The 576,716-nt window shown below is 44.2% G+C and overlaps 3 protein-coding genes and 2 non-coding genes across 8 annotated transcripts; 3 read left to right on the forward strand and 2 right to left on the reverse strand.

Annotated features, from left to right (window-relative positions):
- Positions 1–19,415: 19,415 nt before the first annotated feature.
- Positions 19,416–135,849, forward strand: BTBD8 (BTB domain containing 8). 2 transcript variants are annotated; one of them, XM_038744696.1, is made up of 18 exons: positions 19,416–19,511; positions 32,967–33,164; positions 68,595–68,845; positions 75,191–75,308; positions 79,903–79,992; positions 87,088–87,168; positions 91,407–91,503; positions 95,405–95,493; positions 95,839–95,941; positions 104,068–104,250; positions 113,440–113,577; positions 117,554–117,683; positions 124,936–124,997; positions 126,498–127,206; positions 127,657–127,744; positions 128,915–129,054; positions 131,360–133,756; positions 135,020–135,849. In XM_038744696.1, exons 1-18 carry the CDS (start codon positions 19,435–19,437, stop codon positions 135,490–135,492), a joined length of 5,424 nt encoding a protein of 1,807 aa, XP_038600624.1. In that variant the 5' UTR covers positions 19,416–19,434; the 3' UTR covers positions 135,493–135,849. The 2 variants fall into 2 exon arrangements, with proteins under 2 accessions (XP_038600624.1, XP_038600625.1); XM_038744697.1 differs by having other exon boundaries at positions 134,699–135,228.
- Positions 135,850–207,050: 71,201 nt separating this feature from the next.
- On the reverse strand, positions 207,051–290,826 carry GLMN (glomulin, FKBP associated protein). The gene is made up of 18 exons (XM_038745117.1): positions 290,752–290,826; positions 286,069–286,194; positions 282,890–283,009; positions 275,056–275,164; positions 269,719–269,965; positions 262,412–262,514; positions 259,597–259,784; positions 255,298–255,351; positions 251,276–251,306; positions 250,920–251,009; positions 245,342–245,383; positions 245,179–245,252; positions 239,930–240,014; positions 236,525–236,634; positions 231,463–231,523; positions 212,853–212,976; positions 208,309–208,391; positions 207,051–207,300 (listed from the first exon to the last, which is right to left on the reverse strand). Exons 1-18 carry the CDS (start codon positions 290,788–290,790, stop codon positions 207,184–207,186), a joined length of 1,803 nt encoding a protein of 600 aa, XP_038601045.1. The 5' UTR covers positions 290,791–290,826; the 3' UTR covers positions 207,051–207,183.
- Positions 218,066–218,137, forward strand: TRNAG-UCC. The gene has a single exon. It is a non-coding gene; the product is annotated as a tRNA-Gly (tRNA).
- Positions 290,827–296,736: 5,910 nt separating the features above from the next.
- On the forward strand, positions 296,737–470,254 carry RPAP2 (RNA polymerase II associated protein 2). Of its 3 annotated transcripts, none has more exons than XM_038745114.1 (13): positions 296,737–296,788; positions 317,070–317,115; positions 321,378–321,492; positions 327,238–327,336; positions 331,623–331,688; positions 335,764–335,852; positions 352,413–352,448; positions 361,577–362,498; positions 364,974–365,056; positions 386,375–386,455; positions 407,943–408,011; positions 467,436–467,581; positions 469,892–470,254. In XM_038745114.1, exons 1-13 carry the CDS (start codon positions 296,746–296,748, stop codon positions 469,951–469,953), a joined length of 1,857 nt encoding a protein of 618 aa, XP_038601042.1. In that variant the 5' UTR covers positions 296,737–296,745; the 3' UTR covers positions 469,954–470,254. The 3 variants fall into 3 exon arrangements, with proteins under 3 accessions (XP_038601042.1, XP_038601043.1, XP_038601044.1); XM_038745115.1 differs by having other exon boundaries at positions 470,018–470,254; XM_038745116.1 differs by lacking the exon at positions 386,375–386,455.
- Positions 324,427–324,499, reverse strand: TRNAK-UUU. The gene has a single exon. It is a non-coding gene; the product is annotated as a tRNA-Lys (tRNA).
- Positions 470,255–576,716: the final 106,462 nt, after the last annotated feature.

Consider the following 576,716-nt stretch of genomic DNA (forward strand, 5'->3'; position numbering starts at 1 on the left):
CAGGTTGTCCCCCGTGGGGCTCACAGTCTTAATCCCCATTTAACAGATGAGGGAACGGAGGCCCAGAGAAGTGAAGCGACTTGCCCAAAGTCACGCAGCTGACAGTTGGTGGAGCTGGGATTTGAACCCATGACCTCCGACTCCAAAGCCCGGGCTCTTTCCACTGAGCCACGCTGCTTCGCTGAGAGGTATCTCTCAGAGTTATTTCGGGTTTAGAAAGAATCAATCAATCGTATTTATTGAGCGCTTACTGTGTGCAGAGCACTGTACTAAGCGCTTGGGAAGTCCAAGTTGGCAACATATAGAGACGGTCCCTACCCAACAGCGGGCTCCCAGTCTAGAAGGGGGAGACAGACAACAAAACCAAACATACTAACAAAATAAAATAAATACCACTACTTCCTCCTATATTGTCTGTCATCTGCACCATTTGGGGATTCAGGACACATCGACAAAAGGGCCTAAGTCTGATGGAGTTTTGTTTTGTTTTGTTTTGTTTTCTTCTTGGAGAGATCCACGTGCTAACCTTTCCATTTAAAAACAACTTCTTCTAGTCAGATTTTGAAAACGTTTGGACTTAATAATATTGAATCACAACCAAATCTAATTGTGACGAAAGGGCCGCGTGGAGCCGGCTAGGCTCAATCAGTGAAAAAACTGAATTGTGAAAGCACTTCGAAAAACGAAGTTTTATTACTCTAAGGTTCATCTTTCTGGCTTTTGTAAGTTTGGTGGTTAAATGCATTTCATTCATTCATTCAGTCAGTCGTATTTATTGAGCGCTTACTGTGTGCAGAGCACTGTACTAAGCGCTTGGGAATAATAATAATAATAATAATGTTGGTATTTGTTAAGCGCTTACTATGTGCAAAGCACTGTTCTAAGCGCTGGGGGGGAATACAAGGGGATGAGGTTGTCCAATGTGGGGCTCACAGTCTTAATCCCCGTTTTACGGATGAGGGAACTGAGGCCCAGAGAAGTGAAGTGACTTGCCTAAGGTCACACAGCAGACATGTGGGGGAGGCGGGATTCGAACCCATGACCTGCGACTCCCAAGCCCGCGCTCTTTCCACTGAGCCACGCTGCTTCTCTATGTGGGATAGGGACCGTCTCTACATGTTGCCAACCTGGTACAGTGCTCTAGTACAAGCATTGTTCTTGGAGCACCGGTGTCGTACTTTGCATTTTTGATGATGCAAAAGAGTTTATCACAAGGTTTGGCGGGTGCTTTTAGAAATAAAATGTAACGGCATTTCTCATCGTCATCATCGTCATCAATCGTATTTATTGAGCGCTTACTGTGTGCAGAGCACTGTACTAAGCGCTTGGGAAGTACAAGTTGGCAACATCTAGAGATGGTCCCTACCCAACAGTGGGCTCACAGTCTAAAAGGGGGAGACAGAGAACAAAACCAAACATACTAACAAAATAAAATAAATTGAATAGATATGCACAAATAAAATAAATAAATAAATAAATAAATAAATAAATAAATAAATAAATAAATAAATCGATAGCAGTAAGGACTACAGGAAATTTTTTTTAACTGTCTAAGCTAAGAAATACTGTATTGCTGAGAGCAATAAAAAGTACAGTTTGTCATAGGAAAGCAGCGTGGCTTTGGAGTCAGAGGTCATGGGTTCTAATCCCGGCTCTGCCGCATGTCTGCTGTGTGACCTTGGGCAAGTCACTTAACTTCTCTGAGCCTCAGTTACCTCATCTGTAAAATGGGATTTCCGATCCGCTTATTACTCTATTTTCCTTGTACATATTTATTCTATTTATTTTATTTTGTTAATATGTTTGTTTTTGTTCTCTGTCTCCCCCTTCTAGACTGTGAGCCCACTGTTGGGTAGGGATTGTCTCTATATGTTGCCAACTTGTACTTCCCAAGCGCTTAGTACAGTGCTCTGCACACAGTAAGAGCTCAATAAATACGATTGATTGATTGATTGGAGTCACGCAGCTCTTGGGAGAGCGAATCCCGTATCTTGCCTCCCATCCCTTCAAGGGGAAGCAGCGTGGCTCAGTGGAAAGAGCCCAGGCTTTGGAGTCAGAGGTCATGGGTTCGAATCCTGACTCCACCACTTGTCAGCTGTGTGATTTTGGGCAAGTCACTTCACTTCTCTGGACGTCAGTTCCCTCATCTGTAAAATGGGGATGAAGACTGTGAGCCCCTGTGGGACAACCTGATCACCTTGTAACCTCCCCAGTGCTTAGAACAGTGCTTTGCACATAGTAAGCGCTTAATAAATCCCATTATTATTATTATTATGTCTGCTGTGTGACCTTGGGCAAGTCACTTCACTTCTCTGAGCCCCAGTTCCCTCATCTGTAAAATGGGGATGAAGATTGTGAGCCCCACGTGGGACAACCTGATTACCTTGTAACCTCCCCAGCGCTTAGAACAGTGCTTTGCACATAGTAAGCGCTTAATAAATCCCATTATTATTATTATTATTATTATTATGTCTGCTGTGTGACCTTGGGCAAGTCACTTCACTTCTCTGAGCTTCAGTTCCCTCATCTGTAAAATGGGAATTGAGACCGTCAGCCCCTTGTGGGACAACCTGACTACCTTGTAACCTCCCCAGCACTTAGAACAGTGCTTTGCACATAGTAAGTGCTTAATAAATGCTATTATTATTATTAGTATTATAAAACAGTTTTTAAAAGAGCCCCTTAAGTATTTTTTCATGATGCTGAAAAGAACCTCTTTGAATAATTTTGCTGATGTTTCATTGTCCGCACAGGTAAGCCTATTCAGCGGGAGAGGGAAAAAAATACCGGGAACCAGTACATAACTAGTATAATCGGGAAATTATTATGATCCACTGCTCCTGGAGAAATATTTCAATTGTTATATCCGGATCATTGTTTTACCACCTAGGAAACTTGGGGCAAGTCACTTCACTTCTCTAGGCCTCAGTTACCTCATCTGTAAACTGGGGATGAAGACTGTGAGCCCCCCGTGGGACCACCTGATCACCTTGCTAACCTCCCCAACGCTTAGAACAGGGCTTTGCACCTAGTAAGCGCTTAATAAATGCCATCATTATTATTATTATTATTATTAACTGATAGTGTGCTTTCCTCAGTGCTCTGCACACAGTAAGCGCTCAATAAATACGATTGAATGAATGAATCATCAATGGTATTATGTGCAGAGCATCGTGCTAAGCGCTTTGGAGAGTTCAGTACACCAGAGTTGGTAGACTTATTCCTTGCCCACCACGAGCTTCCAGTCTAGAGGGATTCATCAATCGATTCCTCCTCTAGACTCTGGGCAGGGAATAGGGACCGTTTCTATACGTTGCCAACTTGGACTTCCCAAGCGCTTAGTACAGTGTCCTGCACACAGTAAGCGCTGAATAAATACGATTGAATGAATGAATGTGTCTGCTTATTGCTGTATTGCACTCTCCCAATTAGAGCTCGGTTCAGTGCTCTAATAATAATAATGGTGGTATTTGTTAAGCGCTTACTATGTGCCAAGTACTGTTCTAAGCGCTAGGGTAGATACAAGGTGATCAGGTTGTCCCACGTGGGGCTCACAGTCTTCATCCCCATTTTACAGATGAGGGAACTGAGGCACAGAGAAGTTAAATAATAATGATGGCATTTATTAAGCGCTTACTAGGTGCAAAGCACTGTTCTAAGCACTGGGGAGGTTATAAGGTAATCAGGTTGTCCCACGTGGGGCTCACAGTGTTCATCCCCATTTTACAGATGAGGTAACTAAGGCACAGAGAAGTTGATAATGATGGCATTTATTAAGCGCTTACTATGTGCAAAGCACTGTTCTGAACGCTGGGGAGGTCACAAGGTGATCAGGTTGTCCCACGAGGGGCTCACAGTCCTAATCCACATTTTCCAGATGAGGGAACTGAGGCCCAGAGAAGTTAAGTGACTTGCCCAAGGTCACACCACTGACGAATGGTGGAGCCGGGATTAGAACCCACAACCTCTGACTCCCAAGCCTGCGCTCTTTCACTCATTCATTCATTCAATCGTATTTATTGAGCGCTTACTGTGTGCAGAGCACTGGACTAAGCGCTTGGGAAGTCCAAGTTGGCAACATCTAGAGCCGGTCCCTACCCAACAGCGGGCTCACAGTCTAGAAGGGAGAGACAGACGACAAAACAAAACATTTTAACAAAGTAAAATAAATAGAATAGTAAATATGTACAAGTAAAATAAATATATAGAGTAGTGGTAGTGGGGTTTATGATTTTTAAAAGGGATAAAGATTTAAATTATGTCTAAAATAATAAAATATTTATGTCTCATGTTTGCACAATCACGGCAGTAGAGTTTTAAACTAAACAGAAGGAATTGTGCTGTATCTAATAGTAATAATAATAGTGATAACAGTAATAATTATTATTATGGTACTTGTTAAGCACGTACTATGTTCCAAGGCTGTTCTAAGCGCTGGAGTAGATACAAGTTAATTCATTCATTCAATCGTATTTATTGAGCGCTTAACTGTGCGCAGAGCACTGTACTAAGCGTTTGGGAAGTCCAAGTTGGCAACATATAGAGACGGTCCCTACCCAACAGCGGGCTCACAGTCTAGAAGGGGGAGACAGAGAACAAAACAAAATATATTCACAAAATAAAATAAATAGAATAAATAAGTACAAATATAATAAATAGAGTAGCGGTAGTGGGGTTTATGATTTTTAAAAGGGATAAAGATTTAAATTATGTCTAAAGTAATAAAATATTTATGTATCATGTTTGCACAATCACGGCAGTAGAGTTTTAAACCAAACAGACAGAATTGTGCTATATCTAATAGTAATAATAATAATAACAGTAATAATTATTATTATGGTACTTGTTAAGCGCTTACTATGTGCCAAGGCTGTTGTAAGCGCTGGAGTAGATACAAGTTAATAATAATAATAATAATAATGGCATTTATTAAGTGCTTACTATGTGCAAAGCACTGTTCTAAGCACTGGGAGGTTACAAGGTGATCAGGTTATCTCACGGGGGACTCACAGTCTTAACCCCCATTTTACAGATGAAGGGACTGAGGCCCAGAGAAGTTAAGTGACTTGCCCAAGGTCACACAGCAGGCAATTGGCGGAGCTGGGATTTGAACCCGTGACCTCTGACTCCAAAGCCCGTGCTCTTTCCACTGAGCCACGCTGCTTCTCTCAGATTGGACACAGTCCCTCTCGCTCCTGGGGCTCACATTCTTTATACCCGTTTTACAGATGAGGTAACTGAGGCATAGAGAAGTAAAATGACTTGCCCAAGGTCCCTCAACAAACACGTGGCAGAGGTGGGATTAGAACCCAGGTCCTTCTGACCCTCAGGCCCGTGGTCTGTCCCCAAAGCCGTGCTGCTTCTGGAGGTGATTTTCTGAGGTGGTTTTCTTATTTAAAATAATCAATGAACGTCTAAGCAATCAATCAATCAATCGTATTTATTGAGCGCTTACTGTGTGCAGAGCACTGGACTAAGCGCTTGGGAAGTACAAGTTGGCAACATATAGAGACGGTCCCTACCCAACAGTGGGCTCACAGTCTAGAAGGGGGAGACAGACAACAAAACAAAACATACTAACAAAATAAAATAAATAGAATAGATATGTACAAGTAAAATAAATAGAATAATAAATATGTACAAACATATCTACATATATACAGGTGCTGTGGGGAAGGGAAGGAGGTAAGATGGGGGGGGATGGAGAGGGGGACGAGGGGGAGAGGAAGGAAGGGGGTCTAAGAACTGTTCAGTGAAGTTATAAGTATTTTCTATTACTTAAAACATTGGAACAGATACTCTATTTTATTTGTACATATTTATTCTATTTATTTTATTTTGTTAATATCTTTTGTTCTCTGTCTCCCCCTTCTAGACTGTGAGCCTGCTGTTGGGTAGGGACCGTCTCTTGATGTTGCCGACTTGGACTTCCCAAGCGCTTAGTCCAGTGCTCTGCACACAGTAAGCGCTCAATAAATATGACAGTGAATGAATGAATGAATACTTTCTAGTAATATCTGGATTTAGCAGAGTTATAATCTTCTTGTTCCCGGTCTCTCAAGGTTAAAACAAAGACAAAAGGCCCTGCTATTCCAACCTTACTTAGAACAGTGCTTGGCACATAGTAAGCGCTTAACAAATACTATTATTATCATTATTATTATTATTACTATTATTATTTGGTTACCTTGCAGTATACGATTGAATACTGGACACTTGCAAGTTGGTAACATCTAGAGACGGTCATCATCATCAATCGTATTTATTGAGCACTTACTATGTGCAGAGCACTGTACTAAGCGCTTGGGAAGTACAAATTGGCAACATATAGAGACAGTCCCTACCCAACAGTGGGCTCACAGTCTAAAAGGGGGAGACAGACGGCAAAACAAAACATAGTAACAAAATAAAATAAATAGAATAGATATGTACAAGTAAAATAAATAAATAAATAAATAAATAGAGTAATAAATATGTACAAACATATATCCATATATACAGGTGCTGTGGGGAAGGGAAGGAGGTAAGATGTGGGGGATAGAGAGGGGGATGAGGGGGAGAGGAAGGAAGGGGCTCAGTCTGGGAAGGCCTCCTGGAGGAGGTGAGCTCTCAGCAGGGCCTTGAAGGGAGGAAGAGAGCTAGCTTGGCGGATGGGCAGAAAAAAATATGGAACGCTTCACGAATTTGCGTGTCATCCGGTCCCTACCCAACAGTGGGCTCACAGTCTAGAAGGCTCACAGTCTACCAAATTTTGGGTTGTGATTGCCAACTTGTACTTCCCAAGCGCTTAATACAGTGCTCTGCACATAGTAAGCGCTCAATAAATATGACTGATTGTACTTCCCAAGCACTTAGTACAGTGCTCTGCACACAGTAAGCACTCAATAAATCCGATTGAATGAATGAATGAATGAATAACCATTTAGGGGGTGTGCTATCTATATTCAAATCACTCTGTATATGTGTTTGTACACATTTATTATTTATTTATTTTACTTGTACATATTTATTCTATTTTATTTTGTTAATGTGTTTTGTTCTGTTGTCTGTCTCCCCCTTCTAGTCTGTGAGCCCGCTGTTGGGTAGGGACCGTCTCTAGATGTTGCCAACTTGGACTTCCCAAGCGCTCAGTCCAGTGCTCTGCACACAGTAAGCGCTCAATAAATATGATTGAATGAATGGATAATGATAGTTTGACCCCATTTCTGCACCATGGCCATTTAGTATTTTATTTAAGAGAACACAGTAGCCATCCAAATAAAAATCGGTGGGAGGCCGTAGTGGAAGGTGTATGTTGGCAAATTAGTCGTCGAATTAGGTCTAGAGGGAAACAAACGGCCGCATTTTGTAAACTTTAAAAAGCATTATTAAAAAATGAGCTACAGTAAGATATTCGTCAACACCGCCAAATCCATTTCACTCTGCAAAACCTGTGCGGTATTCCATAAATGTTTCCAGCTTGTACTTCCCAAGCGCTTAGTCCAGTGCTCTGCACACAGTAAGCGCTCAATAAATACGATTGATTGATTGATTGGAGATTCTGCAAATGTCAGTTTCACACGGGCCCTTAGATTCCTGTTGTGACACCGTGTCCGGTGGGTTTCCTCCTGAAGTCAGAAACAGTTGCATCTCAATCAATCGTATTTATTGAGCGCTTACGGTGTGCAGAGCGCTGTACTAAGCGCTTGGGAAGTACAAGTGCAAGTTACTCCTCAAGCATCGTCCCTCCTGCAGCTTTTCCATCATTTTGTCCACTTGCGTGCTGGGACGTTTCCAGCCAGCGCACACTCATAGGCCAGAAATCAATCAATCAATCAATCGTATTTATTGAGCGCTTACTGTGTACAGAGCACTGTACTAAGTGCTTGGGAAATACAAGTTCCTCCTCAAGCATCGTCCCTCCTGCAGCTCTTCCATCATTTTGTCCACTTGCGTGCTGGGATTTTTCCAGCCAGCGCACACTCATAGGCCGGAAATCAATCAATCAATCAATCAGTCAATCAATCAATCAATCAATCGTATTTATTGAGCGCTTACTGTGTGCAGAGCACTGTACTAAGCGCTTGGGAAGTCCAAGTTGGCAACATATAGAGACGGTCCCTACCCAACAGTGGGCTCACAGTCTAGAAGGGGGAGGCAGAGATGAGAAACGTCTTGAAATAATCCGTGTTTATTTTAGCAAATTGTGCGTGTGTCCATGCCATTTGCCGGGAACTTGGATTTCCGATCCATTTATTACGCTATTTATTTATTTATTTATTTTCCTTGTACATACGTATTCTATTCATTTTATTTTGTTAGCCGGGAACTTGAATTTCCGATCCGCTTATTACTCTATTTATTTATTTTCCTAGTACATATTTATTCTATTTATTTTATTTTGCTAGCCGGGAACTTGGATTTCCGATCCGCTTATTACTCTCTTTATTTATTTTCCTTGTACATATTTATTCTATTTATTTTATTTTGTTAGCCGGGAACTTGGATTTCTGATCCGCTTATTACTCTATTTCTTTATTTATTTTCCTTGTACATATTTACTCTATTTCTTTATTTATTTTCCTTGTACATATTTATTCTATTTATTTTATTTTGTTAGCCGGGAACTTGGATTTCCGATCCGCTTATTACTCTATTTCTGTATTTATTTTCCTTGTACATATTTATTCTATTTATTTTATTTTGTTAGCCGGGAACTTGGATTTCCGATCCGCTTATTACTCTATTTATTTATTTTCCTAGTACATATTTATTCTATTTCTTTTATTTTGTTGGCCGGGAACTTGGATTTCCGATCCGCTTATTACTCTATTTCTTTATTTATTTTCCTTGTACATATTTATTCTATTTATTTTATTTTGTTAGCCGGGAACTTGGATTTCTGATCCGCTTATTACTCTATTTCTTTATTTATTTTCCTTGTACATATTTACTCTATTTCTTTATTTATTTTCCTTGTACATATTTATTCTATTTATTTTATTTTGTTAGCCGGGAACTTGGATTTCCGATCCGCTTATTACTCTATTTATTTATTTTCCTAGTACATATTTATTCTATTTATTTTATTTTGTTAGCCGGGAACTTGGATTTCCGATCCGCTTATTACTCTATTTCTTTATTTATTTTCCTAGTACATATTTATTCTATTTATTTTATTTTGTTAGCCGGGAACTTGGATTTCTGATCCGCTTATTACTCTATTTCTATATTTATTTTCCTTGTACATATTTATCCTATTTATTTTATTTTGTTAGCCGGGAACTTGGATTTCCGATCCGCTTATTACTCTATTTCTTCATTTATTTTCCTTATACATATTTATTCTATTTATTTTATTTTGTTAGCCGGGAACTTGGATTTCCGGTCCGCTTATTACTCTATTTATTTATTTTCCTTGTACATATTTATTCTATTTATTTTATTTTGTTAGCCAGGAACTTTGATTTCCGATCCGCTTATTACTCTATTTCTATATTTATTTTCCTTGTACATATTTATTCTATTTATTTTATTTTGTTAGCCGGGAACTTGGATTTCCGATCCGCTTATTACTCCTATTTATTTATTTTCCTTGTACACATTTATTCTATTTATTTTATTTTGTTGGCCGGTAACTTGGATTTCCGATCCGCTTATTACTCTTATTTCTTTATTTATTTTCCTTGTACATATTTATTCTATTTATTTTATTTTGTTGGCCGGGGACTTGGATTTCCGATCCGCTTATTACTCTATTTCTTTATTTATTTTCCTTGTACATATTTATTCTATTTATTTTATTTTGTTGGCCAGGGACTTGGATTTCCGATCCGCCTATTACTCTATTTATTTATTTATTTATTTTCCTTGTACACATTTATTCTATTTATTTCATTTTGTTAGCTGGAACTTGGATTTCTGATCCGTTTATTACTCTATTTATTTATTTATTTTCCTTGTACATATTCTATTTATTTTATTTTGTTAGCTGGGAACTTGGATTTCCAATCCGCTTATTACTCTATTTCTTTATTTATTTTCCTTGTACATATTTATTCTATTTATTTTATTTTGTTAGCCGGGAACTTGGATTTCCGATCCGCTTATTACTCTATTTCTTTATTTATTTTCCTGTACATATTTATTCTATTTATTTTATTTTGTTAGCCGGGAACTTGGATTTCTGATCCGCTTATTACTCTATTTCCTTATTTATTTTCTTTGTACATATTTATTCTATTTATTTTATTTTTTTAATATGTTTTGTTCTCTGTCTCCCCCTTCTAGCCTGTGAGCCCACTGTTGGGTAGGGACTGTCTCTATATGGTGCCAACTTGGACTTCCCAAGTGCTTAGTACAGTGCTCTGCACACAGTAAGCACTCAATAAATACGACTGATTGATTGATTAGTACAGTGCTCTGCACACAGTAAGTGCTCAATAAATAGGATTGATTGATTGATTGATTGATTGATTGGAGTCACGCAGCTCTTGGGAGAGCGAATCCCATATATTGCCTCCCATCCCTTCAAGGAGAAGCAGCGTGGCTCAGTGGAAAGAGCCCGGGCTTTGGAGTCACAGGTCATGGGTTCAAATCCCACTTCCGCCACTTGTCAGCTGTGTGACTTTGGGCAAGTCACTTCACTTCTCTGGGCCTCAGTTACCTCATCTGTAAGATGGGGATGAAGACTGTGAGCCCCCCGTGGGACAACCTGATCACCTTGTAACCTCCCCAGCGCTTAGAACAGTGCTTTGCACGTAGTAAGTGCTTAATAAATGCCATTATTATTATTATTATTATTATTATCCCCTGATATTAATTTCATGTTCCCTGATCTCTCACTGTGATTAACTTGTACTTCCCAAGCGCTTAGTCCAGTGCTCTGTACACAGTAAGCGCTCAATAAATACGATTGAATGAATTAATCCAGGGCTAAGCGCTTGGTACAGTGCTCATCACACAGTCACCTCTCACTAAATACCACTGATGACCATAGTGATCCTTATTTAAGACCTGCAGCACTGAACACTGGAGCCCTTAGTAAGCATGATCTTAGAACAGTGCTCAGTGCTTAGAACAGTGCTTTGTACATACTAAGCAATAGTACTTTTTATTTTACTTGTACATATCTATTCTATTTATTTATTCTATTTATTTTATTTTGTTAATATGTTTTGTTTTGTTCTGTCTCCCCCTTCTAGACTGTGAGCCCATGGTTGGGTAGGGACCGTCTCTAGATGTTGCCAACTTGTACTTCCCAAGTGCTTAGTACAGTGCTCTGCAATCAATCAATTGTATTTATTGAGCACTTACTGTGTGCAGAGCACTGGACTAAGCGCTTGGGAAGTCCAAGTCGGCAACCCCTAGAGACGGTCCCTACCCAACAGTGGGTTCACAGTCTAGAAGGGGGAGACAGAGAACAAAGCCAAACATATTAACAAAATAATTACTGCACACAGTAAGTGCTCAATAAATACGATTGATTGATATTTATTCTATTTATTTTATTTTGTTAATATGTTTTGTTCTTTGTCTCCCCCTTCTAGACTGTGAGCCCGCTGTTGGGCAGGGACCGTCTCTAGATGTTGCCGACTTGTACTTCCCAAGTGCTTAGTACAGTGCTCTGCACACAGTAAGCATTCAATAAATACGATTGAATGAATGAATAAGCGCTTAATAAATGCCATCATTTTGATTATTATTAAATGACCTTAATTTTTGATTTCCTTCCATTGTAATTCAATTTTTTTGTCATTAGACTGTTTCATCCAGTCACAAGCCGTTACCGTAATTTCGTCCTGCAGTAATTAATAATAATAGCATTTATTAAGCGCTTACTAGGTGCAAAGCACTGTTCTAAGCGCTGGGGATTCTATCCTAATCCTCCTAATCCTCCTCGACCTCTCAGCTGCCTTGGACACTGTGGCCCACCCCCTTCTCCTCAACACGCTATCCGACCTTGGCTTCACAGACTCCGTCCTCTCCTGGTTCTCCTCTCATCTCTCCGGCCGTTCATTCTCAGTCTCTTTTGCAGGCTCCTGCTCCTCCTCCCCCTCCCATCCTCTTACGGTGGGGGTTCCCCAAGGTTCAGTGCTTGGTCCCCTTCTGTTCTCAATATACTCCCACTCCCTTGGTGACCTCATTCGCTCCCACGGCTTCAACTATCACCTCTACGCTGATGACCCCCAGATCTCCATCTCTGCCCCTGCTCTCTCTCCCTCCCTTCAGGCTCGCATCTCCTCCTGCCTTCAGGACATCTCCACCTGGATGTCCGCCCGCCACCTAAAGCTCAACATGTCCAAGACTGAACTCCTGGTCTTCCCTCCCAAACCCTGCCCTCTCCCTGACTTTCCCATCACTGTAGACGGCACTACCATCCTTCCCGTCTCACAAGCCCGCAACCTTGGTGTCATCCTCGACTCCGCTCTCTCGCTCACCCCTCACATCCAAGCCGTCACCAAAACCTGCCGGTCTCAGCTCCGCAACATTGCCAAGATCCGCCCTTCACTTCACTTCACTTCTCTGGGCCTCAGTTCCCTCATCTGTAAAACGGGGTTGAAGACTGTGAGCCCCCCGGGGGACAACCTGATCACCTTGTAACCTCCCCAGCGCTTAGAACAGTGCTTTGCACATAGTAGGCGCTTCATAAATGCCATTATTATTATTATTATTAAGAACAAGAAAGCCGTTTTTCCATATAAATTGGACAAATTCTTTGCTAGGCTTGAAAAACCACCAGCACATTTAGCAGAACAGACTTTGGTGGTCTCCTGCAAAGACTCATAATTCATTCATTTGAGCCCACTGTTGGGTAGGGACCGTCTCTATATGTTGCCAACTTGGACTTCCCAAGCGCTTAGTACAGTGCTCTGCACATAGTAAGCGCTCAATAAATACGATTGATTGATTGATTCATTCATTCATTCACATAGTAAGCAGAGAAGCAGCGTGGCTCGGTGGAAGGAGCCCGGGCTTTGGAGTCAGAGGTCATGGGTTCAAATCCCGGCTCCACCAATTGTCAACTGTGTGACTTTGGGCAAGTCACTTCACTTCTCTGGGCCTCAGTTACCTCATCTGTAAAATGGGGATGAAGACTGTGACAACCTGATCACCTTGTCACCTCCCCAGCGCTTAGAACAGTGCTTTACACAGAGTAAGCGCTTAACAAATACCATTATTATTATTAAGCGCTTAGTACAGTGCTCTGCACACAGTAAGCGCTCAATAAATACAATTGAATGAATAGTAAGTGCTTAATAAATGCCATCATTATTATATATACATATATAGAGGTAGGTTTTTGGGGACACTAGAATGTTGTGATTTGGCGAGTATCAGATATATGGCACATAGTAAGCGCTTGACAAATGCCATCATCATTATTATTATTATTATTATTGTTACTTTCCAATCACAATCCAGCCCACTCACTCCACTCCTCTAAGGCCAATCTACTCACTGTACCTCCATCTCGTCTATTCCACTGCCAACACCTCGCCCACGTCCTACCTGTTGCCTGGAATATATATGTATATATGTTTGTACATATTTATTACTCTATTTATTTATTTATTTATTTTGCTTGTACATATCTATTCTATTTATTTTATTTTGTTAGTATGTTTGGTTTTGTTCTCTGTCTCCCGCTTTTAGACTGTGAGCCCACTGTTGGGTAGGGACTGTCTCTATATGTTGCCAACTTGTCCTTCCCAAGCGCTTAGTACAGTGCTCTGCACACAGTAAGCGCTCAATAAATACGATTGATGATGATGATGATGATGATGATGGAACGCCCTGTCTGCCATTTCTGTTGCATTGTAATAATAATAATAATAATAATAATAATAATGATGGCATTTATTAAGCGCTTACTATGTGCAAAGCACTGTTCTAAGCGCTGTGGAGTTTGATGGCATTTATTAAGCGCTTACTATGTGCAAAGCACTGTTCTAAGCGCTGGGGAGGTTACAAGGTGATCAGGTTGTCCCACGGGGGGCTCACAGTTTTCATCCCCATTTTACAGATGAGGGAACAGAGGCCCAGAGAAGTGAAGTGACTTGCCCAAAGTCACCCAGCTGACAAGTGGCAGAGCCAGGATTTGAACCCATGACCTCTGACTCCAAAGCCCGGGCTCTTTCCACTGGGAGCCACACTGTTCCAAGTGTTGGGGGGATACAATAGTAATAATAATAATGACATTTATTAAGCGCTTACTATGTGCAAAGCACTGTTCTAAGCGCTGGGGAGGTTACAAGGAGACAGCTATTAATATAAATTAGAGATATGTTAAGCACTTACTATGTGCCAGTCACTGTAGTAACCACTGGGGTAGATACAAGCTAATCAGGTTGGACACAGTCCGTGTCCCACATGGGGCTCACAGTTTTACAGTCTAGAGAAGCAGCGTGGCTCAGTGGAAAGAGCCCGGGCTTGGGAGTCAGAGGTTGTGGGTTCGAATCCTGCCTCCGCCACTTGTCAGCTGGGTGACTTTGGTCAAGTCTTAATAATACTAATAATGATGGCATTTGTTAAGCGCTTACTATGTGCAAAGCACTGCTCTAGGCGCTGGGGAGGATACAAGGTGATCAGGTTGTCCCACGGGGGGCTCACAGTCTTAATCCCCATTTTACAGATGAGGGAACTGAGGCGCAGAGAAGTTATGAGAAGCAGCGTGGCTCAGTGGAAAGAGCCCGGGTTTTGGAGTCAGACGTCATGGGTTCAAATCCTGACTCCGCCAACTGTCAGCTGTGTGACTTTGGGCAAGTCACTTCACTCCTCAGTTATCTGTACAATGGGGATTAAAACTGTGAGCCCCCCGTGGGACAACCTGATCAGCTTGTAACCCCCCCCCCCCCCAGCGCTTAGAACAGTGCTTGGCACATAGTAAGCGCTTAGCAAATACCATCATTATTTATTATTAAGAGAAGAGAAGCAGCGTGGCTCAGTGGAAAGAGCCCGGGCTTGGGAGTCAGAGGTCATGGGTTCTAATTCCGGCTCTGCCAATTGTCAGCTGTGTGACTTTGGGCAAGTCACTTCACTTCTCTGGGCCTCGGTTCCCTCATCTGTAAAATGGGGATGAAGACTGTGAGCCCCATGTGGGGCAACCTGATCACCTTGGATCTCCCCCAGTGCTTAGAACAGTGCTTGGCACGTAGTAAGCACTTAACAAATACCATTATTATTATTATTATTAATAACTACCATCATTTCCTCCTTCCTCCCTCCCTCCTCCCCACAACGCCCCCCCCCCCGCCCTACCTCCTTCCCCTCCCCACAGCACCTGTATATATGTATATATGTTTATACGGATTTATTACTCTATTTTACTTGTACATATTTACTATTCTATTTATTTTATTTTGTTAATATATTTTGTTTTGTTGTCTTTCTCCCCCATCTAGACTGTGAGCCCGCTGTTGGGTAGGGACCGTCTCTAGATGGTGCCGACTTGGACTTCCCAAGCGCTTAGTACAGTGCTCAGCGCACAGTAAGCGCTCAATAAATACGATTGAATGAATTATCATTACCTCAACTTTAAATTGGGGATGGAGGCTGAGCTCCACGTGGGACAGGGACTGTGTCCAACCTGATGGCCTTGCAACCACCGCAGAGTTTAGAACAGTGCTTGGCACATAGTAAGCGCTTAACAAATACCATCATTATTATCACCTGTGAGCCCCCCGTGGGACAACCCGATCACCTTGTAACCGCCTCAGCGCTTAGAGCAGTGCTTTGCACATAATAAGCACTTAACAAATACTATTATTATTATTATTATTATTACCTCATCTGTCAAATGGGGATTGAGACTATGAGCTCATGTGGGACGGGGGCACATAGTAAGCGCTTAACAACACAAATACCATCATTATTGTTACCTGTGAGCCCCCCGTGGGACAACCTGATCACCTTGTAACCTCCCCAGCGCTTAGAGCAGTGCTTTGCACATAATAAGCACCTAACAAATAATAATAGTAATGGTAAACACTTAATAAATACCACTATTATTATTATTATTACCTCATCTGTAAAATGGGGATTGAGACTATGAGCTCATGTGGGACAGGGGGAACATAGTAAGTGCTTAACAAATACCATCATTATCACCTGTGAGCCCCCCGTGGGACAACCTGATCACCTTATAACCTCCCTAGCGCTTAGAGCGGTGCTTTGCACATAATAATCACCTAACAAATAATAATAATAATGGTAAACACTTAATAAATACCATTATTATGATGATGATGATTATTACCTCATCTGTAAAATGGGGATTGAGACTATGAGCTCATGTGGGACAGGGGGCACATAGTAAATGCTTAACAAATACCATCATTATTATCACCTGTGAGCCCCCCGTGGGACAACCTGATCACCTTGTAACCTCCCCAGCGCTTAGAGCAGTGCTTTGCACATAATAAGCACTTAACAAATACCATTATTATTATTATTACCGTTGGATTGAGACTATGAGCTCATGTGGGACAGGGGGCACATAGTAAGCGCTTAACAAACACGATGATTATTATTACCTGTGAGCCCCCCGTGGGACAACCTGATCACCTTGTAACCTCCCCAGCGCATAGAGCAGTGCTTTGCACATAATAAGCACTTAACAAATACCATCATTATTATTATTATTACTACTACCTCATCTGTAAAATGGGGATTGAGACTATGAGCTCATGTGGGACAGGGACTGTGTCCAGCCTCATTGCCATGCATCTACCCCAGCGCTCAGTAAATACGATTGAATGAATGAATGAGCCAACAGTGCTTGGCATATAGTAAGCGCTTAACAAATACCACCGTTATCATTACCCCAACTGTAAAATGGGGATTGAGACGTAAACTCCACAGTAATAAATATGTACAAACACGTATATATGTATATATGTTTGTACATAGTTATTACTCTATTTGTTCATATTTATTCTATTTATTTTATTTTGTTAATATGTTTTGGTTTTGTTGTCTGTCTCCCCCTTCTAGACTGTGAGCCCGCTGTTGGGTAGGGACCGTCTCCAGGCGTTGCCAACTTGGACTTCCCAAGCGCTTAGTCATCATCATCATCATCATCAATCGTATTTATTGAGCGCTTACTATGTGCAGAGCACTGTACTAAGCGCTTGGGAAGTACAAATGGGCAACATATAGAGACAGTCCCTACCCAACAGCGGGCTCACAGTCTAAAAGGGGGAGACAGACAACAAAACCAAACATACTAACAAAATAAAATAAATAGAATAGTCCAGTGCTCTGCACACAGTAAGCGCTCAATAAATACGATTGATGAACAAATGAATGAATGCAAAGTACTGTTCTAAGCGCTGGAGCGCTTACTATGTGCAAAGCACTGTTCACTTGTACTTCCCAAGCACTTAGTCCAGTGCTCTGCAATAAATACGATTGACTGACTGACTGACTGACTGACTGACTGAATGAATGACCCCAACTGTAAAATGGGGGTTGAGACTGTGAGCTCCACCTAGGACAGGGACTGTATCCACCCCAGAGCTTAGAATGGTGCTTGGCACATAGTGAGGACCTAACAAATGTCACTATTATTATTGTTATTATTATTATTATTGCTATTATTATTAAGAAAGCCGGTTTCCCTTCAGCTCCTCACAGCCTGACAGGAGCCCAACATTAGGCCAAGGGCGACGCCCAGCCAGACCGGAAGTGACGAAAGGGCTGAGCGGCGCGCCCGGATTGGCCGTCTGGCGCGAGGCCCCTCGGCGCCGGCCAATAGGATTGCAGCCCCTCCTCAAGGGTGGGGAGAATCGGGGGGCAGGCTCCCAAATGGGCAAGCGGCGCAGTACGCAGGCGCGGGTGGTCGTCCCCCTCCCTCCCGCCGCCCCGCCCGGATTGGTCGTCTGGCTCGAGCCCCTCGGCGCCGACCAATAGGATTGCAGCCCCTCCTCAAGGGTGGGGAGAATGGGGGGGCAGGCTCCCGAAAGGGCAAGAGGCGTAGTGCGCAGGCGCGGGCGGTCATCCGCTCCCTGCCGCCCCGTCCGGATTGGTCGGCTGGCTCGAGCCCCTCGGCGCCGACCAATAGGATTGCAGCCCCTCCTCAAGGGTGGGGAGAATGGGGGGGCTGGCTCCCAAATGGGCAAGCGGCTCAGTGCGCAGGCGCGGGCGGGCTTCCGCCACCTCCCGCCGCCCCGCCCGGATTGGTCGTCTGGCCCGAGCCCCTCGGCGCCGGCCAATAGGATTATAGCTCCGCCTCAAGGGTGGGGAGAATGGGGAGGGCAGGCTCCCAAATGGAGAAGCGGCGCAGTGCGCAGGCGCGGGCGGTCATCCCCTCCCTCCCGCCCCTCCCGGATTGGTCGTCTGGCTCGAGCCCCTCGGTGCCGGCCAATAGGATTGCAGCCCCTCCTCAGGGCGGGGAAGAATGGGTGGGGCAGGCTTTCAAAAGGGCAAGGGACGTAGTGCGCAGGCGCGAGCGGTCATTTCCCCCCCCCCCCCCCCGCCTCCCGCCGCCCCGCCGGGATTGGTCGTCTGGCTCGTGCCCCTCAGCGCCGACCAATAGGATTGCAGCCCCTCCTCAAGGGTGGGGATAATGGGGGGGGGCAGGCTCCCGAAAGGGCAAGCTGAGTAGTGCGCAGGCGCGGGCGGTCATCCGCTCCCTCCCGCCCCGCCCGGATTGGTCGTCTGACTCGAGCCCCTCGGCGCCGGCCAATAGGATTGCAGCCCTTCCTCAGGGAGGGGAAGAATGGGAGGGGGGCAGGCTCCCGAAAGGGCAAGCGGCGCAGTGCGCAGGCGCGGGCGGTCATCCGCTCACTCCCGCCCCGCCGCCCCGCCCGGATTGGTCGTCTGGCTCGAGCCCCTCGGCGCCGACCAATAGGATTGCAGCCCCTCCTCAGGGCGGGGAAGAAAGGGTGGGGCAGGCTTCCAAAAGGGCAAGGGACGTAGTGCGCAGGCGCGAGCGGTCATCCTCCCCCCCCCGCCGCCCCGCCGGGATTGGTCATCTGGCTCTAGCCCCTCGGCGCCGGCCAATAGGATTGCAGCCCTTCCTCAGGGAGGGGAAGAATGGGAGGGGGGCAGGCTCCCAAATAGGCACAGTGCGCAGGCGCGGGCGGTCATCCGCTCCCTCCCGCCCCGCCGCCCCGCCCGGATTGGTCGTCTGTGTCGAGCCCCTCGGCGCCGACCAATAGGATTGCAGCCCCTCCTGGGGGTGGGGGGGCACCCGGAAGGGCAAGCGGCGCAGTGCGCCTGCGCGGGCGGTCATCCGCTCCCTCCCGCCCCGCCCGGATTGGTCGTCTGTGTCGAGCCCCTCGGCGCCGGCCAATAGGATTGCAGCCCCTCCTGTGGGCGGGGGCACCCGGAGGGGCAGGAGGCGCAGTGCGCCTGCGCGGGCGGTCACGTGCCGGCTGAGGCGGCTCCTGAGCGGACGTCCAAGCAGTAGCCGGCGGCGGGTGGGGGAAGGGGCTGCGTTTTGGGCGCCCCATGGCCCGGCTCGGGGCCGGCGGGAGGGGCCGCCTGAGGGAGGCCGTGGCCGCCCGACTCCGACACGATCTCCTCAGGTACGGGCACCCATAATCAATCAATCAATCAATCAATCAATCGTATTTATTGAGCGCTTACTGTGTGCAGAGCACTGTACTGAGCGCTTGGGAAGTACAAGTTGGTAACATATAGAGACGGTCCCTACCCAACAGGGGGCTCACAGTCTAACCGTCATCAGAATTATAGTTATCATAATAGTAATAGCATTTGGTAAGCGCTTACTACTACTACTACTAATAATGATAACATTTATTAAGCGCTTACTATGTGCAAGGCACTGTTCTAAGCGCTGGGGAAGTTACAAGGCGATCAGGTTGTCCCTCAGGGAGCTCACAGTCTTAATCCCCATTTTACAGAGGAGGGAACTGAGGCACAGAGAAGTGAAGTGACTTGCCCAAAGTCACACAGCTGACAGTTATGATAATGATGGCATTTATTAAGCGCTTACTATGTGCCAAGCGCTGTTCTAAGCGCTGGGGAGGTTACAAGGTGATCAGGTTGTCCCACCGGGGGGCTCCCAGTCTTCATCCCCATTTTACAGATGAGGGAACTGAGGCCCAGAGAATGATGATATTGGCATTTAACCAGTAAGTGCTGGGGTAGAGACAGAGTCATCAGGTTGTCCCCCGTGGGGCTCACAGTCTTCATCCCCATCTTACAGATGAGTAACTGAGAAATTAAGTGACGCGCCCAAGGTCACGCAGCAGACAAGTGGCAGAGCCGGGATTAGAACCCACGACCTCTGACTCCCAAGCCCGGGCTCTTTCCACTAAGCCATGCAATAATAATAATAATGATAATAACAGTGGTATTTGTTAATGATAATAATAATAATGGCATTTATTAAGCGCTTACTATGTGCAAAGCGCTGTTCTAAGCGCTGGGGAGGTTACAAGGTGATCAGGTTGTCCCACGTGGGGCTCACAGTCTTAGTCCCCATTTTACAGATGAGGGAACTGAGGCCCAGAGAAGTGAAGTGACTTGCCCAAAGTCACACAGCTGACAGTTGGCGGAGCCGTGATTTGAACCCAGGACCTCTCGCTCCCAAGCCCGGGCTCTTTCCACTGAGCCACGAGTGCAGAGCACTGTTCTAAGCACTGGGGGAATACAAGGTGATCAAGCTGTCCCACGGGTGGCTCACAGTCATAATCCCCATTTTACAGGTGAGGGAACTGAGGCCCAGAGAATAATAATAATAATGATGGCATTTATTAAGCGCTTACTATGTGCAAGGCACTGTTCTAAGCGCTGGGGAGGTTACAGGGCAATCAGGTGGTCCCACGGGGGGGCTCACAGTCTTCATCTCCATTTTACAGATGAGGGAACTGAGGCCCAGTGAAGTGACTTGCCCAAAGTCACACAGCTGATAAGTGGCGGAGCCGGGATTTGAACCCAGAACCTCTGACTCCAAAGCCCGGGCTCTTTCCACTGAGCCACGAGTGCAGAGCACTGTTCTAAGCGCTGGGGGGGATACAAGGTGATCAGACTGTCCCACGGGGGGCTCACAGTCTTAACCCCCATTTTACAGATGAGGTGACTGAGGCACAGCGAATAATAATAATAATACTGGTATTTTCTAAGCGCTTACTTTGTGCCAAGCGCTTTTCTAGGCACAGAAACCATTCCTCATCTGTCAGGCGTATTTATGAAGCCCTTACAGTGTGCAGAGTAATAATAATAATAATAATAATACTGTAATAATAGTAATAATAATAACAATAATGATGATGGTATTTAAGTGCTTACTACGTGCCAAGCACAGAAACCATCCCCCATTGTCAGACATACTTATGAAGCCCTTATAGTGTGCAGAGCACTGTAATAATAATAATAATAATGGTGGTATTTGTTAAGCACTTACTATGTGCCAAGCACTGTTCTAAGCGCTGGGGGGGATACAAGGTAATCAGGTTGTCCCACGAGGGGCTCACAGTCTCATCCCAATAATAATAATAATAATAATAATAATAATAATAATAATAATGCTATTTAAACAAGTAGGCGTCAAGAGCATCAAAGACTTCTTGTCTGTTGAGTAGGGATTGCCCCTATCTGTTGTTGAATTGTACTTTCCAAGCGCTTAGTACAGTGCTCTTTACAAAATAAGCGCTCAGTAAATACGATTGAATGAATGAATGAATCAATCAATCAATCGTATTTATTGAGCGCTTACCGTGTGCAGAGCAGTGTACTAAGCGCTTGGGAAGTACAAGTTGGCAACATATAGAGACGGTCCCTACCCAACAGTGGGCTCGCAGTCTAGAAGGGGAAGACAGTAGACAATATCGCAGCCCTCAGGGAATTTACATTTTAATGGGGGATACTGATATCAAAATAAATAATTACAAATAGGGTCAAGAAACAGAGTGTAAAGAAATGTACATAGATTTTGGGAGAGAGGGGTGGAGATCTAAATCTAGATCCTGCTGGACTGTGAGCCTGTTGTTGGGTAGGGACCGCCTCTATATGTTGCAAACTTGTACTTCCCAAGCGCTTAGTACAGTGCTGTGCACACAGTAAGTGCTCAATAAATATGATTGAGTGAATGAATAGAATTGAATGAATGAATGAATCCAAATGCTTAGATCAATCAATGGTATTTATTGGGTGCTTACTCTGTGCAGAGCACTGTACTAAATGCTTGGGAGAGTACAGTACGACAGTTGGTAATCACATTCTCTGCCCACAGTGAGCTTTCAGTCTAGATGGGGAGACAGACATTAATATAAATAATTTATAATATCTACTTTGCTGATGGTGTGGAGTGTAGGGGGTGAAATAAGGTGGGGTGATGGGTAAGGTGAAAATTAATGATGGTCTTTAAAATGGAAGTTGTGACCCCTGACCCAAAGGAGTCGAAAAAACCAGAAATAGCATGGAAATAGTGGTCCACGTTCCACATTAGCTAAGATGATTTGAATGTCACATGTTTTGAGTCTTGCCTTTGAGTGAATGCATTTACTATTAAAAATAGAACTGTAGAACAGCCTTTGACCGAAGTGTGAAGTCATTAAAGTGCTCTTTCGTAACAATATAGTCTTCTGAAGGCTAAGATAATAATAATGGCATTTATTAAGCGCTTACTATGTGCAAAGCACTGTTCTAAGCGCTGGGGAGGTTACAGGGTGCTCAGGTTGTCCCAATGGGGGCTCACAGTCTTAATCCCCATTTTACAGATGAGGCAACTGAGGCCCAGAGAAGTGAAGTGACTTGCCCAAAGTCACACAGCCGGCGGCAGAGCTGGGGTTTGAACCCATGACCTCTGACTCCAAAGCCCGGGCTCTTTCCACTGAGCCACGCTGCTTCTAAGTTGTGAAGCGTTCCTTGTAATCCTACACGTTAAATGTAATATTTTAAAAAGCCTTGCGTTATGAGTAGACCTTCCCATCCCTGGCTAGTTTAATATTTTTCATACATGTTAAATGTAATATTTTAAAAAGCCTTGTGTTCTGAGTAGACCTTCCCATCCCTGGCTAGTTTAATATTTTTCATACATGTTAAATGTACTATTTTTAAAAGCCTTGCGTTATGAGTAGACCTTCCCATCCCTGGCTAGTTTAATATTTTTCATTCATGTTAAATGTAATATTTTAAAAAGCCTTGCATCATGAGTAGACCTTCCCAAGTTGGCTCCGTGGCTTACATGGTTAAAGCGCCTGTGTACAATCCGGGCAGCGGCGTGAAGTATGGATTGAAGTGGGGAGAGACATGAGGATGGGAGATCGGAGAGGAGGCTGATACAGTAATCCAGTCGGGAGAGGATGAGAGCTTGAACGAGCAGGGTAGTGGTTTGGATGGAGAGGAAAGGGCGGATCTCGGTGATGTTGCGGAGGTGAGACCGGCAGGGTTTGGTGACGGCTTGGATGTGAGGGGTGAATGAGAGAGCGGAGTCGAGGATGACACCAAGGTTGCGGGCTTGTGAGACGGGAAGGATGGTAGTGCCGTCTACAGTGATGGGAAAGTCAGGGAGAGGGCAGGGTTTGGGAGGGAAGGCCAGGAGTTCAGTCTTGGACATGTTGAGTTTTAGGTGGCGGGCGGACATCCAGATGGATATGTCCTGAAGGCAGGAGGAGACGTGAGCCTGGAGAGAGGGAGGGGGAGAGAGCAGGGCCAGAGATGGAGATCTGGGTGTCATCAGCGTAGAGATGATAGTTGAAGCCGTGGGAGCGAAGGAGGTCACCAAGGGAGTGAGTGTAGATCGAGAACAGAAGGGGACCAGGCACTGAACCTTGGGGAACCCCCACAGTAAGGGGATGGGAGGGGGAGGAGGAGCCCGCAAAGGAGACTGAGAAAGAACGACCGGAGAGATAAGAGGAGAACCAGGAGAGGACGGAGTCTGTGAAGCCAAGGTCGGATAGCGTGTTGAGGAGAAGGGGGTGGTCCACAGTGTCAAAGGCAGCTGAGAGGTCGAGGAGGATTAGGATGGAGTATGAGCCGTTGGATTTGGCAAGCAGGAGATCATCGGTGACCTTTGAGAGGGCAGTTTCCATGGAATGTAGGGGACGGAAGCCAGACTGGAGGGGGTCGAGGAAAGAGTTGGCGTTGAGGAATTCGAGGCAGCGGGTGTAGGCGACTCGTTCTGGGAGTTTGGAAAGGAAGGGTAGGAGGGAGATAGGGCGATAGATATTGTTGGTATCCTTTGGTGTGCGAAGCAGCGTGGCGTTTGGCAGGAGCCCAATCCATACTTCACGCTGCTGCCCAGATTGTCTTTGTCCAGAAAGGCTCTGGGCATGTTACTCCCCTCCTCAAAAATCTCCAGTGGCTACCAATCAATCTGCGCATCAGGCAGAAACTCCTCACCCTGGGCTTCCAGGCTGTCCATCCATCCCCTCGCCCCCTCCTACCTCACCTCCCTTCTCTCCTGGTCCAGCCCAGCCCGCACCCTCCGCTTCTCCGCCGCTAATCTCCTCCCCGTACCTCGTTCTGGCCTGTCCCGCCATCGACCCCCGGCCCACGTCCTCCCCCGGGCCTGGAATGCCCTCCCTCTGCCCCTCCGCCAAGCCAGCTCTCTTCCTCCCTTCAAGGCCCTGCTGAGAGCTCACCTCCTCCAGGAGGCCTTCCCAGACTGAGCCCCTTCCTTCCTCTCCCCCTCGTCCCCCTCTCCATCCCCCCGTCTTACCTCCTTCCCTTCCCCACAGCACCTGTATATATGTATATATGTTTGTACATATTTATTACTCTATTTTACTTGTACATATCTATTCTATTTATTTTATTTTGTTAGTATGTTTGGTTTTGTTCTCCGTCTCCCCCTTTTAGACTGTGAGCCCACTGTTGGGTAGAGACTGTCTCTATATGTTGCCAACTTGTACTTCCCAAGCGCTTAGTACAGTGCTCTGCACACAGTAAGCGCTCGATAAATACGATTGATTGATTGATTGGGTTCTAATCCCGCCTCTGCCACTTTTCTGCTGTGTGACTTTGGGCAAGTCACTTCTCTGGTCCTCAGTTCCCTCATCTGTAAAATGGGGATTTAAAGTATGAGTCCCTCGTGGGACAACCTGATTATTCTGTATCCACCCCAGTGCTTAGAACAGTGCTTGGCACATAGTAAGCGCTTAACAAATACCATTATTATTTTATTATTGGTATTATTCCCTGCCTTTTAACGTCTGAACTGTAGGCTCATTGTGGGCAGGGAACATCTGCTGACTCTGTTGTAAGGTATTTTCCCAAGTGCTTAGTGCAGTGCTCTGAATCCATTCATTCACTCAGTCGCATTTATTGAGCACTTGCTGTGTGCAGAGCACTGTACTAAGCGCTTGGAAAGTACAAATTGGCAACGGATAGAGACGGTCCCTACCCAACAACGGGCTCACAGTCTAGAAGGAGGAGACAGACAAAAAAAAACAAGCAATGCACACAGTAAGCCCTACTGAGAGCTCATTTTCTCCAGGAGACTTTCCCAGATTGAGCCCCCTCTTTCCTCTCCCCCTCCACCCCCGCCCTACCTCCTTCTCCTCCCCACAGCACCTGTGTATATGTTTGTACAGATTGATTACTGTATTTTACTTGTCCATATTTACTATTCTGTTTTGTTAATGATGTGCATCTAGCTTTACTTCTATTTATTCCGATGACTTGACACCTGTCCACATGTTTTGTTTTGCTGTCTGTCTCCCCCTTCTAAACTATGAGCCCCCTGTTGGGTAGGGACCATCTCTATATGTTGCCAACTTGTACTTCCCAAGCGCTTAGTACAGTGCTCTGCACATAATAAGCGCTCAATAAATGCGATTGAATGAATGAATGAATGAAAGTGCTCATTGAATGCCATCGAGGATGATGGTGAACCCATATCCTCTCCTTTGTCAATGTATACCCTTCCTTCCTCTCCCCCTCGTCCCCCTCTCCATCCTCCCCATCTTACCTCCTTCCCTTCCCCACAGCACCTGTATATATGTTTGTACATATTTATTACTCTATTTATCTTGTACATATCTATTCTATTTATTTTATTTTTTTAGTATGTTTGGTTTTGTTCTCTGTCTCCCCCATCTAGACTGTGAGCCTACTGTTGGGTAGGGACTGTCTCTCTATGTTGCCACCTTGTACTTCCCAAGCACTTAGTCCAGTGCTCTGCACACAGTAAGCTCTCAATAAATATGATTGATTGAATGGTGGTGTTTGTTAAGCACTTACTATGTGCCAGGCACTGTACTAAGCACTGGGGCACCGTACCCTTCTAAAGACCAACAGAATTGGTGAAGCTGAAGAGAGGTAGCAACACCATCTATATGTTGCCAACTTGTACTTCCCAAGCGCTTAGTACAGTGCTCCGCACATAGTAAGCGCTCAATAAATGCGGTTGAATGAATGAATGAATGAAAGTGCTCATTGAATACCATTGAGGATGACAGTAAACCCATATCCCATATTTATTTTATTTTGTTAGTATGTTTGGTTTTGTTCTCTGTCTCCGCCTTTTAGACCGTGAGCCCACTGTTGGGTAGGGACTGTCTCTATATGTTGCCAATTTGTACTTCCCAAGCGCTTAGTACAGTGCTCTGCACATAGTAAGCGCTCAATAAATACGATTGATGATGATGCTGATGATATCCTCTCCTTTGTCAATGTATACCCCTCTGTAATAATAATGGTGGTATTTGTTAAGCACTTACTACGTGCCAGGCACTGTACTAAGCACTGCGGCACTGTACCCTTCTAAGGACCAACAGAATCGGTGAAGCTGAAGAGAGGTAGCAACACCATCTTTAGTTCATCTCCCAAGCAACTAGAACAGTAATAATAATAATAATAATAATAATAATCGACTGTGAGCCCACTGTTGGGTAGGGACCGTCTCTATATGTTGCCAACTTGGACTTCCCAAGCACTTAGTACAGTGCTCTGCACGCAGTAAGCGCTCAATAAATACGATTGAATGAATAATAAGGAGGCCTTCCCCGACTGAGCCCCTTCCTTCCTCTCCCCCTCGTCCCCCTCTCCATCCCCCCATCTTACCTCCTTCCCTTCCCCACAGCACCTGTATATATGGATATATGTTTGTACATATTTTTTACTCTATTTATTTATTTTATTTGTACATATCTATTCTATTTATTTTATTTTGTTAGTATGTTTGGTTTTGTTCTCTGTCTCCCCCGTTTAGACTGTGAGCCCACTGTTGGGTAGGGACTGTCTCTATATGTTGCCAATTTGTACTTCCCAAGCGCTTAGTACAGTGCTCTGCACATAGTAAGCGCTCAATAAATACGATTGATGATGATGCTGATGATATCCTCTCCTTTGTCAATGTATACCCCTCTGTAATAATAATGGTGGTATTTGTTAAGCACTTACTACGTGCCAGGCACTGTACTAAGCACTGCGGCACTGTACCCTTCTAAGGACCAACAGAATCGGTGAAGCTGAAGAGAGGTAGCAACACCATCTTTAGTTCATCTCCCAAGCAACTAGAACAGTAAAAATAATAATAATAATAATAATAATAATAATAATAATCGACTGTGAGCCCACTGTTGGGTAGGGACCGTCTCTATATGTTGCCAACTTGGACTTCCCAAGCGCTTAGTACAGTGTTCTGCACCCAGTAAGCGCTCAATAAATACGATTGAATGAATAATAATAATAATGACGGTATTTGTTAAGCCCTCACTATGTGCAAAGCACTGTTCTACACCGGGCACAGTGAATGCTCAATAAATCTCGTTGATTGGTTAAGCGGATGATATACCTTTAATGAGAGGGAGCCTTTTTTAGTATTCGCACATGAATAGCTAGTGGTGTTCAACCATTTCAACCGTTACACACACGCGAAACCTTCAGCATTATAGAAACGGAATGGGGCCGAAATTCTTCCCAGTGTGGGCTACTTCTGAAAACACGCAGCTGTGCGCACATCACCCCGTCAGCCCAATGGTAATAATATAACGCTAATAATGGTATTATTTAAGCGCTTACTGTTGCCAGGCGCCATACTGAGCACTAAGCAGTTCAGGTGGGACACAGCCCCCGTCCCACGTGGGGCTCGCGATCCTAACCCCCGTTTTACAGCCCAGAGAAGCCAAGTGACTTGCCCAGGGTCACACAGCGGACGAGTGTCAGAGCCGGGATTGGAACCCAGGTCCTCCTGACCCCCCCCCCCCCCCCCCCAGGCCCAGGCTCTATCCACTAGGCCACACTGCTCTCCAGCTCTGCCCTGGTTAGACGTTTCTCCCCAAACCCTCTGAAAATCGTCCTCCGTGGGGTAACTAACCGGCTAATTCCATGCACTGGGCAAGGGAACACGCGTGTGCGACGAGCTGGGATTCACAAATCACAACTTCGAGAGTTCATCTGCGAAACCTTAGCGTCGTCCCCTCCGCTGTGCTGAAAAATATGAGGGCTCAGGGAATCAATAAGTCGGTCAGACTGAGCCCCTTCCCTCCTCTCCCCCTCGTCCCCCTCTCCATCTCCCCATCTTACCTCCTTCCCTTCCCCACAGCACCTGTATATATGTATATATGGTTGTACAGATTTATTACTCTGTTTTTATTTATTTATTTATTTTCCTTGTACATTTCTATCCTATTTATCTTATTTTGTTGGTATGTTTGGTTCTGTTCTCTGTCTCCCCCTTTTAGACTGTGAGCCCACTGTTGGGTAGGGACTGTCTCTATGTGTTGCCAATTTGTACTTCCCAAGCGCTTAGTACAGCGCTCTGCACATAGTAAGCGCTCAATAAATACGATTGATTGATTGATTGATTTATTGAGTGCTTACTGTGTGTAGGGCACTGTACGGTAATCAGTCAATCAATCGTATTTATCGAGCGCTTACTGTGTGCAGAGCACTGGACTAAGCGCTTGGGAAGTGCAGGTTGGCACCATCATCATCAATCGTATTTATCGAGCGCTTACTGTGTGCAGAGCACTGTACTAAGCGCTTGGGAAGTCCAAGTTGGCAACATATTGAGACAGTCCCTACCCAACAGTGGGATTACAGTCTAGAAGTCTAGAAAGTACAATACTTTCCCAGGGGCAATAATTAAATTGTTTAAATGCCTCAGAATTTGAGGACTGAGCCAGACTGAGCCCCCTCCTTCCCCTCCCCACAGCACCTGTATATATGTATATATGTTTGCACGGATTTATTACTCTATTTTATTTGTACATATCTATCCTATTTATTTTATTTTGTTAATTTGCTTTGTTCGGTCTCCCCCTTCTAGACTGTGAGCCCACTGTTGGGTAGGGACCGCCTCTATACGTTGCCAACTTGGACTTCCCGAGCGCTTAGTACAGTGCTCTGCACACAGTAAGCGCTCAATAAATACGATTGAATGAATGAGGAAGTAAAGTCTGATTTTTTTTTTTAAGCAGTGTGATACAAAATGCATTCAGGAGTTGCCACCCTGGTATTGCTCATGATCTTAGTTTTTCAAGGTCAGGGATGCAGTTTTTTTGTTGCGTGTGTGTGTTTTCTTTTAACAAAAGCCAAAAAAAACCCCTCCTACTTTTAAAATTTCAAAGTGGCTTTTTTTTCCTCTGGCTAAAACCCTGTTTTTGTTACAGCCTGCCTCACTTTTCTTTCAGTCGTATTTATTGAGCGCTGACTGTGTGCAGAACACTGTACTAAGCGCTTGGGAAGTTGGCAACATCTAGAGACGGTCCCTACCCAACAACGGGCTCACAGTCTAGAAGGGGGAGACAGACAACAAAACAAAACGTCTGAACAGGTGTCGAGTCATTTTCACCCTCACTTTCTTGAGATTGAACCAGTTTTTTCCTCATATTTAATAGTATACCTGGATTGGTCTGTATCGCACCCTGTTTTCTCCTAGGGAATTTCCAGAATTATAGTAATAATAATAATAATACTATGTGCCAAGCACTGTTCTAAGCGCCGGAGTAGATACCGGGTAATCAGGTCATCCCATGTGGGGCTCACACTTTAAATCCCCATTTTACAGATGAGGGAACTGAGGCACAGAGAAGTGAAGTGGCTCGCCCAAGGTCACGCAGCAGACAGATGGAGGAGGCGGGATTAGAACCCACAGCCTCTGACTTCCAAGCCCGGGTTCTTTCCACGAAGCCACGCTGCTTCTCATTTGGACTGTACAGAGGGAACAGAATTCCTAGTATCTTGTTCATTCATTCATTCAATCGTATTTATTGAGCGCTTACTGTGTGCAGAGCACTGTACTAAGCGTTTGGGAAGTACAAGTTGATGCGCTGGAGACAGGAATAAGGGAATCTGGAGGGCTGTTGGAAATAATAACAATAATAATAATAATAATAATAATAATAATGGCTAAGGGAATCTGGAGTGCTGTTGGAAATAATAATAATAATGGCATTTATTAAGAGCTTACTATGTGCAAAGCACTGTTCTAAGCGTTGGGGAGGTTACAAGGTGATCAAGTTGTCCCACGGGGAGAAAGCAGAGAAGGAGTCCAGGGATTTGAGCCTGGTTATAAGTCAGTAGGTCAAATGTAGTCCAGTTATAAATCTGTAGGTTAATCGTATTTATTGAGCACTTACTGTGTGCAGAGCACTGTACTAAGCACTTGGGAAAGACCATTATAACAGTAAACAGGCACGTTCCCCGCCCACAATGAGCTGACAGTCTAGATATCAAGCCCCACTGTAAACTGAATAGTAATAATTTGTTTGTACATATTTATTCTGTTTCTTTTATTTTGTTAATATGTTTTGTTTCGTCGTCTGTCTCCCCCTTCTAGAGCCCGTTGATGGGTAGGGACCGTCTCCGTAAGTTGCCAACTTGGACTTCCCAAGCGCTTAGTACAGTGCTCTGCACAAAGTAAGCGCTCAATAAATACGATTGAATGAATGATGGGAACATGTCTACCAATTCTGTCATATTGGACTCTCCTAGGCACTTGATACACTTGCTTGCTTAATGCATCAGGATTTAGAACAGGACTCGGCACGTAGTAAGCGCTTAACAAAAGCCATCATTATTACTTGCTGTGCACACAGTAAGCACTCAATAAATAGCACTGATTGGCGGATGGGGGGAGGGACAGTCATTAAACTGTAAATTACAGATTGGGGAAATGGGAGAGAATGAGGATATGTACATAAATACTGTGGTACTGGGGGAATGAGGTGAACGTCAAGTGAGAAGCAGCGTGGCTTAGTGGAAAGAGCCCGGGCTTTGGAGTCAGAGGTCATGGGTTCAAATCCTGGCTCCCCCACTTGCCAGCTATGTGACTTCGGGCAAGTCGCTTCACTTCTCTGGGCCTCAGTTCCCCCATCTGTAAAATGGGGATGAAGACTGTGAGGCCCCCATGGGACAACCTGATCACCTTGTAACGTCCCCAGGGTTTAGAACAGTGCTCTGCACATAGTAAGCACTTAACTAATACCATTATTATTATTATTATTATTCTCTGGGCCTCAGTTCCCTCATCTGTAAAATGGGGATGAAGACTTTGAGACCCCAGTGGGACAACCTGATCACCTTGTAACCTCCCCAGTGCTTAGAACAGTGCTTTGCACATAGTAAGCGCTTAATAAATGCCATTATCATTATTATTATTTTCTGGGCCTCAGTTCCCTCATCTGTAAAATGGGGATGAAGACTGGGAGCCCCCCGTGGGACAACCTGATCACCTAGTAACCTCCCCAGCGTTTAGAACAGTGCTTTGCACATAGTAAGCGCTTAACAAATACCATTATCATTATTATTATTATTATTCTCTGGGCCTCAGTTCCCTCATCTGTAAAATGGGGATGAAGGCTGTGAGCCCCCTGTGGGACAACCTGATCACCTAGTAACCTCCCCAGCGCTTAGAACAGTGCTTTGCACATAGTAAGTGCTTAATATATGCCATTATTATTATTATTAAGTGCTTAGGTGATGCAGAAAGGAGAGAGAGTAGGGGAAATGAGTGCTTAGTGGGCAAGCGCTTAGTACAGTGCTCTGCACACAGTAAGCCCTCAATAAATACGATTGAATGAAAGGAAGGCATCTTGGAGGAAGTGTGAGTTTAGCGTGGAGTAGTGGCTAGAGCCCAGCCCCAAGAGTCAGAAGGTCATGGGTTCTAATTCCGGCTCTGCCACTTGTCTGCTGTGTGACCTGGGGCAAGTCACTTCACTTCTCTGGGTCTCAGTTACCTCGCCTGTAAAATGGGGATTGAGACGGCGAGCCCCACTTGGGACAGGGACTGTGTCCCACCCGATTTGCACGGCACGTAGTAAGCGCTTAAAGGCCACAATCGTTATTATTTTTAGTTCATCAGACACAATCCCTGTCCTAAATGTGGCTTACGGGGTATTATTTTATCCTCCTTTAGCACATGAGGTAACTTAAGCACAGAAAAGTTAAAAAGTGACTTGCCCAAGGGTGTATACCAGGAAATTGATGGGATTAGCAGCGTGGCTCATTGGAAAGAGCGCGGGCTTTGGAGTCAGAGGTCATGGGTTCAAATCCTGGCTCCGCCAATGGTCAGCTGGGTGACTTTGGGCAAGTCACTTCACTTCTCTGGGCCTCAGTTACCTCATCTGTAAAATGGGGATTAAGACTGTGAGCCCCAAGTGGGACAACCTGATCACCTTGTATCCTCCCCAGCGCTTAGAACAGTACTTTGCACATAGTAAGCGCTTAACAAATGCCATCATTATTAGTAGACCCCAGACCTGTATATATGTATAGATATTTGTACGTATTTATTACTCTATTTTATTTGTACATATTTATTCTATTTATTTTATTTTGTTAATATGTTTTGTTTTGTTGTCTGTCTCCCCCTTCTAGACTGTGAGCCCAGTGTGGGGTAGGGACCGTCTCTAGATGTTGCCAACTTGTACTTCCCAAACGCTTAGTACAGTGCTCTGCACACAGTAAGCACTCAATAAATACGATTGAATGAATGAATGAATGTTTAAATGGACTGGGAGCCGAAGAATTTCACGTTTTCGTTTCTTGAAGACTTGTCTGAAAGAGAAGTGTTTTATTTGGCGCCTACCTTTATGTTTAATAGCCTTTTGATTCCTTTTTTAAAGGCTTTACAAAGAAGAAATTCATTCAGATGTCACTTTCTGCATTGATCGACTGTCGTTCCGAGCTCATAAGGCGGTGCTTTTAGCCAGGGTACCAAACTTCTACTTTCACACTATTGGAAAAATATTAAATAATTTGGAGAACCATGAGCCTGTGCCTCTGGAAAACATTGGACCTTCAGAATTCAGAACATTTTTACAGTAAGTATTTTTTGCTTTCTTTCGCTTTTATTTCAGCATCTAAAATGCTAAAAGGGCATTTTTTTGGGCCATCGTTGTCAAATTTCTTCAAGGAAGAATCTAGCCAATTACATTTCAGTTTGCTTTAATGGTAGAAGTAGAAACTTGAAGCGGAATGTGATTATGGAAAAGACAAGAGGAAGTCAGGAATCTTTCCATACAGTGTAATTTGCATTAGACCTGTTTCCACCCTCTTAGGCCTCGAAATATGAATTTGTTCGAAGGCAAATGACTGTGTGTTTCTGTGTTTGTATAAACTGTGCCCGTTTTACTCCGGCAGCTTATTTTTGCCATCTCAGAAAAGGAAAATCCATCGTCTAGTAAGGGGAGCGTTAGCAGAATTCTTTATCAAATTGGAAGTCAGGTTTTTGGTTGGTTGAGTGTATGAACTAAAATAATAATAAAATAATAATAATAATGATGGCATTTATTAAGTGCTTACTATGTGTCAAGCACTGTTCTAAGCGCTGGGGAGGTACAGGGTGATCAGGTTGTCCCACAGGAGGCTCGCAGTCTTAATCCCCATTTTACAGATGAGGGAACTGAGGCCCAGAGAAGTGAGGTGACTTGCCCAAAGTCACACAGCTGACAATTGGCGGAGCTGGGATTCGAACCCAAGACCTCTGACTCCAAAGCCCGTGCTCTTTCCATTGAGCCACGCTGCTTTTCAAAGACTGAACAATATTATGCACTAGTCTGTCTTAATCTCCGCTCTCCAATCATTCAATCGTATTTATTGAGCGCTTACTGTGTGCAGAGCACTGTACTAAGCGCTTGGGAAGTACAAGTACAAGGAAAGAGCATGGGCTTTGGAGTCAGAGGTCATGGGTTCGAATCCCGGCTCTGTCAATTGTCAGCTGTGTGACTTTGGGCAAGTCACTTAACTTTTCTCTGGGCCTCAATTAACCTCATCTGTAAAATGGGGATTAAGACTGTGAGCCCCACGTGGGACAACCTGATCACCTTGTAACCTCCCCAGTGCTTAGAACAGTGCTTTGCACATAGTAAGCGCCTAATAAATGCTATCATTATTATTATTATTATTATTATTATTATTATTATTGCAAGTCGGCAACATCTAGAGACGGTCCCTACCCAACGGGCTCACAATCTAGAAGGGGGAGACAGACAGCAAAACAAAACATGTAGACAGGTGTCAAAACCGTTGGAATAAATAGAATTATAGCAATATGCACATCATTAACAAAAGAAATAGCAGGAGCACCAGCCGACCTGAGGCACCAGTACTTTTCCATTGGTTCGTAAGAGTGAACTCATGTTCGTTATGAGGAGGGCAACAATGATAGTTGTGTGACTTTTGTATTTTACTGGTATACTTAAAAATGTAGTGTTAAAGGATTTTTATAGCCAGAACCTTGAAAGGTCCTTTCGTGGCGATATCTTCATTAGTAACGTACACATCCAGTTCTGATGTAACGCCATTGCTGTGTTTCTAAAGAGCCTTATGAAAAGAAATCACGTTCGTTAAACCGTTCGTTCAGTAGGAATTAACGGACTACAGGTAAAAGGCTCAAAGAAACTGTCTCGACTGGCGTTTTTCTGTACTAATTTGAATATATTCCTATTATGTATTCTTCCTTTACGGCAGCACTGTAAGTCTGCAGAAACACAGAGCACCAGAAACATCGTGGCCTAGTATATAGAGCGCAGGCCTGGGAGTTAGAGGGACCTGGGTTCTAATCCTGGCTCCACCACTTGTCTGCTGTGTGACGTCGGGCAAGTCAGTTAACGTCTCTGGGCCTCACCTCAAGCAGCTTATCCTAGTTGAAAAAGCACGGGCCTGGGGGCCAGAGGATCTGGGTTCTAATCTGCCGCACTCCTGCTTTGACACCCTGGGCAAGTCACTTAATGTCTTAGTGACTCCCAGTTGAATGCTGTGTCCACTCGGGTCATGTTGCTTTTCTAGGTTTCACTCATTCATTCACTCATTCATATTTATTGAGTGCAGAGCACTGTACTAAGCGCTTGGGAGAGTACAGTATAACTATAAACAGACACATTCCCTGCCCACAATGAGCTTGAAGAGGGGGAGGCAGACATTAGTCTAAATAAATAAATGACAGAGCTGAACGAAAGTGCTTTGGAGCTGAAGGGGGGAATGAATAAAGGGAACAAGTCAAGACGACACCGAAGGGGGTGGGAGGGGGGGGAAAGGAGGGCTTCATTCATTCAATCGTATCTATTGAGCGCTTACTGTGTGCAGAACGCTGTGCTAAGTGCTTAGTGCTAAAGTCAGGGAAGGCCTCTTGGAGGAGATGTGCCTTCAGTAGGGCTTTGGAAGTTGGAAGGGTCGTTGTCTGCTGTATTTGAGGAGGGAGGGGGTGACTGAGGGGTCGGTGGAAATCAATCAATCAATCAATTGTATTTATTGAGCGCTTACTATGTGCAGAGCACTGTACTAAGCGCTTGGGAAGTACAAATTGGCAACACATAGAGACAGTCCCTACCCAACAGTGGGCTCACAGTCTAAAAGGGGGAGACAGAGAACAGAACCAAACATACCAACAAAATTAAATAAATAGGATAGAAATGTACAAGCAAAATAAATAAATAAATGAATAGAGTAATAAATATGTACAACCATATATACATATATACAGGTGCTGTGGGGAAGGGAAGGAGGTAAGATGGGGGGATGGAGAGGGGGGCGAGGGGGAGAGGAAGGAAGGGGCTCAGTCTGGGAAGGCCTCCTGGAGGAGGTGAGCTCTCAGCAGGGCCTTGAAGGGAAAGATCGATGTATAGTGGAATTAGAGGAGCAAAGTGTGTGGGCTGGATTTTAGTGGGATTAGACTGTGAACCTCAGGAGGGAGAGGGACTGTGTCCAGCCTGATTTGCTTCTATCTACCCCAGTGCTTAGTAAAGTGGTTGGCACGTAGTAAGTGCTTAACAAATACCACAATTATTATTGGGAGAGTAGCACAGTGAGGTAGGAGGGGGAAAAGAGGCGGAGTGATTGAGTTTCTGTCTTGGGAGACAAGGAGGATGGTGGCGTTGCCAACAGTGATGGGAGAGTTGAAGGGAGGAGAGGATTTTAGTCCCTTTTAATAATAATAATAATGTTGCCATTTGTTAAGCGCTTACTATGCGCAAAGCACTGTTCTAAGCGCTTGGGGGATACAAAGTGATCAGGTTGTCCCACGTGGGGCTCACAGTCTTAATCCCCATTTTGCAGATGAGGTAACTGAGGCTCAGAGAAGTTAAGTGGCTTGCCCAAGGTTACACAGCAGACATGTGCTTCCCAAGCGCTTAGTACAGTGCTCTGCACATAGTAAGCGCTCAATAAATACGATTGATTGATTGATGTGGCGGAGCTGGGATTCGAACCCATGACCTCTGACTCCAAAGCCCATGCTCTTGCCACTGAACCACGCTGCTTCTCTAGAAGCTGCTTCTCTTTTAGACTGTGAGCCCACTGTTGGGTAGGGACTGTCTCTCTATGTTGCCAACTTGTACTTCCCAAGCGCTTAGTACAGTGCTCTGCCCACAGTAAACGCTCAATAAATATGATTGATTAATTGATTGATTGGGGAAGGAAGTGGGACTTCCGTATTAGACAGGTCGAATTGAGGTGTCGTTGGGATATCTAGGAAGAGCTGTCCTGAAGGCAGGAGGAAATGTGAGATTGTTGCCAACTTGTAATTCCCAAGCACTTAGTACAGTGCTCTGCACACAGTAAGCGCTCAATAAATACGATTGATTGATTGGGGAAGGAAGTGGGACTTCAGTATTAGGTTGAGTTGAGGTGTCGGTGGGACATCTAGGAAGAGCTGTCCTGAAGGCAGGAGGAATGTGAGATTGTTGCCAACTTGTAATTCCCAAGCACTTAGTACAGTGCTCTGCACACAGTAAGCGCTCAATAAATATGATTGAATGAATGAATGAATTGCAGAGAAGGAGAGAGAGGTTAGGAATGGAGAAGTGGATTTGGGAGTCATTTGTGTAGAGATGGTCGGTGAAACTGTGGAAGTGGACGATATTCTCAAGGGAGTGCTTGGAAGTAGAGAAGAGTAGTGGAGCCAGAACTGAGCCATTCATTCATTCAGTCGTATTTATTGAGCGCCTACTGTGTGCAGAGCACTGTACTAAGCGCTTGGGAAATACAAGTCGGCAACATATAGAGCCAGTCCCTACCCAACGACGGGCTCACAGTCTACAAGAGCCACATAGGTAGCGGGCGGGAGGTAGAGGAGCCGGCGAGAGAGACCGAAGAAGGAGTGACCAGACTGTGAGCCCACTGTTGGGTAGGGACTGTCTCTATATGTTGCCAATTTGTACTTCCCAAGCGCTTAGTACAGTGCTCTGCACACAGTAAGCGCTCAATAAATACGATTGATGATGATGATGACTTGGGATAGGGCAGTTTCAGGGGAGTAGAGGAGCAAATCCAGGGTTGCAGGAGGATGTGGAGGGCGTTGGAAGAGAGACACGGGGAGAAAACATCCCATTCAAGGAGTTTGGATGGGATTGGGGTAGTAACGGGAGCAGTCGTGAGTATATTGTATTAGTAATAATAGTGATGGCATTTAATAAGCGCTTACTATGTGCAAGGCACTGTTCTTGGCACTGGGGAGGAGACAAGGTGATCACGTTGTCCCACGGGGGGCTCACAGTCTTCATCCCCATTTTACAGATGAGGCAACTGAGGCCCAGAGAAGTGAAGTGACTTGCCCGAAGTCACACAGCTGACAATTGGCAGAGCTGGGATTTGTACAGGGGAGACGAGGATGATAATAATAATAATAATAATAATGACAGCATGTGTTAAGCACTTACTATGTGCAAAGCACTGTTCGAAGCGCTGGGGAGGTTACAGGGTGATCAGGTTGTCCCACTTGGGGCTCACAGTCTTCATCCCCATTTTACAGGTGAAGTAACTGGGGCCCAGAGAAGTGAAGTGACTTGCCCAAAAGTCACACAGCTGACAGTTGGCAGAGCTGGGATTTGAACCCATGACCTCTGACTCCAAAGCCCGGGCTCTTTCCAGTGAGCCACGCTGGATATGTTTGAAAGCAAAGGGGAAGGAGCCCTGGAAAGAGAGTCCTTAAAGATGACAGGCAGGGAAGAAGCACCTAGTGGAATGAGCACAGTCCCGGGAGTCAGAGGACCTGGGCTAATAATCATAATAATAATAATGATAATAATAATAACAGCGGCATTTACTAAGTGCTTACTATGTGCAAAGCACTGTTCTAAGAGCTGGAGAGGTTACAAGGTGATCACATTGTCCCACGGGGGGCTCACAGTCTTAATCCCCACTTTACAGTTGAGGTAACCGAGGCCCAGAGAAGTGAAGTGACTTGCCCAAAGCCACACAGCTGACAATTGGCGGAGCCGGGGTTTGAACCCATGACCTCTGACTCCAAAGCCCGGGCTCTTTCCACTGAGCCACGCTGCTTCTCTAATAATAATATTATTATTATTAACTGCCAACTTGTACTTCCCAAGTGCTTAGTACAGTGCTCTGTACACAGTAAGCGCTCAATAAATATGATTGAATGAATAATAATAATAATGGTATTTGTTAAGTTCATACTATGAACCAGGCTCTGTTCTAAGCGCTGGGCTTGATACAGGGTAGTCAAGTGGTCCCACATGTGGGGCTCACGGTCTTCATCCCCATTTTCCAGATGAGGTCACTGAGTCCCAGAGAGGTGAAGTGACTGGCCCAGGGTCACACAGCAGACAGGTGGCAGGGCCAGGATTAGAACCCGTAACCTTCTGGCTCCCAGACCCGAGCTCTATCCATACTCCATGCTGCTTCCAATCTCGGCTCCACCACTCCCTGCTGGGCGACCTTGGGCAAGTCGCTTCACTTCTCCGTGCCTTCGTTTCCCCACCTGTATGAAAGTGATTAAATACCTGTTTTTTTTTAAAAAAAATGTCATTTATTAAGCGCTTACTATGTGCAAAGTACTGTTGTAAGTGCTGGCGCTGTTCTAAGCGCTCTTCTCCCTCCTAGTTGGACTGGGAACCTCAAGTGGGACAGGGACTGTGACCAACCTAATTAACTTTTATTTACCCCAGCAATTAAGGCGGTGCTTGACATGTAGCACGTGTTTAATGAATACCATAATAAATAACTAGAAATAAGGGTGGGTGTAAGTGTATTCAATAACAGTAAGCACTCAATAAATAATGTTGAGTGTGAAAGCATGTGATGCAAAGGATGCAGTGTGCAGCGCTTAACAAATACCATTATTATTATTATTATTATTTGGAAAGGAATGGTAGGATGCAGTGGAAAGAGTGCAAGCATGCCTTCTAGACTGTGAGCCCACTGTTGCGTAGGGACCGTCCTTCCCAAGCGCTTAATACAGTGCTCTGCACACAGTAAGCGCTCAATAAATACGACTGAATGAATGAATAATAATAATAATAATAATGATGGCGTTTGTTAACTGCTTACTATGTGCAGAGCACTGTTCCAAGCGCTGGAATGAATGAACAGCTGAGGACTGAGTTGCCCACTGTATGACCTTGGGCAAGTCACCTAACTTTTGTCCCTCAGTTCCCTAATCCGTATAATGGAATTCAAATCACGTTGTCCGTGTCAGTGGTATTTATCGAACGCCTGACTGTGGACTAAGGACTGTGTACTACGAGAGTTGGGAGACACGGTTCCTGCCCATAAATAATTTGCCATCTAAAGGAGGAGGTGGACATTCAAATAATTTACAGATAGGGGAAATCATCAATCATCAATCGTATTTATTGAGCGCTTACTATGTGCAGAGCACCGTACTAAGCGCTTGGGAAGTACAAATTGGCAACATCTAGAGACAGTCCCTACCCAACGGCGGGCTCACAGTCTAAAAGGGGGAGACAGAGAACAAAACCAAACATACTAACAAAATAAAATAAATAGAATAGGTATGTACAAGTAAAATAGAGTGATAAATGCATACAAACGTATATACATATATACAGGTGCTGTGGGGAAGGGAAGGAGGTAAGATGGGGGGGATGGAGAGGGGGACGAGGGGGAGAAATGACAGAGGGTAAGGATATATCCACAAGTGGTGTGGAACTGGGAGAGTGTTTAAGGGGTACAGATCCAAGACCCTAAATAACACAGAAGGGAGCATAAATGGGGGAATTGAGGCCTTAATCAGGAAAGGCTTCTGGGAGGAGATGTGATTCTTGTAGGGCTTTTGAAGACGGGGAGGGAAGTCGTCTTGCTCTAAGGGGAAGGGAGTCCCAAGCCAGATGGAAGTCGTGGGCATCGGGTTGGACGTAAGACAGTCGAGATTGAGAGAGCGGTTAAAGAGCATGGTGTAGGCTGACATTAGAGGAGCGAAATCTGCGAGGAAGGAAGGAGGGGGAGAGCTAATTGAGTGCTTTAAAGCAGATGGCAAGGAGTGTCTGATGCAGAGGTGGGTGAGCAACAGCTCCAGGTTCTTGAGGAGTGGGGTGATAGGGGCTCGGTGGGTATTTTTTTTAGAAATATGGTGCAAGCAGCAGAGTGAAGTAAGGATTCGAGTGGGGAGAGACAGGAGGCGGGGAAATCAGCCGGGAGGCCGATGCAGCAGTCGAAGTGTTTGGATTAGCACAGTAGCAGTTTGGGTGGAGAGGAAAGGGCAGATTTTAGTGGTGATGTGAGGATTTGATGACATTGAATACGCAGGTAGGACGAAAGGGATGAGGCAAGGATAATGCCTAGGTCACAGGCTTGTGAGGCCAGGCAGATAGGGGTGTCATCTACATTGATGGGAAAGATGAGAAGGGTGGGGATGATGAGGAGTTCTGTTTTGGACACGTGAAAGTTTGATGGGCCATCCAAGGAGAGATGTCCTCAAGGCAGGAGGAGATGTGAGACTGCAGAGGAGGAGAGAAGGTCAGGCCGGGAGAGGCCGACTGGGGAAACACGTGTATAGTGATGGGAGCTGAAGCCGTGGGAGCGATTGAGATCTCCAAAGGAGGGATGTAGGGACTAGAAGGGGTCCCAGGACTGAGTCTTGAGGGATCCTCACCGTTAGAGGTTGGAAAGCAGAGGAGCAGCCTGTGAAAGAGACTTGGAAGGAGTGGCCAGATCGATTGCCCTCTGCCCATCCGCCTCTCCCTCTGCCCATCCGCCAAGCTAGCTCTCTTCCTCCCTTCAAGGCCCGACTGAGAGCTCACCTCCTCCAGGAGGCCTTCCCAGACTGAGCCCCTTCCTTCCTCTCCCCCTCGTGCCCCTCTCCATCCCCCCCATCTTACCTCCTTCCCTTCCCCACAGCACCTGTATATATGTATATATGTTTGTACATATTTATTACTCTGTTTATTTTACTTGTACATATCTATTCTATTTATTTTATTTTGTTAGTATGTTTGGTTTTGTTCTCTGTCTCCTCCTTTTAGACTGTGAGCCCACTGTTGGGTAGGGACTGTCTCTAGAGGTTGCCAACTTGTACTTTCCAAGCACTCTGCACACAGTAAGCGCTCAATAAATACGATTGATTGATTGATTGTCAGTGATGCTGAGGATAGTGTTTCATTCATTCATTCAGTCGTATTTATTGAGCGCTTACTGTGTGCAGAGTGCTTGGAAAGTACAAGTTGGCAACACATAGAGACGGTCCCTACCCAACGGTGGGCTCACAGTCTAGAAGGGGGAGTCAGAGAACAAAACAAAACATAGTAATAAAATAAATAGAATAAATATGTACAAATAAAATAAATAGAGTCATAAATGCGTACAATATGTTTCCAGGTGGTCCATAGTGTCGAAGGCAGCTGGGAAGTCAAGGAGGATTGGGGTGGAGTTCAGGCTGTTGCATTTGGCAGGAAAGAGAGATCACTGGTGATGTTTGAGGGGCAGGGTCTGAGAACTGAAGGAGGCCGAAGCCAGATCGGAGGGGGTTAAGGAGAGGTGGGTATTAACACGCTCCGAGAGTGGGCAGAGCTTAGAACAGTGCTTGGCACATAGTCAGCGCTTAACACATACCATCATTTTTATTATTATTATTTGGAAAGGAATGGTAGGAGCGCGATGGAGATATAATTGGAGGGAAAGGGAGGGTTATTTTAGAATAAGGGATCTGTGGGCATGTGTGAAAGCATCAAAGTGTGAGCAGTTGCGTAGTACAGTTCCCGACACATAGTGTATGCTTAACAAATACCATCTTTTTATTATTGTTATTATTGTAATATAAATGCTGAGGGTGGGTTGAATGTGCGTAGAACAGTGCTCTGCACATAGTAAGTGCTTAATAAATGCCATTATAATTATAATTATTACCATTATTATTATTATTATCTGGACTGTGAGCCCACTGTTGGGTAGGGACCGTCTCTATATGTTGCCAACTTGTACTTCCCACTTTTAGACTGTGAGCCCACTCTTTTAGACTGTGAGCCCACTGTTGGGTAGGGACTGTCTCTATATGGTGCCAACTTGTACTTCCCAAGCACTTAGTACAGTGCTCTGCACACAGTAAGCGCTCAATAAATACGATTGAATGAATGAATTATTATCCAAGTGCAAGGGTGATGCTGAAGGGAGAGGGAGCATGGGAAACCAGGGCTTCGGCGGGGAAGGCTTCTTGGAGGAGATGTGACTTGAATGAGGCTTTGAAGGAGGAGAGAGTGACAGTCTGTGGGATATATATATATAATATATATATATATTACTCTATTTATTTATTTATTTACTTTACTTGTACATATCTATTCTATTTTATTTTGTTAGTATGTTTGGTTTTGTTCTCTGTCTCCCCCTTTTAGACTGTGAGCCCACTGTTGGGCAGGGAACGTCTCTATATGTTGCCAACTTGTACTTCCCAAGCGCTTAGTACAGTGCTCTGCACACAGTAAGTGCTCAATAAATCACCATCATCATCAATCGTATTTATTGAGCGCTTACTGTGTGCAGAGCACTGGACTAAGCGCTTGGGAAGTACAAATTAGCAACATAGAAAGTCCCTGCCCAACAGTGGGCTCACAGTCACGATTGATTGATTGATTGATATAAAGCGGGAGGGAGTTCCAGGTCAGAGGCAGGATGTGGATGAGATAGATGGGATCGAGGTGCGATGAGTAGGTCGGCGTTAGAGGAGCAAAGTGAACGTGTCGGGTTGTGAGAGGAAATCAACGAGGCAAAATGGGAGTGTGCAGTGTGGTCAAGGGCTTTAAAGCCAGCGAGGGGGACTTTCTCTTTGTTGCCGAGGTAGATAGTCCAACCACTGGAAATTCTCAAGGAGTGGGCAGACGTGGACTTGAACGGGTTTTAGAAAATGCTCCGGGCAGCGGAGCGAAGGGTAGCCTGGAGTGCGGAGACACAAGAGGCAGGGAGGTCAGCAAGGAGGCTGAAACAGCAGTCAAGGTGGGATAGGATTAAGTGCTTGGATTAACGTACCAGCTGTTTGGATGGAGAGGAAGGTGGGGGGGGGGGTTTAGCCGTGTTCGCCTGTCCCGCCGTCGACCCCGGGCCTGGAATGCCCTCCCTCTGCCCATCCACCAAGCTAGCTCTCTTCCTCCCTTCAAGGCCCTACTGAGAGCTCACCTCCTCCAGGAGGCCTTCCCACACTGAGCCCCCTCCTTCCTCTCCCCCTCCTCCCCCTCTCCATCCCCCCGTCTTACCTCCTTCCCTTCCCCACAGCACCTGTATATATGTTTGTACATATTTATTTCTCTATTTTACTTGTACTTATCTGTTGTATTTATTTTATTTTGTTAATATGTTTGGTTTTGTTCTCTGTCTCCCCCTTCTAGACTGTGAGCCCACTGTTGGGTAGGGACTGTCTCTATATGTTGCCAACTTGTACTTCCCAAACACTTACTTGTACTTCCCAAGCGCTTAGTACAGTGCTCTGCACACAGTAAGTGCTCAGTAGATACGATTGAATGAATGGTTTTAGGCTTAGAAGTCAGAACTTTTTTTAAATTTTTTTTTTTATTTTTTTATGGCATTTATTAAGCGCTTACTATGTGCAATGCACTGTTCTAAGCGCTGGGGAGGTTACAAGGTGATCAGGTTGTCCCACAGGGGGCTTACAGTCTTAATCCCCATTTTACAGATGAGGGAACTGAGGCACCGAGAAGTGAAGTGACTTGCCCAAAGTCACACAGCTGACAATTGGTGGAGCCGGGATTTGAACCCCTGACCTCTGACTCCAAAGCCCAGGCTCTTCCCACTGAGCCACGCTGCTCCTCGAAGCAAGCAACCTGCAACTTTCTAGACTGTGAGCCCACTGTTGGGTCAGGACCGTCTCTATATGTTGCCAACTTGTACTTCCCAAGCGCTTAGTACAGTGCTCTGCACACAGTAAGTGCTCAATAAATACGATTGATTGATTAGTACAGTGCTCTGCACACAGTAAGCGCTCAATAAATACAATGGATTGATTGATTGATGTTGCGAAGATTGACAGGATTTGGTGACAGATTGAATATGAGTTTCGAATGAGAGAGATGAGTCAAGGACAGTGCCAAGGTTCGTTCATTCATTGTCATATTTATTGATTTACTTGTACATATCTATTCTATTTATTTTATTTTGTTAACATGTTTTGTTTTGTTGCCTGTCTCCCCCTTCTAGACTGTGAGCCCACTGTTGGGTAGGGACCGTCTCTATATGTTGCCAACTTGTCCTTCCCAAGCACTCTGCACACAGTAAGCGCTCAATAAATACGATTGATTGCCATATTGAATATGAGTTTTGAATGAGAGATGAGTCAACGACAGTGCCAAGGTTCGTTCATTCATTCAGTCGTATTTATCGAGCGCTTACTGTGTGCCCAGCACTGTACTAAGCGCTTGGGAAGTCCAAGTTGGCAACACTTAGAGACGGTCCCTACCCACCAACGGGCTCACAGTCTAGAAGGGGGAGACAGCCAACAAAACAAAACCTGCGGACAGGTGTCAAGTCATGAGAATAAATAGAAATAAAGCTAGATGGACACCATTAACAAAATAAATAGAATAGTAAGGTTATGGAGCTGTGAGGCAGGGGGGATGGTGGTGCTGTCTACAGTGATGGAAAGATCAAGGGGAAGACGGGGTTTCGGTGGGAAGATGAGGAGAGTTATTCACGGTACAAGCCCACATCCTCGGAACCTAACTCGGCTGTGTCGCGGCTGAATCCAGATCTGATTTTTCATTGCTGTTTCCGATCTTGTTCCTTGAGGAGCTCCTATAAATATTAATGAATCCTCACCTTCAAAGATCTCTCCTAGCCTTCATAAATATTTCCTAACCCTACTATGTCAGAAGGAATGGAATTGAATTTTTAACGGCAGCCTCAAATGGTTTTCTCTTTCTTTAAATTGTGATGCCAATTTGTACTTCCCAAGCGCTTAGTACAGTGCTCTGCACATAGTAAGCGCTCAATAAATACGATTGATTGATTGATTTAAATCTCAAAAATGGAAAGAATTCCCTTGCCTTTCCATAACTTAGACTGTGAGCCCACTGTTGGGTAGGGACCGTCTCTATATGTTGCCAACTTGTACTTCCCAAGCGCTTAGTACAGTGCTCTGCACACAGTAAGTGCTCAATAAATACGATTGATGATGATAACAAGAGGCTTTGAAATTGAGTTCTAAAAGTTTTTTCATTTGCAGGATTGCTTTTAATCTACTGTTGATGTGCTCTAAGGAAGTTTACATTCCTCCAGCTGACAAAAATCTATTAAAAAAAACAAAACCCCAACAGTTTTGGCACATCCTATCATTGGATGAACAAAGAGGAAAAAAATATTTACCAGTTTTTCCTTTGTCTGTTTATTTTAGGAATGGAGAGCACGAGTCTAAATGCAGGTGTTCTCGTTATGTTTGTGGTGACTCGTTTTGTTTACCGTGCCTCTGCAAAATGCCCTATTTTTCACGTCGCCGTTCTTATTTTTGTGTCAGCTCTCGCATCAATGTAGTTCTTGTTAGCTGGTAAACCGGCTCTTAGACAATAGCAGCTGTCCAAAATGCGATGTTTAAATAATGCGCTCATTGTGATGGTGTCGCTTTGGTTATTCCACTCAGCGTTTTGACTTCATACCACTTGTTGTTCTTAGTTTCCCAAGAAAACAAGTCTCTAGGGCGTTTCAGATTCCCCAAGGAAAAATCAGAGTTTGGTTTTCCAAACACCTGAAGCATCGTCCCTTGCTCTTATCTGTATATATGTTTGTACATATTTATTACTCTATTTTACTTGTACCTATCTATTCTATTTATTTTATTTTGTTAGTATGTTTGGTTTTGTTCTCTGTCCTCCCCTTCTAGACTGTGAGCCCGCTGTTGGGCAGGGACCGTCTCTATATGTTGCCAGCTTGTACTTCCCAAGCGCTTAGTACAGTGCTCTGCACACAGTAAGCGCTCAATAAATACGATTGATTGATTGATTATCTGATCCCATGAATATTTCTTAATGGTACTTGAGTTAGGTGTTTTCAGAGAGAGAAGAGGCTATGAAGAGATCCCATATTAAATAAAACGTCAGTTTTATTAGACATATTTGTGCGTGAACGAATTATCAAAGAAAATGCTCTCTGCATTAGAATAAGTCACGTCCTTGCGTGGAACTTATTTCTAAGTGGTTTATGAATTTTCCTAACACGCTTATGATGTCGAGGAGCCTTATAATGATCAAGTTACAAAGGAGGAAAGAAAATATGGGGAGGTAAAGTGATTTATTTGAAAAATAGAGCTGATCAAAGGCCACAGCAGAATTGCAGCTTAAAAGTTCTGTCTCCCAAGGCCACACTTCCTGTATGCTTAAAATGTAGATTTTAATGGCTTTAACTGCACAGCTCTTTTTAGATTCAGCTAGATTCTGTTTTAGGGTTCAGCTGGATCATAAATCCATAAATTAGAAGGTTAGTGATGTATTACCCGTTTTTCAGGTGCGGTTTATAGTATCGGAGTAGTGAGCAAACAAGGACCCATGAATAAAAGTATAAAATACCTGTTCAATTCAAAATCCGTGGCATCTGGGAACAAGTTATGTCCCGACTGTAAATTGGGCTACTTTCAAGTCTGGGATTAGAAACTGGGATTAGAGGCAGCGTGCTGTAGTGGATAGAGCCATGGGCCTGGGAAGGTTGTGGGTTCTAATTCTGGGCTCTGCCACTCGTCTGCTGTGTGACCTCAGGCAAGTCACTTCACTTCTCTGGGCCTCAGTTACCTCATCTGTAAAATGGGGATTGAAACGGTGAGTCCCGCAGGGGGCCGGGACTGCGTCCAACTTGATTTGCTTGCATCCACCCCAGCGCTAGAGAAGCAGCGTGGCTCAGTGGAAAGAGCTTTGGAGTCAGGGGGTCATGGGTTCGAATCCTGGCTCCGCCAGTTGTCAGCTTTGGGCAAGTCACTTCACTTCTCTGGGCCTCAAGTCCCTCATCTATAAAATGGGGATGAAGACTGTGAGCCCCCTGTGGGACAACCTGATCTCCTTGTAACCTCCCCAGCGCTTAGAACAGTGCTTTGCACATAGTAAGCGCTTAATTAATGCCATCATTTTTATTATTATTATTACAGTGCCTGGCACGTAATAAGTGCTTAGCAAATACCATTATAATGAGAACTCAAATCCTCTGACATCCAGGAGAAGTAGCGAGGCTCAGTGGAAAGAGCACAGGCTTGGGAGTCAGTGGTCATGGGTTTGAATGCCGACTCCTCCACTTGTCAGCTGTGTGACCTTGGGCAAGGCACTTAACTTCTCTGTGCCTCAGTTACCTCGTCTGTAAAATGGGGATTAAGACTGTGCGCCCCCTGTGGGACAACCTGATCACCTTGTATCCTCCCCTCGCGCTTAGAACAGTGCTTTGCACATAGTAAGCGCTTAACAAATACCATTATTATTATTATTATTATTATTATTATTATTATTGTTATCCAGGCCTGTGTTCTTTCCACTAGGCCCTGGTGCTACTCTAGGCCAGAGAGTGGTGCTTAACAAATACCGTTATTACTATTATTATTATTAATTATTATTATTATTATTATTATTATTATTATTATCCAGGCCTGTGTTCTTTCCACTAGGCCCTGCTGCTATTCTAGGCCAGAGAGTGGTGCTTAACAAATACTATTGTTGTTGTTATTATTATTATTATTATTATTATTATTATTATTATCCAGGCCTGTGTTCTTTCCACTAGGCCCTGCTGCTACTCTAGGCCAGAGAGTGGTGCTTAACAAATATTATTATTATTATTATTCTTATTATTCTTATTATTATTATTATTATCCAGGCCTGTGTTCTTTCCACTAGGCCCTGCTGCTACTCTAGGCCAGAGAGTGGTGCTTAACAAATATTATTATTATTATTATTATTATTATTATTATTATTATTATTATTATCCAGGCCTCTGTTCTTTCCACTAGGCCCTGCTGCTACTGTAGGCCAGAGAGTGGTGCTTAACAAATACTATTATTATTATTATTATTATTATTATTATTATCATCATCATCATCATCATCCAGGCCTTTGTTCTTCCACTAGGCCCTGCTGCTACTCTAGGCCAGAGAGTGGTGCTTAACAAATACCGTTATTACTATTATTATTATTATTATTATTATTATTATTATCATTATTATTATTATCCAGGCCTGTGTTCTTTCCACTAGGCCCTGCTGCTACTCTAGGCCAGAGAGTGGTGCTTAACAAATATTATTATTATTATTATTATTATTATCCAGGCCTGTGTTCTTTCCACTAGGCCCTGCTGCTACTCTAGGCCAGAGAGTGGTGCTTAACAAATATTATTATTATTATTATTATTATTATCCAGGCCTGTGTTCTTTCCACTAGGCCCTGCTGCTGCTGTAGGCCAGAGAGTGGTGATCCGGCAGATAGGAAGGGTTACGGGGCCCCAGGACGTGGACAAGGGGCCGACGGCGAGATAGACAAAATTGAGGTACAGAGAGTGGGGGACGTTTAGAGAAACAGAGTCAGTGGGCGCTCTTTTAGACTGTGAGCCCACTGTTGGGTAGGGACTGTCTCTATATGTTGCCAATTTGTACTTCCCAAGAGCTTAGTCCAGTGCTCTGCACACAGTAAGTGCTCAATAAATATGATTGATTGATTGATTGCAAGTTGGCAACATAATAATGTTAATAATGGTATTTGTTAAGCACTTACTATGTGCAAAGCACTGTTCTAAGCACTGGGGGATACAAGGTGATCAGGCTGTCCCACATGGGGCTCACAGTCTTAATCCTCATTTTCCAGATGAGGGAACTGAGGCACAGAGAAGTTAGGTGGCTTGCCCAAGGTCCCGCAGCTGACAAGTACAAGTATATAAACCTGTATATATGTATATATGTTTGTACAGATTTATTACTCTATTTATTTATTTATTTTACTTGTACATGTCTATTCTATTTATTTTATTTTGTTAATATGTTTGGTTTTGTTCTCCGTCTCCCCCTTCTAGACTGTGAGCCCACTGTTGGGTAGGGACCGTCTCTATATGTTGCCAACTTGGACTTCCCAAGCGCTTAGTCCAGTGCTCTGCACACAGTAAGCGCTCAATAAATGCGATTGATTGATTGACAGGTGGCATAGCTGGGATTAGAACCCAGGTCCTCTGACTCTCAGACCTCCGCTCTTTCTCACTAGGCCACGCTGTGCCAAAGTGCTATGTCAAATTGCACTTACGGATTGAAAATCTTACGGTAAGATGATGTCATGCAGCAAATCATATTTTCACACATTTTTTTGGAGTGCGGTTCCAGGAGTGGACTTCCAAAATTATTCCGAGCTGAAACGGAGGGTCGTAAACATAACTAAAATCATAAATCCGAAGGAGGAAACTCATCCCATTGCCGCATTTCAAGAATGTTAGTAACGCCCCACCAAATACAATGAAGTGGTAATAACTTCCATCGGCCGTGTCTTACCTTTAATGATTCATCGATGTGATTTTTTAATATTTTGAAAAACATAGCCTTCCGCACCGGAGCGGTTACTTGCCTTCAGCCAACACCTGAATTCATTGCAGTTATTTTTTAAAAGGTAGGATCCCAAAGTGCCGTTTGCGCGCTCTTAGAGAGAAACATTAAAAATCTGCAGAACCGTAGTTTGGGAAAAATTTGGGCCTTCGTTATTTGTAACATGAAGCTTTCTACCTGGGCGTTTTCATTATGCCCGTGATGAAAATCTTGACGTACATTTTCTCCTGTCAACAGGTGAAGCCGTAATTCACCTAATACGGCCTGAAAGACTTATTGCACATCCCCTTCGTTTGGTCGTATTTATTGAGTGCTTACTGTGTGCAGTGGACTGTACTGAGCGCTTGGGAGGGTACAATTCAGCAATGAACAGGCACATTTCATATTCCCTGCCCACCGCGAGCTCACAGTCTAGAGGGGATAAGATAAATCCTCCTCTCCCCCTCGTCCCCCTCTCCATCCCCCCCATCTTACCTCCTTCCCTTCCCCACAGCACCTGTATATACGTATATATGTTTATACATATTTATTACTCTATTTATTTATTTTACTTGTACATATCTATTCTATTTATTTTATTTTGTTAGTACGTTTGGTTTTGTTCTCCGTCTCCCCCTTTTAGACTGTGAGCCCACTGTCGGGCAGGGACTGTCTCTATATGTTGCCCATTTGTACTTCCCAAGCGCTTAGTCCAGTGCTCTGCACACAGTAAGCGCTCAATAAATACGATTGATGATGATGATAAATGGCCCTCATGGGAATCAAGCCCGGGATCTTGGCATTATTAGCCCCGCGCTCTAACCAACTGAGTATTGTGAGCCCACTGTTGGGGAGGGACCGTCTCTATACGTTGCCAACTGGTACTTCCCAAGCGCTTAGTACAGTGCTCTGCACACAGTGAGCGCTCAATAAATACGATTGATGATGATTAAGCGCGTACTGAACGTTTAGGAGGGTACAATACGGGTGAAAGAGTTTCCTCAAGGATCTTACAGTGTATTAGAGACAAACACATTGAGAAGCAGTAATGGCCTAGAGGATAGAACACAGGCCTGGGAGGCCGCAGGACCTGGGTTCTAATCCTGCCGTGTGACTTTGGGCAGCGTGGCTCAGTGGAAAGAGCCCGGGCTTGGGAGTCAGCGGTCAGGGGTTCAAATCCCGGCTCTGCCAATTGTCAGCTGTGTGACTTTGGGGAAGTCACTCAACGTCTCTGTGCCTCAGTTCCCTCATCTGGAAAATGGGGATGAAGACTGTGAGCCCTCCGTGGGACAACCTGATCACCCTGTAACCTCCCCAGCGCTTAGAACAGTGCTTTGCACGTAGTAAGCGCTTAACAAATGCCATCATCATCAAGCAGCGTGGCTCAGTGGAAAGAGCCCGGGCTTTGGAGTCAGTGGTCAGGGGTTCAAATCCTGGCTCCGCCAATTGTCAGCTGTGTGACTTTTGGGCAAGTCACTTCACTTCTCTGTGCCTCAGTTCCCTCATCTGTAAAATGGGGATGAAGACTGTGAGCCCCACGTGGGACAACCTGATCACCTTGTATCCTCCCCAGCACTTAGAACAGTGCTTTGCACATAGTAAGCGCTTAACAAATGCCATCATCATCAAGCAGCGTGGCTCAGTGGAAAGAGCTCGGTCTTTGGAGTCAGCGGTCAGGGGTTCAAATCCCGGCTCCTCCAATTGTCAGCTGTGTGACTTTGGGCTAGTCACTCAACGTCTCTGTGCCTCAGTTGCCTCATCTGTAAAATGGGGATGAAGACTGTGAGCCCCACGTGGGACAACCTGATCACCTTGTATCCCCCCCCAGCGCTTAGAACAGTGCTTTGCACATAGTAAGCGCTTAACAAATGCCATCATCATCAAGTAATTTAACTTCTCTGTGCCTCAGTCACCTCATCTGTAAAACGAGGATTAATGCTGTGAGCTCCGTGCCGGGCATGGATTGTGTCCACCCTGATTATCTCATATCATTGGAAAGAGCCCGGGCTTTGGAGTCAGAGGTCATGGGTTCAAATTCTGGCTCCGCCTCTTGTCATTCATTCATTCAATCGTATTTATTGAGCGCTTACTGTGTGCAGAGCACTGTATTAAGCGCTTGGGAAGTACCAGTTGGCAACATATAGAGACGGTCCCTACCCAACAGCGGGCTCACAGTCAGCTGTGTGACTTTGGGCAAGTCACTCCACTTCTCTGTGCCTCAGTTCCCTCATCTGTAAAATGGGGATTAAGACTGTAAGCCCCCCGTGGGACAACCTGATCACCATGTAACCTCCCCAATGCTTAGAACAGTGCTTTGCACATAGTAAGCACTTAATAAATGCTATTATTATTGTTGTTATTATTATTATTATTATATCCCAGCCCTTAGTAAAGTGCCTGACACTTGGTAATAGCCAGAGAATGAAGAAATGATTAAAGAGTAAATGTATTGCTGCATACATGAGTATCACAGTGGCTGTGTCTTCCAGGGATGGCGTATCAATTAATCAGCGGTATTTATTGAGCGTTTATTGTGCGCACAGCAATAAATGAAATCAGTCATATGTACGGAGTGCTTACCATTTGCAGAGCTCTGTAGTAAGCGCTTGGGAGAGTACAATATAGCAGAGTTGATAGACACATAAGGCCCTGCTGAGAGCTCACCTCCTCCAGGAGGCCTTCCCAGACTGAGCCCCTTCCTTCCTCTCCCCCTCGTCCCCCTCTCCATCCCCCCATCTTACCTCCTTCCCTTCCCCACAGCACCTGTATATATGTATATATGCTTGCACATATTTATTACTCTATTTATTTTACTTGTACATATCTATTCTATTTATTTTATTTTGTTAGTATGTTTGGTTTTGTTCTCTGTCTCCCCCTTTGAGACTGTGAGCCCACTGTTGGGTAGGGACTGTCTCTATATGTTGCCAATTTGTACTTCCCAAGCGCTTAGTACAGTGCTCTGCACATAGTAAGCGCTCAATAAATACGATTGATGATGATGATGATGATGATGACACATTCCCTGCCCACAGTGAGCTGACAGTCTAGAGGGAATAGCACTATACCAAGCGCTTGGGAGAGCACAATACAATATAGTTGGTAGACATGATCTCTGCCTTCAAGGAGCTTGCAGTCTAGTGAATCTATCTCAGGCATTAAACTAATTTGATCCAATATGTTAGATATTTGTGTGATTTTTGTCGATTCGTAAAGCAGAACTGGTTTCTGCTGATGGGGCTCAAGTCAGTAGGTAATTTAGGAGAAATGAAAAACAGCATAAACAGACCAACAAAAGCACCCGGCCAGGATATTATCATTCATGCGGTACAAGGTTTATAGCTGCCTTGATATTTGAAGATGACGCCGTTGACCGTGAGAGGCTAACCGAGCATGCGCGTGTTGAGGAAATATATGTTTGTACATATTTATTACTCTATTTATTTATTTATTTTACTTGTACATATCTATTCTATTTATTTTACTTTGTTAGTATGTTAGGTTTTGTTCTCTGTCTCCCCCTTTTAGACTGCGAGCCCACCGTTGGGTAGGGACTGTCTCTACATGTTGCCAATTTGTACTTCCCAAGCTCTTAGTACAGTGCTCTGCATATAGTAAGCGCTCAATAAATACGATTGATTGATTGATTGACCTGCTTCACCTGGCAATTCATTCTCTGCCGCATGCACGTAAAAACCATCCCTTGCTGGGTTGAATAGGCAGAGCACTGCAGTGCCCGTCGCCGATTTTAATTCGCCTCTTGATATCCCGATCTTCTTCAAGGCCCTGCTGAGAGCTCACCTCCTCCAGGAGGCCTTCCCAGACTGAGCCCCTTCCTTCCTCTCCCCCTCGTCCCCCTCTCCATCCCCCCCCCATCTTACCTCCTTCCCTTCCCCACAGCACCTGTATATATGTATATATGTTTGTACATATTTATTACTCTATCTATTTATTTATTTTACTTGTACATATCTATCCTATTTATTTTATTTTGTTAGTATGTTTGGTTTTGTTCTCTGCCTCCCCCTTTTAGACTGCGAGCCCACTGTTGGGTAGGGACTGTCTCTATATGTTGCCAATTTGTACTTCCCAAGCGCTTAGTACAGTGCTCTGCACATAGTAAGCTCTCAATAAATACGACTGATGATGATGATGATGATGCATGCACATAAAAACCGTCCTTTGCTGGGTTGAATAGGCAGAGCACTGCAGTGCCCCTCGCCGATTTTAATTCGCCTCTTGATATCCCGATCTTCCTGAAGGCTTTGCTCTCGGAGAATGCTCCCTTAAGCGCTTAGTACAGTGCTCTGCACACAATAAGCGCTCAATAAATACGATTGATTGATTGATTCCCTCAGCGCAAAATGGCAGGCTTTGCCTGTCTGCGGCGGGTTTGTTTGGAGTTGTTAGATGCCCAATAAGTTGGCCCGTGAAACATTTATTCTGGTTTCCCCGCTGTTATACGCCTTATTTCGCAGCATGGCTCAGTAGGAAAGAGCCCGGGCTTTGGAGTCAGAGGTCATGGGTTCAAATCCCGGCTCCGCCAGTTGTCAGCTGTGTGACTTTGGGCAAGTCACTTCACTTCTCTGGGCCTCGGTGACCTCATCTGTAAAATGGGGATTAAGACTGTGAGCCCCCCGTGGGACAATCGGAACACCTTGTAACCTCCCCAGAGCTTAGAACAGTGCTTTGCACATAGTAAGCGCTTAATAAATGCCATCATCATTATTATTATTATTATTCCGTTCACCGTGGCTTGGGTATCCCGTTGTCCATTCTGCGCACGTTGCAGCCAGCAAAGCTGGTTACGAGGTGCGTCGCCTTGAAGAGAGGGTAGTAAGCTGTGCTCCGCTGCCTCTAGCCCGTGAGCCCGCTGTCGGGTAGGGACCGTCTCTATATGTCGCCAACTTGGACTTCCCAAGCGCTTAGTACAGTGCTCTGCACACAGTAAGCGCTCCATAAATACGATAAAATGAATGAATGCCTCGCTGTTCAATCATTAGATCCGTTCCTTGCCCTGTCTTCGCGTTCAGCGCATAGTGCGGCATTTGGACGACGCGGCTGAAACCGTTCGAGTCATCATCATCATCATCAATCGTATTTATTGAGCACCTGCTGTGTGCAGAGCACTGTACTAAGCGCTTGGGAAGTACAAGTTGGCAAGTCGTGAAGTTGGTTGGAGTAAAGCGGGCCTGATCCCGGCCCCGCCGCTTGTCCGCCGGAGCGAGTCACTTGGCTTCGGTGTGCCTCAGTTATCTCATCTTTAAAGTGGGGATTGAGGCTGTGCGCCCCACGTGGGGCACGGACCGTGTCTAACTCGAGTAGCTTGTATCTACCCCAGCGCTTAGTACAGTGCCTGGCACATAGTAAGTGCTTAAGCTTCCCAGACTGAGCCTCTCCCCCTCGTCCCCCTCTCCATCCCCCCCATCTTACCTCCTTCCCTTCCCCACAGCACCTGTATATATGTATATATGTTTGTACAGATTTATTACTCTATTTATTTTACTTGTACATATCTATTCTATTTATTTTATTTTGTTAGTATGTTTGGTTTTGTTTTCTGTCTCCCCCTTTTAGACTGTAAGCCCACTGTTGGGTAGGGACCGTCTCTATATGTTGCCAACTTGTACTTCCCAAGCGCTTAGTACAGTGCTCTGCACACAGTAAGCGCTCAATGAATACGATTGATTGATTGTTTGATTGATAATTTATTTATTTGTATTAATGTCCCTCTCTGGACAGTAAGCTCGTTGTGGGCAGGGAATGTGTCTGTTTATTGTTGTACTCTTCCAAGCTCTTAGTTCAGTGCTTTGCACACCAGTTCACAGTTAATATTAATTAATGAGAAGCAGCGTGGCTCTGTGGAAAGAGCCTTGGCTTGGGAGTCAGAGGTCATGGGTTCAAATCCCGGCTCCGCCACTTGTCAGCTGTGTGACTTTGGGCAAGCCACTTCATTTTTCTGTGCCTCAGTTACCTCATCTGGAAAATAGGGGTTAAGATTGTGAACCCCACGTGGGACAACCTGATCACCTAGGTATCCTCCCCAGTGCTTCGAACAGTGCTTTGCACATAGTAAGCGCTTAATAAATGTCATTATTATTATTATATTAATATGAGTGAATAACTTAACCCCTCTAGACTTTTAGAAGCGCTTAGTAAGCGCTCAATAAATACAATTGATTTAAACTGGTCACGAGCAGAGAACGTGTCTGCTAATTCTGTTGTATTGACTCTGCCCAGCGCTTAGTACAGTGCCCTGCACATAGCGCTCAATAAATATCCCCGACTGATTGATTAACAAATACCGTATTTAAAAAAGTAGGTGTAAACCTACATCTTACATCATCTACCTACCAGCTCGATAGAAATTTGATCCTAATACAGTTTTCAGTTTGGTAGACTTTAGAAGCAGCGTGGCTCACTGGAAAGAGCCTGGGCTTCAGAGTCAGAGGTCATGGGTTCGAATCCCGGCTCCGCCACTTGTCAGCTGTGTGTCTTTGGGCAGGTCACTTGACGTCCCTGGGCCTCAGTGACCTCATCTGTAAAATGGGGATTCAGTTTGTGAGCCCCACGTGGGACAGCTTGATTACCTTGTATCTACCCCAGCGCTTAGAAGAGTGCTTTGCACATAGTAAGCGCTTAATAAATAATAATAATAATTATTATTATTATTGAATGTGACATGGATGTACACCAGTGCTTAAAACAGTTCTTGGCACATAGTAAGCGCTTAATAAATGCCATTATTATTATTATTATTATTATTATTATTATTATTATTATTAAATACGACATGAGTGTACACCAGTGCTTAGAACAGTTCTTGGCACATAGTAAGCGCTTAATAAATGCCATTATTATTATTATTATTAAATACAACATGAGTGTACACCAGTGCTTAGAACAGTTCTTGGCACATAGTAAGCGCTTAATAAATGCCATTATTATTATTATTATTATTATTATTATTATTATTATTATTATTAAATACGACATGAGTGTACACCAGTGCTTAGAACAGTTCTTGGCACATAGTAAGCGCTTAATAAATGCCATTATTATTATTATTATTATTAAATACAACATGAGTGTACACCAGTGCTTAGAACAGTTCTTGGCACATAGTAAGTGCTTAATAAATGCTATTATTATTATTATTATTATTATTAAATACGACATGAGTGTACACCAGTGCTTAGAACAGTTCTTGGCACATAGTAAGCGCCTAACAGATATCACAGTTATCATTACAGTCCTTCAGCGTGGCTCAGTGGAAAGAGCCCGGGCTTTGGAGTCAGAGGTCATGGGTTCAAATGCCGGCTCCGTCAATTGTCAGCTGGGTGACCTTGGGCAAGTCACTTCACTTCTCTGGGCCTCAGTGACCTCATCTGTCAAATGGGGATGATGACTGTGAGCCCCCCGTGGGCCAACCTGATCACCTTGTAACCACCCCAGCGCTTAGAACAGTGATTTGCACATAGTAAGCGCTTAATAAATGCCGTTATTATTATTATTATTACAGAGTGCTGCCTAAATAAGCAGATTTCTGCGGCCTCGTCCACCTCCGTATTACTTTTGAAAATTCCCAGTTTGGTGCAGGCCGGGCAGAACCTCGTCCTCCGTTCAGTTTCGTCTTTTACGGCTCTAGACTGTAAGCTCGTGGCGGGCAGGGAACGTGTCTACCGGTTCTGTTGAACTCTCCCAAGTGTGCCGTGCTCTGCCCGCAGTAAGCGCTCAGTACATTTAATTGATGAACGTCATTCACCTGCACATTGTGTCGTGTATATCTGCCGCCTGTCCGCTGTGTGACCCTGGGCAAGTCACTTCGCCTCTCTGTGCCTCAGATACCTCGTCTGTAATACGGGGATTGAGACTGTGAGCCCCACGTGGGACGAGGACTGTCCAACCCGATTACCTTGTAATAATAATAATAATAATTGGCATTTGTTAAGCGCTTACTATGTGCAAAGCACTGTTCTAAGCGCTGGGGAGGATGCAGGGTGATCAGGTGGTCCCACGGGGGGCTCACAGTCTTCATCCCCATTTTACAGATGAGGGAACTGAGGCCCAGAGAATTAAGTGACTTGTCCGAGATCACACAGCAGACATGTGGCAGAGCCGGGATTCGAACCCATGACCTCTGGCGCTCCCAAGCTCAGGGAGCCCAGGCTCTTTCCACTGAGACACGCTGCTTCTCCACCCCAGTGCTTAGTACAGTGCCTGGCATATGGTAAGCGCTTAACAAATACTGTTATTATTATATGCCCTTCCTCCAGAGTGCATATGGTAGGTCCTGGGTCACTGTCATCATCATCATCATCAATCGTATTAAGGACATTTGATTTGGAAGTTTCCCGGTAGATTCATTCATTCAATCGTATTGATTGAGCGCTTACTGTGTGCAGAGCACTGTACTAAGCGCTTGGAAAGTACGATTCAATACATGAGATCCCAGCTTTCAGGTCCCTTGCCGCAGCCGGAGTCAGAGGTCATGGGTTCAAATCCCGGCTCTGCCAGTTGTCAGCTGTGTGGCTTTGGGCAAGTCACTTCGCTTCTCTGGGCCTCAGTTCCCTCATCTGTAAATGGGGATTAATTAATCAATCAATCAGTCGTATTTATTGAGCGCTTACTGTGTGCAGAGCACTGTACTAAGCACTTGGGAAGTATAAGTTGGCAACATCTAGAGACAGTCCCTACTCAACAGTGGGCTCACAGTCTAGAAGGGGGAGACAGAGAACAAAACAAAACATATTAACAAAACAAAATAAATAGGATAGATATGTAGAAGTAAAATAAATAGAGTAATAAATCCGTACAAACATATATACATATATCCAGGTGCTGTGGCGAGGGGAAGGAGGTAAGGCAGGAGGGGGAGAGGAAGGAGAGGGCTCAGTCTGGGAAGGCCTCTTGGAGGAGGTGAGCTCTCAGTAGAGCCTTGAAGGGAGGAAGAGAGCTAGTAAGCACTTAACAAATACCATCATCATCATTATTGTTATTATTATTACAAGTCGGCAACATATAGAGACGGTCCCTACCCAACAATGGGCTCACGGTCTCGAAGTGGGAGGCAGACAACAAAACAAAACATGTGAACAGGTATCTTCCTTATGCAGCTCAACAAATACGATTGAAAGAATAAATGGGGAAAGAAACAGAGTGGACTGGACACCTAGTAATTTGATGAAAGTCTCAGGGCGGTTTAGTGGCTGCCAGGGCCTTGGCTTCCTTCCGCTAGCGTCAAATGCTTTGGAAAAAGCATTTTTAGACTGTGAGACCACTGTTGGGTAGGGACTGTCTCTATATGTTGCCAATTTGTGCTTCCCAAGCGCTTAGTACAGTGCTCTGCACATAGTAAGCGCTCAATAAATACAATTGATTGATTGAAAAACCTGCCAAGAAAGTGTAATAAACCTGGTGCTCGTCTCTCTACTTTGTAGCAACCCCAGTGCTCGGCACCTATTCATTCAATCGTATTTATTGAGCGCTTACTGTGCGCAGAGCACTGGACTAAGCGCTTGGGAAGGACAAGTCGGAGTAAGTGCTTCTAGAAGGTGAGCCCTTCCCTCCATCACACGCAAGGGACAGGGATCCTGTTTAATTCCCATCTGTATTCTTTCCAAGGGCTTAGCGTAGTGCTCTGCACCCAATCAGTACATACTAAATACTACTGCTTAAGCGCCACTATCATAATCATCCTGCTCGTATCGTGCTGCAAAAATCCCACCCGCTAGCTCAGTTTTGTTTCCTGAGTTGTATGGTATGAACCACAGCCCCCAGGAGTCTATTTATTGCACACTGTAGGTGCTCAAGAAGTACGACTGAATGAAGCGTGGCTCAGTGGAAAGAGCCCAGGCTTTGGAGTCAGAGGTCATGGGTTCAAATCCCGACTCCGCCGGTTGTCAGCTGTGTGACTCTGGGCAAGTCACTTCACTTCTCTGGGCCTCAGTTCCCTCATCTGGAAAATGGGGATGAAGACTGTGAGCCCCCCGTGGGCCAACCTGATCACCTTGTCACCTCCCCAGCGCTTTGAACAGTGCTTTCATTCATTCTATCGTATTTATTGAGCGCTTACTGTGTGCAGAGCACTGTACTAAGCGCTTGAGAAGTACCAGTCAGCAACATATAGAGACGGTCTCTACCCAACGACGGGCTCATGGTCTAGAAGGGGGAGGCAGACAACAAAACAAAATATGGAGACAGAGGTCAGAACTATAAATTGTTATTGTATAATTGTAGAAATACAATTATAGCTATATGCATATTATTAATAAAATAGAGTAGTAAATATGTACAAGTAAAATAGAGTAATAAATGTGTACAAATATATACAAGGGCTGTGGGGGAGGGGAAGGAGGCAGGGCAGAGGAGGGGTGATGGTGAGGACTGTGAGCCCACTGTTGGGTAGGGACTGTCTCTATATGTTTCCAATTTGTACTTCCCAAGCGCTTAGTACAGTGCTCTGCACATAGTAAGCGCTCAATAAATATGATTGATTGATTGATTGAGGAGAGGAAAAAGGGGGCTTAGTCTGGGAAGGCCTCCTGGAGGAAGTGAGCTCAGTAGGGTTTTAAAGGGAGGAAGAGAGCTAGCTGGGAGGCTATGCAAAAGTGCTTAATAAATGCCATTATTATTATTATTAAGTGCTTTACTATGTGCCAGCACTGGGGTAGACAAAGGTATTCAGGTTGGACACAGACGCTGTCCCACGTGGGGCTCACAGTCTTGAATTGCCAACTCACCTTCCTTTTTGTTTGTTCTTTGGGTTTTTGTTGTTTTTTGTTTTTTTACTGGTATTCATCAAGCGCTTACTCTGTGCCATGCACTGTATGGCGCTTTTATCAAGCTACTTAATTATAAACCCCTCCATCCTCTCTCCCTCCTCCCCCCTCCATCCCCCCTGCCTTACCTCCTTTCCCTCCCCACAGCACCTGTATAGATGTATATATGTTTGTACAGATTTATTACTCTATTTATTTTATTTGTACATATTTATTCTAATTATTTTTTGTTAATATGTTTGGTTTTGCTGTCCGTCTCCCCCTTCTAGACTGTGAGCCCGCTGTGGGGTAGGGACCGTCTCTAGGTGTTGCCGACTTGTACTTCCCAAGCGCTTCGTCCAGTGCTCTGCACACAGTAAGCGCTCAATAAATAAGACTGACTGAATGAATGAATGATCCCCATTTTACAGACGAGGGAACTGAGGAACACAGAAGTGAAGTGACTTGCCCAAGGTCACACGAGCAGGCAACCTGCTGTGCAGTCTCAACTCTGGCAACAGAGCATAGGTTTAACCTATTAACAGGTTTAATAGGTTTAACTACTTCTAGACCGCGAGCCCACTGTTGGGCAGGGACCGTCTCTATATGTTGCCAACCTGGACTTCCCAAGCGCTTAGTCCAGTGCTCTGCACACAGTAAGCGCTCAATAAATTGAATGATTGATTGAATGAATGAGTGAATGAATGAATGAACAGGACTGAAATTCCTATACAGACCTGATGTAATTGCAACTTTAATTTAATACCTCTCCCAATAATGGAGAGCAGTGATCTACCCTAATAATTTCCCCAGTCACAGCCCACGTTTTTTCTTAAACACAGTGCCTATCGCGGTGCCTCTGAAGTCCCATTTCATTTCATTTTTCCTACGCGGAGGACAATCCCCTGCAGACCATCAAGCCTTAAAGTCCTAAAGAACTAATAAATTTCTCCGAGAATGCCCTCGTCTCCAGTTTTTTACCATTTTTCATCACCGTGTGGTAGTGCTGGCGTGACAATCTGAAGATAAAATAATGCCTTCACACCGTGGCCGGGCCTCTGTACTCAATAGGGCCTCATCCTCCATAGTCAAAAGGCGTTTTCATCTTTACACAGTTTTGTTTTTCTTTTTCCCCTTTTGAAGAATGAGCCTTTTGTCATTAGCAGATCAAGCCGTAGTCTTTTCCTTTTCGTTTTTTTCCCCTACCTTCCGCCGCGTGCGCCTTCTGAGCTTTCACCGTTATGCTTTTCGCTGCCACGCTCGTTCCTTTTCCTCTGTTGAAGCGGCAGATTGCGAGTGAAACTAAATAAAATAAAAAGCCCGGCTTTAGTTACAACTCGCAGGCTTCAAAGAAGAGATTAGAGCGGTTGGATCCTGTGTGTGGGCTACAATGTGAAAAGAGGTGAATATTTTTGGCTGTGAATATTACACTCAGCCGTCCACGGCCTGAATTGTGTCTTCCTAGAAAAGGAGGAGATTGCCAAGGTACCAAATTGGAAACGAATTTATAAAACCGGGAATGCTTGGAAGAAAGGGGCTGTATGAATCCTAAATGATTACTTCCAGCTTCTAGAGGGAGTCGTCGGTTCCTGGCAGTACAAGGTTTTAAATCACTATTTTTGGTTGAAATTCATCATTGGCAAAATGTCAGTATCCTGTTCGGCTAGCCACAATATCCTGCAGATCTTTTTTTTTTTTCTGTCTTTATGAGAGAGGAAAATGCTTAGCAACATAATGTGTCTGCCTTCGGTCCCCTCTCCCGCTTTTTGTTTTCATACATTGCCAACTTGTACTTCCCAAGCGCTTAGTACAGTGCTCTGCGCACAGTAAGCGCTCAATAAATACAATTGATTGATTGATATTGCGAGCCCCCTCCCTGAGGGACAGGATCAGTATCTAAGCAGCGTGCCCTAATGCTTAGAGTATGGGCTGGGAATGATGGCATTTGTTAACCGCTTACTATGTGCAAAGCACTGTCCTAAGCGCTGGGGAGGTTACAAGGTGATCGGGTTGTCCCACGGGGGGCTCACAGTCTTCATCCCCATTTTACAGATGAGGTAACTGAGGCCCAGAGAAGTGAAGTGACTCGCCCCAAGTCACCCAGCTGACAGTTGGCGGAGTCGGGATTTGAACCCGTGACCTCTGACTCCAAAGCCCGGACTCTTTCCACTGAGCCACGCTGCTTATAACAATAACAATAATAATGATGGCATTTGTTAAGCGCTTACTATGTGCAAAGCACTGTCCTAAGTGCTGGAGAGCTTACAAGGTGATCAGGTTGTCCCACGCGGGGCTCACAGTCAATCCCCATTTTACTGATGAGGTAACTGAGGCCCAGAGAAGTGAAGTGACTCGCCCCAAGTCACCCAGCTGACAATTGGCGGAGTCGGGATTTGAACCCATGACCTCTGACTCCAAAGCCCGGACTCTTTCCCCTCCCCGTCGTCCCCCTCTCCATCCCCCCCCCATCTTACCTCCTTCCCTTCCCCACAGCACCTGTATATATGTATATATGTTTGTACATATTTATTACTCTATTTATTTTACTTGTACATACCTATTCTATTTATTTTGTTTTGTTAGGATGTTTGGTTTTGTTCTCTGTCTCCCCCTTTTAGACTGTGAGCCCACTGTTGGGTAGGGACTGTCTCTCTATGTTGCCAACTTGTACTTCCCAAGCGCTTAGTCCAGTGCTCTGCACACGGTAAGCGCTCAATAAATACGATTGATTGATCGATTGATTGAAGGATGTGGGTTCTAATCCTGACTCCCGAGCTTGTCAGCTCTGTGACCTTGGACGATTCACTTCACTTCTTTCTTCCTTCATCTGTAAAATGGCATGAAGACTGTGAGCCCCATGTGGGACATGGACTGTGTCTGACTTGATTATCTTGTATCCCCAGCGCTTAGTACGTTCCTGGCACGCAGCAAGCACTTAACAGATGCCATAAGAAAAATTTATGGTATTTAATGATGACATTTATTAAGCGCTTACTATGTGCAAAACTCTGTTCTAAACGCTGGAGAGGTTGCAAGGTGATCAGGTTGTCCCACGGGGGGCTCACAGTCTTAATCCTCATTTTACAGATGAGGGAACTGAAGCCCAGAGAAGTGAAGTGACTTGCCCAAAGTCACGCAGCTGACAGTTGGCGGAGCCAGGATTTGAACCCACGACCTCCGACTCCAAAGCCCCAGCTGTTTCCACTGAGCCACACTGCTTCTCTATTTGTCAAACACTGTTTTAAGAACCGATTCATCCGTGCAACCCTTTTCCCCCAGTGCTTTAATCAATCAATCGATCGTATTGATTGAGCGCTTACTGTGTGCAGAGCACTGTACTAAGCGCTTGGGAAGTACAAGTTGGCAACATCTAGAGACAGTCCCTACCCAACAGTGGGCTCACAGTGTAAAAGTACGGTGTCTTTAGTATGGTGTCTTTTTGTATTTAGTTTCAAGAATGAGGGTAGCAGCGTGGCTCAGTGGAAAGAGCCTGGGCTTTGGAGTCAGAGGTCACGGGTTCAAATCCCGGCTCCGCCGATTGTCAGCTGTGTGACTTTGGGCAAGTCACTTCACTTCTCTGGGCCTCAGTTACCTCATCTGTAAAATGGGGATGAAGACTGTGAGCCCCACATGGGACAACCTGATCACCTTGTATCCCCCAGCACTTAGAACAGTGCTTTGCACATAGTAAGCACTTAACAAATACCATCATCATTATTATTATCAGCTGTGTGACCCTGGGCAAGTCACTTCACTTCTCTGGGCCTCAGCTCCCTCATCTGGAAAATGGGGATTAAAGACTATGAGCCCCGTGTGGGACCACCTGATGACCTTGCATCTCCCCCAGCGCTTAGAACAGTGCTTGGCACATAGTAAGCACTTAACAAATACCATCATTATTATTATTATTATTATTATTATTATTATTATTATTATTATCAGCTGTGTGACCTTGGGCAAGTCACTTCACTTCTCTGGGCCTCAGTTCCCTCATCTGGAAAATGGGAATTAGAGACTGTGAGCCCCGCGTGGGACAGCCTGATGACCTTGCATCTCCCCCAGCGCTTAGAACAGTGCTCGGCACATAGTAAGCACTTAACAAATACCATCATCATTATTATTATTATTATCAGCTGTGTGACCTTGGGTAAGTCACTTCACTTCTCTGGGCCTCAGTTCCATCATCTGGAAAATGGGGATTAAAGACTGTGAGCCCTGCATGGGACAGCCTGATGACCTTGCATCTCCCCCAGCGCTTAGAACAGTGCTCGGCACATAGTAAGCACTTGACAAATGCCATCATTATTATTATTATTACCAGCTGTGTGACCGTGGGCATGTCACTTCACTTCTCTGGGCCTCAGTTCCCTCATCTGGAAAATGGGGATTAAAGACTGTGAGCCCCACGTGTGACAGCCTGATGACCTTGCATCTCCCCCAGCGCTTAGAACAGTGCTTGGCACATAGTAAGCGCTTCACAAATACCACACTTATTATTATTATATAAGTTGTCTGTCAGTTTGGGAGCACCTCCTTCGACCCAATCCCCTTACTGCTTTGTTACCATCTATTTTGAAATTTAGGGGAATATAACGTACGCTTCTAGACTGGGAGCCCGCTGTTGGGTAGGGACCGTCTCTCGATGTTGCCAACTTGTATTTCCCAAGCGCTTAGTCCAGTGCTCTGCACACAGTAAGCGCTCAGTAAATACGATTGATTGATTGATTGATTTATGGTCTACTCTTCTTTTCCTCTGTAGCTGTTTGAGTCCGTTCGAGGGAAGGTTGGATATTTCCGCTGTGCCGGCCACCTAGATTTTGTCTAAAGAGGGAACGAACGGCCTCATTGACAAGCTCACCGGAGTCACGTCCTCCAACCGCTGCGTTTAAAGGGAGTCAGATCTAGTCACCTTGCATTCATTCATTCAGTCATTCATTCATTCACCAAATCAATCAATCAATCAATCGTATTCATTGAGCGCTTACTGTGTGCAGAGCACTGTACTAAGCACTTAGGAAGTCCAAGTTGGCAACATATAGAGATGGTCCCTACCCAACAGCGGGCTCACGGTCTAAAAGGGGGAGACAGAGAACAAAACCAAACATACTAACAAAAAAAAAAAAAAATAATAAATAGAATAGATATGTACCAAATGTAGGGGATTTGAGGCATATGGTATAAATCTTTAATTTTATCGTTCGACCGTATTAACAAAATAAAAGATAGAATAGTAAATATGTACAAGTAAAATAGGGTAATAAATCTGTACAAACGTATATTTGTATATATTTTACTACTCTATTTTACTTGTACATATTTATTCTATTTATTTTATTCTGTTAATGTGTTTGGTTTTGTTGTCTGTCTCCCCCTTCTAGACTGTGAGCCCACTGTTGGGTACGGGCCGTCTCTAGATGTTGCCGACTTGGACTTCCCAAGCGCTTAGTCCAGTGCTCTGCACACAGTAAGCGCTCAATAAATACGATTGAATGAATGAATGAATGACTATTCCAGCTCTGCCACGTCTGCTGTGTGACCTTGGGCAAGTCACTTCACTTCTCTGAGCCTCAGTTCCCTCATCTGGAAAATGGGGATGAAGACTGTGAGCCCCCCGTGGGACAACCTGATCACCTTGTATCCTCCCCAGCACTTAGAACAGTGCTTTGCACATAGTAAGCGCTTAACAAATGCCATTATTATTATTATTATTAATAATAATATTATTATTATTACACATGCTGTGGGGAGGGGAAGGCGGTAGGGCAGGGGGTGGGGGGGAGTTGAGGCATATGGAATAAATCTTTAATTTTATCGTTCGACCTTTCCTGGCCAAATGCTTGTAATTTGGCATTTCCATCCATCAGGAATGCAGTGCAACGCAGAGCAAAGGAGTGTTCCGGAGTGGCTGGAGACCGGTCATGGGTTCTAGTCCTGCCTCCGCCGCTTGTCAGCCGTGTGACTTTGGGCAGGTCACTTCACTTCTCTGGGCCTCAGTTCCCTCATCTGTCAAATGGGGATTGAGACTGTGAGCCCCACGGGAGACAACCTGATCACCCCCAGCACTTAGTGTGCTTCCTAAGCGCTTAGTACAGTGCTTTGCACAGAGTAATCGCTCAATAAATGAATGAATGAATGCTTTGCACACAGTAATCGCTCAATAAATGAATGAATGAATACTTTGCGCATAGCAAGCGCTTAATACATGCCATCATTTTTACTATTCTTTACCTCAGGTGCTAATCTGTTTATGGCTGAGGCATTTCCCAGCCCATTTAATAATAAGAATAATAATAATAATAATAATTGTGGTAATTAAGTGCTTACTAGGTGTCAAACACTGTACCAAGCGCTGAAGTAGATACAAGGCAATCAGGTTGGACACAGTCCATGTCCTTCATGGGGCTCGCAGTCTTCATCCCCGTTTTACAGATGAGGTAACTGAGGCCCGGAGGAGTTAAGTGACTGGCTGAAGGTCACACAGCAGACAGGTGGCGGAGACAGGATTTGAACCCAGGTCCTCTGACACCCAAGCTTATGCTCTCTTCACTAGATCACGTAGCCGCTGTGCATTTCTTGAGCATGGGTAGACTAACTGAAAAAATCGGGGCGAGGGTCAAAGGAAGATGCCTCACTTCTTTGTGTGCAGGAAGAAAAATCGTAAACCACTACAGGCGTTAGGGAGAGGAGATTCAGACCCAGGATATGTAATACTATATAAACGTTGCACTGCATTCCTGATGGACGGAAATGCCAAATTACAAGCATTTGGCCTGGAAAGGTCGAACGATAAAATTAAAGATTTATACCATAGGCCTCAAATCCCCCCCGCCCTCCCTCCTTCCCCTCCCCACAGCACCTGTATATATGTTTGGACAGATTTATTACTCTATTTGACTTGTACATTTTTTTCCTCATCTTTGATCCCTCTTTAGCCTGTATATATGCATATATGTTTGTACAGATTTATTACTCTATTTATTTATTTTGTACCTATCTATTCTATTTATTTTATTTTGTAGTATGTTTGGTTTTGTTCTCCGTCTCCCCCTTTTAGACTGGGAGCCCACTGTTGGGTAGGGACTGTCTCTATATGTTACCAACTTGGACTTCCCAAGCGCTTAGTACAGTGCTCTGCACACAGTAAGCGCTCAATAAATACGATTGATTGATTGATTAACTGTACCTATTTGCCATTCTATTTATTTTGTTGATGATGTGCATCTAGCTTTACTTCTGTTTATTCTGATAATAATGATAGTAATAATGTTGGTATTTGTTAAGCGCCTACTGGGTGCCAAGCACCGTTCTAAGCGCGGGGGGAGAGACAAGGTGATCAGGTTGGCCCACGTGGGGCTCACTGTCTTCATCCCCATTTTCCAGATGAGGGAACTGAGGCCCAGAGAAGTGAAGTGACTTGCCCAAGGTCACAGCTGACAAGTGGCGGAGCCGGGATTTGAACTCACGACCTCTGACTCCAAAGCCCGGGCTCTTTCCACTGAGCCACGCTGCTTCCCGTCCGCATGTTTTGTTTTGTCGTCTGCCTCCCCCTTCAAGACTGTGAGCCCGCTGTTGGGTCGGGACCATCTCTATACGTTGCCAACCTGTACTTCCCAAGCGCTTAGTCCAGTGCTCTGCACACAGTAAGCGCTCAATAAATACGATTGAATGAATGAATGAATGCTAGCGAGAGCCTCTTTTGAGACCCCCCAACTTTCAAACCACCAGTACTATCTGTGGTAAAGAAATGTTCTGTTTTTGTTCTCCCTCAGGACTGTATATTCATCGGATAAAAGTGTGAAAAAGTTAGAAGAGGAAATTCTGAAGACGATGACCCCGGAAACTGAGCCGGAAAACCAGATCCTCGAAATCCGAGGCGCAGAGTGTCCCGAAATGAATGAGCCGCCGCCTGCCCCTCCAATTTCTCTTCCAGAGCCTCCCGATGAAAACGTTTGTTCCCCTTTCGCCGAAGGTGCCGTTGCGGAGAAAGCCAGTGATATTGAAAGCGACTTAATCCCCGAAGGTGAGGAGTTTTTGTGGGCTTTCCCATTTTCACTTAAACAGGCAATTGGGACCGTCTCTAGATGTTGCCAACTTGTACTTCCCAAGCGCTTAGTACAGTGCTCTGCACACAGTAAGCGCTCAGTAAATACAATTGATTGATTGATTGATTCAATATCTGTTAAATAGGGAAGAAATCTCTCCTTTACAATTTGTTCCTGCCATTACTGTCCTACCGTTCGTTAAACAGTTAAGACGCGCAAGGCACTGTACTGCGCTGAATGCTGTGAAATGAAAGACCATGCAGCCGGATTTGTACATATCTATTCTATTGTACATATCTATCCTATTTATTTTATTTTGTTGGTATGTTTGGTTTTGTTCTCTGTCTTCCCCTTTTAGACTGTGAGCCCACTGTTTTGTACATATCTATTCTATTGTACATATCTATCCTATTTATTTTATTTTGTTAGTATGTTTGGTTTGGTTCTCTGTCTCCCCCTTTTAGACTGTGAGCCCACTGTTGGGTAGGGACTGTCTCTATATGTTGCCAATTTGTACTTCCCAAGCACTTAGTACAGTGCTCTGCACATAGTAAGCGCTCAATAAATACGATTGATGATTGATTGATTGAGTGTCTACCGTGCCACGAGCACTTGGGAGGCTACAATAATAATAATGATGGTATTTGCTAAGAGCTTACTATGTGCAAAGCACTGTTCTAAGCGCTGGGGAGGTTATAAGGTGATCAGGTTGTCCCACAGAGGGCTCACAATTTTAATCCCCATTTTACAGATGAGGGAACTGAGGCACAGAGAAGTGACTTGCCCAAAGTCACACAGCTGACAGCTGGCGGAGCCGGGATTTGAACCCATGACCTCTGACTCCAAAGTCCATGCTCTTTCCAGTGAGCCACAGAGTTCCTTGTGGGCAGGGAACATGTCTTCCCACTCCTTTATTTTTAATCAATCAGTCAATCGTATTTATTGAGCACTTACTGTGTGCAGAGCACTGTACTAAGCGCTTGGGAAGTACAAGTTGGCAGCATATAGGGACAGTCCCTACCCAACAGTGGGCTCACAGTCGAGAAAGGGGACTCTCCCAACTCTCCCAAGTGCTTAGTACAGTACTCAGCACCCAGTAAACGCTCAACAAATACTATCTATCGATTGATGGAAGGAATTTACGGCCTAGAAGAGGCCTCTCCTTGCAGTCCCAGTGAGGTAGGGCCTCCTGACTGTGGCCCTAATAAGAATAATAATAATAATGATGGTATTTATTAAGTGCTTACTATGTGCAAAGCACTGTTCTAAGCGCTGGGGGGGATACAAGGTAATCAGGTTGTCCCACGGGGGGCTCACAGTCTTAATCCCCATTTTATAGATTAGGTAACTGAGGCACAGAGAAGTGAAGTGGCTTGCCCAAAGTCACACAGCTGACAATTGGCGGAGCTGGGATTTGAACCCCTGACTTCTGACTCCAAAGCTTGGGCTCTTTCCACTGAGCCATGCTGCTTCCCAATGATAATGATAATAATGTTTTTTGTTAAGCCCTTACTATGTGCCGAGCACTGTTCTAAGCACTGGGATAGATACAAGGTTGTCAGATTGTCCCACACAGGGCTCACCATCTTAATCCCCATTTTACAAGTGAGGTAACTGAGGCCCAGAGAAGTGAAGTGACTTGCCCAAAGTCACACAGCTGACACATGGCAGAGCCGGGATTAATAATAATAATAATAGTAATGGCATTTATTAAGCGCTTACTATGTGCAAAGCACTGTTCTAAGCGCTGGGGAGGTTACAAGGTGATCAGGTTGTCCCATGGGGGGCTCACAGTCTTAATCCCCATTTTACAGATGAGGGAACTGAGGCCCAGAGAAGTGAAGTGACTTGCCCAAAGTCACACAGCTGACAAGTGGCGGAGCCGGGATTTGAACCCATGACCTCTGACTCCAAAGCCCGGGCTCTTTCCACTGAGCCACACTGCTTCTCTAAGCATTAATCAATCAATCAATCGTATTTATTGAGCGCTTACTGTGTGCAGAGCACTGGACTAAGCGCTTGGGAAGTCCAAGTTGGCAACATCTAGAGACGGTCCCTACCCAACAGTGGGCTCACAGTCTGGAAGGGGGAGACAGGCGACAAAACTAAACATATTAACAAAATAAAATAAATAGAATAAATATGTACAAATAAAATAAATAGAGTAATAAATACATACAAACATATATACATATATCCAGGTGCTGTGGGGAGGGGAAGGAAGTAAGGAGGCGGGAGGGGAAGGAGGGGGCTCAGTCTGGGAAGGCCTCCTGGAGGAGGTGAGCTCTCAGCATTCATTCAGTCATATTTATTGAGCGCTTACTGTGTGCACAGCACTGTACTAAGCGCTTGGGAAGTACAAGGAGGCTTAGTGGCAAGAGCCCGGGCTTGAGTCAGAGGGTGTGGGTTCTAATCCTGGCTCTGCCACTTGTCTGCCGTGTGACCTTGGGCGAGTCACTTCACTTCTGTGGGCCTCAGTTCCCTCATCTGTAAAATGGGGTTAAGACTGGGAACCCCACGTGGGACAACCTGATTATCTTGCATGTACCCCAGCGGTTAGAACAGTGCTTGGTACATAGTAAATGCTTAGCTAATAATACCATTATTATTATTGTTATTATTATTATTATTATTATTATTATTATTATTATTATTATTATTATCCAAGCACTTATCATATCACCCTCCTTGTTAACCTTCCTTCCCTCCTGTCTCTCCCCACTCCAGTCCATACTTCTTTTTGTTGCCCAGATCGTTTTTCTAATATACTCATCAGCCCATGTTCACTCATTCATTCAATCGTATTCATTCATTCAGTCAGTTGTATTTATTGAGCGCTTACTGTGTGCAGAGCACTGTACTAAGTGCTTGGGAAGTCCAAGTTGGCAACATCTAGAGACGGTCCCTACCCAACAGTGGGCTCACAGTCTAGAAGGGGGAGACAGGCGACAAAACTAAACACATTAACAAAATAAAATAAATAGAATAAATATGTACAAGTGAAATAAATAGAGTAATAAATCCGTACAAACATATATACATATATACAGGTGCTGTGGGGAGGGGAAGGAGGTAAGGCGGTGGGAGGGGAAGGAGGGGGCTCAGTCTGGGAAGGCCTCCTGGAGGAGGTGAGCTCTCAGCATTCATTCAGTCGTATGTATTGAGCGCTTACTGTGTGCACAGCACCGTACTAAGCACTTGGGAAGTATGAGGAGGCTTAGTGGCAAGAGCCCGGGCTTGAGTCAGAGGATGTGGGTTCTAATCCCGGCTCTGCCACTTGTCTGCCGTGTGACCTTGGGCGAGTCACTTCACTTCTCTGGGCCTCAGTTCCCTCATCTGTAAAATGGGGGTTAAGACTGGGAGCCCCACGTGGGACAACCTGATTATCTCGCATCTACCCCAGCGCTTAGAACAGTGCTTGGTACATAGTAAATGCTTAGCTAATACCATTATTATCATTATCCAAGCACTTATCCCACTGCATCAGCCTCCTTGTTGGCCTTCCTTCCCTCCTATCTCCCCTAACTCTAATCCATACTTCTTTTTGTTGCCCGGATCATTTTTCCAATATACTCATTAGTCCATGTTCATTCATTCAGTCGTATTTATTCATTCATTCACTCGTATTTATTGAGCACTTACTGTGTGCAGAGCACTGGACTAAGCGCTTGGGAAGTACAAATTGGCAACATCTAGAGACAGTCCCTACCCAACAGTGGGCTCACAGTCTAAAAAGGGGGAGACAGACAACAAAACAAAACAAGTAGACAAGTCTCCCCACACCTTAAGTAACTCCTCACTGTCAACATTAAAACACTCAATTTGCCCTCCCCGTCCTACCTTACTCCTGAGCTCTTACTACAGCCCAGTCCATATACTTTTCTCCTCTAGCGCCAGCTTGCTAACTTGCCTCGATCTCATCTCTAGACCGTGAGCCCGTTGTTGGGTAGGGACCGTCTCTGTATGTTGCCAGCTTGTCCTTCCCAAGCGCTTAGTACAGTGCTCTGCACACAGTAAGCGCTCAATAAATACGATTGAAGGAATGAAGGAATCTGCCTTGCTGCCGACCCCTTTCCATCGTCGTGCCTCTCCATGTTTTGTTCAGTTGTCTGTCTCCCCTTTCTAGACCATTGAGCCCGTTGTTGGGTAAGGACCATGTCTGTATGTTGCCAACTTGTACTTCCCAAGCGCTTAGTACAGTGCTGTGCACACAGTGAGCGCTCAATAAATACGATTGAAGGAATGAATGAATCTGCCTTGCTGCCGACCCCTTTCCATCGTCGTGCCTCTCCATGTTTTGTTCAGTTGTCTGTCTCCCCCTTCTAGACCGTGAGCCTGTTGTTGGGTAAAGACCATGTCTGTATGTTGCCAACTTGTACTTCCCAAGCGCTTAGTACAGTGCTCTGCACGCAGTAAGCGCTCAATAAATACGATTGAAGGAATGAATGAATCTACCTTGCTGCCGACCCCTTTCCATCGTCCTGCCTCTAAATGTTTTGTTCTGTTGTCTGTCTCCCCCTTCTAGACCGTGAGCCCGCTGTTGGGTAAGGACTGTCTCTGTATGTTGCCAACTTGTACTTCCCAAGCGCTTAGTACAGTGCTCTGCACACAGTAAGCGCTCAATAAATCCGATTGAATGAATGAATGAGTGAATCTACCTTACTGCCAACCCCTTTCCATCGTCCTGCCTGTAAATGTGTTGTTCTGTTGTCTGTCTCCCCCTTCTAGACCGTGAGCCCATCGTTGGGTAGGGACCGGCTCTGTATGTTGCCGACTTGTCCTTCCCAAGCGCTTAGTCCAGTGCTCTGCACACAGTCAGCGCTCAATAAATACGATTGATTGAATGAATGAATGAATGGTCTGGAATTCCCTTCCCCTCCACATTAATTCATTCATTCATTCAATCGTATTTATCGAGCGCTTACTATGTGCAGAGCACTGTTGCACCAGGGCATTACTCTCGCTCCCTTCGAAGCCTTATTAAAGTCACATCTCCAAGAGGACTTCCCCAATTTAGCCCTCTTTTCCCTAAATTCCTGTCACTTCTCTGTCCTCTGGGCGCTTGAATCCGTACCCTCTGGGAATTTGGTATTTACCCCAGATCTCCCAAATAGAAAGGCAGTTTGGTCTCACAGGTAGAGCACGGTCCTGGGGGTCAGAAGGACTTAGGCTCTAATAACGATAATAATAATAATAATGATGATGATGATGGCGGCATTTATTAAGCGCTTACTACGGGGGTCAGAAGGACTTAGGTTCTAATAACAATAATAATAATAATGATGATGATAATGGCGGCATTTATTAAGCGCTTACTATGGGGGTCAGAAGGACACAGGTTCTAATAACAATAATAATAATAGTAATGATGATGATGGTGGTGGTGGCATTTATTAAGCGCTTACTACATGCAAAGCACTGTTCTCAGCGCTGGGGAGATGACAAGGTGATCAGGTTGTCCCACGGCTGGCTCACAGTCTTCATCCCCATTTTTCCAGATGAGGGAACTGAGGCCCGGAGAAGTGAAGTGACTTGCCCAAAGGCACACAGCTGACAAGGGGCGGAGCCGGGATTAGAACCCAGGACCTCTGACTCCAAAGCCCGGGCTCGTTCCACTGAGCCACGCTGCTTCTCATCCCTGCTCTGCCACGTGTCTGCTGTGTGACCCTGGGCAGGTCACTTCGCTGGGCCTCAGTTCCCTCATCTGTAAAATGGGGATTAAGAGTTTGAGCCCCGTGTGGGACAACCTGATTACCTTGTATCTACCCCAGAGCTTAGAACAGTGCTTTGCACATAGCAAATGCCTTAACAAGTACCACTATTATTATTATTATTATTGTTATTGTTATTATTATTATTATTATTATCATCTCAGCTCCACAACACCTGTGTACCTACCTGTAATTTAACTTAATGTCTGGTTTCCCTTCCAGTCTATAAACTCCTTTGTGCAGGAACATGTCTACAGCATAGCTGTTGTATTGGCATCTCCCAGGGGCTTAGTACAGTGCTCTGTACACAGTAAATGCTCAGTAAATACCATTGATTGATTAATTCATTCATTCCTTCAATTGTATTTATTGAGCGCTTACTGTGTGCAGAGCACTGTACTAAGCGCTTGGGAAGTACAAGTTGGCAACATATAGAAACGGTCCCTACCCAACAACGGGCTCACAGTCTAGAAATTGAAGGATGGCATGGAAAACATGGCATAACCATAGACTCGACACAATTTATTTGAATTTGTGTGTTTAAAATATTCCAGACTGATTTTGCCAGTTTTGTGTGTTTTTTTTTTTGTTGTGTATTTTTTTGTCTTAAAGATAATTCCGAACTGGAACCTGCTTCTGAATTAGGAGAGGATTTACTGAGACTTTACCAGAAATGCTGCTGCCCTGATATTGATATTTGGATTGATGGAAAATGTTTTCAAGCTCACCGGTAACTAGAAAAGTAATAATTTAGACTCTCTCTAGCATCAGAGCTTTGTTGTTTAATTTTAAAGTGTATTCGAATTTTGTGTTCTAGTATTTGAAAGGCTTTTAGAAGGCCTGTCTTGAAAAATTTAGTTGTGCATTGTCTTAATTGTTCCTAAATTTGGATTTTGAGGGTTTTCAAGGCCACACCTCCAGGGTAAATGTATTATATTATTGGTTGGAATTAAATCATAAATGAAGTGTACTTATTTAGATTATTTGTATTATTTGTACCTATGTAAGTTTTAAAATTTCTTATTTTAATGTAACCACTCTTCCAGCCCTTCAAAATTAGGCTGCATATTTGTTTTGAGCCTTCAGAATTCAGATTTGGGAGGGTTATTCCACTTTTATTTGCCAACTTGTACTTTTATTGCCAACTTGTACTTCGCAAGTGCTTAGTACAGTGCTCTGCACACAGTAAGCGCTCAGTAAATATGATTGATTGATTTTATTTGGTACATCCTGTTATTTTCTAAGGCAAAAAAGCAGAAATCTTTGTCATATAGCCCTCCAGCTCTTCTGACTCAGATGCTTGTTGCCCAGTTAAAACTGTCAGAAGTAATGAGGTAAAAAACAAAAAAGCTCTTGTGGTCTCTGTTATAGGGAGAATTATTTGGCTAAAAATCTGCTCAAATGATTTGCCATTGTATCATGTAAACTATCTTCTTTTTTAAAATAAAAACTGTACATTTTGCATTTCTAACTTTAGTTTTTGACATGAAGTACAGTATCTCCTGAACTGCAGATTGATTTCTTCAATTTGTTGGAAACAACATAAATCTGAAGTTAATAGTGAGATTTTGCTGAATTCATCATTTTCATTGATGATACAATATGGTATGATAGTTGGTGTATTATTTGGACAGTTTACTGAACATAATTTAAATTTCCTTTTAGTTTCAAGATTGATTTGGTTAAAGGGATCACCGTTTTTTTCAAAAAAAATTATAAAAATGACTTTATTCCCCTTTGGCAGATGCTTGAATTGCTCGGAGAAGCAGCGTGGCTCAGTGGAAAGAGCCCGGGCTTTGGAGTCAGAGGTCATGGGTTCAAATCCCGGCTCCACCACTTGTCAGCTGGGTGACTTTGGGCAAGTCACTTCACTTCTCTGTGCCTGTTACCTCATCTGTAAAATAAGGATTGACTGTGAGCCCCCCATGGGACAACCTGATCACCTTGTAACCTCCCCAGCGCTTAGAACAGTGCTTTGCACATAGTAAGCGCTTAATAAATGCCATCCATATTGGGATACATTTTCAGCAAGGGAGGAATAGATATTTTTCAGTCGAACATTCTGGCTGGGAATCACTTATCCTGCCTTATCCTCTCCTGCTTTGATTACCGTTATCAGCCTTCTTGTTGATAGAAGTTGCCAACTTCTATCTAACTTCTATCTATGTTGCCAACTTGTACTTCCCAAGCGCTTAGTCCAGTGCTCTGCACACAGTAAGCGCTCAATAAATACGATTGATTGATTGATTGATTGTTTCTTGTTGACCTCCCAGCCTCCTGTCTCTCCCCAGTCCAGTCCCTACTTCCCTCGGCTGCCCAGAGCATCGTTCTGCAAAAGCGTTGCAATTGAATTGCCATTCAATTTCCCTGCCCACGACGAGCTTTCAGTCTAGAGAAAAGAAATTTTTGTTCATGCGTCAGAAAAAGAATGCTGCTTTTCTTTTTTTTCCTTCCAAAAATTGCACTGGGAATTACGGTTTAAGAATAAAAACAGACTGCAAGATTTTTTTTCCTCATCTTTGTTACCTCTTTAGCCTGTATATATGCATATATGTTTGTACAGATTTATTACTCTATTTTACTTGTACATATCTATTCTATTTATTTTATTTTGTTAGTATGTTTGGTTTTGTTGTCTGTCTCCCCCTTTTATACTGTGAGCCCACTCTTGGATAGGGACTGTCTCTATATGTTGCCAACTTGGACTTCCCAAGCGCTTAGTACAGTGCTCTGCACACAGTAGGCGCTCAATAAATACGATTGATTGATTGTATTCTGGTGTGTCAGTCATGTTTAAGTTTAGTGTCTTCTGTTGGAAAATAGCTGTAATGCTGCATTCCTACTGCGGGCTTAGCCTTTAGTTTCAAAAAAAGATGAAAAGTCCCTGGAAAATATCATTTAGACAGAACTAAAAATAGTGCCATAGTTCGGTGAACTCATACGTGCTTAAATTTTTAGGAGAAGTGTGGCCTAGTGGAATAATAATAATAATAATGATGGCATTTATTTAGCGCTTACTCTGTGCAAAGCACTGTTCTAAGCGCTGGGGAGGTTACGGGTTGATCAGGTTGTCCCTCAGAGGGCTCACAGTCTTCAGCCCCATTTTACAGATGAGGGAACTGAGGCACAGAGAAGTGAAGTGACTTGCCCAAAGTCACACAGCTGACAATTGGTGGAGCTGGGATTTGAACCCCTGACCTCTGACTCCAAAGCCCGGGCTCTTTCCACTGAGCCACACTGCTTCTCCAAGGAACTAACTAGGATGAATGAATGAACTAGGGCCTGGGAATCGGAGGACCTGAGTTCTAATCCTGCCTAGTCCTGACTCCGCCATTCATTCATGAATGAATGAATGAACTTCTCTGTGCCTCGGTTACCTCATCCGTAAAATGGAGATTCAATACCAGTTCATTCATTCATTCATTCAGTCGTATTTATTGAGCGCTTACTGTGTGCAGGGCACTGTACTAAGCGCTTGGAAAGTACAATTCGGCCACAGAGACAGAGACATATTTATTGACTATGTGCGGAGCACTGTCCTGCTTAGATTGTGAGCCCTTTGTGAAACAGGGACGCTTGTCTGACCTGATCATCTTCTCCAGAGCTTACAGTCTATCAATCAGTGGTATTTATTGAGCGCCTGTTATGTGCAGAGCACTGTACTAAGCACTTGGGAGAGTGTAATACAACAGCAGAGAACGTCATGTTTTCTGCCCATAATGAGCTTGCAGCGGACAACTGCTTGACGTATAGTAGCGCATAACAAATACCGCAATAATTGTTGTTATTTTACTTCATTTATGTGAAACATATAATAATCATGGTGTTTTTTAAGCACTTACTCCGCTCTGCCTTACTGTTCTATTTATTTTATTTTGTTAATATGCTTTGTTTTGTCATCTGTCTCCCCCTTCTAGACTATGAGCCCGCTGTTGGGTAGGGACCATCTCTAGATGTTGCCAACTTGTACTTCCCAAGCGCTTAGTATAGTGCTCGGCACACAGTAAGTGCTCAATAAATACGCTCGAATGAGTGTGCCAAGCACTGTTCTAAGCACTGGGGTAAATACAAGGTAAATCAGGTTGTCCAACGTGGGACTCCCAGTCTCAATCCCCATTTTCCAGATGAGGTAACTGAGGTCCAGAGAGGTTAAGTGACTTGCCCAAGGTCACAATCAAGCAAGTGGCGGAGCTGGGATTAGAACCGACAACTTCTCACTCCTCAGTCAATCAATCAATCAATCAATCAATCAATCGTATTTATTGAGCACTTACTGTGTGCAGAGCACTGTACTAAGCACTTGGGAAGTCCAAGTTGGCAACATATAGAGACAGTCGCTACCCAACAGTGGGCTCACAGTCTAAAAGGGGGAGACAGAGAACAAAACCAAACATACTAACAAAATAAAAGAAATAGAATAGATATGTACAAGGAAAATAAATACATAAATTTATGTTTATTATATATATATTATAATATTTATGTTTATTATAAAGTCCATGTTCTTGCCATTAGGCCATGCTGCTCCTCTCTCTATATCTGGATATAGATATCTATCTATATATCACCTGTATATATGTGTATATGTTTGTACATATTTATTACTCTATTTTACTTGTACATATCTAGTCTATTTTATTTTGTTAATATGTTTTGTTTTGTCGTCTGTCTCCCCCTTCTAGACTGTGAGCCCACTGTTGGGTAGGGACCGTCTCTAGATGTTGCCAACTTGTCCTTCCCAAACGCTTAGTCCAGTGCTCTGCACACAGTAAGCACTCAATAAATCCGATTGATTGATTGATTGATCTATATCATCATCAATCGTATTTATTGAGCGCTTACTGTGTGCAGAGCAGTGTACTAAGCGCTTGGGAAGGACAAATTGGCAACATATAGAGACAGTCCCTACCCAACAGTGGGCTCACAGTCTAAAATATCTGGAATCCCCAAAGGTGAAGCAGTCAAAATGCAGGCTCTAAGTAAATCATCATCATCAATCGTATTTATTGAGCGCTTACTATGTGCAGAGCACTGTACTAAACGCTTGGGAAGTACAAATTGGCAACAAACAGAGACAGTCCCTACCCAACAGTGGGCTCACAGTCTAAAAGGGGGAGACAGAGAACAAAGCCAAACATACTAACAAAATAAAATAAATAGAATAGCTATGTACAAATAAATTAAATAAATAAATACATAGAGTAAAAAAATATGTACAAACATATATACAGGTGCTTCAGGGTGTAAAGTGCAGGACTTGAAAGTATTTTTGTATCACGTGAAAGCGTTTTTTATTGTTAAGTAACGTGTCTTTTTCCCACCAGGGCCATTTTGTGCGTCAGATCGAGTTACTTTGCTGCGATGCTGACGGGCTGCTGGGCTGAAAGCACCCGCGGACACGTCACTCTTCATGGGTAAGCGTCGGCGTTCAAGTCGCGGGAAATAGAGGGAGTCATTGCAAATAGCGTTTCGTACAAGTAACTTTTTTATAACATATGATCCGACAGCGTGCTCAATAATAATAACAATAATAATAATAATAATGGTATTTGTTAAGCGCTCACTACGTACAAAGCACTGTTCTAAGCGCCGGGGAGGTTACGAGGTGATCAGGTTGTCCTAATAATAATAATGGTATTTGTTAAGCGCTCACTACGTACAAAGCACTGTTCTAAGCGCCGGGGAGGTTACGAGGTGATCAGGTTGTCCTGATAATAATAATGGTATTTGTTAAGCGCTCACTACGTACAAAGCACTGTTCTAAGCGCCGGGGAGGTTACGAGGTGATCAGGTTGTCCTAATAATAATAATGGTATTTGTTAAGCGCTCACTACGTACAAAGCACTGTTCTAAGCGCTGGGGAGGTTACGAGGTGATCAGGTTGTCCTAATAGTAATAATGATGGTATTTGTTAAGCGCTCACTACGTACAAAGCACTGTTCTAAGCGCCGGGGAGGTTACGAGGTGATCAGGTTGTCCTGATAATAATAATGGTATTTGTTAAGCGCTCACTACGTACAAAGCACTGTTCTAAGCGCCGGGGAGGTTACGAGGTGATCAGGTTGTCCTAATAATAATAATGGTATTTGTTAAGCGCCCACTACGTACAAAGCACTGTTCTAAGCGCTGGGGAGGTTACGAGGTGATCAGGTTGTCCTAATAATAATAATGGTATTTGTTAAGCGCTCACTACATACAAAGCACTGGTATAAGCACTGGGGAGGTTACGAGGTGATCAGGTTGTCCTAATAATAATAATGGTATTTGTTAAGCGCTCACTACGTACAAAGCACTGTTCTAAGCGCCGGGGAGGTTACAAGGTGATCAGGTACGGGGGGCTCGCGGTCTCCATCCCCATTTTACAGATGAGGGAACTGAGGCCCAGAGAAGTGAAGTGGCCGGCCCAAGGTCACACAGCCGACCTCCTCCCCCCGCCATACCTCCTTCCCCTCCCCACAGCACCTGTATATAATAATAGCATTTATTAAGCGCTTACTATGTGCAAAGCACTGTTCTAAGCGCTGGGGAGGTTACAGGGTGATCAGGTTGTCCCACGGGGGGGGCTCACAGTCTTCACCCCCATTTTCCAGATGAGGGAACTGAGGCCCAGAGAAGTGAAGTGACTTGCCCAAAGTCACACAGCTGACAAGTGGTGGAGCCGGAATTTGAACCCAGATGTTTATATCACAACATTCTAGTGTCCCCAAGTACCTACCTGTATATATGTATATATAATAATATATAATAATATTAATGGTGGCATTTATTAAGTGCTTACTATGTGCAAAGCACTGTTCTAAGCGCTGGGGAGGTTACACCTTGTAACACCTTGTAACCTTCCCAGTGCTTAGAACAGTGCTTTGCACATAGTAAGCGCTTAATAAGTGCTATTATTATTATTATTATTATTACAAGGTGATCAGGTTGTCCCATGGGGGGCTCACAGTCTTCATCCCCATTTTAGAGATGAGGGAACTGAGGCCCAGAGAAGTGAAGTGACTTGCCCAGGGTCACACAGCTGACAATTGGCGGAGCTGGGATTTGAACCCATGACCTCTGACTCCAAAGCCCGGGCTCTTTCCACTGAGCCACGCTGCTTCTCAGCGCTTTCTAAGCGCTTACTACAGTACTCTGCACTAAGTAAGCGCTCAGTAAATACGATTGAATGGATTAGCTTGTATGTACCCCAGCACTTAGTAGAGTGCCTGTCACATAGTGCTTAAACACCATACCCACCCTCAGGGTTGTTTTTGGTTTGTTTGTTCATTCATTCATTCATTCATTCATTCAATCAATCGTATTTATTGAGCGCTTACTGTGTGCAGAGCACTGTACTAAGCGCTTGGGAAGTACAAGATGGCAACATATAGAGACGGTCCCTACCCAACAGTGGGCTCACAGTCTAGAAGGTTTGTTTTGCGTGTGTGTACATACATCTATACTTATATATTTACGTATATTTGATTAACCATCCAAATTATTTCTTCTAATCCCACTGTTTAAGTATTTTGATGTCTACCAACTCTGTAGTATTGTACTTAATCCAGTGCTCTGCACGCAGTAATCGCCCAATAAATACCATTGATTGACTTTTTTAGATTGTGAGCCCACTGTTGGGTAGAGACCGTCTCTATATGTTGCCAACTTGTACTTCCCAAGCGCTTAGTACAGTGCTCTGCACACAGTAAGCGCTCAATAAATATGATTGATTGATTGATTGATTGATCAGAACTTGTGGGCAGGGAACGTTTGGGGTTTTGTTGTTCTTCTCCAAGCACTTAGTTCAGTAGCAGGGACTCCATAAATCAATCAATCAGTCAATCAATCGTATTTATTGAGCGCTTCCTGTGTGCAGAGCACTGTACTAAGCGCTTGGGAAGTACAAGTTGGCAACATCTAGAGACGGTCCCTACCCAACAGTGGGCTCACAGTCTAGAAGGGAGAGACAGAGAACAAAACCAAACATATTAACAAAATGAAATAAATAGAATAGATATGTACAAGTAAAATAAATAAATAGAGTAATAAATATGTACAAACATATATAAATCAATCAGTCAATCGTATTTATTGAGCGCTTACTGTGTGCAGAGCACTGGACTAAGCGCTTGGGAAGTACAAGTTGGCAGCATATAGAGACAGTCCCTACCCTACAGTGGGCTCACAGTCTATATATATATACGTGTATATATATACGTATATATACACGTATATATATACATATATATACATATATACACATATATACATATATATATACATATATATACACATATATATATACATATATATACATATATACATATATACAGGTGCTGTGGGGAAGGGAAGGAATAAATAACCATTACTGCTACTACCACTGTTAGATTTTTAAAATAATTTTGTTTTCCTACTGGTTTTTTTAAAAATTTAGGGTAGTTCTCAGAGGTTTTCATGTTCTGAGGGATTTCGTATAACACACAAAAGATGTGCTCTGTAATAAAAGAGATTGTTGCTTCGTGAAACAGATGTCAAGACAGCGGGGAAACCTTTTCCTGCTGCTTTTATGGCTATCTAGAGGATTAATCTGGGCTCAACTGTTTGATTTTGCTTCTTCCTGCAACTGGTTTTTTTTCTTTGTTGAAGCAAGAAATAATGATGACTAAACATGTCAGTATTTTAAAGGGTCTGTTTTCACAGTGGGCACAGTTCTCATTAAGTCTAGAAACAATTCCCGAGAATAGATGGAAAACTAGTATGAACCACTGCATATTTCTTACCGTCTTACCTCCTTCCCTTCCCCACAGCACCTGTGTATATGTATATATGTTTGTACATATATATATATATATATGTTTGTACATATTTATTTATTTTACTTGTACATATCTATTCTATTTATTTTATTTTGTTAATATGTTTTGTTTTGTCGTCTGTCTCCCCCTTCTAGACTGTGAGCCCACTGTTGGGTAGGAACCGTCTCTATCTGTTGCCAACTTCTACTTCCCAAGTGCTTAGTCCAGTGCTCTGCACACAGTAAGCGCTCAATAAATACGATTGAATGAATGAATGAATATGTTTGTACAGATTTATTACTCTATTTTACTTGTACATACTATTCATTTTGTTAATACGTTTTGTTTTGTTGTCTGTCTCCCCCTTCTAGACTGTGAGCCCGCTGTTGGGTAGGGACCGTCTCTATATGTTGCCGACTTGGACTTCCCAAGCGCTTAGTACAGTGCTCTGCACACAGTAAGCACTCGATAAATACGATTGATTGATTGATTGATAGTACAGTGCTCTGCACACAGTAAGCGCTCAATAAATACTATTGAATTAATGAATGAATGAGTCCAGGTTGGGTCAGACAGTGTGAACAAGGGATTGACCGTTGGTAGACTGGAGGTGAGAAGCAGTTTGGCCTTGTGGAAAGAGCATGGGCCCAGAGAATAATAATAATAATAATAATAATAATAATAATAATGGCATTTATTAAGCGCTTGCTATGTGCAAAGCACTGTTCTAAGCACTGGGGAGGTTCCAAGGTGATCAGGTTGTCCCACGTGGGGCTCACAGTCTTAATCCCCATTTTACAGATGAGGTGACTGAGGCCCAGAGAAGTGAAGTGACTTGCCCAAAGTCACCCAGCTGACAGTTGGCAGAGGCGGGATTTGAACCCATGACCTCCGACTCCAAAGCCCGGGCTGTTTCCACTGAGCCACGCTGCTTCCCAGGGAAGTGAAGCGACTCGCCCAGCGTCACACAACAGGCCGGTGGCGGAGCCGGCGTTAGAGCCCGTCTCCTCTGACTCTCATGCCCAGTTTGGAATTCCCTCTGTGGGGGACAGAAGAGAAGCAGCGTGGCTCAGTGGAAAGAGCCCGGGCCAGGTCGTGGGTTCTAATCCGGCTCCGCCACTTATCAGCTGTGTGACTTGGGGCGAGTCACTTGACTTCTTTGGGCCTCAGTTCCCTCGGCTGTAAAATGGGGATTAAGTCTGTGAGCCCCACGGGGGACAACCCGATTACCTTGTATCTACTCCAGAGCTTAGAACAGTGCTTTGCACATAGTAAGCGCTTAACAAATACTATTATTATTATTATAGTAATTGTTAAGCACTATGAGGCAAACAGTGAACTAAGCACCGCCGTAAATACAAGATTATCAGGTCAGACACAGTCCTTGTCCCACGTGGGACTCAAAGTCTCCGCTCCTCTGCCGCTAGCCTCCTCACTGTACCTCGTTCTCGCCTGTCCCGCCGTCGACCCCCGGCCCACGTCCTCCCCCTGGCCTGGAAGCGCTTAGCACAGCACTCTGCACACAGTAAGCGCTCAATAAATACAATTGAATGAATGAATGGAATGCCCTCCCTCTGCCCATCCGCCAAGCTAGCTCTCTTCCTCCCTTCAAAGCCCTACTGAGAGCTCCCCTCCTCCAGGAGGCCTTCCCACACTGAGCCCCCTTTTTCCTCTCCCCCTCTCCATCCCCCCAACTCTCCCTCCTTCCCCTCCCCACAGCCCCTGTGTATATGTTTGTACAGATATATTACTCTATTTATTTTACTTGTACGTATTTACTATTCTATTTATTTTGTGAATGATGTGCATCCAGCTTTACATCTATTTGTTCTGACAACTTGACACCTGTCCACCTGTTTTGTTTTGTTGTCCGTCTCCCCCTTCTAGACTGTGAGCCCGTTGTGGGGTAGGGACCATCTCTATGTGTTGCCGACTTGTACTTCCCAAGTGCTTAGTACAGTGCTCTGCACACAGTAAGCGCTCAATAAATACGACTGAATGAATGAATGACAAGTTACTGAGTTCCCATTTCACAGATAATAATAATAATGGCATTTTCTTAAGCGCTTACTATGTGCAAAGCACTGTTCCAAGCGCTGGGGAGGATACAAGGAGGTCAGGTTTTCCCAAAGTGGGGCTCACAGTCTTAATCCACATTTTACAGATGAGGTAACTGAGGCACAGAGAAGTTAAGTGACTCACCCAAAGTCACACAGCTGGCAATTGGCAGAGCAGGGATTCGAACCCACGATCTCTGACTCCAAAGCCCGGGCTCTTTCCACTGAGCCACGCTGCTTCTCAGATATGAAAGAGAAGGAGAGAGATTGATTTTACCTGGCAGGAAGATTCATTCAATCGGATTTATTGAGCGCTTACTGTGTGCAGAGCACTGTACTAAGCGCTTGGGAAGTACAAGTTGACAGGTGTTGTAAGGTGGTGGCAGAGACACCTGTCCACCCCTCCTTACTCACTGCCTTCTTAGCTTCCAGTCCCCTGTGAATAGATTGTAAGCTCTCTGTGGGCAGGGAATGTGTCTGTTTATTGTTTTATTAGGCTCTCCCAAGCGCTTAGCACAGTGCTCTGCACATAGTAAGCCAAAAATGAGAATCACCACCCCAACTCGGGCCTCTCTTCTCGGGTGTTGCTGCAACCAGTAACGATCCCACAGCACCAATTCGCTACCAAACCGAACTCTTCTTTAATTAACCCGGATAATAATAGTAATAATGGCATTTATTAAGCGCTTACTATGTGCAGAGCACTGTTCTAAGCGCTGGGGAGGTTGCAAAGTGATCAGGTTGCCCCACGGGGGGGCTCACAGTCTTCATCCCCATTTTACAGATGAGGGAACTGAGGCCCGGGGAATTGAAGTGACTTGCCCAAGGTCACACAGCAGACATGTGACAGAGCTGGGATTCGAACCCATGACCTCTGACTCCAAAGCCCGGGCTCTTTCCGCTGAGCCACACTGCGGATACTTAACAGTTAATGGTGGGAGTGTTAGTATGTCTTAATTGAACTCTGAAAATGTTTATTTGCGTATTAAATGAATGTTAATCCCACCCACGCATACCAAAGCAGACTGTACTGTGCCAGCCTAAACACTACAGACTATAATATTATATAATAATAATAATAATAATATAATAATAAATTATAATTATAATAATTTTGGTATTTGTTAAGTGCTTACTATGTGCCAAGCACTGTTCTAAGCACCGGGAGAGATACAAGGTGATCAGGTTTGTCCCACGTGGAGCTCACAGTCTTCATCCCCATTTTCCAGATGAGGTCACTGAGGCCCAGAGAAGTGAGGTTACTTGATGATGATAATGATGATGGCATTTAATAAGCGCTTACTATGTGCAAAGCATTGTTCTAAGCGCTGGGGGGAAACAAGGTGATTAGGTTGTCCCACGTGGGGCTCACAGACTTAGTCCCCATTTTACAGATGAGGTAACTGAGGCATAGAGAAGTGAAGTGACTTGCCCAAAGTCACACAGCTGATCAGTGGCGGAGCCGGGATTCGAACCCATGACCTCTGACTCCCAAGCCCGGGCTCTTTCCACCGAGCCACGCTGCTTCTCTATAAGAATCGCCGATGCGGGGATCAGAATGGTTGTCTCTCTTTTCATCTGAGTAAATAATATATCTGTGACGGAAACATTTTTGAATTTTTGATACAAGATTGAATTTTGTATCTGGGTGTGTATCGACTCTACTTTATTTTTGCAGCATGAAGCATACGGAAATGAACGTCATGATGTACTTCATCTATGGAGGAACGTTAGGTTTCCCAAGCAAAACTGATGTGGGGTATGTATAAGCTTGTAAATTGTATGAATTTATTACTCTTTCTATTTATTTTATTTGTGCATATTTATTCTATTTATTTTATTTGGTTAATTTGTTTTGTTGTCCATCTCCCCCTTCTAGACTGTGAGCCCACTGTTGGGTAGGGACCGTCTCTAGATGTTGCCAGCTTGGGCTTCCCAAGCGCTTAGTACAGTGCTGTGCACACAGTAAGCGCTCAATAAATACGAGTGAATGAATGAATGAAAAGCTTCCGTACTTTTTGGTTAAGAATAATAATGTTGGCATTTGTTAAGCGCTTACTATGTGCAAAGCACTGTTCTAAGCGCTGGGGGGGGGATACAAAGTGATCAGGTTGTCCCATGTGGGGTTCACAGTCTTAATACCCATTTTACAGATGAGATAACTGAGGCTCAGAGAAGTTAAGTGACTTGCCCAAGGTCACACAGCAGACATGTGGCGGAGTCGGGATTCGAACCCATGACCTCTGACTCCAAAGCCCGTGCTCTTTCCATTGAGCCACGCTGCTTCTCACTTTATACCCCTGGCCTTTTTGTGTCTTAGTGGAACGTGTATAATAATTTTGAAATAATGAATGCATGAAAAGCTTCCGTACTTTTCGGTTACACTTTATACCCCCGGCCTTTTTGTGTTTTAGTGGAACGTGTATAATCATCATCAATCGTATTTATTGAGCGCTTACTATGTGCAGAGCACTGTACTAAGCGCTTGGGAAGTACAAATTGGCAACATCTAGAGACAGTCCCTACCCAACAGCGGGCTCACAGTCTAAAAGGGGGAGACAGAGAACAAAACCAAACATACTAACAAAATAAAATAAATAGAATAGATATGTACAATAGAATCGATATGTACAAATCCGACTGCATGGTCTTTCATTTCACAGCATTCAGCGCAGTACAGTGCCTTGCACGGCTTAACTGTTTAACAAACGGTAGGACAGTAATGGCAGGAACAAATTGTAAAGGAGAGATTTTTGAATAATTTTGAATGAATGAATGAATGAAAAGCTTCCATATTTTTTGGTTACACTTTATACCCCCGGCCTCTTTGTATTTTAGTGGAACGTGTATAATAATTTTGAGAGAGGTCTTAATTTTCTTGTCCTCTTCAAAAGATACCTCCCCCAAAATAGTACTTCAAGTCTGTTTATTTGGAAAATCCGCCAATCCAAGGGACAGTCTGTCTGTGGGCCTAAAATGACTGCGGTCTTGGAAGTCAGAAAGACCTGGGTTCTCATCCGGACTACGTCGCTTATCTGCTGTGTGACCTTGGCCAAGTCACTTGACTTCTCTGTGCTTGTGACCTCATCCTCCACCCCTGTACTAAGCGCTGGGGTGGATAGAAGCCAGTTGGGTTGGACACAGTCCCTGTCCCACGGGGCCTCGCAGTTTTCATCCCCATTTGACAGAAGCGGCGAGGATTAGTGCATAGAGTCACCATCCTGGGAGTCAGAAAGCCAATCAATCAATTAATCGTATTTATTGAGCGCTTACTGTGTGCAGAGCACTGTACTAAGCGCTTGGGAAGTCCAAGTTGGCAACATATAGAGACGGTCCCTACCCAACGGTGGGCTCACAGTCTAAAAGGGGGAGACGGAGAACAAAACCAAACATACTAACAAAATAAAATAAATAGAATAGATAGGTACAAACAAAATAAATAAATAAATAGAGTAATAAATATGTGCAAACATATATACATATAGACGGGTGCTGTGGGGAAGGGAAGGAGGTAAGATGGGGGGGGATGGAGAGGGGGACGACGGGGAGAGGAAGGAAGGGGCTCAGTCTGGGAAGGCCTCCTGGAGGAGGTGAGCTCCAATTCCGGCTCCGTCACCTGTCTGTTGTGTGACCTTGGGCAAGTCACTTCACTTCTCTGGGCCTCAGTGGCCTCATCTGTAATGGGGATTAAGAGTGTGGTCCCCATGTGGGACTGATTAACTTGTATCTACCCCGGTGCTTAGAACAGTGCTTGGCGCATAGTGAGTGCTTAACAAGTATTATTATTAGGTAACTGAGGCACAGAGAAGTGAAGTGACTTGCCCAAGGTCATACAGCAGAAAAGTGACGGACCCAGAATTAGAACCCAGACCCTTCTGACTCCGAAGCCCATACTCTATCCACTAGGCCACACTTTTCCTCAGGTTGGACTGTTTCCAACCTGATTAGCTTGTATCTACCCCAACACTTAGTAATACTAATAATAGTGATTCATTCATTCAGTCGTATTTATTGAGCGCTTACTGTGAGCAGAGCACTGTACTAAGCGCTTGGGAAGTCCAAGTTGGCAACATCTAGAGACGGTCCCTACCCAACAGTGGGCTCACAGTCTAGAAGGGGGAGACAGACGACAAAACAAAACATATTGACAAAATGAAATTAATAGAATAAATATGTACAAATAAAATAGAGTAATAAATACGTACAAACATATTTACAATGATGACGATGATGGTATTAAGCGCTTACTATGTGCAAAGCACTGTTCTAAGCGTGGAGGAGGTTACAAGGTGATCAGGTTGTCCCACGGGGGCCTCACAGTTTTAATCCCCATTTTGCAGGTGAGGGAACTAAGGCACAGAGAAGTGAAGTACAGTGCCTGGCCCGTTATTATTATTATTATTATAATGGCATTTATTAAGCGCTTACTATATGCAAAGCACTGTTCTAAGTGCTGGGGAGGTTATGAGGTGATCAGGTTGCCCCATGGGGGACTCACAGTCTTAATCCCCATTTTACAGATGAGATAACTGAGGCACAGAGAAGTGAGCCCCCCTTTCCTCTCCCCCTCCTCCCCATCGCCCCACCTTACCTCCTTCCCCGCCCCACAGCACCTGTATATATGTTTGTACAGATTTATTACTCTATTTATTGATTTATTTTATTTGTACGTATTTATTCTATCTATTTTATTTTGTTAACATGTTTTGTGTTGTTGTCTGTCTCCCCCTTCTAGACTGTGAGCCCCTCGTTGGGTAGGGACCGTCTCTACATGTTACCGACATGGACTTCCCAAGCGCTTAGTACAGTGCTCTGCACACAGTAAGCGCTCAATAAATACATTTGAATGAACGAATGAAGGCATTTTTCTAGTTTCTCTCTTATTACTCTCTAGTTCTCTCTTATTACTCTCCCCGGTAATGTCTCTCTTCCATTCATGAGGCCTTGTACTGGATGCACCCCTGCCTTATCTCCTTCCCCTCCCCACAGCACCTGTATATATGTATATATGTACGTATTTATTACTCTATTTTATTTGTACATATTGATTCTATTTATTTTATTTTGTTAATATGTTTTGTTTTATTGTCTGTCTCCCCCTTCTAGACTGTGAGCCCGCTGTTGGGTAGGGACCGTCTCTAGATGTTGCCAACTTGGACTTCCCAAGCGCTTAGTCCAGCGCTGTGCACACAGTAAGCGCTCAATAAATACGATTGAATGAATGAGTGAATGAATTTTATACCCCTTGTATCTTCCTCATTAGCTTTCTCAGAAACCAGCCGTCAGTGAGTAGGTAGCAGGGTTGTGCGGATGCCTTCTGAAAATCCAGCGTAAAATTTTCACCCGGGACATACACGTTAGAGTTGATCCCCTTCTTACCCTTCTGAAAAGTATTATTCATTCAGTCATATTTATTGAGCGTTTACTGTGTGCAGAGCACTGTACTAAGCGCTTGGGAGGTACAAGTCGGCAACGTATAGAGACGGTCCCTACACAACAACGGGCTCACAGTCTAGAAGGGGGAGACAGACAACAAAACAGAACGTGTAGACAGCCATCAATACCGTCAGAATAAATAGGATTTTAGCTATATACACAACATTAATAGAATAAATGGAGTAATAAATATGTATTCATTCATTCAATCCTATTTATCGAGCGCTTACTGTGTGCAGAGCACTGTACTAAGCGCTTGGGAAGTACAAGTCGGCAACATATAGAGACGGTCCCTACCCGACAACAGGTACCAACCACACAATTTGATTTGATTGGCATTCATCGTCAGTCAACCCTTAGGTACTCAGCAGCATAAGGGAAGCCTTGCGTCATGCCCATTATGTTGCCAATTTGTACTTCCCAAGCGCTTAGTACAGTGCTCTGCACATAGTAAGCACTCAATAAATACGATTGATGATGATGATGTTGCCCATTGTAAAATTGTGGTGATTTTTTCATAGTACAGTTCGTTTCTAAAAAGTGAATTATTCATTGCTTTAGTCAGATACTGAACATGGCAGATATGTATGGATTAGAAGGATTAAAAGAAGTAGCGATTTACATTCTAAAAAGAGACTACTGCAATTTCTTCCAGAAGGTAAGTTCCTAAATCTCAAAACTTCACTCTGTCTAAAACCACCCTCGGGCAGTAATCAATCAGTTGTATTTATTGAATGCTTCCTGTGTGCAGAGCACTGTACTAAGCGCTTGGGAGGGTACAGTACAGCAGCGTGGCTCAGTAGGAAAGAGCCCGGGCTTTGGAGTCGGAGGTTGTGGGTTCAAATTCCGGCTCCGCCACCTTGTCAGCTGAGTGACTTTGGGCAAGTCACTTCACTTCTCTGGGCCTCAGTTACCTCATCTGGAAAATGGGGATTAAGACTGTGAGCCCCACGTGGGACAGCCTGATCACCTTGTAACCCCCCCAGCGCTTAGAACAGTGCTTTGCACATAGTAAGCGCTTAATAAATGCCATCATTATTATTACAGTATATCAAAGTTGATAGACACAATCCCTGCCCACAACGAGTTTGCAGTCTGTGGGGGAGGGTGGGACAGAAATCAGTACAAATAAACAGGCACCAATACAATAAATAAAGTTGCAGGTATATACATAAGTGCTATGGGAAGCAGCATGGCTCAGTGGAAAGAGCAGGGGTTTTGGAGTCAGAGGTCATCATCGTCATCATCAATCGTATTTATTGAGCGCTTACTGTGTGCAGAGCACTGTACTAAGCGCTTGGGAAGTACAAGTTGGTAACATATAGAGACAGTCCCTACCCAGCAGTGGGCTCGCAGTCTAAAAGGGGGAGACAGACAACAAAACCAAACATACTAACAAAATTAAATAGAATAGATATATACAAGTAAAATAAATAGAGTAATAAATATGTACAAACATATATACATATATACAGGTGCTGTGGGGAAGGGAAGGAGGTAAGATGGGGGGGATGGAGAGGGGGGCGAGGGGGAGAGGAAGAAAAGGGCTCAGTGTGGGAAGGCCTCCTGGAGGAGGTGAGCTCTCAGTAGGGCCTTGAAGGGAGGAAGAGAGCGAGCTTGGCGGAGGGGCAGAGGGAGGCCATTCCAGGCCCGGGGGGTGACGTGGGCCGGGGGTCGACGGCGGGACAGGCGAGAGCGAGGTACGGTGAGGAGATTAGCGGCGGAGGAGTGGAGGGTGCGGGCTGGGCTGGAGAAGGAGAGAAGGGAGGTGAGGTATTTATTGAGCACTTACTGTGTGCAGAGCACTGTACTAAGCACTTGAATGTCATCGATTGGTGTCTGGCTTGTCAACTCAGTTTGACTTAGAGGCTGCAGGCAGGCAAAGAGTGACAGGTATGTCCATTAATGGCCCCCTCCTGTGCTGCTCTTCCTTCGCTCCTTAGCTTAGAGGAGCTGGAGAGGAAGATGCCCTGGATATTTGCCAGGACTCCTCCTCTCTTCTCTCCTCTCCTCCTTTCTCCGCTGTTTTCTCCTCCTCCTCTGCTCTCTTCTCCTCCCCCTCCTCTCCTCTCTTTTCTCTTTCTCCTTTTCTCTCCTCCTCTTCTCTCTCCTCCTCCTCCTCTCTTTCCTTCCTCTCTCTCCTCGCTGCTCAGAGAAGCAGCGTGGCTCGGTGGAAAGAGCCCGGCCTTTGGAGTCAATCAATCAATCGATCAATCAATCGTATTTATGGAGCGCTTACTCCATCCAGAGCACTGTGCTAAGCGCTTGAGAAGTACAAGTTGGGGTCGGAGGTCATGGGTTCAAATCCCGGCTCCGCCACTTGTCAGCTGTGTGGCTTTGGGCAAGTCACTTCCCTTTTCCAGGCCTCAGTTCCCTCATCTGTAAAATGGGGGTTAAGAATGTGAGCCCCCCCGTGGGACAATCTGATCACCTTGTAATAATAATAATAATAATGATGGCATTTATTAAGCACTTACTATGGGCAAAGCACTGTCCCAAGCGCTGGGGTAGATACAAGGTAATCAAGTTGTCCCACCTGGGCCACACAGACTTAATCCCCATTTTCCAGATGAGGGAACTGAGGCCCAGAGAAGTGAAGCGACTTGCCCAAAGTCACACAGCTGACAAGTGGCGGAGCCGGAATTTGAACCCACGACCTCTGACTCCAAAGCCCAGGCTCTTTCCGCTGAGCCACGCTGCTTCTTGTAACCTCTCCAGTGCTTAGAACAGTCCTTTGCACATAGTAAGCGCTTAATAAATGCCATTATTATTATTATTATTATTCTCTGCTGAGCCACGCTGCTTCTTGTAACCTCTCCAGTGCTTAGAACAGTCCTTTGCACATAGTAAGCGCTTAATAAATGCCATTATTATTATTATTATTATTCTCTCCTCCTCGCTTCTTCTCTTTTCTTCTCTCCTCTTTTCTCCTCCTTTCCTCTCTCTTCTCCTCACCTCTCTCTTTCTTCTCTCCTCTGTCTTTCTCCTCCTCTCCTCTCTCTTCTCCTTCTCTCCTCCTGTCTTTTCTCCTCTCCTTCTCTCTCCTCCTCTGTCCTTCCCCCACCCCCATTTGGTGGCACGGAGGCTCCAAGTCACACGGGTCCCAGCTTTAGCTCTCTTTACCCCATATAATAATAATAATAATAATAATAATAATGGCATTTATTAAGCGCTTACTATGTGCAAAGCTCTGTTCAAAGCACTGGGGAGTTTAAAAGGTGATCAAGTTGTCCCACGTGGGGCTCACAGTCTTAATCCCCATTTTACAGATGAGGTAGCTGAGGCATGGAGAAGTGAAGTGACTTGCCCAAAGTCACACAGCTGACAATTGGCAGAGCCGGGATTTGAACCCATGACCTCTGACTCCAAAGCCCGGGCTCTTTCCACTGAGCCACACTGCTTCTCTACTATGTGCAAAGCACTGTTCTAAGCGCTGGGGAGGTTACAGGGTGATCAGGTTGTCCCACGGGGGCTCACAGTCTTCATCCCCATTTTCCAGATGAGGTCACTGAGGCCCAGAGAAGTGAAGTGACTTGCCCAAAGTCACACAGCTGACAATTGGCGGAGGCGGGATTTGAACCCATGACCTCTGACTCCCAAGCCCGGGCTCTTTCCACTGAGCCACGCTGCTTCTCTAGGGTCTGGGGCTTTTGTAACTCATTTGCCAAGACTCTGATTTTGAAAAAGATTTTATTAGAAATCTCCTTTTTTGAAATATTTAGCACCCATTAGAGGTCATTTTTTTTTAAATGACATTTATTAAGCGCTTACTATGTGCAAAGCACTGTTCTAAGCGCTGAGCACTGTTGTAAGCGCTGGTCATTGAAAGTAAGACAAAAGTCTTCAAGACCCGGTGAACAAAAGCGTAAGCATGGTAGCAGAACTCTGGAGAGGTTGGGAGCCAGTCACAGAAAACAGATGAGCGAGGCAAACATCCATCAGAAATAAAGCAGGAAAGCAACTTTGCTAGGAAGTCTTTGTAAAAATCACAACAACACACTAAGAGTCGATCTATCCACGTACACAATACGGAAGGGATTGTTATTTCACACACAAGCCGACGAAATCTTGTCAGCAGTGTGATTTTTTAAATCTGAAGGGTAGCTCCAATTTCATATCACTTTTTAATTTGGGTCAAGATAAAACTTCCTTTTGCATATATTTGCTGCTGTTGATTTCATTTAAAGTCTTAGAAACATCGCCCTGCACGATTTCTGCTTCAGTATTTGTCAGACATAATCACGCCATATGCTTCAAACCGAAAAAAAATTGTAGACTGAAAAAGTTAGAGACCTGGTTTTACACGTTTTGTCCCAGCCAGCTGCCTGTCTGCAAAACTAAAGGTTATGTCTAATGCGCGTGTAACTCTTGATTATTTGAAAGAGCACTTTAAGGAAGAGAGTTTTCCCGTAAACGGCAAATTTACGGGCAGTTCTGTAAAAATATGTAAATGACGTATTGTGCCCAGATATGTTTTGATCATCACTGTTAATGAAGCAAAGGTTTCGCTGCCTGAGCTTTATCTGAAAAGAACAATGCAATTTTTCTCTCCGTTTTAGCCTGTTCCGGGAAGGCTGGAATCTGTTCTACAGTGCCTGATTATTGCTTATTCAGTGGGAGTGGAAAGCCTTTATGCGGAGTGTATGAAGTAAGTGATCCAAAGTGTCGTTTTCGTGATCAGTTTTTGTTTGGATTTTATTAATAGCCTTATTTTGAATGTTGGTGGAGCCATTTCAGCCTTGGGCTAGTCTTTTCAGGCGGAAATGTAGTGCCCATTCTTAGGAGTAGTGGTGTTCGTTAGAGTAAATTAGTAGTAACAGAGGTCAAGCCAGTTCTTGCCCAATATGGATTTTAAAAACTGCATTCTAGAACCTTGTTTCAAGAGATCACAGAGAGATTGAACAGAACGCACATTGTTTACGATAGAAAGACTCCCCATCGTTTCGTTTTGCCAGTTTTCGGTATTCTCTGTAATGTAACTTAATTTTTCCAGGTGGATTGGTAAACATTTTGCAAGATGTTGGTCAGAGAGGAGCTTTGCCAGTTTGCCTCCTGAGATTCAGAAAAGTTGTCTGGATATGTTGATCCAGTCTTTAGTAAGTATAGCCTGATGGCGTTTCTGTATACATTGGATTGTTTTTCAGGGGCTGATTCCTGTTGAAGAGGAGGTACAAAGACACTACATTTTAACGATATTCATTCAATCGTATTTAGTGAGTGCTTACTGTGTGCAGAGCACTGTACTAAGCGCTTGCGAAGCACAAGTTGGCAACATATAGAGACGGTCCCTACCGAACAGTGGGCTCACAGTCTAGAAGGGGGAGACAGATGACAAAACAAAACATATTAACAAAATAAAATAAATATGTACAAATAAAATAGAGAAATAAATATTCATTCATTCAATCATATTTATTGAGCGCTTACTGTGTGATGGTGATGATGGCATTTATTAAGCACTTACTATGTGCAAAGCACTGCTGCAAGCGCTGGGGCAGAGACAAGGCAATCAAGTTGTCCCACGTGGGGCTCACAGACTCAATCCCCACCTTCCAGATGAGGTAACTGAAGCCCAGAGAAGCCAAGTGACTTGCCCAAAGCCACACAGCCGACAAGTGGCAGAGCCGAGACTCGAAACCATGACCCATAACCATAACGATATATGTTAAATCCAGCTGTTCCTTAGCCTAGCTAACAACAGTATCTCCTGAAATACTAATTCTACAGTGTAGTATCTAAAAATGTATCCTCAATTATCCTAGACAGCACTGGAACAGATATTAAATGATCTCTAAATCAGTTTTTTTAATGGTATTTGTTCATTCATTGAATCGGATTTATTGAGCTCTTGCTATTAAGTGCTCTTACTATTGATGCCTGTCTACTTGTTTTGTTTTGTTGTCTTTTTTACCCCTTCTAAACTGTGAGCCTGTTCATTCATTCATTCAAATGTATTTATTGAGCGCTTACTGTGTGCAGAGCACTGTACTAAGCGCTTGGGAAGTCCAAGTCGGCTGCTGGGTAGGGATTGTCTCTATCTGTTACCAAATTGTTCTTTCCAAGCGCTTCGTACAGTGCTCTGCACACGGTAAGCGCTCAATAAATACAACTGAATTAATGAATACTGAGTGCTTACTATGTGCAGAACACTAAGCGCCTGGAAAGTACAATTCAGCAATAGAGAGAGACAATCCCTGCCCGCACCGAGCTTGCAGTCTAGAAGGGGGAAGACAGACATCAAAACAAGGAAACAGGCGTCAATATAAATAAACAGAATTTTATATAGATCTATATTCATTCATTCATTCAATCATATTTATTGAGCGCTTACTGTGTGCAGAGCACTGGACTAAGCGCTTGGGAAGTTGGCAACATATAGAGACGGTCCCTACCCAACAGTGGGCTCACAGTCCAGAAGAATAATGATGATGGTAGTTCTTAAACGCTTACTATGTGCAAATAATAATAATAATGGGATTTGTTAAGCGCTTACTATGTGCAAAGCACTGTTCTAAGCGCTGGGGTAGATACAAGGTGATCAGGTTGTCCCACTTGGGGGCTCACAGCCTTAATCCCCATTTTACAGATGAGGTAACTGGGGCCCAGAGAAGTGAAGTGACTTGCCCAAAGTCACACAGCTGACCATTGGCGGAGGCGGGATTTGAACCCATGACCCCTGACTTCAAAGTCCGGGCTCTTTCCACTGAGCCATGCTGTTTCTCTCCTTTGCTTCTCTGTATATCTAAATGGGATTACAGATATAATAGAACGATTTGTTCTGCGTTAACTATGTGCCAGGCGTTGTACTAAGTGCAGGGGTAGATGCAGACTAATCAGGTTGGACACAGTCTATGGCCCATCTCCGTTTTACAGGTGAGGTAAGTGAGGCCTAGAGAGATTACAAGGCCCAAGATAACAACACGGCAGATAAGGGGCTGAGCCAGGATTAGAACCCAGGTCCTCCTGACGTCTAGGTCCGTGCACTATCCACCAAACCATCCCGCTTCAGTCGCAGAACGCCTTGCAGTAGCTATCAACTATCAGCTATCATCATCATCATCATCCGTATTTATTGAGCGCTTACTATGTGCAGAGCACTGTACAAGCGCTTGGGAAGTACAAATTGGCAACATCTAGAGACAGTCCCTACCCAACAGTGGGCTCACAGTCTAAAAGGGGGAGACAGAGAACAAAACCAAGCATACTAACAAAATAAAATAAATAGAATAGATCTGTACAAGTAAAATAAATAGAGTAATAAATATGTACAAACATATATACATATATACAGGTGCTCTGGGGAAGGGAAGGAGGTAAGATGGGGGGGATGGAGAGGGGGACGAGGGGGAGAGGAAGGAAGGGGCTCAGTGTGGGAAGGCCTCCTGGAGGAGGTGAGCTCTCAGCAGGGCCTTGAAGGGAGGAAGAGAGCGAGCTTGGCGGAGGGGCAGAGGGAGGGCATTCCAGGCCCGGGGGGTGACGTGGGCCGGGGGTCGATGGTGGGACAGGTGAGAACGAGGCCCGGTGAGGAGATTAGCGGCAAAGGAGCGGAGGGTGCGGGCTGGGCTGGAGAAGGAGAGAAGGGAGGGGAGGTAGGAGGGGGCGAGGTCATGGAGAGCCTTGAAGCCCATGGTGAGGAGTTTCTGCCTGATGCGCAGATTGATTGGTAGCCACCGGAGATTTTTGAGGAGGGGAGTAACATGCCCAGAGCGTTTCTGGACAAAGATAATCCGGGCAGCAGCATGAAGTATGGATTGAAGTGGAGAGAGACACGAGGATGGGAGATCAGAGAGAAGGCTGATGCAGTAGGCCAGACGGGATAGGATGAGAGCTTGAATGAGCAGAGTAGCGGTATCAACTATCAGCTATGGGGATGAAGACTGTGAGCCCCTCATGGGACAACCTGATTACCTTGTTTCTACCCCAACACTTAGAACAGTGCTTGGCACATAGTAAGCGCTTAACAAATACCAACATTATTATTGTTATTATCAACTGACCATTCAGTTGTCTTTGCCGGACATGGCGACACACTCCTCAGAACCCGCTGTTGACTTCTCGTCGCTTTCCGCATCAGGCACAAACTCCTCGTAGCCTCAAGATTCTCTACCAATTTGCCCCAAAGTTTCTGTTTTCACCCATTACTCTCCAGCTTGTTTATTCCTTCCAGGCAATTTTCTTGACTGTCTCTCACTCTCTCACCTCAAACTCCTCGCTCCCACTATTTCCCTGGCCTAGAAATTCTCTCCTTCCCCAGATCCATCAGACTCCGCAACTCAACTCACAGTCAAAATTTTCCAAAAATATCACCTCCTCCAGCAAGCCTCCGGCACTTAATCCCCTGTCCTTCAGACTATACGGACGTACTAGCTATTTGTGGTATGTATGTGTGTGTATCATATTTATATTTATTTATATGTGTGTGTGAATGTACAATCCCATACATTCATTCATTCAGTCGTATTTATTGAGCGCTTACTGTGTGCAGAGCACTGTACTAAGCGGTTGGGAAGGACAATTTGGCAACAGATAGAGACAATCCCTTCCCAACAACGGGCTCACAGTCTAGAAGGGGGAGACAGACAACAAAACAAAACAAGTAGACAGGCATCAATACCGTCAGAATAAACAGAATTACAGAAATATAAACATCATTAACTCATTCATTCCATCGTATACATGCACACACACGTGGGTGTGTGTGTGTGTATATATATATAGATAGATACATATATCTATATCTATCTATATATATACATATATATATATATATATATATATATATTTGAGATTGTATGGTCATTTATTTCTTTTGATTATTCTAGTTGAAAATCCTTGTATGTCCATTTTCCGTATTAGAGAATTAGACCATCATTCAGACGGGACATGTCACTTAGAGAAGCAGCGTGGCTCAGTGGAAATAGCCTGGGCTTTGGAGTCAGAGGTCATGGGTTCAAATCCCGGCTCCACCACGTCTGCTGTGTGAGCTTGGGCAAGTCACTTCACTTCTCTGAGCCTCAGTTACCTCATCTGTAAAATGGGGATTATGACTGTGAGCCCCACGTGGGACAACCTGATCACCTTGTATCCCCCCCAGTGCTTAGAACAGTGCTTTGCACATAGTAAGCACTTAACAAATGCCATTATTATTATTACTATTATTGTTATTATTATTATTATTCTCTGTGTTCAAGTGCTTAGTACAGTGTATTGCACGTAGTGGATGTTCAATAAATGCCACCATTACTAATACTGCTACCAGCCACCTGGAAAGAAAATAAATATCAATCAATCGTATTTATTGAGCGCTTACTGTGTGCAGAGCGCTGTACTAAGCGCTTGGGAAGTACAAGTTGGCAACATATAGAGACAGTCCCTACCCAACAGTGGGCTCACAATCTAAAAGAAAATAAAAAGAAAATAAAAGAAAATCAATATGTGAATTGTTAATTGAAAATGCTCCATTTGCAAATATTGTTATAGGAAAAGATTTAAGTATACATTTCATTGAGGACTTACAGTTGTTATCTGCATAGTCTCTCAAGCACATGTTGACAAGCAATTATTTTATTAGGTGTGGTGAGTGGGTGCCATTAGAAAAATTTCCCTATGGAACACTGAGCCGCAAAGAATATTTTGGGAAGCGAGAAAAAAAATTGTAGTTTTCATAGTTTTCTTCCAAGCATAATGGTGTCTGCATACAAGTCAGCAAAATGGATAGGGATAAAAAATATCTGATATAGGGACTTACGGGCGGTAGTTCTTATAGCATACTGCTAGATGAATTGTTTGTGTATTTCTCTGTGAAAAATATTCTAGGCTCACAGCTGTTGCTGATTTGTACTTCCCAAGCGCCTAGTACAGTGCTCTGCACACCGTAAGCGCTCAGTAAATACAATTGAATGAATGAATGAATACTCTTAAGTAAAATTCCAAACGTAACTTCTTGGTAGTTGATTTACTCTGGTGCTAATATTAGGTAAGTATTCCTACATTCTAATATAGAAGAAATCTAAAGAATAAATATATTTAAAGTCCTAGAATTCCAAGTTATCTGGAATTTTCTTGTTTCTTTTCCAAAACATCCTCTCCCCAATCCTTGGAGATGAGAGATAAAAACAAAAGCCGTAGTTAATTTTCTGATGTAGTTCATCGTTTTTCTACCTGGAGGACAAGCATAGATAATATATCCGGAGGAGGCACACTCACCTTTAGAAAGTGTAAAATTAAAAGGGAACCTATTTGTTGAAATTGTTCTGTATCTGGTTTCCTGTACACAATTTGAGCTTCAACCCAAGTCATTCGTACTTTGGTTCTTAGCAACACAACGAGTATTAGGACAATTTGGGGCCAGAGTGTCTTCAAGGCAGATTTGCTAAATGATCTTGAGGAGAAAAAAATATCTTTAATTTTGGAGGGGATGTGTTTTTCTGATGACATTACATAATCATTCTAAAAATGGCTTTGGTGTTTAGAAGCTTTAAGATGTTGTGACACTTCTTCTTAATGGCATAACATTTACGTCTTCCGCTTGATCACATTTAACATGCAGAATTATTCAGGAATAGCGAACACTCAGTGATTTGCATCTTCAGAGCACTCTGGCAGTGTTTGTTTCTCCTGTTGGCCGAAGGCACGTTAGTAGTCCGTCTCACTTTTAGACTGTGAGCCCACTGTTGAGTTGGGACTGTCTCTATGCTTGTACATATTTATTACTCTATTTATTAATTAATTTATTAATTTATTTTGCTTGTACATATCTATTCTATTTATTTTATTTTGTTAGTATGTTTGGTCTTGTTCTCTGTCTCCCCCTTTTAGACTGTGAGCCCACTGTTGGGTAGGGACCGTCTCTATATGTCGCCAACTTGGACTTCCCAAGCGCTTAGTACAGTGCTCTGCACACAGTCAGCGCTCAATAAGTGCGATTGATGATGATGATCTCACTGGATGCTTGAAATAGGAGAAGTGACAACTAGAGAGGCAGCGTGACCTAATGGGTAGACCACAGGCCTAAGAGTCAGAAAGACTTCGGTTCTAATCGCGGCCCTGCCATCCGCCTGCCGTATGACCTTGGCCAAGTCCCTTCTCTTTTCTGTTACCTCATCTGTGAAAAGGAGATTAATTAAGACTGTGAGCCCCATGTGGGGCATGGACTGCGTCCACCCCGATTATCTTGTATCTAACCCAGTTCCTGGCACAGCGTAAGTGCTTAACCCACACCATAAAAAACCCCAAATGTAGCTACACATTTAGATTTTGAAGTGCCAGTGATTTAATCCAAAAAAACTGTGTCTCTGATATTTGCAAGTATCCTAACTATCAGTTAGTATTGCTCGCTGTTGGGTGAATGTCTTGGAAAACGGCATTACCTATTGGAATACCTTTTAGACTGTGAGCCCACTGTTGGGTAGGGACTGTCTCTATGTGTTGCCAACTTGTCATCATCATCATCATCAATCGTATTGATTGAGCGCTTACTGTGTGCAGAGCACTGTACTAAGCGCTTGGGAAGTACATGGTGGCAACATATAGAGACAGTCCCTACCCAACAGTGGGCTCACAGTCTAAAAGGGGGAGACAGAGAACAAAACCAAACATAGTAACAAAATAAAATAAATAGAATAGACATGAACAAGTTAAATAAACAAATAAATAAATAAATAAATAAATAGAGTAATAAATATGTACAAGCATATATCCATATATACAGGTGCTGTGGGGAAGGGAAGGAGGTAAGATGGGGGGATGGAGAGGGGGACGAGGGGGAGAGGAAGGAAGGGGCTCAGTGTGGGAAGGCCTCCTGGAGGAGGTGAGCTCTCAGTAGGGCCTTGATAATGAAGATGGCATTTGTTCATTCATTCATTCATTCAATCGTATTTATTGAGCACTTACTGTGTGCAGAGCACTGTACTAAGTGCTTGGGAAGTACAAGTTGGCAACATTTGTTAAACGCTTACTATGTGCAGAGCACTGTTCTAAGCGCTGGGGATATACAAGGTGATCAAGTTGTCCCACGTGGGGCTCACAGTCTTAATCCCCATTTTACAGATGAGGTAACTGAGGCTCAGAGAAGTTAAGTGATTTGCCCAAGGTCACACAGCAGACGTGGCGGAGTCAGGATTCGAACCCATGACCTCTGACTCCAAAGCCCCGGCTCTTTCCACTGAGCCATGCAGTGCTCTGCACACAGTAAGCGCTCAATAAATACGATTGATTGATTGATTGATTGGAAAGAGTACAGGCCTGGGAATCAGGATACTGGGTTCTAATCCTGGCTGTGCCCCTTGCCTGTTCCGTAACCGTGAGCGAGTCACAACTTCTCTGTCCCTCAGTTCCCTCATCTGTTAAATGGGGTTTAATGCCCATTTTTCCTTTGTATTTAGACTGTAAGGTCACCGAACTGATTAGCTTGTACTCTGAATCTCTGATCTGTGAGCTAATTATCTTGTAATAGGAAGCCATTAACAAAATGCACCATTATTATTATTGGGTAGAGAACATGAGCATGTAGTGATAAGAAAAGATAACAGAGCCCATTGTCTACAGATTCTTTTGTCCAAATTAAGTTGAAACAGATGCAACAAGGGTCTTTGACCTTTGGGCTTTCGATATTCCCCCCACTCTCGACCCCACGGCATTTATATGCATATCTATAAGTTATGTATTGGAAATTACTGAGATAAATGTCTGTCTCCCCCTCTAGCCCGTAAGCTTGTTCATCATCATCATCATCATCATCAATCGTATTTATTGAGCGCTTACTATGTGCAGAGCACTGTACTAAGCGCTTGGGAAGTACAAATTGGCAAGATATAGAGACAGTCCCTACCCAACAGTGGGCTCACAGTCTAAAAGGCAGGGAAAGATTCTGCCAACTCTCTTGTACTGTACTCTCCCAAGCTCTTAGTACAGTGCTTACAGTATTGTAAGCACTCAATAAATAGCATCGATGATGCTCTTATTCATTCATTCATTCACTCAATCGTATTTATTGAGCGCTTACTGTGTGCAGAGCACTGTACTAAGCGCTTGGGAAGTACAAGTTGGCAGCATATAGAGACGGTCCCTCCCCAACAACGGGCGCACAGTCTAGAAATATCCTAGTTTTTCAAATCCGAGCAATCGTAAGCATTAAGACACTTAGAAATTTTTCCCAAAGCAATGAATCCTGAATAATCTGTACAGTGAGTCCTGAATAATTTGTACCTGTCTTTATTTTAAGAATGATAAGAATGCTGCTCTTCTTTTGATGGAAAGTGACAGACTAATCATCAGTCTTCCCAGAGTGAAGTGGACTGAAGCGGCCTTGGCCATGGCATCCAGATTGCAAGAAGAATGTATTGCGTTCATTGTAGCAAACTTCTCCGAGATCATAAAAAGTGAAAACTTTGCCCTTCTGTTACAGGTAATATTTCAGCCAACATTTTCCAACGAGATTTATTTTTGTGGTTCAGTGTTGAACTGAGCCAATGGAGTGCTTGATTAAATAAATAGAACGCTATACTGAAGGGATGTAAAAATCAGATTTTTAATACCAGGAGAGGGACTCTCCCTTTTCCGAAAACCTTTTTTTTTTCTTTTATTTCTTTAAAGAATCAGAGACGTCAGGGAGGGTGGTGTTAAGAGCCAGAGAACCCAAGGTGGGTCTCCCCTCTTGGTCCTCCAACACTGGGGATTGTTGGAGTAGAATTTACATGCCTGATTCAATTCTACATGTATGTTACATGATGATATGGGAAATCATATCATTTCCTCCTGCCTTCAAGACATGTCTACTTGGATGTCCTCCCGTCACATCAAACTTAACGCCTTAGTAAGCGCTTAATAAATGCCATTATTATTATTGTGGGCAGAGAATGTGTCTTTTTATTGTTGTATTGGACTCTCCCAAGCGCTTAGTACAGTGCTCTGTGCACAGTAAGTTCACAGTTCCGTAAATTTGGTGACTGAAAACGTGGGGATTGTTGTCCATCAAGGGCCGACTCTTCATGGCTGGGGTGCTTTATAAGTCTCTCCTTGGAACCAGATATGGCTCTCCAGCTGGGAAGAGGGTGTTGGGACCAAGGCATGTAAATAAAAAATTGTGGTATTGATTAAGCGCTTACTATGTACCAGGCACTCTTCTGAGCGCTGGTGTGGATTGGACGCAGTCCCTGCCCCACGTGGGGCTCACAGTCTCAATCCCCATTTTACAGATGAGGTCACTGAGGCCCAGAGAAGTGAAGTGACTTGCCAAGGTCACACAGCAGTCTCAGGGAGGAGCCAGAATTAGAACCCAGATCCTTCTGACCATGCTCTACCTATTAGATCACACTATTTTCTGTCCAGCTTCCCCAGAGACATGCAGCGGGAGAGAGCCAAGAGAAGTGAATTGACTTGCCCAACGTCATACCCTGCCCCACGTGGGGCTCACGGTCTCAATCCCCATTTTACAGGTGAGGTCACTGAGGCCCAGAGAAGTGAAGTGACTTGCCAAGGTCACACAGCAGTCCCAGGGAGGAGCTAAAATTAGAACCCAGATCCTTCTGACCATGCTCTACCTATTAGATCACGCTATTTTCTGTCCAGCTTCCCCAGAGACATGCAGCGGGAGAGAGCCCAGAGAAGTGAATTGACTTGCCCAACGTCATGCCGTGCCCCACGTGGGGCTCACAGTCTCAATCCCCATTTTACAGGTGAGGTCACTGAGGCCCAGAGAAGTGAAGTGACTTGCCAAGGTCACACAGCCGTTTCAGGGAGGAGCTAGAATTAGAACCCAGATCCTTTATTTTATTTGTACATATTTATTCTATTTATTTTATTTTGTTAACATGTTTTGTTTTGTTGTCTGTCTCTCCCTTCTAGACTGTGAGCCTGTCATTGGGTAGGGACCGTCTCTTTATGTTGCCGACTTGTACTTCCCAAGTGCTTAGTACAGTGCTCTGCACACAGTAAGCGCTCAATAAATACATTTGAATGAATGAATGAATCCTTCTGACAATGCTCTACCTATTAGATCACACTATTTTCTGTCCAGCTTCCCCAGAGACATGCAGCGGGAGAGAGCCCAGAGAAGTGAATTGACTTGCCCAACGTCATACCCTGCCCCACGTGGGGCTCACAGTCTCAATCCCCATTTTACAGATGAGGTCACTGAGGCCCAGAGAAGGGCAGTGACTTGCCAAGGTCACACAGCAGTCTCGGGGAGGAGCTAGAATTAGAACCCAGATCCTTCTGACCATGCTCTACCTATTAGATCACACTATTTTCTGTCCAGCTTCCCCAAAGACACGCAGCGGGAGAGAGCCCAGAGAAGTGAATTGACTTGCCCAATGTCATGCCCTGCCCCATGTGGGGCTCACAGTCTCAATCCCCATTTTACAGATGAGGTCACTGAGGCCCAGGGAAGTGAAGTGACTTTAATCAATCAATCAATCATATTTATTGAGCACTTACTGTGTGAAGAGCACTGTACTAAGCGCTTGGGAAGTACGGGTTGGCAAGTGACTTGCCAAGGTCACACAGCAGTCTCAAGGAGGAGCTAGAATTAGAACCCAGATCCTTTCTGCCCAGCTTCCTCAGAGACATGCAGCGGGAGAGAGCCCGGAGAAGTGAATTGACTTGCCCAACGTCCTACAGCAGCAGAGGAGTGGCGGAGCCGGGATTAGAACTGATGACCTTCATGGCTGTGCTCTATTCACTAGGCCATGCTGCTTCTCTACTTCAGTCATTCATTCAGTCGTATTTATTGAGCGCTTACTGTGTGCAGAGCACTGGACTAAGCGCTTGGGAAGTCTACAGTGCCCTGCTGCTTCAAACCACACCCCCAGGGCCTGGGATCAGGAATGAGGGTGACCCCGGCAAACACCCCACCGGTGGTGATACTGTCACTGTGCCCCAGCCACGCTGTTGTAGAGGATGCAGGGCTACTTAGCTAACTCCATCCCACCCATTCCTGCCAGGGGATTAGCCGAGGGCAACTCCCCTGAGCTCCTGTCAGCCTTCCTGGAGCCCTCCATCATCCCACTTTTGGGTAGGGACCGTCTCTATATGTTGCCATCTTGTACTTCCCAAGCGCTTAGTCCAGTGCTCTGCACACAGTAAGCACTCAATAAATACAATTGATTGATTGACTCTGGACCATCCCCTATCCAAAGGGCCAGTGGGGCTCCCTGGGGACCCCAGTGTGGTGTGGGCAGCCCCCAATAGGCACCTGACCCTCCCCATCCCCCCCCACTTACCTCCTTCCCCTCCCCACAGCACCTGTATATATGTATATATGTTTGTACAGATTTATTACTCTGTTTTATTTGTGCATATTTATTCTATTTATTTTATTTTGTTAGTGTGTTTTGTTTTGTTTTCTGTCCCCCCCTTCTAGACTGTGAGCCCACTGTTGGGTAGGGACCGTCTCTAGATGTTGCCAGGCAAAAACTCCTCACCCTCAGCTTCCAGGCTGTCCATCCCCTCGCCCCCTCCTACCTCCCCTCCCTTCTGTCCTTCTCCAGCCCAGCCCGCACCCTCCGCTCCTCTGCCACCACTAACCTCCTCACCGGGCCTCGTTCTTGCCCGTCCCGCCATCAACCCCCGGTCCACGTCCTCTCCCTGGCCTGGAATGCCCTCCCTCCGCACATCCGCCAAGCTAGCTCTCTTCCTCCCTTCAAAGCCCTACTGAGAGCTCACCTCCTCCAGGAGGCCTTCCCACACTGAGCCCCCTCCTTCCTGTCCCCCTGCTCCCCCTCCCCATCCCCCTGCCTTACCTCGTTCCGCTCCCCACACCACCTGTATATATGTATCTATATTTATACATATTTATTACTCTATTTTACTTGTACATATCTATTCTATTTATTTTATTTTGTTAGTGTGTTTTGTTTCGTTCTCTGTCTCCCCCTTATAGACTGTGAGCCCACTGTTGGGTAGGGACCGTCTCTATATGTTGCCAACTTGGACTTCCCAAGCGCTTAGTCCAGTGCTCTGCACACAGTAAGCGCTCCATAAATACGATTGACTGAATGAATGAATGACTCCAAAGCCCAGGCTCTTTCCACCGAGCCACGCCGGCTGCAGTCCCCCCTGCAGAAGGATGCCGGGCTTTTGTTCGGGGAAGGATTGTTGCCCTTTCGTATCGCTGGGGTGAGGAGAATGGAAGGCAAGGAGGGAGAAAGAGGAGGGAGAGGAAGGAAGGGAAAGAGGGAGAGAGGTCGGGACCATTATACCATCCATCCTTCCCTCCTCTTTCTTTCCCCTTTCCATTCTTCTAGACTGTGAGCCCACTGTTGGGTAGGGACCGTCTCTATATGTTGCCAAATTGTACTTCCCAAGAGCCTAGTACAGTGCTCTGCACACAGTAAGCGCTCAATAAATACGATTGAATGAATGAATGAATGCTCTGCACACAGTAAGCGCTCAGGAAATACGATGGAATGAATGAGTTAATGATGTTTTTATTTCTGTAATTCTCTTTATTCTGACGGTATTGATGCCTGTCTACTTGTTTTGTTTTGTTGTCTGTCTCCCCCTTCTAGACTGTGAGCCCATTGTTGGGAAGGGATTGTCTCTATCTGTTGACAAATTGTCCTTTCCAAGCGCTTAGTACAGTGCTCTGCACACAGTAAGCACTCAATAAATATGATTGAATGAACGAATGAATTTAAGTCGGCTGCGGCCTTGCGGGTTGGGGACAAAGCCTTTAGTACAGTGCTCTGCGCTCAGTAAGCGCACAATAAATACGATTGAACGAATGAGTGGATGAATAAGACTATATCAATGTGCATTTTCATCGTATAGACCCTCATTGCTTAATGGCTTCATTTTGACAGACTTTTTTGCCCAAAAAGTTAGATCATCATCATCATCAGTCATGTTTATTGAGCGCTTACTGTGTGCAGAGCACTGTACTAAGCGCTTGGGAAGTACAAATTGGCAACATATAGAGACAGTCCCTACCCAACAGTGGGCTCACAGTCTAAAAGGGGGAGACAAAACCAAACATACTAACAAAATAAAATAAATAGAATAGATATGTACAAGTAAAATAAATAAATAAATAGAGTAATAAATATGTACAAACATATATACATATATACAGGTGCTGTGGGGAAGGGAAGGAGGTAAGATGGGGGGATGGAGAGGGGGACGAGGGGGAGAGGAAGGAAGGGGCTGAGTGTGGGAAGGCCTCCTGGAGGAGGTGAGCTCTCAGTAGGGCCTTGAAGGGAGGAAGAGAGCGAGCTTGGCGGATGGGCAGAGGGAGGGCATTCCAGGCCCGGGGGAGGACGTGGGCCGGGGGTCGACGGTGGGACAGGCGAGAACGAGGCCTGGTGAGGAGGTTAGCGGCGGAGGAGCGGAGGGTGCGGGCTGGGCTGGAGAAGGAGAGAAGGGAGGGGAGGTAGGAGGGGGTGAGGGGATGGACAGCCTGGAAGCCCAGGGGGAGGAGTTTCTGCCTGATGCGCAGATTGATTGGTAGCCACTTGAAATCAACAGTGCCTCGTGGCAGATTCTTTTCCAGATGGGGTTGGAGCAAGATGGTGTTTAGTGGTGAAACTCTGCTTTTCTATTTACCCATTTTTCTGGGCTTCATAATAATACTAATGATTCATTCATTCATTCAATCGTATTTATTGAGCGCTTACTGTGTGCAGAGCACTGGACTAAGCGCTTGGGACGTACAAGTTGGCAACAGATAGAGACGGTCCCTACCCAACAGTGGGCTCACAGTCTAGAAGAAAAGTTATCATTCCCCAATTCTCAGACTTAGAATTAAACCACTGTTTCAGCAACCACGAGTCAGAGCTCAACTAAATGATGGCATTTATTAAGCACTTACTATGTGCCAAGCACTGTTCTAAGCACTGGGGAGGTTACAAGGTGATCAGACTGAGCCCCCTTTTTCCTCTCCCCTGCCCTACCTCCTTCCCCTCCCCACAGCGCCTGTCTATATGTTTGTACAGATTTATTACTCCTTTTTATTTGTCCATATTTACTATTCTATTTATTTTGTTAATGATGTGCATCTAGTTTTATTTCTATGTGTTCTGATGACTTGACCCCTGTCCACTTGTTTTGCTTTGTTGTCTGTCTCCCCCTTGTAGACTGTGAGCCCGTTGTTGGGTAGGGACCGTCTCTATATGTCGCCAACTTGTGCTTCTCAGGCGCTTAGTACAGTGCTCTGCACCTAATAAGCGCTCAATAAATACGATTGAATGAATGAATGAGGTTGTCCCACGGTGGGCTCACAGTCTTAATCCCCATTTTACAGATGAGGGAACTGAGGCACAGAGAAGTTAAGTGACTTGCCCAGAGTCGCACAGCTGACAATCTGTTCCCTTCTGATGGTGCCCAGAATTTCACCATCTATCGATCAGTCAATCGTATATATTGAACACTTACTGTGTGCAGAGCACTGTACTGAGCACTTGGGAGAGTACACTATAACAGTTGGTAGAAATGTTCCTTATGTCTTTTGGTGGCAGCCGCACTTTAAAATAGTGACTAAAAGGAACTAATTAACAATGATTGCAAGATACTCCAGACTGTAAGCCCCCCCGGACTGTAAACTCATCATCATCGATCGTATTTATTGAGCGCTTACTATGTGCAGAGCACTGTACTAAACTCATTGTGGGCGAGAAAGGTGTCTACCAGCTCTGTTGTATTGCTCTCCAAAGCGCTTAGTACTGTGCTCTGCACACAGTAACCTCTCAATAAATACACTTGATCGATTGATTTTTTTTCTACATCCCAATCAATAGCTCAATCCCATCATTATAGAGTTGTGGGTTGGATTCTTTTTTCCGTAGATAAATTCATTACTCTACAGCAGCTCCCCAGTCAGCTTTGATATCTTCCTCAGCTTATCTTGGAGAAGCAGCGTGGCTCAGTGGAAAGAGCACGGCCTTTGGAGTCAGAGGTCATGGGTTCAAATCCCGGCTCTGCCAACTGTCAGCTGTGTGACTTTGGGCAAGTCACTTCTCTGAGCCTCAGTTCCCTCATCTGTAAAATGGGGATTAAGACTGTGAGCCCCCCGTGGGACTATATGATCACCGTGTAACCTCCTCAGCGCTTAGTGCTTTGCCCATAGTAAGCGCTTAATAAATGCCATTATTATTATTATCTTCTTTAGGGTTCTTCAGAACTGTTGGCTGAATGCCATTTTTGTCCCGTTTATTTTGTTTTTCATTTGATATATTTTAGAATTTTCTCTGGCCTTCCGTTTTAAGGCGAAGCAGCGGGCTCAGTGGAAAGAGCCCGGGCTTTGGAGTCAGAGGTCATGGGTTCAAATCCTGGCTCCGCCAATTGTTAGATGCTGTGGCTTTGGGCAAGTCACTTAATTTCTTTGTGCCTCAGTTCCTCATCAGTAAAATGGGATTAAGTCTGTGAGCCCCCCGTGGGACAACCTGATCACCTTGTAATCTCCCCAGCGCTTAGAACAGTGCTTTGCACGTAGTAAGCACTTAATAAATGCCATTATTATTATTATTATTATTTCTTTGCGGCCTGCCTAATTTCCTTTATGGCCGTGACCTTGCTATTCTTTAAGTTCCTTCCAGTTTTCACTTGGAAGAGATCCCCATTTTTTAACAGGTGGCTTCTGCCCTCTGAAAAATAATAGTAATTGTGGTGTTTGACCGGTGCTTACTATGTGCCAACGCTGTGCTAAGTGCTGGGGAAGGTACACCACAATCAAATCATTCATTCATTCATTCAGTCGTATTTATTGAGCGCTTACTGTGTGCAGAGCACTGTACTAAGCGATTGGGAAGGACAAGTCGGCAGCATATAAAGACGGTCCCTACCCAACAACGGGCGATGTGACCTCTTTCGACGTTCGGTCCTCTAGGCCGTAAGCCTGTAAGCTCGTTGTGGGCAGGGAATGCGTGTACCAATTTTGTTGAATCGTGCTCTCCCAAGCGCCTAGTACTGTGCTCTGCACACAGTAAGCACTCAATAAATCGATTGAATAGCCAGGAAGAGTTTCTGTTTATCTGATGTTTTTAGGTTCTGCGGCATAGTTCACTTAAACTTGTATTCAGCGGTGACTCTTGTTTAAAAAATGGGCAAATAAGGGTCACCTCTCACCAAACTCCATCTTCCTTCTCACCCTGCTTATTTTTTGGGGGGTGGGGGGTATTTGTTAAGCGCTTACTATGTGCAAAGCACTGTTCTAAGCGCTGGGGAGGTTACAAGGTGACCGGGTTGTCCCACGGCGGGGCTCACAGTCTTAATCCCCATTTTCCAGATGAGGTAACCGAGGCCCAGAGAAGCGAAGTGGCTTGCCCAAAGTCACACAGCTGACAGTTGGTGGAGCCAGGATTCGAACCCATGACCCCTGACTCCAAGGCCCGGGCTCTTTCCACTTAGCCACGCTGCTTCTCTATAATGATGGTATTTATTTAGTGCTTACTATGTGCAAAGCACTGTTCTAAGCACTGGGGATGTTACAAGGTGACCAGGTTGTCCCACGGCGGGGCTCACAGTCTTAATCCCCATTTTACAGATGAGGTAACCGAGGCCCAGAGAAGCAAAGTGGCTTGCCCAAAGTCACACCGCTGACAGTTGGCGGAGCCAGGATTCGAACCCATGACCCCCGGCTCCAAGGCCTGGGCTCTTTCCACTGAGCCACGCTGCTTCTCCATAATGATGGTATTTATTTAGCGCTTACTATGTGCAGAGCACTGTTCTAAGCACTGGGGAAGTTATAAGGTGACCAGGTTGTCCCACGGCGGGGCTCACAGTTTTAATCCCCATTCTACAGATGAGGTAACCGAGGCCTAGAGAAGTGAAGTGGCTTGCCCAAAGTCACACAGCTGACAGTTGGCGGAGCCGGGATTTGAATCCATGACCTCTGACTCCAAAGCCCGGGCTCTTTCCACCGAGCCCTTCCTTCTACCCACTTCTGTTGCCAGCTTGTACTGCCCAAGCGCTTAGTACAGTGCTCTGCATCATCATCATCAATCGTATTTATTGAGCGCTTACTATGTGCAGAGCACTGGACTAAGCGCTTGGGAAGTACAAATTGGCAACATATAGAGACAGTCCCTACCCAACAGCGGGCTCACAGTCTAAAAGGGGGAGACAGAGAATAAAACCAAACATACTAACAAAATAAAATAAATAGAAATGTACAAGTAAAATAAATAAATAGAGTAATAAATATGTACAAACATATATACTTATATACAGGTGCTGTGGGGAAGGGAAGGAGGTAAGATGGGGGGGTGGAGAGGGGGAGAGGAAGGAAGGGGCTCAGTCTGGGAAGGCCTCCTGGAGTAAGCGCTCAATAAATACGATTGATTGATTGATTGATTGATAGGAACTCCACCAGAGGAAATTTCAATTCTGGGGGCTGAAATTCCCAGCAACAGGGTAGGACACATGAGCTGGTTAGCACACTCCCACTGACCCTACTACATAAGTCGAGAAAGCACATCCCAAACCCCATCGATACGGCCATTAAGCCGCCAGACGCGGGAGTGAAATACGAGGCGGTGACACTTCATCGACCGGTGTCGGCACCGGCTTTTCCGCGCTTAAACATCGAGACGTAAAACCGCGCTGTGGGACCAACTTCCTCCCCGAAATGACGGCGATATCCGACTGTGTGTGTTTTTTCTAGTCGCAGGCAATGAGCAGTACAGCTGATCTTTTGGAACAAGTGTTTAAAGCAATCGAGAAAAGCATCACCACTGAGAACAGTTGCGCTCTCCTTATGGCTGTGGATAATCTCCTCGACTCGGAAAACACGAAGGAAATGGTATTGGATCCGCTACAGTAAGGGAGAGATGAGGGGTTTCCTTGCCTCCGTGGTATTTTTGAGAAGGATTTCTGAGAACTGCAAGTAGTAATTTGAATTTGATAACTTTGACGGTCGGTAAAGAAACTCTGCACGCAGTAAGCGCTCAATAAATACGAGTGAATGAATGAATGAATGAAAAAAGAAGGTTTTCTTTTGGATATTAAAATTTGGCCGTGGTACGATGACCACATCCGCATGTGGGGCAAAAACCAAACCCTGCCGAACATTTCATTCCAAATTAAGAATAATAATGATGATACTTGTTAAGCACTTTCTCTGTGCCAAGCACTGTTCTAAGCGCTGAGCTAGATGCAAGATAATCAGGATGGACCCAATCCGTGTCCCACATGGGGCTCACCATTTCAATCCCCATTTTACAAATGAGGTAACAGAGAATAATAATAATAATAATAATAATAATAATAATAATAATAATGTTGGCATTTGTTAAGCGCTTACTACGTGCAAAGCACTGTTCTAAGCTCTGGGGGGGATACAAAGTGATCAGGTTGCCCCATGTGGGGTTCACAGTCTTAATCCCCATTTTACAGATGAGGTAACAGAGAATAATAATAATAATAATAATAATAATGTTGGCATTTGTTAAGCGCTTACTATGTGCAAAGCACTGTTCTAAGCTCTGGGGGGGGATACAAAGTGATCAGGTTGCCCCATGTGGGGTTCACAGTCTTAATCCCCATTTTACAGATGAGGTAACTGAGGCTCAGAGAAGTTAAGTGACTTGCCCAAGGTCACACAGCAGACATGGCAGAGTCGGGATTCGAACCCATGACCTCTGACTCCAAAGCCCGGGCTTTTTCCACTGAGCCACGGAGAAGTGAAGTGACTTGCCCAGGGTCACGCATCAGATGTGTGGCAAAGCCGGGATTAGAGCCCCGGCCCATGCTTTATCCTCTGAGCCACCCGGCTACTGAGCCACTTAATAATAATAATAATAATAATGGCATTTATTAAGCACTCACTATGTGCAAAGCACTGTTCTAAGCGCTGGGGAGGTTACAAGGTGATCAGGTTGTCCCACGGGGGGCTCACAGTCTTCATCCCCATTTTACGGATGAGGTAACTGAGGCCCAAAGAAGTGAAATGACTTGCCCAAAGTCACACAGCTGACAATTGGCAGAGCCAGGATTTGAACCCATGACCTCTGGCTCCAAAGCCCGGGATCTTTCCACTGAGCCCCGCTGCACTTGGCCCTATGGTTATCTTCCATGGTAGCCAGGTAGGAGTAGCTTGTTTTCACAATCCCACGCAGCGTGGCTCAATGGAAAGAGCCCGGGCTTTGGAGTCAGAGGTCATGGGTTCAAATCTTGGCTCCGCCAATTGTCAGCTGTGTGACTTTGGGCAACTCACTTCACTTCTCTGGACCTCAGTTCCCTCATCTGGAAAATGGGGATGAAGACTGTGAGCCCCCCGGGGGACAACCTGATCACCTTGTTACCTCCCCAGCGCTTAGAACAGTGCTTTGCACGTAGTAAGCGCTTAATAAATGCCATTATTATTATTATTAGGATTTCACAGCGTTTGCCTGAGTTGATTCAGTCGGGGTTCTTTGACTTTGAGGCTGCTTCTTCCTTTCGTTCATTCATTCAATCGTATTTATTGAGCGCTTACTGTGTGCAGAGCACTGGACTAAGCGTTTGGAAAGTACAATTCAGCAACAAATAGAGAAGCAGCGAGCGTGGCTCAGTGAAAAGAGAACGGGTTTTGGAGTAGAAGTCATTCATTCAGTCATATTTATTGAGTGCTTACTGTGTGCAGAGCACTGTACTAAGCGCTTGGGAAGTACATATTGGCAACATATAGAGACGGTCCCTACCCAACAGCGGGCTCACAGTCTAGAAGGGGGAGACAGATGACAAAACAAGACATAGTAACAAAATAAAATGTTTCTTTGGGCCTCACTGTCCCTGAAGGGACAAAATTGGGGGCAGCACAGATTTGAAAAACCAACACCAGTAGTGGTAGTAATAGTATTTATTAAGCACTTACGGTGCACAGAGCACTCTGCTAAGCGCTGGGAGAAAATATCCAGGTGGGAATTGAACAGGGCGCGTGCAGCTCGTAGTCTATAAAGGATCCAAGATCTCAGGCTGGATACAATGCAGGAGTTTTGTGGGTATGGTACAATCGCCTGTATATATGTTTGTAGGTATTTATTACTCTATTTTATTTGTACATATTTATTCTATTTATTTTACTTTGTTAATATATTTTGTTTGGTTCTCTGTCTCCCCCTTCTAGACTGTGAGCCCACTGTTGGGTAGGGACCGCCTCTATATGTTGCCAACTTGGACTTCCCAAGCGCTTAGTACAGTGCGCTGCACACAGTAAGCGCTTAATAAATACAATTGAATGAATGAATGAATGAGTGAATCGCCACAAACATTTGCTCATTATCTCACAATAGTAGCAACTGTGGTATTTGTTAAGCACTTACTAGGTGCCAGGGAAGCAGCGTGGCTCAGTGGAAAGAGCTCGGGCTTTGGAGTCAGAGGTCACGGGTTCGAATCCCAGCTCCTCCACGGCTCTGCTGTGTGACCTTGGGCAAGTCACTTCACTTCTCTGCGCCTCAGTTACCTCATCTGGAAAATGGGGATGAAGACTGTGAGCCCCCCGTGGGACAACCTGATCACCTTGCATCCCCCCCCCAGCGCTTAGAACAGTGCTTTGCACATAGTAAGCGCTTTACAAATGCCATCATTATTATTATTATTATTATTATTATTACTAAGGACTGGAATAGTTACACGATAATGATGATGATGATGATGATGGTATTGGTTAAGCGCTTACTATGTGCCAAGCACTGTTCTAAGCGCTGGGGTAATAATAAGAATAATAATGATGGCATTTGTTAAGCGCTTACTATGTGCAAAACACTGATCTAAGCGCTGGAGGGGATACAAGGTGATCGGGTTGTCCCACGTGGGGCTCACAGTCTTAATCCCCATTGTACAGATGAGGGAACTGAGGCACAGAGAAGTGAAGTGACCTGCCCAAAGTCACACAGTTGACGAGCGGCGGAGCCGGGGTGTCTACACTCCGACACCCAAACCCAGGCTCTTTCCACTAAGCCACACTGCTTCTCATGTTGGACACAGTCCCTGTCCCTCATCGGGCTCGCAGTCTTCATCCCCATTTTACAGATGAGGAAACTGAGGCACAGAGAAGTGAAGTGACCTGCCCAAGGTCACAGAGCAGGCAGGTGGCAGAGCCGGGATCAGAACCCGGGTCCTCTGACCTAGACCCATGCTCTTTCTACTAAACCTGGGCTAAAAAAGGGCCGTTTTCTAGGAAGTCATTTTCAAAAACTACGCTTGCCTGAGGGAATACGGCAAGTATATTAATAATCATGCTGCATTTCTTGGATTAAGCAATCTACTCATTCATTTTCACGATGTCATATAGGCTTTTGGCCCGAGTATAAAGTGAACCAAGTCGTCCTTATGGCTTTGACCCCTCGACTTTGTTTTTCTTTTTCCTATCTCTGTAGAAAAGCTTTCACGTTTTCAAACTTGATTTATCTCTTACGGTGGTGGAAGTGAAGATAACGCTGAGGTTAAAATACTGCAGTGTAGTGACATTTTGTAGTTGCCCAGCAAGCGCTGAAATTTTAATCAAATGCATTATTACTCCCTGGGTATTTGACCGAGCCGTGACGCAGCCGGTTATAAAAGGCCGTGCGAGGAATTCACGGGGGCCTTTGGCGGGAGGAGTTGAGTTCCGTCCTCGGTGTAAAAATCGGGGAATCGGACTCCGGGCCACCCCAAGTCCCGTGGATTTGACGATCGTAAAATCCCGGCGATGACATCAGCGAGCCAGCTGAAATAGCAAGTGGATTCTGAAAGGAGCAGTGCCTGGTTGCTATGACAATGTGGCTCTCGCCAGCTGCTGATTTGTCACCCGAACACAGGGTTTTACGTGCAAGATCCAGACCCTGCGTGAGAAGCTGTGGCTCTTCCTGGTTCAGTCTTTTTACGCCGTCCGCCACACGGAGAGCTGGAATCTGATGAGACCAGATGATCAGCAGAAAATACAAGCAGGTAGGTCAGCGGGAAAGCCGGATTTTCCCATAATGACAGTCCTGTGATCTGCCACGGAGCTGGTCATTTGAGGACGCTCTAATAGTAGTAAAATCATCTATTTCCGCTCCCCCGATGGGCTCGCCGCGAAACTAACGCTCGTTATGCTTCGAAGCGATTAGTCCGTTTTCCGCTCGTCTCTTTTCAGGCGCTTGTTTTGGCAGACAGGTAAAATGGAGACACTGGATACTTTCGGTGTTTAAATCTCTTTCGGTTTGCGGGCATTCCAAAACGTTGCAACAGGACCGCCCGAACCGTCTCTGAGGAGATAAAATATAATGGAAAAATATCTGCACAGACCAGATGGCTTGTGTTTCTGTTCTGGGGTATCTAATAAAGGCTTTCATATATATTGCATAAGACCCATCTCATGTGGATTGCCAATAAATGGCTTGATTTCACAATTGATCAGTACAGGATTACCGGGTGTGCTACTGCGGAGAGTCTCCGAGGATAGGACGGAGGGGCTCTGACATTCAACGGCCACTGTTTGCGTCCCAGATATTAAGCCGAAGAACGTTTCTTCCCGGGAATGTGTCTTTGTTATAGAAATATTTGAGTAGGATCAAGGGTGTGGAACCGAAAATGGCTTCGGGTCATTTTTATGGGGGAGCGGTTGGTACAGAAAATTATTCAGGGGCTCAGGAAGATTTCTCATTTACTCAGATGTCAATTCGTATTTGAACCGGCAGGTAGTGAACGCTAAAACCCGTGACCTTAAGTGTTTGTTTTTGTCATTTTTTTGAATCTGTCTTGGGTAAATGATGCCCGTCTGTCTCTACCGGCGGGTTTAGGAGGGTAGCCTAAGAAGATACGGTGGCTACTTTGCGAAATGAAGCTCATATTTTCCTCTTTCTTTAAAAAAAAAAGGGAGAAAAAAAGTTTCATTTGTTCATTTTGAATGCCAATTTTTGTCCGACTACTACAAAAGCTATGCATTTACAAAAAGCAGAGTGGCTCAGTGGAAAGAGCCCGGGCTTTGGAGTCAGAGGTCATGGGTTCGAATCCCGGCTCCGCCACATGTCTGCTGTGTGACCTTGGGCAAGTCACTTAACTTCTCTGAGCCTCGGTTACCTCATCTGTAAAATGGGAATTAAGACTTTGAACCCCATGTGGGACAACTTGATCACCTTGTATCCCCTCCAATGCTTGGAACAGTGCTCTGCACATAGTAAGCACTTAACAAATGCCATCACTATTATTATTATTATTATTGTTATTATTATTATTCATACCTCCCCTCTGATTGGTAGCAAAGATTTTTTTTCCCCTTTTTTCGTGTCTTAAAGGATTTGAAGCCACTAGCTTGGTACTTTTGATCAGGTTTTTTCATTTTGATTCCTTAATGCATTTTTAATAATGTGAAACTTTGAATCTATTTTGGTAATCCCCTCAGCGCTTAAGTGCATATCCTTATACTTATATATGCATCCTTATGTATGTATGTTTGTACATATTTATTACTCTACTTATTTATTTTAGTTGTACCTATCTATTCTATTTATTTTATTTTGTTAGTATGTTTGGTTTTGTTCTCTGTCTCCCCCTTCTAGACTGTGAGCCCACTGTTGGGTAGGGACTGTCTCTATATGTTGCCAGCTTGTACTTCCCAAGTGCTTAGTCCAGTGCTCTGCACACAGTGAGCGCTCAATAAATACGATTGATTGATTGATTGATTATACTCTGCCATTTCCCCTATCTGTAATTTCTTTTAATGCGTGTCTCTCCCTCTAGACTCAAAGGTCCTTGTGGAGGGGGATCATGCCTACCAATTGTGCTGTACAGTACTTTCCTAAGTGTTTAGTACAGTGCTCTGCACACAATCAGCGTTCAGTAAATACCGTTGATTGGCAATCAGAATAATTAACAGGGCGAACTTCCTGTCATGTACTTAATTTATGAAAATATTAGTGTAAATTACCCTAAATTCAGGTAAATTAATGATTTACTCTAACCGAACCTATCTATACTAACACTGCAGTGGGAAATCTAAAGAAAAGAACTGGCTGGAGATGGTCGAATTCCCAGCATTTCCTGGACTCTTATGGAGCAATTAACCTTCGGGGGTGATTTTGAATTAGTATTTTGGTCTCCGTTAACGTGCGGAATTATCGTTCCTGCCCTTGAATCCCTGTGGTGCCACTTGGAGAAGCCCGCTTTGCCTTGCGATGTGGTATTTATAGAGCGCCGAAGATACCTCGCGGTAGCCATGGTGGGAACTCGGCACACTTTCCAAACGACTTTCAATCATTAATCAGGTCATTCTGGGAAGGCTGTGAAAACCGTCAGGCTGCTTTGAATAAACGGAATGACGCCGGAGCGATTTTTAATGAGCAAAAAAACGCATCTTTATCGTTTGCGGCTTCGTGCGGCCTTCGTGTAGATGGTTTCGATAGCACACAAACTCTGTGCCCATTTGATGGCGTCTGCAGTGGGGAGAATTGACCAGAGTGAAAGACTCACGCGAGTCCTTTTCCCACTGGGACACGGAGTACAGCCAGCAAATAGGCGGGCAGAGGGGTAGCACTTTATACAGTGCTTGCAAAATCAATCAATCAATTAATCGTATTTATTGAGTGCTTACTGTGTGCAGAGCACTGTACTAAGCGCTTATTACTCTATTTTACTTGTACATATCTATTCTATTTATTTTATTTTGTTAGTGTAGTTTTGTTCTCTGTCTCCCCCTTTTAGACTGTGAGCCCACTGTTGGGTACGGACTGTCTCTAGATGTTGCCAACTTGTACTTCCCAACCGCTTAGTCCAGTGCTCTGCACATAGTAAGCGCTCAATAAATACGATTGAATGAATGAATGAACGCCGGGATGGCTCCCAAGGAGATCGGGTTGGACGCAGGCCTTGTTCCGCAGCGGGCTCTTACCATGTGTATTACTCTATTTATTTATTTATCTTATATTACTCTTTATTTACTTATTTGTACATGTTTATTCTATTTATTTTATTTTGTTAATATGTTTTGTTTTGTTGTCTGTCTCCCCCTTCTAGACTGTTAACCCGCTGTTGGGTAGGGACCGTCTCTATATGTTGCCGATTTGTTCTTCCCAAGCGCTTAGTACAGTGCTCTGCACACAGTAAGCGCTCAATAAATACGATTGAATGAATGAACGAACGCCGGGGTGGCTCCCAAGGAGATCGGGTTGGACGCAGGCCTTGTTCTGCAGCGGGCTCTTGCTCTATTTATTTATTTATTTATTTATCTTATATTACTCTTTATTTACTTATTTTATTTGTACATGTTTATTCTATTTATTTTATTTTGTTAATATGTTTTGTTTTGTTGTCTGTCTCCCCCTTCTAGACTGTTAACCCACTGTTGGGTAGGGACCGTCTCTATATGTTGCCGATTTGTTCTTCCCAAGCGCTTAGTACAGTGCTCTGCACACAGTAAGCGCTCAATAAATATGATTGAATGAATGAATGAATGGGAAGTACAAATTGGCAACTTATAGAGACAGTCCCTACCCAACAGTGGGCAAAAGGTTTTTTTACATTCAAGACCCATTTACTTACATCTAAAGTGATGGCAGCAGAGAACCAAGGGAATGGTACGCCTAGTGGGTAGAGCCCGGGCCTTGGAATCAGAAGGTCATGGGTTCTAATTCCCGTTATTGGGCAGAGATTGTCTCTATTTAATAATTTTGGTATTTGTTAAGCGCTTACTATGTGCAAAGCACTGTTCTGAGCGCTGGGGAAGATACAAGGTGATCAGGTCGTCCCATGTGGGGCTCCCAGTCTTAATCCCCATTTTACAGATGAGGGAACTGAGGCACAGAGAAGTGAAGTGACTTGCCCAGTCACACAGCGGACAAGCGGCGGAGCAGGATTTGAACCCATCCCCCCTGCCCTACCTCCTTCCCCTCCCCACAGCACCTGTATATATGTTTGTACAGATCTATTACTCTATTAATTTACTTGTACATATTTACTGTTCTATTTATTTTGTTAATGATTTGTTCAATTGTATTTATTGAGCGCTCTAGCCTTATTTCTATTAATTCTGACAACTTGACACCTTTCCACATGTTTTGTGTTGTTGTCTGTCTCCCCCTTCTAAACTGTGAGCCCGTTGTTGGGTAGGGACCGTCTCTATATGTTGCCAACTTGGACTTCCCAAGCGCTTAGTACAGTGCTTTGCACACAGTAAGTGCTCAATAAATACGATTGAATGAATGAATGAATGAGCCACGCTCGCTGCTTCTCTATTTGTTGCTGAATTGTGCTTTCCAAACAGTACAGTGCTCTGCACACAGTAAGCGCTCAGTAAATACGATTGATTGAATGAATGAATGAATGAAATCCCCCCTCCACCTCTTGTCTGCTGTGTGACCTTGGGCAAGTCACTTCACTTCTTTGGGCCTCAGTTACCTCATCTGGAAAATGGGATTGAGACTGGCAGCCCCACATGGGACAGGGACTGTGTGCAACTCGATTTGCTTGTATCCACCCCAGCGCTTAGTACAGTGCCTGGCTCAGAGTAAGCTCAGAAGGCCATGACTAATCCTGGTTCCTCCCCGTGTCTGCTGGGTGACCTTGGGCAAGTCACTTAACTTCTCTGGGCCTCAGTGACCTTATCTGTGAAATGGAGATTGAGATGGTGAGACCGACGTGGGAAAGGGATTTTGTCCAATGCTATTTGCTTGTTTCCACCCCAGTGCTTGGAACATAGTAAGTGCTCAACAAATACCATTATTATTATTATTATTATTATTATTAATAATAACACATACAATTATTACTCGTACTTTATAATGGTGTGCGGATTGTGTAGGATAACGTAGATTGTAACCTCCTTGTGGGCAGGAATCATGTCTTCCAATTCTGTTGTCCTGTAACTTTCCTAAGAGTGTAGTACAATAAATACTCAATAAATACTCAATAAAAGCACTCAATAAATACGATTGATTGATTGATTACAATGTTCTGCAGATAGTCAGTGCCTAGTAAATGCCACTGATTGATTGATAATGTAGGATTTCATATCTTAGTTTTCATAGTTCTGATTCAATTTTAAGAGGGAGGGTGGGGAGGGGTTTTTTATATGCCCATCAAATATTTAGGGTTCATGCCTCAACTAAATCAAATATTTAATTAAAATTTCTGTTATGAAATAATTGAGTTTGAAAATGGAAAATCCATAGTTAATTATCAGGATGCCGGCTGTAAAATTTCCCTGTACTCTCATCTTTTCTCCCTTCTTTTCCACTTGTTTTTCTTCTTGCTCTTCACTCCTTGGCAGAAGCATTATCTTAGCATTATTTTAAGAATGATAATAATAATAATAATGATGGCATTTGTTAAGCGCTTACTATGGGCAAAGCACTGTTCTAAGCGCTGGGGGGATACAAGGTGATCAGGTTGTTCCTCGTGGGGCTCACAGTCTTAATCCCCATTTTACAGTTGAGGTGACTGAGGCACAGAGAAGTTGTGACTTGCCCAAAGTCACGCAGCTGACAGTCGGCAGAGCCGGGATTTGAACCCATGACCTCTGACTCCGAAGCCCGGGCTCTTTCCACTGAGCCACGCTGCTTCTCAATGATCAGATCTTTCTTTTGCATTAATGCCATTTTTTAGGACTCATGGCCCCATATGTGATCTCGTTATATCACGGTGAAACTCCTGTGAATCAATCAGTGGTATTTTTTGAGTACTTTCCGTGCGGAGCACTGTACTGAGTACTTGGGAGAGTACAATGCAACAGAGTTGATAGGCACATCCCTTGCCCATAATAATTTTGCAGTCTAGAGGGGGAGACAGACATTAATATTAATAAATAATATATAGATGTAGCCGTAAATGATGCGGGACTGAGGGCGGGATGAATACCAGATGCCCAAAGGGTAAAGATCCAAATTCATAGACAACAGCGTGGTTTAGTGGAAAGAGCCCGGGCTTTGGAGTCAGAGGTCATGGGTTCAAATCCCACTTACCAGCTGTGTGACTTTGGGCAAGTCGCTTCACTTCCCTGGGCCTCAGTTCCCTCATCTGGAAAATGGGGATTAAAAGCGTGAGCCCCACCTGGGACAACCTGATTACCTTGTATCTACCCAGCACTTAGAACAGTGCTTTGCACGTAGTAAGCGCTTAATAAATGCCATCGTTATTATTATTATTACCACAGCGCTTAGAACAGTGCTCGGCACATAGTGAGCGCTTAACAAATGCCTTAAAGAAAGAAGAAGAAAAGAGGGTTTAATCAGGGAAGGCCTCTTGGAGGAGATGTGACCGTACTAAAGCTTTGAAGGTGAGGGAGAATGTGGGAAAGGGGTCGGCGGCACGATAGATGCAGAGAAGCAGCGTGGCTCAGTGGAAAGAGCCCGGGCTTTGGAGTCAGAGGTCATGGGTTCAAGTCCCGTCTCCACCACATGTCTGCTGTGTGACCTTGGGCAAGTCACTTAACCTCTCTGAGCCTCAGTTCCCTCATCTGTAAAATGGGGATTAAGACTGTGAGCCCCATGTGGGACAACCTGATCACCTTGTATCCCCCCCGCCAAGTTCTTAGAACAGTGCTTTGCACATAGTAAGCGCTTAACAAATGCAATCATCATTATTATTATCATTATTTGTTGCACAGTGAGCAGGCTGGCCGGTAGTAGATCAATAAGGTGAGGTAGGTGAGTGCTTTAAAGCCAATGGTAAGGAGGGAAGTACGATTGGCCCATTTTACGAATGAGGAAACTGAGGAACAGAAAAGTTCAATGACTTGTTCAAGGTCACGCACCTTGCCGATAAAGCTAGGATGGTAATCCGGGTCTCCCGATTCCCAGACCCCACTGCTCACTAACTATAAATTCATTCATTCAATCGTATTTAGTGAGCGCTTACTATGTGCAGAGCACTGTACTAAGCGCTTGGGAAGTCCAAGTCGGCAACATATACAGTCCCTACCCAATAGTGGGCTCACAGTCGAAAAGGGGGAGACAGACAACAAAACATATTAACAAAATAAAATAAATAAATATGTACAAATAAAATAAATAGAGTAATAAATACATACAAACATGTATACATATAAATGAAGCTTGGAGGACAAGAACAGGAGAGGGTGATACTCTTTTAAAATTTAGAAGATTTTGTCCGGTGTTCCAGATTTGTTCTCCAGTTGCTAGATGTATTTCCACCAACATTCTTACCCCTATTTCTCTCCCTCTTTAAATGTGCTTCCTAAGAGAAAAAAAAATTTCTCCTTCCACAGCTGCCTTTGACAAAGGTGATGATCGAAGACTTGGCAAAAAACCCATCTTCAGTAGTTCGCAGGTAAACACTTTGCATTTTATTTCAAACGTGAAAAGATATTGAAAAGTGATTTCAGTGATCTCCTCGGAATAACTTTTGTAAGATCTTCATCTTTGCCTGTTAAAGGCATTTTTTTGGCTACTGACCCCAGGCTGTTGTACATTTGAGTTCACGTCTGTGTGATAAGCACCGATGCTGCCTAAAAGATTAAGTGAAATGAGAGTTTTACAGCGCCCACCATTTCTTTTGAATCAGAAATGAGCTAGAAAAATTCTGCTCTTGGCTGACAGAGCTCTGGTGCGGTTTTGGAAGAAAATCCTCAGAGGCGACCAGTCAAGTGTCTAAGTCCACTTGCCCAAACGGCCTCCTAGAATCCCTTCTTCGATATTTCAGGGTCTCCTTTTCTTCTCATTCGTCTCATTCCTCACAAAATATCTGTCAGTGAGAGGAGTCTTCTGTGGTAAAGAATTCTAATGCAAGTGTTTACTTAGATCAGAAAGATACATTTAATATGGGTTGGCAAACTGCAGATTTCCTGGATTATCCAGAAGCGCAGGTTCATTTTCTAGAGGGATCTGTAACTGTACAAAGAGCACTTACTGAGCACCTACTGTGTACAGAGTACTGTACCACATACTTGGGAAGCATCTAAAAATAAGTAAAGAACACAGTCCCTGTCCTCAAGGTATTTCGGTTTAAAGGAGGAGGCGGGGAGAGACACTTGGTTCCATTTTAGCAATCATCAGCGGTCCCTAACATCAGCTGCATCTTTCTATGCGGAAGATATTCTTAAGACACTTAAAAAGATTTATTATCTGATTTAAGAGAGTTTTTTTTATAGTGTGCACTTAGAAGAAATTGTGGGCTCTCGGCTTAGTGATGTTTTCTTCCTACTTCTGATTGGAAATGAAATGTAATGTATAAAAAACTTTAACCTTTCCAAGAAAAGAAGGTAATGCCCGGACAACTGCATCCCATTCCTGGAAATTAAGGGTAGTTGAAATAAACGTCGTCTTATAGGTCCAAAAAAATCTATCAGCTGGTCAAAATATTGGACTACTCTCCCCTTTCTAGCTACTCTCAACCTCCAGTTAGCTTTCCCGGTTTTGCAGAACTGTATCCTGAGAATATCCTAATCTAAAGCGCTTAATAAATGCCATCATCATTATTATTATTATAAAGCAGCATGGCTCGGTGGAAAAAGCCCAGGCTTGGGAGTCAGAGGTCATGGGTTCTAATCCCAGCTCCGCCAATTGGCAGCTGTGTGACTTTGGGCAAGTCACTTAACTTCTCTGTGCCTCAGTTCCCTCATCTGTAAAATGAGGATTAAGTCTGTGAGCCCCAGGTGAGACAATCTGATCACCTTGTATCCTCCTCAGTGCTTAGAACATTGCTTTGCACATAGTAAGCGCTTAACAAATGCCATCATTATTATTATTAAAGCAGGTGACTCTTTACTGAGGAACTAAAAATGAGGCACGTTCCGTTGCATTATTAAGAAAAGCATTCTGTTCATTCCAGCAAAATAGATCCATTTCGGATTTTAATAATCTAAAAAACAGACCGTGGAGAAAAAAGGACGAGCAGAATAGTTGGAATCTTTCCTGCAGTGATCAGAAGAAGATGAAATCTGATGGATTGGGAGCTTCTGGACCTGCCTCCAGTTCTAACAAAGCTACTATGAATAAGACTACAAAACACGACGATCTGAAAGGAAAAGACGCTAAGAAAGTAGCTTCCAAGATTACAAAAGATTTTAAAACTGGGGAGAAAGTTCTTTCGGGAAAGCCTAAAGCAGTTATAAAGTCCAAAATAGATAATAATGATCATTGTAAAGCTGAAAAATTGTTAATCAGACAAGATTCTGAAAAGTCTTCGGCCTCAAATGGACACAGGGGTTCAGTAAGTGGGAAGGAAGTAAAGAATCCCGAAGGAAAAAGTGTGGGTGCCAGACCTAAAGTACTTCCTGGAAGCTCCAGTTCGCAAACCAAAACGAAACCTCTGAAGAAAGCCACCGGGAAGGAAACCGCCTGTAGAGACCCAGAGGGAATTTCCAGCAAGTCAGTACATTCAAGTTTGGATTTATTGACTCCCAGCGAATGTCCCGATGAACCAAAAGGGAATGACTCTTCAGTGGAAGAAAAATCTAAAGAGACGTCTCCTTGCAAGTCTTCTCAAGCAGAGCAGACACTGAAAAATCGCTTGGAGAGCCCCAAGAGCAACGTAGCGGGTAGGTGCCCCCCTCGCTTCCTTCATTTTTAATTCATTAATTCAATCGTATTTATTGAGTGCTTACTGTGTGCAAAGCACTGTACTAAGCACTTGGGAGAGTATGCTGTAACAATCACTAGACCATTGATGAAGTACTAATATTCCAAGGAAAACCTCAATGCGATGCCTTTGCTCGATATACACATATCAAGCAATGGCTATATCTATCTCTCTGTATGTGTACATATCTATATATGGGTAGGTCTATCTAGATCTATCCATATATAGCTATGTACTTATATAGAGAGATAGATATAGCCTTTGCTTGCTTGAGCGCTGTATTTAGTTTCAGTTCTTTACATCATTTCAAGTCCTTTTTCCTCATCAACAGCATTTACTGAATAAAGTTGTTAAATCATTTACATTCCGTTGCATTCAAACCAACAGTAATGTTTTATTTCATTTATAGCAGTGAAATCAAGGCCTGTTTCCAGGGCTTCCAGTGGAGCTTCCAACAGGAAAAAGATTAATGATCTTGAGAGTAATGTAACTAATAGGTAGGTCTTCAATCGAAGTATCGTTCATTCTTTCATTCAGTCGTATTTATTGAGCGCTTATTGTGTCCAGAGCACTGTACTAAGCGCTTGGGAAGTGCTAGTCGGCCACATATAGAGGCAGTCCCTACCCAACAGCGGGCTCACGGTCTAGAAGGGGGAGACGGACAACAAAACAAAACATGTAGACAGGTGTCGGAGTCGTCAGAACAAATAGAAATAAAGCTGTATGCCCATCATTAACAAAATAAATAGAAGAGTAAATATGGACAAGTAAAACAGAGTGATAAATCTGTACAGATATATATACAAGTGCTGTGGGGAGGGGAAGGAGGTAGGGCCGGGAGGATGGGGAGGAGGAGAGGAAATGGGGGGCTCAGGGTGGGAAGGCCTCCTGGAGGAGGTGAGCTCTCAGTAGGGCTTTGAAGGGAGGAAGAGAGTAGCTTGGCAGATGAGTGGAGGGAGGGCATTCCAGGCCAGGGGGAGGACGTGGGCCGGGGGTTGACGGCGGGACAGGTGAGAACGAGGAAATTAGTGGCAGAGGAGCGGAGGGTGCGGGCTGGGCTGGAGAAGGAGAGAAGGGAGGTGAGGTAGGAGGGGGCGAGGAGATGGACAGCCTTGAAGCCCAGGGTGAGGAGTTTCTGCCTGATGCGCAGATTGATTGGTAGCCGTAGGAGGTTTTTGAGGAGGGGAGTGATATGCCCAGAGTGTTTCTGCACAGAGATGATCCGGGCAGCAGCGTGAAGTATAGACTGAAGCAGGGAGAGGCAGGAGGATGGGAGATCAGAGAGGAGGCGGATGCAGTAATCCAGTCGAGATAGGATGAGAGACTGAACCAGCAAGGTAGCGGTTTGGATGGAGAGGAATAATGCTACCCCTGTGTTGGTTTTTCTAGATGCTTTAGAAAAATCAGCTTCTATTTAGCCTATGTTCCGTATGCCATTTTTGGAAAAAAAGAATAGCGTCTGCCTTCAGGTCTAGAGCCCTTGTTACAGATCACTTTATTCTCTTAACCTTTTCGGGATCTAATTTTGGAAAAAATAACCAGTGGGTGTACCTTCTTTTCAGAAAGAGGTAAAATCACAAATCGGATGTATTTTTGAAATTTCCAGAGGAAATGGAGATGGTCGGTTTTAGCTTTAAAACTCTGTTGCCTGACCTTTTCCTTGGTAGTATTACAAAGAAGCCCACCGGCAAGGGGAGTAACGAAGCGGCCCCTCAAGCAGTTTTGAAGAAAAAAGGAAACGGGAACGGTAGCCCTGCGGTTCAGCAGAGGGTGAAGAGTGCCTCGCCCAGTCTGTCGAAAACCCAAGGTAAATTTGGAATTTCGAAATTAACCAGAAAATTGCAGCACGACACATAGGCTACCGAGGGAAAAATCCTGGTGCAGCTCTCGACCAGTCGAGAGCCAAGATCTTCGCAAGTCTACCGAAATGCCTTTCAGTTGAACGTGCCTATTCCCATCTCATTGGAGGTCCAATTTAGGTGAGGTTATATGCCTTAGAATTAGACAACTCTACATATTTTTGGCAGGTGGGGTAGAGTTGTTGTTGAACTAGGAGAAAAAGTTCCCCTCCTCTCCATGCTGCAAAATCTTTTTGAATATTCTTCCCATTCGGTTTGTTAAATGGCACTGGCCTTTTTAGGAGTTCTGAATTCAGAGTGGACCTGATAAGCAGTAAATACGCAGTATGCAAGGCACATCTGGATGCGTGTTTTCCCCTTATATCTGCAATGCGTTTTTGCACTTTGTTGTGCTTCAAGAAAGGTTACTGGGTATGAATGAAAGCTGTTCCTAAGAATTCATTTATGAAAATATTTTTTGCCCATATCCTCACTTGTTATCTGTTTATTTAAACACTTTTGTAGTAAAGAGCAGTTTTTATAGTTTAAAATAATGGGTTTGGGTCAGAATATCTTCTGTCAATATGTGAAGGCGAAAGAAAAGGAATTGCAAAAATATTGCAGTGCGCGCAGTAATTTGAAGACATCAATCGAGGGTATTTATTGAGCGCTTACTCTGTGCAGAGCACTGTACTAAGCACTTGGGAGAGTAAAATATAACAGAGTCGGCAGATGGGTTCCCTGTCCAAAATGGGCTTACCATCCAGAGGATATCAAGAGATAATCACATTGGAAGTTTTTAACCGTGCAAGTTAGGAGCTTCGTCAGGAATTCGAGTGCCTATAGGCTGTGTAGACCTGAACTACATGCGAGGGGAATACTTTAAAGAATTAGAAATGATCTCTGCCCTTAAGTTGCTTAAAAATCTAATAGGCGCGACAAAGCAGATGAATGTTACACTCACAGCAACCTCTGTATTTACAAGAACGAGTTGATGATGGAGTCTGTCGTAAGCGTCGGGAGCATTGATCTGGTCGCGAAGGTGGAAGGACTGAGAACCTGCTCAAGGAATTGATTATATGATTATTTGATCCTGGTTTGTGCTGGGCCACTAACTCTGTAATCTTTCCCAATTGGGTTCCCACTGGGGCCGCCCGTTTGCAAGGATTTTTGTGGCGCCCCAGACACTCTGTGGCAATTTGGCCAGAAAACTTTATCACAGATGGCTTAGCCCCATAGATCATAAGCTCCTTGAGGAGAGGGATCGCTTCTGCCAACTCTGTTGTAGTGTACACTCCCAAGGGCTTAATAAAGTGCTCGGCATGCCTGAATAATAATAATAATAATGATGGCATTTATTAAGCGCTTACTATGTGCAGAGCACTGTTCTAAGCTCTGGGGAGGTTACAAGGTGATCAGGTTGTCCCACATGGGGCTCACAGTCTTAATCCCCATTTTACAGATGAAGTAACGGAGGCCCAGAGAAGCGAAGTGACTTGCCCAAAGTCACAAGTGGTGGAGCCGGGATTTGAACCCATGACCTCTGACTCCAAAGCCCGAGGTCTTTCCACTGAGCCACGCTGCTCAATAAATACCTTCTTCTACCTCTGGCTGTTTGATCCTCCCACCTCCATACCCCCACACTGCAGTAATAAGTCAACGGTATTTGAGCACTTGCTGTGTGCAGAGCACTGTACTAAGCACTTGGGAGAGTACAGTACAACAAAATTAGCCGAAGCGTTCCCTGACCATAACGAGCGTACAGTTGGGTGTGAGTTGGACTTTGGGAGATGTTATGGTTGTGTCGGCATATTGGAGAATAGGTAGAATTAATTAAGAAAAGCTTCCCGGAGGAGGTAGGCCTGGAGGATTTTTTTTTTTTGATCAAATAGTTTCCATTACTCTATTTTTTCTTTTTATTGTCCAGTTGTATGTATTAGATGAGCCAAGCACAAACAGTGAAAAAGCTAATTAGTATCAATCCCAAGTGAAGAAAATCTCAACAGATTTTCGTATTTTTATTGATATTAAATTTAATATCTAAACTGTTACGAATCCTTTTCCCACATTTTCCCACTGTACTCAAGCGTACAAATTTCATCCAGAGATTTGTTAGAAAGGGGGGATGGCTTTTTGAAATGATGATTATATTTCAGTGGTTGACGGAGTGATTTCTGGGTGGATTTTTTTTTCCTAAAGAAGTTTAGATCTGGACGTGTGGATTTCATGTACTGACTGGCGTGTTTGGTTGTGTTTTGAAATCTTGTTCCTTAGGGTCTCCGGGTGATTCACCAAATTCACAGAAATCTGGAGTATTTCCTAAACAAAGTGAAGAAAATGGGACACATTCAGATAATCCGTCTTCAGACAGACAATCCACCAAGAAAAAAATCCTTAAGCAAACACACACGCCACCGGCTAACACCAATCTAAAAACAACGCCGAAAAGTCAAAGTCAGTCAAAGAAAGGTGAGATCAGGAGCAATAAAGATCAGAAACAGAAATCAGGTCTCGGACAGCCCATGGTAAAGACCCAGTGTTCGCCTGAAAGAAATTCAAGGAGCGAGTCACCTGGGATCCAGAAAAATATACCAAGTGATGAATGCAAACATTTCAGCAAGAAACCTAAGCAAGCTTTACCCGGTAGGGCACTTGAACACGATAATAGCGAGTGTATCCTCTCGAAACAAAAGCCCCAGGGATTATCAAATATTTCTACATCTGACATCAGTGGTGAAGGAGCAGTTCCTCTACCCTCGTGTCAAGCTAACCCTCAAAAGCCATTAAGTTACCTGCAAAACGGAACAGCCGCAATCCGCAACCATGAACCACCTCCTTTGGCAAACGGTCACGGTGTTCCTAAAACGAACGAATCGTTGAAGCGTGAAATGGAACCAAAGATTTTTCAAGGCAAAAGCGAAACAAAATGTCCCGCTAGACTCACAAGTAGTGACGGTGCGGCTGGATTTCCTAATTGTTCATCGCGGATTGCCGATACGCGTGCAGAATCTGCTGATCCGAAGCCCACGGCTTTGAATTCAAATGAAAAGCTCCCGAAGTGCCAACTTGACGGTGACTTGAGGAAGAGCAGCCATTTAAGCTCTCGCGATTCAAGCCAAATTGCCCCAGTCCCTGAAAGGGACGCTTATCCGGGTCAAAGAGATGCGAGTCTAAAACTGGATGTTAAATTTGGAGAAAACACCCTCCCGATCTTATCGGAAAAGATGGGCCTCGTACAAGTCGAAGGCAAACGTAAAACCCACGAAGGAGGATCGACCGAATTGGGTGACGAATCCACGTCGACCGAAGACAGGATAGTCTCGGGACCGTCTTGCGTTTCTGCCAAGGTCTTGGGGAAATCTAGATCGGAAAGAAATTCGCCTAACGACGGGGATGGGGCCGAGACCCCGGAGAGCCACGAAAATCTGGAAACGCCCTTCCTAGATCCTTGGAATCTGAGTCCGGGTATACTGCTCCAGAGGGAGAGCCCCGAGTCCGACACGGGCAGCACCACCACGTCATCTGACGATATAAAACCCAGATCGGAAGATTACGATGCCGGGGGCTCTCAGGATGACGACGGTTCAAACGAAAGAGGGATTTCAAAATGTAGCACTACGTTATGCCACGATTTTCTCGGGAGGAGCAGCAGTGACACCAGTACCCCCGAAGAACTAAAAATGTACGACGGCAGTTTGAGAATCGAAGTGAAAATGAAAAAGCAAAGCAGTTCCGATCTTTTCCACATCAATTCGACCAGCGACGACGAGGTACCTAGGAAAAAGCCGGAAATTTGGTCGCGGCAGGGTCCGGCCGTGGGCCGCCCCAGGACCGGCGAAGGTACCGCTCGCGGCGATCCCCAGTTCTCTCAAGAAGCGGACCAGGTTTCCTCCTCGGCCGACGAAACCGAAGACGAGAGATCCGAAGCCGAAAATATCTCGGGGAAGTTTCCTTCCTCCGATCCGGCCCCCCAGCAGTTTCACGGCATCGTCAATTTAGGTTTCGAAGATGCGGCTGAGAGCGAAGCGCAGAGTCAGGAGTTTTCGGCGGCAAAAAGCTTCAAGAGGTCAGTTCTGCTGTCGGTCGATGAATGCGAAGAGCTGGGCTCGGACGAGGGAGACGCTCCCGCTCTTTTTCAGCGGCCCGTGGAGTCTCTCGCTCCGGAAGTATTCGACGGGCTGCCGAGCGACCGTCCCGGGAAGACGTATCCCAGGTACGCACTGGAAACGGGAGGTGGTTTCCCACTGTGCCGAAGACCAGCGAAAGAGAAAGGGAACCGAGCGCCTAAAAATGGGGGTTCAATCCCAAGTCGTAACCGCCCTGAATCCGTAGCCCAGAATAAACCGGGTGCGTCCGAAAAGAGCGGTCACCGGGAAGTCCCGCACGGAGCGGATGGGAACGGCCACCCCGAGGAGCCCAAAGCAAAGACTGAAATTGCCGAGATGAGCGAAACGCATCAGAGCCACAGACTTTTATTAGACGGTGAGATAAAATCACAAGAAAGACCTTGTCATTTGGAGCTGCATCAGAGAGAGCCTCAGTGTGACCCAAAAAACTGTCCTGCCAAATCTTCCGAGGCCTGTAGGAATCAGGGACTGACTCAGGAAGATCAAGTGAGGGAGAGCCTCTCTGCATCTCCCCGTAGCACTAGTACCCCTTCTTTGCCCGCAGGTAATGTACAGAAATAGAAACGCTAGGTTCAGTCCGAATTTAACCTTTGTATCTGGCACTTAATCCATAGCGGTGGCTCAATTAGACTAATTGTTGAACAAGGAACTGCCGTTTCACGTGAAATTTTCGAGTTCTCTTTCATCTGCCTGCTGTGCTCTCCTTTATTTCTGCTCATTTCGGGTATCTGGGGAAAAAAATAACTCATATTGGACTAAATTTCAGGCAGTGCTTAATCTATGAAGAGATTTCAAATTAGGGAGAAGGAAAACTCGCTTTCCTTTCATAATAATGTGTCCCATTTACCTTAGTTACGAATGATTAGTTGAAATTTAGATATACGTGTGTGCTTAATGAACTATGCTAGCATAGATCTAAGAGGGGTGTGCAATAACTAGAGTAATAATGTAACTGAAGAGCACTGAACTATTTTAACAACTTCTATTCATTGTTGCGATTTCTATACATTTTAAAGAGATTAAAATTTGCAGGATTGTTGTAATTCTGTTCTAAGTTTTTTTTTCCAGTGAGAAATTTCCTAAAAGAGATTATATTTAGAAGCAGTGATTGTATTTGAAAAAGCCCTAGCTCTCTTCATAGATGATATCTGAGAGGGGCGGGGGTCCATTGTCTGTGTTCGTCTCCATTATTAGGGTAATTCAAACTAATGGCCCGTATTTTAAAATACACAATATACTTGCTGAATATCTTTTGTGTAAAAAGATATTGCCTCTTTCTAGCAGAATCGGAGCAAATATGAGATGATCTTAAAAGCGTATTTTTTCTTTTCGTTTGCTTGTTCTGCCCTTGCCTGCAGCATCCTTTGCATGTTTAGTATATAAATAGGCCTGTGAATAAACACTTCGTTTCTCTTTGGCTGGTTTAGCTGGAAAAAACCACCATTAAGTAAACATATCTTTTGTTCTCTTTTCGTCACAATTGTAGTGAATTAGACGTGTGTGCGTTCTGTGTTGGTGTTTACCTATTTCACGTCATTTTTTCTGTATCAGAAATTTTCCAATTACAATGCGGAGCTTTATCGTTAATTGCCAGTGGTGTTTCTGTTGCCTTGACGTCATAGAGAGTCCATTTTTTCCTTTTTTTTTTTTTACATTCAAAGGAAATGCTACAAAGCTCTGTCCATCTTGTATAAACTTTATTTCTGTATTTCTCGTGTGTTGTCGCTGCTACATTGAGTTGGTGTACGAGACCCTGAGGGGGAACGGTGCGCAGTCTTACATTGTGTAGTATTGTGAATCATTTCAGGAGACATAGATGATTGTGACACACTGGCACAAGCCCGCGTGTATGACCGTCGGCCTTCAAAAACCCTGTCTCCCATTTACGAGGTGGATGGTGTGGAGGCTTTCGAGCAGAGAGCGGAGACGGAAACCCGAATCGCGCCCCCGGATTTCGAAGACGACCACCGCTTTCTCGCCGAGCGAGATTGGACGCTGCTGAAGCAACTGCTTTCCAGTCCGAACTCAGACCGAAGTGTCAACAGGTCTCTTCCTGAAGATTTAAATTTAGCACAATATCTAATAAGCCGGACCCCGCTTGTAGCACGAGACGGTTCAAAACGTCAGGGCAGAGCGCAGGCCGACGCTTTCAGCGGCTCGAGCGAACTCACGTCTCCTGATGACGCGTCAACAGGCAGCACGGCGACGGATTTTTCCTCTGAAGATTGTTACTCTCCCCGAGGAGAATGGACGATTCTCGAACTGGAAACGCAGCACTGAAGTGATCAAATTTGGGAAACCGGGGGACCCCCAACTTCTTTGTTGTCTTACAGTCACGTAACCGTAACCCGCGTACAGGCCCTTGAGGAGAGATGATTTCGCGTTCCGTTTTCCTTCCAGTCGGAGGTAAATGAGCGCCAGCTCTCGTGGACGGAGAGGGAGGTTTCGGAGTTTAAGCGGATGCTTTTTCCAAAAAGCTTAAAGCATGTTTTCTGTATTCTGAACAAAATAACCTGGCTTCAGCTTTCCTTCCCCACCCAGTCATTTGGTCCCTCGTTCCTTACAAGTTAAGCCATACGTTTTTGTTTTTGCTCTGCACAAGGTGACCTGATCTTCAACAATAAAGGATTCACTGTGCTTGTGCCTGTTTAATCCAGAATTGATGCGCATCGTCATCATCATCAATCGTATTTATTGAGCGCTTACTGTGTGCAGAGCACTGGACTAAGCGCTTGGGAAGCACAAGTTGCGCATTAGCAGAATGACACGCTAGTAGGGGTTTCGCCCAGTTTAACCCACAAGGTCGTGGGCTCTTCCAAGGCAAGCTTCATGTATTCTAATTTATTTTGTGCCCTCCCAAGCACTTAATACAGTGCCATAGGTGCTCAGTAAATGCTGTTGACTGATTGGTTACCCCAATTGCTACTTCCTGAAAAAATTTTAAAATGAGAATTAAACCCAGAAAATACCAAACTTGAGTCTTACGCCGTCGAGTTGTCTCCGACCCATAGCGACTCCGCGGACGCATCTCTCCCGGAACGCCCCGTTCTCCATCTGCGATCGTTCTGGTAGCGGATCCATAGATTTTTCTGTGCAAAAATCCTTCCGCGCAGTAAACCTGAGTCTTCGCCCTCCACTCTCTCCCATGCCGCTGCTGCCCAAGCTCGGAATAATAATAATAAGAAGAAGAATGATGGCATTTACTAAGCGCTTACTATGTGCAAAGCACTGTTCTAAGCGCTGGGGAGGTTACAAGGTGATCAGGTTGTCCCACGTGGGGCTCACAGTCTTAATCCCCATTTTCCAGATGAGGTGACTGAGACACAGAGAAGTGAAGTGACTTGCCCAAAGTCACACAGCTGACAGCTGGCAGAGCTGGGATTTGAACCCATGACCTCTGACTCCAAAGCCCGTGCTCTTTCCACCGAGCCACGCTGCTTCTCTACACTATAACAACAACAACAAAAAAAACTAACATATCCCCTGCCCACAACAAGCTTCCTACCCCAATACAGTGTTACCTCATCTGTAAAATGGGCATGAAAACTGTGAGCCCCCTGTGGGACAACCCGATCACCTTGTAACCTCCCCAGCGCCTAGAACAGTGCTTTGCACATCGTAAGCGCTTAACAAATACCATCATTTGGAATGGCAATGCCTCTGCTTGACTCTCCCTGCCTTAGTCAAGACTGCTAAAGGACTGGAAACTCTCCAGGTGCGACACTGAGAGGTTAAAACCTAAATATCTCCTCACAAATGATGTAAATCGATTGTATTTATTGAGTGCTTGTTGTGTGCAGAGCCCTGTACTAAGCACTTGGGAGAGTACAGTATAAGAGAGTCGGTAGATACGTCCCCTGCCCACAAGAAACTTACAGTTTAAAGTAGTAGTAATATTCATTCATTCATTCAATCGTATTTATTGAGCGCTTACTGTGTGCAGAGCACTGTACTAAGCGCTTGGGAAGTATAAGTTGGCAACATAGAGACAGTCCCTACCCAACAGTGGGCTCACGGTCTAGAAGTAGTATTTATGAAGTGTTTTCTTATGTTATTTATTCATATTAATGTCTGTCTCCCCCTCCATTCATTCATTCAGTCGTATTTATTGAGTGCTTACTGTGTGCAGAGCACTGTACTAAGCGCTTGGGAAGTCCAAGTTGGCAGCATATAGAGACGGTCCCTACCCAACAGTGGGCTCACAGTCTAGAAGTAGTATTTATGAAGTGTTTTCTTATGTTATTCATTCATATTAATGTCTGTCTCCCCCTCTATTCACTCATTCATTCAATCGTATTTATTGAGCACTTACTGTGTGCAGAGCACTGGACTAAGCGCTTGGGAAGTCCAAGTTGGCAACATATAGAGACGGTCCCTACCCAACAGTGGGCTCACGGTCTAGAAGCTTACAAGACTGTAAGCTTGTTATAGGCAGGGAATGTGTCTGCCAACTGTGTTATGCTGTGTCCTCCCAAGCGCTTAGTACAGTGCTCTGCACACAGTAAGAAATACCATTTAATAAATACTATTATTGATGACGCAGACCACTGACCTGAGTCCCTTCTAGACTGTGAGCCCATTGTTGGGTAGGGGCCGTCTCCATATGTTGCCGACTTGTACTTCCCAAGCGCTTAGTACAGTGCTCTGCGCACAGTAAGCGCTCAATACATACGATTGAATGAATGAATGACGCAGACCACTGACCTGAGTCCCTTCTAGACTGTGAGCCCGCTGTTGGGTAGGGACCGTCTCTATATGTTGCCGACTTGTACTTCCCAAGCGCTTAGTACAGTGCTCTGCACACAGTAAGCGCTCAATAAATACGATTGAATGAGTGAGTGCTGGGAGAGACTACACACGTGGGAATTTGACATGGCTGATAAATAGCGGGTTTATCGTTCCCTACAACAGTTAACTGAAATTTGAAGCTCAGCATTCTTCCATAGGCCCCAAATCCCCAGAATTAATAAATGCAGTGAGAGAAGCAGCGTGGCTCAGTGGAAAGAGCCCGGGCTTGGGAGTAAGAGGTCATGGGTTCGAATCCCAGCTCAGCCACTTGTCAGCTGTGTGACCTTGGGCAAGCCACTTAACTTCTCTGGGCCTCAGTTACCTCATCTGTAAAATGGGGATTACGACTGTGAGCCCCACATGGGACAACATGATCACCTTGTATCCCCCCCCAGCGCTTAGAACAGTGCTTTGCACATTCGTTCATTCAATCGTATTTATTATCAATCAATCATTTATTGAGCGCTTACTGTGTGCAGAGCACTGTACTAAGCACTTGGGAAGTACAAGTTGGCATGTAAGCGCTTAACAAATACCATCATCATTATTATTATAACCCAAAAAAAGCCCTTACTTTCATTTTGCCTGTAACTCAATCATGAGAGCATATTACCTGTGTTTTGCTTTATTATTTATTATCTTTATTAAAGAGGATTTCTTTGGAAGTATATAAATTGCATACATAACTGAGACAGCAATAGGAATATGATGATATTGGCATTTATTAAGGACTTACTATGTGCAAAGCACTGTTCTAAGCAGTGGGGGGATACAAGGTGATTAGGTTGTCCCACGTGGGGCTCACAGACTTAATCCCCATTTTACAGATGAGGGAACTGAGGCCCAGAGAAGCTAAGTGACTTGCCCAAAGTCACACAGCTGACAATTGGCAGAGCTGGGATTTGAACCCATGACCTCTGGCTCCAAAGCCCGGGCTCTTTCCACTGAGCCACGCTGCTTGCTACTACTACTAATAATAATGATGGCATTTATTAAGCGCTTACTATGTGCCAAGCACTGTTCTAAGCACTGGGGGAGATACAAGGTGATTAGGTTGTCCCACGTGGGGCTCATAGTCTTAATCCTGTTGCCAGCTTGTACTTCCCAAGCGCTCAGTACAGTGCTCTGCACACAGTAAGCGCTCAATAAATACGATTGATTGATTGATTGATTGATTAATCCCCATTTCACAGATGAGGTCACTGAGGCCCAGAGAAGTGAAGTGACTTGCTCAAAGTCACACAGCTGACAATTGGCAGAGCTGAGATTTGAACCCATGACCTCTGACTCCCAAGCACGCACTCTTTCCACTGAGCCACGCTGCTTCTCGGTACGTAAGTGCTGTGGGTCTGAGGGTGGGGTGAATATGAGGTGCCCAAACAGTACAGAGAAGCAGCGTGGCTCAGTGGAAAGAGCCCGGGCTTTGGAGTCAGAGGTCATGGGTTCAAATCCCGACACTGCCAATTGTCAGCTGTGTGACTTTGAGCAAGTCACTTCACTTCTCTGTGCCTCAGTTCCCCCATCTGTGAAATGGGGATTAAGACTGTGAGCCCCACGTGGGACAACCTGATCACCTTGTATCTCCCCCAGCACTTAGAACAGTGCTTGGCACATAGTAAGCGCTTAATAAATGCCATCATTATTATTATTATTATTATTACAGATCCAAGGGCACAGAAGATGTGGAAGGAAGCCAGTTGTCAGCTGTGTGACTTTGGACGAGTCACTTCACTTCTCTGTGCCTCAGTTCCCTCATCTGTCAAATCGGGATGAAGACTGTGAGCCCCCCGTGGGACAACCTGATCACCTTGTAACCTCCCTAGCGCTTAGAACAGTGCTTGGCACATAGTAAGCACTTAATAAATCCCATCATTATTATTGTTAATAATTATTAAGCGGGAGTCGAGAGAAAGAAAGTTCAAGCGAGCAAGGCCTCTTGGAGTTGTGACCTTAAAGCTTATTGGGAAATCCACCAGTCCCCCACAGCCAACGAGAGGGCAAAGCAAACGCTTTGCAAGGCTTTTCTCATTCAATCGTATTTATTGAGCACTTACTGTGTGCAGAGCACTGTGCTAAGCGCTTAAAACTAAGGCTTAAAACTAAGGCTTCAACCTGAACTCGCTGTGGGCAGAGAATGTGTTTACCTGCCCTCTTGCATTGTGCTTTCCCAATTCAATCATATTTATTGAGTGCTTACTGTGTGCAGGGCACTGCATTAAGCTCTTTATATTAAGCTATATATTAAGCTATATATATTAAGCTTATCTATATATAAGCTATTTATAAAGCTATATATTGTGGCTACGTGGCTCGGAAAGAGCCTGGGTTTGGGAGTCAAAGGTCATGGGTTCAAATCCCGGCTCCGCCAACTGTCAGCTGTGTGACTTTGGGCAAGTCACTTCACTTCTCTGGGCCTCAGGTCCCTCATCTGTAAAATGGGGATTAAGACTGTGAGCCCCCAAGTGGGACAACCTGATCACCTTGTAACCTCCCCAGCGCTTAGAACAGTGCCTTGCACGATTGATTGATTGATTAATTGATTGCCCATAGTAAGCACTTAATAAATGCTATCATTATTATTATTCAAATCCCAGCTCTGCCACTTTCACTCATTCATTCATTCAATTCATCCAGTCGTATTTATTGAGCGCTTACTGTGTGCAGAGCACTGGACTAAGCGCTTGGGAAGTCCTAGTTGGCGACATCTAGAGACGGTCCCTACCCAACAGCGGGCTCACAGTCTAGAAGGGGGAGACAGACAACAAACCAAAGCATATTGATAAAATAAAATAAATAGAATAGTAAACAATGTACAAGTAAAATAAATAGAGTAATCAATCTGCACAAGCATATATACAGGTGCTGTGGGGAGGGGAAGGAGGTAGGGCTGGGGGGGGAGGGGGAGAGGAAGGAGGGGGCTCAGTCTGCCACTTGTCAGCTGTGTATCTTTGGGTAAGTCACTTCACTTCTCTGGGCCTCAGTTCCCTCATCTGGAAAATGGGGATGAAGACTGTGAGCCCCCCGTGGGACAATCTGATCACCTTCTACCTACTGCTGTGCTTAGAACAGTGCTTGGCACATAGTAAGTTCTTAACGAATACCAACATTATTATTATTATATTATTATTGCTTTTATTATATCATCTTATATTATATTATATTACATTACATTATATTATATCATATCACCGTATATTGATTATATTAATATTAATATTATATTATGTTATGTTATGTTATGTTTTGTGTTGTGTTATGTTATGTATTATATTATATTATATTGATTATATTATATTAATATTTATATTATATTATGTTATGTTTTGTGTTGTGTTGTATGTTATGTATTATATTATATTATATTGTATTGTATTATATTATATTATATTATATATTATATTATATTATATTGTATTGTATTGTATTATTATCTTGTACATATTTACTATCCTATTTACTTTATTTTGTTAATACGTTCTGTTTTGTTGTCTGTCTCCCCCTTCTAGACTGTGAGCCCGCTGTTGGGTAGGGACCGTCTCTAGGTGTTGCCAAACTTGTACTTCCCAAGAGCTTAGTCCAGTGCTCTGCACACAGTAAGCGCTCAATAAATACGATTGAATGAATGAATGAATTAAATGCCATCATTATTATTATTAAGCACCAGGGAAAGTACAAAATAACAATAAACAGACATATTCCCGGCCCACAAGAAGCTTACAGTCAAGAGGGGACTACAGTCTTGATAAGGTGGTCTGCACACGGTAAGCACTCATCATTGATAATATCAACTTCCTGCTCTCAGGCTTCTGATTTTATGTTTAGGGATATCCAGATCCAAGCCCTTCCTATTCCATCCTATTTTCTCCTATGTGGCTCATTAGCTCTTTGATTGCAGGCAGGAAAAATAAAACCAATCAATAATAATAATAATAACAATGGCATTTATTAAGCACTTCTCTAAAGGTATTTATTGAGTGCTTACTACATGAAGGGCATGGTCCTAAGTGCTTGGGAGAGTACAGTAATAATAATAATAATAATAATAATGTCATTTATTAAGTGCTTACTATGTGCAAAGCACTGTTCTAAGCACTGGGGGGTTTGCAAGGTGATCAGGTTGTCCCACGGAGGGCTCACAGTTTTAATCCCCATTTTCCAGATAAGGGCACTGAGGCCCAGAGAAGTGAAGTGACTTGCCCAAAGTCACACAGCTGACAATTGCCAGAGCCGGGATTTGAACTCATAACCTCTGACTCCAAAGTCTGGGCTCTTTCCACTGAGCCACACTACAGTGCAATGGAGTTGGCAGACATGATCTATACGCACAAAAAACTTACATTATTAAAGGGGAGCGAGACATTAAAATAAATTACAGCTAGGGGAGGCGACAGAATAGAAGTCAATCATTAATTGAGCGCTCACTGGGCGCAGAGCACTGTATTAAGTGCTTCGAAGGATACACTATAACAGACACATTCCCTGTCCACAGCTACCTTGCAGTCTAAAGGGGGAGACAGACTTTAATATAAATAAAGAAATTACAGATATGTGCATAAGTGCTATGGGGCTGGGAGGGGGGATGAATAAACAGTGCTTTGCACATAGTAAGCGCTTAACAAATGCCATTATTAGTATAATAGAGGGAGCCAGTCGGGGTGACAATGAAGGGACTTGAAGAGAAAGAAAAGATGATGATGATGATGGCGGCATTTGTTGAGCGCTTACTATGTGCCAAGCACTGTTCTAAGCACCCAGACTGAGCCCCCTCCTTCCTCTCCCTCTCCTCCCCCTCCCCATCCCCCCCCCCCGCCTTACCTCCTTCCCCTCCCCACAGCACCTGTATATATGTATATATGTTTGTACGGATTTTTTACTCTGTTTTATTTGTACATATTTATTCTATTTATTTTATTTTGTTACTATGTGTTGTTTTGTTGCCTGTCTCCCCCTTCTAGACTGTGAGCCCGCTGTTGGGTAGGGACCGTCTCTAGATGTTGCCAACTTGTACTTCCCAAGCGCTTAGTACAGTGCTCCGCACACAGTAAGCGCTCAATAAATACGATTGAATGAATGAATATGTATCTATGTTTGTACATATTTATTACTCTATTTTATTTGTGCATATTTATTCTATTTATTTTATTTTGTTACTTTGTTTTGTTGTCTGTCTCCCCCTTCTAGACTGTGAGCCCGCTGTTGGGTAGGGACCGTCTCTATATGTTGCCAACTTGGACTTCCCAAGCGCTTAGTGCAGTGCTCTGCACACAGTAAGCACTCAATAAATGCAATTGAATGAATGAATGAATATGTATATATGTTTGTACGTATTTATTACTCTATTTTATTTGTACATATTTATTCTATTTATTCTATTTTGTGAATATGTTTTGTTTTGTTGTCTGTCTCCCCCTTCTAGACTGTGAGCCCGCTGTTGGGTAGGGACCGTCTCTAGATGTTGCCAACTTGGACTTCCCAAGCACTTAGTCCAGTGCTCTGCACACAGTAAGCGCTCGATAAATATGATTGAATTGAATGAATGAATGGGGGGAATACGAGGGTTTAGTCTGGGAAGGCCTCTTGGAGGAGATGTGCCTTCAATAAGGCTTTTGAAGCTGGGGACCGGGGAGAGGAATTGTCTGTCGGATTGGAGGAGGGAGGGCGTTTCAGGACAGATGTAGGATGCGGGCGAGGGGACGGCGGCGAGATAGGATATGTACATACATACGTATGTATTTTAATAATAATAATAATAATGATGGCATTTATTAAGCGCTTACTACATGCATGCTGTGGAACTTGAGCGAACTATCAAAGTGCTCAAAGAGTACATACCCAAGTGCATAGGCAACTCACAGGGGATGGAGAAGCAGCGTGGCGTCCCCCTCTGCATCCCCCCCATCTTACCTCCTTCCCTTCCCCACAGCACCTGTATATATGTGTATATGTTTGTATATCTTTATTTCTCTTTATTTTACTTGTACATATCTATTCTATTTATTTTACTTTGTTAGTATGTTTGGTTTTGTTCTCTGTCTCCCCCTTTTAGACTGTGAGCCCACTGTTGGGTAGGGACTGTCTCTATATGTTGCCAACTTGCGCTTAGTATAGTGCTCTGCACACAGTAAGTGCTCAATAAGTATGATTGATTGATTGATTGATTGAAAGAGCCCGGGCTTTGGAGTCAGAGGTCATGGTCAGTGACCAGCTGGACAGTGAACAAACAGGACAGAAAGAGCATTGATTCTTTGGAAATGTGGTGTCAGGGAAGGCTTCTGCGAATACCATGGACGGCCTGAGAAACAAACAAATGGGATTGGGAGCAAGTTAAGCCCAAGTGGTCTTTGGAAGGCCAAATGATTCCACTTGGATGAGCCTATTTTGGACACATCATCAGAAGGACTAATAACTCTATTTTATTTGTACATATTTATGCTATTTATTTTATTTTGTTAATTTGTTTTGTTGTCTGTCACCCTCTTCTAGACTGTGAGCCCGCTGTTCAATAGGGACCATCTCTATATGTTGCCAACTTGTTCTCTGTCTCCCCCTTCTAGACTGTGAGCGCACCTGTATATATGTAGATATGTTTGTACATATTTATTACTCTATTTATTTATTTATCTTGTACATATCTATTCTATTTATTTTGTTAGTATGTTTGGTTTTGTTCTCTGTCTCCCCCTTCTAGACTGTGAGCCCACTGTTGGGTAGGGACTGTCTCTGTATGTTGTCAGCTTGTACTTCCCATGCGCTTAGTACAGTGCTCTGCACACAGTAAGTGCTCAATAAATACGATTGATTGATTGATTGATTGTACTTCCCAAACGCTTAGTACAGTGCTCTGCACACAGTAAGCGCTCAATAAATATGATTGAATGAATGAATGAATTCTCTGGAGAAGACATTAATGCTGTATATATAGCATTATAGCAAGCTCCCAATATATATAGCATTATAGCCCTGTATATATGTATATTCATTCATTCATTCAATCATATTTATTGAGAGATTACTGTGTGCAGAGCACTGTACTAAGCACTTGGGAAGTACAGCTTGGCAACATATGGAGACGGTCCCTACCCAACAGCGGGCTCACAGTCCAGAAGGGGGAGACAGCGAACAAAACAAAACATATTAAGAAAATAAAATAAATAGAATATGTACAAGTAAAATAAATAGAGTAATAAATACATACAAACATATATACATATATACAGGTGCTGTGGGGAAGGGAAGGAGGTAAGGCAGGGGGGATGGAGAGGGAGAGGAAGGAGGGGGCTCAGTCTTGGAAGGCCTCCTGGAGGAGGTGAATATATATGTTTGTACATATTTATTACTCTATTTTACTTGTACATATATATTCTATTCATTTTATTTTGCTAATATGTTTTGTTTTGTTCTCTGTCTCCCCATTCTAGACTGTGAGCCCACTGTTGGGTAGGGATCGTCTCTATATGTTGCCAACTTGGACTTCTCAAGTGCTTAATACAGTGCTCTGCACACAGTAAGCACTCAATAAATACGATTGATTGATTCTGTGAATACCATGGACTGCCTGAGAAACAAACAAATGGGATTGGGAGCAAGTTAAACCAAAGTGGTCTTTGGAAGGCCAAATGATTCGGCTTGGATGAGCATATTTTGGACACATCATCAGGAGGACTAGTTCTCTGGAGATAACACTAATGCTGTATATATAGCATTATAGCAAGCTCCCAATATATATAGCATTATAGCCCTGTATATATGTATATTCATTCATTCATTCATTCAATCGTATTTATTGAGCGCTTACTGTGTGCAGAGCACTGTACTAAGCGCTTGGGAAGTACAAGTTGGCAACATATAGAGACGGTCCCTACCCAACAGTGGGCTCACAGTCTAGAAGGGGGAGACAGAGAACAAAGCCAAACATACTAACAAAATAAAATAAATAGAATATGTACAAGTAAAATAAATTAATAAATAGAGTAATGAATATGTACAAGCATATATACATATATACAGGTGCTGTGGGGAAGGGAAGGAGGTAAGGCAGGGGGGATGGAGAGGAAGAGGAAGGAGGGGGCTCAGTCTGGGAAGGCCTCCTGGAGGAGGTGAATATATATGTTTGTACATGTTTATTCCTCTATTTATTTATTTATTTTACTTGTACGTATTTATTGTATTTATTTTATTTTGTTAATATGTTTTGTCTTGTTGTCTGTCTCCCCCTTCTATCAATCAATCAGTCAATCAATCATATTTATTGAGCGCTTACTTTGTGCAGAGCACTGTACTAAGTGCTTGGGTGAGCCTGCTGTTGGGTAGGGGCCGTCTCTATATGTTGCCAACTTGGACTTCCCAAGCGCTTAGTACAGTGCTCTGCACACAGTAAGAGCTCAATAAATACGATTGAATGAATGAATGAAAGGTCATGGGTTCAAGTCCCAGCTCTGGCAATTGTCAGCTTTGTGACTTTGGGCAAGTCCCTTAACTTCTCTGGGCCTCAGGTCCCTCATCTGTAAAATGGGGATTAAGACTGTGAGCCCCCCGGGGGACAACCTGATCACCTTGTAACCTCCCCGGCGCTTAGAACAGTGCTGTGCACATAGTAAGCGCTTAATAAATGCCATCATTATTATTATTATTATTATTATTATTATGGAGGATAAGGTGGGGAACTGGGTTAGGAAGAACCTTGGAGGAGATAAGATTTTAATAGGATTTGTGAAGCCCGGGGGGGGAGTTCCAGGCTAAAGAAAGGTGGTGGACAAGGGATGGATGGTGAGACAGACAAAACCGAGATACAGCGAGTAGAAGATTGACATTAAAAGAGTGTAGTTTGCAGGTTGGATTGTAGTAATAATAATGACAGCATTTATTAAGCACTTACTGTGTGCAAAGCACTTTTAGACTGTGAGCCCGCTGTTGGGTAGGGACCGTCTCTATATGTTGCCAACTTGTACTTCCCAAGCGCTTAGTCCAGTGCTCTGCACACAGTAAGCGCTCAATAAATACGATTGATGATGAAAGCCCTGTTCTAAGCACTGGGGAGGTTACAAGGTGATCGGGTTGCCCCACGAGGGAGTCTTCATCCCCATTTTACAGATGAGGGAACTGAGGCACAGAGAAGTGAAGTGACTTGCCCAAAGTCACACAGTAGTAGGAGATTAGTGAGGTAAAGTAGGCGCGGGAGAGCTGATTGAATGAAAAAACACTAAACTCAAAACTTGTCAATATTCCCACTTGGTAGCACAGGTAGATTAAGCGATAAAGAAATTATAGGGCAGATCTAAGACTCATAACCTAGCTTTCAAAAAGCCTGGGTCTCAGTGACATTTTTTTCAACCAGCAAGATGTATCAATTAATCGCATTTATTGAGTGATTACTATGTACGGAGCACTGTACTAAATGCTTGAACATTCATTCATTCATTCAATCGTATTTATTGAGTGATTACTGTGTGCAGAGCACTGTACTAAGCGCTTTGAACAGTGCTTTGCACATAGTAAGCACTTAATAGTGCATAGCTTAGCTTAAATGAATAGTGCATAGTAAGCACTTTTAGACTGTGAGCCCACTGTTGGGTAGGGACTGTCTCTATATGTTGCCAACTTGCACTTCCCAAGCGCTTAGTCCAGTGCTCTGCACACGGTAAGCGCTCAATAAATATGATTGATTGATTGATTGATTAATAAATGCCATGTGAGCCCACTGTTGGGTAGGGACCGTCTCTATATGTTGCCAACTTGGACTTCCCAAGCGCTTAGTCCAGTGCTCTCACACAGTAAGCGCTCAATAAATATGATTGAATGAATTGAATGAATTATTATTATATAATGGCATTTATAATGGCATTTATTAAGCGCTTACTGTGTGCAAAGTACTGTTTTAAGCGCTGGAGCACTGTTGTAAGTAATAATAATAATAATAATAATAATTGGCATTTGTTAAGCGCTTCCTATGTACAAAGCACTGTTCTAAGCACTGGGGAGGACACAGGGTGATCAGGTTGCCCCACGTGGGGCTCACAGTCTTCATCCCCATTTTACAGATGAGGCTCAGGGAAGTTAAGTGACTTGCCCAAGATCACACAGCAGACATGTGGCGGAGCTGGGATTCGAACCCATGACCTCTGACTCCAAAGCCCGGGCTCTTTCCACTGAGCCAAGTAATTATTATTATTATTATTGGGAGAGTTCACTGTAACAGACTAGGTAGACACCTTCGCTGCCCACAACGAGCACACAGCCTGGAGGATTGTCATTTCTCATGGCGTTGTTCATGTTTATTAATGTCACTTCTTACTACTGTTCCTTATTCATTTAAGCTAAGAAAGGTATCTAGCTACAAAAACTTTCTACCTGCATTAGACTATGAGCCCACTGTTGGGTAGGGACCGTCTCTATATGTTGCCAATTTGTACTTCCCAAGCGCTTAGTCCAGTGCTCTGCACATAGTAAGCGCTCAATAAATACGATTGATGATGATGATGATGATGATTTAAGCTAAGAAAGGTATCTAGCTATAAAAACTTTCTACCTGCATTAGACTGTGAGCCCACTGTTGGGTAGGGACTGTATATGTTGCCAATTTGTACTTCCCAAGTGCTTAGTACAGTGCTCTGCACACAGTAAGCGCTCAATAAATACGATTGATGATGATGATGGTGATGATGTACACTTCTCTGTCTCCCACAGTCATAACCTTCCATGAAACTTCAACAGCGCCTAAGGCAGTGTTATTTAAATTTTAGGGGGGGAAGAGTTGATTGCCGGATTAATTTGCTCCTAGGCAAGAGCTATTTTGTGTGATGACTGTCATCCCAAACTGAGACTACTTCAAATCACTACTTCTCTCAATTTTCTGTCTCAGTGAAAGTAGCGATTCTATTGTTTTTATTAAAAATAAAACCTTGCCTTCTAGCTGCATTGTTTCGCACACTGGAATTCAGTCATTCATTCAATCAATCAATCAATCCATCAATCACATTTATTGAGCGCTTACTGTGTGCAGAGCACTGTACTAAGTGCTTGGGAAGTACAAGTTGGCAACATCTAGAGACGGTCCCTACCCAACATCATCATCATCATCATCAATCGTATTTATTGAGCGCTTACTGTGTGCAGAGCACTGGACTAAGCACTTGGGAAGTACAAGTTGGCAACATCTAGAGACGTTCCCTACCCAACAGTGGGCTCACAGTCTAGAAGGGGGAGACAGACAACAAAACAAAACATATTAACAAAATAAAATAAATAGAATAGATATGTACAAGTAAAATAAATACATTTATTTATTCATTATTCATTATTCATTCAATCGCTTTTATTGAGCGCTTACTGTTTGCAGAGCATTCATTCATTCAATCGTATTTATTGAGCACGTACCGTGTGCAGAGCACTGTACTAAGCGCTTGGGAAGTGCAAGTTGGCAACATATAGAGACGGTCCCTACCCAACAGTGGGCTCACAGTCTAGAAGGGGGAGACAGAGAACAAAACAAAACATATTAACAAAATAAAATAAATAGAATAGATAGGTACAAGTAAAATAAATAAATTTATTTATTCATTATTCATTATTCATTCAATCGCTTTTATTGAGCGCTTACTGTTTGCAGAGCATTCATTCATTCAATCGTATTTATTGAGCACGTACCGTGTGCAGAACACTGTACTAAGCGCTTGGGAAGTACAAGTCGGCAACGTATAGGGACGGTCCCTACCCAACGACAGGCTCACAGTCTAGAAGGAGGGAGACAGACAACAAAACGAGTAGACGGGCATCCATAGCATCGAGTTAAAATTAAAAATATTATCCTGTTCTAATTCTAGCCTTGCTGTGTGACCTAAAGGGACTTTGAAGATCTAGGCGATGACTAAATTAGAATTATATTTTTCAGATTCATTCTTAGTTTTGTGGCCTCAAGGGTCATTAAGAAGTTTATTGATCCATTGTAGAATTCTTAGGAATTTAGAATAAAACTTCCTACATTAGTTTCCCGGAGATGTTCCTATTGTTTTCACGTGAAGTCAGAGGGGAAGCTTGATTAAATTCTTTCTTTCCTAACCCAGCTTTACCATGAATATAATTACATTTCCATAGGACTGCTGTGTAATGGAGCCCCAGCTTTACAGTGGCAGTTTCCAAATGACAACCTTCCACAGGGAACCCATTCGGACGTAATAATTGTAGGTCATTATTGTATTTCAATTTGACGGTAGTTACATCAGTCAATCAATCCGTCATATTTACTGAGCGCTTTGTGTGTTGAAGGTACCGTACTGTTTGGGAGAGAACAATACAATAAAGTTGGTAGAAATGTTCTCTACCCAAGACATGACACTCTAGAGGGGAATACAGACATTAATATAAATTAATCAGTTACAGATATGTACATAAGTGTTGTGGGGCTGAGGGAGGGGGTGAGTAATAATAAATAATAATGATGGCATTTATTAAGCACTTACTATGTGCAGAGTACTGTTTTAAGCGCTGGGGAGGATACGAGGTGATCAGGTGTTTGGGCTCTAATCCCAACTCGGCCACTTATCTGCCGCATGACCTTGGACAAGTCACTTCCCTGTGCCTCAGTTACCGTAAAATGGGGATTAAGACTGTGAGCCTCATGGGGGACATGGACTGTGTCCAACCTGATTAGTTTGTGTCTATCCCAGTGCTTAGTACAGTGCTTGGTAAATACCATTTAAAAATATCATCATCATCATCAATCGTATTTATTGAGCGCTTACTGTGTGCAGAGCACTGTACTAAGCGCTTGGGAAGTCCAAGTTGGTAACATATAGAAACAGTCCCTACCCAGCAGTGGGCTCACAGTCTAAAAGGGGGAGAGAATAATTCGGGGAAATATCCCAAAAGACTAACTGCAGACTCAGCTAGCATTTATCTTTTGTTCTGAATAATAATCGTAATAATAATGATAGCATTTCTTAAGCGCTTACTATGTGCAAAGCACTGTTCTAAGCGCTGGGGGGTTACAAGGTGATCAGGCTGTCCCACGGTGGGGGTCACAGTCTTCATCCCCATTTTCCAGATGAGGGAACGGAGGCCCAGAGAAGTGAAGTGACTTGCCCAAAGTCCCACAGCTGACAGTTGGCGGAGCCGGGATTTGAACCCATGACCTCTGACTCCAAAGCCCGGGCTTTTTCCACTGAGCCATGCTGCTTGGGCGTGAGAGAAGAGGGGCTGGATGTGAGGAGGTGAAATCTGGAGACCACAGCAGCTACAATTTCTAAAATAGTTTTTGAAGTTGAAAACTCGTGTCCCACCTAATAAGACTGTTTCTCCAAATCAGGAGTAGCTGACTTCCTTCCTCTCCCCCTCGTCCCCCTCTCCATCCCCCCATCTTACCTCCTTCCCTTCCCCACAGCACCTGTATATATGTATATATGGTTGTACATATTTATTACTCTATTTATTTAATTTATTTATTTTACTTGTACATTTCTATCCTATTTATTTTATTTTGTTGGTATGTTTGGTTCTGTTCTCTGTCTCCCCCTTTTAGACTGTGAGCCCACTGTTGCGTAGGGACTGTCTCTATGTGTTGCCAATTTGTACTTCCCAAGCGCTTAGTACAGTGCTCTGCACATAGTAAGCGCTCAATAAATACGATTGATTGATTGACTGATTGATTGATTTTAGACTGTGAGCCCACTGTTGGGTAGGGACTGTCTCTATATGTTGCCAACTTGGACTTCCCAAGCGCTTAGTACAGTGCTCTGCACACAGTAAAGCGCTCAATAAATACGATTGATGATGATGATGAAGTTGCATGTGGAAACAGAATTATCTAATTTTTTTGGTTTGTAAACAAAACACAGAAATTCATATTTTCACTGAAAAACTTCTCTGTACATGCTTAACTTTGCACTGAAAAACCCTAAATAAACCATCGCACCTGGAGTGGGCCAGATGCACTTCCAAGAAAAAGTAAACTGCCTAATTAGATCCCTGAACAGGTGTGTCCTGTTACTTGGATTCCCCTGACTTTCAAAAAACGTGTAGGATTTTTTTCAACCTTTTGAAATGGAGGTAAATAAAATCTTGTATATCAGAAGTCCACCGACTAGCGTAAAGCAAAGAAAAAAACGAACAAAATGATGGAGGCCGGGAAGGAGTGGCTTCCAAATGAAAGCAGACCAAAATAATTAGGACTCTCCATTCTAGAAAGACAAAGGCTGAGAGGGAACATCATGAAACTTTTCACCACCGTAAACGGTTCCACATTTATTCTCTCCGGTGGGTGCCCATCCCTTTCATTCATTCATTCATTCAATCGTATTTATTGAGCGCTTACTGTGTGCAGAGCACTGGACTAAGCGCTTGGGAAGTCCAAGTTGGCAACATCTAGAGACGGTCCCTACCCAGCAGCGGGCTCACAGTCTACAAGGGGGAGACAGGCAACAAAACAAAACGTGTTAACAAAATAAAATAAATAGAATAAATATGTACAAATAAAATCAATAACTAGAGTAATAAATACGTACATATATACATATATACAGGTGCTGTGGGGAGGGGAAGGAGGTAAGGTGGGGGTGCGTCCAGTACAAGGCCTCATGAATGGAAGAGAGACATTACCGGGGAGAGTAATAAGAGAGAACTAGAGAGTAATAAGAGAGAAACTAGAAAAATGTCTTCAATCAATCAATCAATCGTATTTATTGAGCGCTTACTATGTGCAGAGCACTATACTAAGCGCTTGGGAAGTACAAATTGGCAACATATAGAGACGGTCCCTACCCAACAGTGGGCTCACAGTCTAAAAGGGGGAGACAGAGAACAGAACCAAACATACCAACAAAATAAAATAAATAGGATAGAAATGTACAAGTAAAATAAATAAATAAGTAAATAAATAGAGTAATAAATATGTACAACCATATATACATATATACAGGTGCTGTGGGGAAGGGAAGGAGGTAAGATGGGGGGGATGGAGAGGGGGACGAGGGGGAGAGGAAGGAAGGGGCTCAGTCTGGGAAGGCCTCCTGGAGGAGGTGAGCTCTCAGCAGGGCCTTGAAGGGAGGAAGAGAGCTAGATCCCTGAACAGGTGTGTCCTGTTACTTGGATTCATTCATTCATTCATTCAGTCGTATTTATGGAGCGCTTACTGTGTGCAGAGCACTGGACTAAGCGCTTGGGAAGGACAAGTTGGCCACAAATAGAGACAGTCCCTACCCAACGACGGGCTCACAGTCTAGAAGGGGGAGACAGACAACAGAACACCCTATAAGTTGAGGAGATTGGGACCTGAGAAGTTATAAATGATATAAATTATTTAATATTACTATCAGTCTCTCCCTCTAGACTGTAAGCTTGTTCATTCATTCATTCATTCAGTCGTATTTATTGAGCGCTTACTGTGTGCAGAGCACTGTACTAAGCGCTTATAATAATGATGGTATTTGTTAAGTGCTTACTCTGTTCAAAGCACTGTTCTAAGCACTGGGGAGGTTACACGGTGATCAGGTGGTCCCACGGGGGGCTCACAGTCTCAATCCCCATTTTCCAGATGAGGGAACTGAGGCCCAGAGAAGTGAAGCTACTTGGCCAAAGTCACCCAGCTGACAATTGGCGGGGCCGGGATTTGAACCCAAGACCTCTGGCTCCCAAGCCCGGGCTCTTTTCACTGAGCCACGCTGCTTGTTCTTGAAAGGCAACATGTCTACTAACTTTGTTGCACTGTACTTTCCTAAGGGCTTAATATAGTGCTGTGTACCAAGTAAGCACTCAGAGAAGCAGCGCGACTCAGTGGAGAGAGCCCGGGCTTGGGAGTCAGAGGTTATGGGTTCAAATCGCGGCTCCACCAAATGTCAGCTGTGTGACTTTGGGCAAGTCACTTCACTTCTCTGGGCCTCAGTTCCCTCATCTGGAAAATGGGGATGAAGACTGGGAGCCCCAAGTGGGACAACCTGACCACCTTGTAACCTCCCCAGCGCTCAGTGCTTGGCACATAGTAAGCGCTTAATAAATACCAACGTTATTATTAAATACCTCTCCTCATCCAGCAGAAACTCCAGACTATTTCTTTTCAGGCGCTCAATCAGTTCTCTCTCCCTCCTACTTATCTGACTCCTCTGTCTCTAATCCCAGCCTACTTACTATGTCTCACTCTCGTCTTTCTCACCTTCAACCTATTACTCTATTCCTCCTGCCTGGAGTTTTATTTTTTTTTTTGATGGCCTTTTATTAAGTGCTTACTATGTGCCAAGCACTGTTCTAAGCGCTGGGGAGGTTACAAAGTGATCAGGTTGTCCCACGGGGGGCTCACAATCTTCATCCTCATTTTGCAGATGAGATAACTGAGGCACAGAGAAGTTAAGTGATAATAATAATGGCATTTATTAAGCACTTACTATGTGCCAAGCACTGTTCTAAGCGCTGGGGAGGATACAGGGTGATCAGGTTGTCCCACGGGGGGCTCACAGTCTTCATCCTCATTCCACAGATGAGATAACTGAGGCACAGAGAAGTGAAGTGACAATAATAATGATGATAATAATAATGATGGTATTTATTAAGCGCTTACTATGTGCCAAGCACTGTTCTAAGTGCTGGGGAGGTTAATAAGTGATCAGGTTGTCCCACGGGGGGCTCACAGTCTTCATCCTCATTTTACAGATGAGATAACTGAGGCACAGAGAAGTGAAGTGACTTAATAATAATGATGATAATAATAATGATGGCATTTATTAAGCGCTTACTATGTGCCAAGCACTGTTCTAAGCGCTGGGGAGGATACAGGGTGATCAGGTTGTCCCACGGGGGACTCACAATCTTCATCCTCATTTTACAGATGAGATAACTGAGGCACAGAGAAGTTAAGTGACTTAATAATGATAATAATAACAATAATAATGGCATTTATTAAGTGCTTACTATGTGCAAAGCACTGTTCTAAGCGCTGGGGAGGTTACAAGCTGATCAGATTGTCCCACGGGGGGCTCGCAGTCAATCTCCACTTTACAGATGAGGTCACTGAGGCACAGAGAAGCGAAGTGACTTGCCCAAAGTCACACAGCTGACGTGTGGTGGAGGTGGGATTAGAACCCACTACCTCTGACTCCCAAGCCCGGGCTCTTTCCACTGAGCCACACTGCTTTTCACTGTTCCCCCTTCACTTGCCATTTTCATCATCTGCAAAGCCCTACTAGAATCCCATCTCCTCCAGTAGGCTTTTCTAATCCCGGCTTTGCCACTTGCCTGCTGTGTGACCTTGGGCAAGTCGCTTCCCTTCTCTGTGCCTCAGTTCCCTCGTCTGTAAAATGAGGATTAAGACTGTGAGCCCCATGTGGGACAACCTGATTACCTTGTATCTCCCCCAGCGCTTAGAACAGTTCTTGGCACAGAGTAAGCACTTAACAAATACCATCCTTATTATTATTACTATTATTAACTTTTTTGTGTGTCAGTTTCCTCATCTGTAAAATGGGGATTCAGTACCTGTTCTCCCTCCTACTTAAACTGTGGGACAGGGACTGTGTCTGACCTGATTGGTTGTATCTTGCCCAGGGCTTAAAACAGTGCTTGACAGTAAGTGCTTAATACCATCATTATTATCATTATAATTACATTGATAATAATGGTATTTATTGGGCTAGATACACCCAAGAAGCAGCATGGCTCAGTAGAAAGAGCCGGGGCTTTGGAGTCAGAGGTCATGGGTTCAAATCCCAGCTCTGCCAATTGTCAGCTGTGTGACTTTGGGCAAATCACTTAACTTCTCTGTGCCTCCGTTACCTCATCTGGAAAATGGGGATGAAGACTGTGAGCCCCCCGTGGGACAACCTGATCACCTTGTATCCACCCCAGCCCTTAGAACAGTGCTTTGCACATAGTAAGTGCTTAACAAATGCCATTATTATCATTATTATTATTACAAGGCAATCAGTTTGTCCCACGAGGGGCTCGTAGTCAATTCCCATTTTACAGATGAGATAACTGAGGCACAGAGAAGTGACTTGCCCAAGATCACACAGCAAAGTTATTACATACATTATTAAATGTAATATATAATTATATTATTGTTATTATCTTTCTACCCTATTTTCCCCACTACTCCACCACCTTTGCAGTTGAGTCTTTGCTCCCTAAGCACTAAGGAATTCATATGTACAAATCTTTAAACTCTGTTCATTCATTCATTCATTCATTCATTCAATCGTATTTATTGAGCGCTTACTGTGTGCAGAGCACTGGACTAAGCGCTTGGGAAGTCCAAGTTGGCAACACATAGAGACGGTCCCTACCCAACAGCGGGCTCACAGTCTAGAAGGGGGAGACAGAGAACAAAACAAAACATATTAACTAAATAAAATAAATAGAATAAATATGTACAAGTAAAATAGAGTAATAAATATGTGCAAACATATATACATGTAATTATATTATTATTACTATCTTTCTACCCTATTTTCCCCACTATTTCACCACCTTTGCATTTGAGTCTTCGCTCCCTAAGCACTAAGGAACTCATATGTACAAATCTTTAAACTCTGCTCATTCATTCATTCAATCGTATTTATTGAGCGCTTACTGTGTGCAGAGCACTGGACTAAGCGCTTGGGAAAGACAAGTTGGTAACACATAGAGACGGTCCCTACCCTACAGCGGGCTCACAGTCTAGAAGGGGGAGACAGACGACAAAACGAAATAGATTAACTGAATAAAATAAATAGAATAAATATATACAAATAAAATAGAGTAATAAATCCGTACAAACATATATGCATATATCCAGGTGCTGTGGGGAGAGGAAGGAGGGGGCTCAGTCTGGGAAGGCCTCTGTTGCCTAGACGGGAATGTGAGGAGCTGGCGGTGGCTGTCTATATATTAACTAAATGAAATAAATAGAATAAATATAAATATATTCTATAAATATAATATAAATTATTATATAAATATTGTATATATTATATATTATATATGATATGATATGATATTATATTATATTATATATATTATATAAATATTATGAATATATAGATATTGTACTATATTTATATTATATGTTGTATTATACTATATTATACTATAAATATTCTATAAATATATTCTATAAATATATATAAATAAATATTCTATTTATTTTATTTAGTTAATATCTGGACAGCCACCGCCAGCTCGTCACATTCCCGTCCAGTGGCTCTTGGGGAACGATTCTCCCTATGACATTTACCTAAAGTGACTGCACGGGCTCGCTGATGGCTTTCGTTTAGTGATCCCGGGCGTGTTGAGTTTGTTTAAAAACCATCAATCAATCAATCAATCGATCAATCGTATTTATTGAGCACTTACTGTGTGCAGGGCACTGTACTAAGCGCTTGGGAAGTACAAGATGGCAACATATAGAGACGGTCCCTACCCAACAGTGGGCTCACAGTCTAGAAGGGGGAGACAGAGAAGGGGGAGACAGAGAAAGAAGGGGGAGACAGACAAAACATATTAACAAAATAAAATAGAGTAGTAAATACGTACAAGTAAAATAAAATACGCGCTACTCCCCGAACATCTGGAAATGGTCTAAAGCTTTTAGCGGGAACGAATACGCCACTGCACACATTTTACAGGTGAAATGGACCACAGTTTATTGGCACCAGCCAAATGGCACGTTTACGCTGTGTCAAGCACTGTTCTAAGCGCTGGGGTAGATCCAAGGTGATCAGGTTGTCCCACAGGGGGGCTCCCAGTCTTCATCCCCATTTCACAGATGAGGTAACCGAGGCACAGAGAAGTGAAGTGACTTGCCCAAGGTCACATAGCAGACAAGTGCGGAGCCGGGATTAGAACCCACGTCCTCTGACTCCCAAGCCAAGGCTCTTTCCTCTGAGCCACGCTGCTTCTCATACCTTCTCATCCTGGTATTGTAGGATTTAATGGGCAATAATTGCACATTCAATCCAGCAATCATGGTATTCATTGAGCCCTTCCTCTCAGGGAGCACTGTACAAAGAGCACTTCAGGGAGGAAACTAGAGTTAATCAATAGGATCCCTGCCTTATAGTATTTAATGAGTAAGAATTGCACATTCAATCCAGCAATCAATCATATTCATTAAGCCCTTCCTCTCACGGAGCACTGTACAAAGAGCACTTCAGGGAGGACACTAGAGTTAATAAATAGGATCCCTGCCTTGCAGAATTTAATGAGCAATAATTGCACATTCAATCTAGCAATCAATGGTATTCATTAAGCCCTTCCTCTCAGGGAGCACTGTACAAAGAGCACTTCAGGTTGGAAACTAGAGTTAATAAATATGATCCCTGCCTTGCAGGATTTAATGAGCAAGAATTGCACATTCAATCCAGCAATCCATGGTATTCATTAAGCCCTGCCTCTCAGGGAGCACTGTACAAAGAGCACTTCAGCAATGTGGGCAATGTGACCTAGTGGATAGAGCACAGATAAGCCTGGGGATCAGAAGGAAGTGGGTTCTAGTCCTGGCTCTGCCACTTGTCTGCTGTGTTACCTTGGACAAGCCACTTTACTTCTCTGTGCCTCAGTTACCTCATCTGTAAAATGAGGATTAGGATTGTGTGCCCTATGTGGAACATGGACTGTGTCCAACCTGATTACCTTGTATTTACCCCAGTGCTTAGAACAGTGCCTGGCACATGGTAAGTGCTTAAATACCATAAAAAAACACAAACACTGCAATTATCATTATTACTAAGTAGGTATAGATATGATTTCTCTCCCTCTCCATCCCCCCATCTCACCTCCTTCCCTTCCCCACAGCACCTGTATATTTGTATATATGTTTGTACATATTTATTACTCTATTTATTTATTTATTTTACCTCCTTCCCTTCCCCACAGCACCTGTATGTATATATGTTTGTACATATTTATTACTCTATTTATTTATTTTACTTGTACATATCTATTCTATTTATTTTATTTTGTTAGTATGTTTGGTTTTGTTCTCTGTCTCCCCCTTTTAGACTGTGAGCCCACTGTTGGGTAGGGACTGTCTCTATATGTTGCCAACTTGTACTTCCCAAGCGCTTAGTACAGTGCTCTGCACACAGTAAGCGCTCAATAAATATGATTGATTAATTGATTGATTGATTCAGGGAGGAAACTAGAGTTAATAAATAGGATCCCTGCCTTGTAGGATTTAATGAGCAAGAATTGCACATTCAATCCAGCAACCAATGGTATTCATTAAGCCCTTCCTTTCACGGAGCACTGTACAAAGAGCACTTCAGAGAGGACACTAGAGTTAATAAATAGGATCCCTGCCTTCAAGGCACTGACAATCTTGCAGGAGAGACAAACACTAAAATAAATTACTGGGAGAGGGAAGCAACAGAGGCCTTCCCAGACTGAGCCCCCTCCTTCCTCTCCCTCTCCTCCCCCTCTCCATCCCCCCGGCCTTACCTCCTTCCCCTCCCCACAGCACCTGGATATATGGATATAGGTTTGTACGGATTTATTACTCTATTTATTTATTTTATTTGTATGTATTCATTCTATTCATTTTATTTAGTGAACACGTTTTGTTCTGTTGTCCGTCTCCCCCTTCTAGACTGTGAGCCCGCTGTTGGGTAGGGACCGTCTCTATGTGTTGCCGACTTGTACTTCCCAAGCGCTTAGTCCAGTGCTCTGCACACAGTAAGTGCTCAATAAATACGATTGAATGAATGAATGAACAGAGTTTAAAGATTTGTACATATGAGTTCCTTAGTGCTTCGGGAGCGAAGACTCAAATGCGAAGGTGGTGGAGTAGTGGGGAAAATAGGGTAGCAAGATAGTAATAATAATATAATTACATGTATATATGTTTGTACATATTTATTACTCTATTTATTTTATTTGTATATATTGATCTAGTCAATCAATCAATCAATCGTATTTATTGAGCGCTTACTGTGTGCTGAGCACTGTACTAAACACTTGGGAAGTACAAGTCGGCAACATCTAGAGACGGTCCCTATCCAACAGCGGGCTCACAGTCTAGAAGGGGGAGACAGAGAACAAAACCAAACATATTAACAAAATAAAATCAATAGAATAGATATGTACAAGTAAAATAAATCAATAAGAACGATTGTACTTATTGAATGCTTACTGCGTGCACTATTATTGGCTTGCTCCTTCATTTATCCTCCCTCCCATCCCCCCAGAACATAGGTATACATCTGTAAATATCTGTAATTTATTTATCTATTTATTCAGAAGCAGCATGGCTCAGTGGAAAGAGCCCGGGCATTGGAGTCAGAGGTCACGGGTTCCGATTCCGGCTCCGCCAATTGTCAGCTGTGTGACCTTGGGCAAGTCACTTCACTGGGCCTCAGTTCCCTCATCCGGGAAATGGGGATTAAGACTGTGAGCCCCACGTGGGACAACCTGATCACCTTTCATTCATTCAATCGTATTTATTGAGCGCTTACTGTGCGCAGAGCACTGGACTAAGTGCTTGGGAAGTACAAGTTGGCAACATATAGTCCTCTCTGAAGTGCTCTTTGTACAGTGCTCCGTGAGAGGAAGGGCTTAATGAATACCATGGATTTCTGGATTGAATATGCAATTATTGCTCATTAAGTCCTACAATGCCAGGATGAGAAGGTATGAGAAGCAGTGTGGCTCAGAGGAAAGAGCCTGGGCTTGGGAGCCAGAGGACGTGGGTTCTAATCCCGGCTCCGCACTTGTCTGCTATGTGGCCTTGGGCAAATCACTTCACCTCTCTGTGCCTCGGTTACCTCATCTGTGAAATGGGGATGAAGACTGTGAGCCCCCCATGGGACAACCTGATCACCTTGGATCTACCCCGGCGCTTAGAACAGTGCTTGACACAGAGTAAACGTTTAACAAATACCATCATTATTATTATTACTACCCCAAAATTCATCAATCACCTACCCAGTGCAAAGGGGCTAGGGAAAGCTTTTTTTGCCCTGCCGAAAGTAAACATATTTAATTTGTAACTGCGTTAAGTTCTCAAGACTGAAAATCCTAGTAGGCTCAAAAAGGGTTGAAATAAATTCAACCGCCTTACCTCCTCCCCTGCCTTACCTCCTTCCCTTCCCCACAGCACCTGTATGTATGTATATATGTTTGTACGGATTTATTACTCTATTTATTTTACTTGTACATATTTATTCTATTTATTTTATTTTGTTAATATGTTTGGTTTTGTTCTCTGTCTCCCCCCACTGTTGGGTAGGGACCATCTCTATATGTTGCCAACTTGTACCTCCCAAGCGCTTAGTACAGTGCTCTGCACATAGTAAGCGCTCAATAAATACGATTGAATGAATGAATGAATGAATTCATTGAGCATTTACTGTGTGCAGAGCTCTGTACTACGTGCTTGGGAGAGTAGAGTGTAACTGAGTTGATAGAAACATCGCCACCCACAATTCATTCAATCATATTTGTTGAGCGCTTACTGTGTGTAGAGCACTGTACTAAGCGCTTATGAGCTCACTGTCTAGAGGGACAGGCATTAAATATATAAATTATGGATGTGTACGTAAGCGCCGTGGGGCTGAGGGAGGGGTGAATAAAGGGGGCAATTCCAAGTTCGAGGGGGACAGAGCAGAGGGAGAAGAGAAAATGAGGGCTTAGTCAGGGAAGGCCTCTTGGAGGAGATGGGATTTTAATAAGGTTTTGAAGATGGAGAGAGTGAACGTCTTTCAGATATGAAAGAAGGAGGGTGGTCCAGGCCTGAGGCGGGACACGGGCCATGACATAAATGAGGTTGAAATCCAGTGAGAAGGGTGCCATTAGAGGAGCAAAGTGTGCGAGCTGGGTGGAAGGAGGAGCGTAGCCAGGTGAGGTATATGTTTTGTTTTGTTGTCTGTCTCCCCCTTCTAATAATAATAATAATAATGATGGCATTTATTAAACGCTTACTATGTGCAAACTCTCAACTCTACCCTTTCTACTCAGCTAGACTCACTCGCTCCCCTTTCCCTTCGCCGCTCTCGTACCACTAACCCACAGCCCTGGATCACAGCCACACTCCGCCTCCTTCGCTCTTATGCTCGAGCTGCCTAACGCTGCTGGCGAAAGTCTAAACCCCATGCCAACCTCGTTCACTTCAAGTTTATCCTTTCCTGCCTTAACTCAGCCCTCTCCTCTGCCAGACAAAACTATTTCTCCTCCCTTATTGACACCCATGCCCATCACCCCCACCAGCTTTTCCGTACATTCAACTCCCTTCTCAGGCCCCCGGTTCCTCCCCCTCCTCCTTCCCTCACCCCCAACGATCTGGCCTCCTACTTCATTAACAAAATTAAATCCATCAGGTCCGACCTCCCCAAAGTCTCTTCCCCCCTTTCTCCATCCCCCCGGCTTTCAACACTCTCTGCTACTCTCCCATCCTTCCCAGCAGTATCCTCAGAGGAGCTCTCCTCCCTCCTCTCAAGTGCTACTCGGGCCACCTGTGCTTCTGACCCCATTCCCTCTCTTCTCATGAAATCTCTCGCTCCATCCCTTCTCCCCTCCTTAACTTCCATCTTCAACCGCTCACTCTCCACTGGTTCCTTCCCCTCTGCCTTCAAACATGCTCACGTCTCTCCCATCCTAAAAAAACCCTCTCTTGACTCCACCTCACCTTCTAGTTATCGCCCCATATCTCTCCTACCATTCCTTTCCAAACTCCTTGAACGAGTCGTCTACACGCGCTGCCTCGAATTCCTCAACAACAACTCTCTCCTCGACCCCCTCCAGTCTGGCTTCCGTCCCCTACATTCCACAGAAACTGCCCTCTCAAAGGTCACCAATGATCTCCTGCTTGCTAAATCCAACGGCTCCTACTCTGTCCCAATCCTCCTCGACCTCTCAGCTGCCTTCGTCACTGTGGCCCACCCCCTTCTCCTCAACACGCTATCCGACCTTGGCTTCACAGACTCCGTCCTCTCCTGGTTCTCCTCTTATCTCTCCGGTTGTTCATTGTCAGTCTCTTTTGCGGGCTCCTCCTCCCCCTCCCATCCTCTTACTGTGGGGGTTCCCCAAGGTTCAGTGCTTGGTCCCCTTCTGTTCTCGATCTACACGCACTCCCTTGGTGACCTCATTCGCTCCCACGGCTTCAACTCTCATCTCTACGCCGATGACACCCAAATCTACATCTCCGCCCCTGCTCTCTCCCCCTCTCTCCAGGCTCGCATCTCCTCCTGCCTTCAGGACATCTCCATCTGGATGTCCGCCCGCCAACTAAAACTCAACATGTCCAAGACTGAACTCCTTGTATTCCCTCCCAAACCCTGCCCTCTCCCTGACATTCCCATCTCTGTTGACGGCACTACCATCCTTCCCGTCTCACAGGCCCGCAACCTTGGTGTCATCCTCGACTCCGCTCTCTCGTTCACCCCTCACATCCAAGCCGTCACCAAAACCTGCCGGTCTCAGCTCCGCAACATTGCCAAGATCCACCCTTTCCTCTCCATCCAAACCACTACCCTGCTCGTTCAAGCTCTCGTCCTATCCCGTCTGGACTACTGCATCAGCCCTCTCTCTGATCTCCCATCCTCGTGTCTCTCTCCACTTCAATCCATACTTCATGCTGCTGCCCGGATTATCTTTGTCCAGAAACGCTCTGGGCATGTTACTCCCCTCCTCAAAAATCTCCAGTGGCTACCGATCAATCTGCGCATCAGGCAGAAACTCCTCACCCTGGGCTTCCAGGCTGTCCATCCCCTCGCCCCCTCCTACCTCCCCTCCCTTCTGTCCTTCTGCAGCCCAGCCCGCACCCTCCGCTCCTCCGCCGCTGATCTCCTCACCGTACCTCGTTCTCGCCTGTCCTGCCATCGACCCCCGGCCCACATCCTCCCCCGGGCCTGGAATGGCCTCCCTCTGCCCATCCACCAAGCTAGCTCTCTTCCTCCCTTCAAGGCCCTACTGAGAGCTCACCTCCTCCAGGATGCCTTCCCACACTGAGCCCCTTCCTTCCTCTCCCCCTCATCCCCCTCTCCATCTCCCCCATCTTACCTCCTTCCCTTCCCCACAGCACCTGTATATATGTATATATGTTTGTACATATTTATTACTCTATTTATTTATTTATTTATTTTACTTGTACATATCTATTCTATTTATTTTATTTTGTTAGTATGTTTGGTTTTGTTCTCTGTCTCCCCCTTTTAGACTGTGAGCCCACTGTTGGGCAGGGACTGTCTCTCTATGTTGCCAATTTGTAACTTCCCAAGCACTTAGTACAGTGCTCTGCACATAGTAAGTGCTCAATAAATACGATTGATGATGATGATGATGATGATGATGATGCGAAGCACTGTTCTAAGCGCTGGGGAGGTTACAAGTTGATCAGGTTGTCCCACGTGGGGCTCACAGTCTCAATCCCCATTTTACAGATGAGGTAACTGAGGCCCAGAGAAGTGAAGTGACTTGCCCAAAGTCACACAGCTGACAAGTGGCAGAGCTGGGGTTTGAACCCAAGACCTCTGACTCCAAAGCCCGGGCTCTTCTCCACTGAGCCACGCTGCTTCTAGACTGTGAGCCCGGTGTTGGGTAGGGACCGTCTCTCTATGTTGCCAACTTGGACTTCCCAAGTGCTTAGTGCAGTGCTCTGCACACAGTAAGCGCTCAATAAATCAATCAATCGTACTTAATCAATAAATACGATTGAATGAATGAGGTAGGAGAGGGCAAGGCGACCGACTGGTTTTAAAGCCAACGGTGAGGAGTTTCTGTTTGATGCAGAGGTGGATGGGCAACCACTGGAGGGTCTTGATGAAATGGGAAACATGGACTGAATGTTTACTAGAAAAATGATCCGGGCGGCGGAGTGAATTACGAAATGAAACGGGGCAGAAGCTCAGTATTAAGCAGCGTGGCTCAGTGGAAAGAGCCCGGGCTTGGGGGTCAGAGGTCATGGGTTCAAATCCCAGCTCCGCCAACTGTCAGCTGTGTGACTTTAGGCAAGTCACTTCACTTCTCTGGGCCTCAGTTCCCTCATCTGGAAAACGGGGATGAAGACTGTGAGCCCCCTGTGGGACAACCTTTCATTCTTTCATTCAATCGTATTTATTGAGCGCTTACTGTGTGCAGAGCACTGTACTAAGCACTTGGGAAGTACAAGTTGGCAACATCTAGAGACGGTCCCTACCCAACAGCGGGCTCACAGTCTAGAAGGGGGAGACAAATGACAAAACAAAACACGCGGACAGGTGTCAAGTCATTTAGACTGTGAGCCCACTGTTGGGTAGGGACCATCTCTATGTGTTGCCAACTTGTACTCCCCAAGCGCTTAGTATAGTGCTCTGCACACAGTAAGTGCGCAATAAATACAATTGAATGAATGAATGAATCAGAATAAACAGAAATAAAGCTAGATTTTTATCATTAACAAAATAAATAGAATAGTTAATATGTACAAGTAAAATAAATAGAGTAATAAATCTGTAGAAACATATATACAGGTGCTGTGGGGAGGGGAAGGAGGTAGGGCGGGGGAGATGGGGAGGTGGAGAGGAAAAAGGGGGCTCAGTCTGGGAAGGCCTCCTGGAGGAGGTGAGCTCTCAGTAGCGCTTTGAAGGGAGACTGTGAGCCCACTGTCGGGTAGGGACCGTCTCTATATGTTCCCGACTTGTACTTCCCAAGCGCTTAGTACAGTGCTCCGCACACAATAAGCGCTCAATAAATACGATTGAATGAATGAATGAAAGGGAGGAAGAGAGCTAGCTTGGCGGATGTGCAGAACAGTGCTTGCACATAGTAAGCGCTTAATAAATGCCATTATTATTATTATTATTATTATTATTATTAAGTGCGTGTTGCTAGTAGGTACATATGGACGCATGGGGTTAGTTGGCAAAGAAGGCCACATTAAAGTATTCCTCCAAATAACCTTGGTTCTACCACTGCAGATGTGAAGTGTTGGCACAAACCTATGTGACCCTCTGATGTTCTCTTTCAAAGTGAAATACGATTCAGTAACGGCGCATACTCCACGGAGCCATCAAAAGAGTTCCGTATTTCTATTTTACCGCAGATGACTCAAGCCCCTGTTTTCATGTTCAATTCACTCATGTTCAATCCCGTTTCATTATTTCAAAGGGCATTTCAATTGAAAGTCAAAACGGCTCTTTTTATAGCCGCACGAAAATGACTGATTACTCTTTTGATGATTCAGTGGGAACACTTGCATTATAAACTCACTAGAAGCAGCGTGGCTCAATGGAAAGAGCATGGGCTCTGGAGTCAGAGGTCATGGGTTCAAATCTTGGCTCTGTCGATTGTCAGCTGTGTGACTTTGGGCAAGTCACTTCACTTCTTCTAGACTGTGAGTCCACTGTTGGGTAGGGACCGTCTCTATATGTTGCCAACATGTACTTCCCAAGTGCTTAGTACAGTGCTCTGCACACAGTAAGCGCTCAATAAATACGATTGATTCTCTGGGCCTCAGCTACCTCATCTGTAAAATGGGGATGAGGACTGTGTAATGTAATAATAATAATAATAATAAAATGGCCTTTATTAAGCGCTTACTATGTGCAAAGCACTGTTCTAAGCGCTGGGGAGTTTACAAGGTGATTGGGTTGTCCCACGTGGGGCTCACAATCTTAATCCCCATTTTACAGATGAGGGAACTGAGGCACAGAGAAGTTAAGTGACCTGCCCAAAGTCACACGTCTGACAAGTGGCGGAGGTGGGATTATTACTCTATTTATTTATTTATTTTACTTGTACATATCTATTCTATTTATTTAATTTTGTTAATATGTCTGGTTTTGTTCTCTGTCTCCTCCTTCTAGACTGTGAGCCCACTGTTGGGTAGGGACTGTCTCTATATGTTGCCAACTTGTACTTCCCAAGCGCTTAGTACAGTGCTCTGCACACAATAAGTGCTTAATAAATATGATTGATTGATTGATTGATTGATTGATTGACCGTAAGCCCCCGTTGGGACAACCTGATCACCTTGTAAACTCCCCGGCGCTTAGAACAGTGCTTTGCACATAGTAAGCGCTTAATGAATGCCATTATTATTATTAAATAAACTCAGTAGAAATATTTCATTCATTCATTCCTTCAAACGTATTTATTGAGCGCTTACTGGTGCAGAGCACTGGACTAAGCGCTTGGGAAGTCCAAGTCGGCAACATCTAGAGACGGTCCCTACCCAACAGCGGGCTCACAGTCTAGAAGGGGGAGACAGACAACAAAACATGTAGACGGGTGTCAAAATCATTAAGAAAATAAATAGAATGGTAAATATGTACAAGTAAAATAGAGTGATCAATCTGTACAAATATATAGAAGTGCTGTGGGGAGGGGAAGGAGGTAGGGCAGAGGGGGGGATGGGGAGGAGGAGAAGGAAAAGGGGGCTCAGTGTGGGAAGGCCTCCTGGAGGAGGGGAGCTCTCAGTAGGGCTTTGAAGGGAGGAAGAGAGCGAGCTTGGTGGATGTGCGGAGGGAGAGAGGGCATTCCGGGCCAGGGGGAGGACGGGGGCCGGGGGTCGACGGTGGGACAGGCGAGAACGAGGCCTAACGGTGAGGAGGTTAGTGGTGGCAGAGGAGCGGAGGGTGCGGGCTGGGCTGGAGAAGGAGAGAAGGGAGCTGAGGTAGGAGGGGGCCAGGGGATGGCCAGCCTGGAAGTCGAGAATGAAGAGTTTTTGCTTGATTCGTAGATTGACAGGCAACCACTGGCGATTTTTGAGGAGCGGAGTAACATGCCCAGAGTGTTTCTGCACAAAGATAATCCGGGCAGCAGGGTGAAGTATAGACTGAAGCGGGGAGAGACAGGAGGATGGGAGATCAGAGAGGAGGCTGACACATAATAATAATAATAATAATGAGGGCATTTATTAAGCGCTTACTATGTGCAAAGCACTGTTCTAAGCGCTGGGGAGGCTACAAGGGGATCAGGTTGTCCCACAGGGGGCTCCCAGTCTTACTCCCCATTTTACAGATGAGGTAACTGAGGCCCAGAGAAGTGAAGTGACTTGCCCAAGGTCACACAGCAGACATGTGGCGGAGCCGGGATTCAAACCCCTGACCTCTGACTCCAAAGCCCGGGCTCTTTCCACTGAGCCACGCTGTGGTGAAATCACTGGTGCCAAATTGAGTACTTAAAAATTATTACTAAAATCCTAAAGAGGCTTTTATCAGGCGTTTTTGCTGTTTCAAAATTGCGGTAGTTTCAAAACGTTAAGATAAAAATCATAGGCGGTCATTGAAAAAGCAAAATCCAAGGATGATGGGACAGTTCGTCAGATTCACTGTGATACGGGAAACATACCGGCCAACTCTGTTATATTGTAATCACCCAAGGGCTTACTACAGTGCCCTGTACGCAGTAAGTGTTCAGTAAATACAATTGATCGATCGATCGATTGATTGATATAATGATGACTGAAAGTGTTTTGGACTCCGTATGAAGCCAACACCTTAATCAATCTACAGTATGGCACGATATTAAATTTCAATCCAAGTTTTAATGCCGCATCTCACCATATGAGGTTTTTTTGTTTTATGGTATTCGTTAAGTGCTTACTATGTGCCAGGCTGTGTTCTAAGCACCTGGGGTAGATACAAGGTATCAACCGCGCTTAGAACAGTGCTTTGCACATAGTAAGCGCTTAATAAATTCCATCATTATTATACAAGGTAATCAGGTTGGACGCAGTCCAAGTCCCTCATGGGGTTCACCGTCTCAATCCTGATTTTACAGATGAGGTAATTGAGGCCCAGAGAAGTGAAGTGACTTGCCCAAGGTCACACAGCAGAAAAGTGGCGGAGGTGGGATTAGAACCCAGGTCCTTCTGACTCACTCCAAGACCCCTGCTCTATCCACTAGGCCACACTGCTTCTCTATAGGTTGTTTCTATTTCTTTCCTTTTGGCTTCAAGCGCTCAGTACAGTGCTCTGCACACAGTAAGCGCCCAATAACTACGATTGAATGAATGAATGTCGCAGAAAAATACCGTAATTGAGGCCCAGAGAAGTGAAGTGACTTGCCCAAGGTCACACAGCAGAAATGTGGCGGAGATGGGATTAGAACCCAGGTCCTTCTGACTCACTCCAAGACCCCTGCTCTATCCACTAGGCCACGCTGCTTCTCTATAGGTTGTTTCTATTTCTTTTCTTTTGGCTTCAAGCGCTCAGCACAGTGCTCTGCACACAGTAAGCGCCCAATAACTACGATTGAATGAATGAATGTCGCAGAAGAATACCGTAATTGAGGCCCAGAGAAGTGAAGTGACTTGCCCAAGGTCACACAGCAGAAAAGTGGTGGAGATGGGATTAGAACCCAGGTCCATCTGACTCACTCCAAGACCCCCCTGCTCTAACCACTAGGCCACACTTCTTCTCTATAGGTTGTTTCTATTTCTTTTCTTTTGGCTTCAAGCGCTCAGCACAGTGCTCCGCACACAGTAAGCGCCCAATAACTACGATTGAATGAATGAATGTCGCAGAAAAATACCGTAATTGAGGCCCAGAGAAGTGAAGTGACTTGCCCAAGGTCACACAGCAGAAATGTGGCGGAGATGGGATTAGAACCCAGGTCCTTCTGACTCACTCCAAGACCCCTGCTCTATCCACTAGGCCACACTGCTTCTCTATAGGTTGTTTCTATTTCTTTTCTTTTGGCTTCAAGCGCTCAGCACAGTGCTCCGCACACAGTAAGCGCCCAATAACCACGATTGAATGAATGAATGTCGCAGAAAAATACTTTCCCAGACCCCATTTTGGGAGACGTCGGCTCTTTCAAAGTTATCATGACACGATAATTTTAATTTCAAGCTAACTCTCAGCCATAAATGAATCGATTGTCAATCTAGTAACGTTGCAAAATGAAGGCGCGCTCCTGGGAACTAAGGGAAGTCATTTTTAAACATGTATTACTCTATTTATTTATTACTCTATTTATTTATTTATTACTCTATTTATTTATTTATTACTCTATTTATTTTACTTGTACCTATTACTCTATTTATTTTACTTGTACCTGTCTATTCTATTTATTTTATTTTGTTAGTATGGTTGGTTTTGTTCTCTGTCTCCCCCTTTTTAGACTGTGAGCCCACTGTTGGGTAGGGACTGTCTCTATATGTTGTCAGCTTGTACTTCCCAAGCGCTTAGTACAGTGCTCTGCACACAGTAAGCGCTCAATAAATACGATTGATGATGATGATGATGATGATTGATTGATGTGGCGAGATTTTATAAACTGTTTCTGGGAAGAAGGTGGTGTGGAAATGTGTAAGCCATTTGTGGGAGCAGAGTATCTCCCAGTGCCTGGGAAAATGACCTTCTTTTTCAAGACTTCTACTCCTCTTCCTTAAAACATCTGAAAAACATAAGTATTCATTTTTTATTTAAAAATACATTTTTATTATAAAAATGTGCATGATAAATACAAACGGGGTATTTGCGCCTAAGACCTTTTCCTAAAATTATCTGAGAAATTCTGAATTTTCATCACGACGATTTGAATTTAACTGTTTTAATAATAATAATAATAATGATGATGATGATGGCATTTGTTAAGTGCTTACTATGTGCAAAGCACTGTTCTAAGCGCTGGGGGGATATAACATGATCATGATGATGGTATTTGTTAAGTGCTTACTATGTGCCAAGCACTGTTCTAAGAAAAGCAGCATGGCTCAGTAATAATAATGATAATAATAATGGCATATATTAATCAATCAATCGTATTTATTGAGTGCTTACTGTGTGCAGAGCACTGTACTAAGCGCTTGGGAAGTCCAAGTTGGTAATATATAGAGATGGTCCCTACCCAACAGTGGGCTCACAGTCTAGAAACAGTGGGCTCACAGTCTAGAAAGCGCTTACAATCAATCAATCAATCACATTTATTGAGCGCTTACTGTGTGCAGAGCACTGTACTAAGCGCTTGGGAAGTACAAGTTGGCAACATATAGAGACGGGCCCTACCCAACAGTGAGCTCGCAGTCTAGAAACAGTGGGCTCACAGTCTAGAAAGTGCTTACTATGTACAAAGCACTGTTCTAAGTGCTCCAGAGCCTGGGCCTTGGAGTCAGAGGTCATGGGTTCAAATCCCAGCTCCGCCAATTGTCAGCTGCATGACTTTGGGCAAGTCACTTCATTTCTCTGTGCCTCAGTTCCCTCATCTGTAAAACGGGGCTGAAGACTGTGAGCCCCCTGCGGGACAACCTGATCACCTTGTAACCTCCCCAGTGCTTAGAACAGTGCTTTGCGCATAGTAAGCACTTAATAAATGCTATTATTATCATTATTACTTATTATTACTACTTATTATTACTACTACTTATTATTATTACTATTACTACTATAATATAATTATTATTATTACTTATTATTATTATTACTACTACTTATTATTACTTATTATTACTAGTCTTCTAGACTGTGAGCCCACTGTTGGGTAGGGACTGTCTCTATATGTTGCCAACTTGTACTTCCCGAGCGCTTAGTACAGTGCTCTGCAACACAGTAAGCACTCAATAAATACGATTGATTGATTGATTATTACTGGGGTAGATACGAGGTAATTAGGTTGTCCCACGTGGGGCTCACAGTCTTAATCTCCATTATAAGGAGGAGGTAACTGAGGCACAGAGAAGTTAAGTGACTTGCCTGAAGTCACACAGCTGATTACTCCCACCCCTGAGTAGTCGTAATAATATATTATTATATATTATTACATATTATTGTTATTATTATATATTATTATAGTACTATAACATTATAGTATTATATACTACTGTATGGTGAGCCCTGTATTGTGATGGGGAAAAATACACCCGTGAGAATTAGAAAGGATCCTCGGACCCCAAGAAGTTCGTGACCTAAGGATCAAGGGGGAAAAGAGATTGGCCCAAAAGGGAAAATGAACAAATAAAAACACAACATAAAGTACGAGGAAGAGAAGCGGTGTGGTTTAATGGGTAGAGCACAGGCTTGGAAGTCAGAAAGACCTGGGTTCTGATCCTGCCTTTGCCACTTGCCCGCTGGGTGACCTCGAGCAAGTCACTTCTCTGTGCTTCAGTTCCCTCATCTAATAATAATAATAATGATGGCATTTATTAAGCGCTTACTATGTGCAAAGCACTGTTCTAAGCGCTGGGGAGGTTACAAGGTGATCAGGTTGTCCCATGTGGGGCTCGCAGTCTTAATCCCCATTTTACAGATGAGGGAACTGAGGCCCAGAGAAGTGAAGTGACTTGCCCAAAGTCACACAGCTGACAGCTGGCAGAGCTGGGATTTGAACCCATGACCTCTGACTCCAAAACCCGGGCTCTTTTCCACTGAGCCACGCTGCTTTCTCATCCGGAAAATAATAATAATAATAGTGGTATTTGTTTAAGTGCTTATTATGTGCCAAGCACTGTTCTAAACACTAGGGTGGATACAAGGTGATCAGGTTGTCCCACATGGGGCTCACAGTCTTAATCCCCATTTTACAGATGAGGGAACTGAGGCACAGAGAAGTTAAGTCTCCTTCCCAAGGTCACACAGCAGACAAGTGGCGGGGCCGGAATTAGAACCCACATCCTCCGACTTCCAAGCCCCTGCTCTTTCCACTAAGCCAAAAATGGGGATTAAGACTGTGAGTCCCGTGTGGGGCTCCAACCAGATTAGCTTGTATCTACCCCAGGGTTTAGTGCAGTGCCTGGCACATAGTGAGTGCTTAACAAATACCAAAATAAAAAAAAAGGATTCTACAAATACCAAAAAAAAAAAAAAAGGAAAAGGATAAATAGGAGTAATGGGATACTCTGGCCAGAGGAGCATAGTTTCAGGCTTCTTGTGGCTCAGAGTTCAATAATTAACAATAATGATGGGAAAAGGATAAATAGGAGTAATGGGATACTCTAGCCAGAGGTGCATAGTTTCAGGCTTCTTGCTGCTCGGAGTTCAATAATTAATAATAATGATGGGAAAAGGATAAATAGGAGTAATGGGATACTCTGGCCAGAGGAGCATAGTTTCAGGCTTCTTGCGGCTCGGAGTTCAATAATTGATAATAATGATGGGAAAAGGATAAATAGGAGTAATGGGATAATCTTGCCAGAGGAGCATAGTTTCAGGCTTCTTGTGGCTTGGAGTTCAATAATTAATAATAATGATGGGAAAAGGATAAATAGGAGTAATGGGATACTCTGGCCAGAGGAGCATAGTTTCAGGCTTCTTGTGGCTCGGAGTTCAATAATTAATAATAATGATGGGAAAAGGATAAATAGGAGTAATGGGATACTTTGGCCAGAGGAGCATAGTCATTCATTCATTCAATTGTATTTATTGAGCGCTTACTGTGTGCAGAGCACTGTACTAAGCGCTTGGGAAGTCCAAGTTGGCAACATCTAGAGACAGTCCCTACCCAACAGTGGGCTCACAGTCTAGAAGGGGGAGACAGAGAACAAAACCAAACATATTAACAGAATAAAATAAATAGAATAAATATGTGCACGTAAAATAAATAAATAAATAGAGTAATAAATACGTACAAACATATATACATATATACAGGTGTTTCAGGCTTCTTGCGGCTCGGAGTTCAATAATTAATAATAATGATGGGAAAAGGATAAATAGGAGTAATGGGATACTCTGGCCAGAGGAGCATAGTTTCAGGCTTCTTGCGGCTCGGAGTTCAATAATTAATAATAATGATGGTATTTGTTTGGTAAGCACTTACTATGTGCCTAGCACTGCTCTAAGCACTGGGGTGGATTACAGGGTAATCAGGTTGTCCCACGTGCGGCTCACAGTCTTAATCCCCATTTTACAGATGCTGTAACTGAGGCACAGAGAAGTCGAGCGACTTGCCCAAAGTCACACAGCTGATAAGTGGTGGGATTAGAACCCACGCCCTCTGAATGCCAAGCGGGGCATCCTGCCACCAGGCCACGGATCGCAGCAGTCATTATTCCAACCACAGCTGAAGGCCTTTCCAACATCCTATAAAAGCTGCAGCTCCCCTTCCTTCCCCTCCCCACCGCACCTGTATATATGTATATATGTTTGTACATATTTATTACTCTATTTATTTTACTTGTACATATTCTATTTGTTTTATTTTGTTAATATGCTTTGTGCGGTTGTCTGTCTCCCCCTTCTAGATTGCGAGTCCACTGTTGGGTAGGGACCGTCTCTATATGTTGCCAACTTGGACTTCCCAAGCGTTTAGTCCAGTGCTCTGCACACAGTAAGTGCTCAATATATACGATTGAATGAATGAATGAATATGTTGTACATATTTATTACTCTATTTATTTTACTTGGTTCATATTCTATTTATTTTATTTTGTTAATACTTTTTGTTTTGTTGTCCGTCTCCCCCTTCTAGACTGCGAGCCCACTGTTGGGTAGGGACCGTCTCCATATGTTGCCAACTTGGACTTCCCAAGCACTTAGTCCAGTGCTCTGCACACAGTCAGCGCTCAATAAATATGATTGAATGAATGAATGAATATGGATATATGTTTGTACGTATTTATTACTCTATTTATTTTACTTGTACATATTCTATTTATTTTATTTTGTTAATATGTTTTGTTTTGTTGTCTGTCTCCCCCTTCTAGACTGTGAGCCCGCTGTTGGGTAGGGACCGTCTCTAGATGTTGCCAACTTGGACTTCCCAAGCGCTTAGTCCAGTGCTCTGCACACAGTAAGTGCTCAATAAATACGATTGAATGAATGAATGAATATGTATATATGCTTGTACATATTTATTACTCTATTTATTTTACTTGTACGTATTCTATTTATTTTATTTTGTTAATACGTTTTGTCTTCTGTCTCCCCCTTCTAGACTGTGAGCCCGCTGTTGGGTAGGGGCCGTCTCTCTATGTCGCCAACTTGGACTTCCCAAGCGCTTTGTCCAGTGCTCTGCACACAGTAAGCGCTCAATAAATACGATTGAATGAATAAATATTGTTTCTCCCCTTTCCAGCCAGCCACACTGGCCCAAGGGCTGATGAGAAGACCTCCTTGGGTAGGAGTTGGGCAAGTTTCTCTCCTGGGCTTTGAGCCTCCAGCCCAGGGGTGGCCTCCAGCTGCAGCTGATAATGGTTTCCTAATCTGCCAGGCTGTGAAACAGCGGTTAATGGGAAGTCCCGGTGGAGTGAAGCCTGGGTGATTTTTTTTTAAATGCCATTTATTAAGCGCTTACTTTGTGCAAAGCCGGGATTTGAACCCATAACCTCTGACTCCCAAACCCGTGCTCTTTCCACTGAGCCACGGTGCTTCAAGCTGATTTCTTTCATGGACTACAGGGCACTGGTTCTGAGGTAAGCAGGGAACATAGCTACCCACACTGTTGTCATAATAATATTAATAATGGCATTTATTAAGCGCTTACTATGTGCAAAGCACTGTTCTAAGAGCTGGGGAAGTTACAAGGTGATCAGGTTGTCCAATGGGGGGCTCCCAGTCTTCATCCCCATTTTCCAGATGAGGGAACTGAGGCCTAGAGAAGTGAAGTGACTTGCCCAAAGTCACACAGCTGACAAGCAGCGGAGCCAGGATTTGAACCCATGACCTCTGACTCCCAAGCCCTCTAATAATTCCCACACTGAGCCCCCTCCTTCCTCTCCCCCTCTTTCCCCTCTCCATTCCCCCGCCTTACCTCTTTCCTTTCCCCACAGCACCTGCATATATGCATATATGTTTGTATGGATTTATTACTCTATTTTTTAATTTTGTACACACTTATTCTATTTATTTTATTAATATGTTTTGTTTTGTTGTCTGTCTCCCCCTTCTAGACTGTGAGCCTGCTGTTGGGTAGGGACCGTCTCTATATGTTGCCAACTTGGACTTCCCAAATGCTTAGTACAGTGCTCTGCACACAGTAAGCGCTCAATAAATATGATTGAATGAATGAATGAATACTAATGACATTTGTTAAGCGCTTACTATGTGCAAAGCACTGTTCTAAGCACTGGGGGGGGATACAAGGTGATCAGGTTGTCCCATGGGGGGGCTCACAGTCTTCATCCCCATTTTACAGATGAAGTAATTGAGGCTCAGAGAGTAAAGTGACTTGCCCTAAATGACCCAGCTGACAAGTGGTGGAGCCGGGTTTGGAACCCATGACCTCTGACTCCCAAGCCCGGGCTCTTTCCACTGAGCCACGCTGCTTTTCTATTATTCTATATTATTCATTCATTCAATCGTATTTATTGAGCGCTTACTGTGTGCAAAGCACTGTACTAAGCGCTTGGAAAGGACGATTCGATAACAGATAGAGGAAATCCCTCCCCAACAACGGGCTCACAGTCTAGAACAGGGGGAGACAGACAACAACACAAAACAAGTAGACAGGCATCAGTAGCATAAAAAATGAATCAATAGAATTATCGATAGATACACATTAATAAAATCACAACAGTGCTTAGTATAGTGCTCTGCACACAGTGAGTGCTCAGTAAATCAATCAATCAATCAATCGTATTTATTGAGCGCTTACTGTATGCAGAGCACTGTACTAAGCGCTTGGGAAGTACAAGTTGGCAACACATAGAGACGGTCCCTACCCAACAGTGGGCTCACAGTCTAAAAGGGGGAGACAGACAACAAAACCAAACATACTAACAAAATAAAATAAAATAAAGTAAATACCACTAATTGGTTGATTCTAGTAGCTGGGACCTTACTCTGGCTCTCAGTCTAAACCACTGAGCTGATACTAAAATGTGGTTCAGAATCATCTGAAAGCTTTCTGCTCTATCACTCTACCTATATGTATATATGTATATATATACATATACCTATATACCTATATATATACACACACACACCTATACCTATATATATATATTCCTATTCCTATATATATATACATACATACATATATATATACACATATAGGTAGAGTGATATATGTATATTTATATATGTATATATATATATACATATATAAGTATGTGTCTAGATATATATATATACCTAGACACATACTGTATGTATTCATGAATTTCCCCACTCTTTGCATAATTTTGGTAACATTAAAAAGAGCAGGGTTATTCCTCGGCTCATGTAAGAAGTCTAGCAACAAGGGGAGGAAAAAAAGGATAAGAAAAAAAGGAGGAAAGGTGCGTGTGAGGAAAGAGAGAGGGCATTTGACACTGTTTCTCTTTTATTGAACTTTCCAAAGTAGACTGTGAGCCCACTGTTGGGTAGGGACCGTCTATGTTGCCAACTTGTACTTCCCAAGCACTTAGTACAGTGCTCTGCACACAGTAAGCTCTCAATAAATACGATTGATTGATTGATTGTTTATAATAGGTACTTCTCACTCTTCTACCCCCTCTTGTTTTCCCCTCCTGCAACCCTGGTCAGTGGCAGTCTTAAGGAGTTAATAATAATAATAATGATGACATTTATTAAGTGCTTACTGTGTGCAAAGCATTGTTCTAATCACTGGGGAGGTTACAAGGTGATCAGGTGGTCCCACTGGGGTCTCACAGTCTTAATCCCCATTTTCCAGATGAGGTAACTGAGGCCCAGAGAAGCTAAATGACTTGCCCAAAGTCACACAGCTGACAGTTGGTGGAGCCAGGATTTGAACCCATGACCTCTTACTCCAAAGCCCAGGCTCTTTCCACTGAGCCACGCTGCTTCTCTACAATGATGACATTTATCAAGTGCTTACTATGTGCAAAGCACTGTTCTAAGCGCTGGGAAGGTCACAAGGTGATCAGGTTGTCCCACTGGGGGCTCTCAGTCTTAATCCCCATTTTCCAGATGAGGTAACTGAGGCCCAGAGAAGCTAAATGACTTGCCCAAAGTCACACAGCTGACAGTTGGTGGAGCCGGGATTAGAACCCATGACTTCTGGCTCCAAAGCCCGGGCTCTTTCCACTGAGCCACGCTGCTTCTCCATGTGTGGTACAAAAAATATTGTACTTCCTTCTCAAAAATTGGGGTGGGGCAATTATGCAGTGGAAGTAATTTCACAACTCAGTATGGTAATATTTGTATGTCTATAGAGAGTGACTTTAATAATAATAATAATAATAATGATGGCATTTGTTAAGTGCTTACTATGTGCAAAGCACTGTTCTAAGCTCTGGGAGGATACAAGGTGATCAGATTGTCCCACATGGGGCTCACAGTCTTAATCCCCATTTTCCAGATGAGGGAACTGAGGCACAGAGAAGCTAAGTGACTTTGCCCAAGGTCACACAGCTGACATGAGGCAGAGCTGGGATTTGAACCCATGACCTCTGACTCCAAAGCCCGTGGAATCAGTCAATCATCAGCATCGCAATCAGTGGTATTTATTGAGCACTTACTCTGTGCACAGCATCGGAAGAAGTGCTTAGGAGAACCAGCTCGATTCTGCCTTGCCTAACGAATACCATCCGAAAAGCATCATGGTGATTGTGCGGCCCTGTGGGGCTTTAATAATAATAATAATAATAATAATGATGGCATTTGTTAAGCACTTACTATGTGCAAAGCACTGTTCTAAGCGCTGGGGAGGTTACAAGGTGATCAGGTTGTCCCACGGGGGGGCTCACAGTCTTAATCCCCATTTTACTGACGAGGGAACTGAGGCCCAGAGAAGTGAAATGACTTGCCCAAAGTCACACAGCTGACAAGTGGTGGAGGCAGGATTTGAACCCGTGATGTCTGACTCCAAAGTCCGGGCTCTTTCATTCATTCAATGGTATCTATTGAGCGCTTACTGTGTGCAGAGCACTATACTAAGCGCTTGGGAAGGACAAGTTGGCAACATATAGAGACGGTCCCTACCCAACAACGGGCTCAAGCCCTACCTCCTTCCCCTCCCCACAGCACCTGTATATATATTTGTACAGATTTATTACTCTATTTATTTTACTTGTCCATATTTACTATTCTATTTATTTTATTTTGTTAATGATGTGCATCTAGCTTTACTTCTATTTATTCTGAAGACTTGACACCTGTCCACATGTTTTGTTTTGTTGTCCGTCTCCCCCTTCCAGACTGTGAGCCCGTTGGTGGGTAAGGACCGCCTCTATATGTTGCCGACTCGTACTTCCCAAGCGCTTAGTACAGTGCTCTGCACACAGTAAGCGCTCAGTAAATACGATTGAATGAATGAATGAATAGAAGTAAGGACTGAGGTGGAGAGAGACAGAAGGCAAGGAGGTCAGTAAGTAGGCTGAGAACAGCGCTCTGTACATGGTAAGTGCTTAACAAATGCCATCATTATTATTTATTATCAAGGTGGGAGAGGGTAAGTGCCTGGTAATATTTTGAATAGAGAGGAAAGGGTGGATTTTAGCAATATTATGATAAAACTGACTGGATTTGATGATCGCTTGAATATGAATATACTGAAAGCTCACCTCTGAGCCCCCCTTTTCCTCTGCTCCTCCTCCCCCTCTGTCCCCGACTCCCTCCCTCCGCTCTACCCCTGCCTCTCCCCACAGCACTTGTGTATATTTGTACATATTTATTACTCTATTGATTTTATTAATTATGTGTCTATAGCTATAATTCTATTTATTTTGGTGCTATTGATGCCTGTCTACTTGTTTTGTTGTCTGTCTCCCTTCTTAGAGAAGCAGCGTGGCTCAGTGGAAAGAGCCCGGGCTTTGGAGTCAGAGGTCAGGGGTTCGAATCCCGGCTCCGCCACTTGTCCGCTGTGTGACTTTGGGCAAGTCACTTCACTTCTCTGGGCCTCAGTTCCCTCATCTGTAAAATGGGGATGAAGACTGTGAGCCCACGTGGGACAACCTGATCATCTGGTACTCCCCCCCCAGCGCTTAGAACAGTGCTGCACACAATCTTGTATTCCCCACAGCACTTAGAACAGTGCTGCGTGCATAGTAAGCGCTTAATAAATGCCATTATTATTATTATTATTATTATTATTATAGACTGTGAGCCCGTTATTGGGTAGAGATTGTCTCTATCTGTTGCCGTATTGTACTTTCCAAGTGCTTAGTACAGTGCTCTGCACACAGTAAGCGCTCAATAATTGCGATTGAGTGAATGAATGAACATGTGGCTTGAATGAGAGTTGAATTCATTCATTCAATCGTAATTATTGAGTGCTTACTGTGTGCAGAGCACTGTACTAAGCGCAACATCTAGAGATGGTCCCTACCCAACGGTGGGCTCACAGTCTAGAAGGGGGAGACAGAGAACAAAACAAAACATATTAACAAAATAAAATAAATAGAATAAACATGTACAAATAAAATAAATAAATGAATGGAGGATAATGCCAAGATTACGGGTTTGGGAGTCAAGGAGGATAGTAGTGCTGTCTACAGTGATGGGAAAGAGATGGAGAGGACAGGGTTTGGGTGGGAAGATGAGGAGTTTCGTTTTGGACAGTTAGGCTTGAGGCGTCAACAGGACATCCAGATAGAGATGTCCTGAAGACAGGAGGAAATGTGAGATTCCAACCTGTACTTCCCAAGCGCTTAGTACAGTGCTCTGCATGCAGTAAGCGCTCAATTAATACGATTGATTGATTGAGATTGCAGAGAAGGAGAAAGTTCTGATTTGGATTTGGGAATCATCCACATAGAGATGGTAGTTGAAGCTGGGAATTAACTCTCCAGGGGAGCGGGATAGAAGGAGAATAGAAGGGGACCCTGAACTGAGCCTTGAGAACCTCACAAGGTTAGAAGGTGAGAGGCAGAGGAAGAAAGAGACTGAGGAAAAATAATAATAATAATTTGGGTATTTGTTAAGCGCTTACTATGTGTAAAGCACTGTTCTAAGCGCTGGGCAGGATACAAGGTGATCAAGTTGCCCCATGGGGGGGCTTACAATCTTAATCCCCATTTTACAGATGAGGGAACTGAAGCACAGAGAAGTGAAGTTGCCCAAAGTCACACAGCTGACAAGCGGCGGAGCGGGGATTGAACCCATGACCAGGAATGGCCAGAGAGGTAGGAGGACTGGGAGAGGAAAGTGTCGGTGAAGCCGAGGTCGGGAAATATTCCCAGGAGAAGGGGGTGGTTCGTGCTATCGAAAGCAGCTGAGTGGTCAAGGAGGATTAGGATGGAGTAGACTGTGAGCCCACTGTTGGGTAGGGACTGTCTCTATATGTTGCCAACTTGTACTTCCCAAGCGCTTAGTATAGTGCTCTGCACACAGTAAGCGCTCAATAAATGCAATTGATTGATTGATTGATTGAATAGAGGCCATTGGTTTTTGACGAGAAGAGGGTCATTGGTGACCTCAGGGAGGGCAGTTTCCTTGGAGAGAAGGGAACGCAAGCCAGATCGGAGAGGGGCCCCCAGAGAATTGGAGGAGAGGAAGTGGACGGAGAGGGTCTAGACAACTCACTCAAGGAGTTTGGCGAGTTTGGCCTGGAATGCCCTCCCTCTGCCCATCCGCCAAGCTCGCTCTCTTCCTCCCTTCAAGGCCCTACTGAGAGCTCACCTCCTCCAGGAGGCCTTCCCACACTGAGCCCCCTCCTTCCTCTCCCCCTCTCCGTCCCCCCGGCCTTACCTCCTTCCCTTCCCCACAGCACCTGAATATATGTATATATGTTTTTACGGATTTATTACTCTATTTATTTTGCTTGTACATATTCTATTTTATTTTGTTAATATGTTTTGTTTTGTTCTCCGTCTCCCCCTTCTAGACTGTGAGCCCACTGTTGGGTAGGGACCGTCTCTGTGTGTTGCCAACTTGGACTTCCCGAGCGCTTAGTACAGTGCTCTGCACACAGTAAGCGCTCAATAAATACAAATGAATGAATGAGAGAAGTGGCGGGAGGAAGGTAGAGCAATCACTGGAAGGAGCCGTGGGGTCAAGAGAGGGGGTTTTCTGAAGGTGAATCCAATGATGGTGAGCTTGAACATAGTTGCGTTGTGGATGAACAGGTAGATAAATGTCCTGTCGTTTGCTGTTTGCAATGCCTGCTGTGTTGGGGAAGCAGCGTGGCTCAGTGGAAAGAGCCCGGGCTTTGGAGTCAGAGGTCATGGGTTCAAATCCCAGCTCCGCCACTTGTCAGCTGTGTGACTTTGGGCAAGTCACTTGACTTCTCTGGGCCTCAGTTCCCTCATCTGGAAAATGGGGATGAAGATTGTGAGCCCCACATGGGACAGCCTGATCACCTTGTAGCCTCCACAGTGCTTTGCACATAGTAAGCGCTTAGCAAATGCCAAAATTATTATTTTCATTTTTATCCGTCCTTCTTTCATCCATTCCATCGTATTTATTGAACGCTTACTGTGTGCAAAGCACTGTACTATCAGTATTATTGTAACCTCCCCAGCGCTTAGAACAGTGCTTTGCACATAGTAAGCGCTTAACAAATGCCAAAATTATTATTTTCATTTTTATCCGTCCTTCTTTCATCTATTCCATCGTATTTCTTGAGCGCTTACTGTGTGCAAAGCACTGTAGTATCATTATTATTGTAACCTCCCCAGCGCTTAGAACAGTGCTTTGCACATAGTAAGCGCTTAACAAATGCCAAAATTATTATTTTCATTTTTATCCGTCCTTCTTTCATCCATTCCATCGTATTTATTGAGCGCTTACTGTGTGCAAAGCACTGTACTATCATTATTATTGTAACCTCCCCAGTGCTTAGAACAGTGCTTTGCACATAGTAAGTGCTTAACAAATGCCAAAATTATTATTTTCATTTTTGTCCGTCATTCTTTCATCCATTTCATCGTATTTATTGAGCGCTTACTGTGTGCAAAGCACTGTGCTATCATTATTGTAACCTCCCCAGCACTTAGAACAGTGCTTTACACATAGCGCTTAACAAATACCATTATTATAATAATAATAATAATAATAATAATAATAGCATTTGTTAAGCGCTTACTATGTGCAAAGCACTGTTCTAAGCGCTGGGAGGATACAGTGTGATCAAGTTGTACCATGTGGGGCTCACAGTCTTAATCCCCATTTTAACAGATGAGGTAACTGAGGCTCAGAGAAGTTAAGTGACTTGCCCAAGGTCACACAGCAGACTTGTGGTGGAGCCGGGATTCGAACCCATGACCTCTGACTCCAAAGCCCGGGCTCTTTCCACTGAGCCACGCTGCTTCTCTAATTATAATAATAATAATAATAGTAATTATTATTATTATTATTACTAAGCTCTCAGGGAGAGTACAGTATAACAACAAACAGACACATTCCTGCCCACAACAAGCTCACAGTCTAGAGGGGGAGACAGACATTAATATGAGTAAATAGATAAATAAAGAAAAAACTGTCTCACATTATGCTCCAGAGGGCAATCTTATTATTATTATTATTACTAAGCTCTCAGGGAGAGTACAATATAACAACAAACAGACAAATTCCTGCCCACAACGAGCTCACAGTCTAGAGGGGGAGACAGATATTAATATGAGTAAATAAATAGATAAATAAAGAAAAAACTGTCTCACATTATGCTCCAGAGGGCAATCTTATTATTATCGTTATTACTAAGCTCACAGGGAGAGTACAGTATAACAACAAACAGACACATTCCTGCCCACAACAAGCTCACAGTCTAGAGGGGGAGACAGACATTAATAAGAGTAAATAAATAGATAAATAAAGAAAACTGTCTCACATTATGCTCCAGAGGGCAATCCTATTATTATTGTTATTACGAAGCTCTCAGGGAGAGTACAATATAACAACAGACACATTCCTGCCCACAACGAGCTCACAGTCTAGAGGGGGAGACAGACATTAATATGAGTAAATAAATAGATAAATAAAGAAAAAACTGTCTCACATTGTGCTCCAGAGGGCAATCTTATTATTATTGTTATTACTAAGCTCTCAGGGAGAGTGCAATATAACAACAGACACATTCCTGCCCACAACGAGCTCACAGTCTAGAGGGGGAGACAGACATTAATATGAGTAAATAAATAGATAAATAAAGAAAAAACTGTCTCACATTGTGCTCCAGAGGGCAATCTTATTATTATTGTTATTACTAAGCTCTCAGGGAGAGTACAATATAACAACAAACAGACACATTCCTGCCCACAACGAGCTCACAGTCTAGAGGGGGAGACAGACATTAATATGAGTAAATAAATAGATAAATAAAGAAAAAACTGTCTCACATTATGCTCCAGAGGGCAATCGTCAATATTCAGCAGCTCCTGGGTGACTGTCTCAAAGGTTTTGGAGGCAGCTCAGAGGTTCTTCCCTTAGTCCAGTGCTCTGCACACAGTAAGCGCTCAATGAATACGATTGATGATGATGATGATGATGACTCCACATTTACCAGCTTAAAAAAAAAATCAGATAAAATATTTGGGGGAGAATCCATTATATAAATTCACCACTTTATTCTTTACTCGTGAGTCAGTTCTTATCCCGACTCTGCCAGTTGCCCACTGTGTGACCTTGGGCCGGTCACTTAACTTCTCCGTGCCTCAGTTTCCTCAACTGCAAAATGGGGATTCAGCGCTCAATACCCTTTCTCCCTCCTACTTAGATGGGGAATTCCAAGTGGGACAGAGATGGTGTCCAACCCGATTTGACGTATATCTATCTAAGGGCTTTGTCTCCCCAAACTGGCACCTTTCAGGGACGTATCTGGGGAGTTTCCAGGACTCTACTAGTCTCGACTACAGGAGGGAGAGTCAAGCAGAGGCCTACCCATTCCATTCCTAGCTTGGCCAGTGGCTAGCGAGTGGAAGGCGATGGCTACGAGTCAAAACTCACCTGTGCTTGTCAGCGGCGGCCGGGGAGAGAGTCGACGGCAGAGACTCAAGTTTACTGCGCAGAAGGAGGTGATGGTAAACCCCTTTCCTATTTTTACCAAGATAACTCTATGGCCGAACGACCAGAACGATTGCAGATGGAAGTGGGGCGTTCTGGGAGAGATGTGTCTAATGTTATGGGTTCGAATCCCGGCTCCACCACTTGTCCTTTTAGACTGTGAGCCCACTGTTGGGTAGGGACTGTCTCTAAATGTTGCCAACTTGGACTTCCCAAGCGCTTAGTACAGTGCTCTGCACACAGTAAGCGCTCAATAAATATGATTGATTGATTGTCAGCTGTGTGACCTTGGGCAAGCCACTTCACTTCTCTGGGCCTCAGTGACCTCAGTGTAAAATGGGATTAAGACTGTGAGCCCCCCGTGGGACAACCTGATCAATCAATCGTATTTATTGAGCGCTTACTGTGTGCAGAGCACTGTACTAAGCGCCTGGGAAGTACAAGTCGGCAACACATAGAGACAGTCCCTACCCAACAGCGGGCTTGCAGTCTAGAAGGGGGAGACAGAGAACAAAACCAAACATACTAACAAAATAAAATAAATAGAATACATATGTACAAGTAAGATAAATAAATAAATAGAGTAATAAATATGTACAAACATATATACATATATACAGGTGCTGTGGGGAGGGGAAGGAGGTAAACCTGATCACCTTGTATCCCCCCAGCGCTTAGAACGGTGCCTCGCACATAGTAAGCGCTTAACAAGTACCGTCAAAAAAATTGGGAAGAGAGGAGTGATAATAAAATAATGATAGCATTTATTAAGCACTTACTATGTGCAAAGCACTGTTCTAAGCACTGGGGAGGTTACAAGGTGATCAGGTTGTCCCACGGGGGGCTCACAGTCTTCATCCCCATTTTACAGATGAGGTAACTGAGGCCTAGAGAAGTAAAGTGACTTGCCCAAAGTCACACAGCTGGCAATTGGCCTAGCCGGGATTTGAACCCATAACCTCTGACTCCAAAGCCCGGGCTCTTTCCACTGAGCCACGCTGCTTCCCAGAGTGATGGGTCTGGGCTGGGATTTAGAATGATGTGCATCTAGCTTTATTTCCATTAATTCTGACGACTTGACACCTTTCCACATGTTTTGTTTTGTTGTCTGTCTCCCCCTTCTAGACTGTGAACCCGCTGTTGAGTAGGGACCATCTCTATATGTTGCCAACTTGTACATCCCAAGCGCTTAGTACAGTGCTCTGCACACAGTAAGCGCTCAATAAATACGATTGAATGAATGAATGAATAGCATCACAATGGGTCGGACACAACTCGACGGCATAAAACAACAACAAGAACCTCAATTCTTAGAACGGTGCTTGGCACATAGTAAGTGCTTAACTAACCTCATAAAAAGTATGCTGTGTAGTGATCATGATTTATTTATCAATTTTTACCTCAAACATAAAGGCTATTTTGTGGCACAGCACTGTCAGTGATCTGACCGATAGGATGAAAAATTTCAGGGGCCAAGATGGATTTTTCTCTCCTGTTTTTAAATTTTACAGTTGACTCACCCACTCTTTGCATCATATGTTGAATCCCTATGGGAAATGGTGCTGTCGGGAAATCAGTCGATGCTATTTACTGAGCACTTACTGTGTGCAGGAATACTCTACTAAGCACTTGGGAGAGGGAAAACTCTGACTTGGTGTGATAGATGAAAACAGCGTGACTCAGTGGAAAGAGCCCGTGCTTTGGAGTCAGAGGTCATGGGTTCAAATCCCAGCTCCGCCAATTGTCAGCTGGGTGACTTGGGGCAAGTCACTTCTTTTTGCCTCAGTTACCTCATCTGTAACATGGGGATTAAGACTATGAGCCCCCCGTGGGACAACCTGATCACCTTGTAACCTCCCCAGTGCTTAGAACAGTGCTTTGCACATAATAAGCACTTAATAAATGCCATTATTATTATTATAATTATTAAATGCCTCAACAAAGGCGTAAAAGTTATCATTCTCTTCCTAGGGTGATGATTTGTTCTGAGCTACCTGCTTAATTACAGCTGTGTGACAGTTGTTTCTGTTTCCATGGCAATAAGGGACGATTTCTGGAACTGAAGCACCCAGCATCAGATTTTAAAGTTATTGCGCAGGAAACGCTTACGTTTCTTTTTCTGACCCAGAAAAGCATACTATTTTTAAGCTATTTTAGACAATATTTTGGAAAACTTCTAGAGCCATTCCTTGCTCCCTTCCTTCACTGCTAGCGCGAGAGACCACCTCAGAGTTTTGACGGTTTGATCCATCCATATTAGTCTACCTTAACCTCTTTGATCTAGAAATAGAAAATGCCTTGAGATTTCTAATGCTTATTATAGTGCGGAAACCATGGCAACCATGGCAGAGTTGGTCGAAAACAAAGGTTTAGAGGAGGAGACTGTCAGCTCGTTGTGGGCAGGGGACCAACTCTGCCACCTCCCAACGCTGTTGTAGTCTCCCAAGCGCTTCGTACAGTGCTCGGCACGGTGAGTGCTTGAAAAATGCCACTGATGACGGAATATACTTTAGCGAGAGAGGAGAGTTTTTCCTTAAAAAAGTAACTGGAGAGAGGAGCTAAATTTGGAAGGGCGAGGGAATGGAAAGAATCGTGCTCGGAAGTGGAAGGGGGTGGAAATAAAGATATAAACGAGGCAGTGTGAGATTGGAATTGAAAAAGAGGAACAGAGCAGTTCTTCAGTACTCATCTTTTTGATTTCGGGTCCGTGTTTATAGTTAATCTGCTTGAGTAAACTTGAGGAGCCTCGCAGTCAGCGGGTGACGTCTCATAATGGGCAGGGAACGTATCTGCAAATTCTGTTGTGTTGTAATAATAATAATAATAATAATAATGGCATTTATTAAGCACTTACTATGTGCAAAGCACTGTTCTAAGCGCTGGGGAGGTTACAAGGTGATCAGGTTGTCCCACGGGGGGCTCACAGTCTTCATCCCCATTTGACAGATGAGGGAACTGAGGCCCAGAGAAGTGAAGTGACTTCCCCAAAGTCACATGGCTGACAATGGCTGCCCCCACCCCCCTTTCTAGACTGTGAGCCCCATTTTGCAGTTGAGGTAACTGAGGCACAGACAAGTGAAGTGACTTGTCCGGAGTCACACAGCTGATGATAATAATAATAATAATGATGGCATTTATTAAGCACTTTCTATGTGCAAAGCACTGTTCTGAGTGCTGGGGGAGGTTACAAGGTGATTGGGTTGTCCCACGGGGGGCTCACAGTCTTCATCCCCATTTTACAGATGAGGGAACTGAGGCTCAGAGAAGTGAAGTGACTTGCCCCTCTGACTCTCAAGCCCATGCTTATCTAATAATAATAATGGCATTTACTAAGCGCTTACTATGTGCAAAACACTGTTATAAGCGGTGGGGAGGTTACAAGGTAATCAGGTTGTCCCACGGGGGGCTCACAGTCTTAATCCTCATTTTACAGATGAGGTAACTGAGGCCCAGAGAAGATAAGTGACTTGCCCAAGGTCACACAGCTGACAATTGGCGGAGTCGGGATTTGAACCCGTGACCTCTGACTCCAAAGCCTGGGCTCTTTCCATTGAGCCACGCTGCTACTCCCAAGTGCGTAGTTCAGTGCCCCGTAGAGCGCTCCCGGGGAGTACTCTCCATCAATAATCAGACGCATTCCCTGCCCACAGCGAGCTTACAGTCTAGAGGAGGAGACGGGCGTTAATAGAAACAAAGAAATTACAGATATGGACTGAAGTAATGTGGGGCTGAGGGGAGGATGAATAGGGGGAACAAGTCGGGGTGATGCAGAAGGGAGAGGAAAGGAGGGCTTAGTTGGTGAAGGCCTTTTGGAGGAGATATCAATCAATCAATCAATCGTATTTATTGAGCGCTTACTATGTGCAGAGCACTGCACTAAGCGCTTGGGAAGTACAAATTGGCAACGTATAGAGACAGTCCCTACCCAACAGTGGGCTCACAGATATGCCCTCAATAAGGATTTGAAGGGGGGAAGAGTCATTTTCTGTGGGATATAAAGATAGAGGGTGTCCCAGACCAGAGGTAGGACGAGGGCGAGGGGGGGTCTTTTATCATACCATTCTATGTATATTATATCTGCCTGCCTGTCCTCTTCCTCCCCTCAGTTAGAGTGAATTCCTCCAGGGTGAGGACCTGATTCTGTACTTTAATAATAATAATAATAATAATAGTAATAATAATAATAATAATGGCATTTATTAAGCGCTTACTATGTGCAAAGCACTGTTCTGAGCGCTGGGGAGTTTACAAGGTGATCAGGTTATCCCACGGGGGGCTCACAGTCTTCATCCCCATTTTACAGATGGGGTCACTGAGGCCCGGAGAAGTGAAGTGACTTGCCCAAAGTCACCCAGCTGACAAGTGGCGGAGCTGGGATTTGAACCCGTGACCTCTGACTCCAAAGCCCGGGCTACTTCCACTGAGCCAGTCATTCACTTCATTCATTCATTCAATCGTATTTATTGAGCGCTTACTGTGTGCAGAGCACTGGACTAAGCGCTTGGGCAGTCCAAGTTGGCAACATCTAGAGACGGTCCCTACCCAACAGCGGGCTCACAGTCTAGAAAGGGGAGACAGACAACAAAACGTATCAACAAAATAAAATAAATAGAATATATATGTACAAATAAAAAACAGTAGTAAATACATACAAATATATATACATCTATATCTATATATCTTTAATTAGAAGCTCCAAAGTGCTTAATACACGCTCTGAAATCAGCCAGCCAATCAGAGGTATTTACTGAGTGCAAAACACTCCACCAGAGCACTTGAGTGCACACAACAGAAGCAAAATACATATTTCCAACCCCCTTCATTCAATCGTACTTATTGGATACGATTGCAAACTTTCAAGGAGTTTGCAGTCTTAGAACAGTTGTGATATTCGTTAAGCACTTATTAATTTTATTTTTATGTATTTATTCTATTTAATTTTTTTTGTTAATATGTTTGGTTTTGTTCTCTGTCTCCCCTTCTAGACTGTGAGCCCACTGTTGGGTAGGGACTGTCTCTATATGTTGCCAACTTGGACTTCCCAAGCGCTTAGTACAGTGCTCTGCACACAGTAAGCACTCAATAAATACGATTGATTGATATTAACAAAATAAAATAAATAGAATAGTAAATACGTACAAACATATATACATATACATCTATATCTATCTATATATATATATCTTTAATTAGAAGCTCCAAAGTGCTTAATACACGCTCTGAAATCAGCCAGCCAAACAGAGGTATTTACTGAGTGCAAAACACTCCACCAAAGCACTTGAGTGCACACAACAGAAGCAAAATACGTATTTTCAACCTCATTCATTCAATCGTACTTATTGGACACGATTGCAAACTTTCAAGGAGTTTGCAATCTTAGAACAGTTGGGATATTCGTTAAGCACTTTATTGTATTTATACATATTTATTCTATTCATTTTATTTTGATACTATGTTTTGTTTTGTTCTCTGTCTTCCCCCTTCTAGACTGTAAGCCCACTGTTGGGTAGGGACCGTCTCTAGATGTTGCCAACATGTCCTTCCCAAGCGCTTAGTACAGTGCTCTGCACACAGTAAGCGCTCAATAAATATGATTGGATGAATGAATGAATGAACATGCGCCAGGCACTGTACTAAGCACAGGGGTGAATACAAGCATATTGGGTTGGACACGATCCCTGTCCCACATGGGGCTCACGGTCTTAATCCCCATTTTACAGATGAGGGAACTGAGGCACAGAGAAGTGAAGTGACTCGCCCGAGGTCACACAGCAGACAAGCGGCGGAGTGGGGATTAGAACTCAGGTCCTTATGACTTCCCCCTCTCCATCCCCCCATCTTACCTCCTTCCCTTCCCCACAGCACCTATATATATGTATATATGTTTGTACATATTTATTACTCTATTTATTTATTTATTTTACTTGTACATATCTATTCTGTTTATTTTATTTTGTTAGTATGTTTGGTTTTGTTCTCTGTCTCCCCCTTTTAGACTGTGAGCCCACTGTTGGGTAGGGACTGTCTCTATATGTTGCCGACTTGTACTTCCCAAGCGCTTAGTACAGTGCTCTGCACACAGTAAGCGCTCAATAAATACGATTGATTGATTGATTCTAGGCTTGTCCTCTATCCGCTAGGCCATGCTGCTTCTCTAATGGCAAACAGAAATCATTTCAGAGAGCAGAGGAAGGAGAAAAGCCCAAGTTCTAATGAGTTATATTACACCCGATAGGCCCACAACTCCTGTTATTGTGTTGAAAGTCCTCTCTTTACAGGTTCAGGAATACACGCAAAAAATTAGCGAAAGGGCCTGGATTTTTTTTCCTGAATTCCTGCTACTGTACACAGGAGAGGGAGGTAAATTGAGAAAGGACTGGCTGAATGAGGAGACAGAGAGAGGCTGGTATGCTGAGAGAAATGGGAGACAGCAAAGAGGAGAACAAGTGGAAATGTAAGAGGACAAGAAGGACAGTGGAGGTGGACAGAAGAGCAGGGACAAAAATAAATGAAGAGAGGTAAAATATGGGAAGAAAAGACACCAACAAGAGTAAGGATAACAGAAAAGAGAGAATGACAGAGAGAAAGAAGAGTAACAGAATTAAAGTGACATTAGAAGGGATCCAAATCTGGGTATTCTAATTGACTAAATATATTTTCATCACTTACTGGCCTTAAAACCTCCACAACTTATTTTTTTCTTCATGCAAGTTTTTGTTTAGGCTAAGGTTTATTTTTCTCCTCTCTCTGTCCTTCTCAAACCTTTCAGATTGTGCCTGAAACTTCATTTCTAAAAGGTCCTGGTATTCTAAACTGCCCTGGCAGATGGCACAAAATAATGAGAAGAGAAACCAGATATGGAAAACAAACATTATTGTTAACTCATCCCTTAGGTACAGGGGTTATTTGTCAAATCAATCAATCAATTGTATTTATTGAGCGCTTACTGTGTGCAGAGCACTGTACTAAGCGCTTGGGAAGTACAAGTTGGCAACATATAGAGACAGTCCCAAGGGGCCATTGATATCAAAGGTAACTATTGAAATCAGGCAACATCAATTTATGTGTACATGCACATAGAAAATTCAGCCCGTTCCCAGGTTTTCCTAATAATTGGGTTTAATACATGTTTATTTGAGCATTAATTAGAGAAGCAGCGTGGATCAGTGGAAAAAGCACGGGCTTTTAAGTCAGAGGTCATGGGTTCAAATCCCGGCACTTGTCAACTGTGTGACTTTGGGCAAGTCACTTAACTTCTTTGGGCCTCAGTTCCCTCATCTGTAAAATGGGGATGAAGACTGTGAGCCCCACGTGGGACAACCTGATCACCTTGTAAATTCCCCAGCGCTTAGAACAGTGCTCTGCACAGAGTAAGCGCTTAATAAATGCCATTATTATTATTATTATTATTATTATTAACTTTCTTCACCAAATTCTTCACCATAGGTGTTAACAACTTTGCCTGTTGGCCTAGTGGAGGCTATTAATAAGCAGTGAGATGGCCAAAGGCAAACAACAGCAGAGAGAGAAATAGAAATATAAAAGGTTTGGATAATTTTCCAACCATGTAATTTGTATCTGAATAAACAGGGATAAAGCTTTAAGCAAAATTTGCTAGATACAAACCTGGCAAATCAACAGCGTTTTTCCACTAAATAGACCTGTCGTTGCGCAGACTTAATGCCTTCTCTGCTTTGTTCTGGTATTTAGTTTTGTTACCTTCTTCAATTTTACCACTAGAAATATTTCCGCTGTTGGGTAGGGACCGTCTCTATATGTTGCCAGCTTGTACTTCCCAAGTGCTTAGTACAGTGCTCTGCACACAGTAAGTGCTCAATAAATATGATTGAATGAATGAATGAATTTCTTTACCATTTGTATTTGTTGGAGTTGAATGCTACATTGATATTGATATGTGAATTTAGAGGCCATAGCCTTAATAATGGCATTTATTAAGCACTTACTATGTGCAAAGCACTGTTCTAAGCGCTGGGGAGGTTACAAGGTAATCAGGTTGTCCCACGGGGGGCTCACAGTCTTAATCCCCATTTTACAGATGAGGGAACTGAGGGCCAGAGAAGTGAAGTGACTTGCCCAAAGTCACACAGCTGACCATTGGCGGAGCTGGGATTTGAACCCATGACCTCTGACTCCAAAGCCCATGCGCTTTTCCACTGAGCCACGCTGCTTTTCATTGATAAAAAGGCTCTTTTTATTTATAAAAATTTTCATTTATGAAAAGGGTCCCGTTTCTAAAAACTACTTCAAACGTGCATTCATTCATTCAATCGTATTTATTGAGCGCTTACTGTGTGCAGAGCACTGGACTAAGCGCTTGGGAAGTACAAGTTGGCAACATATAGAGACGGTCCCTACCCAATGGCGGGGTCACAGTCTAGAAGGGGGAGACAGAGAACAAAACAAAACATATTAACAGGATAAAATAGATGGAATAAATATGTACAAGTAAAATAGAGTAATAAATTCATTCATTCATGCTGCATGCCTGCAGTATATAAAAAGGAAGGAGATGACACCAAGATTATTTTCCATATGAGCTCTCTCCATTGCCAAGGCAGAAACGGATCAGACTGGCAGCGTGGCTCAGTGGAAAGAGCCCGGGCTTTGGAGTCAGAGGTCACGGGTTCAAATCCCGGCTCCGCCGATTGTCAGCTGTGTGACGTTGGGCGAGTCACTTAACTTCTCTGTGCCTCAGTTCCCTCATCTGGAAAATGGGGATTAAAACTGTGAGCCCCCTGTGGGACAACCTGATTGACTTGTAACCTCCCCAGCGCTTAGAACAGTGCTCTGCACATAGTAAGCGCTTAATAAATGCTATTATTATTATTATTACTGGCGGCAAATGATAGGTCAACCGTGGAGAATATGCTCCCTTCGGCCACTCGAATTAAAATGAAGTGCTGACAGGTGTCCCAAAGTGGTCTTAATCTGGGGAATTAAATGTAAAGTGAAGTGATATTTTGAGGACAGACATCCTATAGCAGCAAGAATGCCAGAAGTGCCGGCAAACGGGAGAAAAGGGGGTCCCCATCGTCACCCGGAGATGGTGTCCATAGAAAGTCCCATCACGGGGGAGCCAGAAAAGCAGCGTGGCTTAGTGGAAAGAGCCCGGGTTTGGGAGTCAGAGGTCGTGGGTTCTAATCCCGGCTCTGCCACTTATCGGCTGTGTGACTTTGGACTAGTCACTTCACTTCTCTGGGCCTCAGTGACCTCAACTGTAAAATGGAGAGTAAGACCGTGAGCCCCATGTGGGACAACCTGATGACCTTGTGTCAATCAATCAATCGTATTTATTGAGCACTTACTGTGTGCAGACCACTGTACTGAGCGCTTGGGAAGTACAAGTTGGCAACATATAGAGACAGTCCCTACCCAACAATCAATCAATCATATTTATTGAGCACTTACTGTGTGCAGAGCACTGTACTAAGCGCTTGGGAAGTACAAGTTGGCAACATATAGAGACAGTCCCTACCCAACAATCAATCAATCAATCGTATTTATTGAGCGCTTACTGTGTGCAGAGCACTGTACTAAGCGCTTGGGAAGTATAAATTGGCAACATATAGAGACAGTCCCTACCCAACAGTGGGCTCACAGTCTAGAAGTATGATAATAATAACAGTATTATAACTGTATAATAACAGTATAATAATAATGATGGCATTTATTAAGCGCTTACTATGTGCAAAGCACTGTACTAAGCGCTTGGGAAGTACAAATTGGCAACATATAGAGACAGTCCCTACCCAACAGTGGGCTCACAGACTAGAAGTATAATAATAATAACAGTATTATAACTGTATAATAATAGTATAATAATAATGATGGCATTTATTAAGTGCTTACTATGTGCAAAGCACTGTTCTAAGCGCTGGGGAGGTTACAAGGTGATCAGGTTGTCCCATGGGAGGCTCACAGTCTTAATCCCCATTTTACAGATGAGGTAACTGAGGCACAGAGAAGTGACTTGCCCAAAGTCACATAGCTGGCAAGTGCCGGAGCGGGGATTTGAACCCATGACCTCTGACTCCAAAGCCCGGGCTCTTTCCACTGAGCCACGCTGCTTGTATCTGCCGTAGCGCTTAGAATCAATCAATCAATCAATCGTATTTATTGAGTGCTTACTGTGTGCAGAGCACTGTGCTAAGCGCTTGGGAAGTACAAGTTGGCAACATAGAGAGACGGTTCCTACCCAACAGTGGGCTCACAGTCTGGAAGAAACAGTGCTTGGCACAGAGTAATCGCTTAACAAATACCATCATTATTATAATTATTCTGTTTCTTCCAGAGACACAGGCGATGTTATCTCTCCTTTTTCACTTTTTATTGCATTCGTTAAGCACTTACTATGTGCCAGGCACTGTACTAAGCGCAGGGGAGAACACAAGCAAATTGGATTGGACACAACCCCTGTCCCACTTGGGGCTCCCAGTCTTAATCTCCATTTTACAGATGAGGTAATTGAGGCCCAGAGAAGTGAAGTGACTCACCCGAGGTCACACAGCATATACGTGGCAGAGATGGGATTAGAACCCAGGTCCTATTGACTCCCAGGCATGGGCTTTATCCTCTAATGATAATAATAATAATAATAAGTATGGCATTTGTTAAGTGTTCACTATGTGCCAGGCACTGTTCTAAACACTGGGGTGGTTACAAGCAAATAATAATAATGATTATCAAATAATAATGATGTGATTATCAAATAATGATATCATCAAATAAATGATGGGATTTGTTAAGCTCTTACTATGTGCAAAGCACTGTTCTAAGCGCTGGGGTGATACAAGGCCCATGGGGGGCTCACGGTCTTCATCCCCATTTTATGGATGAGGTAACTGAGGCACAGAGACGTTAAGTGACTTGCCCAAAGTCACACAGCTGCCCACTGTTGGGTAGGGGCTGTCTCTATATGTTGCCAACTTGTACCTCCCAAGTGCTTAGTACAGTGCTCTGCACACAGTAAGCGCTCAATAAATATGATTGATTGATTGACAAGTGGTGGAGCCGGAATTAGAACCCAGGACAGGACCTCTGACTCCCAAGCCCGGGCTCTTTCCGCTGAGCCACGCTGCCTCTCCCCTCGTCCCCCTCTCCATCCCCCCGTCTTACCTCCTTCCCTTCCCCACAGCACCTGTATATATGTATATATGGTTGTACATATTTATTACTCTATTTATTTATTTATTTATTTATTTTACTTGTACTTTTCTATCCTACTTATTTTATTTTGTTGGTATGTTTGGTTTTGTTCTCTGTCTCCCCCTTTTAGACTGTGAGCCCACTGTTGGGTAGGGACTGTCTCTATGTGATGCCAATTTGTACTTCCCAAGTGCTTAGTACAGTGCTCTGCACATAGTAAGCGCTCAATAAATACGATTGATTCTCAGGTTGGACACAGTCCCTGTTCCAAGTGGGGCTCACAGTCTCAATCCCCATTTGACAGATGAGGTAACTGAGGCACAGACATGTGACGTGACTTGCCCAAGGTCACACAGGAGGCGACCGGAGGAGCTGGGTTTAGAACCCAGGTCCTTCCGACTCCCAGCGGCGGCTTCTCCGGGGACGGGAAATGCAAATCCGGCATCTCTTGGTCACGTTGTCATAGAGAGGGAGTCAAAAAATAGGCCCCTTCCACCAAGAGTTCCAGGAAATGGGTCACATATTATGACTTTGGGAAGAATTTCAGGGAGCCTATTTTTAAATTTTTCCTCATACTCCGAGAATAGCCCTGCAAGGGAAAAGAGAAAGCCTGGATGCCATTTTAGGATCCCAGAAAAGATTCCAGAGGTGCCCTTTCATACCAGCGTGGCTCAATGGAAATCAATCCATCAATCAATCGTATTTATTGAGCGCTTACTGTGTGCAGAGCACTGTACTAAGCGCTTGGGAAGTACAAATCGGCAACATATAGAGACGGTCCCTACCCAACAGCGGGCTCACAGTCTCAAAGGGGGAGACAGAGAACAAAACCAAACATACTAACAAAATAAAATAAATAGAATAGATATGGACAAGTAAAATAAATAAATCGAGTAATAAATATGTACAAACATATATTCATATATACAGGTGCTGTGGGGAAGGGAAGGAGGTAAGATGGGGGGGATGGAGAGGGGGACGAGGGGGAGAGGAAGGAAGGGGCTCAGCCTGGGAAGGCCTCCTGGAGGAGGTGAGCTCTCAGTAGGGCCTTTTATCTTCTCTGTGCCTCAGTTACTTCATCTGTAAAAATGGGGATTAAGATTGTAAGCCCCCCGTGGGACAACCTGATCACCTTGGAACCTCCCCAGCGCTTAGAACAGAGCATTGCACATAATAATAATAATAATAACACCTGTAGATATGTATATATGTTTGTACATATTTATTACTCCATTTATTTATTTTACTTGTACATATCTATTCTATTTTATTTTGTTAAATAATAATAATAATAATAATGGCATTTATTAAGCGCTTACTATGTGCAAAGCACATAGTTAACATGTTAATAAGTTAATAGTTAATAAGTTAATATGTTTGGTTTTGTTCTCTGTCACCCCCTTCTAGACTGTGAGCCCACTGTTTTGGTAGGGACCGTCTCTATATGTTGCCAACTTGGACTTCCCAAGCGCTTAGTACAGTGCTCTGCACACAGTAAGCACTCAATAAATATGATTGATTGATTAATAATAATAATGATGGCATTTATTAAGCGCTTACTATGTGCAAAGAACTGTTCTAAGCACTGGGGAGGATACAAGGTGATCAGGTTGTCCCACATGGGGTTCACAGTCTTTAATCCCCATTTTACAGATGAGGTGAGGCCCAAAGAAGTTGTGACTTGCCCACAAAGTCACACGGCTGACAATCGGCGGAGTCGGGATTTGAACCCACGACCTCTGACTCCAATCAATCAATCGATCGTATTTATTGAGCGCTTACTGTGTGCAGAGCACTGTACTAAGCGCTTGGGAAGCACAAGTTGGCAACATATAGAAAGCCCGTGCTCTTTCCACCGAGCCACGCTGCTTCTCTGTAGTAAGCGCTTAATAAATGCCATCATTATTACACCCACCCCGTTGTTAGAAATGGGACTCGGGGAGGTTTCCCATCATCATCAATCGTATTTATTGAGCGCTTACTGTGTGCGGAGCACTGTACTAAGCGCTTGGGAAGTACAAGTTGGCAGCATATAGAAAGCCCGTGCTCTTTCCACCGAGCCACGCTGCTTCTCTGTAGTAAGCGCTTAATAAATGCCATCATTATTATACCCACCCCGTTGTTAGAAATGGGACTCAGGGAGGTTTCCCATCATCATCAATCGTATTTATTGAGCGCTTACTGTGTGCAGAGCACTGTACTAAGCACTTGGGAAGTACAAGTTGGCAACATAGCCATTCCCTCCTTTCCCAGCTTGGTTTTTGAATGGAAATGGGCGATTTTCCGCCGTTCTTCGACCCAGGGTGTCCAACTGCAGTACAGTAAGGAATTTGTGGATTGTCTTTCCGATCCTGGAATGGGGAACGGGGGGATGTAGGGAACTCCGGGACCAGAGGCAGAAAGTAGGCCACCTCACCGGGGCCCTTGCCGCTCCATGCTCAGAGCTGGGAGAAGCTATTTTTAGTCAATCCTCCGACTCTGAAAACACAGCTGCAGGGGAGAGGATGTCTTTGTGCAAGCGAGGAAAGAAGCGATTGAAGCGTGTGTGTATATATATATATAATAATAATGGCATTTTTTAAGCGCTTACTATGTGCAGAGCACTGTTCTAAGCGCTGGGGTGATACAAGGTGATCAGGTTGTCCCACGTGGGGCTCCCAGTCTTAATCCCCATTTTCCAGATGAGGTAACTGAGGCGCAGAGATGTGAAGTGACTTGCCCAAGGTCACACAGCTGACAAGTGGCGGAGCCAGGATTCGAACCTACGACCTCTGACTCCAAAGCCCGGGCCCTTTCCACTGAGCCACGCGAACCTCCCCAATATACATAATAATAATAATAATAATAATGGCATTTTTTAAGCGCTTACTATGTGCAGAGCACTATTCTAAGCGCTGGGGGGGATACAAGGTGATCAGGTTGTCCCATGTGGGGCTCCCAGTCTTAATCCCCATTTTCCAGATGAGGTAACTGAGGTGCAGCAAAGTTAGGTGACTTGCCCAAGGTCACACAGCAGGCAGGTGGCGGAGTCGGGATTCGAACCCACGACCTCTGACTCCAAAGCCCGGGCCCTTTCCACTGAGCCACGCGAACCTCCCCAATATATATAATAATAATAATAATAATAATGGCATTTTTTAAGCGCTTACTATGTGCAGAGCACTGTTGTAAGCGCTGGGGGGATACCAGGTGATCAGGTTGTCCCACGTGGGGCTCCCAGTCTTAATCCTCATTTTACAGATGAGGGAACTGAGGCGCAGAGAAGTGAAGTGACTAGCCCAAGGTCACACAGCAGGCAGGTGGCGGAGCCGGGATTCAAACCCACGACCTCTGACTCCAAAGCCCGGGCTCTTTCCACTGAGCCACGCTAACCTCCCCAATATATATGCTTCTGAGTGTCAGTTCTTTAAATTTGGGGGCAAAAATCAATTTCCAGACTCAGCTGCCGGGGAGTGGGTTGAGATGACAGGAACAAAGTTTCCCTCTGTAAAATGGGGTTGAAGACTGTGAGCCTCACGTGGGACAACCTGATTCCCTTGTATCTACCCCAGAGCTTAGAACAGTGCAGAGCACATAGTAAGCACTTAACAGATACTATTATTATTATTATTCCCTTGGGCAAGTCACTTCACTTCTTTGGGCCTCAGTTCCCTCATCTGTAAAATGGGGATTAAGACTGTGAGCCCCACGTGGGACAACCTGATTCCCTTTTATCTACCTCAGAGTTTAAAACAGTGCATAGCAAATAGTAAGCACTTAACAAATACCATTATTTATTATCATTATTATTATTATTATTATTATTATTATTATTATTATTACCCTGGTCAAGTCACTTCACTTCTCTGGGTCTCAGTTCCCTCATCTGTAAAATGGGGATTAAGACTGTGAGCCCCACATGGGACAACCTGATTCCCTTTCATCTACCCCAGAGTTTAGAACAGTGCATAGCAAATAGTAAGCACTTAACAGATACCATTATTATTATTATTATTGTTATTATTATTATTATTATTATTATTATTATTATTATTACCCTGGTCAAGTCACTTCACTTCTCTGCGTCTCAGTTCCCTCATCTGTAAAATGGGGATGAAGACTGTGAGTCCCGCATGGGACAACCTGATTCCCTTGTATCTACCCCAGAGCTTAGAACAGTGCATAGCACATAGTAAGTCCTTAACAGATACCATTGTTATTATTATTATTATTATTATTGTTATTATTATTACCCTGGTCAAGTCACTTCACTTCTCTGGGTCTCAGTTCCCTCATCTGTAAAATGGGGATGAAGACTGTGAGTCCCACATGGGACAACCTGATTCCCTTGTATCTACCCCAGAGCTTAGAACAGTGCATAGCACATAGTAAGCCCTTAACAGATACCATTATTATTATTATTACAATGCCAAGTGCTTAGTACAGTCCTCAAGCGCTTAGTACAGTGCTCAAGTGCTTAGTACAGTGCTCTGCACACAGTAAGTGCTTAGTACAGTGCTCAGTACAGTGCTCTGCACACAGTAAGCGCTCAATAAATACGATTGAATGAAGAATGAATTATTATTATTACTCTGGGCAAGTCACTTCACTTCTCTGGGTCTCAGTTCCCTCATCTGTAAAATGGGGATGAAGACTGTGAGCCCCACGTGGGACAACTTGATTACACTGTATCCACCCCAGCGCTTAGAACAGTGCTTTGCACATAGTAAGCGCTTAACAAATGCCATCATCATCATTTGGGACAGGGACTATGTCCAACCTGGTTACCTTGTATCTACCTCAGCGCTGAGAGCTGTGCTTGGCACATAGTAGGCACTTAAAAATTATTATTGTCATGATTTTTATTACTATTAATGATAATAGTAACTGGCAGTGCAGGATTAGAACCCAGGTTTTTTCGACTCGTGGTCCACTTTTTGACTCTCCACCAGGGATTGCTGCTTCTTTGTATCCCCAACTTGTACCTCCCAAGCGCTTAGTACAGTGCTCTGCACACAGTAAGCGCTCAATAAATACGATTGATGATGATCATCATCATCATCATTCTAAAGATGAGGGAAACTGAGGCCCAGAGAGGTGAAGTGACTTGCCCAAGGTCACCCAGAAGACAAGTGGAAGAGCTGGGATTTGGACCTAGGTCGTTCTGACTTCCAGTCTGGTGCTGGATTAGGATTAACCTCTCCTCTTCCTCCCCTGTTCTCCCTCTTTTCCTCATTCATTCATTCAATCGTATTTATTGAGCGCTTACTGTGTGCAGAGCACTGTACTAAGCGCTTGGGAAGTACAAGTTGGCAACATCTAGAGACAGTCCCTACCCAACAACGGGCTCACAGTCTCTTATCAAAGTGCTCTGGAGCATGGACCCAAGTGTGATAAGCAGAAGCAGCGTGGCCCAGTGGAAAGAGCCCGGGCTTTGGAGTCAGAGGTCCTGGGTTCAAATCCCCACTCTGCCAATTGTCAGCTGTGTGACTTGGGGCAAGTCACTTCACTTCTCTGGGCCTCAGTTCCCTCATCTGGAAAATGGGGATTAAGACTGTGAGCCCCACGTGGGACAACCTGACCACCTTGTAAACTCCCCAGCGCTTAGAACAGTGCTTTGCACATAGTAAGTGCTTAATAAATGCCATTATTATTATTATTATCAAGTTCCACCTGGGTCTGAGTAAGAGGGAGAACAGGCATTGAATCCTCATTTACTGAATTATTGAATTTATTGATTATTGAATCCCCTCCTTCCTCTCCCCCTTCTCCCCCTCCCCATCCCCAGCCTTACCTCCTTCCCCTCCCCACAGCACTTGTATATATTCATTCATTCAATCGTATTTATTGAGCGCTTACTGTGTGCAGAGCACTGTACTAAGCGCTTGGGAAATACAAGTTGGATATGTATATATGTTCGTACGTATTTATTACTCTATTTCATTTATTTTATTTGTACGTATTTATTCTATTTATTTTATTTTGTTAATATGTTTTGTTTTGTTCTCTGTCTCCCCCTTCTAGACTGTGAGCCCGTTGTTCATTCATTCATTTATTCAATCGTATTTATTGAGTGCTTACTGTGTGCAGAGCACTGTACTAAGCGCTTGGGAAATACAAGTTGGATATGTATATATGTTTGTACGTATTTATTACTCTATTTATTTCATTCATTTTATTTGTACGTATTTATTCTATTTATTTTATTTTGTTAATATGTTTTGTTTTGTTTGTCTCCCCCTTCTAGACTGTGAGCCCGTTGTTCATTCATTCATTCATTCATTCAATCGTATTTATTGAGCGCTTACTGTGTGCAGAGCACTGTACTAAGCGCTTGGGAAATACAAGTTGGATATGTATATATGTTTGTACTTATTTATTACTCTATTTTATTTATTTTATTTGTACGTATTTATTCTATTTATTTTATTTTAATATGTTTTGTTTTGTTGTCTGTCTCCCCCTGCTAGACTGTGAGCCCGTTGTTCATTCATTCATTCATTCAATCGTATTTATTGAGTGCTTACTGTGTGCAGAGCACTGTACTAAGCGCTTGGGAAATACAAGTTAGATATGTATATATGTTTGTACGTATTTATTACTCTATTTCATTTATTTTATTTGTACGTATTTATTCTATTTATTTTATTTTGTTAATATGTTTTGTTTTGTTCTCTGTCTCCCCCTTCTAGACTGTGAGCCCGTTGTTCATTCATTCATTCATTCAATCGTATTTATTGAGCGCTTACTGTGTGCAGAGCACTGGACTAAGCACTTGGGAAGTCCAAGTTGGCAACAGATAGAGACAGTCCCTACCCAACAGCGGGCTCACAGTCTAGAAGGGGGAGACAGACAACAAAACAACACATATTAACAAAATAAAATCAATAGAATAAATATGTACAAATAAAATTTATAAATAGAGTAATAAATACATACAAACATATATACAGGTGCTGTGGGGAAGGGAAGGAGGTAAGAAGGGGGGATGGAGAGGACGAGAGGTCGTTGGGTAGGGACCGTCGCTATATGTTGCCAACTTGTACTTCCCAAGCGCTTAGTACAGTGCTTTGCACACAGTAAGCGCTCAATAAATACAATTGAATGAATGAATGAATGAATGAATGAATTTATGCCAGTGAGGGAACTAGGGCAAGGAAGGGGCTTGCCCAAGGTCAAGCTGTAGTAAGTGGCGGAGCGGGGATTAGAACCCAGATCCTCTGACTCCCGGGTTTGTGCGCTTTCCACTAGGCCACACTGCTCTCTTTGAGATCTTGTGCATTTCCTTGCTGTGCCAGATTATTGTAGATCACAAGATTCTCTATCTTGTTTGAGGCTCTGTCTGCTTCAGTAATTTCCCTAGTAGTTGTGACAAGTGCTGTGTTTTGGGGTTTTTTTTGGTCAAGTTTTCTATATAGTAGAATGTACCTCCTTCCCCTCCCCACAGCACCTGTATATATGTTTGTAAAGATCTCCTCTTCATCCCCCCCATCTTACCTCCTTCCCTTCCCCACAGCACCTGTATATATGTATATATGTTTGTACATATTTATTACTCTATTTATTTATTTATTTACTTTACTTGTACATATCTATTCTATTTTATTTTGTTAGTATGTTTGGTTTTGTTCCCTGTCTCCCCCTTTTAGACTGTGAGCCCACTGTTGGGTAGGGACCGTCTCTATATGTTGCCAACTTGGACTTCCCAAGCGCTTAGTACAGTGCTCTGCACAAAGTAAGCGCTCAATAAATACGATTGATTGGTTGATTACTCTATTTTACTTGTACATATTTACTATTCTATTTATTTTATTTTGTTAATATGTTTTGTTTTGTTCTCTGTCTCCCCCTTCTAGACTGGGAGCCCGCTGTTGGGTAGGGACCGTCTCTATGTGTCGCCAACTTGGACTTCCCAAGCGCTTAGCACAGTGCTCCACACACAGTAAGCGCTCAATCAATATGGTTGAATGAATGACTGAATGAATGTGGTGGAAACTGTTTCACTGAATTATACAAATGAATTTGGAAAAGAAGATTGGAAAGATTAGTCCCTCTCCCCCTCCTCCCTCTCTCCATCCCCCCCGCCTTACCTCCTTCCCTTCCCCCCAGCACCCGTATATATGTATATATGTTTGTATGTATTCATTACTCTATTTATTTATTTATTTTACTTGTACATATCTATTTGTTCAATTTTGTTAATATGTTTTGTTCTGTCTCCCCCTTCTAGACTGTGAGCCCGCTGTTGGGTAGGGACCGTCTCTATGTGTCGCCAACTTGTACTTCCCAAGTGCTTAGTCCAGTGCTCTGCACACAGTAAGCGCTCAATAAATATGATTGAATGAATGAATACGATTGAATGAATGAATGAATGAATTTATGCTGCTGAGGGAACTAGGGCAAGGAAGGGGCTTGCCCAAGGTCAAGCTGTAGTAAGTGGAGGAGAGGGGATTAGAACCCAGATCCTCTGACTCCCGGGTTTGTGTGCTTTCCACTAGGCCACACTGCTCTCTTTGAGATCTTGTGCATTTTCTTGGTGTGCCAGATTATTGTAGATCACAAGGTTCTTTATCTTGTTTAAGGCTCTGTCTGCTTCAGTAATTTCCCTAATAGTTGCGACAAGTGCTGTGTTTTGGGTTTTTTTTGGTCAGGTTTTCTATATAGTAGAATGTACCTCCTTCCCCTCCCCACAGCACCTGTATATATGTCTGTACAGATCCTCTCTCCATCCCCCCATCTTACCTCCTTCCCTTCCCCACAGCACCTGTATATATGTATATATGTTTGTACATATTTATTACTCCATTTATTTAGTTATTTACTTGTACATATCTATTCTATTTATTTTATTTTGTTTGTATGTTTGGTTTTGTTCTCTGTCTCCCCCTTCTAGACTGTGAGCCCACTGTTGGGTAGGGACCGTCTCTATATGTTGCCAACTTGGACTTCCCAAGCGCTTAGTACAGTGCTCTGCACAAAGTAAGTGCTCAATAACTACGATCTATTGATTGATTGATTACTCTATTTTACTTGTACATATTTACTATTCTATTTATTTTATTTTGTTAATACGTTTTGTTTTGTTGTCTGTCTTCCCCCTTCTAGACTGTGAGCCCGCTGTTGGGTAGGGACTGTCTCTATGTGTCGCCAACTTGGATTTCCCAAGCGCTTAGTACAGTGCTCCGCACACAGTAAGCGCTCAATAAATACGGTTGAATGAATGACAATGAATGTGGTGGAAACTGTTTCACTGAATTATACAAATGAATTTGGAAAAGAAGATTGGAAAGATTAGTCCCTCTCCCCTTCTCCATCCCCCCGCCTTACCTCCTTCCCTTCCCCACAGCACCTGTATATATGTATATATGTTTGTACGGATTTATTACTCTATTTATTTATTTTACTTGTACATATCTATTCTATTTATTTTGTTAATATGTTTGGTTTTGTTCTCTGTCTCCCCCTTTTAGACTGTGAGCCCGCTGTTGGGTAGGGACCGTCTCTATGTGTCGCCAACTTGGACTTCCCAAGCGCTTAGTACAGTGCTTTGCACACAGTAAGCACTCAAATACGATTGACTGATTGATTGACCATCTCTATGTGTCACCGACTTGTACTTCCCAAGGGCTTAGTCCACTGCTCTGCACACAGTAAGCGCTCAATAAATATGATTGATTGATTGATTAGTCACCATGGAATTTAGAATAGGGCTGGAATGGTCAGGTGAGCAGGGTTGCAGTACGCCGTGAAGGGCAAGCCGAAACTTTACGTCCAAAACCTCTCTATGGCCCGACTGAGAAGCGCTCAATAAATACGATTGAACGAACGAATGAACGAAGCAGCATGGCCGAGCGGTTAGAGCCCAGGCCTGGGGGTTAGAAGAACCTCGATTCTAATCCCGGCTCTGCCGCTTGTCTGCTGTGTGACCTTGGGCAAGTCACTTTGCTTCTCCGGGCCTCAGTTTCCTCATCCGTAGAACAGCCACTTCAGACGGCGATTCTGAAACTTCCAACAAAGAAGGCGTCGTCGGTGGGCTTAGCTTTGTCTACCCTCTGGAATCAGCTCCGTCTTCTACCCGTCCCTTACGCAAAAGAACAAATTCAAGAAGATCGGCATGGCTTCTGCCAGTGTTGTCGGGCCTTAGCGAAGTTCAGCCAGCCTTTTGTGGATGACGTTGTGAAAAACAAAGAGCACCCACCGGAAAACGATAATGAAGAAATGAAGTCAGAACAGCTCAAATTGTGAGGATGTAAATCGCGGGCTCTTGGGTGGGTAGTCTACATTCCTGGTTATGGCCCAGTGTGGCATTGCAAATGCGTCTCTCCAGGGTGAGCACATCCGGGGTGAATTCCTAATTGTAATAGTAATAAAAGTAGTAATAATTGTGGTATTTGTTAAGCACTTACTACGTGCCGGGCCCTGTACTGAGCGCTGGGGTGGATACAAGCAATTGAGTTGGACATAGTCCCTGTCCCACATGAGGCTCAAGGTCTCAATCCCCATGTTACAGATTTAGCTTTAATTCTATTTGTTCTGACGACTTGACACCTGTCCACCTGTTTTGTTTTGTTGTCTGTCTCCCCCGTGTAGACCGTGAGCCCGTCGTTGGGTAGGGACAGGCTACCATTCCCCCCATCTTACCTCCTTCCCTTCCCCACAGCACCTGTATATATGTATGTACATATTTATTACTCTATTTATGTATTTATCTTACTTGTACATATCTACTCTATTTATTTTGTTAGTATGTTTGGTTTTGTTCTCTGTCTCCCCCTTCTAGACTGTGAGCCCGCTGTTGGGTAGGGACTGTCTCTATGTGTCGCCGACTTGTACTTCCCAAGCGCTTAGTACGGTGCTCTGCACACAGTAAGCGCTCAATAAATACGATTGATTGATTGATTGACCGTCTCTAGATGATGCCGACCTGTACTTCCCAAGCGCTTAGTCCAGTGCTCTGCACACAGTAAGCGCTCAATAAATACAACTGAATGAATGAATGACTGTGAGCCCCTTATGGGACTGGGACTGTGTCCAACCTGATTAACTTGTATCAACTCCAGTAGTTAGAACAGTGCTCGGCCCATAGTAAGCGCTTAAGAAATACCATCATTATTAATTATTATTACTAACTCCCTTTTGCATTTCCTGCTACCTTTTCCTTCTCTGCATTTCCTTCCTCTGTCTTTTCTGAGGCCTTTCCTTCTTCTCATTCCCTCTTCCTATTGCTCTACAAAATCAAATCATGAAACAAAGAAGGCGGGCACATGAAAAAAGCAGCATTTATTTTCCAGCAGCATTGTGACAGAAACAGAGTTTTAGAATGCCTGAATTTTAGTGTTCAGAGTGCTGCCTTGCTGACTGTTTATTGGCCGTTTAGGATCCAGAAACTTCACTTTACCCCAGTATTTTCTTCTGATGGGCATTTTGTTTTCGCTTCAATGAGTTCTTCTACTCGGGCCAGAACACTTTCTATCAAATCGAATGTGAAAAGAGCTGAATGAAGAGCCTGAAATGTCAAGAAACATCAATGTTATTCATGTCTGTTAAACCCTTCTTATGCTCAACAGAAACCATTTTCGGGTTACAAGTAATTTATTTCCATAAATCTAAAAGCTTGGAAAAAGTCTGAAGTCACCTGAAGTTGCATTTCAGGAGTCACGTTTGGGATCTTCAGGTTATTCATGTCTGTTAAACCTTTTTTGATGCTCAACAGAAACCGTTTTTGGGGTTACACGTAATTTATTTCCATAAATCTAAAAGCTTGGAAAAAGTCTGAAGTCACCTGAAGTTGCATTTCAGGAGTCATGTTTGGGATCTTCATGTTATTCATGTCTGTTAAACCTTTTTTATGCTCAACAGAAACCATTTTGGGGGTTAAAAGTAATTTATTTCCATAAATCTAAAAGCTTGGAAAAAGTCTGAAGTCACCTGAAGTTGCATTTCAGGAGTCATGTTTGGGATCTTCATGTTATTCATGTCTGTTAAACCTTTTTTTATGCTCAACAGAAACTGTTTTTGGGGTTACAAGTAATTTATTTCCATAAATCTAAAAGCTTGGAAAAAGTTTGAATTCATCTAAAGTTGCATTTCAGGAGTCATGTTTGGGATCTTCATGTTATTCATGTCTGTTAAACCTTTTTTATGCTCAACAGAAACCATTTTTGGGGTTACAAGTAATTTATTTCTATAAATCTAAAAGCTTGGAAAAAGTTTGAATTCACCTGACTTTGCATTTCAGGAGTCATATTTGGGATCTTCATGCTATTCATGTCTGTTAAACCTTTTTTATGATCAACAGAAACCATTTTGGGGGTTAAAAGTAATTTATTTCCATAAATCTAAAAGCTTGGAAAAAGTTTGAGTTCACCTGAAGTTGCATTTCAGGAGTCATGTTTGGGATCTTCATGTTATTCATGTCTGTTAAACCTTTTTTTATGCTCAACAGAAACCGTTTTTGGGGTTACAAGTAATTTATTTCCATAAATCTAAAAGCTTAGAAAAAGTCTGAATTCACCTGAAGTTGCATTTCAGGAGTCATGTTTGGGATCTTCTCTCCACCCACTGTCAAAGTGCAAGGATTTTTAGACTTGTGGCATTCTGTAACAGAAAGATGATAATTCTGTCATTTTTAATGTAATGACTAATACAAAAGCTTTTAGCCCGAAAGAAAATTAAGGCAAGTCTAAAAGAAACCAAACTGTAGGAAAATGAAAAGAGAAAATACACTCCTCAGGATTATTGCTGAATTTATACACGTTATTCATTCTCACTGTGATCACTTACCTTCAGCCTGGTATTGAGAAGCTGATGATGGACTGCTGAAGATTGTTACAGAGATGTTTTTGCGCGATCAAGAATGTACAAATGATCCTCCCCACCCTACCTCCTTCCCCTCCCCATAGCACCTGAATATATGTATATATGTTTGTACGTATTTATTACTGTATTTAATTTGTACATATTTATTCTATTTATTTTATTTTGTTAACATGCTTTGTTTTGTTGTCTGTCTCCCCCTTCTAGACTGTGAGCCCGCTGTTGGGTAGGGACCGTCTCTATGGGTTGCCGACTTGTACTTCCCAAGCGCTTAGAACAGTGCTCTGCACACCGTAAGCGCTCAATAAATACGATTGACTGAATGAATGCACCTATTTATTACTCTATTTTACTTGTACATATTTACTATTCTATTTATTTTATTTTGTTAATATGCTTTTGTTTTTTTTTTTTTGTCTGTTTCCCCCTTCTAGACTGTGAGCCCGCTGTTGGGTAGGGACCGTCTCTATGGGTTGCCGACTTGTACTTCCCAAGCACTTAGTACAGTGCTCTGCACACCGTAAGTGCTCAATAAATACGACTGACTGACTGAATGAATGAATGTACATATTTATTACTCTATTTTACTTGTACATATTTACTATTCTATTCATTTTATTTTGTTAATACGTTTTCGTTTTGTTTTTTGTCTGTTTCCCCCTTCTAGACTGTGAGCCCGCTGTTGGGTAGGGACCGTCTCTATATGTTACCAACTTGTACTTCCCAGGCGCTTAACACACTGCTCTGCACACAGTAAGTGCTCAATAAATACGATTGAATGAATGAGGAAGAGAGGCACAGACTGAATCCTGGATCTCGATATCCGGCGCTTAGAACAGTGCTTTGCACGGAGAAGCTGCTGTGGCTCAGTGGAAAGAGCCCGGGCTTTGGAGTCAGAGGTCAAGGGTTCAAATCCCAGCTCTGCCAACTATCAGCTGTGTGACTTTGGGCAAGTCACTTCACTTCTCTGTGCCTCAGTTACCTCATCTGTAAAATGGGGATTAAAATTGTGAGCCCCCCGTGGGACAACCTGATCACCTTGTAACCTCCCCAGTGCTTAGAACAGTGCTTGGCACATAGTAAGCGCTTAACAAATACCAACATTATTATTATTATTATAGTAAGCGCTTAATAACCGCCATTATTATTATTATTATTATTACTATTATTATTATTAATAGAAGTGGAATTACATCCTGCTTCAAAGAGACCCTATTCCTAGTTGTAGCCATCGACAAAAATGGCAGAGAAGTGATTACAAAGAGCAGAAACTTGTAAAAAGTAATAACTATTGTTGAAAATGCTAACAACACCATAGGAAAGTGGGTTTAGCTTTTGGATTTTTGTGAACGGAATTCTGAACTTATGGAGATGATTTTTACTTGTGAAAAAGGTGGTCTGCAGAAAATGCATTGCAATCCAATCAATGAATCAGTAGTATTGACTGAGCATTCACTTTGTCCAGAGCACTATAGTGAGCACTTAGAAAAGTACAACAGTCTAGGTAGACACCATTCATTCATTCAATCGTATTTATTGAGCGCTTACTGTGTGCAGAGCACTGTACTAAGCGCTTGATCCCCCTCAAGGTGCTCAGTGTGGCCTAGTGGACACAGCATAGGCCTGGAAGTTAGAAGATCTTGGGTTCTAATCCCAGCTCTGCCACTTGTCCGTTGTGTGACCTTGGGCAGGTCACTTAATGTCTCTGTGACTCAGTTACCTCATCTATAATGGGAGGATTAAGACTGTGAGCCTTCATGTGGGACATTAACTGTGCCCACCCTGATAAGCTCGTATCTACCTCAGCGCTTACTACAGTGCCTTAACACATACCAAAGAAGAAAAAAAAAATCTAGCCGTAGGAGAAGTTACTGCTCATAAAAACAACGTACATAACTGCTGTGGAGATGTAAATACTTATGCTGATCTCAGGAAACCAATTTGAAAACCGATTCTAATTTTACTTTCCTTGAAATTGGAACAGAACTTGAATTTTGAAATCTTTGAGGAGACAGAAAAAAACATTTTTCAGGACCATTTTAATGTGAATTAACTGATCTTTAGGTGTAGATAATGTCTCAATTGAATGAAATCTTTAGCCGTGGCTAAGCTTGAACTGAAATGTCCACTCATTTGGCTCTTCGGTTTGAACCAGTAGGGAATTCAAGACTTTGAAGATTAAATACAGTGTTACTTTCCTCAAAGGTTTGTGTTACAAAGAAGTTGTAAAGGACCGTTCTTTTTTTAATGACTCTATCAATTCATCAATGGTATTAAGTTCTTGTGTGCAGTGCACTGTACTAAGCGCTTGGGAAAGTACAATACAACAGAGCTGAAAGTGGCTTCACAGACACCGTCCTCTCCTGGTTCTCCTCTTATCTCTCCGGTCGTTCATTCTCAGTCTCTTTGACGGGCTCCTCCTCCCCCTCCCATCCCCTTACTGTGGGGGTTCCTCAAGGGTCAGTGCTTGGTCCCCTTCTGTTCTCCATCTACACTCACTCCCTTGGTGACCTCATTCGCTCCCACGGCTTCAACTATCACCTCTACGCTGATGACACCCAAATCTACATCTCCGCCCCTGCTCTCTCTCCCTCCCTTCAGGCTCGCGTCTCCTTCTGCCTTCAAGACATCTCCATCTGGATGTCTGCCCGCCACCTAAAACTCAACATGTCCATGACTGAGCTCCTTATCTTCCCTCCCAAACCCTGCCCTCTCCCTGACTTTCCCATCACTGTTGACGGCACTACCATCCTTCCCGTCTCACAAGCCCGCAACCTTGGTGTCATCCTCGACTCCGCTGTCTCGTTCACCCCTCACATCCAATCCGTCGCCAAAACCTGCCGGTCTCAGCTCTGCAACATTGCCAAGATCCGCCCTTTCCTCTCCATCCAAACCGCTACCCTGCTGGTTCAATCTGTCATCCTATCCCAACTGGACTACTGCATCAGCCTCCTCTCCGATCTCCCATCCTCCTGTCTCTCCCCACTTCAATCTATACTTCATGCTGCTGCCCGGATCATCTTTGTGCAGAAACGCTCTGGGCATGTCACTCCCCTCCTCAAAAATCTCCAGTGGCTACCAATCAATCTGCACATCAGGCAGAAACTCCTCACCCTCGGCTTCAAGGCTGTCCATCCCCTCGCCCCTTCCTACCTCCCCTCCCTTCTCTCCTTCTCCAGCCCAGCCCGCACCCTCCGCTTCTCTGCCGCCACTAACCTCCTCACCGGGCCTCGTTCTCTCCCGTCCCGCCGTCGACCCCCGGCCCACGTCCTCCCCCTGGCCTGGAATGCCCTCCCTCTGCCCATCCGCCAAGCTCTTCCTCCCTTCAAAGCCCTACTGAGAGCTCACCTCCTCCAGGAGGCCTTCCCACACTGAGCCCCCTCCTTCCTCTCCCCCTCCCCATCCCCTCCACCCTACCTCCTTCCCCTCCCCACAGCCCCTGTATATATGTTTGTACAGATTTATTACTCTATTTTACTTGTACATATTTACTATTCTATTTATTTTATTTTGTTAATATATTTTGTTTTGTTCTCTGTCTCCCCCTTCTAGACTGTGAGCCCACTGTTGGGTAGGGACCGTCTCTAGATGTTGCCAACTTGGACTTCCCAAGTGCTTAGTACATTGCTCTGCACACAGTAAGCACTCAATAAATATGATTGAATGAATGAATGAAAGATGATAATAATACTTTTGGTTCTTGTTAAGTGCTTACTATGTGCCAAGCACTGTTCTAAGCACTGGGGTAGATACAAGGTAATGAAGTTGTCCCATGTGGGGCTCACAGTCTTAAATCCCCATTTTCCATATGAGGTAACTGTGGCACAGAGAAGTTAAGCGACTTGCCCGAAGTCACACAGCTGATAAGTGGCGGAGCCAGGATTAGAACCCACGACCTCTGACTCCCAAGCCTGTGTGCTTTCCACTGAACCACGCTGCTTCTCTAAGATGTAGTCCCTGCCCACGAGTAGCTTATAGTTTACAAGACAGGCATTAAAACAAATTATAGAGAAAGGAAATAGCAGAGTTTAAGGATATGTACAAAAGTGAAGCAGGGTTGAGGCAAGTATCAAAATGCTTAAAGGATAAACAGCCAAGTGTATAGTCAAAAAATTATTCATAGAATGCCAGAATATGCCATTTTGTTACGAAAGAAACCTCATGGTAAAAAAAACTGCTCTAAAATTCATTTAACTTCCAGCACATTAATACCCATCCAGTAAAGAAATATAGGTAACCCACCTTGCCTGTTTTCCTTTTTACTCCTAATTTCTGCTTCATAGTGTGCCCTCGACATATTAAGTCCAGTATGTAGTGGCTTTAAGAAGTTGTCTTCAATCTTCTTAAGTTCCGCCCATACTCCAGTCTATTCAATGAATAAAAACAGTTTAATTATTTTGATTTTCAGAAGCAAAAGCCAGAAGCGCCGTTTCGAGAGAAGCGGCGTGGCTCGGTGGAAAGAGCCCGGGCTTTGAAGTCAGAAGTCATGGGTTCAAATCCCGGCTCCGCCAATTGTCAGCTGGGTGACTTTGGGAAAGTCACTTCCCTTCTCTGGGCCTCAGTTCCCTCATCTGGAAAACGGGGATGAAGACTGTGAGCCCCCCGTGGGACAACCTGATCAATTTGTAACCTCCCCAGTGCTTAGAACAGGGCTTTGCACATAGAAAGCACTTAATAAATGCCCTTCTTGTTATTATTATTAGGCTCCACCCTGACTTTCCATTTCCTGGACTTTCAGAGTCCAGATCTGGAAGAGGCAGATTGAATTTATTTCACCTGCTGGTTTAAAAAAGGGCCCTCGGTGAATCATTTTAGAAGTCAGATCTCTGCCCCTCAGTGACCTGACAACATCATCATCATCAATCACATTTATTGAGCGCTTACTGTGTGCAGAGCACTGTACTGAGCGCTTGGGAAGTACAAATTGGCAACATAGAGAGACAGTCCCTGCCCAACAGTGGGCTCACAGTGTAAAAGACAACAGAGGATCAGTAGAGCTAACCCCACTCCACCTCACCCCCGCAGCCATGATGTGCGTATCTTTATACTCTACCTTTCCCTTCTCTGTAACTTATTTTAACGCCTGGACTCCAGGCCAGTGCTCTTTCCACTAGACTACCCTGCTTACTCTACTTTTCGTGAGAAACAAGCACTTTACCTCTTCAAGGACTGAATTACCTGTGGACCGGTAAACTGCTGCCTTGGCTGCCTGCCCTACCCTCAAAGGCTCTTTGAGGAGATCTGGGGAATAATAATAATAATAATAATAATAATAATAATGATGGCATTTGTTAAGCGCTTACTATGTGCAAAGCACCGTTCTAAGCGCTGGGGGGGATACAATGTGATCAAGTTGTCCCACGTGGGGCTCACAGTCTTAATCCCCATTTTTACAGATGAGGTAACTGAGGCTCAGAGAAGTTAAGTGACTTGCCCAAGGTCACACAGCAGACTTGTGGTGGGGCCGGGATTCGAACCCCTGACCTCTGACTCCAAAGCCCGGGCTCTTTCCACTGAGCCACGTTGGCAGTTGTTCACCCATTCATTCAATTGTATTTATTGAGCACTTACTGTGTGCAGAGCACTGTACTACTACTCATTATAATAATGACATTTATTAAGCACTTACTATGTGCAAAGCACTGTTCTAAGCGCTGGGGGAGATACAAGGTGATCAGGTTGTCCCACGGGGGGCTCACATTCTTAATCCCCATTTTCCAGATGAGGGAACAGAGGCCCAGAGAAGTGAAGTGACTTGCCCAAAGTCACACAGCTGACAATTGGCAAAGCCGGGATTTGAACCCATGACCTCTGACTCCAAAGCCCGGGCTCCTTCCACTGAGCCACGCTGCACAATTTGGCAACAGGTAGAGACGGTCCCTACCCAACAACGGGCTTACAGTCTAGAAGGGGGAGAAGACAACAAAAAAAAACCCAAGTAAAGCGCTTACTATGTTACTTGTTAAGCGCTTCCTATGTGCCAAGCACCGTTCTAAGCACTGGGGAGGATACAAGGTGATCGGGTTGTCCCACGTGGGGCTCACCGTCTTCATCCCCATTTTACAGATGAGGGAACTGAGGCTCAGAGAAGTTAAGTGACTTGCCCCAAGTCACACAGCTGAGTGGTGGCAGAAGGAGCAGAAAAGAGGCAGATGCAGTGTGAAGTGGGACTGTCTCTATATGTTGCCAACTTGTACTTCCCAAGCGCTTAGTACAGTGCTCTGCACACAGTAAGCGCTCAATAAGTACGATTGAATGAATGAATGAATAAATACGACTGAATGAATGAATGAATATACCATTTTTTTAAAAAAGGGATGCACTGACAGCCAAATAGTTCACCCCACCCAAGGCCCCACTCCCGCAAGGCTATCGATCTCCAGGTCAGGCTTAAAAAAAAAAGGATGCACTGACCGCCAAATAGTTCACCCCATCCCACCCAAGGACCCACTCCCCCAAGGCTATCGATCTCCAGGTCAGACTTAAAAAAAAAAGGATGCACTGACAGCCAAATAGCTCACCCATCCCACCCAAGGCCCCACTCCCACAAGGCTATCGATCTCCAGGTCAGACTTAAAAAAAAAAGGATGCACTGACCGCCAAATAGTTTAACCCATCCCACCCAAGGACCCACTCCCCCAAGGCTATCGATTTCTAGGTCAGACTTAAAAAAAAAAGGATGCAAAGACAGCCAAATAGTTCACCCCATCCCACCCTAGGAACCCCCCCCCCCCCCCCCAAGGCTATTGATTTCTAGGTCAGACTTAAAAAAAAAAAGGATGCAAAGACAGCCAAATAGTTCAACCCATCCCACCCTAGGAACCACTCCCACAAGGCTATCGATCTCCAGGTCAGACTTAAAAAAAAAAAAAAAGGATGCACTGACCGCCAAATAGTTTACCCCATCCCACCCAAGGACCCACTCCCCCAAGGCTATCGATTTCTAGGTCAGACTTAAAAAAACAAAAGGATGCAAAGACAGCCAAATAGTTCACCCCATCCCACCCTAGGAACCACACCCCCAAGGCTATTGATTTCTAGGTCAGACTTAAAAAAAAAAAAGGACGCACTGACAGCCAAATAGTTTACCCCATCCCACCCAAGGACCCACTCCCCCAAGGCTATTGATTTCTAGGTCAGACTTAAAAAAAAAAAAAGGACGCACTGACAGCCAAATAGTTTACCCCATCCCACCCAAGGCCCCACTCCCCCAAGGCTATCGATCTCCAGGTCAGACTTAAACCAAAAAAGGATTCACTGACCGCCAAATAGTTCACCCCATCCCACCCAAGGACCCACTCCCCCAAGGCTATCGATCTCCAGGTCAGACAAAAAAAAAAAGGATGCACTGACCGCCAAATAGTTCACCCCATCCCACCCAAGGCCCCACTCCCCCAAGGCTATCGATCTCCAGGTCAGACTTAAACCAAAAAAGGATGCACTGACAGCCAAATGGTTCACCCCATCCCACCCAAGGCCCCACTCCCCCAAGGCTATCGATGTCCAGGTCAGACTTAAAAAAAAAAGATGCACTGACAACCAAATAGTTCACCCCATCCCACCCAAGGCCCCACTCCCCCAAGGCTATCGATCTCCAGGACAGACTTAAACCAAAAAAGGATGCACTGACCGCCAAATAGTTCACCCCATCCCACCCAAGGCCCCACTCCCCCAAGGCTATCGATCTCCAGGTCAGACTTGGAAATGAGCATATCTCCCAAGTGTGTGAGTATCTTAGACTGGAAGATAATCACACCCTCTGCCCGGTGGAATTTCCTGACTGGCCAGTACTTAATTATACAATTTGTGGATTACACAGACTCCTTGCGGTTGCCTCCTTTTTCTTCTTACCCTTTGGCCTTTCCTTGTCATCAACAATTTTTCACTGAGAAGCCTACTTCCAGCAGTGCACGGTTCTCGCTGCACCCCATTTACCACAAAGTTACCTACAGAAATGGCCCTTGTCCACAAGGAGCTTACGGTTTAAGGCAGAGGAGATGATGTACAGAGAAGAAAGTCACGCCTCAGAGACGATGAGAAAACTACAAAATTAGGGAACATCAAGACCAAATGTATTAAACAGATGAAAGGCGTCAGAGAGGCCACTTATCCCTATCCAGGAGTTCCTCTCAGTACAAGGTTTGGAGTTCTCTGGTTTTCCATCAGTGTTGTGATGAGAGCTCACCTCAATCAATCAATCAATCGCATTTACTGAGTGCTTACTGTGTGCAGAGCACTGTACTAAGCGCTTGGGAAGTACCTCCTCCAAGAGGCCTTCCCAGACTGAGCCCCCTCCTTCCTCTCCCTCCCCACAGCACCTGTATATATGCATATATGTTTGTATGTATTTATTACTCTATTTATTTTAACTGTACATGTTTATTCTATTTATTTTATTTTGTTAATATGTTCGGTTTTGTTCTCTTCTAGACTGTGAGCCCGCTGTTGGGTAGGGACCGTCTCTATATGTTGCCAACTTGGACTTCCCAAGCGCTTAGTCCAGTGCTTTGCACATGGTAAGCGCCCAATAAATACAATTGAATGAATGAGTGAACTTAAAAAAAAAAAAAAAAGGATGCACCGACAGCCAAATAATTCACTCCACCCCACCCAAGGCTATCAATCTCCAGGTCAGTCAGTTGTATTTCCTGAGCGCTTACGGTGCGCAGAGTATTATACTAAGCGCTCGGGAGGGTATAGTACAACAATAAACTGATACCTTCCCTGCCCAAAATGAGCTGCAGACATTAATATAAATAAATCACCAATAAGCACACGAGTGGGTAGGGACCGTCTCTATATGTTGCCAACTTGTACTTCCCAAGAGCTTAGTCCAGTGCTCTGCACACAAGTAGGCGCTCAATAAATACGATTGAATGAATGCTGTGGGGCTGGGCAGGGGGAAGATTGAAGGGAGGAAGTCAGGAGGACGAAGAAGGGAGTGGGAGAAGAGGAAACGGGGGGCTTAGTCGGGGAAGGCTTCTTGGAGGAGATGTGCCTTCAATAATAATAATAATAATAATAATGATGGCATTTATTAAGCGCTTACTATGTGCAAAGCACTGTTCTAAGCGCTGGGGAATTTACATTAAGGCTTTGAAGGCGGGGAGAGTAATGGTCTGTTGGATCTGAGGTGGGAGGGTGTTCCAGGCCGGAGGCAGGACGTGGCCGAGAGGGCGGCCAAGGAATGAGGTGCTGTTAATAATAAAAATGATGGTATTTGTTACTAGTAGCGCTTACTATGTGCCAAGCACTGTTCTAAGCGCTGGGGAATTTACAATAAGGCTTTGAAGGCGGGGAGAGTAATGGTCTGTTGGATCTGAGGTGGGAGGGCGTTCCAGGCCGGAGGCAGGACGTGGCCGAGAGGGCTTGGCCGAAGAATGAGGTGTTGTTAATAATAAAAATGATGGTATTTGTTACTAGTAGCGCTTACTATGTGCCAAGCACTGTTCTATGCGTTGGTGGTACACCGGTGAGCACGGCTGCCTTCCAAGCAGTTGACCCGGGTTCGGTCCCCGGCCAACGCCAACGCTTTCTTTCGGTGATTAAAGCAATCGATACCCTCGGCTGGCCTTTGCAATTTTGAGAAGCAGCGTGGCTCAGTGGAAAGGGCCCGGGCTTGGGAGTCGGAGGTCACGGGTTCGAATCCCGGCTCCGCCACATGTCAGCTGGGTGCCTTTGGGCAAGTCACTTCACTTCTCTGGGCCTCAGCGACCTCATCTGTAAAATGGGGATGAAGACTGGGAGCCCCCCCCCATGGGACAACCTGATCACCTTGTAACCTCCCCAATCAATCAATCGTATTTATTGAGCGCTTACTGTGTGCAGAGCACTGTACTAAGCGCTTGGGAAGTACAAGTTGGCAACATATAGAGACAGTCCCTACCCAACAATGGGCTCACAGTCTAAAATCAATCAATCAATCAATCAATCGTATTTATTGAGCGCTTACTATGTGCAGAGCACTGTACTAAGTGCTTGGGAAGTACAAATTGGCAACACATAGAGACAGTCCCTACCCAACAGTGGGCTCACAGTCTAAAAGGGGGAGACAGACAACAAAACCAAACATACTAACAAAATTAAATAAATAGAATAGATATGTACAAGTAAAATAAATGAATAGAGTAAGAAATATGTACAAACATATATACAAGTGCTGTGGGGAAGGGAAGGAGGTAAGATGGGGGGGATGGAGAGGGGGACAAGGGGGAGAGGAAGGAAGGGGCTCCCCAGTGCTTAGAGCAGTGCTTTGCACATAGTAAGTGCTTAATAAATGCCATTATTATTATTATTATGTCATGGGTTCAAATCCCGGCTCTGCCAAGTGTCAGCTGTGTGACTTTGGGCAAGTCACTTCACATCTCTGGGCCTCAGTTCCCTCATCTGGAAAAAGGGGGTTAAGACTGTGAGCCCCACGTGGGACAACCTTGATTACCTTGTATCCCCCCAGCGCTTAGAACAGTGCTTTGCACATAGGAAGTGCTTAATCAATCAATCATATTTATTGAGCGCTTACTGTGTGAAGAGCACTGTACTAAGCACTTGGGAAGTACAAGTAGGCAACAACAAATGCCATCATTATTATAATGGTATTTGTTAAGCCCTTACTTTGTGCCTGGCCCTGTACTAAACACTGGGGTGGATACGATGCTACTGATCATCATCAATCGTATTTATTGAGCGCTTACTGTGTGCAGAGCACTGTATTAAGCGCTTAACTGATGCTAGTTTAGATGCCCCTCTCCCCCCATTCTAGACTGTGAGCCCACTGTGGGCAGGGATTGTCTCTATCTGTTGCTGAATTGTACTTCCCAAGCACTTAGTACAGTGCTCTGCACACAGTAAGCGCTCAATAAATACGGGTGAATGAATGAGTTGGACACAGTCCCCGTCCCATATGGGGCTCACAGTCTCAATTCCCATTTTACAGACGAGGGAACCGAGGCACAGAGAAGTGAAGTGACTTGCCCACGGTCGCACGGCGGACAAGCAGCGGAGCCAGGATTAGAACCCAGGACCTTCTGACTCCCAAGCTCGTGCTCTATCCACCACGCCACGCTGCGAGTTGTTATGGCGGGCCAGGTGAGAAGACACAAATTTCCCTTCTGGGGTCCATCTAATCATTATAATAACGATGGCATTTGTTAAGCGCTTACTATGTGCAGAGCACTGTTCTAAGCGCTGGGGGGATACAAGGTGATCAAGGTTGTCCCACGTGGGGCTCACAGTCAATCAATCAATCGATCGTATTTATTGAGCGCTTACTGTGTGCAGAGCACTGTACTAAGCGCTTGGGAAGTCCAAGTTGGCAACATATAGAGACGGCCCCGACCCAACAGTGGGCTCGCCGTCTTAATCCCCATTTTACAGATGAGGTAACTGAGGCTAGAGAAGTTAAGTGACTTGCCCAAGGTCACACAGCAGGTTCATCTACCTCCTACAGGGCGGGTGAGAAGAGGAGTCAACAATATTCACGTCTTTCACTGGGATCATCATCATCATCAATCGTATTTATTGAGCACTGACTGTGTGCAGAGCACTGGACTAAGCGCTTGGGAAGTACAAATTGGCAACATATAGAGACAGTCCCTACCCAACAGCGGGCTCACAGTCTAAAAGGGGGAGACAGAGAACAAAACCAAACATACTAACAAAATAAAATAAATAGAATAGATATGTACAAGTAAAATAAATAGAGTAATAAATATGTACAAACATATATACAGGTGCTGTGGGGAAGGGAAGGAGGTAAGTTGGGGGGATGGAGGTAAGATGGGGGGGATGGAGGTAAGATGGGGGGATGAAGGGGGAATTACATAAAGCCTGTGTAAATGATGGGTTTACGTATATATGCTTGTACATATTTATTACTCTATTTATTTATTTATTTTACTTGTACATATCTATTCTATTTATTTTATTTTGTTAATATGCTTTGTTCTCTGTCTCCCCCTTCTAGACTGTGAGGCCGCTGTTGGGTAGGGACCGTCTCTATATGCGCATCAAGGATTTCCTATTCCTCATAAAACTGGACGGGTTTCCTCGCCGCCTCGTCGACTGAATGTCCAATTCATAACGTCCACTACAATGTTAGTATGTTTGGTTTTGTTCTCTGTCTCCCACTTTTAGACTGTGAGCCCGCTGTTGGGTAGGGACCGTCTCTACATGTTGCCAACTTGGACTTCCCAAGCACTTAGTACAGTGCTCTGCACACAGTAAGCGCTCAATAAATACGATTGATTGATTGATTGATTGATTGGGGAGGTTACAAGGTGATCAGGTTGTCCCACGGGGGGGGGGGGGCGGGGGGCTCCCAGTCTTCATCCCCATTTTACAGATGAGGTCGCTGAGGCCCAGAGAGAAGTGACTTGCCCAAAGTCACACAGCTGACGAGTGGTGGAGCCGGGATTTGAACCCATGACCTCTGACTCCAAAAGCCCGGGCTCTTTCCACTGAGTAGGGACCGTCTCTATATGTTGCCAATTTGGACTTCCCAAGCGCTTAGTACAGTGCTCTGCACACAGTAAGAGCTCAATAAATACGATTGATGATGATCTTTCACTGGGATGGAGGGGGAATTACATAAAGCCTGTGTAAACGACGGGTTTAAGGGACGTTCAAAGTCACCCAGGGAACGTTCGGCCTCCAGAAGATGTCCTAGAGAGCCGGGGCTGGCATGGGTGTGTGGGTCTAAATCAGCTGGAGGAAGTGTATAATTAGCAATCAATCAATCATATTTATTGAGCGCTTACTATGTGCAGAGCACTGTACTAAGCGCTTGGGAAGTAATTAGCCATGGGCAGATGGCTCCCAATCAAATCTACATCTGGGCCAACTCCTACACATTATTTTTTCCCCCCACACTGGCACAGGAATTCCATTATCCCCCTGGGTGAATTCCAGAGACGAGAGAGTGCTAGAAATGCGGATCAAAGATTTCCTGTTTCTCATAAAACTGGACGGGTTTCCTCGACGCCTCGTCGACTGAATGTCCAGTTCCTAATGTCCGCTACAATGTCCATTTTGTAAACTGATTTTGATCTTCATGTTGCCAACTTGTACTTCCCAAGCGCTTAGTCCGGTGCTCTGCACACAGTAAACGCTCCATAAATACGATTGATTGATTGATTGATTCAACAATATTCACATGTTTAACTGGGATGGAGGGGGAATTACATAAAGCCTGTGTAATTGACAGGTTTAAGGGATGTTCAAGGTCACCCAGGGAACGTTCGGCCTCCAGAAAAATGTCCTAGAGAGCCAGGGCTGGCTTGGGTGTGTGGGTCTAAATCAGCTGGAGGAAGTGTATAATTAGCCACGGGCAGATGGCTCCCAATCAAATCTACATCTGGGCCAACTCCTACACATTATTTTTTCCCCCCACACTGGCACAGGAATTCCATTATCCCCCTGGGTGAATTCCAGAGATGAGAGAGTGCTAGAAATGCGGATCAAAGATTTCCTGTTTCTCATAAAACTGGACGGGTTTCCTCGACGCCTCGTCGACTGAATGTCCAGTTCCTAATGTCCACTACAATGTCCATTGCGTAAATTGATTTTGATCTTCATGTTGCCAACTTGTACTTCCCAAGCGCTTAGTCCAGTGCTCTGTAAGCGCTCAATAAATACGATTGAATGAATGAATGAATGAATCTTCGCAAGGAGTTGAGGGACAGTACGATATCATCCCTTCGCTGGACTGCTTTAGTTCGGGAAGCCTTCCTTTTTGCTCCCCCCGGGATTTTTTTGTTTTTCAATAATTTCTTTCTAGACACGTGGTGAGTCTGCGTGACCAGGTGGGCCTCCCTTCGGAGAGCACTTAATAATAATGGCATTTATTAAGCGCTTACTATGTGCAAAGCACTGGTTCTTTTAGACTGCGAGCCCACTGTTGGGTAGGGACTGTCTCTATATGTCGCCAATTTGTACTTCCCAAGCACTTAGTACAGTGCTCTGCACATAGTAAGCGCTCAATAAATACGATTAATGATGATGATGATGTTCTAAGCGCTGGGGAGGTTACAAGGTGATCAGGTTGTCCCTCGTGGGGCTCACAGATTTAATCCCCATTTTCCAGATGAGGGAACTGAGGCCCAGAGAAGTGAAGTGACTTGCCCGAAGTCACCCAGCTGACAATTGGCGGAGCCGGGATTTGAACCCATGACCTCTGACTCCAAAGCCCGGGCTCTTTCCTACTGAGCCACGCAGCTTCGCTTGACAGTCGGGTCGGACACAGTATTTTCCCTTCTTCTTCAATCGTATTTATTGAGCGCTTACTGTGTGCAGAGCACTGTACTAAGCGCTTGGGAAGTACAAGTCGGCAACATATAGACAGTCCCTACCCAACAGCGGGCTCACAGTCTAGAAGGGGGAGACAGACAACAAAATGAAACATATTAACAGAATAAAATAAATAGAATAGACATGTACAAGTAAAATAGAGTAATAAGTATGTACAAACATATATACATATATACAGGTGCTGTGGGAGGGGAAGGAAGTAAGGCAGGGGGGATGTTGGGTAGGGACTGTCTCTATATGTTGCCAATTTGTACTTCCCAAGCGCTTAGTACAGTGCTCTGCACACAGTAAGCGCTCAATAAATACGATTGATGATGATGATGATGGGGAGTAGGGACATCTCCAGCACTTAGAACAATGCTTGGCACATAGCAAGCACTCAACAAATACCATCATTATTTTCCCATGTTCCTAGCCAATACTAAATCACTTCGGATAGCAATTACTGTAAATAGCATACATTTATCTTTCCTCTCGTGTCTCTTTTTCCTTATTCAGTCGTTCATTCAATCGTCTTTATTGAGCGCTTACTGTGTGCAGAGCACTGGACTAAGCGCTTGGGAAGTCCAAGTCGGCAACATCTAGAGACGGTCCCTACCCAACAGCGGGCTCGCAGTCTAGGAGGGGGAGACAGACGACAAAACAAAACATATTAACAAAATAAAATAAATAAATTTTGTTATTTAAGCGCTCGCTATGTGCCAGGGACTGTACTAAGCCGTACTTATCTTATAAATACTAATAAGCATTAATAAATAAACTATTAATAATAAATAATAAAATAAATAATATAATAATATTATCTATTATAATATAATAATAAATAATAAAATAATAATAAATAATAAAATAACTAATAAATACTAATACTAATAAGTACTGTACTTAACTTATAAATAAAATAAGATTTATTTTATTAATGATATGTCTATATCTATAATTCTATTTATTTGTCTTGATTCTACTGATGCCTATCTACTTGCTTTTATTTTGTTGCCTGTCTCCCCCCCTTCTAGACTGTGAGCCTGTTGTTGGCTAGGGATTGTCTCTATTTGTTGCCAAGCTGCACTTTCCAAGCGCTTAGCCCAGTGCTCAGCACACAGTAAGCGCTCAATAAGTACGACTGAATGAATGAATACAAGTTAAACAGGTTGGACACAATCCCTGTTCCATATGGGGCTCACAGGCTTAAACCCCATTTTACAGATGAGGGAACTGAGGCCCGGAGAAGTGAAGTGACTTGCCCAAGTGCACAGGGCAGACAAGAGGTGGAGGCAGAATTAGAACCCAGGTCCTTTTGACTCCCACGCTCCTGCTCTTTTTCTAGTTTCCTTGCTTTGCACATAGTAAGCGCTTAATAAATGCCATTATTATTATTATTATTATTGACTGCAGGTTTCCTCTGCCAAGCTTATCAAAGATCACCAATGATCTGTTGGGCACCATATTGGTAATTTATTTATTTATATTAATGTCTGTCTTCTCCTCTAGACTTGCACTTCCCAAGCGCTTAGTACAGTGCTCTGCACACAGTAAGCGCTCAATAAATACGATTGGTTGATTGATTGACTGTAAACCCATTGTGGGCAGGGACTGTGCCTGTTTATCGTTACATGGTACTTATTTCATTCAATGCATTCAATCGTATTTATTGAGCGCTTACTGTGTGCAGAGCACTGTACTAAGCGCTTGGGAAGTACAAGTTGCCTCCCAAGGGCTTAGTACGGAGCTCTGCACACAGTAAGCACTCAGTAACTATGATTAAATGAAGAAGCATCATTTGCTATTTATTAGGTTTCTATAGGGACCATCTCTATAGGTTGCCGACTTGTACTTCCCAAGCGCTTAGTACAGTGCTCTGCACACAGTAAGCGCTCAATAAATACGACTGAATGAATGAATTTAGCTTCAATTCTACTTGTTCTAATGACTTTACACCTGTCCCCAAGTTTTGTTTTGTTCTCTGTCTCCCCCTTCTAGACTGTGAGCCCGTTGTTGGGTAGGGACCGTCTCTATATGTTGCCAACTTGTACTTCCCAAGCGCTTAGTATAGTGCTCTGTACACAGTAAGCGCTCAATAAATGATTGAATGAATGAATTTAGCTTCAATTCTACTTGTTCTGATGACTTGACACCTGTCCACAAGTTTTGTTTTGTTCTCTGTCTCCCCCTTCTAGACTGTGAGCCTGTTGTTGGGTAGGGACCGTCTCTATATGTTGCCAACTTGTACTTCCCAAGCGCTTACTACAGTGCTCTGCACACAGTAAGCGCTCAATAAATATGACTGAATGAATGAATTTAGCTTTAATTCTACTTGTTCTGATGACTTGACACCTGTCCACAAGTTTTGCTTTGTTCTCTGTCTCCCCCTTCTAGACTGTGAGCCCGTTGTTGGGTAGGGACCGTCTCTATATACTTCCCAAGCGCTTAGTACAGTGCTCTGTACACAGTAAGCGCTCAATAAATACGATTGAATGAATGAATGAATGAACGAATGAATGAATAATGTGCAAGACTCTATTCAGCTACAGGGGCCAGACAAGGAACACGGTCTCTTTCCTTTAGGATTTTCATTCGAAGGGACAGAATGATAATTCAAAGGAATTTTGAGTCCTATCCTTTTCCCAGGGAATAATAAGTGGGGAAGGTATAAAACAAGGAAAACTGCCACCTTCCCGGTTTTCGGCTCCCAAATTGAGTCAAGTCCTCTTAGGGCACTTGTTCAACCCTCTAAATTGGATGCTTGCTGTGGGCAGAGTCTACCAGAGAAGCAGCGTGGCTCAGTGGAAGGAGCCCAGGCTCTGGAGTCAGAGGTCATGGGTGCTAATCCTGGCTCTGCCAACTGTCAGCTGTGTGACTTTGGGCAAGTCACTTCACTTCTCTGGGCCTCAGTTCCCTCATCTGTAGAATGGGGATTAAGACTGTGAGCCCCCTGTGGGACAACCTGATCACTCCGTAACCTCCCCAGCGCTTAGAACAGTGCTTTGCACATAGTAGGCACTTAATAAATGCTATTATTATTATTATTATTATTTGTCAGCTGTGTGACTTTGGGCAAGTCACTTAACTTCTCTGGGCCTCAGTTCCCTCATCTGTAGAATGGGGATTAAGACTGTGAGCCCCACGTGGGACAACCTGATCACCCTGTTACTGCCCCAGCACTTAGAACAGTGCTTTGCACATTGTAAGTGCTTAATAAATGCCATCATTATTATTATTATTATTAATATTGTCAGCTGTGTGACTTTGGTCAAGTCACTTAGAGAAGCAGCGTGGCTCAGTGGAAAAGACCCGGGCTTTGGAGTCGGAGGTCATGGGTTCAAATCCCGGCTCCACCACTTGTCAGCTGTGTGACTTTGGGCAAGTCACTGCACTTCTCTGGGCCTCAGTGACCTCATCTGGAAAATGGGGATTAAATCCGTGAGCCCCACGAGGGACAACCTGATCCACCTTGTAACCTCCCCAGCGCTTAGAACAGTGCTTTGCACCTAGTAAGCGCTTAATAAATGTCATTATTATTATTAACTTCTCTGTGCCTCAGTTACCTCATCTGTAGAATGGGGATGAAGACCGTGAGCCCCCGTGGGACAACCTGATCATCCTGTAACCTCCCCAGGGCTTCGAACAGTGCTTTGCACATAGTAAGCGCTTAATAAATGCCATCATTATTATTATTATTACAAACTCTGTTGTTTTGTCCTCTTCCAAGTGCTTAGTACAGTGCTCTACACATAGTACGCCCTCAATGAATACCAGTGATGATGACAAATCTAAACAGTGGTTTGATGAGCTTTTATCAGAGTTATGGGGATTAAAGATTCATGCCCACCACTCGTCTGCTGTGTGACCTTGGGCAAGACACTTAACTTCTCTGGACCTCAGTTACCCCACCTGTAAAATGGGGATTAAGACCGTGAGCCCCGGGAGGGACAGGGACTGTTTCCAACCTGATTAGCTGGTATCTATCCCAGTGCTTAGTACAGTGCCTGGCAGATAGTAAGTACTTAATAATAATAATAATAATAATGGCATTTATTAAGCGCTTACTATGTGCAAAGCGCTGGGGAGGTTACAAGGTGATCAGGTTGTCCCATGGGTGGCTCACAGTCTTAATCCCCATTTTACAGATGAGGTAACTGAGGCACAGATAATGATAATAATAATAAAAATAATAACAATAATAATAATAATGATGGCATTTATTAAGCGCTTACTATGTGCAAAGCACTGTTCTAAGCGCTGGGGTAGACACAAGGTAATCAAGTTGCCCCACGTGGGGCTCACAGACTTAATCCCCATTTTCCAGATGAGATCACTGAGGCCCAGAGAAGTGAAGTGACTTGCCCAAAGTCACCCAGCTGACAAGGGGCGGGGCCGGGATTTGAACCCATGGCCTCTGACTCCAAAGCCCGGGCTCTTTCCACTGAGCCACGCTGCTTCTCGCTTAATAAAATACCATTACAAAAATTGATATGCACAGAATTCTCCTAGAGTAGAAATTGATATAGGATCCTGGCTCCCTTTATTTACCCTCCCTCGGCCCCATGGTAACTTAAAAACATGTCTGTAATTTACTTTTATCGTCTGTTTCCCCCTCTAGACTGGAAGGTCGCTGTGGGCAAGGAATGTGCCTTCCAACTGTGTTATACCGAATTCCCCTTAGAACTTAGTACAGTGCTCTCTGCACACGGACAGTGCTCAATAATAATAATAATAATGGCATTTATTAAGCCCTACTATATGCAAAGCACTGCTCTAAGCGCTGGGAGGGATACAAGGTGATCAGAATGTCCCCCATGGGGCTCACAGTCTTCATCCCCATTTTCCAGATGAGGGAACTGAGGCCCAGAGAAGTGAAGTGACTTGCCCAAAGTCACCCAGCTGACAAGTGGCGTAGCCGGGATTTGAACCCATGACCTCTGACTCCAAAGCCCGGGCTCTTTTCCACTGAGCCACGCTGGCTCTGGCTCAACGAGTACGAACCACTGACTAAAAGAAAACTACTCACGTCTACAATATTTCGTGCTCTGTGGGAGCTCAATAAATAGTGATGTTTTACATAAAGCAGCGTGGCTCAGTGGAAAGAGCCCGGGCTTGGGAGCCAGAGGTCATGGGTTCAAATTCCGGCTCCGCCAATTGTCAGCTGTGTGATTTTGGGTGAGCCACTTCACTTCTCTGGGCCTCAGTCACCTCATCTGTAAAATGGGGATGAAGACTGTGAGCCCCTCGTGGGACAACCTGATCACCTTGTAACCTCCCCAGCGCTTTGAACAGTGCTTTGCACATAGTAAGCACTTAATGCCATTATTATTATTATTATTATTATTATTATAAAGCAGCGTGGCTCAGTGGAAAGAGCCCGGGCTTGGGAGCCAGAGGTCATGGGTTCCAATTCCGGCTCCACCAATTGTCAGCTGGGTGACTTTGGGCAAGTCACTTCACTTCTCTGGGCCTCGGTCACCTCATCTGTAAAATGGGGATGAAGACTGTGAGCCCCCTGTGGGACAACCTGATCACCTTGTAACCTCCCCAGTGCTTAGAACAGTGCTTTGCACATAGTAAGTGCTTAAAAAACGGCATCATCATTATTATTATTATTATTATTATTATTATAAAGCAGCGTGGCTCAGTGGAAAGAGCCCGGGCTTTGGAGCCAGAGGTCATGGGTTCAAATCCCAGCTCTGCCAATTGTCAGCTGGGTGACTTTGGGTGAGTCACTTCATTTCTCTGGGCCTCAGTCACCTCATCTGCAAAATGGGGATGAAGACTGTGAGCCCCCCGTGGGACAACCTGATCACCTTGTATCCTCCCCACCGCTTTGAACAGTGTTTTGCACATAGTAAGCGCTTAATAAATGGCATCATTATTATTATAAAGCAGCGCGGCTCAGTGGAAAGAGCCCGGGCTTGGGAGCCAGAAGTCATGGGTTCAAATCCCAGCTCCGCCAATTGTCAGCTGTGTGATTTTGGGCGAGTCACTTCACTTCTCTGGGCCTCAGTCACCTCATCTGCAAAATGGGGATGAAGACTGTGAGCCCCTCCATGGGACAACCTGATCCCCTTGTAACCTCCCCAGCGCTTAGAACAGTACTTTGCACATAGTAAGCGCTTAATAAATGCCATTATTATTATTATTATTATTATTATAAAGCAGCGTGGCTCAGTGGAAAGAGCCCAGGCTTGGGAGCCAGAGGCCATGGGTTCAAATCCCAGCTCCGCCAATTGTCAGCTGTGCGATTTTGGGCGAGTCACTTCACTGGGCCTCAGTCACCTCATCTGTAAAATGGGGATGAAGACTGTGAGCCCCCCATGGGACAACCTGATCACCTTGTAACCTCCCCAGCGCTTAGAACAGTGCTTTGCACATAGTAAGCGCTTAATAAATGGCATTATTATTATTATTATTATAAAGCTCCCCTCCATGGAGTCCCTCCGCTACAGGTGAAGAAACATCAGGTAGTTTTAAATAGGTTTTGCCTAGATCCCTTTCAAATTTAGCTGTCACCCTGTGAACTCTACCTGAGTTTGGGGTCTGGTACTAAATTAAAATTAACACCAGAAGGCCAATTTTGGGAGGTTTGGTTCACTTTCGTAAAACCTCAGAACGCATTAATCCTCCTGGCCTACGCGTCGCTTCTGACTAAAACCACCGGCCACGCTCGAAATAAGCAGAGGGACGTTCGTATTCCCCCACAGTTCATTTTCTCCTCTTCCCACTGAGGTTCCAGAATTTAGGTAAAATTACATCTGCTACAAACAATCCCAAATCGACTAATACATTCAGTGACCTTTTCACATAATTCCTGGCTACCGGTCCCAATGCTTTTTTTTCTTTAATGGCATTTATTAAGCACTTACTATGTGCAAAGCACCGTTCTAAGCGCTGGGGAGGTGACAAGGTGATCAGGTTGTCCCCCAGGGGGCTCACAGTTTTAATCCCCATTTTACAGATGAGGGAACTGAGGCCCAGAGAAGTGAAGTGACTTGCCCAAAGTCACACAGCTGACAGTTGGTGGAGCGGAATTTGAACCCATGACCTCTGACTCCAAAGCCCGTGCTCTTTCCACTGAGCCATGCTGCTTCTCTATAATAATGATGGCATTCATTAAGCGCTTACTATGTGCAAAGCACTGTTCTAAGCGCTGGGGGGGGATACAAGGTGATCAGGTTGCCCCACGTGGGGCTCACAGTCTTAACCCCCTTTTTACAGATGAGGTAACTGAGGCTCAGAGAAGTTAACTGACTTGCCCAAGGTCACACAGCTGACAAGTGGCGGAGCTGGGACTTGAACCCATGACCTCTAACTCCAAAGCTCGTGCTCTTTCCACTGAGTCACGCGGCTTCTTTTCAAGCTACGCAACGATTTTTTAATGTTGGAAATCACTACTGAAGAATTTCTGAAATAAGGCTCGCTTTGAAGAAGGGAGTTTGATACAGAATTAGAGTTTCAACGCCACTATGAAGTGCTTTACCTTTTTTAGGCGATAAAGAGGAAGGAAGAAAGAGGACAGAGGATACGGGTCACGTTTCTTATATCATCATCATCATCATCAATCGCATTTATTAAGCGCTTACTGTGTGCAGAGCACTGTACTAAGCGTTTGGGAAGTACAAATTGGCAACATATAGAGACAGTCCCTACCCAACAGTGGGCTCACAGTCTAAAAGGGGGAGACAAAACCAAACATACTCACAAAATAAAATAAATAGAATTGATATGTACAAGTAAAATAAATAAATAAATAGAGTAATAAATATGTACAAACATATATACATATATACGATTCCCCTCTCCCCCCTCAATCCACACTGAATATTGAGAAAACTTTCTTTTCGCATCTTTACAACAGGATCTACATATTCATTTCTTTTAATATTTTCTAAAAGAGATTTTTAATACGTTTGTGAGTCAGGTAATGTAAGTGAAGGTGACTCACACAGGGAGTGAAAATACTGAATAAGGTGGGTGGTAGGAGGAGGAGAAAAATCGGAGCTAATTTTACACCATGACAAATCTTCTTCAAATAGATATTCATATTTGTAGAGCCCTTCTAACAATGAGAAAAAAAATACCTAACTTCCTACACATTGTGCAAAAAGGCTGTTAATTCAGCAGTGAAAAGACACAAAGGATTTAATTTGGCATTCGTGCTGAGACTATTTCCAAACCTTGAATTTTAGAACTTGAAGCTCGTTTTAAAAGAATGCCTCTCGAAATCAGGATCTGGGGCTGCCGGGCAAGCAAACCTAAAATTTTTCTGTTTCCTGAAGGACTGGACGCTTATGAAGTCTCGTCTGTACATATTTATTCTATTTATTTTATTTTGTTACTATGTTTGGTTTTGTTCCCTGTCTCCCCCTTCTAGACTGTGAGCCCACTGTTGGGTAAGGAACGTCTCGATATGTTGCCAACTTGTACTTCCCAAGCGCTTAGTACAGTGCTCAGCACACAGTAAGCGCTCAATAAATACGACTGAATGAATGAATGAATGACTGAAGTGAGGAATGATCAGAAAAATCTGAATTTTTTTTTCAGATCTACTACTTACTTGATTGTCCGCATTATCCTTGATAACCAAGTACCTCAGTAGATTTAATGAAGCCATAATCCTGAAAATGAAAATAGGCAAATCATTACAGTTCAGCAGTTTTGCATTTACGTATTATTGCAGCTTCAACACCAATTTTAATTAACAGGTTACCTTTGGACGCGACTGCTCTGAGTTATAAACTGCTTCACAGGAATATTCATAAATGAATCGGTACAGTTTTAAACAGTAATAACTTAAATCTCTTCCTCATAAACCAAGGTTGTGATAACAATTCATGTTTACTTGCTCTCAGGGCGAACTCTGGAATTTTCTTTTTGTTAATGACGGGGGTTTCCATTTTTTACTACTTAACCACCTTCAGTTTTGGTGTCTCCAAACTGATATTCATTCATTCATTCGACCATATTTATTGAGCGCTTACTGTGTGCAGAGCACTGGACTAAGCGCTTGGGAAGTCCAAGTTGGCAACATCTAGAGACGGTCCCTACCCAACAGTGGGCTCACTGTCTGATATTACTCTATTTATTTATTTATTTTACTTGTACCTATCTATTCTATTTATTTTATTAGTATGTTTGGTTTTGTTCTCTGTCTTCCCCCTTCTAGACTGTGAGCCCACTGTTGGGTAGGGACCGTCTCTAGATGTTGCCAGCTTGTACTTCCCAAGTGCTTAGTACAGTGCTCTGCACACAGTAAGCGCTCAATAAATACGATTGATTGATTGATTGATTGACATTGCCATTCTAGCATCTCGTTTAAGGGCATCCCATCCACAAACTCAGATTTGATGGCGTTCTAAACCAGCAGATTTCCCGGAGAATGGCTGGACACCTTGGATTAAAATTTTCCTCCCACAAACATTCTTTTATCCGCACTGGACTGTAAGCTGGTTGTGGACAGGGAATGTTATATTGTAGGCTCCTAAGTGCTTAGTACACCGTGCTCTGCACACCCAAAGCGCTCAAAAAATACTTCAGATTGATACTGAAAGCCAAGACGCCCTACTAAGAGCTCACCTCCTCCAGGAGGCCTTCCCAGACTGAGCCCCCATTTTCCTCTCCTCCTCCCCATCACCCCCAACCCTTCCTCCTTCCCCTCCCCACAGCACCTATATATATTTGTACAGATCTGTTACTCTATTTTACTTGAACATATTTTCTACTCTATTTATTTTGCTAATGATGTGCATATTGCCATAATTCTATTTATTCTGACAGTTTTAATAATAATAATAATGGCATTTATTAAGCACTTACTATGTACAAAGCACTGTTCTAAGCACTGAGGAGATTACAAGGTGATCAGGTTGTCCCACGGGGGGCTCACAGTTTTTAACCCCCATTTTACAGATGAGGTCACTGAGGCTCAGAGAAGCGAAGTGACTTGCCCAAGGTCACACAGCAGACATGCGGCAGGGTCGGGATTCAAACCCATGACCTCTGACTCCAAAGCCCGGGCTCTTTCCACTGAGCCACGCTGCTTCTCTATTGACGCCTGTCCACATGTTTTGTTTCGTCGTCTGTCTTCCCCCTTCTAGACTGTGAGCCTGTTGTTCGGTAGGGACCATCTCTATATATTCCCAAGTGCTTAGTACAGTGCTCTGCACACAGTAAGCGAGAAGCGGCGTGGCTCAGTGGAAAGAGCCCGGGCTTTGGAGTCAGAGGTCATGGGTTCAAATCCCGACTCCGCCAATTGTCAGCTGGGTGACTTTGGGCAAGTCACTTCACTTCTCTGGGCCTCAGTGCTCTCATCTGTAAAATGGGGGTTAAAAACTGTGAGCCCCCCGTGGGACAACCTGATCACCTTGTAATCTCCCCAGCGCTTAGAACAGTGCTTTGCACATAGTAAGTGCTTAAGAAATACCAACATTATTATTATTACTTCACCTCCCTGATTTCCTATTACAACCCAACCCACACTCTTCACTTCTCCAATGCCAACCTACTCACTCTACCCTAACAATAATAATAATAATAATAATGACATTTATTAAGCGCTTACTATGTGCCAAGCACTGCTGTAAGCACTGGGGAGGTTACAAGGTGATCAGGTTGTCCCATGGGGGGCTCACAGTCTTCATCCCCATTTCACAGATGAGGGAACGGAGGCCCAGAGAGGTGAAGTGACTTGCCCAAAGTCACACAGCTGACCAAAGTCAAGAAAATAAGTCCCCTTCCACTGTAAAACAATGGCAGCGCTTCCAGCCTTCTCCTATATCTCCCTGTACATCCCGTAAACTCATATGCCAGCGTAAACTCAAATGCCATCATTAATTATTATTATTCATTTATTCAATCGTATTTATTATTAATAATAATAATGATGGCATTTGAGTTTACACTGGCATATGAGTTTATGGGATGTACAGGGAGATATTTATTAATAATAATAATAATAATGATGGCATTTGAGTTTACGCGGGCATATGAGTTTACGGGATGTACAGGGAGATACAGGAGAAGGCTGGAAGCGCTGCCATTGCTTTACAGTGGAAGGGGACATATTTTCTTGACTTTGGGACCCCCGGAAAATAATCTTTAAAAGTTCAAAAGCAATTCAAGTATTTCTTGAGTTCTTCCTCTAGACACAGCGCCGTACTAACCACTTTGGAAGTAATATTTAATAAGTGTTTACTGTGTGCAAGAGGACTGTACTGGGAAAGAATACGTGAGTGCAAATTAGCTACGGTCCCTCCCTGTCCTTCAAGGGGCTTGCAATCTAAAACTATAAAGGGGGTGAGGAGACTAACCAATAGAATAAATCTATTCTATTTATTTTATTTTGTTAATATGTTTTGTTTTGTTGTCTGTCTCCCCCTTCTAGACTGTGAGCCCACTGTTGGGTAGGGACCGTCTCTATATGTTGCCAATTTGGACTTCCCAAGCGCTTAGTACAGTGCTCTGCACACATTAAGCGCTCAATAAATACGATTGCTTGATTGATTGACTGGCAACAGAGAAATGAGGAGAGATAACAGTGTCAAACCGAAGCAGAGTGGCTCAGTGGAATGAGCATATACCTGAGAGTCAGAGGATCGGGTTATAATCCCAGCTCTGCCAATTTTCTACCGTGAGACCTTGGGTAAGTCACTTCACCTCTCAGTGCCTCGCTCACCTCATCTGTAAAATGGGGATGAAATCCTCCTCCTTCTGACACTGCCTTTGTGAGACAGGGACTGTGTCTGACCTGATTAACTTGTATCCACCCAGTGATGATGATGACGAGAAGCAGCGTGGCTCAGTGGAAAGAGCCCGGGCTTTGGAGTCAGAGGTCACGGGTTCAAATTCCGCCTCTGCGCCTTGTCAGCTGTGTGACTTTGGGCGGGTCGCTTCACTTCTCTGGGCTTCAGTTCCCTCATTTGGAAAATGGGGGTGAAGACTGTGAGCCCCCCGTGGGACAACCTGATCACCTCGTAACCTCCCCAGCGCTTAGAACAGTGCTTGGCACATAGTAAGCGCTTAAGAAATGCCATTATTCATTCATTCATGATGGTGGTATTTGTTAAGTGCTTACTATGTGCCAAGCACTGTTCTAAGCGCTGGGGCAGATACAAAATTATCAGGGTGTCCCATGTGGGGCTCACAGTCTTAATCCCCATTTTACAGATGACATAACAATAAGTGGTTTATGTCATTTACAGGTGACATAACTGAGGCCCAGTGAAGTAGATACAAGTGGATACAAGAAACAAATGCCATTATTATTATTATTTTATATTATTATTATAGCAGAAGCAGCATGGCTCAGTGGAAAGAGCACGGGCTTTGGAGTCAGAGGTCATGGGTTCGAATCCCGGCTCCGCCACATGTCTGCTGTGTGACCTTGGGCAAGTCACTTAACTTCTCTGAGCCTCAGTTACCTCATCTGTAAAATGGGGATTAAGACTGTGAGCCCCACGTGGGACAACCTGATCACTTTGTATCCCCCCAAGCGCTTAGAACAGTGCTTTGCACATAGTAAGCGCTTAACAAATGCCAACATTATTATTATTATTATTTGGCTGGACACAGTCCCTGTGCTCAGGACAGTGCTTGACATACAGTAAGCACTTAACAAATACCACAAAAAAAAAAAACCCAAATAAAACACTTGGGGAACGAGCCCGAGCTTGGAAGTCAGAGGTCATGGGTTCTAATCCCGGCTCCACAACTCGTCAGCTGTGTGACTTTGGGTGAGTCACTTCCCTGGGCCTCAGTTATGTCATCTGTAAAACGGGGATTAAGACTGGGAGCCCCACATGGGACAACCTGATAATTGTGTATCTGCCCCAGCGCTTAGAACAGTGCTTGGCACATAGTAAGCGCTTAACAAATACCATCATCATCATCATATGTTACCAACTTGTACTTCCCAAGCGCTTAGTACAGTGCTCTGCACACAGTAAGCGCTCAATAAATACGATTGATGATGATGATGATCATGAAGATAAAGGAGTAAAATATGATTGAACATATTTTATTTTGTGTATTTGTGAAGCACTTAGGAGCATTATTTAGAATTCTGTTGTATCGTACTCTGCCGAGAAACTCTGCACAGGGTAAGTGCTCAATAAAGACCACTGAATGAATGAAAAAGCAATCTTAAATCAATGATCAAAGAAAATATTTGTGTTAATCGTAAATTCCAAAGAAACCCGGCTGTTCAGATTTCCCAGACTGAGCCCCTTCCTTCCTCTCCCCCTCGTCCCCCTCTCCATCCCCCCCATCTTACCTCCTTCCCTTCCCCACAGCACCTGCATATATGTATATATATTTGTACATATTTATTACTCTATTTATTTATTTATTTATTTTACTTGTACATATCTGTTCTATTTATTTTATTTTGTTAGTATGTTTGGTTTTGTTCTCTGTCTTCCCCTTTTAGACTGTGAGCCCACTGTTGGGTAGGGACTGTCTCTATATGCTGCCAATTTGTACTTCCCAAGTGCTTAATACAGTGCTCTGCACATAGTAAGCGCTCAATAAATACGATTGATGATGATGATGATTTCAGACGCGCGCGTCTCACTTCCAATTACGAATGGCCTCCGTCTGAACTCCGACTTTCATCACCTCACCTGTCGGAGTTTTGGAGTAGGTCTGTCTCAGCCCCTTCGGGAAGCAGGAGCACTAAATCGAGAAGCGAAATCAACTGTGGCCCCGTAAACCACTTATTGTCCTGTGCGCTCTGAAAAGCCAAATGAAAACATGATTAAAGCGGAAAAATGCCACCACAATACCTTGAAGCTGTCTTATCGTGCCAACTGTGCCACATAACGCTTCCAAAACACAAGAAAGATCTTAATGGGAAGGGACTGTCTCTATATGTTGCCAACTTGTACTTCCCAAGCGCTTAGTACCGTGCTCTGCACACAGTAAGCGCTCAATACGATTGATTGATTGATTGGAAAAAGACGGGATGTTAGAAACGACCAACTATTCATTCATTCATTCATTCAATCGTATTGGGTAGGGACTGTCTCTATATGTTGCCAACTTGTACTTCCCAAGCGCTTAGTACAGTGCTCTGCACACAGTAAGCGCTCAATAAATACGATTGATGATGATGATGATGATTCAATCGTATTTACTGAGCGCTTACTGTGTGCAGAGCACTGGACTAAGCGCTTGGGAAGTCCAAGTCGGCAACCCCTAGAGACGGTCCCTACCCAACAGTGGGCTCACAGTCTAGAAGGGGGAGACAGACAACAAAACAAAACATATTCACAAAATAAAATAAATAAATAGAATAGGAACAAGTAAAATAAATAAAATAACTGCGTGACTTTGGGCAAGTCACTTCACTTCTCTGTGCCTCAGTTGCCTCATCTGTAAAATAAATAAATAACTATGCCACGAGTGTCATTCATTCATTCAATCGTATTTATTGAGCGCTTACTGTGTGCAGAGCACTGGACTAAGCGCTTGGGAAGTCCAAGTCGGCAACAACTAGAGACGGTCCCTACCCAACAGCGGGCTCACAGTCTAGAAGGGGGAGACAGACGACAAAACAAAACATATTCACAAAATGAAATACATAAATAGAATAGGTACAAGTAAAATAAATAAAATAACTGCGTGACTTTGGGCAAGTCACTTCACTTCTCTGTGCCTCGGTTACCTCATCTGTAAAATAAATAAATAACTATGCCACGAGCGTCATTCATTCAATCGTATTTATTGAGCGTTTACTGTGTGCAGAGCACTGGACTAAGCGCTTGGGAAGTCCAAGTTGGCAACATCTAGAGATGGTACCTACCCAACAGTGGACTCACAGTCTAGAAGGGGGAGACAGACAACAAAACAAAACATATTCACAAAATAAAATAAATAGAATAGGTACAAGTAAAATAAAATAACTGCGTGACTTTGCACAAGTCACTTCACTTCTCTGTGCCTCGGTTACCTCATCTGTAAAATAAATAAATAACTATGCCACGAGTGTCATTCATTCATTCATTCACTCGTATTTATTGAGCGCTTACTGTGTGCAGAGCACTGGACTAAGCACTTGGGAAGTACAAGTTGGCAACCTATAGAGACGGTCCCTACCCAACAGCGGGCTCACAGTCTAGAAGGGGGAGACAGACAACAAAACAAAACATATTCACAAAATAAAATAAATAAATAGAATAGGTACAAGTAAAATAAATAAAATAACTGCGTGACTTTGGGCAAGTCACTTCACTTCTCTGTGCCTCGGTTACCTCATCTGTAAAATAAATAAATAACTATGCCACGAGCGTCATTCATTCAATCGTATTTATTGAGCGTTTACTGTGTGCAGAGCACTGGACTAAGCGCTTGGGAAGTCCAAGTTGGCAACAGATAGAGACGGTCCCTACCCAGCAGTGGGATCACAGTCAAGAAGTCCAACTTGTACTTCCCAAGCGCTTAGTCCAGTGCTCTGCACACAGTAAGCGCTCAATAAATACGATTGATTGATAGAAGGAGGAATAAGAAGGGGGATTAGAGCGTCGTAAGAAGTGTGATTTTTTTTTTCTACATCTACATCTTCTGTTCAAAACGCCTTGCGCTATACATGGGGCTTCTGGTCCTCTTACTGAATTTGCCCTGGATAATGTACTGAAGCCCCAAATGTTACTATACTACCCACCCCCTTTTAAAGCCGTAAAAACACTCCTTTTATAACCCCAAACAGCCCAAGGAATAGGAGAACAGCGAGCTTACTGAATTTCTAGACAGGGAAGTGGAATGCATTCTCAACAAACTACACCTAATTAACGATGCTGGGGTAATAATAATAATAATGGCATTTATTAAGCACTTAATATCATCATCAATCGTATTTATTGAGCGCTTACTGCGTGCAGAGCACTGTACTAAGCGCTTGGGAAGTACAAATTGGCAACATATAGACACAGTCCCTACCCAACAGTGGGCTCACAGTCTAAAAGACTTAATATGTGCCAAGTACTGTACTAAGCGCTAGGGTCGACACAAGCTAGGAGAAGCAGCGTGGCTCAGTGGAAAGAGCCCGGGTTTTGGAGTCAGAGGTCACGGGTTCAAATCCCGGCTCTGCCAACTGTCAGCTGTGTGACTTTGGGCAAGTCACTTCACTTCTCTGGGCCTCAGTTACCTCATCTGTAAAACGTGGATTAAGACTGTGAGCTCCCCGTGGGACAACCTGATCACCTTGTAACCTCCGCAGCGCTTAGAACAGTGCTTTGCACATAGTAAGTGCTTAATAAATGCCATTAAAAAAAAAAGCTAATCAGGTTGGTATCCGTGCCTGTCCCATATGGTGCTCACAGTCTAGCTACGAAGGAGTCAGATTTAATCCCCATATAACAGATGAGAAAACTGAGGTACAGGGAAGTTGGGAGACTTAATGGTATTTCATTCATTCATTCAATCACATTTATGGAGCGCTTACTGTGTGCAGAGCACTGTTCTAAGCGCTGGGGAAGTGCAAGTTGGCAACATAATAATGTTAATAATGGTATTTGTTAAGCGCTTACTATGTGCAAAACACTGTTCTAAGCACTGGGGGATACAAGGTGATCAGGTTGTCCCACGGTGGGGGGGTGTCACAGTCTTAATCCCCATTTTCCAGATGAGGGAACTGAGGCACAGAGAAGTTAAGTGGCTTGCCCAAGGTCACGCAGCTGACAAGTGGCAAAGCTGGGATTAGAACCCAGGTCCTCTGACTCTTAGGCCTCTGCTCTTTCTCACTAGGCCACGCTGTGCAAAAGCGCCATGTCAAATTGTACTTCTGGGTTGAAAATCTTACGGTAAGGTGATGTCATGCAGCAAATCATACTTTCACACATTTTTTTTTGGAGTGCTGTTCCAGTAATGGACTCCCAAAATTATTCCGAGATGACACGGAGGCTCGTAAACATAACTAAAATCATAAATCCAAAGGAGGAAACCAATCCCATTACCGCATTTCAAAACCGTTAGTAACGCCCGACCGAACGCAGTGAGGTGGTCGTAACTTCCATCGGCCGCGTCCTTACCTTTAATGATTCATCGATTTGATTTTTAATATTCTGAATCACATAGCCTTCCACACCGGAGTGGCTACTTGTCTTCAGCAAACACCTCAAAAGCAAAATCACAACACATCAGAAGACGTTCCTAACTGCATTTACAGTTAGCCGAAAAACCAAGGTTTCCAAATACGCCCGAGATGTTTTATTTTTTAAAAAAATCCTTGCCCCGGAAGGCTCTTGGAAGCCTCTGGCTCAATCCCTGCCCGATATTCGAATCCCGGCTCCGCCACGTGTCTGCTGTGTGACCTTGGGCAAGTCACTTAACTTCTCTGAGCCTCGGTTACCTCATCTGTAAAATGGGGATTAAGACTGTAAGCCCCACGTGGGACAACCTGATCACTTTGTGCCCCCCCCCCAGCGTTTAGAACAGTGCTTTGCACATAGTAAGTGCTTAACAAATGCCAACATTATTATTATTATTATTATTCAGGAAAGATGGTTTGCTACTTTTCTTATAGAGCTCCAGATATAGAGTCTCCGCAATCTTCCTCAGTAAAATCAATCATTAGTATTTACTGAGTGCTTTTTTTGTGCAGAGTCGCTGAATTGAGGGCTTCTAGTGTTTTATCACTGTGACAATCAAGAAATTAATCTGTACCAGTAAACTATCACCTGCCTTAATTAACGCCCATTTTATTTTGCCTATTTTCCCTGAACAAAGAGGACAAGTGATCAACTTCCTCCTCTTAGAAAACTTTCTATATTTAAAGTTACCCTTGGCCTTCAAGGTCTCTCTTCCCCAGATTAAACATCCCCAATCCCTCTTTTTTAATGATATTAGTTAAGCGCTTACTACGTGCAAGGCACTCTCCTAAGTGCTGGGGTAGATACAAGGTAATCAGTTTGGACACAGTCCCCCACAGGGCTCGCAATCTTAATCCCCATTTTACAGATGAGGCAACTGAGGCACAGAGAAGTAACTTGCCCAAGGTGACACACCAGGCGTATGGCGGAGCTGGGATTCGAACCCAGGTCTTTCTGCTCCCAGACCCTTGCTCTATCCACTATTATTATTATTTGTTAAGCACTTACTATGAGACTGTGAGCCCACTGTTGGGTAGGGACTGTCTCTATTTGTTGCCAACTTGTACTTCCCAAGCGCTTAGTACAGTGCTCTGCACACAGTAAGCGCTCAATAAATATGATTGATTGATTATGTGTGAAGCACTGTTCTAAGCGCTGGAGGGGCTACAAGGTGATCAGGCTGTCCCACGGGGGGCTCAGAGAAGCAGCATGGCTCAGTGGGAAGAGCGTGAGCTTTGGAGTCAGAGGTCACGGGTTCAAATCCCGGCTCCGCCACTTGTCAGCTGTGTGACTTTGGGCAAGTCACTTCACTTCTCTGGGCCTCAGTTCCCTCATCTATAAAATGGGGATTAAGACTGTGAACCCCCCCATGGGACAACCTGATCACCTTGTAACCTCCCCAGCGCTTAGAACAGTGCTTTGCACATAGTAAGCGCTTAAGAAATGCCATTATTATTATCCCCATTTTCCAGATGAGGGAACTGAGGCCTAGAGAAGTGAAGTGACTTGCCCGAAGTCACCCAGCTGACAAGTGGCGGAGCCGGGATTAGAACCCATGACCTCGGACTCCCAAGCCCGGGCTCTTTCCACTGAGCCACGCTGCTTCACTAGGCCAGGCTGCTTCCATTCCTGACCTGTGCAATTAATAAAAAATGATGCGCCTACTGCCAACTGATCAATTAATCAATGGTATTTACTAAGTGCATATTAGGTGCAGAGCACTGTAGTGAGCACTTGGGATGATACAATTCAACACAGTTGGTAGGTACATTCCCTGCCCACAACGAGCTAACAGTCTCGAATCTAGAGAAGCAGCGTGGCTCAGTGGCAAAGAGCCCGGGCTTTGGAGTCAGAGGTCACGGGTTCAAATCCCGGCTCCGCCAATTGTCAGCTGGGTGACTTTGGGCAAGTCACTTCACTTCTCTGTGCCTCGGTTACCTCGTCTGGAAAATGGGGATTAGGACTGTGAGCCCCCCGTGGGACAACCTGATCACCTTGTAGCCTCCCCAGCGCTTAGAACAGTGCTTTGCACATAGTAAGCGCTTAATAAATGCCATTAAAAAAAAAAGGCAGTCTAGAGCGGGAGACAGACATTACCAGAAATAAATGGTTTGTGGAGATAGAGTCTCCCCAGACTGAGCCCCCTCCTTCGTCTCCCCCTCCCCATCCCCCCCGCCTTACCTCCTTCCCCTCCCCACAGCACCTGTATAGATGTATATATGTATTTATTACTCTATTTATTTATTTTATTTGTACATATTTATTCTATTTTGTTCTGTTAATATGTTTGGTTTTGTTGTCTGTCTCCCCCTTCTAGACTGTGAGCCCGCTGCTGGGTAGGGACCGTCTCTAGATGTTGCCAACTTGTCCTTCCCAAGCGCTTAGTACAGTGCTCTGCACACAGTAAGCGCTCAATAAATACGACTGAATGAATGAATGGAGCTATACATAAGTTCTGAGTTGCGGGGGGGATATCAAATACCCAAAGAGTAGGGATCCAAGTGCAAATAAAGATAATAAAGTCATCTGCAACTCTTCTCCTCGGTACTGCTGCATAACTCTTGTTTTCAACTTATTATAAATGACAAATAAATAATAAATAATAATGAACAAATTTATTTATTTGACTTGGACATATCTATTCTATTTATTTTATTTTGTTAATATGTTTTGTTTCGTTGTCTGTCTCCCCCTTCTAGACTGTGAGCCCGCTGTTGGGTAGGGACCGTCTCTAAATGTTGCCAACTTGTCCTTCCCAAGCGCTTAGTACAGTGCTCTGCACACAGTAAGCGCTCAATAAATACGACTGAATGAATGAATGGAGCTATACATAAGTTCTGAGTTGGGGAGGCGGATACCAAATACCCAAAGAGTAGGGATCCAAGTGCAATTGAAGATAATAAAGTCACCTGCAACTCTTCACCTCGTTACTGCTGTATAACTATTGTTTTCAACTTATTATAAATAATAAAAAAATAATAAATAATAATAAACAAATTTATTTATTTTACTTGTACATATCTATTCTATTTTTTTTATTTTGTGAATATGTTTGGTTTTGTTGTCTGTCTCCCCCTTCTAGACTGTGAGCCTGCTGTTGGGTAGGGACTGTCTCTAGATGTTGCCAACTTATCCTTCCTGAGCGCTTAGTACAGTGCTCTGCACACAGTAAGCGCTCAATAAATACGACTGAATGAATGAATGGAGCTATACATAAGTTCTGAGTTGGGGGGGGATGATACCAAATACCCAAAGAGTAGGGATCCAAGTGCAATTGAAGATAATAAAGTCATCTGCAACTCTTCACCTCGGTACTGCTGTATAACTATCGTTTTCAACTTATTATAAATAATAAATAATCATAAATAAATTTATTTATTTTACTTGTACATATCTATTCTATTTATTTTATTTTGTTAATATGTTTGGTTTTGTTGTCTGTCTCCCCCTTCTAGACTGTGAGCCTGCTGTTGGGTAGGGACCGACTCTAGATGTTGCCAACTTGTCCTTCCCAAGCGCTTAGTACAGTGCTCTGCACACAGTAAGCGCTCAATAAATACGACTGAATGAATGAATGGAGCTACATAAGTTCTGAGTTGGGGGGGGGGGATACCAAATACCCAAAGAGTAGGGATCCAAGTGCAATTGAAGATAATAAAGTCATCTGCAACTCTTCACCTCGGTACTGCTGTATAACTATCGTTTTCAACTTATTATAAATAGTAAATAATCATAAATAAATTTATTTATTTTACTTGTACATATCTATTCTATTTATTTTATTTTGTTAATATGCTTGGTTTTGTTGTCTGTCTCCCCCTCCTAGACTGTGAGCCTGCTGTTGGGTAGGGACCGACTCTAGATGTTGCCAACTTGTCCTTCCCAAGCGCTTAGTACAGTGCTCTGCACACAGTAAGCGCTCAATAAATACAACTGAATGAAAGAATGGAGCTATACATAAGTTCTGAGTTGGGGCGGGGGGGGATACCAAATACCCAAAGAGTAGGAATCCAAGTGCAATTGAAGATAATAAAGTCATCTGCAACTCTTCACCTCGGTACTGCTGTATAACTATCGTTTTCAACTTATTATAAATAATAAATAATCATAAATAAATTTATTTATTTTACTTGTACATATCTATTCTATTTATTTTATTTTGTTAATATGCTTGGTTTTGTTGTCTGTCTCCCCCTTCTAGACGGTGAGCCTGCTGTTGGGTAGGGACCGTCTCTAGATGTTGCCAACTTGTCCTTCCTGAGCGCTTAGTACAGCGCTCTGCACACAGTAAGCGCTCAATAAATACGACTGAATGAATGAATGGAGCTATATACATAAGTTCTGAGTTGGGGAGGCGGATACCAAATACCCAAAGAGTAGGGATCCAAGTGCAATTGAAGATAATAAAGTCACCTGCAACTCTTCACCTCGTTACTGCTGTATAACTATTGTTTTCAACTTCTTATAAATAATAAATAATAAATAATAATAAACAAATTTATTTATTTTACTTGTACATATCTATTCTATTTTTTTTATTTTGTGAATATGTTTGGTTTTGTTGTCTGTCTCCCCCTTCTAGACTGTGAGCCCGCTGTTGGGTAGGGACCGTCTCTAGATGTTGCCAACTTGTCCTTCCCGAGCGCTTAGTACAGTGCTTTGCACACAGTAAGCGCTCAATAAATACGACAGAATGAATGAATGGAGCTATATACATAAGTTCTGAGTTGGGGAGGCGGATACCAAATACCCACAGAGTAGGGATACAAGTGCAATTGAAGATAATAAGTCACCTGCAACTCTTCACCTCGTTACTGCTGTATAACTATTGTTTTCAACTTAATATAAATAATCAATAAATAATAAATAATCATAAACAAATTTATTTATTTTACTTGTACATATCTATTCTATTTTTTTTATTTTGTGAATATGTTTGGTTTTGTTGTCTGTCTCCCCCTTCTAGACTGCGAGCCCGCTGTTGGGTAGGGACCGTCTCTGTATGTTGCCAACTTGGACTTCCCAAGCTCTGCACACAGTAAGTGCTCAATAAATACGATTGATTGATTGATTAATTGATTGATTCAACTTCAAGAAAAGCATGACACAGTACTATCTCCCACAGGACACAGACTCAAAATTTCAATCGACAATTAATTTACAACAAATGGCCGCGCTTGGCTGCCTACCTAAATAATATATATTTGCCTCTTGAATCCAACTTGTCTATGTACAGCTGGAGCACCTTCAAACTCTTTTTTCTCTGAAACAAATCAGACGTAACATTGTTACACGAGAAGAAAAGACTATTATAGTTAAGTGATGTATTTTACGCTCGACGCATTTACATACCAGAGATTCAACAGGGCAGAGGGTCATAACTTTCACCAAGTCCTAAAAATAATCACAGCAAAGTAAATTAGACCAAGAGCAACGTACTTTAAACCTTCACGCTATTGACAGTAATTCATTCATTCATTCAATGGTATTTATTGAGCGCTTACTGTGTGCACAGCACTGTACTAAGCGCTTGGGAAGGACAAGTTGGCAACATATAGAGACGGTCCCTACCCAACAGTGGGCTCACGGTCTAGAAGATAGTAATCAAAGTCAAGAAATATTAGTACTGAAATGGCATTCGTTTGAAGGCATCTATCCTTAGCCCATATATAAAGAAGTAGGTATTACATGGAGTTCATAATAGTAACTGTATTTTTGTTATTGTCGCTATTATTATTATTATTATTATTAATATTACTCACAATTTATAGTAAAAATTATTACTCACGCTTTATCTACTAAGCCATGCCTAAAGGCTGCTTTATTAATAATAATAATAATAATGTTGGCACCTGTTAAGCGCTTACTATGTGCAAAGCACTGTTCTAAGCGCTTGGGGGTATACAAAGTGATCAGGTTGTCCCACGTGGGGCTCACAGTCTGAATCCCCATTTTACAGATGAGGGAACTGAGGCTCAGAGAAGTGAAGTGACTTGCCCAAGGTCACACAGCAGACATGTGGCGGAGCTGGGATTCAAACCCATGACCTCTGACTCCAAAGCCTGTGCTCTTTTCCCCGAGCCACACTGCTTCTAGTCGTGATAATAATGATAATAATAATAATAATAATAATAATAATAATAATGGCACTTGTTAAGCGCTATGTGCAAAGCACTGTTCTAAGCGCTGGGGGGATACAAGGTGATCAGGTTGTCCCATGTGGGGCTCACAGTCATAATCCCCATTTTACAGATGAGGTAACTGAGGCTCAGAGAAGTTAAGTGACTTGCCCAAGGTCACACAGCAGACAGGTGGCAGAGCCGGGATTCGAACCCATGACCTCTGACTCCAAAGCCCGTGCTCTTCCCATTGAGCCATGCTGCTTCTGATGCGCAAATAATAATAATATAATAATTATAATAATATAATATATAATAATACATTACATATTATATATTACACATATATTATTATTTACATATTATAATATATTATTATATAATTATAAAATAATAATAATAATAATTACGGTACTTATGGTATGGTACTTAGAGAAGCAGCGTGGCTCGGTGGAAAGAGCCCGGGCTTTGGAGTCAGAGGTCATGGGTTCAAATCCCCGCTCCGCCAACTGTCAGCTGTGTGACTTTGGGCAAGTCACTTCACTTCTCTGGGCCTCAGTTACCTCATCTGTAAAATGGGGATGAAGACTGTGAGCCCCACCGTGGGACACCCTGATCACCTTGTAACCTCCCCAGTGCTTAGAGCAGTGCTTTGCACGTAGTAAGCGCTTAACAAATACCATCATTATTATTATTATTATTAATAAAGCAGCCTTTAGGCGTGGCTTAGTAGATAAAGCATGAGTCTGGGCGTCAGAAGGACCTGGTTTCTAGTCCCGACACGGCCATCTGTCTGCTGTGCGACTTTGGGCACGTTCACGTGGTTCAGGGGAAAGAGCCCGGGCTTGGGAGTCAGAGGACGCGGGTTCTAATCCCGGCTCCGCCACTTGTCTGCTGATCTTGGGCAAGTCACTTCACTGCTCTGGGCCTCAGTTCCCTCATCTGGAAAATGGGGATTAAAGACAGTGTGAGCCCCACGTGGGACAACCTCATCACCTTGAATCTACCCCAGCGTTTAGAACACATAGTAAGCACTTAACAAATACCAACATTATTATTATTACTTCCCAAGCGCTTAGTACAGTGCTCTGCACACAGCAAGTGCTCAATAAATACGATTGAATGAATGAATGAATGATTATTCTTCTCTGGATCTCAGTCCCCTCACCTTTAAAATGGGGTTTAAGACTGTGAGCCCCATGTGGGACAGGGACTGTGTCCAACCTGATTACCTTGTATTCACTCGTTCAATCGTATTTATTGAGCGCTTATTGTGTGCAGAGCACTGTACTAAGCGCTTGGGAAGTACAACAGCGTGGCTCAGTGGAAAGAGCCCGGGCTTTGGAGTCAGAGGTCATGGGTTCAAATCCAGGCCCCACCAATTGTCGGCTGTGTGACTTAGGGCAAGTCACTTCACTTCCCAGCGCTTAGAACAGTGCTTTGCACATAGTAAGCGCTTAATAAATGCCATTATTATTATTAATAATAAATGCCGTCATTTTTTTTCTCTGTGCCTCAGTTACCTCATCTGTAAAATGGAGATTAAGACTGTGAGCCCCCCGTGGGACAACCCGATCTCCTCGCAATCTCCCCAGCGCTTAGAACAGTGCTTTGCACATAGTAAGCGCTTAATGCCATCATTTTTTTTTCTCTATGCCTCAGTTACCTCATCTGTAAAATGGGGATTAAGACTGTGAGCCCCCCGTGGGACAACCCGATCTCCTCGTAATCTCCCCAGGGTTTAGAACAGTGCTTTGCACATAGTAAGCGCTTAATGCCATCATTTTTTTTTCTCTGTGCCTCAGTTACCCCATCTGTAAAATGGGGATTAAGACTGTGAGCCCCCCGTGGGACAACCCGATCTCCTCGTAATCTCCCCAGCGCTTAGAACAGTGCTTTGCACATATTAAGCGCTTAATGCCATCATTTTTTTCCTCTGTGCCTCAGTTACCTCATCTGTAAAATGGGGATTAGGACTGTGAGCCCCCCGTGGGACAACCCGATCTCCTCGTAATCTCCCCAGGGCTTAGAACAGTGCTTTGCACATAGTAAGCGCTTAATAAATGCCATTATTATTATTATTATTATTATTATTACAAGTTGGTAACATACAGAGACGGTCCCTACCCAACAACGGGCTCACGGTCTAACTACCCCAGTGCCTAGAAGAATGCCTGGCATCTAGTAAGCGCTTAACAAATACCATAAAAAAAAAATACAATTGATTGATTGACTGACTGGAGGGAGATTACTGCAAGTGGGCTGCGTGCATGAACTGACCGGTCTTGCTCCTTCCCCTCCCCACAGCACCTGTACATATGTATATATGTTTGTACATATTTATTACTCTATTTACTTATTTTACTTGTACCTATTTATTCAATTTATTTTATTTTGTTAACATGTTTGGTTTTGTTCTCTGTCTCCCCCTTCTAGACTGTGAGCCCGCTGTTGGGTAGGGACCGCCTCTATATGTCGCCAACTTGTCCTTCCCGAGCGCTTAGTCCAGTGCTCTGCACACAGTAAGCGCTCAATAAATACGACTGAATGAATGAATGAACTTCTCTGAGCCTCAGTTCCCTCATCTGGAAAATGGGGATGAAGACTGTGAGCCCCACGTGGGACAAGCTGATCGCCTTGTATCCCCCCCGGTGCTTAGAACGGTGCTTTGCACATAGTAAGCGCTTAACAAATACCATTATTATTATTATTATTATTACTCCAACGCTTAGTTCAGTGCCTGACACATAATAATAATAATGATGGCATTTATTAAGCGCTTACTATGTGCAAAGCACTGTTCTAAGCTAAGTACACATAGTGAGTACTTAGATACCGTCGAAAAATAAAAACAAGGGGAGCGGATTGATATTTCACAGTATGGTTCTCCAAGATCCCCATCAGACAGCATTCATTCATTCATTCAATCGCATTTATTGAGCACTTACTGAGTGCAGAGCACTGTACTAAGCGCTTGGGAAGTCCAAGTTGGCAACATATAGAGACGGTCCCTACCCCACAGCGGGCTCACAGTCTAGAAGGGGACGAAACCTCTGCACAACGGGAGCCAAGGTGTGCAAGAAGCAAAAAGAAAGGAGGGAATCTTCCCCAGTCTAAAGGCTCCCGGACTGGGGGGGAAGGGGGAGAAATTCTATGACATGAAAGGTGAAAAAAAAGTGGAAAAAAACGAAAAAAAAAGTTTTTTTGAGAAAACTAGAGAAAAATTGGAATAAGCGAAAAAAATGGAAAATTTTCGTGTAGCCCATTTTTCTGGGGGCGGGGGAAATAATATGACGTGTAAGGTGAAAAAAAGTGGCAAAAACGAAAAAAATAGCTTTTTTGAGAAAACTTGAGAAAAATTGGAATAAGCAAAAAAATAATGGAAAATTTTCGTGTAGCCCATTTTTTTGGGGGGGGGGGATTATATGACATGTAAGGTGAAAAAAAAGTGGAAAAAAACGAAAAAAAGTTTTTTGAGAAAACTCAAGAAAAATTGGAATAAGCAAAAAAAAAAAAGGAAAATTTTCGTGTAGCCCATTTGCGGGGGGGTGGGGATTAGATGACATGTAAGGTGAAAAAAAAGTGGAAAAAAACGAAAAAAAAGTTTTTTTGAGAAAACTTGAGAAAAATTGGAATAAGCGAAAAAAAAAGGAAAATTTTCGTGTAGCCCATTTTGGTGTGTGTGGGGGGAAATTATATGACATGCAAGGTGAAAAAAAAGTGGAAAAAAACGAAAATATAAAGTTTTTTGAGAAAACGAGAAAAATTGGAATAAGCGAAAAAAAAAAGGAAAATTTTTGTGTAGCCCATTTTGGGGTGTGGGGGGGAATTATATGACATGTAAGGTGAAAAAAAGTGGAAAAAAATGAAAAAAAATTTTTTTGAGAAAACTTGAGAAAAATTGGAATAAGCAAAAAAAAAGGGAAAATTTTCATGTAGCCCATTTTGGGGGGGAGGAATTATATGACATGTAAGGTGAAAAAAACAGTGGAAAAAAATGAAAAAAAAAGTTTTTTTGAGAAAACGAGAAAAATTGGAATAAGCGAAAAAAAAAAAGGAAATTTTCGTGTGGCCCATTTGTGTGTGGGGGGAATTATATGACATGTAAGGTGAAAAAAAAGTGGAAAAAAATGAAAACAAAAGTTTTTTTGAGAAAACGAGAAAAATTGGAATAAGTGAAAAAAAACGGAAAATTTTCGTGTAGCCCATTTTTTTTGGGGGGGGGAAGTTATATGACATGTAAGGTGAAAAAAAGTGGAAAAATACGAAAAAAAATTTTTTTGAGAAAACTCGAGAAATATTGGAATAAGCGAAAAAAAAGAGGAAAATTTTCGTGTAGCCCATTTGGGGGTGGGGGGATTATATGACATGTAAGGTGAAAAAAAGTGGAAAAAAACGAAAAAAATTTTTTGAGAAAACTCGAGAAAAACTGGAATAAGCAAAAAAAAAGTGGAAAATTTTCGTGTAGCCAATTTTTTTTTTTGGGGGGGGTGGGAAATATGTATCTATATCCGTCAAGCATTAATATTTATTACCTCATTCTATAGAGTGCTCATCCTGAGGAGCTTGTGGGAACCTATACCAAATTTTGAATCCCCGAAACTGCCGGCAGGCGCGTCAGATGATCAACCACAGAGAAAAAAAGATCACAGCATAGCTACTGGGGGATAACAATTATAATAATGATGGTATTTAAGCGCTTACTATGTGGCAGGCACTGTACTATGCGTACATAAAACCTTAGGAGGAGCTAAAAAAAAAAAAGTCATAGGAACCTTGGGTGGTCAATTAAATTCGTTTACGTGTTTTACCTGAGGTACGGTGAGAAAACTCTTGATTTCCAGGTATTGGTGCAGCAGACGACCGTCTTCCAACCGAAGCAGGCTGCTCTCCAAAAGATCCTGCACATCGAAATATTCAAGCGCTTAGTACAGTGCTCTGCACACAGTAAGCGCTCAATAAATACGATTGATGATATACGGACATTTGGAGCCGCGGCTTTCCAAAAGGAAGGCTCGCTTGGTGACAAAATTCCGTATATAGGTTGCCAATTTGTACTTCCCAAGCGCTTAGTACAGTGCTCTGCACATAGTAAGCGCTCAATAAATACGATTGATGATGATGATATTCAAGTTTTAAAGCAAATCGAATTCGAAAGAAATCTTACCAATCCTTTTGAAGACACAGACTCTTCGGTCCTAGAAGTGAATACACGAAAAGTTTTCCACGTTAGTTTTATAAGCTACTTTGGAACGGTGCTTTGTACGGGAGATTTCAAGGATTTCAAGGAAGGGAGCCCTAACTACGATGCCGGAGAATCAATCAATCGTATTTATTGAGCGCTTACTGTGTGCAGAGCACTGTACTAAGCGCTTGGGAAGTACAAGTTGGCAACACATAGAGACAGTCCCTACCCAACAGTGGGCTCAGTCTAAAAAATCGTATTTATTGAGCGCTTACTGTGTGCAGAGCACTGTACTAAGCGCTTGGGAAGTACAAGTTGGCAACACATAGAGACAGTCCCTACCCAACAGTGGGCTCACAGTCTAAAAGAAGGTAAATGGCCATTTGAAAACAGCATTTTGGGATGGTTCAGCCTGATTCTCCCGTGCGAAAACGCCAAGATTGAAGCAGCGTGGCTCAGTGGAAAGAGCCCGGGCTTTGGGGTCAGAGGTCATGGGTTCAAATCCCGGCTCCGTCAATCGCCAGCTGTGTGACTTTGGGCAAGTCACTTGACGTCTCTGGGCCTCAGTTCCCTCATCTGTAAAATGCGGATGAAGACTGTGAGCCCCACGGGACAACCTCGCTGACCTTGTATCCCCCCCAGCCCTTAGAACAGTGTTTGGCACATAGTAAGCGCTTAACAAATACCATTATTATTATTATTGTTATTATCCACCCCAGCAACCTTTGAGAGACCCGCACAAACACGGAACAGAGAACTGAGGCGATGGAAACCCAAACAGATCAATCAATCGTATTTATTGAGCGCTTACTGTGTGCAGAGCACTGGACTAAGCGCTTGGGAAGTACAAGCTGGCAACATATAGAGACGGTCCCTACCCAACAGTGGGCGCACAGTCTAGAAGGGGGAGACAGAGAACAAAACCAAACATACTAACAAAATAAAATAAATAGAATAGATATGTACAAGTAAAATAAATAAATAAATAAATAAATAAATAGAGTAATAAATATGTACAAACATATATACATATATACAGGTGCTGTGGGGAAGGGAAGGAGGTAAGATGGGGGGATGGAGAGGGGGACGAGGGGGAGAGGAAGGAAGCAGTCAGGGAAGGCCTCCTGGAGGAGGTGAGCTCTCAGTAGGGCCTTGAAGGGAGGAAGAGAGATATGGGGCTGGGGGACACTTTCATTCACTCATTTCATCGTATTTACTGAGCGCTTACTGTGTGCAGAGCACTGTATCAACAGTATTTACCGAGCGCTTACTGTGGGCATAACTACCTATGTCTACCCAACGTTTAAAAAACCCTCTAGACTGTAAGTTCGTTGTGGGCAGGTGACATGTCTACCAATTCTGTTGTACTGTATCCTCCCAAGCGCTTAGTACAGCACTCTGCACAGAGTAAGCGCTCAGTAACTACCGATCAACTGACTGGGTCTTCCTCACTACTCTATCAATCAATCAATCGTATTTATTGAGCGCTTACTGTGTGCAAAGCACTGTACTAAGCGCTTGGGAAGTACAAGTTGGCAACATATAGAGACGGTCCCTATTCAACAGTGGGCTCACAGTCTAGAAGTCTACTCTACTGGTGGCAACGCTACTCTTCCGGCCTGTACTAGGATTTTAAAAAAAGCCCACTACACAGTGACACTATACTAAGCGCAACTCGGACCACGGGGCCTCAATAATGGCATTTTTTAAGTGCTTACTATCTGCAAAGCACTGTTCTAAGCGCTGTGGAGGTTACAAGGTGATCAGGTTGTCCCCCGGGGAGCTCCCAGTCTTAATCCCCATTTTACAGATGAGGTCACTAAGGCCCAGAGAAGTGAAATGACTTGCCCAAAGTCACACAGCTGACAGTTGGCAGAGCTGGGTTTGGAACCCATGACCTCTGACTCCAAAGCCCGGGCTCTTTCCACTGAGTCACGCTGCTTCTCTACCAATAAAAAACAGGGGTGGCTAATCAATCAATCAATCAATCAATCAAATTTATTGAGCGCTTACTGTGTGCAGAGCACTGTACTAAGCGCTTGGGAAGTACAAGTCGGCAACACATAGAGACGGTCCCTACCCAGCAGCGGGCTCACAGTCTAGAAGGGGGAGACAGACAACAAAACCAAACATACTAACAAAATAAAATAAATAGAATAGATATGTACAAGTAAGATAAATAAACAGAGTAATAAATATATACAAACATATATACATATATACAGGATATATATAATCCAATCGTCCAAGATTTTCCAGGGCACACCTGCTGTCCCCCACCCTCCCCTACCAAAAAATCAGCGAATAATTGGAGAGCTATTCCCAATACAAGGATGTTTGCTTTTTTCTGGGGTTTCTTCTCTCCTGTAAAAGGAGGATTGCAATCCTCACACCCTGAAGGTGACACGATGAGCGATCTCTCAGACATGAAGGGGGAGAATCTTGTCAATCAATCAATCAATCAATCAATCGTATTTATTGAGTGCTTACTGTGTGCGGAGCACTGGACTAAGCGCTTGGGAAGTACAAGTTGGCAAGATATAGAGACGGTCCCTACCCAACAGCGGGCTCACAGTCTAGAAGGGGGAGACAGACAACAAAACAAAACATACTAACAAAATAAAATAAATAGAATAGATAGGAACAGGTAAAATAAATAAATAAATGGAGTAATAAATCTGTACAAACATATATACATATATACACGTGCTCTGGGGAAGTGAAGGAGGTAAGACGGGGGGATGGAGGGGGGACGAGGGGGAGAGGAAGGAAGGGGCTCAGTCTGGGAAGGCCTTCTGGAGGAGGTGAGCTCTCAGTGTCCATATTTACTATTCTATTTATTTTGTTAATGATGCGCATTTGGCTTTAATTCCATTTGTTCTGACAACTTGACACCTGTCCGCCTGTTTGGTTTCGTTGTCTGTCTCCCCCCTTCTAGACTGTGAGCCCGTTGTTGGGCAGGGACCGTCTCTAGATGTTGCCAACTTGGACTTCCCAAGTGCTCAGTACAGTGCTTTGTACACAGTAAGCGCTCAATAAATACGACTGAATGAGTGAACGAGAATCTGGAAATCCTTTGTTCAAGAGATTTGCCATCAGAATACTTAATTTCTCTTCCTTGACTCCTAATGCTTAAAATCTATCGGACGAGACGAGGAAACGGTCAAATCACAATTTGACACAGGTTTGCTCTACCTCAAATTTAGTTACTGTAGTTCTGGAGCCATCTATTATATTCTACTTCTTTTATTTTGTTAGTATGTTTGGTTTTGTTCTCTGTCTCCCCCTTTTAGACTGTGAGCCCGCTGTTGGGTAGGGACTGTATATGTTGCCAACTTGTACTTCCCAAGTGCTTAGTACAGTGCTCTGCACACAGTAAGCGCTCAATAAATACGATCGATTGATTGATCGATCTTGCTGCCCAGGCTAAGCTCCCCTCTGCTCCCATCTCCCCTCCCCATAGCTCTGAATCACTCCCTTTGCTCTCCTCCCCCTCCCCGCCCCATAGCACTTGTGCATATATGTACTATTTATAATTAGAATTCTATTCACTTTTATTAACGATGTGTGTACTTCTATAATTTGGTTTATTTATAATAATGCTACTGATGCCTGTTTACTTGTTCTGATGTCCGTCTCCCCCCCTTCTAGACTGTGAGCCCGTTGTAGGCAGAGATGGTCTCTGTTGCTGAATTTGTACTTCCCAAGCGCTTAGTCCAGTGCTCTGCGCACAGTAAGCGCTCAATCATCATCATCATCAATCGTATTTACTGAGCGCTTACTATGTGCAGAGCACTGTACTAAGAGCTTGGGAAGTACAAATTGGCAACATATAGAGACAACAAATAGGATTGAATGAATGAATCACGGATGACCTCGGCCCCATAAATTAATTAACGGGGCAATAAAATTGCATTTTTTGGGGATCGTTTTACCACGGAAACCTTTCAGGCTTCTAAAGAGAAAGGAATGATAAGGTCCCTCACACGAAGGGGGACGCCTACCTTTTCAGAAGGACGTCGACGTGCGCCATATTGCATTGCAGAAGGTACAATGGACTAAAAGAGCAAAAACAAAATGTTTATTGATATATATCCTCCACACTGGCCCCCCGTGTCTCCGAATCCCCCCCAAAACTCCTCACGATTGGCTTCACGGCTTTCCGCCACCTGGCCTGACCTTACCCACCTGCTCTCTTCACCCGCTATTCCCCAAATCACATCCCAAGCCAACCTAGTTCCCGACTCTCCCGCGCCTCTTGAAGCCCACCCGCACCTCCAAGGCTCAAATCACGCTTTTTTAAAAATTCGTTCGATCGTATTTATTGAGCGCTTGCTGTGTGCGGAGCACACAGTATAGTATCAGTATTATGGTATTGCAATTATATATTATAATATATAATATAATACTATGCTGTGTGCTCTGCACACAGTAAGCGCTCAATAAATACGATTGAATATATGATATAATACTGTTATATTATAATTATATCATAGAATATCATCATATATAACATATTACAATATATTATATAGTCTATAACACACCCATTAAGTTTATTAATCAACATTGCATTAATTAATTACATAATATAAATATCACAATACAATGTATAAAATATAATATACCACATATAATATATTACAATGCATCATATATAAAAATAACACTATATTAATTAATTCTATTAATCGATATTATTTTAATTAATTATATGATTAACAGAAATATCATAATACAACATATTGTAATATAATATAAATATCATAGTATAATATATAAAATATAATATGCCACATATAATATATTATAATGCATCATATATAAAATATAACACTATATTAATTAATTGCATTCATCAATATTATATTAACTAATTATACGATTAACAGAAATATCACATATCGTAATATAATATAAACATCATAATATAATATATAAAATATAATAGACCACATATAATACATTATAATGTATCATATAGAAAATATAACACTATATTAATTAATTACATTAGTCAACACTATATTAATTAATTATATGATTAACAGAAATATCACAATATAATATATAAAATATAACATACAATTTACATAATATATTATAATGCATCATATACGATATTTAACACTATATTAATTATATCAATCAATATTATATTAATTAATTATATGATTAACAGAAACATCATAATATAATATATAGAAAATATAATAGACAATAGATATATAATATATTATAGAGCATCATACATAATGCATAACACCACATTAATTAGTTATATTAATCATTGCATTAATTAATATTATATTAATCAATTATATAATTAACATATTAATATTATATGATGAATAAAATATGGACTATAACATAATATATTATATTATATATAATATAGTAATTCAGTATCATAATTTATAGTATTGGTTATGCGCTTCCTAGGTGTTCTAAGTGCTATGGTAGGTTCAAGTGAATTAGGTGGGCCGGTCCCACACGAGGCTCACAGTCTAAGTGGGGGGCAGAACAGGGGAACTGAGGCACAGAGAAGTTCAGCGGCTTGCCCGAGGTCACACAGAAAACAACCAGCAGAGGCGGGATTAGAACTCAGGCCCTCTAGCTCCCAGGCACACGCTCTTTCCTCTAGGCCACGCGGCTTCTCACCCCCCTCTTCGTACTGGTCGTCTCCGCTCGACTTATTCAGCGGACCTCTTCCCCGTGCGCTGTTCTAGACGACCCACTCAAAGTCACAGAAGAAGCGGCGTGGCTTAGCGGAAAGAGCCCGGACTTGGGAGTCGGAGGTCACGGGTTCTAATCCCGCTTCTGCCCCTTGTCAGCTGTATTCATTAACAGAATGAATAGAAGAGTAAATATGGACAAGATTCTCCCCCTTCGTGTCTGGGAGATCGCTCGTCGCGTCACCTTCAGGGTGGGAGGATTGAGTCTCCGTTCCCGGTTATGGCCCGGAGCGGCATTGCAAATGAGTCTCTCCAGGGTGAGCACATCCGGGGTGAATTCCTAATTCTAATAGCAATAAAAATAGTAATAATTGTGGTATCTGTTAAGCGCTTACTACGTGCCGGGCCCTGTACTGAGCGCTGGGGTGGATACACCTCCTCCAGGAGGCCTTCCCAGACTGAGCCCCTTCCTTCCTCTCCCCCTCGTCCCCCTCTCCATCCCCCCCTTCTTACCTCCTTCCCTTCCCCACAGCACCTGTATATATGTATATATGTTTGTACATATTTATTACTCTATTTATTTTACTTGTACATATCTATTCTATTTGTTTTATTTTGTTAGTATGCTTGGTTTTGTTCTCTGTCTCCCCCTTTTAGACTGTGAGCCCACTGCTGGGTAGGGACTGTCTCTATGTGTTGCCAATTTGTACTTCCCAAGCGCTTAGTACAGTGCTCTGCACACAGTAAGCGCTCAATAAATACGATTGATTGATTGATTGATTGATTGCAATCTTCCTTTTACAGGAAAGAAGAAACCCCAGAAAGAAGAAAACATCCTTGTATTGGGAATAGCTCTCCAATTGGGACAACCTGATCACCTTGTGACCTCCCCAGCGCTCAGAACAGTGCTTTGCACATAGTAAGCGCTTAACAAATACCAACGTTATTATTATTATTATTAATTATTCGCTGATTTTACTTACTCTGGGCAAGTCACGTAACTTCTCTGTGCCTCGGTTACCTCATTTGTACTTTCCAAACGCTTAGTACACTGCTCTGCGCCTCGTAAGCGCTCAATCCCAGCTCCGCCAATTGTCAGCTGTGTGGCTTTGGGCAAGTCACTTCGCTTCTCTGGGCCTCAGTTCCCTCATCTGTAGAATGGGGATGAAGACTGTGAGCCCCCCGTGGGACAACCTGATCACCTTGTAACCTCCCCAGTGCTTAGAACAGTGCTTTGCACATAGTAAGCGCTTAATAAACGCCATCATTATTATGTGGAGCTCAGTCAATCATTCATTCATTCAATCGTGAAGACCGTGAGCCCCCCGTGGGACAACTCGATCTCCTTCTAACCTCCCCGGCGCTTAGAACAGTGCTTTGCACATAGTAAGTGCTTAATAAATGCCACTATTAATAAATACGACTGACTGAATGAATAGTAATAATAATAATAAGCATTTACTATGTGCCAGGCACTGATTTAAGCACTGGAGTGAATACAAGCAAATCGGGTTGGACACGGTCCCTGTCCCACACGCGGCTCACAGCCTTAACCCCCATTTTAAAGATGAGGTAACTGAGGCAGTTAAAGATAATAATAATGACGGTATTTGTTAAGTGCTTACTATGTGCAAAGCACGGTTCTAAGCGCTGGGGGATACGAGGTAATCAGGTTGCCCCACGTAGGGCTCACAATCTTAATCCCCATTTTACAAATGAGGTCACTGAGGCACAGAGGAGTTAAGCGACTTGCCCAAAGTCACACAGCTGCCAAATGGCGGAGCCAGGATTTGAACCCATGACCTCTGACTCCAAAGCCTGTGCCCCTTCCACCAAGCCACGCTGCTTCTCAATAAATACGACTGAATGAATAAATGACTAAGCAGCAAGGCCTAATTAGAGAGATCACAGGAATAAGAGTCGGGAGACCGGGGCTCAAATCCTGCTGTGTGGCCCTGGGAAAGTCACTTGACTTTTCCGGGCCTCGGTCTCCTCATCTGTAAAATGGGGATTAAATATCTGCTCTCCCTCCTTGGACTGTGTGACCCCTATGTGGGACAGGGACTGTGTCCTATCTACTTCTCCTGTCTCTACCTCAAAGCTTAGCATAGTATGGGTTCGAATCCCTCCGCCACATGTCTGCTGGTGTGACCTTGGGCAAGTCACGTAACTTCTCTGAGCCTCAGTTCCCTCATCTGTAAAATGGGGATGAAGGCTGTGAGCCCCACGTGGGACAACCTGATCACCTTGTATCCCCCCCAGCGCTTAGAACAGTGCTTTGCACATAGTAAGCGCTTAACAAATGCCATCATTATTATTATTATAGTATCTGGAAGACAGAAAGTGCTAATAAATACCGGTCGAGTACCTGTTACAGCAGTGAAGCGCTCAATAAATACGACTGATTGATTGATAAACATTAATGCAATAATAACTGTGGTTTTCATCCTGTGCTAACTCGGCATTAAAGTTAAAGTTCAGCACGCATTTTGGGTAGGGACCGTCTCTATATGTTGCCAACTTGGACTTCCCAAGCGCTTAGTCCAGTGCTCTGCACACAGTAAGCGCTCAATAAATACGATTGATTGATTGATCAAAAAAGAACATCCACCGGAAGAAAGGCCTTACCTCAAGACCATTGGAAACTGATCGATACCAAGGCTGTGCACGAAGACCAGATACGACAGTGAAGCCATGGAGTCCGCTAACTGCTTATCTTCCTCCTCCTCAAATTCCCGGCGATCCCAATTTCGGCTTCTCTTCCCATACTGAAAAAGCACTTTCGGGAGAGAGTCTCCGACTGCTAATAAAAAGCCCTAGAAAAGTAACAACGAACGCATCTCCAGCGCAACTGTTATACCAGAAATACAGAATTTATCCCGCGTGGTTATTTACGTTTTACGAGTCAGGGTTCTTACTACATCACGAATAGCTATATTTTTTTTGATAAATGAGGATTCGGTTTTCAAAATTATACTCTCCTGCCTTAAATAGATATTGTTTTTAATTTGCCAGTGCGCACAAGAGGAAAACACTCATAGCAATTAACCCTTATTTAGGTGACTTCAAATGCCCCCAAGAGTTTGAATTTCTGGTTTGGGATGTGAAATGCGCTAACGTAGTGATCCAGGGTGATGTGGCTTCCTTTGTACATATCTATTCTATTTATTTTATTTTGTTAATATGTTTTGTTTTGTTGTCTGTCTCCCCCTTCTAGACTGTGAGCCCGCTGTTGGGTAGGGATCGTCTCTAAGTGTTGCCAACTTGTACTACCCAAGCGCTTAGTACAGCGCTCTGCACACAGTAAGCGCTCAATAAATACGACTGATTGATTGATTGATTCCTTTGTCCTCTCTCAGAAGCTGAGGTAAAAATACAGCCATTAGGTTCCTAGGGATACTAAGTAATCTCATTGGAAGCGCTCAATAAATACGATTGATTGATTGATTGATTGATTTGAAATCTCGATCGCGCGGTTATACGAAACGTTTTTAGTGTAGAAGCAGCGTGGCTCAGTGGAAAGAGCGTGGGCTTGAGAGTCGGAGACCATGGGTTCGAATGCCGCCTCAGCCACTTGTCAGCTGGGTGACCCTGGGCAAGCTTCTCTGGGCCTCAGTTCCCTCACCTGTAAAATGGGGATTAAGACTGTGAGCCCAAGGTTGGGTAGGGACTGTCTCTATATGTTGCCAATTTGTACTTCCCAAGCGCTTAGTACAGTGCTCTGCACATAGTAAGCGCTCAATAAATACGATTGGTGATGATGATGAGCCCCCCTCCGTGGGACAACCTGATCACCTTGTATCCCCCCCAGCGCTTAGAACAGTGCTTCGCACATAGTAAATGCTTAACAGATACCATCATTAGTATTTTATTATTTATTAGTATTAGTTTATTATTTATTAGTATTTATTATTATTATTATTATTTAGGAGTTTCAAAGGAGGCAAGTAAAAGATTTCTCCATTTCGATCTGGGTCTTAATTTCCAGCCTGCCAATATTTCAACTTCGAAAGGGTTTCCCTGGAATATAAATTCACAACTGTACAATTTGCAGATTATTCCTCCGGAAACTCCCTACTGCTGTCCAACTCTCTCCCTTTCCACCCTCATTTCAATACGGAGGATTAAGAGTTTGTTCATCCGTGAGTCGGAAGTTAAGATCGAGACGTTGCTTAAATTCTGTGTTAAATTCAGTGTTAAATTCTGAGAGGCTGGGGATAGTCTGAACTCTTTCAGGGAAGCAGCCCGGACTAGTGGAAATCAATCAATCAATCAATCAATCGTATTTATTGAGCGCTTACTGTGTGCAGAGCACTGGACTAAGCGCTTGGGAAGTACAAGTTGGCAACACCCAGTGCTTAGAACAGTGCTTTGCACATAATAATAATGATGATGGCATTTGTTAAGCGCCTACTATGTGCAGAGCACTGTTCGAAGCGCTGGCGCGGGGACACAAGGTGATCAAGTTGTTCCACGTGGGGCTCACAGTCTTAATAATAATAATAATAATAATAATAATGGCATTTATTAAGCGCTTACTATGTGCAGAGCACTGTTCTAAGCGCTGGGGGGGATACAAGGTGATCAGGTTGTCCCACGTGGGGCTCACAATCTTAATCCCCATTTTACAGATGAGGTAACTGAGGCTCAGAGAAGTTAAGTGACTTGCCCAAGGTCACACAGCAGGCATGTGGCTGAGCCAGAATTCGAACCCCTGACCTCTGACTCCAAAGCCCGGGCTCTTTCCACTGAGCCACGCTGCTTCCCCTAAACGCCAGGGTAGATACAAGGTTGGACACAGCCCCTAAGCCTTAACCCCCATTTGACAGATGAGGGAACTGAGGCGCAGAGAACTTAACTGCCTTGCCCAAGGTCACACAGCAGACGTGGCGGAGTCGGGATTTGAACCCATAACCTCTGACTCCAAAGCCCGGGCTCTTTCCACTGAGCCATGCTGCTTCTCTAGTAAGCGCTTAATAAATGTCATTATTATTATTATTATTATTATTATTAATCAATCGTATTTATTGAGCGCTTACTATGTGCAGAGCACTGTATAATTATTATATGTGCAGAGCACTATAATTATTATTATATAGAGACGGTCCCTACCCAACAGTGGGCTCAGCCTGGGAATCAGGGGGCCTGGGTTCTAATTCCGACTCTGCCGCTCGGCTGCTGCGTGACTTCGGGCAAGTCACTTAACTTCCCTGAGCCTCAGTCCCCTCATCTGTAAAATGGGGGTTAAGACTTAGGGGCTGTGTCCAACCTTGTATCTACCCTGGCGTTTAGGACAGTGCCTGGGCACATAGTAAGCACGGGGCAGATACCATAAAAAAAAACCCCAAACATTTTCTATATTCAAAGAGAAAAGACATCCTGTTTGTGAACACCACTGGAAGTTTTCACTTGGGGAAAGATAAGAAACCCACTAAGCGCTTACTACGATCTCTGATGCGAAAGTCCTGAGAGGATCGTCTTCAGATCCTTCAGCTACCTCTCCGAACTGCACCGTTAGCAGAGGATATTTCAAGCTTTGGAAACAACTGAAATAAAACAGGCAAAATTTTATTTTGTTAGTACGTTTGGTTTTGCTGTCTGTCTCCCCCTTTTAGACTGTGAGCCCACCGTTTTTTTTGGTTTGTTTTTTTTTTGGCATTTATTAAGCGCTTACTATGTGCAAAGCACTGTTCTAAGCGCTGGAGAGGTTACAAGGTGATCAGGTTGTCCCACGGGGGGCTCGCAGTCTTCATCCCCATTTTTCCAGATGAGAGAACTGAGGCCCAGAGAAGTGAAGTGACTTCCCAAAGTCACACAGCTGACGAGTGGCGGAGCAGGGATTTGAACCCATGACCTCTGACTCCAAAGCCCGGGCTCTATCCACTGAGCCACGCTGCTTCTCTGTTGGGTAGGGACCGTCTCTATATGTTGCCAACTTGTCCTTCCCAAGCGCTTAGTACAGTGCTCTGCACACAGTAAGCGCTCAATAAATACGATTGATGATGATGATGAACCCTGAAATCAGGCCCTTGTGAATAATTTCATTAGTGCTATTAGCACGACGGTATTTCCTGGTGGGTGTAATGCACTCTACTAAGCGCTCAGAAAGTATAAGACAAAGACATGACAGTCCACAAAGGAGCTTATGTTCTATTAGGGTGGCAGATAATAAAATTAAGAGAGTAAACATATACCAGTCGATTGTATTTATTGGCCCTTGTGAATAATTTCATTAGTACTATTAGCACGACGGTACTTCCTGGTGGGTGTAATGCACTCTACTAAGCGCTCGGAAAGTGTGAGACAAAGACATGACAGTCCACAAAGGAGCTTATGTTCTATTAGGGTGATAGATAATAAAATTAAGAGAGTAAACATATACCAGTCGATTGTATTTATTGGCCCTAGTGAATAATTTCATTAGTACTATTAGCACGACAGTATTTCCTGGTGGGTGTAACGCACTCTACTAAGCGCTCGGAAAGTATGAGACAAAGACATGACAGTCCACAAAAGAGCTTATGTTCTATTAGGGTGGCAGATAATAAAATTAAGAGAGTAAACATATACCAGTCGATTGTATTTATTGGCCCTTGTGAATAATTTCATTAGTACTATTAGCACGACGGTACTTCCTGGTGGGTGTAATGCACTCTACTAAGCGCTCGGAAAGTATGAGACAAAGACATGACAGTCCACAAAGGAGCTTAGGTTCTATTAGGGTGGCAGATAATAAAATTAAGAGAGTAAACATATACCAGTCGATTGTATTTATTGGCCCTTGTGAATAATTTCATTAGTACTATTAGCATGACGGTACTTCCTGGTGGGTGTAATGCACTCTACTAAGAGCTCGGAAAGTATGAGACGAAGACATGACAGTCCACAAAGGAGCTTAGGTTCTATTAGGGTGGCAGATAATAAAATTAAGAGAGTAAACATATGCCAGTCGATTGTATTTATTGGCCCTTGTGAATAATTTCATTAGTACTATTAGCACAACGGTATTACACATATACCAGTCGATTGTATTTATTGGCCCTTGTGAATAATTTCATTAGTACTATAAGCACGACGGTATTTCCTCGTGGGTGTAACGCACTCTACTAAGCGCTCAGAAAGTATGAGACAAAGACATGACAGTCCACAAAGGAGCTTAGGTTCTATTAGGGTGGCAGATAATAAAATTAAGAGAGTAAACATATACCAGTCGATTGTATTTATTGGCCCTTGTGAATAATTTCATTAGTACTATTAGCATGACGGTACTTCCTGGGGTGTAATGCACTCTACTAAGTGCTCGGAAAGTATGAGACGAAGACATGACAGTCCACAAAGGAGCTTAGGTTCTATTAGGGTGGCAGATAATAAAATTAAGAGAGTAAACATATACCAGTTGATTGTATTTATTGGCCCTTGTGAATAATTTCATTAGTACTATAAGCACGACGGTATTTCCTCGTGGGTGTAATGCACTCTACTAAGCGCTCGGAAAGTATGAGACAAAGACATGACAGTCTACAAAGGAGCTTATGTTCTATTAGGGTGACAGATAATAAAATTAAGAGAGTAAACATATACCAGTCGACTATTTATTGGCCCTTGTGAATAATTTCATTAGTACTATTAGCACGACGGCATTTCCTGGTGGGTGTAATGCACTCTACTAAGCGCTTGGAAAGTATGAGACAAAGACATGACAGTCCACAAAGTAGCTTATGTTCTATTAGGGTGATAGATAATAAAATTAAGAGAGTAAACATATACCAGTCGATTGTATTTATTGGCCCTAGTGAATAATTTCATTAGTACTATTAGCACGACGGTACTTCCTGGTGGGTGTAATGCACTCTACTAAGCGCTCGGAAAGTATGAGACAAAGACATGACAGTCCACAAAGGAGCTTATGTTCTATTAGGGAGACAGATAATAAAATTAAGAGAGTAAACATATGCCAGTCGATTGTATTTATTGGCCCTTGTGAATAATTTCATTAGTACTATTAGCACAACGGTATTAAACATATACCAGTCGATTGTATTTATTGGCCCTTGTGAATAATTTCATTAGTACTATAAGCACGACGGTATTTCCTCGTGGGTGTAACGCACTCTACTAAGCGCTCAGAAAGTATGAGACAAAGACATGACAGTCCACAAAGGAGCTTAGGTTCTATTAGGGTGGCAGATAATAAAATTAAGAGAGTAAACATATACCAGTCGATTGTATTTATTGGCCCTTGTGAATAATTTCATTAGTACTATTAGCACGACGGCATTTCCTGGTGGGTGTAACGCACTCTACTAAGCGCTCAGAAAGTATGAGACAAAGACATGACAGTCCACAAAGGAGCTTATGTTCTATTAGGGTTGCAGATAATAAAAAATACTAGTCGATTGTATTTATTGGCCCTTGTGAATAATTTCATTAGTACTATTAGCACGACGGTATTTCCTGGTGGGTGTAATGCACTCTACTAAGCGCTCGGAAAGTATGAGACAAAGACATGACAGTCCACAAAGGAGCTTATATTCTATTAGGGTGACAGAGAATAAAATTAAGAGAGTAAACATACACCAGTCGATTGTATTTATTGGCCCTTGTGAATAATTTCATTAGTACTATTAGCACGACGGCATTTCCTGGTGGGTGTAATGCAATCTACTAAGCACTCGGAAAGTATGAGACAAAGACATGACAGTCCACAAAGGAGCTTATGTTCTATTAGGGTTGCAGATAATAAAAAATACTAGTCGATTGTATTTATTGGCCCTTGTGAATAATTTCATTAGTACTATTAGCACGACGGTATTTCCTGGTGGGTGTAATGCACTCTACTAAGCGCTCGGAAAGTATGAGACAAAGACATGACAGTCCACAAAGGAGCTTAGGTTCTATTAGGGTGACAGATAATAAAATTAAGAGAGTAAACATACACCAGTCGATTGTATTTATTGGCCCTTGTGAATAATTTCATTAGTACTATTAGCACGACGGCATTTCCTGGTGGGTGTAATGCACTCTACTAAGCGCTCGGAAAGTATGAGACAAAGACATGACAGTCCACAAAGGAGCTTATGTTCTATTAGGGTGGCAGATAATAAAATTAAGGGAGTAAACATATATCAATCGATTGTATTTATTGGGTGCTTACTGTGGGCAGAGCACTATATTAAGCGCTTGGGAGAGTGCGATATGATAGAGTACGTAGCCACGCTCCCTGCCCATAAGGAACTTACAGTCTAGAGAAGAGAGACAGACATTAAAATAAATTATGAATATGTACATAGGCGCTGGGGAGGGAGAGAAAGCGTGGCTCAGTGGAAAGAGCCCGGGCTTGGGAGTCAGAGGTCATGGGTTCGAATCCTGGCCCCACCACTTGTCAGCTGGGTGACTTTGGGCAAGTCACCACTTCTCTGTGCCTCAGTGGCCTCATCTGGAAAATGGGGATGAAGACTGTGAGCCCCACGAGGGACAACCCGATCACTGTGTATCCTCCCCAGCGCTTAGAACAGTGCTTTGCACATAATAAGCGCTTAACAAATGCCATCATCATCATCATCAAGTGATCAAAGTGCCTGGGTGATACAGAAGGGAGAGGGACTTCCCAAGCGCTTAGTACAGTGCTCTGCACGCAGTAAGTGTTCAATAATAATAATAATAATAATGATGGCATTTGTTAAGCGCTTACTATGTGCAAAGCACTGTTCTAAGCTCTGGGGGGATACAAGGTGATCAGGTTGTCCCACGTGGGGCTCACAGTCTTAATCCCCATTTTACAGATGAGGGAACTGAGGCTCAGAGAAGTTAAGTGACTTGCCCAAGGTCACACAGCAGACACGTGGCAGAGCCGGGCTCAATAAATACGACTGAATGAATGAGAGATGAAGGCTTAGTAGGGGAAGGCCTCCTGGAAGAGACGTCATTTTAGTAGGAGTTTGCATTCATTCATTCATTCTATCGTATTTATGGAGCGCTTACCGTGCGCAAAGCACTGTCCTAAGCGCTAGGGAGAGTGGTGGTCCGTCGCATAGGGAGGGGGAGGTGGTTTCATGATGGAGGGAAGGATATGAGCAAGGGATCGGCAGTGAGACCTTCTCTTGTATTGGGCTCTCCCAAGTGCTCAGTATGGTACTCGGCACACACTAAGTGCTCAATAAATACTACTGCCGCTGATGATAGAGAAGATTGAGGTAGAGTGAGTGGACTGGCGTTAAAGGTGTGAAGTGAGAGGAAATCAGTGAGGTAACAATAATAATAATAATAATAATGGCATTTATTAAGCACTTACTACGTCATCATCATCATCGTCAATCGTATTTATTGAGCACTTACTGTGTGCAGAGCACTGTACAAAGCGCTTGGGAAGTACAAGTTGGCAACGTATAGAGACAGTCCTACCCAACAGTGGGCTCACAGTCTAAAAGAGATGGGAAAGGAGGAGGGAAGGAGATGGGGAAGGAGGAGGAAAGGAGGAGGGAAGGAGATGGGAAAGGAGGAGGAAAGGAGATGGGAAAGGAGATGGGGAAGGAGATGGGGAAGGAGGAGGGAAGGAGAAGGGAAAGGAGGAAGGAAGGAGAAAGGAAAGGAGGAGGGAAGGAGATGGGGAAGGAGGAGGAAAGGAGATGGGAAAGGAGATGGGGAAGGAGATGGGGAAGGAGGAGGGAAGGAGAAGGGAAAGGAGGAAGGAAGGAGATGGGGAAGGAGGAGGGAAGGAGAAGGGAAAGGAGGAAGGAAGGAGAAAGGAAAGGAGGAGGGAAGGAGATGGGAAAGGAGGAGGAAAGGAGATGGGAAAGGAGATGGGGAAGGAGATGGGGAAGGAGGAGGGAAGGAGAAGGGAAAGGAGGAAGGAAGGAGAAAGGAAAGGCGGAGGGAAGGAGATGGGAACGGAGGAGGGAAGGAGATGGGGAAGGAGGAGGAAAGGAGATGGGGAAGGAGATGGGAAGGGAAGGAGATGGGAAAGGAGGAAGGAAGGATAAAGTAAAGTGCAAAGCACTGTTCAAAGCGCTGGGGAGGTTGCAAGGTGATCAGGTTGTCCCACAGGGGCTCACAGTCTTTATCCCCATTTTACAGATGAGGTAACTGAGGCCCAGAGAAGTGAAGTGACTTGCCCAAAATCACACAGCTGACAATTGGCGGAGCCGGGATTTGAACCCAAGACCTCTGACTCCAAAGCCCGGGCTCTTCCCACTGAGCCACGCTGCTTCTCTGGGGCCAGTTAATTGAGTGCCTTCAAGTCAACGGTAGAGAGTTTTCGTTTGATGCGCTGCATTAAAAAGTAATATACATCTACGCCATGCACAGACATAATGTGAATAAACAGGGCACTGAGGATGTGTATATAGAGCGTAAGTGCTAGAGATGGCTGAGGGGTGTATCGAACAACTCTCCTCATCGGTAAGCGCTCAATAAATAACGACTGATTGATGAAAGGATAAGGAGGATTTCAGGCTCTTCGCTGCTGTGGCGGAACGGTGACATGAACTGGGAAAAATGGGAATTAGGAGGAGTGATAGTGGATCAGTCCAGTGCACCAGATAACGGCATGGAGTAGTGGAGAGAGCACAGAACTGAGATTCAGAAGGTCATGGGTTCTAATCCTGGCTCCGCCACTGGTCTGTTGTGTGACCCTGGGCAAGTCATTTCGCTTCTCTGGGCCCCAGTTCCCTCATTCATTCATTCAATCGTATTTATTGAGCGCCTTCTGTGTGCAGAGCACTGGACTGAGCGCTTGGGAAGTACAAGTCGGCAACATATAGAGACGGTCCCTACCCAACGACGGGCTCACAGTCTAGAAGCAGCGTGGCTCATTGGAAAGAGCCCGGGCTTTGGAGTCAGAGGTCATGGGTTCAAATCCCGGCCCCGCCAATTGTCAGCTGGGTGACCTTGGGCAAATCACTTCACTTCTCTGGGCCTCAGTTCCCTCATCTGTAAAATGGGGATTAAGACTGTGAGCCCCAAGTGGGACAACCTGATCACCTTGTATCCTCCCCGGCGCTTAGAACAGTGCTTTGCACATAGTAAGCGCCTACAAATGCCATCATTATTATTATCATTATTATTAGAAGGGGGAGACAGACAACAAAACAGGTGGACAGGTGTCAAATTGTCAGAACAAACAGAATGAAAGCTAAATCTGTAACATGGGGATTGAGACCGTGAGCCTCACATGGGACAGGGACTACGTCCAACTCAATTTGCTTGCATCATCATCAATCAATCGTATTTATTGAGCGCTTACTATGTGCAGAGCACTGTACTAAGCGCTTGGGAAGTACAAATTGGCAACACATAGAGACAGTCCCTACCCAACAGCGGGCTCACAGTCTAAAAGGGGGAGACAGAGAACAAAACCAAACATACTAACAAAATAAAATAAATAGAATAGATATGGACAAGTAAAATAAATAAATAGAGTAATAAATATGTACAAACATATATACAGGTGCTGTGGGGAAGGGAAGGAGGTAAGAAGGGGGGGATGGAGAGGGGGACGAGGGGGAGAGGAAGGAAGGGGCTCAGTCTGGGAAGGCCTCCTGGAGGAGGTGTATCCACCCCAGCGCTCAGTACAGGGCCCGGCACGTAGTAAGCGCTTAACAAATACCACAATTATTACTATTTTTATTACTATTAGAATTAGGAATTCACCCCGGATGTGCTCACCCTGGAGAGACTCATCTGCAGTGCCGCTCCGGGCCATAACCGGGAACGGAGACTCCCCACCCAAGAGCCCGCGATTTACATACTCACAATTTGAGCAGTTCTGACTTCATTTCTTCATTATCGTTTTCCGGTGGGTGCTCTTTGTTTTTCACAACTTCGTCCACAAAAGGCTGGCTGAACTTCGCTAAGGCCCGACAACACTGGCAGAAGCCATGCCGATCTTCTCGAATTTGTTCTTTCGTGTAAGGGACGGGTAGAAGACGGAGCTGATTCCAGAGGGTAGACAAAGCCAAGCCCACCGACGACGCCTTCTTTCTCGGAAGTTTCAGAATCACTGGAAAAGGGATAAAGCTCAGAATCCACAGCGGTGGATCTGCGTGTTTTACCTTCTTTTCATTCGTTCGGTATTTACTGCTTGGGTCCGACTGCTGTTTTACTATACTCTCTCCCAAGGGCTAAGTACGGTGCACACAGTAAGCGCTCAAAAGATACGATCGAAATGGATAAATTCCATCGAAATGGATAAAATGGATAAATCCTGTGTGATGACCACTGTGAAAAGCACTTGGGAGAGTATAGTTAAGCAGAAGACGTGACTGTGTCCCCAAATTGCTCACAATCTACAGAGGTGGACAGGAACTGTATAATAATAATGATGGCGTTTCTTAAGCGCTTACTATGTGCAAAGCACTGTTCTAAGCGTTGGGGAGGTTACAAGGTGATTAGGTTGTCCCTCGGGGGGGTCACAGTCTTCATCCCCATTTTACAGATATATCTATATACCTATATATAGATATATAGATATGTTACCAACTTGTACTTCCCAAGCGCTTAGTACAGTGCTCTGCACACAGTAAGCGCTCAATAAATACGATTGATGATGATGATGATATATCTATCTATATCTACCTATATACATACATATATATGTATAAATGTTTGTACGTATTTGTTACTCTATTTTATTTGTACATATTTATTCTATTTATTTTATATGGTTAATATGTATTGTTTTGTTCTCTGTCTCCCCCTTCTAGACTGTGAGCCCGCTGTTGGGTAGGGACCGTCCCTATATGTTGCCGACTTGTACTTCCCAAGCGCTTAGTACAGTGCTCTGCACACACTAAGCGCTCAATAAATACGACTGAATGAATGAATGAACAGAGGAGGGAACTGAGGCACAGAGAAGTGAAGTGACTTGCCCCAAATGCCACAGCTGACAATTGGCGAAGCCGGGATTAGAACCCACGACCTCTGACTCCAAACCCCGGGCTCTTTCCACTGAGCCACGCTGCTTCTCATTCAGTGGAAGGTATTCACTGAATGTACACATTCAGTGGAAGCAGGAGGGAAAGAAAGCAGGTAAACAAGAGTACTTATGGAGCGCTTACAGCGTGCAGAGCACTGGCCTTGGTGAAGCGCCGGGGAATCAGTAGGCTTGCCTGTTCCTACTCATTCATTCATTCATATTTATTGAGCGCTTACTGTGTGCAGAGCACTGGACTAAGCGCTTGGGAAGTACACAGGAAGGATTTATCCTTTATCCTTGTCTGGCTTTGTTTTCGTCCGTCTCCCCCTTCTAGACTGTGAGCCCGTTGTCGGGTAGGGACCGTCCCTATCTGTTGCCGACTTGGGCTTCCCAAGCGCTTAGTCCAGTGCTCTGCACACAGTAAGCGCTCAGTAAATACGACTGAATGAATGAATGAATTTATCCAGCAGCAGCGTTTCCCTTACGCCCGACTCCTGGGACCGAGGGAAGGCCCCATTCTGCCATGACACGAGGGTATCAACCCCTTCTCCAGCCCAGGAAGGACTTCCACAGTGCCAATGTTGAGCACTTTTTGACTTTTAGACTGTTGAGAGGGTCAGCACTCTGTATTGAGCACTTCCCGAGGGAAGGGCGCTGACCCATCCGCCGTGACACCGGGGTTCATTCATTCATTCAGTCGCATTTATCGAGCGCTTACTGTGTGCAGAGCACTGTACTAAGCGCTTGGGAAGTCCAAGTTGGCAACATCTAGAGACTGTCCCTACCCACCAGTGGGCTCACAGTCTAGAAGCCTATCTTTGCTTTTGTATTTTAGTTCACCTTTCCTTAGGTGTCTGTTCACCACTTTCTCTTCCCCGCCTTATTCTTAAATTGAGAGTCAGGGACGGTATCTGTTCTTCATCCTTGTACTAATTTCCCAGTGCTTGGTCGAGTGCTTTGCACACAGTAAGTGCTCAATAAATACTACTACCCTACAAGACATGATCCCTGCCGTCAGGAGCTTGTGATCTAATAGAGAGAAATTCTAATGAATTAAAGGGAGGAGGAAGCAAATGAGTACGTATAAAAGTACGACCGTGGGAGAGACTGTGAGCCCACTGTTGGGTAGGGACTGTCTCTATATGTTGCCAATTTGTACTTCCCAAGCGCTTAGTACAGTGCTCTGCACATAGTAAGCGCTCAATAAATACGATTGATGATGATGCCAGGACCCAACGTTTAGGTGATGTAGAAGTGCTGAAATTCACTCGACTGTATTTATTAAGCACTTACTGTGTGATATGACAGTTTGGCGGGGGGGAATGGGAGCTGGAGATGAGCGATAAATAAGAAAAGGTCTTTTGGAAGAGATAAGGAAGCAGCAGGCAACTCGCTTGCCTTCTCTATCTGTAAAAATACGGACTAAATACTCGTTATCCCTCAATCAATCAGTCGTATTTATTAAGCGCTTACTGGGTGCAGAGCATTGTACTAAGCCCTTGGGGAAGTAATAATATAACGAAGTTGGCAGCCACGTTCCCGGCCCACGATGGGCTTACAGTCTAGACAGGGAGACAGACTTTAATATAAATAAATTACGGATATATACATTAGTGCGGTGGGGCTGAGGGTGGGGTGAATAAAGGGTAGAAATCCCAAGTGCAAGAGTGATGCGGAGGGGAGAGGGAGTAGGGGAGATGAGAAGCAGTGTAGTTCAGTGGAAAGAGTCCGGGCTTGGGAGTCAGAGGTCGTGGGTTCTAATCCCGGCTCCGCCGCTTGTCAGCTGGGTGACTTTGGGCAAGTCACTTCACTTCTCTGGGCCTCAGTTCCCTCATCTGGAAAATGCGGGGGGGGCGGTGAAGACTGTGAGCCCCATGTGGGGCAACCTGATTACCCTGTACCTACCTCGGCACCTAGAACAGTGCTTGGCATATAGTAAGTGCTTAAGAAGCGCCATAATAATAATGATGGCGATAATAATAATGCTTTGAAAGTGGGGAGATTAATGGTCTGTCAACTAGGAAGTGGGAGGGAGTTCCAGGGCAGAGACAGGATGTGAGATGGATGAGATCTTGGTACACGGAGAAGGTTAGGAATAGAGGAGCCAAGAGTTTGGGCTGGGTTGTAGGAGGAGAGAAGAGAGGTGAGATAGGAGGGGGTAAGGTGATCTCCCATCCTCGTGTCTCTCCCCACTTCAGTCTATACTTCACGCCGCTGCCCGGATCATCTTTGTGCAGAAACGCTCTGGGCATGTTACTCCCCTCCTCAAAAATCTCCAGTGGCTACCAATCAATCTGCGCATCAGGCAGAAACTCCTCACCCTGGGCTTCCAGGCTGTCCACCCCCTCGCCCCCTCCTACCTCAGCTCCCTTCTCTCCTTCTCCAGCCCAGCCCGCACCCTCCGCTCCTCTGCCGCCGCTCACCTCCTCACCGGGCCTCGTTCTCGCCTGTCCCGCTGTCGACCCCCGGCCCACGTCCTCCCCCTGGCCTGGAATGCCCTCCCTCCCCACATCCGTTTACTATGTGCAAAGCACTGTTCTAAGACCCGGGGAGGTTTACAAGGTGATCAGGTTGTCCCACGGGGGGGCTCACCCTCTTAATCCCCATTTTCCAGATGAGGTAACTGAGGCCCAGAGAAGTGACTTGCCCAAAGTCACACAGCTGACAATTGGGGGAGCCGGCATTTGAACCCATGACCTCTGACTCCAAAGCCCGGGCTCCTTCCACTAAGCCACGCTGCTTCTCTTATATGTATATATGTTTGTACATATTTATTACTCTATTTATTTATTCTACTTGTACATATCTATTCTGTTTATTTTATTTTGCTAGTATGTTTGGTTTTGTTCTCTGTCTCCCCCTTTTAGACTGTGAGCCCATTGTTGGGTAGGGACTGTCTCTGTATGTTGCCAATTTGTACTTCCCAAGCGCTTAGTACAGTGCTCTGCACATAGTAAGCGCTCAATAAATACGATTGATGATGATGATGATGGACACATCCTTTAAGCTGGTTGCTTCAACTACCTGCAATTTATACTAATGCCTGTCTCCTCCACTAGATTCCCAGCTCCTTGACGGTAAGGCTTATATCTCCATGTTCGACTGTACTCTTCCGAGCACTTAATACAGTGCTCTGGACCCAGTAGGTGCTCAATAAATACACCGATTAATCGTCTGGCAGATGTGATCGCAAGAGGCTAGAGTCAGGTTCTTCTGATTCCCAGGCCCAGGCTCTATCCACTAGGTCACACTGCTCTCTACTTGTCATACACTCTACATTAGCAGGGTCTGAATTAATTCATTCAATCGTATTTATTGAGCGCTTACTGTGTGCAGAGCACTGGACTAAGCGCTTGGGAAGTACAAGTTGGCAACATATAGAGACAGTCCCTACCCAAGAGTGGGCTCATAGTCTAGAAGGGGGAGACAGAGAACCAAACCAAACATACTAACAAAATAAAATAAATAGAATAGATATGTACAAGTAAAATAAATAGAGTAATAAATGTGTACAAACATATATACATATATACAGGATATATACATATGTACAGGATTACTGAGCGCTTGAGCACTGTACAATTAATGAGATTTACTGCAGATTTTCAGCAGACAGCTAAGGAGAAAATGACTCACGATTCATTTCTAGGGATCTGCAAACGAACCAGCTTATAATAATGATGGTATTTGTTGAGCACTTACTATGTGCCAAGCACTGTTCTAAGAGCTGGGGGGGACACAAAGTGATCAGGTGGTCCCACGTGGGGCTCACAGTCTTAATCAATCAATCAATCAATCGTATTTATTGAGCGCTTACTATGTGCAGAGCACTGTACTAAGCGCTTGGGAAGTACAAATTGGCATCACATAGAGACAGTCCCTACCCAACAGTGGTAATCCCCATTTTACAGAGAACTGAGGCCCAGAGAAGTGAAGTGACCTGCCCAAAGTCACACAGCTGACACGAGGCGGAGTCGGGATTAGAACCCATGACCTCGGACTCCCAAGCCCGGGCTCTGTTCACTGAGCCACGCTGCGTATGCTGCTCAGCATTAACTTTACCCGCAAGCGATATCTCCAGCATTACTTTATTCCGGTTTTGATTTGTTTCGGGGAACTTTAGGACCCATCTCACGGAAATTTTTTTAAAAATGATGTAGCCAAGAGTCCATTACCTGTCTGAAGTGGCTGAAGCAGAAGAAGAATAGTCTGGGCTATCTGATTCACGGAGGGTTCTTCAATGAGCTCGAGCAAACCCAAAAGGAGTTCCTTTGGATTACAGATCTATTAAAAAAAAAAAGGGCACATTTCATTCATTCATTCGATCGCATTTATTGAGCGCTCACTGTGTGCAGAGCACTTGGGATGTACAAGTCGGCAACATCTAGAGACGGCCCCTACCCAACAGCGGGCTCACGGTCTAGAAGGGGGAGACAGACAACGAAACAAAACATATTCGCAAAAGAAAATAGAGCGTGAGCAATTCCTCACAGTCGATTTTTTTGGCGGGGAGGTGTCCCGAGGTGACCCTTGGGTACCGGCCATCTCAAGGTCAAAAGCTATCTCGTGACCGCCTGAGCCAGCAGACGGAATTTGGAAGTGAGGGGGGGATACCTCCCCCACGACCAAATCTGCTACATTGACAGCCCAAGCTGGGAATACAGAAGGTGTCCCGCGCCCCCGTGCCAATTAAATTAGGTATGGAGGAGGCGGGGAGGGCAGAGATTGGATAGACTGAGGCCGGAAACTGGAATGGCCTAGGGGCACAGGCGATAAATACCTGTCGCCTCTGACCTTCGGGGTCATAACACCAGGACATGCGGCAGCAGGAGCAGCCCACGTGCCTCTCCCTGCCCAGAAGGCCAGATGCCCGCCCTACAACCAGGACCAACACACTGAGGCAAGGGCCGCGGGATGGGGGAGTGTCTCGTGGGTGGGATCCAGGTATCCCGCTGCTGATGGGAATTATGAGTGGATTCCTCCCACGTAGGGAGAGCCCGTTGTGAGAGGGCTAGCCGCCCACCACGTGCGCGGGTAATGGAATGAATTCTTCCCATGTGGGAAAGTAAGTGGATTCTTCCCGAGTGGGAAGTGCACATGGGTGACAGTTAGCCAACTCACCCACGCGCGATTAACGGATGATTGTGTTCCTCCCACTGTTGGGTAGGGACTGTCTCTATATGTTGCCAATTTGTACTTCCCAAGCGCTTAGTACGGTGCTCTGCACCTAGTAAGCGCTCAATAAATACGACTGATGATGATGATGATGATGGTGTAGGGAAGCTCTAATATTGCCAATTGATTATATTCCTCCCGAAAGGGAAGCTCAATCCATTGCGCCTAAACAAATACATAAATTCAATTCACCTCGCGGAATAAATTTCACATAAAACTTAGGCTTTCCGTCCCCGGCCCCTCGCTCTCTCTCGCCTCGCCGATCACTGAACGAACCCGTCCCCGGACAACGGGTGACAGGAGGCGAGGTCAGAGCCAGTGGTGAGGTCCTCACAGAAAGATCCCTGGGGGTAGCTCTTTCTGAGCGTCGCCCACAACGACTGCCTCTCTTGTCCCACTCTAGTTCCATCCCTCCACGTGGTTTATAAGGAAAGAAAATCCTTGGGAAGCACTGGGAGAGAATTCAAAATAATCGCATGCGTTAAGTGCTTACAATGTGCCGAGCATCGTGCGAAGCGACCGGGTAGATATTTCATTCAGTCCCATTTATTGAGCGCTTACTGTGTGCAGAGCACTGTACTAAGCGCTTGGGAAGTCCAAGTTGGCAACTGAGACGGTCCCTACCCAACAGCAGGCTCGCAGTCTAGAAGGGGGAGACATTCATTCATTCAACTGTATTGATTGAGCGCTTACTGTGTGCAGAGCACTGTACTAAGCACTTGGGAAGTCCAAGTTGGCAACATCTAGAGACGGTCCCTACCCAACAGCGGGCTCACAGTCTAGAAGGGGGAGACATTCATTCATTCAATTGTATTGATTGAGCGCTTACTGTGTGCAGAGCACTGTACTAAGCGCTTGGGAAGTCCAAGTTGGCAACATCTAGAGACGGTCCCTACCCGACAGCGGGCTCACAGTCTAGAAGGGGGAGACAGACAACAAAACAAAACGTATTAACAAAAGAAAATAAATAGACTGTGAGCCCACTGTTGGGTAGGGATCATCTCTATATGTTGCCAACTTGGACTTCCCAAGCGCTCTGCACACAGTAAGCGCTCAATAAATATGACTGAATGAATGAAATGGAATAAGTATGTACAAGTAAAATAGAGTAATAAATATGCACAAACATATATACATATAAACAGGTGCTGTGGGGAGGGGAAGGAAGTACGGCGGAGGGGATGGGGAGGAGGAAGAGGAGGGGGAGGGGGAGGGGGAGGAGGGCGCTAAACTTTTCAATTGGTAAGGGAAATTAAAAACCTCAAATTTACTACCTTAATCAATGAATCAATCAATCGTATTTATTGAGTGCTTACTGTGTGCAGAGCACTGTACTAAGCGCTTGGGAAGTCCAAGTTGGCAACATACAGAGACAGTCCCTACCCAACAGTGGGCTCACAGTCTAAAATGTCTAAACCTGAAAAATGAGTACGACTGGAAAATGCCACAATTGTTTTGGCATTGGCAAAACCAGAAAGGATCTGCGGCCATGCTTTTTGCCCAGATACATTCCAGTTCGGATTTTACTTTCACGACAGTGATGGTCTTCGTTAGACACTTACTGTGTGGCGAGCACTGTAATAAGCGCTGGGGTAGATTGGAGTTAATCAGGGCAGACGCGGTCCAGGTTCCACGTGGGTTTCTTGGTTTAACTAGGCAGGGGAACGGGTATTGAAATCCCCGCTTTACAGAGGAGGAAACTGTATGTTTCTGTTGGCAACTGTATATCAATCAATCCATCAATCGTATTTATTGAGCGCTTACTGTGTGCAGAGCACTGTATTAAGCGCTTGGGAAGTACAAGTTGGCAACATATAGAGACGGTCCCTACCCAACAGTGGGCTCACAGTCTAAAAGGGGGAGACAGAGAACAAAACCAAACATACTAACAAAATAAAATAAATAGAATAGATATGTACAAGTAAAATAAATAAATAGAGTAATAAATATGTACAAACATATATACATATATACAGGTGCTGTGGGGAAGGGAAGGAGGTAAAATGAGGGGGATGGAGAGGGGGAGAAGCACTTAGTACAGTGCTCTGCACACAGTAAGCGCTCAATAAATGCAATTGATTGATTGATTGAGGAAACTAGTTTCCCAAGGCCACAGGGCAGGTACGTGGTGAAGCCAGGATTAGAACCCGGGTCCTCTGATTCCCAGCCCCGTGCGCTTTCCATTACGCCATGCAGCTCTTTAAATGTGTACATTCAGGACTTGAAATGAACAGACAGTATTGAACCACAAAAGATTCCAAAGTTTAAAAAGCTCAGGCTGATTATTTTTATAATTATGTAGCACTTTTTTTGGCCTAATGGAAGAAGCCCGGGCTTGAGAGTGAAAAGGATTTGGTTTCTACTACAAGGTCCTCCACTTGTCTGCTGTGTGACCCTGAGCAAGTCACTTCACTTCTCTGTGCCTCCGTTCACTCGTCCGTAAAACGGGGATTAAGACCGTGAGCCCCATATGGGATGTGTCCAACTTGATTAGCTTGTATCTACCCCAGCACTCGATACAGTGTGCGGCGCACAGTAGGGGTTTCACAATATTCATTCATTCAATCGTATTTATTGAGCACTTACTGTGTGCAGAGCACTGGACTAAGTGCTTGGGAAGTACAAGTTGGCAACAATCAATCAATTGTATTTATGGAGCGCTTACTGTGTGCAGAGCACCGGACTAAGCGCTTGGGAAGTACAAGTTGGCAACCTATAGAGTCAATAAATACAACTGAATGAAGGAATGAATTGGACAACTAAAATCAAGAAGGGCAGAAGAAACCCTTTAAGGCTACAGCAAAACTGAGCCTCTGACAGTTTTGCCTGGCGGCTGAAAACCGCTGCAGATTTCCCAGCCCTGAATCCCGCGATGAAAGGAGGAGACGCTATTTTTGAGCAGAAGCTTTAAAGGGCTGAGCGACAAGGAGCCACAAGCGAAGACAGCACCCGCTCGCTTTAGGCGCCAAGCACGCCTGCACAACAAAGACAGCCTTTCTGGGTGAACGATGCAGCCTGGACTTGGTATTTACAGTCATATTTCACCATCTCAGTGGCACCTCCTTTTAGTGTCCCGGACAACTATATATTATCAAAGACAACGGAGGAAAAGTCGTGTTTTGCCAGCATACCTCTGCCAGTAAATCCAATATTTTCCAAACACTCTCCTCTTTTTCGAGGCCTTCCCAGACTGAGCCCCTTCCTTCCTCTCCCCCTCGCCCCCCTCTCCATCCCCCTCATCTTACCTCCTTCCCTTCCCCACAGCACCTGTATATATGTTTGTACATATTTATTACTCTATTTATTTATTTATTTTACTTATACATATCTATTCTATTTATTTTATTTTGTTAGTATGTTTGGCTTTGTTCTCTGTCTCCCCCTTCTAGACTGTGAGCCTACTGTTGGGTAGGGACTGTCTCTATATGTTGCCAACTTGTACTTCCCAAGCGCTTAATACAGTGCCCTGCACACAGTAAGCGCTCAATAAATACGATTGATTGATTGAGGAAAAGTCGTGTTTTGCCAGCATACCTCTACCAGTAAATCCAATATTTTCAAACACTCTCCTGTTTTTCGATCCTCCTCTTTGTAACGCAAAATACAACTTACGAGTGTCCAAGACAACTATATATTATCAAAGACAACGGAGGAAAAGTCATGTTTTGCCAGCATACCTCTACCAGTAAATCCAATATTTTCCAAACACTCTCCTCTTTTTCGCTCCTCCTCTTTGTAACACAAAATACACCTTACGAGTGTCCAGGACAACTATATATTATCAAAGACAACGGAGGAAAAATCGTGTTTTGCCAACATACCTCTACCAGTAAATCCAATATTTTCAAACACACTCCTCTTTTTCGATCCTCCTCTTTGTAACGCAAAATGCATCTTACGAGTGTCCAGGACAACTATATATTATCAAAGAAAACGGAGGAAAAGTCGTGTTTTGTCAGCATACCTCTACCAGTAAATCCAATACTTTCCAAACACTCTCCTCTTTTTCGATCCTCCTCTTTGTAACGCAAAATGCATCTTACGAGTGTCCCGGACAACTATATATTATCAAAGACAACGGAGGAAACGTCGTGTTTTGCCAGCATGCCTCTACCAGTAAATCCAATATTTTCAAACACTCTCCTCTTTTTCGATCCTCCTCTTTGTAACGCAAAATACAACTTACGAGTGTCCAAGACAACTATATATTATCAAAGACAACGGAGGAAAAGTCATGTTTTGCCAGCATACCTCTACCAGTAAATCCAATATTTTCCAAACGCTCTCCTCTTTTTCGCTCCTCCTCTTTGTAACACAAAATACATCTTACGAGTGTCCAGGACAACTATATATTATCAAAGACAACGGAGGAAAAATCGTGTTTTGCCAACATACCTCTACCAGTAAATCCAATATTTTCCAAACGCGCTCCTCTTTCTCGATCCTCCTCTTTGTAACGCAAAATACATCTTACGAGTGTCCAGGACAACTATATATTATTGAAGACAACGGAGGAAAAGTCCTGTCTTGCCAGCATACCTCTACCAGTAAATCCAATATTTTCAAACACTCTCCTCTTTTTCGCTCCTCCTCTTTGTAACGCAAAATACATCTTACGAGTGTCCAGGACAACTATATATTATCGAAGACAATGGAGGAAAAGTCGTGTTTTGCCAGCACACCTCTACCAGTAAATCCAATATTTTCCAAACACTCTCCTCTTTTTCCCTCCTCCTCTTTGCAACACAAAATGCATCTTACGAGTGTCCAGGACAACTATATATTATCAAAGACAACAGAGGAAAAGTCGTGTTTTGCCAGCATACCTCTACCAGTAAACCCAATATTTTCCAAACACTCTCCTCTTTTTCGCTCCTCCTCTTTGTAACGCAAAATACATCTTACGAGTGTCCAGGACAACTATATATTATCAAAGACAACAGAGGAAAAGTCGTGTTTTGCCAACATACCTCTACCAGTAAATCCAATATTTTCCAAACACTCTCTTCTTTTTCGATCCTCCTCTCTGTAACGCAAAATACATCTTACGAGTGTCCAGGACAACTATATATTATCAAAGACAACGGAGGAAAAGTCGTGTTTTGCCAGCATACCTCTACCAGTAAATCCAATATTTTCCAAACACTCTCCTCTTTTTCGCTCCTCCTCTTTGTAACACAAAATACATCTTACGAGTGTCCAGGACAACTATATATTATCAAAGACAATGGAGTAAAAGTCGTGTTTTGCCAGCCTACCTCTACCAGTAAATCCAATATTTTCAAACACTCTCCTCTTTTTCGATCCTCCTCTTTGTAACGCGAAATACATATTACGAGTGTCCAGGACAACTATATATTATCAAAGACAACGGAGGAAAAGTCGTGTTTTGCCAGCACACCTCTACCAGTAAATCCAATATTTTCCAAACACTCTCTTTTTCGATCTTCCTCTTTGTAACGCAAAATGAATCTTATGAGTGTCCAGGACAACTATATATTATCAAAGAAAACAGAGGAAAAGCCGTGTTTTGCCAGCATACCTCTACCAGTAAATCCAATATTTTCAAACACTCTCCTCTTTTTCGATCCTCCTCTTTGTAACGCAAAATACATCTTACGAGTGTCCAGGACAACTATATATTATCAAGAAAACGGAGGAAAAGTCGTGTTTTGCCAGCATACCTCTATCAGTAAATCCAATATTTTCCAAACGCTCTCCTCTTTTTCGATCCTCCTCTTTGTAACGCAAAATACATCTTACAAGTGTCCAGGACAACTATATATTATCAAAGACAATGGAGGAAAAGTCGTGTTTTGCCAGCCTACCTCTACCAGTAAATCCAATATTTTCAAACACTCTCCTCTTTTTCGATCCTCCTCTTTGTAACGCGAAATACATCTTACGAGTGTCCAGGACAACTATATATTATTAAAGAAAACGGAGGAAAAGTCGTGTCTTGCCAGCATACCTCTACCAGAAAATCCAATATTTTCCAAACAATCTCCTCTTTTTCGCTCCTCCTCTTTGTAACGCAAAATACATCTTACGAGTGTCCAGGACAACCATATATTATCAAAGACAACGGAGGAAAAGTCGTGTTTTGCCAGCATACCTCTACCAGTAAATCCAATATTTTCCAAACACGCTCCTCTTTTCTGATCCTCCTCTTTGTAACGCAAAATACATCTTACGAGTGTCCAGGACAACTATATATTATCAAAGACAACGGAGGAAAAGTCGTGTTTTGCCAGCATACCTCTACCAGTAAACCCAATATTTTCCAAACGCTCTCCTCTTTTTCGCTCCTCCTCTTTGTAACGCAAAATACATCTTACGAATGTCCAGGACAACTATATATTATCAAAGACAATGGAGGAAAAGTCGTGTTTTGCCAGCATACCTCTACCAGTAAATCCAATATTTTCCAAACACTCTCCTCTTTTTCGATCCTCCTCTTTGTAACGCAAAATACATCTTACGAGTGTCCAGGACAACTATATATTATCAAAGACAATGGAGGAAAAGTCGTGTTTTGCCAGCATACCTCTACCAGTAAATCCAATATTTTCAAACACTCTCCTCATTTTCGATCCTCCTCTTTGTAACGCAAAATACATCTTACGAGTGTCCAGGACAACTATATATTATCGAAGACAACGGAGACAAAGTCGTGTTTTGCCAGCATACCTCTACCAGTAAATCCAATATTTTCCAAACGCTCTCCTCTTTTTCGATCCTCCTCTTTGTAACGCAAAATACATCTTACGAGTGTCCAGGACAACTATATATTATCAAAGACAACGGAGGAAAAGTCGTGTTTTGCCAACATACCTCTACCAGTAAATCCAATATTTTCAAACACTCTCCTCTTTTTCGATCCTCCTCTTTGTAACGCAAAACGCATCTGACGACGGGCCCGACGAGATTCCAGCCCATGCATCGGACGATAACCTGTGAATCGAATTTGCAGAGACTTGATAAGATAAAGTGAATCCAAGCGCCTAAACCCGCCTTGATTACTGCATCAGCCTCCTGGCTGACCTCTCTGGCTTCTGCCTCGCCCCACTCCAGTCATTCAGTCATTCATTCATTCATTCATTCAATCGTATTTATTGAGCGCTTACCGTGTGCAGAGCACTGTACTAAGCGCTTGGGAAGTCCAAGTCGGCAACATATAGAGGCGGTTCCTACCCAACAGCGGGCTCACAGTCAAAACATCTATACAGGTGCTGTGGGGAAGGGAAGGAGGTAAGGCGGAGGGGATGGAGAGGGGGATGAGGGGGAGAGGAAGGAGGGGGCTCAGTCTGGGAAGGCCTCCTGGAGGAGGTGAGCTCTCAGTAGGGCCTTGAAGGGAGGAAGAGAGCCAGCTTGGCGGATGTGGGGACACACTTCACTCTGCTGCCCGGATCATTTTCCTACAGAACCGTTCAGGCCCCGTTGCCCTACTCCTCAAGAACGTCCAACGGAAACTCCTCACCGTCGGCTTTAAAGCACTCAACCACGGAGAAGCAGCGGGGCTCGGTGGGAAGAGCCCGGGCTTTGGAGTCGGAGGTCATGGGTTCAAATCCCAGCTCCCGCCAACTGTCAGCTGTGTGACTTCAGGCAAGCCCCTTCATTTCTCTGGGCCTCAGTTCCCTCATCGGGAAAATGGGGATGAAGACTGTGAGCCCCCCATGGGACAACCTGATCACCTTGTAACCTTCCCAGCGCTTAGTACAGTGCTTTGCACATAGTAAGCGCTTAATAAATGCCGTCATTATTATTATCTCGCCCCCTCCTACCTCTTCTTGCTACTCTCCCGCTCCAATCCGGCCCAGACACTCCGCTCCACTCACGCCAACCCATGACTACACCGTGACTCAATTTCAACTCTCACGCCGCCGACCCCTAGCCCACGGCCCGTCTCTGGCCCGGACCGCCCTCCCTCCTCAAACGCGACAGACAATTCTTCTCCCCCGACCTTCAAAGCCTTATTGAAGGCAAATCTCCTCCTTCTCCTCCTTCCCTCACTTATCCCTCTTTTCCTCTTCTTCCACTCCCTTCTGTGTCGCCCTGACTTCTTCTCTTTATTCATCCCCCTTCCCAGTCCCATAGCAAATATACATATCCATAATTTATTGAATTCTATGTCTACCTCCCCTTCTATCAATCGCATTTATTGAGCGCTTACTGTGCGCAGAGCACTGTACTAAGCGCTTGGGAAGCACAAGTTGGCAACATATAGAGACAGTCCCTACCCAACAGTGGGCTCACAGTCTAGAATGGGGAAGCACACTGTGGGAAGGAAATATGTCTATTATATTGTTTTATTGTACTCTCCCAAGTGCTTATACAGTGCTCTGCTCACAGTAAGGGCTTAACCGCCTTCTTACCCCACCTTACCTCCTTCCCTTCCCCACAGCACCTGTATATATGTTTGTACATATTTATTACTCTATTTATTTTACTTGTACATATCTATTCTATTTATTTTATTTTGTTAGTATGTTTGGTTTTGTTCTCTGTCTCCCCCTTTTAGACTGTGAGCCCACTGTTGGATAGGGACTGTCTCTATATGTTGCCGACTTGTACTTCCCAACCGCTTAGTACAGTGCTCTGCACACAGTAGGCGCTCAATAAATACGATTGATTGATTGATTGATTAACAAATACAACCGATTGAAGAAAAATACGTTAGGCTATGTTTCGTTTAGTCCGCTGAATGCACTATTTCTTTACTCATTCAATTGTATTTATTAATAATAATAATAATGATGGCATTTATTAAGCGCTTACTATGGGCATAGCACTGTTCTAAGCGCTGGGGAGGTTACAAGGTGATCAGGTTGTCCCACGGGGGGCTCCCAGTCTTCATCCCCATTTTCCAGATGAGGTAACGGAGGCCCAGAGAAGTGAAGTGACTTGCCCAAAGTCACACAGCTGACAATGGGTGGAGCGGGGATTTGAACCCATGACCTCTGACTCCAAAGCTCGTGCTCTTTCCACTGAGCCTCGCTGCTTCTCCTAGGCTTCTTAGGCGCTTACTGTGTGCTCAGGACTGTACTAAGTGCTTAGCACTGAACTAAGCGTTTGTTCCTAATAATATGCTGCCAACTTGTACTTCCCAAGCCCTTAGTACAGTGATCTGCACACAGTAAGCGCTCAATAAATACGATTGATTGAGTCCATGCTATTTCCACCGAGCCACGCTGCTTCTCCTATATATATATATATATATATATATATATATGTATATGTTATATATATGTATATATGTATGTACGTATTTATTACTCTATTTATTTTACTTGTACATATTTATTCTATTTATTTTATTTGGTTTATATGTTTTGTTTTGTTCTCTGTCTCCTCCTTCTAGACTGTGAGCCCGCTGTTGGGTAGGGACCGGCTCTAGATGTTCATTCATTCATTCATTCAATCATATTTATTGAGCACTTACTGTGTGCAGAGCACTGTACTAAGCACTTGGGAAGTACAAGTTGGCAACATATAGAGACGGTCCTTACCCAACAGTGGGCTCACAGTCTAGAAGGGGGAGACAGAGAACAAAACCAAACATATTAACAGAATAAAATAAATGGAATAAATATGTACAAGTAAAATAAATAGAGTAATAAATCCGTACAAACATATATACATATATAAAGGTGCTGTGGGGAAGGGAAGGGGGTAGGGTGGGGAGGGTGGGGAGGATGGGGAGGAGGGGAAGAGGTTGTCAACTTGTACTTCCCAAGCTCTTAGTACAGTGCTCTGCACACAGTAAGTGCTCAATAAATACGATTGAATGAATAGACTGTGAGCCCGCTGTCGGGTAGGGACCGTCTCTACCTGTTGCCAACTTGGACTTCCCCAGCGCTTAGTCCAGTGCTCTGCACACGGTGTGCGCTCAATAAATGCCATCGAATGAATGAATGAATGTCGGAGCAGCTACTTGTGCAGTGGGATCTGTCATCTTGGAAGTCGTGCTGAAAGTGTCGCGCGACAACGGCACGCCCACACAGTACACTCACCTTGTTCTTTTCGTTTTGAATTACGTCTAATATTTGGGCTACGCGCCCTTCTTCCAAGCACTTCTGGCTGGCCGACTGGAAGAGGCTAAAATCTTCGCCTTTGAAGTCAGGCTCTTCTAGGATTTGCTAGAAAGACATCGTGCACTTTGAGTACGCAAAGCAAATCATCATCATCATCATCATCAATCGTATTTATTGAGCGCTTACTGTGTGCAGAGCACTGTACTAAGCGCTTGGGAAGTAAAAGTTGGCAACATCTAGAGACGGTCCCTACCCAACAGTGGGCTCACAGTCTAAAAGGGGGAGACAGAGAACAAAACCAAACATACTGACAAAATAAAATAGATAAATAAATAAATAAATAAAAAATAAATAAATAAATAAATAAATAAATAAAATAAAACAAATGTCAAAGTGTTCGGTCTAATAATAATAATAATAGTGGCATTTATTAAGCACTTACTATGTGCTAAGCACTGGGGAAGTTACAAGGTGATCAGGTTGTCCCACAGGGGGCTCACAGTCAATCCCCATTTTACAGGTGAGGGAACTGAGGCCCAGAGAAGTGAAGTGACTTGCCCAAAGCCACACAGCTGACAATTGGCGGAGCCGGGATTTGAACCCATGACCACTGACTCCAAAGCCCGGGCTTTTTTCCACCGGGCCACGCTGCTTCTCTATAAATGACAACGCGTTTCCTTTTAGTCTCTCTGGAAAGAAAATTCTCCTTTTGGACCCTAGGTATAAAGCTCAAGCGCTCAGAAAAGAAAAACAAAATTCTCCTTCAATTTCCACTGAGATTACCTAAACACTCTGGAAAGCAATAGTTTCCTCGGGTTACTAAAACTGCCTACACTCAAGTTCTTCTATAGGAAAAATTTGGATAATAATAATAATAATGGCATTTATTAAGCGCTTACTACGTGCAAAGCACCTGTATATATGTTTGTACGTATTTATTACTCTATTTATTTATTTTACTTGTACATATCTATTCTATTTATTTTATTTTGTTAATATGTTTTGTTTTGTTGTCTGTCTCCCCCCTTCTAGACTGTGAGCCCACTGTTGGGTAGGGACCGTCTCTAGATGTTGCCAACTTGGACTTCCCAAGCGCTTAGTCCAGTGCTCTGCACACAGTAAGCGCTCAATAAATACGATTGAATGATTGATTGATTGTTCTAAGCGCTGGGGAGGTTACAAGGTGATCAGGTTGTCCCATGGGGGACTCACGGTCTTAATCCCCATTTTACAGATGAGGTAACTGAGGCCAAGGGAAGTTAAGTGATTTGCCCAAAGTCACACAGATGACAATTGGCAGAGCTGGGAAAACAGAGTTGGTAGAAACGTTGCCTGCCCACTAGACGTTTTCAGTCTAGAGGAGACAGACATTAATATTTACTTTTTTATGGCGTTTATTAAGCACTTACTATGTGCAAAGCACTGTTCTAAGCGCTGGGGAGGTTACAAGGTGATCAGGTTGTCCCATGGGGGGCTCACAGCCTTAATCCCCATTTTACAGATGAGGTAACTGAGGCACAGAGAATAATAATAATAATGGCATTTATTAAGCGCTTACTATGTGCAAAGCACTGTTCTAAGCGCTGGGGAGGTCACAAGGTGATCAGGTTGTCCCACGGGGGGACTCACAGTCTTAATCCCCATTTTACAGATGAGGCCACTGAGGCCAAGGGAAGTTAAGTGACTTGCCCAAGGTCACACAGCTGACAATTGGCAGAGCTGGGAAAACAGAGTTGGTAGAAACGTTCCCTGCCCACTAGAAGTTTTCAGTCTAGAGGTGGAAACAGACATTGATATATTTTTTTTATGGCATTTATTAAGCACTTACTATGTGCAAAGCACTATTCTAAGCGCTGGGGAGGATACAAGGTGATCAGGTTGTCCCACAGGGGGCTCACAGTCTTGATCCCCATTTTACAGATGAGGTAACTGAGGCACAGAGAATAATAATAATAATGGCATTTATTAAGTGCTTACTATGTGCAAAGCACTGTTCTAAGCGCTGGGGAGGTCACAAGGTGATCAGGTTGTCCCACGGGGGGACTCACAGTCTTAATCCCCATTTTACCGATGAGGCCACTGAGGCCAAGGGAAGTTAAGTGACTTGCCCAAGGTCACACAGCTGACAATTGGCAGAGCCGGGAAAACAGAGTTAGTAGAAACGTTCCCTGCCCACTAGATGTTTTCAGTCTAGAGGGGGAGACAGACATTAATATTTATTATTTTATGGCATTTATTAAGCACTTACTATGTGCAAAGCACTGTTCTAAGCGCTGGGGAGGTTACAAGGTGATCAGGTTGTCCCACGGGGGGCTCACAGTCTTCATCCCCATTTTACAGATGAGGCAACTGAGGCACAGCGAATAATAATAATAATGCCATTTATTTAAGCGCTTACTACGTGCAAAGCACTGTTCTAAGCGCTGGGGAGGTCACAAGGTGATCAGGTTGTCCCACGGGGGGGACTCACAGTCTTAATCCCCATTTTACAGATGAGGCCACTGAGGCCAAGGGAAGTTAAGTGACTTGCCCAAGGTCACACAGCTGACAACTGGCGGAGCCGGGAAAACTTCCTACACTCAAGTTCTTCTATAGGAAAAACTTGGATGTCGTGCTCACCTACGAAAATGAGCTTCTACACACTTGGGGACACAACTTCTCTTTCCAACGCACACGTGAACACAACGGTTTCTTCCATCCCTGCGTCACGCCGGATCCCGAAACTTGGCTGTCAAAGAATGCTGCCAATTTGTACTTCCCAAACGCTTAGTACAGTGCTCTGCACACAGTAAGCGCTCAATAAATACGATTGATGATGATGGAAGAATGCTAATTCCCTAGCAGTGTTCTATCCAAAATAGGTAGTAGTATAGTACCTATATAGTCATATAGTACTATAGTAATAGTACTATACTATAGTATAGTATATTAATATACTATACTATAGTAATAGTACTATACTATAGTATAGCATATTAATATACTATAGTAACATATATATAATATAATATAGGTAATATGGGTAGTAATAATAGGTAGTAATAGGTAGAAAAATACGTACACAATCGACACACTGGGGAGCAGCGTTGTGTAGTGGATAGAGCACTGGTCTGGGCGTGAGGAGGACCTGAGTTCTAATCCCGGCTCCGCCCCTTGCCTGCTGTGTGACCTTGGGCAAGTCACTTAGTGCTTAGAACAGTGCTTTGCACATAGTAAGCGCTTAATAAATACCATTATTTTATTATTATTATTACTTAACTTCTCTGAGCCTCAGTTACCTCACCTGTGAAACGGGGATGAAGACTATGAGCGTCACGTGGAACCTGGGCATGGAATGTGTAAAAGCCGGGAGCGTGGCTCAGTGGAAAGAGCCCGGGCTTTGGAGTCAGAGGCCATGGGTTCGAATCCCGGCTCCGCCACTTGTCAGCTGTGTGACTTTGGGCAAGTCACTTCACTTCTCTGGGCCTCAGCTCCCTCATCTGGAAAATGGGGATGAAGACTGTGAGCCCCCCGGGGGACAACCTGATCACCCTGTAACCTCCCCAGCGCTTAGAATAGTGCTTTGCACATAGTAAGCGCTTAATAAATGCCAACATTATTATTATTATTATTACCCCAGCGCTCAGTACAGTGCCTGGCATATAGTAAGAAGCAGCACGGCCTCCTGGCAAGAGCCCGGGCTTGGGAGTCGGAGGTCGTGGGTTCTAATCCCGGCTCCGCCACTTGTCCGCTGTGTGACCTCGGGCAAGCCACTTTACTTCTCTGTGCCTCAGTTCCCTCATCTGTCAAATGGGGATTGAGACTGTGAGCCCCACGTAGGACAACCTGATTACCTTGTAATTCCCCCAGTGCTTGGAACAGTGCTGGGCACCATAGCAAGCGCTTAACAAATACAAATACCATAATTATTATAGTAAGTGCTTAACACATACCATTTATATATATATATATATACACACACATATATATATACACACACACACACACATATATATATACACACGTATATATGTATATATACACATGCACATATAAATGTATATACGCATACACACATATTTACACACACATATAAACGTATAAATGTATATATAATATATATACGTGTATATATTTACACACATATAAACATATAAATAATAATAATAATAATGGCATTTATTAAGCGCTTACTATGTGCAAAGCACTGTTCTAAGCGCTGGGGAGGTTACAAGGTGATCAGGTTGCCCTACAGGAGGCTCACAACCGTAATCCCCATTTTACAGATGAGGTAACTGAGGCACAGAGAAGTTACGTGACTTGCCCAAAGTCACACAGCTGACAGTGGGCGGAGGTGGGATATACATATATACATGCATATATTTACACACATATAAACATACAAATGTATATACATATATATACGTGCATATATTTACACACATATAAACACACAAATGTATATACATATATATACGTGTATATATTTACACACATATAAACATATAAATGCATGTGTGTGTATATATATACATACACACACACACACACACATACACACACACACACATATCCCCTCCTGAAGAGCTCAAAAAAAAAATGCCAAAATTTAAAATGTTCTCCTTTGGTATACAAAGTATTTTCCTCTCCTTCCCAAGCTTTGACAAAAAGAAAAGTACTTACACATCGTTTAATTATGGTGTGAAGATCCTCCACAGCCATGGCTTTGGGATTTTTTTCTGCACACCTGTTGACACGCACTGTCGAAAATATATATATATATATATATGCAGTGTTATAACCAACATTTTATAATTACAAACCTCAAAGAATCTCAAATGCAGTTTACCATCTTGCAATGAAATATGGACTATGCAATGGAGATATATGCATATATATACATATACATGTATATATATATGTACATACATATATATGTATGTATATGTTTGTACATATTTATTACTCTATTTATTTTTTAAATTTACTTGTACATATCTATTTATTTTATTTTGTTAATATGTTTGGTTTTGTTCTCTGTCTCCCCCTTCTAGACTGTGAGCCCGCTGTTGGGTAGGGACCGTCTCTAGATGTTGCCGACTTGTACTTCCCAAGCGCTCAGTACAGTGCTCTGCACACAGTAAGTGCTCAATAAATACAATTGATTGATATCAGGAATGATAGAAAAACAGAATACGAAGAGCAGTGTATTTGAGAAATTCCTCGTGCACCCGGGCCCATTCAGTATTTTAGAGTATAAGTTCCTTGCGGACAGGAAATGTGTCGCTTCTGTTTTGTACTAACATACTTAGTGCAAATGTAAGACTCTAGACTGCAAGCTCCTTGTGGGCAGAAAATATGTCTACCTAAGCTCAGTAGCTTAGGCTCAGTGGAAAGAGCCCGGGCTTTAGAGTCAGAGGTTGTGGGTTCAAATCCTGGCTCCACCAGTTCAGCTGTGTGACTTTGGGCAAGTCACTTCACTTCTCTGAGCCTCAGTTCCCTCATCTGTAACATGGGGATGAAGACTGTGAGCCTGCCGTGGGACAACCTGATCACCTTGTAACCTCCCCAGCGCTCAGAACAGTGCTTTGCACATCGTAAGTGCTTAATAAATGCCATTATTATTATTATTATTATCAGCTGTGTGACTCTGGACAAGTCACTTAACTTCTCTGTGCCTCAGTTACCTCAACTGCAAAATGGGGCTCACGGTCTAGAACAGGGGGTGGGGGCAGCCATTGTCAGCCGTGTGACTGTGGGGAAGTCACTTCAATCAATCAATCAATCAATCAATCGTATTTATTGAGCGCTTACTATGTGCAGAGCACTGTACTAAGCGCTTGGAAAGTACAAATTGGCATCACATAGAGACAGTCCCTACCCAACAGTGGGCTCACAGTCTAAAAGGGGGAGACAGAGAACAGAACCAAACATACCAACAAAATAAAATAAGTAGGATAGAAATGTACAAGTAAAATAAATAAATAAATAAATAAATAAATAGAGTAATAAATATCTACAACCATATATACATATATACAGGTGCTGTGGGGAAGGGAAGGAGGTAAGACGGGGGGATGGAGAGGGGGACGAGGGGGAGAGGAAAGAAGGGGCTCAGTCTGGGAAGGCCTCCTGGAGGAGGTGAGCTCTCAGCAGGGCCTTGAAGGGAGGGAGAGAGCGAGCTTGGCGGATGGGCAGAGGGAGGGCATTCCAGGCCCGGGGGATGACGTGGGCTGGGGGTCGATGGTGGGACAGGCGAGAACGAGGTACGGTGAGGAGGTTAGCAGTGGAGGAGCGGAGGGTGCGGGCTGGGCTGGAGAAGGAGAGAAGGGAGGTGAGGTAGGAGGGGGCGAGGTGATGGACAGCCTTGAAGCCCAGGGTGAGGAGTTTCTGCCTGATGCGCAGATTGATCGGTAGCCACTGGAGATTTTTGAGGAGGGGAGTAACATGCCCAGAGCGTTTCTGGACAAAGATAATCCGGGCAGCAGCATGAAGTATGGATTGAAGTGGAGAGAGACACGAGGATGGGAGATCAGAGAGAAGGCTGATGCAGTAGTCCAGACGGGATAGGATGAGAGCTTGAATGAGCAGGGTAGCGGTTGGGATGGAGAGGAAAGGGCGGATCTTGGCAATGTTGCGGAGCTGAGACCGGCAGGTTTTGGTGACGGCTTGGATGTGAGGGGTGAACGAGAGAGCGGAGTCGAGGATGACACCAAGGTTGCGGGCCTGTGAGACGGGAAGGATGGTAGTGCCGTCAACAGAGATGGGAATGTCAGGGAGAGGGCAGGGTTTGGGAGGGAATACAAGGAGTTCAGTCTTGGACATGTTGAGTTTTAGTTGGCGGGCGGACATCCAGATGGAGATGTCCTGAAGGCAGGAGGAGATGCGAGCCTGGAGAGAGGGGGAGAGTGCAGGGGCAGAGATGGAGATCTGGGTGTCATCAGCGTAGAGATGAGAGTTGAAGCCGTGGATACTGAGGATACTGAGGATACTGAGGATACTTCACTTCTCTGGGCCTCAGTTCCCTCATCTGTCAAATGGGGATGAGGACTGTGAGCGCCCCGCGGGACAACCTGATCACCTTGTAGCCTCCCCAGCGCTTAGAACAGTGCTTTGCACATATAAGTGCTTAACAAATGCCATCATTATTGTTATTATTATTATTATTCTCTGGGCCTCAGTTCCCTCATCCGTAAAATGGGGATGAAGACTGTGAGCCCCCCGTGGGACAACCTGATCACCTTGTAACCTCCCCAGCACTTAGAACAGAGCTTGGCACATAGTAAGCGCTCAATAAATGCCGTTATTATTATTATTTGTGCCTCAGTTCCCTCATCTGTTAAATGGGGATGAAGTCTGTGAGACCCCCGTGGGACAAACTGAGCACCTTGTAAAACCTCCTCAGAGCTTAGAACGGAGCTTGGCACATAGTAAGTGCTTAATAAATGCCATTATCATTATTATTATTATTGTTATTATTATTTGTGCCTCAGTTCCCTCATCTGTGAAATGGGGATGAAGTCTGTGAGCCCCCCATGGGACAACCGGATCCCCTTGTAAATCAATCAATCAATCAATCAATCGTATTTATTGAGCGCTTACTGTGTGCAGAGCACTGTACTAAGCGCTTGTAAAACCTCCTCAGCACTTAGAACAGAGCTTGGCACATAGTAAGCGCTCAATAAATGCCATTTTATTATTATTATTTGTGCCTCAGTTCCCTCATCTGTCAAATGGGGATGAAGACTGTGAGCCCTCCATGGGACAACCTCATCACCTTGTAAATTCCCCAGCGCTTAGAACAGAGCTTGGCACATAGTAAGCGCTTAATAGATGCCATTGTTATTATTATTTGTGCCTCAGTTCCCTCATCTGTCAAATGGGGATGAAGCCTGTGAGCCCCCCGTGGGACAACCTGATCACCTTGTAACCTTCCCCAGCGCTTAGAACAGTGCTTGGCACATAGTAAGCGCTCAATAAATGCCATTATTATTATTATTATTTGTGCCTCAGTTACCTCATCTGTAAAATGGGGACTGTGAGCCCCCCGTGGGACAACCTCATCACCTTGTAACCTCCGCAGCGCTTAGAACGGAGATCGGCACATAGTAAGTGCTTAATAAACGCCATCATTATTATTATTTGTGCCTCAGTTCCCTCATCTGTCAAATGGGGATGAAGCCTGTGAGCCCCCCGTGGGACAACCGGATCCCCTTGTATATCAGTCAATCATATTTATTGAGCGCTTACTGTGTGCAGAGCACTGTACTAAGCGCTTGTAAAACCTCCTCAGCACTTAGAACAGAGCTTGGCACATAGTAAGCGCTCAATAAATGCCATTTTATTATTATTATTTGTGCCTCAGTTCCCTCATCTGTCAAATGGGGATGAAGACTGTGAGCCCTCCGTGGGACAACCTCATCACCTTGTAAATTCCCCTGCGCTTAGAACAGAGCTTGGCACATAGTAAGCGCTTAATAGATGCCATTGTTATTATTATTTGTGCCTCAGTTCCCTCATCTGTCAAATGGGGATGAAGCCTGTGAGCCCCCCGTGGGACAACCTGATCACCTTGTAACCTTCCCCAGCGCTTAGAACAGTGCTTGGCACATAGTAAGCGCTCAATAAATGCCATTAATATTATTATTATTTGTGCCTCAGTTCCCTCATCTGTGAAATGGGGATGAAGCCTGTGAGCCCCCCGTGGGACAACCGGATCCCCTTGTAAATCAATCAATCAATCAATCGTATTTATTGAGCGCTTACTGTGTGCAGAGCACTGTACTAAGCGCTTGTAAAACCTCCTCAGCAATTAGAACAGAGCTTGGCACATAGTAAGCGCTCAATAAATGCCATTTTATTATTATTATTTGTGCCTCAGTTCCCTCATCTGTCAAATGGGGATGAAGACTGTGAGCCCTCCGTGGAACAACCTCATCACCTTGTAAATTCCCCAGCGCTTAGAACAGAGCTTGGCACGTAGTAAGCGCTTAAGAAATGCCATTATTATCGTTATTATTATTATAATAAGCTATCATAATATACTAAGCGTAGTAAGCGCTTACTAAAATGCCGTCATTACTACTATTATTGTGATTGTTTAGGGCGGCCCGTCCCCGTCCCCCCACCCCGCCGCCTCAGGCCCGGCCCCAGCCGGCCCGAACCGGTTTTGTGGGGCCTGTCAGGAGGGCCGGGCCGCCAACTCCCAGCAGCCTCCGGGGCCCCAGCAGCTTCCGGTTCCGGTCCCTCCTGGCGCCCATCCTACCTGCCCGGCTCCTGTCTTCCTCGAGGACCCGCCGGGGGCGGGGGGGGGGGGACGACGCGCACGCGCACCACTACGGGCCCTACCTGAGGGCCCGGCAGGCAGCGGGCGGGGATTGGAGGAGGAGCAGCAGTGGGCGGGGCTTACAGAGGGGCCGCGGGCGGGGATTGGAGGAGGCGGGGTGGGCGGGGCTCAGAGAGGAGCCGCGGGCGGGGATTGGAGGAGTAGTAGTGGGCGGGTTTTAGAGAGGAGCCCTGGGCGGTGATTGGAGGAGGAGAAGCAGTGGGCGGGGCTCAGAGAGGAGCCGCGGGCGGGGATTGGAGGAGGAGCGGTGGGCGGGGCTGAGGAGCGGGCAGCGGTCGGGGATTGGAGGAGGAGAAGTGGGCGGGGCTGAGGAGCGGGCAGTGGGCGGGGATTGGAGGAGGGGCAGCAGTGGGCGGGGCTTGGGGACGACAGGGGTTGGAGGAGGAGCAGTGGGCGGTGATTGGAGGAGGCGGCGTGGGCAGGATTCAGGGAGGAGCCGCGGGCGGGGATTGGAGGAGGAGAAGTGGGCGGGGCTGTAGATCGGGCGGCGGGCGGGGATTGAAGGAGGAGGAGCAGTGGGCGGGGCTTAGGAAGGAGCCGCGGGCGGTGATTGGAGGAGGAAAAGTGGGCGGGGCTTAAAGAGGAGCCGCGGGCGGTGATTGGAGGGGGCGGAGTGGGCGGGGCTCAGAGAGGAGCCGCGGGCGGGGATTGGAGGAGGCGGGGTGGGCGGGGCTCTGAGAGATGCCGCGGGCGGGGATTGGAGGAGGAGAAGCGGGCGGGGTTTAGAGAGGAGCCGCTGGCGGGGACTTGAGCAGGTGGAGTGGGCGGGTTTTAGAGAGGAGCCGTGGGCGGGGATTGGAGGAGGAGAAGCAGTGGGCGGGGCTCAGAGAGGAGCCGCGGGCGGGGATTGGAGGAGGGGTAGCAGTGGGCGAGGCTTGGGGACGACAGGGGATTGGAGGAGGAGCAGTAGGCGGGGCTGTGGAGCGGGCAGCGGGCGGGGATTGGAGGAGGCGGGGTAGGAGGGGCGCAGAGAGGAGTCGTGGGCGGGGATTGGAGGAGGAGCAATGGGCGGGGCTTAGGGAGGAGCCGCGGGCGGGGACTGGAGGTGGCGGAGTGGGCGGGACTTAGAGAGGAGCCGTGGGCGGTGATTGGAGGAGGAGAAGCGGTGGGCGGGGCTCAGAGAGGAGCCGCGGGCGGGGATTGGAGGAGGAGCGGTGGGCGGGGTTTATAGAGGAGCCGTAGGCGGTGATTGGAGGAGGAGAAGCAGCGGCGGGGCTCAGAGAGGAGCCGCGGGCGGGGATTGGAGGAGGCGGGGGTGGGCGGGGCTCGGGGGCGGTCGGTGATTGGAGGAGGCGGGGTGGGCGGGGCTTGCGCCCGGCGGGTCGGCGGCGATGGCGGAGCGGAGCGGACGCGGGGCCCGGCGCTCCGCCGCAGGTGGGTCCTGGCGCCCCCTAGCGGCTCCCCACACGGGGACAGCCTACTAACCGCCTCCTCCTCCGCGCAGCCAGCTCGGGGCGGGGGATTGCAGCTGCAATAATCAGCATAATGAGGATGATGATGAGGGGATTTATTAAGCGCCTCCATGCGGCCTGCTCGGGGGGATTGGAGCTGTAAGAATCATCCTAATGATGATGATGAGGGGATTTATTGAGCGCCTCCCGGCCTCCTCCATGCAGACTGCTCAAGGGGGGGGGGGGCTGCAAGTAATAATAATAATGCCATCTGTTAAGCGCTTACTATGTGCAAAGCACTGTACTAAGCGCTGGGGAGGCTATAAGGTGATCAGGTGGTCCCACGGGGGGCTCACAGTCTTCATCCCCATTTTACAGATGGGGGAGCTGAGGCCCCGTGAAGTGACTTGCCCAGAGTCACACAGCTGACAATTGGGGGAGTCGGGATTTGAACCCATGACCTCTGACTCCAAAGCCCGGGCTCTTTTCCACCGAGCCACGCTGCTTCTCTTAATGCAAGTGTAATAATAATAGTAATAATAATAATGATGATAATGATAATAATGATAATAATAATGATTGTATTCATTAAGCGCCTCCATGCAGTCAGCTCTGGGGGGGTGGGGATTGCAGCTGTAATAATCATCATCATAACCATAATGCTGGTATTTATTAAGCGCCTCCCCCACGCCTCCACGCAACCAGCTCTGGGGGGGATTGCAGGCCTCAGCAGCAGCAGCGCTTAGAACAGTGCTCTGCACATAGTAAGCGCTTAATAAATGCTATTGTTAATATAATAGCAGTAATGGTATTTATTAAACACCTCCCGGCCGCCTCCATGCAGCCTGCCCTGGGGGGCGGGGGGGATTGCAGGCCTCATCATCAGCAGCAGCAGCAGCGCTTAGAACAGTGCCTTGCACATAGTAAGCGCTTAATAAATGCCACTATTATTATAATAACAGTAATGGTATTTATTAAGCGCCTCCCGGCCGCCTCCACGCAACCACCTCTGGGGGGGATTGCAGGCCTCAGCAGCAGCAGCAGCGCTTAGAACAGTGCTTTGCACATAGTAAGCGCTTAACAAATGCCCTTGTTATTATAATAGCAGTAATGGTATTTATTAAGCGCCTCCCCCACGCCTCCATGCAACGGGCTCTGCGGGGGATTGCAGGCCTCAGCAGCAGAAGCGCTTAGAACAGTGCTAGGCACATAGTAAGCGCTTAATGCCATTGTTATTATAATAGCAGTAATGGTATTTATTAAGCGCCTCCCCCACGCCTCCATGCAACCTGCCCTGGGCGGGGGGGGAGGGTTGCAAGTGTAATAATAATAGTAATAACAATAATGATGGTATTTATTAAGCGCCTCCCGGCCGCCTCCAAGAAGTCAGCTCTGGGGGTTGGGGGTGGGGATTGCAGCTGTAATAATCATCATAATAACCATAATGCTGGTATTTATTAAGCGCCTCCCCCACGCCTCCACGCAACCAGCTCTGGGGGGGATTGCAGGCCGCAGCAGCAGCGCTTAGAACAGTGCTTTGCACATAGTAAGCGCTTAATAAATGCCACTATTATTATAATAACAGTAGTGGTATTTATTAAGCACCTCCCGGCCGCCTCCACGCAGCCTGCCCTGGGGGGGATTGCAGGCCTCATCAGCAGCAGCAGCAGCGCTTAGAACAGTGCCTTGCACATAGTAAGCGCTTAATAAATGCCACTATTATTATAATAACAGTAATGGTATTTATTAAGCGCCTCCCGGCCACCTCCATGCAACCTGCCCTGGGCGGGGGGGGAGGGTTGCAAGTGTAATAATAATAGTAATAACAATAATGATGGTATTTATTAAGCGCCTCCCGGCCGCCTCCAAGAAGTCAGCTCTGGGGGTTGGGGGTGGGGATTGCAGCTGTAATAATCATCATAATAACCATAATGCTGGTATTTATTAAGCGCCTCCCCCACGCCTCCACGCAACCAGCTCTGGGGGGGATTGCAGGCCGCAGCAGCAGCGCTTAGAACAGTGCTTTGCACATAGTAAGTGCTTAATAAATGCCACTATTATTATAATAGCAGTAATGGTATTTATTAAGCACCTCCTGGCCGCCTCCACGCAGCCTGCCCTGGGGGGGATTGCAGGCCTCATCATCAGCAGCAGCAGCGCTTAGAACAGTGCTTTGCACATAGTAAGCGCTTAATAAATGCCACTATTATTATAATAACAGTAATGGTATTTATTAAGCGCCTCCCGGCCACCTCCATGCAACCTGCTCTTGGGGGGGGGGGGGGGGTTGCAAGTGTAATAATAATAGTAATAACAATAATGATGGTATTTATTAAGCGCCTCCCGGCCGCCTCCAAGAAGTCAGCTCTGGGGGGGTGGGGTGGGGATTGCAGCTGTAATAATCATCATCATAACAATAATGCTGGTATTTATTAAGCGCCTCCACGCAACCAGCTCTGGGGGGGATTGCAGGCCTCAGCAGCAGCGCTTAGAACAGTGCTTTGCACATAGTAAGCGCTTAATAAATGCCGTTGTTATTATAATAACAGTAATGGTGTTTATTAAGCGCCTCCCCCACGCTTCCATGCAACCAGTTCTGGTGGGGGGATTGCAGGCATCATCATAATAACAGTAATGGTATTTATTAAGCGCCTCCATGCAGCCAATTCTGGGGCGGCGGGGGGGGGGGGGGGGGGGGAATTGCAGTCATCATCAGAACAATCTTCTAGACTGTGAGCCCGCTGTTGGGTAGGGACCGTCTCTTTATCAATCAATCATCATCAATCGTATTTATTGAGCGCTTACTATGTGCAGAGCACTGTACTAAGCGCTTGGGAGGTACAAATTGGCAACATCTAGAGACGGTCCCTACCCAACAGTGGGCTCACAGTCTAAAAGGGGGAGGCAGAGAACAAAACCAAACATACTGACAAAATAAAATAAATAGAATAGGTACGTACAGGTAAAATAAATAAAATAAATAGAGTAATAAATATGTACAAACATATATACAGGTGCTGTGGGGAAGGGAAGGAGGTAAGATGGGGGGGATCATCTTCAAAAGGGGGATAAGACCCTGTTCTCTCTCCGGCCCTCAGCCTGTCAGTCCTGTGAGGGGGAGAGGATCCATTCTCTCACTCGATGGGATTTCTTGAGCGCCGACTGTGTGCAGGGCTCTGTACTAGACGCTTGGGAAGTGTTGGCTGCGATTCTCCTGTGCTTTCCCCCCACTGGCTTAGAGAAGCGGCGTGGTCTAATGGATAGAGCCCAGGCTTGGGAGTCGGAAGGACTTGGGTTGCCAGCTTGCCCTTCCCCAGCGCTTAGTCCAGTGCTCTGCACACAGTAAGCGCTCAATGAATACCATTGAATGAATGAATAATAATAACGGCATTGATTAATCGCCTCCCGGCTGCCCAAATCCTAAATTTTACAGCCTAAAGAAGCCTAAATTAGGAGGCCTTCCCAGACTGAGCCCCCTCGTCCCCCTCTCCATCCCCCCCTGCCTTACCTCCTTCCCCTCCCCACAGCACCTGTCTATAAGTATATATGTTTGTACAGATTTATTACTCTATCTTGTACGTATTTATTCTATTTATTTTATTTTGTTAGTATGTTTGGTTTTGTTCTCTGTCTCCCCCTTCTAGACTGTGAGCCCGCTGTTGGGTAGGGACTGTCTCTAGATGTTGCCAACTTGTACTTCCCAAGCGCTTAGTAAAGTGCTCTGCACACAGTAAGCGCTCAATAAATACGATTGATGATGATGATCATAATAACAGTAAAGGTATTAAGCGCCTCCATGCAGCCAATTCTGGGGGGGGGGGGGGGGATTTGCAGTCATCAGAACAATCTTCTAGACTGTGAGCCCGCTGTTGGGTAGGGACTGTCTCTATACGTTGCCAACTTGTACTTCCCAAGCGCTTAGTACAGTGCTCTGCACACAGCACTCAATAAATACAATTGATGATGATCATAATAACAGTAAAGGTATTTATTAAGCGCCTCCATGCAGCCAATTCTAGGGTGGGGGGTGGGGGGGGGGAATTGCAGTCATCAGAACAATCTTCTAGACTGTGAGCCCGCTGTTGGGTAAGGACCGTCTCTATATGTTGCCAGCTTGCACTTCCCCAGCGCTTAGTCCAGTGCTCTGCACACAGTAAGCGCTCAATAAATACCATTGAATGAATGAATAATAATAACGGCATTTATTAATCGCCTCCCGGCCGCCTAAATCTAAATTTTATAGCCTAAAGAAGCCTAAATTAGGAGGCCTTCCCAGACTGAGCCCCTTCCTTCCTCTCCCCCTCGTCCCCCTCTCCATCCCCCCATCTTACCTCCTTCCCTTCCCCACAGCACCTGTATATATGGATATACGTTTGTACATATTTGTTACTCTATTTATTTATTTATTTTGCTTGTACATATTTATTCTATTTATTTTATTTTGTTAATATGTTTTGTTTTGTTGTCTGTCTCCCCCTTCTAGACTGTGAGCCCGCTGTTGGGTAGGAACCGTCTCTGTATGTTGCCAACTTGGACTTCCCAAACGCTTAGTCCAGCGCTCTGCACACAGTAAGCGCTCAATAAATACGATTGATTGATTGATAAATTTTACAGCCCAGGGAAGTGAAGTGACTCGGCCAGAGTCACCCAGCAGACAAGGGACAGAGTCGGAATTCGAACCCATGACCTTCTGATGCCCAGGCCTGGGCTCTAGCCACTAGGCCATGCTGCTTCTTTCATTTCATTTCATTTCTCTAGGCCTCAGTTACCTCATCTGGCCTGTGAGCCCATTGTCGGGAGGGACCGTCTCTATAGGTTGCCGACTTGTACCCCCCAAGCGCTTAGTACAGTGCTCAGCACACAGTAAGCGCTCAATAAATACGATTGAACGAACCAATCTGGAAAATAGGGTTTGAGACCGAGACTGTGAGCCCACTGTTGGGTAGGGACCGTCTCTATATGTTGCCAACTTGTCCTTCCCAAGCGCTTAGTACAGTGCTCTGCACACAGTAAGCGTTCAATAAATATGATTGATTGACTGACATGGATGGCGTCCAAACTAATGATTAACCTCACTGTGGACAGGGAACGTGTCTGTTAATTCTGTTGCTTTGTACTTCCTAAGCGCTAAGTACAGTGCTTTGCACATAGTAAGTGCTCAATAAATAGCATTGATTGATTAGCTTGTATCCCACAGTGCCTGGCACTTAGTAAATGCTTAACAAATACCATTTTAAAAAAGAGAGGAGGACAAAGAAAGGGATTTGATAGGCATTGGTGATAATAATAATGATGATTATATAATAATGATGGCATTTGTTAAGCGCTTACTATGTGCCAAGCACTGTTCTAAGCGCTGGGGAGGTTACAAGGTGATCAGGTTGTCCCACGGGGGACTCACAGTCTTAATAATAATAATAATTATTATTATTATATTATAATGATGGTATTTGTTGAGCGCTTACTATGTGCCAAGCACTGTTCTAAGCGCTGGGGAGGGTACAAGGTGATCTCGTTGTCCCACGTGGAACTCACAGTCTTTATCCCCATTTTACAGATGAGGGAACTGAGGTCGGGTGAAGTGAGTTGCCCAAAGTTACACAGTCGACAAGCTGACAAGTAGAGAAGCAGTGTGGCTCAGTGGAAAAGTGGAAAAGTGTGGCTTTGGAGTCAGAGGTCATGGGTTCAAATCCCAGCTCTGCCACTGGTCAGCTGTGTGACTTTGGGCAAGTCACTTGACTTTTCTGGGCCTCAGTTACCTCATCTATAAAATGGGGATGAAGACTGTGAACCCCTGTGGGACAACCTGATCACCTTGTAACCTCCCCAGCGCTTAGAACAGTGCTTTGCACATAGTAAGCACTTAATAAATGCCATTATTATTATTATTATTATTAAGTCACTTGACTTCTCTGTGCCTCAGTTACGTCACCTGTAAAATGGGGATTAAGACTGAGCTCCACCTGGGACAACCTGATCACCTTGTAACCTCCCCAGTGCTTAGAACAGTGCTTGGCACATAGTAAGCGCTTAATAAATGCCATCAGTATTATTATGGGGCTGGGGAAGGGGCGGTCAGGGGAGAGCAAAGAGAGCAAGTCAGGGTGACGCAGAAGGGAGTGGGAGATGAGGAAAAGCGGGGCCCTGTTCCCTCATCTATAAAATGGGGATGAAGACTGGGAGCCCCCCGTGGGACAACCTGATCACCTTGTAGCCTCCCCAGCGCTTAGAACAGTGCTTTGCACATAGCGCTTCATAAATGCCATTATTATTATTATTATTATTATTCTCTGGGCCTCAGTTCCCTCATCTGTAGAATGGGGATGAAGACTGTGAGCCCCCCGTGGGACAACCTGATCACCTTGTAGCCTCCCCAGCGCTTAGAACAGTGCTTTGCACATAGTAAGCGCTTCATAAATGCCATTATTATTATTATTATTATTATTATTATTATTATTATTCTCTGGGCCTCAGTTCCCTCATCTGTAAAATGGGGATGAAGACTGTGAGCCCCACGTGGGACAACCTGATTACCTTGTATCCCCCCCAGCGCTTAGAACAGAGCTTGGCACATAGTAAGCGCTTAATAAATGCTATTTAAAAAAAAAAAAGTGGCGGAGCCGGGATTAGAACCCACGACCTCTGACTCCCAAGCCCGGGCTCTTTCCACTGAGCCACGCTGTGGTAGGATTCATTCATTCATTCGTTCATTCATTCATTCATTCAGTCGTATTTATTGAGTGCTTACTGTGCGCAGAGCACTGTACTAAGCGCTTGATTCGATAGGAGCAGTGTGGCCTAGTGGAAAGAGCATGGGCCCCGGCGATCGGAGGACCTGGGCTTTGATCCTCACTCGGCCGCTTGCCTGCTGAGTGACCTTGGCCAAGTCACTTCACTTCTCTGTGCCTCAGTTCTCCCATCTGTACAATGGGGATTCAATCAGAGAAGCAGCGTGGCTCGGTGGAAAGAGCGCGGGCTTTGGAGTCAGAGGTCATGGGTTCGAATCCAGGCTCCGCCACTTGTCAGCCGTGTGACTTTGGGCAAGTCACTTCACTTCTCTGGGCCTCAGTTCCCTCATCTGTAAAATGGGGGTGAAGGCTGTGAAGGCTCTCTTTCTCTCTCCCCACTAAATAATCTTGGGCTGCCCAGCTCTTAGAACAGTGCTTCCATCACTTGGAACAGTGCTTCCCACATAGTAAGCGCTTAACAAATGCCATTATTATCAATAATAATAATAATTATGGTATTGTTAAGCACTTACTATGTGTAAAGCACTGTTCTAAGTGCTGGGGGGGATACAAGGTGATCAGGTCGTCCCACGTGGGGCTCACAGTCTTAATCCCCATTTTACAGACGAGGGAACTAAGGCCCAGAGAATAATAATAATAATGATGGCATTTATTAAGCGCTTACTATGTGCAAAGCACTGTTCTAAGCACTGAGGAGGCTACAAGGTGATCAGGTTGTCCCACAGGGGGCTCACAGTCTTCATCCCCATTTTACAGACGAGGGAACTGAGGCCCAGAGAAGTGAAGTGGCTTGCTGCAAGGTGATCAGGTTGTCCCACGGGGGGCTCACAGTCTTAATCCCCATTTTACAGACGAGGGAACTGAGGCCCAGAGAAGTGAAGTGGCTTGCCCAAAGTCACACAGCTGACAATTGGCGGAGCCGGGATTTGAACCCATGACCTCCGACTCCAAAGCCCGGGCTCTTTCCACTGAGCCACGCTGCTTCTCTATTATTATTATGAAAACCATACGAGACTCTTCGTTTTCTTGTGCATCAGCGTTAGACTATTCACAGTGTGCCGGTGAGGTAACAAGGTGGAATTCATTCAGTGGTATTTATTGAGCGCTTCCTGTGTGCAGAGCACTGTACTAAGCGCTTGGGAAGTACAAGTTGGCAACATATAGGGACGGTCCCTACCCAACAGTGGGCTCACAGTCTAGAAGAAGCGCCTAAGATGGTGTTGGCTACCCACTGAACGCTCAGCCAGCTGTGTTAATAATAATTGTACTTGTTAAGTGCTTACTATGTGCCAGTCACTGTTCTAAGTGCTGGGGTGGTACAAGGTAATTAGCTTGGGCACAGTCAATCGATCAATCAATCAATCAGTCGTATTTATTGAGCGCTTACTGTGTGCAGAGCAGTCGCTGCCCCACGTGATGATGATGGTATTTAAGCGCTTACTATGTGCCAAGCACTGTTCTAAGCGCTGGGGGGGATGCGAGGTCATCAGGTTGTCCCACGTGGGGCTCCCAGTCTTCATCCCCATTTTAAAGATGAGGGAACTGAGGCACAGAGAAGTGAAGTGACTTGCCCAAGGTCACACAGCTGACATGTGACAGAGCAGGCCCTTGTCATTCACTCAGTCGTATTTATTGAGCGCTTACTGTGTGCAGAGCACTGGACTACGCGCTTGGGAAGTCCAAGTTGGCAACATATACAGTCATCATCATCATCATCATCAATCGTATTTATTGAGCGCTTACTATGTGCAGAGCACTGTACTAAGCGCTTGGGAAGTACAAATTGGCAACATATAGAGACAGTCCCTACCCAACAGTGGGCTCACAGTCTAGAAGGGGGAGACAGAGAACAAAACCAAACATATTAACAAAATAAAATAAATAGAATAAAAATGTACAAGTAAAATAAATAGAGTAATAAATACGTATAAACATATATACCTATATGCAGGTGCTGTGGGGAGGGGAAGGAGGTAAGGCGGAGGTCTCTCTATGTTGCCAACTTGTACTTCCCAAGCGCTTAGTCCAGTGCTCTGCACACAGTAAGCGCTCAATAAATACGATTGATGATGATGATGGGGAGCGGGAGGAGGGAGAGAGGAAGGACGGGGGCTCCTGTGCTGCATCCGCTAATCCAAGGTCTGTTAATGAAGAACAGCGCCCAGCGCTTAGAACAGTGCTTTGCACATAGTAAGCGCTTAATAAATGCCATCATTATTATTATTAAGAAAGCGTGACTCAGTGGAAAGAGCCCGGGCTTGGGAGCCAGAGGTCATGGGTTCTAATCCCGGCTCCGCCGCTTGTCTGCTGTGTGACTTTGGGCAAGTCTCTCCGGGCCTCAGTTTCCTCATCTGTAAAATGGGGATGAAGACTGTGAGCCCCATGTGGGACAAACTAATCACTCTGTATCATCATCAATCGTATTTATTGAGCGCTTACTATGTGCAGAGCACTGTACTAAGCGCTTGGGAAGTACAAATTGGCAGCACATAGAGACAGTCCCTACCCAACAGTGGGCTCACAGTCTATCCTCCCCCGGTGCTTTGAACAGTGCTTCACACATCGTCATCATCATCATCAATCGTATTTATTGAGCACTTACTATGTGCAGAGCACTGTACTAAGCGCTTGGGAAGTACAAATTGGCAACACATAGAGACAGTCCCTACCCAACAGTGGGCTCACAGTCTATCCTCCCCCGGCGCTTTGAACAGTGCTTCACACATCATCATCATCATCATCATCAATCGTATTTATTGAGCGCTTACTGTGTGCAGAGCACTGTGCTAAGCGCTTGGGAAGTACAAAGGAATGCACATAGGAATTCACACATAGGAAGCGCCTAACAAATACCACCATTATTATTAGTATTATTATTGTTATTAAGGAACCCCGTCAGCCTTTCTGAAGAATCGGGCGATGAGTGAGACAATCTCTGCATTTAATTTTCTTCCCGGTTTTCTCCAGTTGCATTTCCTGGGAATTTGGGGGCGGTAACAGTAAATAAATTGGGCTCCTATGGGAAAAGAGATCTTCCAAAAGCCTAGAAAACTGAAGCATTGTAATGGGAAGAAGTGGAAACGGTTTTGGGCACTGAACAGTGCCGCATTTTGACAAATGCCAGTTTTCATCCCTCCTCTTTTATCTGTGTGACTTTGGGCAAGTCACTTAACTTCCCTGTGCCTCAGTTTCCTCATCTGTAAAATGGGGATGAAGACTGTGAGCCCCCCGTGGGACAACCTGATCACCTTGTAACCTCCCCAGCACTTAGAACAGTTCTTTGCACATAGTTTGGAGACGTGTCTGCTTTGCACATGTCTGGAGAAGCAGCGTGGCTCAGTGGGAAGAGCCCGGGCTTTGGAGTCACAGGTCATGGGTTCAAATCCCGGCTCCGCCAATTGTCAGCTGTGTGACTTTGGGCAAGTCGCTTCACTTCTCTGGGTCTCAGTTACCTCATCTGGAAAATGGGGATGAAGACTGTGAGCCCCACGTGGGACAACCTGATCACCTTGTAACCTTCCCAGCGCTTAGAACAGTGCTTGGCACATAGTAAGCACTTAATAAATGCCATCATTATTATTATTATTATTATTATTATCATCATTATTAATCATGACATTGAGTGTAGTAAGCACTGGGATAAATATATGCAGATCAGACACAGTTCCTGTCCCACCCCGGGTTGACACTCTTTGTGAGTGAGAACAGGGGTTTTGAATCATATTTTTCAGATGAGGGAACTAAGGTCCAGAGAATAATAATAATAATAACAATGGCATTTATTCAGCGCTTACTGTGTGCAAAGCACCGTTCTAAGCGCTGGGAGTCAAGTGACTTGACAGTGCCACTGAACAGGCAAATGGTGGAACTGGACTTAGAACGTCCGTCCTCTGACTCCCAAGCTCAGGCTCTTTATAATAATAATAATAATAATAATAATGACATTTATTAAACGCTTACTATGTGCAAAGCACCATTCTAAGCGCTGGGAGTCAAGTGACTAGACAGTGCCACTAAACAGGCAAATGGTGGAACTGGAATTAGAACCTCTGTCCTCTGACTCCCAAGCTCAGGCTCTTTATAATAATAATAATAATAATAATAATAATAATAATAATGATGCATTTTACAGACAAGGGAACTAAGGCCCAGAGAATTATAACAATAATAATAATAATAATGGCATTTATTCAGCGCTTACTATGTGCAAAGCACTGTTATAAGTGCTGGGAGTCAAGTGACTTGACAGTGCCACTCAACAGGCAAATGGTGGAACTGGAATTAGAACCTCCGTCCCCTGACTCCCAAGCTTAGGCTCTTTATAATAATGATAATAATAATAATAATAATAATAATAATGACGTTTATTAAGCGCTTACTATGTGCAAAGCACCGTTCTAAGCGCTGGGAGTCAAGTGACTTGACAGTGCCACTAAACAGGCAAATGGTGGAACTGGAATTAGAACCTCCGTCCTCTGACTCCCAAGCTCAGGCTCTTTATAATAATAATAATAATAATAATGATACATTTTACAGATGAGGGAACTAAGGCCCAGAGAATAATAATAATAATTATAATAATGATGGCTTTTATTCAGCGCTTACTATGTGCAAAGCACCATTCTAAGCGCTGGGAGTCAAGTGACTTGACAGTGCCACTAAACAGGCAAATGGCGGAACTGGAATTAGAACCTCCGTCCTCTGACTCCCAAGCTCAGGCTCTTTATTATAATAATAATAATAATGATACATTTTACAGACGAGGGAACTAAGGCCCAGAGAATAATAATAATAATAATGGCATTTATTCAGCACTTACTATGTGCAAAGCACCGTTCTAAGCGCTGGGAGTCAAGTGACTTGACAGTGCCACTAAACAGGCAAATGGTGGAACTGGAATTAGAACCTCCGTCCTCTGACTCCCAAGCTCAGGCTCTTTATAATAATAATAATAATAATAATAATAATGACATTTATTAAACGCTTACTATGTGCAAAGCACCATTCTAAGCGCTGGGAGTCAAGTGACTAGACAGTGCCACTAAACAGGCAAATGGTGGAACTGGAATTAGAACCTCTGTCCTCTGACTCCCAAGCTCAGGCTCTTTATAATAATAATAATAATAATAATAATAATAATAATAATAATAATGATGCATTTTACAGACAAGGGAACTAAGGCCCAGAGAATTATAACAATAATAATAATAATAATGGCATTTATTCAGCGCTTACTATGTGCAAAGCACTGTTATAAGTGCTGGGAGTCAAGTGACTTGACAGTGCCACTCAACAGGCAAATGGTGGAACTGGAATTAGAACCTCCGTCCCCTGACTCCCAAGCTTAGGCTCTTTATAATAATGATAATAATAATAATAATAATAATAATAATAATGACATTTATTAAGCGCTTACTATGTGCAAAGCACCGTTCTAAGCGCTGGGAGTCAAGTGACTTGACAGTGCCACTAAACAGGCAAATGGTGGAACTGGAATTAGAACCTCCGTCCTCTGACTCCCAAGCTCAGGCTCTTTATAATAATAATAATAATAATGATACATTTTACAGATGAGGGAACTAAGGCCCAGAGAATAATAATAATAATTATAATAATGATGGCTTTTATTCAGCGCTTACTATGTGCAAAGCACCATTCTAAGCGCTGGGAGTCAAGTGACTTGACAGTGCCACTAAACAGGCAAATGGCGGAACTGGAATTAGAACCTCCGTCCTCTGACTCCCAAGCTCAGGCTCTTTATTATAATAATAATAATAATGATACATTTTACAGACGAGGGAACTAAGGCCCAGAGAATAATAATAATAATAATGGCATTTATTCAGCACTTACTATGTGCAAAGCACCGTTCTAAGCGCTGGGAGTCAAGTGACTTGACAGTGCCACTAAACAGGCAAATGGTGGAACTGGAATTAGAACCTCCGTCCTCTGACTCCCAAGCTCAGGCTCTTTATAATAATAATAATAATAATAATAATAATAATGACATTTATTAAACGCTTACTATGTGCAAAGCACCATTCTAAGCGCTGGGAGTCAAGTGACTAGACAGTGCCACTAAACAGGCAAATGGTGGAACTGGAATTAGAACCTCTGTCCTCTGACTCCCAAGCTCAGGCTCTTTATAATAATAATAATAATAATAATAATAATAATAATAATAATAATGATGCATTTTACAGACAAGGGAACTAAGGCCCAGAGAATTATAACAATAATAATAATAATAATGGCATTTATTCAGCGCTTACTATGTGCAAAGCACTGTTATAAGTGCTGGGAGTCAAGTGACTTGACAGTGCCACTCAACAGGCAAATGGTGGAACTGGAATTAGAACCTCCGTCCCCTGACTCCCAAGCTTAGGCTCTTTATAATAATGATAATAATAATAATAATAATAATAATAATAATGACATTTATTAAGCGCTTACTATGTGCAAAGCACCGTTCTAAGCGCTGGGAGTCAAGTGACTTGACAGTGCCACTAAACAGGCAAATGGTGGAACTGGAATTAGAACCTCCGTCCTCTGACTCCCAAGCTCAGGCTCTTTATAATAATAATAATAATAATGATACATTTTACAGATGAGGGAACTAAGGCCCAGAGAATAATAATAATAATTATAATAATGATGGCTTTTATTCAGCGCTTACTATGTGCAAAGCACCATTCTAAGCGCTGGGAGTCAAGTGACTTGACAGTGCCACTAAACAGGCAAATGGCGGAACTGGAATTAGAACCTCCGTCCTCTGACTCCCAAGCTCAGGCTCTTTATTATAATAATAATAATAATGATACATTTTACAGACGAGGGAACTAAGGCCCAGAGAATAATAATAATAATAATGGCATTTATTCAGCACTTACTATGTGCAAAGCACCGTTCTAAGCGCTGGGAGTCAAGTGACTTGACAGTGCCACTAAACAGGCAAATGGTGGAACTGGAATTAGAACCTCCGTCCTCTGACTCCCAAGCTCAGGCTCTTTATTATAGTGGTAATAATAATAATAATAATAATAATAATTATGACATTTATTAGGCGCTTTCTATGTGCAAAGCACCGTTCTGAGCGCTGGGAGTCAAGTGACTTGACAGTGCCACTAAACAGGCAAATGGTGGAACTGGAATTAGAACCTCCGTCCTCTGACTCCCAAGCTCAGGCTCTTTATAATAGTAATAATAATAATAATAATTATGACATTAGGTGGTTACTATGTGCAAAGCACTGTTACAAGCTCTGGGAGTCAAGTGACTTGACAGTGCCACTAAACAGGCAAATGGTGAAACTGGAATTAGAACCTCCGTCCTCTGACTCCCAAGCTCAGGCTCTTTATAATAATAATAATAATAATAATAATGGCATTTATTAAGCACTTATTATGTGCAAAGCCCTGTTCTAAGCGCTGGGAGTCAAGTGACTTGACAGTGCCACTAAACAGGCAAATGGTGGAACTGGAATTAGAACCTCCGTCCTCTGACTCCCAAGCTCAGGCTCTTTATAATAATAGTAATAGTAATAATAATAATAATAACAATAATGATACATTTTACAAATGAGGGAACTAAGGCCCAGAGAATAATAATAATAATAATAATAATAATAATAATGACATTTATTAAGCGCTTACTATGTGCAAAGCACTGTTCTAAGCACTGGGGAGGTTAACAAGGTGATCAGGTTGTCCCACAGGGGGCTCACAGTCTTCATCTCCATTTTCCAGATGAGGTAACTGAGGCCTAGAGAAGTGAAGTGACTTGCCCAAAGTCTCACAGCTGATAAGTGGCGGAGCCGGGATTCGAACCCATGTCCTCTGACTCCAAAGCCCGGGCTCTTTCCACTGAGCCATGCTGCTTTCCACATTTTTCACCTCACCACAAGGAAACAGAAAAAAATATTTTATAATCCAGCATTTTCTCACTACAGTGGCTGGGTTCAGTATCATCCTGGGGTCACCGTTACCTGGGTAATTTACTCTGTCTGACCCATCACCGCAACTAGGGCTAAATTACACAATTTCAACCTCGCAAGGAATATATAGCGTATATCCATTTTTATCCATTTTATTAATGTTTTATAAATTTGGTAAGTTCGTGTGGAAAAACCGTGACGTGTTCTTAATGACGTGCTCTTAAATGCTCTGACAGTTTTGCTGACAGGTAGGGGGAACACCATATATTTTGTGGGTGTGGTTTCACCTTTTTACATAACATCTGTTTCCGGGCCTTCCAAGCCCAGATATTTGATTCGTTCAGTCATTCAATCGTATGTATTGAGCGCTTACTGTGTGCAGAGCACTGTACTAAGCGCTTGGGAAGTACAAGTCGGCAGCAGATAGAGACGGTCCCTACCCAACAACGGGCTCACGGTCATCCCTGATATTCTGATGCTGGACTCTGGCTTGAGTTAGCAATCAGAAAAAACCTCACACGGGCATTAATTATGCCTGCTCATTCATTCAATCGTATTTATTGCACGCTTTCTGCATGCGGAGCACTGTACTAAGCGCTTGGGAGAGTACAATACAACAATAAACAGACACACCTTTTAGCTCCAGTTTTAAAAAGCACAAACTTCTTACCAGAAGCATAAATCTGCCTTGGGAGGATATGCTGATTGTGGCCGATTTGTACTTCCCAAGCGCTTAGTACAGTGCTCGGCACACAGTAAGCGCTCAATAATCACCCTAAACTGACCTTCTAGACTGTGAGCCCACTGTTGGGTAGGGACCGTCTCTATATGTTGCCAACTTGGACTTCCCAAGCGCTTAGTCCAGTGCTCTGCACACAGCAAGTGCTCAATAAATACGATTGAATGATTGAATGAATGAATAAACACGATTGAATGAATGAATTAATATGCCTATCCATTCTTCATTGCTACCAGGGGGTCCTATGTTCAATCCAGGCTTTAATTTTGTCGTGTCGCTCTAAATTTTATTGGGCTTTATTTTTTTTTAGTGGGGGAGGGAATGTAAAAACCGACATAACTTTCAACTCAGTGCTCTTCCCTTCATTCTTAATGATAATAATGGCATTTATTAAGCACATACTATGTGCAACATGCGGTTCTAAGCGCTGGGGACGTTACAAGGTGATCAGGTTGTCCCCTGGGGGGGCTCACAGTCTTCATCCCCATTTTCCAGATGAGGGAACCGAGGCCCAGAGAAGTGAAGTGACTTGCCCAAAGTCACCCAGCTGACAAGTGGCAGAGCCAGGATTCAATCAATCAATCAATCAATCGTATTTATTGAGCGCTTACTGTGTGCAGAGCACTGTCCTTAGCGCTTGGGAAGTCCAAGTTGGCAACATATAGAGACGGTCCCTACCCAACAGTGGGCTCACAGTCTAAAAGGGGGAGACAGAGAACAAAACCAAGCATCCTAACAAAATAAAATAAATAGAATAGATATGTACAAGTAAAATAAATAAATAAATAGAATAATAAATATGTACAAACGTATATACAGGTGCTGTGGGGAAGGGAAGGAGGTAAGATGACTCCAAAGCCGGGGCTCCTTCCACCGAGTCACGATTTTTCATTTAACCAAGTTATTCTCTTTATGAAGACAATTTGTATTTGAATGATTACGTAAGTCGATGACTTCGTCCGGCCAGCCTGTGATTTTCAGGCCCCCAAATAAGGTTTTCCTCCGGTTTATTATCTGTCATCCCTACTGGCAATAAGATAATTTAGTTTTCTGTTATTTAGTTCCGTCTTTTTATCCAGATGGAGCCAAACCTTCCGCTCGTCCCGAGTGTCTCTTCCGTCGGCTTGGCCTCTGAACACAGGCGATCCTCAGTTGCTTCCCGAAACTGTGTTTTCAAATGAAACCTTGTAAATCTGAACCAGTCGGTCAGTTAAGGGTGATTATTGAGCGCTTACTAGGTGCAGAGCACTGTACTAAGCACTTGGGAGAGTACAGGGCAACGGAGTTACTGTGTTTTAAAATGAAACCTTGTAAATCTGAACCAGTTGGTCAGTTAAGGGTGATTATTGAGCGCTTACTGTGTGCAGAGCACTGTACTAAGCACTTAGGAGAGTATAGTACAACAGAGTTATTGTGTTTTAAAATGAAACCTTGTAAATCTGAACCAGTGGGTCAGTTCAGGGTGATTATTGAGCGCTTACTGTGTGCAGAGCACAGTACTAAGCACTTGGGAGAGTACAGTACAACAGAGTTACTGTGTCTTAAAATGAAACCTTGTAAATCTGGACCAGTCGGTCAGTTAAGGGTGATTATTGAGCGCTTACTGTGTGCAGAGCACTGTACTAAGCACTTAGGAGAGTATAGTACAACAGAGTTATTGTGTTTTAAATGAAACCTTGTAAATCTGAACCAGTCGGTCAGTTAAGGGTGATTATTGAGCACTTTCTGTGTGCAGAGCACTGTACTAAACACTTAGAGTACAGTACAACAGAGTTACTGTGTTTTAAAATGAACCCTTGTAAATCTGAACCAGTTGGTCAGTTAAGGGTGATTATCAAGCGCTTACTGTGTGCAGAGCACTCTACTAAGCACTTGGGAGAGTACAGTACAACAGAGTTACTGTGTTTTAAAATGAAACCTTGTAAATCTGAACAAGTCGGTCAATTAAGGGTGATTATTGAGCACTTTCTGTGTGCAGAGCACTGTACTAAACAGAGTACCGTGCAACAGAGTTACTGTGTTTTAAAATGAAACCTTGTAAATCTGAATGTCGGTCAATTAAAGGTGATTATTGAGCGCTTACTGTGTACAGAGCACTGTACTAAGCACTTGGGAGAGTACAGTACAACAGAGTTACTGTGTTTTAAAATGAAGCGTAAATCTGAACCAGTCGGTCAGTTAAGGGTGATTATTGAGCACTTTCTGTGTGCAGAGCACTGTACTAAACAGAGTACCGTGCAACAGAGTTACTGTGTTTTAAAATGAAACCTTGTATACCTGAATGAGTCGGTCAATTAAGGGTGATTATTGAGCGCTTACTGTGTGCAGAGCACTGTACTAAGCACTTGAGAGAGTACAGTGCAACAGAGTTAGTTACTGTGTTTTAAAATGAAACCTTGTAAATCTGAACCAGTCAATTGAGTGATTATTGAGCACTTACTAGGTGCAGAGCACTGTACTAAACACTTGGGAGAGTACAGTACAGCAGAGTTACTGTGTTTTAAAATGAACACTTGTAAATCTGAACCAGTCGGTCAGTTAAGGGTGATTATTGAGCGCTTACTATGTGCAGAGCACTGTACTAAGCACTTGGGAGAGTACAGTACAACAGAGTTACTGTGTTTTAAAATGAAGCCTTGTAAATCTGAACAAGTCGGTCAATTAAGGGTGATTATTGAGCGCTTACTGTGTGCAGAGCACTGTACTAAGCACTTGGGAGAGTGCAGTGCAACAGAGTTACTGTGTTTTAAAATGAAACGTAATTCTGAATCAGTCCGTCAGTTAAGGGTGATTATTGAGCGCTTACTGTGTGCAGAGCACTGTACAGAAACACTTAAAGTACAGTAAAACAGAGTTACTGTGTTTTAAAATGAACACTTGTAAATCTGAACCAGTTGGTCAGTTAAGGGTGATTATTGAGCGCTTACTGTGTGCAGAGCACTGTACTAAGCACTTAGGAGAGTATAGTACAACAGAGTTATTGTGTTTTAAAATGAAACCTTGGAAGTCTGAACCAGTCAATTAAGGGTGATTATTGAGCGCTTACTGTGTGCAGAGCACTGTACTAAGCACTTGGGAGAGTACAGTACGACAGAGTTACTGTGTTTTAAAATGAAACCTTGTAAATCTGAACGAGTTGGTCAATTAAGGGTGATTATTGAGTGCTTACTGTGTGCAGAGCACTGTACTAAGCACTTGGGAGAGTACCGTGCAATAGAGTTACTGTGTTTTAAAATGAACACTTGTAAATCTGAACCAGTCGGTCAGTTCAGGGTGATTATTGAGCGCTTACTATGTGCAGAGCACTGTACTAAACACTTGGGAGAGTGCAGTACAACAGAGTTATTGTGTTTTAAAATGAACCCTTATAAATCTGAACCAGTCAATTAAGGGTGATTATTAAGCGCTTACTGTGTGCAGAGCACTGTACTAAGCACTTGGGAGAGTACAGTACAGCAGAGTTATTGTGTTTAACAATGAAATCTTGTAAATCTGAACCAGTCGGTCAGTTAAGGGTGATTATTGAACTCTTACTGTGTGCAGAGCACTGTACTAAGCACTTGAGAGAGTACAGTAGAACAGAGTTACTGTGTTTTAAAATGAACACTTGTAAATCTGAACCAGTCGGGCAGTTCAGGGTGATTATTGAGCGCTTACTGTGTGCAGAGCACTGTACTAAACACTTGAGTACAGTACAACAGAGTTGGTAGGCATGTTCCCTGGCCACAATAATAATAATCATAGCATTAAGCACTTACTATGTGCAAAGCACTGTTCTAAGCGCTGGGGAGGTTGCAAGGTGATGAGGTTGTCCCATGTGGGGCTCACAGAGTTCACCCCCATTTTACAGATGAGGTAACTGAGGCCCAGTGAAGTGACTTGCCCAAAGTCACACAGCTGACAAGTGGCGGAGCCAGGATTTGAACCCAGGACCTCTGGCTCCAAAGCCCATACTCTTTCCACTGAGCCTCGCTGCTTTACAGTTTACAGCCTAGAGGGCAGACACAGAGGTTAAAATAAATTACGGCTCTCTACTACGCAGTGGGGGTAGACGTGAGATAATTCATTCTTTCAATCATATTTATTGAGCGCTTACTGTGTGCAGAGCACTGTACTAAGCGCTTAATCAGTTCGGACACTATCCCTTTCCCACACTGGACTCGCAGTCTAAGTAGGAGGAGGTTGCAGCGGAGCCTAATGGATATATCTATATAGATATCTGTATATCTATATAGATATATACCTAATAAATATGTACAAACATATATACAGATATTCATATCTGTATATATGTTTGTACATATTTATTACTCTATTTTACTTGAACATATTTATTCTATTTATTTTACTTTGTTAATTTGTTTTGTTTTGTTGTCTGTCTCCCCCTTTAGACTGTGAGCCCGCTGTTGGGTAGGGACCGTCTCTAGATGTTGCCAACTTGTACTTCCCAAGCGCTTAGTACAGTGCTCTGCACACAGTAAGCGCTCAGTAAGTGTGATTGATTGATTGATTGATTGACCGTCCATATATGTTGCCAACTTGGACTTCCCGAGTGCTTAGTCCAGTGCTGTGCACACAGTAAGCGCTCAGTAAATACGATTGATTGATTGATCGATTGAGCATCTCTATATGTTGCCGACTTGTACTTCCCGAGCGCTTAGTACAGTGCTCTGCACACAGTAAGCGCTCAATAAATACGATTGAATGAATGAATGAAATATGCGAATCAAATACGAACCCAAGTTTGTGGACCAGAGAGGAAAGGGGATGAATCCTCGGGTCTACAGAATCCTTTTCTGTTTTGTTAAGCTTCTACATACTAGAATTGTGTTTTTAATTGCAGGAAGCAAACCGAAGAATGCTTTGCAAACTGAAGATATTTCTAAAAGGTATGAAACTTATATTGTGCTCATGACAGGGCGGTCTTGAAAAGAGCATGGGCCTAATTCATTCAGTGCTTTCAATCGTATTTAGAGCACTGTACTAAGCGCTTGGGAGAATACAACATAAGCAGACACATTCCCTGCCCACAACGAGCTTACAGTCTAGGGGCTGCAAACTGTAAGAATTATAAATCCAATTCTTGTTTTAATTGATCTTCTTACCATAATGTTCTATTTCATCATTGTAAGGTGATGCCTCAGTTAAAGAGTCTTACTCTTCCGTTATTAATCAATCAATCAATCGTATTTATTGAGCACTTACTGTGTGCAGAGCACTGTACTAAGCGCTTGGGAAGTACAAGTAGGCAACATGGATACGGTTCCTACCCAACAGTGGGCTCACAGTCTAGACAGACATTTATATTAATGTCTGTCTCCCCCTCTAAACTGTAAGCTCCTCCTTAGAGGGGGAGACAGAGAACAAAACCAAACATACTAACAAAATAAAATAAATAGAATAGATATGTACAAGTAAAATAAATAAATAGAGTAACAAATATGTACAAACATATATACATATCTACAGGTGCTGTGGGGAAGGGACGGGCTCACAGTCTAAATTAATAATATATTGTATCCACTGAGCCATTTTTCCAAAGCACTTTCACCTACACGATCTCATTTTAACTTCAGAACATCTGACCTTCATGCTTTCTAATCGGTCTTTGGGTTTCTTTAGAATAAATACCAAGGCAGTAGAATAGGTGAAGCTTTTCCATGCCTTATTGTCAACTTTTATTGAACGCAAGCTATGGCAGGATGTCATTTTTACATTTCCTCGGTATTTAGGAGTCAAGGGCAGCAGGGCACAGTGGAAAGAGCATGGTCTGATAGAAAACCCAGGTTGTAGCTGTACACTTTCCTGGTGCCTAACCCTGGGCAGTCAGTGGTATTTATTGAGCGCTTACTGTGTGCAGGGCATTGTACTAAGCGGTTGGGACAATACAGGACAACAGAGTTGATAGAAACATTCCCTGCCCACCAGACGTTTTCATTCTAGAGGGGGAGATGGACATTAATATTTATTTTTTTATGGCATTTATTAAGCACTTACTATGTGCAAAGCACTGTTCTAAGCACTGGGGAGGTTACAGGGTGATCGGGTTGTCCCACGGGGGGGCTCATAGTCTTCATCCCCATTTTACAGATGAGGTAACTGAGGCGCAGAGAATAATAATAAAAATAATGGCATTTATTAAGCACTTACTCTGTGCAAAGCACTGTTCCAAGCGCTGGGGAGGTTACAGGGTGATCAGGTTGTCCCACGGGGGGCTCACAGTCTTCATCCCGATTTTACAGATGCGGTAACTGGGGCACAGAGAATAATAATAAAAATAATGGCATTTATTAAGCACTTACTATGTGCAAAGCACTGTTCTAAGCGCTGGGGAGGTTACAAGGTGATCAGGTTGTCCCACGGGGGGCTCACAGTCTTCATCCCCATTTTACAGATGAGGGAACTGAGGCTCAGAGAAGTGAAGTGACGTACCCAAAGTCACCCAGCTGACAATTGGCAGAGCCAGGATTTGAACCCATGACCTCTGACTCCAAAGCCCGGGCTCTTTCCACTGAGCCACGCTGCTTCTCTATCCCCTTGCCCCTCAGTTTTAAAATCCCTCCCCCTTCAAGCTCTTCATTCTCCCCCCCTTCAAAAGCCTCCTAAAATCACATCTCTATTACTATTCTATTTATTTTGTTAATGATGTGCATCTAGCTTTACTTCTATTTATTCTGATGACTTGACACCTGTCCACATGTTTTGTTTTGTTGTCTCATTCATTCATTTGTATTTATTGAGCGCTTCCTGTGGGCAGAGCACCGTACTAAGCGCTTGGGAAGTCCAAGTTGGCAACATCTAGAGACGTGAGCCCACCTTTTAGACTGTGAGCCCACTGGTGGGTAGGGACTGTCTCTAGATGTTGCCAACTTGGACTTCCCAAGCGCTTAGTACAGTGGTCTGCACACAGTAAGCGCTCAATAAATACGATTGATGATGATGATGATGGTCCCTACCCAACAGCGGGCTCACAGTCTAGAAGGGGGAGACAGAGGACAAAACCAAACATATTAACCAAATAATTTAAATAAAATAAATATGTACAAATAAAATAAATAAATAAATAGAGTAATAAATACGTACAAACATATATACATATATACAGGTGCTGTGGGGAGGGAGGAGGTCTCCCTCCTGTGTCCTCCTGCTATGGGGAGGGAGGAAGAGGAAATCTTCCTCTTCTAGACTGTGAGCCCGTTGTTGGGAAGGGACCGTCTCTATATGTTGCCGACTTGTACTTCCCGAGCGCTTAGTACAGTGCTCTGCACACAGTAAGCGCTCAATAAATGCGATTGAATGAATCTCCTCCAAGAGGCTTCTCGAACTAACTCCTTTGTTTCCTTTTTGTTTTTAAATGGGAGTTGTTAAACACTACGCGTTATGAAACACTCTTCTAAATTCTGGGGAAGGTCCAAATTAATTAGGTCGGCTCCAGTCCCCGTTCCTCTTGGGGCTCACAGTTTAAATAGGAGGGAGAACGGCTATCCCCGTTTTACAATTGAAGAAACTGAGGCACAGAGAAGTGAAGTGACTTGACCAGGGTCGCACAGAAAGCAATTGGCAGAGCCGGGATTAGAACCCAGGTCCTTCTAATTCCTGGGCCTGTGCTGTCTCCAGATTGGTTCTTTATTCCCTCTTCACTCTTTGTCAGTTCTATAATAATAATAATAATAATAATAATGATAATGGCATTTGTTAAGTGCTTACTATGTGCAAAGCACTACTTAGCCTTAGCCTCACTGTATGGAGAAACAGTGAGGAGGAGTAGATAGGAGTAGGAGAAGCAGCGTGGCTCAATGGAAAGAGCCCGGGCTTTGGAGTCAGAGGTCATGGGTTCAAATCCCGGCTCCGCCAATTGTCAGCTGTGTGACTTTGGGCAAGTCACTTCACTTCTCTGGGCCTCAGTTCCCTCATCTGTAAAATGGGGATTACATTATATGTATATATGTTTGTACATATTTATTACTCTATTTATTTTACTTGTACATATCTATTCTATTTATTTTATTTTGTTAGTATGTTTGGTTTTGTTCTCTGTCTCCCCCTTTTAGACTGTGAGCCCACTGTTGGGTAGGGACCGTCTCTATATGTTGCCAACTTGGACTTCCCAAGCGCTTAATCCAGTGCTCTGCACACAGTAAGCGCTCAATAAATACGATTGATGATGATGATAAGTCTGTGAGCCCCCCGTGGGCCAACCTGATCACCTTGTAACCTCCCCAGCGCTTAGAACAATGCTTTGCACATAGTAAGCACTAAATAAATGCCATTATTATTATTAGATAAGCATGGGTTTGGGAGTCAGAGGTCGTGGGTTCTAATCCCGGCTCCACCACTTGTCTGCTGTGTGGCCTTGGGCAAGTCACTTCACTTCTCTATGCCTCAGTTACCTCATCTGTAAAATGGGGATTAAGACTGTGAACCCCTATTCAGATAGGGACAAAGTCCAACCCGATTTGCTTGTGCCCACCTGAGCGCTTAGTACAGTGCCTATTCATTTTATTTTGTTAGTATGTTTGGTTTTGTTCTCTGTCTCCCCCTCTTAGACTGTGAGCCCACTGTTGGGTAGGGACCATCTCTATATGTTGCCAACTTGTACTTCCCAAGCGCTTAGTACAGTGCTCTGCACACAGTAAGCGCTCAATAAATACGATTGATTGATTGATTGATTAACCAATACTATAATTAGTATTATTACCCCTTAAGTGCTTTATATTCCGGCCCCACCATATTTCTGTAAATATTCCTATACTCTATTAATTTCTTTAATCTATTTTAATGTCTGTGAACAGGGATGGCTTCTATGGATTTTGACACCCGTCTCCATGTTTTGTTTTGTCGTCTCTCTCCCCCTTCTAGACTGTGAGCCCGTTGTTGGGTGGGGACCGTCTGGATATGTTGCCGACTTGTACTTCCCAAGCGCTTAGTACAGTGCTCTGCACACAGTAAGCGCTCAATAAATACGATTGAATGAATGAATGAGTGCTAATTCTGTTGTATTATACCACTGACTGATCGATCACAAAGAAAGTCGGTTGAATGGTCAGTAGTGAATTCATTGGCAACCTAGGGATGTGGATGGGTAACGGATTAAAGGGAGCACGATTGGGAATGGTGAAAGAAGGAAAAAATTTGTCTTTTTCGACTGTAGGAAAGAAGAACTGGAAGCAACTATTAGGAAGAAGGTTGAATTTGAGAGAAAAGCTCTCCGAATTGTGGAGCAACTGTTGGAAGATAATATCACCGAAGAGCTCCTTGTGGAATCTGTATGTATCCCTTTGCGAATTCTCTTGGCGCTTTAAAAAGGATCTTTATGTGTAGCTGAAATTTGTTAAAGTGATAAAATGGTGAAAACCCCAGCCTGATGTCAGTTGCTTTAGTTTAATTAACAGGGTGTTCAGCGGATATAAAAAACAAACCAGATGTACTCAATCAATCAATCAATCAATCAATCGTATTTATTGAGCGCTTACTATGTGCAGAGCACTGTACTAAGCGCTTGGGAAGTACAAATTGGCATCACATAGAGACAGTCCCTACCCAACAGTGGGCTCACAGTCTAAAAAATCACTGTGCTTCACAATAGCATTTCTTCATTGTGTTGTGCACTTCCCTGAAAAGAATTCCCTGGAAAATGCACTGTGCTCTTATTTTTTCACTGTCCCGTTACATTTTTTGTATCTAGCTTCTTTTTTCTTCTCCCTTTCTTTCCTTTCTCTGCCTCACCCACACACAGATGCTTTGTCTCAATCAACCCAAGATGGTAGACACACTTCAATCAATCAATCAATCAATCGTATTTATTGAGCGCTTACTGTGTGCAGAGCACTGTACTAAGCGCTTGGGAAGTACAAGTTGGCAACATATAGAGGCAGTCCCTACCCAACAGTGGGCTCACAGTCTAACAGTCAACTGTTCATATGTTCATATGTTGCCAACTTGTACTCCCCAAGCGCTTAGTACAGTGCTCCTCACACAGTAAGCGCTCAATAAATACGACTGATTGATTCAATGAAAAGTATATTAATTTTCTAAAATGGATCACTTTTTAGAAAGTTAATCCTGAAGAATTACCCAAACGATGTAAATTATTTTACTACATTTGGCTACGAGAAGCAGCGTGGCTCAGTGGAAAGAGCCCGGGCTTTGGAGTCAGACGTCATGGGTTCAAATCCCGGCTCCGCCGATCGTCAGCTGTGTGACTTTGGGCAAGTCACTTCACTTCTCTGGGCCTCAGTTACCTCATCTGTAAAAATGGGGATTAGGACTGTGAGCCCCCCGTGGGACAAACTGGTCGCCTTGTAACCTCCCCAGCGCTTAGAACAGTGCTCAGCGCTTAGAACAGTGCTTTTCACATAGTAAGCGCTTAATAAATGCCATCAAAAACAAAAACCCCCAAAACAGTGCTTTGCACATAGTAAGCAGTTAATAAATTCCATCATTATCATTATTATTAAAGTTCCATTAATATCTAGATCCTTGGAATGTCATTCTGCTCAGAGAAGCAGCATGGCCTAGTGGATAGAGCCCGGGCTTGGGAGGCAGAAGGTTGTAGGTTCTAATCCCTGCTCTGCCACTCTGTGTGACCTTGGGCAAGTCACTTCACTTCTCTGGGTCTCAGTTACCTCTTCTGTAAAATGGGGATCAGCACTGCGAGCCAACATGAATTTTGCCCTATCTGATTAGCCTGTATCTACCCCAGTGCTTAGCACAGTGCCTGGCATTCATTCATTCATTCAATCGTATTTATTGAGCGCTCACTGTGTGCAGAGCACTGTACTAAGCGCTTGGGAAGTACAAGTTGGGAACATATAGAGACGGTCCCTACCCAACAGCGGGCTCACAGTCTAGAAGAGGAAGAGGCTTAACAAATACCATAAAAAACCCACCAGGAACTATTGAATATTTGAAATGACAAGGTTTATGAGGAGTTTTAATTATAAATCAGTCAACTGGTAGAATTTATTGAGCGTCTATGGAGCACTAGGGAACTGCAGGAAAAGCAAGAAACACGGGCCCTCGTGTAGAAGAGTTTGTTATCTAGTGGGGAAGACGGACAAAAAGTATTTACAAATAGACTGCGTGAGAGGGAATAACCCAAAGTAATAATAATAATAATAATGATGACATTTACTAAGAGCTTACTATATGTTGCCAACTTGTACTTCCCAAGCGCTTAGTACAGTGCTCTGCACACAGTAAGCGCTCAATAAATACGATTGATGAATGAATGCAAAGCACTGTTCTAAGCGCTGGGGAGTTTACAAGGTGATCAGGTTGTCCCACGTGGGGCTCACAGTCTTCATCCCTATTAGATGAGGTCACTGAGGCACAGAGAAGTGAAGCGACTTTCCCAAAGTCACACAGCTGACAAGTGGCGAAGTTGGGATTTGAACCCATGACCTCCGACTCCAAAGCCCGGGCTCTTTCCACTGAGCCACGCTGCTGCTCTAATAATAATAACAATAATAATAATATTGTCATTTGTTAATAATAATAATAATAATAATAATAATGATGGCATTTGTTAAGTGCTTACTAACTACTAACTGAGCCACGCTGCTTGTAGACTAGTATGAAACAGCAGAATAAACAATCGAATAGCCAATTTACAATCAGAATAAAATTATTGCTAGAGATCGGTGTGGACAGTAGGAATAAAAAAGCTAAGAGCCAAGGGTGACTGGGTTGATAAGACTAGTGGATAGAGCCCTCTGGGAGTTAGAAGGACCCGAATTCTAATTCTGGCTTTGCCACTCGTCCGCCGTGTGACCTTGGGCAAGTCATTTCACTTCTTGGACCCTCAGCTTTGTTAAGTGGGGATTGAGAGTGTGAGCCCCACGTGGGACAGGGACCGCATCCATCCTGATTAGCTTGCATCCACTCCAGGGCTTAGCACAGTGCCTGTAATCAATCAATCAATCAGTCAATCAATCGTATTTATTGAGCGCTTACTGTGTGCAGAGCACTGTACTAAGCGCTTGGGAAGTACAAGTTGGCAACATATAGAGACAGTCCCTACCCACCAGTGGGCTCACAGTCTAAAAGGGGGAGACAGAGAATAAAACCAAACATACTAACAAAATAAAATAAATAGATATGTACAAGTAAAATAAATAAATAGAGTAATAAATATGTACAAGCATATATACATATATACAGGTGCTGTGGGGAAGGGAAGGAGGTAAGATGAAAAACTAGGCCCAAACAGGGACTTGAACCCTGGACCCTCAGATTAAAAGTCTGATGCTCTACTGACTGAGCTATCCGGGCTCCTGTAAGTGCTTAGTACAGTGCTCTGCACACAGTAAGCGCTCAATAAATACGATATTTTGATTGATTGGCACATACATAGTACGTGCTTAATGAATATTACAAAAAAAAAAACCAACAAAAAAACTAGGACTTTGCCATACATTTGGGAAAGGTTTCCCGAAGCTGGTAGGATTTTTCCAGGGATTTGAAGATGGAGAGAACTCTCTCTTGGCAGATTTGGTGGTAGGAAGGTAGAGAAGCGGGATGGTACAGGGGCTCTGCATGCAGTAAATTCTCAATAAATCCCATCGATTGATGGATTGATTGATTGTTATTGAGGGGCCAGAGGTGGGAGCGTAGAAAGCGACTCATAGAAGGTGAGCAAGAGAGGAATGAAGAGATGGTCCCTACCCAACAGTGGGCTCACAGTCTAGAAGGGGGAGATGTTGATGATGATGATGGTATTTGTTAAGCGCTTACTACGTGCCAAGCACTGTTCTAAGCACTGGGGTAGATACAGGGTAATCACTTTGTCCCACATGGGGCTCACACCTTTAATCCCCATTTTACAGATGAGGTAACTGAGGCCCAGAGAAGTTACCTCATCTGTAACTTCACCAACTCTCTTCTCCACCCCCTCCAGTCTGGCTTCCGTCCCCTACGTTCCACAGAAACTGCCCTCTCAGAGGTCACCAATGACCTCCTGCTTGCCAAATCCAATGGCTCCTACTCTGTCCTAATCCTTGACGTCTCAGCTGCCTTCGTCACTGTGGCCCACCCCCTTCTCCTCAACACGCTATCCGTCCTTGGCTTCACAGACTCCGTCCTCTCCTGGTTCTCCTCTTATCTCTCCCGTTGTTCATTGTCAGTCTCTTTTGCGGGCTCCTCCTCCCCCTCCCATCCCCTTACTATGGGGGTTCCTCAAGGGTCAGTGCTTGGTCCCCTTCTGTTCTCGATCTACACGCACTCCCTTGGTGACCTCATTCGCTCCCACAGCTTCCACTATCATCTCTACGCTGATGACACCCAGATCTCCATCTCTGCCCCTGCTCTCTCCCCCTCCCTCCGGGCTCGCATCTCCTCCTGCCTTCAGGACATCTCCATCTGGATGTCCGCCCGCCACCTAAAGCTCAACATGTCGAAGACTGAGCTCCTTGTCTTCCCTCCCAAACCTTGTCCTCTCCCTGACTTTCCCATCTCTGTTGACGGCACTACCATCCTTCCCGTCTCACAAGCCCGCAACCTTGGTGTCATCCTCGACTCCGCTCTCTCATTCACCCCTCACATCCAAGCCGTCACCAAAACCTGCCGGTCTCAGCTCCGCAACATTGCCAAGATCCGCCTCTTCCTCTCCATCCATACTGCCACCCTGCTCGTTCAAGCTCTCATCCTGTCCCGTCTGGACTACTGCACCAGCCTTCTCTCTGATCTCCCATCCTCGTGTCTCTCTCCACTTCAATCCAGACTTCACGCTGCTGCCCAGATTGTCTTTGTCCAGAAACGCTCTGGGCATATCACTCCCCTCCTCAGAAATCTCCAGTGGCTACCAATCAACCTGCGCATCAGGCAGAAACTCCTCCCCCTGGGCTTCCAGGCTGTCCATCCCCTCGCCCCCTCCTACCTCCCCTCCCTTCTCTCCTTCTACTGCCCAGCCCGCACCCTCCGCTCCTCTGCCGCTAATCTCCTCACCGTCCCTCGTTCTCGCCTGTCCCGCCATCGACCCCCGGCCCACGTCATCCCCCTGGCCTGGAATGCCCTCCCTCTCCACAACTGCCAAGCTAGCTCTCTACCTCCCTATAAGGCCCTGCTGAGAGCTCACCTCCTCCAGGAGGCCTTCCCAGACTGAGCCCCTTCCTTCCTCTCCCCCTCGTCCCCCTCTCCATCCCCCCCATCTTACCTCCTTCCCTTCCCACAGCACCTGTATATATGTATATATGTTTGCACATATTTATTACTCTATTTATTTTACTTGTACATATCTATTCTATTTATTTTATTTTGTTAGTATGTTTGGTCTTGTTCTCTGTCTCCCCCTTTTAGACTGTGAGCCCACTGTTGGGTAGGGACTGTCTCTATATGTTGCCAGCTTGTGCTTCCCAAGCGCTTAGTACAGTGCTCTGCACACAGTAAGCGCTCAATAAATGCGATTGATTGATTCCTCCCTTCAAGGCCCTACTGAGAGCTCACCTCCTCCAGGAGGCCTTCCCAGACTGAGCCCCCTCCTTCTTCTCCCCCTCCTCCCCCTCTCCATCCCCCCCGCCTTACCTCCTTCCCTTCCCCACAGCACCTGTATATATGTATATATGTTTGTACGTATTTATTACTCTATTTATTTTACTTGTACATATCTATTCTATTAATTTTATTTTGTTAATATGTTTGGTTTTGTTCTCTATCTCCCCCTTCTAGATTGTGAGCCCACTGTTGGGTAGGGACTGTCTCTAGATGTTGCCAACTTGTGCTTCCCAAGCGCTTAGTACAGTGCTCTGCACACAGTAAGCGCTCAATAAATACGATTGATTGAAGTGACTTACCCCAGGTCACACAGCAGACAGGTGGTGGAGCTGGGATTAGAACCCAGGACCTCTGACTCCCAAGCCCGGGCTCTTTCCACTGAGCCACGCTGAGTTGAGGTGGCAACTGACCTTTGTAGGGCTTTTAAGTGGGGAAATAGAAGTTTTCTGTGTTGGTGTAAATTCTAGGAGAGGGTTCTTTTGGGAGGGATATGTCTAATCCGTTCTTTCTGTGCTTTGCAGGGACGGTTCATTTCGCCTTCTCATTACAAGGATGTAGTGGACGAGCGATCGATCATCAAACTCTGTGGATATCCCTTATGTCAAAATAAGCTCGGTGATGTAAGGCTCTTTTGGCTAACGTCGGCATAAAGCGTTCGGAAACCATGCCCCATCCTTCCGTCAGTCAGTGGGATTTATTGAGCGCTTTCTGTGTGCAGGGCACTGTACTAAGTGCTTGGGAGAGTACAATACCACAGAATTAGCAGATACGTTCCCTGCCCAACTCACTTGCTCACAACTCACTCATCATCATCATAATAATAATAATGATCATCATCATCATCATCATCAATCGTATTTATTGAGCGCTTACTATGTGCACAGCACTGTACTAAGCGCTTGGGAAGTACAGATTGGCAACACATAGAGACAGTCCCTACCCAACAGTGGGCTCACAGTCTAAAAGGGGGAGACAGAGAACAAAACCAAACATACCAACAAAATAAAATAAATAGGATAGATATGTACAAGTAAAATAAATAAATAAATAGAGTAATAAATATGTACAACCATATATACATATATACAGGTGCTGTGGGGAAGGGAAGGAGGTAAGATGGGGGGATGGAGAGGGGGACGAGGGGGAGAGGAAATGATGATGGTGATGGCATTTGTTAAGGACTTACAATGTGCTGAGCACTGTCGTAAGCGCTGGGTTAGATACAAGGTCATCAGCGTGGCTCAGTGGAAAGAGCGCGGGCTTTGGAGTCAGAGGTCATGGGTTCGAATCCCGGCTCTGCCACATGTCTGCTGTGTGATCTTGGGCAAGTCACTTAACTTCTCTGAGCCTCCGTTACCTCATCTGTAAAATGGGGATGAAGACTGTGAGCCCCACGTGGGGCAACCTGATCACCCTGAATCCTCCCCAGCGCTTAGAACAGTGCTTTGCACATAGTAAGCGCTTAACAAATGCCAATTATTATTATTATTATTATTATCAGGTTGTCCCACGGTGGGGGGGGGGGGCTCACAGTTTTAATCCCCATTTTACAGATGAGGTAGACTGTAAAAATCCCCATTTTACAGTCTAGAGGGGGGAGACAGAAATTAATAGAAATAAATAACAGATCGGTACATAAGTGCTGTGGGGCTGGGAGGGGGATGAATAAAAGAAGCGAGTCAGGGTGATGCAGAAAGGAGGGGGAGAAGAGGAAAAGAGAGTTTAGTCAGAGGAGGCCTTTTGGAGAAGATGTGCCTTCAATAATAATAATAATAATAATGACTTTTATTAAGCATTTACTATGTGCAAAGCACTGTTCTAAGCGCTGGGGGGTTGCAAGGGCTTAAAACGATGCCTGGTAGATCATAAGCACTTAACAAATACCATTAGTATTATTATTATTAAAGGGAGGGTTCAGTTAGCCTTTTCTCCCTCCTACTTAGACTGTGAGGCCCATGTGGCCTTAGAACAGTGCTCTGCACATAGTAAGCGCTTAATAAATGCTGTTATTATTATTATTATGTGGGACAGGGACTGTGTCCAAACTGATTAACTTGTATCTACCCCAGTGCTTAGAACAGTGCTTGACACATAGGGTTTAATACCATCATAGTAGTTCTTTTTCACCAAGCCAGATCATAATAATAATAATAATAATAATAATGGCTTTTATTAAGCGCTTACTATGTGCAAAGCCCTATTCTAAGCGCTGGGGAGGTTACAAGGGCTTAAAACGATGCTTGGTAGATTCTAAGCACTTAACAAATACCATTAGTATTATTATTATTAAAGGAAGGGTTCAGTTAGCCTTTTCTCCTTCCTACTTAGACCGTGAGGCCCGTGTGGCCTTAGAACGGTGCTCTGCACATAGTAAGCGCTTAATAAATGCCATTATTATTATTATTATTATGTGGGACAGGGACTGTGTCCAAGCTGATTAACTTGTATCTACCCCAGTGCTTAGAACAGTGCTTGACACATAGGGTTTAATACCATCATAATAGTCCTTTTTCACCAAGCCAGATAATAATAATAATATAATGGCTTTTATTAAGCGCTTACTATGTGCAAAGCCCTATTCTAAGCGCTGGGGAGGTTACAAGGGCTTAAAACGATGCCTAGTAGATCGTAAGTGCTTAACAAATACCATTAGTATTATTATTATTATTAAAGGGAAGGTTCAGTTAGCCTTTTCTCCCTCCTACTTAGACTGTGAGGCCCATGTGGCCTTAGAACAGTGCTCTGCACATAGTAAACACTTAATAAATGCCATTATTATTATTATGTGGGACAGGGACTGTGTCCAAACTGATTAACTTGTATCTACCCCAGTGCTTAGAACAGTGCTTGACACATAGGGTTTAATACCATAATAATAGTTCTGTTTCACCAAACCAGATAATAATAATAATAATAATGGCTTTTATTAAGCGCTTACTATGTGCAAAGCACCGTTCTAAGCACTGGGGAGGTTACAAGGTGATCATGTCGTCCCACCGGGTGGCTCCCAGTTTTAATCCCCATTTTCCAGATGAGGGAACTGAGGCTCAGGGAAGTGAAGTGACTTGCCCCAGGTCACAGAGCAGCCATGTGGCGGAGCTGGGATTCGAACCCATGACCTCTGACTCCGAAGCCCGGGCTCTTTCCCCTGAGCCACGCTGCTTCGTGAGCCCTACCCAACAGCGGGCTCACAGTCTAGAAGGGGGAGACAGAGAACAAAACAAAACATATTAACCAGATAAAATAAATGGAATAAATATGTACTAAGGATGTATACTTTTATCCGATGAACAGACAATCCTGAGGAAAAACAACAACAAAATATTTCTTACTGGCTGAGATCTGGAAGATTATTATTTATTATTATTAGTAGTAGTAGTATTAATAATCGAGTACTTAGAACAGTGCTGGCACATAGCGCTTAACAAATAGCATAATTATTATTAATTATTACGAATAATGGTATTTGTTCAGTGCTTACTATGTGCCAGGCACTGTTCTAAGCACTGGGGTAGATACAAGATAACCGGGTTGGACACAGTCCCTGTCCCACATAGGGTTTAGAGTCTTAATCCCCATTTTCCAGATGAGGGAACTGAGGCCCAGAGAAGTGAAGTGACTTGCCCGAGGTCACACAGCAGACAAGTGGCAGAGGCAGGATGTATACTTTTATCCGATGAACATACAATCCTGAGGAGAAACAGCAACAAAATATTTCTTACTGGCTGAGATCTGGAGGATTATTATTAGTAGTAGTAGTAGTATTAATAATCGAGCGCTTAGAACAGTGCTGGCACATAGCGCTTAACAAATAGCATAATTATTATTAATTATTATGAATAATGGTATTTGTTAAGCGCTTGCTATGTGCCAGGCACTGTTCTAAGTACTGGGGTAGATACAAGATAATGGGGTTGGACACAGTCCCTTGTCCCACATAGGAATCAGAGTCTTAATCCCCATTTTACAGATGAGGGAACTGAGGCCCAGAGAAGTGAAGTGACTTGCCCGAGGTCACACAGCAGACAAGTGGCGGAGGCAGGATGAATACTTTTATCCGATGAACATACAATCCTGAGGAAAAATAACAACAAAATATTTCTTACTGGCTGAGATCTGGAGGATTATTATTAGTAGTAGTAGTAATCGAGCGCTTAGAACAGTGCTGGCACATAGCGCTTAGCAAATAGCATAATTATTATTAATTATTACGAATAATGGTATTTGTTCAGCGCTTACTATGTGCCAGGCACTGTTCTAAGCACTGGGGTAGATACAAGATAACCGGGTTGGACACAGTCCCCGTCCCACATAGGGCTCAGAGTCTTAATCCCCATTTTCCAGATGAGGGAACTGAGGCCCAGAGCAGTAAAGTGACTTGCCCGAGGTCACACAGCAGACAAGTGGCGGAGGCAGGATTAGAACCCATGACCTTCTTACTCCCAGGCCCGGGCTCTGTCCACCAGGCTCTATTCGCAGTGCCTGGCACATATTAAGTGCTTCACGAGTACTTCCCAGCGCTTAGAACAGTGTTTTGCACATAGTAAGCGCTTAATAAATGCCGTTATTATTATTATTATGAGTGTATTATATATTGAGCACTTCCTGTGTGCAGAGCACTGTACTAAGCACTTGAGAGAGGGCAATATAACAAACACAACCCCTGCCCACAACGAACTTAGTTTAGAGGGGGAGACAGGCATTACTATAAATATTCAGGGAGGAGGCTGATTCAATCAATCAATCAATCAATCAATCGTATTTATTGAGCGCTTACTGTGTGCAGAGCACTGTACTAAGCGCTTGGGAAGCCCGAGTTGGCAACATATAGAGACAGCCCCTACCCAACAGCGGGCTCACAGTCCTTTGTACTTTTCCCTCTGGTAAAATCATGCTTTCCTTGTAGGTATTAAAGCAGAAGTACCGGATTTCTACAAAAACAAATAAAGTGTATGATATCACCGAGAGAAAGGTAAGTTTTAAGGCTGTTTTGAGCTTTTAGAAAATGTCTAAGGGCAAGTAGGATAGTTTTCATATTTGTCAGTCATTGATTGAGCACTTGCTGGGTGCAGAGCACTGTACTAAGCACTTAGGAGAGTACAATATAACAGATTCATTCATTCATTCAATCGTATTTATTGAGCGCTTACTGTGTGCAGAGCGCTGGACTAAGCGCTTGGGAAGTCCAAGTTGACATTCCTTGTGCACAAAACAAGCTTACCGTCTAGCGGGGGATACGGACATTAATTCAATCAATCGTGTTTATTGAGCACTTACTGTGTGCAGAGCACTGTGCTAAGCGCTTGGGAAGTACATGTCGGCAACATATAGAGACGGTCCCTACCCACTCAACAACGGGCTCACAGTCTAGAAGGGGGAGACGGACAACAAAACAAAACATGCGGACAGGTGACAAAATCGTCAGAACAAATATTCATTCATTCATTCAGTCGTATTTATTGAGCGCTTACTGTGTGCAGTGCACTAATATAAACACAATATAAATTAATTCATTAATATTATATTATATATTATTTTACATATCAATATGCATCATATATAATTGTAATATAATATAACATATATTATATTATAATTCTATATAATGCATATTGATATGTATTAATATGAATCATTACAATATTAATATGATATTGCACAATATATTATGCATTATATGATTATATTATAATTATATATTATATTAATATACATTATATAACATAATATATTATTATATTATATTATATTATAATTATATGTAATGTGTAGGTATTACATAGGTATAGGTAATGTACAGGTATTACATACCTGTAATTTCATTTATTTATATTAATGGATTAATATAACATTAATATAAGATTATATAATATGTTATGTGTTATATGACTATATTATATTATAATTATATATTATATATTATATTAATATACATTACTTAATGCAATATGTTATATTATTATATTATAATTATATATAATGTATATTAATATAATATATAATTATGATATAATATAGCTATATAATACATAATATATTATATAATATTATATTAATATTATATTAATTCATTAATATAAATAAATGAAATTACAGGTATGTACATAAGTGGTGTGGGGCTGGGAGGAGGGATGAATAAAGGGAGCAAATCGGGGAGACGCAGAAGGGAGAGGGAGAAGAGGAAATACTAATAATGATGGCATGTATTAAGCGCTTACTATGTGCAAAGCACCATTCTAAGGAAAGGAGGGCTTAGTCAGGGAAGGCCTCTTGGAGGAGATGGGCCTCCAGGGGAAAGCAGGTGGAAAGGGCAAATGGAAAACATCCCCCTTTTTAAGCAGTTTGCACAGTTGTCCGATTAAATCCTCAAATGATCATTTTTCCATCTGCCCCGTTGAAAAATATCAGCTGAGAAGCGAGGTAAGGTCAATATTGTCAGCCCCGTATTCGGCCTTTCGTAGTGGCCGTAGGGTTAGGGGTGTTCTCCTTGTCATCCACCTTGATGGGTATGAGTGAATCATTCACTCGATTGTACTTACTGAACGCTGTGTGCAGAGCACTGTACTAAGCGCTTAGGAGAGTAGAAAATAATAATAATCATGATGGTGTGTGTTAAGCGCTTCCTATGTGCCAAGCACTGTCGTAGTGACTGTAGGGTTAGGGGGGTTCTCCTCGTCATCCACCTTGATGGGTATGAGTGAATCATTCATCATTCACTCCATTGTACTTACTGAACGCTTACTGTGTGCAGAGCACTGTATTAAGCGCTTGGGAGAGTAGAAAATAATAACAGTCATGATGGTGTGTGTTAAGCGCTTACTATGTGCCAAGCACTGTCGTAGTGACTGTAGGGTTAGGGTTGTTCTCCTTGTCATCCACCTTGATGGTTATGAGTGAATCATTCATCATTCACTCGATTGTATTTACTGAATGCTTACTGTGTGCAGAGCACTGTACTAAGCGCTTGGGAGAGTAGAAAATAATAATCATGGTGGTATTTGTTAAACGCTTACTATGTGCCAAGCACTGTCGTAGTGACTGTCGGGTTAGGTTTGTTCTCCTTGTCATCCACCTTGATGGTTATGAGTGAATCATCAGTCACTCGATTGTACTTACTGAACGCTTACTGTGTGCAGAGCACTGTACTAAGCGCTTGGGAGAGTAGAAAATAATAATCATAATGGTATTTAAGTGCTTACTATGTGCCAAGCACTGTCGTAGTAACGTAGGGTTAGGATTGTTCTCCTTGTCATCCACCTTGATGGGTATGAGTGAATCATTCATCAGTCACTCGATTGTATTTACTGAACGCTTACTGTGTGCAGAGCACTGTACTAAGCGCTTGGGAGAGTAGAAAATAATAATCATAATGGTATTTAAGTGCTTACTATGTGCCAAGCACTGTCGTAGTGACTGTCGGGTTAGGGTTGTTCTCCTTGTCATCCACCTTGATGGGTATGAGTGACTCATTCATCATTCACTCGATTGTGTTTACTGAATGCTTACCGTGTGCAGAGCACTGTACTAAGCGCTTGGGAGAGTAGAAAATAATAATAATCATGATGGTATTTGTTAAGGGCTTACTGTGTGCCAAGCACTGTCGTAGTGGCTGTAGGGTTAGGGTTGTTCTCCTTGTCATCCACCTTGATGTTTATGAGTGAATCATTCATCATTCACTCAGTTGTATTTACTGAACGCTTACTGTGTGCAGAGCACTGTACTAAGCGCTTGGGAGAGTAGAAAATAATAATAATCATGATGGTGTGTGTTAAGCGCTTACTGTGTGCCAAGCACTGTCGTAGTGACTGTCGGGTTAGGGTTGTTCTCCTTGTCATTCACCTTATACTTCCCAAGCGCTTAGTACAGTGCTCTGCACACAGTAAGCGCTCAATAAATACGATTGATTGATTGATTGATTCATCATTCACTCGATTGTATTTACTGAATGCTTACCGTGTGCAGAGCACTGTACTAAGCGCTTGGGAGAGTAGAAAATAATAATCATGATGGTATGTGTTAAGCGCTTACTATGTGCCAAGCACTGCTGTAGTGACTGTAGGGTTAGGGTTGTTCTCCTTGTCATCCACCTTGTACTTCCCAAGCGCTTAGTACAGTGCACTGCACACAGTAAGCGCTCAATAAATACGATTGATTGATTGATTGATTCGTCATTCACTTGATTGTATTTACTGAACGCTTACTGTGTGCCGAGCACTGTACTAAGCGCTTGGGAGAGTAGAAAATAATAAGAACCGTGATGGTATTTGATAAGCGCTTACTATGTGCCAAGCACTGTTCTAAGCGCTGGGGTAAATACAAGATTATCAGGTTGCCCCACTTGGGGCTCACAGTCTTTATCCCCATTTTACAGATGAGGGAACTGGGGCGCAGAGAAGTTAAGTGACTTGCCCAAAGTCACACAGCTAAGTTGCTTAGAACAGTGCTTTGCACATAGTAAGCGTTTCATTTTAAAAAAAAGGTGGCGGAGCCGGGATTAGAACCCGTGACCTTTGACTCCCAAGCCCGTGCTCTTTCCGCTAAGTCAGGCTGCTAACAGTAATAATAATAACAATAATAATAATAATAATAATAATAATAATAATGTCATTTATTAAGCGCTAATAAACCATCCACCATCCCTACCTTTCCTATCTAGCAATCCAGCAAATCGTATTCCTTTCCTTTCACCACCACCTTTTAAATACGACACAGATACAGTGGGGGAGGGCGGAAAGCGATTTTTAATTGTCCCCCTGCTATCTAAAGTTTATGGAAAAACTAAAATCTGAAAATAAATAAAAAGGCCGCTATTTCATTTCCAGTTCTTATTTAGGGACCGTCTCTGGGAAAACTAAAATCTGAAAATAAATAAAAAGGCCGCTATTTCATTTCCAGTTCTTGTTTAGGGACCGTCTCTATATGTTGCCAACTTGTACTTCCCAAGCGCGTAGTACAGTGCTCTGCACACAGTAAGCGCTCAATAAATGCGATTGATTGATTGACTGATTGGTTGATTTTCTGTTTCCTTTTCACCCCCCCAACCCCAGTCCTTTTGCAGTAATTTCTGTTATCGAGCATCTAAGTACTTTGAGACTCAGATACCCAAAAGTCCGGTGTGGTTGCGAGAAGAAGAAAGGTAATTCACCCCATGGCTTTTATTACAGATGTTTGACTCATTGAATATGTTGCCAACTTGTACTTCCCAAGCGCTTAGTACAGTGCTCTGCACACAGTAGGCGCTCAATAAATGCAATTGAATGAATGAATGAGTAATTGACAAAGTAGAGTATTTTACCTAAACGTGTGATACGTTGAAATGGCCTTCAGTTGGGTAGGGACCGTCTCTATATGTTGCCGACTTGTGCTTCCCAACCGCTTAGTACAGTGCTCTGTGCACAGTAAGCGCTCAATGAATACAATTGAATGAATGAATGAATAAATAATTGACAAAGTAGAGTATTTTACCTAAACGCGTGATACGTTGAAGTGACCTTCAGTTGGGTAGGGACCATCTCTATATGTTGCCAACTTGTGCTTCCCAAGCGCTTAGTACAGTGCTCTGCACACAGTAAGCGCTCAATAAATACGATTGAATGAATGAATGAGTAGCCTGAGTGTAGCCCCCTATTCCTAGGAACGCCACTGGGTTCAAGTGGGAATGCTGGCATCAACTATATTTTGTTGTTTGTCTCCCCCGTCTAGACTGTGTGCCCACTGTTGGGTTGGGACCATCTCTATATGTTGCCGATTTGTACTTCCCAAGCGCTTCGTACAGTGCTCTGCACACAGTAAGCGCTCAATAAATACGATTGAATGAATGAATGAATAATTGACAAAGTAGAGTATTTTACCTAAATGTGTGATAACGTTGAAATGGCCTTCAGTTGGGTAGGGACCGTCTCTATATGTTGCCGACTTGTACTTCCCAAGCGCTTAGTACAGTGCTCTGCACACAGTAAGCGCTCAATAAGTACGATTGAATGAATAAATGAATGAGTAGCCTGAGTGTCGCCCCCAATCCCTAGGAACGCCATCAGGTTCGAGTACCTCGAAGAGTTCCCCGTGGGAATGCTGGCATAAACTGTGTTTTGTTTTATTGTCTGTCTCCCCCTTCTAGACCGTGAGCCCGTTGTTGGGTAGGGACTGTCTCTAGATGTTGCCAACTTGTACTTCCCAAGCACTTAGTACAGTGCTCTGCGCACAGTAAGCGCTCAATAAATACGATTGAATGAATGAATGAATAATTGACAAAGTAGAGTATTTTACCTAAACGTGTGATACGTTGAAATGACCTTCAGTTGGGTAGGGACCGTCTCTAGATGTTGCCGACTTGTAGTTCCCAAGTGCTTAGTACAGTGCTCTGCCCGCAGTAAGCGCTCAATAAATACGATTGAAAGAATGAATGAGTCCCTGGAAGAGTTCCCCGTGGGAATGCTGGCATAAACTATGTTTTGTTTTGTTGTCTGTCTCCCCCTTCTAGACTGTGAGCCCGCTGTTGGGTAGGGACCGTCTCTGTATGTTGCCAACTTGTACTTCCCAAGCGCTTAGTACAGTGCCCTGCACACAGTAAGCGCTCAATAAATACAATTGAATGAATGAATGAATTATTGAAAGAAAATCTCTGGCTAAAAGGTTTTCACTGCTGCTTCTGGATTCTGGTCCATCCCCTGTATGGGGCTCTGCCACTTATCTGCCGTGTGACCTTGGACAGGTCACTTCACTTCTCTGGGCCTCAGTGACCTCATCTGTAAAATGGGGATGAAGACTGTAAGGCCCCCGTGGGACAACCCGATTCCCTTTATCTCCCCCAGCGCTTAGAACAGTGCTTGGCACATAGTAAGCGCTTTAACAAATACCAGCATTACTAGAGAAGCCGCATGGCTCAGTGGAAAGAGCCCGGGCTTTGGAGTTAGAGGTCATGGGTTCAAATCCCGGCTCCGCAAATTGTCAGCTGTGTGGCAAGTCACTTCACTTCTCTGGGCCTCAGCGACCTCATCTGGAAAATGGGGATGAAGACTGTGAGCCCCACATGGGACAACCTGATTCCCTTGTATCTCCCCCAGTGCTTAGAACAGTGCTTGGCACATAGTAAACGCTTAAAAATACCAACATTATTATTATTATTATAGGACTCAGTTATTTTTTTAGCACTGATTAAGCCATCTGACTTTGAACCTCTGTCCTTTTGTACAGATTTATCACTCTGTTTTACTTGTACATATTTACTATTCTATTTATTTTGTTAATGATGGGCATTTAGCGTTAATTGTATTTGTTCTGATGACTTGACACCTGTCTACATGTTTTGTTTTGTTCTCTGTCTCCTCCTTCTAGACTGTGAGTCCGCTGTTGGGTAGGGACCGTCTCTAGATGTTGTCAGCTTGGACTTCCCAAGTGCTTAGTACACACAGTAAGCGCTCCATAAATGCGACTGAATGAATGAATGTGTCTGGAAATTGACATAATAAGACCTACTTACTGTGCATAGATTAATGAGATAATTAGTCAGTGATATTTTTCAATCAGTGATATTCATTGGGCATTTAACAGTGTGCAGAGCAGTCAATCGTACTATTGAGCGCTTACTATGTGCGGAGCACTAAGCACTTGGGAGAGTATAATATGACAGAGTTGGTGGACATGGTCCCTGCCCACAACTAGCTTTTTGTTTTTTATGGTACTCATTAAGTGCTTACTGTGTGTCGGGCACTGTGCTAAGCATTGGGGTGGATTCAAGATAATACGTTTGGCCACCAGTCCCTGCAGGGCTCACAGTCTTAATCCCCATTTTATAGATGAGGTAACTGAGGCCCAGAGAAGTGAAGCGATTTGTCCAGTGTTAAAAAACCAACAAGGGCAGAGTCAGGATTAGAACCCGATCCTCTGACTCCCAGCCTGTGCTTTATCCACTGTGACATATTGCTTCTAGAGTTTACAGTTCAGAAGATACTGTCTTGTTACTTTAATTAGGTAATGCACCCAGACTAGCATGTACCAATAATAATAATAATTTTTTAAGCACTTACCAAGTGCCAGAAATTGTACTAAGCGCTGGGGTGGATACAAGCAAATCGGGTTGGATACAGTTCCTGTCCCGTGTGGGGCTCAGTGTCTCAATCCCCATTTTCCAGATGGGGGAACTGAGGCTGAGAGAAGTGAAGCGATTTGCCCAGTGTCCAAAAACCAACAAGGGCAGAGCCAGGATTAGAACCCAGATCCTCTGACTCCCAGCCGGGATTAGAACCCAGATCCTCTGACTCCCAGCCTGTGCTTTAATCCACTGGGCCATACCGCTTCTAGAGCTTACAGTTCAGAAGACACTGTCTTGTTACTTTAATTAGGTAATACACCCAGACTAGCATGTACCGATAATAATAATTTTTTAAACACTTACTACGTGCCAGAAATTGTACTAAACACTGGGGTGGATATAAGCAAATCGGGTTGGATACAGTTCCTGTCTTGTGTGGGGTTCACTGTCTCAATCCCCATTTTCCAGATGGGGGGAACTGAGGCCCAGAGAAGTGAAGCAATTTGCCCAGTGTTAAAAAAACCAACAAGGGCAGAGACAGGATTAGAACCCAGATCCTCTGACTCCCAGCCAGGATTAGAACGCAGATCCTCTGACTCCCAGCCTGTGTTTTATCCACTGGGCCATACCGCTTCTAGAGCTTACAGTTCAGAAGACACTGTATTGTTGCTTTAATTAGGTAATACCCCCAGACTAGCATGTACCAATAATAATAATAATTTCTTAAACACTTACTACGTGCCAGAAATTGTACTAAACACTGGGGTGGATACAAGCAAATCGGGTTGGACCCAGTCCCTGTCCCATGTGCGGCCTAACTCTCTCAATCCCCATTTTCCAGATGGGGGAACTGAGGCTGAGAGAAGTGAAGCGATTTGCCCAGCGTCAAAAAACCAACAAGGGCAGAGCCGGGATTAGAACCCAGATCCCCTGACTCCCAGCCTGTGTTTTATCCACTTGGCCATACTGCTTCTAGAGCTCACAGTTCAGAAGACACTGTCTTGTTACTTTAATTAGGTAATACCCCCAGACTAGCATGTACCAATAATAATAATAATTTTTTTTTAAACACTATGTGCCAGAAATTGTACTAAGCGCTGGGGTGGATACAAGCAAATCGGGTTGGATACAGTTCCTGTCCCGTGTGGGGCTCACTGTCTCAATCCCCATTTTCCAGATGGGGGAACTGAGGCCCAGAGAAGTGAAGCGATTTGCCCAGTGTCAAAAAGCCAACAAGGGCAGAGCAGGATTAGAACCCAGATCCTCTGACTCCCAGCTGGGATTAGAACCCAGATCCTCTGACTCCCAGCCTGTGCTTTAATCCACTGGGCCATACTGCTTCTAGAGCTTACAGTTCAGAAGATACTTTCTTGTTACTTTAACTAGGTAATACACCCAGACTAGCATTTGCCAGTAATAATAATAATTTTTTAAACACTATGTGCCAGAACTTGTACTAAACGCTGGGGTGGATACCAGCAAATTGGGTTGGATACAGTTCCTGTCCCATGTGGGGCTCACTGTCTCAATCCCCATTTTCCAGATGGGGGAACTGAGGCAGAGAGAAGTGAAGTGATTTGCCCAGTGTCAAAAAACCAACAAGGGCAGAGCCAGGATTAGAACCCAGATCCTCTGACTCCCAGCAGGGATTAGAACCCAGATCCTCTGACTCCCAGCCTGTGCTTTAATCCACTGGGCCATACCGCTTCTAGAGCTTACAGTTCAGAAGACACTGTATTGTTGCTTTAATTAGGTAATACCCCCAGACTAGCATGTACCAATAATAATAATAATTTTTTAAACACTTACTATGTGCCAGAAATTGTACTAAGCGCTGGGGTGGATACAAGCAGATTGGGTTGGATACAGTTCCTGTCCCGTGTGGGGCTCACTGTCTCAATCCCCATTTTCCAGATGAGGTAACTGAGGCATAGAGAGGTCACACAGCAGTCAAGCAGCAGAGCCAGGGTTAGAAGCCATGATCTCCTGATGCCTGGGCTCTGATAATAATAATAATAATAATAATAATAATAATAATAATAATAATGGTATTTGTTCAGCGCTTACTATGTACAAAGCACTGTTCTAAGCGCTGAGGGGGAATACAAGGTGATTAGCTTGTCCCATGTTCATCCCCGTTCTCCAGATGAGGGAACAGAGGCGCAGAGAAGTGAAGTGACTTGCCCAAAGTCACACAGCTGACGAGTGGCGGAGCTGGGATTAGAACCCATGACCTCTGACTCCCAAGCCCGGGCTCTTTCCACTGAGCCACACTCCTTCTCTACCCACTATTCAATCGTATTTATCGTATTTAATCAATCAATCAATCGTATTTATTGAGCGCTTACTGTGTGCAGAGCACTGTACTAAGCGCTTGGGAAGGACAAGTTGGCAACATAGAGAGACGGTCCCTACCCAACAGTGGGCTCACAGTCTAAAAGCCGCTTCTCACAAGAATACAACGCTGTTGGATTGTACCCTGACCATTGCTGTTGAGGGCTGCTTCTTCCTTCTGCGCTACCACGTGGCTCAGTGGAAAGAGCCCAGGCTTAGGAGTCAGAGGTCATGGGTTCAAATCCTGGCTCCGCCAATTGTCAGCTGTGTGACTTTGGGCAAGCCACTTCAGTTCTCTGGGCCTCAGTTCCCTCATCTAGAAAATGGGGATTAAGACTGTGAGCCCCCCGTGGGACAACCTGATCACCCTGTAACCTCCCCAGCGCTTAGAACAGTGCTTGGCACATAGACTGTGAGCCCACTGTTGTGTAGGGACCGTCTCTGTATGTTGCCAACTTGGACTTCCCAAGCGCTTAGTACAGTGCTCTGCACACAGTAAGCGCTCAATAAATACGAATGAATGAATGAATGAATAAATGCCATCATTATTATTATTCCCCCTCCCCACCCGCCTGCCTTACGTCCTTCCCCTCCCCACAGCACCTGTATATATGTATATACGTTTGTATAGATTTATTACTCTATTTTATTTGTATATATTTATTCTATTTATTTTATTTTGTTAATATGTTTTGTTTTGCTGTCTGTCTCCCCCTTTTAGACCGTGAGCCCACTGTTGGGTAGGGACTGTCGCTATATGTTGCCAACTTGTACTTCCCAAGCGCTTAGTCCAGTGCTCTGCACACAGTAAGCGCTCCATTAATATGATTGAATGAATGAATGAATGCTTTGCATATAGTAAGCGCTTAATAAATGCCATCATTATTATTATTATCACCTCCTCCAGGAGGCCTTCCCAGACTGAGCCCCCTCCTTCCTCTCCCCCTCCTGCCCCTCCCCATCCCCCCGTCTTACCTCCTTCCCCTCCCCACAGCACCTGTATGGATGTATATATGTTTGTACAGATTTATTACTCTACTTATTTTACTTGTACATATTTATTCTATTTATTTTATTTTGTTAGTATGTTTAGTTTTGTTCTCTGTCTCCCCCTTCTAGACTGTGAGCCCGCTGTTGGGTAGGGACTGTCTCTATATGTTGCCAGCTTGTACTTCCCAAGCGCTTAGTACAGTGCTGTGCACACAGTAAGCGCTCAATAAATGTGATTGATTGATTAGTAGAGTGCTCTGCACACAGTAAGCGCTCAATAAATACAATTGAATGAATGAATGAATGTAATTTATGTAGTTCATTTCTTTTAATGTCTGGTCCCCCTCTAGACCGTCAGCTCATTGTGAACAGGGAATGTATCTGTTTATTGTTATATTCTACTTTCCCAAGCACTTAGTACCATGGCTTCGTGGAAAGAGGTCATGGGTTCTAATCCGGCCTCCGACACTTGTCAGCTGTGTGACTTTGGGCAAGTCCCTTCACTTCTGTGGGCCTCAGTTACCTCATCTGTAAAGTGGGGATAAAGACTATGAGCCCCCCCGTGGGACAGCCTGATCACCTTGTAACCTTCCCAGCACTTAGAACAGTGCTTTGCACATAGTAAGCGCTTAACAAATACCATCATTATTATTATTATTATTATTCTCTGTGCCTGAGTTACCTCATCTGTAAAATGAGGATGAAGACTGAGCCCCACCTGGGACAACCTGATTACCTTGTATCTCCCCCAGCGCTTAGAACAGTGCTTGGCACATAGTAAGCACTTAACAAATACCAACATTATTATTATTATTGTTATTATTACAATGCTTTGCACACAGTAAGGGCTCAATAAATACAATGGAATGAATGAATGTTTCTTTTTATTGTTATGCTGTACTCATTCATTCATTCAATCGTATTTATTGAGCGCTTACTGTGTGCAGAGCACTGGACTAAGCGCTTGGGAAATACAAGTTGGGAACATATAGAGACAGTCCCTACCCAACAGCGGGCTCACCGTCTAGAAGGGGGAGACAGACAACAAAACAAAACATATTAACAAAATAAAATAAATAGAATAAATATGTACAAATAAAATAAATAAATAGAGTGATAAATCTGTATAAATATATATACAGGTGCTGCGGGGAGGGGAAGGGGATAGGGCAGAGGGGATGAGGAGGGGGAGAAGAAGGAGGGGGCTCAGTCTGGGAAGGCCTCCTGGAGGAGGTGAGCTCTCAGTAGGGCTTTGAAGGGAAAAAATATGGAACGCTTCACGATTTTGCGTGTCATCCCCCAAACGCTTAGCACGGTGCCGTGCACACAATAAGCACTCAATAAATACATTTGAATGAGTGAATAAATGAATGAATGAAGCTCTTCTGTACATATATTTGGCTCAGTGGAAAGAGCCCGGGCTTTGGAGTCAGAGGTTATGGGTTCAAATTCCGGCTCCGCCACTTGTCAGCTGTGTGACTTTGGGCAAGTCACTTCACTTCTCTGTGCCTCAGTTCCCTCATCTGCAAAATGGGGATTGAGACTGTGAGCCCCCCGTGGGACAACCTGATCCCCTTGTATCTCCCCCAGTGCTTAGAACGGTGCTTGGCACCTAATAAATTCTTAACAAATACCACCATTATTATTTAAACTCAGTTGCTTTCCTTACCTATAATATATTTTAATACGTTTCTGCAGCACTAGATTGTATTACTAATGATGGTATTTGTTAAGCGCTTACTATGTGCAAAGCACTGTTCTAAGCGCTGGGGAGGTTACAAGGTGATCACGTTGTCCCACGGGGGGCTCACAATTTTCATCCCCATTTTACGGATGAGGTAACATTGTATTGGGGTAGAAAGCTTGTTGTGGGCAGGGAATATGTTAGTTTTTTTTGTTGTTGTTGTTATAGTGTAGAGAAGCAGCGTGGCTCAGTGGAAAAAGCCCGGGCTTTGGAGTCAGAGGTCATGGGTTCAAATCCCGGCTCCGCCAATTGTCAGCTGGGTGACTTTGGGCAAATCACTTAACTTCTCTGTGCCTCAGTGACCTCATCTGTAAAATGGGGATTAAGACTGTGAGCCCCACATGGGACAACCTGATCACCTTGTAACCTCCTCAGCGCTTTGAACAGTGCTTTGCACATAGTAAGCGCTTAATAAATGCCATTATTATTATCATTTATTACTTTCCCAAGCGCTTAGTAAAGTGCTGTGCCCACAGTAAGCACTCAAGAAACGTGACTGAATGACGGCAAGTCACTCTGTGCCTCAGTTACCTCATCTGTAAAATGGGGATTAAAACTGTGAGCCCCCCGGGGGACGACCTGATCACCTTGCAACCTCCCCAGTGCTTAGAACAGTGCTTTGCACGTAGTAAGCGCTTAACAAATACCATTATTATTATTATTATGAAATGTGATTAAATGAGTGAATAAATGAATACTGGGGTGACAGACATTTAGGATAATTTAATGGAAGAAACCATTAGAGGGCATTGTTTCTCCACATATGACATTTCTCCACATTTATTTTGTCTGCAGCCCAATTCATTGCAAAAAATCCTCAAGTGGACTGGCCAAATCTTAAATGCTGAACCATTAAAGGTTTAAAAAAGCAAAATGTATTCTCTTATGAACTCACCCTGATTCCGCTGATCCAATTTCCGAGGTGAAAATAATTGATTCCCCTTTTCGAGGGCTGGCTATATTAAACACTCAAAATACATCGGATCACTGGCCTCTTATTTGCTCCCCTTTTTAATTTTTTGTTCAAAAAAATCCTGAAGTGGACTGGCCAAATCTTAAATGCTGAACCATTAAAGGTTTAAAAGGCAAAATGTCTTCTGTTATGAACTCACCCTGATTCCGCTCATCCAATTTCTGAGGTGAAAATAATTGATTCCCCTTTTCGAGGGCTGGCTATATTAAGCACGCAAAATACATCGGATCAGTGGCCTCTTATTCGCTCCCCTTTTTAATTTTGTTCAAAAACATCCTGAAGTGGACTGGCCAAATCTTAAATGCTGAACCATTAAAGGTTTAAAAGGCAAAATGTCTTCTGTTAGGAACTCACCCTGATTCCGCTGATCCAATTTCTGAGGTGAAAATAATTGATTCCCCTTTTCGAGGGCTGGCTATATTAAACACTCAAAATACATCGGATCACTGGCCTCTTATTTGCTCCCCTTTTTAATTTTTTGTTCAAAAAAATCCTGAAGTGGACTGGCCAAATCTTAGATGCTGAACCATTAAAGGTTTAAAAGGCAAAATGTCTTCTCTTATGAACTCACCCTGATTCCACTGATCCAATTTCTGAGGTGAGAATAATTGATTCCCCTTTTCGAGGGCTGGCTATATTAAACACACAAAATACATCGGGTCAGTGGCCTCTTATTCGCTCCCCTTTTCAATTTTGTTCAAAAAAATCCTGAAGTGGACTGGCCAAATCTTAAATGCTGAACCATTAAAGGTTTAAAAGGCAAAATGTCTTCTGTTATGAACTCACCCTGATTCCGCTGATCCAATTTCTGAGGTGAAAATAATTAATTCCCCTTTTCGAGGACTGGCTACATTAAACACTCAAAATACATCGGATCAGTGGCCTCTTATTCACTCCCCTTTTTAATTTTGTTTAAAAAAATCCTGAAGTGTACTGGCCAAATCTTAAATGCTGAACCATTAAATGTTTAAAAGGCAAAATGTGTTCTTTTATGAACTCACCCTGATTTCGCTGATCCAATTTCTGAGGTGAAAATAATTAATTCCCCTTTTCGAGGGCTGGCTATATTAGACACTCAAAATACATCGGACCAGTGGCCTCTTATACACTCCCTTTTTCAATTTTGTTCAAAAAAATCCTGAAGTGGACTGGCCAAATCTTAAATGCTGAACCATTAAAGGTTTAAAAGGCAAAATGTCTTCTGTTATGAACTCACCCTGATTCCGCTGATCCAATTTCCGAGGTGAAAATAATTAATTCCCCTTTTCGAGGACTGGCTACATTAAACACTCAAAATACATCGGATCAGTGGCCTCTTATTCACTCCCCTTTTTAATTTTGTTTAAAAAAATCCTGAAGTGGAGCTAAATCTTAAATGCTGAACCATTAAAGGTTTAAAAGGCAAAATGTATTCTCTTGTGAACTCACCCTGATTCCACTGATCCAATTTCCGAGGTGAAAATAATTGATTCCCCTTTTCGAGGGCTGGCTATATTAAACACACAAAATACATCGGGTCAGTGGCCTCTTATTCGCTCCCCTTTTCAATTTTGTTCAAAAAAATCCTGAAGTGGACTGGCCAAATCTTAAATGCTGAACCATTAAAGGTTTAAAAGGCAAAATGTCTTCTGTTATGAACTCACCCTGATTCCACTGATGCAATTTCTGAGGTGAAAATAATTAATTCCCCTTTTCGAGGGCTGGCTACATTAAACACTCAAAATACATCGGATCAGTGGCCTCTTATTCACTCCCCTTTTTAATTTTGTTTAAAAAAATCCTGAAGTGGACTGGCCAAATCTTAAATCCTGAACCATTAAAGGTTTAGAAGGCAAAATGTCATCTGTTATGAACTCACCCCGATTCCGCTGATCTAATTTCTAAGGTGAAAATAATTGATTCTCCTTTTCGAGGGCTGGCTATATTAAACACACAAAATACATCGGGTCAGCGGCCTCTTATTCGCTCCTCTTTTTAATTTTGTTCAGTTGGCTATTTCCCCACAGCTTCCCCCCGGCTGGGTGTATAAAGGTTTTAGCTTTAAATCCTAGTTTAAATAAACTCAAGCAGGGCATGCAGCCAACTGATATCGACCGTTGTGAAAATTCACGGTAAAGAAACGCAAGTCGACGTTCAAACCACAGAGCTCTCTGGATCAGGAAATGAGTTCTCTAGAAAACTTTTAAAATCACAATCGGCAGAGCGAATGGGGAAACTCGTTCTCCTACCTTGGGGGTTAAATCCATCGCACTCGAGACTAGAATAAATGTCACTGAGGGAATCCTGTCAGTCTGATTCAATCAATCAGTCGTATTTATTGAGCACTTACTGTGTGCAGAGCACTGTACTAAGCGCTTAAACAGACGAAACAGCTTTCAAAAGTGCGCTTATTTAGGTAATCATTTGGCTGCTTTCCTTCGTTTTTCTCTGTGTCTACATTGGCTGATTTGGCTTACTGTGCGAAAACTAGCTTTCAAAATGTCAAGACAGGATAATTTGTTAATAGTTTGAAGCTGAAAATTCTGAGTTGTTTAGGAAGGCAGAGTCAGTGGTAAAACTCCAACTATGATTTTGAAGATCAACCAGATTGGGGTAAATGGGAAACGCTGACTGAACTAGTGACTTCGTTCTGTGGTCTTGGCAGGGGATTTTTCAGTTGGCTTGTTGGCAATAAATATAATCTCGGAGGCGCAGGAAGTTAGATCCTTTATAGCACGGCTAATTCAGCCCTAAATAGCCATTAAATTTGAAATATGGAGGGAATTTTTGCAGTAGTTTCTGTTATCGAGCATCTAAATACTTTGAGACTCAGATACACAAAAATCCAGTGTGGTTGCGAGAAGAAGAAAGGTAATTCACCCCATGGCTTTTATTACAGATCTGTTTGACTCATTGAATATGTTGCCAACTTGTACTTCCCAAGCGCTTAGTACAGTGCTCTGCACACAGTAAGCGCTCAATAAATACGATTGAATGAATGAATGAATAACTGACAAAGAGTATTTTACCTAAACGTGTGATACGTTGAAATGACCTTCAGTTGGGTAGGGACCGTCTCTATATGCTGCCGACGTACTTCCCAAGCGCTTAGTACAGTGCTCTGCACACAGTAAGCGCTCAATAAATATGATTGAATGAATGAATAAGTAGCCTGAGTGTTGCCCCCGATCCCTAGGAACGCCACCGGGTTCGAGTACCTGGAAGAGTTCCCCGTGGGAATGCTGGCATAAACTATATTTTGTTGTTTGTCTCCCCCTTCTAGACTGTGAGCCCACTGTTGGGTAGGGACCCTCTCTATATGTTGCCAACTTGTACTTCCCAAGCGCTTAGTACAGTGCTCTGCACACAGTAAGCGCTCAATAAATATGAATGAATGAATGAACTGTTTCCAAAATATGTTTAGAGAAACCCCAAACTGTTGGGTAAGGCGTATAAATGGAAAACTTCCTTGGCCCTTAGTGAAGAGTTGTAGTGATATTAACGTTATTTTAATGAAACCCAAAAAAGCAGATGAAAGATATTAAGGAACTAGTAAATCATAAGGTCCCCCTCTCCGTCCCCCCCATCTTACCTCCTTCCCTTCCCCACAGCACCTGTATATATGTATATATGTTTGTACGTATTTATTACTCTATTTTACTTGTACATATCTGTTCTGTTTTATTTTGTTAGTGTGTTTTGGTTTTGTTCTCTGTCTCCCCCTTTTTAGACTGTGAGCCCACTGTTGGGTAGGGACCGTCTCTATATGTTGCCAACTTGGACTTCCCAAGTGCTTAGTACAGTGCTCTGCACACAGTAAGCGCTCAATAGATACGATTGATTGATTGATAAGAATTTTTCGGCTCATTTTTCCTCTAGCAGCGCCTGTGGGAAGAAGGAAGCAGAGATACAAGTCACCTGGCCCTCGCTCCAAGAATGTGGCTTGTGGTATTAGGTTAAATGTCCCTTTTTCATTGATTCAGTCGTATTTATTGAGCTTACTGTGTGCAGAGCAGTGAGCACTTGGGAAAGGACAGTAGAGCAATAAACAGTGACAGTCCCTGCCCACAACGAGCTCACAGTCTAGGGCGGGGGAGACGACGTCACGCCAAATAAACAGAGGGTTTGCCTTAAATCTGAAGAGTGGACCAGATCTCAGATCTGTTTTGTTCCCCCTTTTAGACTGTGAGCCCACTGTTGGGTAGGGACCGTCTCTATATGTTGCCAACTTGGACTTCCCAAGCGCTTAGTACAGTGCTCTGCACACAGTAAGCGCTCAATAAATACGATTGAATGATTGATTTTGCAGGAGAAGAACCGGGCAGCGCTAGAAAAGCCTTTCGCAGTCCTTTTCTCTTCTTCCTCTCTCTCCTCTCCATCGTTGCCCGCTCAGGCGCTTAGTATGGTGCTTTGCACACAGTGGGCGCTCAATAAATACGGTTGACTGACTGAATGAGTGAAAACCAGCAGTCAGGAGACTTCTGCATTGCACTTTACACCCATCGCTTCCAAAACCCAGTTCCCACCATCTCTGCGTCATTTAACGGGAGTCGTGACTTTAGGGGGTTTTAGGGAGGAAGTTTATTCTATTGGACCGAGCGGTGGCCTGAGGGGGCAGGGAGTGGGAACCAGAGGAGATGTGGGTTATAATAATCATCATCATCATCATCAATCGTATTTATTGAGCGCTTACTGTGTGCAGAGCACTGTACTAAGCGCTTGGGAAGTACAAATTGGCAACATAGAGACAGTCCCTACCCGACAGTGGGCTCACAGTCTAAAAGGGGGAGACAAAACCAAACATACTAACAAAATAAAATAAATAGAATAGATATGTACAAGTAAAATAAATAAATAAATAAATAAATAAATAGAGTAATAAATATGTATAAACATATATACATATATACAGGTGCTGTGGGGAAGGGAAGGAGGTTAGATGGGGGGATGGAAAGGGGGACGAGGGGGAGAGGAAGGAAGGGGCTCAGTCTGGGATAATGATGGTATTTGTTAAGCACTTACTATGTGCCAAGCACTGTTCTAAGCGCCCGGACAGAAACAAGGTTATCATGTGGTCCCCACGTGGGGCTCACAGTCTTAATCCCCATTTTACAGATGAGGGAACCGAGGCACGGAGAAGTGAAGCGACTTGCCCCAAGTCACCCAGCTGACAAGTGGTGGAGACGGGATTAGAACCCACGACCTCTGGCTCCCAAGCCCGCGTTGCGTCCGCTAAGCCACGCGGCTTGTTCATTCCATCGTATTTATTGAGCGCTTACTGTGTGCAGAGCACTGTGCTAAGCGCTTGGGAAGTACAAGTTGGCAACATATAGAGACGGTCCCTCCCCAACAGCGGGCTCACAGGCTTATCCGCCTGGATCTGACAGTCACTGATTCACTTCATGGGCCTTGTTTAGCAAACACACCCCCGTCATCCGTGGTATTTTTGAGCGCTTACTGTGTACAGGGCACTGTACTGAACACTTGGGAGAGTACAAGAGAAGCAGCATGGCCTCGTGGCAAGAGCATGCGTTTCCCAACATTTATGTACAAAACCCTATATCATCCCATTTCCCCCACCTGTAATTCAAACTGTGAGCCCCCCGTGGGACAACCTGATCACCTTGTGTCCTCCCCAGTGCTTAGAACAGTGCTTTGCACGTAGTGAGCGCTTAACAGATGCCAACATTATTATTATTATTATTATTATTATTATCATTATTATTATCCCCACTTTGCAGATGACATGGCTGAGGCACAGAGAGGTTGGGTGACTTGCCTGAGTCCACACAGCAAACATGTGGCAAAGTCGGGATTAGAACCCAGTGCCTTATGAATCGCAAGGTTCATGCTCTATCCACTAAGTCATGTCTAGTGTGAATAGAGCATTGGACCAAGTCCTTTGGAGAGTATCATACAACAATCAATCAGTGGCATTAATTGAATGTTTATTATAATTCTACTTATTTGATTTTGTTAATATGTTTTGTTTTGTTCTCTGTCTCCCCCTTCTAGACTGTGAGCCCACCGTTGGGTAGGGACCGTCTCTAGATGTTGCCAACTTGTATTTCCCAAGCGCTTAGTACAGTGCTCTGCACACAGTAAGCGCTCAATAAAGACGATTGAATGAATGAATGAATGCACAGAGTGCTGCAGTAAGTGCATTATACAGCAGATATGATAGACTTGATTCTTTCCCTTCCTACAAGGAGCTTGGATTCTCGTGGCTCAGTGGAAAGAGCCCAGGCTTTGGAGTCAGAGGTCATGGGTTCAAATCCCTGCCAATTGTCAGCTGTGTGACTTTGAGCAAGTCACTTAACTTCTCTGGACCTCAGTTCCCTCACCTGTAAAATGGGGATTAAGACTGTGAGCCCCACGTGGGACAACCTGATCACCTTGAAACCTTCCCAGCGCTTACAACAGTGCTGTGCACATAGTAAGCGCCTAATAAATGCCATAATTATTATTATTATTCAATGTCCATCTTCTCTAGACTATAAGTTCCTTGTGGGCCAGGATTTTGCCTGCCCACTCTACTGTATTGTACTTTCCCAAGTGCTTAGTACAGTGTTGTGCACATAATAAGCATTCAATAAATACCATTTATTGGTCAATAGCGTTTCTTCCTACGTTCAGCAGAGTAGGTGTGAAATTGCATACTTTGGTACCGGTAAATGATGAAAAGCTTCATTTCTTGGATTTTTTGGGCCAGTAGAATGCAGTATATGAGACAACTTCGCCAGCACTTAGAACAGTGCTCGACTCGCAGTAAGCACTTAACAAATATCATAATAATAATAATAATAATAATGATGGCATTTATTAAGCGCTTACTATGTGCAAAGCACTGTTCTAAGCGCTGGGGAGGTTACAAGGTGATCAGGTTATCCCACGGTGGGGGGCTCACAGTCTTAATCCCCATTTTCCAGATGAGGTAACTGAGGCCCAGCGAAGTGAAGTGACTTGCCCAAAGTCACACAGCTGACAATTGGCGGAGCCGGGATTTGAACCCATGACCTCTGACTCCAAAGCCCGGGCTCTTTTCCACTGAGCCACGCTGCTTCTCATAAAACAGCTACCAAAACACTCAGGTCGAGACCAGTACTTCCAGTTATCAATGGATAATTAGCATCGGATAATTATCAATGGATAATCGTTCTAATGATCAATGTTGGTGAATTTTTGTTAGCGAACGGTGCTTCCCGGTCCCACGGGTTTGCCAAGCACTTTGTAAATTGAAAGTTCTCAGTGCTCCTAGAGAAGCAGCGCGGCTCAGTGGAAAGAGCCCGGGCTTTGGAGTCAGAGGTCATGGGTTCAAATCCCGGCTCCTCCAGTTGTCAGCTGTGTGACTTTGGGCAAGTCACTTCACTTCTCTGGGCCTCAGTTCCGTCATCTGGAAAATGGGGATGAAGACTGTGAGCCCCCCACCGTGGGACAACCTGATCACCTTGTAACCTCCCCAGCGCTTAGAACAGTGCTTTGCACAGAGTAAGCGCTTAATAAACACCATTATTATTATTAAGTAGAACGGTGCTTGGCACATAACAAGCGCTTAATAAATACCATCGTCATTATTATTATTACGTTAAAGGTGTTCCCTGCCACACATCTCTTTAAATCCGTCTTTTTTGTGTCTCTCTTTCAGCCCTCCAGATTTTCACCTGCTAAAAGAAGGACAAAGGTAAGGACGAATCACTACCTTATAGTCTTATGTTCTGAAAACTGTATTTTAAATCATCAACGTGAACCAGGTGACAGAGGTCTTTGATTTCCTGTGCCGAGACATTATGCAAGTGCCCCATTATGGCTCGTACAAAGAAATATTTGACCTGTTTAGCTTTTTCTTTTGTGGCTGGAAGGCGACGTGTTTGATCTGTATGATTTAGTGTACAGCTGCCCTCGACCGGGCAGTCTAATTGGAACCGTTGAAATTTGACACAAACACAACTCTTGTGTTTTCCGTTACTGAGTATCACTGTGCTCTGAAAACAATATCGGTTCAATTACACGTGTTGAAAGCTTTTCAGAATCTCAATTTACAATACTTAAAAATCAGCAGCCTACGGGTTAGGTAACTGTTTGAGGTTCTTTTTGAACTCATGGGCCAGTTCTGCAGTTGTGATTTTGCTTTCCAGTCTCCCTTTTATTTTTCAGCGTGTGATTACCCCTTTTAGAATATGTGCCTTTTATCATCATCATCATCATCATCAATCGTATTTATTGAGCGCTTACTGTGTGCAGAGCACTGTACTGAGTGCTTGGGAAGTACAAGTTGGCAACATCTAGAGACAGTCCCGACCCAACAGTGGGCCTTTTATCCAAAAAAGAGGCATTTCTGATAACTTATCTGTCACACTCATTTTCGTGGTGATTCATTCATTCATTCAGTCAGTCATATTTATTGAGCGGTTACTGTGTGCAGAGTACTGTACTAAGCGCTTGGGAAGGACAAGTTGGCAACATATAGAGACGGTCCCTACCCAACAGTGGGTTCACAGTCTCGGAGGGGGAGACAGACAGCAAAACAAAACATATTAACAAAATAAAATAAATAGAATAAATATGTACAAATAAAATAGAGTAATAAATCCATACAAACATATATGCCTATATATACAGGTGCTGTGGGGAGGGGAAGGAGGTAAGGTGGGGGGGATGGGGAGGGGGAATAATAATAATGAGGGCATTTATTCATTCATTCATTCAATCATATTATCATATTTATTGAGCACTTACTGTGATTGACAGTATGCGAGCAAATCTGGTTTATTGATGCCTGCCCTTTTAATTTAGGATATTTGACAGATTTTCCACATTTCTTTAACTCCCAGCATTACATTTGATCATTTTTGGCCCAAAGTGAAATCAACGAGGTTGCCTTTTTTAAATTTTGCCAAAATAGCGTTCATTCATTTTCCCGTAGTTAACCTAGAGCCCCACACCGTTCATTCATTCATTGTCGTATTTATTGAGCACTTTCTGTGTGCAGAGTACTGTACTAAGCACTTGGGAAGGACAAGTTGGCAACATATAGAGATGGTCCCTACCCAACAGTGGATTCACAGTCTAGGAGGGGGAGACAGACAGCAAAACAAAACATATTAACAAAATAAAATAAATAGAATAAATATGTACAAATAAAATAGAGTAATAAATCCATACAAACATATATACATATATATGCAGGTGCTGTGGGGAGGGGAAGGAGGTAAGGTGGGGGGGTTGGGGAGGGGGACTAATAATAATGAGGGCATTTATTCATTCATTCAATCATATTTATTGAGCGCTTACTGTGATTGACAGTATGCGAGCAAATCTGGATTATTGATGCCTGCCCTTTTAATTTAGGATATTTGACAGATTTTCCATATTTCTTTAACTCCCAGCATTACATTTGATCATTTTTGGCCCAAAGTGAAATCAGCAAGGTGGCCTTTTCTAAATTTTGCCAAAATAACGTTCGTTCGTTTTCCCGTAGTTAACCTAGAGCCCCACACCGTTCATTCATTCATTCAGTTGTATTTATTGAGTGCTTTCTGTGTGCAGAGCACTGTACTAAGCGCTTGGGAAGTACAAGTTGGCAATGTATAGAGACGGTCCCTACCCAACAGTGGGTTCACAGTCTCGGAGGGGGAGACAGACAGCAAAACAAAACATATTAACAAAATAAAATAAATAGAATAAATATGTACAAATGAAATAGAGTAATAAATCCATACAAACATATATACAAATATATACAGGTGCTGTGGGGAGGGGAAGGAGGTAAGGTGGGGGGGATGGGGAGGGGGAATAATAATAATGAGGGCATTTATTCATTCATTCATTCAATCATATTTATTGAGCACTTACTGTGATTGACAGTATGCAAGCAAATCTGGTTTATTGATGCCTGCCCTTTTAATTTAGGATATTTGACAGATTTTCCATATTTCTTTAACTCCCAGCATTACATTTTATCATTTTTGGCCCAAAGTGAAATCAGCAAGGTGGCCTTTCCTAAATTTTGCCAAAATAACGTTCGTTCGTTTTCCCGTAGTTAACCTAGAGCCCCACACCATTCATTCATTCATTCAGTCGTATTTATTGAGCGCTTTCTGTGTGCAGAGCACTGTACTAAGCGCTTGGGAAGTACAAGTCGGCAACATATAGAGACGGTCCCTACCCAACAGCGGGCTCACACCAGTTCAGATCAGCCTGTAAGTAAGTACCCACAAGCCATGTGGATCATCATCATCATCAATCGTATTTATTGAGCGCTTACTATGTGCAGAGCACTGTACTAAGCGCTTGGGAAGTACAAATTGGCAACATATAGAGACGTATAGAGACAGTCCCTACCCAAAATAATCCTAATAATTAATAATGATCAAAATAATTCCTGGCTGAGTCTGGGCCAGGCTTGAAGACTCCTGTTTCCTCACACCTAATAATAATAAATTGTGGTATTTTTAAAGCGCTTTCTAGGTGCCAAGCATTGTACAAAGCACTGGGGCAGAAACAAGTTAATCAGCTTGGACCCAGTCGCTGTCCCAAACGGGGCTCAGAGTCTTAAATAGGAGGGAGAACAGGTATTTAAGTGAGGCACAGAGGAGTTAAGTAATGTGCCCGAGGTCACGGAGCGGGCAAGTGGCAGAGCCGGGATTCGAACCCAAGACCTCTGTTGCCTGCCCTTTCCACTAGGCAACACAGCACGAGCCTGGGGGGTCAGAAGGATCTGGGTTCTAATCCCGACTCCGCCACTTGTGTGACCTCTGGCAAGCCACTCTCGGGGCCTCAGTTACCTCCTCTGTAAAATGAGGATTAATAGTAATAATAATCGTGGCATTTAAGCGCTTACTGCGTGCCAGACACTGTACAGCATCATCATCAATCATATTTATTGAGCGCTTACTATGTGCAGAGCACTGTACTAAGCGCTTGGGAAGTACAAATTGGCAATTTATAGAGACAGTCCCTACCCAACAGTGGGCTCACAGTCTAAAAGGGGGAGAGACTGGTCACTGTACAGTCTGTGACCCCACGTGGGACAGGGACTGTGTCCAACCTGATTATCCTGCATCTACCCCAGCGCTTAGAACAGTGTTTGGCACATTGTGAGTGCTTAACAGATGCCATTATCATTAACTCTCAAGCCGGAAAAAAAAACTCCAAAAGAAAACTCTTCATAAACTCTTAAAAAAGCTCTAAAGAAGAAAAAAGACCCAAAAGATAAGAGGATGCAGACAGGGCTGGAGAAGGGAGAGTGGTGGAAAAAAGAAGCCACAAATGTTGTACACCTACACATGATGGTAAAACTTAGTGTGTTTTCACTTTGTTTTTGGGTAGAATATATAGGCACTCACTTCGCTCAAACTCATGGACTGTGAGCCCACTGTTGGGTAGGGACTGTCTCTATATGTTGCCGACTTGTACTTCCCAAGCGCTTAGTCCAGTGCTCTGCGCACAGTAAGCGCTCGATAAATACGATTGATTGATTGATTCGTGAGGAAAATGGGGCATCATCCCTTTTTCCAGCCCTGGTCTTCCGGGTGGGCATTGCTGAATGACCAGTGGTCTGGAGGAGAAATTATTATTATTATTATTATAATGACGGGATTTCATTCATTCAGTCAGTCGTATTTATTGAGCGCTTACTGTGTGCAGAGCACTGCACTAAGCGCTTGGGAAGTGCAGGTTGGCAACATCTAGAGACGGTCCCTACCCAACAACGGGCTCACAGTCTAGAAGGGGGATTTGTTAAGCGCCTAGTATGTGCCAAGCACTGGGATAGCTGCAAGGTTGTCATCATCATCATCATCAATCGTATTTATTGAGCGCTTACTATGTGCAGAGCACTGTACTAAGCGCTTGGGAAGTACAAATTGGCAACATATAGAGACAGTCCCTACCCAACAGTGGGCTCACAGTCTAAAAGGGGGAGACAGAGAACAAAACCAAACGTACCAACAAAATAAAATAAATAGAATAGATATGTACAAATAAATAAATAGAGTAATAAATCTGTACAAACATATATACAGGTGCTGTGGGGAAGGGAAGGAGGTAAGATGGGGGGATGGAGAGGGGGACGAGGGGGAGAGGAAGGAAGGGGTTATCAGGTTGGACGCAAGCCCTGTCCCAAGTGGGGCTCGCAGTCTCTACGCCCATTTTGTCTGTGAGGTAACTGAGGCTCAGAAAAGTGAAACGACTTGCCCAGGGTCACGCAGCAGACAAGCGGCGGGGCCAGGATTAAAACCCAGGTCCTCCCGGGCCCCAGGCCCCGTGCTCTGTCCACTACGCCCCGCCGTTTCTAAATGCACGCGTTGTTTTGGCCGTAGTGATTTGCGCCAGGCCTTCCACAGCCGCTGTCACTTGTCACCCCCCGGGCTCCGAGGCAGGGCCGGCGGGCAGAGCCGTCTCGGCCTGTGGTCACGGAACAGGATATCTCCGAGACCTCGGCGGCATCGGCAGCAGACGCCCAGGTGCCCTCACCCGTTCCGTACGCCGTAATTAAAGGCACCGCTCAGACAGGCTTAGTAAGAGTCGGGGCGTCTGTCCCACTTTATGGCGAAAATCAAGGGGGAAAGACTTAACCGGCAATCACCTTCCCCTCACAAAGAATAAAAAACCACAATATTCCGCTAGGCAAGGCCCAAAAGTCCCAAGAACGGCTCGGGGACCTCTTGAGTGCCAAGCAGCGGACGGCCCCTGAAAGCGAAGCCAGAATCCACGGGACCAATCATCATCATCAATCGTATTTATTGAGCTCTTAGTGTGTGCAGGGCACTGTACTAAGCACCTGGGAAGTACAAATTGGCAACATATAGAGACAGTCCCTACCCAACAGGGGGCTCACAGTCTAAAAGGGGGAGACAGAGAACAAGACCAAACATACTAACAAAATAAATAGAATAGATATGTACAAGTAAAATAGAGTAATAAATATGTACAAACATATATACATATATACAGGTGCTGTGGGGAAGGGAAGGAGGAACAATATGTACAAACATATGTGCAGGTATATATATCATCATCATCATCATCATCATCAATCGTATTTATTGAGCACTTACTATGTGCAGAGCACTGTACTAAGCACTTGGGAAGTACAGATTGGCAACATATAGAGACAGTCCCTACCCAACAGTGGGCTCACAGTCTAAAAGGGGGAGACAGAGAACAAAACCAAACATACTAACAAAATAAAATGAATAGAATAGATATGTACAAGTAAAATAAATAGAGTAATAAATATTTACAAACATATACATACATACAGGTGCTGTGGGGAAGGGAAGGAGGAACAATATGTACAAACATATATACCTATATACAGGTGTATATATCATCATCATCATCAATCGTACTTATTGAGCGCTTACTATGTGCAGAGCACTGTACTAAGCGCTTGGGAAGTACAAATTGGTAACATATAGAGACAGTCCCTACCCAACAGTGGGCTCACAGTCTAGAAGGGGGAGACAGAGAAAAAAACCAAACATACTAACAAAATAAAATAAATAGAATAGATATGTACAAGTAAAATAAATAGAGTAATAAATATGTACAAACATATATACATATATACAGGTGCTGTGGGGAAGGGAAGGAGGTAAGATGGGGGGGATGGAGGGGGGACGAGGGGGAGAGGAAGGAAGGGGCTCAGTCTGGGAAGGCCTCCTGGAGGAGGTGAGCTCTCAGTAGGGCCTTGAAGGGAACCAATCATCATCATCATCATCATCATCAATCGTATTTATTGAGCGCTTACTATGTGCAGAGCACTGTACTAAGCGCTTGGGAAGAATAAATTGGCAACATATAGAGACAGTCCCTACCCAGCAGTGAGCTCACAGTCTAAAAGGGGGGACAGAGAACAAAACCAAACATACTAACAAAATAAAATAAATAGAATAGATATGTACAAGTAAAATAAATAAATAAATAGAGTAATAAATATGTACAAACATATATACATATATATAGGTGCTGTGGGGAAGGGAAGGAGGTAAGATGGGCGGGATGGAGAGGGGGACGAGGGGGAGAGGAAGGAAGGGGCTCAGTCTGGGAAGGCCTCCTGGAGGAGGTGAGCTCTCAGCAGGGCCCTGAAGGGAACCAATCAGACTCATTCCATCTAATTCAGTCGTATTTATCGAGAGCCTTCTGTATGCCGAACACCGTGCTAAGCGCTTAGGAGAGCACTGTGTAACAATAAGCAGGCACATTCCCTGCCCACAACCCTGACGGGTGGTGGTCACGGAAGTTTTTTGGGATATCGTGGCAATCACTAAAGTTTTTGGGTATCGGTTCGGACCAGATGTGGCTACCACGGTAGACTGGGCTGATGATTTGGGGCTTGTACGAGGTTTAAGGCAACTTTTCCTCTGGAAAAGAATATTTTTCTTGTTGGGCTAACCCTTTCTCCCATCTGCATCGGTCCGTACCCAGCAAAGAAACAAAAAAAACAAAAAAACTCTTTTTGACTGTGAGCCCACTGTTGGGTAGGAACTGTCTCTACATGTTGCCAATTTGTACTTCCCAAGCGCTTAGTACAGTGCTCTGCACATAGTAAGCACTCAATAAATACGATTGAAAAAAAAAAAACTCGTCTCCTGCTCTCTCTCTGACCATACTTGCAACTTTCTGGTCTTTATTTCTCCCAGTGATTTGGTCCCAAAGAGCCTCAGCTCTCTTCTTCTACCAGGCACCAAATTGCCCATTCTTAAAGATTTTAAATGACATTTGCTTTACTCATTGTCCCCCAATTTCCCTGGGTTTGCTCCCCAGTTCCTCACTGACTTCCTTTTCAGATCCCCTTGGTTTATCTAGAGAAGCAGCATGGCTCAGTGGAAAGAGCCCGGGCTTGGGTTCGAATCCCTGCCCCACCACTTGTCAGCTGTGTGACACTGGGCGAGTCACTTCACCTCTCTGTGCCTCAGTTCCCTCATTTGTAAAATGGGGATGAAGCCCCATGTGGGACAACCTTGATTGTCTTGTATCCCCCCCAGTTCTTAGAACAGTGCTTGGCACATAGTAAGCGCTTAATCAATCAATCGTATTTATTGAGCGCTTACTTTGTGCAGAGCACTGTACTAAGCACTCGGGAAGTCCAAGTTGGCAACATATAGAGATAGTCCCTACCCAACAGTGGGCTCACAGTCTAAAAGGGGGAGACAGAGAACAAAACCAAACATACTAACAAAATAAAATAAATAGAATAGATATGTACAAGTAAAATAGAGTAATAAATAGAGTAATAAATAAATAAATAGAGTAATGGCTTAACAAATGCCATCATTATTATTATTATTATTATTATTATTATTATCTAAAGTCTGTCTCTTCTCTGCTTCAGCTCATGACCTTTCTGCTGTGTCCCAGGAACCTTTTTGTACCTCCACTATTCTGAAATTCTTAATCACTTTTCAGGCCTTATGTGTGTAGGATTTTTTTTTTTAATGGTGTTTGGGTTTTTTTAATTGTATTTGTTTCATGCTTATTGTGTGCCAGCCACTGTACTAAGCACTGGGGTAGAGACAAAGGTAGACACAGTCCGTGTCCCACTTGGGGTTTACAGTCTAAATCCCCATTTTACAGTTGAGATAACAGAGGCACAGAGAAGTGAAGTGATTTGCCGTAGGTCACACAGCAGACAAGTGGCGGAGCCAGGATTAGAACCCACAACCTTCTGACTCCCAGCCCTGTGCTCTTTCCACTAGGCCATGCTGCTTCTCATAGCATAATTTTAAGGACTATGAGTAGCCCGGGAAGAAAGAACTTGTTGATCTTTTGAGCCTCAACTTTTAGTTTGTTCATCTTTTTCCCCATCATGAAAGAGAGCGTAACTCCAAATTAACCCGCCCTCTCCGTACCTTTTCTAAAATGATTGAAGAGCCTCAAAAATCATCATCAATCGTATTTATTGAGTGCTTACTGTGTGCAGAGCACTGTACTAAGCGCTTGGGAAGTACAAATTGGCAACATATAGAGACAGTCCCAACCCAATATGACAACTAATTTTTTCGCCATCTCTTCCAATCAGTTGGACTCCATGAGAGGGAGACAGCAGGAAACGCAGCTCAAAATTGAACACTTGGATGGGAGTTTATAAGAAACATTTACTCCTTAAACAAAAATTGAGAACGAATATCCATCTACCTTTATACACTGCAAAATGTTTAAAGAGAAGCAGGGTGGCCTAGTGGTTAAAGCACACGCTGGGATTCAGAAGGACGTGGGTCCAATTCCAGCCTCCGCCAGTTGTCTGCTGTGTGACGTCAGGCCAGTCACTTTACTTCTCTGTGTCTCAGCTCACCTGTAAAATGGGGATTGAGACTGTGAGCTCCATGTGTCCAACTCGATTACTTTGTATCCACCACCCCAGTGCTTAATAATAATAATAATAATGGCATTTGTTAAGTGCTTACTATGTGCAAAGCACTGTTCTAAGTGCTGGGGGGATACAGTGGGATCAAGTTGTCCCACGTGGGGCTCACAGTCTTAATCCTCATTTTACAGATGAGGCTCAGAGAAGTGAAGTGACTTGCCCAAGGTCACACAGCAGACATGTGGCAGAGGCGGCATTCGAACCCATGGCCTCTGACTCCAAAGCCCGGGCTCTTTCCACTGAGCCATGGTGCTTCTCAATACAGTGCCTGGAACATAGTAAGCACTTAACGCGCCACAGTTACCGTTATTATCATCATCATCTACCCCAGCACTTAGTACAGTGCCCGGCACATAATAAGTGCTTCACAAATACCATAAAAAAAGTTCGTAATTTACTCTCTGCTTCCCTGAATGTTGTTCTTGTTCTTCACCTCGCAGTGGTCATTCAGGAGAAGAAGTAAAATTACACGACGAGGCCATCAAAGCATCAGACGTCGAAAATGCCGGACTGTCAGGAAGCCGACATGAACCTGGTTCCTTGGACACCCTCCACGACAGCCCTAGCGATACCGAGCAAGAATTCGTTTCCTCCATCCTTCCAGGAAACAGAGCGAACGCAACCAGCTTTGGGGAGCAGCTGCACAAGAAAAGCACACCGAAAAAGAAACCCGGTCAGAAACCAAATCCCAAAGGCCGCGACCGGGTCGTGGCAGTTGCCGCCGAGCAGTTAAATAAGTGCCGATTAGATAGCGAACAGAAAGACCTCATTAGTGTACAGAAAAAGTCAGCCGTGGTGGCTTCCAGCGATCGTTTTCTGGAAAAACGGGAAACCTCCGAAAGCTGTTTCACTGACTGTGATCGTTCACAAATCACTCTGGTGGGCATAAGCAAGCAGGGGGCCGAACGTTTTAGGAAGAAGTTTGCCAAGCCGAAGCCGCTTATTAGCCCCGCGGGACAGGTGGGGAGCCTAGTTGGGAAGGAAAGCTTGTTGGACGTCCTTAAGAAGACTCTGATGGAGTGGAAGACGGAAGAAACCGTTAGATTTTTGTCCAGACCCAAACGGGAAGCCGCCTGTTCTCAGTCTCCCCCGTCGGCTACTGAGGATGGGCAAGGAAGACTTGGTGACCGCGACCTGGATTCAGAACCGGCTGGCCTCCGATATTCCGTGGCCGAAAAGGAGGGCCGGGATAGCTCGATCCGGTCTCTGCCTTTCCCGGGCTCTGACGCAGCCGCGAAACCCGTGCCGAGCTACGAGAGCCTGAAAGAAGAAACAGAAGCCGTAAACCTTCGAATCAGGGAGTTTTATAAAGGAGACTCCGTTCTGAGCAGAAAACCCTCCAAACAACAAGTCAGAGAAGAGGTATGGTGACAGAATGAGCGTCACTAGACACCCGTCCCTTAGGGTTTCTTCTGAGCAGACGTTGGAGAGGGACGGGATTTTTTTTTTTTTTTAACTTGAAATAGGTCTCCCTGGTTTTCTGGTAAGGTTTATTTAACCAAAATCCTGGCCCCAAATTTGATTTCATCCTCTAAATAAGGCTTATTTTTCCACCTCCTGCCAAATTGGGTGTTAGATTAGCACAACAGACTTGAAAAGCCCAATTGTGACCTTATTGGAAAAACAATATTTAGATTGCCGTCCTTAAGGCTGGCCACCAAATTACTTTAATTATATGGCATTTTTAAGCGGGGGGAAAAAAGATTCTGCTTTGTTTTCACGGTAGCGGTGGCCCAAAACAGTACAATTTTTTGCTTTCACCTCCCCTGCCCTTCTCCCCCAACCAAGCCTGGGACGGTCCGGTCGGCCACAAGCTTCATCTCCTGCCTCATTTGTTCTTGTCCTTGGAGAGGAGTCTTAGAAAAGGCCTATTTGAAGGCCCTATTGTTCAGATTTCCGCTGTTTTCTCGTTGCTTGGAAAGTAAATTATGCAGTCAGTGGAAAGAAAGTATTGCATAATAATAATAATAATATTAAAGAGTGTAATAATAATGGTGGTATCTGTTGAGCGCATACTAAGCACCGAGGTAGGAATGAGATACTAGGGTTGGACACAGTCCTTATCCCACATGGGGCAAACGTGGCTTCTAGGCCTTTAAACCTGGAAAGTTGAATTTGTATCCCAAGTTCCAAGCCCTATGAAGGATGCGGGATACTCTTTTGGTTAAGGCATGAAAAGCGGATCTATCCACACTCGTACCCACTATATATCCGAAATGAGGGTCTGAGCCCACTGTTGGGTAGGGACTGTCTCTATATGTTGCCAATTTGTACTTCCCAAGCGCTCAATACAGTGCTGTGCACACAGTAAGCGCTCAATAAATACGATTGATGATCGGTGAGGGTCAATTGAAAATACTTTTTTTGTTTTTTACCACTACCTCTGTTATTCCCTGTGAGCCAGTGAGTGTTTGGGGATAGGAATATACGAGCGGATTTGGGGAAGATGGATTTATTCAGAATTTAGGAAATGACTAAAAATACACACTGTGTAAAATCTAGCGTAGTGTTGGGCTTCAATATTATGGGATGGTAATCATAGCCTTTTATTAATAATAATAATAATAATTGCATTTATTAAGCGCTTACTATGTGCAAAGCACTGTTCTAAGCGCTGGGGAGGTTACAAGGTGATCAGGTTGTCCCACGGGGGGCTCACAGTTTTCATCCCCATTTTCCAGATGAGGGAACTGAGGCACAGGGAAGTGAAGTGAGTTGCCCAAAGTTGGCGGAGCCGGGATTTGAACCCATGACCTCTAACTCCAAAGCCCGGGCTACTTACACTGAGCCACGCTGCTTCTCTCTCGCTGCTTTTATTCTCAATTGAGACGCTGAAGTTTGTTAGGCTTTGGGCCCAGGAGTGGGTTCAGAGAGAGCTCTGCTCCATGTACTATGTACGTTGGTATAATAAGTGTTTTTCCTTGCTTTTATGTCAGGAAACCCTATGAAATAGAACAGAGATTTTAGAAGCAGCGTGGCTTAGTGGAAAGAGCCCAGGCTTGGGAGTCAGAGGTCATGGGTTCTAATCCCGGCTCCGCCACTGGTCAGCTGTGTGACTTTGGGCGAGTCACTTCACTTCTCTGTGCCTCAGTTACCTCATCTGTAAAATGGGGATTAAGCCTATGAGCACCCTGCGGGACAACCTGATTACCTTGTATCTCCCACAGTGCTTAGAACAGTGCTTAGCACATAGTAAGCGCTTAACAAATGCTATCATTATTATTATTACTTCACTTTTCAGTGCCTCAGTTCCCTCATCTGTAAAATGGGGATTAAGCTTGTGAGCTCCACGTGGGACAACCTGATCACCTTGTATGTCCCCCAGCACTTAGAACAGTGCTTAGCACATAGTAAGCGCTTAACAAATGCCATCATTATTATTATTACTTCACTTCTCTGTGCCTCAGTTCCCTCATCTGTAAAATGGGGATTAGGCCTGTGAGCCCCATGTGGGACAACCTGATTACCTTGTATCTCCCCCAGCACTTAGAACAGTGCTTAGCACATAGGAAGCGCTTAACAAATGCCATCATTATTATTATTACTTCACTTCTCAGTGCCTCAGTTCCCTCATCTGTAAAATGGGGATTAAGCTTGTGAGCTCCACGTGGGACGACCTGATTACCTTGTATCTCCCCCAGCACTTAGAACAGTGCTTGCACATAGTAAGCGCTTCACAAATACCATCATTATCATTATTATGAATAAATAACTCTTGGGGTTATTTATGTTAAGGAAAATATCGTTTTATAACCCCTAGTGAAATTTCCCCAATTGTCAGTTGTTTAAACTAAGACGCAAATCACGTTTGTCCTTACTTTCAAAATTCTTCTATAGGTCGATCCCACCTTTCCGCTCATCGATTCCCGAGCTCAAAACCAGATCCGGAAACACATCGTACTTGAAAAGTTGAGAAAAGTGTAAGTCTGTAGTCATCTCTTTACCCGTAGCGCTGTATAGCATTTAAATGAGACTTGAAAACTCTTCACGTTGTTGATTTTGACTTAACCGTATTATCAATCAATCCATCAATCGTATTTATTGAGCGCTTACTGTGTGCAGGGCACTGGACTAAGCGCTTGGGAAGTCCAAGTTGGCAACATATAGAGACAGTCCCTACCCAACAGTGGGCTCACAGTCTAAATTATCATTGTGCCCAGGCAGTTTGTCAGATAATTTCAAAGCGATCCTCTCTACTTGCACCTATTTGCTGTCACATATGAGACTTATTTTTCCAAGCCTCAGAAAAAAAAAATTATAAATAATCTTAAATGGGAGAGGAAAAACTAGGTAGCTGAGACTGCCGCTGTTTGAAAAGTGTAGCTGATCAAACTTCATATTAAACTAAGAGGAGTCAGATCTAATGATCTCCCCGCCCTACCTCCTTCCCCTCCCAACACCACCTGTATATATGTTTGTACATATTTATTACTCTATTTATTTTACTTGTACGTATTTACTATTCTATTTATTTTGTTAATGATGTGCATCTAGCTTGATTTCTACTTATCCTGATGACTTGACACCTTTCCACATGTTTCGTTGTCCATCTCCCCCTTCTAGACTGTGAGCCCGCTGTTGGGTAGGGACCGTCTCTCTATGTTGCCAACTTGTCATCATCATCATCATCATCAATCGTATTTATTGAGCGCTTACTCTGTGCAGAGCACTGTACTAAGCACTTGGGAAGTACAAATTGGCAACATATAGAGACAGTCCCTACCCAACAGTGGGCTCACAGTCTATAAGGGGGAGACAGAGAACAAAACCAAACATACTAACAAAATAAAATAAATAGAATAGATATGTACAAGTAAAATAAATAGAGTTATAAATATGTACAAACATATATACAGGTGCTGTGGGGGAGGGAAGGAGGTAAGATGGGGGGATGGAGAGGGGGATGAGGGGGAGAGGAAGGAAGGGGCTCAGTCTGGAAAGGCCTCCTAATTTGTCCTTCCCAAGCGCTTAGTACAGCGCTCTGCACACAGTAAGCGCTCAATAAATACGATTGAATGAATGAATAATGATGTGGTGAATCAGCGACAGAGCTTTCTATTTTTTTCCGATCATTTCTGGAGTTTCCAGACGTGCTCAGCCTCATCCGACTAAAGGGACCGACGACCATTCAGACGTGCCCACGGACTCCCGTGTGCTCACAACACCATCTTAGGGAACGTGACTCCCAAAGATGAGGAAATCTGGGGCGAGGGAAGACGGGGGGTGAGTAGTCCCGGGGAGAGAAAGGTTCCAGGGGTTGAGTCTTTGGCAGGGAAACTCTGGGAGTGAGGAAATCCGGAAGAAAGGTATCTGTGTGAGGAAGGAGTCCAGAGAAGATCGAATCCAGGGAGCTCTGAAGCTCCAGAGGAAAGGCAGGTGTACCAGAAGGGTATATATGTACATACGTTTGTACGTATTTATTACTCTATTTATTTTATTTGTACATATTTATTCTATTTATTTGATTTTGTTAATATGTTCTCTGTGAGCCCACTGTTGGGTAGGGACCGTCTCTATATGTTGCCATCTTGGACTTCCCAAGCGCTTAGTACGGTGCTCTGCACACAGTAAGCGCTCAATAAATACGATTGAATGAATGAATCCCCATCCCACCTGCCTTACCTCCTTCCCCTCCCCACAGCACCTGTATATATGTACATATGTTTCTATGTATTTATTAGTCTATTTATTTATTCGTTTTATTTGTACATGTTTATTCTATTTATTTGATTTTGTTAATATGTTTGGTTTTGTTGTCTGTCTCCCCCTTCTAGACTGTGAGCCCACTGTTGGGTAGGGACCGTCTCTATATGTTACCAACTTGGACTTCCCAAGCGCTTAGTACGGTGCTGTGCACACAGTAAGTGTGCAGTAAATGCGATTGAATGAATGAATCCCCATCCCCCCTGCCTTACCTCCTTCCCCTCCCCACAGCACCTGTATATATGTACATATGTTTCTATGTATTTATTACTCTATTTATTCATTTTGTTTGTACATATTTATTCTATTTATTTGATTTTGTTAATATGTTTGGTTTTGTTGTCTGTCTCCCCCTTCTAGACTGTGAGCCCACTGTTGGGTAGGGACCGTCTCTACATGTTACCAACTTGGACTTCCCAAGTGCTTGGTACGGTGCTCTGCACACAGTAAGCGCTCAGTAAATACGATTGAATGAATGAATCCCCATCCCCCCTGCCTTACCTCCTTCCCCTTCCCACAGCACCTGTATATATGTACATATGTTTCTATGTATTTATTAGTCTATTTATTTATTCATTTTATTTGTACATATTTATTCTATTTATTTGATTTTGTTAATATGTTTGGTTTTGTTGTCTGTCTCCCCCTTCTAGACTGTGAGCCCGCTGTTGGGTAGGGACCGTCTCTAGATATTGCCAACGTGGACTTCTCAAGCGCTTAGTACGGTGCTCTGCACACAGTAAGCACTCAATAAATACCATTGAATGAATGAATCCCCATCCCCCCGCCTTACCTCCTTCCCCTCCCCACAGCACCTGTATATATGTACATATGTTTCTATGTATTTATTAGTCTATTTATTTATTCATTTTATTTGTACATATTTATTCTATTTATTTGATTTTGTTAATATGTTTGGTTTTGTTGTCTGTCTCCCCCTTCTAGACTGTAAGCCCGCTGTTGGGTAGGGACCGTCTCTAGATGTTGCCAACTTGGACTTCCCAAGCGCTTAGTACAGCGCTCTGCACACAGTAAGCGCTCAATAAATACGATTGAATGAATGAATCCCCATCCCCCCTGCCTTACCTCCTTCCCCTCCCCACAGCACCTGTATATATGTACATATGTTTCTAGAAGCAGCGTGGCTCAGTGGAAAGAGCCCGGGCTATGGAGTCAGAGATCATAGGTTTGAATCCCGGCTCCGCCACATGTCTGCTGTGTGACCTCGGGGAAGTCACTTAACTTCTCTGAGCCTCAGTTCCCTCATCTGTAAAATGGGGATTAAGACTGTGAGCCCCACGTGGGACAACCTCATTACCTTGTTTCCCCTCCCCAGCGCTTAGAACAGTACTCTGCACATAGTAAGTGCTTAACAAATGCCATTATTATTATTATTATTATTATGTATTTATTACTCTATTCATTTTATTTGTACATATTTATTCTATTTATTTGATTTTGTTAATATGTTTGGTTTTGTTCTCTGTCTCCCCCTTCTAGACTGTGAGCCCACTGTTGGGTAGGGACCGTCTCTATTTGTTGCCAACTTGGATTTCCCAAACGCTTAATACAGTGCTCTGCACACAGTAAGCGCTCAATAAATGCGATTGATTGAATGAAGGAAGGAAGGAAGGGTACATCTCTGAGGCCTAGCTTCACAGGCCAAGCGGTTCCTTAGGTTTATGGGGAGGAGCTGCTTTGCAAATCAATCAATCGTATTTATTGAGCGCTTACTGTGTGCAGAGCACTGTACTAAGCGCTTGGGAAGTACAAGTTGGCAACATACAGAGACAGTCCCTACCCAACAATGGGCTCACAGTCTCAGCTCTCCTCCAATGCAAATGGTTTTTGGCGCCGGCCATCGTGATGGAATTCTCTATATTCCAACAAAACCAAGAATGCTATTCATTGACCGCTTACTACGTGCAAGAGCACCGTTTTAAGCGCTTGGGAGAGTACAGTACAACAGAATTCATTCATTCATTCAATCGTATTTATTGAGCGCTTACTCTGTGCAGAGCACTGTACTAAGCACTTGGGAAGTCCAAGTCGGCAACATATAGAGACGGTCCCTATCCAACAGTGGGCTCACGGTCTAGAACTGTCACAGTCCCAGCTCTGCCACATGTCTGCTGTGTGACCTTGGGCAAGTCACTTCACTTCCCTGAGCCTCAGTTCCCTCATCTGTAAAATGGGGATTAAGACTGTGAGCCCCAGGTGGGACAACCTGATCACCTTGTATCCCCCCCAGCGCTTAGAACAGTGCTTTGCACATAGTAAGCACTTAACAAATGCCATCATTATTATTATTATAAAACAGAATTAGCAGACGCGTTCCCCGACGATAATGAGCTTACGGTCTAGAGGGCCAGACGGACATTAATATGAATAATTGGGTAGGGACTGTCTCTATATGCTGCAAACTTGTACTTCCCAAGCGCTTAGTACAGTGCTCTGCACACAGTAAGTGCTCAATAAATACGATTGAGTGAATGAATGAAATAAGCAGAAAGTGGAAGGGCAGACAGGAGCCGAAAGGGCCGGAGAGCGGGACACAGGTGGATGGGAGGGGGACACGAGGGATTGGAGAGCTCACAGACTGGTCGACCAAATTATGAATAATGATGGTTGCGGAATTTGTACCGTGTGCCAAGCACTGTCCTAAGCGCTGGGGTAGTTACAATATTTGCCCTTGCGCTTGGATCTGCACAAAGCAAAAACATACCGGGCTTCTTTCCTTTTCTATTTTAGGTATTTAAGCGCTTACTATGTGCTAGGCATGGTGCCCTGGAGTAGATACACGTTAACGTGGTTGGACGTAGTCCATAATAATAATTATTATAGGAAGCCTTCCCAGACTGAGCCCCTTCTTTCCTCTCCCCCTCGCCCCCCTCTCCACCCCCCCATCTTACCTCCTTCCCTTCCCCACAGCACCTGTATATATGTATATATGTTTTATACATATTTATTACTCTATTTTACTTGTACATATCTATTCTATTTATTTTATTTTGTTAGTATGTTTGGTTTTGTTCTCTGTCTCCCCCTTTTAGACTGTGAGCCCACTGCTGGGTAGGGACTGTCTCTATATGTTGCCAACTTGTACTTCCCAAGCGCTTAGTACAGTGCTCTGCACACAGTAAGCGCTCAATAAATACGATTGATGATAATAATAGTAATAATAATGGTATTTGTTAAGCGCTTACTATGTGTAAAGCACGGTTCTAAGCACCGGGGGGATACAAGGTGATCAGGTTGTCCCACATGGGGCTCACAGTCTTAATCCCCATTTTACAGATGAAGTAACGGAGGCCCAGAGAAGTGAAGTGACTTGCCCAAAGTCACACAGCTGACAATTGGCAGAGCCGGAATTTGAACCCATGCCCATCCAGCATGTGGCCTAATGGCCAAGGTATTGGCCCCCCAAGCCAGGGGTTGTGGGTTCGAGGCCCAGCTGGAGTGGATTGACTTTTCCCCCTTCTAGACTGTGAGCCCACTGTTGGGTAGGGACCATCTCTGTGTGTTGCCAACTTGTACTTCCCAAGCGCTTAGTCCAGTGCTCTGCACACAGTAAGCGCTCAATAAATACAATTGATTGATTGACCTCTGACTCCAAAGCCCGGGCTCCTTCCACTGAGCCACGCTGCCTCTCCGCTTCCATATCCCACACGAGCTCACGATCTTAATCCCCATTTTACAGATGAGGTAACCGGGGCGCGGGGAATTGAAGCGGCTTGCCCATGGTCACACGAGTCGTGGAGCTGGGATTAGAACCCGGGTCCTTTAGATTCCCAATCCCAGGCTCTATCCACTAGGCTACACTGCTTCTCCTCCATCAGTGATATTTCTTGAGCATTGAACGAAACGTTTGGAAGAGTCCAGTATGGTAGAGTTTTTGGGCCAGTTTGCTGCGCATCAGAAATTTAGACTAGACGGGGAGACAGACATTAAAATAAATTAGGAATATGTACGTAAGTGCGATAAGGGTGGGCTGACCCAAATGCTTAGGTGATGCAGAATGGGTAGTGAGTGGGGAAATTGAGGGTTTAGTTGGGGAAGGCCTCTTGGAGGAGATAATAATAATAATAATGGCATTTATTAAGCGCTTACTATGTGCAAAGCACTGTTCTAAGCGCTGGGGAGGTTATAAGGTGATCAGGTTGTCCCTCGGGGCTCACAGTCTTCATGCCCATTTTACAGTTGAGGTAACTGAGGCCCAGAGAAGTGAAGCGACTTGCCCAAAGTCACCCAGCTGACAGTTGGCGGAGCTGAGATTTGAACCCACGACCCGTGACTCCAAAGCCCGGCCTCTTTCCACTGAGCCACGCCGCTGCAGATGTGATTTTAGGGGGATTTTGAAGGCGGGGAGAGCGGCGGAAATGTCAGGTATAAAAAAAGGAGAAACCAGTCCAAGCCAGAGGGAGGACGTAAGCCGTGGGTCGGTGGTGAGATGGGAAAGATCGAGATAGAGTGAGGAGGTCGGCGTTGGAGGAGTGAAGTTTGCGGTCTGGTTTTTAGTAGGAAATCGGTGAGGTGAGATGGGACTCACTCATCATCATCATCAATCGTATTTATTGAGCACTTACTGTGTGCAGAGCACTGTACTAAGCGCTTGGGAAGTCCAAGTTGGCAACATATAGAGACAGTCCCTACCCAACAGTGGGCTCACAGTCTAAAAGGGCAACTCACAAGTTGCCGACTTGTACTTCCCAAGCGCTTAGCACAGTGCTCTGCACACAGTAAGCGCTCAAGAAATACGATTGATTGATTGATTGATTGGTGGGATGGGGCACAGATGACTGAGCGCTTCCAAGCTGACCGTAAGAAGATTCTGTTTGATGCCGAGACTGTGAGCCCACTGTTGGGTAGGGACTGTCTCTATATGTTGCCAACTTGTACTTCCCAAGCGCTTAGTACAGTGCTCGGCACACAGTAAGCGCTCAATAAATACGATTTAATGAATGATGAATGAATGCCGAGGTGGCTAGGCAACCGGTTGAGGTTATTAAGGAGTGAGGAGATGTGAACTGAATGGTTCTGTAGGAAAATGATCCGGTTAGCAGAGCGACGTATGGACTGAACGTGGGGGGGAAAGAACGGAGGGGAGGCAGTGAGGAGGCAGATGCAGCATTCATTCATTCATTCATTCACTCACTCATTCATTCATTCATTCACTCATTCGTATTTATTAATAATAATAATAATAATGGCATTTATTAAGCGCTTACTATGTGCAAAGCACTGTTCTAAGTGCTGGGGAGGTTACAAGGAGAACAGGTTGTCCCACGTGGGGCTCACAGTCTTCATCCCCATTTGACAGATGAGGGAACTGAAGCTCAGAGAATAATAATAATAATAATAATAATAATAATAATAATGGCATTTGTTAAGCACTTACTATGTGCCAAGCACTGTTCTAAGCGCTGGGTGGGATACAAGATGATCAGGTTGTCCCACGTGGGGCTCTCAGTCTTCATCCCCATTTGACAGATGAGGTCACTGAGGCCCTGAGAAGTGAAGTGACTTGCCTGAAGTCACCCAGCTGACAAGTGGCAGGGCTGGGATTCGAACCCATGACCTCTGACTCCAAAGCCCGGGCTCTTTCCACTGAGCCACGCTGCTTCTCTCTTTTCTCTTCTCTCTTTATTGAGCGCTTACTGTGCGCAGAGCACTGGACTAAGCGCTTGGGAAGTCCAAGTTGGCAACATCTAGAGACGGTCCCTACCCAACAGCGGGCTCACAGTCTAGAAGGGGGAGACAGACAACAAAACAAAACATATTAACAAAATAAAATAAATAGAATATGTACAAGTAAAATAGAGTAATAAATACATAGAAACATATGTACAGGTGCTGTGGGGAGGGGAACGAGGTAAGGCGGGGGGATGGGGGGGAGCTCTGTTGCGGTGTTGGGATTCGAACCCATGACCTCGGACTCCAGAGCCCGTGCACTCAAAGAGGGAAGTGATAACTGCGTGGATCAGTGTGGTAGTGGGTTGGGTGGAGAGGAAGCGGCAGATTTTACCGATGCTGTCAAGGGGGAAATGACAGCATTTGGTGACAGATTGAACCTGTGGCTTGAATGAGAGGTGAGGAATCAAGGAGGAAGGTAATGCGGCCTACTGTGATGGGAAAGTCACGGGGAGGGAAGGGTCCAGATGGGAAGCAACGTGGAAGCAGCGGCGTGGCTCAGTGGAAAGAGCCTGGGCTTTGGAGTCAGAGGGCGTGGGTTCAAATCCCGGCTTCACCCACTGTCAGCTGTGTGACTTTGAGCAAGTCACTTCACTTCTCTGGGCCTCAGTGACCTCATCTGTAAAATCGGGATGAAGACTGTGAGCCCTCCGTGGGACAATCTGATCACCTTGTAACCTCCCCAGTGCTTAGAACAGTGCATTGCACATAGTAAGCGCTTAACAAATGCCATTATTATTATTATTATTATTATTATTATTATTATTATTATTATTATGGGAAGAGGAGGAGTTCTGTTTTGGAGACATTAAGTTTGAGGTGTACTGTGAGCCCACTGTTGGGTAGGGACCATCTGTAGATGTTGCCAACTTGTACTTCCCAGTCGCTTAGTACAGTGCTCTGCACACAGTAAGCGCTCAATAAGTACGATTGAATGAAGGAATGAATGATATGTTGAGATTGGCCGGACATCCAAGTAGAGGTGTCCTGGAGGCAAGAGGAAGTGCAAAACTGCGGAGGAGGAGAAAGGTCAGGGATGGAGAAGTAGATTTGGGAATCGTCCCGTGTAGAATTGGTAGTTGAAGCCAACTTGGACTTCCCAAGCGCTTAGTACGGTGCTCTGCACACAGTAAGCGCTCAATAAATACGATTGAATGAATAATAATAATAATGGCATTTATTAAGCGCTTACTATGTGCAAAGCACTGTTCTAAGCGCTGGGGATTACAAGGTGATCAGGTTGTCCCACGAGGGGCTCACAGTCTTCATCCCCATTTTCCAGATGAGGGAACTGAGGCCCAGAGAAGTGAAGTGACTTACCCAACGTCACACAACTGACAACTGGCGGAGCCGGGATTTGAACCCTTGACCTCTGACTCCAAAGCCCGGGCTCTTTCCACTGAGCCACGCTGCTTCTCAGTGTGGAATGAATAAGTTCTCCAGGAGAGTGGGTAAAGATGGAGGATAGAAGGGAACCCAGTCCTAAATATTGAGGCTCCCGCAAAGTTAATGGTGGGAGGCAGAGGAATAATAATAATAATAATATGATGGCATTTGTTAGGCACTTACTATATGCCAAGCACTGTTCTAAGCACTGGAGGAGATACAAGGTGATCAGGTTGTCCCACGTGGGGCTCACAGTCTTCATCCCCATTTTACAGATGAGGTCACCGAGGTTCAGAAAAGTGAAGTGACTTGCCCTAAGTCGCACGGCTGAGAAGTGGCGGAGCCGGGATTAGAACCCATGACCTCTGACTCTCAAGCCCGGGCTCTTTCCACTGAGCCACGTTGCTTCTCAAAGGAAGAGCCTTCCAGCCATTTCCTAGCTATTCAGTCAGTCATATTTTATCAATCAGTAGTATTTATTGAATACTTCTGTGCAGAGCATAATTTTTGTGTCATTAAAAAAAGGGAGAGGGACGGTTGCATGGAAATTAGGATAGCAACAAGAGGAGGGGGAGAAAAAAAGAGAAGGAAAGGGGCAGAGGAAAATTAGGAAGAAGGAAGAGGAAGGTAAGAGAGCAGCGTGGCCTAATGGCTAGAGCACGGGCTTGGGAATCAGAAGGACCTGGGTTCTAATCCCGGCTCCACCACTGTCATTCACTCATTCATTCAATTGTATTTATTGAGCACTTTCTGTGTACGGTGCTTTGCACTGAGCACTTTGGTGAGTACAATACAACAGTAAACAAACACAGTAAGCACTCGCTCACTAAATGTCATCATTATTATTATTCCCCTTCCCCATCCCCTCAGCCTTACCTCCTTCCCCTCCCCTCAGCACCTGTACATATGTTTATACAGATTTATTACTCTATTTATTTATTTTATTTGTACATATTTATTCTATTTATTTTATTTTGTTAATATGTGTTTTGTTGTCTGTCTCCCCCTTCTAGACTGTGAGCCCACTGTTGGGTAGGGACCGTCTCTTTATGTTTCCAACTTGGACTTCCCAAGTGCTTAGTACAGGGCTCTGCACACAGTAAGCGCTCAAGCAGTGTGGCTCAGTGGAAAGAGCCCGGGCTTTGGAGTCAGAGGTCATGGGTTCAAATCCCGCCTCTGCCACTTGTCAGCTGGGCGACTTTGGGCAAGTCACTTCACTTCTCTGGGCCTCAGTTCCCTCATCTGTAAAATGGGGATTAAGACTGTGAGCCCCAAGTGGGACAACCTGATCACCTTGTATCCTCCCCAGCGCTTAGAACAGTGCTTTGCACATAGTAAGCACTTAACAAATGCCATTGTTATTATTATTGTTAATAATAATAATAAATACGATTGAATGAATGAATGAATACCATAAAAAAAAGCTGCTGTGGGCAGGGACCATGTCCACCAACCCTGTCATCATATACTCTCCCAAGTGCTTAGTGCTGTGCACATAGTAAGCGCTCAATAGTATGATTGACTGCTCTGCACACTGTTAAATGCCCAGGGAATATCACTGATCGAAAAATATCACCGACTAATTATCTCATTAATCTATGCACAGTAAGTAGGTCTTATTATGTCAATTTCCAGACACATTCATTCATTCATTCATTCAGTCCATTATTATTATTATCATCAATCGTATTTATTGAGCGCTTACTGTGTGCAGAGCACTGTACTAAGCTCTTGGGAAGTACAAGATGGCAACATATAGAGACAGTCCGTACCCAACAGCGGACTCACAGTCTAGAAGGGGGAGACAGACAACAAAACCAAACATACTAACAAAATAAAATAAATAGAATAGATATGTACAAGCAAAATAAATAAATAAATAATAAATATGTGCAAACATATTTACAGGTATATATATATATATACAGGTCCTTATACATATATACTCATTCATTCATTCAGTCGCATTTATTGAGCGCTTACTGTGTGCAGAGCACTGTACTTAAGCGCTTGGGAAGTCCAAGTTGGCAACATATAGAGACGGTCCCTACCCAACAGTGGGCTCACAGTCTAGAAGGGGGAGACAGAAAACAAAACATCTTAACAAAATAAAATAAATAGAATAAATATGTACAAGTAAAATAAATGGAGTAATAAATATGTACAAACATATATACAGGTATATATACATGTATACAGGTCCTTATACATATATACTCATTCATTCAATCGCATTTATTGAGCGCTTACTGTGTGCAGAGCACTGTACTTAAGCACTTGGGAAGTACAAGTCGGCAACATATAGAGCCAGTCCCTACACAACAGTGGGCTCACAGTCTAGACAGGCAACAAAACAAAACATATTAACAAAGTAAAATAAATAGAATAGATATGTACAAGTAAAATAAATAAATAAATAGAATAATAAATATGTACAAACATATTTACAGGTATATATACAGGTCCTTATACATATATACTCATTCATTCATTCACATTTATTGAGCGCTTACTGTGTGCACAGCACTGTACTTACAAGTCGGCAACATATAGAGCCAGTCCCTACCCAACAGCGGGCTCGCAGTCTAGAAGGGGGAGACAGACAACAAAACCAAACATATTAACAAAATAAAATAAATAGAATAAATACGTACAAGTAAAATAGAGTAATAAATATGTACAAACATATATACAGTCAATCAATCAATCAATCGTATTTATTGAGCGCTTACTGTGTGCAGAGCACTGTACTAAGCGCTTGGGAAGTACAAGTTGGCAACATAATGCTATGTGTACATAATGGTACCTGTATACATACAGTCCCTACCCAACAGCGGGCTCACAGTCTGGAAGGGGGAGACAGACAACAAAACCAAACATATTAACAAAAGAAAATAAATAGAATAAATAAGTACAAGTAAAATAAATAGAGTAATAAATATGTACAAACATATATGCAGTCAATCAATCAATCGTATGGAACGCTTACTGTGTGCAGAGCACTGTACTAAGTGCTTGGGAAGGACAAGTTGGCAACATAAAGATATGTGTACATAATGGTACCTGTATACATACAGACCCTACCCAACAGCGGGCTCACAGTCTGGAAGGGGGAGACAGACAACAAAACCAAACATATTAACAAAATAAAATAAATAGAATAAATACGTACAAGTAAAATAGAGTAATAAATATGTACAAGCATATATACAGTCAATCAATCAATCAATTGTATTTATTGAGCGCTTACTGTGTGCAGAGCACTGTACTAAGCACTTGGGAAGTCCAAGTGGGCAACATATCGAGACGGTCCCTACCCAACAGCAGGCTCACAGTCTAGAAGGGGGAGACAGACAACAAAACAAAACATATTAACAAAATAAAATAAATAGAATAAATACGTACAAGTAAAATAGAGTAATAAATATGTACAAACATATAGACAGTCAATCAATCAATCAGTCGTATTTATTGAGCGCTTACTGTGTTCAGAGCACTGTACTAAGCGCTTGGGAAGTACAAGTTGGCAACATAAAGATATGTGTACATAATGGTACCTGTATACATACAGTCCCTACCCAACAGCGGGCTCACAGTCTGGAAGGGGGAGACAGACAACAAAACCAAACATATTAACAAAATAAAATAAGTAGAATAAATACGTACAAGTAAAATAAGTAGAGTAATAAATATGTACAAACATATATACAGTCAATCAATCGTATTTATTGAGCGCTTACTGTGTGCAGAGCACTGTACTAAGCGCTTGGGAAGTCCAAGTTGGCAACATATAGAGACGGTCCCTACCCAACAGCGGGCTCACAGTCTGAAAGGGGGAGACAGACAACAAAACCAAACATATTAACAAAATAAAATAAATAGAATAAATACATACAAGTAAAATAAATAAATAGAGTAATAAATATGTACAAACATAAATGCAGGTATGTATATATACAGCCTGATTACCTTGTAACCTCCCCAGCGCTTGGAACAGTGCTTTGCACGTAGTAAGTGCTTAATAAATGCCATCATTATTGTTATTATTGTGAATAAAATGAAGATCCCACTTCTGGACCTGAGCTTAGCTCTCCTGCTCTGTGCATTCTTGCCTTTCTCCTTTCCTGGCATGCAGGACTTTCTCGCTGGTGACATTACAGTGCTCTGCACATAGTAAGCGCTCAATAAATATGATTGATGATTTGTACCTTTCTCCCTTCCCGGCACGCAGGACTTTCCTCGCTGGTTACGATTTGGTGAGTCCCGGCTGCAGGAGGAGAGGTTCTTGGTGGTCTTAGTATTTATGGACTCTCCATCTGGTTCTCAGTGCCCGGAAAATCTGAATAAAGAAGAGACACGCTTTCCTTACCCGCAGGGAGTTTTCCAGACTGAGCCCCTTCCTTCCTCTTCCCCTCATCCCCCTCTCCATCCCCCCCATCTTACCTCCTTCCCTTCCCCACAGCACCTGTATATATGTATATATGTTTGTACATATTTATTACTCTATTTATTTATTTATTTTATTTGTACGTATCTATTCTATTTATTTTATTTTGTTAGTATGTTTGGTTTTGTTTTCTGTCTCCCCCTTTTAGACTGTGAGCCCACTGTTGGGTAGGGACTGTCTCTATATGTTGCCAATTTGTACTTCCCAAGCGCTTAGTACAGTGCTCTGCACAAAGTAAGCGCTCAATAAATGCGATTGATGATGATGATGGGGGAGACACAGATATAAAAACACCTGAAGTCAAAAGGATTGTGGGCAGTGGAGTAAAGATATATACAAGGGGATCAATCAGTCGTATTTATTGAGCGCTTACTGTGTGCAGAGCACTGTACTAAGCGCTTGGGACGTACAAGTTGGAGTACAAGAGGATATATACTGAGATATATATTGGGGGAGACAGATATAAAAGCACTGAAGTCAAAAGGATTGAGGGCAGTTGAGTAAAGATATATACAAGAGGATATATACTGAGATATATATACTCAGGTATATAGTCAGATATATATATATATATACTCTCCCCCTCATCCCCTCTCCATCCCCCCCATCTTACCTCCTTCCCTTCTCCATAGCACCTGTTTATATGTATATATGTTTGTACATATTTGTTACTCGATTTATTTATTTATTTATTTTACTTGTACATATCTATTCTATTTTATTTTGTTAGTAGGTTTGGTTTTGTTCTCTGTCTCCCCCTTCTAGACTGTGAGCCCACTGTTGGGTAGGGACCGTCTCTATATGTTGCCGCCTTGTACTTCCCAAGCGCTTAGTACAGTGCTCTGCACACAGTAAGCACTCAATAAATACGATTGATGATGATGATGATGATTTATTTTACTTGTACATATCTATTCTATTTATTTTATTTGGTTTTGTTCTCTGTCTCCCCCTTTTAGACTGTGAGCCCGCTGTTGGGTAGGGACCGTCTCTATATGTTGCCGACTTGTACTTCCCAAGCGCTTAGTACAGTGCTCTGCACACAGTAAGCGCTCAATAAATACGATTGATGATGATGATGATGAGTAGAAAGAAATTCGTAATTGCTAGAGCCGGCTAGTGGATTTCTGCTCGGTGTGCTTTGAATGTAGGGAGAGGTGGGTTCTTTCAGGTTTAGAGAAGCAGTGTGGCTTAGTGGGTAGAGCATGAGCTGGGGAGTCCAAAGAAGCAGCGTGGCTCAGTGGGAAGAGCCCGGGCTTTGGAGTCAGAGGTCAGGGGTTCAAATCCCCACTCCGCCAATTGTCAGCGGTGTGACTTTGGGCAAGTCACCTCACTTCTCTGGGCCTTGGTTACCTCATCTGGAAAATGGGGATGAAGACTGTGAGCCCCCCGTGGGACAACCTGATCACCTTGTATCTACCCCAGCGCTTAGAACAGTGCATTGCACATAGTAAGCGCTTAATAAATGCCATCAATATAGGAGCAGCATGGCTCAGTGCAAAGAGCCCGGGCTTGGGAGTCAAAGGTCATGGGTTCGAATCCCAGCTCCGCCACTTGTCAACTGTGTGACTTTGGGCAAGTCACTTCACTTCTCTGGGCCTCAGTTCCCTCATCTGTACAATGGGGATTAAGACTGCGAGCCCCACGTGGGACAACCTGATCACCTTGTATCCTCCCCAGCGCTTAGAACAGGGCTTGGCACATAGTGAGAGCTTAATAAATGCCATCATTATTATGAAAGACCTGGGTTCCAATCCCGGCTCCGCCTCATGTCATCTGAGTGATCTTGGGCAAGTCTCTTCATGTCTCTGGGCCCCGGTTATCTCATCTATTAAATGGGGATTAAGAGTGTGAACCCCATGTGGCACAGGGACTGGGTCCAAACTGATTAACTTGTATCTACCCCAGCGCTTAGTACAGTGCATAGTAACACCATAATTATTATTATTACTTGGACGTAGTTGAGGTAGGGGCTAGAGCTGAAAACTCAAGCTGCTGTAGCTCTAAGATCTGAATCTCAGAAAGCAGCCAGCTAGAATGGCAAGGAAGAAATAACAGGTAGGGAGCAGGAAACAGGGAGGCCTCTTTGGCAAATCGATCTACGTGGCTCAGTGGAAAGAGCCCGGGGTTTGGCGTCAGAGGTCATGGGTTCAAATCCCGGCTCTGCCAATTGCCAGCTGTGTGACTTCGGGCAAGTCACTTCACTTCTCTGGGCCTAAGTTACCTCATCTGTAAAATGGGGGTGAAGACTGTGAGCCCCCCGTGGGCCAACCTGATCACCTTGTAGCCTCCCCAGCGCTTAGAACAGTGCTTTGCACATAGTAAGCGCTTAATAAATGCTATCATTATTATTATTATTATTATTATCTAGAACTATGGTAATATCTTCGGGGCCTGACTCAGGGCTTCCCTTCACCCCTTTTTCCCCACCCCAGTTTGACCTCGCATCCCCACTTGTCACAATACTAATAATAATAATAGAGAAGCAGCGTGGCTCAGTGGGAAGAGCCCGGGCTTTGGAGTCAGAGGTCATGGGTTCGAATCCCGGCTCTGCCAGTTGTCAGCTGTGTGACTTTGGGCGAGTCACTTCACTTCTCTGGGCCTCAGTTCCCTCATCTGGAAAATGGGAATGAAGACTGCGAGCCCCCTGTGGGACAACCTGATCACCTTGTAATCTCCCCAGCGCTTAGAACAGGGCTTTGCACATAGTAAGTGTTTAACAAATGCCATCATAAAAAATAATAATGGCATTTATTAAGTGCTTACTATGTGCAAAGCACTGTTCTAAGCGCTGATAATGTTGGTATTTGTTAAGCGCTTACTGTGTGCGAAGCACTGTTCTAAGCGCTGGGGAGGTTACAAGATGATCAGGTTGTCCCACGTGGGGCTCACAGTCTTCATCCCCATTTTACAAATGAGGTAACAGGCACAGAGAATAGTAATAATGGTGGCATTTGTTAAGCGCTTACTATGTGCAAAGCACTGTTCTAAGTGCTGGGGGGGGATACAAGCTGATCAGGTTGTCCCACCAGGGGCTCGCAGTTTTAATCCCCATTTTCCAGATGAGGGAACTGAGGCCCAGAGAAGTGAAGTGACTTGCCCAAAGTCACCCAGCTGACAGTTGGGGGAGCCGGGATTTGAACCCATGACCTCTGACTCCAAGGCCTGGGCTCTTTCCACCGAGCCACAACTGCTTTACCGTGTCCCGGTGGATACAGCCTGGGCCCAGAAGTCAAAGGATTTGGGTTGTAATCCCAGCTCCACTACTTGTCTGCAGTGTGACCCTAGGCAAGTCACTGCACCTCTCTGATGACACTCAGTGACCTCATCTGTAAAATGGGGTTAAGACTGTAAACAGCATGTTTGGGGATTGACTGTGAGCCCCCCGTGGGACAACCTGATCACGTTGTAACCTCCCCAGCGCTTAGAACAGGGCTTTGCGCATAGTAAGCGCTTAATAAATGCTATTATTAGTAGTATTATTATTACTCTCCTTGAGCAGTTCCAGAGATAACTGGATTTTTCACCGTGGACTGATGCAGGCTCACTGTGAGCAGCATGGTGGAGTGGATAGAGCACGGATCTGGGAGTTAGAAGGTCATGGATTCTAATCCCGGTTCTGCCACTTGTCTGCTGTGTGACCTTGGGCAAGTCACTTCACTTCTCTGGGCCTCGGTTACTTCATCTGTAAAATGGGGATTGAGACTGTGAGCCCCACGTGGGACAGGGACCGTGTCCAACCCGATTTTGTACAAATTTATTACTCTATTTATTTAACTTGTACATATTTACTGTTCTATTTATTTTGTTAATGATATGCATCTAGCTTTACTTCTATTTATTCTGACGACTTGACACCTGTCCACATGTTTTGTTTTGTCGTCTGTCTCCCCCTTCTTGACTGTGAGCCCGTTGTTGGGTAGGGACCGTCTCTACATGTTGCCGACTTGTACTTCCCAAGCGCTTAGTACAGTGCTCTGCACACAGTAAGCGCTCAATAAATGATTGAGTGAATGAATGTGGGACATGGACTGTCCCAGCGTTTAGATCAGTGCTTTGCACATAGTAAGCGCTTAATAAATGCCATTATTATTATTATTATTATTAGTCTGATTAAACTGTACGTACCCGGTGCATAGTATAGTGCCTGGCACATAGTAAGCACTCAGCAAATACCATTTAAAAAAAAAAATAATGGCCTAGTGACTCCATGAAGGAGCAGAATCCTGGAAATCAGGAGGACCCAGGTTCTCATTCTGGCTCCGCCACTTGTCTGCTCTGTGACCTTGGGAAAGTTGCTTCACTGCTCTGTGCCTCAGTTCTCTCATCTGTGAAATGGGGATTGAGACCGTGAGACTTATGTGGGACAGGGACTGTGTCCAACCTGATAAACTTGTATCTACCCCAGGGCTTAGTGATAATAATAATAATAATAATAATGGTGACATTTACATTTATTAAGTGCTTACTATGTGCAAAGCACTGTTCTAAGTGCTGGGGAGGCTACAAGGTGATCAGGTGGGGGGCTCACAGTCTTCATCCCCATTTTACAGAAGAGGTCACTGAGGCTTAGAGAAGTGAAGTGACTTGCTCAAAGTCACACAGCTGACAAGTGGCAGAGCCACGATTAGAACCCATGGAGAAGCAGCATGGCTCAGTGGAAAGAGCCCGGGCTTTGGAGTCAGAGGTCATGGGTTCAAATCCCAGCTCCACCACTTATCAGCTGTGTGACTTTGGGCAAGTCACTTCACTTCTCTGGGCCTCGGTTACCTCATCTGTAAAATGGGGATGAAGACTGTGAGCCCCCCGTGGGACAACCTGATCAACTTGTTAACCTCCCCAGCGCTTAGAACAGTGCTATGCACATAGTAAGCGCATAATAAATGCTATCATTATTATTATTATTATGACCTCTGACTCCAAAGCCCAGGCTCTTTCCACTGAGCCGTGCTGCTTCTCTTAGTATGGTGCCTGGCACTGTATATATGTTTGTATGTATTTATTACTCTATTTATTTATTTTAACTGTACATATTTATTCTATTTATTTTATTTTGTTAATATGTTTTGTTTTGTTTTGCTGTCTGACTCCCCCTTCTAGACTGTGAGCCCGCTGTTGGGTAGGGACCGCCTCTAGATGTTGCCAACTTGGACTTCCCAAGCGCTCAGTCCAGTGCTCTGCACACAGTGAGCGCTCAATAAAAACGATTGAATGAATGAATGAATGAATTCATTTCGTTATTGTTCCCTTCAGTTACATGAAACCAAAAACTGAGTTTCAGGGAGTTACCGCATACCAAGTAACCACGCTCCCAGTTAATTGGAAGCCATTTACGGTGTGCGCAGGTAAGAACTGTAGGGTATTTCAGTATTGAAGATATTCAGTATTATTGAAAATATACGATTGATTGATAGATTGATCCAGCGCTTAGAACAGTGCCTTGCACATAGTAAGCGCTTAACAAATGCCATTATTATTATTATTATTATTATTATTATTATTATTATTATTATTATTATTATTGATTGACTGACTTTAAAGCACTTGATCTCCTTGCCCCCTCCTGCCTATGCAGCCCAGCCAACCTACTCACTGGACGTGGATCTCGGCTATCTCGCGGCCAACGTCCCGCCCCCGTCCTGCCTCTGGCTTGGAACGCCCTCCCGCTTCCTATCATCATCATCAATCGTATTTATTGAGCGCTTACTATGTGCAGAGCACTGTACTAAGCGCTTGGGAAGTACAAATTGGCAAATTGGCAAATTGTCCTATCTGACAGACAATTTCCCCACCTTCAAAGCCTTATTGGAGGCACATCCCTGTCCAACCCGCTTTTGTACAAATTAATTCGTCTATTTATTTTACTTGTACCTATTTGCTATTCTATTTATTTTGTTAATACTGTGCATCTAGCTTTACTTCTGTTTATTCTGATGACTTGACACCCGTCCACATGTTTTGTTGTCTGTCTCCCCCTTCTAGCCTGTGAGCCTGTTGTTGGGTAGGGACCGTCTCTACATGTTGCCAACTTGTACTTCCCAAGCAATTAGTACAGTGCTCTGCACACAGTAAGCGCTCAATAAATACGATTGAATGAATGAATGAAAAACTGACTCAGCCCCCCCTTTAATAATAATAATAATAATAATAGCATTTATTAAGCTCTTACTATGTGCAAAGCACTGTTCTAAGCGCTGGGGAGGTTACTAGGTGGTTACAAGGTGGTTACAAGGAGGTTACAAGGTGGTTACAAGGAGGTTACAAGGTGGTCCGGTTTCCTCATCTCCGACTCTCTTCTGCATCGCCCTGCGTCGTCACCTGTATATATATATATATATATATATATGTTTGTACATATTTATTACTCTATTTTATTTGCACATATTTATTCTACTTATTTTATTTTGTTACTATGTTTTGTTTTGTTCTCTGTCTCCCCCTTCTAGCCTGTGAGCCGGTTGTTGGGTAGGGACCGTCTCTAGATGTTGCCGACTTGTACTTCCCAAGCACTTAGTACAGTGCTGTGCACACAGTAAGCGCTAAATAAATACGATTGAATGAATGAATGAAGGACTGACTAAGCCCCACCTTTAATAATAACAATAATAATAATAATAATAATAATAATAATGGCATTTATTAAGCGCTTGCTATGTGCAAAGCACTGTTCTAAGCGCTGGGGAGGTTACAAGGTGGTTACAAGGAGGTTACAAGGTGGTCCGGTTTCCTCATCTCCCACTCTCTTCTGCGTCGCCCTGCGTCGTCACATGTATATATGTTTGTGCGTATTTATTACTCTATTTTATTTGTACATATTTATTCTATTTATTTTATTTTGTTAATATGTTTTGTTTTGTTGCCTGTCTCCCCCTTCTATACTGTGAGCCCACTGTTGGGTAGGGACCGTCTCTAGATGTTGCCAACTTGGACTTCCCAAGCGCTTAGTACAGTGCTCTGCACACAGTAAGCGCTCAATAAATACAATTGAATGAATGAATGAAAGACTGACTAAGCCCCCCCTTTAATAATAATAATAATAATAATAATAATAATGGCATGTATTAAGCGCTTTACTGTGTGCAAAGCACTGTTCTAAGCGCTGAGGAGGTTACAAGGAGGTCACAAGGTGGTCCGGTTTCCTCATCTCCCACTCTCTTCTGCATCGCGCTGCGTCGTCACCTGTATATATGTATGTGTTTGTACATATTTATTACTCTATTTTATTTGTACATATTTATTCTATTTATTTTATTTTGTTAATATGTTTTGTTTTGTTGTCTGTCTCCCACTTCTAGACTGTGAGCCCACTGTTGGGTAGGGACCGTCTCTATATGTTGCCAACTTGTACTTCCCAAGCGCTTAGTACAGGGCTCTGCACAAAGTAAGCACTCAATAAATACGATTAAATGAATGAATGAATGATTTCCTCCCCTTATTCACCCCTCCCTCAGCCCCACAGCACTTACATACAGATCTATAATTCATTTATTTATATCTCCATCTCCCCGTCTAGACTGTAAGTTCATTGTAGGCAAGGAACATGTCTACCATAACTCTGTTATATAATTATGGTAATAATAATAATGGTGGTATTTGTTAAGCGCTTACTATGTGCAAAGCACTGTTCTAAGTGCTGGGGGGATACAAGATGATCAGGTTGTCCCACATGGGGCTCACAGTCTTCATCCCCATTTTACAGATGAGGGAACTGAGGCACAGAGATGTGAAGTGACTTGCCCAAAGTTACACAGCTGACAGTTGGTGGAGCCGGGATTTGAACCCAGGACCTCTGACTCCAAAGCCCGGGCTCTTTCCACTGTGCCACGCTGCTTCTCTATGTTGTACTCTCCCAAGCGCTTAGTAAAGTGCTCTGCCCACAGTAAGCACACAATAAATATGGTTGATGGATTGACTGATAAATCATATGTTATTTGGGTAGAAATCATAAAGAAAAGGTGGCTTCCATTTTTCAAATTTAAAATAAATCAATTTTGCTGTTACTCGTTTCCAGATTGCCAGGAATTTTGGGCCCCCTTCAAATTACATTAGGCGATGTTTACACCGAACTGAAGAGTCTCGTACGAACTTTCAGGTGAGTACCAGATACGCTCAAGAGAGTCCTTGATTTTACTGCCATCAAATAGAGGTGCAAAGACATTTAAGTTCTATAAGTTCCTAAACTTTGCAGAGTCTAAGGTCAATTTTAGGTGCCTTTTTCTACGGGAATGTAGGGGCTTTTAGACTTTCAGAAAAGGTGGCCTACATTTTTCTCTGCATCACAGAGGAAAGAGGCTAATCTTGTTGGCCAGGCGTGCGCCGAAAGACGAAACAACATACACAAAGAAATTAGGTTGTGGGGAGGGAGGAGGACGAAAATAATTTTTACAGGCGGTGACTCATTTTGACGTACGGTGGATTCGTGAAGCGCATTACTGCCAAAAGTTTCAGAGCACTTTTATTTCATTTTCCCTCACAACATCCTGGCAGGTAGAGGGTATATCTCCATTAAACCGATCTGGAAACTTGAAGCATGTAGAAAATCGTGACTTGTTTGGTATCACACGGTTAATCAGGCTCAGAGAAACTAGAACCCACGTCTCCTGCCTTTGAACTTCAGGGGTTTTCCCCCCTTGAGTACCTCGCCTCTTTCTTTTTATTAAACTTATCTTCTGCCGTGCTCAAAAATTGATAGCACGTGGAGACGGATGGACTATTCATTTTGGCCCATTGACCAGTGATTTTTATTGAGCGCTCGCTATGTGCAGAGCCCTGTTCTCAGCTCTTGCAGCGTGGAAAGAGCCCGGGCTTTGGAGTCAGAGGTCATGGGTTCAAATCCCAGCTCCGCCAGTTGTCAGTTGTGTGACGTTGGGTAAGTCACTTCACTTCTCTGGGCCTCAGTTCCCTCATCTGGAAAATGGGGATTAAGACTGCGAGCCCCCCGTGGGACAACCTGATCACCTTGTAACCTCCCCAGCTCTTAGAACAGTGCTTTGCACATAGTAAGCCCTTAATAAATGCCATTATTATTATTATTACAATACAATTGGTAGACACGATCCCTGCTTTCAGGGAGCTCACAGTCTAGCAGGGAGGCAGAGTAGAAGCAGCGTGGTTCAGTGGAAAGAGCCCGGGCTTTGGAGTCAGAGGTCATGGGTTCAAATCCCGGCTCTGCCAATTGTCAGCTGTGTGACATTGGGCAAGTCACTTCACTTCTCTGGGCCTCAGTTGCCTCATCTGTAAAATGGGGATTAAGACTGTGAGCCCCCCTTGGGACAACCTGATCACCATGTAACCTCCCCGGTGCTTAGAGCAGTGCTTTGCATATAGTAAGCGCTTAATAAATGCCATTAAAAAAAAAAAGGACCTGGATTCTAATCCCGGCTCCACCACTTTGCTGTATATATGTACATATGTTTGTACATATTTATTACTCTATGTATTTAGAGTATTTATTTACCTTGTATCCCTCCCAGCGCTTAGAACAGTGCTTTGCACATAGTAAGCGCTTAATAAATGCCATTATTATTATTATTATTATTATTTTACTTGTACGTATCTGTTCTATTTTATTTTGTTAATATGTTTGGTTTTGTTCTCTGCCTCCCCCTTCTAGACTGTGAGCCCACTGTTGGGTAGGGACCGTCTCTGTATGTTGCCAACTTGTACTTCCCAAGTGCTTAGTACAGTGCTCTGCACACAGTAAGCACTCAATAAATACGATTGATTGATTGCTGCCTGACAACTCTGGTCCAGTTTAACTTCTCTGTGCCTCAGTTACCTCATCCAAAATATGGGGATTAAAGTCCCATGTGGGACATAGGCTGTGTCCAACCTGATTTGCTTGTATCTCCCCAGAGCTTAGTACAGTGCCCGGAAGGTAGTAAGCGCTTAAGAATACCATTAAATGATAAAAAAGTATACTGTGGGGCTGGGGGCGGAGTGAGTATCGAAACGCTTAGTGGGTACAGACCTATATAGATAAACGACTGTTATGTCCCAGTAGAGTCAATTAGGGACAGGGGATTCGTGACTCAGCTTCACCAATGGAATAAACCACGATATTCAGTATCACAGAAAGAAAGCAACGTACAGAAAAAAACATCAAGCGCAACATTGCGGGTGACATAAAGAAAAACATCGAAATGCAACAGACTCTGCTTCCGTTATGTCTTCAATCAATCAATCAATCGTATTTATTGAGCGCTTACTGTGTGCAGAGCACTGTACTAAGCACTTGGGAAGTACAAGTTGGCAGCATATAGAAACAGTCCCTACCCAATAGTGGGCTAACAGTCTAGAAGGGGGAGACGGACAACAAAACCAAACATACTAACAAAATAAAACAAATAGAATAGATAGGTACAAGTAAAATAAATAAATAGAGTAATAAATATGTACAAACATATATACAGGTACTGTGGGGAAGGGAAGGAGGTAAGATGGGGGGGATGGAGAGGAGGATGAGGAAGAGAGGAAGGAAGGGGCTCAGTTTGGGAAGGCCTCTTGGAGGAGGTGAGCTCTCAGTAGGGCCTTGGATAAATAATAAAATAATAATGATGGCATTTATCAAGCGGTTACTATGTGCAAAGCACTGTTCTAAGCGCCGAGCACTGTACTAAGTGCTGAAAAGATGAGATCTCCTACCAGTCTTTCCCCTTCAGCAGTGCATTTTGAAGACTAAAGGGATTTCACTGCTCATTCAGATCACTTAAAACATAACAGGATTCTAGCATAGTTCTCCGAGCGGATCCCCTATCCACACTTCACCCTGAAATGGCTGTTCACTCCTCTCTTTTCTTTCCTTTGAGCCCATCTTCCATCCATGATAGTTTCCCCTCCAACCCTACAATAGCTTCAGAAAAAAACTTCAATCCAGGGGTGCTGAGATCTCTGACGCTATTTAAGCCTTCCAACCCAGGGACATCGCGAATTTCCTATCGTGGGATGATCGGTCCCTTTTGACGTCCAGTTTTTTAACGGGCTGGACTGGCGTGGGCGTCCCCCTGGCCAAGAGATCCCTCGGGCCCGGTCCGTCCCCGGTTTCTCTTTAGAAGACAGAGAGCAGCCAAGTACGTACTTTTAGACTGTAAGCCCACTGTTGGGCAGGGACTGTCTCTATATGTTGCCAACTTGTACTTCCCAAGCGCTTAGTACAGTGCTCTGCACACAGTAAGCGCTCAAGAAATACGATTGACGATGATGATGTACCGAGAAGACGGTCTCTCCTCCCCGGGTTGTCCTTTCGGAGAACAGCGAGCAGCAGCGATGGGTGTTTTCCCCCCCAGCCCTTTTATACTATACTTGTTGACCGTTAAATTGGGTTTCTTCAGCCTAATTATCTTAGTCTACTAATTACGGTTCCTTTGTGCTCCGTTTCTGAAAGGTGTCTCGCCTGGGGCCCCTCCGTCCCGCTGGTCGGGATCATGGGGAGCCCGTGTGCTGAAGGACATTAAGTTTAACAAGTTGTTAATGTGCACAACTGCACTCTCCAACCTCACAGAAGAGAGGGCCAGTAGGATGGGGAAATTTATGGGGACATATGATTTATGATTTGAGTGAATAAATGAATGAAGTAGGGCTTTGACTATCAGAGAGAGCGGTGATCCCTCACATGCGAAGCAGGAGGGAGGACGTGAGCAAGGGGAGGATGGCGAGGCAGCCGAGAATGAAGCAGTGGGGCTTAGCGGATATAGCGCGGGCCCAGCCAAAGTCAGAAGGACCCGGGTTCTAATCCTGCCTCTCCCACTCGTCCGCTTTGTGATCTTAGGCAAGTGACTTCGCTTCTCTGGGCCTCCGTTACCTCGTCTGTAAAATGGGGATTTTACAGACCACGTGGGGCAGGGACTGTGTCCAACCTGATCTACCCCAGTACTTAGAACAGTAAATAAGCACTTAACGAATGCCGTAATTATAATGATTAAGTTGGTGTTAGAAAAGTGTCCACAGCACCTGTATATATGTATATATGTTTGTACATATTTATTACTCTATTTTACTTGTACATATCTATTCTATTTATTTTATTTTGTTAGTATGTTTGGTTTTGTTCTCTGTCTCCCCCTTTTAGACTGTGAGCCCACTGCTGGGTAGGGACCGTCTCTATATGTTACCAACTTGTACTTCCCAAGCGCTTAGTACAGTGCTCTGCACACAGTAAGCGCTCAATAAATGCGATTGATGATGATGATGATGAAAAGTGTGCGGGACTGGGATGTACAGTAGGAAGGGGAGAGCCGATCGAGTGCTTTAAAACCGGCGGTAAGGACTCTGTCTGGGCGGCTGGATGGGCAGCTGTTGGAGGTTTGTGTGGAGCGGGGAGACACGCACAAAACAATTTTGGGGGAAAAACGATCTAGACAGCAGAGTGAAGTCTGGCCCGAAGAGACAGGAGGCGGGGAGGTCAGCGAGAAGGCCGATGCAGTAGTCAAGGCGGGAAATGACAAGTACTTGGACCGGTTCATTCATTCATTCATTCATTCACTCGTATTTATTGAGCGCTTACTGTGTGCAGAGCACTGTACTAAGGGCTAAGTCCAAGTTGGCAACACATAGAAATGGTCCCTACCCAACAGCGGGCTCACAGTCTAGAAGGGGGAGACAAGAGAACAAAACAAAACGTATTAACAAAATAAAATAAATAGAATAAATATGTACAAGTGTGGTAATAGTTTAGATAGAGAGGCAGGGGCAGATTCTAGAGATGTGCCGAAGGTAGAACGGACGGGATTTGGTGACCGATTGATTACGCAGGTTGAATGAGAGGGGTGAGTCAAGGATCACGCCTAGGTTAAAAGGCTTGTAATACAGTTGTTATCTACAGCGATGGGAAAGTCTGGGGATGGACAGGGTTTGGGTGGGAAATTATCATAATAATGGCATTTATTAAGCGCTTACTATGTGCAAAGCACTGTTCTAAGCGCTGGGGAGGTTACAAGGTGATCAGGTTGTCCCACGTGGGGCTCACAGTCTTCATCCCCATTTTACAGATGAGGTAACTGAGGCCCAGAGAAGTTAAGTGACTTGCCCAAAGTCACACAGCTGACACGTGGTGGAGCCGGGATTTGAACCCATGACCTCTGACTCCAAAGCCCGTTCTCTTTCCACTGAGCCACGCTGCTTCTCTAGGCATTGAGGCGTTCTGTTTTGGACATGGTAGATTTAAGGTGTTGGGGGGGGGCATCCGAATAGAGAAGGGGGGAGGAAACGCGAGACTGCAGAGCAGGAGAGAGGTCAGGATTTAGTACAGTGCCTGGTAATAATAAGAAGAATAATTTTGGTATTTGTTAAGCGCGTACTACATGCAAGGCACTGTTCTAAGCGCTGGGGAAGATACAAGGTGATCGGGTTGTCCCATGTGGGGCTCACAGTCTTAATCCCCAATTTACAGATGAGGTAACTGAGGCCCAGAGAAGTGAAGTGGCTTGCCCAAAGTCACACAGCTGACAAGCGAGTAGAGCCGGGATTTGAACCCATGACCATGACCCATGGTATATAATAAGCACTTCACAAATACCAAAAAAAAAAAAAAGCAACTCTGCTCATCCCATTCCTGTCAGTGCAGGATGGCTAGGGCTTCTTCTGAATCTCTTCCCAGAGTCAGGAAAAGTGCCAGGATTCTCTTCTGTTCCCACCAGCCCAGTCTTGCCTTACGCCGCCGAGTCGTCTTTGACCCATAGTGACGCCATGGAGCCCCCCTTCCATCTGCAATCGTTCTGGTAGTGGTTCTGGTTCTGGTATTACTCTATCTATTTATTTATTACTCTATTTATTTATTACTCTATTTTACTTGTACATATCTATTCTATTATTTATTTTATTTTGTTAATATGTTTTGTTGTCTGTCTCCCCCATCTAGACTGTGAGCCCACTGTTGGGTAGGGACCGTCTCTAGATGTTGCCAACTTGGACTTCCCAAGCGCTTAGTACAGCGCTCTGCACACAGTAAGCGCTCCATAAATACGATTGATGGATTGATTGATTGACAAGCGAGTAGAGCCGGTATTTGAACCCATGACCACGACCCATGGTGCATGGTAAGCACTTCACAAATACCAAAAAAAACCCCAGCAACTCTGCTCATCCCATTCCTGTCAGTGCAGGATGGCTAGGGCTTCTTCTGAATCTCTTCCCAGGGTCAGGAAACAGTGCCAGGATTCCCTTCTGTTCCCACCAGCCCAGTCTTGTCTTCTGCCGTCGAGTTGTCTTTGACCCATAGTGACCCCATGGAGCCCCCCCTCCATCTGCAATCGTTCTGGTAGTGCTTCTGGTTCTGGTATTACTCTATTTATTTATTTATTACTCCATTTATTTCTTTATTACTCTATGTATTACTCTATTTTACTTGTACATATCTATTCTATGTATTTTATTTTGTTAATATGTTTTGTTGTCTGTCTCCCCCATCTAGACTGTGAGCCCACTGTTGGGTAGGGACCGTCTCTAGATGTTGCCAACTTGGACTTCCCAAGCGCTTAGTACAGCGCTCTGCACACAGTAAGCGCTCCATAAATACAATTGATGGATTGATTGATTGACAAGCGAGTAGAGCCGGTATTTGAACCCATGACCACGACCCATGGTACATAGTAAGCACTTCACAAATACCAAAAAAAAAAAACCCAGCAACTCTGCTCATCCCATTCCTGTCAGTGCAGGATGGCTAGGGCTTCTTCTGAAACTCTTCCCAGGGTCTGGAAAAGTGCCAGGATTCCCTTCTGTTCCCACCAGCCCAGTCTTGTCTTCCGCCGTCGAGTCGTCTTTGACCCATAGTGATGCCATGGAGCCCCCACTCCATCTGCAGTCGTTCTGGTAGTGGTTCTGGTATTACTCTATTTATTACTCCATTTATTTCTTTATTACTTTATGTATTACTCTTATTTGTACATATCTATTCTATTTATTTTATTTTGTTAATATGTTTTGTTCTCTGTCTCCCCCTCCTAGACTGTGAGCCCACTGTTGGGTAGGGACTGTCCTATATGTTGCCAACTTGTACTTCCCAAGCACTTAGTACAGTGCTCTGCACACAGTAACGCTCAATAAATGCGATTGATTGATTGAATGTGCTTACCAGCTCTGTAGTAGTGTACTCTCCCAAGTGCTTAGCACAGTGTTTTGCCCACAGTAGGCACTCAATAAATGCCATGGATGATGATGATTAGTGTAGGCTCTCCTTTCCTCCACTCTCACTTCCTTCAGCATCTCTCTTACAGTTGGATTTGCACCCTTTTAGGAGTCTGTGCCTTAGGTCTTCAGCCCAAAAGACAGCTCTGTATCAACCCTTTGATTTCATATTTATTACATATTTATTACTCTATTTTACTTGTACATATCTATTCTACCTATTTTATTTTGTTAGTATGTTTGGTTTTGTTCTCTGTCTCCCCTTTTAGACTGTGAGCCCACTGTTGGGTAGGGACTGTCTCTATATGTTGCCAACTTGTACTTCCCAAGCGCTTAGTATAGTGCTCTGCACACAGTAAGTGCTCAATAAATACGATTGATTGATTGATTGATAGTGCAGCGGAAAAGGAGTTTTAGAAAAGGACTCACCCCATTAAACCGTGAGCTCCTTGTGGGCAGGGAATAATAATAATAATAATGTTGGTTTTTGTTAAGCGCTTACTATGTGCGAAGCACTGTTCTGTGCGCTGGGGGGATACAAGGTCATCAAGGTTGTCCCACGTGGGGCTCACAGTCTGAATCCCCATTTTCCAGATGAGGGAACCGAGGCCCAGAGAAGTGAAGTGACTTGCCCAAAGTCACACAGCTGACAACTGGCGGAGTGGGGATTAGAAGGGAATGTGCTTACCAGCTCTCTTGTATTGTACTCTCAATCAATCAATCAATCGTATTTATTGAGCGCTTACTGTGTGCAGAGCACTGTACTAAGCGCTTGGGAAGTACAAATTGGCAACATATAGAGACAGTCCCTACCCAACAGTGGGCTCTCCCAAGTGTTTAGTACAGTGAGCCCGTTGTTGTGTAGGGACCGTCTCCATCTGTTGCCAACTTGTACTTCTCAAGCGCTTAGTCCAGTGCTCTGCACACAGTAAGCGCTCAATAAATACGATTGAATGAATGATTGTTCTGCACACAGTAGGCACTGAATAAATGCCATTGATGATGTTGATTAGACTGATTAGATGTAGGCTCTCCTTTCCTCCGCTCTCACTTCCTCCTGCATCTCCCTTTCAGGTGGATTTGCCCCCTTCATTCAGTCGTATTTATTGAGCGCTCGCTGTGCGCGGACCACTGTACTAAGCGCTTGTCCTGACCCTTTATTCACCCCGCCCTCAGCCCCACACAACATATGCACGTATCCGCAGTTGATTTGTTGGTGTTGATGTCTGTCTCCCCCGCTAAACTGTATGCTCGTTGTGGGCAGGGAGTGTGTTATATTGTTCTCTCCCAAGTGCCTAGTACACACAGCCAGAAAATACTCAACAATAAGTACAGTGGATTGACTGACTGATAGATTGTAGGCGCCTTGAGAGCAAGGATCGTGTCTAAAGAAGCAGCGTGGCCTAGTGGATAGAGCCGGGGTTCTAATCCTGGGTTCTAATCCTGCCTCTGCCACTTCATTCATTCATTCATTCAATCGTATTTATTGAGCGCTTACCGCGTGCAGAGCACTGGACCAAACGCTTGGGAAGTACAGGTCGGCAACGGAGAAGCAGCGCGGCTCAGTGGAAAGAGCCCGGGCTTTGGAGTCAGAGGTCATCATCAATCGTATTTATTGAGCGCTTACTGTGCGCAGAGCACTGTACTAAGCGCTTGGGAAGTACAAGTTGGCAGCATATAGAGACAGTCCCTACCCAACAGTGGGCGCACAGTCTAGAAGGGGGAGATGGAGAACAAAACCAAACATACTAACAAAATAAAATAAATAGAATTGATATGTACAAGTAAAATAAATAAATAGAGTAATAAATATGTACAAATATATATACAGGTATATATATATATATGTCTCCCTCCCGTAATCGAGACCGGTAGAGGACTGGGAACTCTCCAGGTGTAACCCGGAGAGGGGAAAGTAAGCACCTGGGTGTATCTAATCAAAGTAAAAAGCCGTAGTTCCTTCCCTTGAGAAGAGAAGCAGCGTGGCTCAATGGAAAGAGCACTGTACTAAGCGCTTGGGAAGTACAAATTGGCAACATATAGAGACAGTCCCCACCCAACAGTGGGCTCACAGTCTAATCCACTCGTCAAATGTGTGACTTTGGGCAAATCACTTCACTTCTCTGGGCCTCAGTTGCCTCATCTGGAAAATGGGGCTTAAGACTGTGAGCCCCCCGTGGGACAACCTAATCACCTTGTAATCCATCAATCAATCGTATTTATTGAGCACTTACTGTGTGCAGAGCACTGTACTAATCAATTGATCGTATTTATTGAGCACTTACTGTGTGCAGAGCACTCTACTAAGCGCTTGGGAAGTCCAAGTTGGCAACATATAGAGACGGCCCCGACCCAACAGCGGGCTCACAGTCTAGAAACTTGAGTCTTCGCCCTCGATTCTCTCCCAGGCCGCCGCTGCCCGGCCCAAGTGAGTTTTGACTCGTAGCCGATCGCCTGCCACTCGCTAGCCACTGGCCAAGCTAGGGATGGAATGGACAGGCCTCTGCTTGACTCTCCCTCAATCAATCAATCAATCAATCGTATTTATTGAGCGCTTACTGTGTGCAGAGCACTGTACTAAGCGCTTGGGAAGTACAAGTTGGCAACATAGAGAGACGGTCCCTACCCAACAGTGGGCTCACAGTCTAGAAGGGGGAGACGGAGAACAAAACCAAACATACTAACAAAATAAAATAAAGAGAATAGATATGTACGAGTAAAATAAATAAATAAATTGAGTAATAAATATGTACAAACATATATACAGATATATATATATATATATATATATATATATATATATATATATATATATATATATATATATATCTCCCTCCCGTAATCGAGACTGGTAGAGGACTGGGAACTCTCCAGGTGTAACCCGGAGAGGGGGAAAGTAGGCACCTGGATGTATCTAATCAAAGTAAAAAGCCGTAGTTCCTTCCCTTGAGAAGAGAAGCAGCGTGGCTCAATGGAAAGAGCCCGGGCTTGGGATTCAGAGGTCATGGGTTCAAATCCCAGCTCCGCCAGTTGTCAGCTGTGTGACCTTGGGCTAGTCACTTCACCGCTTTACACATAGCGCTTAATAAATGCCATCATTATTATTGTTATTATTACAATACAGTCGGTAGACACGATCCCTGCTTTCAAGGAGCTCACAGTCTAGCGGGGAGGCAGAGTAGAAGCAGTGTGGCTCAGTGGAAAGAGCCCGGGCTTTGGAGTCAGAGGTCATGGGTTCAAATCCCAGCTCCGCCAATTGTCAGCTGTGTGACTTTGGGCAAGTCACTTAACTTCTCTGGGCCTCGGTTGCCTCATCTGTAAAATGGGGATTAAGACTGCGAGCCCCCCTTGGGACAACCTGATCACCCTGCAACCTCCCCGGTGCTTAGAACAGTACTTTGCACGTAGTAAGTGCTTAATAAATGCCATTGAAAAAAAAGGGCCTGGATTCTAATCCTGGCTCCACCACTTTGCTGTATATATGTATATATGTTTGTACATATTTATTACTCTATTTATTTAGAGTATTTATTTACCTTGTATCCCTCCCAGCACTTAGAACAGTGCTTTGCACATAGTAAGCGCTTAATAAATGCCATCATTATTATTATTATTATTCTCTGGGCCTCAGTTCCCTCCTCTGTAAAATGGGGATGAAGACGGTGAGCCCCATGTGGGACAACCTGATCACCTTGTATCCTCCCCAGTGCTTAGAGCAGTGCTTTGCACATAGTGCCTAATAAATACCGTTATCATTATTATTATTATTACAGTCTAATGGTTATAGGGAAGCAGCTTGGCCTAGTGGATAAAGCACAGATTAGGGAGCCAGAGGGGCTGGATTCCAATCCCAGCTCCACCACTTACCTGCTGTGGGACCTTGGGCAAGTCACTTCACTTCTCTGGGCCTCAGTTCCCTCCTCTGTAAAATGGGGATGACGACTGTGAGCCCCATGTGGGACAACCTGATCACCTTGTATCCTCCCCAGTGCTTACAGCAGTGCTTTGCACATAGTAAGCGCCTAATAAATACCATTATTATTATAATTATTACAGTCTAATGGTTATAGGGAAGCAGCTTGGCCTAGTGAATAAAGTACAGATTAGGGAGCCAGAGGGGCTGGATTCTAATCCCAGCTCCACCACTTACCTGCTGTGGGACCTTGGGCAAGTCACTTCACTTCTCTGGGCCTCAGTTCCCTCCTCTGTAAAATGGGGATGACGACTGTGAGCCCCATATGGGACAACCTGATCACCTTGTATCCTCCCCAGCGCTTAGAACAGTGCTTTGCACATAGTAAGCACCTAATACCATTATTATTATTATTACAGTCTAATGGTTATAGGGAAGTAGCTCGGCCTAGTGGATAAAGCACAGATTAAGGAGCCAGAGGGGCTGGATTCTAATCCCAGCTCCACCACTTACCTGCTGTGGGACCTTGGGCAAATCACTTCACTTCTCTGGGCCTCAGTTCCCTCATCTGTAAAATGGGGATGAAGATGGTGAGCCCCATGTGGGACAACCTGATCACCTTGTATCCTCCCCAGCGCTTACAGCAGTGCTTTGCACATAGTAAGTGCCTAATAAATACCATTATTATTATTATTACAGTCTAATGGTTATAGGGAAGCAGCTTGGCCTAGCGGATAAAGTACAGATTAGGGAGCCAGAGGGGCTGGATTCTAATCCCAGCTCCACCACTTACCTGCTGTGGGACCTTGGGCAAGTCACTTCACTGCTCTGTGCCCCAATTTCCTCAACTGCAAAATGGGGATTCAGTACCTGTTTTCCCTCCTACTTAGACTTTGAGCCCTATGCGGGACAGGGTCTCTCTGTCCAACTTGATTAACTTGTAACCACCCCCTTGTCTAGAACAGTGCTTGACACATAGTAAGCGCTTAAAAAAAATACCATTAAAAAAAGGAGTCTTTTCCTTCAGTCATTCATTCATTCAATCGCATTTATTGAGTGCTTACTGTGTGCAGAGCACTGGACTAAGCGCTTGGGAAGTCCAAGTTGGCAACATCTACAGATGGTCCCTACCCAACAGTGGGCTCACAGTCTAGAAGACAAAACATATTAACAAAATAAAATAAATAGAATAAATATGTACAAATAAACTAGAGTAATAAATAAAACCAGCTTTAAGGCATTTAACCAACTCTCCCTCCTGACCGATCTTTACTTTTCTCCTGCTTCCCCCACATTCATTCATTCATTCAATCATATTTATTGAGCGCTTACTGTGTGCAGAGCACTGTACTAAGCACTTGGGAAGTACAAGTTGGCAACATAGAGAGACGGTCCCTGACAGGTTTTTAAAAATCAATCAATCAATCAATCAATCGTATTTATTGAGCACTTACTATGTGCAGAGCACTGTACTAAGCACTTGGGAAGTACAAATTGGCAACATATAGAGACAGTCCCTACCCAACAGTGGGCTCACAGTCTAAAAGGGGGAGACAGAGAACAAAACCAAACATACTAACAAAATAAAATAAATAGGATAGATATGTACAAGTTAAATAAATAAATAAATAAATAAATAAATAGAGTAATAAATATGTACAAATCCTTTCCAGTTGGGTTGGACTATTTCTGTTGATTTAAGACTTTTCATCTTAACAAGATTTCCTTAACCGTTTTGGGGGGAACTGGCCTGGGAGACAGAAGGACCTGGGTTGTAATGCCAGCTTGGCCCTGTCTGCTTTGTGACCTTGGACAAGTCACTGAACTGCTCTGTTCCTCAGTTACCTCATTTGTAAAATGCAGTTTTAGACTGTGAGCCCCTTGTGGGGCAGGGACTATGTCCCTTGTATCTACCCCAGTGCTTAGAATAGTGCCTGACACGAAGTAAGTGCTTAGCAAATGCCGTTCGAAAAGAAAAGAAACAACTTGATATTTAGAAGAGGTGTTTCCTTCTGAAACTCACACCACAGCGCGTTCTTCAGTCATTCATTCAATCAGTCATATTTATTGAGCACTTACTGTGTGCAAAGCACTGGACTAAGCACTTGGGAAGTCCAAGTCGGCAACATCTAGAGACGGTCCCTACCCAACAGCGGGCTCACAGTCTAGAAGGGGGAGACAGACAACAAAACAGAACAAGTAGGTGTCAATACCATCAGAATAAATAGAATTATGGTTATATGCACATCATTAATAAAATAAATAGAGTAATAAATCTATGAATATATACAGGTGCTGTGGGGAGGGGAAGGAGGTAGGGCATCATCATCAATCGTATTTATTGAGCCCTTACTGTGTGCAGAGCACTGTACTAAGCACTTGGGAAGTACAAGTTGGCACCATATAGAGACAGTCCCTACCCAACAGTGGGCTCACAACCTAAAAGGGGGAGACGGAGAACAAAACCAAACATACTAACAAAATAAAATAAATAGAATAGATATACACAAGTAAAATACATAGAGTAATAAATATGTATAAACATATACACATATGTACAGGTGTTGTGGGGAAGGGAAGGAGGTAAGATGTGGGGGATGGAGAGGGGGAGAGGAAGGAAGGAGCTCAGTCTGGGAAGGCCTCCTGGAGGAGGTGAGCTCTCAGTAGGGCCTTGAAGGGAGTGGTCAGTCATATTTATTGAGCGCTTACTGTGTGCAGAGCACTGTACTAAGCGCTTGGGAAGTACATGTCGGCAACATGTAGAGACGGCCCCTACCCAACAACAGCTCACAGTCTAGAAGGGGGAGACAGAGAACCAAACAAAACAAGTAGACAGGTGTCAGTACCATCAGAATAAATAGAATTATGGTTATATGCACATAATTAATAAAATAAATAGAGTCATAAATCCGTATGAATATATACAGGTGCTGTGGGGAGGGGAAGGAGGTAGGGCATCATCATCATCATCAATCGTATTGAGCCCTTACTGTGTGCAGAGCACTGTACTAAGCGCTTGGGAAGTACAAGTTGGCAACATATAGAGACAGTCCCTACCCAACAGTGGGCTCACAGTCTAAAAGGGGGAGACGGAGAACAAAACCAAACATACTAACAAAATAAAATAAATAGAATATTTACAAGTAAAATCAATAAATAGAGTAATAAATACGTACAAACATATATACATATATACAGGTGCTGTGGGGAAGGGAAGGAGGTAAGATGGGGGGGGATGGAGAGGGGGATGAGGGGAAGAGGAAGGAAGGGGCTCAGTCTGGGAAGGCCTCCTGGAGGAGGTGAGCTCTCAGTAGGGCCTTGAAGGGAGTGCTCAGTCGTATTTATTGAGCGCTTACTGTGTGCAGAGCACTGTACTAAGCGCTTGGGAAGTACAAGTCGGCAACATGTAGAGACGGCCCCTACCCAACAACAGCTCACAGTCTAGAAGGGGGAGACAGAGAACCAAACAAAACAAGTAGACAGGTGTCAGTACCATCAGAATAAATAGAATTATGGTTATATGCACATAATAAAATAGAGTAATAAATCTGTATGAATATATACAGGTGCTGTGGGGAGGGGAAGGAGGTAGGGCAGAGGTGGGGATGAGGAGGAGGAGAGGAATAAAGGGAGGGCTCAGTCAGGGAAGGCGTCCTGGAGGAGGTGAGCTTTTATTAGGGCTTTGAAGGGAGGAAGAGAGTTAGTTTGGCGGATGTGCGGAGGGAGGGAGGGCATTCCGGGCTAGAGGATGGACGTGGGCCGGGGGTCGACGGCGGGATGGGCAAGGATGAGGCCCAGTGAGGAGGTTAGCGGCGGCAGAGGAGCGGAGGGTGCGGGCTGGGCTGGAGAAGGACAGAAGGGAGGGGAGGTAGGAGGGGACGGACAGCCTTGAAGCCGAGAGTGAGAAGTTTTTGCTCAACTACCCTTTCTCACCTTTAAAATGATCATCTTCCAGTTTCCAGTTTATCAGTATTTGTGAAAACAGACTGGCTTCCTGGTTGAAACTATAGCATTACCTCCAGTCCAGCGTCTGGGGCCAGTAGGTGTGTCCCTATAATGGCTCTGGTTATGTAGTCTTGACGGGTTCATCCACTCCAGTGACATTTTGATCTGTTTTCGGACGCTGCTTCCCAGTTGATACCTTTGCAAAACAACGTGTTGACGAGAGGGACTAGTGTTGTGACCACACCAATCAATATTTTCACCATGGAAGAGCGCATCGACCGGATCCTTCTGTTTGGGGAGAGGAACGTCGCCTACGGGGGCAGCTGATCGATAAATAGCGTGAACGTTACACCGCTCTCGTTGCTGTTCGCAGGAGCTCTCCCCACTGTATCACGACTGTATCACGTCTGTGTGTTAATCTGTGCAGCCCACGGGGGACTGGAAACTCCCTCAAGTTGAAATCTCATAAATCCGAACCCGTTTCCTCATAGGAAACGAGGGACTGGTTCCCGAACTAAGGCCGCAACCCAAGTTTCCCAAATCAATCAATCAATCAATCGTATTTATTGAGCGCTTACTATGTGCAGAGCACTGTACTAAGCGCTTGGGAAGTACAAATTGGCATCACATAGAGACAGTCCCTACCCAACAGTGGGCTCACAGTCTAAAAGGGGGAGACAGAGAACAGAACCAAACATACCAACAAAATAAAATAAGTAGGATAGAAATGTACAAGTAAAATAAATAAATAAATAAATAAATAGAGTAATAAATATGTACAACCATATATACATATATACAGGTGCTGTGGGGAAGGGAAGGAGGTAAGACGGGGGGATGGAGAGGGGGACGAGGGGAGAGGAAAGAAGGGGCTCAGTCTGGGAAGGCCTCCTGGAGGAGGTGAGCTCTCAGCAGGGCCTTGAAGGGAGGAAGAGAGCTAGCTTGGCGGATGGGCAGAGGGAGGGCATTCCAGGCCCGGGGGATGACGTGGGCCGGGGGTCGATGGCGGGACAGGCGAGAGCGAGGTACAGTGAGGAGATTAGTGGTGGAGGAGCGGAGGGTGCGGGCTGGGCAGTAGAAGGAGAGAAGGGAGGTGAGGTAGGAGGGGGCGAGGTGATGGAGAGCCTTGAAGCCCAGGGTGAGGAGTTTCTGCTTGATGCGCAGATTGATCGGTAGCCATTGGAGGTTTTTGAGGAGGGGAGTAATATGTCCAGAGCGTTTCTGGACAAAGATAATCCGGGCAGCAGCATGAAGTATGGATTGAAGTGGAGAGAGACACGAGGATGGGAGATCAGAGAGAAGGCTAGTGCAGTAGTCCAGACGGGATAGGATGAGAGCTTGAACGAGCAGGGTAGCAGTTTGGATGGAGAGGAAAGGGCGGATCTTGGCAATGTTGCGGAGCTGAGACCGGCAGGTTTTGGTGACGGCTTGGATGTGAGGGGTGAATGAGAGAGCGGAGTCGAGGATGACACCGAGGTTGCGGGCTTGTGAGACGGGAAGGATGGTAGTGCCGTCAACAGAGATGGGAAAGTTAGGGAGAGGACAAGGTTTGGGAGGGAAGACAAGGAGCTCAGTCTTCGACATGTTGAGCTTTAGGTGGCGGGCGGACATCCAGATGGAGATGTCCTGAAGGCAGGAGGAGATGCGAGCCTGGAGGGAGGGGGAGAGAGCAGGGGCAGAGATGGAGATCTGGGTGTCATCAGCGTAGAGATGATAGTTGAAGCCGTGGGAGCGAATGAGGTCACCAAGGGAGTGCGTGTAGATCGAGAACAGAAGGGGACCAAGCACTGAACCTTGGGGAACCCCCACAGTAAGAGGATGGGAGGGGGAGGAGGAGCCTGCAAAAGAGACTGAGAAAGAACGACCGGAGAGATAAGAGGAGAACCAGGAGAGGACGGAGTCAGTGAAGCCAAGGTCAGATAACGTGTTGAGGAGAAGGGGGTGGTCCACAGTGTCAAAGGCAGCTGAGAGGTCGAGGAGGATTAGGACAGAGTAGGAGCCGTTGGATTTGGCAAGCAGGAGGTCAAAGCCGCGCAGAAATGTGTCTTCAATCGCTTAGAAAAGTGCTTGGCGCGTAGTAAGCACTTAATAAATGCCATCATCAATCATCATCAATCGTATTTATTGAGCGCTTACTGTGTGCAGAGCACTGTACTAAGCGCTTGGGAAGTACAAATTGGCAACATATAGAGACAGTCCCTGCCCAACAGTGGGCTCACAGTCTAAAAGACTAGTCTAAAAGTCTAAATACCATCATCATCATTATTATTACTATTGCCGACATGTACTTCCCAAGCGCCTAGTACAGTGGTCTGCACACAGTAAGCGCTCAATAAATACAATTGAATGAATATTTATTTTATTTAGTTAATATGTTTTGTTCCTTGTCTCCCCCTTCTAGACTGTGAGCCCACTGTTGGGTAGGGACCCTCTCTATATGTTGCCAATTTGTACTTCCCAAGCACTTAATACAGTGCTCTGCATGCAGTAAGCACTCAATAAATAGGATTGAATGAATGAATGAAATACAATTGAATGAATGAATGAAGTGTACATCATAGAGCTATAGTATGTAGGGGAGCGAGAGGACAGGTCACTTCAGTTCTTTGTGCCCCAGTTTCCTCATCTGTAAAACGGGGATTAATATCGTGAGCCCGTGTGGAACAGGGACTGTGTCCAGTCTGATTAGATATAATAATAATAATAATAATAATGTCATTTGTTAAGCCCTTACTATGTGCAAAGCACCGTTTTAAGCACTGGGGTGGATGCAAGGTGATCAGGTTGTCCCACGTGGGGCTCATAGTCTTAATCCCCATTTTACAGATGAGGTAACTGAGACCCAGAGAAGTGAAGTGACTTGTCCAAAGTCACACAGCTGATAAGTGGCGGAGCTGGGATTCAAACCCATGACCTCCAACTCCCAAGCCCGGGCTCTTTCCACTGAGCAACGCTGCTTCTCATGTCTACTACAGTGCAAAGTACAGTTCCTGGCACATTGTAAGCGCTTCATAAATACCATAAAAAAATCCCCAGATCTTGTAGTGGGGTAGTAGCAGTTTAGGTGGAGATGAAGGGGCAGTTCCAGGCGATATTGTGTAGGAAGAACCATAGGATTTGGCAGTAGATTGAATGTAAGTTGGAATTATTATTATTATTGTGGTATTTGTTAAGCACTGACTGTGTGCCAAGCACAGTTCTAAGAGCTGAAGACAGTTCAGAGTCCAGGATGACACCGAGTTTGTGAGCTTTTAAGAATAGGGAGGAGAGTGGTGTTGTCGAGTTAAATGGAAGAGACTTTATTGAAAAAATTGAAACTATCAGGCGTGATCTCCCTAAAATCTCCCCTGTCCTCTCCAGTCCTTCCCTTCTCCTACCCCCGAGAAGCAGCGTGGCGCAATGGAAAGAGCCCGGGCTTTGGAGTCATAGGTCATGGGTTCAAATCCCGGCTCTGCCAATTGTCAGTTGTGTGACTTTGGGCAAGTCACTTTTTCTGGGCCTCAGTTACCTCCTTTGTAAAATGTGGGACAGCCTGATCACCTTGTATCCCCCCAGTGCTTAGAACAGTGCTTTGCACATAGTAAGCGCTTAACAAATATCATCATCATTATTATTGTTATTGTTATTATTACCCCTTCCTTGACTCTCCCATCCTTCCTAGCAGTATCTCAAGGGGAGATCTCCCTCCTCCTCTCAAAATCCACCTTGTAACCCTGTACCTTGACCCCATGCAAAACAGAACTCCTTATCCTTCTAGACTGTGAGCCCGCTGTTGGGTAGGGACCATCTCTATATGTTGCCAACCTGTACTTCCCAAGCGCTTAGTACAGTGCTCTGCACACAGTAAGCGCTCAATAAATATGATTGATTGATTGAATGAATGAATGAATCTTCCCACCCAAACTCTGTCCTCTCCTGGATTTTCCCATCATTGTAGATGGCACCCCCATCCTTCCCATCTCACAAGCCCGTAACCTTGCAGTGTGGCTCAGTGGAAAGAGCATGGGCTTTGGAGTCAGAGGCCATGGGTTCCAATCCCGACTGCGAATTGTCAGCTGTGTGACTTTGGGCAAGTGACTTAACTTCTCTGGGCCTCAGTTCCCTCATCTGTAAAATGGGGATTAAGACTGTGAGCCCCCGTGGGACAACCTGATCACCTTGTAACCTCCCCAGCACTTAGAACAGAGCTTTGCACATAGTAAGCGCTTAATAAATGCCATCATTATTATTATTATTATATCCTTGACTCCTCTCTCTCATTCAACTCACATATTCCATCCGTCACTAAATCCAATTCCCACCTTCACAACATTGCTAAAGTCCGCCCTTTCCTCTCCATCCAAACCGTTACCATGTTAATATAATCACTCATCCTATCCCATCTAGATTACTGCATCAGCCTCCTTGCTGACCTCCCAACCGCCTGTCTCTCAGCCCAGGTATTCACTGTCACCAAATCATTCATTCATTCATTCATTCAATCATATTTATTGAGCGCTTACTCAATAAATGAGGTAACTGATTTATTACTGATTTATTACAGTGCTTAGCACTGTACTAAGCACTTGGGAAGTACAAGTTGGCAACATATAGAGACGGTCCCTACCCAACAACAGGCTCACAGTCTAGAGACTTCCTGTGTTGGCAGTAACAAAACTAAACACGTGGACAGGTGCCAGATCATCAGAATAAATAGAAATAAAGCTAGATGCACATCATTAACAAAATAAATAGAATAGTAAATATGTACAGGCTAGCTTGTAGCAACTACCTTTTGTTCCAAAAGCTAGTACTCTGGATGGACTAATGGAAACTCATATCGATCAGTGGTATTTATTGAGCATACAACACTGTACTGAGCTCTTAGAAGAGGACAACAAAAGATGCATTACCTGCCCTCAAGGAGTTTACATTTGCGGTCTCTCAGCTATTAACCAGGAAGATCTCAATAAAAATGTGAGCTCTGGGGCATGACCATGTGGATGGTGCCAAACGGAATACGAGATCCCCATTTAGAGAGGCTCACATTAGGAGACTGCACTCACAGTCCTTAATGAACACTTATTTTTGGCTAAGCATTTTGGTAACAACACTAAAAAAAAATTAGGGAATCCCCTGACAACATACTACCTGGGTAGAATGTGATGTGATATTAAAATCCAGGGTATTTATTGACTGCTTATTGTGTGCAGGGCACTATACTAAGTGCTCGGAAGAAACCGGGGGTCGGGGGAGAAGGGTGGGTGGGTGAGTGTATTTGTGTTTTGAGGGCCGTTCAGCCTATGAACTGTACTGGCAGTTTTCCTTAATGCACAGTTTGCCAAAAATATAGCCCTCGGGCTACAAGGGAACAGTGCACTTGTCAGTTCATCATTCAAATCCGGCCTTTCCTCTCTATCCAAACTGCTACCATGTTTATCCAAGGACTTATCGTACCCTGCTTTGTTTACTGTATCAGCCTCCGTGCTGATCTCCCTGCCTCTTGTCTCTCCCCACTCCAGTCCATACTTCACTCTGCTGCTCGGTTCATTTTTCCACAAAACCCTCCAGTCCACGTCTCCCCGGTCCTCAGGAACTTCCAGAGGTTGCCCATCCACCTCCACATTGAACAGAAACTCCTTACCATTGACTTTGAAGCACTCAATCTCCTTGCCCCTTCAACCTAATCTCCCTAATTTCTTATTTTGACCAGTACACTCACTTCACTTCTGTAATGCCAACCTACTCACAGTCTCATCTATCTCCCTACCAAATGGAACTCCTTCCCCCTTCATATCTGACAGACCATTAACCTCTCCACCTTCAAAGCCATATTGAAATCCCATCTCCTCCAAGAGGCCTTCCCCTACTAAACCCTCATTTTCCCTACTCCCTCTCCCTTCCCTTGCCCGTGGTTTTGCACTCTTTTTTTCACTCCACCCTCAACCCCACAGCATTTATGTACATAGCCATAATTAATTTATACTAGTGTTTGTTTCCCCCTGTAATAATAATAATACTGGCATTTGTTAAGCCCTTACTGTGTGCAAAGCACTGTTCTAAGCGCTGAGGGGATGCAAGGTGATCAGGTTGTCCCACGTGGGGCTCACAGTCTTCATCCCCATTTTACAGATGAGGGAACTGAGGCCCAGAGAAGTGAAGTGACTTGCCCCAAATCACACAGCTGACAAGTGGCGGAGCCGGGATTTGAACCCTTGACTTCTGACTCCCAAGCCCGGGCTCTTTCTGCTCTTGTTGTTAGATAATAATAATAATGATAATAATATTTGTTAATAATAATGGTATTTGTCAAGCGCCCACTACATGCCAAGCACTCTTCCAAGCGCTGGGGGGACACAAGGTGATCAGGTTGTCCCACGGGGGGCTCACAGTCTTCATCCTCATTTTACAGATGAGGTAACTGAGGCCCAGAGAAGTGAAGTGACTTGCCCAAAGTCACACAGCTGACAAGTGGCAGAGCCAGGATAGACTGTAAGCTTCTTGTGGACAAGAAACATGTTTGCCAACTCTATAAATATTCTCCCAAGCACTTTGTTCGGTGCTCCACAAACAGTAAAACGCTCAAGGCTCCTTCAATAAATGTCTCGTTTTTTTCCAGGTTAACAAATAAGAATATCATTCATAAGCCCGCCGAATGGACACTACTTGCTATCGTGTTGATGTCTTCGTAAGTATGCATTCGGATTTTAATTTCTCAGCAATGTCACAGTATCGGTGTGACGTGCCCTGCCTGGATTTTGAAGATTTATAAGCATAAACGAAATGTCCAACCTCTGACTTTGCGTATGCTCTTGGGAAAGTCATTCCCCTCTTCCAATTACATTGGTTTTCCATATGCATACAGGATGGAAAGGAACTGATTGTAAAGTGATCTAAGAATCTTAAATAATGGCCTGTGAGAATTAATAATGATGGCATTTCTTAAGCGCTTACTATGTGCAAAGCACTGTTCGAAGGGCTGGCACTGTTCTACTTTGTATTTTTTGAGGCCCTTTTTTGAGAATCAATCAATCAATCATATTTATTGAGCGCTTACTATGTGCAGAGCACTGTACTAAGCGCTTGGGAAGTACAAATTGGTAACATATAGAGACAGTCCCTACCCAACAGAGAACCTTAGGGCACTTTACAAATACTAGCCCATTTTTTCCTCACAGCACCTCTTTGAAATGGGAGGTATAGCAGTATAACGCCTATTTTACATGTAGAAAAACTCAAGATAAAACTGAGTCCTTTTATTTACATCCCGGCCTTTAAGGAAAAATAGAAATCATCAAATAAATCGAAGCATGTAGTACAGTGCTCCGCACACAGTAAGCACTACATAAGTGCCACTGATTAATTGATTTCAGAAGTCTCTTATTAACACGCCTAAGATTTTGTTTGTCAGAGATTCCAGCCAGTCATCGAGTACCTTATTTTTTTAATTTTCCAAATTAGTGTGCAGTTTTAAAATGGAATGAAGGCAAAAGAAATGAGCCGCGCTGGCTTCCCAAAGAGAACCGTGCTTCCGAAGTCCTCATAAAACATTTAATGCCCGCTCACCTTTTAAGAAATCACTGGCGGTTTTTCACAGTGTCGGGCTGAGTCCTTTCAGTAGGTTTAAAACCATCAGGCGGGATGAGTGTGTTTTTCAGCTTGAATTGCAAGATCGCAAATGTCTTATTGCCGGGACCGTTTAATACCGCATTACTGCTGCTGCTTTTGAGTTTGCTGGTTCACCGGAATCTGTAGGACACAGAAGTACTTTAGCAGATATCGACGGGTCACTGAGGGTTGCGGATCGGCCTCCCACCATGCAAAAAATTTTGCTTTTTGCTTTCTTTGATATTACCTCAGATTGACACATTTCAGTGGCTTCCCCATCCCAAAGAAGGTTACACCAGGAGGCATTAGAGCAGGCTTCAGCAACCTCAGCGTCTGTGGTCCTCAAACAGATACCGCTCAAACGATTCATTAAATCAGAACATAGAAAGTAACTTTACTTGAATGCCTACGTATAAATTTTTTATTAACCTTAAGAAGAAATCTTTTGTCCTTATTTTTTTTTTACGATTCGGCCTTCCAGCCGAGTCGGTAGCTTGGTGTAACCGATCTTATTAATTTTTCAGAAAGTTCTTTATGTGTTGGAAAATGGCGAGCCTGTTATTCACCGGTCAGATGTCTTGGTGACTTCTCTCGCCGGCTGAGAAATCCTAAAAAGTGCTGGGGAGCTTAAAAACCAGGAGAACTACCTTTAATAATAATGATGGTATTTGTTAAGCGCTTACTATGTGCAAAGCACTGTTCTAAGTGTTGAGGGGGATACAAGGTGATCCCAATGTTGGGTAGGGACTGTCTCTATATGTTGCCAATTTGTACTTCCCAAGCGCTTAGTACAGTGCTTTGCACATAGTAAGCGCTCAATAAATACGATTGATGATGAAGGTGATCAGGTTGTCCCATGGGGGGCTCACAGTCTTCATCCCCATTTTACAGATGAGGTAACTGAGGCATAGAGAAGTGAAGTGACCTGCCCAAAGTCACGCAGCTGTCAAGTGGCAGAGCCGGGATTAGAACCCGTGACCTCTGACTCTCCAGCCCGGGCTCTTTCCAGCGCTTAGAACAGTGCTTTGCACGTAGTAAGCGCTTAATAAATGCCATCATTAGTATTATAATTATTATTATATTTCCACTGAGCCACACTGCTTCTGTACCTTTAGATTTAATGGATTGTGTTTGACGGAAGCCTAAAAACAGAACGGCAGAAAAGTAGAATATTTCTATATCGGGGATCATACATTCATTCAATCGTATTTATTGAGCGCTTACTGTGTGTAGAGCACTGTATTAAGTGCTTGGGAAGTACAAGTTGGCAACATCTAGAGACGGTCCCTACCCAACAGCGGGCTCACAGTCTAGAAGGATCGGGGGCGGATCGGGGGGCTTTTTCAATTGTGAAATAAAAGAGACGAATGTGTCGGTAGTACCATACAGTATTCGTAGGAAGGAGTAAAGGGTAATACCCAGGTGAATCCGACATGGAAATTAATAATAATAATAATAATGATGGCATTTGTTAAGCGCTTACTATGTGCAAAGCACTGCTCTAAGCGCTGGGGAGGTAATAAGGTGATCAGGTTGTTCCACAGGGGGCTCACAGCCTTAATTCCCATTTTCCAGATGAGGTAATAATAATAATAATAATGGCATTTATTAAGCACTTACTATGTGCAAAGCACTGTTCTAAGCGCTGGGGAGGTAACAAGGTGATCAGGTTGTCCCACAGGGGGCTCACAGCCTTAATTCCCATTTTCCAGATGAGGTAATAATAATAATAATAATAATAATAATGGCATTTATTAAGCGCTTACTATGTGCAAAGCACTGTTCTAAGCGCTGGGGAGGTTACAAGGTGATCAGGTTGCCCCACGGGGGGCTCACAGTCTTAATCCCCATTTGACAGGTGAGGGAACTGAGGCACAGAGAAGTTAGGTGACTTGCCCAAAGTCACCCAGCTGACAGTTGGCGGAGCCGGGATTTGAACCCGTGAAGCGACTTGCCCAAAGCCACACAGCCGGGATTTGAACCCCTGACCTCTGACTCCAAAGCCCGGGCTCTTTCCACTGAGCCACGCTGCTTCTCGTTCTCCGTGTATACCCCCGGCACCCGCTAATGGAAGGCTTTCAAGGCATCCTGAGGAAATTACATCTGGTTTCATTCAATTTATCCAAACTGGCTGGTGCCAATAAACTGCGGTCCATTTCACCGGTAAAACGCGTGCAGTGGCGCGTTCGTTCCCCCTAAAAGCCTCGGAGCATTTCCGGGTGTTCGGGGAGTAGCGCGTAAGCCCTAGGCGATGGTATCGAAACAAACTCAACATTCCCGGGATCACTAAACGAAAGCCATCAGCGAGCCCGTGCAGTCACTTTAGGTAAATGTCCTACGGAGAATCGTTCCCCAAGAGCCACTGGACGGGAATGTGAGGAGCTGGCGGTGGCTGTCTTCCTTAATCGGGCAATCATTGGGATTTATTGGGCGCTTCCTATCTTAGACCTCTCAGGTACCTTCGACATTGTGGACACAGTCGTTTAGACTGTGAGCCCACTGTTGGGTAGGGACCGTCTCTATATGTTGCCAACTTGGACTTCCCAAGCGCTTAGTGCAGTGCTCTGCACACAGTAAGCGCTCAATAAATACGATTGATTGATTGATTGATTGGTATTTGTTAAGTACTTAGTAGGTACCAGGCATCATACTAAGCACTGGGGTGGATGGTTACAAGCTGATGGGGTTCATTCATTCATTCATTCATTCATTCATTCGAGAAGCAGCGTGGCTCAGTGAAAAAGAGCCCGGGCTTTGGAGTCAGAGGTCATGGGTTCAAATGCCGGCTCCCCCAATTGTCAGCTGGGTGACTTTGGGCAAGTCACTTCGCGTGGCTCAGTGGAAAGAGCCCGGGCTTTGGAGGCAGAGGTCATGGGTTCGAATCCTGGCTCCGCCACTTGTCAACTGTGTGACTCTGGGCAGGTCACTTCTCTGGGCCTCCGTTACCTCATCTGTAAAATGGGGATTAAGACTGGGAGCCCCACGTGGGACAACCTGATCACCCTGTATCCTCCACAGTGCTTTGCACATAGTAAGCGCTTAACAAATGCCAATTATTTTATTATTATTATTATTCTCTGTGCCTCAGTTCCCTCATCTGTAAAATGGGGATGAAGACTGTGAGCCCCCCGTGGGACAACCTGAACACCTTGTAACTTCCCCAGCTTAGAACAGTGCTTTGCACATAGTAAGCGCTTAATAAATGCCGCCGTTATTATTATTATTATTCATTCAGTCGTATTTATTGAGCGCTTACCATGTGCTGAGCACTGTACTAAGCACTTGGGAACGTATAGAGACGGTCCCTACCCAACAGCGGGCTCACAGTCTAGATGGGGGAGACAGAACGAAACAAAATGTATTAACTAAATAAAATAAATAGAATGAATATGTACTATCAAAATAAATAAAATAAGTAGAATAAATATGTGCAAGTAAAATGAATAGAGTAATAAATACGTACAAACATATATACAGGTGCTGTGGGGAGGGGAAGGAGGTAAGGCGGGGGGGGATGGGGAGGGGGTTGGACACAGTCCATGTCGGGGCTCACAGTCATCATCATCATCAATCGTATTTATTGAGCGCTTACTGTGTGCAGAGCACTGTACTAAGCGCTTGGGAAGTACAAATTGGCAACGTATAGAGACAGTCCCTACCCAACAGCGGGCTCACAGTCTTTTAATCCCCGTTTTACGGATGAGGGAACCGAGGCACAGATAATCACAGCGACTCGCTCGAGGTCACACAGCAGACGCCTGGCGGAGCCGGGATTCGAACCCGTGGCAGAGCACCGTTCTGTGCAACGGAATTAGCCGGCCGGCTCCCAGCCCTTAATGAGCTTGCGACTCATTACGGTTTTAGATGCCGGCCAAGTCTCGTAAGAAAGGTTCAGTGAAATACAAGATGACAGCAGAGCTCAATTCAGAGAAATTTGGATTTGACCTAAAAAGCGTTCCGCATTTTCCTTTTCGTGTGGGCGGTGTTGGCGCCTTTCCAAATTGGGCTCTGCCTCCTAATTAGATTTTGTTTTCAATTTTTCCCTACCTCTAAGCAGTAGCGTGATGTTTATGCGGATAATCCTCATCAATCGTATTTATTGAGCGCTTACTGTGTGCAGAGCGCTGTACTAAGCGCTTGGGAAGTACAAGTTGGCAACATATAGAGACAGTGCCTACCCTCATTATCATTTTTATGCTGATAGTATTATGCTGATATGCTGATAATAGTCGATTGTTGTCGATAAGCGATACCTTATATGCTTGACCATTTGAAGTATATTTAATTTGTAGGGGTTGGAATCACTATAAATAAGACTGATTTGGCCGTAGAATGAGCTTTTCTTTTGAGTTTGAGTCCATAGGCTGAGGGCTTTAACATTAGCAGTTTAGTAGTGTCACGTGTTTTTTTTAATGCTATCTGTTAATCGATCAATCGTTTTTATTAAGTGCTAACTGTGTGCAGAGCACTGTAGTAAGCGCTTGGGAGAGTACACTATAACCTTCCCTGCCCACAATGAGCTAAGCACCTACTGGGCGCCATGCACTGTACTAAACACCGAGGTAGATACAAGCAGAAGCAGCGTGGCTCAATGGAAAGAGCCCGGATTTTGGAGTCAGAGGTCAAGGGTTCAAATCCCGGCTGTGCCAATTGTCAGCTGTCACTTCACTTCTCTGGGCCTCAGTTCCCTCACCTGGAAAATGGGGGATTAAGACCGTGAGCCCCACGTGGGACAACCTGATCACCTTGTATCCTCCCCAGCGCTTAGAACAGTGCTTTGCACATAGTAAGCGCTCAACAAATGTCATCATTATTATTATTATTATTATTATTATTATTATTATTATTATTGCAAGGTAATTGGGTTGGACACAGTCCCTGTCCCATATGGGGCTCACAGTTAAAGAGGAGGTAAGTGGGGCACAGAGAAGTGAAGTGATTTGCCCAAGGTCACACAGCAAAGTGGCAGAGCTTGGATTAGAACACAGGCCCTCTGAATCCCAGGCCTGTGCTCCGCTACTCGTCAGCTGTGTGACTTCGGGCAAGTCACCTAACTTCTCTGTGCCTCAGTTCCCTCATCTGTAAAATGGGGATGAAGACTGTGAACCCCCTGTGGGACAACCTGACGACCTTGTATCTCCCCCAGCACTTAGAACAGTGCTTGGCACATAGTAAGCGCTTTACAGCTATCATTATTATTATTATTACTTTCCACTAGGCCAGACTGTTTCTCACATATGTTAGCATGCTCATCGCTTTAACTAAATTAAAGCGATGAGCAGCGTGGCTCAGTGGAAAGAGCCCGGGCTTTGGAGTCAGAGGTCATGGGTTCAAATTCTGACTCTGCCAATTGCCAGCTGTGTGACTCTGGGCAAGTCACTTAACTTCTCTGGGCCTCAGTTACCTCATCTGTAAAATGGGGATGAAGACTGTGAGCCCCCCGTGGGACAGCCTGATCACCTCGTAACTTCCCCAGTTCTTAGAACAGTGCTTTGCACATAGTAAGCGCTTAATAAATGCTGTCATTATTATTATTATTATTATATTGGCAAAAGAGGAAGTATGTTAATTCAGAAAAATGACTAAAGGTGTTGCAGAGAAGATTGCATTAATATATTTTTCCTGAAGCGATTTCTGAATACTGCACTGATAATCAGTCATATTTATTGAGTGCTTACTGTGTGCAGAGCACTGTACTAAGTGCTGTGAGCCCACTGTTGGGTAGGGACTGTCTCTATATGTTGCCAATTTGTACTTCCCAAGCGCTTAGTACAGTGCTCTGCACACAGTAAGCGCTCAATAAATACGATTGATTAATTGATTGATTGATTGATTGAGAGTACAGTTCAACAGAGTTGGCGGACATGTTCCCTGCCCATGCGTAACTTGATTAAGGAAGAGAGTTTTATGCTGCTGGGGTAATAGATTTGTGGATATGTTTTGGAGAATATAGCCTTATCAGTCCAAAGTTTTAAGTTTTAAGTTTAAAAGTTTAGAGAAGCAGTGTGGCTCAGTGGAAAGAGCCTGGGCTTTGGAGTCGGAGGTCATGGGTTCAAATCCCAGCTCTGCCAATTGTCAGCTGGGTGACTTTGGGCGAGTCGCTTTATGTTCTCTGTGCCTCCGTTACCTCATCTGTCAAGTGTGCATAATAATAATAATAATAATAATAATAATGGCATTTATTAAGCGCTTACTATGTGCAGAGCACTGTTCTGAGCGCTGGGGAATTTACAAGGTGATCAGGTTGTCCCACGTGGGGCTCACAGTCTTCATCCCCATTTTACAGATGAGGGAACTGAGGCCCAGAGAAGTTAAGTGACTTGTCCAAAGCCACACAACTGACAAGTGGTGGAGCCGGGATTTGAACCCATGACCTCTGACTCCAAAGCCCGGGCTCTTTTCCACTGAGCCACGCTGCTTCTCTTAAATGGATGAAGACCGTGAGCCCCCCGTGGGACAACCTGATCACCTTGTAACCTCCCCGGCGCTTAGAACAGTGCTCTGCACGTAGTAAGCGCTTAATAAATGCCCTAAAAAATGCAGCTATTTATTGCGGTTTCCAAGGAGATTTTAAATTTGTTTTCGTGCCTTTAAAATAATAGGATATTTCTGGTGCTACTGACCTAGAATTTTGCATTAATACTTAATTTATCCTATGTACCCTTTGGCCGTTTTGAATGCATGAACTATAGTCTAGACCTCTAAGTGTTTATCAGTCTATGGAAAAGGATTGTTAGACGGCGACAGTTGTGAAGAACAGATTGACGGGCTTTCCTTAGCCTCCTATATATGTAGAAAATTATTTTCCCAATAACAAATGAGATCTTCGAAGCCCTTCAGGTCCTCCCTTGAAATAAACCTCATTAGAGCTTGTCATCACAAAATGAGCCCAAAAGAACTTCATTCGTTCCTTGGATCGTATTTGTTGATCACTTACTGTGTGCAGAGCACTGTACTGAGCGCTTGGGAGAGTGCGGTAAAACAATAAACGGACACATTCCCTGCCCAAGACGAGCTTACAGTCCAGAGGTGGGGAGACAGACATTAATAGAAATAAAGAAATAACAGATCTGTACCTAATAATAATAATGCTGGTATTTGTTAAGCGCTTACTATGTGCCAAGCACTGTTCTAAGCGCTGGCGTGTAATAATACATATCTATTCTATTAATTACATATCTATTCTATTTATTACATATCTATTCTATTTATTTTATTTTGTTAGTATGTTTGGTTTTGTTCTCTGTCTCCCCCTTTTAGACTGTGAGCCCACTGTTGGGTAGGGACTGTCTCTCTATGTTGCCAACTTGGACTTCCCAAGCGCTTAGTACAGTGCTCTGCACACAGTAAGTGCTCAATAAATACGATTGATGATGATGATAATAATGATGGCATTTATTAAGCGCTTACTATGTGCAAAGCACTGTTCTAAGCGCTGGGGAGGTTACAGGGTGATCAGGTTGGCCCACGGGGGAGCTCACAGTCTTAGTCCCCATTTTGCAGATGAGGTAACTGAGGCCCAGCTCAGTGGAAAGAGCCCGGGCTTTGGAGTCAGCGGTCCTGGGTTCAAGTCCCGGCTCCGCCAATTGTCAGCTGTGTGACTTTGGGCAAGTCACTTTACTTCTCTGGGCCTCAGTTCCCTCATCTGTAAAATGGGGGTGAAGACTGTGAGCCCCCCGTGGGACAACCTGATCACCTTGTATCCTCCCCAGCGCTAAGAACAGGGAACAGCTGCAACCTAAGGATGGCTTCTGATCTTAATACAAATCAACGCAGTTTTCCGATTAAGGTCTGAGGCCGACGCGCCTGTGGGAATCATTAGGGATTTTTCCAATTAGGATAGCAGTAATACAATGATGAAAGTAAGCTTCATGGTTATCTGCTTGCATGGCAGTTCCTTTAGGCTACTATGTTCTTGGCAAACTCATTTCCTATTGTACTTCCCAAGCGCTTAGTACAGTGCTCTGCACACAATAAGCGCTCAATAAATACGATTGAATGAATGAATGAATGAACAGTGCTTTCACATAGTAAGCGCTTAATAAATGCCGTCATTATTATTATTATTAAGTGACTTGCCCTAAGTCGCACGGCTGACAATCGGCAGAGCCTGAATTTGAACCCAGGACCTAAGCACTTACTATGTGCAAAGCACCATTCTAAGCGCTGGGGAGGTTACAAGGTGATCAGGTTGTCCCACGGGGGGCTCACAGTCTTCATCCCCATTTTCCAGATGAGGTAGCGGAGGCATACATAAGTGTCGTGAGGCGGGGATGGGATGAACAAAGGAAGCAAGTCAGGGTGACGCAAAAGGGCGTGGGAGAAGAGTTGGAAATATCAGTGAATCAATCAATCAATCGTATTTATTGAGCGCTTACTGTGTGCAGAGCACTGTACTAAGCGCTTGGGAAGTCCAAGTTGGCAACACATAGAGACAGTCCCTACCCAACAGCGGGCTCACAGTCTAGAAGGGGGAGACAGAGAACAAAACCAAACATACTAACAAAATCAAATAAATAGAATAGATAGGTACAAGTAAGATAAATAAATAAATAAATGAAAAGCATCCCCCGCTTCCTTATTGGTAGGCAGTCCCGACATTTTGAGTGCAAACATCCCCCAGGCACCAGCCACCTGTTAGAAGAAAAACACGGGAGTTTATTTGGGGATCGCAGTCTTTTATAATGAAAGCTTTCATTTTTATCTCGGTAAGTAAGGCCTTCCAGATAATGCTTCTGAAAGATGTCCTTTAAAGCCGCGAAGCGGAGCCGAAGAAGACAGAGCCGTGTGAAAGGCGTATCTGCCCATCAACCCCTTTTAAGTGTTGGTCTTATCAATAGATGGGTGAGATTCCCGCTGGAGCCTGCTTTGTCTCCAGCCGGGATTCCGGTTTTCCACGTAAGAATAGTTTTTTCTTGAAGGACTCGTTTTGAAGCAAATAATAATAATAATAATAATGGCATTTATTAAGCGCTGGGGAGGATACAAGGTGATCAGGTTGCCCCATGTGGGGCTCACAATCTTAATCCCCATTTTCCAGATGAGGTCACTGAGGCCCAGAGAAGTCAAGTGACTTGCCCAAAGTCACACTAGCTGGCAAGCGGTGGAGCCGGGATTCGAACCTATGACCTTTGACTCCCAAGCCCGTGCTCCTTCCACTGAGCCACGCTGCTTCTCATAATAATGATGGCATCACTATGTGCAAAGCACTGTTCTAAGCACTGGGGAGGTTACAAGGTGATCAGGTTGCCCCATTGGGGGGGCTCATAGTCTTCATCCCCATTCTACAGATGAGGTAACTGAGGCCCAGAGAAGTGAAGTGACTTGCCTAAAGTCACACAGCTGACAATTGGCAGAGCCGGATTTGAACCCATGACCTCTGACTTCAAAGCCCGGGCTCTTTCCACTGAGCCACACTGCTGCTCAAATCCCATGGGACTGTAAACATTTATGAAATAATAATTGTGGTAATAATAATAATAATTTTGGTATTTGTTAAGCGCTTACTCTGTGCCAAGCACTGTTCTAAGTGCTAGGGGAGATACAAGGTGATCAGGTTGTCCCACATGGGGCTCACGGTCTTCATCCCCAGTTTCCAGATGAGGGAACTGAGGCACCAAGAAGTGATGTGACTTGCCCAAAGTCACAGAGCTGATAAGTGGTGGAGCCGGGATTGGAACCCATGACCTCTGACTCCCAAGCCTGCGCTCTTTCCACTGAGCCACGCTGGTACTTGTTAAGCGCTTACTTTGTGCCAGGCACTGTAGTAAGCGCCGGGGTGGATACAAGCAAATCAGGTTGGACGCAGTCCCTGTCTCACGTGGGGCTCACAGTCTCGATCGCCATTTTAAGGATGAGGTAACTTAGGCCAAGAGAATGATAATAATAATAATAATAATGACATTTATTAAGCGCTTACTATGTGCAAAGCACTGTTCTAAGTGCTGGGAATGTTACAAGGAGATCACGTTGTCCCATGGGGGGCTCACAGTCTTAATCCCCTCCTCCCCCTCCCCATCCCCCCGCCTTACCTCCTTCCCTTCCCCACAGCACCTGTATATATGGATATATGTTTGTACATATTTATTACTCTTTTTATTTTACTTGTACATATCTATTCTATTTATTTTATTTTGTTGGTATGTTTGGTTTTGTTCTCTGTCTCCCCTTTCTAGACTGTGAGCCCACTGTTGGGTAGGGACCATCTCTATATGTTGCCGACTTGGACTTCCCAAGCGCTAAGTACAGTGCTCTGCACACAGTAAGCGCTCAATAAATATGATTGATTGATAAAATGACAATAAGCAGATGCATTCCATGCCCCGCTATTGGGTAGGGACCGTCTCTATATGTTACCAACTTGTACTTCCCAAGCGCTTAGTACAGTGCTGTGCACACAGTAAGCGCTCACTAAATACGATTGAATGAATAATAAATGAATGAACTTACAGTCTACAGTCTCGCCGCCGGCCTCTCGCCCACTTCCACTGTCTTTGCCATTTGTTAGCTGTGTGACTTTGGGCAAGTCACCTCGCTTCTCTGTGCCTCAGTTACCCCATCTGTAAAATGGGGATTAGGACTGTGACACCTGTCCACATGTTTTGTTTTGTTGTCTGTCTCCCCCTTCTAGACTGTGAGCCCGCTGTCGGGTAGGGACCGTCTCTATAGGTTGCCCACTTGTACTTCCCAAGCACTTAGTCCAGTGCTCTGCACACAGTAAAAGCTCAATAAATGCGATTGAATGAATGAATGAATGAAGAGCCCCACGTGGGACAACCTGATCACCTTGTATCCCCCCCAGCGCTTAGAACAGTGCTTCGCACATAGTAAGCGCATAACAAATACCATCGTTATTATCCTGCCTCTGGCCTAGAATGCCCTCCCTCCACAAATCTGACAAACAGTTACTCTCCCCCAGCTTCAAACCTTTACTGAAGACATTTAAGCCCTCCTTTCCTCTTTCTCACGCCATACTGCGTCACCCCAACTTCCTCCCTTTATTCTCCCCCCCTCCCAGCCCCACCGCACTTTTATACGTATCTTAGCGCTTAGCACAGTGCTCTGCACACAGTAAGTGCTCAATAAATACATGCAATTGAATGACTGTCAGTAATTTATATATATTAACGTCTGTCTCCCCCCTCTAGACTGCAAACATGCTGTAGAAATATGCAGTCCACCCAGAATCACTTAAATCCCTTTGAAATGCCTAATAATAATAGTAAAGTGTTGGTTCTCCTAGAAACGTCCAAGATTGATTTTCCCCAAATGATGTGTTGAGATATCACCTTGGTATTCATCGTGCCTCCCTGAAAAAGGCACGCTCCTTGTAAGCTCGTGGTGGGCAGGGAGCGCATCAGCTCATTCTGTTAGATTGTGGCCTCCGAAGTCCTTAGAGTAGTTCTCTGCACATAGTAAGCGCTCAATAAATACGATTGATTAATTGATTGATTGTCCTTCTACCTGGAGAGATTAGCTAGGTGCCACTTCCAACGTACCCCACCCCAGGAGTCCAAACCCCAGCTGGACACTTTTCCCAGGCACTTGAGGAAATTTTTAGCTGCTGGGATTTCTTTTTTGATGGCATTTAAGCGCTTACTATGTGCAAAGCACTTTTCTAAGCTCTGGGGAGGTTACAAGGTGATCAGGTTGTCCCCTGGGGGGCTCACAGTCTTCATCCCCATTTTACAGATGAGGAACTGAGGCCCAGAGAAGTGACTTGCCCAAAGTCACACAGCTGAGAAGTGGCGGAGCCGGGATTTGAACCCATGACCTCTGACTCCAAAGCCCGGGCTCTTTTCCACTGAGCCACCTTCTGACCGGGGATTCCCATGGAACCCCCGCCTGGTTGGAAAGGGGCCCAGCCATCCTCAGTTTGCCATGTGGTCCTGGATTTTCATTATTATACAGTAATAATTGTGGTATTTGGTAAGCTGCCCAATATGGGTGAGTTTTGACTCGTCGCATATTGCCGGCCACTCGCTAGCCACTGGCCGAGCCAGGAACGGAATGGGTGGGCCTCTTCTTGACCCTCCCTCCCGCAGTCGAAACTGGTAGAGGACTGAAAACTCTCCACGTGCTCTGCACACAGTAAGTGCTCAATAAATATGATTGAATGAATGACCCTGAGAAGGGAGGGCCTCATCTGGGCTAAGAGCGGAAGCCCCACGCGGGACGGGGACTCTGTCCAACCCGATTAACTTGTATCTACCTCAGCACTTAGAACAGTGCTTTGGCACATAGTAAGTGCTTAACAAGTGTCATAATCGTTACTCTATTATTACTCTATTTTATTTGTGCATATTTATTCTCTTGATTTTATTTTGTTAATATGTTTTGTTCTCTGCCTCCCCTTTCTAGACTATGAGCCCACTGTTGGATAGGGACCCTCCATCCCCCCATCTTACCTCCTTCCCTTCCCCACAGCACCTGTATATATGTTTGTACATATTTATTACTCTATTTATTTTACTTGTACATATCTATTCTATTTGTTTTATTTTGTTAGCATGTTTGGTTTTGTTCTCTGTCTCCCCCTTTCTAGACTGTGAGCCCGCTGTTGGGTAGGGACCGTCTCTATATGTTGCCAACTTGGACTTCCCAAGCGCTTAGTCCAGTGCTCTGCACACAGTAAGCGCTCAATAAATACGATTGAATGAATGAATGAATAATTATTATTACTAAGCTTCTGGGAGAGTACAGGACGATAGAGTTGGTAGACATGATCCCTGCACACATCTAATAGGGTGGGGCCAGACATTAAAATAAATTACAGATAGGAGAAGGATTGGAGCATAAAGATACCAAACAATCAGTGATACTTATTGAGCATTTTGTGCAGAGCACTGTAGTATATCCTTGGACGAGTACAGTATAACAGAGTTGGTAGACACCCATAAAGAGGGGAGACAGACAATAATGTAAATGAAGAGAAGACAGATATGTAGCGTGGCTCAGTGGAAAGAGCCCGGGCTTTGGAGTCAGAGGTCATGGGTTCAAATGCCGGCTCTGCCAATTGTCAGCTGTGTGACTTTAGGCAATTCTCTGGGCCTCAGTTACCTCATCTGTAAAATGGGGATTAAGACCGTGAGCCCCCCGGGGGACAACCTGATCACCTTGTAACCTCCCCAGCACTTAGAACAGTGCTTTGCACATAGTAAGCGCTTAGTAAATGCCATTATTATTATTATAACAGGGAGTAATCTGGTGCTAAAGGAGTGAAGAGTGTTCCCAAGAGTTTGGTACAGTGCTCTGCACACAGTAAGCGCTCAATAAATACAATTGAATGAAAGAAGGTGTGAACCCGGTTGTAGTTAGGAAATCAGTGAGGTAAGATAGGAAGGGGAGGGCTGATTGAGCACTTTAAAGTTGAGTTTTGGGTTGATGCGGAGTTGGATGGGCAACCGCCGAATGTTCCTGAGGAGTTTGGCGATGTGGACTGAACTTTTTTTTTTTAGAAAAAATGATCCGGGCAGCAGAGTGGAGTATGGATTGTCAGCTCGTGGTGGGCAGGGAATGTCACTGTTTATTGTTGTATCATTTCTTCCCAAGCCCTTAGTACAGTGCTCTGCACATAGTCAGCGCTCATTAAACACGACTGAATGATTGGAGACGGGGGAAATGGGACACGGGGAGGCCAGCGAAGTAGTCAAGGCAGGTGCTTGGATCGGCATAGTAGCAGTTTGGATGAAGAGGAGAGGGCAGATTTTAGCGATGTTGCAAAGGTAGTACGAACAAGATTTGGTGACACGGAATACGCGGGTTGAATGAGAGAGGTGAGTCAAAGATAATGCCAAGATTACAGACTCATGGGGTAGAGCGGATAATAGCGTTGTCTACAGTGATGGGGAGAACAGGTTCAGTTCTGGGATATGTACGTAAGTGCTGTGGGGCTGGGTTGATGTATTAAAGCGTTCGAGTCGGTCAGCCCGTTGTATTTTTTGAAAGCTTACTTTGTGCAGAGCACTGTACTAAGTGCTTGTGAGAGTGCAATATATAAGATGCAGTATAAGGGTGATGTGGGGCTGGGGCCGGGAAAGATTCAAAATGGTTTAAAGGGTACAGACCCAGTTGCCTAGGTGACCCAAAAGGGAAGGCAAATAGTCGGGGAAATGAGGGGTTAGTCAGAGAAAGCTTCTTGGAGGAGGTGTGAGCCCACTGTTGGGTAGGGACTGTCTCTATATGTTGCCAACTTGTACTTCCCAAGAGCTTAGTGCAGTGCTCTGCACACAGTAAGCGCTCAATAAATACGATCGATTGATTTAGTAAGGCTTTGAAGATGGAGAGAGTGGTGGTCTGATGTGAAGGGGGAGGCCAGTATTGGTATTGTCAGGCTACGGTTGCTATGACATCACTACTATATTGATTAACATAGGAAGGCCTGGAAAAATTTAATCATCATCATCATCAATCGTATTTATTGAGCGCTTACTGTGTGCAGAGCACTGTACTAAGCGCTTGGGAAGTACAAATTGGCAACATGTAGAGACAGTCCCTACCCAACAGTGGGCTCACAGTCTAATACAGGTCATACATTCACAGAAGTCTATTGTTCATCTGTATTATTTATAAAAACCTCCGTGGCTTTGAGCAGAATCCTGGAGAGGATTTCGTCTTGGTAAATTGTCCCTTATACTTTTCCAGTTGTATCACGGGGATCAGTTTTAGTCAAGGATTTGAAAATGTTCATATCGGTCGCGCCGTCTTTACGTTCGATCCAAAAACTGAATTGGGATGATCTAGGATTTTTTTCTTTTTTACTTCCTTCTTTTGTGTGATGAAAGATTTTTTTTGAATAATGTTTCCATTGATTCAACATCTTTGAAGTAAGTAATCTGCCCCAGTGTTATCTGTATAGCAGCAGCAGCTGACGGTTCAGTAAAGAAAAGCCTTCGTTAGCAGAGACCATGGCAGGTGCACTCAGTACACCCTGCTAACAAGGGTGTTCTTTGCTGGAAGGGTGTCATCTATCAATTAATGGATGGTATTTATTGAGCACTTATGTGCAGAGCACTGTACTAAGCCCTTGGGAGAGTACAGTACAACAGAATTGGTGGAAACGTTCCTCGTCCATACCAAGTGATGACTTTGGAGAGGGGAAGAGGGAAAATGATAGATGATTATTGTGGAATCAAAACTTTTTCAGTGGCCCGTCTTTAGTGTCTGTGTTGAAAGACTTCAGTCTTTATCCTTGCAGATCCCTAGTGTACTTTAAAGTCATTTTCTTAGTACAGTGCTCTGAACGCAGTAATCAATCAATCAATTGTATTTATTGAGCGCTTACTGTGTGCAGAGCACTGTACTAAGCGCTTGGGAAGTACCAGTTGGCAACATATAGAGACAGTCCCTACCCAACAGTGGGCTCACAGTCTAAAAGTCTAAGCACTCAATAAATACGATTGAATGAATTTTCTAATTGGTTATGCTGCTTTAGAGCCCACAAGAGTCAGTCCTATAGAAACCTGCAATTTCTACCTTGTGTTCTTTTTGGAATGTAATAGTGGCTATTGAGTATTTGGATTTAAGCATGCATTAAACTGACTCATATAAGTAATCAAAGCAAGACCTTAATGTTTATGGTGTTAACCAAAAGCTGTTTGTCTCCGTGAAGGTGTATGAATGCTCACAGTTGAGCCCCTGGGGTTCATTAATTTTTCCTCAGTCTACAGTGCTAAGCAGTTTGTGCCACGTGTGTAGATAGAAAAAAGGAAGAGGCACTTTCATGCATCTTCAATACTGTTTAGCTAGAGAAATCTGAGAACTGGAGTTCTATTTTTTTTACAAACTCGTTCCATATAATACTGTGAGCCCACTGTTGGGTAGGGACCGTCTCTATATGTTGCCAACTTGTACTTCCCAAGCACTTAGTACAGTGCTCTGCACACAGTAAGCACTCAATAAATATGATTGAATGAATGAATGAATGAATAATAATAATTATAATGGCATTTGTTAAGCGCTATGTGCAAAGCACTGTTCTGAGTGCTGGGGGGGATGTTACAAGGTGTTCAGGTTGTCCCACATGGGGCTCACAGTCTTAATCCCCATTTTATAGATGAGGTAACTGAGGCTCAGAGAAGTTAAGTGACTTGCCCAAGGTCACACAGCAGACATGTGGCGGAGCTGAGATTCGAACCCATGACCTCCTCTTGTCAGCTCTGTGACCTTGGGCAAACCACTTAATAATAATAATAATAATAATAATGGCATTTATTAAGCACTTACTATGTGCAAAGCACTGTTCTAAGTGCTGGGGAGATTACAAGGTGATCAGGTTGTCCCATGTGGGGCTCACAGTTTTAATCCCCATTTTACAGATGAGGGAACTGAGGCCCAGAGAAGTGAAGTGACTTGCCCAAAGTCACACAGCTGACAGTTGGCGGAGCCGGGGTTTGAACCCCTGAACTCTGACTCCAAAGCCCGGGTTCTTTCCACTGAGCCACGCTGCTTCTCTTAACTTCTCTGTGCCTCAGTTCCCTCATCTGTAAAACGGGGATTAAGACTGTGAGCCCCACATGGTACAACCTGATCACATTGTAACCTCCCCAGTGCTTAGAACAGTGCTTTGCACATAGTAAGCACTTAATAAATGCCATCATTATCATTATTTATTATTGTTTGCTGATCCTAAGTGTGCTGATCCTAATAGGGGGCCTTTATCAAATATTAATGCATCTTGATGGAAAAATCTTCACCCAAGAGGCAACCTTTTGCTTTTAGCAAGGTTTTTGGTGAATTTTTTGAGCTGCTTGGGAAAACCGGAATCTGAGTTGTGAAGAGAAGGTAGTTTAAAACTAGATTTAGCCCTAACATGATCTCATTTATGGAGTAAGGATATCTCAGTATGTCCCACTACCAGATGTGTCCCTATAAGCAGGGACTGTGTCTACCAGCTGTGTTGTATTACACTCTCCCAAATGCTGTGCATACAGTAAGCGCTCAGTAAGTACAAATGACTGACTGGTGAGTTCATTCGACGCATATCTGCATCAAGCTGTTTCTGGTAGCCTTGTAAAACTCAGTTTATATCGAGTTTTCGGGGCTCTCAATTTCTGAACACCAGGCCCGCTTCTGAGAAGCAGCGTGGCTCAGTGGAAAGAGCACAGGCTTTGGAGTCAGAGGTCATGGGTTCAAATCGCGGCTCCACCACTTGTCAGCTGTGTGACTTTGGGCAAGTCGCTTCACTTCTCGGGGCCTCAGTTCCCTCGTCTGCCAAATGGGGTTGAAGACTGTGAGCCCCACATGGGACAATCTGATCACCTTGTAACCTCCCCAGTGCTTAGAACAGTGTTTTGCAATCAATCAGTCGTATTTATTGAGCGCTTACTGTGTGCAGAGCACTGTACTAAGCGCTTGGGAAGTCCAAGTTGGCAACAGTTTGCACATAGTAAGCACATAATAAATGCCATTATTATTATTATTATTACTCGTATTTCACTGCTACTGGGAGACAGGGAGATATGGAATTCCACTTCTGCTGCTTGAAGTAGGGACCGTCTCTGTATGTTGCCAACTTGTACTTCCCAAGCGCTTAGTACAGTGCTCTGCACACAGTAAGCGCTCAATAAATACGATTGAATGAATGAATGAATGAAGCTTTAGAGACAATTGGTAGAAACCAATTTTTCTTCCACCCTATATTAGTATTACTGTAAATATTTTCAGTGCACCCCAGGTTCTTCCTATCCCCATCACTGTAGGTGAGAACTCCTAATTGAAGGCTGTTGTTTGTTACGGGACAGGAATCACAGCTAAACTTCCTACCAGACACCTCCAAACAGCTGCAGTTCCAATATCGTGAAATCCCATGAGATTAAACCTCATCAGAACAAATCTTGAAGACAAGGAGGAGTTATGACCTCAAAAAAACTTGCGTAGAAATCATTTCCGAATCTGTAAATCTGAATGAATTGACAAGATTTAAATATATTTCATTCAGTCGCATCTATCGACAGGTTACCGTGTGCAGAGCACTGTACTAAGCGCTTGGGAGGGAATAATACATTTAAGACTTAATATCTGTCAACAGGTTTGAAAGAGATTTAAGGTCTACCCCAGTTGCATAATCAGCAGTGTAAATAATGAAGCTTTTGAGCACCTAACTAGTAGTAGCAATCATCCTTTGTGTTCATGGGCTTAAAGCAAAAATTCGAATTTTGCTTTCCTAACTTAGGTTATAAAAATAAAAGCCAGGTCCAGCAGAAGCCCATGGTCATGCAGCACCTGGAATTTGAATTTTAAATCCTCATTGATGTGTTTCCTCCAAAAATGTTATATTTCTCTTGGGTTGAAGAAGAAACTTCACTGTCTGTCTCCGGGGTACTCTGCGAGGCAGATTTTCTGCTGAGCCTGTTATTTCTTGCTACGTAAAATGTGATGTTGCAATTTAGCTCTCTCTGCGCCTCCAAATTGATTTTTTCCCTAAAGAGCTAGGTTAAATTCATGTTTCAACTCTTTACAATAGTAAGAAACATCCTGTTTGAATTCCCTGCACTCTTTTACGTTCACACGATGTTTTTACATTTGACAGTATCTGGTGTCAGATGTTGGGTAGGAACCGTCTCTATATGTTGCCAACTTGTACTTCCCAAGCGCTTAGTACAGTGCTATGCACACAGTAAGTGCTCAATAAGTACGATTGAATGAGTGAATGAATGAATGAATATGGGCTGAAGAGCTGAGATATCCTATGGGCTGAAGGAGTTGAGTTCCTTCTAATTTGGGGCTATGCTGTCATCTGATTTTTTTTTTTAATAGCCAGTTTAAGCTCCATTTCAAACAAAATAAATGAAAGAACTTGCTCTGCTCCTCTTTTTCTCACCACGTCCCAGGCCATCATCTTCACAGGAATGCTGTATAGCTTGGTGTGCTGTCTCCTATCAATCAATCAATCAATCGTATTTATTGAGCGTTTACTGTGTGCAGAGCACTGTACTAAGCGCTTGATAATGATGGAATTTATTAAGTGCTTACTATGTGCAAAGCACTGTCCTAAGCGTTGGGGAAGATTACAAGGTGATCAGGTTGTCCCACGGGGGGTTCACAGTCTTCATCCCTAGACTGTGAGCCCACTGTTGGGTAGGGACCGTCTCTATATGTTGCCAACTTGGACTTCCCAAGCGCTTAGTGCAGTGCTCTGCCCACAGTAAGCGCTCAGTAAATACGATTGAATGAATGAATGAATGAATATGGGCTGAAGAGCTGAGATATCCTACGGGCTGCAGGAGTTGAATTCCTTTAATAGCCAGTTTAAGCTCCATTTCAAACAAAATAAAATAAAAGAACTTGCTCTGCCCCTCTTTTTCTCACCACATCCCGGGCCATCATCTTCACAGGAATGCCGTATAGCTTGGTGTGCAGTCTCCTAGACTGTGAGCCTGCTGTTGGGTAGGGACCGTCTCTATATGTTGCCAACTTGGACTTCCCAAGCGCTTAGTACAGTGCTCTGCACACAGTAAGCGCTCAATAAATATGATTGAATGAATGAATGAATATGGGCTGAAGAGCTGAGATATCCTATGGGCTGAAGGAGTTGAGTTCCTTCTAATTTGGGGCTATGCTATCATCTGATTTTTTTTTTAATAGCCAGTTTAAGCTCCATTTCAAACAAAATAAAATAAAAGAACTTGCTCTGCCCCTCTTTTTCTCCCCACATCCCAGGCCATCATCTTCACAGGAATGCCATATAGCTTGGTGTGCAGTCTCCTAGACTGTGAGCCCACTGTTGGGTAGAGACCGTCTCTATATGTTGCCAACTTGGACTTCCCAAGCGCTTAGTACAGTGCTCTGCACACAGTAAGCGCTCAATAAATACGATTGATGATGATGATAAATCCGATCGAATGAATGAATGAATGGTGTGCAGAGGCTACTAAGCCCAGAGGTCAAAGAGCCAGGGACCGTGAGGCAAGTTCAAGCCACCCCTGTTCTCCCTTCTCCCTTCCCCCCAGTATTTCCGGCAACTAAATCTTGTATACCACGCCATGGTGCAAAACACTAGGCCAACCACAAAAAAAAAAAAAAAAAGAAAAAAGCCAAACCCTAAAAACAACACTTTGCCCTTGAAGAACGAAGCCTCTTCTCCTCAAATCTAATTTAGTAACAAGTTTCTTTTGTTTAGAAACAAGTTTCACCTTTTGAAACCTGGTTTCAGAAGCAGCTTAGGGGACCTCTGAATATTTAATAGAATCATTTCTTAAATGTGCCCTGTTCATTGGAGCTGGCCAGAACACACCCTCGCTGCCTTCCGGGAGAAGCCTGATTTTCCTTTTTAGAGAGAATTTAAACTTTGATTGGCGCTGACAATCAACAGCTCCTCCATGCCGAGAATAGAAACACCGTAGACGTGATCCTGGCTGTAAAGATCGGCGTTCATCGTTATTTGCTTCATTCTCGGCCGGAGCTCTCTTGACGAAAGATCGATCCTCTTCTAGGCTAGAAAATAAGGTTGCAAAGCAGATGCTTCCTTCCTCTCCCCCTCATCCCCCTCTCCATCCCCCCCATCTTACCTCCATCCCTTCCCCACAGCACCTGTATATATGTATATATGTTTGTACATATTTATTACTCTATTTTACTTGTACATATCTATTCTATTTATTTTATTTCGTTAGTATGTTTGGTTTTGTTCTCCGTCTCCCCCTTTTAGACTGTGAGCCCACTGTTGGGTAGGGACCGTCTCTATATGTTGCCAACTTGGACTTCCCAAGCGCTTAGTACAGTGCTCTGCACACAGTAAGCGCTCAATAAATCCGATTGATGATGATGATGACGATGATGACACTGGTCGGCAGATGCTCCGGGTTTTAATGTAGCGTGACGGATGCGTAACAGCTTACGTTGACTTCCTTCTGTTAAAATGTTGGACCGTTTTCATTCATTCAGTTGTAGCTGTGTGACTTCGGGCAAGTCACTTCACTTCTCTGGGCCCCAGTTTCCTCATCTGTAAAATGGGGATGAAGACTGTGAGCCCCCCGTGGGACGGCCTTATCACCTTGTACCCTCCCCAGAGCTTAGAACAGTGCTTTGCACATAGTAAGCGCTTAATAAATGCCATTATTATTATTATTATTATTTATTTATTGAGCGCTTACTGTGTGCAGAGCTAAGCGTTTTCTTAGCGGGCTGCCCAGTTTTCACGTCATTAAAAATTTAATATCGTCTCCCTAAATCCTAGGGCTTACAGAGAGGCGGCGGACCGCAACCTTTTGTCATGTTGACTTGTTAGGGGCCATGTTATACTCTTCTAGTAACAGTTGCGTTGATTCATTTGAAAAGTGAAGAAGCCGAGGCTTGCTTTGTTCCTTGAATATCAAAGTGGAAGCGGATGAGAATATTCTGGGGACTCGAGAAATATCAGGTCTTACTTGATGGGTTTCACTTCGTGCTTTGCAGTGGCAGAGCTTAATGCAGTTTTTTCAGGACGCTGTTAAAAAACGGTCCGGGGTGTCCTGAACTTAAAAGGAATCTTTCATGGAAGATAGAGCCCTGCCCGAGTAGGCTCAGTGTATTTGGTCAGTCAAGATTGGAAGCTCGTTGTGGGCAGGGAGTTTGTCCACCAACTCTGTTGTATTGTCCTCTTCTAAGCGTTCAGTGCAGTGCTGTGCCCCCAGGAAGGGCTCAGTAAATACCACCGATTGATTGATTTTAGGGTGGGCCAAAGAGTAAACCTTTCCACATCTAGACCAAGGTCAGAGTCCTCTCCCTTTCCTTCTCCCAAACCAGATTTTAGAACCTTTGGGCGGGGGTTTATTGTTATAGCACCTGTATATATGTTTGTACATATTTATTACTCTATTTTACTTGTACATATCTATTCTATTTATTTTATTTTGTTAGCATGTTTGGTTTTGTTCTCTGTCTCCCCCTTTTAGACTGTGAGCCCACTGTTGGGTAGGGACTGTCTCTATATGTTGCCACTTTGTACTTCCCAAGCGCTTAGTACGGTGCTCTGCACATAGTAAGCGCTCAATAAATACGATTGATGATGATGATGATGATAGCGTACTTTCCCGAGCGTTTAGTACAGCACTTTGCACACAGTAAGCGCTTAATATGATTGAATGTTGATGATATGTTGCCAACTTGTACTTCCCAAGCGCTTAGTACAGTGCTCTGCACACAGTAAGCGCTCAATAAATACGATTGATTGATTGAATGAATGAATGGGTGGAAGGACATAACAATAGTGATTAGGACCCTGACAATAATAATAATAATCATGGCATTTATTAAGCGCTTACTATGTGCAAAGCACTGTTCTAAGGGCTGGAGGGGTTACAAGGTGATCAGGTTGTCCCACGGGGGGGCTCACAGTCTTCATCCCCATTTTCCAGATGAGGTAACTGAGACCCAGAGAAGTGACTCGCCCAAAGTCACACAGCTAATTGGCGGAGCCGGGATTTGAACCCATGACCTCTGCCTCCAAAGCCCGGGCTCTTTCCCACTGAGCCACGCTGCTTCTCATGATGCTGCTTCTGACGGATAAGCACAGTTGTTTCTAACCCGTATGCGGGCTTGGAAAAGGTTTTCGGTTTTTAATTGGTATTTTTTAAGCGCTTACTAAGTGCTAGACATTGTAGGACACGCTGCGGTCGATACAGGCTGATCGGGTTGGATACAGTCCATGTCCCCCAAAGAGATCACAGTCTTAATCCCCAGTTTATAGATGAGCAATTGATAGTATTCATTCATTCATTCAATCATATTTATTGAGCACTTACTGTGTGCAGAGCACTGTGCTAAGTATCTGGTTTCCGATCACATGGGCTGAAGAGTTGAGCTGCTTGTAATTTGGGATTATGCTGTTATCTCATTTATTTTTTTTAATAACCAGTTTAAGCTAAAAAAACCCTTGCTCTGCTCTTCTTTTTCTCTCCACATCCCAACCCACCACAGTCACAGAACTTGTCCCAGCAGACAATAATAATAATAATAATAATAATAATAATAATAATAATAATAATGGCATTTATTAAGTGCTTACTATGTGCAAAGCACTGTTCTAAGCGCTGGGGAGGTTACAAGGTGATCAGGTTGTCCCATGGGGGGCTCACAGTCTTAATCCCCATTTTACCCAAAGTCACACAGCTGACAATTGGCAGAGCTGGGATTTGAACCCATGACCTCTGACTCCAAAGCCCGTGATCTTTCCACTGAGCCAAGCTGCTTCTCTAATAGTAAATTAATAATAATAATAATAATAGTAAAATTATGGTACTTAATAATAATAATAATGGCATTTATTAAGCACTTACTATGTGCAAAGCACTGTTCTAAGCCCTGGGGAGGTTGCGAGGTGATCAGGTTGTCCCACGTGGGGCTCACAGTCTTCATCCCCATTTTCCAGATGAGGTAACTGAGGCGCAGAGAAGTGAAGTGACTTGCCCAAAGTCACCCAGCTGACAATTGACGGAGCCGGGATTTGAACCCATGACGTCTGACTCCAAAGCCCGGGCTCTTTCCACTGAGCCACGCTGCTTGTCTAATAATGATGGCATTTGTTAAGCGCTTACTATGTGCCAAGCAATGTTCTAAAAGTGCCAGCTGTGTGCCAAACACTGTTCTAAACGCTGGGGTGGATACAGGTTAGTCAGGTTGGACACGGTCCCTGTCCCACATGGGGATCACACTCTTAATCCCCATTTTTTACAGATGAGGTAACTGAGGCCCAGAGAAGTGAAGTGCCTTGCCCAAGGTCACACAGCAGACAAGTGGCAGAGGCAGGATTCGAACCCAGGTCCTCTGACTCCTACTTATCCCTCTCTAGACTGGAAACTCATTGTGGGCAAGGAACGAGTCTGCTAATTCTGTTGTAGTGTACTCTCCCAAGCGTTTAGTACAGCGTTCTGCACGTAGTAAGCTCTCAATCATCATCAATCGTATTTATTGAGCGCTTACTGTGTGCAGAGCACTGTACTAAGCGCTTGGGAAGTACAAGTTATCAATGAATATAGCTGATTGATAGACCAAGTTGGGTGGAGCTGGTGGTTTTTCAGTCAATCGTATGTATTGAGCACTTACTGTCATGGCTTTTCATTCATTCATTCAATCGTATTTATTGAGCGCTTACTGTGTGCAGAGCACTGTACTAAGCGCTTGGGAAGGACAAATTGGCAACATATAGAGACGGTCCCTACCCAACAGTAGGCTCACAGTCTAGAAGGGGGATTTAATGTAAGACAGTTTATCTATTCATTCAATCGTATTTATTGAGCGCTTACTGTGTGCAGAGCACTGTACTAAGCGCTTGGGAAGGACAAATTGGCAACATATGGATATGGTCCCGACCCAGTAACGGGCTCACAGTCTAGAAGGAGTCATTAGACTCCTGCGATTCCATCCATAAATCAGTCAATTAGTAGTATTTATTGAGCGCTTACTATGTGCAGAGCACTTAGGAGAGTACAGTATAACAGAATTAGCAGACACGTTCCCAAGAGAAGCAGCGTGGCTCAGCGGAAAGAGCCCGGGCTTTGGAGTCAGATGTCATGGGTTCAAATCCCGGCTCTGTCAATTGTCAGCTGTGTGACTTTGGGCAAGCCGCTTCACTTCTCTGGGCCTCAGTTCCCTCATCTGTAAAATGGGGATGAAGACTATGAGCCCCCCATCGGACAATCTGATCACCTTGTAAAGTCCCCAGCGCTTAGAACAGTGCTTTGCACATAGTAAGCGCTTAACAAATGCTATTAAAAAAAAAACAAAAAGCAAGAAGCGTAATTCTTCCCATATGTCGAAGAGACAGGTAGCAAACACAGGTGAACCCCTCACGGTGCACAAAGCATTTCAAAATCTTGAAGGAAAGAGTTCTGTAAAACTCTGAATTATAATTTTTTTATACCTTCAGGAACATTTTTCTAGGGGAGGAAATCACAGCAGCTTCTCATGGTTAAGGCTGAATAATCAAGATTCCTCCCTTTGAGAGCAGATCGAGAACGGGGCTGGATTTATAAGGGGAAAATAATCAATCAATCAATCAATCAATCGTATTTATTGAGCGCTTACTGTGTGCAGAGCACTGTACTAAGCGCTTGGGAAGTACAAGTCGGCAACATATACAGTCCCTACCCAACAGTGGGCTCACAGTTCGGTGAGGCTCAGAAGCGACTTTCTTGCCTGACTAGGAAGCTGTAAAATCATTCATTCATTCAGTCGTATTTATTGAGCGCTTACTGTGTGCAGAGCACTGTACTAAGCGCTTGGGAAGTACAAGTCGGCAACATATAGAGACAGTCCCTACCCAACAGTGGGCTCACAGTTCGGTGAGGCTCAGAAGCGACTCTCTTGCCTGACTAGGAAGCTGTAAAATCATTCATTCATTCATTCAATCATATTTATTGAGCGCTTACTGTGTGCGGAGCACTGTACTAAGCGCTTGGGAAGTACAAGTCGGCAACATATAGAGACGGTCCCTACCCAACAGCGGGTTCGCAGTGTAGCAGGGGGAGACAGGCAACAAAACAAAACATGTAGACAGGTGTCAAAACCGTCAGAATAAATAGAATTACAGCTATATGCACATCATTAATAAAATAGTGTAGTAAATATGTACAAGTAAAATAAATAGAGTAATAAATCTGTACAAATATATACAAGTGCTGTGGGGAGGGGAAGGGGGTAGGGCGGGGTGGTGGGGAGGAGGAGAGGAAAATGTTGTGGATGCTTCAATGGTTTGGTGGTGTGGGTTTTTTTAAATAGTACTTGTTAAGTGCTTACTGTGTGCGAGATACCATACTAAGTGCTGGATCTGTTTGACTCATTGAATGTGTTGCCAACTTGTACTTCCCAAGCGCTTAGTACAGTGCTCTGCACACAGTAAGCGCTCAATAAATACGATTGAATGAATGAATAATTGACAAAGTAGAGTATTTTACCTAAACGCGTGATACGTTGAAATGACCTTCAGTTGGGTAGGGACCGTCGCTATATGTTGCCGACGTACTTCCCAAGCACTTAGTACGGTGCTCTGCACACAGTAAGCGCTCAATAAATACGATTGAATGAATGAATGAATAATTGACAAAGTAGAGTATTTTACCTAAATGCATGAAACGATGAAATGACCTTCAGTTGGGTAGGGACCGTCTCTATATGTTGCCGACGTACTTCCCAAGCGCTTAGTACAGTGCCCTGCACACAGTAAGCGCTCAATAAATACGATTGAATGGATGAATGAGTAGCCTGAGTGTCGCCCCTGATCCCTAGGAACGCCACCAGGTTCGAGTACCTGGAAAAGTTCCCCGTGGGAATGCTGGCATGAACTATATTTTCTTGTCTGTCTCCCCCTTCTAGACTGTGAGCCCACTGTTGAGTAGGGACCGTCTCTATATGTTGCCAACTTGGACCTCCCAAGCGCTTAGTACAGTGCTCTGCACATAGTAAGCGCTCAATAAATACGATTGAATGAATGAATGAGTCCCTGGAAGAGTTCCCCGTGGGAATGCTGGCATAAACTATGTTTTGTTTTGTTGTCCGTCTCCCCCTTCTAGACCGTGAGCCCGCTGTTGGGTAGGGACCGTCTCTATGTGTTGCCGACTTGTCCTTCCCAAGCGCTTAGTACAGTGCTCTGCACACAGTAAGCGCTCAATAAATACGATTGAATGAATGAGTGAATCTCTCCCCGCTCCGGTCCCACGTGGGCTCGCGGTCTGCATTGGAGGGTGGAGGATTTAGTAGGGACCGTCTCTATTTGTTGCCAATTCGTACTTCCCAAGCGCTTAGTACAGTGCTCTGCACATAGTAAGCGCTCAATAAATACGATTGATGATTGATGATGATGTTTTTATAGATGAGGTAACTGAGGCACAGAGAAGTTAAGTAACTTGCCTAAGTTCACCCAGCAGGGAAGCGGTGGTACCCAGATTAGAACCCAGGGCCTCGGTCTCCCAAGCTCTGGCCCTTTCCACTAGGCCGTGCTGCTTTCATTCAATCGTATTTATTGAGCGCTTACTGTGTACAGAGCACTGTACTAAGCGCTTGGGAAGTACAAGTTGCTGCTTGTACAAGTACAAGGTGCTGCTTCTCACCAGCCCCTGTGGCTTCTCTGGTCCTTACTGGTGTTTCCTTTGCCTGTTTAATCTTCCTTTTTTAATCCTTCCCTCCTCTCAACTTCCCCACCTCCAATTGCCAAGCGGTAATCATCATCATCATCATCAATCGTATTTATCGAGCGCTTACTGTGTGCAGAGCACTGTACTAAGCGCTTGGGAAGTACAAATTGGCAACATCTAGAGACAGTCCCTACCCAACAATGGGCTCACAGTCTAAAAGGGGGAGACAGGCAACAAAACCAAACATACTAACAAAATAAAATAAATAGAATAGATATGTACAAATAAAATAAATAAATAAATAAAGAGTAATAAATATGTACAAACATATATACATATATACAGGTGCTGTGGGGAATCGCTTCCCTGCGACTGAAGCCCGCAACCCTGTTACCTTCCTTGACTTGTCGTTCGCTCACGTCCAGTCTACTGCCAAAACCTGCCATTTTTTCCTTTTAAAACCATTCTCCAATCCACCCTGTCCTCTCCGCCTATTCAGCGACTACCCTGGTTCAGGTACTTGTTATATCATGATTAAATCAATCAATCACCAGTATTTCATTCTAGACTGTGAGCCCGCTGTTGGGTAGGGACCGTCTCTCTATGTTGCCAACTTGGACTTCCCAAGCGCTTAGTACAGTGCTCTGCACACAGTAAGCGCTCCATAAATGCGATTGATTGATTGTACTTCCCAAGCTCTGAGTACAGTGCTCTGCACACAGTAAGCGCTCCATAAATACAATTGATTGATTGACTGTACTTCCCAAGCGCTGAGTACAGTGCTCTGCACACAGTAAGCGCTCAATAAATACGATTGATTGATTCCATTCATTCATTGTCGTATTGAGCGCTTTACTGTGTGCGGAGCACTGTACGAAGCGCTTGGGAAGTCATCATCATCATCATCATCATCATCATCAATCGTATTTATTGAGCACTTACTATGTGCAGAGCACTGTACTAAGCACTTGGGAAGTACAATTTGGCAACATATAGAGACAGTCCCTACCTAACAGCGGGCTGACAGTCTAGGAGGGGGAGACAGACAACAAAACAGGGAAGCAGCGTGGCTCAGTGGAAAGAGCCCGGGCTTTGGAGTCTAGAGATCGTGGGTTCAAATCCCGGCTCCGCCAATAGCCAGCTGTGTGACTTTGGGCAAGTCACTTCACTTCTCCGGGCCTCAGTTCCCTCATCTGGAAAATGGGGATGGAGACTGTGGAGCCCCCCGTGGGCCAACCTGATCACCTTGTAACCTCCCCAGCGCGTAGAACAGTGCTTTGCACATAGTAAGCGCTTAATAAATGCTACCATTATTATTAAAACAGAACATATTCACAAAATAAAAGAAATAGAATAGTAAATTTGTACAAGTGAAATAAATAGAGTAATAAATCCGGCCCCGCCCGCGCCGCGTAGCCTTCCTCGTACCTCACCTCCCTTCTCTCCTTCTCCAGCCCAGCCCGCACCCTCCGCTCCTCCACCGCTGATCTCCTCACCGGGCCTCATTCTTGCCTGTCCCGCCATCGACCCGCGGCCCAAGTCCTCCCCCGGGCCTGGAATGCCCTCCCTCTGCCCCTCCGCCAAGCTCGCTCTCTTCCTCCCTTCAAGGCCCTGCTGAGAGCTCACCTCCTCCAGGAGGCCTTCCCAGACTGAGCCCCTTCCTTCCTCTCCCCCTCGCCCCCCTCTCCATCCCACCGTCTTACCTCCTTCCCTTCCCCACAGCACCTGTATATATGTATATATGGCTGTACATATTTATTACTCTATTTATTTATTTATTTTACTTGTACATTTCTATCCTATTTATTTTATTTTGTTGGTATGTTTGGTTCTGTTCTCTGTCTCCCCCTTTTAGACTGTGAGCCCACTGTTGGGTAGGGACTGTCTCTATGTGTTGCCAATTTGTACTTCCCAAGTGCTTAGTACAGTGCTCTGCACATAGTAAGCGCTCAATAAATACGATTGATTGATTGATTGATTGATTGATTGATTGATTGATTCAAATGCCACCGAGTCGGTTCTGACCCATGGCGACTCCATGGACTTTCCTTTTTCAAAACCTTCCAGCTTCTGTCATAAGGTCATTCCGGTGTGTGTATCCGTACGGTTTTCCTGGTAAACATATGGAGAAGCTGGGAGAAGCAGCGTGGCTCAGTGGAAAGAGCCCGGGTTTTGGAGTCGGCGGTCATGGGTTCAAATCCCGGCTCTGCCACTTGTCAGCTGTGTGACTTTGGGCAAGTCACTTCACTTCTCTGGGCCTCAGTGACCTCATCTGGAAAGTGGGGATTAAGACTGTGAGCCCCCTTTGGGACAACCTGATCACCTTGTAACCTCCCCAGCGCTTAGAACAGTGCTTTGCATCATCATCATCAATCGTATTTATTGAGCGCTTACTGTGTGCAGAGCACTGTACTAAGCGCTTGGGAAGTACAAGTTTGCACATAGTAAGCACTTAATAAATGCCATTATTATTATTATTATGTCCCACATGGGGATCACCATCATCACCACCATCACCAGAAGCAGCGTGGCTCTGCGGAAAGAGCCCGGGCTTGGGAGTCAGAGGTCGTGGGTTCAAATCCCGGCTCCGCCACTTGTCAGCTGTGTGACCTATCATCATCATCATCATCAATCGTATTTATTGAGCGCTTACTATGTGCAGAGCACTGTACTAAGCGCTTGGGAAGTACAAATTGGCAACATCTAGAGACAGTCCCTACCCAACAGTGGGCTCACAGTCTAAAAGGGGGAGACAGAGAACAAAACCAAACATACTAACAAAATAAAATAAATAGGATAGATATGTACAAGTAAAATAAATAAATAAATAAATAGAGTAATACATATGTACAACCATATATACATATATACAGGACCTAGGGCAAGTCACTTCACTTCTCTGAGCCTCAGTTCCCTCGTCTGTCAAATGGGGGTTAGGATTGTGAGCCCCACGCGGGCCAACCTTGTTATCCCCCTCCCAGCGCTTAGAACAGTGCTTTGCACCTAGTAAGCGCTTAAATATGATTGATTGCTTGATTGATTCTCTGTGCCTCAGTTCCCTCATCTGTAAAATGGGGATCAAGACTGTGAACCCCACATGGGACATCCTGATCAGCTTGTAACCTCCCCAGCGCTTAGAACAGTTTTTTGCACATAGTAAGCGCTTAAATATGATTGATTGCTTGATTGATTCTCTGTGCCTCAGCTCCCTCATCTGTAAAATGGGGATCAAGACTGTGAGCCCCCTGTGGGACAACCTGATCAGCTTGTAACCTCCCCAGCGCTTAGAACAGTTTTTTGCACATAGTAAGCGCTTAATAAATGCCATCGTTATTATTAACAAGTACCATCGTTATTATTATTATTAATAATAATAATAATAAATCAGGACCAAGAGCATCTTTGTGAACGAGGGTCTCAGAAATCAATCAGTCGTATTTATTGAGCGCTTACTGTGTGCAGAGCCTCCTCTTTGGGTGAGTTTTGGAGGAGGGGACAGGAAGTTTTCAAAGCCACACAAGCTTCTGTACCTGTCAGGGGACAGAAATTGTCGGGTTCACTGAGAGTTCTGCTGAAGGGGAAACCTATTCTGCTGACTCTCACGGTCGAAAGAGGAAAGTGCAAAGATTGCTTCAAGATAGAGTTAGGCTCAAAAAACCCGACAAACATCCCGCCTTTTAACAAAAATGAGTTGAGGCAGAGGTGATCGGGAAGAAAAGTGGGGACTCTATCAGAAGTCTTTAGTACAGTAGTGTTTAAATAATAATAATAACTGCTATTTGCTAGACGGAGCGGGGGGGGACTTTATCAGAAGTATTTAGTGCAGTAGTGTCTAAATAATAATAATAATATGACATAATAATAACGAGAAGCAGCGTGGCTCAGTGGAAAGAGCCCGGGCTTTGGAGTCAGAGTTCATCATCATCATCATCATCAGTCGTATTTACTGAGCGCTTACTATGTGCAGAGCACTGTACTAAGCGCTTGGGAAGTACAAATTGGCAACATCTAGAGACAGTCCCTACCCAACAGTGGGCTCACAGTCTAAAAGGGGGAGACAGAGAGCAAAACCAAACATAGTGACAAAATAAAATAAATAGAATAGATATGTACAAGTAAAATAAATAAATAAATAAATAGAGTAATAAATATGTACAAACATATATACATATTCATGGGTTCAAATCCCGGCTCCGCCACCTGTCAGCTGGGTGACTTTGGGCAAGGCACGTCGCTTCTCTGGGCCTCAGTTCCCTCATCTGGAAAATGGGGATGAAGACTGGGAGCCCCCCCGTGGGACAACCTGATCACCTTGTAACCTCCCCAGCGCTTAGAACGGTGCTTGGCACAGAGTGAGCGCTTAAGAAATCTCTTCCTCCCTTCAAGGCCCTGCTGAGAGCTCACCTCCTCCAGGAGGCCTTCCCAGACTGAGCCCCTTCCTTCCTCTCCCCCTCGTCCCCCCCTCCATCCCCCCATCTTACCTCCTTCCCTTCCCCACAGCACCTGTCTATATGTATATATGTTTGTACATATTTATTACTCTATTTATTTATTTTACTTGTACATACCTATTCTATTTATTTTATTTTGTTAGTATGTTTGGTTTTGTTCTCTGTCTCCCCCTTTTAGACGGTGAGCCCACTGTTGGGTAGGGACTGTCTCTATATGTTGCCAATTTGTACTTCCCAAGCGCTTAGTACGGTGCTCTGCACATACTAAGCGCTCAATAAATACGATTGATGATGATGATGATGATAAATGTCATCATTATTAATAATAACTGCTGTTTGCGAAGGACTTAACCAGGTAGATACGAGATCTTCAGGTCCCACGTGGGGGATCACGGTCTAAGAAGGAGGGAGTACGGGTAAACTAAACTGTAAGCTCATCTCTAGACTGTAAACTCGCTGTGGGCAGGGAATATGTGCTTATTGCTGTCCTCTCCCAAGCGTTTAGTACAGTGCTTTGCAGACTGTAGGCACTCAGTTAATACGATTGAATGATTGAGGTTTTGAACCCCTTTTAGACTGTGAGCCCACTGTTGGGTAGGGACCGTCTCTGTATGTTGCCAACTTGGACTTCCCAAGTGCTTAGTACAGTGCTCTGCACACAGTAAGAGCTCAATAAATATGATTGATGATGATGATGCTCTGCACACAGTAAGCGCTCAATAAATACGATTGATTGATTGATTGATTGATTGATCTCCATTTGGCGGATGGGGAAGGCCCAGAGAAGTCAAGTGAGTTGCCCAAGGTCCCACAGAGAAGCAGCGTGGCTCAGTGGAAAGAGCCTGGGCTTTGGAGTCAGAGGTCATGGGTTCAAATCCCGGCTCCGCCAACTGTCAGCTGGGTGACTTCGGGCAAGTCACTTAGCTTCTCTGGGCCTCAGTTACCTCATCTGTAAAATGGGGATGAAGACTGAGAGCCCCCCATGGGACAACCTGATCACCTTGTATCCTCCGCAGCGCTTAGAACAGTGCTTTGCACATAGTAAGCGCTTAATAAATGCCATTATTATTATTAAGTGGCAGAGCCGGGATTAGAACCCAGGTCCGGGCTCTGTCCACTAGGCCACACCACTTCTCGAGTCAAGTCCCCTGACTTGATTTCAGGAGGTCTACAACTTAGAGAAGCAGCATGAAAAGAGCCCGGGCTTGGGAGTCAGAGGTCGTGGGTTCTAATCCCGACTCTGCCACTTATCAGCCGTGTGTCTTTGGGCAAGTCATTTAACTTCCCTGGGCTTTGGAGTCAGAGGTCATGGGTTCCAATCCCGGCTCTGCCAGTTGTCAGCTGTGTGACTTTGGGCAAGTCACTTCACTTCTCTGGGCCTCAGTTACCTCATCTGTAAAGTGGGGACTAAGACTGTGAGCCGCGTTTTGGGACAACCTGATCACCTTGTTACCTCCCCAGTGCTTAGAACAGTGCTTTGCACATAACGCTTAATAAATGCCATTATTATTATTATTATTATCTGGGCCTCAGTTACCTCATCTGTAAAATGGGGATGAAGACTGTGAGCCCCACGTGGGACAACCTGATCACCTTGTAACCTCCCCAGCGCTTAGAATAGTGCTTTGCACATAACGCTTAATAAGTGCCATTATAATAATTATTATTATTATTGTTATTATCTGGGCCTCAGTTACCTCATCTGTAAAATGGGGATTAAGACTGTGAGCCCCCCGTGGGCCAACCTGATCACCTTGTAACCTCCCCAGTGCTTAGAACAGTGCTTTGCACATAGTAAGCGCTTAATAAATGCCATCCTTATAGACTGTGAGACCGTTGTTGGGTAGGGACCATCTCTAAATGTTGCCGACTTGTAATTCCCAAGCGCTTAGTACAGTGCTCTGCACACAGTAAGCGCTCAATAAATATGATTGAATGAATGTTGACTCCTGTCCACATGTTTTGTTTTTTTGTCTGTCTCCCCCTTCTAGACTGGGAGCCCGCTGTTGGGTAGGGACCGTCTCTATATGTTGCCAACTTGGACTTCCCAAGCGCTTAGTACAGTGCTCTGCACAAAGTAAGCACTCAATAACTACAATTGAATGAATGAATGAATAGTAAGCACTTAACAAATACTACTACTACAACCTGATTACCTTGTATCTTCCCCAGCGCTTAGAACAGTGCTTGGCATATAGTAAATGCTTAACAAATGCCATCATAATTATTATTATTATTATTTATAAGCCGTAAGATAATAATAATGTTGGTATTTGTTAAGCGCTTACTATGTGCAAAGCACTGTTCTAAGCGCTGGATCATTGCAGGCAAGGAATGTGTCTGTGTATTGTATTGTTCTCTCCCAAGTGCTTAGTACAGTGTCTGCACACAGTACTCAATAAATACAGTTGAACTAGACTGTAGACTGGAAGCTCATTATGGGCAGGGAATGTGTCTGTTTATTGTTATATTACACTCTCCCAAGCGCTTAGTACCGTTCTCTGCACACAGGAAGCATTCAGTAATAATAATAATTATGGTACTTGTTAAGAACTTACTATGTGCCAAGCACTGTTCTAAGCACTGGGGCAGGTACAAGTTAATCAGGTTGGACACAGTCCCTGTTTCATTTAATCATATTTATTGAGCGCTTACTGTGTGCAGAGCACTGTACTAAGCGCTTGGGAAGTACAAGTCGGCAACATATAGAGACGGTCCCTACCCAACAACGGGCAAGTATAATAATAATAATAATAATGGCATTTGTTAAGCGCTTACTATGTGCAGAGCACTATTCTAAGCGCTGGGGGGGTTACAAGGTGATCAAGTTGTCCCACAGGGGGGCTCACAGTCTTAATCCCCATTTTCCAGGTGAGGTAACTGAGGCTCGGAGAAGTTAAGTGACTTGCCCAAGGTCACACAGCAGACATGTGGTGGAGTCGGAATTCTAACCCATGACCTCTGACTCCAAAGCCCGCGCTCTTTCCACTGAGCCACGCTGCTCCTCTATGGAGTATATGGAGTAAGGTGCATTTTCTCTTCTTTAATATACAGTTGGCGTAAAATATGAACGTCAACAGACAGCTTCACTTTTTTTTTAACTACGTGGGTGAAAAACAAAAGCAGCCAGGAAATTAATGATCCTGACTTCAAGCGCTTAGTACAGTGCTCTGCACATAGTAAGCGTTCAATAAATACGATTGATGATGATGACTTTCTCCTTACTTAGAATGAAAGTGTTGACAAGAATGTTATAGCCTACGAAGCCAGAGATTTTTCCCAAGACAGTTCATTCATTCAGTCGTATTTATTGAGCGCTTACTATGCGCAGAGCACTGTACTAAGCGCTTGGGAAGTCCAAGTTGGCAACATCTAGAGACGGTCCCTACCCAACAGCGGGCTCACAGTCTAGAAGGGGGAGACAGACAACAAAACAAAACATATTAACCAAATAAAATAAATAGAATAGTAAATATGTACAAGATAGAGTAATGAATCTGTACAAAATCCTCATCAATCTGTACCATTGATGAGGGTGAGGGTGATGTAGATGAAGGACAAGAAACACACATTAGCAAATTAGCGATACCACTCAGTTCCACCCAAATTCATCAATATTATCCTGAAAACCACAGCAAGGGAGAAATCACTTAACGAATAAAGAAAAGATGGTAGCCACGGTTTGGACAGTATAATTCATTCATTCAGTTGTATTTATTGAGCGCTTACTGTGTGCAGAGCACTGTACTAAGCGCTTGGGAAGTACAAGTTGGCAACATCTAGAGACGGTCCCTACCCAACAACGGGCTCACAGTCTAGAAGGGGGAGACAGACAACAAAACCAAACATATTAACAAAATAAAATAAATACAATAGTAAATATGTACAAGATAGAGTAATAAATCTGTACAAAATCCTCATCAATCTGTACCATTGATGAGGATGATGTAGATGAAGGACAAGAAACACGCATTAGCAAATTAGCGATACCACTCAGTTCCACCCAAATTCATCAATATTATCCTGAAAACCACAGCAAGGGAGACATCAGTTAACGAATAAAGAAAAGGTGGTAGCCCCGGTTTTGACAGTATAATTCATTCATTCGGTCGTATTTATTGAGCGCTTACTGTGTGCAGAGCACTGTACTAAGCGCTTGGGAAGTACAAGTTGGCAACATCTAGAGACAGTCCCTACCCAGCAACGGGCTCACAGTCTAGAAGGGGGAGACAGACAACAAAACAAAACATATTAACCAAATAAAATAAATAGAATAGTAAATATGTACAAGATAGAGTAATAAATCTGTACAAAATCCTCATCAATCTGTACCATTGATGAGGATGACGTAGATGAAGGACAAGAAACACACATTAGCAAATTAACGATACCACTCAGTTCCACCCAAATTGATCAATATTATCCTGAAAACCACAGCAAGGGAGACATCACTTAACGAATAAAGAAAAGATGGTAGCCATGGTTTTGACAGTATAATTCATTCAATTCAATCATACTTACTGAGCACTTACTGTGTGCAGAGCACTGTACTAAGCGCTTGGGAATTTCTACCCTGTACCCATTGCTCTTATTGAAATAATGATTTTCAACGTAAAGATGCTTCTATTTAGGCAAAAAGGACTGTGTTTTTTTACAGATATTTCTTTAACCCAGGATTTCGAAATTCTTTACAAGCAATAGTTACAATTCAAATCTTATTGATTTTCAAACAGGAACCGGAATTGGGCTCGCACTCATAATGTCCATTTTACTGATGAGGGAACCGAGGCCCAGAGAAGTGAAGCGACTTGCCCAGGGCCACACAGCAGACGCGTGGCCGAGCTGGGATTTGAACCCAGGTCCTTCTGAGTCTCAGGCCCATGCTCCAGCCACTCAACCATGCTGGTTCAATACAACTGGCTGAGTGAATTAGGGTGTTGCTCAAATAACAGTTGTGAAGCAGAAATATTAGAGAAGATGCATCACCCAGTGGAAAGAAAATGGGCCTTGGAGTCAGAGGACCAGAGTTCTAATCAATCAATCGTATTTATTGAGCCCTTACTGTGTACAGAGCACTGTACTGAGCGCTTGGGAAGTCCAAGTTGGCAACATATAGAGACAGTCCCTACCCAACAGCGGGCTCACAGTCTAGAAGGGGGAGACAGAGAACAAAATCAAACATATTAACAAAATAAAATAAATAGAATAGATATGTACAAGTAAAATTAATAAATAAATAGAGTAATAAATATGTACAAACATATAGGCATATATACAGGTGCTGCGGGGAAGGGAAGGAGGTAAGACGGGGGGGATGGAGAGGGATTGACTCTGCCAATTGCTGGCTGCATGGACAACTCACTTAACTCCTCTGTGCCTCCGTTTCCTCCACTGCAAAATCAGGATTCGATACCTGTTGTCCCTCCTATTCATTCATTCATTCAGTTGTATTTATTGAGCGCTTAGTGTGTGCAGAGCACTGTACTAAGTGCTTGGGAAGTATTTAGGCTGTGAGCCCTGTGTGGGACAGGGACCGCGTCCGACCTAATTAACTTGTACCTTCCACAGTGCTTAGAACAATCAATCAATCAATGAATCAATCAATCGTATTTATTGAGCGCTTACTGTGTGCAGAGCACCGTACTAAGCGCTTGGGAAGTACAAGTTGGCAACATATCATCATCATCAATCATATTTATTGAGCGCTTACTGTGTGCAGAGCACTGTACTAAGCGCTTGGGAAGTACATGCTGGCAACATATAGAGACAGTCCCTACCCTACAGTGGGCTCACAGTCTAGAAGGGGGAGACAGAAAACAAAACAAAACATATTCACAAAATAAAATAAATAGAACAGCGTTTGACACATAGTAAGCGCTTAACAAATACCGTGAAAAAATAAAAAGCTCTGAAATCCTGGACCCTAAAGCATAGGTGTTGTAAATCGTGGCAGTGCTCATACTATCAATCAATCAATCAGTCGTATTTATTGAGCGCTTACTGTGTGCAGAGCACTGTACTAAGCGCTTGGGAAGTACAAGCTGGCAACATTATAGAGACGGTCCCTACCCAACAGTGGGCTAACAGTCTAGAAGGGGGAGACAGAGAACAAAACCAAACATACTAACAAAATAAATAGAATAGATAGGTACAAGTAAAATTAATAAATAGAGTAATAAATATGTACAAACTTATATACATATATACAGGTTCTGTGGGGAAGGGAAGGAAGTAAGATGGAGGTAAGATACTAGAAATTAAAAATCTCCTTTGTCAATCTCCTTTCATTCCTATGGTTTAAAACTTTGCTTACTCCCATGTAGTGATTCCTATTAACCAGATGTCCTTTGATAGCTCAGTAACAATCAGTCAGTCGTATTTATTGAGCGCTTACTGTGTGCAGAGCACTGTGCTAAGCGCTTGGGAAGTACAAGCTGGCAACATATAAAGACAGTACCTACCCAACAGTGGGCTCACAGTCTAGAAGGGGGAGACAGACAACGAAACCAAATATACTAACAAAATAAAATAAATAGAATAGATGGGTACAAGTAAAATAAATAAATAGAGTAATAAATATGTACAAACATATATACATATATACACGCTGAGAAGCAGCGTGGCTCAGTGGAAAGAGCCCGGGCTTTGGAGTCAGAGATCATGGGTTCAAATCCCAGCTCCGCCATTTGTCAGCTGTATGACTCTGGGCAAGTCACTTAACTTCTCTGTGCCTCAGTTCCCTCATCTGTAAAATGGGGATTAAGACTGTGAGCCCCCCATGGGACAACCTGATCACCTTGTAACCTCCCCAGCACGTAGAACAGTGCTTTGCACATAGTAAGGGCTTAATAAATGCCATTATTATTGAGGAGCAGCGTGACTCAGTGGAAAGAGCCCAGGCTTTGGAGTCAGAGGTCATGGGTTCGAATCCCGACTCCACCACATGTCTGCTGTGTGGCCTTGGGCAAGTCACTTAACTTCTCTAAGCCTCAGTTCCCTCGTCTGGAAAATGGGGATTAAGACTGTGAGCCCCACATGCGACAACCTGATCATCCCAGCGCTTAGAACAGTGCATTGCACATAGTAAGCGCTAATAAATGCCATTGTTATTATTATTATTATTATTATTATTATTATTATTACAGGTCCTGTGGGGAAGGGAAGGAGGTAAAATGGAGGTAAAATACTAGAAATTAAAAATCTCCTTTGTCATTCTCCTTTCGTTCCTATGGTTTAAAACTTTGCTTACTCCCATGTAGTGATTCCTATTAACCAGATGTCGCTTGATAACTCAATAACAACAAATCCAGGGTTCCCGTCCCAGCCTGGCTTTGACTTTCACTTGCTCTTTTGATGTGCAACATATGTGGAACAGTCAGCTTAGTACGGTCTTATCATCGAGATGCAGTTTGACACCCGGCTTTTTAATTTTTTTAATTTAATTTCCGCTCACCATATGGTAAGGGGTATGCAGAGCGGCTGTCTAGGTTTTTTTTCTTTGTAAAAATTAAGTTTTGAATTGGATCAGTGGCATTTATTGAGCGCTGGCAGAGTCGGGTACTAAGCGCTTGGGAGAGCGGAGTGTAGCAACAGGGACCCGCGTGCGGCCCAGAGGAAGGGCTGGTTTTCAGCGATGACGAACTTTCACGCTCCGATCACCTTCCTGCTTATTTTCCGCATTTGTGACTTTCCTGGTAATAATGCTCAGACCGGGGGCGGTTTTGTTCTTTTCTTCAAAATGATTTTCCTCCGGCGTTTCTGTGCTAAATCGTCATTTCAGCGGCGCCGGGGGATATTTTCGACGGGTGCGTTTTTAGTGTGAATAAGAAGGAAGTGAGCTGATATTGTTGGGTAGGGACTGTCTCTATATGTTGCCAACTTGGACTTCCCAAGCGCTTAGTACAGTGCTCTGCACACAGTAATCGCTCAATAAATACGATTGATTGATTGATATGCAAAGTTTCGGCTGAGCCGGGGACCTCGGAGCCTGTCAGTCAGGACGCTCCTGGGACAATCAGGAGACAGGTCCAGGGAGCCTGTGACTTCAATCCTTCCTGCTTTCATCCCTGAAATGAGGATTTAAGAATGGGAGCCCCTTGTGGGACAGGGATTGTGTCCAAACCGATTAGCTGGGATTCATTCATTCATTCATTCAGTCGTATTTATTGAGCGCTTACTGGGTGCAGAGCACTGGACCAAGTGCTTGGAAAGTACAAAGCGGCAACATCTAGAAACGGGCTCACAGGCTCTCCCCCCGGCGCTTCCCGCAGTCGATAGAGCACGGGAGTCGGAAGGTCCTGGGTTGATGCTGATGATGGTATTTATTAAGTGCATACTATCAATCAATCATATTTATTGAGCGCTTACTGTGTGCAGAGCACCGGACTAAGCGCTTGGGAAGTCCAAGTTGGCAACATATAGAGACAGTCCCTACCCAACAATCAATCAGTCGATCGTATTTATTGAGCACTTACTGTGTGCAGAGCACCGGACTAAGAGCTTGGGAAGTACAAGTTGGCAACATATAGAGACGGTCCCTACCCAACAATCAATCAATCCATCAATCGTATTTATTGAGCGCTTACTGTGTGCAGAGCACTGGACTAAGCGCTTGGGAAGTCCAAGTTGGCAACATCTAGAGACAGTCCCTACCCAACAGTGGGCTCACAGTCTAGAAGGGGGAGACAGACAACAAAACCAAACATATTAACAAAATAAAATGAATAGAATAGATATGTACAAGTAAAATAAATTGAGTAATAAATATGTACAAACATATATACAGGTGCTGTGGGGAAGGGAAGGAGGTAAAGTGGGGAAATCAATCAATCAATCGTATTTATTGAGCGCTTACTGTGTGCAGAGCACTGTACTAAGCGCTTGGGAAGTACAAGTTGGCAACATCTAGAGACAGTCCCTACCCAACAGTGGGCTCACAGTCTAGAAGGGGGAGACAGACCACAAAACCAAACATATTAACAAAATAAAATGAATGGAATAGATATTAACAAAATAAAATAAATAGAATAGATATGTACAAGTAAAATAAATAAATAGAGTAATAAATATGTACAAACATACAGGTGCTGTGGGGAAGGGAAGGAGGTAAGGTGGGGAAATCAATCAATCAATCGTATTTATTGAGCGCTTACTGTGTGCAGAGCACTGTACTAAGCGCTTGGGAAGTCCAAGTTGGCAACATCTAGAGACGGTCCCTACCCAACAGCGGGCTCACAGTCTAGAAGGGGGAGACAGACAACAAAACCAAACCTATTAACAAAATAAAATGAATAGAATAGATAGGTACAAGTAAAATAAATAACCAAACATATTAACAAAATAAAATGAATAGAATAGATATGCACAAGTAAAATAAATAAATAGAGTAATAAATATGTACAAACATACAGGTGCTGTGGGGAAGGGAAGGAGGTAAGGTGGGGAAATCAATCAATCAATCATATTTACTGAGCGCTTACTGTGTGCAGAGCACTGGACTAAGCGCTTGGGAAGTCCAAGTTGGCAACATATAGAGACGGTCCCTACCCAACAGTGGGCTCACAGTCTAGAAGGGGGAGACAGAGAACAAAACCAAACATATTCACAAAATAAAATGAATAGAATAGATAGGTACAAGTAAAATAAATAACCAAACATATTAACAAAATAAAATAAATAGAATAGATATGTACAAGTAAAATAAATAAATAAATAGAGTAATAAATATGTACAAACATATATACATATATGCAGGTATACTGTGTGCCAAGTACTGTTCTAAGCACTGGGGGAGATACAAGGTCGTCAGGTTGGCTCACGTGGGGCTCACAGCCTTAATCCCCCAGCGCTTAGTACAGCGCTTCACACAGCCGATAGAGCACGGGCCTGGGAATCGGAAGGTCCTGGGTTGATGATGATGGGATTTATTAAGCGCTTACTATGTGCCAAGCACTGTTCTAAGCTCTGGGGGAGATGCAAGGTCCTCAGGTTGGCCCACTTTGGCCTTAATCCCCATTTTACAGATGAGGGAACGGAGGCGCAGTCTTAATCCCCATTTTACAAACGAGGGAACTGAGGCCCAGAGAAGCGAAGTGACTTGCCCAGAGTCCCACAGCTGGCAAGCGGCGGAGCCGGGATTAGAACCCACGACCTCCGACTCCCAAGCCCGGGCTCTTTCCACGGAGCCCCGCTGCTTTTCGGGTTGTAACCCCGGCTCCGCCGCTGGTCAGCCGTGTGACTTTGGGGAGGTCACTTCACTTCTCTGGGCCTCAGTTCCCTCATCTGGAAAATGGGGATGAAGACTGGGAGCCCCATGTGGGACAGGGATTGCGTCCAACCAGATTAGCATGTATTTCCCAGAGTTTAGAAGAGTGCCTGGTACATAGTATGTACCTAACACATTCCATTAAAAAAAAAGAACAATAATAATAGTAATATTGCTGAATTGTTCCAGCAAATGCTAACGACAACCCCTCACCACCTTTTTAATGTAGTTCATTGTGGTGTATTGTGGTGTTGTACTCTCCCAAGCGCTCAGTACAGTGCCCTGCACGTACCAAGTGCTCAATAAATACGATTGGGTTAAGCGCTTGCAGTGTGTCAAAGACCGTTCTAAGCACTGGGGAAGATACAAGTTAATCAGTCCTTTGTCTCACATGGGGCTCACACTCATTGTGGTGTATTGTGGTGTTGTACTCTCCCAAGCGCTTAGTACAGTGCCCTGCATGTAGAAGTGCTCAATAAATACAATTGATTGGGCTAAGTGCTTGCAGTGTGTCCAAGACCGTTCTAAGCACTGGGGTAGATACAGTTTAATCAGTCCTTTGTCTCACGTGGGGCTCACACTCATTGTGGTGTATTGTGGTGTTGTACTCTCCCAAGCGCTTAGTACAGTGCCCTGCACGTACCAAGTGCTCAATAAATACAATTGATTGGGCGAAGCGCTTGCAGTGTGTCCAAGACCGTTCTAAGCACTGGGGTAGATACAAGTTAATCAGTCCTTTGTCTCACATGGGGCTCACACTCATTGTGGTGTATTGAGGTGTTGTACTCTCCCAAGCGCTTAGTACAGTGCCCTGCACGTAGAAGTGCTCAATAAATACGATTGATTGGGCTAAGCGCTTGCAGTGTGTCCAAGACCGTTCTAAGCACTGGGGGTAGATACAAGTTAATCAGTCCTTTGTCTCCCATGGGGCTCACACTCGAAGTAAGAGGGAGAACGGATATTGAATCCCCATTTTGTAGATGAGGAAACCGAGGCACGGAGACGTTGAGTGACTAGCCGGGGTCACCCGGCAGACAAGTGGCAGAGGCAGGATTGGAACCCAGGTCCTTATGTATATTAATGTCTGCCTCCCCCTCTAGACTGTGGGGAGGAATGTGGTGGTGGTTGTATTGTGTATTGGGAAGCAGCGGGGCTCAGTGGAAAGAGCCCGGGCTTGGGAGTCAGAGGTCATGGGTTCAAATCCCGGCTCCGCCAATTGTCAGCTGTGTGACTTTGGGCGTGTCACTTCACTTCTCTGGGCCTCAGTTCCCTCATCTGGAAAATGGGGATTAAGACTGTGAGCCCCCAACGGGACAACCTAATCACCTTGTAACCTCCCCAGCGCTTAGAACAGTGCTTTGCACGTAGTAAGCGCTTAATAAATGCCATCATTGTTGTTATTATCACTGCTCTCCCAAGTGTTTTGTACAGTGCTTTGCACGCAGTAAATGCGATTGAATGAGTGAAGTGGCGGAATCGAGATTAGAACCCAGATCCTTCTGCTGTATCCACGAGGCCATGCTGTTTGTCTCGTTGTGAGCAGCGATCACGTCTACCAACTCTGTTATATTTGAGAAGCAGCGTGGCTCAGTGGAAAGAGCCCGGGCTTTGGGGTCAGAGGTCATGGGTTCAAATCCCGGCTCCGCCACTTGTCAGCTGTGTGACTTTGGGCGTGTCACTTCACTTCTCTGGGCCTCAGTTCCCTCATCTGGAAAATGGGGATTAAGACTGTGAGCCCCTCGGGGGACAGCCTGATCAGCTTGTAACCTCCCCAGCGCTTAGAGCAGTGCTTGGCACATAATAAGCTCTTAATAAATGCCGTCATTATTATTATTATTATCATTATTATTATTATTGTGACGCCCAGGGCGCTTTCCACTAGGCCCCGCCGCTTCCCACTGAGCCGCACTGCCTATTTTTGCTACAAGATGGCTTTGGATAGGGCCATTTAAGGACCCAATAACAATAATAATAATGATGGTATTTCTTAAGCGCTTACTATGTGCCAGGCACTGTTCTAAGCGCTGAATAATAATAATTACGGCATTTATTAAGCGCTTACTGTGTGCAAAGCACCGTTCTAAGCGCTGGGGAGGTTGCAAGGTGATCAGGTTGTCCCACGCGGGGCTCACAGTCTTCATCCCCATTTGACAGATGAAGGAACTGAGGCCCAGAGAAGTGCGGTGACTTGCCCCAAGTCACCCAGCTGACAAGTGGCGGAGCCGGGATTTGAACACGGGACCTCTGACTCCAAAACCCGGGCTCTTTCCACTGCTTCGCCCAAGGAGGCGGCGTAAGTTTTTCAACTGATGTGAGATTTGCCCTCTGCCAACTAGAACCCAGGGCCTCCCGAAACTGTAAACTCTCTGTGGGCAGGGAATGTGTCCCTTTATTGTTATATTGTGCTCTCCCAAGCGCTCAGTACAGTGCTCTGCACACAGCAAGCTCTCAATAAATATTCAGGGACTAAATAAAAGACTCAGCCAAGACGGCAGTGTGTAGGAGAGGTCTTAAAAGCACTCTGCAGCTTGTATCAAAACCGAAACTACACAGTTCATTTGGATTTCTAGTTTCGTATATTTTTTAATGGTTTCTGAAGCGCTGGGACATTAGCGACACAGTGCTATTTACACATCCCGTGTTCGGCAGAATTTATAAATTCGTCCACGCATATAAAACGGTACCGGGGAAGAGGGAGGGTTTCCATTACCCTCATCCTCGCCACCTGTATATATGTATATATGTTTGTACATATTTATTACTCTATTTTACTTGTACATATCTATTCTATTCATTTCATTTTGTTAATATGTGTGGCTTTGTTCTCTGTCTCCCCCTTCTAGACTGTGAGCCCGCTGTTGGGTAGGGACCGTCCCTATATCCCGCCAACTTGGACTTCCCAAGCGCTTAGTACAGTGCTGTGCACACAGTAAGTGCTCAGTAAATACGATTGATTGATTTTACTTGTACATATCTATTCTATTTTATTTTGTTAATATGTTTGGTTTTGTTCTCTGTCTCCCCCTTCTAGACTGTGAGCCCACTGTTGGGTAGGGACCGTCCCTATATCCCGCCAACTTGGACTTCCCAAGCGCTTAGTACAGTGCTTTGCACACAGTAAGCGCTCAATAAATACGATTGATTGATTGATTTTAGTTGTACATATCTATTCTGTTTATTTTATTTTGTTAATATGTTTGGCTTTGTTCTCTGTCTCCCCCTCTAGACTGTGAGCCCACTGTTGGGTAGGGACCGTCCCTATATGTTGCCAACTTGGACTTCCCAAGCGCTTAGTACAGTGCTCTGCACACAGTAAGCGCTCAATAAATACGATTGATTGATTTTAGTTGTACATATATTTATTTTATTTTGTTAATATGTTTTGTTTTGTTGTCTGTCTCCCCCATCTAGCCTGTGAGCCCGCTGTTGGGTAGGGACTGTCTCTATATGTTGCCAACTTGTACTTCCCAAGTGCTTAGTCCAGTGCTCTGCACACAGTAAGCGCTCAATAAATATGATTGATTGATGGATTAATTTTAGTTGTACATATCTATTCTATTTATTTTATTTTGTTAATATGTTTGGCTTTGTTCTGTCTCCCCCTTCTAGACTGTGAGCCCACTGTTGGGTAGGTACCGTCTCTATATGGTGCCAACTTGGACTTCCCAAGCGCTTAGTACAGTGCTCTGCACACAGTAAGCGCTCAATAAATACGATTGATTGATTGATTTTAGTTGTGCATATCTATTCTATTTATTTTATTTTGTTAATATGTTTGGCTTTGTTCTCTGCCTCCCCCTTCTAGACTGTGAGCCCGCTGTTGGGTAGGGACCGTCTCTATATGTTGCCAACTTGGACTTCCCAAGCGCTTAGTACAGTGCTCTGCACACAGTAAGCGCTCAATAAATACGATTGATCGATTGATCTGGCTCACCTCCATCGCAGACTGGCCAAAGAGGTGCATGCCCCAGGATTTATGTATATATGTTTGTACATACTTATTACTCTATGTATTTTATTTGTACATATTTATTCTATTGATTTTAGTTTGTTAATATGTTTTGTTTGTATATGTTTCTACACACTGATTACTCTATTTTGCTCGTACATATTGACTATTCTATTTCATTTTGTTAATATGTTTTGTTTTGTTGTCCGTCTCCCCCTTCTAGACTGTGAGCCCGCTGTTGGGTAGGGACCGTCTCTAGATGTTGCCAACTTGGACTTCCCAAGCGCTTAGTACAGTGCTCTGCACACAGTAAGTGCTCAATCAATACGATTGAATGAATGAATCCCCCCCGCCCTATCTCCTTCCCCTCCCTACAGCACCTGTATATAGGTTTGTACAGATTGATTACTCTATTTTGCTCGTACATATTTACTATTCTATTTATTTTATTTTGTTAATATGTTTTGTTTTGTTGTCCGTCTCCCCCTTCTAGACTGTGAGCCCGCTGTTGGGTAGGGACTGTCTCTATATGTTGCCAACTTGTACTTCCCAAGCGCTTAGTACAATGCTCTGCGCACAGTAAGCGCTCAATAAATACAATTGAATGAATGAATCTTCCAAGCCAGTAAAAGCACAGGCCTTTTAGCAATTTAGTTCTCCAGTCATAAGTGGTCATAAGTCAAGACTAGTGGATTACTCTACTTACTATTACTCTATTTATTTATTTTACTTGTACATATTTATTCTATTTATTCTATTTTGTTAATATGTTTTGTTTTGTTGTCTGTCTCCCCCTTCTAGACTGTGAGCCCACTGTTGGGTAGGGACCGTCTCTATATGTTGCCAACTTTTGCTTCCCAAGCGCTTAGTACAGTGCTCTGCACACAGTAAGCGCTCAATAAATACGATGGAATGAATGAATGGATTGAGCGCAAGCCTAGAAGTTAGAAGGTCATGGGTTCTAATCCCGCTCCGCCACTTGTCTGCTGTCTACGATTGAATGAATGAATGAATGACTAAAAGAGTGTATTTCCTTGGTGGTATAAACTGACTCAAGCTATGCACAAAAAAAAGGAGGTGGAAGAAATTACTCTATAACTGCTAATAGCAGTAATATGGAAATCTAAATAGGTTGTAATATATATGATAATTATTACTCTATTTTTTATGTCTACATATATTTATTTCATTAATGATGTGTATATAACTACAATTCTATTTATTCTGATGGTATTGGCACCTTTCTACTTGTTTTGTTGTCTGTCTCCCCCTTCTAGACTGTGAGCCCGTTGTTGGATAGGGAATGTCTCTATATGTTGCCGATTTGTACTTCCAAAGCGCTTAGTACAGTGCCCTGCACACAGTAAGCGCTCAGTAAATACGATTGAATGAATGAGTGCTGTGCGACTTCTCTGGGCCTCAGTTCCCTCATCTGGAAAATGGGGATTGAGACCGTGAGCCCCCCGTGGGACAACCTGATCACCTTGTAACCTCCCCAGCACTTAGAACAGTGCTTTGCACATAGTAAGCACTTAAGTGCCATCATCGTTATTATTATTATTATTTTTCTGGGCCTCAGCTACCTCATCAAGTCTTTAACTTAAAAGGTTACTGCTGCTATAGCTTCTTTATGATGTAAAATGGGGATGAAGACTGTGAGCCCCCCTTGGGCCAACCTGATCTCACCCTGTAACCTCCCCAGCGCTTAGAACAGTGCTTTGCACATAGTAAGGGCTTAATAAATGCCATCATTATCATTATTATTATTATTTTTCTCTGGGCCTCAGCTACCTCATCAGTCTTTAACTTAAAAGGTTACAGCTGCTATAGCTTCTTTATGATGTAAAATGGGGATGAAGACTGTGAGCCCCCCTTGGGCCAACCTGATCTCACCCTGTAACCTCCCCAGCGCTTAGAACAGTGCTTTGCACATAGTAAGGGCTTAATAAATGCCATCATTATCATTATTACTATTATTTTTCTCTGGGCCTCAGCTACCTCATCAGTCTTTAACTTAAAAGGTTACAGCTGCTATAGCTTCTTTATGATGTAAAATGGGGATGAAGACTGTGAGCCCCCCTTGGGCCAACCTGATCTCACCCTGTAACCTCCCCAGCGCTTAGAACAGTGCTTTGCACATAGTAAGGGCTTAATAAATGCCATCATTATCATTATCATTATTATTATTCTCTGGGCCTCAGCTACCTCATCAGTCTTTAACTTAAAAGGTTACTGCTGCTATAGCTTCTTTATGATGTAAAATGGGGATTAAGACCGTGAGCCCCCCGTGGGACAACCTGATCACCTTGTAACCTCCCCAGTGCTTAGTACAGTGCTTTGCACATAGTAAGTGCTTAATAAATGCCATTATTATTATTATTATTATTATTATTATTATTCTCTGGGCCTCAGCCACCTCATCAGTCTTTAACTTAAAAGGTTACTGCTGCTATAGCTTCTTTATGGTGTAAAATGGGGATGAAGACTGTGAGCCCCCCGTGGGACAACCTGATCACCTTGTAACCTCCCCAGTGCTTAGAACAGTGCTTTGCACATAGTAAGTGCTTAATAAATGCCATTATTATTATTATTATTATTATTATCATTATTATTATTCTCTGGGCCTCAGCCACCTCATCAGTCTTTAACTTAAAAGGTTACTGCTGCTATAGCTTCTTTATGATGTAAAATGGGGATTAAGACTGTGAGCCCCTCGTGGGACAACCTGATCACCTTGTAACCTCCCCAGTGCTTAGTACAGTGCTTTGCACATAGTAAGTGCTTAATAAATGCCATTATTATTATTATTATTATTCTCTGGGCCTCAGCTACCTCATCAGTCTTTAACTTAAAAGGTTACTGCCGCTATAGCTTCTTTATGATGTAAAATGGGGATGAAGACTGTGAGCCCCCCCGTGGGCCAACCTGATCACCTTGTAACCTCCCCAATGCTTAGAACAGTGCTTTGCACATAGTAAGCGCTTAATAAATGCCATTATTATTATAAAGATCAACCTTTCCTGTGCTGACACATCTGCTTCCTATAATGGCTGGCCCTAATCCTGACTCTCCGCCTTGCTCTTTAAACCTTCTCAGAAACCTCCATTCCCAGAGTGTTACCCCATTTCTAATTGCCACAAACCAAGCCAGGTTGTTTACTGCTCCCGTTGTCTGCCAACTCTCCCCATCACCGGGAGGATCTACGTCTTCATATGTGAAGCAGCGTGGCTCAATGGAAAGAGCATGGGCTTTGGAGTCAGAGGTCATGGGTTCAAATCCCAGCGCTGCCAATTGTCAGCCGTGTGTCTTTGGGCAAGTCACTTCACGTCTCTGGGCCTCAGTTCCCTCATCTGTAAAATGGGATTTTAGACTGTGAGCCCACTGTTGGGTAGGGACCGTCTCTATATGTTGCCAACTTGTACTTCCCAAGCGCTTAGTACAGTGCTCTGCACACAGTAAGCGCTCAATAAATACGATTGATGATTAAGACTGTGAGCCCCCCATGGGACAACCCGATCACCTTGTAACCTCCCCAGTGCTTAGAACAGTGCTTTGCACATAGTAAGCGCTTAATAAATGCCATCGTTATTATTATTATTATTCGTGATGATGATGATGATGGTATTTGTTAAGCACTTATTATGTGCCAAGCACTGTTCTGAACAGTGCTTTGCACATAGTAAGCACTTAATAAATGCCATCATTATTATTATTATTATTAGTGATGATGGTGATGATGGTATTTGTTAAGCGCTTATTATGTGCCAAGCACTGTTCTAAGCGCTGGGGTAGGTACAAGGTCATCAGGTTGTCCCACGTGGGACTCACAGTCTTCATCCCGGCTCTGCCACTTGTCAGCTGTGTGACTTTGGGCAAGTCACTTCACTTCTCTGTGCCTAAATTCCCCCTCTCCATCCCCCCATCTTACCTCCTTCCCTTCCCCACAGCACCTGTATATATGTTTGTACATATTTATTACTCTATTTTACTAGTACATATCTATTCTATTAATTTTATTTTGTTAGTATGTTTGGTTTTGTTCTCTGTCTCCCCCTTTTAGACTGTGAGCCCACTGTTGGGTAGGGACTGTCTCTAGATGTTGCCAACTTGTACCTCCCAAGCGCTTAGTACAGTGCTCTGCACACAGTAAGCGCTCAATAAATACGAATGATTGATTGATTAAATTACCTCGTCTGTAAAATGGGGATTGAGACTGTGAGCCCCCCATGGGACAACCTGATCACCTTGTAACCTCCCCAGCACTTAGAACAGTGCTTTGCACGTAGTAAGCGCTTAATAAATGCCATTATTATTATTTTTTTTTTTAAGTGGCAGAGCCGGGACTAGAACCCAGGTCCTTCTGACTCCCATGCCCGTGTACTATCCATTAGGCCACGCTGCTTCTCTGCTGTCTGTTCTTTGCTGCCGGGCTTGAGGAGGAAGGGAGGGACGGACGCATGAGCTAGGGTCGATCCAACTTTCCAATTCACCGGGAATCTCTTCCAACTCACAAGGGTCGATCCAAGTTTCCAATTCACCGGGAATCTCTTCCAACCCACAAGGCTGTGACTCTCACTGAAAATCCCTGAGACAGTCTTCCAGGAACGGCTGTATATCGACATTTGTGCTCCTGAGACGCTCATAGAAGAAGGCCATGAATCACTTTGAGTCAGCAAGATACGAGGGGTTTTCAATAAGCTTAAAAAGAAAAAAGAAAAAAAAAGGAAATGTACCGCCTACACCCAGGAAGTGTAACACAAAATCAACGATCTTCATTAGCAACAGAGAAAATTAATTCTGTAACCGGATTTTGCTACCTAGGCTGTTCTCTAAAGAACTTTGCACGGCGTGGCTCAGTGGAAAGAGCATGGGCTTTGGAAACAGAGGTCACGGGTTCAAATCCTGGCTCCGCCAACTGTCAGCTGTGTGACTTTGGGCAAGTCACTTAATAATCATAATAATAATGGTGTTATTTGTTAAGCGCTTACTATGTGCAAAGCACTGTTCTAAGCGCTGGGGAGGTTACAGGGTGATCAGGTTGTCCCAGGAGGGGCTCACAGTCTTCATCCCCATTTTCCAGATGAGGGAACTGAGGCCCAGAGAAGCGAAGTGACTTGCCCAAAGTCACCCAGCTGACAAGTGGCGGAGCCGGGATTTGAACCCACCACCTCGGACTCCAAAGCCCGGGCTCTTTCCACTGAGCCACGCTGCCTCTCTACTTCTCCGTGCCTCAGTTACCTCATCTGTAAAAAGGGGATTAAGACTGTGAGCCCCCCGTGGGGCAACCTGATCACCTTGTAACCTCCCCAGCGCTTAGAACAGTGCTTTGCACATAGTAGGCGCTTAATAAATACCATTATTATTATTATTATTATAGACAAAGTAGAGTGCTGCCAAGAAGGCCAGCTTGGCCTCGGGATGAATGACAACTTTTGGAGCATGAAAGAGCATCAATAATAATAATAATGATAATAATAATGGTATTTATTAAGCCCTATGTGCCAAGCACTGTCCTAAGCGCCGGAAACTTTGTCCACAATGAAAGCCTATAAGTTTACGGTGGTGTCCAGACTGTTACAAGACTGAGACCCGAACCTTCTTCAGAAGGCGGTCCAGCTTCACGAGGGCTTCCCTCAGCGTCACTTACGACAGATCTTCCACATTAAGAGTGGCAACAAGGACCAGGAAAATGCAGTAGTTTCACAGCACTGAGGCAGCGTTCATCGACATTTCCCCCTCTAGACAATAATAATAATAATTATTATTATTATTATTATTATTATTATTATTATAATGGCATTTATTAATCCTTTATTCATCGCCCCCCAAGCCCCACAGCACTTATGCACATATCTGGAATTTTTTTAATTTATATTAATGTCTCTCCACCCCTCTAGGCCATAAGCTTGTTGTGGGCAGAGAATATGTTATATTGTCATATTGTACTCTCCCACTCGCCTAGTACAGTGCTCTGAAACAGTAAGCACTCAATAAATACGATTCCTCTCCCCCTCGCCCCCCTCTCCATCCCCCCCATCTTACCTCCTTCCCTTCCCCACAGCACCTGTATATACGTATATATGTTTGTACATATTTATTACTCTATTTTGCTTGTACATATCTATTCTATTTATTTTATTTTGTTAGTATGTTTGGTTTTGTTGTCTGTCTCCCCCTTTTAGACTGTGAGCCCACTGTTGGGTAGGGCTCTCTGTATGTTGCCAACTTGTACTTCCCAAGCGCTTAGTCCAGTGCTCTGCACACAGTAAGCGCTCAATAAATGATTGATTGATTGATCGACCGACTGACGGTTAAAAGGTTGCCGTCCTTGAGCAGAGACTTTGAAAGACTTGGGGTACCAAGAGGCAATTTCTAAAACAGTGGCAAGTCCTGAAAATGGCAAAAATACAGTACCGTAAGCCCTTGTCTTGACATGGGTACAATGGGTAATCTTTGGTTATTGCGGTCAGGGAACGTGTCTGCTAACTCTGTCGTATCGTACTCTCCCAAGTGCTTAGTACAGTGCTCTGTGCACAGTAAACGCACAATAAATACCATTGATTGATTGATCGTTCAGATCTTTTCAGCTACATAATCACAATAATAATAATTGTGGTATTTGTTTAGCACTTACTAGGTGTCAGGCACTGTTCTAAGCACTGGGGGGAATGCAAGAGAATCGGATTGGACTAGGGCTCACAGTCTTAATCCCCATTTTACATAAGAGGAAACTGAGGCCCAGAGAAGAATCATAATAATAATTGTGGTATTTGTTAAGCGTTTACTGTGTACTAAGCGCTGGGGTGGATACAAGCAAATCGGGTTGGACACAGTCCCTATCCCAGAGGGACTCACAGTCTCAATCCCCATTTTAGAGATGAGGGAACGGAGGCCCAGAGAAGTAAAGTGACTTGCCTCAGGTCACACAGCAGGCAAGCGGCAGAGCTGGGATTAGAATTCAGGTCTTTTTAACTCCCAGGACCGTGCTGTATCCACCAGATATCGGGTCTCCTTGATTTACCATTGAAAATGGGTGGCTATACCCCGTGCTTAAAACAGTGCTTGGCACAAAGAAGTGTTTAACAAATAACCACCATTACCACAGATATGTATATTTAATGTGTATCTGAACCAGAAACATACCTGCACACACATACACCCAAAAACATGCCTAACAAGTGAGCCTGTTGTTGAGCAGGGACTGTCTATTTCTTGCTGTATTGTACTTTCCAGTCAATCAATCAATCAATCAATCGTATTTATTGAGCGCTTACTGTGTGCAGAGCACTGTACTAAGCGCTTGGGAAGTACAAGTTGGCAACATATAGAGACAGTCCCTACCCAACAGTGGGCTCACAGTCTAAAAAGGGGTTAGTACAGTGCTCTGCACACAGTAAGTGCTCAATAAATACGATTGAATGAATGAAACAGACTGCCAGCTGCAGGATATGAATAGGGACCCAATCCCAAACCAAATCACCCACAAATACAATATATGTGAATACCAGGACAATAATAATAATGTTGGTATTCGTTAAGTGCTTACTATGTGCCAAGCACTGTTCTAAGCGCTCGGGGGCCGGGGATACAGTGTTGTCCCACGTGGGGCTCACAGTCTTAATCCCCATTTTCCAGATGAGGGAACTGAGGCCCAGAGAAGTGAAGTGCCTTGCCCAAAGTCACACAGCTGACAAGTGGCGGAGCCGGGATTAGAACCCGCGACCTCTGACTCCCAAGCCGGGGATCTTTCCGCCGAGCCACGCTGCTTCTAGACAAGACCCAGACGGAGAGAACAAGAGGGGAAAACAGAAAAGGGGAAAGAAAATGTATTTATGAGCTACAGTGACCAGTTTTCGTGGAAGTTCTCCATGTGTAAATTAAGCAGATTTTACACATTTTACCAAGTAATAGGCACCAAAAAGTTTAGATCAGAGAGGAGCGGTGTGGCCTAGTGGAAAGAACATGGTCCTGGAGCCAGAAGGACCTGGGTTCTACTCCCAGCTTCACAGCTTATCAGCTGTGGGACGTTGGACAAGTGGCTTCGCCTCTCTGTGCCTCAGTTACCTCATCTTTAAAATGGGGATTAAGACCGTGAGCCCCGCGTGGGACATGTACAGTGTCCAAACTAACTTGTGTCCACTCCAATGTCTAAGTACAGTGCCTGACACCTAGTAAGCATTTAACAGAGTATTATAAAAGGTAGGCATTTTTAATAAGTGGCCAATTGTGTCAGAACGGGTTAGTTTTAAAGTGGTGGATCGTCATTTTCCCATTTTCTTTTTTTTTTTCAGAAGGGGTTAGTTTTAAAGTGATGGATCGTCGTTTTCCCATTTTCTTTTTTTATTTCCTTTTAGTCAGCCGCTTTTCAGTTAAAAAGCCCAAGGGAACACCGAAAAAAGGCCCCGCTTAAAAGGGAGTGGACCGTTTTTCGGGGGGTAACGTGTTTCAGTATCATTTTGGGACGCCTAGGCGTCGACAGTCAGGAAATCCTGCTCCTCACGCCAATGGATTGCTATCACCCTTATCATCTCTGATGGCTTGATGAAGAATTCCCCAGGCCGTTTGATGCTGATATTCCTGTCTCCTTCAAAACACCCAGACCTCATCAGTCTGTGATCCGTCTTTATCAGCACTTCCCCTTGTCTCCCAACCACTTGCCATCTCCACGTTAGAGGACTTCTGGTTTTCCAAAGCAAGTTCAAAACACTGCAGCAGCCCCTGCCGCATCTGTTATCGAACATCGGCTTTAGGGTCCAAACTATCAGTGGCGGGGATCGACAGTGCTCATCACGATCTGTAGCGTTTGGCAAATAGCCCTAGAGAAAACTTTTGACCATAAGCCTTCTTAAATTAATTCATTCAGTCGTATTTGTGGAACATCATCATCATCAATCGTATTTATTGAGCGCTTACTATGTGCAGAGCACTGTTCTAAGCGCTTGGGAAGTACAAATTGGCAACATATAGAGACAGTCCCTACCCAACAGTGGGCTCACAGTCTAAAAGACTGACTGTGTGCAGAGCACTGTACTAAGCACTTGGGAGAGTACAAATTGGCAACATATAGAGACAGTCGCTACCCAACAGTGGGCTCACAGTCTAAAAGACTGACTGTGTGCAGAGCACTGTACTCAGCACTTGGGAGAGTACAATATAACAATAAACAGACATATTTCCTGCCCGCAACTAGCTTGCGGTCTTAGAGCTCATAACCAACCCCCTCCAAAAACCAAAAAACCCTTTAAAATCATCAGGGTTTTAAAATCCCTTTCTTTGGAGAGGAATTTAGCGTTTGTGTTTATCACAGAACTTGGGGACGGACGACTGTTTGAGGCCTCCACTAAACTCTACTGCTGTGAGAATATTTTTTTTGTACCTTTTACCGTGAAAACGCTGCTTTAACCAGTGGTTAAAATAAAAGTACTCAGGCCCGGGCCCTACTGTCTTAAGAGAAGCAGTGTGGCTCAATGGAAAGAGCATGGGCTTCGGAGCCAGAGGCCATGGGTTCAAATCCCAGCTCTCCCAGTTATAATAATAATAATAATAATAATAATGATGGCATTTATTAAGCATGTACTATGTACAAAGCACTGTTCTAAGCGCTCTCCCAGTTATAATAATAATAATAATAATGGCATTTATTAAGCGCCTACTATGTGCAAAGCACTGTTCTAAGCGCTGGGGCGGTTACAAGGTGATCAGGTTGGCCCACAGTCTTAATCCCCATTTTACATCATAAAGGAGCTATAGCAGCAGTAACCTTTTAAGTTAAAGACTGATGAGGTAGCTGAGGCCCAGAGAATAATAATAATAATGATGGCATTTATTAAGCACTTACTATGTGCAAAGCACTGTTCTAAGCGCTGGGGAGGTTACAAGGTGATCAGGTTGGCCCACGGGGGGCTCACAGTCTTAATCCCCATTTTACATCATAAAGGAGCTACAGCGGCAGTAACCTTTTAAGTTAAAGACTGATGAGGTAGCTGAGGCCCAGAGAATAATAATCATAATAGTGATAGTTGTCAGTTGTGTGACTTTGGGCAAGTCACTTCCCTTCTCTGGGCCTCAGTTCCCTCATCTGGAAAATGGGGATGAAGACTGTGAGCCCCACGTGGGACAATCTGATCCCCTTTATCCTCCCCAGCGCTTAGAACAGTGCTTGGCACGTAGTAAATGCTTAACAAATGTCATTATTATTATTATTATTAAGAGTGCTGACCTCAGTATTCCTCCCTCAACTCCACCGGGCCATTCCTCTGCCCCCAATTCCTTAAGCTACAGTGCTCTGCACATAGTAAGTGCTCAATAAATACGATTGATGATGACACTGGAGGTGCTGGGAAAGTGGGGGTGGCCCAGGGAACCCCCAAACCGGAGCTGGCCAGAAAAGCAGTGTGGTCCAGTGGGTAGAGCTCGCTCCTGGTAGTCAGAAGGACTTGGGTTCTCATCCCGGCCCTGCCACATGTCTGCTGTGTGACCCTGGGCAAGTCACTTCACTTCTCTATGCCTCAGTTACCTCATCTGGAAAATGGGGATTGAGGCTGTGAGAGAAGTGGCGTGACTCATTGGAAAGAGCCCAGGCTTTGGAGTCAGAGGTCATGGGTTCAAATCCCGGCTCCGCCAATTCTCAGCTGTGTGACTTTGGGCAAGTCACTTCACTTCTCTGGGCCTCAGTTCCCTCATCTGGAAAATGGGGATGAAGACTGTGAGCCCCCCGTGGGACAACCTGATCACCTTGTATCCTCCCCAGTGCTTAGAACAGTGCTTTGCACATAGTAAGTGCTTAATAAATGCCATTATTATTATTAATATTATCATCATCCCCCCACTGCCTTACTTCCCCTCCCCACAGCACTTGTATATATTGGTACAGATTTATTACTCTATTTATTTTACTTGTACATATTTACTATTCTATTTATTTTGTTAATGATGTGCTGAGAGCTACAATTCTATTTGCTCTGACCATTTTGACACCTGTCTACATGTTTTGTTTTGTTGTCTGTCTCTCCCCTTCTAGACTGTGAGCCCGTCATTGGGTAGGGACCGTCTCTATATGTTGCCAACTTGTACTTCCCAAGTGCTTAGTACAGTGCTCTGCACACAGTAAGTGCTCAATAAATTCGATTGAATGAATGAATTAATGAATGACAGGGACTGTGTCCAACTCAATCTGTTTGAATCCACCCCAGTGCTTAGTAGAGTGCTTGGCACATAATAAGCACTTAACAAATACCATAGTTATTATTATTGTTAATCCCCATTTTACACATGAGGGGACTGAGGCCCAGAGAAGCAAATAATAATAATAATGGCATTTATTAAGCGCTTACTACGTGCAAAGCACTGTTCTAAGCGCTGGGGAGGTTACAAGGAGATCAGGTTGTCCCACGGGCGGCTCCCAGTCTTAATCCCCATTTTACAGATGAGGGAACTGAGGCCCAGAGAAGCGAAGTGACTTGCCCGAAGTCACACAGCAGACGTGGTGGAGCTGGGATTAGAACCCAGGTCCTTCTGACTCTCAGGCCCTTGCTCTATCCACTAAGCCACGCCACTTCTCTAAGCACCTTCTATATGTGCCTGTTTATTAAGCGCCTTCTGTGTGCCAGGCACCATTCTAGCGCTTAGTACAGTGCTCTGCACACAGGAAGCGCTCAATAAATACGATCAAATGAATGAATAGATAGAAGACAAACAGGTTGGACACAGCCCATGTCCCACACGGGGCTCACAGTCTTGACCCCCATTTTACAAATTGGGTAACTGAGGCTCAGAGAAGTCGGGGACTTGCCCAAGGTAACAAAGCAGACAAATGGCGTAGCTGGGATTAAAACTCAGGTCCTCTGCTTCCCAGGCCCATCTTGCCACGGCTTCCCTGTTAAATCATTCTCATCGGTAGACTGAAAAAGAATCTTACCTAATCACCTAGATGTCGATAGTCTCTAAAATCAATCAATCAATCAGTCAATCGTATTTATTGAGCGCTTACTGTGTGCAGAGCACTGTACTAAGCGCTTGGGAAGTCCAAGTTGGCAACATCTAGAGACGGTCCCTACCCAACAGCGGGCTCAGTCTAGAAGGGGGACAGACAACAAAACATATTAACAAAATAAAATAAATAGAATAGATATGTACAAGTAAAATAAATAAATAGAGTAATAAATAGAGTAATAGATTATCACTATTAATAGTAATAGTAAAAGTCTGAACTGAATTGTAATAATGTGTAGGGCAAATGCTACCTTGGCCTCAGTTATTCCCCAGATATTCCCCAGATTGCAGGAGCAGGAGAAGAATTTGCATTGTTTAACATGTACAGCTCCCCAGGGCAGAAGTACCGTGCTATTTTTTCCAGGGCAGAAGTACCATGCTATTTTTTCCTCAAAGGAATGCCTTACAGGGACTCCTGCGCATTCCCTATCTATTTCTCACCAAAGTACTTCACTTTGGGGAAGATAAAGTCCCCTGAAACAAACGGAGGAAACAGATTTCTTAGGCTCAGTCTGGGAGGCCTCCAGCTTGCTTGATCTAAGGTTGGTGGAAGACTCACATGGGGAAACAGACCTTATAATTTCAAGGGTTTTATAATTTGGGACAAAGAAGCCAATAAATACGATTGATTGATTGATTGACTCGATGGCATGAGACAAGACCCCAGCACAGAAGCACTTAATACTATTATTATTACTGTTATTATCCAAAGTCCCCAAGTCCCAGCCCAGCACTGCCTTACATTCTATTCTGTTCAAGGTCTAACTGCCAAATTTTGTATTTGTGTGTGTGTGTGTTTCAGGATGCCCCGGATCACCCAGTCTGAGGAAAAGAATCAGGAAAATGCAGTATATACCCAGTTCATAAACACATTACTCAGAGAGCTACGTCTCACTAATAAAGACCTTGAAAGTTTAACCCAGATATTTAAAATTGTCGGACAGAATGGTAAGTTGTCTTTTTCCCTCACCATCTCTTGAATGCTTTGACTTTCCTATTTGACATTTTTGAAATCTCAATCAATCAATCGTATTTGTTGAGCGCTTACTGTGTGTAGAGCACTGTACTAAGCGCTTGGGAAGTACAAGTTGGCAACATATAGAGACAGTCCCTACCCAACAGTGGGCTCACAGTCTAAAAGAAGAAGAAGAGAAGCAGTATGGGCTACTGGGGAGAGCCCTGGCCTTAGGAGTCAGGCAGACCTGGGTTCCAATCCTGGCTTTGCCAATGGCTTTCTGGGTGACCCTGGGCAAGTCACCCAGAGAAGCAGTGTGGCTCAGTGGAAAGAGCCCAGGCTTTGGAGTCAGGTCGTGGGTTCGAATGCTGCCTCTGTCAGCTGTGTGACTTTGGGCAAGTCACTTCACTTCTCTGGGCTGCAGTTCCCTCATCTGGAAAATGGGGATAAAGACTGGGAGCCCCTCGTGGGACAACCTGATCACCTTGTAACCTCCCCAGTGCTTAGAACAGTGCTTTGCACATAGCGCTTAATAAATGCCATCATTATTAAGTCACTTAACTTCATTGTTTGTACATATTTATTACTCTATTTTACTTGTACATATCTATTCTATTTTATTTTGTTAGTATGTTTGGTCTTGTTCTCTGTCTCCCCCTTTTAGACTGTGAGCCCACTGTTGGGTAGGGACTGTATATGTTGCCGACTTGTACTTCCCAAGCGCTTAGTACAGTGCTCTGCACACAGTAAGCACTCAATAAATACGATTGATTGATTCAGCTGTAAAAGGGGGGAGCGGATACCTGTTCTTCCTCCTTAGATTGTGAACTCTACGCAGGATAGGAACTGTGTCTGACCTAATTAACTTGTACCTGCACCAGGGAACAGTGTTTGACACATAGTAAGTGCTTAACAAATACCAAAAAAAAAAAAAAAAAAAAGAGTCCAGTGCCCTCTCCCTAGGTCTAGGGATCAGAAGCCTCTCACCCACATCCTGACTCTAGCCTGGAAAGCCCTCCCTCCCTCTGCCCATCTGCCAAGCTAGCTCTCTTCCTCCCTTCAAGGCCCTACTGAGAGCTCCCCTCCTCCAGGAGGCCTTCCCAGACTGAGCCCCTTCCTTCCTCTCCCCCTCGTCCCCCTCTCCATCCCCCCCGCCTTACCTCCTTCCCTTCCCCACAGCACCTGTATATACGTTTGTACATATTTATTACTCTATTTATTTTACTTGTACATATCTATTCTATTCATTTTATTTTGTTAGTATGTTTGGTTTTGTTCTCTGTCTCCCCCCTTTAGACTGTGAGCCCACTGTTGGGTAGGGACTGTCTCTAGATGTTGCCAACTTGTACTTCCCAAGAGCTTATTACAGTGCTCTGCACACAGTAAGCGCTCAATAAATATGATTGATTGATTGATTGATCCGACAAACCATTACTCTTCTTTCAGAGCCTTATTGAAGGCCCATCTCCTCCAGGAGGCCTTCCCTGACTAAACCCTCTTTTTCTTTTCTTCAACTCCCCTCTGCATCCCCCTGACTTGCCTCCCTCTTTTTTTTAATCCCCCTGTCCCAGCCCCACAGCACTTCTGTACATATCTGCAGTGTATTCATTTATCAATCAATCAATCGTATTTATTGAGTGCTTACTGTGTGCAGAGCACTAGACTAAGCGCTTGGGAAGTACAAGTTGGCAACATATAGAGACGGTCCCTACCCAACAGGGGGCTCACAGTCTAGAAGTTAGAGAAGTGCTAACTTCACTTAGAGAAGTGAAGTGACTTGCCCAAAGTCACACAGCTGACAGTTGGCAGAGCTGGGCTTTGAACCCATGACCCCTGACTCCAAAGCCTGTGCTCTTTCCACTAAGCCACACTGCTTCTCTGCTCCACATTGCTTCTCTTAAATGTAATAATAATAATAATAATACCAAGAAAAATTGCCACCTGCTTGACTCTCTCTCCCACCCGCATCGCCTGCCTCAGTAGAGATGTCTCCCCCTCCTAGACTGTGAGCCCGCTGTTGGGTAGGGACCGTCTCTAGATGTTGCCAACTTGGACTTCCCAAGCGCTTAGTACAGTGCTCTGCACACAGTAAGCGCTCAATAAATACAAGTGAATGAATGAATGGATATTTGTAGGTAGGCCTCAAAAGACGCTGGCCTGAATTGGGCTGCGCTTGCTGGCAAGCACATCACGGAAAACATCTTTCCATCTGAGAAAATTTTAAAAATTAATGTTCATGTACACATTCCCTAACAGTAAAGTTGGAAGGATTACTATTCGACCTGTCTTTTCTTGCCCCGCAGATGTCAGTCCACCTGGAGATAACGGAAGACCGCCTTCAGCTCTTTCTCAACAGCTGCATTAACGTCAAAGGGAAAACTGCAATTGTTGATGGGTTTGCTTGGTGTTTTTTTTTTTAATTTTTATAGTCAAACCACTGCAATAAGCGCCCGGTGAGAGATTGGCTGCTACTTATTCTCTCCTGACGATGGAATCCAAATGGCTGGGCTCCCTCCGGCTACAGATCAGCGGATTGAGGATTGGGAAGGATGACAGATTCCTGCCTCGTCGTGGCCGCTCTCATCTTCATTTCACTCTTTTTCTGGATCAATCTGGGCTGCGCTGTTGAACTCAGAAAAATAGCAGTAAAGCAATCTAAAATCAAAGCCTTTAAGACTGGTTATTTACCGCGAGACGGACTTCTGTCAACAGAGTGTTCGAAGAATCATCAATCGTATTTATTGAGCGCTTACTGTGTGCAGAGCACTGTACTAAGCGCTTGAAAGAAATGTTCAGACAGCAGCTCCCACCCGCCTCAACCCTGAAAGCAACAACCCTGAGAAGAATGTGATTTCTCGCTTTCAATTCCTTTTTCCTAGGGTGTCTTAGCCATCAGGAAAAGCACAAGAAGACAGGGGAAGCAGCGTGGCTTAGTAGTAAGAGCCCGGGCTTGGGAGTCGGAGGACGTGGGTTCTAATCCCAGCCCCGCCACTTGTCTGCTGTGTGACCTTGGGCAAGTCGCTTAACTTCTCTGGGCCTCAGTTCCCTCATCCGTAAAATGGGGATTAAAATCGCGAGCCCCACGTGGGACAACCTGATTACGTTGTATCTCCTCCAGCGCTTGGAACGGTGCTCGGCACATAGGAAGCACTTAAATACCATAATAATAATATCATCAATCGTATTTATTGAGCGCTTACTGTGTGCAGAGCACTGTACTAAGAGCTAATAATAATAATAATAGCGATAATAATCCTGGGAACAACTCCACCGTGAATTTGGGATGCAACAGTTGTCCCCAGAACAGAATGATAGGGGCTCTCAGGACGTCCTGTTGAGCTCTGAACACTGGGATCCCCGAATCGGAGGGACTGGAAAGGAACAGTTTGGCCTATAATAACAATAATAATAATAATAATAATGGCATTTATTAAGCGCTTACTATGTGCAAAGCACTGTTCTAAGCGCTGGGGAGGTTTCAAGGGGATCAGGTTGTCCCAGGGGGGCTCACAGTCTTCATCCCCATTTTACAGGTGAGGTAACTAAGGCGCAGAGAAGTTAAGTGGCTTGCCCAAAGTCACACAGCTGACAGTTGGCGGAGCCGGGATTTGAACCCATGACCTCCGACTCCAAAGCCTGTGCTCTTTCCACTGAGCCACGCTGCCTCGTGGCTAGAGGACAGACCCGAGAGTCAGAAGGACCTGGATTCTAATTCCGGCTCTGCCACTTGTCTGCTTGGGCAGATTTCTTCGCTTCTCTGTGCCTCAGTTACCTCATCTGTAAAATTCATTCAGTCGTATTGAGCGCTCACTGTGTGCAGAGCACTGTACTAAGCACTTGGGAGAGTACAATAAACAGACACTTCCCCGCCCACAACGAGTTAACAGTCCAGAGGAGGTGGCTGAATGTAGATTAAAACTGCGAGCCCCCTGTGGGATAGGGACTGTGTCCAACTCGATTTGATTGTCTCCACTCCAGCGCTTAGTACAGTGCCTGGCACATAGTAAGCGCTTAACAAATAACCCAATTATTATAGGAATACTGCAGTCTCACCTCCACTCAGAGCCCACCCCTGTTATGACACTCTTCTTCCCCTTCTTTCTGCCCCCATTATTTTTACGATATTTGTTAAGCGCTTACTTGGTGCCGGGCACTGTTCTAAGCGCTGGGGTAGATACAGCATCACTGGGTTGGACATCATCATTATCATCAATCGTATTTACTGAGCGCTTACTGTGTGCAGAGCACTGTACTAAGCGCTTGGGAATGGGGCTTACCTCATCTGTAAAATGGGGATTAAGGCTGTAACTGAGGCACAGAGGAACTAAGTGACTTGCTCAGGGTCACACAGCAAAGTGGCAGAGCCAGAATTAGAACCCAGGTCCTTCTGACTTCCAGGACTGTGGTATTTCCACGAGGCTACGCTGCGTCATTCCCCTCCATTCTCTCTACTACTTCGCCTGGCCCATCAACAAATACTATTTCTGTGCAGAACATTGTGCCAAGTCAATCCTATTATTATTCATTCATTCATTCATTCAATCGTATTTATTGAGCGCTTACTGCGTGCAGAGCACTGTACTAAGCGCTTGGGAAGTACAAGTAATAATAATAATATTAGTGTTTGTTAAGTGCTTACTCTGTGCCGAGCACTGTTCTAAGTGCTGGGGTAGATATAAGGTAATCAGGTTGTCCCACATGGGGCTCACAGTCTTCATCCCCATTTTACAGGTGAGGGAACTGAGGCCCAGAGAATAATAATAATAATGATGGTATTTGTTAAGCGCTTACTATGTGCCAAGCACTGTTCTAAGCGCCAGGGTAGATACAAGGTGATCAGGTTGTCCCACGTGGGGCTCACAGTCTTCATCCCCATTTTACAGGTGAGGGAACTGAGGCCCAGAGAATAATAACAATAATAATAATAATGGTATTTGTTAAGCGCTTACTATGTGCCAAGCACTATTCTAAGCACTGGGGTAGATACAAGGTGATCAGGTTGTCCCACGCGGGGCTCACAGTCTTCATCCCCGTTTTACAGGCAAGGGAACTGAGGCCCAGAGAATAATACTAATAATAATGATGGTATTTGTTAAGCGCTTACTATGTGCCAAGCACTGTTCTAAGCACTGGGGTAGATACAAGGTGATCAGGTTGTCCCATGCGGGGCTCACAGTCTTCATCCCCATTTTACAGGTGAGGGAACTGAGGCCCAGAGAAGTGAAGTGATTTGCCCAAGGTCGCACAGCCGGCAAGTGGCAGAGGCGGGATTTGAACCCATGACCTCTGACTCCCAAGCTCGGGCTTTTTCCACTAAGCCACGCTGCTTCCCATTGCTTCCCATTCACAGTAAGCTATTAAGCACTTACTGTGAGCAGAGAACTTGGGAGAGTACAATATAACAATAACACAGACATTCCCTCTTCACAAGTGCTGGGAAGATTATAATCAAAGTAGTAATAATAATTATGGTATTTGCTAAGTGTTTACTATGTGCCAGGCACTGTACTGAGCGCTGGAGTGGATACAAGTGGATACTCCCCATCCCCCCCACCTTACCTCCTTCCCCTCCCCACAGCACCTGTATATATGTATATTCATTCATTCATTCATTCAATCGTATTTATTGAGCGCTTACTGTGTGCAGAGCACTGTACTAAGCGCTTGGGAAGTCCAAGTTGGCAACATACAGAGACGGTCCCTACCCAACAGCGGGCTTACAGTCTAGAAGGGGGAGACAAAGAACACAACAAAACATAGTAACAAAATAAAATAAATAGAATAAATATATACAAATAAAATAAATAGAGTAATAAATACGTACAAACATATATACAGGTGCTGTGGGGAGGGGAAGGAGGTAAGAGGGGGATGAGGGGGAGAGGAAGGAGGGGGCTCAGTGTGGGAAGGCCTCCTGGAGGAGGTGAGCTCTCAGAAAGGCCTTAAAGGGACGAAGAGAGCTAATATAGTATATAGTATAGTATATATGTTCGTATGCATTTATTACTCTATTTTATTTATGCAAATTTATTCCATTTATTTTGTTGATATGTTTTGTTTTGTTGTCTGTCTCCCCCTTCTAGACTGTGAGCCCGCTGTTGGGTAGGAACCGTCTCTATATGTTGCCAACTTGGACTTCCCAATCGCTTAGTACAGTGCTCTGCACACAGTAAGCGCTCAATAAATACGATTGAATGAATGAATACAAGCTAGTCCGGTTGGACACAGTCCCTGTCCCACATGGGGCTCTCAGTCTCAATCTCCATTTTCTAGATGAGGTAACTGAGGCAAAGAGGAGTGAAATGACTTGCCCAAGATCTCACAGCAGACTAGTGGCGGAGGCAGGATTAGAACCCACAACCCTCTGACTCCAGGCCCTTGCTCTACCCGCTAAACCTTGACCTGCCCTCAGGAAACTTCCAGTAGAGTCGGAGAGGCAGGAAATCGAATACATTACAGATTTTAGACTGTGAGCCCACTTTTGGGTAGGGACTGTCTCTATATGTTGCCAATTTGTACTTCCCAAGCGCTTAGTACAGTGCTCTGCACATAGTAAGCGCTCAATAAATACGATTGATGATGATTGGAGGAAGAGAAATTGGGAGTGTATTCTTGAGTTGGCATTTAAGTAACAGGGTCAATGAGTGTGATGGGAGATTCATTCATTCATTTTCATTCAATCGTATTTATTGAGCTCTTACTGTGTGCAGAGCACTGTACTAAGCGCTTGGGAAGTCCAAGTTGGCAACATCTAGAGACGGTCCCTACCCAACAGCGTGCTCACAGTCTAGAAGGGGGAGACAGACAACAAAGCAAGGTTCTGAACACTTAAGTGGCAAAGAGAAGATAATAATAATAATAATGGTATTTGTTAAGTGCTTACTATGCGCTGAGCCCCATTCTAAGCGCTGGGGGAGATACAAGGTTATCAGGTTGTCCCATGTGGGGCTCCCAGTCTTAATCCCCATTTTACAGATGAGGTAACTGAGGCTCAGACTCGAGAAGTTAAATGACTTACCCAAGGTCACACAGCAGACATGTGGCAGAGCCGGGATTCAAACCTATGATCTCTGACTCCAAAGCCCGGGCTCTTTCCACTGAGCCATGCTGAGCGCTTACTATGTGCAAAACACTGTTCTAAGCGCTGGGGAGGTTGCAAGGTGATCAGGTTGTCCCACGGGGGGCTCACAGTCTTAATCCCCATTTTACAGATGAGGGAACTGAGGCAAAGAGAAGTGAAGTGACTTGCCCAAAGTCACACAGCAGACATGTGGCGGAGCCGGGACTCGAACCTATGATGTCTGACTCCAAAGCCCAGGCTCTTTCCACTGAGCCACGCTGAGCGCTTACCATGTGCAAAGCACTGTTCTAAGCATTGGGGAGGTTGCAAGGTGATCAGGTTGTCCCACGGGGGGGCTCACGGTCTTAATCCCCATTTTACAGATGAGGTAACTGAGGCCCAGAGAATTGAAATGACTTGCCCAAAGTCACACAGCTGACAAGTGGCGGAGCTGGGATTTGAACCCATGACCTCTGACTCCAAAGCCCAGGCTCTTTCCACTGAGCCATGTTGCTTCTCATTAGCATTAGCATTAATAAATGCTACTACTACCATATAAGAGGTTCTTTAAAATAATCAACTCGCTTCCTCTTCCTCTACAGCACAGCCCCAACATTTCACTCCTCTATTTCCAGTTTGCTCACTGTGCCACGATCTCATCTATGTTGCCACCACGATTATGTATATATAATCCTTTATAATCCTGTATATATGTATATATGTGTGTACATATTTATTACTCTATTTATTTATTTTACTTGTACATATCTATTCTATTTATTTTATTTTGTTAGTATGTTTGGTTTTGTTCTCTGTCTCCTGCTTTTAGACTGTGAGCCCACTGTTGGGTAGTAGGGACTGTCTCTATATGTTGCCAACTTGTACTTCCCAAGCGCTTAGTACAGTGCTCTGCACACAGTAAGCGCTCAATAAATACGATTGATTGATTGATTGATTACTGTGTCAGCTTTCTCGCTGACCTCCCATCCTCCTGCTTCTCCCCACTGCAGTCCATACTTCACTCTGCTGCCTGGATCGTTTTTCTACACAGGCCATGTTTCCCCACTCCTCAAGAATCAATCAGTCGTATTTCTTGAGCACTTACTGTGTGCAGAGCACTGTACTAAGCGCTCAACCTCCACTGGTTGCCTATCCACCTCTGCCTCAGACAGAAACTCATCATCGGCTTTAAAGCAATCATCACACCTGGCTACTCTCATTCATTCATTCATTCAATCATATTTATTGAGCGCTAATTCATTCATCATCATCATCAATCGTATTTATTGAGCGCTTACTGTGTGAAGAGCACTGTACTAAGCGCTTGGGAAGTACAAATTGGCAACATATAGAGACAGTCCCTACCCAACAGTGGGCTCACAGTCTAGAAGGGGGAGACAAAACCAAACATACTACAAAATAAAATAGAATAGATATGTGCAAGTAAAATAAATAAATAGAGTAATAAATATGTACAAACGTATATATTCAATTGTATCTATTGAGCGCTTACTGTGTGCAAAGCACTGTACTAAGCGCTTGGGAAGTACAAGTTGGCGACATATAGAGACGTTCCCTACCCAACAGTGGGCTCACAGTCTAGAAGGGACTGACTGTAGCAATCAGAACAGTGCTTGACACATTGTGAGCGCTTAACAAATACCATTATTATCATTATTAGAGTGGAAGAAACAGTGGGAAGAGGGAAAACTGAGCAGGGCCCTGCCAACGGCAATGATAACCATCATCCCCTGGGCGCTACCCCGGTGCTCAGAACAGTGTTTGGCACATTGTGGGCGCTTAACAAATACCATCATTATTATTATTATTAGAGTGGAAGAAACAGTGGGACTGCAGAGCACTGTACTAAGCGCTTGGGAGGTACCAGTTGGCAACATCTAGAGACGGTCCCTACCCGACAGCGGGCTCCCAGTCTAGAAGGGGGAGACGGACAACAAAACAAAACATATGAACAAAATAAAATAAATAGAATAGTAAATATGTACAAGTAAAATAGAGTATTAAATCTGTACAAACATACATACAGGTGCTGTGGGGAGGGGAAGGAGGTAGGGTGGGGGGGAGGAGAGGACCTTACCATCAGCTTTAGAGCACTCAGTTTGCCCCTTATTTTACGTCAGTGATTTCCTTCTATAAATTAGCACACTCACTTTGCTCCGTTAATGCCAACACACTCGCTCTAACTCAATTTCGTCTATCTCCCTGCCGACCCCTCGCCCATGTCCTCTCTTTGGTTGGAACTCCCATTCCCTTCGTCGTTCTCCCTATCCATAGAGAATGCCGGAAAGATCAATCAATCAATCAATCGTATTTATTGAGCGCTTACTGTGTGCAGAGCACTGTACTAAGCGCTTGGGAAGTATAAGTTGGCAACATATGGAGACGGTCCCTACCCAACAGTGGGCTCACAATCTAAAAGGGGGAGACAGAAAGATGTTCCGTCACTTTCAACCTTCAAGCAACGGTCTGCACAAAATCCGGAGGAAAAATGTACAGCATCAGCGCACACTTCGCTCCTCTGATGCTAACTTTCTCAATGTATTTCGATCTCGCTGCCCACCCCTTTTCCAAGTCCTCCCACTGGCCTGGATTCCCACCCCCCTCATATACCAGCCCAACACTCTCCCCACCTTCAAAGCCTTATTAAAGTCACATCTCTTCCAAGAGGCCTTCCCTGCTTAAGCCTTCTTTTCCCTTCCTCCCTCCTGTGTCGTCCACCCACTTGAAAAGGTAAAATGAACATTTGGTATTCACCCCGCCATCAGCCCCACAGCACTTATGTGCATAACTCACCTCCTCCAGGAGGCCTTCCCAGACTGAGCCCCTTCCTTCCTCTCCCCCTCATCTCCCTCTCCATCCCCCCATCTTACCTCCTTCCCTTCCCCACAGCATCTGTATATACGTTTGTACATATTACTCTATTTATTTTACTTGTACATATCTATTCTATTCATTTTATTTTGTTAGTATGTTTGGTTTTGTTCTCTGTCTCCCCCTTCTAGACTGTGAGCCCGCTGTTGGGTAGGGACCGTCTCTATATGTTGCCAACTTGTACTTCCCAAGCGCTTAGTACAGTGCTCTGCACACAGTAAGCGCTCAATAAATACGATTGATGATGATGATGACTTCTCTATATGTTGCCAACTTGTACTTCCCAAGCACTTAGTACAGTGCTCTGCACACAGTAAGCACTCAAATATGATTGATTGATTGATTCCCCTCCCCTCAGCACCTGGATATGCATGTAGCTTTAATTCTATTTGTTCTGAGGATTTTGACACCTGTCTACATGTTTTGTTTTGTTGTCTGTCTCCCCCTTCCAGACTGTGAGCCCGTCGTTGGGTAGGGACCGCCTCTATACGTTGCCGGCTTCTACTTCCCAAACGCTTAGTACAGTGCTCTGCACACAGTAAGTGCTCAATAAATACGATTGAATGAATGAATGAACTATAAGTTATTTACATTAATGTCTGTCTCCCCCTCGATACTGTATGCTCACTGTGGCGGGGAACTTGTCACCAACTTTGTTGTATTGTACTCTCCCAAATGCTTAGTACAGTGCTCTGTGCATGGTAAGTTGCTCAATTAATACCTTTGATTGGTGAATGAGGAAAAAGAGAGATATGAAAATGAGAGAATGAGTAGGTTTAGCTTGAGAAGAACTAAGAGTGCAAGTTGGAGTGTAATGAGAGAAGAGAGCATGAGGCTGGGAGTCTGAAGGACCTGGGTTCTAATCTGGATCTGCCACTTGGTTGCTGTGAGGCCTTGAGCAAGTCACTTCACTTCCCTGGGTCTCAGTTACTTCATCTGTAAAATGGGGAATAAGACTGTGAGCCCCATGTGGGACAGGCACTGTCCAACCTGATTATCTTCCCTCCCAAACCCTGCCCTCTCCCTGACTTTCCCATCATTGTTGACAGCACTACCATCCTTCCCGTCTCACAAGCCCGCAACCATGGTGTCATCCACGACTCCGCTGTCTCGTTCACCCCTCACATCCAATCTGTCACCAAAACCTGCCGGTCTCAACTCCGCAACATCGCCAAGATCCGCCCTTTCCTCTCCATCCATACCGCTACCCTGCTTATTCAATCTCCCATCCTATCCCGACTGGATTACTGCATCGGCCTCCTCTCTGATCTCCCATCCTCCTGTCTCTCCCCACTTCAGTCTATAGTTCACGCTGCTGCCCGGATCATCTTTGTGCAGAAACGCTCCTGGTCATGTTACTCCCCTGCTGAAAAACCTCCAGTGGCTACCAGTCAACCTACGCATCAGGCAGAAACTCCTCACCCTGGGCTTCCAGGCTGTCCATCCCCTCGCCCCCTCCTACCTCCCCTCCCTTCTCACAGCCCGCACCCTCCGCTCCTCTGCCACCACTAACCTCCTCACCGGGCCTCGTTCTCGCCCGTCCCGCCATCGACCCCCTGCACACGTCCTTTCCCTGGCCTGGAATGCCCTCCCTCCACACATCCGCCAAGCTCTTCCTCCCTTCAAAGCCCTACTGAGAGCTCACCTCCTCCGGGAGGCCTTCCCACACTGAGCCCCCTCCCCATCCCCCCCCGCCCAACCTCCTTCCCCTCCCCACAGCACCTGTCTATATGTTTGTACAGATTTATTACTGTATTTTACTTGTGCATATTTACTATTCTACTTATTTCATTTTGTTAATATGTGTTTTGTTGTCTGTCTCCCCCTTCTAGACTGTGAGCCCGCTATTGCGTAGGGACCGTCTCTATATGTCTCTATATGTTACCAACCTGTACTTCCCAAGCGCTTAGTACAGTGCTCTGCACACAGTAAGCGCTCCATAAATGACTAAATGAATGAATGAATACCCCAGTGTTTAGTACAGTGTCTGGCTCATAATAAGTGCTTAATAATAATAATAATAATGGTATTTGTTAAGTGCTTACTATGTGCCAGGCATTGAACTAAGTGTTGGGGTAGATACAAGCAAATCAGGTTGGACACAATCCCTGTCCCACATGGGGCTCACGGTCTCAACCCCCATTTTACAGATGAGGTAACTGAGGCCCAGAGAAGTGAAGTGACTTGCCCAAGGTCACACAGCAGACAAGTGGAGGAACAGGGATTAGAACTCATGACGTTCAGACTCCTAGGCCCTTGTTCTATCTGTTTCGCCACACTACCGTGGCTCAGTGGAAAGAGCCCGGGCTTGGGAGTCAGAGGTCATGGGTTCAAATCCCGACTCTGCCAATTGTCAGCTGGGTGACTTTGGTAAGTCACTCAACTTCTCTGTGCCTCAGTTCCTTCATATGTAAAATGGGGATTAAGACTGTGAGCCCCCTGTGGGACAACTTCATCACCTTGTAACCTCCCCAGCGCTTAGAACAGTGCGCTGCACATAGTAAGCGCTTAATAAATGCCATTATTATTATTATCCTTATTACTATAATACCATTTTTAAAAAAAAGAGTGGATATGTAGGAGGGTGAGAGCTGATTGCCATAGAGTCATGGTTTAGGAGTTTCTGCTTGACGTCAGGAATAGACAACCAGTTGAAGTTGTTGAGGAACGAGGAGATGTGCAAAATGAGGTAGTAAAAAACTAATCCAGGGAAGCAGAGTGGCTCAATGGAAAGAGCCCGGGCTTGGGAGTCAGAGGTCACGGGTTCAAATCCCGGCTCCGCCAGTTGTCAGCTGTGTGTCTTTGGGCAAGTCACTTCACTTCTCTGGGCCTCAGTTCCCTCATCTGTAAACTGGGGATTAAGACTGTGAGCCCTGGGACAACCTGATCACCTTGTATCCTCCCCAGCGCTTAGAACAGTGCTTTGCACATAGTAAGCGCTTAACAAATATCATTATTATTATTAATCCTGGCAAGTGAGTGAGGCATGGTTTAGAGATGGGAGAGATTGGAGGCAAGAAGCTCAGTTTAGGAGGTTGATGCAGTAATCACATGACACATGGTAGTTGTTTGGATGGAGACATAGGGGTGGATCCTGAAACACTGTGGAGGGAAAAAAAAGCAGGATTTGACGACTGAATATAAGGAATGAGAAAGAGAGGGAGGAATCAAGTATATTGTCCTGGCTGTTTGTCTTCAGAGATGGAGGAATGAGAAAGGGAAGGGAAGGAGAGAAAAATGGAGAGTTTTTTTAGGACAAATTAAGTTTGAGGGGCCAGAGGGACATCATCGTCATCATCAATCATATTTATTGAGCGCTTACTATGTGCAGAGCACTGTACTAAGCACTTGGGAAGTACAAATTGGCAACATATAGAGACAGTCCCTACCCAACAGTGGGCTCACAGTCTAAAAACATCCGCGTAGAGGTGTTCTGGAGCCAGGAGGAATGCAAGATTGCGAAGAAACCGAGGTCAGGTCTAAAGAGATAGATTTGAGAAGTGGGAGTTGCAGCCATGGAAACAGATGAGCTCCCAAAGAGTGAGAGTGTAAAGCGAGAAAGGGACTCAGAAAAGAGCTTTAAGAGATGCACAGTGAAGGGGTGGGAGGCTGCTGAGAGGGACTGAAGAGGATCAACCAGAGAAGTAAGAGGAGAATCAAGACAGGTGCTTAGGACAGTGCTTGACACATAGTAAGCACTTAAATACTACTTAAAAAAAGAGCACTCTGTCAGTAAAAGTAAAATTGAATAGTTTTTCTAGAAGGGGGTGGTCCTCAGTATTGAAGACAACTGCTAAATCGAGGAGAATTAGGACAGAGAAGGGGCCTTTAGAAGTGGCAGAAAACAAAAACCCACCAATGGTGACTTTATAGAGGGTGGTCTCAGTTGAGTAAAGAAGGGAGATGGAAAAGGTGAAGTGGAGACACTGTCAGTACAGCCTGTTCAGGGAGTTTGGACAGAATGTAATAAATCTGTACAAACATATATACAACTGCTGTATATTTATTACTCTATTCATTTTCCATGTACATATTTACTACTCTATTTATTTTATTGTGTTAATATGTTTTGTTGTCTGCCTCCCCCTTCTAGACTGTGAGCCCACTGTTGGGTAGGGACCGTCTCTATATGTTGCCAACTTGTACTTCTCAAGCGCTTAGTACAGTGCTCTGCACACAGTAAGCGCTCAATAAATACGATTGAATGAATGAATGAATGAATAAAGGAGAGAGCTGTGGAACTATAACTGGTAAGTCTGCGGAAGTCAGTGAATGGTGTTTTTTGTTTGTTTTGTTTGAGGACGGGGCCATGTGGGTGTGTTTTGAAGGCAGGATAAGGAGCCATCAGAGACTGAAAAGTTGAAGATAGCTGTGAGAAAGCAGAAAAAGAGGGAGAGGAAGAGAAAGAGAAGGAGAGAGAGGAATGAATGGGATCAATCCTAGGGAGTAGCTGACATTTTCCTGCCCACTTTCCCAGTATCCACTGTCCAAGGTTCAACAAGACTTAATCCACGCCCCAGCACTTATCCTGTCCTGTCTTGATGACTGTATCAGCCTCCTTGCTGACCTCCCAGCCTCCTGTTTCTCCCCACTCCAGCCTATGCTTCACTCTGCTGCCTGGATCATTTTTCTACAAAAACATTCAGTCCATGTTTCCCCACTCCTCATGAACCTCCAGTGGTTGCCCATCCACCTCTTCTTCAAACAGAAACTCCTCATCATTGGCTTTAAAGCTCTCAATCATCTTGCCCCCATCTATCTTACCTCGCTCCTCTCCAACTACAACTCAGCCCAAACACTTCGCTCCTCTTCTCGCTGTACCTCAGTCTCCTCTATCTCACTTCCAACCTCTCATCCATGTCCTGCCTCTGGCCTGAAATGCCCTCCCTCTTCATATCCAACAAACAATTACTCTGACTTCAAAGCCTTACTGAAGGCCCATCTCCTCCAAGAAGCCTTCCCTAACTAATCCGCCCTTTCCTCTTCTCCCACTCCCTTCTGCGTGGCCCTAAATTGCTCAATTTATTCATTCCTCCTTCCCAGCCCCACAGCACTTATATATATATCTGTGATTTTTTCATTCATTCATTCAATCATATTTATTGAGTGCTTACTGTGTGCAGAGCACTGTACTAAGAGCTTGGGAAGTACAAGCTGGCAACATTCATTCATTCATTCATTCAATCGTATTTATTGAACGCTTACTGTGTGCAGAGCACCGTACTAAGCACTTGGGAAGTACAAATTGGCAACAGTCATTCATTCATTCATTCAATCGTATTTATTGAGTGCTTACTGTGTGCAGAACACTGTACTAAGCACTTGGGAAGTACAAGTTGGCAACATATAGAGACAGTCCCTACCCAACAGTGGGCTCACAGTCTAGAAGGGGGAGACAGAGAACAAAACAAAACATATTAACAAAATAAATTTATTTATATTAAATGTCTGCCTCCCCTTCTAGACTGTAGGCAGGGAATGTGTCTGTTATTATATTGTACTCTCCCAAGTGCTTAGTATGATGTGCTACATAGCCAAAGAGCATGGACTTGGGAGTCAGAGGTCACGAGTTCTAATCCCCACTCTGCCACTTGTGAACTGTGTGTGACTTTGGGCAAGCCACTTCTCTGGGCCTCAGTTACCTCATCTGTAAAATGGGGATTAAGGCTGGGTACACGGGTTCTGATCCCCGCTCCACCAGTTGTCAGCTGTGTGTGAGTTTGGGCAAGTCACTTCTCTGGGCCTTAGTTGCCTCATCTGTAAAATGGGGATTAAGGCTGGGTGCATGGGTTCTAATCCCCACTCCACCACTTGTCAGCTGTGTGTGACTTTGGGCAAGTCACTTCTCTGGGCCTCAGTCACCTCATCTGTAAAGTGGGGATTAAGGCTGGAAGCACGCGTTCTGATCCCCGCACCACCCATTATCAGCTGTGTGTGACTTTGGGCAAGTCACTTCTCTGGGCCTCAGTTACCTCATCTGTAAAATGGGGATAAAGGCTGGGTGCACGGGTTCTAATCCCCGCTCCACCAGTTGTCAGCTGTGTGTGACTTTGGGCAAGTCACTTCTCTGGGCCTCAGTTGCCCAGAGAATGGGGATTACTGATACACCTCATCTGTAAAATGGGGATTAAGGCCGGGAGCCCCACGTGGCTGGCCTGGCATCTACCCCAGCGCTCAGAAAAGTGCTCGGCACATAGTAAGCGCTTACCAATACCATCATCGTCATTATTAGTATTAATAATAAATTTGATTGAGTGAGTGACTAACTGACTTCTAATCAGTGCCAGACATGGGTGAGGAAATAAAAATCAAGATTTTCAAAATTGTTAAAATTCGAGAATCCAGCAGAGGCCCAAAGGGTGTTGGACCGGGCTACAGCAGTTACTAGCCAACTTGCACATTTTCTGTTCATTCAGTCGCATTTATTGAGCGCTTACTGTGTGCAGAGCACTGTACTAAGCGCTTTTCTGTTAAGGCCTGGACTGCTTCTCTTGTTACCACAGATAATTCTCACCCGCTACCTAAGCTCCTTGGGCTCCCTGATTCATCTATGGCTCCATCAGCCACCTTTATCTCCTCCTTCGGGTCCCCTCGTCCCATTTTTCTGGTCGGGTAATTTGGGGATTCGGGCGCGTTCGTGGTAACTCTGCTTGGCAGACCAGTCGATCACACCAGAGAAGCAGAAGGCAGCTCCCTGCCCACAAGGAGCTTACATTCACAGGGAAACAGGCATAGACGTCTCATTCATTCATTCAATCGTATTTATTGAGCGCTTACTGTGTGCAGAGCACTGTACTAAGAGCTTGGGAAGTACAAGTCAGCAATGTATAGAGACGATCCCTAAGAATAATAATAATAATTGGCATTTGTTAAGCGCTTACTATGTGCAAAGCACTGTTCTAAGCGCTTGGGAGGATACAGGGTGATCAGGTTGTCCCATGTGGGGCTCACAGTCTTCATCCCCATTTTACAGATGAGGTAACTGAGGCCCAGAGAAATGAAATGACTTGCCCAAGATCACACAGCAGACATGTGGTGGAGTCGGGATTCGAACCCATGACCTCTGACTCCAAAGCCCGGGCTCTTTCCACTGAGCCACGCTGCTTTTCTACTGAACCATGCTGCTTCCGCTATTAACAGTCCCTACCCAAAAGCGGGCTCACAGTCTAGAAGGGGGAGACAGACAACAAAACCAAACATATTAACAAAATAGATATTGTTATATTGTACTCTCTCAAGCGCTTAGTATGGTGCTCTGCACTCAGTAAGTGCTCAATAAATACGATTGAATGAATGCTCAGTAAATATGATTGACATGTGCGTGTAGTCACAAGTGCTAAGGATGGGCAAAATTGCAAGAGGCAGCTGAAGAAAGGTTGATAAGAATCAGGAGGAAGAGGGCAGTGCCATGTGAGGAGCTGGGTTTTTTTAAATTATTTTTTGAATGGCACTTTTAAGCGCTTACTATGTGCCAGGCATTATACTAAGCACTGGAGTAGATACAAACTATGGTTTGGACACAGTCCCTGTCCCACATGGGGCTCACACTCTTAATCCCCGTTTTGCAGATAATGTAACAAACACAGAGAAGTGAAGTGACTTACCCACAGTCACCCAGCAGACAAGTGGCAGAGCCGGAATTAGAACCCAGGTCCTTCAGAAGCCCAGGCCTGTTGTCTATCCATTAGGCCACGCTGCTTCTTGTTGACAAGGAAATGGGGCGGAAAGGGAAAGGACCGTGTGTACACAGACTGGCCATCCTTTTAATTAATCAATCAATCAATCAATTGTATTTATTGAGCGCTTACTGTATGCAGAGCACTGTACTAAGCGCTTGGGAAGTACAAGTTGGCAACATATAGAGATGGTTCCTACCCAACAATGGGCTCACAGCCTAGAAGGGGGAGACAGCCAACAAAACAAAACATGTAGGTAGTGTAAAGCTGTTACCTAAATACGATGTCGGGGAGGAATTTCAAACTCGGGGCCTGGCATAAAGTCGGCAACCTGCAGTTAGGAAGCAACATGGCCTAATTGATAATAATAATAATAATAATAATAATAATAATAATAATAATAATAATTGGCATTTGTTAAGCACTTACTATGTGCAAAGCACTGTTCTAAGCGCTGGGGAGGATACAGGGTGATCAGGTTTTCCCATGTGGGGCTCACAGTCTTCATCCCCATTTTACAGATGAGGTAACTGAGGCCCAGAGAAGTGAAGTGACTTGCCCAAGATCACACAGCAGACATGTGGTGGAGTCGGGAGTCGAACCCATGACCTCAGACTCCAAAGCCCGGGCTCTTTCCACTGAGCCACGCTGCTTCTCCCAAGCAAGGGCTTGGGAGCCAGAGGACCTGATTTCTAATCCCGGCTCGGCCGCTTGCCTGCTGTGTGATCTTGGACAAGTCACTTGACTTCTCTGAGCCTCGGTTTCCTCAACTGCAAAAATGGAGATTCAACACCGGGTCTCCCTCCTACTTTGACTGTAAGCCCCCTGTGCAACAGGGACTGTATCTGACCTTGTATCTACCCCAGTGCTCAGAACAGTGCTTGATACGTAATAAGTGCTTAAGTCCCATAAAACAGAGAAGCAGCGTGGCTCAGTGGAAAGAGCCCGGGCTTTGGAGCCAGAGGTCATGGGTTCGTATCCCAGCTCCACCACATGTCTGCTGTGTGACCTTGGGCAAGTCACTTAACTTCTCTGAGCCTCAGTTCCCTCATCTGTAAAACGGGGATTAAGACTGTGAGCCCCATGTGGGACAACCTGATCACCTTGTATCCCCCAGTGCTTAGAACAGTGCTTTATTTTCCCTTTTAGACTGTGAGCCCACTGTTGGGTAGGGACTATCTCTATATGTTGCCAACTTGTACTTCCCAAGCGCTTAGTACAGTGCTCTGCACACAGTAAGTGCTCAATAAATACGATTGATGATGATGATGATGATAAAACAAAACAAAACACCTAATGAGCTAGAGGCTTGGGGCAAAAATAGCCAGCAGCTTGGCTCTTTCGGCTGCTTTTCAAAGGGCCAGAGCTGCTCTGCAAGTAATCATTCCTTCATTCATTCAATCATTTATTGAGCGCTTACTGTGTGCAGAGCACTGTACTAGGCGCTTGGGAAGTACAGGTCCCTGTTGACAATAACTTGGGAGAGCAGAATCAAAAGCCTCTTCAGCTCAGAGCCAAGTTGTACTGCAGGAAATTGGGAGGAACAGTCTCTAATAATAATAATAATAATAATAATAATAATGTTGGCATTTGTTAAGCGCTTACTGAGCCGGCTATTGGGTAGGGACCGTCTCTATATGTTGCCAACTTGTCCTTCCCAAGCGCTTAGTACAGTGCTCTGCACACAGTAAGCGCTCAATAAATATGATTGAATGAATGAATGTGCCAAGCATTGTTCGAAGCACTGGGGGAGATACAAGGTAATCAGGTTGTCCCACGTGGGGCTCACAGTCTTTATCCCCATTTTACAGATGAGGGAACTGAGGCACAGAGAAGTTAAGTGAGTTGTCCAAAGTCACACAGCTGACACGTGAGGGAGCCGGGATTAGAACCCGTGACCTCTGATTCCCAAGCCCAGGCTCTTACCACTAAACCACACTGCTTCTCTACTCCTACTCTTAAAGCGGCCTTGAGCTGGTACAGTCATAGCATATTGAAAATCAATCAATCATTCAGTCAATCATATTTATTGAGCGCTTACTGTGTGCAGAACACTGTACTAAGTGCTTGGGAAGTACAAGTCAGCAACATACAGAGACAGTCCCTACCCAACAGTGGACTCACAGTCTAAAAGGGGGAGACAGAGAACAAAACAAAACGTACTAACAAAATAAAATAAATAGAAAAGGGAACTGCTCATCTTCCCACCCAAACCCTGGCCACCCCCTGACTTTCCCATCACTGTCACCACCACTACCATCCTCCCTTTTTTAAGAAATGATATTTCTTACGTGCTTACTATGGGCGAGGCTCTGTTCAATACAACAGAAGGTCCCAACTTGTACTTCCCAAGCGCTTAGTACAGTGCTCTGCACACAGGAAGCGCTCAATAAATACAATTGAATGAATGAATGAATGAATACAAGGTAATCAGGTCGGGTACAGTCCATGTCCTACGTGGGGTTCACAGTCTTTATCCCCATTTTACAGGTGAAGTAACAGGTTCAGAGAAGTTAAATTCTTTCAAGCGCATAGTACAGTGCTCTGCACACAGTAAGTGCTCAATATCACCAAATCCCGTTGAGTCTATCTTCACTACATCCCTAAAGTCTGCCAGTGCTCTGCACACAGTAAGCGCTCAATAAATATGATTGAATGAATGAATGAATGAATACAAGGTAATCAGGTCGGGTACAGTCCATGTCCTACGTGGGGTTCACAGTCTTTATCCCCATTTTACAGGTGAAGTAACAGGTTCAGAGAAGTTAAATTCATTCAATTGTATTTATTGAGTGCTTACTGTGCGCAGAGCACTGTACTAAGCACTTAAATGACTTGACCAAGTCAAGTTAAATGACTTAACCAAGTCATTTAACATGACTTGACCAAGTCAAGTTAAATGACTTAACCAAGTCATAAGCTAAATGACTTGACCAAGGTCACGGAGCAGAGAAGTGGCAGAGCCGGGATTAGAACCCAGGTCCTCTGACTCCTGGCCCGTTCCCTTTCCATCAGTCCACACTGCTTCTCCCCGTCCCACAGGCCTGTAACCTTCGTGTTATCTCGACTTATCTCTCTCATACTTCCCAAGCGCTTAGTACAGTGCTCTGCACACAGTAAGCGCTCAATAAATACGATTGATTGATTGATTAATTCAAACCACATTTTCAATGTCACCAAATCCCGTCGAGTCTATCTTCACGACATCCCTAAAGTCTGCCAGTGCTCTGCCCACAGTAAGTGCTCAATAAACACGATTGAATAAATGAATGAATGAATACAAGGTAATCAGGTCGGATACAGTCCATGTCCCACGTGGGGTTCACAGTCTTTATCCCCATTTTACAGATGAAGTAACAGGTTCAGAGAAGTTAAATTCATTCAATCGTATTTATTGAGTGCTTACTGTGTGCAGAGCACTGTACTAAGCACTTAAATGACTTGACCAAGTTAAATGACTTAACCAAGTCATAAGTTAAATGACTTGACCAAGGTCACGGAGCAGAGAAGTGGTGGAGCCGAGATTAGAACCCAGGTCCTCTGACTCCAGGCCTGTCCGCTTTCCATCAGTCCACACTGCTTCTTCCCGTCCCACAAGCCTGTAATCTTCGTGTTATCTCGACTTATCCCTCTTGTACTTCCCAAGTGCTTAGTACAGTGCTCTGCACACAGTAAGCGCTCAATAAATATGATTGACTGATTGATTGATTCAAACCACATTTTCAGTCTGTCACCAAATCCCATCGAGTCTCTCTTCACGACATCCCTAAAGTCTGCCAGTGCTCTGCACACAGTAAGCGCTCAATAAATACGATTGACAATGAATGAATGAATGCAAGATAATCAGGTCGGGTACAGTCCATGTCCCACGTGGGGTTCACAGTCTTTATCCCCATTTTACAGATGAAGTAACAGGTTCAGAGAAGTTAAATTCATTCAATCGTATTTATTGAGTGCTTACTGTGCGCAGAGCACTGTACTAAGCACTTAAATGACTTGACCAAGTCAAGTTAAATGACTTAGACTGTGAAGCCACTGTTGGGTAGGGACTGTCTCTATATGTTGCCAACTTGTACTTCCCAAGCGCTTAGTACAGTGCTCTGCACACAGTAAGCGCTCAATAAATACGATTGATTGATTGATTGATTAACCAAGTCATAAGTTAAATGACTTGCCCAAGGTCGCGGAGCAGAGAAGTGGCAGAGCCGGGATTAGAACCCAGGTCCTCTGACTCCAGGCCCGTTCTCTTTCCATCAGTCCACACCACTTCTCCCCCTCCCACAAGCCTGTAACCTTCGTGTTATCTCGACTTATCTCTCTCGTACTTCCCAAGTGCTTAGTACAGGGCTCTGCCCACAGTAAGTGCTCAATAAATACGATTGATTGATTGATTCAAACCACATTTTCAGTCTGTCACCAAATCCCGTCGAGTCTCTCTTCACGACATCCCTAAAGTCTGCCAGTGCTCTGCACACAGTAAGCGCTCAATAAATACGATTGAATGAATGCCCTTTCCTCTCCATCCAAACGGCCACCACGAGGAAGGAATCACAGTTGGAAATGAGACCGGATCATCATCATCAATCATCAATCGTATTTATTGAGCACTTACTGTGTGCAGAGCACTGTACTAAGCGCTTGGGAAGTACAAGTTGGCAACATATAGAGACAGTCCCTACCCAACAGTGGGCTCACAGTCTAAAAGGGGGAGACAGAGAACAAACCAAACATACTAACAAAATAAAATAGAGTAGATATGTACAAGTAAAATAAATAAATAAATGGAGTAATAAATAGGATCTGTAGAGGATGGCAGCAGAGCGGCAGGAAGCAGGGCAAGAGCCACGTTGTTTAGTTCCCTTCTCAATATCCAAGGACCCATTCCAGTTCCCGGCGGGAATCTGGGGTTCAATCCAAGCTGATGAAGATTCATTCATTCATTCATTCAATCGTATTTATTGAGCTCTTACTGTGTGCAGAGCACTGTACTAAGCGCTTGGGAAGTCCAAGTTGGCAACATACAGAGACGGTCCCTACCCAACAGCGGGCTCACAGTCTAGAAGGGGGAGACAGAGAACAAAACAAAGCATATTAACAAAATAAAATAAATAGAGTAAATATGTACAAATAAAGTAAATAGAGTAATAAATACGTACAAATGGTGGTAGATAATAATAATGGCATTTATTAAGCGCTTACTCTGTGCAAAGCACTGTTCTAAGCGCTGGGGAGGTTACAAGGCGATCAGGTTGTCCCACGGGAGGGGCTCACAGTCTTCATCCCCATTTTTACAGGTGAGGCCCAGAGAAGCAAAGTGACTTGCCCAAAGTCACACAGCCGACAAGTGGCGGAGCCGGGATTTGAACCCATGACCTCTGACTCCAAAGCCAGTGCTCTTTCCACTGAGCCACGCTGCTTCTTCTTCTTGTATCCACCCCAGCACTTTGTACGGTGCCTGTCACACAGTGAGCCTCACATAGTCTTCTAGACTGTGAGCCCGCTGTTGGGTAGGGACCGTCTCTCTATGTTGCCGACTTGTACTTCCCAAGCGCTTAGTACAGTGCTCTGCACACAGTAAGCGCTCAATAAATACGATTGAATGAATGAATGAGCGCTTAACAAATGCCACTATTATTATTTTTAATTCAGTGAGGTTATGTTGTCGCGGGCCGTTAGACAAAGATGTCAGTCCCCCTTTTCCGCTCAGGCCCTTGAGCCACAAGGCTGCAAAGATACTGTGTGTAGAGCATGATTGTTGGGATGAAATCACTAATTGAATTCACAGAAGTGTTAATACTTATGATTTTTATGCCCATCCTTAAGAGTGGTTGCTGACTTAAAGTAACTTGGGAGGCTTAAGATTTAATCAGAGAAGGCTTCCTGGAGGGAATGTGGAGTGTCTTTTTTTTTGTGGGGGCGGCGGGGGAAGTTGATGTTTGAAAACTGAAGTGTAATCTTGTGGATTGGGGGAGAAGGGAGTTTTGAGATGGGGAGGTAGCAAGAGCAAGAATAAATTGGAAGAGAGAGACTGGAGAATAGGATAAAGTTAGCTACCACAAGTATTATTATCATTATTGTTATTATTATTATTATCTTTGAAGAGAATATGTTTTGTTTTGTTGTCTGTCATCATCATCATCATCATCATCATCAATCGTATTTATTGAGCGCTTACTGTGTGCAGAGCACTGTACTAAGCGCTTGGGAAGTACAAATTGGCAACATATAGAGACAGTCCCTACCCAACAGTGGGCTCACAGTCTAAAAGGGGGAGACAAAACCAAACATACTAACAAAATAAAATAAATAGAATAGATATGTACAAGTAAAATAAATAAATAAATAGAGTAATAAATATGTGCAAACATATATACAGGTACTGTGGGGAAGGGAAGTAGGTAAGATGGGGGGATGGGATCTCCCCCTTCTAGACTGTGAGCCCGTTGTTGGGTAGGGACCACCTCTATCTGTTGCCGACTTGTACTTCCCAAGCGCTTAGTACAGTGCTCTGCACACAGTAAGCGCTCAATAAATACGATTGAATGAATGAATGAGATGAGGAGCTGTATAGAGTGCAACCAAAGGCAGAACAGGTGAAAAGAAACCCTATGAAGGGTAGGGATAGCTGGCGGACAGCCATGATGTGCATCTAGCTTTACTTCTATTTATTCTGATGACTTGACACCTGTCCACGTTTTGTTTTGTTGTCTGTCTCCCCCTTTTAGACTGTGAGCCCGTTGTTGGGTAGGGACTGTCTCTATATGTTGCCAACTTGTACTTCCCAAGCGCTTAGTCCAGTGCTCTGCACACAGTAAGCGCTCAATAAATACGATTGATTGAATGAATGAATGACTACTCCAACCGGCCCTTCAGTCATGGGCCGGGGGCGAGAAGGGGGGCTATCTAATCAGCGCTCAGGACTTTACACAACAGTGTGGGGAGACAACTGTGTCAACGGCCATTCTGAGGAGGAGCCGAGCCACAAGTCTGGGCGAGTGAGGAAATCTCCTCCTTCCCAATGCCGTACCCATCACCACTGACCTATTTATTTATTTTACTTGTACATATTTATTCTATCTATTTTATTATGTTAATATGTTTTGTTTTGTTGTCTGTCTCCCCCTTCTAGACTGTGAGCCCACTGTCGGGTAGGGACCGTCTCTCTATGTTGCCAAATTGTACTTCTCAAGCGCTTAGTACTTAGAATGAATGAATAAATAAATGACCCAAGGACCGTCCACCCACTGAGGCGATGTACACAGGGGCTTCCCTGAGCAAGACTCTCTCTTGAAACCCAAAGTGCTTGTTGACGTTTGAATCATAAGAATACTAACTTTGATACTTGTTCAATGCTTACAATGTACTAAGCGCTAGGGTAGATATGAGATGATTAGGTCCCACTTAATAATAATAATAATTGAAACCCAAAGTGCTTGTTGACGTTTTAATCATAAGAATACTAACTTGATACTTGTTCAGTGCTTACAATGAACTAAGCGCTGGGGTAGATATGAGATGATTGGGTCCCACTTAATAATAATAATAATTGAACCCCAAAGTGCTTGTTGACGTTTTAATCATAAGAATACTAACTTTGATACTTGTTCAATGCTTACAATGTACTAAGCGCTAGGGTAGATATGAGATGATTGGGTCCCACTCAATAATAATAATTGAAACCCAAAGTGCTTGTTGATGTTTTAATCATAAGAATACTAACTTTGATACTTGTTCAATGCTATGTGCCACATACTGTACTAAGCGCTGGGTTAGATATGAGATGACTGGGTCCCACATAATAATAATAATAATTGAAACCCTAAGTGCTTGTTGACGTTTGAATCATAAGAATACTAACTTTGATACTTGTTCAGTGCTTACAATGTACTAAGCGCTGGTGTAGATATGAGATGATTGGGTCCCACATAATAATAATTGAAACCTGAAGTGCTTGTTGACGTTTTAATCATAAAAATACTAACTTTGATACTTGTTCAATACCTACAATATACTAAGCACTGGGGTAGATATGAGATGATTGGGTCCCACTTAATAATAATAATAATTGAAACCCAAAGTGCTTGTTGACATTTTAATCATAAGAATACTAACTTTGATACTTGTTCAGTGCTTACAATGTACTAAGCACTGGTGTAGATATGAGATGATTGGGTCCCATATAATAATAATTGAAACCTGAAGTGCTGGTTGATGTTTTAATCATAAAAATACTAACTTTGATACTTCTTCAATACTTACAATGTACTAAGCACTGAGGTAGATGTGAGATGATTGGGTCCCACTTAATAATAATAATAATTGAAACCCAAAGTGCTTGTTGACGTTTTAATCATTAGAACACTAACTCTGATACTTGTTCAGTGCTTACTATGTGCCACATACTGTACTAAGCGCTGGGGTAGATATGAGATGATCGGGTCCCACATAATAATAATAATTGAAACCCAAAGTGCTTGTTGATGTTTTAATCATACGAATACTAACTTTGATACTTGCTCAATGCTTACTATGTGCCACATACTGTACTAAGCGCTGGGGTAGATATGAAATGATCGGGTCCCACATGATAATAATTGAAACCCGAAGTGCTTGTTGATGCTTTAATCATAAGAATACAAACTTTGATACCTGTTCAATGCTTACTATGTGCCGCATACTGTACTAAGTGCTGGGGTAGATATGAGATGATCGGGTCCCACATAATAATAATAATAATAATTGAAACCCGAAGTGCTTGTTGACGTTTTAATCATAAGAATACCAACTTTGATACTTGTTCAATGCTTACTATGTGCCACATACTGTACTAAGCGCTGGGGTAGATATGAGATGATCGGGTCCCACATAATAATAATAATAATTGAAACCCGAAGTGCTTCTTGACGTTTTAATTTTAAGAATACTAACTTTGATACTTGTTCAATGCTTACTATGTGCCACATACTGTACTAAGCGCTGGGGTAGATATGAGATGATTGGGTCCCACATAATAATAATAATTGAAACCCGAAGTGCTTGTTGACATTTTAATCATAAGAATACTAACTTTGATACTTGCTCAATGCTTACTATGTGCCACATACTGTACTAAGTGCTGGGGTAGATAGGAGATGATTGGGTCCCACATAATAATAACAATTGAAACCCGAAGTGTTTGTTGACATTTTAATCATAAGAATACTAACTTTGATACTTGTTCAATGCTTACTATGTGCCACATACTGTACTAAGCGCTGGGGTAGATATGAGATGATCAGGTCCTACATAATAATAATAATTGAAACCTGAAGTGCTTGTTGACGTTTTAATCATAAGAATACTAACTTTGAGACTTCAATGTGCCACATACTGTACTAAGCACTGGAGTAGATAAGAGATGATCGGGTCCCACATAATAATAATAATAATAATGATGTTGGTATTTGTTAAGCGCCTACTATGTGCCAAGCACTGTTCTAAGCTCTGGGGGAGATACAAGGTCATCAGGTTGTCCCACATAATGCAGATGCTCTCAATGATGTTTTTAAAACACTAATTCCTTGTAGTATGTATGGATCAGAGAGAGCTGCTGAAAGCTAGGAGAACAGTAAGGAGCCTGTTTCACTAACCCAGCCAGGAAATGAAGAGGTCCTGACCCAGAATTGTAAGACAGGAGAGGAAGGAGGATCTGGAGAGTATTAGAGGAAGATCTAGCAGGATTCAGGAAGGATTAATGGTTGTGACTATATGGGACAGTGAGTTCAGTGCTCTGCATACAGTAAGTCCTGAATTCCACTGATTGATTCTTCAGTCTTCCAGAAAAGCTGCATCCCCGTTAATCTGCCATCAATCATATATCCCAGCCCCAAAGCACTTATGTACATATCTGCAATTTTATTTATCCCTTTGCTTTTATGTATAAAGCACACTTACATATGCATTACCCTATCTCGCATATGCATCAGCCTCCTTTCTGATCTCCCAACCTCCTGCCTCTCCCCACTTCAGTCCATACTTCACTCCGTTGCCCGGATTATCTTTCTACAGAAATGTTCAGAGCATGTCACCCGGCCCTGCAAAAATCTCCAGGGGTTGCCTATCAACCTCTGCATCAAACAAAAACTCCTCGCTATTGACTTCAAAGGTTTCCATCCCCTCGCCCCCTCCTACCTCACCTCCCTTCTCTCCTTTCCCATCCCAGCCCACCCACTCCGCTCCTCTGGTGCTAGCCTTCTCACTGGGCCTCCATCTCACCGGTCTCCCTGCCGACCCCTGGACCACTTCCTACCTCTGACCTCGAATGCCCTCCCTCCTCAAATTCACCACATTTTCCCCCTTCAAAGCCCTATTGAAGACGCACCTCCTCCAAGAGGCCTTCCCAGACTAAGCCCCCCCTTTTCCTCGGTTCCTCCTCCCTTCCGCATCACCTCGACTCACCTTCTTTGCTCTTCCCCCCACCCTGCCCCAAAGCACTTATGTATATATCAATAATTCTACTTAAATTGATGCCTGTTGACTTGTTTTGATGCCTATCTCTCCCCCACCCCCCAGACTTTAAGCCCATTGTGGGCAGGGATTGTCTCTCTTTTTTGCTGAATTGTACTTTCCCAGCACTTAGTACAGTGCTGTGCACACAGTAAAAGCTCAATAAAAGCTACTGAATAATGAATCTATAATTTTATTTATTTGCATTGACGTCTGTCTCCCCAACTCTAGACTGTGAGCTCACTGTGGGCAGGGAATGTCTCTGTTTCCTGTGGCATTGTACTTTTCCAAATACTTAGGACAGTGCTGTGCACACAGTAAGCACTCAATAAATACAATTAAATGAACCCAGTAGGGTGCTGCCGCATTTTGACCATCTTTAGCCAGGATATGTGTTTCCACAAGGGAATATTCTCCTGCCTGCTAGACGTACATACCTGGAAAGATGGGATAACGTGGGAAACCCGATGGGGACAATCAACTGGCCTCCGGCAATGGGCCTGAAAACTAATAATGATAATGATGCTTTTTTTTTTTTAAGTATTTACTATGTATCAGGCACTGTACTAAGTGCTGAGGTGGATATAAGCAAATTAGGTTGGACAGAGTCCCTGTCCCACATAGGGCTCACAGTCTTAATCTTCATTTTACAGAAAAGGTAACAGGTACAGAGAAGTGAAGAGACTTTGGGCAAATCACTTCATTTCTCTGTGCCTCAGTTCCCTCATCTGTAAAATGGGGATTAAGACTGTGAGCCCCCTGTGGGACAACCTGATCACCTCGTAACCTCCCCAGCGCTTAGAACAGTGCTTTGCACATAGTAAGCACTTAATGTCATTAAAAAATAGTATTTATTTGGTGCTTATGGGATGCATGGCACTGTCCCTAAACAGGATGGCTCCAGTCTGCAGCTGACACAGATTCATTCATTCAATCATATTTATTGAGCGCTTACTGTGAGCAGAGCTCTGTACTAAGGGCTTGGGAAAGTACAATATGACAATAAACAGTGACATTTCCTGGCCCCAACAAACTCACAGTCTAGATCCCTACTGGCCATTACTGCAGGAAGGCAGCACTGGGCAGTCAGCCAGTCTGTCAATCATATGGAGTAGTGGAAAGAGCATGCGCCTGGACATTAGAAGGTCATGGGTTCTAATCCGGCTCCTCCACTTGTCTGCTGTGTGATTTTGAGCAAGTCACTTCACTTCTCTGGGCCTCAGTTACCTCAGCTGTAGAACAGGGAATGAGACTGTAAGACCCACTGGGACAGGGACTGTAACCAACCCCATTCGCTGGTATCCACCCCAGCACTTAGTACAGTGCCTGGAACATAGTAAGAGCTAAACGTTACCAGTCAATCAATCAATTGTATTTATTGAGCGCTTACTGTGTGCAGAGCACTGTACTAAGCACTTGGGAAGTACAAGTTGGCAACATATAGAGACAGTCCCTACCCAACAGTGGGCTCACAGTCTAAAAGAGTCTAAAATACCACAGTTATTATTACTATTTATTGAGCACTTACTGTGTGCAGAGCACTGTATTAAGCTCTAAACAGACACATTCCCTGCCCACGAGTTTACAGTCTAATAATAATAATAATGGCATTTATTAAGCGCTTACTATGTGCAAAGCACTGTTCTAAGCACTGCGGAGGTTACAAGGTGATCAGGTTGCCCCACGTGGGGCTCACAATCAATCCCCATTTTACAGATGAGGTAACTGAGGCACAGAGAAGTGAAGTGACTTGCCCAAAGTCACACAAAGTCTAGAGAGAGGGGAAGATCAGGAAGAAGACAAGATGGGGAAGGGGATAATTCTGCCTCATATGAAAAGTGAAAAAGCACAATCCATCTTGCCATTAGGTTTTTTAAAAAAACTCTATTAAGGGTTTTAAAAAGAGGAAATCTTGGAAATTTAGCACAAGGAGTACATGTCCATCCTCTCTAAAACCTTTCCTCGTTCTTCCTCGCCATCATCTCTCCAGGGTGGGCTTTTCCATCTCCAGTGACTCTTAGGTCTTGGGTTGCTAAGACCTGAGCCCAGCCCAAATTGAAGTCACTGCTTCGCAAGGCTTTTGAAGTTGGAAACATTTTTGCATTCCACTAGTTAATATTAATTCATTCAAATGTATTTATTGAGTACTTACTCTTTGCAGAGCATTGTACTAAGTGCTTGAAAGAGTACAAAAATAACAATAAACAGACACATTCCTTGTCTGGTACTGGTTAAACACTATGTGCCAAGCACTGTACTAAGCACTGTGGTAGATACAAACTAATCAGGTTGGACTCAGTCCCTGTTCCACATAATAATGATAATAATGATGGCACTTATTAAGCGCTTACTATATGCAAAGCACTGTTCTAAGCACTGGGGAGGTTACAAGGTTATCAGGTTGTCCCACGTGGGGCTCACAGTCTTAATTCCCATTTTACAGATGAGGTAATGTTTCTGGGCCTCAGTTAAGTGAGTTGCCCAAAGTCACACAGCTGACAATTGGCAGAGCCAGGATTTGAACCCATGACCGCTGACTCCAAAGCCCGGGCTCTTTTCCACTGAGCCACGCTGCTTCTCATGGGGCCACAGTTTAAGTAAGAGGGCGTAGGATTGAATTAGAGAAGCAGCGTGGCTTAGTGACAAGAGCACAGGCTTGGGAGCCAGAGGATGTGAGTTCTAATCCTGGCTATGCCACTTGTCTGCTATGTGACCTTGGGGAAGTCACTTCACTTCTCTGTGCTTTAGTTACCTCATCTGTAAAATGGAGACTAAAACTGTGGGCCCCATGAGGGACAACCTGATTACCTTGTATCTACCCCAGCTCTTAGAACAGTACTTGGAAAATAATAATAATATTAAGCACTTACTATGTGCAAAGCACTGTTCTAAGCGCTGGGAAGTTTACAAGGTGATCAGGTTGTCCCACAGGGGGTTCACAGTTTTAATCCCCATTTTTTACAGATGAGGTAACTGAGGCCCGGAGAAGTGAAGTGACTTGTCCAAAGTCACACAGCTGACAGTTGGTGGAGCTGGGATTTGAACCCATGACCTCTGACTCCAAAGCCCATGCTCTTTCCACTGAGCCACGCTGCTTCTCATAATAAGTGCTTAGCAAATGCCAGTATTATTATTATTATTATCCCCATTTTACAGTTGAAATAACTGAGATGCAGAGAATTTAAGTTACTTGCCCAAGGTCACACAGCAGTTGTGTGGCAAGGCTGAGATTAGGACCCAGATCATCTGATTCCCAGGCCCATGATAGTTCCATTAGGCCATACCGCTTCTCTAATTAAAACAAAAAGCAATCATATTCCCTCATTAATTCATTCATTCATTCAATCGTATTTATTGAGCTCTTACTGTGTGCAGAGCACTATACTACTACTAATAATAATGGCATTTGTTAAGCGCTTACTAAGTACCAAACACTGTTCTAGATGCATCCCACATCACTGTCCTATACCTAGATTGTAAGCATGTCGTGGGCAGGAAATGTGTCTACCAACTCTGTTGAAATTGTACTTCCTCCGCAAGTGCTTAGCGTGGTGCTCTGCCTATAGTCAGCGCTGAATAAATACCACTGATTGATTTACTGCTAACGACCACAGAGAAGTTTTTAAAAATCCTGCTACTTTTTCCCCCAAAGACTCCCAATTCCAAGCCAGATTCATTCAATCGTATTTATTGAGCGCTTACTGTGTGCAGAGCACCGTACTAAGCGCTTGGGAAGTCCAAGTTGGCGACACATAGAGACGGTCCCTACCCAACCGTGGGCTCTCACAGTCTAGAAGATAAAAGTGTGAAAAGTCACCCGAGTGGATCGGTTTCAACTTCACTCCAGATTCAGTTTCAGTTTGTGGTTCTCATGCGCTAGATCACAGGCTGTGTTCAGGGAATGTTGAAATACTTAAAAGGCCGCTGAAAGCCTAAAACTTGATTTTCATTCCTGTGAGATAGTCTTGCCCACATCCTACCCTTGGCCTGGAACAGTCTCCCTCCTCAGATCCTATAGATAATGCTCTCCCCATGTTCAAAGCCTAATTGGTGGCACACCTCCTCCAAGAGACCTTCCCTAAGTCCTTCTTTCCTCTTCTCCCACACCCTTTTGTGCTGCTCTGACAACAACAACAATCGTATTTTTTGAGCGTTTACTGTGTGCAGAGCACTGTACTAAGCGCTTGGGAAGTACAAGTTGGCAACACATAGAGACAGTCCCTACCCAACAGTGGGCTCACTGTCTAAATGGGGGAGACAGAGAACAAAACCAAGCATATTAACAAAATAAAATAGAATAGATATATACAAGTAAAAAATAAATAAATAGAGTAATAAATATGTACAAACATATATACATAGATACAGGTGCTGTGGGGAAGGGAAGGAGGTAAGATGGGGGGATGGAGAGAGGGACGAGGGGGAGAGGAAGGAAGGGGCTCAGTCTGGGAAGGCTTTCCCCCTTCATTCATCCCCCACTCCCATCCCCACAGCACTGATGTACATACCCATAATTTATTTATATTAATGTCTGTCTCCCCTTCTAGACTGTAAGCCCATTGTGGGCAGGGAATGTGGCTGTTATATAGTACTCTCCTAAGTACTTATTTATTACTCTATTTATTTTACTTGTACATATTTATTCTATTTTGTTAATATGTTCTGTTTTGTTCTCTGTCTCCCCCTTCTAGACTGTAAGCCCACTGTTGGGTAGGGACCGTCTCTATAGGTTCATTCAATTATATTTATTGAGCGCTTACTGTGTGCAGAGCACTGTACTAAGCGCTTGGGTAGTACATGTTGGCGACATATAGAGGCGGTCCCTACCCAACAGTGGGTTCACAGTCTAGAAGGGGGAGGCAGAGAACAAAACATATTAACAAAATAAAATAAATAGAATAAATATGTACAAATAAAATAGAGTAAAAACACGTACAAACATATATACATATAGTACAAACATATATACATATATGAAGGTGCTGTGGGGAGGGGAAGGAGGTAAGGCGGAGGGGATGGGGAGGGAGAGTAATAATAATGATGGCATTTATTAAGTGCTTACTATGTGCAAAGCACTGTTCCAAGAACTGGGGAGGTCACAAGGTGATCAGGTTGTACTTCCCAAGCGCTTAATACAGTGCTCTGCACACAGTAAGTGCTCAATAAATACAATTGAAAGAATGAATGAATTCATCCCCCACTCCCATCCCCACAGTACTCATGTACATACTCGTAATTTATTTATATTAATGTCTGTCTCCCCCTCTAGACTGTAAGCCCAGTGTGGGCAGGGAATGTGGCTGTTATATTGCACTCTCCCAAGTACTTAGTACAGTGCTCTTCACACAGTAAGTGCTCAATAAATGATTGATCCAATAGTTTTGAGCCTCACTACTTAACCATATCTGGCATTGCACTGCTCGTTGTGGGCAAGGAATTTGTCTATCAACTGTTATATTGTTCTCTCCCAAGTGCTTAGTACAGTGGTCTGTACACAGTAAGCACTCAAATATAATTGATTGATTGGATTCACTAGAAGTAGCATGGCCTAGTGGGTAGAGCCTGGCATTGAGAGTCAGAAGGACCTGGGTTCTAATTCCTGCTCTGCCACTTGTCTGCTGTGAGCCCGCTGTTGGGTAGGGACCGTCTCTCTATGTTGCCAACTGGTACTTCCCAAGCGCTCAGTACAGTGCTCTGCACACAGTAAGTGCTCAATAAATGATTGAATGAATGAATGCTGTGTGACTTTGGGCAAATCACTAAACTTCTCAGTGCCCTCATCTGTAAAAAGGGAATTAAGACTGTGAGTCCCATGTGGGACAGGGACTGTGACCATCTCGATGATCTTGTATCTTAGTCCAGTGCTCTGCACCACAGTAAGCGCTCAATAAATACAATTGAATGAATGAATCTTGGATCTACCGCAGCATTTAGTATAGTGCTGGAAACTACCAAGTGCTTAACAAGTGCATGACGTAGTGGAATCAGAAGGTTCTAATGCAGGCTCCTCCACTTGTCTGCTGCGTGACCTTGGGCAAGTCATTTCACTTCTCTGGGCCTTGGTTACCTCTTCTGTCAAATGGGGATTAAGACTGTGAGCTCCACGTGGGACAGGGACTGTGTCCAACCCAATTTGCTTGTCTACACCCCCAGCGCTTAGTACAGTGCCTAGCATGTAGTAAGCACTTAAATGCCACAATTATTATTATTAAATAAAAAAGAGTGTTCAGACTAGATTGAGGCTTGTGGACGAGGGTGTAGAAGGCCACTAGTCCTCCCTTGGGTCAAAAAATCAATCCCTCCTGAATATGTGGGGGTTATAGACTTTGGGCTGGGGCTTCGCTCCTCACACTCCTGCCTCTTGTTTCAGCTCTGCAGCAGCCATTGCAATAGGATGAAAGGGGTAAGAGGGAGGGAGAGAGGGTGGGTGGGTGGATGGATGGAGGACCCACTTGATGATGATGATGATGACGATGATGGTATTTGTTAAGCACTTACTACGTGCAAAGCACTGTTCTAAGCACCCAGGAGGATACAAGGTGATCAGGTTGTCCCACGTGGGGCTAACAATCCTAATCCCCACTTTACAGATGAGGGGACTGAGGCCCAGAGAAGTGAAGTGACTTGCCCAAAGTCACACTGCTGACAAATGGCAGAGCCGGGATTTGAACCCATGACCTCTGACTCCAAAGCCGAAGCTTTTCCCACTGAGCCACGCTGCTTCTCTTTAATTATGGCATTTATCAAGTGCTTACTCTGTGCAAAGCACTGTTCTAAGAACTGGGGTGTTTACAAGGTGATCAGGTTGTCCCACAGGGGGCTCACAGTCTTAATCCCCATTTTACAGATGAGGGAACTGAGGCACAGAGAAGTGAAGTGACTTGCCCAAAGTCACACTGCTGACAAATGGCAGAGCCGGGATTTGAACCCATGACCTCTGACTCCAAAGCCGAAGCTTTTCCCACTGAGCCACGCTGCTTCTCTTTAATTATGGCATTTATCAAGTGCTTACTCTGTGCAAAGCACTGTTCTAAGAACTGGGGTGTTTACAAGGTGATCAGGTTGTCCCACAGGGGGCTCACAGTCTTAATCCCCATTTTACAGATGAGGGAACTGAGGCACAGAGAAGTGACTTGCCTAAAGTCACACAGCTGAGAATTGGCAGAGCTGGGAGTTGAACCCATGACCTCTGACTCCAAAGCCCGGGCTCTTTCCACTGAGCTACGCCTGAAGCCTGTAAAGACTCTTTTTTATGGCATTTATTAAGCACTTATTATGTGCCAGGTACTGTACTAAGCACTAAGGTGTATACAAGCTAATCAGATGGGACAAAGCCCATGTCCCACATGGGACTCTTAATCTTAATCCCCATTTTACAGATGAAGTAACAGAAGCCCAGAGAAGTTCAATGACTTGCTGAAGGTCACACAGCAGACGAGTGGCAGAACTGGGATTAGAACCCAGGTCCTTCTGAGACTGTAAACTCTCTGTGGGCAGGGAATGCATCCGGTTATTGTTATATCGTACTCCCCCAAGTGCTCAGTACAGTGCTGGGCACACAGCAAGCTCTCAATAAATATAATTCAATGAATTTCTGGGTCCGTGCTCTATGCGCTTGGCCACACTGCTTCTGAGGGGTTAATGTGACCCCGAAGTTGGTTCAATATAGTCCAAAGGGGCTGAGAAACTGAGCCAGAACCGTTCTCTTCATTCATTCATATTTATTGAGCGTTTACTGTGTGCACAGCACTGTATTAAGTGCCTGGGAAGTCCAAGTTGGCAACATATAGAGACGGTCCCTACCCAACAATGGGCTCACGGTCGTGAAGACAGGCTCGCAATCTAGAAGTCTTCAACCATGAACCTTCACTAATTGGCTAGGAGCCACCATGCCAAGCACTTCTTAGGTGAAAGGAGCTTAGACTGTGAGGCCCCGGGTGGGACAGGGACTGTGTCCAACCTCATCAAGTTGTAGAGAAGCAGCATGGCTCAGTGGCAAGAACCCGGCTTGAGAGTCAGGGGTCGTGGGTTCTAATCCCAGCTCCGCCACTTTTCGCCTGTGTGACTTTGGGCAAGTCACTTCACTTCTCTGGGCTTCGGTTCCCTCATCTGGAAAATGGGGATGAAGACTGGGAGCCCCATGTGGGACAACCTCACTACCTTGTATCTCTCCCAGCGCTTAGAACAGTGCTTGGCACATAGTAAGCACTTAAGAAATACCACCATTATTATCTACGCAGTGCCGACAAATAATAATCACCACAATAATTATGGTACTTGTTAAGCACTTATTATGTGTCCTAAATCTCCATCTCCATCCCTGTTCTCCCTTCCTCCCTCCAGGCTCATATCTCCTCCTGCTTTTAGGACATCTCCATCTGGATGTCTGCCCGCCATCAAAAACTCAATATGTCCAAGACTGAGCTCCTTATCTTCCCTCCCAAACCTTGTCCACTCCCTGACTTTCCCGTCACTGTAGACGGCACTACCATCCTTCCTGTCTCACAAGCCCACAAACTTGGTGTCATCTTCAACTCTGCTCTCTCATTCACCCCACACATCCAGTCCATCACCAAAACCTGCTGGTCTCACCTCCGCAACATCGCCGAGATCCGCTCTTCCCTCTCCATCCAAACTGCTACCTTGTTAGTTCAAATCTCTCATCCTATCCCGACTGGATTACTGCAACAGCCTCCTCTCTGATCTCCCATCCTCCTGTCTCTCCCTGCTTCAGTCTATACTCCACTCTGCTGCCCAGATTATCTCTGTACAGAAGCGCTCTGGGCATGTCACTCCCCTCCTCTAAAGTCTCCAGTGGTTGCCTATCAACCTTTGCATGAAGCAAAAGCTCTTCACTCTGGGCTTCAAGGCTGTCCATCCCCTCACCTCCTCCTAACTCCCCTCCCTTCTCTCCTTCTCCAGCCCAGCCCGCACCCTCTGCTCCTCTGCCGCTGTTAACCTCCTCACTGGGCCTCTTACTCACCTGTCCCATTGTCGACCCCCGGCCCACATCCTCCCCCTGGCCTGGAATGCCCTCCATCCACACATCTGCCAAGCTCGCTCTCTTCCCCCCTTCAAAGCCCTACTGAGAGCTCACCTCCTCCTGGAGGCCTTCCCAGACTGAGCCCCCCTTTTTCCTCTCCTCCTCCTCCTCTCCCCATCGCCCCCCTTCCCTCCTTCTGCCCTACCCCCTTCCCCCTCCACAGCACTTGTATATATTTGTACATATTTATTACTCTATTTCATTAATGATGTGTATATAGCTATAATTCTATTTGTTCTGATGGTTTTGACACCTGTCTACTTGTTTTGTTTTGTTGTCTGTCTCCTCCTTCTAGACTGTGAGCCCATTGTTGGGTAGAGACCATCTCTATATGTTGCCTATTTGTACTTCCCAGGTGCTTAGTACAGTGCTCTGCACACAGTAAATGCTCAATATGATTGAATGAATAGTAAGTGCTTAACAAATACCATTTTTTAAAAAATGCTCCCCATTGGTCTCTCTGCCTCTAGCCTCTCCAGTCTAATTTTTACTCTTTTGCTCAAAACACATGCCTCTTCTCCTCAAAAAGTTCTCCTTCAGACTGTAAGCTCCTTGTTGTCAGGGGACAAATAATAATGATAATAAGGGTACATGTTAAGCTCTTACTGTGTGCCAAGCACTCCTCTAAGCACTAGAGTAGATACAAGGCAATCAGGTTGGACACAGTTCCTGTCCCACACAGGGCTCACACTCAACTCCCATTTTACAAATGAGGTAACTGAGGCCTCAGAGAAGAGAAATGACTTGTCCAAGATCACACAACAGATACGTGGTGGAGCCAGGATTAGAACCCAGTTCCTTCTGACTCTCAGGCCCATGTTCTAATATTATTATTATTATTATTATTCCCCACAACACCTGTATATATATATATATATATATATATATATATATATATGTTTGTACATATTTATTACTCTATTTATTTTATTTGTACATATCTATTCTGTTTATTTTATTTTGCTAGTATGTTTGGTTTTGTTCTCTGTCTCCCCCTTTTAGACTGTGAGCCCACTGTTGGGTAGGGACTGTCTCTATATGTTGCCAATTTGTACTTCCCAAGCACCTAGTACAGTGCTCTGCACATAGTAAGCACTCAATAAATGCGATTGATGATGATGATGATTAAGTGCCGTTGAGTCATTTCCTATTCATAGCAACTCCATGGATATACTTTGTCCAGAACCTCTTGTCCTCTGCCATAATCTGCAACCTTTCTAACGGTTCTTCCGTTATCGTTGTTAAGGTCTCTATCCATCTAGCTGCCGGGCTGCCTCTTCTGCGTTTTCCCTAGACTTTTCCTAACATTAGTGTCTTCTCCAGAGACTTAGTCCCCCTGGTTATGTGTCCAAAATATGCTAATCTAAAGGGAGTCATTTGGCCTTCCAAAGACCACTTTGGTTTAATTTGCTCCGAAATCCATTTGTTTGTTTTTTGGGCAGTCCATGGTATACACAAAAGTAATAGTAATAATACAATAATAATAATTTTGGTATTTGTTAAGTGCTCACTATGTGCCAACCACTGTACTAAGGGCTGGGGTAGATACAAGCAAGTTGGATTGGACACAGTCCCTGTCCCACGTTGGGCTCACAGTCTGAATCCCCATTTTACAGATGAGGCAACTGAGGCACACAGAAGTAAAGTGACTTGCCCAAGGTCACACAGCAGAAAAGTGGCAGAACCGGGATTAGAACCCATGGCCTTCTGACTTATAGGCCTGTGCTCTATCCACTACACCACGCTGCTTTATCCACTGAGCCACATGCCTACCGACTCTGTTCCATTATACTCTCCCAAGCGCTTATCACAGCGCTCTGCACACAGAAAGCACTCAAATTCCAGTGATTGATCAATTCAGTGGTTACCCATCCCACTGATCATTGGCTTTAAAGGTAATTAATCAACCGTCTTCCTCTTCTTGACTTTCCATTCTCTTCTACTCCACTCAGGTGATAACTTCCATTCACTCCTCCCAACCCTACCTCCCCTTTGCCCACTAAATCATTCATTCAATTGTATTTACTGAGCGCTTACTGTGTGCAGAGCACTGTACTAAGAGCTTGGGAAGTACAAGTTGACAACACATAGAGACAGTCCCTACCCAACAATGGGCTCACAGTCTAGAAATCACCTCCAACATCTCGCTCACATCCTTCCTCTTGCCTGAAACTCTCTTCCTGCTTCAAATCGGCCAAACCACAGGTCTCACCTCTCCTTCAGAAAATTTTCCCCATTTAATTTTTTCTTGCAAGCTCCTTGTGGCCAAAGATCCTGTCTAATACCATTACTGAATTCTTCCAACATTTTAGTCAAGCACTTACTACAGTGTTCTACACAGAGTAAGTGCTCAATGAATACTATTGATTGATTTTAGTCCAGTCAATAAACACTATCAAGTGATTGTGTTCTGTGTCCACACCCTCTCCCTTATTATCCCAGCACTTCTGACCCCATTTTAGCATCTTGGCATTCACAACCTCTTGTACTTTTATCGATGGTATTTACTGAGTGCTTACTGTTTGCAGAGCACTGTAATAAGCACCTGGGTGAACACAGTACAAAGTTGGTAGACACCTTTCCTGCCCACAACAAGCTTATAGTCTATGTAATAATAATAGTGGTATTTGTGAAGCACTTACTACACGTCAAGCACTGTTCTAAGCATTGAGGTAGACACAAATTAAATCAGGTCAGACACAGCCCCTGTCCCACATGGGGCTCACCATCTAAATAGAAGATAGAACAAGTATTGAATTTTCATTTTACAGATGAGGAAACTGAGGCCCAGAGACGCTAAATGATTTGCCCAAGGTCTCACAGCAGGAAAGAGATGGCACCAAGATTAGAACCCAGGTCCTCTGACTCCCAAGCCTGGGGACTTTCCGCTAGGCCCTGTTCCTTCATCACTTGGCAGGGAAGCAGTGTGTCTTAGTGGCTAGAGCACATTCCTGGGAATCAGAAGGACCTGGGTTCTAATCCCAGCTCCGCCACACATCTGCTATGAGACCTTGGACGAGTCACTTAGATTCTCTGGGCCTCAGTTACCTCATCTGGAAAGCGGGGATTAAGAGTGTGAGCCCCATGTTGGACAGGGACTGTGTCCAATCTGATTAACTTCTATCTACTCCAGTGCTTAGAACAGTGTCTGGCATGTAGTAAGCACTTAACAAGTGCCATTATAATTATTTATTCATTCATTTGTATTTGAGTGCTTACTGGGTGCAGAGCACTGTACTGAGCTCTTGGGAAAGTACAATACAATAATAAACAGGGACATTCGCTGACCACAGTGAGTTTACAGTCTAGGGTTGGGGGGGAGACAGACATCAGTACAAATAAATAAAATTACGGATATGTACATAAGTGCTTTGGGGCTGGGAGGAGGGGGAAGAGCAAAGGAAGGAAGTCAGGACAACGCAGAAGGGAGTGGGAGATGAGGAAAAGTGGGGCTTACTCTGGGAAGGCCTCTTGGAGGAGGTGGGCCTTCAATAAGGATTTGAAGCCTGGGAGAGTGGTCGTCTGTCAGATTAGAGGAGGAAGGGCATTCCAGGCCAGAGGCAGGATGTGGGCGAGGGGTTGGCGGCGATATGAATGAGATCGAGGCACAGTTAAACTTTTTTGATCACTTTTGTCTCCTATTTGTACATTTTATGTTGATCTTCCCTATAAGATTGTGAGCTCCTTGCCCTCCCACTCTCCCCCGACCCCTGCCATGTGTCGGAAGGAACACGACAGAAAAGCTAGGCTACCGATGGTTACAGTTTGATTTAGTGACAATCTCTACCATTACCCGAAGCCTTGAACTACTTACACTTGACAACTCTCAATTCCTGTAAGACGTTTTTTAGCCTCGAAATGAAGTTGTCTTTACCGGGCATCCAACATATCCTGTTCAAAAGCTATCTAAACCCCTTATCCCTCACGATCTCCTTTTAGAAATTATTTGAGTTCTCCCCCCTCAACCCTCCACTCCCTCCTCTCCCCTCCACTCCCTCCTCTCTCCTTCTCCCCTCAATTTGGTATTTTTCCACGAAAAATTAGGATCAGAGATCGGAGTATTAGGACAGGTGTCTCTGGGATAAGCCTGGGTGCTATTACTTCTAAAACACCAGATTTGTAACCCTCCCCAGCGGTTCTGAAAACTCTCGGTCAGAACCGGGGTTAAGGAAAAAAACTGCAACAAGAAAAAAAAAAAAAAAGGCCGCTAAACTTGCAACATCTTCAGGAAATTATGCTCCGGCCGAGAACTTGCAAAACACCCCAACCATTGCAGCACCGAAAGCAAAGTTTCAGTCACTCTGGTTTCAAAGGGTTTTGGTTTGCCTAATTAAAGAAAGTGCACAGAAGTCTTTTCTGGGTTACCTCCATCACGGCTCTCTTCACCTCGCCGGGCGGCAGGCTCATTGTCCGGGAAAGGGGAGAGTATAGATTGGCCAAACATTTCTCGACGAAAGTCAAACTTTCATAATTGAAGTGACTGTTGATCTGGCCGGTGCTCTTCACTGCCCACTGGACCGCCCGAAGCGGGAGAAGCAGTGTGGCCTAATGGACGAAGCCCAGACTTGGAAGTCAGAGGACCTGGGGTCCCATCCCAGCTCTGCCACTTGCCCGCTGTGTGATCCTGGGCAAGTCATTTCTTTGAACCTCAGTTTCCTCAACGGCAAAATGAGGGTTCAATACCTGTTCTCCCTTCTATTTAGACTGTGAGCCCCGTATAGCGGAGCTCAGTGGAAAGAGCCCGGGCTTTGGAGTCTGAGGTCACGGGATCAAATCCCGGCTCTGCCAATTGTCAGCTGTGTGACTTTGGGCAAGTCACTTCACTTCTCTGGGCCTCAGTTACCTCATCTGTAAAATAGGGATTAAGACTGTGAGCCCCCCATGGGACAACCTGATCATCTTGTAACCTCCCCAGTGCTTAGAACAGTGCTTTGCACAGTCCCCCTTCTAGACTGGGAGCCCACTGTTGGGTAGGAACCACCTCTATACGTTGCCAACTTGTACTTCCCAAGCGCTTAGTACAGTGCTCTGCACACAGTAAGCACTCAATAAATACGATTGATTGATTGATTGCACAAAGTAAGCACTCAATAAACACGATTGATTGATTGATTGCACAAAGTAAGCGCTTAATAAATACCATTATTATTATCATTATTATTGTTATATGGGACAGGGACTGTGTCTGCTCTGCACACAGTAAGTGCTGAATAAATACGATTGAATGAATTATCTGGTAACTACTCCAGGGATTTGAACAGTGCTTGACACATAGTCAACACTTAAATACCAATTTTAAAAAAATAGTGCCTGAATGGACTGGTTTGCCCATCACTTGGAACTACACCAATGGAACTTCATCCCTTGGGTGAGAGGATTTTAAAGGGCTCCAGCTCCACTTTTTTGGCACCAGGTTTGCCTTTGAGGCCTTCCCTGATGTGGTATTTGTTAAGTGCTTACTATGTGCCAGACACTGTACTAATCACTGGGGTGGCTACAAGCAAATCAGGTTGGACACAGTCCCTGTCCCAAGTGAGGATCACAGTCTCGATCCCCATTGGAGAAGCAGGGTGGCTCAGTGGAAAGAGCCCGGGCTTGGGAGTCAGAGGTCATGGGTTCTAATCCCGGCTCCGCCAATTGCCAGCTGTGTGACTTTGGGCAAGTCACTTCGCTTCTCTGGGCCTCAGTTACCTCATCTGTAAAATGGGGATGAAGACTGTGAGCCCCCCGTGGGACAACCTGATTACCTTGTATCCTCCCCCATGCTTAGAACAGTGTTAGTAAGCACTTAACAAATGCCATCATCATCATCATTTTACAGATGAGGTCACTGAGGCACAGAGACGTGAAGTGTCTTGCCCTAGGTCACAAAGCAGGCAGGTGGTGGAATCGGGATTAGAACCCGTGACCTCCTAATTTCCAGGCCTGTGTTCTATCCACTATGCCACGCTGCTGGATTACTCACCCACTATGGGTTTAAATACTTCTCCTGGTAACATTTACACACATATCTCTAATCTCTGGATTTAAATGTTGTGCTCTCTCTCTCTCTCTCTCTCTCTCTCTCTCTAGATTATAAATTCCTTGAGGGCAGGTATCGTGTCCACCAACTACCGTACTCTCCCATGTAATACTTAATAGAGAAGCAGTGTGGCATAGTGGGAGTCAGAGGACGTGGCTTCTAATCCCGGCTCCTGCTGTGTGACCTTGGGCAAGCCACTTAACTTCCCTGTGCCTCAGTTACCTCATCTGTCAAATGGGGATTAAGACTGTGAGCCCCACGAGGGACAATCTGATAACCTTGTATCACCCCCAGCGCTTAGAACAGTGACAGGCACCTAGTAAACACTTAACAAGTGCCATCATTATTATTATTACTAGTAGCAGTAACGGTACAGCGCTCGACACAGAGTATACACTCAGTAAATACTATGGATCGGCTTCCATCACATCCTCCCCACAAGGAAGAGAGAAGTCATAAACACGCACCTGTACTTTGAAAAGTATTTCTTCTACTGTTAAGTAACCAAAGTAACCGAAATGGGACTCTCCCTGAACCCGGGAGCAGGGGGAAAGAGACGGGGGTGAATCAACCTGTCTTGCTGAGCTGAGATTTCCTCCCCATTTTCCCCCCACCCCCACCCATATCTTTCTGCAGCTGATGGAGAATCATAAAGGACTTGCCAGAGGTGAACCGGTTTGAGTCAGTGATAACTTTGGTTTCGACTCTCAGAGATTTTTCATTTGCAGTTGTGGGGCTGGAGAGGTGAGCATTAAAAAAGAGTCAGCAAAACACATAGGCTGGAAATTATTTGAGATCTCCCCACTCAACTCTCTGTTCCCTCTGACTTCCTTTTCTTTCCTTCCCCCCAATTTCATTCATTCATTCGTATTTATTGAGTGCTTACTGTGTGCAGAGCACTGTATTAAGTGCTTGGAAAGTACGATTCGGGAACAGAGATAATCCTTAACCAACAATGGGCTCAGATTTGGTAGGTTTCAAGGAAGTTTCCATGAAAAATTAGTACCACAGATTGGAGTACCAAGATGGGCATCCCTGGGATTGGCCTGGGTGCCATTTGGTCCAAAACATTCATTCATATTTATCGGGCTCTTACTGTGTGCAGAGCATTGTATTAAGGACTTGGAAGAGTACTATACAACAATAGACACATTCCCTGCCCCCAGTGATCTTACAGTCTACAGGGTGGGGAAGACAGATAGCAATATCAATAAATAAATGACAGATCGGTACAGAAGTGCTGTGGGGCTGGGAGTGGGGAGGAACAAAGGGAGAAAGTCAGGGGGACACAGAAGGGAGTGAGAGAAGAGGAAAGTTGGGGAGGCTTAGCCTGGGAAGGCTTCTTGGAGGAGATGTGCCTCCAATAAGGCTTTGAAGCGAGGGTCAGTCCTCAGATTTGTATCCTCTCCAGACCTTTTGCAAACTCTAGGTCAGAGCCAGGGTTAAGGTAAAAACTGCAACAAGATAAAAAACCTGGCAACATTTCCAGGAAAGTACGCTCTGGCCTAGAGTCAGAATTTAGGCCTTTAAAGTGTAAGCCCGTCACGGGCACCACAATGGGTCTACCACCTCTGTTTTATTGTAATCTCCCAAGGCTTAGCACAGGGCTCTGCACACAGTAAGCGCTCAATAAATATGATTGATTGAGTAAAGTGACCCAAGTAAAGGGGCCCAAGAATGGAAAGAAAGGGATGTTGGGCAAGTGAGAACAAAGACCAGTATTCCTGCTCTAAGCTACAAACTCCCTATGGGCAGGAAATGAGTCTACTAACTTGTTTTAAAAATGGTATTTAAGTGCTAACTATGTATCAAGCACTGCTCTAGGCACTGGGATAGATACAATTTTATCAGGCTGGACACAGTCCCTGTCCCACATGGAGCTCTCTATTTAAGTAATAATAATAATAATAATGGCATTTATTAAGCACTTACTATGTGCCAAAGCACTATTCTAAGCACTGGGGAGGTTACAAGGTGATCAGGTTGTCCCACGGGGGGCTCACAGTCTTCATCCCCATTTTACAGATGAGGTAACTGAGGCACAGAGAAGTTAAGTGACTTGCCCAAGGTCACATGGCTGACAATTGGCGGAGCCGGGATTTGAACCCAAGACTGACTCCAAAGCCCATGCTCTTTTCCATTTAGGATTGTATCCCCATTTTACAGTTGAAGAAACTGAGGCAAGAGAAGTGAAATGATTTGCCCAAGGTCTCACGGCAGCGAAGTGGTGGAGCCAGGATTAGAACCCAGGTCCCCTGACTCCTACGCCCGTGTCCTTTCCAATAGACAAGGCTGCTTCTCTAACTCTGTTGTCGTGTATCCCCCCAAACTCTTAGTACAGAGCTCTGCCCAGAGTAAGCGCTCAATAAATATCACTAACTGATTATTAAAAACAACCCGCTATTCTGGGACTGGGGTTTTTCAGGCTCAAGATCTTCACTCTTGGGCGCCAACGGAAACACCACGGAAGGCTAAGTTTAAAATGATCTGCGAGCCTTCCATCTTTTGGGAATAAAAGGCAGGTTTAAAGCCCGATGCATATTCCCAAGACATTTCTAGGTTGGAAATTGGCTCCTTTAGAGTTGTGGCCTTGTAAATCCAGAATTACACACACACACACACACACAATAAATCATTCCCACTACTTCATGGAATTTGCTGCTCTTACTGACCTTCTGCTTCAGAGAGGAGGGGCTCTGTTCACTGAAACCTGAGTAGGCGTCGAAGTTCTCCATGTTTCGTTCACTGCGGCTATTTGCGTCCGACTATAAAAATCTCTCTATCCTCCTTCTTAGGTTGCAGAACGTGGCTCTTTATCAATTTATTGCTTGGAAATGCTACACAATAAAAGCAGAGGCTGCAGCAGCAGGTATTGAGCACCCTCTTGGTGTGGTGCACCGTACTAGACGCTTGAGGAAGCGCAGGATAAAGAAGGGACAGAAGCATCGTGCTTCTTGCAATTGAGGACCTTATAATAACAATCAAGGTTGGTGGTGGGAGGGAAAGAGGGAAGAAAGGAATGAACACGAGAGTAGAGGTAAAAAGAAGCAGCAGGGCACAATTCATTCATTCAATCGTATTTATAGAGTGCTTAATGTGTGCAGAGCACTGTACTAAGCGCTTGGGAAGTACAAGTCGGCAACATATAGAGACGGTCCCTACCCAACACCAGGCTCACAGTCTATAAGGGGGGCAGCGTATTGGCCTAGGATTTAAAAGCTTATGAGTTTGAATTCCACCTATGCCACTTGTCTGCTGTGTAACCTTGGGCAAATCACTTGACTTCTCTGGGCCTTAGTTACCTCATCTGTAATATGGGGATTAATCAATCAATCAATCAATCGTATTTATTGAGCACTTAATGTGTGCAGAGCACTGGACTAAGCTCTTGGGAAGTACAAGTTGGCAACATATAGAGACGGTCCCTACCCAACAGTGGGCTCACAGTCTAGAAGGGGGAGACAGAGAACAAAACCAAACATATTAACAAAATAAAATAAATAGAATAGATATGTACAAGTAAAATAGAGTAATAAATATGTACAAACATATATACATATATACAGGTGCTGTGGGGAAGGGAAGGAGGTACGATGGGGGAGATGGAGAGGGGGACATGGGGGAGATTGAGACTAAGAGATTAAGACTGTAAACCCCATGTGTGGCAGGAACTGTGTCCAACCCAATTTGCTCGTATCAACCCCGGTGCTTAGTACAGTGCCTGGAACATAGTAAACACTTATATACCTTATTATTATTAATTATTAAATAAATTTAAAACAGAATATACTTTAATGTGAGATTTTCAAATGACAGTGGAATAAACTGAATGGTGACACCTTGGGCAAGTCACTTCACTTCTCTGAGCCTCAGTTACCTCATCTGTAAAATGGGGATTAAGGCTGTGAGCCCTACATGGGACAACTTGATCACCCTGTGTTCTCCACCCCCCCCCCCCCGCCCCAGCGCTTAGAACAGTGCTCTGCACATAGTAAGCACTTAACAAATGCCATTATTATCATTATTATTATTATTATCTACATTTTACTTCTCAGACTGTGAGCCCCATGAGGGACAGGGACCTTGTCCAATCTGATTACTTTGTATCATTCTCAGTGCTTGGAACCTACTAAGTGCTTAATGCCCAATTAATAATAATAATTAATAATAATAATAATAATAATTCTCCCCCTTCTAGACTGTGAGCCCACTGTTGGGTAGGGACCATCTCTATATGTTGTCAACTTGTACTTCCCAAGCACTTAGTACAGTGCTCAGCACACAGTAAGCACCCAATGAGAAGCAGTGTGGCTCAGTGGAAATAGCACGGGCTTTGGAGTCAGAGGTCATGGGTTCAAATCCCAGCTCCGCCACTTGTCATCTGTGTGACTTTGGGCAAGTCACTTAACTTCTCTGGGCCTCAGTTCCCTCATCTGTAAAATAGGGATTAAGGCTGTGAGCCCCACATGGGGCAACCTGATCACCTTGTAACCTACCCAGTGCTTAGAACAGTGCTTTGCACATAGTAAGCGCTCAATAAATGCCATCATTATTATTAATGAATACGATTGAATGAATGAATAATAATAATAATAATGATAGTTGTTAAATGCTTACTAGGTGCCAAGTATGTCAAGTACTGTTCTAAGCACTGGAGTAGATATGAGGTAATCAGGTTGTCCCACGTGGGGTTTACAGTCTTAATCCCCATTTTACAGATGAGGTAACTGAGGCCCAGAGAACTGAAGTGACTTGCCCAAAGTCACACAGCTGACGTGGCCAAGCTGGGATTAGAACCTAAGTGTTCTGATCCCAAGCTCATGCTGTTATTTCTATCATTACTCACACCCTCCCTCTCCCCTTCACTTTCAGCAATTACTCTCCCCATCTTCAAAGCCCTAGTAAAATCACATCAGTGGCATTTATTTGTTTCGGGGCCCGGGTTTTCTGTGAAGTTGTCTGTTCCAGTATAAGGAGAGAATGCTTTTGGACCTTCCTTCCTTTAGCACATTCCACAGTCTTCTAGACTGTGAGCCCACTGTTGGGTAGGGACCGTCTCTATATGTTGCCAACTTGTACTTCCCAAGCGCTTAGTACAGTGCTCTGCATATAGTAAGCGTTCAATAAATACGATTGAATGAAATGAATGAATGAATTTATTGAACTTTACTATAAGCAGAGCACTATGCTAAGTGGTTGGGAGAGTACAATACAATGGAATTAGTTGACACATTCCCCGGCCACAATCACTGACTAATCTCTCATCCCCCTATCCTTTTTCCCTTTCCCTGTCACACCACCTATACACTTTAAGTCCTCTCACTTCCCCAGCAGCACTTATATACAGATTTTAAAACTCAGTTGCTTCCTCCTACTTGTAATTTATTTTAGTGTCCATCTCCTCTGCTAGATTGTAAACTCCTTATGGGCCAGGATCATGCCTCCTAACTTTACCAAACTCTCCCAAGCACTTAGTACAGTGTTCCTCACAGGGTAAGCACTCAAACCCTGTAAATGACAGGACAGTTTTCTCCAGAGGATTACTGGACGTTTGGAATGAGCTGCATCAGAAGAATTCCAGGCTTTTTAGTTCTGAACTTCCTCCCTCAGCCTCTATGAAACATCCTTCACTCAAGGTTTTCAGAACCGTGCCTTGGGCCAACTGAAAACCAGAGAACCTAAAGAGTCACAGACACACACTCACGGCTCTGGCTGGACTCTAAAAGGGAAAAAACATCTGGGCAAGGTATAACAATGGTATTTGTTAAGCATTTACTATGTGCCAGGCACTGTACTAAGCGCTAGAGTGGATACAAGCAAATTGGCTTGGACACAGTCCCTGTCCTATGTGAGGCTCACGGTTTCAATCCTCATTTAATGGATGAGGTAAATGAGGTGCAGAGAAGTGAAATAACTCACCCAAGGTCATACAGCAGACCCATCCATCCTATTTGCCACCAGTAAATAAAGAAAAAAAAACCCTAAATCAGCTGGAGATCTGACAGGAGCCAATCAATTCTCTGAAGTCTTGAAAAAGAACATCATTTTGCCATGATGATGATGATGATGATGGCATTTGTTAAGCGCTTACTATGTGCAAAGCACTGTTCTAAGCGCTGGGGGGGATACAGTGTGATCAAGTTGTCCCACGTGGGGCTCACAGTCTTAATCCCCATTTTTACAGATGAGGTCACAGTCTCAGAGAAGTTAAGTGACTTGCCCAAGGTCACACAGCAGACTTGCGGTGGAGCCGGGATTCGAACCTATGACCTCTGACTCCAAAGCCCGGGCTCTTTCCACGGAGCCATGCTGCGGGGGCTGGGAGTCTGAGGACCTGGGTTCAAATCCTGGCTCTATCTGTCTGCTGTGTGACCTTGGTCAAGTCACTTCACTTCTCTATGCTTTAGTTTCCTCAATTGTAAAATGGGGATTCAATCCTCCTTCCTGGACTTCGAGCCCCATATGGAACAGCGACGGTGTCCAACCTGAATGAACTGGTATCTTCCCTGGGGCTTAGAACAGTTCTTGACACATTGTAAGCACTTGGCAAATACCGTGATAATAAACCTGTAGAACTGTGTGTTGGGCTCAGTGGGGTGGAGCAAAGTCTTACACAAGTGTAATGCAGTCATTGATACTGCATCTTTTTTTAAAAAAAAATGGTATTTGTTAAGCACTTACAACATGCCGGGCACTGTACTGAGTGCTAGGTAAATACAAGCTAATCAAGTTGGACACAGTCCCTGTCCCACATGAGACTCATAGTCATAATCTCCTTTTTATAGATTAGGTAACTGAGGCCCAGAGAAGTGAAGTGACTTGCCCAGGGTCGCACAGCCGAGACTTGGTGGAGCCAGGATTAGAACCCCGGTCCTTCTAACTGCCAGAACCATGTGGGAACAACGTGACATTTCCTGAACATCTAATTCAGAGTCCTCCAGGGGGGTCCAGGGCCGATTTTAGGGTTGAACTGGGACAATAATAATGACCATAATAAATAGATGGTATTCCTTAAGCACTTACTATGTGCCAAGCACTGCCTAAGCATTGGGGTAGATACAAGGCACTCAGGTTGTCCCACGTGAGGCTCACAGTCCTAACCCCCATTTTAAAGATGAAATAACGGAGGCACAGAGAAGTTAAGTGACTTGCCTAAAGTCACACAGCTGACAAGTGGCGGAGCGGGGATTAGAACCCACAACCTCTAACTCCTAAACCCAGGCTCTTTCCACTAAACCATGCTGCTTCTCTGGGATGGGTCTGGTAGAGTCCTGAGACTCTGGCTCAAACCAGACTCTTAATCATCATCATCATCATCATATTAATACTACTACTAATAATGATAACCGTGGGATTTGTTAATCAATCAATCATATTTATTGAGCGGTTACTGTGTGTAGAGCACTGTGCTAAGCGCTTGGGAAGTACAAGTTGGCAACATATAGAGACAGTCCCTACCCAACAGTGGGCTCACAGTCTAGAAGGGGGAGACAGAGAACAAAACCAAACATATTAACAAAATAAAATAAATAGAATAGATATGTACAAATAAAATAGAGTAATAAATATGGACAAACATATATACAGGTGCTGTGGGGAAGGGAAGGAGGTAAGATGGGGGGAATGGAGGGGGGAGGAGGGGGAGAGGAAGGAGGGGGCTCAGTCTGGGAAGGCCTCCTGGAGGAGATGAGCTCTCATTTGCCAAGCACTCTACTAAGTGCTGGAGTAGCTACAAGGTCATCAGATCGCACATGGGGATCACAGTCCAAATAAGAAGGAAAGCGGGTTTTGAACTCCCAATTTGCAGCTGAGGACTGAGCCCAAATCCCAAGAGTGGGCCAGGATCAGCAGACTTCCCTACCTCTGTCCCAGAGAGTGGCGGGAGCACTGACCACGTGGCATGTGCCAAAGAGATGCATCTGACGATACCCAACTCACACCAGGATCACCGCACACATTTCACTCTTTCATTCAATCGTATTTACTGAGCGCTTACTGTGTACAGAGCACTGTACTAAGCTCTTAGGAGAGTACAATCCAATGATAAACAGATACATTCCCTGCCCACAACGAGCTTACAGTCCAGAGGTAATAGTAATAATGATGATGGCATTTATTAAGCACTTACTATGTGCAAAGCACTGTTCTAAGCACTGGAGAGGTTACAAGCTGATCAGGATGGCCTACGGGGAGCTCACAGTCTTCATCCCCATTTTACAGATGAGGTAACTGAGGCACAGAGAAGTGAAGTGACTTGCTCAAGGTCACACAGCAGACAAGTGGAGGAGCCGGATTAGAACCCATTACCTTCAGACTACCAGGCCCACACTCTTTCCACAACGCCATGCTGCTTTCCGCTACTTCTCCTTTCTGCCACACTGGCGTGGGGCGGGAGGGGAGAAGGTGGACTTGTTGAGAAGCAGGAAGGAGCCATTTGTTCATTCATTTATTCAATCATATTTATTGAGCGCTTACTGTGTGCAGAGCACTGTACTAAGCGCTTGGGAAGTACATGTTGGCAACATACAGAGACAGTCCCTACCCAACCATTCCAGGACAAGCCAAACAGACAGGGCTTTCTCAAGTCTCACAGGCAACAATCTCTAACTACAAAACAGAGCATGAAAACCCAGGAAGTCACTACCAAAGAACTTCCCTCCCTTAAGACTAACACCATAAACTTTCTGATCCACACCCACACCAGTAAGCTCTGCCCACAAACACCAAAGCCCTTTGCCATTTCTCATCACCACCACCACCACCCCGGGAACCGGCCCCTAAAAGGATGACAGAAGAGCAGCTCTCCCAACATTCCCAAATCACTCACCATCCTGTTACCGATCATGATCCTTCCAGTCCACCAGGAACTCTTTAGGAAGACCACCGTGCAGCAGGGCGCTTCAGTCCTTAGTAACTGTGGTCTTCATTAAGCGCTTTCTATGTGCCGGACGCTGGACTAAGCACCAAGGTAGATACAAGCTGATCAGGTTGGATACGGTTCCCATCCCACATAGGGCTCACTGTCTCCTTCCCCATTTTACAGATGAGGGAACTGAGGTACAGAGAAGTGAAGTGACTTGCCCAAGGTCATACAGCAGACAATTGGCAGAGTTGGGATTACAACCCAGATCCTTCTGATTCCCAAGTCCATACTCTATCCACTTCTAAGGGAATGAAGAGATGCCACTCCCAAATTGTTAAACTTGGCATCAGAGGGGGAATTAATCAACTTCCAACTGGGAAGACTTGATTTCTACAACCGTGAAAATCTGCCTTGTCTCTGTCTTCCAAGAGTCCTTGCCATCTCAGAAAACTGCCTGAACCCTAGACGTGATTATTAGGTTTTTTTCTTTCTTTAGGCTAAACCATTCTCAGGTGTGTCTTCTTTGCCTTGAGTATCCTCTGGGTCCCAGATGTTTCTAGTTAGGGTCTCATTAAGGACTCCAGGGGGACTGCCACCTAAATCTCAGTTTAACAAGAAGTTAAGCATGGAGAAAATTTCCAGAGGGAGGAAATTACCTGAATCATCTGAGGGAGAGAAGATTTTGGGCCTGACTATCCCCTGCGATCGCCTCATTGGCCTGCCTCACTCTCACATTACACAGAGCACCTCTGAAAAGTTGACCGATTTTACTGCCTCCATTTTAGCCACGGGAAAAGAAGTCAATTACCATTCAAGTCCGTCATCCATCAATCAATCTTTTGGTGGTATTTATTAAGGGCTTACTGTGCAGAGAGCTGTACTAAGCGCTTGGGAGAGTACGGCACAACCGAGTTGGTAGACACGTTCCCCATCCACAACGAGTCTAGAGGAGGAGACAGGCATTTATCTAAATAAATAATTTATAACATATAATTTATAAATATGTACTTAAGTGTTGTGGGGTTGAGGGTGGGGTGAATATCAAAAGTCCAAAGGTCAAAGATCTAAGGGCATAGATGAAGCAGAAGGGAGAGGGAGTAACGGAAAAGAGGGTTTAATCAGAGAAGTCATGTCTATCATAGCTACAAAGGCAGGGACTTCCAAAGGAAAAGAAATCATTTTTCTTTAGAAATTGCCATCTTTGACCTGAGTTTGCCATGGCCCAATCATTCATTCATTCATTCAGTCGTATTCATTGAGCGCTTATTGTGTGCAGACCACTGTTCTAAGCACTTGGAGAGTACAATTCAACAATTAACAGACACATTCCCCGCTCACAACAAGCTTACAGTCCAACCTTCAGTGATAATAATAATTATGATAATAATTCTGGTATTTATTAAGAGTTTACTATGCGCCAGACACTGTGCTAAGCACTGGGGTGGGTATGAGGAAATCAAGTTGGACACAGGCCCTGTCCTGCATATGGCTCACATTCTTAGCCCCCATTTTACAGATGAGGTAAGTGAGGCCCAGAGAAGTGAAGTGACTTGCCCAAGGTCACACAGCAGACGTGTGTGACTGTGAGCCCACTGTTGGGTAGGGACTGTCTCTATATGTTGCCAACTTGTACTTCCCAAGCGCTTAGCACAGTGCTCTGCATACAAGCGCTCAATAAATACGATTGATGATGATGATGTGGGGGAGTCAGGATTAGAACCCATGACCTCTGACTCCCAAGCCCGTGCTCTTTCCCCTAGGCCGTGCTGGGTAGATGCAAGGTAAGCAGGTTGGACATGGTCCCTGTCCCACACAGGGCTCACAGCCTGCACTTTACAGATGAGGAAACTGAGGCCCAGAGAAGTGAAGTGACTTGCCCAAGGTTACACAACCAATATGTGGCAGAGCTGGGATTAGAACCCAAGTCTCTCTGATTCCCAGGCACATGCTCTTTCCCCTAGGCCATGCTGTTTTCTCTATATTTGTTAAATGCTTACTACGTGCCAGGCACTGTAATAATGATAATGATGGCATTTATTAAGCACTTCCTATGTGCAAAGCACTGTTCTAAGCACTGGGGAGTTTACAGGGTGATCAGGTTGTCCCACGTGGGGCTCACAGAATTAATCCCCATTTTATAGATGAGGGAACTGAGGCCCAGAGAAGTTAAATGACTTGCCCAAGGTCACACAGCAGACATGTGGAGGAGCCGGGATTTGAACCCATGACCTCTGACTGAAAAGCCCAGGCTTTTTCCACCGAGCCATGCCGCTTCTCTGAGCAATGGGGTAGATGCAAGGTAACCAGGTTGGACACGGTCCCTGTCCTTTATAGGGCTCACAGTCTTAATCCCCATTTTACGGATAAGGTAACAAGCACAGAGAAGTGAAGTGACTTGTCCAAGGTCACATAGCAGACAAGTGGCAGAGCCAGGATTAAAACCCAGGTCCTTCTGGTTCCCAGGCCTGTGCTCTAATGTCCTAGGCCACACTGCTTCTGTGGGTTAGAAGCAGTAGGTGAGTCAGAGCCGGAACTCATACAGTTTTAGGTTTACTGTTCCCTATTGATAGCTGAGCATATAAAACATTCTAAAAATAAGGCCATTATCCTACAAATACTGACCTAGAAGCTTCTGCCAGTCATTTAGCAAAGTTCTTCTCCCCTGCAAATCCCATTGTAATCAGACAGAGAAGACTCCCATTTGGGGTGAAGAGATGGAGGGTATCCTCTCTACCCCTAGCAGAGCCCAGGGTTAACTCAAATCAGGTTTTATAAAAGAATCCAGGTTGTTTTTTCAACCTGTTGGTATTATTTGGGCATTTCTCACAATGCAAACGAGCTCACTTTGGCAGCCCTAATGTGTGTGCAGTGAAGTCTGATGGAAAGAACATGATCCTGGGAAGCAGAGGACCTGGGTTCTAATCCTGTCCCTGCCTCTTGCCTGTTGTGTGACCTGGGGAAGTTCAGTTCACATCTTTGTGCCTCCTTTTCCTCATCTGAAAATTTGGAATAAAAAATCCCTACTTCCTCCCTCTCAGATTCGAGCCCCAGGCACTACGCTCAATCTGATTAGCTTGCAACTACCCCAGCATTTGGTACATAGTACGTAGTAAACACTTAACAAGTATCACCATTATTATAATTAAGCACACTCTGGTGGTTTTGTTTAGTCATTAGTCACATGAGCTATTGAATAACTTTTTGATGTTGTGGACCAGTCCCTTCTCCTGGAAACATTATCCCACCCTGGCTTTAGCAACACTGTTCTCTCCTGGTTCTCCTTCTAACCGGCCACTTCTCATCTCCTTCACAAGCTCCTCCTCTGCCTCCCAGCCGTGGGAGTCCCTCAAGGATCAGTTCCGGGTCCCCTTCTATTCTCCATCTACACCCACTCCCTTGGAGAATTCATTCACTCCCTCAACTTCAACTACCTTCTCTACACGGACGATTCCCAAATCTACCTCTCCAGCCCCAATTTTTCATCTTCTCTGCGGTCTCATATTTCCATCTGCCCTCAGCACATCTCTACGTGGATGTCCCATCAACACCTCCATCTTAACATGTCTATCTTCCCACCCAAACCCTGTCATCCCCGTGACTTTCCCATCACTGCAGAAGGCAGCACCATCCTCACTGTCTCACAAGCCCATGACCTTGGTGTTATCTTTGACTCATCTCTCTCGTTCAATCCGCACATTCAACCTGTCGTGAAATCTTGTCGGTTCTACCTTCCTCTCCATCCAAACTGCGAACACACTGATACAAGCACTCATCATTTTTATCCTTTTCCACTTTGTCTACTGAATCTGCCTCCCTGCATCCTTTCCCACCCCAACTCCAGTCCATAAATACTTCTCTTGGCTGCTCGGATCATATTTTTGAACAGCAGTTCAGTCCTTATCTCCTCACTTCTCAAAAGCCTCCAATGGTGGCCCATTGTCGTTCGCATCAAAATCCTCACTCCTCATTCAAACAGCTCTCTCCTTTCTACCTTATCTTGCTGATTTCAATCAATCCATCGATCAATCGACCAATCAATGGTATGGGCAGAGCACTATACTAAGCACTTGGAAGATTACAATGCAGCATAACGAGCTTACAGCCTAGAGGAGAAGCCAGACATTAATAGAAATGAATAAATTATGACATATAATTTAAAGATATGTACATAAAGTGTTGTGGCGTTGGGGGTGGGGCAAATGACAAATATCCAAAGGTCACAGATCCAAAGGCATAGACATCACGGAAGGGAGGGTGAACTGGGGAAAAAAGAGCTTAATCAGGAAAGGAGGAAATGTGACCTTAACAGTGCTTTGAAGGTGGAGAAAGTGGTGGCCTGTAGTTGGAGAGGGAGGGATTTTCTAATATAATTCAGCCCGCACACTTCACTCCTCAACTGCCAAGCCAATCTCTGTACCTTGATCTCGTCTGTCTTAACGCCAACTTCTTGCCCATATCCTCTCTCCACTGGTTCCTTCCCCTCTGCCTTCAAACATGCCCATGGCTCTCCCATCCTAAAAAAACCCTCTCGATCCCACCTCCCCTTCTAGTTATCGCCCCATCTCCCTCCTACCATTCCTTTCCAAACTCCTTGAACACGTCATCTACACCCGCTGCCTCGAATTCCTCAACTCCAACTCTCTCCTCGACCCCCTCCAGTCTGGCTTCCATCCCCTACATTCCACGGAAACTGCCCTCTCAAAGGTCACCGATGACCTCCTGCTTGCCAAATCCAATGGTTTCTACTCTATCTTAATCCTCCTCGACCTCTCAACTGCCTTCGACACTGTGGACCACCCCCTTCTCCTCAACACACTATCCGACCTTGGCTTCACAGACACCATCCTCTCCTGGTTCTCCTCTTATATCTCTGGCCATTCATTCTCAGTCTCTTTTGCGGGCTCCTCCTCCCCCTCCCATCCCCTCACTGTAGGGGTTCCTCAAGGGTCAGTTCTTGGTCCCCTTCTGTTCTCTAACTACACTCACTCCGTTGGTGAACTCATTCGCTCCCATCGCTTCAACTATCATCTCTATGCTGATGACACCCAAATCTACATCTCTGCCCCTGCTCTCTCTCCCTCCCTTCAGGCTCGTGTCTCCTCCTGCCTTCACAACATCTCCATCTGGATGTCTGCCCGCCATCTAAAACTCAATATGTCCAAGACTGAACTCCTTATCTTCCCTCCCAAACCTTGCCCTCTCCCTAACTTTCCTATCACTGTTGACGGCACTACCATCCTTCCCGTCTCACAAGCCCGCAACCTTGGTGTCATACTCGACTCCGCTCTCTCGTTCACTCCTCACATCCAATCCATCACCAAAACCTGCCGGCCTTACCTCCGCAACATCGCCAAGATCCGCCCTTTCCTCTCCATCCAAATTGCTACCCTGCTGGTTCAATCTCTCATCCTATCCCGACTGGATTATTGCATCAGCCTCCTCTCCGATCTCCCATCCTCCTGTCTTTCCCCACTTCAATCTATACTTCATGCTGCTGCCCGGATCGTCTTTGTGCAGAAACGCCCTGGGCATGTTACTCCCCTCTTCAAAAATCTCCAGTGGCTACCAATCAACCTATGCATCAGGCAAAGACTCCTCACTCTCGGCTTCCAGGCTGTCCATCCCCTCGCCCCCTCCTACCTCCCCTCCCTTCTCTCCTTCTCCAGCCCAGCCCGCACCCTCCGCTCCTCTGCCGCTAACCTCCTCACTGAGCCTCGTTCTCGCCTGTCCCGCCATCGACCCCTGGCCCACGTCCTCCCCCTGGCCCGGAATGGCCTCCCTCTGCCCATCCGCCAAGCTAGCTCTCTTCCTCCCTTCAAAGCCCTACTGAGAGTTCACCTCCTCCAGAAGGCCTTCCCAGATTGAGCCCCCTCCCCAGCACCCCCTCCTTACCTCCTTCCCCGCCCCACAGCACCTGTATATATGTATATATGTTTGTACATATTTATTGCTCTATTCATTTATTTTACTTGTACATATTTATTCTATTTATTTTATTTTGTTAATATGTTTTGTTTTGTTGTCTGTCTCCCCCTTCTAGACTGTGAGCCTGCTGTTGGGTAGGGACCGTCTCTATATGTTGCCAACTTGGACTTCCCAAGCACTTAGTACAGTGCTCTGCACACAGTAAGTGCTCAATAAATAGGAGTGAATGAATGAATGAATCCTCTCTTGGGTCTGGAACGCCCTCCCACTTCATATCCACCACTCTCCCCACCTTCAAAACCCTCCTAAAATCACAGTTTCTCCAAAAGGCCTGGATGGATACAAGCAAATCGAGTTGGACACAATCCCTGTCCCATCTGGGGGTCACAGTCTCAAGCCCCATTTTATAGATGAGGTAACTGAGGTACAGAGAAGTGAAGTGTCTTGCCCAAAGTCACACAGCAGACAAGTGGCAGAGCCAGGATTAGAACCCATGACCTTCAGACTCTCAGGCCCATGCTCTTTCCGCTAGGCTACACTGTACATATCCTTATGCTCTACTATTTCCCCTCTCTGTAATTTATTTTCTTGTCTGTTTCCCCCTGGAGACTAATCCTCCTTGAGGGAAGAGTTCGTGTCTACCAACTCTATTCTATTGTAATAATAATAATTTTGGGACTTGTTAAGAGCTTATTATGTGCCAAGCACTGTTCTCAGCACTAGAGCAGATACAAGTTAATCAGGTTGGATACAATCTCTGTCTCTCTCCCAAGCGCTTAGTACAGTGCTCTGTACACAGTAAGTACTCAATAAATACCATTGATTGATTGATGGCAATCACAATGGGGCAAAATTTACAAAAACCCACCCAGAGCAGGTTCAGAGGTGCTGATGTGAGGTCAATCTCGTAGGGATAGAGGAGCTGCAGGGAAGCAATGTAATAATAATAACAATAAGCAATCCGTCAATTGTATTTGTTGAGCACTTACTATGTGAACAGCACGGTGCTAAGCACTTGGAAGAGTGCAATATATCAATAAACAGACTCATTTCCCGCCCACAACGAGCTTACAGTCTAGAATCAAAGCAGTGAGACCCAACCAGTTTGGTCAATCACATAGGGATAGAGGAGCTACAGGGAAGTAATGTAATAATAATAATAATAATAATTAGCAGTCAGTCAATTGTATTTGCTGAGCACTTACTATGTGCAGAGCACGGTGCTAAGCACTTGGAAGAGTGCAATATATCAATAAATAGACTCATTTCCCACCCACAACGAGCTTACAGTCTAGAATCAAAGCAGTGAGACCCAACCAGTTTCCAGCACATTTCTCTGATGCACAGATTTTCCCTACAGGCAGCCCTCAAACATAACTGGAACTCTAAATCCCCATCAGAAGTCAAAGAGTTGTGCGTCGGAACCAATTTTCTCGGAGGAACAGTGTTGTAAATGGGGGATTGGTTCCAGAACCAAGGTCAGATACCCTATTTTTATCACGATTCCAGAATGGGTACTCCAAAAATTACAGATAAGTAACAGCAATTCCTCTCTCAGGGAGAGTTTCCAGTAGTCCATGTGACTACATGAGGGACAGTCAGGCAGAGGCCTACCTATTCCATCGTCATCATCATCAATCGTATTTATTGAGCGCTTACTATGTGCAGAGCACTGTACTAAGCGCTTGGGAAGTACAAATTGGCAACATATAGAGACAGTCCCTACCCAACAGTGGGCTCACAGTCTAAAGTCTATTCCATTCCTCGCTTGGCCAGTGGCTAGCGAGTGGAAGGCAATCTGCTACAAGTCCAAACTCACCGGGAGAGAGGGGAGGGCGGAGACTCAAGTTTACTGCACGGAAGGAGGCAGTGGTTTTAAACCACTTCCGTATCTTTACCAAGAAAACTCTATGGATCCACTAGCAGAACGATTGCAGATGGAGGTGGGGTGTTCAGGGAGAGATGTGTCCAAGGCATCGTTATGGGTCGGAGATGACTCGACAGCATAAGACAAAAACAGCAATTACTCTATGGACAGCAATGAGCTTCAAGATAATCCTATCATTCGTTCATTCATTCAATCAATCGTATTTATTGAGCGCTTACTGTGTGCAGAGCACTGGACTAAGCGCTTGGGAAGTACAAGTCGGCAACACATAGAGACAGTCCCTACTCAACAACGGGCTCACAGTCTAGAAGGGGGAGACAGGCAACAAAACAAAACATGGAGACAGGTGTCAAAACCGTCATCTAAGGGGGAAGGAGAACAGGCATTTTCACTCTCCCTTTTGCAGATAAGCTACTCTGCACATGGTAAGCGCTCAATAAATACAATTCATTCATTCATTCATTCAATCGTATTTATTGAGCGCTTGCTGTGTGCAGAGCAATAGATGGGAGTGTTGGAGCTGTGAGTAGAACTCAGATCTTGCAACTACGCGAGACCTTGGTTCTTTCTACTAGGCCTAGAGGAACAGTGTGGCTTAGTGGAAAGAGCATGGGCCTAAGAGTCAGAGGACCTGGGTTCTAATCCTGGCTCTGCCAGTTGCCTGCTGTGTGACCTTGGGCAGATGACTTAACTTCTCTGTACCTCAGTTTCCTCTCTTGTAAAATAGGGATTTAATACCCATCCTCCCTCCTACTTAGCCTGTGAGCCCCATCTGGGACAGGGATTGTGTCCAGCCTGATTAACTTCTATCTCCCTCAGTATTTAGAACAGGGCTCGATATCTAGTAAGTGCTTAATAAATACAATAACAATAACAGCAATAATGATAATAATAACAATGATGATAATAATAGGCCACAGTTCCTCCCATGGTATGTAAGGTCTATTTAGGGTTTAGTGATGTTCCCTGCACACATTTCCTGTGCGCTGTTCGACGAAAGTCGTATCTGCAGTGTTATTCATTCATTCATTCAATCGTATTTATTGAGCGCTTACTGTGTGCAGAGCACTGTACTAAACGCTTGGGAAGTACAAGCTGGAACATGTTAGAGACGGTCCCTACCCAACAACAGGCTCACAGTCTAGAAGGGGGAGACAGACAACAAAACAAAACCTGTGGACCGGTGTCAAGTCATCAGAATAAATAGAAGTAAAGCTAGTGTTGGTCTGAAGCCACATTGTGTCTGAATAGCACATAGCTAACTATATTCTTGAGCATTCTGCCCAGAGAACAGTGCTTTGCACATAGTAAGTGCTTAATAAATGCTATTATTATTATTATTATTATTAGAAGGCTTATTAATAATAATAATAATCATAATGGTATTTGTTAAGTGCTTACTATGTAGACAGTGAGCCCACCTTCTAGACTGTGTGAGCCCACTGTTGGGTAGGGACCATCTCTATATGTTGCCAACTTGTACTTCCCAAGCGCATAGTACAGTGCTCTGCACACAGTAAGCGCTCAATAAATACGATTGAATGAATGAATGAATGAATGAATAAATGCCAGGCACTGTTCTAAGAGCTGGGGTGGATACAAGTTAATTGGATTGGATACAATCCCTGTCCCACGTGGGGCTCACAGTCTCAATCTCCCTTCTATAGATGAGGGAATTGAAGCCCAGAGAAGTGAAGTGACTTGCCCAAGGTCACACAGCAGACAAGTGGCGGGGGCGGGATTAGAACCCATGACCTTCTGACTCCCAGGCTTCTGGGAGGATCTGGCTAGCGATGGAAACAGCGGGGTCTGGTGGGGAGAACATTCATTCCTTCATTCAATCGTATTTATTGAGCGCTTACTGTGTGCGGAGCACTGTACTAATCGCTTGGGAAGTCCAAGTTGGCAACATATGGAGACGGTCTCTGAGTCTGGGAGTCAGAGGGACCTCATTCATTCATTCAATTCATTCAATCGTATTTATTGAGCGCTTACTTTATGAGCAGACAGCTGTACTAAGCGCTTGGGAGAGTACAATACAACAATAAACAAACACAATTCCGGCCCCCAGTGAGGTTACAGTCTAGAGGGGGAGACAGACATTAATGGAAATAAATAAAATGACAGATCTGCACTAAGTGCCGTGGGGATGGGAGGGAGGGGATGAATAAAGGGAGCCTGTCTGGGTGATGCAGAAGGGAGTGGGAGAATCAATCAATCAATCAATCATATTTATTGAGCACTTGCTGTGTGCAGAGCACTGTACTAAGCGCTTGGGAAGTACAAGTTGGCAACACATAGAGACAGTCCCTACCCAACAGCGGGCTCACAGTCTAGAAGTAACTGGAACTGTAAATTGGCTGCATATTAAAAATACCGGGTGAGCCCCGGACCCAGGCGATGCCTTATAATGGATAAGACAGTCTGGAGTTGATTTTCACTGTACCCTACAAATATTATTTACAGCGGTCCCCTCCCTTTGTCCCTCAACAAAAGACACTGCTTCTTAATACAGCACAGAACACTAATTCTAATCTCGATTGTACCGACATCACTTTGACGAGAAAGCACAAAGACATGGTGAAAAAGATACTGATAGGACACTGTACGGACACTTAGAAACTTCAGTTAATTGCACATCTGAAACGGAGGGCTTAGTCAGGGAAGGCCTCTTGGAGGAGATGGGCCTTCAATGAGGCTTTGAAGCAGGGTAGAGAGTAATTGTCCGTTGGATATGGGATAGCGTCCCAGGCAAGAGGCAGGCCCTGGGCGAGGGGTTGGCAGCAAGATAGACGAGAGAGAGAGACACAGCAGACAAGTGGGAAAAGCAGAATTAGAACCCAGGTCCTCTGACTCTCAGGCCTAGCATTCACTGAGCCCCTCCTGCTGTATGACCTGGGTCTGGTCACTGAACTTCTCTGTGCCACAGCTTCCTCATCTGTAAATTGAGGATAAAAAAAAAAAAAAACCCGCCATGTGGTAATGGGTCCCTGTCCAGTCTGATTATCTGAGCACTTAACGCAGAGTTTGGCACTTAGTATCATCATCATCGTCAATCGTATTTATTGAGCGCTTACTATGTGCAGAGCACTGTACTAAGTGCTTGGGAAGTAGAAATTGGCAACGTATAGAGACAGTCCCTACCCAACAGTGGGCTCACAGTCTATAAGTGATATACTATCACTTAGTATGTGATAAATGGTGCCACCACACTTATAATATTATCTTTAAATTATAGGTTATAAATTATTTATATCTATTAATGTCTGCCTCCCTCTCTAGACTGTACACTTGTTGGGGGCAGGAAACATATCTGCTAATTTTCTCCCAAAGGCTTAATACACAGTTATTCGCATAGTAAGCACTCAATAAATACCATCGATTGATTGAATAAAATTACTATAATTTTTGAGTACCGACTTGTAAATATTCATTCAATCGTATTTATTGAGCACTTACTGTGTGCAGAGCACTGTACTAAGCGCTAAGAAAGTACAATTCAGCAACAGAGACAATCCCTACCTAACAACGGGCTCATCTTTCAAGTGCTCTGGTGTCGTTCATGCCTTTTCATGTTTGACCTTTTGGGATTTTTTGAAGAGTGAAAACTTCTTTACGAAGGCGGAAATCAGGACTCACCCTCTGATCCTAAAGAGAAAAGATAATGAAACTCCGAGGTCATCTTGAGGTGTTAACTTCCTCCTTTTCTATTGTTTATGATGGGAGACTCCATCAACTTCCTCCTCGATTTAGACCTGTGGCATCAGGGTGAACTCACGGCCCATGTGAATTCTCTCCACGTGGTGGTGAGAGAAAATCATTCTTCCCAAGCCTTTCCCCCTCCATTGCAGCCAGCATGTCAACAGTGAAACGATTCCTCTACATCACCGAAGAGCAGCGTGAGAAGCCTGTGAGGAGCAGAGTGGCCTAGTGGAAAGAGCTTGGGAGTCAGAGGACCTGGGTTCTAATCCTGCCCCGCCCCCCAACCTGCTGTGTGACCTTGAGCAAGTCACTTCTCTTCTCTGGGCCTCAGTTCCCTCACCTGTAAAATGGGGATTCAATACCTGTTCTCTTTCCTACTTGACTCTGAGCTCTCTGTGGGATCTGATTACCTCTTATCTACCCCAGCGTTCAGTAAAGTGTTTGGCACATCGTAAGCGCTTAACAAATACCACAGTTAATATCCAAAAAACTACCCAGTTCCTTTCAGAATACCTGGAACTATAACACTAGGAAGCTCCCAAGCCCGAATGCAGAGACACCATTCCCAGTTCACCCACAACTGAACCTCACCATGATCCAGCATTGCGTAGTGAAGGTCATGGGTTCTAATCCCCGCTCCGCTACTTGTCTGCTGTGTGACCTTAGGCAAGTCACTTCGCTTCTCTGGCCCTCAGTTACCTCATCTGGAAAATAGGGATTGGGATCGTGAGCCCCATGTGGGACAGGGACTGTGTCCAGCCCGATTAGCTTGGATCTACCCCAAAGCTTAGAACAGTGCTTGGCACATAGTAAGCCCTTAACAAGTACCAGAATTATTATTATTATTATCCATTAGTGGACTCTCCTAGGATCTTAATACAGTGCTCTGTACATAGTAAGCACTCAATAAATGCAACTGATTGATTGATCCATTATTCATTATTGCCAACTGCCCTCAGAGTGAGGAGACACCTGTCTACATGTTTTGTTTTGTTGTCTGTCTCCCCCTTCTAGACTGTGAGCCCGTTGTTGGGTAGGGACCATCTCTATATGTTGCCAACTTGTACTTCCCAAGCGCTTAGTACAGTGCTCTGCACACTGTAAGCACTCAATAAATACGATTGAATGAATGAATGAATGGAGACCTGTCCTCAATTTCCAGTGAATTTTAACAAGAAAAAATGTCCTTACCTGACACCCTCTGTATTGTAAGATTGCTTTGGCAGAGAATGTGTCTACCAAACTCTGTTATATTGTACTCTCCCAAGCCCTTAGTGCACATAGTAAGTGCTCAATAAATATGATTGACTGATTCAGAGCGAGTTAAAGCTCTGAAACAGCTGTTGTGGACAATGAGCATGGGAGTCGATAGGGTTGGAGAAGTATGGTCGCTGTGGGGACGAGAGGCCAGAATTATGAGAAGCAGCATGGCTTAGTGGATAGAGCACGTGCCCGAGAGTCAGTAGGTCATAGGTTCAAATCCTGGCTCTGCCACTTGTCTGTTGTATGACCTTAGGCAAGTCACTTTACTTCTCTGCGCCTCAGTTACCTCAACTGTAAAATGGGGGATTGAGACGGTGAGTCCCTCGTGGGACAGGGACTGTGTCCAACCCAATTTACTTGTATCCACCCCAGCGCTTAGTATAATGTCTGGCATATAGTAAGCACTTAACAAATACCACAGTTATTACTATTTTCAAAGCAAGCAAGGATGAATTGTAGATGGATGAGGTCAGCCTATAGTCTAGATTTCTGCCAGCTGAGTTGATGGTAGGAGATCAGCATGGGGACAGAGATGTGGGGAAATTGAGTTCAACTGAGAGGACACTGTTGAGGGTCCAGATTTGTGTGTCCAAAGAAGGTAGGTTGACTATGAAAACCAGGTGGGGTTTAGAAACAGGCGGGGTTTAGAAACAGATGGGGTTTAGAACCAGACGATAACTTTAGAGAAGCAGCGTGGCTCAGTGGAAAGAGCAAGGCCTTGGGAGTCAGAGGTCATGGGTTCAAATCCCAGCTCTGCCGCTTGTCAGCTGTGTGACCTTGGGCAAGTCACTTAACTTCTCTGTGCCTCAGTTACATCATATGTAAAATGGGGATTAAAACTGTGAGCGCCCCGCGTGGGACAACCTGATCATCTTGTATCCTCCCCAGTGCTTAGAACAGTGCTTTGCACCTAGTAAGTGCTTAACAAATGCCATCATCATTATTATTATTATTTAGAAAATTGGAAGGGGTCACAAGATCGGAGTTCTCAATGGGGGAACAGGATAGATTTGTGGGTTAGAGGTGTACGGGAGAGAAGGCAGGTCTGGAGATTGTGATTGGAGAGTGGGATTTCAGAATTGTATAGTGAGTAGAGCTGAGGAGATCGAGTGAGAGGCCAACATGGTGAGTGGGTGAGGTGGGATGAAATAGGAGAGTTGTGGAGTTGAAGAGTAAGCGGGGCAGAGGAAAGGTCACTGAGAACATTTATATGGATGTTGTTCCGGAGGATTGGTGCAAGGATGGAAAAAGAGAGAAGGAAAGTGAGAAAAGCATCTAGATCATTCAGAAAGTTGGAGGCGGGGTCTCAAGGGTGGTAAATAACAGTCACGAGTATTTGGAGTGGGTGGTAGAGGAGGTTGGTGTGGGATTCAAAGGAAAGGAAAAGGATGGGAAGGGAGGATTGTACACAAGCAGCATTAGGGTAGGCGACAAAGAGGCCAGCTCCTTCCCCTTTCCCAGCGAATCTGGGGAAGCAGGAGAAAATGATGCCCCTCAGGAGAGAGCAGCAGGGAAGACAAGGCCATCTGGGGAAAGCCAAGTATTAGGAATTCATTCATTCATTCATTCAATTCTATTTACTGAGTACTTACTAGGTGCAGAATACTGTAGTAATAATAATGATGGTATTTGTTAAGCACTTACTTTGTGCCAGGCATTGTACTAAGCGCTGGGGTGGATACAAGCAAATAGGGTTGGACACAGTCCCTTGTCCCACGTGGGGCTCACCGTCTCAATCCCCATTGTACATATGAGATAACTGAGGCAGAGAGGAAGGAAGTGATTTGCCCAAGGTCGCACAACAGACAAGTGGAGGATCTGGGATTAGAACCCACGACCTTCTGATTTCTCCATGCTGCTTCCCATGCTCTATCCACTATGCCATGCTGGACTGAGCGCTTGGAAGGGTACAATCCTACAATAAACAGACACATTCCCTGCCGACAATGAGCTTACAGCCAAGAAGGGGAGGAGATAAAGAGGAGCAGTGAATAAGCCATGATGAAGGGAAGATTTCCTAAAATGGAATGGGGGTTCCACAGGCCACACTTAAGTCTGGTTAGGGAGGTGAGGGGAGGGGATGGTGAGAGGGGTAGGGAGGGGATAATAATAATAATAATAATAATAATAATAATGGCATTTATTTAGCGCTTACTATGTGCAAAGCACTGTTCTAAGCACTGGGGAGGTCACAAGGTGATCAGGTTGTCCCACGTGGGGCTCACAGTCTTCATCCCCATTTTACAGATGAGGGAACTGAGGCACAGAGAAGTGAAGTGACTTGCCCAAAGTCACATAGCTGCCAATTGGTGGAGATGGGATTTGAACCCATGACCTCGGACCCCAAAGCCCAGGCTCTTTTCCACTGAGCCATGCTGCTTCCGGGGGTAGGGAGGGTTGGGATGGGAGTGCCCGGAAAGGGGCCAGCATGGGGGGAAGGGGAGAAGCAACATGGTGTAGTGGCTAGAGCATGGGCCTGGGAGATGGAAGGTCATGGGTTCTAATCCCTGCTCTGCCACTGGTCTGCTGTGTGTGACCATGGGCAAGTCATTTTGCTTCTCTGGGCCTCAGTCACCTCATCTGTAAAATGGGGGTGGAGACTGTGAGCCCCACATGGGACAGGGACCGTGTCCAACCTGACTTACTTGTATCCACCCCAGTGCTTAGTATAGTGCCTGGCACATAGTAAATGCTAAACAAATGCCATCATTATTATTATTATAAGCGGGGGTTGCTGGGAGAGAGAGGCAGGGACAGGGCAACTGAGAGGGTGGGAACCAGGAGAATAATAATAATAATAATGGCATTTATTAAGCGCTTATTATGTGCAAGGCACTGTTCTAAGTGCTGGGGAGGTTACAAGGTGGTCAGTTTGTCCCACGGGGGGCTCACAGTCTTAATCGCCATTTTACAGCTGAGGTAACTGAGGCCCAGAGAAGTTAAGTGACTTGCTCAAAGTCACACAGCTGACAATTGGCAGAGCCGGGATTTCATTCGTTCATTCATTCAATTGCATTTATTGAGCGCTTACTGTGTGCAGAGCACTGTACTAAACGCTTGGGAAGTACAAGTTGGCAACCTATAGAGACGGTCCCTACCCAACAGCGGGCTCACAGTCTAGAAGATTTGAACCCATGACCTCTGACTCCAAAGCCCGGGCTCTTTCCACTGAGCCAAGCTGCAGCGGTCAACCCGAAGACCATCACAGGTCCCTCAAACTCCCCAGAGTGAGTGGGAGAAGGTGAACAAGCTAGTTTTCAGCGGCTGAATAGATGTGCAGAATCCTGTGCTTCCTTTCTCCTCGGTGCATTCCAACGCTCAAGTCTTCCTTTCTTTCTTTCCCTTTCCCTTTCCCTTTTCCTTCCTATCCCTTTCTTCTGGCACTGTCAGTCAGTCAGTCATATTTACTGAGCGCTTACTGTGTGCAGAACACCGTACTTAGATAAACAGACACATCCCCTCCCACAGTTAGCCAGCAGTCCCAGGCCCCTGGTGTGTGAAGATCTATTTTCTTTTCTGAGACAGAAAACACAACGGGCTAGTGATCTTCCCACCTGACTTAGCCACTCTGGGGAACTATCAGGAATTTGAATTGCACTTCTGATCCTGAAGCCTCTTGCTTTGGCCTTGAACAAATCCCAGTCACTCCTCCATTCAGTTTCTTCTTTGGTAGGAAAAAAAGATGACAACGGCCTTAACTTTTGCCACAGAACCCAGCTAGGGATTTCTTAAAAATTAAAATTTAAAAACTAAAACTTTTTTAAAAAAATAATCAGGTCTTCCCTGGCTCCAGCTAACAAGGCAGCAAATCTCCTGGATGCCAGGTTACTGGGCCGTGTGTACACAGGAGAAAATATTTTAGAGATTGGTGAGTTCGTAGAAGCAGCGTGGCTCAGTGGAAAGAGCCCGGGCTTTAGGAGTCAGAGGTCATGGGTTCAAATCCTGGCTCCGCCAATTGTCAGCTGTGTGACTTTGGGCAAGTCACTTCACTTCTCTGGGCCTCAGTTACCTCATCTGTAAAATGGGGATTAAGACTGTGAGCCCCCCGTGGGACAAACTGATCACCTTGTAACCTCCCCAGTGCTTAGAACAGTGCTTTGCACATAGTAAGTGCTTAATAAATGCCATCATTATTATTATTATTATTGAGGGCGGGGATCAACCAACTCTATTGTAGCAAAATGGCCCAGTGAAAAGAGCACTGGCATGGGAGTCAGTGGTCCTGGGTTCTAATCCTGATTCTGCCACTTGCCTGCTGTGTGACCTTGACTTCTTGGGGCCTCAGTTTCCTCATCTGCAAAATGGGGATAAAGAAAATCTTCTTCCTCCCTTTTAGAATGTGAACCCCATGTGGAACAGGGACTGTGTCTGACCTGATAATAATAGTAATGATGGCATTTGTTAAGCGCTTACTATGTGCCAAGCACTGTTCTAAGCACTAGGGAGGCTACAAGGTGATGAGGTTGTCCCACAGGGGGCTCACAGTCTTCATCCCCATTGTACAGATGAGGTAACTGAGGCACAGAGAAATTAATTGACTTGCCCAAAGTCACACAGCTGTCAATTGGTGGAGTTGGGATTTGAACCCATGACCTCTGACTCCAAAGCCCAGGTTCTTTCCACTGAGCCATGCTGCTTCTCTACAAAACCTGATGATCTTGTACTTACCCCAGCACTTAGTACAGTGCTTGGCTCACGGTAAACGCTTAACAGATACCACAGTTATTATGATTGTACTCTCCTAAGTGCTTAGTACAGAGCTCTGCACACAGTAGGCACTTAATACCCACCTCCAACTTCTTTAACCATTTTGACCCCTTTCTCTCCTTCCTTCTCTCTCTTTTCCATGCCCCCTTTGATCCTTGGAGACTTTAACGTCCACATGGATGTACCCGGTGACTCTTCTGCCGCCACCTCCTATCACTCCTTGACTCCGCCACTCTCCTGCTCCACCCCACCTCGCCCACTCACCAACTTGGTCACACCCTCGATCTCATCAACTCTAACGGCTGCACAATCTCCACCCTCACCAACTCTGAAATGCCTCTCTCTGACCACAACCTTCTCATCTGCCTCCTCTCTCACACTCCCCCTCCCCGTAAATCTGTATTACTCCCCCACGGAGACCTCCGCTCTCACGACCCCATCCATCTCTTTCAGCACATCACACCCCAACTAGCCTCCCTACCCACTCTACCCACTCTTGATGACCAAATAGTTGCTCTCAACTCCACCCTCTCTACCCAACTCAACTCACTCACTACCCCAGCCCTTCGTCCCTCTCACACCACTAACCCACAGCCCTGGTTCACCTCCACTGCCCACCTCCTTCGCTCTTATGCTCGAGCTGCTGAACGCTGCTGGTGAAAAACTAAACACCAGGCCAACCTTGTTCACTTTGTTTATCCTTTCTTGCCTTAACTCTACCCTCTCCTGTGCCAGGCAAAACTATTTCTCTTCCTTGATTGACACCCATGCCCATCACCCTCATCAGCTGTTCTGGACATTTAACTCCCTCCTCAGACCCCCTGTTCCTCCCCCTCCTCCATCCCTCACCCCCAGTGATCTGGCCACCTACTTCATTAGGAAAATTAACACCATCAGGTCTGAGATCCCCAAAGTCTCCCCTCCTCTTCCGCCATCCTCCCCCACTCAACCCCCACTTCTACCTTCCCATCCTTCCCAGCAATATCTTCAGAGGAGCTCTCCTCCCTCCTCTCAAGAGCTACTCCATCCACCTGTGCTTCAGACCCCATCCCCTTCCACCTTATAAAAACTCTCGCCCCTTCCCTCCTCCCCTCCTTAACTTCCATCTTCAACCACTGGTTCCTTCCCCTCTGCCTTCAAACATGCCCACATCTCCCCCATCCTAAAAAAACTCTCCCTTCACCCCCCAGCCCCCTCCAGTTATTGCCCCATCTTCCTCCTACCCTTCCTCTCCTATCTCCTGGAGTGAGTCGTCTACACTCGCTGCCTCAAATTCCTTAATGCCAACTCTCTCCTTGACCCCCTCCAATCTGGCTTCTGTCCTCTCCACTCCACTGAAACTGCCCTCTCAAAGGTCACCAATGACCTCCTTCTTGCCAAATCCAATGGCTCCTACTCTATCCTAATTTCATTGATCAATTCATTCATTCATTCAATCATATTTATTGAGCACTTACTGTGTGCAGAGCACTGTACTAAGTGCTTGGGAAGTACAAGTTGGCAACATATAGAGACGGTCCCTACCCAACAACGGGCTCACAGTCTAGAAGGGGGAGACAGGACAAAACCAAGATTTATGAGGGCAGAGTGTGGAAGTGACTGTCTATCACACATGACTCTTCCCAGTGACCCCCTCGACTGTGGGTACATTTTGTTCTCCATATGAGGTGGGGACTAGAACCTACAGACTAACCGTATTACTGTTCCTTTTTAGAAATATAAGAGCATGAAAAATGACATCCTAACATTATGGATTAGAATAAGAAATCAAAAATGAGAAAAAAAATTGATCGCTCAATCAGTCAATGGTATTTATCGAGGGCTTACTGGGTGCAGAGTCCAGAACTAAAGGCTACTCTCCCAAACGCTTCATACAGTGCTCTGCACATAGTAAGTGCTCAATAAATACTATTGATAGATTAATCCAAGAGGCTAGGATTGGGTCCACGAGAAGCAGTGTGGCTAGGTGGAAAGAGCATGGGCTTTGGAGTCAGAGGTCATGGGTTCAAATCCCGGCTCTGTCAATTTTCAGCTGTGTGACTTTGGGCAAGTCACTTCACTTCTCTGGGCCTCAGTTACCTCATCTGTAAAATAGTGATTAAGGCTGTGAGCCCCCGTGGGACAACCTGAGCACCTTGCAACCTCCCCAGCACTTAGAACAGTGCTTTGGAAATAGTAAGCGCTTAATAAATGCCATCATTATTAAAGAGCTTACAGTCTACAGGGAGAGACAGATAATTAAATACATTATAGAGAGGAATAATAGCAGAGTGAAAAAGGAACACCACCCAGGGCATATTCACAGCTACAAAGCATCTTTTTTTTTGTGTGTGTGTGTTTTTTCCTGGTATTTCATTCATTCATTCAATCGTATTCATTGAGCGCTTACTGTATGCAGAGCACTGTGCTAAGCACTTGGGAAGTACAAGTTGGCAACATATAGAGATGTTCCCTACCCAACAGTGGGCTCGTATTTATTAAGTGCTTAATCTGTGCCAGGCACTGAACCAAATAGACACTGAACATGTCCCACATGGAGCTCACATTCTTAATCCCCATTTTGCGGGTGAGGGAACTGACAAGAATCCACTGTATTGTACTCTCCCAAGTGCTTAGTACAGTGCTCTGGACCCAATAAGCACTCAATACCTCTGATTGATCTAATCACATTTGAGAGGGAGAATTGTCCACTCTTTACCGTGGGCCTCATTCTTATTTTCCTCGGCACTCATACACGCTGTTGCTATTGAACTCTTCCAGGCACTTCATACAGTGTTCTGCATATAGTAAGTGCTCAATAAATACTATTGACAGATTAATCCAAGAGGTTAGGATTGAGTTTACACCAGCATGGTCCCCCTTCTAGACTGTGAGCCTACTGTTGGGTAAGGACTGTCTCTATACGTTGCCAACTTGTACTTCCCAAGTGCTTAGTACAGTGCTCTGCACACAGTAAGCGCTCAATAAATACGATTGATTGATTGATTGATTGATAGAGCATGGGCCTGAGAGTCAGAAGGTCATGGTTCTAATCCCTACCCTCCTACCTGTCTGCTGTGTGACCTTGGGCAAGTCATTTCACTTCTCTGTGCCTCAGTTCCCTCATCTGTAAAATGGGGATTGAGACTGTGAGCCGCATGTGGGACAGAGGCTGTGTCTAACTCAATTATCTTGTAGCTACTCCAGTGCTTCAAACAGTAATAATAATAATAATTATGGCATTTATTAAGCGCTTACTATGTGCCGAGCACTGTTCTAAGCACTGGGGAGGTTACAAGGTTAACAGTTAGTCCCACAGGGGACTCACAGTCTTCACCCCCATTTTACAGATGAGGTAACTGAGACACAGAGAATAATAATAATAATGATGGCATTTGTTAAGTGCTTACTATGTGCAAGGCACTGTTCTAAGTGCTGGGGAGGATACAAAGTGATCAGGTTGTCCCTCGTGGGGCTCACAGTCTTCATCCCCATTTTACAGATGAGGTAACTGAGGCACAGAGAAGTGAAGTGACTTGCCCAAAGTCACACAGCTGACAAGTGGTGGAGCTGGGATTTGAACCCATGACCTCTGACTCCAAAGCCTGTGCTCCTTCTACTGAGCCAGAGTTTGGCACACAGTAAATGTTTAACAAATACCACAATTATTATTATTATTTTTGGATTTCTGAAGTCCTATGTAGACAGCAATTCTATGTAGACAGCAAATGGAAGTTATTCATCAGTCAACGTGAAATGCCACCAGAATGTGTTATCTGTATTTATTCATTTATTCATTCAATCGTATTTATTGAGCGCTTACTGTGTGCAGAGCACTGTACTAAGCACTTGGGAAGTACAAGTTGGCAACATATTGAATGAGTCAAACAGATCTGTAATAAAAGCTATGGGGTTTAAAAGCTATACCTTTCTTTTTCTCGCAACCACATCGGACTTTTGGGTATCTGAGTCTCAAAGTATTTAGATGCTCGATAACAGAAATTACTGCAAAAGGACTTTCTCTCAGTGACATAGAAAATGAATGATGTGTTCATTAGACATTTGTGTGAAATGTCTGAATAACACCATAATAATCTGATTCGTGTTTTTAATCTCATTTCCAAATGGTGGCCAGTCAGATTGGCTTTGCAGAAACCTGGCCTTGGAGTCTCTGGGAACGCCCCACTAACACCCAAATGCACACACACGCACACGTTCCAACTTCCTTCACAGAAAAAGAGATAAGGCCAGCGCCGGTCAAGTGAGTGGTCTGTGATATAGAGCTTCCCTGGATACATACCTATAAATTACACATTATAAATGATTTATTTATATTAACATCTCTCTCCCCCTCTAGACTATGTGTCTATCAACCCTGTTGCAGTGTACCAATGGAACCAAGCCCTTAGTACAGTGCGGTGCACACTGTAACTCTCAAAAAATACGATTGTTGATGATGATGACACATTTCTGCGGGGGCCTTCCTCTCCAGGACCTGGTGAAAACTAGATTTACTCCAGACCATTCTGCTGAAGCTGAGACTGACTGTCTGTGAAGCGTGGCTCCTGGAGTATCTGGAGGGCTGATCACGCCCTTGTATCTCATCAATCAATCAATCAATCAATCAATCGTATTTATTGAGCACTTACTGTGTGCAGAGCACTGTACTAAGCCCTTGGGAAGTACAAGTTGGCAACATCTAGAGACAGTCCCTACCCAACAGTGGGCTCACAGTCTAAAAGGGGGAGACGGAGAACAAAACCAAACATACTAACAAGATAAAATAAATAGAATAGATATGTACAAGTAAAATAGAGTAATAAATATGTACAAGCATATATACATATATACAGGTATTATAATAAAAATTATAATAATAATTTTAATATTTGTTAAGTCCTTCTATGTTCCAGACACTGTACTAAGCATTGGGGTATATGCAAGGTAACTGAGTCGGAAACAGTCGCCGTCCCACATAAACCTTAATCCCCATTTTACACATGAGGTAATTGAGGCACAGAGAAGTGAATAACTTCCCCAAGTTCACACAGCAGACAAGTTTTGGAGCCAGGATTAGAATGCAGGTCCTTCTGATTTCCAGGCCCGCACTGTATCCACTAAGCCATTCTTTATTCCCCTTGTAACTCTCCATATTGCCTAGCAGAGTGCTCTGAGCCCATTGGGTGTTTTTTGGGTTTAGTTTTGGGGTTTTTTGAATTGTATTTGTTAAGTGCTTACTCTGTGTCAGTCACAGTACCAAGTGCTGGGGTAGATACAAGATAATCAGTTAGACACAGTCTCTGTCCCAAATGGGGCTCCCAGTCTTCAGCCTCATTTTACAGATGAGGCAAACGGACACAGAAAAATTAGGTGAGTCGCCCAAGGTCACCCAGCAGAAAAGAGGCGGATTGGGATTCGAACCCAAGCCCTTCTCATTCTCAGACCTGTCTGTCCACCAGGCCACACTGCTTCTCCTGGGTGTCTAATAAATGTGAAGCCCTGCCATCTTAGTACCCGCCCTAGAACATGGGTAGGATGCCTTCAGAAGACGTCACAGCAATTATGGCCCTACTGAACAAATACTTGTAAGCCACCCGCTGAAAGAAAAGTATTTCAGTCCCAGAAACTAAACGACGGCCAAGTCTCACCAAATCTTCTATAAATGGTGTTCTCTCGGATCAGCTGCAAAGAATCTAGTCATCCCACAAAAGAGCCAAAGCTACTTTCAAATAGGCCTTAGAAATCCTCACTTCATGACTGTGAGCCCACTGTTGGGTAGGGATTGTCTCTATGTGTTACCAACTTGTACTTCCCAAGCGCTTAGTACAGTGCTCTGCACACAGTAAGCGCTCAATAAATACAATTGATGATGATGATGATGACTGCAAACATGGATTGAGCCTCTTCCTTCCTCTCCCCCTCGTCCCCCTCTCCATCCCCCCCATCTTACCTCCTTCCCTTCCCCACAGCACCTGTATATGTGTATATATGTTTGTACATATTTTTTTACTCTATTTATTTATTTATTTTATTTGTACATATCTATTCTATTTATTTTATTTTGTTAGTATGTTTGGTTTTTTTCTCTGTCTCCCCCTTTTAGACTGTGAGCCCACTGTTGGGTAGGGACTGTCTCTATATGTCGCCAATTTGTACTTCCCAAGCGCTTAGTACAGTGCTCGGCACATAGTAAGCACTCAATAAATACGATTGATGATGATGATGATGATTATCTCCTTTCGCTTGGGTCCAAAATCCTCAGATCCTCGCTGTTTAAATCGTGCCTTTTTGTTTGGTTCTGCTGACTTGAGCCTTCAAATCAGGCTGACATAATAAAAATGATACAGTGGTTATTGGGTAAAAAGGATAGATAGCAAATAAAATTATCTCTGCAGCCAAATCAGCCAACCTCACAGTTGGCAACTAAACCATGACTCATCCGAGGCATTTTATGACAGCCATATGCTGAGTACGTCTACATTGCTCCATTTCAAAAAATACGATAACATTTCCTAATCAGGATTTGCCACTAGACAGGATTTCCATACCTAATTCAGTTTACCAAACCCTGCCCTCTTTCAACAGAGAAAAGTCCATTTGGGGCGTGAAAGGATTTTTGAGAATCGAAATTCAGATGGAATGCGCTGCACTCAGTGCGACTTCGAGTTTCCATTAAAAGGCCAGTGACTTTTTGGGGCAGTGGCATCAACTGGTGCCACTGACTCTGTTCATGATAATCTTTGGTACAGGAAGTAAAATTACTAATGGGGAGATTCCTATCTGAAAACAGCTCCTCCCTCCATTAGATAGATTGCTGCTGTTTGATGATGACATTGCAGATAATCGAATTACTTGGTGCGCAAGTTTGACTGAACAGACTGATTTAGATTTGAGTCCCTTAAAAGACAGGGACTGCATCTTATTCCCACCTCTTTAGTCTCTCTTGGGGCTTAGGACAGTGTCCCGCACACAGAAAGTGCTTAATAAATACTATTACTACTAAGGGTAATAGCTATCATAACTGCGGTACTTATTAAGCACTTACTATGTGCCAAGTAATAATAATAATAATAATAATAATAGCATTGATTAAGCGCTTTCTATGTGCAAAGCACTGTTCTAAGCACTGGGGAGGTTACAAGGTGATCAGGTTGTCCCACATGGGGCTCACAGTCTTAATCCCCATTTTACAGATGAGGTCACTGAGGCACAGAGAAGGGAAGTGTCTTGCCCAAAGTCACACAGCTGACTAGTGGCGGAGCAGGGATTCAAACCCATGACCTCTGACTCCAAAGCCCAGGCTCTTTCCACTGAGCCACGCTGCTTCTGTAACTAACTTCCGTACTGTACTTCTGTATTTCTGTACTGTACTTCTGTACTGTACTAACTCTGTCCCACATGAGAATGGCAGTTTTAGGAGAGGGAGAATGGGTATTTAATCCCCATTTTACAGATGAGGTAACTGAGGCACAGAGCAGTGGGAAGTAGAGTGTCAAAGGGGGAAGCAACATCTCTCATTAGAGAAGCAGTGTGACTCAGTGGAAAGAGCCCAGGCTTTGGAGTCAGAGGGCATGGGTTCAAATCCCAACTCCACCAATTGTCAGCTGTGTGACTTTGGGCAAGTCACTTAACTTCTCTGAGCTTCAGTTCCCTCATCTATAAAATGGGGATTAAGTCTGTGAGCTCCATGTGGGGCAGGGCCTGTATTCAACCTGATGAACTTGTATCTATCCCAGGGCTTAGAACAGTGCTTGGCACATAGTAAGTGCTTAATGAGAACCACTATTATTATTATTATTACTACTACTAATATTAATAATAATCTCACTGTGGGTAGCTAATATGCCTAACCACTCTGCTGTATTATGCTTTCCTAAGTGCTTAGTACAGTGCTTTAAACACAATAAGTGCTCAGTAAATACCACTGATGGATTGATTGATTGATGGCCTAATGGAAAGAGCACAGACCTTGGCGTCAGAGGACCTGGGTTCTAGTCCTGGCTCTGTCACTTGTCTGTTGTGTAACTTTGGGCAAGTCACTTAACTTCCCTGTTCCTCAGTTACCTCATCTGTACAATAATGATGGCATTTATTAAGCGCTTACTATGTGCTATGTGCTTACTATGTGCCTACTATGTACTATGTGCACTGTTCTAAGCGCTGGGAAGGTTACAAGGTGATCAAGTTGTCCCACGGGGAGCTCACAGTCTTAATCCTCCATTTTACAGATGAGGTAATTTAGGCACAGAGAAGTTAAGTGACTTGCATAAAGTCACACAGCTGACAATTGGCGGAGCCGGAATTTGAACCCATGACTTCTGACTCCAAATCCCGTGTTCTTTCCACTGAGCCACGCTGCTTCTCTAATGGGGCTTAAGTCATACTCCCTCCTACTTAGACTGTGAGCCCCTTGGGGAGAGGGACCGCATCATTCATTCATTCATTCGATCATATTTATCGAGCGCTTACTGCGCGCAGAGCACTGTACTAAGTACTTGGGAGAGTACAATATACGTGGCTCAGTGAAAGAGCATGGGCTTCGGAGTCAGAGGTCACGGGTTCACATCCCGGCTCTGCCACTTGTCAGCTGTGTGACTTTAGGCAAGTCACTTAACTTCTCTGGGCGTCAGTTACCTCATCTGTAAAATGGGGATGAAGACTGTGTGCCTCCCGTGGGACAACCTGATCACCTTGTAACCTCCTCAGTGCTTAGAACAGTGCTTTGCACATAGTAAGCACTTAATAAATGCCGTTATTATTATTATTATTATTATAACAATAAACAGACACATTCCCTGCCCACCACGAACTTACAGTCTAACTGACTATTTTGTATCTACCCCAGGGGTCTTTCAACTATTCATTCAATCATTCAGTCGTATTTATTGAGCGCTTACTGTGTGTAGAGCACCGTACTAAGCGCTTGGGAAGTCCAAGTTGGCAACATCTAGAGACGGTCCCTACCCAACAGCGGGCTCACAGTCTAGGAAGGGGAGACATTCATTCATTCATTCATTCATTCAATCGTATTTATTGAGCGCTTACTGTTTGCAGAGCACTGTACTAAGCACTTGGGAAGTCCAAGTTGGCAACATCTAGAGACGGTCCCTACCCAACAGCAGGCTCACAGTCTAGAAGGGGGAGACATTCGTTCATTCATTCATTCAATCGTATTTATTGAGCGCTTACTGTGTGCAGAGCACCGTACTGAGCGCTTGGGAAGTCCAAGTTGGCAACATCTAGAGACGGCCCCTACCCAACAGCGGGCTCACCGTCTAGAAGGGGGAGACAGACAACAAAACGAAACGTATTAACAAAATGAAATAAATAGAATAAATATGTACAAATAAAATAAATAGAGTAATAAATACATACAAACATATATACAGGTGCTGTGGGGAGGGGAAGGAGGTAAGGTGGGGGGGATGGAGAGGGGGAGGAGGGGGAGAGGAAGGAGAGGGCCCGCTGTTATGGCCATGCTGCTTCTCAATATAGAACATAGGCGTGGGTAGAGTTTGTGGAGTCAATCTGTGGCTCTGCCCTTTGGCCAAATTACGCCTTTGTCCTACTCTAAACCTCACCCTCCAGAGTCATCTGGGGGGTGTCCCCATTCCCCGGAACCCCACCCACAAAAGCAGTCAATCCATTCTCCAAATAAACCACCCCCAGCCTGCCGGGCAGGAGGAAAGAGCATGCGTTGACTACCTGTCATCTCAGCTCTTGGTTCACAACTTACACTCTTAGTACAGTAGTAGCAGTTGTGTGTTCAAATCCCACTGGATTATTATTATTATTATGAAAGAGCCCGGGCTTTGGAGTCAGAGGTCATGGGTTCAAATCCCGGCTCCGCTAACTGTCAGCTGTGTGACTTTGGGCAAGTCACTTCACTTCTCTGGGCCTCAGTTCCCTCATCTGGAAAATGGGGATTAAGACTGTGAGCCCCCTGTGGGGCAATCTGATCACCTTGTAACCTCCCCAGCGCTTAGAACAGTGCTTTGCACATAGTAAGTGCTTAATAAATGCCATCATTATGATTAAAGAGCCCGGGCTTTGGAGTCAGAGGTCATGGGTTCAATCCCAGCTCCGCCAATTGTCAGCTGTGTGACTCTGGGCAAGTCACTTAACTTCTCTGTGCCTCAGTTCCCTCATCTGGAAAATGGGGATTAACACTGTAAGCCCCCTGCGGGACAACCTGATCACCTTGTAACCTCCCCAGCGCTTAGAACAGTGCTTTGCACATAGTAAGTGCTTAATAAATGCCATCATTATGATTAAAGAGCCCGGGCTTTGGAGTCAGAGGTCATGGGTTCAAATCCCAGCTTCGCCAATTGTCAGCTGTGTGATTCTGGGAAAGTCACTTAACTTCTCTGGGCCTCAGTTCCCTCATCTGTAAAATGGGGATGAAGACTGTGAGCTCCCCGCGGGACAACCTGATCACCTTGTAACCTCCCCAGCACTTAGAACAGTGCTTGGCACATAGTAAGTGCTTAATAAATGCCATTATTCTTATTATTATTACAGGGCTCTGCACACAGTAAGCGCTTAGTAAGCTTTTAGACTGTGAGCCCACTGTTGGGTAGGGACCGTCTCTATATGTTGCCAACTTGTACTTCCCAAGTGCTTAGTACAGTGCTCTGCCCACAGTAAGCGCTCAATAAATACAACTGATTGATTGATTAATAAATACGATTGAACTCTCCAAGCTGGATTGAATGCATGCAGCCATCTGCTTGAGACCTCTTCGTCTGCCTGCTTCAGTTGAAGAGGTGGCGTTGTCAAAATCACACGACGACATCAAGAAGCGTCTTTACCACACAAATCAAAGAAACCCCAGACGCAAAGGCGCAGGCAGAGTGAGAAGCGGAGGAGCTTTTTCCAGAGATGACTCGCCATCTGATCCTCTATCTCGCTAGCCACCGGCCACCGGGCGCTCAGAGAAATGGAAGATCCGATCTTCCCTCTGTCCGGCTGCTCTGGGGCAGAGGCCTCCGGGGCCTCGCCGACATCTTGCAAGGACAAAGAACTTGTCGGAGGGGCAGAAGAGACTGTAAGCTCGTTGTGGGCAGGGAAGGTGTCCGTTTGTTGGTGGATTATACTCTCCCAAGCAATTAGAATAGTGTTTTGCACACAGTAAGTGCTCAGCAAATATGGTTGAATGCTTTGTTGCTGAATTGTACTTTCCAAGCGCTTAGTACAGCGCTCTGCACACAGTAAGCGCTCAACAAATACGATTGAATGCTTTGTTCCTGAATTGTACTCTCCAAGCTCTTAGTACAGCGCTCTGCATACAGTAACTGCTCAACAAATACGATTGAATGCTTTGTTGCTGAATTGTACTTTCCAAGTGCTTAGTACAGTGCTCTGCACACAGTAAGTGCTCAACAAATATTATTGAATGCTTTGTTCCCGAATTGCAGTTTCCAAGTGCTTAGCACAGTGCTCTGCACACAGTAAGCGCTCAACAAATACGACTAAATGCTTTGTTGCTGAATTGTACTTTCCAAGCGCTTAGTACAGCACTCTGCACACAGTAAGTGCTCAACAAATATGATTGAATGAATGAATGAAGGCGAAGATTAAATTACCAGATGTGCAAGGAGGAAAGGTTGGGCTCAATATTTCATTCACTCATTCATTCAATCGTATTTATTGAGCGCTTACTGTGTGCAGAGCACTGTACTAAGTGCTTGGGAAGGACAAGCTGGCAACATATAGAGACGGTCCCTACTCACCAACGGGCTCACAGTCTAGAAGAATATAAATGGGTAGAGTAGGTCTCACGGGGTATTTTCCAAGATCCCTCCTTTTATGCTCCACGTGGTTGAGGGCATTTTGAACAATGTAGACTGGGCCTAGATAGGTCAAGTCAAGGCTAAAGCATTTATCTAACGAATTTGAGTGAGCACTAAACCATCTCAATGATACAAGGAAAAAAACCAAGCTATTCCATTTTCCCGAATAACAGAGGTTTTTTTTCCCCCCAAAATACCGACCCCGTTGCTTTTTCTTTTTTAATGGTAGCTGTTGAGCGCTTACTATGTGTCAAACACGGTGCTAACCTCTGGGGTAGATACAAGCTAATTAGGTCAGACTCAGTATAAGTCAGAGGAAGAGCAGGTATCCCCGTTTTACAAGTTGAGGAAGCTGAGATGGAGGAGTGAAGTGACTTGGCCAAGGTCATAGGGCGGACAAGTGGCAGAGCTGGGATTAGAACCCAGGTCCTTCTGACTCCCAGGTGCCTGTTGTCTCCATTAGGCCCCTCTGCTTTATTACACCACATGATTTAAGATGATTACACCACGTGATTTAAGATGATCCAGCGCTTAGTACGGTGCTTTGCACATAGTAAGCGCTTAATAAATGCCATTATTATTATTATTATAAGAAAGTTTGCTTCCCCTCCCTAAGACGTGGCTCAAAAAGGCAACACGCATGGGTAGGGACCGTCGCTATACGTTGCCAGCTTGTACTTCCCAAGCGCTTAGTACAGTGCTCTGCACACAGTAAGCGCTCAATAAATACGATTGAAGGAACGAATGAATGAATGTTAGGCCTCAGGGCTTTCTTTCTGCCTCTTCCGGTGACCAAGTGACAATAGGAAGGTCACCGAAGTTTTCTTTGCTGCATTTCCTTAGCTGGAAAGCACAGAGGGCATTACGTAGTAGCTCTGAGCTCAGGCCAAAATGTACCTGCTCTAAGTTTCTGTCAATCACTCAGTCAATCACATTTTTTGAGCGCTTACTGTGATCAGTGTGTTGGGTAGGGACTGTCTCTGTATGTTGCCAATTTGTACTTCCCAAGTGCTTAGTACAGTGCTCTGCACATAGTAAGTGCTCAATAAATATGATTGATTGATTGATTGATTGATCAGTGCACTGGAAGACTATAACTATAACTATGTGCTAGGCACCGAGTTAATTACGAGTTAATTAAGTTGTACCCAGTCCGTGTCCCATCACTCAATAAATACGATTGAATGAATGAGGCCTTCCCAGATTGAGCCCTCTCCTTCCTCTCCCCCTCCTCCCCATCCCCACCGCTTTTCCTCCTTCCCCTCCCCACAGCCCCTGTATATATGTTTGTACATATTTATTACTCTATTTATTTTACTTGTACATATTTACTATTCTATTTTATTTTGTTAATATCTTTTGTTTTGTTGTCTGTCTCCGCCTTCTAGACTGTGAGCCCGTTGTTGGGTAGGGACCGTCTCTATATGTTGCCAACTCGTACTTCCCAAGCGCTTAGTCCAGTGCTCTGCACACAGTAAGCGCTCAATAAATACGATTGAATGAATGAATGAATGAATGAAGATGGGAAATGTGAGAAGTTATTCTCAGGTTAACCGTGCAAAGTATTAACGCACTAGACGTTGACTTCGTATTTTACCCTTAATCATATACCCATTCTAGTTAAAGTACTTACTCATCAAGGTTTTTCCCAATTAGAATATGATATGATTCAGATCTTAGGGAAATTCCTACTGAGCAATATGGCAATATATAAAAAATAACTACGATAATAATAAAAATAATAATAATTGTGGTATTTGTTATGCCCTTACTATGTGCCAAGCACTATATAGTACGTGCTAGGGTAAATATAAGATAATCAGGTCCCATCCAGGGCTCGCAGTTTAAGTAGGAGGGAGAAGAGATATCAAATTCCCATTTTACAGATGATAAGACTGAGGCACAGAGGAGCAGAGTGACTTGCCCAAGGTCACACACACCAGGTATGTGGTGAAGCCTGAATTAGAACCTAGATCCTCTGATTCCCCAGTTCCCCAACCCCCAATCCCCAACTCACACCACATGTGAAATCGTGAATAGCAATCAATTAATCAATCAATTGTATTTAATGAGCACAGACTGTGTGCAGAGCACTGTACTAAGCACTCGGGAGAGTGCAATATCTTCATATCTATTCTATTTATTACATATCTATTCTATTTATTACATATCTATTCTATTTATTTTATTTTGTTAGTATCTTTGGTTTTGTTCTCTTTCTCCCCCCTTTTAGACTGTGAGCCCACTGCTGTGTAGGGACTGTCTCTATATGTTACCAACTTGTACTTCCCAAGCGCTTAGTACAGTGCTCTGCACACAGTAAACGCTCAATAAATACGATTGATGATGATGATGATGCAATATAACAGTCGATAGACACATTTCCTGCCCACAGAGAGCTTGCAATCTAGAGTGGGAAGCGGACGTTTATAAAGAAATTACAGATAGGTGCATAAGGGCTGTGGGGCTGAGGGAGAGGTGTATGAAGGGTAATCATCACCATCAATCGTATTTATTGAGTGCTTACTTTGTGCAGAGCACCGTACTAAGTGCTCTTAGTAATAAGATAAACACGTAAGATACACTGCTCTTGTAATAATAATAATGGCATTTATTTAGCGCTTACTATGTGCAAAGCACTGTTCCAAGTGCATTACCCATGCACTTGGTAGAAATCCAAGTGAAGCAGCATGGCTCAGTGGAAAGAGCACGGGCTTGGGAGCCAGAGGTCATGGGTTCAAATCCCGGCTCCGCCACTTGTCAGCTGTGTGACTTTGGGCAAGTCACTTAAATTCTCTTCAGTTCCCTCATCTGTGAAATGGGGATTAATACTGTGAGCCCCCCATGGGACAACCTGATCACCTTGTAACCTCCCCACCGCTTAGAACAGTGCTTTGCACATAGTAAGCGCTTAATAAATGCCGTCACGATTATTATTATTATGAGTTGGCGGGAGATTGAGGTTCAGCGAGTAGGTTGGTAGGTTGGCGTTAGAGGAGCGAAGAGTTGGGTCTGGCTTGTTGTAAGACATCGGGGAAGTAAGAAAGGAAGGAATGAGGTGATGGAGAGCTTTAAAGGAGTTTCTGCTGGATGCGGAGGTGGATGGCCAACCACCGAAGCAGCGGTGGCTCAGTGAGGTCCTGGGTTCAAATCCTGGCTCTGCCAATTGCCAGCTGTGTGACTTTGGGCAAGTCACTTAACTTCTCTGTGCCTCAGTTACCTCATCTGTAAAATGAGGATTAAGACTGTGAGCCCCACGTGGGACAACCTGATCACCTTGTATCTTCCCCAGCGCTTAGAACAGTGCTTTGCACAAAGTAAGCGCTTAATAATGATGATGCTATCATCATCATCATCATCATCATCACTGGAGGTTCTTCGGGAGTGGGGAAACATGGACCGAACAGTCTTGTAGAAAAATGATCCGGGCAGCAGAGTGAAGTATGGACTGAAGTGGTGAGATACAGGAGGCAGGCGGGGTCAGATAAGTGAACTAGTGAACTATTCATTTATTTATTTTATTTGTACATATTTCTTTAATTTTGTTAATATGTTTTGTTTTGTTCTCTGTCTCCCCCTTCTAGGCTGTGAGCCTGCTGTTGGGTAGGGACCGTCTCTTTATGTTGCCAACTTGTACTTCCCAAGTGCTTAGTCCAGTGCTCTGCACACAGTAAGTGCTCAATAAATACGATTGAATGAAATGAATGAAAAACTAGACTAGGATAAGTGCTCCGATTAACGTGGGAGCGGTATGGATGGAGAGGAAAGGGCGGATTTTAGCAGCGTTGTGAAGGTTGAACCTACAGGATTTGGTGACAGATTGAAGGCGAGAGATGAGTCATGGATAACTCCAAGATTAAGGGTTTGTGAGACAGGGAGGGTGGTGATGTTCACTGATTCATTCATTCAATCGTATTTATTGAGCGCTTACTGTGTGCAGAGCACTGTACTAAGCGCTTGGGAAGTCCAAGTTGGCAACATCTAGAGACGGTCCCTACCCAACAACGGGCTCACAGTCTAGAAGGGGGAGACAGACAACAAAACAAAACATGTGGACAGGTGTCAAGTCATCAGAATAAATAATAGAAAATAGAATGTAGTCTACATTTATAAGGTAATCAGGAGGAGGACAGGGTTTGTGAGACAGGGATGGTGGTGGTGTTCTCTACAGTAATGGGGTCGTCAGGGGGAGGACAGGGTTTGGGTGTAGCTTTCACACTTCTCTCCCTTCTCTCAGTATTGAAGTCAAGTGACATCTCCTCTAGGAAATCTTTTCTCTCTCCTCTCTTTCACCTCTCCTGCTTCCTGTCCTTTGACCATGACTTCCTCCCTGCTTGGGATTTGCCACCTCTTTAACTCCATCAGACCACAGGTCTTCCCGTTTCAAAGTCCTCCTGAAACCTCACCTCCTCCAGGAGGCTTTCCCTGATTCATTTTCTTCTCCCCACCAACACTCAACCACCACCTCACCTGGGCACGATTCAACTCAGAGCCACCTGCAGTCATGTATGTTTTGCTTTACACACTATTTTTTTAGTAATAATTATGGCATTTACTGTCCCTCTCTCCCTTCTCTTTTTCCTTCCAATAAGACGTGATTTGGAGTCAGAAGGACCTGGGTTCTAATTCCGGCTTCACCACCTGTCTGCTGTGTAACCTTGGGCAAATCACCTAACTTCTCCGTGCCTCAGTTCCCTCATCTGTACTTAATCCCCATTTTACAGATGAGGGAACTGAGGCACAGAGAATGGGGATTAAGACTGGAAGCTCCATGTGGGACAGGGACTGTGTCCAACCTGATTAGCTTGTATTTACCCCAGGGCTTAGTACAACTTCTGGAACATAGCACTTTAACAAATACCATAAAAAAATAGAGTTCATCTCCCAGTTAGCAGGGCAGGAACTGTGTCTTATCGCTATTGCATTCTCCCAAGCACTCATTACAGTATTCTGCAAACAGTAGCTGCTCAGTAAATAGTGAGTGATTCATTTCCTTTTAATTTTAACTTTCCCACTTTTGCAAATTTATCTCCTCTTGCAGCTCACAGAAAAAAAGTGGAAAAAAGGGTCCTACCGTAAAACTAAACAATTACACACAGCTCTCTAAAGCAGAAGTTGCAACCCTGCCTCCTCCTTCCTCACCTCACTTCTCTCCTTCTACAACCCAAACCGCGTATTTCGTTCCTCTGGTGTTAATCTTCTCACTGGGCCTCCATCTCGCCTGTCTTGCAGCCAACCCTCCAAGAGACCTTCCCAGACTGAGCCCCTTCCTTCCTCTCCCCTCCTCCCCCTCCCCATCCCCCCCACCTTACCTCCTTCCCCTCCCCACAGCACCTGTATATATGTATATATGTTCGTACATATTTATTACTCCATTTTACTTGTACATATCTATTCTATTTATTTTATTTTGTTAATATGTTTGGTTTTGTTCTCTGTCTCCCCCTTCTAGACTGTGAGCCCGTTGTTGGGTAGGGACCGTCTCTAGATGTTGCCGCCTTGTACTTCCCAAGCGCTTACTCCAGTGCTCTGCACACAGTAAGTGCTCAATAAATGCAATTGAATGAATGAATGAATAAATGAACTCCTGGCCCACGTCCTACCTCAGGCCTGGAACGCCCTCCCTCCTCAAATCTGAAAATTATTTTCCCTGCTCAAAGCCTTATTGAAGGCACATTTTCTCCCAGAGGCCTTCCCAGACTAAGCCCCACTTTTCCTCCCACTCCTTTCATTGTTGTCCTGATTTTTGCTCTTCCCCCACCCTCCCAGCCCCACAGCACTTATGTATACATCTGTAATTTTATTTATTTGTATTGATGTCTGTCTCCCCCCTCTATACTCATTGTAAGCAGGGAATGGCACTATTTATTAATAATAATAATAATAATAATAATAATAATAATAATGGTATTTGTTAAGCATTTACTATGTGCCAAGCACTGTTCTAAGCCAAGTTGCATTATACATTCCCAAGCACTTAGTACAGTGCTCTGCACAGAGTAAGCGCTTAACAAATACGACTGCCCGAATGAATGAATTCTTGCAGAATCCTGATTTCAGGAAAACTCAGGTTGTCGTCCTCTCCCTCAGTTCAGCACTGCGTACATTCCCACGGTTATTTCTTCCAACATGGCACTGTGCAGTATCCAGACAGGTGAGTGTTCCCAGGAGAAATTTCCCTAACTCTGCCATCATGTTCTCCCCCAAACAAGATGTCAAAAGGACACATTCTGGCCCAGTGGAATTTAATCCCAGAGTTTTTAATAGTTTAATTTAGTCTGAATGATCGGCAGCATACATTGGATGCTCTAGCTAAAACAGGGCTGTGTAGACTATTTGATTCTGTTCGACTTATTTTAGCCATGGGTAGAATAAGGTAGAATAAGGAGGCTGTAACAATGGACCACTTAGAGTACATTTGAAATCATTCAATCCCGCAATGATATTTATCCAGCACTTAGAACAGTGCCCAGTGCTTAGAACAGTGCTCCAGTGATTAGAACAGTGCTTGGCACATAGTAAGCACTTAACAAATACCATCGTCATTATTATTATTATTATTGAGTACTTACTCTGTGCAGAGCACTGTACAAGCTGAGTGGGGAGTACAGTAATAATAATAAATAATAATGGCATTTGTTAAGTGCTTACTACGTACAAAGCACCGAGTGGAGTAAGTAATAATAATAATAATGATAATAATAATAATAATAATGGCATTTGTTAAGCGCTTACTATGTGCAAAGCACTGTTCTAAGCGCTGGGGGGATACAAGGTGATCAGTTTGTCCCACGTGGGGCTCACGTCTTAATCGCCATTTTACAGATGAGGTAACTGAGGCTCAGAGAAGTTGACCTACTCCCTTCACAAGAAAGTTCTTTGAACTTAGTAGGTTTTGAGTGTCATTCATTCCTTCATTCAATCATATTTATTGAGCGCTTACTGTGTGCAGAGCACTGGACTAAGCGCTTGGAAAGTACAATTGAGCAACAAAGAGAGATAGTCCCTGTCCACAACGGGCTGACAGTCTAGAAGGGGAGAGACAGACATCAAAACAAGTAAACAGGCATCAATAGCATCAGTATAAATAAATAGAATTATAGATCAATCAATCAATCATATTTATTGAGTGCTTACTGTGTGCAGAGCACTGTACTAAGCACTTGGGAAGTACAAGTTGGCAGCATATAGAGATAGTCCATACCCAACAGTGGGCTCACAGTCTAGAATTATAGATACGTACACACCATTAATAAAATAAATAGAATTATAAATATGTACAAGAGCTGTGGGGAGGGGAGGGAAAGTCTTAGAGACGGCTATTCATCTGACTGTACCCAGTACTTAGAACAGTACTTGACATGTAGTAAGCACTTAACAAGTACCATAATCGTCATAACCAAGAGGAACACATTCAAGAAGACACGTGAACTGTTCTGCAGTCAATCCTGTGTTCCAGATTGATGATAAATCTAAAGAAAACCTAGGAAATGTAACCCTATAAACAGCCAGGGATCTTCACTGGCAACGTGGAACTGAATGTTGTCTGTCTAGACCGGGAAACAGGCATTAATACAAATAAAGAAATTACAGATATGTATCAAATTGCAGTGGGTCTGAGGAAGGGGTGACTAAAGGGTGCCAATCCAAGGGTGAAGTCGATGCAGAAGGGAGTGGGAGAAGAGGTAATGAGCATTTAGGCAGGAAGGCTTCTTGGAGGAGATGAGCCTTCAATGAGGATTCGAAGGTGGGGAGAGAGACCGTCCATAGGATATGAAATTAGAGAGTGTTCCAGGTCAGAGACAACCAAGGCAGCACACGATCAAAAGATGTGACGGTGATCATCATCGACGGTATTTATTGAGCACTTTCTGTGTGCAGAGCACCGTACTAAGCCCTTGGGAGAGGACGATGGAACAGAATCGGTAGACTGTTCCCTGCCCACGATGAGCTAAAAGTAGAGAAGGAACTTAACTAAGGAAAATGTCACAGTTTTTTGTCGTATGAATACTTTCCCAAGCGTTTCGTACAGTGCTCTGCACACAGTAAGTGCTTACTGAATACGATTGCATGAGTGAATGAATTCTTGCAGAATCAGGAAGGGTACACAATCAGCCATTGTATGAAGAGCTAAATAATAATAATAATGGCATTTATTAAGCACTTACTGCGTGCAAAACACTGTTCTGAGCGCTGGGGAGGTTACAAGGTAATCAGGTTGTCCCATGGGGGGCTCACAGTCTTAATCCCCATTTTACAGATGAGGGAACTGAGACCCAGAGAAGTGAAGTGACTTGCCCAAAGTCACACAGCTGACAAGTGGCAGAGCCGGGATTAGAACCCTTGAATTCAGACTCCCAAGCCCGGGCTCTTTCTGCCCCTGTTGTTAGATAATAGTAATAATAATATTTGTTAATAATAATAATGGTATTTGTTAAGCACTTACTATGTGCCAAGCACTGTTCTAAATGTTGGGGGGATACAAGGTGATGAGGTTGTCCCACGGGGGGCTCACAGTCTTCATCCAAATTTTACAGATGAGGGAACAGGCCCAGAGAAGTGAAGTGACTTGCCCAAAGTCACACAGCTGACAAGTGGCAGAGCCAGGATTAGAACCCTTGACTTCGGACTCCCAAGCCCGGGCTCTTTCTGCCCCTGTTGTTAGATAATAGTAATAATAATATTTGTTAATAATAATAATGGTATTTGTTAAGCACTTACTATGTGCCAAGCACTGTTCTACACGTTGGGGGGATACAAGGTGATGAGGTTGTCCCACGGGGGGCTCACAGTCTTCATCCCCATTTTCCAGATGAGGGAACAGGCCCAGAGAAGTGAAGTGACTTGTCCAAAGTCACACAGCTGACAATTGGTGGAGCCGGGATTTGAACCCATGACCTCTGACTCCAAAGCCCGGGCTCTTTCCACTGAGCCACGCTGCTTCTCCAGTGGGGTGAAATGGGGTGGCAGAGGCTGAGGAGACAATGGAAACAACTTCAGGGTGCGAGCCACTGTCAGAGGCATCGCAGCCTGGAGCGTGGAGTGCAAATAAAAAAGGAGCAACCAAGTATTTTTCAGCAAAGCTTTGATAGAGAAGCAGTGTGGATTAGTGGATAGCGCACCGTCACGGGAGTCAAAAGGTCACGGGTTCTAATCCCAGCTCCGCCACTTCTCTGCTGTGTGACCTTGGGCCAGTCAATTCACTTCTCCGGGCCTCGTTTACCTCATCCAGCAAATGGGGATGATGATGATAATGGCATTTATTAAGCGCTTACTACGTGCAGAGCACTGTTCTAAGCACTGGGGAGGTTACAAGGTGATCAGGTTGTCTCACAGGAGGCTCACAGTCTTAATCCCCATTTTACAGGTGATGATAATGGCATTTATTAAGCGCTTACTACATGCAGAGCGCTTTTCTAAGCGCTGGGGAGGTTACAAGGTGATCAGGTTGTCCCATGGGGGACTCACAGTCTTAATCCCCATTTTACAGATGAGGTAACTGAGGCCCAGAGAAGTGAAGTGACTTGCCCAAAGTCACACAGCTGACAGCGCAGTCGGGATTCAAACCCATGACTTCTGACTCCAAAGCCCGGGCTCTTTCCACTGAGCCACACTGTCAAGCTCTTACTATTTGCCAGGCATTAAGCCCTGGGATAGACACTAGCTAACCCCGCTAGACACTGTCCATGACAACCATGGGGCTCGCAGCTTTAATTCCCCATTCTACAGATGAGGTAACTGAGGGACAGAGAAGTTAAGTGACTTGCCCTAAATCACACAGCGCACATTTGACAGAGTAGGAATTAGAACTCAGATCTTCTGGGATGGAGACTGTGAGTCCTATGTGGGACAGGGACTGTGTCCAACCTGATTTGCTTGCACCCACTACAGTGGCGGGCACATAGTAAGTGCTTAACAAACAACACCATCATTATTATTCTAGATTGTGAGCCCGTTGTTGGGTAGGGATTGTCTCTGTTGCTAAATTGTACTTTCCAAGCGCTTAGTTCATGCAGTAACACACTGTGTGCACGCTGAGCGCACGCAGTAAGCGCTCAGTAAATACGATTGACTGAAGGAATGGACATATTTTGCCATCACACAAGTGACGGCCAAAAACGAAAATGGCAATCATGAAACATGTCGGGACAACGGGGGAAAATTGTCGCGTGTGTCAAGTGGACACACACCTGGCCTACAAGCAGCATGGCTTAGTGGAAAGGGAACAGTCCTGAGAGCCACCCCGCTGCTAGTCTGCTTTGTGACCTTGGGCCAGTCACTTCACTTCTCTGTGCCTCAGTGACCTCATCTGTAAAACGGGGTTCAAGACCGCAAACCCCACGTGGGACACAGACTGTGTCCAACTTGAGAAACAGCATGGCATAGTGGATAGAGCCCGGGCCTGAGAGTCAGAAGGTTGTGAGTTCTAATCCCGGCTCTGCCACTTGTCTGCTGTGTGACTTTGGGCAAGTCACTTCACTTTTCTGGGCCTCCGTTCCCTCAGCTGTAAAATGGGGATGAAGACTGTGAGCCCCACATGGGACAACCTCATTGCCTTACATCTACAACAGTGCTTGGCACAGAGTAATCGCTTAACAAATACCAACGTTATTATTATTATTGTCTGCTGTGTGGCCTTGGGCAAGTCACTTCACTTCTCTATGCCTTTGTTACCTCATCTGTAAAATGGGGATCAAGACTGCGAGCCCCACGTGGGACAGGGACTGTGTCCAACCCGATTTGCTTGTATCCACCCCAGCGTTTAGTACAGTACCTAGCACTTAGTAAGCACTTAACAAATACCACAATTATTGATTATCATTATTATTAACTTGATTAACTTGTATCTACCCCAGCTCTTAATACCATGCGGCACATAGTACAGTGCTCTGCACACAGTAAGCGCTCAATAAATACGATTGAATGAATGAATGAATACTAAATGCTTTCTAGACTGTGAGCCCACTGTTGGGTAGGGACCGTCTCTATATGTTGCAAACTTGTACTTCCCAAGCGCTTAGTACAGTGCTCTGCACACAGTAAGCATTCAATAAATATGACTGAATGAATTAATTAGAGAAGCAGCATGGCCTAGTGACAAGAGCCTGGGCTTGGGAGCCAGAGGTCACGGGTTCTAATCCTGGCTCTGTCACTCATCTGCTATGTGACCTTGGGCTAGTCACTTCACTTCTCTGGGCCTCAGTTCCCTCATCTGTAAAATGGGGACTGAGACTGTGAGCCCCACAACCTGATTACCTTGTATCTACCCCACCACTTAGAACAGTGCTTGGCACTTAGTAAGTGCTTAACAAATAAATAATTATTATGATTATCATCGTTAACAAATACCATTTAAAAAGAAAAGGTGGAGTGATGACTTCACACTTGTACTTCCCAAGCGCTTAGTTACAGCGCTCTGCACACAGTAAGCGCTCAGTAAATACGATTGAATGAATGAATTAGTGGAATTATCTTCAGCTAAAAAAGAACACACTCTCTCACCCACACAAACACCCTTTCTGCTATGTTGAGTCATCAACATCCTTATAGCTTCTTTCCTAATTGGTTTTAGTCAAGGTGATTCCCTGTGTGCTGATAACTGAAGTTCAGAGGAAGGTACAGGGCCATCAGAAAAGCGCTGCGGCTCCTAGGCAGGCTTGGAAGACGGGAAACAATTGATTATCGAATTGCCAAGCTTATTCCTGTGAACCTTTGGTAGGGAGAGCAAACCTCTCCCGGAATCCAAGGATCTGGCACTGATTTCCCACAGCTGTCCTTTGCTGGGAAGCCTCATTTTCCTTCTCGTTGGGATTTTGACTCCATATTTGAGTAGCTCATGTGCAACAAGTTCATTTTCCTTATGAGGCAGTGACTGCTCTCCCTGTCACATTCTATTCTGGTTATTCCAGGATACAACTATCCGTTTCTTCTTTTTTTGGTAGGTTTTTGTTTTGTTTTGTTTTGGTACGGCAAAATCAAGGCCGCCGGTTACAATTCTCAGGTGACCTCGGATTGGGGAAGGAGAAAAATGTAATTGGCCCCTTTGATAGATTTCTTCCCTATTTGGAATCAATCAATCAACTAATTGTATTTATCGAATGCTTACTGTGTGCAGAGTACTGAACCAAGTGCTTGGAAGAATACAATATAAAAATGTACCAGACACATTTCCTGCCCACTACAAGCTCCTGTGTTTCTAAAGTAGGATAATAATAATAATGACGGCATTTGTTAAGCGCTTACTATGTGCAAAGCACTGTTCTAAGTGCTGGGGAGGATACAGGGTGATCAGATTGTCCCACGGGGGGTTCACAGTCTTCATCCCCATTTTACAGATGAGATAACTGAGGCACAGAGAAGTTAAGTGATTTGCCCAAAGTCACACAGCTGACAGTTGGCAGAGCCGGGATTTGAACCTGGATGGCGCACGTATTTATCCCGAGTACTATCAGGTTACTGAAGGAGGGCTTAGCAAATAGAATATTTGCCTGGGAGTCAGAAAGGACCTTGGTTCCGGCTCCACCACGTGTCTGTTGTGTGACCTTGGGCAAATCACTTTAACTTCTCTGAGCTTCAGTTACCTCATCTGTAAAATGGGGAGAAGAATGTGAGCTCTATGTGGGACAGGGACTCTGTCCAACCTCATCAACTTGTATCCACCCTAGTGCTTGGCACATAGTAAGTGCTTAACAAGTATCATAATAATTATTATTATTATTATTAAAGCAACCGATGCCTGGGACTGTGTCCAACCTGATTTACTTGCATCTACCCCAGTGCTTGGCACATAGTAAGTGCTTAACAAGTATCATAATAATAATTATTATTATTATTAAAGCAATCGATGCCTGGGACTGTGTCCAACCTGATTTACTTGTATCTACCCCAGTGCTTGGCACATAGTAAGTGCTTAACAAGTATCATAATTATTATTATTATTAATCACATTAATAATAATAATAAAGAAACCGATGCCTGGGACTGTGTCCAACCTGATTTACTTATATCTACCCAGTGCTTGGCACATAGTAAGTGCTTAACAAATATCATAATTATAATTATTATTGTTATTATTAAAGCAACCGATGCCTGGGACTGTGTCCAACCTGATTTACTTGTATCTACCCCAGTGCTTGGCACATAGTAAGTGCTTAACGAGTATCATAATTATTATTACTATTATTATTGTTATTATTAAAGCAACTGATGCCTGGGATTGTGTCCAACCTGATTTACTTGTATCTACCCCAGTGCTTGGCACATAGTAAGTGCTTAACAAGTATCATTATTATTATTATTATTATTATTAAAGCAACCGATGCCTGGGACTGTGTCCAACCTGATTTACTTAATAATAATGATGGCATTTATTAAGCACTTACTATGTGCAAAGCACTGTTCTAAGCACTGGGGAGGTTACAAGGTAATCAGGTTGTCCCATGGAGGGCTCACAGTCTTAATCCCCATTTTACAGATGAGGGAACTGAGGCACAGAGAAGTTAAGTTACTTTCCCAAAGTCATACAGCTGACAAGTGGCAGAGCCAGGATTTGAACCCGTGGCCTCTGACTCCAAAGCCTGTGCTCTTTCCACTGAGCCACGCTGCTTCTCTAAGATCAGATAGCAAGATAGTTTACCATGGTTACAACTTAAAATTTAAAGACATCACTTCCTCTTTAGCTTCCATTTATGGCCAAGTGTGGAGTAAGACGGCTACTTCAATGATGGACATGTCGCCACAAATGTTGTATCTACCCCAGTGCTTGGCACATAGTAAGTGCTTAACAAGTATCATAATTATTGTTATTATTATTATTAAAGCAACCGATGCCTGGGACTGTGTCCAACCTGATTTACTTGTATCTACCCCAGTGCTTGGCACATAATAAGGGCTTAACAAATGTCATTATTATTATTATTATTATTGGTAAAGCAACCGATGCCTGGGACCTCCTACTTTCCTGGAATTTTTGTTTAAATTACCAGAACATTCATTCATTCAATCATATTTATTGAGTGCTTACTGTGTGCAGAGCACTGTACTAAGCTCCTGGAAAGTACAACTCGGCAACATATAGAGACGGTCCCTACCTAACAATGGGCTCACAGTCTAGAAGGGGGAGACAGACAACAAAAGAAAACAAGTAGACAGGTGTCAATACCATCAGAATAAATAGAATTATAGCTATATACGCATCATTAATGAAATAGAGTAATAAATATGTACAAATATACACAAGTGCTGTGGGGAGGGGAAGGAGGTAGGGCAGAGTGGGGGTTATAGGGAGGGGAGGAGGAGAGGAAAAAGGGGGTTTAATCTGGGAAGGCCTCCTGGAGGAGGTGAGCTCTCAGTAGGGCTTTGAAGGGAGGAAGAGAGGATGTGGCGGATGTGCGGAGGGAGGGCATTCCAGGCCAGGGGGATGAAGTGGGCTGGGGGTCGATGGCGGGACAGGCGAGAACGAGGGACGGTGAGGAGGTTCGCGGCGGCAGAGGAGCGGAGGGTGCGGGCTGGACTGGAGAAGGAGAGAAGGGAGGGGAGGTAGGAGGGGGCGAGGGGATGGACAGCCTGGAAGCCCGGGGTGAGGAGTTTCTGCCTGATGTGCAGATTGATTGGTAGCCACTGGAGATTTTTGAGGAGGGGAGTGACATGCCCATAGCAGCAGAGTGAAGAATAGGCCGAAGCGGGGAGAGACAGGAGGGTGGGAGATCAGAGAGGAAGCCGATGCAGTAATCCAGTCTATCTCATCCAGATAGGATGAGAGATTGAACCAACAAGGTAGCGGTTTGGATGGAGAGGAGAGGGAGGATCTTGGCGATGTTGTGAAGAACACGCAATTGTGTTGTTTTCCAGAAGAGGAAATGAGTCAACCCCACTCACTCACAGCCAAAAATATATGTAATAATAATAATTATGGTATTTGTTAAGCACTTACTGTGTGCCAAGCACTGTTCTAAGTGCTGGGGTAGATACAAGCTAATCAGGGTGGACACAGTCTCTGTCCCACATGGGGTTCCCAGTCTCAATGCCCATTTTCCAGCATGGCTCAGTGGAAAGAGCCCAGGCTTTGGAGTCAGAGGTCATGGGTTCGAATCCCAGCTCCGCCACATGTCTGCTGTGTGACCTTGGGCAAGTCACTTAACTTCTCGGAGCCTCAGTTACCTCATCTGTAAAATGGGGATAATGACTGTGAGCCCCACGTGGGACAACCTGATCAACTTGTATCCCCCCAGCGCTTAGAACAGTGCTTTGCACATAGTAAGCGCTTAACAAATGCCATTATTATTATTATTTTCCAGATGAAGTAACTGAGACACAGTGAAGTGATTTGCCCAAGGTCACACAGCAGACGAGTAGCAGAGCCAGAATTAGAACCCACAACCTCTGACTCCCAAGCCTGGGCTCTTTCCACTAGGCCAAGCTGTTTCTGTATTTGTATGTAGTCCCACATGGGTTATATGTAGGGAAGGACAGTATTGGAAAACTTTGTTAATAAAGAAGATGAAAAATACTCATCAGGTATCAAGTGAGATTGAAGAATTAGACATGGAAAGGGCAAATGAAGGATACCTTTTATGAGACCTCCACTTCTCCTCCAACAGCTGCTGAGAACTCTTCTCCTTAGCCTGTCAAGACCAAATGGGACAGGGACTGTGTCTGACCTGATTAACTTATAGCTACCTAATTGCTTAGAACAGTGCTTCACACATAATAAGTGCTTAACAAATGCAACAATTACTATTATTGTTATTAAAAACCTAACATCAACTTTCTGAGAAGCAGTGTGGCCTAATGGAAAGTGCACGGGCCAGGGAATGAGAGGACCCAGGTTCTAATTCCTGCTCCGCCACTTGTCCACTGTGTGACCTTGGGCAAATCACTTCACTTCTTTGTGCCTCAGTTACCTCATCAGTAAAATGGGAATTAGGACTGTGTATCCTTCATACTACTGTCTACCTTTCACATCAATGTCTGCCTCCCCATCTAGACAGTAAGCTCATTATGGGCAGGGAACATGTCTGCTAATTCTGTTGTACTCTCCCAAGAGCTTAGTACTGTGCTCTATACATAGTAATAATAATAATAATGATAATGATGCTCTACACATAGTAATAATACTACTAATAATACTACTACTAATAATAATAATGGCATTTGTTAAGCGCTTACTATGTGCAGAGCACTGTTGTAAGCGCTGGGGGGGTTACAAGGTAATCAAGTTGTCCCACGTGGGGTTCACAGTCCTAATCCCCATTTTACAGATGAGGTAATTGAGGCTCAGAGAAGTCAAGTGACTTGCCCAAGGTCACACAGCTCCATAGATACCACTGATTGATTGATCGATTGATTGAGGCATCTCACTCCCACCCGACGCCCACGGCCAGAATCAAATCCAGAAGTCTAGAGTTACGGCATCGTTTTGTTAAATTTCCCAATTATCCCAGTGAGCAAAGGAAGCTGACTGGTAGCTCGTGAAAACATAAGAAGTGAAATAAATTGAAAAAACTACTCCCTCATTCTCCTTGGCTTTCAGACCCTCCACTGACTTGCTCCACCTTACAAATCAACTCTCGTCAGTCCATCAATCAGTGGCATTTATTGAGTGCTTACAGTGTGCAGAGCACTGTACTAAGCACTTACCAACAGAACAGAGTTGGTAAGCACATTCCCTGCCCACTTCACAAACTCTCCCTCTTTGTTCCTCCCAGTCCCACTTCTTCCAACAGTTCTTCCCTCTCACTTCTGTCACCACCGACCCCTCTAGTCACGCTGTTTCCCACGTCTGGGACTCCCTGCTCCCACAAATCCTCAAAACCACAGTTTTCTCCATCTTCAGAGCTCTTCCGAGATCTCACTTACTCCAGGAAGCCTTCCTTGATTCATTCACAACATACTCAATCTCATCAACCCAACACCACACTTAACACACTATTTCATTCCTACCCTCAACGCATTTGTACCTGTGTATATTTTTGTTTGTGCATTCAGTTATTTAATCACCGTGGCCTAGTGGAAAGAGCGTGGGCTGGGAGCCAGAATGCCTTGGTTCAAATCCTGGCTCTGCTACTTGACTGCTTGGATAAGTCACTTAAGCTCTCTGTGCCTCAGTTTCTTCATCTGAAGAATGGGGATTCTGTTCTCACTTTCCTTTAGACTGTGAACCTCTTCAGGGACAGGGACTGTGCCTGACCTGATTATCTTGTATCTCCCCCAAAGCTCAGTACGGTGAATGGCACCTCATAAACATTTAACAATTATTATTATCATTGCTAGCATTATTAGCTATTTCATCCCAAATCATCTGTAGAGTTTCCTGTTATATCCTTGTCCTTCCTCCTGCTCCTAGTATTGGTCAATGATTTTTGTCTGTCACCCCATGTAATTTTAAACTCCTTGAGGACAGGGATTATTTCTTCATTCAATCATTCAGTCATTCAATCATATTTATTGAGCACTTACTGTGTGCAGAGCACTGTACTAAGTGCTTGGGAGAGTACGAGACAACCATAAACAGACACATTCTCTGCCCATAACGAGCTTACAGTCTAGAGGTGGGGAGATAAACATTAATATTTGAGAAGCAGCGTGGCTCAGTGGCAACTGCATGGACTTTGGAGTCAGAGGTCATGGGTTCAAATCCCAGCTCTGCCAATTTTTAGCTGTGTGACTTTGGGCAAGTCACTGCACTTCTCTGGGCCTCAGTTACCTCCTCTGTAAAATGGGGTTTAAGACTGGGAGCCCCCTGTGGGACAACCTGATCACCTTGTAACCTCCCCAGTGCTTAGAACAGTGTTTTGCACATAATAAGCGCTTAATAAATGCCATTATTGTTATTATTATTAATATGAATAAATAAGTAAATAAGTAACAAATATGTACACAAGTGCTGTGGGGCTGGTGGGGGGAAGAACAAAGGGAGCAAGTCGGGGCAATGCAGAAGAGAGTGGGAGAAGAGGAAACAGGGGGGCTTAATCAGGGAAGGCCTTCTGGAGGAGATGTGCCTTCAATAAGGCTTTGAAGAGGGAGAGAACTGTTGTTTTTTCCCAAATCAATCAATCAATCGTATTTATTGAGCGCTTACTGTGTGCAGAGCACTGTACTAAGCGCTTGGGAAGTACAAGTTGGCAACACATAGAGGCGGTCCCTACCCAACAGTGGGCTCAAATGCTTATTGGAGTGTTAGCACTAAGGAGGTGTGCAATAGAAACCTCTAATGATGGTATTATTTGGACTGATCCTACTGATACTCCGGCCCACCATTCTGCCCACCTTCAAAGCCTTATTAAGGTCGCATCTCCTCCAGCAGGCCTTCCCTGATTAAGACTCGTGTCTTAATCACGATATTAAGATAGAGATAGATATTAAGATATCACGATAGAGAGTTTCCAGTCCTCTACCAGTCTCAGCTACGGGAGGGAGAGTCAAGCAAAGGCCTGTCCATTCCATCCCTAGCTTGGCCAGTGGCTAGCGAGTGGGAGGCAATCGGCTACAAGCCAAAACTCACCCGTGCTGGGCAGCAGCAGCGAGGGAGAGAGTCATGGGTGGAGACTCGAGTTTACTGCGTGGAAGGCGGCATTGGTAAACCACTTCTGAATTTTGACCAAGAAAACTCTCTGAACTCTTTGACTGAAAAACTACCAGAATGATTGCAGATGGAGAGCGGGGCGTCCTGGGAGAGATGTGTCCGTGGCGTCGCTACGGGTCGGAAATGACTCGACTTCATAAGACAAGACAGATAGAGCCCGAGCCTGGGAGTCGGAAGGTCGTGGGTTCTAATTCCAATTCCACCACTTGTCTGCTGTGTGACCTTGGGCAAGTCGCTTACCTTCCCTGTGCCTCAGTTACCTCATCTGTAAAATAAGGATTGTGATGGTGAACCCCATATGGGATAGGGACTGTATCCAGTCCAATTAACTTGTATCCACCCCAGTGCCTGGCATATAATAAGTGCTTAACAAACACGAGAATTACTATTATTATTATGATTATTATTTTCCCCAATTCCCTCTCCCATCTGTGTTAACTATGCACTTTGATCTGCAGCCTTTGAGCATTTGCTCTTCACCCCATCCTCAGCACTTAGGTTTATATACTTAATTTATTCATATTAATGTCTGCCTCCCCCTCTGTTCATTCAATTGTATTTATTGAGTTCCTTCTGTGTGCAGAGCACTGTATAAGCCCTTGGGAGTGTACAATACAACAATAAACAGACACATTCCCTGCCCACGATGAGCTTACATCTAGAAGGGGGGAGACAGACATTAATAGAAATAAATAAATTACAGATCTGTACCTAGGTGGTGTGGGGCTGGAAGCGGGGAAAGAAAGAACAAAGGGAGCAAGTCAAGGGGACACAGAAGGGAGTGGGAGAAGAGGAAAGGAGGGCTTAGTCAGAGAAGGCCTCTTGGAGGAGATGGGCCTTCAATAGGGCTTTGAAGGAGGGGAGAGTAATTGTCTGTCGGATTTGAGGAGGGAGGGCGTTCCAGGCCAGTGGCAGGATGTAGTGGAGGGGTCAGTGGTGAGATAAACCAGATCAAGGCACAGTGAGGAGGTTAGAATTAGAGGAGCAAAGTGCGTGGGCTTGGTTGTAGTAGGAGAGTAGCAAGGTGAGGCAGGAGATGGCAAACTGATGGACTGCTTTGAAGCCAATGGTGAGGAGTTTTTGTTTGATCCGGAGGTAGATGGGCAACCACTAGAGTTTTCTGAGTCGTGGGCAAACATGTCCTGAACGTTTATGTAGAAAAATGATACGGGAAGCAAATGAAGTGTGGACTGGAGTGGGGAGAGACAGGAAGCTGGGAGGTCAGCAAGGAGGCTGACGCAGTAATCCAGGCGGGATAGGATGAATGATTAACGTGGTAGCAGTTTGAATGGAGAGGAAAGGTGGATTTTAGCGGTGTGGTGAAGGTGGGATCGATAGGATTTAGCGACAGATTGAATATGTGGAAGAGAGAGAAGTCAAGGATAACACAAGAGTTACGGGCGTGTGAGACAGGAAGGATGGTGGTGCCGTCTACAGTGATGGAAAAATCAGGGGGAGGACAGGGTTTGAGTGGAAAGATAAGGAGCTCTGGGAAGATAAGGAGCTCAGTTTGGGACATGTTAAGTTTGAGGTGATGGGAGGACAGCCAAGTAGAGATGATAGAGATAATAATAATAATAATGATAATGGCATTTATTAAGCACTTACAATGGTGCCACGCACTGTTCCAAGCTCTGAGGCATGTAAAGGTAATCAGGTTGTCCCACGGGGGGCTCACAGTCTTCATCCCCATTTTACAGATGAGGTAACTGAGGCCCAGAGAAGTGAAGTGACTTGCCCAAAGTCACACAGCTGACAATTGGTGGAGCTGGGATTTGAACCCATGACCTCTGACTCCAGAGATGGGATCTGAGTGGCTTGCACTTGGAGAAAAAGTGTAGGGGTAGAATTTTATCATTTTTTGATTTGGTTGCCCACTGTAAGTAAGGCCAGAGAAATGACCTCGGTGTGACCTTGGGTAAGTCACTTCACTTCTCTGTGCCTCAGTTCCCTCAACTGAAAAATGGTGCTACAATACCTGGGCTCCCTCCTACTTAAACTGTGAGCTCCATGTGGGACCAGATGATCTACCCCAGCACTTACTGCAATGCTTGGCACATAGTAAGCACTTAACAAATGCCACAATTAAAATTATTAATCCCGGCTCCACCACATGTCTGCTGTGTCACCTGGGGGAAGTCATTTTACTTCTTAATGCCTCGGCCCTCTCATCTGTAAAATGCAGATTAAGACTGTGAGCATGCCCTCTGACTCCCAAGCCAGAGCCACGCTGCTTCACATGTATCAGGAATATGCTAGAATAAGTTACTATAGAATGTCACCTATGTTAAGATACAATGATATCATGGCACAATAGAAAATAAGTGGAAAACTGATGTTAGTACAATAAGCGCTTATTACGGTGCTCTGCATCCAGTAAGCGCTCAATAAATATGACTGAATGAATGAAAAGAAGGACTCTTCTTTCTTTCGGAAACGATTCACTGCATCACCTGACTTCTTTGAATGTTCATACAATTTTTAGGCTCAGTTCTGGGTCCCCTTCTATCCTCCATCTGCACCCCCTCCCTCTCAGTATATTTGTACATATTTATTGTTCTATTTATTTTATTAATGATGTGTATAGATCTATAATTCTATTGATCTATTTTGATGCTATTGATGCCTGTCTACTTGTTTCATTTTGTTGGCCGTCTCTCCCCCTTCTAGACTGTGAGCCCATTGTTGGGTAGGGACTATCTGTTGCCAAATTGTACTTTCCAAGCACTTAGTACAGTGCTCTGCACACAGTAAGTGCTCAATAAATACAATTGAATGAATGTGGGACAGTGCTGTGTCCAACCCGATTATCTTATATCAACCCCTTCAAAGCCCTACTGAGAGATCACCTCCTCCAGGCGGTCTTCCCAGACTGAGCCCCCTCCTTCTTATCCCCATCCCCTCTGCCCTATCTCCTTTCCCTCCCCACAGCACCTGTATATATGTTTGTACAGATTTATTACTCTATTTATTTTACTTGTACATATTTACTATTCTATTTATTTTATTTTGTTAATAGTTTTTGTTTCGTTGTCTGTCTCCCCCTTCTAGACTGTGAGCCTGCTGTTGGGTAGGGACCGTCTCTATATGTTGCCAACTTGTACTTCCCAAGTACTTAGTACAGTGCTCTGCACACAGTAAGCACTCAATAAATACGACTGAATGAATGAATGAACCCCAGAGCTTAGTACAGTATCTGGCACATGGTAAGCACTTAACTAATACCATAAAAAAGATACCTCCTAGAGAGAGGCCAAACAGAGTGAAGTGAAGTGAAGGAAGTGATCACCTTGAATGTTAATGAACACTTGGCATAGTTAATAATAGCAATAATGATAATAATAATTGTATTTGTAAGCACTTACTAGTTCAGAGTGAATGATGCTTCTTCAAAATTGGGGTAACAATAAAAATCTTTTAGAACCAGTCTTTGGAACAGAGAGGCTGCATGGCCTAGTGAATAGGGCATGGCCCTGGGAGTGAGAAGGACCTGGGTTCTAATTCCGACTCCGCCACTTGTCTGCTGTGTGACCTCGGGCAAGTCACTTCACTTCTCGGTACCTCAGTTACCTCATTTGTAAAATAGGGATTAAGACTATGAGCCCCAGGTAGGTCCTGAACCGTGTCCAACCTGATTAGCTTGTATCTACCCCAGCGTTTGGTCCAGTGCCTGGTACATGATAAATGCTTAACAAATACCATTAAAAAAACAAGAGCAAAGGTTTTGCTTAATCTAGTATTTACCTGGGTAATCTGGGCTCAAAAATACACTTAGGTATTCAATTCAATTCTCCAGATGTTTCAGGTAAAAGAGGCAAATAAATCTGGAACTTGATATATCTTAGAAGCTCAAATTCATTCAATTGTATTTAGCGAGTGCTTACTGTGTGCAAAGCACTGTCATTATCCTGGTAATTTGTAAATTAGTCCCCGCCATGCCCAGTCAAATCTGGTAAGTGAGGGAAAACCACAAGAATGAAAACATAATGCTCCCACTGGCAAACATCCAAACTGCCTTCAGGAAATCTATTTGTTTCATGCCTAAATAGGGAAAGCTACCTCACAGGTAAAGATCAACCTTGGCAGTTTGTAGAACAGAATTATCAGATGGGAAACCGTGTTCTTTTCCATGTGCGTGGGAAAATGGGAATGGAAACCGGGAACCTGGGACAACTCAGGATTAAAGACATTCAGACATTTTCAAGGTCTCAGACACAGAATTAAATTCACCGCCTTTAGTCATCGGTCAGTCACGTATATTGAGTGCTTACAGTGTGCACAACATTACTAAACACTTAATAATAATCCCCCGGGCCTGGAATGCCCTCCCTCTGCCCATCCGCCAAGCTAGCTCTCTTCCTCCCTTCAAGGCCCTGCTGAGAGCTCACCTCCTCCAGGAGGCCTTCCCAGACTGAGCCCCTTCTTTCCTCTCCCCCTCGTCCCCCTCTCCATCCTCCCGTCTTACCTCCTTCCCTTCCCCACAGCACCTGTATATATGTATATATGGTTGTACATATTTATTACTCTATTTATCTATTTATTTATTTATTTTACTTGTACATTTCTATCCTACTTATTTTATTTTGTTGGTATGTTTGGTTCTGTTCTCTGTCTCCCCCTTTTAGACTGTGAGCCCACTGTTGGGTAGGGACTGTCTCTATGTGATGCCAATTTGTACTTCCCAAGCGCTTAGTACAGTGCTCTGCACATAGTAAGTGCTCAATAAATACGATTGATTGATTGATTGATTGATTGATTAAGCACTTTCTAGGTGCCAAGCACTGTTCTAAGCACCAGGGTAGATACAAGGTAATCAGCTCAGACACAGTCCCTGTCCCACATGAGGTTCTCAAGTCTTAATCCTTAGGAGAAGCAACGTGGCTCAGTGGAAAGAGCATGGGTTTTGGAGTCAGAGGTCATGGGTTCAAATCCCAGCTCTGCCAATTGTCAGCTGTGTGACTTTAGACAAGTCACTTAACTTCTCTGTGCCTCGGTTACCTCATCTGTAAAATGAGGATTAAGACTGTGAGGCCCCCCTTGGGACAACCTGATCACCTTGTAACCTCCCCAGTGCTTAGAACAGTGCTTTGCACATAGGAAGCGCTCAATAAATGCCATTATTATTATCATTATTAATCCCCATTTTACAGATGAGGAAACTGAGGCCCAGAGAAGTGAAATGACTTGCCCAAGATCACACAGCAGACATGCGGCAGAGCTGGGATTAGAACCCACGTCCTCTGACTCCCGGGCCTGGGCTCTTTCAACTAGATCACACTGCTTCTCTACAGGCCACGCTGCAGTACACTCCTCATCAGTACTATTTATTGAGCACTTACTGTGTGCAGAGCACTGTTGTAAGCGCTCGGGAGAGTCCAATATAACAGAATTGACAGGCATGTTCCCTGCCCACAGTGAGCTGACAGTCTAGAGTAATGATACCCTTCCTCCGCACATCCGCCAAGCTCTTCATCCCTTCAAAGCCCTACTGAGAGCTCACCTCCTCCAGGAGGCCTTCCCACACTGAGCCCCCTCCTTCCTCTCCCCCTCCCCATCCCCCCGCCTTACCTCCTTCCCCTCCCCACAACACTTGTATATGTTTGTACAGATTTATTACTCTATTTATTATACTTGCATATATTTACTATTCTATTTATTTTATTTTGTTAATGTTTTGTTTTGTTGCCTGTCTCCCTCTCCTAGACTGTGAGCCCGTTTTTGGGTAGGGACCGTCTCTATATGTTGCCAACTTGTCCTTCCCAAGCGCTTAGTACAGTGCTCTGCACACAGTAAGCGCTCAATAAATATGATTGAATGAATGAATGAATGATTGTATTGTACTCTCCCAAGAGTTCAGTACAATGCTTCGCACACAATAAGCACTCCATAAATACATTTGAATGAATGAATAAAGGAATGAATACTACTACTAATGATAATGACTAGACTACTCTCCACATAGTAAGCGCTCGATAAATACCATTGATCATAATAATTGGGGTATTTGTTAGGTACTTTTAAAACAATGGTACTTGTTTAGCACTTACTGTGTGAGCTGTATTAAGCACTGGGGTAAATTCAAGTTAATCATTCATTTATTCGATCATATTTATTGAGCACTTACTGTATGCAGAGTACTGTACTAAGTGCTTGATAAGTACAAGTTGGCAACATATAGAGACGGTCCCTACCCAACAAAGAGCTCACAGTCTCAGATTGGACACAGTCCCTGTGCCACACGGGGCTCACAGTCTAATTCCCCATTTTACAGATGAGGTAACTGAGGCACAGAGAAGTGAAGTGACTTGCCCAAGGTCACACAGCCTACTGTGCACAGAGCACTGCACCAAGGGCTTGGAAGAGTACAATACTCTAATCCTGGCTCTGCTGCTTGTCTGCTGTGCTCAATAAATACGATTGAATGAATCAATGAATGAACCCAGGGCCTTCTGACACCCAGGCCCTTGGTCTACCCACTAGGCCACACTACTTCTCAGTACTTATAAAAATAATAATAATTTTGGTATTTGTTAAGTGCTTACTATGTGCCAAGCACTGTTCTAAGCGCTGGGGGAGATACAAGGTAATCAGGTTGTCCCACATGGGGCTCACAGTCTTAATCCCCATTTTACAGATGAGGTAACTGAGGCCCAGAGAAGTTAAGCGACTTGCCCACAGTCACACAGCTGATAAGTGGCGGAGCCGGAATTAGAACCCATGACTTCTGACTCCCAAGCCCGGGCTGTATTCGCTGAGCCACGCTCCTTCTCTACTTACTACATGTCACTGACTGTACTGAACACTGGGGCTTCTGTTCCTCCATTTAGGTTTATTTTTATTTTCTTTTCAGATTTTGTATCTCCTCCACTCTTCTTTCGATGCTTTTCAGATCTAATGTCAAGTAGCAGTACTGACTTAGGGGTTCTTCTCCCTCTTCCTTTGTCCTCCTCCTATCTTCAGTTTGCTACAGCTTCAGCAAAGAAAGGGAAATGGACCAAGTGGCAGGAATGGGGGAAAAAAATAAAAACTTCTTCAAAATGTGGGTGAACGATCAAATTGAGTCACTTTAGTGGCCTGAAGTTTGAAGAAACTTTCTTCTTTCCCTCCCTCCCCACTCCCTTTCTCTCTATCCAAGTAAGGTGGGGAAAAGCCCACTTTAAATGAGATAGGGGAGGTAGTGAAAAGGTGGAAGTGATGCAACTCAGGGACATCTGATACCATATCCCTTCCTCCTGGATTCTACTGGAGAAAGAAATTCATATTTTTAAAAAATCCCTCAGCGAGACATGGTAGGGAAAAACCACGAAGCAGATGGCCCTTTCTCCTACTTGTTCAGCCAGCCCTGATTGAAAGTTGATAAATGGCACTTTGTTTAAACCTTCCAATGTTACTGCAATTGAACCGGCAAATATTTACCTTGGGATCCAAGAGACTGAAAATATTTGGTTGGAACCAGATGTGTCGCGTGGACATCCCCTGAAACATTAGCTAAAGGAGTGATTTAGGAAAATAAAATGCTGGGTGGGGATGCTTACTTTGCCGAACTGTTTGTTTTATGCTAAGCTCCTGAGAAGTGAACTTGGAGGTTTAAACAATCCTAGGGCTGATCTGAACAGCTGGAATGCACGCGAAGAAAGAGGTTTTGTTTTGGTTTGGGGGTGGGTTTTTTTTGCATAAATCAAAAATGTGGAAATTCACATCTTCCTTATAGGTAATGTTGGTGATAAAGCAACTGCCCCTAAAACAAACCAACCTCTGTGGAAAATGGTTTCACCTGGTGCAATTTCTGGTCTTCGTTTCATTGGCCCAACGTAAAACTGAACTGAAATCATCCCACTGCGTTAGATAGTTTTCTAAATTTGAATCCACTGGTGACTAATGAAGAAACAGCCCAAGTCTAAAGTGCTCCAGCGAGGCTGTACCAAATCCTCCTCCACATTTTGTTTTCCCATGGGTGTGACCCATAATCTGTCTGCCCCATTGATTGGAGCCACAGATAGTGCTCCCTGCCATTCCGCAACTATTTGTCACTTTTCTAGGACGTCCGCCTGAAAAAAAATTCTCATGCTGTTGTGAATTGGGAAGTCACTACCTCAGGAGGATCCCCGCTCTGGAAATGACCGTTGTCGCTTTCTTTGGCTGGTTTTGCAAGTCGTTGTGCAATGTTCGCTTAAGAGCAAGGGAACCAAACGGAAAAATCAAACAGGAGAAGCAAATGCAACAATTTGCCTCCAGTAAGAATTGAAAGGGGAAAAAAAAGCGCAGTTGGTTTTGATTTGTTTTTATTTTAGAGCTTTAAAAGGAACTGGGTCGTAAAGGGGTTTAATTTGTCGTGGGACAGGTACAAGGGACCAAGTGGTGAGGCGATTGTACATTTTCAGTTTGTAAAGATTCGGAAGATGTGGCAAGTTGTATGGCTATCATTAGAAAAAAACATAATAATGCCAGGGAGAGAACTGCCAGCTCCCAAAGCGTCAGAGATGAAATCTGGAGAAGCAGAATGGCCCAGTGGAAAGAGCATGGATTTGGGAGTCAGAGGACCTGGGTTCTAATCCCAGCTCTGCCGCAAGTCTACTGGGTGATCTTGGGCAAGTCACTTCACTTCTCTGTGCCTTAATTCCCTCATCTGTAAAATGAGGGTTAAATCCTACTCCCTTCTACCTAAACTAAGAGCTCCATTCAGGACAGGGACTTTGTTCAATCCGATACCCTTGAATCTAAACCAGTGTTTAGTCCAGTGCCTGGCACATAGTAAGTGTTTCACAAATATCACAATTATTATTACGAACAAAATAGCAGACACATTCCCTGTCCACAACGAGCTCATCGTTAGCATGAATAATAATATACTAGCACCTCATAAAAACAATGTTAAAACTCATTTTCTCTAGGGTACATCTCTAGTTTAATCTTATGACTACGTTTCCACGTGGTACGGCCGGCACAAAGGGCAAAGTGTAGTCCAAAACCACATTAGACTTCAGTGGTCGGCCCAGGACTGTAGACAATTACCCAGTTTGTGGAGCTATTCAAAGGGGTGTGAATAGACAGGTTCTGGGGAGGGGGGGATTGTGGTATTTGTGAAGAACTTACCACATGCTAGGCACTGTACTAAGCACTGGGATAGATGCGAGATAAGCAGGTTGGACAGATATCCTCCGTACCTTGATGAAATCTCATTCTCCTCAGTGATACAGTGTGTTCTCAACCTACTGAGTATTTCTGAAAATGAAACTCTTAAAATGTAA

This window comes from Tachyglossus aculeatus, chromosome 4 (genome assembly GCF_015852505.1).
Source record: "Tachyglossus aculeatus isolate mTacAcu1 chromosome 4, mTacAcu1.pri, whole genome shotgun sequence".
Classification (NCBI taxonomy): Eukaryota; Metazoa; Chordata; class Mammalia; order Monotremata; family Tachyglossidae; genus Tachyglossus; species Tachyglossus aculeatus.

Excerpts from the sequence above, each read along its gene's own strand:
- BTBD8 (XM_038744696.1), top strand. The coding sequence starts at position 19,435 with ATGGCCCGGCTCGGGGCCGGCGGGAGGGGCCGCCTGAGGGAGGCCGTG. Across the intron at positions 87,169-91,406 it reads CCAAGCAAAACTGATGTGGG|TCAGATACTGAACATGGCAG; the intron begins GTATGTATAAGC and ends TCATTGCTTTAG. Across the intron at positions 127,745-128,914 it reads GAGAGTAATGTAACTAATAG|TATTACAAAGAAGCCCACCG; the intron begins GTAGGTCTTCAA and ends TTTCCTTGGTAG.
- GLMN (XM_038745117.1), bottom strand. The coding sequence starts at position 290,790 with ATGGCTGTGGAGGATCTTCACACCATAATTAAACGATGT. Across the intron at positions 236,635-239,929 it reads AAATCGATGAATCATTAAAG|AGCGCACAGGACAATAAGTG; the intron begins GTAAGGACGCGG and ends TTGGCTTTTCAG. Across the intron at positions 212,977-231,462 it reads AGGATAATGCGGACAATCAA|ACTGGAGTATGGGCGGAACT; the intron begins GTAAGTAGTAGA and ends TTCATTGAATAG.
- RPAP2 (XM_038745114.1), top strand. The coding sequence starts at position 296,746 with ATGGCGGAGCGGAGCGGACGCGGGGCCCGGCGCTCCGCCGCAG. Across the intron at positions 317,116-321,377 it reads ACTGAAGATATTTCTAAAAG|GAAAGAAGAACTGGAAGCAA; the intron begins GTATGAAACTTA and ends TTTCGACTGTAG. Across the intron at positions 327,337-331,622 it reads GTCAAAATAAGCTCGGTGAT|GTATTAAAGCAGAAGTACCG; the intron begins GTAAGGCTCTTT and ends CTTTCCTTGTAG.